Raw genomic sequence first — 576,716 nt, 5'->3', positions numbered from 1 at the left:
ACAGCCTAAGAGCCCATCAGCAGATGAGTGGATTAAAAAACTGTGGTACATCTGCACAATGGAATACTATGCTGCTGTAAAAAAGAAGGAACTCTTACCATTTGCAACAGCATGGAAGGACCTGGAGAGCATTATGCTAAGCGAAATAAGCCAGTCAGAGAAAGATAAATATCACATGATCTCACTCATTTGTAGAATATAATAAACAACATAAACTGATGAACTAAAATAGATCCAGAGACAGAGAAGCATCAAACAGACTGTCCAACTTTAGAGGGCAGGCGGGACAGGGGTGGGGTGGGTAAGAGATCAACCAAAGGACTTGCATGCATGCATATAAGCATAACCAATGGACACAGACAGTAGCGGGGGGGAGGGGCTGTGCTAGGGGGTGAGAGCAGGCGGGGAGAAGTCAATGGGGGGAAAAGAAGACATATGTAATACTTTAAACAATAAAGAATTTAAATAAATAAAAAAGAAAGAATGAACTATTGATATATGCAGCAACATGCATGAATCTCAAAAACATGTTGAGTGAAAGAAACCAGACACAAATGAATACATAATGTATGATTCCATTGGTGTTCAGGAAGGGGCTGAGTAATTTATGTTGATAGAAATCAAAATGGTCATTCCCCATAGGGGTTGGGCACAAGGGAATTTTCTGGGGTGATGGATATAGTCTACATTTAAATTAGTGTGTTGGGTACAAAGGAGTAAAAATTCATCAAAACCTTTTGCTATACACTTGAGATCTTTGCATTTCACTGTACATAAGTTTTCCTCAATTAAAAAAAAAAGGAAGAACAAATAGTGTGTGGGGGGATATCTCAGTCTTTGGCATACCTTTTATGTATCCTATATTTTTTTGCATAACATAAAAAAACTCCTTTGTTCAATAATGTTTGCTGCTGTGATTGATGAATCTAAAAATCCCACTGTCTTAATACAAAAATATTTCTTATTCACCTGAAGTCCAAAATGGATGCTCATGATCTTAGGCAGTCCTCCAAGTGGTGATAGACGAATCTATCTTGGCCCCCACATCTCCATAACATGCTTCCAAAGATGCATGCATTTGTCTGCATCAAGCCAGCAGCAGGGTTAAAGCTTGGAGACTGTGCATGAGAGGTTTCAATGGGCCACGCCTGGCAGGGGCATGACTTCTGCTCTCACTCTGCTGGCTTGAATTTAGTCACATAGACACACATGACTGAAAGGCAGGCTGGTAATTGTAGTCTAGACAGGAGCCATCAGAGAAGATGAAAAAGATTTGGTAAGTTAGCAGTTTCTGTCACACCGTATTAAAATCTCATGCTAGCTAACATGTGTTAAATTATGCTATTCATGAGCAACTGTTTAAGAGCTTTACAATCTTCAAAAATTCTTTGAGATACATACTAGTTTAATCCCTATTTTACAAGTGAGGAAACAGAGGTATAAAGACGTTGAGTTATCCAAGTCATTCAGCTCATATGAGGAGGAGCTTGGATTTGAACTCAGGCAGCCTCAGGCCAGACCAGGTGGCCATAACCATTACTTTATGATGCATCCATTTAAAGATTGCATAAAAATTCTAGACGAGTCAAATTTTACTTACCCATCTTTATATTGCTAGAGATTTAGGTTATATATTGACTAGGGCTGCAAATAATGCATTGCTGAACATCTTCAAGTCCCCTCCTCCCCATATTATGGATTGACTCTTTAGAATTCTTTTTTCGTTTTTAAAGTCTGCTAAATTAGGCAGACAAGACTCTGCTTCCTCTCTGAATTATGTACTGCATACAAATGACCTCATTATTGACAAGACATTCATCATGGGTTGTTAAATGTTTTGGTTCAGCTCTCTCGGTTTGCAAATTGTTCTCTACAGAATATTAATCTGCTTTGGGTTGATATTTGGCCCTGAAGACACTTGAGTAGACAGATAGTTTCCCACTTTACACAACAGAGTTATGAATTTTTCATTGGGAAAGATCTCATAGCCTAGCTGGTCCAATTCTTTAGCTGATGAAGAAAGATAGTTCTAAAAATGTCAAGACAAAAATAGAAATTTTAGAAATTGAATCACATATTTTACTTGCTAGAGGAGCTTGCTTTCAAAGAGAGTCCATGAGAAATGCTGCAGCAAGCGAAAATTTAGCTCGTGAACAATTAACAGCTGTTACAGTCAAGATGCAGAAAGGGACCAAACTTTGAACTGACAAACTGGACCTCAGCTATGAGAGTGATGTGGCTGTTGTAAAATAGTGAACATATTCCCAGTCCTGGTGTGCACAGACGCCTTGCTCAGCACTTTACATTCTTTGTCTCATGTCGTCCTTGCAGCAAACCTGTGGGGCACATATTGTAAATATCCGTGTTGTACAAATGAGGAAATGGAAGCCTGCAGAGGTTAGAGACTGATGCATTACTTTTAAAAGCAGAAAACCACTCCCACCAAAATAGCTCATGGAACCTCATTAAAACCATACCTTTTTTTAATTATTTTTAAAATAGATTTTTATTGATTTCAGAGAGGAAGGGAGAGAAATAGAAACATCAACGATGAGAGAGAATCATTGATCAGTTGCCTCCTGCACGACCCCTACTGGGGATCGAGCCCACAACCCAGGCTTGTGCCCTTGATCATAATCAAACCTGGAACCCTTCAGTCCACAGGCCGATGCTCTATCTACTGAGCCAAACCAGCTGGGGCAAAACTATATCTTTTTAGATTCTTTGTTTGTCAGGTCAGGGTGAACTAGGAATTCCACTCAGAAGATTATTCCCAAACCCTAAAATTCTCTTAGTTTCTCAGGGAAAAAAAAGGAATAGGATAAAAAGTTAACTAGAATGGTAAAAATCTAAGCTTTCTTGAACTCAGAGTGGGAGGAACAGGCTACTGGTACTGATTGATTGGTTGATGGCCTTTCAGGAAAGGCTGACCCACCAGGAAGTCTATTGTAGTTTCCATTCTCTGTCACTTGCTCTTCCTGTATCAAAGCCCTCCTACCAGGTGTCTGGGGGTCCCTCACTCCTTTCTTTTCTCCTTCACCTTCTCCTACAGCCTCTTCCCAGCTTCTTTTAGGCCCAGCCTCCCCTGCCTGTCTCAGTCCTTCCCTGTGATTCAAGCCACAACCCTGGGGAATCTTCTTGAACTTTTCAGAAGGTAGATGCTGGCTTCCATTGGACTCCATCTGTTAAAATGCGAATTCCTTCCCAGACACCAACCCTTATCCCAAAGCTCCCTTTCCTTGGAACACAAGTGTGTCACAGGGGTTGTCTATTCCCCTGATGACTGTCCTACAGTCTGAGGTACCACAGGAGGCTGAGCTGTTGCTCACAGGGAGCTGATGGGGAAGGCAGGTTGCAGGGATAAGGAGCAATGGTTCCTTTCTGGTGCCCCTGTGGGCACGGTATGGAGCTGAGGGCAGCCAGGCACTGGATGAGAGCTTGTCTTGGCTTGAGGATAACCTCCTGTATTCCAGGCCCCGTGGCCTCTGGTGTCCTCACCTGGACTGTGGCAGCCTCCTCTGGGACAGAAGGAGATTCCAGGGAGAACAGGCTCAGAGGGATTGTACAGTGGGGTGGAGACTGTGTGGAAGGAGCCTGGGTTCCAGCCACCTGCGTCCAAGCCCGTGCAGCCCAGCCAAGGCCCTTGGGCCATGAGGTCTTGGGTTGGCACTGCCTGGGGTGCTGGGAGGCCCCCAGGAGGAGTCGCACAGGCTGACTTCCTCGGGAAGCTCACGGTCTCCTTAGGAAGGAAAGATATACACCTGCAGGCTTGCTCATGCACACCGTGTGCGCACACATGAAATGCAAATGATGTGAAGACATGCAAGCACGGTGAAGAGCTGACCAGCTCAAATGCGGCAGTGACTTGATTCCGCTACAGTGGACTGGTGCCGGGTCTGCCGGCCCTAACAGCCTTGTAGTCTCACCACACCCAGCTCACAATGGGCAGTCTGGTGGCATGGTCACTCAGCCCCTGTGGAAGTTTGTGTTGTTTGGTTGCATAGCTCTCTGCTGCGAGTGGCATGGCCTTGGTGGAGAACCCTAGGGGTCTCCTTGTGAGTCTCCCATGGAAACTTGTTACCAACCCCACAAGACAACTTTCCCATCACTGACATCTTCAGCACCATGTCAGTGGGTTATGAGGTGCAGGTGACAGAGCTGCTTGCATCTCAGGTAACACAGGGCCCCTTGGAGACAATGGGGTGGGGCAGCCTGAGTGGGGGTTCCCCCTACCTTCTCAGCCGAAGCTCTGCAAACGAAACATGTTAAGTTCTTAGAAAGAGAGACAGAGAAAGAAAAGAAGCTGCTTTTTGCTGAATTATCTTGTTGGATCCTTTTATATGCATATCCCCCAACTAACTGTGAGTTCCTTTAAGGCAAGATTAGAATCCCAGCCTCTCTCCTGACCTACATATGTGATCCTGGGCAAGTCACCCCACTTCTCTCAGCCTCAGCATCTCCTCTAAAAACTGGGGGTGATGTTGGAGCCCAGGGCCCTGAGGTGCTGTGAGCATCGAGAGAGAGAAAGCTCACAGGACCTGGCACCTTGTCTGCACACAGTCTGTTCTCCTTAAAGGCTGGCTATCATTCCCCCTCCCTGTGGCCCTCTGACAAAAGATTCCCCACGCCAGGCCCAGCACTCAGTAAATCTGCGCTAATGTGTTAGTGGGTGTTGATGAGTTCATGCAACCCTTGGGTCACATGTGGTTAGCATGTGTGCATTTTAATAGGCTCTTTTACAGTGACTCTAATGATGTGTGGATTGTCTGGGGGCTCTGGGGTTGTTCTCTCAAGTTGTAAACTCACCACCGCTCTATTCCACTCTCCTGGGAGTCTAGCCACCTCCCCCACAACCCGACATCTCCGCAACCCCCTCCTCACAGGCACTCGACACCAAGGACCGCAGGGTGGATGTGGTTTGTGTACATGGGTATGTGTGCTGTTTGTACACATGTGTGTCGCCTATGTGTTGTATGAATGTGTGTGTCATCTATAGTTAAGTTCCCAGAAGCAGTAAAAAGCCATGGACTGACCCTGCCTGGGTGCAACTTCCTCACTCACCTCCGAGGGCTCTGAGCCCCTTCCGGCTCCCCAGACTGGACTGTGTGCAGCATCTGTGACCCCTGGTCTTTGTATCTCAGAATTTCAACCAGGACTTTGGCTAAACGGTGCTCAAAACAATAGTGCTTTTTAGCTAACTGAATGGAAAACAGTGCTGGAATAGTGTTGTCTGGGCAATACTGCAGTGCCCTCTAGTGGATATATCCTGAACTTTTCAATGTTTGCAGTTATGTTTGTCTTTGAGCCCAAGAGCTCAGAAGTTTTTCCTGGGAATCCAGCCAGGCTTGGCCTCTGTTGCTGTTGGTCATTCCTCTGCCTCACAGAGAGCACAGCTCAGTAGGAAGTGGGGGTGAGGCTGGGGTCAGGCTGGGGAAGGAGTTGATTTCAGGAGACCAGATCTGAGCCTGCACAGCCCAGGAGACAAGGTAGCAGGGGACAGTCAGACCTCTCATTTCCTTTGCATCCCTCTCTTCTTTTTTTTTTCCTCAGGAAATGATTTGACACATGTCTTGATTCTGTGAATGAAAACAAGGATACCTAAAACAAGATGACACATAAAAGTCAAGATTCTCAGACCAGGCACATGCACGCACACCCACATCTAATCCATCAGCAAGTCTTGGATCCAGCAAGTTCTGGACCCAAAACACATCTCAAATGCATCCTCACTGCCAGACCATCGCCTAAGCCACCATCATCTCCTGTTTGATTTATCCCAATAGCCTGCCAGTCCACACTCTGGATTCTACTCTTACTTTCTTATAACCCAGACTACACACAGTAGTAAAATGTTCTTTCAAAATTATAAACAGACCCCAATGCCCCCCATTTAATAATGCTTTATTTGTCCCCCATTTCACTTGAAATAAAGTCCAAACTCCTTCCTGCGTCCTACAAAGCCCTGTGTGTGGAATGAGGGAAGGCCGCCACTCCAGAGGGCGGGACCAGGACCAAATGACAGAGCTGTAGAGCACGAGAGAGATCCCTCTCCTGAGAAAGAGAAAATTTTCTAGTAATCAAAGCTGCCCAGGTGGTCTTGCTCAGTGCAGAGCTGCTGTGGAGAGTGCAGAGCTGCCACTGAGATGTTGGCTGGAGACTGGAGGAGGTGACCACCCTCTTGCTTCCCTGCATCAGAATTCTGTATCTGTAGGCATGAGAAATGTGGGAGGAAGTCCCCACTTTATTCGTGGTGGAGAGACACACAGATAGAATCTGAGCAGATGCAGTAGCTCTTCAGGAAGTGCCAGCCGCTGCTTCCTTGGGAGCTCTTCTTCCAAGGAGGAGCGCAGTACCTGGGGGGCAGCCCTTCCTGTCGACACCTCCAGTGTGGGGAAGGCCAAGTCTGCCTCCTCCCTGAAACGTCCTCCTCTTGGGCTCAGTTCTTCCATCTTGCAGGGTACACTCTTCTGAAAGCGTGCCAGGGACTGTGCTGCAGGTCGGGGACATTGGGATGGAAGGTGCAAACTCTGCTGTTGTGGGTGAGGGGGAGCTGGGCTGGCGAGCAGTTCTAGCACCACAAGGACACCTGGACCAGGAGATGGGGGTGGTGAGTGTGAGGGGCAGAGCTCACAGGAACTGGACCCAGGGAGCCCTGTGGTCATGGTGTCTGAGAGTCCCAGGGCAGGGACAAGACTTTGCTGGTTTGGAAAGATCCCCAGGTGGTTCTAAGGTGACTATGGTTGTGGAACCCTGGCTTAGTTGGGAAGAGCTTTGCCTCTGAGACACCTGGATTAGAGTCCCAGTTTTGTCATTTGGCGCTGGTGTGACTGTGGCATCTACCTCTCTAGTCCTGTGAATGAGCAGGAGGAGGGACAGGGAGGAGGGAGGGAGACAAGGAGAGATTTGTTGAGCAGTGTACCTGGCCAGGGAACACCAGCACAGGGGCAGGGTGTCTTTGCAAATGGCCACATTACACAGGCCCAGCTGTACCCCAGGCCATGGGTATAGGCACGGGTACCCATTCAGTCCAGTTTTCATTTCTGAAGCACTTGGTGCCAGGAAGAGCCAAGATGGCCCCTTTATGTGGGGAACACAGTAGATCCTTAAAAAACATTATGAAAGGATTTTCACAGCCACTCTATGTGCTGGGTACTTCAGGATCCCATTACAGAGAAGGGAATGGGTACATTGAGAGGTTGGGTGTTGTGTCTAAGGAAACTGAAGTTAGTTACTGGACTGGCATTGGGACGCAGCCCTGTCTCAGCCAAAAGCCTAGAATGAGTCCTGCTTACCCACCATCCAGCTTAAGAAATGAAATATTACACAGCTGAAGTCTCTGAATTCCCCTCCTGATCCTCTTGATCCCCTCACCACTCTCCCCTCCAGCCTCTGTCCTGAAGTTGGTGCTTATCATTTTCATGTTTACATACCTTTACCACATATGCAAGGATTTATAAACAGTGCATAGTCTCTGAGCCCACATTTAGAGCCTCTTATAGACAGTGTCAGGGGAAAGAAATCCTTCTGCAACGTTGTCTCTCAAGATTGTTTTTGACGTTTATCCATGTTGACATAGATCTCCAATTTCTGCATGACCACTTTTTATTTATTTTTATTTTTATTGGGATATAATTGACATACAACATGGTATTAGTTTTATGTGTACAACATAATGCTTTGATATATATACACACATTGTAAAATGATTACAGTTTACTTAACATCCATCACCACACAGAGTTACAAATCTTGTGATGAGAACTTTTAAGATATACGCTCTTAGCAACTTTCAAATATACTATATAGTATTGCTAGCTGTCGTCATCATACTGTACATTACACCCCCAGGATTGTTTACCTTATAATTAGAAGTTTGTATCTTTTGATCACCTCCACCCATTTCACTCACCCTTCCCTCCCCATCCCTCTGCCCCCCTGTGTTCTGATAACAATCAATTTGTTCTCTAGATCTATTAATTCAGGTGTGTTTTTTCCCCCTAGGAGTCCACATGTGAGTTAGATTATATGGTATTTGTCTTTGTCTGTCTGACTTATTTCTCTTAGCATCATGCCTTTAAGATCCATTCATGTTGTTGCAAATGGCTGAAGTCTGTGGTGGGAGACTGCTCTAGCATTGTGCCACCTCCCGAGTGAAGGCCTCCAGCTCAGCAGCGCGCTCATGTAACAAAGGCTTAGCCTTAGAAGTAAGTCCACAAAGGATTTCCAACTCAGCAGCCTAGCCTTTTACTTTAAAGAGTAGACACATTGAGGATAACTCCTACCAGTGGCGTTTCAAGACCCTCTGGGGGCCACCACCTCCACGCAGCCTTTTTTATGGCTGAATAATATTCAGTTGTACATACGTGCCATATTTTCTTTATTTGTTCATTTGTTGATGGACATTTAGGTTGTTTCCATATCTTGGCTATTGTAAAAAAATGCTGCCATGAACATGAAGGTGTAGATACCATTTTGAGATAGTGATTAAGTTTCCTTCAGAGACATACCCAGCAGTAGAATTTCTGGGTCATATGACAGTTCTATTTTTATTTTTTGAGTATATTTTTATTTATTTCAGAGAGGAAGGGAGAGGGAGAGAGAGATAGAAACATCAATGAGAGAGAATCATTGATCGGCTGCCTCCTGCATGCCCCACACTGGGGATCGAGCGTGCAATCTGGGCATGTGCCTTGACAGGGAATTGAACCGTGACCTCCCGGTTCAGAGGTCAATGTCCAACCACTGAGCCACGATGACCAGGCTGGCAGTTCTATTTTTAATTATTTGAGGAACTTCTGCGCTGTTTTCCATATGGCTGCACCAATTTACATTCCCACCAACAGTGCACAGGGTTCCTTTCCTCCACATCCTCGCCAACACCTGTTGTCGCTTGTCTTTTTGTTGATGGCCATTCTAACAGGTGTGAAGTGATAACTCATTGCCGTTTGATTTGCATTTCCCTGATGATTCGTGATGCTAAGTGTTTTTCATGTACCTGTTGGCCATCTGTATGTCTTCTTTGGAAAAATGTCTATTCTGATTCTCTGCCTATTTTTTAATGGGATTGTTTGATTTTATCATCACTTTTTAAAAATCCATGACTCTGTTGATGGACCTTTGGGTTGCTATCATTTACTTTTCTAGACAATGTTGCTACAAACACTTTTGTTCAGGTAACCTTTTGCACAAACATAAGAGTTTCACAAGGGTGTGCACCCGGGAGTGGAATTCCTGGGCTGAGGGCATTGGGCTCTTTAAATTTACTGTGCATTTCCCCTTGTGTCAGCAGCATGCCAGAGTTTCTGTTGCTTTATGTCCTCACCCACACTAGGATTGCCAGAACTCACACGTACAAGCCTACCTTCTTATTCTGTGCTTAATAGCCTTTTGTGGTAAAAAAAAAAAAAAAGAAAGAAAGAAAGAAAGAAAAAGAAAAGAAAAGAAAAAGAAAAGAAATCAATGGAAGAATAGTTACACAAGGAATACATCCAGATTATGTTCTTGGCTATGTAATCCTCAGAGAAGTCTGGATGGAGGTCGCTAAGGCAAGCTGTGCCATTGTTAATTCAGAACATCCTGCTATGAAACATGGAGTGAGAGACATAAAGCATACTAGGAATTGGACCGGCTTGTTGGTGATCTCCACCAACAATCTGTTTCAAGGCATTATCCTTTTGTCGTGACCTTTTGTTTGGGGGGATAAATAGGGAGCCCAAACTACTAGGTTTTCCTGAGGTGGTCCCGGTTCATGCAAGTTGTCCCAGAAAAACTTCTAATAGCACCTCCTTGGACTCTTCAAAGTGTTCAGGTTTGAAAGATAAATTATATGGTCAAGTGGCAATTCAGGTCAATTTCCTATCCAGAGTATTTAGACTTCTAATATTCTGCTGTGGTCAGTGTGAATATGATTTAAGGCCAGAGAGCAAATCATAGTGGCAGAGCTACAGTTATTGCTACAATGAGATGTAGGATGGAAGTGGGAGAGCCTCGGATCTTTCCAGAGAGGGAGCTGACCACAGCTCAGAAGCTCTGTTCCCTGTGCTCTCACTGTGGAGTTCTGGCCGTGCTTCTTGCTCATGCCCCTGGGAGAGCCAGCTCCAGGGGCAGGTGGTGCCGGGAAGCCTGGCAGGTGTTCCCCCTCCCAGTCTCCTCAAGATCAGAACCCGTTCCAGGCCACCAGACAGCGCTCCCTGCCAGCCCTTTCACGAAAACAGTTCCTGGATGTGCTTCGTGAGTTGTGGCCAAGCTCTTGTGACAACACCTCCTGGAATAACAAAGGGATCCTTTGTGGGCAGCCGGCTCCAGTTAACAGCTTGTGGATGGCTGGACTCTCTGGCACTTTCTCCTCTAGACGGCACCCCATCCCCCGACTCCCATCTATTCAGTTCACAACAATCTGGGATCCTACATAGATAATTGGGCCATTTGATCAACCTGAAGAGGTAGGTCAGGGCGGCCTTCCAACGTGAAAACTTCCGGAGGAAATGGCAGGACACAATGGGAGACCTGTGGTGGGAGGCCCCTCAGCGGTTCCCTTCCAGCATTGTGCCACCTCCCGAGTGAAGGCCTCCAGCTCAGCAGTGTGCTCATGTAACAAAGGCTTAGCCTTAGAAGTAAGTCCACAAAGGATTTCCAACTGGGAGCCTAGCCTTTTACTTTAAAGAGTAGACCCATTGAGGATCACTCCCACCAGTGGCGTTTCAAGACCCCTCGGGGCATCACCAGCTCCATGCAGTCTTTGTTGAGCTGCCACCCACCCCAGCCCAAATAACAGTGACCTCTTGCTTTTGTGCTTCCTTCATTATCCACTGTGTGTGTGTATACACACACACATACATATGCCTGTCACAGCACAATGACTCCCTCGAAGACAATGACAGTATCTCACCTTATTTCATGCACTAGGAGCTCAACAAAAGTTGGTTAAGTTAAGAAATGGATCTACTCTTCACCTAGAGCAGTGGTTCTCAACCTTCTGGCCCTTTAAATACAGTTCCTCATGTTGTGACCCAACCATAAAATTATTTTCGTTGCTACTTCATAACTGTAATGTTGCTACTGTTATGAATCGTAATATAAATATCTGATATGCAGGATGGTCTTCGGCGACCCCTGTGAAAGGGTCGTTCGACCGCCAAAGGGGTCGCGACCCACAGGTTGAGAACCGCTGACCTAGAGGGAGTTAGTCCCAGAAGCAAACTGGATAGAGGAACCCAAATGAGATCTCAAGTCTCTTGTTGCCTTCTGCCTTTCTTCTCTGTCTCATTTTCTGTCATGCAGATGGACTGTCCTGATATTTGAGGAGGCTGGCCACCAGGAAGCCCAAGTCACAGCATTACAGCTCTGGGAAATGAAGGCAGCTGCATGGTCTCCCTAGGCCCTTGGTCATCCCTGGGGCCATAGCGTGGGGTCCACTGACGGATGGGTTCACTGGAATCATAGGACTGGGCTGGGAAAATGGGGGGATTGAGGCAATCCTGAAGAGACAAGACATTTAGAGCCATAGCACTGGAGCTTGGGGAATTCCTGGGAAGACAGATTCAGAGCTGGAGCCCAGGACTGATCTTGTCGGAGGGATGACTCTGTGGTAATAACCACAGGCCAAGGGGGTGGGGTTTTAGTGCCAAACCTCTGTAAGAACAGCAAGTGGTTATATCTGCAGACTCTGAACATCATCAACAGTAAGCAGATGTTTGAGAACCTACTAAGTGCCAGACACTGTGCAGGCCCAGGGGGAGAGGTGGTTACCAGGCAGCAATCCTTGCCTTCATGTGACTTGCCGTCTACTGAATGCCCATGCTCCACTGAATGGCCCCCACTGAGCCTCAATTCCCGGCAGACGTGGCTTCCAGGATGGGCAGTCATCATCCTGATAGCTACCATTCTTGGAACTGAAGGCCCCATTTCATCGTGGCAACAGGGCTATGATGTGGATTTTTAGGATTTAGGGTCAAAAATAGGCCCTAACGAGAGAGAGAGAGAGAGAGAGAGAGAGAGAGAATGAAAGAGAGAGAGAAGAAAGAAAGAAAAAGTTGTTGAAGAAAAAGATGGACAGGCAGGCATTGGGGTGGGTTGCGACAGCACCAGGACTTGCTGTGGTCTAGATTAGACCCTGTCTAGAGGGTGCTGCTCCTCTGGCTCAGCACGAACTGCCTTCAGTCCCTGGGCGTCTCTCCAGTCCAGCTCCCAGGAGAAGGCTCTGATTGGCCTGACCTGGGCCAATGCCCACCCCTGTGATCGGGGGCAGGTTCTGTGATTGGCAGCCCCACCATGTGGAGGTGAGGAGAGGCGGGTCACCCATAGGAAGGATGAAAGGGAGGGAAGTATGTTGAGTGTGACAGAAACAGCAGCGCGTTGTTTTATCTCCATTTTCTATTACCCAGGTGTTGTTTATCTCGGTTCTCCAGGTGAGGAAACGGAAGCTTAGAGAGGTTATATGGCTTGCTCAAGGTCACACTGACGTTATGTGACAGGACTTGAACCCAACCTGCTTGATGCAGAGTCCACACTCTTCATCTCTATGCCAGGGGCGGTTGGCTGGCAGGGCACCTCACTCAATCACAAACGGTAATTTAACAGAATAACATAGTGGTTATGAGTTCAGGGACCAGTTAAAAGGTAATTGCAAGGCATCCAAATTGGAAAAGAGGAAGTAAAACTGTCCTTATTTGCAGATGACATGATATTATACATACAAAACCCTAAAGACTCCATCAAAAAGCTACTAGACTTAATACATGAATTTGGCAATGTAGCAGGATACAAAATTAACCCCAAGAAATCTGAGGCATTTCTATACACCAATAGTGAACTTTCAGAAAGAGAGATTAGAAAAACAATCCCATTTACCATCGCACCAAAAAAATTAAGATACCTAGGAATAAACTTAACTAAAGAGGTTAAAGACCTCTACTCAGAAAACTACAGGACGTTGAAAAAAGAGATAGAGGAAGACATAAACAGATGGAAGAACATACCATGTTCTTGGATTGGTAGAATCAACATCATTAAAATGTCCATACTACCCAAAGCAATCTATAAATTCAACGCACTTCCCATTAAAATACCAATGGCCTTCTTCAAAGATCTAGAACGAACTCTCCAAAAATTCATCTGGAATAAAAAAAGACCCCGAATAGCTGCAACGATCCTGAGAAAGAACAAAGTAGGTGGGATCTCAATGCCAGATATCAAGCTGTATTACAAAGCCACTGTTCTCAAAACTGCCTGGTACTGGCACAAGAACAGACATATAGATCAGTGGAATAGAATAGAGAGTCCAGAAATTAGCCCGAACCAATATGCTCAATTAATTTTTGACAAAGGAGGCATGAACATACAATGGAGCCAAGATAGTCTCTTCAATAAATGGTGTTGGGAAAATTGGACAGAAATATGCAAGAAAATGAAACTAGACCACCAACTTACACCATACACAAGAATAAACTCAAAATGGATAAAGGACTTAAATGTACGACAGGAAACCATAAAAGTTCTAGAAGAATACAAAGGCAACAAAATCTCAGACATATGCCAAAACAATTTCTTCACTGATACAGCTCCTAGGGCAGTTGAAACTAAAGAGAAACTGAACAAATGGGACTACATCAAAATAAAAAGCTTCTGCACAGCAAAAGAAACCATCAACAAAACAACAAGAAAACCCACCTCGTGGGAAAACATATTTGCCAACGTCATATCTGATAAGGGCTTAATCTCCAAAATTTATAGGGAACTCATACAACTTAACAAAAAGAAGATAAACAATCCAATCAAAAAGTGGGCAAAGGATCTAAATAGACACCTTTCAAAAGAGGACATTCAGAAAGCCAAGAGACATATGAAAACATGCTCAAAGTCACTAATCATCCGAGAGATGCAAATCAAAACAACAATGAGGTACCATCTCACACCTGTCAGAATGGCCATCATCAACAAATCAACAAACAACAAGTGCTGGAGAGGATGTGGAGAAAAAGGAACACTTGTGCACTGCTGGTGGGAATGCAGACTGGTGCAGCCACTATGGAAGGCAGTATGGAGGTTCCTCAAAAAATTGGAAATGGAACTCCCATTTGACCCTGTGATCCCACTTCTAGGAATATATCCCAAGAAACCAGAAACACCAATCAGAAAGGATATATGTACCCAGATGTTCATAGCAGCACAATTCACCATAGCTAAGATCTGGAAACAGCCTAAGTGCCCATCAGTAGATGAATGGATTAGAAAACTGTGGTACATCTACACGATGGAATACTATGCTGCTGTTAAAAAGAAGGAACTCCTACCATTTGCAACAGCATGGATGGAACTGGAGAGCATTATGCTAAGTGAAACAAGCCAGTCAATGAAGGAAAAATACCACATGATCTCACTTTCATGGATAATTAAGACCATTACAAACTTTTGAACAATAATAAATACAGTGGCAGAGCTGCCTCAAACTGATTGTTGGACTGCAGTGGGAAGGCCAGGGAGGGTTGGGGGACAGGAGGGAGGGGAGTAAGAGATCAACCGAAGGACTTGTATGCACCCATATAACCATAACTAATGGACATAAGACACTGGGGGGTAAGGGAGGGCAGGGGCTTGTCAAGGGCGGGGGGGAAAAAAGGACACTTATGTAATACCCTTTGTAATACTTTAAGCGAAAAATAAAAAAAATAAAAAAAATAAATTGAACATAAAAAAAAAAAAAAGGTAATTGCAATCCAGCAGGCAGGACAGAGAGGACTAACTTACACTGAAGCAGCAGCTAAGATGTACAGGAGGATGTGAATGACTAGAGAGCATGAAAAGAAAGGTTCGGTAACTGAAAGCTGTCACGAGTGATAGCCAATAGGATGCATGAAGGAAGGACAGGATGCAGACACTCAGGTTTCTGGTGTGAGCACCTGGTGGATGGAAGTCCTTTAATGAGATACAGAATTCGGAGGAGGAAGTGGTGGGGTTGGGAGTGGGAGGGAGATGGCTATAACTTTGGACATCTTGGATTTGGAGGTGCCTGCAGGACACCCAAACAGAAACATCCAGGAGCCAGTGGATAGATGGGGTCAGGAGCATGGGAAAGAGTCATGGGTGTAGCTGGTCCCCTCCAGGGGCACTGACAAAGGCCTGAGGGTTCAGCCTGGGGAGTATATTTCAGGGCAGTTCAGAGTACTTTCTGAGTTCTGCAATTTTGTGAGAAAATATCAGGAAGGGTATCTCATTCATTACTGTGCCTCCTCCTGCCTTGCCCCCTCCCTGCCTGCCTTACCTGGGTGAGTCTCCCAGGCTGCCTTACCTGGGTAGGTCAGTCTCTCCAACCTGCCTTACCTGGGTAGGTGAGTCTCCCCAGGCTGCCTTACCTGGGTAGGTCAGGCTCTCCAACCTGCCTTACCTGGGTAGGTGAGTCTCCCCAGGCTGCCTTACCTGGGTAGGTCAGGCTCTCCAACCTGCCTTACCTGGGTAGGTGAGTCTCCCCAGGCTGCCTTACCTGGGTAGGTCAGGCTCTCCAACCTGCCTTACCTGGGTAGGTGAGTCCCCCAGGCTGCCTTACCTGGGTAGGTGAGTCTCCCCAGGCTGCCTTACCTGGGTAGGTCAGGCTCTCCAACCTGCCTTACCTGGGTAGGTCAGGCTCTCCAACCTGCCTTACCTGGGTAGGTGAGTCCCCCAGGCTGCCTTACCTGGGTAGGTCAGTCTCTCCAACCTGCCTTACCTGGGTGGGTGAGTCCCCCAGGCTGCCTTACCTGGGTAGGTCAGTCTCCCAGGCTGCCTTACCTGGGTAGGTAAGTCTTAACATTTCAGCGCACATGGCATATCCTGAGTAGAGCCTTGCCAGGTCTCCTGAACCTGCTTTATAACATCACACACTTCGGCACAGCACTCATTCCACTTGAATAATTTAATCTCATCAGTAATGCTTTCCCCTACTAGACCAGAAGCTCCATGAAGGCACAGACCATACCTATCTTGCTCTTGTATCCCAGTGGGATGTGGAGAACATCCCTCCTCCAGGCCCTTTCCCTTGCTTTTCTCTCCTCCCCCTTCCCCCTTCCCCCCAACTTCCAAGGATGCTGATTTACTTGGCCAGTTTCCAAGGCACAGACAGGGACAGGGTCACAGCATGTTACAACCCACCTACATTCCTGTGGCCCTTCTTCTGCATCCTTCGCCTGTGCCTCTGGGTCAGTGACACAACCTGGGCTTTCTTGGGGGCCAGCCTCTTCTCCTTTCCTGTTTTCTCCTGCCATAGACCAATTCCAGCATGTCATAATTTTAAGAGTTTCATCAAAAGGTTGATGAGACTTGGGGACTCAATAGGGTTGAGTCACACATGTAGTCACCTGCTGGGAATGGCTAAAGGCATTTCCCCAAACCTGAATAGGAAACTGATTGTGGCTGCCAGACAGTTAAAGGGCATCTTAATCTACATGTTATTGCCTCCTACTGGCCAAACACCTGAACAGCCTTAAGCTATTCCCCAAACTGACAATGCTTCTGTACCCTTTGAAACCTTACCCTTTGAGGTGTATTATCTCCACCTTGCTTTAGGACAAATTGTGTTAATAAAAGCAAGGGTCCTAGACAAGGAGGGGTCTTCAGTTCCTTTGGCTGAAGGTCCTCTGTCCCCCAATGCCTTTCAAAATTATAACTCGTCTCCGGACTCTTTATTAGTCTCTGGATTCCTATGTCATCTGCACACAGCCTTTTCCAGATTCCTGAACCCTTCTTGATGCTGGGACATGAACCCCGGCATTCTCCCAGTGCCGGGGCACTTGGAAGGGCTCCTCCTTTGGTCCAGCAGCTCTTGGGAAGGCGCTGTCCGGGGTATGAGGCTGTAGGTCCTACAGTGTAGGAGGTACTGCTCACAGAGAGGCCTGCCTTGGGAAAGCGTGTCCTCTCCCAGCTAATAATAAACTGGCACTTCGGTTTCTCACTTGTTTTTATCCTTACAGCCTTGGGAACATTATGGAAAGAGGGATGACTGGAGGGTAAGATTTGGCCATTTCTGGGTACTCCAGTCAAATTCCATCTACTAGACCTTGCACCTCATTTCATTTCTGCTCAGCAAATGAAGGAAGGAAGGAGAAAATGCATAGACCAGAGCTGGCTTCTACCCTATAGTCACGATCATTGATGATTTGTCTCTGGGAGGATCAGTCTTAGAACGTTTGAATGTGATGCAAGCCCTGGGCTTTTGCTCTTGTGTATGTAAACTGTGTGTCAGACGACGGTGATGCTACTGCAACTTCTGGGCTCCATCCTGATGCAATTTGAAAGGCCCCTGTCAATCCACCAGCCCGTAGTGGTGGGAAAGGTCCATAAGGAGCCAAAATCAGGAGGTCTGAAGGGCCTGTTAGGTATTCAGCATTTTCTCAGCCCATGAGTAGCCTTCAGATCTAATAAAAAAAAAAAGCCTCTGAAATTGCCTGCATGCTGCAGTCAGGCAACTCTACAAGCTGGGCATCATGTCTTCTCCTTATTCTACAGAAGAGGACACTAAAGCTCAAAGAAATTCTGTAATTTAGCAGTGCACCCAACACTAGTAATAATAATTAACATTAAGTTATAATAGTAAATGGTAGTACCATTTATTGAAGACCTACTGTGTGCTGGGTACTTCGTTCAGACTTTTACATATTTCCCCATTTTATCCTGACAACTGTCTACCGAGACTGGTGTCGTTATTTTACAAATGAGGGAATGGAGACTCAGATGAAGTGAATTGCTGATGGTCACAAAGCTAATGAGAGGTGGGGTCAGGTTTCTAACCCAGGTCGGCCTGGCTCTGAAGCCATTTCTTTCACTCCTTCCAGCTGGGAGCAGGGGGTGCAGCGAGGACTCTGAGTAGCAGTAGGGACCCAGACAGGTCTGACAAAATGCATTCTGGAAAGGAAAATGCCGTTAGGCCTGACCCCAGAGGGTAGCTTCAGAAATCAGGGAGAAGAAAATGCCTCTCTTGTACTATGCCTGCTGGAACACTGGGGCAGATCAGGTGCCATGTCTGGCTGGGCTGGGAAAGAAGCCCAGGAAGAAATTGGCCAGAGCCAGTACCTGGGCAGATGCTGGGAACAGGGACAGCGAGGAGGAGGGGCAGGGCATCCCAATGAACCTTCCCCACCTGAGGCCTGCAGCAAGGCCTGGCAAAGGCCTCTAGGTCTGCAGAGGAAAGGAGAGCAGGTCCCATTGAGCCTGGTGGTCCGGAGTAGGGAAACTTCCACATCATGTGGGGGTGGGGAAGGGAGGAGGGGAAGTGCGAGACTAAAAGGCATTTTAAGTATATATATATATATATTTCAGAGAGGAAGGGAGAGAGAGACAGAAACATCCATGATGAAAGAGAATCACGAATGGGCCACCTCCCACATACCCCTACTGCAACCTGATCAACCCTGCAACTTGACCAGGAATCAAACCTGACCTACTGGTTCATATGTCGATGCTTAACCATTGAGCCACACCAGCCGGGCTAAAAGGCATTGTTTTAAAAAGCAAATGTGACTGACTTTTCCTCTGCTTGAAACCTTAAAACTCAAATGAGGCTTCCTATCTCCGTAGGGCTAGATTCCAAACTCCTTAACTGGGCTGGTGGAGCCCTCTGCAATATGGCTCTGTTGATCTTGCCAACGACTCCTAAATTGTCCCCCTAGTGAAGACTTTATAATCTAGTGCAGGGGTGGGCAAACTTTTTGACTCGAGGGCCACAATGGGTTCTTAAACTGGACCGGAGGGCCGGAACAAAAGCATGGATGGAGTGTTTGTGTGAACTAATATAAATTCAAAGTAAACATCATTACATAAAAGGGTACGGTCTTTTTTTTTTTTTTTTTTTTTTTAGTTTTATTCATTTCAAACGGGCTGGATCTGGCCTGCGGGTGGTAGTTTGCCCACGGCTGATCTAGTGGTTCTCCCCACTGACCCCCAACTTTAGACCTACCTGGGGAGCTTTTAAAATACATCAGTGCCCAGATTCCTAAAACCGGACAACCAATGGGGTCCCAGCTGCCTGTCACTATTTGAGCCAATTAAGCAGAGACAGGGTTGAATTATATATGAGTGTTTATTCCAATAATGCTGGCAGTATGGGAGAGCAGCAGGTCATCCACAAAAATCTGCTCTGCCCCTCCCCACAAGCCAGCTGTATATGTTGGGTAGAGGAACAAAGATTACATGGAAAAGTAAGAATTACAGGCATGGGAAAGTAGGCAAGGTATAATGGTTATAGGTTATAGGCAATGCGGGTTGGGGGCAGGGGTTGCAGAGGGCTGGTGCCTCGGGGCACCTCCAGGATTAGATTGTTTAATCTTCCCATAATGATAGGCAGTTCTCGGAAAAGGAGGATGGACTGCATTCTGATGTTGGCTCCTATGTCCTGAGGCGTACAACTCTCAGCCAGGTTAGAAAGTGCTTTCTCTAATCAGAATAGAACCATCACCGTTAACAGAGCATGGTTAATATTTCTTAGTAATAATAGCTAGTCCCTACTATTCCATTTCTGCCCCTAACACTCCATCCCAGACCAGGATCTCTGGGGGGTGGGGGGGAGGATGGGCACCCTTCATTAAAAAAAAACTCCTCAGGTGATTCTATTGTGTGTCTAGGGCTGAGGACCCCATGGCTCAGCCTTTGCTTTCTGCCATCAATCCCGGCCAATTCCTCTTCATCTCCAGGCCTCAGCCTGGTTGCAGCCCAGAGTCTCCCTTTCATGACCTCTGTCCTGGAGTCCTCCTCAGCGGGTCTGTGCCTGTCTATGCCTGTGGCCCACAGCACAGAGTAACTGTTCAATAAATGGGCTGAAATGTTGAGTATCGAGTTAAAAATTCCCCTTAGTCCTTGATATTTTCTCCTTTCTAATAAAACATGAAAGCCCCAGTCTTTTCCATTTTTTAACTTTCCCCAAATGTCTACGGACATTGGTCTTTAATTAGCACTTCTGCACCCCTCTTGGTCCTCGCTGTCCTCCTGAGCAGGGAGCTGGCTCTCTGTTCCTGCAAACATTAGTGTTTCCCCAAATAGCTGCTAGCAAAGGAAGCGGCTTCTCCACCAGAAAAGACAGTTTGCAAACAAGAGCTCTGTACAGGCAGGCTCAAAGGCAAGTGACGCTCCCCCTCTCTGGGAGGTGTTTAAAGCACCTCCACTTAAGATCACAGAGAGGTTTAGTCAATACTCATCCATTTCCTCCTCCACCCTTCCCCAGGGGAAGCCAGAACCAAGCCCTTGTCAGAGAGGGTACTGGCTGCAGAATAGCATTAAGAGAATGAAGGGGATGAACCAGGTAGGATCAGAAGATGATGAAGGGGAGCAGTGGCCAACAGGGCATTCATTGTCTTTGGAAAAGCTAAGAGCCTCGAGCGGGCCCAAACAACCTGAGGCAATTTCCGAAAGCAACAGTAGAGAAAGAAACCTGCGCCGTTCTCACCTGCTTTGAATGGGTGGCTCGGAAGTGGGGGAAGAAGCCAGGAATCCACAGGGCATCCTTCTCCTGCCAACTGCCCAGGGCCTGGAAGGAAGCCAGGCTGCCAGCCCCCTGGAGCTTGGGAATGTGTCTGAGTAGAGTGAAGCTGCAGCAACCCCCATTCCCTCCCCATCCTGGAGAGGAGGTGCTGATGCAAGTGCCCAAGCCCCAGGGGGAGAAATGGCTGGTAGTGTGGACAACTAATCATTGTTGGATTTCTGGCTCCATACACTTTCCTTCTCTGAGCTCAGTTTCCTCACCTGAAAATGAGGGTTTTGTTGGACCAGGTGTGAAAGGTTGCTTCCAGCCTTGCCTTCCGGGGTTGGTGAGAAAGCAGGGGAAGGAGAGAGAGAGAGAGAGAGAGAGAGAGAGAGAGAGAGAGACAGAAGAGGTTGTGATTCAAGAGAAAAAAAGGATCTGAGCCCCTGTCTGGGGGGATTTGGCATGTCTGGACGTGGCATCCGGCTCTAGACTGGAGGCCCAGCCCATAAAAGAGGGTGGAAAGTCTCCCCCACATCTTGGGGAACATCAGATGAGGAAACTGAGGCCCAAGGAGCTTTAAAAGCCTCACACGAGGTCAAACGGGTACCAGGCAAGGTACCTTTGTCCACTATGCCATAGTGACTGTAGGGATGGCAGGTCCATGAAATTTCATGCACCAACTCTGATAGATTGACAAGAACTGCCAGGCTGGGAGGTGTTTAAAGCACCTCCACTTAAGATCGCAGAGAGGTTCAGTCAATACTCATCCATTTCTTCCTCCACCCTTCCCCAGGGGAAGCCAGAACTGAGACCAAGGAGCCACGTCTGCCACAGGCTTGGGAAGAGGTAGTAGCAGCATAGATACCACAGATTTACTGTACTGACTGATTCATTTAGAGAATTGCTGTTGAGAGACTACTTCATACAGGGCACTGGCATTACATGGGGATTCAGCGGTAAATGAGACAAGCCCCTGCCCTCAGGAAGCTTGCATTCTAGAAAGGGAGAGAGACACTACACATGTAAACAAATGACTAAGTAACGTAATCTCATCTAGTGCTAAAGTGTATGAGGAAAATAAAACGGTGCGATGGGCTAGACCAGGGGTGGGCAAACTTTTTGACTCGAGGGCCACAATGGGTTCTTAAACTGGACCGGAGGGCCGGAACAAAAGCATGGATGGAGTGTTTGTGTGAACTAATATAAATTCAAAGTAAACATCATTACATAAAAGGGTACGGTCTTTTTTTTTTTTTTTTTTTTAGTTTTATTCATTTTAAACGGGCCGGATCCGGCCTGTGGGCCGTAGTTTGCCCACGGCTGGGCTAGACAGTGATGGTGTGGGGAAGAGGGAGAAGACCAAAATGGTCAGGGAGGTAACCTTTAAGCAGAGACCTACATTCTGAAAGGAGGCAACTCTCTAGAAGCTGGAAGAAGAACATCCAGGCAGAGGGAACAGCCAGTGCAAAGGCCCTGAGGGTAGACCAGCCACTGAGGCTGCTTAGATGGCAAGGAGGGGTTCAATGGAGGAGATGGGAGTGGCGAAGCCAGCTGTCTGCTCAAGGAACGCATTCAGATGTATGGCAGCTCTCCCAAACAGCCAGTCCGAAGTAACAGCCTCAGTCCCCAGCACCCTCCCCCCCGCCAACCAAATTGCTCCTCCCCAAGTCTTTCCTTCTCTTCTTGTAAATGACCACCCATGTCATTGCTCAAACCACTGAGCTACATACATCCCAAGCCCTGTTACTATCAACTCTGGCTTGTGGCCTCTTCACTGGTCTCCTTGCCTTTACCCTGGTCCTCAACCAAAGCCCCTGAAACTCTCACCAAACCAATCCCACTATCACTTTATTGCTCCAAAGCTCTCTTCTCTCACTTTTCTATTTCTTGCAACAATCCCAACCCACAAACTCAGGAACACATATTTATTATCTTTTTTCAAGGAGAATCTGAAGTTGATCACAGGGGCATTGAACCCCAATTCAATTCACACACATTCCTTTAGTTGTCCCCAAACTGACAGTGTTTCCAACAGGGTTCTGGGGTCTGGGCATTAATTTTCATAGGACCATTTATCAGGCACCTGCAGTACTTCTGGCCGTGTGGCCAGAGCTTTACAATAACCCTGCAAGGGAGCTATGATTATCAACCCACTTGGACTCAGAAAGGTTCAGCTTCTTATCCTAAGTCCCTCAGCTGGCCCTAGCCAGATTGGCACAGTGGATAGAGCGTCAGCCTGTGGACTGAAGGTTCCCCAGTTGGATTCTGGTTAAGGGCACATGCCTGGGTTGCAGACTCGATCTCTCTCATCATTGATGTTTCTCTCTCTCTCTCTCTCTCCCTTCCTCTCTGAAAGGTCCTGCCCACTCCAGGCCCCATCCCCCAGCAAAGATCTGGAGTTAGGTTTCTCTGATGCCAAAGCCTAAACTCTTGCTTCTACATAAACTTCCTCCAAGACTCAAATGGGCCCAGAGAGAGGTGCCTTGACCTCAGTCTGGATGATGTCCTTTCATTCCAAATCAAAGCCTGCTCCCTGGGTTCCTTGGCACCTCCTCAGCCTGGAAAGATAAGAAGTTTAGCACCTTTTGCCTACCTAGCCCTGAAGAGAGGAAGGTGTTCCAGTCCTTATCTGGCCTGGCTTTCAGCCCCCATCCCTCCACCTGCCCCCTCTCATGTCCCCTATGTTGCCAGGTGGTCACCTTCCTGACATAGGCTGTTGTCGCCAATACCCAGATGCCCTTCAGCCTGTCGGCCTCTTGATCAGGAAGCATTCCCGTGGGAACCATGGTGCCAACATCCGGTCAGAAAGGGCCTTCTGATACCTGCTGGCCCTGCTGCCTCTGTTTTCAGGCCCAAGAACAAAGGAGCTTGGTGCCTGCCGCCTGGCAGGCTGTGTTTGTCCAGGGCGAGGCCTAGCCTGGCACAGATGCTGCGCAAACAGGAGTGTCGGCTTCACAGATCCGCCTCACAACCAGCGGGGCTTCAGCTTAGAGGTGTTGCTGCTAGGCCACCTGCTGAAATGTTACCCTGTCCCAACCAGCACCCCAGGGCAGAGGGGACTGTAGGGCAAGCAGTCCACTCTCTAGGCCTCAGGCTTCCCAGCTCTGCAATGGGAGAGCTGTACAAATGATCTGTAAGACTCCCTCTGTGGCCTAGGGCCTTGAATGATGTTACTAGGACTTGAGAACAAATCTGGGAGGCAGAAGTACGGGGTTGGGTATGGAATCTGGGCTTCTGTCTCATGGCATCTCATCTCCACCCTTGATTGAGCCCCATTCACCCCACATGCCGCTGTCTGGCCAGGAGGACTGACCTCCCTCAGAGCAAAGTCCTTGAGTACTGGATCCATGACCCCATTTACCCCGATGGAGCTTTTAGGATGGGAACTGGGTTACTTCATGGTAAAATGATTAAGTGTTACCATCTTGCTTCTGAGGCCTAGATCTGATCTCTCACTCTGCCTCCAGAAATCGTAGGGTCACTGGGAAAGGCTCAGAGGGACAATGGAAAGATGTTTCTCCAGTTAGGACAGTGAGAAGCTGCGTGGTGATAGTGATTCCCAGATTTTAGTGTGCATCAGAGTCACCTAGAACCCTTGTTTAAAATATAGAATGCTGGGTTCATGGCTCAGAGACTCCGAGTTCCAAGGTCTGAGGTGGGGTGTGTGGCTCAGGATTCTGAGCTTTTAACAAGCACCTCGGTGATACTTAGATCTCTGATGCAGTAGAATGAGCATGTCTAAAAGCTATACAGCCCTGGGTTCAAATCCCATCCCTGACTTATTAACACCATGACTTGGGACAAGTCACTAAGTCCTTCTAGATGTCAGTTTTGTTTGTAAAATGAAGCTAAAATAACATCTACCTGGTAATAAATGAAACCTATTGTTTCAGAGTGTTTATTGCACTCTGTAAATGTTTGTTGAGCAGACGGGGTAGAAGTCCATTTGTTTAAACCAGAAACTTGCGGTTCTCCTTGATGTCTCCATCTACCACCTATCTTTCAACTACTCAATCACAAATCCCATTAACTCTACCTCTGAAAACATATTAGACTTCTCTCCATCCCTAGCCACCACTCTCGCCCAAGCCACCATCTTCTGCCTGACCACTGTACAGTGTCCTCTCTGATCTGATTTCCCCCAGGGCCTTCTCCTACTCATCCTTCCCAGAGCAGCCATGCTAATCTGATTGGATAATGTCTCTGCCTCAAGCCCTGGCCCTCAGCAAAGCCTTATGAGTCTGGAAAAAAATTCCTCTGGTTCCTCCACACCTAACTTCTAAGCCTTTTTCAGCCCTTCTCAGACTCTGCACTCAAGATCTGAACTTCTTTCAGGTTCCTTCCATGAATAGCAGTTTCTCTTACCTTGGGACTTCACACAAAGTATGTTTGCTCTGCCTGAAACAGCCACCGCCCCCACTCCCAGAACACACACACACTTCACCTATTCATCATTCATATTTCAGCTTGAAGGTAATTTCCTCGAGGCCAGACATAGCCATCCCCCTCACATGTGCTCTAGCAACTCTGTCCTTCCTTCATAATACCTGTTACACTCAGCTGTGATGATTTCATGCCTGCCTCCACCACTAAACCAGCTCTAAGAAAAAGAACACAAACCTCTGTCTTATCCATTGCTGTAGCGCCAGTTACTGGAGTCTTTGGCTCAAAGAAGGATGAAGTATACAAATGAATAAATGAATGAATGAATGAATGAATGATGAATGAGCGAGAAGGCCTTGGTCACGGAATATGTCCAGGTGAGTGCCTCCTGATAGTACCTAAACTGAATTTAGGGTCTGGATGTGCCTGGAGAACAGAAAGCCACGTGGGGACGTCTCTGGGCATGGACCGGCCACAGGAGGGCGCCCCCGGTTCATTGTACCTGGCTAGCAGCTCCTCGGTTACTAACCACCAACAAGCGACAGGAGGCGGGTTTTCCCTCTGATGGACTGTGTTGCTCCGCCCAATCTAATTCATCTTTTCCTTGGCCCCGCCCACTCCAGGGCTTGTAGACCCTGAGGATGGGCTTGATGGAGGCGCCGCCAACTGAGCTCCAGCAGAGCGCTGTCGGGACAGAGCCAGCCCTCCTGGCGGCCTGTGAGTGGGCGGCCCGTGGCTAGAGGCGGGCCTCGGGCTTGACTGGCACGCGGCCGTGTCCGCCCCCCTCGCCCAGAGCGGCCGCGCCAGCGCCGGGCACAGCAGAAGTGAGTACGTGAGCGGCGCGGCAAAGACCCGTCCTCGGACCCCTGACGGCCCGCGCACCCCGAGCCCCGGATCCGAGTCGAGCCCGCGGCGTACCCCGGATTACCGTGCACCCCGAACGACGACTACCTGCGCCCTCTCGCTCTGGCTGGCCTCCCCGAGACCTCTGGCTCCGAGCTCTCCAGCGCCCTATCCTCCTGGACCGGTCTGTCCGGATTCCCGCGGGACCGACCTGCCAGCATCGCCGGCTCCAGGCGCTGCCTCGGTCCCGGAGCCGCTCGCCTGAATTGCACCCCCTCCTGGCCCGATCTCCGGGGACTGTGCGCGAGCCTGCCGCGGAGCCCGAAGAGCGGACCCTCCCCCGGGCGTCCGCAGCCCCGCCGGCGCGGCTAGGCGCGGCCCGGCTCGGCTCCCGGAGCCCCCCACGGCCATGGCCCGAGCCCGCCCGCCGCCGCCGCCGCCGCCGCCGCTGCTCCTGCCGCTGCTCCCTCCGCTGCTGCTGCTGCCGCTGCTGCTGCCCGCCGGCTGCCACGCGCTCGAAGGTGAGCGGCGTCGGGGGGCGCGTCCGAGGGTTCAGGTGCTCCGCTCACCCGGGCGTGGGCCGGAGAGAGCCCGCAGTGTGGTTCCGATACGGACCGAGAGCACGCCGGAGGAGGGTCCCCACCTGCGCCCGCTCGCGTGGCAGGAGGAGAGGGCGGCGAGGACGCCCACCGAGACGCCTCGGAGGCTCCGGCTGGTTCCGAGGCCGGCGGTTGCACGGGCTGTACGATCGCGGGCCGCTGGACTCGGGTCGAGCGCCTCCGAGAGTCCTGGCCGCGCCGCGCACTTTTGTGCGAGTACCCCGCGGAGAAGCGGGGCCTCGGTACCTCGGGGAGGCGAGCCAGTGTGGGCGACCCCCGCAAGGCGGAGGCTCCGAGGCTGCGGCAGAGTTGTGGGAAGCGGGATCCCCAGGTGGGGGGGCGGCGTTGGTTAGGAACCCGTTGGAGTTCATTGTGGGAGTGTGAATGAGTGCACCCCGCTTTGTCGGGGGATGGCTGCGGAGGGTGAAGAGGCGGGGGCCTGTTATTGTTGATGGTTGACTGCGTGCCAGTTGCACACCGCTCTGCGGGTCTCCCTCCACCTTCTAGCAGGACACCCCCCAGTGCTCCGGTCTCCATCGAGCCCCGGAGGTGGTGGGGTTTGCCCCAGGTAGCACTGGAGCCCTGTGCCTTACCCATGAGCCAGTGGGGAAAGGCCGGGCTTCTCAGTAGCTTCTGTGAAACCTGCCGAGACTGCTGCTGAGAGGGTAGCTCCAACTCCCCAGTGATTGTACTTGGATGAACAGCCCAAGTGTTGTCGGCCCTGGTGCGAGAGCTCACTCACATGCCACTTGACACAAGCCTGCCAGGGACAGGGGCACTGACATTGAACGACACACACACACACACACACAATTTCAAAAATGTCCGAGCCATTAAATGAGGGAAGAAAAACCTTCTGTAAGGTGGAGGGAAGGGCACCCCTGAAATTTGGGGGAAATTAGAATATAGGCAGCACTTATTTTTGATATCTTTAACAGATCTAGTCACTTTCTTAGTTGAAGAACAAAAACGACTTCTGTATGACTTGATTTGTTCATATGCTCACAATGGGTAAAGTTAAAGGTTGGAAGGAAAAAAAGAAACACACACAGTTCCGAGAGAAAGGCATCTTCTGGGCTTTCTGATTTTCTCTAGGGAACAACGTTCCTATGAACCCCCCACCCCTTTTATCTCTGAGCCCACTGGTGCTGACAGACCAAGTCCCACCGCCGGACACATGCAAATTCAGACAGACACACCAAGGTCGCGCCCACACTTGTGCACACTCATCCACATGTGTGTGATAGGATCGCTGGCGTGAGAAACCGGAGTGGGGCTTTGTTGTTGATTGCCTCAAGGGTGTGAGCCAGGGAGCCTGATGGAGTTCTCAGGTCTGTGTCTTAGCCCAGGAGAGGCGACACAGGCACACACGCTTATGGGGCTATGTGTGCCAGGCCCCAGGGCCCTTGTTGTGGGTGTGGTTTGGGTCAGGTGAGGTACGACTACCTGAGGAGCCCCCCCCCCCCCTTCTGTTTTTTCCTCCCTGTCCTCATCCTTTTCACCCCTCACAATTTGAGGCAGGCCCTAGCAGGAGCTGGCATCTGGAGACCAAGGACCTGAGGGGCTGACCAGGAGACAGAGACCTGATGAGCTGTAGCCTCTCCCACATCCCTCTCCTGCCCCCTCAGCTGTGAGAGGCCAGGCCAATGTGCCCCTAGGAAGCAGCAGTGCCTCCGGAGGGTGGCTTTCAACAATTCCTTTTGCCAACCTCAGACCCTAGTGTCTTCGGTTTGTGTGTGTGAAAATGAAAGGAAAAGGAGAGATGCCTCAGGGCCTTGATCCTAGCCCTGCCAGTACCCCTACTCACCCTCCAGTTCTCCCTCACTGGGAGATGGAATAGGATAGTACCCACCTCCTACGGCTATTGAATCCTTAATGTGTATAAAGTTCTTAGCACATAGCTATGGCTATTCAAGGACTTGCTGTTATTGTTATTATTACCCTAGGGTTTGCTCCTTGGGGGACCTCAGAAGTGAAAATTTATGTTGTGCCCTTACCGTGTTGGAGGGAAATCACAGGAAAAAATAATGGGGGAGGGAAGGTTGGTCTGAAGAGGGAGAAGTTGTCACCTCATCTCCCTCTCCCTTCAGCTCTGAGCAGCGCGAAGGAAAAGGATGGGAAGAGAGCTTATCTGACTCCAGCCTGTCCCCCACCCCTGTTCTGGAGCTGGAAGGTGGGATGGGTAGACTTGGAGGTCCTGGGCTGTGACCAGAGAGCAAGCACTGAAGATTTCTTCAGCGCCCCAAGCTCTACGGGCGGGGTGATCCAGTCTCCTTCCATTTGGCTTTGCCAGTATATAGTTTGCCCTGGGCCTAGGGGAGACTTTGGCTCTCTGCATGGGGGGCTGGGGGAGGAGGGCATTATATTTAGGCTCAGGGGCCTTGAGCTAAGGGTGCTGCCCCTCATGGACCCACTCATTAGATACTCTCTAGTACCCGGTTGCTCTTCCCTCCCTGCACACTTGGGGTTCAGTAAAACTCTGTATCAAAGGATTGCATTAGTTTTCTGTGAGGATGGAGCCAACTAGCTTGTCCTCCCTGGTTAAAGAAATACCCCTCCTCTTGCCCTTTGATTGATTACCCCACCCCCCAACACGCTTGAGGTCACACACACACACACACACACACACACACAGAGTTGCCCGCGGATTTACCCACAGACACAGGGAAACAAGACCACCTTGTTGCTCACTTTCCTTTCGAGTAATGCTCTCTAGTCTCCCAAGCCAAGATCATTCTCTGTTTCAGAACCAAGAACGGGTACGGGAGTGGGATCCAGTAGGCGAGCAGACCAGGAACGGGGTGTGGGATGAGGAAGGCTGTTTGAACCATAGGTCCATTACACCTGTGATGGGATGGGGAGGCCCCTGCTGGAAATGTCAAACCCTTTGGAGAAAAGAGAAACAGTTGTGAGATGGAAAGCCAGCGCAGCCCCCTCCCGGCCAAGCCCCAAGCCACGTTAGCTGAGCTGCGGCTGCAGGGGAATGGGTCCCTGAGGGAAAGAGGCAGGGTGTGCGACCGCTCTTTCTCAAGCTCTTTCTCAGGCTCTTTCTCAGGCGGCAGCAGTGGCCACTGTGTAGGTGGTGGCTGAGGGGGGACAATGGCCTGGGGTTTTTGTGGCCAGCTCACTTGTTTGAGTTGCCTCTGGTGGCCCCCACCCTCCCTCCCTGTTTGTCATGAGCTGGCACTAAAGAGCTGCTGCGGAGGGACAGTGGCAGGCATTTGGGGGGACCAGTTTGCTTGTCACTGCTTCCCCTTTAGCCAGAACTGCTGCTGCCACCGCTGCTGTGGCCTCAGCGGCAGAGAGCTAAAGCTGAAGCTGCCGTGGGCAAGGCCTCCGCCACCCTCCGCCACCCTCCGCCACCGGCCTTATACTAATTAAACAGCATGAAGAGGCTGAATCACCAGGCCTGCATAGTTTTAAAATTGTAGCCCTGCCTGTTGTGCTGAGTCAAACTGGTTTGTCGGGATTGGGCAGCTGGGGGAGGGGAGAGTGTGGGGAGGGAGGCTGGGTATAGCTGGGCACCTGATGGGGTGGGAGAGGCCCCTTGCCCTGGGGGCTGGCCCTGGCGCCAGGTCTCCTATTGCCTTCTGTCCCCAGACTCCTGGCCAGACCCACTGTGACCTGGATCCCTGGGAAGGGCTCAAAGGCCTCACCTAAGGGCTAGCTCTCCATCCATCCTCCTGACTGGCTGGCAGGGCCAGGACCGGGGTGGGGGGCATGGGTGAGCCCTGAGACATCTGGGCTCCCTGCCCTGTGCTTCTTCCTCCCTTCTCCTCCCTCTCAGGTTTATTTAATTATAAATCCCCATGATCTGAGGGGAAGAATGAAAAACAAAATGTGTTCTCTGTTCTGAGATGCTCCCCACTCCTCCTTTCCAGACTTGAGGGCTACAGCAGGGGCATGTGGATGAGGGAGGTGGCCTTGGGTGAGGTAGGCTCCTCTAGGTCCCATGGCAGGGTTCCCCCTAGACCCCTTGCTCCTCAGGCTAACCACCCGGAGTGTGCAGGTTGGTGCATGCATATATACCATGAGAGAAGACTGGGGACAGATTCCTGGAGTTGGTTGGCTGAGATATGGACCCTGTGTGTGTGTGGGGGGGGGGGGGGTGCAACTCAGGGATAGCATGAAGTTCGTTCTCTCTTTGCAGGCAGGACTCTGGGATGCACCTCCTCACCCAGACCACAGCCCCTCTGTCCTCCTGCCCCCCCCCCCCCCCCCCACACACACACTCTGCTGCTCCAGCCCCGGGGAAAGACCTTTTCCCCACCTCAGCGTCCCTGGGCTGGAATTTGGCTTGGAGGCATCTTGCTTATCTCTAGAATTTTTTAGTTCCTTGTGTTTCACTGACACCCCTATTCCCCAGGTAGGGTGCTGTGGGGCCTGGCAGGTGCGACCAGGGCAGGTGGCAGGCTCCTAGTTGGCTGCCCCTGTACCAGGGCAGCCCAGTGAAGCTCTCAGACACAGGCCGGCTGCCCCGTTCTCCTCATGCTGGGCCCCCAACTTATGTGTGGAAGTGTTGCCTGCAGTTCCCGGGGCTAGATCTCTTCATGATGCCACCCCCTCCCCAACGGCTCAGGGGCCCTGCAGACAGTGCCTTTGTGCTGGCAGGAAAGTGGCCTGCTGCTTGGCCAAGGGCTCTACCTGGGGAGGCTGCACCCAGCCCCACCCAGAACCATCTTCATGCCCCTGCGCCACCCCCAGCCTTGTGACCTGTGACAGCTCCAGCATGTGCCAGGGTGACAGGAAGCAGGTCTGGTCCAGGCAGCCCAGTACCACTGCTTTCTTAGCACACACTCCCCCTCCCAACTCTTCCCATAGGAAGACTGTACTTGCAGTGTGTGTGTGTGTGTGTGTGTGTGTGTGTGTGTGCTGCATGTGCGTGAAGGATGCACCTCTGAGCCTTTACACAAACTCACACTGTGTCTGTATGCTCCTGCAGCATGTTTCAGTGCAAATGGGCCTCTGTGTGTGTGCAGCTGTTGCTAGTGTGTGTGACGTGTGTGTGACTATGTAAGAGCATGTAAGAGTCTGTACAGGAAAACTGGTGTTTTTCTTTGCACTTGACTACACTCAAAACTGTGCCTTGTGGCTGGCAATAGTGTGTGCGGTTGGGTGTGTAAGGAGAATGTACAGTTGGGTGTGTGTCCCTCCGTGTACGCCTATGTCTCAGGAAATCTGCACATATGAAGGCTGTGAGAGTGACTCTTGGTGTAAGGCAAGCCAGATCTGTGTGTAGGAAAGTTTCACCGTATGTGAACGTCTAAAGAAGACTAATCTGTTTGTACCATATGCATCCGAGTGTCTGAGAGAGACAGACCATGGCTATGTGTGAAGCCGTGTGTGTCTTCAGGCAGCTGTGGCTTTGTGTGTTTTTGGCCCCCATATGTGTTGACTTGTCACTCTTTGGCCCCAGGGGTGGGGAATGAACCTAGCCACTGAGAGAGAACGGGGTGAGTCGTGTATGTCTGTATGTTTGTGCACAGGCGAGGGCCACACAGCTGCTGCCACGCGGCTTCTCTCTGTCGCTCTGGAAGTGCAATTGCTTCGCTTCTGAGCATTGAAGGCCCAGTTCCAGAAAGTCCCCAGGCCTAGGGTCCACTTCCCTGCTTACTTTTGTGGGGCCGTTGGGGTTCCCTGCCTGACCAAATTCTGTATCTGGGAGTGGCCAGCTGCTCTCTGGTCTCCCTGCAGCAGCCACATGGTGGAACAGAGGAGGGCAGGGGTGCAGGCAACAGCTGGAGAGTTTGGAAACTGCTCACTCACTTTTCTTTTGTCCTTATCCCCACACCTCATATCCTTTACCCCAACCCCAGCACACACACATGCGCACGCGCGCGCGCGCGCGCACACACACACACACACACACACCACATAGCAGAAAAAAGGTGGGCTCTGCTGGATTGGGTCTCTCCCTCCCATTGCCACAGACAGGGGGATTCTGCACGCCCCCCCCCCCCCCCACACACACACACATACACCCTTCTGAGGCTGGGACACAGGCACCTCAGGCCTCTGCCTTGCTGAAGGAAGCCGACCCCTCCTCTCCCCCAAGAGCAAGCCCCCTCCTCATCAGGGTGACCGGAGCCCTTCCTCAGGCACACATGACTCGAAATCCAAGTCCTCTCCTCATTAATGGGAAAAATGTGCGGAGATTGAGCGATGGCCAAGGCTGAGCGATGGCCAAGGGCCGATCCCCTCCCTCCCTCCCTTGCTCTCTCCCCAGAAATTAAACAGAAATGAAGAGCCTCCCCCTTTCTCCTGCCCACCCCCCTCTTCCCACCTCCCCACGCCTCCTCCCTCCACTCCCTCCCTCAGAGCCAGCGCAGGGCTTGTTTTAAACTGTGGAGGAATCTGGCTGAAGGGGGGAGGGGGCTGAATATTTGGGTTTAAACAGTTCCAGATGGGTTTGGCACAGGCTGAGCAGAAGGAAGTGCGAGAGAGGGAGGAGGGAGGCAGCCGAGGGAGCGGTGGGAGCCTTGCCTGCTCGGGCGGCGGGCGGGTGGCGGGCAGCGGGCAGACTAGCAGGCGGACTGGCTGGCGGGCTGGGGGAGGGGTGCGTTTGGCTGGGCTGGCTCCCAGGGACAGGACTACTTGGGACTGCTGGCTGGGGAAGAGGCCACTTGGCAACCTCCCTCTCTGCCTCCGTCTCCTTGGGCCTCCTTGTCTCTCCATCTCACTGTCTTTTGTAGTGCGCCGCCGCCGGCCATCCCAGCTGTCTGGTCCCAACCAGCCATCTCTCACATCCTCCTGCTCGGGTGCCGCCCACCCCACCGTCCGCCTCTAGGAGGCCCCTGCTCTGCCCGCCAGCCTCTTTCCCTGCCTGTCTCTGGGCCCCTGCTTCTGCCCATCTCCTCGTCCCTCCCGCCCCCCACCCAATGTTGGTGTCTGTCTGCCAGAGGGGCCTGTCAGGCCACCGACCAAGAGGCTGGGAGGACTCACCCTGCAGCCTGCCCTCCAGGGACCAGCGCTGCTGCAGGGAGAGGACCGGCCTCACTCAAAGTGAATGGCTGCTGCCTGGCTGCCCCCCTGGCATCACTTGGGCCCCAGGGCCACCCCTGCCTCCTCCACCACCCTCAGCTCAGATCCATCCGCAGGAAACCAAGCAAGGCTGCCAGCCTGGAGCCTGTGGGGTTTGGGTCTTTTCCCTCTGGGTGCTCTCAACCTGCCCCACTGCTGATGTAGAGGCCTCCAGAAGTTCTGGGGTGACCGTGCCCCATTCCAGCTCAGACTTGAGGGGAGGATGGCTCGTTGGCACTTCTCTCCCCTCTTGCCTGCCCCTAGATCTGATCTTGGGGTCACGCTGTCAGAGAGCAGAGTTGTCCAGCCAGAACCCAGAGCCAGGTTCTGAGTGGAGCAAGTTTATGTCGGAAACATTCATGGGTTCCTCCTGTGGCAGAGCAAGGGGAAATAGATAAGGAACCACAAGTCAGAAAAGGATTGGTGCTGTGACAAAACCTCTAGCCCTGGATGCCCAAGGAAGGCACCTAACCCTGACTTAGGGATTCAGGGAAGTCTTCCTGGAGGCGGTGACAGCTTGGTTGGGACTTAAAGGATACACAGCAGCTTTCCCTGTTCCTCTTTTACAGAGGAGCACATTGCCCTGGTTAAGGGGTTAGTTGTGGAGTCAGATAGACCTGAATTTGAACCACCCTTCAGCCCTTCACCCCACCTCCTAGCAGTTGCACTTTAGGCCATATATTTATCTGAGCTTTGGTTTTCTCGTCTGTGAAAGGTGTACACCAACAGTACCTTTATCTAAAGATTGAGGGGAGAACTGCACTAGCTCTCAAGGAGCCGGTCTGGGTCATGGTGGCCTTCTTCCCACCCTCAAAGAGCATTCCTGCCCCATCCCCCAGGTGGCTGAGTGGGAGGGAGGCTGAGGCGGAGTGGGCTCTGGCCTGTGACTGCCCTCCCCTTCCCTGGGCTTGTGTGGATCTGGGCCTTTGTGTTGGGAATGGAGTCAGGGGAGGCCTGGGCAGCAGGGTCTGAAGCACACGGCCCTTTGTTCCAGCATAAAGGCCCTGCTGGCCCTTTGTGTGGAGATTAGCCGAGACTGTAGGTGTGTGAACTGGCCCTGGCTCTTGCTTCATTAACCCAGGCCTGGGGTCAGCAGCAAACACCCACTCTCAGCTGGCCTGACGTGACATCCCTGGCGAGGGCTGCAGGGTCTTCTCCAGGGCAGGGGAGCTGCTGAGGGGTTTGGGGACTTAGGGGAGGGGTGGGGTGTGTTTGGCTTTTACTGGGTGACCTTCTCCTTCCCATTCGGAGCTTGGCCCCTGACCTGTTTTCTTCGGTTGCTCCCCCAGAGACCCTCATGGACACAAAATGGGTGACATCTGAGTTGGCGTGGACATCTCATCCAGAAAGTGGGGTAAGACTTCCTTCCTCACCCTCTCTCCTGAATGTTGGTTGCCCCTGGCATCGCTAGCATCCGTCCTCCTGGTTATACCAGGGCTGGAGAACAGGGCTCTCTCTCTCTCTCTCTCTCTCTCTCTCTCTCTCTCTGCTCTGCCTGTCAGTTTCACTTCCCGCAGCATCCCCATCCTTTTCACCTGTCACCTGCCTTCTTTGCCTGATGGCCCATCTCTCATCCTCCAGCCTGCCTGTGTCCCCCTCCCACATACATCATCTCTGTCCCGTTCTCTACCCACCCCCCAGCCTGTCTTCAGCCTATTCCCGTCCCTCTCCCCTCTCCAGCCTGACCAGCCCTTTGCTTGTCGGCCCTGGCGTTCTCCCTCCTTCCTGGGTCCCTGGAAGAGCACTGGCTTGGGAACCAGGAAACCTCGGTCCCAGATCTCGAACTTGCTCTGTGACCTTGAGCAAGGCAGTTTACCTTTCCGGGCCTCCGTGTCTTGGTTACTAAATTCCTGTAGTCCTGACATCTCTGAAATATTCTAATTAACCTCCCTAGTTGGCCTCCACAACCTCACTAAGCCCCGGAACACGAGGGTTTGGTGGCACTGCAGGCCTCGGTCACCAGGCCTGACTGTGTGACCTCGGGCAAATCCCTGCCTTTGTGAGCCCTGACTTCCTTTTCTCTAGAGCGGGGACAACAGATGCACCTTCTCATGGGGTTATTGTAAAGGGTAATGTGACAGCCAATTTTACTGAATGCTTGCTCTATAGCAGGCACTGTTACATGTTTTACTTCCTCATAGCCTCATTTACTTCCAATCAGCCCCTTTTTACTGCCACTGACATTAAGGCACAAAGAAAATAAACATTACGGCTAATACTCACGTAGTATTTATCAAGTGCCCTAAGTGCTCTATGCACTTAAAGTCATTGATTCCTTGTACGTCTTTATTCTTGCCACGTTACAGATGGGGAAATGGAGGCACAGGGAAGTTAAGTGACTTGTCCCGAGTTACACAGCATGCAGAGACCTGGGATTTGAACCCAGATAGTCTGTGTGTTCAGCTACTACATTGCAGAAGCATCTCTGTGAAGTAAATATAGCAGATCTGGGCATGTGGCGAGCACCTGGCCAATGTTGGTGCTCACTCCCTGTCTTTTTCACTTGGCCCATGTACAGTGGGAAGAGGTGAGTGGCTACGACGAGGCCATGAACCCCATCCGCACGTACCAGGTGTGTAACGTGCGCGAGTCAAGCCAGAACAACTGGCTTCGCACGGGGTTCATCTGGCGGCGAGATGTGCAGCGGGTCTACGTAGAGCTCAAGTTCACTGTGCGTGACTGCAATAGCATCCCCAACATCCCCGGCTCCTGCAAGGAGACCTTCAACCTCTTCTACTACGAGGCTGACAGCGATGTGGCCTCGGCCTCCTCCCCCTTCTGGATGGAGAATCCCTACGTAAAGGTGGACACCATCGCGCCCGATGAGAGCTTCTCGAGGCTCGATGCCGGCCGTGTCAACACCAAGGTGCGCAGCTTCGGGCCGCTGTCCAAGGCCGGCTTCTACTTGGCCTTCCAGGACCAGGGTGCCTGCATGTCACTCATCTCCGTGCGTGCCTTCTATAAGAAGTGTGCATCCACCACTGCAGGCTTCGCCCTCTTCCCAGAGACCCTCACTGGGGCCGAGCCCACCTCACTGGTCATTGCCCCTGGCACCTGTATCGCTAATGCTGTAGAGGTGTCAGTGCCACTCAAGCTCTACTGCAACGGTGACGGGGAGTGGATGGTGCCTGTGGGCGCCTGCACCTGTGCCACCGGCCATGAGCCAGCTGCCAAGGAGACCCAGTGCCGTCGTGAGTGGGGACTGGCCTGGGGGGAGAGGGAGGGAAGGGCTTGGGCCACAGCTGCCTATTGCCCCCTGTCCACTGCTTCCTACCTGCCAGGCAAGGTAGTCTGGTGTCAGGTCTGGGGTGCGGGAGGAAAGGGAAGAGGGGTATCAGGTGCAGAGAATGTGCTGCAAGGAGGGAGCCGAGAGAAGATGAGGAGAGGTACCAGGATAAAAAGAAGGAAAAAATTAAACTAAATAGAGAGGAAGGGGAGACAGGAGAAATCTTGACAAGGAGGCCCCTGGAGAACCTGGTCAGAGACTCGGGAGGCCAGCAAAGATGCCTGTTTGTCCCACCCCAAGGGTACGCCTCACCCTGGAAATACAGCTGTGGCGACAGGGGCTGTGGCACCGCGTGCTTGGCCCTTTCACCTTGGGGGTCTTATCTGCCCCTTGAAAGGCGGGTACTTAGGCACAATGCACTGGGACCCAGCCCCTGAAGCCTGAGTCCTGCCTCTGCCCTGTGAGACCTTGGGCAAATTGCTTAACTCATGAACCTGCGTTTCCGCATGTGCAGAACAGGGACAGTAATGATTTCTTTATGGAGGCGGAGTGGGGCTTACCTGAGTAGGTGCCTGTGAAGCCTTGGAGCCGTGCCTGGCACGTGGCGAGCACAAATGCTGTGGGAGTTCAGTTGACTCTCAGGAGCCCTGGGCTGCACGGGGATCGGGGGTGGGAAGGGGGTTTGTCCGTATTTCTTACCCGAGGAGATTAGGAGGCTTGTCTCTGGTGGCTTGCAGCGTGCTCCTAAGACCTGACAGTGTACAGGACTTCTCTTATTTGAGTCTCACCACAACCTTTTGAGGCCGATTCCAGTTATGTCCCCTATTTTGCCAATAAGGAAACTGAGTCTCAGAGAGGTTCTGCACTCAAGGCCTCAAAGATGGGATTGTGGGAGCTGGGCCTAAAGCCTCGTCCAGCGCTTTACCACGCAGGACAAGGTGCCCGGGCCTGTCTTCTGTCCCCTTTGTCCGATTCTGTTGAGGGATGGGAGCTGGCCCTATGCATAGCCTAAGTTGAGGGGCTGGCTGCCCCAACCTGCCTGTGAGGCTAGTGTTGGGTGTTGTCCTGAGAAGGTGAATAGTGCCTTGCCAGGCCCCTCTCACTTTTCTAAGGGAACCTGCCCCCAGACTTCCTCTTCCTAAGTGGAGAAAGGGGGTGGGGGTGATGAGCCTGACAGCCTGAAGAGGGGCTAACACTCCGCAGGTCCCTGGCAGGAAATGCACACTGGTTCCCATAGCAACCAGGCTGGCCTGGCCTCTGCCCCCTCCCCCACTGGCTCAAAAGAGCTTGGATGGAATATCACCTTAGTGAGGGGAGATTAAACCCCAGAGAGGCATAGCCCCAACCCTGGGCATTCCACATGCTGGATGACCTCCCCAGAGGCAGTATTTGTGGAGAGGGTGGCCACCCGCTTTAGTGTGTCCAGGGCATTCCTAGTTTATGCCCATTGTCCTAACATGATTATTACTAACGATCCCTTCCACTCTGGAAATATTCCAGTTTGAATAATAAATTATATGGCCATCGTAGATCAGACGGAGCCCAGGTCCCGGGCCCAAGCGCAGGTGGTAGATAGCAGGAGAGGCAGCAGAGAAGGGGTGTTCAGGCATCCAGCTCTGGGCTCTCTGGAGCCTGGGGTTCCCCTTGGGGATGCTTTGAGGCCTCTGAACTCCAGGTGACCCCAGCTTTCAGGCCTGCTTTTTTTCTCTCCTTTCCTCACCCCACTTCTGCCCCCAGTCCTGCCCAAGGGCAGAAAGAAGCTGCTGCCCTGCTCCTGGTGGGTGGGGAGAGAAGTTGGTTGTGAAGCTCAGAGGCCCCCATCTCCTGGAGTGGCCTTGAGGGTCCCAGGGTTTCCCTCGGGCTTCAGAGAGGGGTGGGGCATCCCAGTGGAGCAGAGGGTGCTGCCAGTTTGCTAGTGGGCTCTTCCCATCTTCCGCCTCTTCCTCTTCTCACTTCCCTGTCTCTACAAGCCCAGGCTGTCCAGGCTGAAGTCTTCATCATTGGGGCACCAGGTTGGGGGCAGGGTCGGGGAGGAATTCGCTGACGTGGGGTTTCCACGGGGAAAAAGGGCCTTTTGTAGCTGCAGGTGGAGTTGGGCAATACCAGCGTGGCCCCCACAGTCTAGAAGGTGGAGGGGCCAAGACCTGTGCTGGGGAAGGGCCAGATTCTCACGGTAATGTGGAGGATTGGTGTCTGCAGGGAAGGGAGCTGAGCACGCCCTTCCTCTTCTCCCCCACAGCCTGTCCCCCTGGGAGCTACAAGGCGAAGCAGGGAGAGGGGCCCTGTCTCCCCTGCCCCCCCAACAGCCGCACCACCTCGCCAGCCGCCAGCATCTGCACCTGCCACAATAACTTCTACCGTGCAGATTCGGACTCTGCAGACAGTGCCTGTACCAGTGAGTGAACGCGCCTCCTCACAGGCCCTGGCTCCAGGCCTTGCCTCTGCCGGCCGGCCTTGGAGGGCCTAAACGGTCACTATGAATATCTCCATTTTCCATATGGGGAAACTGAGGCTCAGCTAGAAAGTGACTGGTCCTTCCACCAACATTTAATGAGCACCTACTAGCTGTTGAACATCAGGATCTGGCTGGGGCCTTCTAGTCCATCTTCCTCTGTGGAGAACCGTGGCTCTCTTGGCCCAGCTCTAACCCTAGAGCGGTCCTCACATCCATGGAGCCGCCTGGTGTCCCGCTCTCTCCCTGCTCTGGCCTTTGGTGTGCCAGGCATTGTGCCAGGCACCAGGGATGTGGAAGAGAATAAGATACAGTCACTGCCCAAAAGGCAACCTGGTGGGAGAAACAGATATGAAGACAGATAATGACCATATAATGTGCTAAGTGCTAGGCTGGAGGGATGCCCAGGAATTGTGTTGTGGGAGTGCAGAGGACAGGGAGAGGATGCATTAGGAAGGCTTCCAAGAGGAGGTGACATCTCGAGTTGAGCCTTGAAGGCTAACCAGGAGTCTGTCCAATGAAGAAGTGTATGTAGGAAAGGTATCTGCTTATTAAAACAGAGGCCAAGGCAAGGAGGGAAAAGCAGGTTGGAGTGTGCAGGAACTCTGTGCAGAAGGATGGTCCTAGGTCCCCTAGCTCACTGCCTTCTCCCTCCTCCTCCTCTGCAGCCGTGCCATCCCCACCTCGCGGTGTGATCTCCAATGTGAATGAGACCTCGCTGATCCTCGAGTGGAGTGAGCCCCGGGACCTGGGCGGCCGGGACGACCTCCTGTACAATGTCATCTGCAAGAAGTGCCATGGGGTCCCTGGGCCCGGGGGTGCCTCAGCCTGCTCACGCTGTGACGACAACGTAGAGTTTGTGCCTCGGCAGCTGGGCCTGACAGAGCGCCGGGTCCACATCAGCCACCTGTTGGCCCACACACGCTACACCTTTGAGGTGCAGGCAGTCAACGGTGTCTCGGGCAAGAGCCCTCTGCCGCCCCGCTACGCGGCTGTGAATATCACCACCAACCAGGCTGGTGAGGAGGGGACTCAGGAGGGTCGGGCCTGGGTCATCTTCCCCAGACAGAGTCGAGGTTTCTGAGGGCCTGCCAACGGACCACCAGGGGGCCCATGGGACCTGGGTCCTTGGAGGAACCGGTGGTGAGCCCCCACTCTTCCCCTAGCCCCATCTGAAGTGCCTACACTCCACCTGCACAGCAGCTCAGGCAGCAGCCTGACACTGTCCTGGGCACCCCCCGAGCGGCCCAACGGCGTCATCCTGGACTATGAGATGAAGTACTTTGAGAAGGTCAGAGCCTCAAGGGGCAGGAGGAGGCCTTGGGACAAGAAGATTACACCCAGAGAGTGTTAGGACCCTTGGGAGCAAGGCCTTGGGTCCTGAGGGGGTGGGGGTGGGCCTGAGGGTGGGCAGGGGCTGACTGGCTTCAGAACCCACTGAGACCCTCCTTCCTCCTGGTGGTGTAGAGTGAGGGCATCGCCTCCACGGTGACCAGCCAGAAGAACTCTGTGCAGCTGGACGGGCTGCGGCCCGAGGCTCGCTATGTAGTCCAGGTCCGCGCCCGCACCGTCGCTGGCTATGGGCAGTACAGCCACCCGGCTGAGTTTGAGACCACAAGTGAGAGAGGTACATCCCCTCTGTGCCTATTCGTGCCCCGGCCCACACTTTCCATCCCTCCCCTCACCAGTGCCCTCCCGTCTCCAGGCTCCAGTGCCCTGCAGCTCCAGGAGCAGCTGCCCCTCATTGTGGGCTCGGCCACGGCTGGGCTTGTCTTCGTGGTGGCTGTGGTGGTCATTGCTGTTGTCTGCCTCAGGTACTCCCAGGCCCACGTGTGCTCCCATGCTGACTAGGGCTTTTCTTTAGTACCCTGGTGCCCAGGTGAATCACTACCCATGTCAAACCAGAGCCACAGCCTTCCCTGGGCCCAGGCTCTCCTTGCTGGAAAGGTCCTCTCCAGTCCACGTCCACATCCTCACCTGTTCCCTCCGCACCCCCTGAAGCCACTGGCAGAGTGGACGAAGTCCACTGAGCCCCTTGCCCAGAGACCCAGTGGCTGCTGTAACCACCGACCTTACAGCCAGGCACTGGGCCATCCCCTGGGCACGCTACCCCTCCTGTGTGCCCTAGGGTCCCCTGAACCAAGATTGCTGTGGGACTTGTCTCAGGCCTCCTCTCCCTCCCCTCCCTCCAGGAAACAGCGCCATGGCTCCGATTCAGAATACACGGAGAAGCTGCAGCAATATAGTGAGTTTGTCTCCTTAAGTTCCCTTGGTCCCCGCAGGGCTTGGAGACGCCTCCTCCTGCTTCCAATCAGTGCCATTTCCTGAGCCTCTCCCTCACTCCCACCAGCCTCAGAGATGAATGAGATGTGACCCCTGTCCTCAAAGGCAGTTAGTCCTGTGAAAAAGACAAGATGTGTATACATAGGAAACAATGAGAGAATAATTCAGTGTTAAGCTGGGTGTTCCTGTTTCAAGGGCAGTAAGGGTTCAGAGAAGAGGAAGGCTTCCTGGAGGAGGTGTCCTTGGGCTGAGCTGAGCCAGGCAGGATGAGGGTTTAGAGGGGTGGGGGAGAGCATTACCTGGCTAGAGGAGCCTTTGGAAGGCAGTGGGTGGGGTAGGGAGAGTGCCCAACTGTGGGGGCAGTGAGAAGACTGGCTTGACAGCTGCTGGGAAGCAAGGCTAGGTTCTTGCGGCCAGTCCTTGGAGGGTCGTGAAAGGCAGGCAGAGGAGTTGGGACTTGACTGCACCATAGGTAATGGGAAAGGCTCTCAAGCTGGGGAGTGATACAATGAAAGTATTGTTTTGGGGAGACAGGTATGCAGGTAGATCGGTGGGAAAAGTCCAGAGGCAGAGAGCCCGGCTGGGAGGCGATTGCAATAGTTGGAGTGTTGAAGGCCTGGACAAGGACAGGAGCAGTGTGAATGGGGGGAGGGGCAAATGTGAGAGGTTTGGACATGATGAGAGATGAGGGTGAAAGAAGAAGAATCCTAGGTGCCTTTTATGGTCACTAGTTCTCACAGAGGGATGGTGGGAGGGAGGGGAAAGTTGTGGCTTCAACAGAGAGGAATATGGAGCTGGCTTAGCAGGGAGGTCACAACCTATGCTCCCACCAGGGGTGACAGCCTGAGGGTGCAGACTGATGAGTTCCCTCACTGAAGAGCCGCCCCCTTTCACACCCACCTTTTCTTCCTCTAGTTGCTCCTGGAATGAAAGTTTATATTGACCCTTTTACCTACGAGGACCCTAATGAGGCCGTGCGGGAGTTTGCCAAGGAGATCGATGTGTCCTGCGTCAAGATTGAGGAGGTGATTGGAGCTGGTGAGTCCCCAGGGGCACAGTGGGGATGGGAGGTTGGCGGGGGGGGGGGGGGGGGTACCCCAGGGGAGGGCTGAGGCAGGCTGGGTATAGGAGCATTCCCAGAAATAGCTTACTACCTGTGCCCTGTGCCCTGCAGGGGAGTTTGGGGAAGTGTGCCGGGGTCGACTGAAACAGCCCGGCCGCCGGGAGGTGTTCGTGGCCATCAAGACGCTGAAGGTGGGCTACACCGAGAGGCAGCGACGGGACTTCCTAAGTGAGGCCTCCATCATGGGTCAGTTTGACCACCCCAACATAATCCGGCTGGAGGGCGTGGTTACCAAAAGTCGGCCAGTCATGATCCTCACCGAGTTCATGGAGAACTGTGCCCTGGACTCTTTCCTCCGGGTAAGAGCCAGCCTCCAGCCCCTCGCCTTTCTCCTGCCCCAAAAAGCTGGGTTGGGCAAACCACTTCCTCCCACAAGTTGCACTGACGACGGTGTTCAAGTCCAGGGATATTTATTAAGGTGGCCTGGCGCAGGGGACCAGCAGGGCCTTTAGAGCCAGAGAGACCCCAGTTCTCACCCTGACTCTGTCCCTGCTGCTTGTGTGACTTCAGGCTTTGCTTACCTTCTGAATCTAGCTGCCCTGGCTGTAAAATGGGAGTGCTGGATCTATTTGGCTCCTCACGGGGATTGATTGAGATGTTGTATAAAGATGCCTGCCGCACAGTAGGGCAGCTTCCTTACTCTCAGTGCCCTCTGGACATGGTCCCAAGGATAAGCAAAGCATAGTCTTGGAGGACTTGGAGAGGGAGGGCAGGCCCTGGGCCAGAAGGGAGGTGATGGGCCTGATTCAGCTTGCTCGTTGCCTCCAGCTCAACGATGGACAGTTCACAGTCATCCAGCTGGTGGGCATGTTGCGGGGCATTGCTGCCGGCATGAAATACCTGTCCGAGATGAACTATGTGCACCGTGACCTGGCTGCCCGCAATATCCTTGTCAACAGCAACCTGGTCTGCAAAGTCTCAGACTTTGGCCTCTCCCGCTTCCTGGAGGATGACCCCTCTGATCCTACCTACACCAGCTCCCTGGTACTGGAAGCAGCCGGGAGGGAGTCTAGGGGCGGGGCCAACCAGGCAGGGGCTCGGGGCTGGGGATCAGCCCGGAGTCATAGGGTGAAGGGCATGTGCCCCCCCCACCAGGGTGGAAAGATCCCCATCCGCTGGACTGCCCCAGAGGCCATAGCCTATCGGAAGTTCACCTCCGCTAGTGACGTCTGGAGCTACGGAATCGTCATGTGGGAGGTCATGAGCTATGGAGAGCGACCCTACTGGGACATGAGCAACCAGGATGTGAGTGGGACCAGAGTGGTCCAGTGGGTGGGGGCTGGCTGGGGAGTGGAATGGTTGCTCACTCCAGGTTTCCCTGTTCTCGGCTCAGGTCATCAATGCCGTGGAGCAGGATTACCGGCTGCCCCCACCCATGGACTGCCCCACAGCACTGCACCAGCTCATGCTGGATTGCTGGGTGCGGGACCGGAACCTCAGGCCCAAATTCTCCCAGATTGTCAACACCCTGGACAAGCTCATCCGCAATGCTGCCAGTCTGAAGGTCATTGCCAGCGCCCAGTCTGGGTCAGTACCTCTGCTTCTGCTCTGACCTTGCTCTTCAGCCAGCAGCCCTACCCCGGCTTCTCCTGTCGTTAGGACTTACCAGGTCCCTCCCTTCTCCCACAGCATGTCACAACCCCTCCTGGACCGCACAGTCCCGGATTACACAACCTTCACGACAGTTGGTGACTGGCTGGACGCCATTAAGATGGGGCGGTACAAGGAGAGCTTCGTCGGTGCGGGGTTTGCATCCTTTGACCTGGTGGCTCAGATGACCGCAGAGTAAGTGTGCCTCAGACTTGGAGGGGCAGGGCAGGGGGTCTGAGCTGGGCTCAGGGTGGTGAGCAGAAGGAGAGGGACTGACCCTGCCCTTGATCCATCTGCAGAGACCTGCTTCGGATCGGAGTCACCTTGGCTGGCCACCAGAAGAAGATCCTTAGCAGTATCCAGGACATGCGGCTGCAGATGAACCAGACGCTGCCCGTGCAGGTCTGACACCCAACTCCCACTGGGTGTGTGTGCCCCTCAAGGACTACGCAGGGACTCTGACCGGTCAGCTGGACTATTAGACTTTTGGATGCCTGGCCTTAGGCTGTGGCCCAGAAGATGAAAGTTTGGGGAGGCCCAAGCTGGGACTTCTCCTCCAGGCCTGTGCTCCCTCCCCAGAAAGTGTGCCCAAAACCTCTTCATATTGAAGATGGATTAGGAGAGGGGTGATGACCCCTCCTCAAGCCCCTCGGGGGCCCAGGCCTTCCTGTTCTCCAGTGGGGGATCCCCACCACTTCAGACTTGGCTGTTCTTCAGTGGAGGTCCTGGCAGGAGCAGGTGGGGGTAAGCCTGGGTTCCATAGGGCCCAGCCCTGGCAGGGGTCTGGCCCCCCAGGTAGGAAGAGAGCAGTCCCTCCCTCAGGAACTGAAGGAGGGGACTCCAGGAATGGGGAAATGTGACACCCCCATTCCCAAGCCAACTGGCACCTCCAGTTTGCACAGGGACTTGTTCTGGGGGCTGAGGGCCCTGCCCCACCCCCGCCCTTGGTGCTGTCATAAAAGGGCAGGCAGGGGCAGGCTGAGGAGCAGCCCTTGCCCCCCCAGAGACTGACTCTCAGAGCCAGAGATGGGTTGTGTGTGTGTGTGTGTGTGTGTGTGTGTGTGTGTGTACAGAGAGCGTGGGTGAGCGTGTAAAAGCTTGGCCCTGTGCCCTGCAGTGGGGCCAGCTGGGCCGTCAGCGGAATAAAGGCAATAAGACGATTCTCTTGCCCCTTCTTATTCCACACCCAAGGCAGGATTCCCTGGTGCCCTGGTGCAAGTTCACAGCCCCTGGGTGCCAGCTCTTCAGAATTTCCTGGAGTCATTGGGAGACCAGATCCAGGCTCAGCTTTCCTTTTTTGCTTTGTCATCAGTGCATCTAACTTCTTGGCGGTGGGTGATGACAGTAGAGCTCAAAGTACCCCAGAGCTCCCTCTAAGGCCCAGAGTTCCTGGGTGGAGGGTCTGATTGGTGTTTTACCGACATCCTTTCACAACCCTTGTCTCAAGTTGCTGAGGGTAGAGCGGGTTGGTCAGCTCCCAGGGTCAGGTGGCTAAGGACAATGGTGTTTAGATGGAGAGGCCAGCTCCCTTCAGCAAACATCAGCCCAGAAGTGTGGCTACTCTTTTCTGAGCACTTACTATGCTCCAGGCACTGAGCTAAAATGCTTCATTTATACGCAGATCGTATTTAATCTCACAACAACCCAGCCTGGGAAGGAAGTATTTTTATCTCCTTTCTACAGAGGAGGAAAGGGAGAGGTTAAGTAACTTGCCCCAAGTCGCTGAGCCAAATAAATGAGGTCTGGGGCTGGGGTTCCCACCCAAAGACTGCCTGCACACTCGAAAGGTTCAGAGGATAAATAATAAGAATCAGGGAGAGGGTTAGGAAAACAGCTTCTGGAAATGTCAAGGGAGAAAATGCGGGAGGGGGGTGCAGGTGCAGTCGTTTTCCCAGCGTCAAGAGGGACCCCTGGACCGTAAACCCCTTGCGCAGCATGGAATAGGTTTCCGAGGTACCTGCACAGCCTAGATTAGAGCTTTGCTGGCTGGACCCGGTGGGGGGAGGGGCGTGGACAAAGCCTTCTGGATCCGACGAGGCTCCTCACACTGGATGCCTCCAGGCGGGCCGAGCCCGCAGGGGAATTCTAATTGGGGTGATAGCTAGGGGTTGGCGGGGCTGCAGGCCTGGAGGCCCGGGGACCAGGCTCGGGAGGACGGAGGCAGCCTGAGTCCGAGACTGAGGGTTTGGTTCGGTGCCCCACCGCTGGCTGCCCCGGAGGGAGAAAGGAACCCGGGAGGCGGGGGCGCAGGGAGCGCGCGGCGCAGGCTCCCCAGCCGCTCCCGCCCCTGCGCCGCGCGCTCCGGCCGCTCCCGCTCCTTAGTATTCCCCCCACGGAGCCCAGCGCCGCGCTGCAGTGGCATCCCCAAGGCGCGGAGGGGGTGGGGATGGAGCTCCTTTGCGAGGCCTCCTGTCTTCCCTGGTTGGGGAGCTCGGGGGTAGGGGGATGATGCGGGGCCGAGGTCGCTGTGCGCCTAGGCGCCGGAGCTGTCAATGGCGCGAGGTGTCGCAGGCGCGGGGGGAGGGGACGCGGTGCCGGGTGGAGTCCGACGAACCTCGCGCCGCATTCCCGGGTGAAGGCCCAGATAAAGGAAAGGGGCCGCTCCCAGCTCCTGCGCAAGGATCCACTGCCTACTTCTCAGGCTCCGGGACGGGAGAGGGTCGGTGGCCCAGGTCTCCTGGAGCGACCCCCTCACCGCCCTCTCCCGCCACTCTAACCATGTTAGCGGGAGAATGGAATAGGGGCTCTGCCGGAAGAGGTCAGACGTCGCCCACTACTGGGTCCGCAGGGAGGGCGGGATCGTGGACTTGGAGCACCAGAGAAGTGGGGGCCGGGAGCCGCATAGTGACCAGGGTCACTTGGCGTGTGCCCCCCAGGCCGGAGATTTCGAGGGACGTCTTGGACCCAGAAATCCAGAGTGCATAAGGTACTCTGTGTGTCTGGTGCAGCACACCGCACATACCTCCCTCCACGTGCGTCCAGATGGCCTGGAAGCCCCACCCCCTTGCACACCTCGCTCACACACGGAAACAGCGGGCTGGGGCACGCCACACTTACCAAAGCCACACCCGCACCATGTCCCCAAGTCACCTCCCTTACTCAGGTTCACACGACTTCAGTTACCTGGCCCCGCCTCCCAACCCTCACACCCGAAGAGATGGGGGAAGGGATGTAAAGAAGGAAGGGCAAAAGACATCCCAGCAGTGCATTCCTACCTGGGCTGCTCAACCAATCCAGCAACCTGAATGAGTCCTCAGACCTGAGCAGGGGTGCAAGTAGGGGTGGGCCGTGCAAAGGAAGAATGAGGGTATTCAGGAGGGGCCTGGCTTTCCTGGAGGCAGGTAAGGAGTGAGGGGAAGTGAGGTCTTAATCTGCCCAGTCTTGGTTAATTACACACACTCCTGGGGATAAATGATTAGATCTCCAAGTTAGTGCTTAAAAAGGGAAGCCAGTGTGTGTGTGTGGTGGGGGGGGGGGGGGGGGGGGGGGAGGCGTTGAGATTTGGGGGTGGGCAGCTATTTCTTACCCCCTTATCCAGCTGCCCCAGAGAGGCAGTGGCAGGCCCAAATGACCCATTTTGTGCCCCTCTCTATGCCTGAACTCAGCGTAGGGACAGGTGAGGAGAGCAGGCTGCTCTAGGCTACCCTAGCCCCTGACTGCTTCCCTCTCCTCCAGGGTGGCCCCAGGAGCAGGAATCTGGAGAGCAGCCCTTAGATCTAAGCCTGGATGGCCAGACCCGGGATTAGAACCTGAAAAATCTGGAGCAACTAGGGTAGCGCAGTGGGAAAGGCATAGATTTAGAGCAGCTGTCGCCAACCTTTCGGACCTCATGGACCACCAGTGGTCGGAGGACCACTGGTGGGCGACCGCTGATTTAGAGTACAGGCAGAACTAGGGTCAAAGCCCAGCTTCCTAGTCTGTGGCCTTGGGCAGGTTGACCTCTCTGTGCCTCATCTACACAAAGATACAGCGATCATCCCTACCTCAGGAGGTTGCTACAGGCATCCATCAGTTGGTATATGTAAAGTATGTGCCAGGATCATAGTAAGTGCTCAAAAATGTCAGCTACTATTTTTATTAATATGAAGTTTAAATAAAATACAGGAACAGATAGGAAAATGCTGAATAGTGCTTGGCACTAGCAGGGTTCAAAGAAACCAAAGCACTTGGGGAAATCCACCAACCCCCATTCCACCCATGGGGATGCTGAACACTTTGATGCAGGCTTAGCCGGGGCCTTGGCCCACTTCCTGAGAAAAGGCTGCTGGGGCCTGGGTGGTTGGAGGCAGTGAGAGTGCAGAAGCTCATTATGGGTAAAGAATGCAGCAAGTTGCTGAGGAAGCCTGGTTTCTTCATTTCTCCCTTTAGCCCAGTGATCCTGCTCTCCCTCCTGGAGGGGGCTCTTCCCCTGTATTGATTGTTCAAATATTTACTGCATATTTACTATGTGCCAGGCACTGTGCTGGACACTAGCGATACTGGGATGAGCAAGAACAGAGAGAGCTGCTGCTTCAAAGACCTCAGTTTAACAGGGACATGGAGGCTGTTCAAACAATCATACAAAGAAATGTATATAATCACAAGTTGAGGTAAATGTTACCCGTGTGGGACTAAATCACACCTCTAGGGACCTGAGCTAGTTTTGAACAAGGCTGGGGGCCCTCTAACCAGTTATCTGATGCCCAGGAGAGGGAGCTGGGGCCCCCATTACCATCCAGGTACCTTTAACCTTTTGGCATCGGACCCTGAGTATATCTTTATTCACTTCCTCCCTTACTCATTCATTTATTCAACAGACCTTCATTAAGCCTGTTCAAAAGCAAGTCCCAGAGTGTGGAGTTAGGGAAGTGGAGATAAACCGGCTATAGCACCACTCCCTGGAGGTACACATAGCTCAGAGGGGGACACTAATACTAGTATATAAACCAACTAATATGATATGATGAAGTAAGTGCTACAGCTAGTTAAGCACCAGGTGCTAGAAGGAAGGGACCCAGGCTAGGAATTCTATCAAAGAAGACTGCCCAAGAAGGTGACTTGAAGTAAGCCTTGGTGACTGTTAGTAGTTAGCAAGAGGGGAAGGGAGAGAGCAGTATGTGCAAAGATCCTGGGACAGGTAAGAGCAGGGCAGTCTATTGGTCAATGTCATATGTCCACGACCCTGTTCCTTCCTCATTCCAACTCAGAGGATGGGGGAAGGAACACAGTCATGGATATATGACCTTGAACAAGCCTTTTATTCCCCATAATTCATCCTCAGTTGGGGCCATCTGCTTCCCATAACCCAGAGAGTCAGTCTTGGGCATCTGGTCCCAGCAGTTCTACAATTCCACAGTGTTCTTGGGGCACCCCGTAAGTTGCTACTTCTGTAGTCCTCTGCTTTACCTCTTCTCTACTACAAGGTGCATTTGCCCTCAAGCATGTCTGAGAACATGATTCACTCTACCCCTATTTCCACAAAAGAGCTCAGAGAGATTACATGGCTTGTCTGGGGTCACAGAGTCAGTCAATGGCAAAACAAGATCTGAATCCGACTTAACCCATCCATGCTTCTGTTTTCTTCTCTCTATATCAGGATACCTTGGAAGAGGGCCAAGGGGAATCTAGAAATGCTGCACCTGGATGACACATCCAGGCCCTTCCTGGGCCACTTCCGAGTGATGCTCTCCCCCCTAGGAGGGGGCTCTGCACACATGAGCAAAGGCTGCCTGGACTTACCTTTCTCAGAGAGGGGAGGGGAGAGAGAAGAGGAGAGCCAGGGTGAAGGAAGGTAGAAGGGTGGGGGCCCAGGTGCTGAAGGCACTGTCAGTCCAGGCCAGGAATGGTGTAGGGTTCCAGCTCAGGGGTGGGGGCGCAGGTCTGACAGACAGGCAAGCAGCTCTGTCCCTCCACCTCCCCTCCCTGTCCCTCTCTGTTTCTCATTAATTATTCCCATCTCATGGAGCAGGAATGAAAACAGACTCAGGATCTGGCTGGAGGCCTGCTGTGACATCAGCCAGAGGAGGCTGCCCTGACCCTGTCTGTTGGGGGCCAGGGAAGACCCCTTTCCCCACTTTGTCCTGTCCTGACAGGGAGAGGCAGGAGACATGCTCCCTTCCCTGGGCACTGAACTTAGAGTAGGTGAGAAAGGTGGCACTTGCCTGAGGGGACCAGGAACGGGTGTGTCTGAAGGAATGTGGGGGGTACAGGAGCTGGCTTTCTCCAGACACCACTGACTCCCACACACCCTGCCACTCCTTCCCCCACAGCCACCTCCTGCACCACTCCCAGGCATTGTTCTCCCATCATCCTCTCCACTTATTTTTGAAGCTACCTACTCAAATATTGAAATCTTACCTTATACTGCCTGCTTCCCATCCTGACCTCTGTCATCCTTTCTGAGTCAGGCTTCTTCTGGGACTTGGTACCTGGCCAAGTCCAGCTTCTTGGCTTTTATACCCAGATGTTGACCTCTCACCTCTAGTAACCTCCTCTTTTATTCCCAGTTGGCCTCCAGCAGCACAGTGGGCTACACTTTGATCCTGGTTATCACTAAGCCATTTCCTCCAAGATTGCAATGATATCCAGGCTCCCATCACTTCCTCCTGTCTGCCTAGTTTTAAAATCTCTGGTCCCCTTTTCTCTCTGGCTGGGGGCCTTCTGGGATATACTTCTCTTCCTGCCCAATCTGGACTATTCCTACTCCCAAACAGTCCCAGCATGATCTCTCTGAGCAATTATTGTGCTGCCGACTTCCGGTAAAATTCCCCCATCGCAGCTGGTACAGACTTTTCTCTATTGCACCTTCTTCCAGGCACTGAGCCCCAGGCAATGGAGATAAGTGAGCCACCTTCTAGAAGCCTACAGTTCAGTGGAGGAGGAAGATAAATAACATGGCGACACAGGAACAGTCCAGGTGTCACTGGTGGACTTTGAAGAAGAGAGTGACATCAGTGTTTTTGGGAAGTGGAGTGAGGCAGGTGTCAAGGGTGGATTGGAAGATAGAGATGGTGACAGGAAGGCAGGGGAGAAGGTCACAGTCTAGGTGAAGAGTAATGAGGTCCTGGGTGGAAATAGGGTGAGGAAGAGGGGCAGTAGAGATGACAAAGAGGGGGCAGGTAGGAGGGATCTTACCTTGCAGAGGTAAGTAGCAACATGCTTAGTGATTGATTGGGTGTGAGAGGGGAGAGACAGTCGATGTCTAAGCGTAGTGATTCTGAGGACTGGGCAGTTGGGTGTACTTTGGCACCATTTATGGATTCAGAAGGTACAGGAAGAAGAGCAATATGTGTGGAGAACAATGGGTTCAGTTTGAAGCTTTCAAGGGGAGATCCCCTAAAGCCATTGAATTCGTGGATCTGGAGCTCAGGACCCAGATCTGAGCCAGAGTGTCAGGCACAGCACGGAGGCCAGAGATGACATGCAGAGAGTGTGCAGGACTGCCCAGGAGAGTTGTAGAGAGAAGAGAAGAGGCTGGGGTGGGTATTTGGGGGGATGTCCCCTCCCTGCTCCTACAGGCATCCTCCATGCCTCTCTGAGAATTCTTATCACACTGCATTGTAAATGTTCCTGTTTGTCTTCTCTGCTCCTTAAAAGAGGCACCGTATCTTTATAATGCATATTTCCCAGGGAGATGTGCCAGGGTCTGGCACAAGATAGGGGCTCAGTAATGCCTGTGGGATGGATGGATGATAATAATAATAATAATAATGTGTTGAGGGCTTACTATGTGTCAGGCATTATTCTAAGTGTTTTACATTTAGTAATTTATTTAATTTTCAGAACAACCCTACATTTCTGCCTCTCAATGGAAATGTACTCTCACCATTTCCATTTTACAGTTGGGGAAGCTTGACTAAGAGAAGTTAAATAACAAGTAATTTGTCCAAGGTCACAGAACTAGTATGTGGCAGAGCCAAGATCTGAATCCAGGTAGTCTACTCCAGAGATGATGTTTTTTACTCCCACACTGTTCTGGTTCTCAAATAAAATCTTAGAATAAGAACAACTACTATGATTACCATTACTGAATGCTTACTGTACCAGGCATTGTGCTTAGAACATTATTAGATTATGCAATTCTATATAAGTGAGTTAATAGATGAATACATTGATGGATGGAATTAAATATGTATGTATGTGTGTATGTATGTACAAGTAGATGAATGGATGGGTGAATGAATGAATGAATGGGTAGATGAGAAAGTAAATGGGTGGATAGATAGAGGGATAGGTGGATAGATAAGTGAGTGTATGTATGAATGAAGAATAGTGGAATGAGTGGATGATGAGCAGGTGAATAGATATGTAAATGGATGTATGAATGGTAGGACAAATAAAAGAATAGGCAAGCAAGTGTTTGGATGAGAGAATACGTGGATGGATGGATGAATATGTGAATATTTGGAGAATAGATGAATGGATGAGTGGATAGAAGGATGGAAGATAAATAAGTAGGTAAATAGATTAATGGCTGGGTGAGTAGATAAATGGATGGGTGATGGAAAGATGAACAAATAGGGTGGATGAGTGGATAGACAATGGATATATGGATGAATGAATGGATAATTAGATGATTAGGTACCTGGATGATTGGATGAATGGATGGTTGGATGGATGAGTGAATGTTTAGATGGTTGGATGGATAAAGAGGATTGAATTCCTATATTTAGGGCTGTGAAAGAGAGTAAGAAAACCCACAAATTATAGTCTCTGCTCTTTCTCTTAGTTATATCTATGCCTTCTCTTGGTCATTTCTTCCACATTAGTATATAGAATTTGTTCTGTCCTTTCCTCTCTATCCCCACAAAATTACAACAACCACACACCAAAACTTGGTCCTCACCCACTTACTCTCACCCCTAACTAGAGAGACATTTGAAATGAATCCCAGTCATCCTGACTCCTTTCCTGCTCTTCTGCCTTGATGTCCAGGGAAAGCACCTTCCAAATAGCCAGCCTGGGAAGAAGGCAAGTGGTTGTTGTGGGGGCTCCTCCCTCTGCTCCTGTGGTGGCGTCTTTAATAGGCCCAACCCTGGAGCATCAGTACCCAAGCAGATGCCAGGGTTGGAGGGTTGTGATTAGAGTAGGGAACTAATGGGCATCACAGAAGGTGTTAGGGGAACAGTGTCAGGGGTGAGGGGTGTCCTGTGGGTCTGGCAGGACAACCAAATCTATTCTCAGAGAAGGGGTGTTAGGAAGTAGCAGTCAGGCAGACTGAGCGGAATGAGGCCTTGCTGAGTTAAAAGGCAGGATCCACCTCTGAAGGCATCTGATTGTAAGTTCTTGGCTCTACTACATGGGAGCTGTGTGGCCTTGAACAACTCACTTAGCCTTTTGGAGTTTCCTTATCTGTAAAACGAGTTCATAACATCTACCTCACATGGTCACTGAGAGAATGAAGCAAGATGATGTAAAGAAAGTGTGGGCACATGGAAAGCCTTTAACAGATGCTTTCAAGAAGCAATAAAGTGTGTATGTGTCATGTTTTCGGGGGAAGGTAATCTATGGAACCTGTACTCTGTGTCTGTTTAGGAAGAAGTGTGGGTTTGAGGGGACAGTGACCTTACAGGTCTAGGGTCCCCATGACCTCTGAGTACCAGCACAGCCTCATGGAACCTCCTTGAAGAGCCTTCTCCGGCTTCCTGACCCCGTAAGCTCTTCCCACGGCCTGAGCAGAACAAAGTGGCATCAGGGTGGAGGTGGGAGTGCGAGTTAGCTATGGAACCCCTGAGGAGTCCAGACCCTCCCTGTAGTCCCTGACCCATCCTCCCTCTCTGGGCCAGGGGCCAGCAGGCAGGGCATCCAGCTCTGTGTTTCACAAAAAAGAGCTTCTTGTTGTGGAAGATGAGTCATGGAGACCCTAGCCCAGGGGTGGGCAAACTTTTTGACTCGAGAGGGCCACAATGGGTTCTTAAACTGGACCAGAGGGCCGGAACAAAAGCATGGATGGAGTGTTTGTGTGAACTAATATAAATTCAAAGTAAACATCATTACATAAAAGGGTACGGTCTTTTTTTTTTTTTTAGTTTTATTCATTTCAAACAGGCCAGATCCGGCCTGCGGGCCGTAGTTTGCCCATGGCTTCCCCAGCCCTAGCATGGCCCTGGGAGGACAGAGCGGGAGAGGGTTCCTCCCCTGCCCAGGAGCGGGAGAGGGTTTCTCCCACAGCCAGGCCTCAGTGTGGAGCATGTGGAGTCACGGAAGACAGGAACTGGGATTTTTACCTTTTCCTTTCCTGTGACTTTCTTTCACTTCCCTTGTCTCATTTCATCTCCACCATGTTTACATGTTTTCAGATGGAAGAACAGAGGCTGAGGGTCTTGTGTTACATTTCACAGGCATCTATAATATTACATCTCTGGGTTTCTACCTCTGCTGAGGGCACTTTCTCCTTCTAAACTGGGCTTGTCCTGGACTTGAGCACAGGATATATGAAGGGGGGAGAAGGGAGTGACTATGTCTTGTACGAAACATTTTACATAGTTTCATCCCCATAACAACCTTTTGAGGTTGTGAGGAAGATGCTATTACCCCGTTTTACAGATAGGGAAGCTGAGGCCCAGGGAAGTAACTAACCCAAGGTCACATGCCTAATACAAGTTAGAGCTTGTATTTGAACCAGGGTCTCTGTCACTTGACCAGAGAGGGGGCCTTGAGGACAAGGACCACAGGGGCCTGGATGAAGAGATGAGAGGCTCTAGCGGCGCGGGGAGGAGTGGGGTGCTGTGCAGTTTGACTGAGCGCCAGGGCTCCTAGTTCCACATGCAGCTCTGCACTGGGAGCCCAGCTCTGCGTGTGTGAAATGAAGATGCTGAACTGGTGCCAGCAGGGCCATACCCAACCCCAGCCCCTACCCGAGGGCTCAGGAAATGACACACCTGAACAGCAGAACAGATTGTTGGACCCGGCTCCAGGATCACCTCCCAGGGGGAGGGGTTTGCAGATGGTTGCTCAGCAGCTCCTAGGAGGGAGGAGGCCAGGCCTCCTGGGCTGAGCAGTGTCCTCCAGGGTGACCCAGACCCACAGTGTGGTGTGCTGGACACATCAGCCTGTGGGACAGCTGGTTGGGGCTCATGGTTCTGCCGTGTGATCTCTGACAATTTTGTTAAATATCTCTGGGCCTCATACTTTGTTTTGTAAACAAAGGGAGAAATATTTTCTGCCTACCTTCTGAGCATAGGGCCTGGAGGAAGAGACCTCCTACCCCCTGGGGGTCTGGCTCTGGGTCAGAACAGTCTCTGGAAAGAGGTGGGGGAACGGGATCTCTGCCTGCTTTTTCTAGGGGCTGCCTGTAATTTATTTCACAAATCTGATTGTGCATAAGGGACAGCTTCCTCTTGATACGCTTGCTGTGACATCTGAAACACGGAGCTTTTCCTGCTCCTGGGGCTAGAGAATGTGCTGGGAAGGGGGCGGGCGAGGATGGCTAGTTGGGATGGGGATTTGCTCTAATTTGGCAGCTAAACTCTATTGTGGGCAGGGCTGGGCTCTGGGCTCAGCTCTAGAACAGCATCTGCTCCTAGCCCAGGTAGGGTGACTGAGGCCCCAGTGGGGACGGCCAGCAGAGCCCGGGCTCCCACGTCCTCAGGCCTGAAACAGAACTCTTGAGTGGCAGCCTCCAGGGCCTCCCTTTCAGGGTTGCAAGCTGTGTGGAGGCCAGGAGTGCCCAGAGACTGAGGGGAAATAGCCACGGTCATTTCAAGTGTGTGCAGGGGTCCAGCCCTTCTCCTTCCACACCAGCCTTGGCCAAGGCAGCAGCTCAGGCAGAAGGGAGGCTGGGGGAGGGGAGGGCAGAGCTTGCAAAGGAGGAGGCAGGAATTCTGGTTGGAAATAATTCAAATGAGGCTATGAAACCAGAACCCTGTCTCAGAACAAATTGGCCAGATTTGGCCTGGGGGGAGGAGGGTTACAAGGGGAGTGGAGGAGGTTAGCCCTGGCTGAGGGGGGAAGGGTTGGCTGGACTTCGAAGTGTGTTCCCAAGAGGAGCCAGGCCTGAGCTGCCATGGGTAGAAGGGGGCAGCCGCCCCTCCCCCTGCCACCCACCCTCCCCCCACCGTTGCCTGCCATGATGTCAGAGGGAGAAGCCAGGGGCCCCAGCCACCCATCTGGCCTGTCCTGGAGGAAACAGGTCTAGTCCATCACTGATGCTCTTTAGACCGGCCGGGCTATGACCCTGTCCCTGCCCCCAGCCCTGCTCTACCTCTGAAGCAGAGGAACCCTGTGACTCCATCTTACTGAGTATTCTTCAGAAGTTCTGTTTCCCTTCTAAATCCCCTGCTCTGTGCACAGCCTGGGGTCAAGGATGAACTCAGCTAAGGCTAGGTGAGGAGGTGTGACTTAAAAAATGGATTCTCATTTCTTGTTCTAACTGAGGAGGTATCTGGGGGCCTCTCACAGAGCAGGACTGCCCAGGCAGCCTGGGGAATGCCTCTCCTCCATAGTCATGGGTCGGAAACAGAGGAGGGGTGGGCAGTGGGGTTTCACACGGGGTCAGGCAGGGGCCTGCCGTCGAGGAAATCCAAGGCCTTCAGAGACTCATCAAAGGAGTGCTGTGTGAAAGAGGCAATCTTGGAGGGGTCACTGGGTTCACACTGCCTGGAGAGGGACGAAGGCCAGTCTGGTTGGGGGTGGAGGGAGGTGGCTGGGGGGACAGGCTGAGAGAGGCCCAGCAGAGCAGGCTCCTGGTCCAGCTCTATCTAGCTTCCCCTCCAGCATCCCTCGGGCTGGCCAGCTCCAGGCCCTCCAGAGAGCTCTTCTCCAGGGAGAAGCTCTGTCTGTCTGCCTGTCCTGGTCTGGGTGTCTTGGCCCCTACTCAGAGAGGAAACAGGGTTCCTGGCCACCCCACCCCCATGCCTCCATGTCTCCTCAAGGGCCAAAATCAAGTGTTCCAGCCAGGCCAGCCGGAAGCAGGACTCAGCCAGCGGCCATGACCCTCCTCTGGCCTCTCACCCCACCCCTTTTTGCCCTGACCCTTCTTTACTCTGATCCTAGCTCTGGGATCTGTCTGGCTCGCTGCTCCTTCAACACTTTCTTCATCATGCAGGACTCTGCCTGTGTCTTTCTTCCTTGTGACTCAAGTCCCACCCAGTGGAGAGGGGACAAGAGACTGATTAGGATCCCCTTTTCTGCTCCTCCCGGAGCCCACTAACCACCTGAAGAGCTAACTCCCCTCCCATCTCCAGTGTGGGGGGCTCAGAGGCCTCTCTGCCCTTTCCCCTCCTAGAGCCATTAGAGGTCCCAGAATCCTCTCTGCTTTGTCCTCAATGTGGATTCCCAGGTCTCCACTGACCTGCCTGCCCCCTCAGAGTGTGGGTCTCATTCACTATTCTTGACGCCCCTCACCCCACTTCAATGAGGTCTCAGAATTCTCTCTGTCCTCCCCCAGCCCCAATGTGGACTTCTAAAGTCCTCCTCTGTGCACTCCCCCATGGGAACCCCAGAAGAAAGTCACTTCTGAGGGAATGAAGGGGGGCAGCCATGGCTCATGATGAGAAGGACGTGGGCTTCTGGCCCCTCCTTGGGGATCAGGCTGAGCCTGGACTTCTACCTCAACCCCTCCTCTCAACTGAGGGGGCCACTGTGGCGGGTGGAGTGAGCTAGAGGGAGAGGGGAGGGGCAGGGGAGGTGGGGGAACCGGTCTTGTGTTGTTCTTGGCTTGGAGCCCCCAGCCCCAGGGAAATCCTGACTCTGTGGAAAACTGAGCAGGCAGTCAGGCAGGGGAGGAGGAGTTGGAAGAGGAAGAGGAGGAGAAGGGGGAGGGGGACCAAGAGCTCAGGGTGAGGTGGGGGTAGGGCTCCTCTCATAAATCAATCTCACCAGCTCTCAGGCCTGACAAAAACCAGAGACCCTGTGTCCCTTGGGGGATGGGGTAGGGGAGGGGGTGCAGATCATCCAATGGGCTTTGGGGAGAAAAGGATGAAATGAGGGACAGCATCCTGCTCAGAGGGACCTGACTCAAGCCCCCCAAAACAACAGGTGTGTGGGTAGCAAACTTCACAACTACAGAAGCTGAACCAGAGTGTGCGTGTGACAGATTGATGGGGAGGGGGGAGGGACTGACCCACAGGTCAGCAATTCAGAACATTTTTATTGCCTTGAAATCTGCCCTGGTTCAACTCCCGAAGAACTGTGTGACTTCAGACAAGTTGTTTCACCTCTCCAGGCCTCAGTCTCCCCAGATGTAAGAGGGTGCAGGGTGGATAGAGCCCCACTCTGGCATCTTCCGATGCCCCACTACTGCCCTTTCAGTGCTTGGTGGAGGAAAGAATATTGCTCTGGAGCTGGCAGGACAGCAGTGATGAGTCTAGGTTGGTTCATAATGGTGTCCTTGGGTGGGTCACATAACCTCTCAGAGCCTCAGTTTCTGCCTCTGTCCAATGGGTCTAATAATGCCTCCCTGGCATTGCTGTGATGCCAGTGAGTGAGACAGTGTATGTGTGAGTGAGACAACGTATGTAAAGGGCCGGGTGTGGCAGAATATCAGTCAAAGGTCATTGTTATTTTGTGTCCATCTCTTGGGTGTTTGCAAGTCTCTCAGCCTCCCAAGGGTCACCTCTTTCCTTTAACACACAAGTATTAATAATAATCCAGCAGCTCCAGCTCTCAAACTGGCAACGTAGAAACCCTTACAACCCACCCCTCAGTATTTGCAAGGACTCCTGAGATGTCTGTGCTTCTCCTCCCACTCACCTCTCCTGCCTTGGACCCGTATTTCAACCAGCAGAAGGGGCCAACTTTTGAGGCATATTCTGTGCCTCTGAGAGAATGCTGAAGGGCAGTCCTGAAGGAAAGCAAGACCTGCCAGGAAAGGGAACCCCAGCTAGAGGTTTCAAGAGGGATCACACCCACCCCCTCCCATTCCCTCCAAGCTGTGTTCTCAGCTTGGCCAGGCCCAGTGGGTCTGTTCAGACTCAAGAATAAGGATCTGGAGTGGCCTAAGCCAAAGCCGTCCCACTCCCTCACCACCCACATACACACTCTAGGGCAGTGGTTCTCAACCTTCCTAATGCTGCGACCCTTTAATACAGTTCCTCATGTTGTGGTGACCCCCAACCATAAAATTATTTTCGTTGCTACTTCATAACTGTAATTTTGCTACTGTTATGAATCGTCATGTAAATATCTGATATGCAGGATGTATTTTCATTGTTACAAATTGAACATAATTAAAGCATAGTGATTAATCACAAAAACAATATGTAATTATATATGTGTTTTCCGATGGTCTTAGGCAACCCCTGTGAAAGGGCCGTTCGACCCCCAAAGGGGTCGCGACCCACAGGTTGAGAACCGCTGCTCTAGGGGTTTCCTAAGACCCAAAGAAAGAGATGAGCCTGGGGGTGGGGAGGTGAGCTTAGGGCAGAAGATAGGTTGGTCCAAACTATTTTCCTGAGAAATAATAGTATAACATAGTTGCAAAGAAAAGATTATTTTTTTAAGGAAATAAACACAGCTTCATACCTTGAGGCAGATATAAGAGTCTGAGCCCCAAGATGCAAGGGGCAAGGGAATAAGAGACCTAAGAGGGGCTGGACTCTTCTGGGTGACTCTTGTGGGGACCAGATCCACTGTTGTCAGAGCATGGGCTCCCCAGGGTGAAGGAAGCATGAGGACCCCGGAGGAGAGGGATGGCTGACAGATTCCCAGGTAGTGCCTTTATAAATGTGTCTCCTCCCGGACATGCTGGCCCCTCCAGGGTGTGGCCAATACAGGCATGCTGTGGTGGCCCTGGGCCCCCTGGGCCCCCTGGTCTTGTGAGACTTATCTTCACTTGGGTTGCCCCAGGGCTGTGAGGAGTCCAGCCAAGTCAGCTGGGAATGCCTAGAGAGAACATTGCTCAGACAGAGGCTCCCCAATCTGCAATCTCCAATACAAGTGGGCATCTAGCCTTTGCTTGACCACTCCCAGGGATGGGGCACTCATTACCTCGCAAGGCAGCCCCCTCTCCTCTTGGTTAGGTAGCTGAGATGATCGAATAATTAGAAATGGATAATCCTACAAGCATTTTTAGCGGGTCTCTCTGTGAGAGTGAAGGGGGGTCAGGGAGCAGCTATGGGTGGGAGGAAGGTAACGCAGGACTGGCTATTTAGGGTGAGGCCCAGGATCCCAGCGAAAAGGCTCAGGCCTGGAAAGCAAGGGACGGGGTTTGAGTCTTTGCTCTACCATTAACTCACTCTGTGGCCTTGAGGGAGTCCCTCCGTTCCTTGAGCCTCAGTTTCCGAAACTGTAAACTTTATGGGCTGGGTTTGGGGGACTTGGAAAGGCCCTGCCCCTGGCAACAGATGCTCGTCCATGAGTCTATGAATAGCTGGCACAGAGGGATCAGGTCTTGGTCCGTGGGGGCTGGGCTGGCAGGAGAGTGCTCAGAGAATGGGCCCTGTGTGGGATGGGACAAGGTTCCCTTTCATTTCATGAGGCCTTGGCAGTAGCCCAGGGCCCACAGACTCTCCCTTCCGCCAAGGTCAACCTGACCCTGACCCGGGGGGCACAACTGCCTGGGGCAATTGAGGTCAGGAGCTGGCAACTTGGGAGAAGGAGCCAAGTGCAGAGGTTCAGACTCCTGTCCCCTGGCTGGGGTGAGGGTCTGAGCAACTGCAGCTGTGTGCCTCATGTTCGAGACAGTGGCCCAGGGCCCTACCTCCTGCAGTCTTGGTGGTCCCAGGAAAGACCTCCACTTGGCCTAAGTGTCAGACAAACCTGGTATGGAATCCAGACCTGCTCCTTACTAGCCCAGTGACCTTGGGCAAGTCGCTGCCCTTCCTCATCTGGAAGTTAGGGACTCTAATTTCTACCTGGCATGGTTACTGGGACTATAAAGGCACCTGTGAGCATCATGCCCACAGCATGGGCTCCATGAAGACTGGACTCTTCCTGCTGCCTCAGCCCTCTGCTCTTGCTCTGTTTGCTCATTTGGGTATTGGGGGCTTCCAATTTTCAGGTCCTAAAATCTGCACAATTTAAAATAGTCAAAACAAACCCTCCACTCTACTTAGACTGAGAGGGAACAAGCCCCGGGCCCAGCCTAATGGGTTCCAGGTGTGCTCTGTGCCCTGCAGTGGCTGAACCTGCCTTCGTGGCTGAGGCTGTGACTGCCCGGCTGGCTGGGAAGGCTCAACTAGCCAGACCTTTCCAACCACACTCCCCAGCCTGTAAAGAGTGTAGAGCTGGGCCAGGCCCTACCCAGTATGGTGGGACAGCCAGCTTTGTGCTCAGAGAGCCTGGGGTTCAAAGCCAGGAGGCACTGTGCATACCCCCAGCAGTATGTGGGGGTCTCCCAGACTCTCCCTCCCCACCTCTCCCCAACTCCTCAAATTCATACTGAGCACCTACTGTGTGTCCCGCCTTGATCTCAAGAGGTTCTGGCTGAGACAATTTTCAGACCAATAAAACTCCTTCTCACAAGAGGTCGACCGTGGGAGTGAACTTCCAGAGAGGCTCAGGGAACCAGGTGGGAGCCCAGAGGGCATAAGTAAGGTTTCTTTTATTACAATTATACAGTAATTATGGTGTTATATAATCAGAGTAACGGCCATCATTTATGAATGGTGAACCATGGGCCAGGTACTATATTTGGTGCTTTCCGTACATGAGCTCATCAAATCCTCTCAGCCATACATGGGGACAGCTTCTGTTCTCTCAGGGAACAGAGAGGGGGCAGGAGGCTCAGGGAGACCAGGGGCCCTGCCTGAGGTTGCACAGTCAGGAAGGGACTGCAGTGGGATGTGAGCCCAAGGCTGTCTGACCTCAAGACAGGGCCTGTCCAGCTCTGCTATCCCTTTCACAGGCTGGTCCAGCCCTTCCCTAAAGTCAGTGAGAGTGCATGTGTGTGGGCGTGAGGATCTGATCAGAAGGCAGATCAGGGAGGGATTTCTCCCTGGAGCAATACCAGAGGCTCAACACCCATAGCTAGGCCCATTGCCCCTCCACCAGCCCCAGGCCACCCCTCCTCCCAGTGCTCTGTCTCAAGCGTGTGCCCTGACCCTACCTGGGCTATCCTCTCTCTCAGCCTCCTCACCACCTCTGGATTGCCATCTCCTCCTGCCCCCCACTCAATCCTGAGCTGGGTAGTGGAGTGGGTAGTGGAGGGCACTGTTTGCATTGGGGCCACCATGTAATCACCTGGCTCCCAACCATGTCAGCTGGGCCCTCCAGGACAGACGGGAGCAGTCCCTGTTGGGGGAGACTGGAGACCCACTGTAGAACTGCAGGTGGTGAGTGGGAATGATTGCAAATGAGAGGTTACTCTCAGCCCTCCTATTTGGGTAATTATTAGTAACTAGAGGCCCAGTGCACAAATTCGTGCACGGGTGAGGTCCGGCCGGCCCGCCCTGATCGGGCGGATCGACCGGGCTGGCCAGGGGGGAGGGGACACAGGAGGTTGGCTGGCCAGTCCCGCCCCTGTTGAACTCCCAGTCGAACTGCCAGTCGAAGGGACAATTTGCATATTAGCCTTTTGTCATATAGGATAACAATTTGTAGCCTCTAATGCTTCAATAATCATCCCATACATATAAACTTATTGTCATAACTTCTCACATCATTTGATACTTTTCTTCATAACACCAATTTATAATTATAAATTTATTTACATTCTTTTTTGCAATTTTAATTTATTTACATCATTTATTTATAATGTTAATCTTTTTACAATTAATGATTAATGTATTTACTATATGGTTAATGCTGCCTTCCTGCTAGACTGGGTAGTCTGCTTTTTGCTGTATCCCCAGTGCCTGGCACAGTGTTGATGCATAGTAGGTACTTGACAAATTTTGGTGGCATGTATTTGTGGATGAATGAATGAAATAGAGTCAGTGGGGGGCTAAGAAGAGGTAGGGCAGGACCAGAAGGCTGGGGAGCAGGAGAGGTATAAGGATGAGCTTTTGGAGCCTGTCTGTAGAGCTGGGGTGGGACAGCACGGCCGGTGCCCCCTGAGCAGCTCTGGGATGGGGCAATGAAGCTGTAGGGCCCCTTCACTGGTCCGGAGCTGAACTGCAGCCTCCCCCAGGTAGGAAATCAGAGGGATCTTGCGGCTCAAGGCCTCTCTTGTATCTCTACAGCCTTACAACCTAGAAGGGCCAGCAGCCAACTTTTTTTCCCCTCCTCCCGCTGACACTCTCAAAAGGGAATTTAGGAAGAACATCCATATTTGGGCCACTTCAGAGAAGCCATGGAAGACCTATCTACAGTTGCAGGATGGGATTTTTCCCAGCCTGTGTCCCCTTCCCCTGTGTCTCTAGAGCTGTTGAATGCATGACACTCTCTCCATCCCTCAATCTTCACTCCTTAGTCTCAATATTCTGGAGATGTAAAGAGGGAAGTTGTGAGGAAGATCTGGGTTCAAAACCAGCTCTACCACTTTCTAGCTGGGAGATCTGGGGACACAGCTTCTCCAAGCCTCAGTGTCCTCATCTCTAGAATGGGGGTGCTAATCCACTTGAAGTGTGTGCTGAAGGGTTAAATAAATCAGGTGGGCAGAGCTTTTCTAGTGCGGGGCACCCCATAGGCCCTCAGGGAAGGCCTGGGCCCCCATTCCTGCTCTTGGTGCCACCTCGCTGTGTGAGCTTGGGTCGGACCCATCACCTCTCCAGCGCTCGGCTGCATCCGTCACACAAGAGGGTTGAATCAGATCATCTTGAAGGCCCCTTCCAGCTCTGACTTGCTTGGTTCTATTCTGAGCAGCGAGCCCCACCTCTGGGGCAGGGGCAACACGAACATTCTTTCAGCTCAGATTCAACCCAGGCACATGCTTGCCCAGCCCCATCCTTCACATTTAGCCTGTAGCTGTTGCCACAGTGGCCGCACCCTTGGCACCATGTTTTCCCCCACCCCCACCCCACTTGCCAGGGCCACAGGCGGATGGCTCATTCTCGTGGGGCTGAAGGAGCCCAGGAGGAATAGAGGGAGGGCATGGGAGAGGAGAGGGAAGGGTAGAGGGGCTGGCAGAGAGCAGAGTGGAAAGGCCGCGATGTGACCTTGAGCCCTGTGGAAGTCTAGCTCTGCCACTTTCTAGCGGTGGGTGTCCTGGGGGAAGTCTGTTTCCTCATTTATGAACTAATAATAATAACAATTAAAAAACCATTAGACTGCTGTGAAGATTAAATGAAAAAATATATGTCAAGTGCCTGGCTTTCTCGTTTTGTTCTCTGGGGGGGCCGTGGGTTGGGGTGGGGACAAACACCCTTCCCTCAATCGCCAGAGCGGGGGCAGTTCCAGGGAGGCCCTGCGGGGGCGCTTGGCCGACTTTCCCGCGGGTCTGCGGTCCTCACCCGCAGCCCCGTCGGAGCCCCCTTCCCCGGGGCTGGCAGCCCGGGGTCCTTGGCCAGGGAGCCCAGCCCGCAGAGCAGGGGGAAGCCGAGGCCCGAGCCAGCCCCCGCCCCCGCCGCGCCCGCACCGCCTCGGCCTCCGAACGAGCGTCTTTGATCTGTAACCTTCAGGGGGATTAAGAGCCCGAGAGCCCCTCTCCCCGGGGTCCCCCATTCCTCGCCGCCTCCCTCCGGGCTGACCTCCCAGTCGGCGGCCCGGGCTGGGGGCTGGCTCCGCCGCCGGTGGTCCCCGCCGCTCCGGGCCGCCGCGCCTCCGGGCAGGCCACTTGGATTACAGGGGCAGCGGCCGCGGCTGGCGGCTTCGGGGAGCCCCTGGGGCGGGGGCCGAGAGGGGCGGGCTGGGATCCGGGGTGGGGGCCGGGCCCGGGGCCTCCCGGGCCATTTTGGCCGGGGAATCTGTGCAAAGTGTTTAAAAAGAAAAACTCTCCGGAGGAGGACGTAACCTTTTCTTAACATCTGGGGCTCAATTAGCTAATGACAGCAAAGCCTTCTCCGGTGTCGCTGACCCCGAGGCAGCGGCCCGGCTCCCCGGCCCGGGTATTTGTACAGCTGCGGCCCCGCGCTGGGACGCGGAGCGGGGGGCTTGGCTGGTTATCTCGGCGGAGATCCGCCGCCCGCCCCAACGGAGGGACGGGAAAGGCTCCGCGCGCGGTCCCGCCCGCGTCGCGCGCGCTCTCTCCCTCTCCCAGCTCTTTCGACGCCTCGCTGCCTCCCCTGGCCCTCTGGGCTCTCCCACGCCTGCTCCCCTCTCTTCTCCTCCCCTTCCTCTCTCTTCTCCCCTGCGCTTTTTATTTTTTTCTTGTTACCGCTCCCTCTTCCTTCTTTCTTTTCTCCCCTTTCTCTCCATTCTCTCCTTTGTCTCTCTTGCTCATCTATCTCACTCCTCTCTCTTTCCCGCTCTGCTCTTTCTCTTGCTCACCATCCCCTTCCTGCCAGCCTGTCTGTCTTTTCTCCCCTCGTTCTCTGCCTTTCTCTCTCTCTCCCCAGCGGCCTCCCCTCTCCTTCTCACTCTGAATAGCTCCCTTGTTCCTGCTCCGGGTTCCTGTCTCTCCCTCTCATTCTAGCGCTTCCTCTCCACCTTTGTCTCTCCGCGTCTCAGCCTTTGAAAGCCTCTCTGTCTGTCTTCCCGAGGTGAGTCCTGCCCTGGCTGCCAGGCAGGTACCCCCAAGGGGAGCAGGCCTAGAGTCCCAAGGCAGAACTGGGCAGGTTGGGGGCTGGGCACTGGCTGGCTGTGCCCATCCCCAGTATGACAAGTGTGGGAGAGCCCTGTGTAAGGCACCACCTGTTCCTGGTTAGGGCCAGAAGGGAACCCCAGGGCTTCCCTAGATGCCCTGACATCCCAGCCCCTGGAATCTCACCTTCCCTGCCACTCTGCCCACCCCAACACCCGGCCAGGTATTTTGAACCCCTATGCAAATTCAGACACACACTTTCCTCTTTGTCTTCCTTCAGTACAGTTTAAGACAGGCTGGGATCTTTAAAAAAAAAATCACTAATACTAAGAATAAAAAGTGATAAGTGCAGAAACTATAAATAGCATAAAATAGTCATGTCCAAAGGCAGTGTAGAGAAGCAAAGAAGAGCACAGAATTTGGAATGAGAAGAGGTGGATTCAACTTAGAACTCTCTTAAAAAAAACACAACCAACCCAAACAATTCTGTAATCCTGGGGGGAGTCCTTTGAGCCTCAGTGTCCACATCTATAAAATGGGGATAATAATAGCTATTGCCTACAAGACCGCAGTCAGTGGAAGGTGAAGTTCTTTCATTGGGGCATTTACTTTTGGTTTTCCTGGAGAAAATCTTGGAGTCTCTTCTTTTTCTAGGATAGAACCGTGTTCCAAAATTCTATCTGTTCCTCTTACTAAAAAACTCTTCCACTGACTTTCACAGAAAAACTCAGGCAGATAACGTTGGCGAGCGGTGGGGGTTGGGAGGTCAGAGGGTTCCTGAAGCCCTGCGGTGGACGCTGGGTAGGACCCGCGGCTCGCCGTGCACGGGGCACTGCGGGCGAGGGTTTCAGGTACATGATCGTGAATCCTCCTGAGAACCGAACGAGAAGGGTAATGTCGCCCCCGTTTTACACCCGGGGAAACGGAGAAGCAATTGTCCAAGTACCACAGCTGTCTCAGGGCACACCTGGGGCTGGAACCAGGGGTCTCGCCTCTGAGCCTCGGAGCTTGTCTCCCCGCAGATAAAGGGTACAGAAGGGAGGGGCTGTCGGACCCCCTTCTGCAGTCCGAGGCGGGCGGAGGAGGGGCACCATGCTTCTCTTTCTGGGAGCCGGTGGTGAGTGGGCACCATCCTTCGATCCCGAGCGGCCAACTCTTGGTGCAGGCGGGAGGGGGCGGGGATGAAGGGTGGGGTACCGAACCCTGGCCGCAGCTGCGCCCGCCCCCTTCGCCGCCCCCCAGGGCTGGCTCTGCGCGCCGGGCGAGCTGCCGGCACCGGATGTAGAGTCCAGCGAAGGCTTAATTTGCAGGAAGACATTCTCATCAGATCGCGTCTCCCGCAGCCAAGCGCTGCAGCCGGGGGTCGGACTGACTCCTCCCAGCACCGCCCCCCCCCCCCCCCCCCGGCCCTGGCGGGGCGAGAAACCGAGATGGTGGCAGCAGAAACTGGAGCCCGGCGCCGGGCGGCCGCGAGGGGCCGAGCCCTTGGAGGGCTCTGCTGCCTCTTGCCAAGGTCAATCAAACCCTCCCACGCCTGGGACGCGCGCGCCGCGTGCGCTGGGCAGCCGGCGGCGAAGGGCCGGAGGTGGGCGGCCGGGCGGGGCCGCCCAGGGTGGGGTAGAGCCCAGCCTCCGAGGAGGCTTCCGGCCCCCTCCCGGGCAGGTGCTCGGAGACCCCGGGCGGGAGGAGGAGGGGTGCGGGAATGATGGGGTGGGGGTGCTGGGGCCTGAGCCTGGGACTCAGGCTGCGGGGTCACACCCACCCAGGCGGAAACGGAGACTAATTAGGGACGTTTTTATGCTAATATGCACCTGGCTGGGCTTTTTTTGGGGGGGGGGGTGCGGTGTCGAATAGAAGGGAAGAAGTTCCGGAGAGCCGGAAACTTCCGGAAGGACTTGATTCCCTGATAAAAGACAGCCGGGCTCCACGGCTCAGCCCCTGTGTGGTCTCAGGGAAGTTACCTGGGGACGTTATGGGGCTTCAGTTTCCTCCTCCGAAAGAGAGAACTTGGGTCAGGTTTCTTTCCAGGCTCAGTCACTGTGTCAGCAAAGAGATGGAAGTCAGCCCTCAAGATGGATTGGAGACCGATGGCAGGAAGGGTGAGGAGGAGGTGTGTGTCCTGGCAGAAGCATTAGAGGTGGTGGCTTCGGCCATGCGAGGAGCTGCTTCCATGGCCCGTGGCTGACGGTCTCCACTGGTGACCAGAGGTGACCGTGAGGGGGCCAGGGAAGGAGGCTGCACCAAGGTTCCTGGATTGATGGATGGTAGGAGCAGCGGCAGGAGGAGGCAGCTGGGTGGCAAAAAAAGATGGGAGATAGGGCGGGGAGCAGGGTAGGGAAGTGGGTGTTTTAGGGGGGTACTCACCTGGGTTTAATCATAGTTTGGGTGGAGGGGAGGGATGAGTCGAAGATTGTATGGAGAGAAAGGGGAGATGGGGCTGTTGGGGTCATGTCCTGAAGAAGGCTGAGGGGGAGGGAATTGGGCACAGGTGGGAAGGGATGGGAGACACTTTGGTGTGGTGGGGAAGGAGGGAGCAAGGATATTTTGATGGAGGAGACACTCTTCCTTGGCCTTCCACAACTCAACTCATTGATGGAGGAGGCCTCAGTGTAGCCACTGAGGGAGGAATAAGAGTGGACCTGGGGAGAACCCACCATGGAGACCACAGCAGGATCAGAGTAGGGAGGAAGGAGGGGCTGATGAGCAGAGATGCAGCTGAGGTTGGGTTATAGGAATTTGAAAGCAAAGTAAAAGAAACCTTTGAGGCCCGACTTAATTGCTCAGTGGTTGAGCATGGACATATGAACTAGGAAGTCACGATTCGATTCCGATCAGGGCACATGCCCGGGTTGTGGGCTTGATCTCCAGTGGGGATCATGAAGGAGGCAGCCAATCAATGAATCTCTCTCATCATTGATGTTTCTCTCTCTCTCTCCCTCTTCCTTCTCTAAAATCAATAAAACAAACAAACAAATAAACAAACAAAAAACCATCAGGAGATAGCTGGCACTTACTGAGGTTGTCTATACATTGTCTCATTTAATTCCCACCACACAGTTTGATAGGTGTTATTAATCCCATTTTATAGATGGGGAAATGGAGGCTCAGAGTGACGAGGAACCTGACCCAAGGCTGGTAGCAGATGAAGGCACAACTTGAAGCCAGGCCTATCTGCCTCAGAATGGAGGCCGCTTCCATTGTGCTCCACTGGGCAGGAGTCTTGACCCCAGGGCCTCAGCATGCTTCCTTCCCCAGGTGTGGCCGTCCTGGGGCACTGACCCATTCGGCTGGAAGGAAGGGGCTGGGCTTTCAACCCGGTGCAGCCTGCCCTGAGCCAGCCTGAACTTAGCAGGAAGCCTCCGCCCAGCTGAGAGGAGAGGGAAAGGGTGGGCTTTTTTTTTTCTTCTTCAAAATGAGATCAAACTATATATGTTGTTCTGCAACATGCCATTTTCTCCTATTTCCATGCATATGTATATATTTAAGACAGGAAGGGAGAGAGAGAGAGAGAGAGAGAGAGAGAGAGTGAGTGAGAGAGAGAGAGAGAGAGAGAGAGAGAAACACCAATGATGAGAGAGAATCATTGATCCACTGGAGCTGAGTTTCCAGCCTCAAGAATGTGTTCAGGGAGTCCAGCACAAGTTGGAAGCTCCTTTTCCACCACACATTCCATGAAGCCAACTGCAGACCCCAGCAACCCATCTCTTCATCCATCCACAGGGCTCCTGAGGCGCACTGGCCCACGGACCTGGGGGCATTTAAATTTTACTTCCATTCAACAAAACAGCCACATTCTGGTGAAAACCAAGGTGGATGGAGGTTGGTAGTCCACCCTCCCAGCCCCTTGTCCTTGAGCTGCAATAATAGAACTCAGGCTGGCAAGAGGTAGAAAGGCAAGAAATCACAAGAGGCCTCTTCAGAGCCAACCTGCACAGTATCCGGGCTGGGGGGCTTCAATAGTCACCAGCCAACAGGGGCTGTAGATTCCAGTCTTGGGCACAGACAGCCTGCCTCCACTTGGCCCTGGGAACTTTTTCTTCTCAGGCCTTGCCCACCCTTTGGGCTGGAGGAACTCCTCCATCATACAGGCCTCTTAAGGTCTGCAGCTGATCCATCCTTTCTGGGCAGACAGGGGCTCATTGCCCCTGGACTAACAGGCTAGTGCAAAGGCAGTCAGAACGAGGCTGGGTCCCAAATGCCTGGAGTCTTGTGCCCACTTCTCTCAGCAAAGATGTGGAAAGAACAGGTTAGTGTGGGTGTCTATCATTGATGCCCCAAAACAAAGACTGTGAAACCAGATTTACCATGTCTAGTCTAGGTTTGGTTGTTGCTACCATGACCGCAATCACTGTCACCTTTTTCATTTCTACCACTGTCATTGCATTTCCACCACCGTTGTTACCACCATCTTTCTCACAACCACCACATTAATCTCTACCATTATCTCTGTCTCCTTCTCCACCAATATCTACCTCCATCTCTACCACAACCACTACTTCCATCTCCATTACTATAACCACCTCCCTCCTCAACACCCACCACTGTCAATATCTCCATCATGCTCATCACCATCATCTCCACTTTAACAACCACTATTAGCCTTTCCATCTCCATTTCAACCATGATGTCCATCTTCACAGCCATCACTACATCTTTTACCACTAATACCTCTACCACAACCATCACATCCATCTCTATCACCATCATCTCTACCTCCACTAATATCACTACCTTTATTACCAGTACCATCTCCACCACCACCACTGCCATCTCCATCATTATTACCACCTCCATCACCGCCACCACTACTACCCTCTCATCTTCCCTAACACTCTGTCTCCCGCCATCATCAGCACAGTTACCCCACTCACCCCTACTCTACCCATTTTCATCCATCCACATGACATAGAACATAAAGAACTGCTATTTGGGTTAGCCCTTCAACATCTTTTCATTTGCTCAATCCCAGAAAGGCCAACTATAGACCCTGTTTCTCCCATTTTTCTATCAAGACTTCTCATGGAAGATGAAGGTAAATGCCTTACTCTTCAAGTTAAGGAAGATGATGTGTCTCTTGCCATTCCTGATTTACCAGGCCCATCATTCTGTCCTGGAAGGAAATTGGATTACTCTGACAGAATGTGTTCTTTGGAAAGCGGTGATGGTTATTACCTAATTCCTTATGACCCAGTGCTTGTAGATTGGTTTTTTGACGACGTGTCCCAATAGTTTTCTATTAGAGCAGCTCTCCTGATGGGTCTGGCACTTCCAGAGGCATCTGCTTTTCCCCAGGTTTAAAGAGAGGCATAGACAGGCTGCCTGAGTCTCCTTCTGGTCTCCAGGCCCCTCACCAGTTCCCCATTAATCCCCTCGGAGTGAGAGCTAGTGATCTGACTGCACCTTGGGCCAATTCCTTAAGTACCTAAGCATGTAAGTCATCAGGGTCTGTGGATGTGAATACACAAGTTCTTTCCTCATTCCCTCTTGGCTTCCCGCCTTCTCATGATCCCATGCGGTGCCTCTTTCAGTTTCAGATCACAGATGACCCTTTTAGACTAAGAAAAAAATTAAAAGCCTCTGCGTTTTTAGTGTCATTGCTTTATAGGCTTTCTCTCCTCAACTCAAAACGAGCCAGCAATCTCCTGATCCCCTTTCTTTGGCCTGTTAGAGTTACAAAATGTTTTTCTCATTCTTTGCCGCCTTGTGCAAGTTATATCTCATTTCTTTTTCTAAACGACTCTCCTGATTTTATCTCCACGGCCTTTTGTTATTTTTTTGTACGTACCCCTCCTTCGTATCCTGGCCTGATTTCCACTTTCTTTGGCACAGCCATTATCATTGTAGTTCCCTGGGAAGCTTTCTGCATAACTAACAAGTAATCTCCAGGTCCCTTCGAGCTGCTTTATGCATCAGGATAGCTTCGTTCTCTTCTCCTGATTTTGTTGCCTTATGTGGACATGTACAATTCTCCTTAGAGAGGGCCTCGGTTCTTAAACTCAGGATTTGCGTTTTCCATCTTGGTTCCCAACGGTTTGTGAGGAAAACTTTTAGAAAGGGCCAATTTTTGAATCTTGTTGGAGTTCCTGCTTTTCTTCCTTTCTCTCGGGTGCTGGGCACCTTTCTCAACATGCTCTTCCCTTCCCCAACATCTGTAGTATATGGGCATCAAACTTAGTCAGCACTCTTCCCAGAGTACACACCGGGTACCACACAGGGAGGGTTCTAGTACCTGGATCTGGTCACTGGTGCCCACACTGGAGTGTGGATGGGGACACTTACCAGGAGTGCTTGGTTACCATAGAGGGGGTCTCTCATTCACAGACCCATTTGTTTATTCCTGAACTTCCTCCTTCCCTTTTGAACCTCTGTGTTTCTCTGGGCCCTCTTAGCTGCAGCCTCCTGAGAGTTAGGCTGATAATGGCCTGAAGGAGCGCCCCGGCCAGTAAGGTATACAGACCTGAAATCAGATCAGTTATATAGAAGGTGGTGCTCCCAAGGCGTGAAGACAGCGGTGTGTGCGTGATGTGCTCTCCCTTTGGGCTGAGGGAAGCTTCTCCAAGAAAGCCATGTTTGAGCAGGGTCTTTAAAGTTAGGAAGGTGTTTGCCAGGAAGGGTGGTGTAGAAGGGTAGTCCAAACAGAACAGGATATGCAGAGGCAGAGAGGGACATCTGGGCCTGGCCATGTGGGGCCAGCTGAGTTGCCTTGCTCCATGCAGGCCCATGATCTTCCCAACCCTCCACCACTCTGGATAGATCACATCCAAATGGCCCTGCCAAGGCCGCTTTCTGTGCTTCCTCTGGGGATCCCAGTGCTCCCAGGGTCCTTTGTCGTCATCTGTAAAATTGCCTCTTCCGTGAAGACTTTCTCCATCCAACCTGGCCAACCTGTGCCCTTGTGTCCCTGAGAGGAGGCTTGGGAACTCATCCCTTCCCTTTCTCGTGGCTGTGACAGTAGGGACTCCATGAGCCCTTCCTGCACAAACATAGCTTTTCGTGGGCTGAGCCTGCACATTTCCAACCCAGTTTGCCTAGTGAACTCCTCATCTGGCAGCACTCTGTTTAGACACAGATTCTGTGAGGGTTTCACTGACCTGTTCCCTCCCCCAGGACAAACAGTCTGTCAGCTCCACTGTAATGGACTGTGTCCACTATTCTAGTCACCCCTGAACCCCTTGCCCTTCATTGATTGAATAAATTCCTTTCTTGGTCTGACCTCTGTGTCTTGTATATTATTTTTCATTGTTCCCATTTTATACTGTATGTGTTTATGTACTTGTGTAACCTCTTAGCGATGCTCAGAGGATAAAAAGATTCACTCTGTTTTCAGAAATTTATTCTACGGAAGACATTCCTGTTGCCTACTCCAGAGTCATTCCCTGCGGTCTTCTTTGCTAGTAGACGTTGGTCTTGTTTAAGCAGCCATGAGCCCAGAGGTACCTTTGCCACTGATTGGTGGAAGAGTGGTCTAATTCCTGCCAGTGAGACATAAGGGATTAGGCTTCAGGGGGCTTCTGGGAAAGGCTTTTCCCCCAGAAAAGAAGAAATGAGAGGTAAATGCCCCCCTTTCTACATTCCCCTTGTCTCTTGTTTGGGACAGTATTGTGTGAAGGTGTGATGTTTGGAGCTGTGGCATCCCATCTTGTGACAGTGAGGCACAGACCGAGAGAAGCACAGAGACATGGGTCTAGCACCCTGGCATTACTAAGAAACGAAACAAACCCCAGAGCCCCCGCCTTCTAACGTCTGGTTATGTGAGGCAATTCAATGACATTACTGCGTAAGACACAAGTAGTTGGGTTTTCTGATGTTTGCAGCTGAAGGCATTCTTAAATGCAAAATTTTGTGAATAAACTTTTTACTTTGAAATAATTATAGAACTAATATATTTCATGAGTTTGTGAAGCATTTACGATCCAGATGGTACAGAAGGAGAATCTGTGCGTTTCTTCTCAAGTGAGCGTACCACATCTACCAGGAGTGGGCCTCTCTCCTTTCTATCCTTGTTTTTCAGTTTTCAACCTCTCGAACCTCCCCTAGGAAGAAGGAAAGCACTCTTTCCTTTGGCCTCTGATCCAGACGTCAGTCAGTCAATTCCATCTAGTTTTCTTCCATTAGAGCTGAGGAGATTATCTTCTTAGCAACCCACAAAGAAGGTGTATTGTTACTGCATGTAGTAGAAAAATTGAAAGTTAGATTAGTAAAAAGCCCAGGCCTGATTACATAGTTGGTAAGCTGAGGAGCCCCACAGTGAGGTTTGGCCAAATGCATCATCTTCACACCTCAACACCTAGACTCCCTTGGGCTTAAATAATGTCAGGATCAAGCAGGTGGTAGTGCCACACTGCTCTGAGTGGCAGCCATGACAAGGTGCCACTCAGCTCTCCTATACAGGAGTGAAATTGGCCAAAGGCCCCAGCTTCTGTGCTTTGGTGCCAAAGCCACACTTCCCATGGGATGCTCCCCAATGAACACCGAGCACAGCAGGGCTACTAAGGCAGGCCCATTCCTGAGAGGTGCAGGCCTCCTCTGGGGACAACTTTAGCTCAAGGACTTCCCATTGGCTTGGTCAAAACCTCCTTAGAACTATGCTGCAGTCTGAGGCTCTGCCCATCTAACCCTCCTACCTCCACTCACTCCCTCACAGGGGTCAGACCCACCTCATGGTCTGCCAATTGCACACCTCCTTTGGCTCACTTCCATTTTCCTTTAGAGATTTTTCTTCAAATAAATATCTTGCATATCTAATCCCAACATGGGGAGTGGCTTCATGGAGGACCTGCACCTCTAAAAACCAATGTGCTTTGGTTTTTATTTTATTTTTTATTAAATATGTTTTTTATTGATTTCAGAGAGGAAGGGAGAGGGAGAGAGAGAGAAACATCAATGATGAGAGAGATACAATGATTGGCTGCCTCCTGCACACCCCACATTGGAGATCGAGCTCGCAACCCAGGCATGTGCTCTGACCAGGAATCAAACTGTGACCTCCTGGTTCATAGGTCGATGCTCAACCACCGAGCCATGCTAGCTGGGCTGTGCTTTGGTTTTTAAACCCCCAAAACTCAACCTCCTAATCTGTATGTAAAGCACCTGGCATAAACTGTGTTGTTCCTTTTCTCTTTTTCTCTTAGGATGTATGAAGGTGTTAACAGTGGCCATGCTGTGAAGCTGTTTCTGTCTCTGATGGGAGCCAGAGGGACCTATGACCAGAACATGTGCCTACTTGGAAACTATATATCTCAAGATCAGAGAGGCTGAGGCACTCACCCAAGGGCACACAGCTCACGCTCAGGTGCCCACACATATACACAACGATGCATGTGTGCATATGGAGTGGGGAGGGAGACAAAGTCAGAGTGAAGAGATAGGTCAGGATGCAATGTGGGAAGGCAAAGGGCATGAGGAAAGCAGCCCCTTCCTGCCCCTCCCAGCCGACTTCCCATGACTGTTTTGTGTGTTTTGATGCCATGACAACTGGTTGTGAGATTTGTATGTGGAAAGTGAAGCTTAACTTTAAGATACTGTGGGTAGCCCTGGCCAGTGAGGCTCAGTCGTTGGAGCGTTGTCTGTGCACCGAAAGGTCTCGGGTTCGATTCCTGGTCAAGGGCACGTACCTAGGTTTCAGGTTGATCCCTGGCCCCAGTCAGGGCTCCTGTGAGAGGCAGCCAATTGATGTGTCTCTCTCACATTGATGTTTTCTTCTCCATTCCTCCCTCCTTCCCTCCTACTTTCTCTAGAGAGCAACAGAGAAAATGTTCTCGAGTGAGGATTAAAAAAAAAAAGAAAAAAAGACACTGTGGGTAGCTTGATGGGCCTAGAAAATAACAGGTCTATGACCTACCAGCCCTTCAGTCTTGCTTAAGCCTGGAGATGCTGCCCAGCCAAGCCCTCAGTCATTGAGAAATGCCTTTCTCTGTTCCACCCAGTTGGGCTCACCTGCATAGCAGTACCAACTCTGATTCTGGAATGCTCTGCTCTCGTATGTTTGTCTAAAGCCTCTCCATGTCTTGGGGCTGAGTTCCAATCTCACCTCCATCTGGAAGCCTTCCCTGATTTCCTGAGTCCACAGAGCCTGTTTCTTCCTCTGAACTTATCTGGCAGTTACTGTACTCTTTGTAGCATTCACATTATATTTGGACTTTGTCCTGATCTAATTCAACAAGCTCCTAATATGTGCTCAACACTGTGCTAAGTACTGAATGCTCATGTGGGTATCTTGGGACTAAGTCTATTCTAGGCTCATTCGCCTCAAATGAGAGCATCGGATCGTCGAGCAACTCTGGCTTTGTGAGTAGGAGAGGCCTCCATCGGCTCCCAAACTAGGCAGGACAGAGGGTGCAGGCTGCAGTTTATTAGAGCCTTTCACCTACGTCCAGACAGGTCACTGTCTGAGTCTCACTTTTCTCAGCTAGAAAGAGGATGATGGTATCTATCTCACAGGCTTGTTCTGAGGACAAATGAGGTAATCTATGCAAAGTACCTAACACAGTGGTAGACATGTTAGTTCTTTGCCTCTCTCTCCCTGCCAGCCCCACATCCTACACCTCCTGAATGTACCTAAATGAAAACATTGTGTTCTCCTCTTCTGCCTCAGGACTTCAAAGAACTCACTGTCCTGGGTCACAGAGCTAAAGGAGGCAGGGGCCTGCCCTCTGGGAGCTCACCATCTAGTGCGTTCACACACTGGCTCTCATTTGTCCCCCCATCAGCCCTAGGACAGGAAATAGTATTCCTATGCCAAAGATGACAGAGCCAGAGCTCAGAGGCTGAGCCACCTCCCCCCGCTCCCCCTCCCGCCAGATCACAGAGCTTGTAAGCAGTGGAGTTGGCCTCAGCATCAGAGCTGAGACATAAGAGAAGCCCAACATAAACAGAGAGAGCACTTGTGAAGATAGCAGTTCTGTCCAAAGAAGTCTATAAATTCGGCACAATGGCAGTCAGATTGCAACAGGATTTGTATGTGTGTGTGTTTGTGAAATTTAACAAACCAATTCTAAAACCAATCTGGGAGAATTTGAAAAAGAAGTACAATAAGGGAGGACTTGCCCCATCAGATAACGAAACATCACCAATCTGTGCTAATTGCAATGGTGGTGTGCTGGCATGGGACAAGACATATACATCCATGTCACAAGACAGAGAGTTTTAAAGGGTTTTTATAAAGTGGAGTTCAGTATAGGATAAAGTAGTATTTAAAAGCAGTAGGGAAAGACTGAACTTATCAATAAATATTGTAGAGACAATTGGCTATTCATGTGAAAAACAAACAAACCATAAATCTGATTCATGCTTTACACTATTCACTAAATAAATTCTAGATGGATTAGAGAGCTAAGTGTAAAACAGCAAAGCTATAAAACTATTAAAAGAAAATATAGGAGAATTTGTTTATAACCCTGGGGTAGGAAAGGCTTTCTTTAGCAAGACATAAAACACAAAAACCATAAAGAGAAAGATTGCTAAATTGGATTATGTCCAAATCTAAAACTGCTGCATGACAAAAAAACAAAACAAAACACCATAAATAATGTTAAAAGACAAGTGATAGATGGAAAGAATGTATTTGCAACATACACAATTGAAAAGGATTAATATTCAGGATTATATAATGAATTTCTACAAATAATAAGTAAAAGACAAACCACCCAAAAGAAAAAACGAGTGACAGTTCAGAACAGTTCACCCTATCACAGCGGTTTTCAACCTGTGGGTCACGACCCCTTTGGGGGTCGAACAACCCTTTCACAGGGGTCGCCTAAGACCATCAGAAAACACATATATAATTACATATTGTTTTGTGATTAATCACTATGCTTTAATTATGTTCAATTTGTAACAATGAAAATACATCCTGCATATCAGATATTTACATTATGATTCATAACAGTAGCAAAATTACAGTTATGAAGTAGCAATGAAAATAATTTTATGGTTGGGGGTCACCACAACATGAGGAACTGTATTAAAGGGTGGCAGCATTAGGAAGGTTGAGAACCACTGCCCTAGAGCAGTGGTCAGCAAACTGTGGCTTGAGAGCCACATGCGGCTCTTTGGCCCCTTGAGTATGGCTCTTCCACAAAATACCACGTGTGGGCACGCATGTACAGTGAGATTGAAACTTTGTGGCCCATGCGCAGAAGTTGGTATTTTGTGGAAGAGCCACACTCAAGGGGCCAAAGATCTGCAGTTTGCCGACCACTGCCCTAGAGGAACTACAGATGGCCAATAAATGAATGACAACAGGCTCGGTCTCACTTGTCAGCAAAGAAATGCAAGTCAGATAACACTAAGGGCACCAACACTGTTTTCACTGTTGGTAAGTATGGAATTCGTCATGGTGCTCGTAGAGCGTGACCTGGCAGTGCCAGAACATGTAAAATGCCCAAACCCTTCCCAGCAGTTCCACAGCTCTGTCTGGAGAAGGGCCCCAAGTGCACAGAGAGGCCTGGTCCCAGGAGCCGTGGTGGAAGTGGCAGAAATCTGAACAATTAGAAACAACCCAAATGCTCATTGATAGAGAAAGGGTTAAATATATTTTTAAATATCCACATTAGTAATGGGGTTCTGAGGTCCAAACAAATGAGGGAGACCTTTGCATCCTGAAGTGAAAAGGTCTTGTTATGAGAGAGAAGCAAGTCACAGAACAATCTGGCTCTATTTACATAAACACGGGTGCATGCTTTGGAACTATTGCATGAGGAAGAATATTCTGGAAGGGTACGTACTAAACTGACCATCCCTGGGGAGAGGAGTGGGATTGTGTAGGAGTCAAGGAGATCTTTATCTGAACTACTTATTTTTTTTGCAGTGAGTGTTATACATGTAGATATGCATTACTTATAATGATAAGAAATAAAGCAATAAATTTAAAATAACTAGAAAAACCAGCTCTAACTCAATGCCCAGCAGTTTATGTCCTTAGTTTTCAAGTCCTGCACCTGATGGTGCCTTGGATCTGTTGCTTAGATCCCATACCTGTAGTTTGTTTTTTTGTTTGTTTTTTGCTATTCCTCACCCAAGGATCTTTTTCCATTGATTTTTATACAGAGTGGAAGGGAGGGGGAGAGACAGAGAGAAACATGGATGTGAGAGAGACACACCAGGGATCGAGCCTGCAACCGAAGTACATGCCCTTGACCTGAATTGAACCCATGACCCTTCAGTCCAGGGGGCTGACGTGCTATCCACTGAGCCAAACTGGCTAGGGGCCGTACCTGTTTTTTGACTGCACACGCACCCCACTCAAATCCTAGCCTGGCTTCTTGACTTGGGTTCTTGTACCCTTTGTCTATCATAGGTTAGGAACAAAGGGGGATTGTTCATGGCTTTGGTCCCAGTAGAACACATGGTCCAGGAAAATTAGAACTTCAGAAAAGATGTGATTGGAAAAATTGAGGAAGATTTCCTAGAGAGGGTTGCATTAGAGCTGAGGCTTGAAAGATGGATCATTTTTATTCTAAACCCTCTCCAACCCCCAATTATGTTGAAAACTACATAACACCATTATAGAAATGTTGAATAACACAGAGGAAAAAAAAATCACCCATAATCCCATCAACCTACGCCAATGACTTTTGTGAATTCCCTTTAAGGCTTTGTCCACAAGGACATTTAAGTATTGCTGTGGACTGAATTGTGTTCCACCAAAATTCATGTTGAAGCCCAAACCTGAATGGGATGGTATCTGGAGAATGGGGCCTTTGGGAGATAATTGGGCGTAGATAAAGTCATGAGGGTGGGGTGCTCTTGGTGGGATTAGTGTCCTTATAAGAAGAGGAAGAGACACCAGAGCTTCCACTCATTTCTGGGTGCACACACCTCAGAAAGGCCTTGTGAGAACATAGTGGGGAGTTGGCTGTCTGCAACCCAAGGAGAGACACAGGAACAGACCCTGTTGGCACTTTCATCTTAGACTTTCAGTCTCCAGAATTGTGAGAAATATTTTTGTTGTTTCAGCCACCTAGTCTATGGTATTTTGTTATGGCAGCCTGAGCAGAGTAAGACAAGTATGCAGTCCAACTAATGCATTTAATTATATGACTTGATTTTCAATATAACATTATATCACAGCCCCTTTTTACATCAAAAAGTGAAATTTATAATGATCACTTTTAATGGCTATGCAATATGCCATCCAGTGAGTATATTATGATTTAATTACCCATTCCCCTATTGTTGGATTTTTTTGGTTGTGTCTTATTTCTAAAGCTGTAATGAACATCTTTGAACATGTAGTGCGTTTTTCCCCCCTTTTTAGTTATTTCCTTGGAACAAATAAATTCTCTGAAGTGGAAATACTGGGTCAAAATTTATGAACACTTTTATGGCCCTTGAAATACGTTGCCAAATTGCTTTTAAAAGTATAGTTCCAGAATACACTGAAGGCTTTGTTAGGCAAATATGAGAGGGATAGGAATGGGATGGGGGGTCCCAATTCCAGGAAACAGCATGTGTTAAAGTGCATTGACCAGGACAGACTTCTGTGATTTATCCCTGGAATGCCATCACATGGCCAAGATGTAGAATTCTATGGCAGATTCTGTTGGCAAACTCAGTAGCTATCCTTTTTTTTAGTTTAAATGCATTTATTTTTAGACAACCTACATGACATTTTTTTTCTTAAAAAACAATGCCTCTGCTTCAAATAAATCAAAGTCAAAATAAATGAAGAGCTCAAGATAACATCAGTTCCTTTTGTCCTAGTACTGGTGTGTGGATGAAAAGCAGCAGCCAGTTATGATAACAGATGATAGATCCAAATTGCCAAATTTTTAAAACATTTTTCCATTTCTAAACCATCCTTAAAGGGAACCATATATGGGGTCACACCATCCTCATGGAAGTCCAGCAGAGCCACCATGCCGTCTGGATTCATGTTGTCACCAATACAGACTGGCAGTTTTTAAAATTAGCAAGGATGTGCTTGATTTGTTCTGCAGCCCCTGTCATAAAAGGTTTGACTCTTTCTTGTCTTTGTTTTTCAAGTTTCCCTTTGATTGATTTCATGTCATCTTTGATGTACTTCTTACAGGCTTTTGTGTGTGTGTGTGAAGCTGGTTTCCTGCAAGTGACAATATCAACACCAGAGATGACTGTGCTTTCGGTACCTTCACCTTCCACCTTCAGCGGAGGCCTTTCTACCAATAAGTCATTGATGTTACCCTCTGTCCTACTGATCATCGTACCCTCTACCTCCAAGCACAGACAGCCTAACTGGCATCTCCCAGATATTGTAGATATCTGAGAACATCTTATTATGGCTTGTAATGTGCCAGTAGATGATCATGCTGGCGGCTAGAAGGAGAGGGCAGTGGTGCTGGCTTAGTAGGAGCCCAAAGCTCAGACATAATAAGGTGCAGCTGGAGCAGTGCTGGGGGGAGGGGGAGCAGGCAGAAAAGTCAGTAGCCACTCTTTTTTTTTTTTTTTAATTGATATTTAGAGACAGAGGAATGGAGAGGGAGAGAGAAAAACATTAATATGAAAGCAAACATCCATTGGCAGCCTCTTGCACGCCTCGCTGGTTGCGGGCATGTACCTTGATGTGGAATTGAACTGGCAACTCTTTGGTGCATGGGACCTGCCCAACCAACTGAGCCACACTGGCCAGGGCGCAGGAGCCATTCTTAATCTTTTTCTCTCTTTTTATTCTCTCACCACAGAAGTTAAAAGCCAGATAATCTGCTTCCCAGCTTTTTTTGCAACTAAAAGTGACCATGTGACTCCATTCTCTTTAAAAAGATGTTAGCGCCAAAACCGGTTTGGCTCAGTGGATAGAGCGTCGGCCTGCGGACTGAGGGGTCCCGGGTTCGATTCCGGTCAGGGGCATGTACCTGGGTTGCTGGCACATCCCCGTGGGAGATGTGCAGGAGGCAGCTGGTCGATGTTTCTCTCCCATCGATGTTTCTAACTATCTCTCTCCCTTCCTCTCTGTAAAAAATCAATAAAATATATTTAAAAAGATGTTAGGGAACGCTCTGAGAAGAATTCCTTCCTTCTTTCCTACCCCTCTCTTATCCTCCCACCCTCTCTCCCTCTTCCTTCATTCTTTCCTTCTTTCCTTCCTCTCCTTTTCCCTCCCTCCCTCCCTCTCTCCCTTCCTCCCTCCCTCCCTCCCTCCCTCCCTCCCTCCCTCCCTCCCTCCTTCCCTCCCTCCCTTCCTTCCTTCCTTCCTTCCGTCCTTCCTTCCTCCCTTCCTTCCTTTCCTCCCCATTTTCAACCTGTTTATGAAATTTTTCAACTGGCAAGTTAAAGGCTTTTGATTTCTTGATTAAAGGGGACAATGTCATCAGCATCATCTCTTCTTGCCTTGATGTAATACCTGGAGCTGCAGCAGCCACACTAAGATCATACAGTTGGACAAGCACGAGGACAAAAAGCCAACATAGTGTGGGAAAAAGGCAAGACAGAAAATCCTTGATAGCACCATTTGAGCAGCTGAGTCAATACCACCAATCACCCACCTCTAACTTCTGGTTTTGTGGGAGAGGCAGCCCTTACTTGATTAAACCACTGTTAGTCAGATTTTCTGTTAGTTGCAGTCTAATGCTTCCTAACAGATATTAGACTTCACCGCCATGCCCTGTCTCCCTCAGACAGCACCTGGGATTTAGATTCTAGTCTCATCATATCATAATTTAATTCTGTCTCTTGGAACTGGTGACATGGACCACTGCAGGCCAGTACACTTACTGCCTGCCCGCTCACAGTCTGGGTGGTGTCCCCTTCCTAGCTCTGGATGCTCCCAGCAGACCTCAAAGTCTGAAGCTTGCTCCTATAGTCTCTGAGTCTTGTTTGTTTTTTCAGGAGCAACAACCAGGCCAGGACCTTGTATTCAGGGTACACCAATCACTGGCTCCCTTTGAGGTCTCAAGAAAATCCTGAGCCAAGAGTCTTTTTTTTTTTTAGCTTTATTTTTATTGTTGACACTCTTACAGATGTTCCTCATTTCCCCCACTTTGCCCACCTCCACCCAGCCTCCATCCCCCTTCTCTCTGGCCGTCACCACTCTATTGTCTGTGTCCAAGGGCTATGCATATATGTTATTATTATTATTTTTTGGTAAAGAATTATAAATTTATTAGATCATCTGGAAACCAGATGGGCTGGGCCCCAAAATGGCACCAGCGGGCCAGAGGAGGGGGAGCGGGATATATATGTCTCCTGTGAAGGTCAGAGTAACCGGTGGGCGGGAGGCCGGGTGTAGGTGGTCCACTGAAAACTGGGTGAGGCGGTTTACTGGAAACTGAAAATCGTTACTCATGTCTTGAGAAATCTGTAATGAGAATAATAGGAGAACCGCTGGGAGGACGAGAGCCCGAGGTGGGGCATAGTGGAGCGCAGGGAAAAGGTAGAGAATGTGCCTCACATTCCAGCCTCTTTTTCTTTCTCTTTTTCGGGTAAGCTGGGAGTCTGTCTAACATTTCCCTCCTCAAGTATTCTTGGCACTGAATTCTTTCAGAGAAAAAGGGGCATTGGGTCTCTTCTATAGCTGCTTCCTGTTGAAAGGGGGCAATGTTTTTCTTCAAAGCCAAAAACCTTTGCTCTTTGTTAGAGGGACGATGAAGCCTGGGCACAAAAAAAGGTTGTGATGGTGTCTAGGGGTGGTATGTCCCCAGCACAAGTAGGGCTTGTAACCTGGTGGAGACAAACTGTTTTATAAATTTTAGTATTAATGCGGCACATAAATGTTCTTTGGCTAATCTTTCACCTTCTTTCATGCAGTCCCCCTATACTCCTCCCCTCTGACATCGGTCAGTTTGTTCCATGTACGCATGCCTCTGGTTCTATTTTGTTCATTAGATTCCACGTGTAGGTGAGATCATATGGTATTTGTCTTTCTCTGACTGGCTTATTTCACTTAGCATAGTAATCTCCAGGTCCATCCATGCTGTTGCAAAAGGTAAGAGTTCCTTCCTTTTACAGCCACATAGTATTCCATTGGGTAAATATACCACAGCTTTTTTATCCAGTCATCAATTGATGGGCACTTGGGCTGTTTCCAGATCCTGGCTATTGTAAATAATTCTGCTATGAACATAGGGGTGCATATATTCTTTCTGATTGGTGTTTCAGGTTTCTTAGGATATATTCCCAGAAGTGAGATCACTGGGTCAAACAGCAGTTCCATTTTTAATTTTTAAGAAAACTCCATATTGTTTTCCACAGTGGCTATACCAGTTTGCATTCCTACTCACAGTGCACTAGGGTTCCCTTTTCTCCACATCCTCACCAGCACTTGTCATTTGTTGATTTATTGATGATAGCCATTCTGGCAGGTGTGAGGTGATATCTTACTGTAATTTCAATTCTGAGCCAAGAATTTTGGATTCATTTCTGGATCATTCCCTTACCAGTCGTATGGTCTAGGTCAAGTCAATCTCTCTGAACAACAGTTTCCTTATCTGTAAAATAAGGGTGACTAGGGTTGCTGGCAAGGTTTAGAACTGCAATCTGGTAACCTTGTAGGAGCCAAAGAAATACCTTCCATTTGAAGACAAGTGAGGCTCAGAGAGGAGCAGGAAGGTGCCCCAAATCCTCACGGAGCAGAACCAGGGATAGACTCAGCATGCCAAGTTACATCAAGGTGGGTTCCAGCAGCTGTGTGGCCTCCTCTGTGGAAACCTGGTGCTGGGAGTGACACATGTTCTTCCCTAGTCACTCAGAATGGGAACTACAGCTGGCAACACGGCAATAGGCCCACATTCTGTAACAGGCCCACATTCTGAAACAGGCCCCAAAGGATAAAAGGAGTCTCTGTTTCTGGGCCATGGGGCCTATAAGGCCTGCTGAGACCTCGGAAATTGGCGTGTTGTCCTCAGGCCCCTGGGGTAGAGCGGGGGCCTCCTGTACCCCTCCAAGTGACCAGAGTCAGCTCAGCCTACTCACCTCCCCTGCACAAAGTTGCAGGTTCCCAGCTGACAACTTGATGGCTACATGCCCCAAGCTAAAATTAGGACATGTGCTCTGTCAAAGGATTCTTTCCATGGCTGAACATATTTATTTGAAAGTTCTTATCAAGGAATAAAAATGAGCTCCTCCAGAGGTTTAATGAATCAACTTAATTGGAAGGAACACAAATATGTGCAAACAGAGCTGTCTTGAACCCACTAATGATATCAGGACAGGTTTCCTTCTTGATAGCTGAGACTGGAAGTCTTAGGCCCAGGGGCAGAAGGGAAGAGGTGGAAGGGGTGGCCATGGGCAGAAGTTACTTGACTTGAACCAATTCTCCCAACAATTTTTAAAGGGAATATAGAGGCATGATGATTAGTGAAACCAGAATGAAAAGATGTAGACGGATGTAGTATGAAAGCAAATCCAGGGGTCACAGAGAGCAGCTGATCTAAGGGTTGGCATTGACATTTTATTCACTAACTCCCTCGTGCCCCTCCCCCAACTTGCCAGCCTTGCAGGTCCTGTACCCCCGACTTCCCTGTGTAACTACCCACCCCACACTGGCCTCTGCACTGGGGAAGACCAGGTTCCCACACCCCATAGACAGAGTTTCCATCTACCTTTGAGGTCACCCATAGCCTGAGGAAGGGAGAGCTAGAGGGGAAGTGGGGGAGGGGTGTGAGGCCCAGGAGAAGGGCTGTTCTCACTGGAGCATAGCAAGGTTATTCTCGTGGAGTTTCCACCATCCCAGAATAAGGTTGGATCCCCTGTAACTCTGCTCATCATCACACCTGTCATAGGAAACACACAGCTTAATCCCCTGCTTCAGTCTCCTCTACTCATCATGTGAGAAAGCCATGTGCTTGGATGGCAGAGACCTGCATTCTGGTTCTAACTGGGCCCCAGGATCCCATCAGAATGGAGCCAATCAGGGGACAGAAGAGGGGACCGGTTCTGCATCTTACTGTGTGACCTAGGTCAAGGTAGTTGACCTCACTAAGCATCAATTTACTTATCTGTAATATGGACTAGTGACCTCTCCCTTATATGCAGAGCACCTAGTTCACTGTCCAGCATATAGTGGGTCATTGATAAGTAGTGACTGTTAGTGTATAAAAACTATTAAAACATAAAAGGATAAGGGATACCAACATTAACAATCCCGTTTTTCTTGTTCCCCCAGGCAGAGGAAGCAGGAGAGAGGATTGTTACAGCCTTTTCAGCCTGATGCCTGACTTCTCCTGGGGCTACTCACATGGCTCTTAGGCATATGGGGTCTGGCTAATTTCCATGGCCCCGCTCCTTGCACACAACGCCATTCAGACACACAGATCTGGCATGACCCTGTTCTCAGCTGGATAGGGTGGCACTCCCGCCCACTCCATAGCAGTCAAGGCCAAGACCAGGGGTATCCCTCCCTGCAGCAGCCACCCCCTTGTTACTCTTTGTGGGAGCCCCAGGAAGTTCCCTCTTCAGCTCTTCTAGCTCCCACCTTCCTTGTGCGTGTCCCCGTCTCATCCCTCCTCTGTCCCACTCAGCCTGCTCCTCCACAGTGGCAGTCATGCTGTGCATGTCCAAAGGGGAGACTCAGAGAAAAGCCCTGCTTCCAGCTACTTACTTGTCTGCTCTATCTCCAGATGCACCAGGCTGGGCAGGTGGAACCCCTGCTAGATGTCCTCAGCCTGGCCCTTCCCCCTCCTCCTCCAGCCTGTGGGGATGGGGGCTGAGAGGGCGATCTTAATTTCTCCGCTTCTAATCAGCACAGCTGGGAGAAGCAGCAGGCAAGGGCAGGAGGAGGTGAAAGGCCAGGGGCCTAATCTACAAGCCACCCAGCCACCAGAGCCCAGCTTTCCTCCTAACAAGCCATGCAGCAAACAAATTATCTTTGTTGTTCCTGGGAAATCTGCAAGTACTTACCCGTGTAATTAGCATCTGTGTCTTGTGCCGGCAGTTCAGGTGAACAGGCCACGGCTACCTGGTGCCAGGCCCGCCTGTAATCAAAACCAAAGCAGCCACCAGGGTGCTCTCCAGCAAAGGCGATGTCAAACTCAATCAACTGGGATGGTGTCCCCAGGAGCCAATGCACACTGGGGCCTCAGTAGCTCTGAAATGCAAGAAAGAGATCGGTAGGAGGCCAACCGTTTCCACAAACCACCCTGGTCCTTTGATGCTGGGGCAGATGGAGGGCTCAAGGCCTGACCCACTGAAGCAAAAGCCCTGGGCCCAGGGATCTGCATTTTAAGCAGCTCCCCAGGTGACTGATGCACAGCCAAAGTTTGGTAAACACTGGATGTTCTCCAAGATCCCCTGGGTCGGTAGAATAGTCCTAGTGATAAATAGCATTTATAGACATACCTCATTTTATGGGGCTTTGCTTTATTGAGCTTTACAGATGTTGCATTTTTTTACAAATTGAAGGCAAGACTCTCCACCAGCAAAAAGATTATGACTCATTTCATGGCGGTGGTCTGGAACCAAACCCGCAATATCTCCCGGGCTGAATGCCTACTAGGTGCAGGGGCTTTATATATGAGTCCGTTATTTCACTGAAAGGTATGAATGTATCCTTTTCTTAATTTTTTTTTTTTAATCCTCACCCGGGGATATTTTTTTTCATTGATTTCCAGAGAGAGAGAGAGTGGAAGGGAGGGAGGGAGAGAGAGAGAGAGAGAGAGAGAGAGAGAGAGAGACATGATGTGAAAGAGACACATCACCCCAACCAAGGCTGGGAATCGAGCCTGCAGCTGAGGAACGTGCCCTTGACCCTTCAGTCTGTGGACGAACGCTCCAACCACTGAGCTGAGCCGGCCAGGGCTAAATGTACCCCTTTAGTAGAGAGAATAACTGACTTGACCAGAGTCTCAGAGCGGCAGGGCTGAGAGTCAAGCTGAGGTGTACCTGTCTCCAAATCCTGCTCTGGGCCCCTCCCCAGAGTTATTTCTCACCCGAGGCTCCTTGTCCCATGCCAGGTGGAGGCTACGTGGCATCTCCCCAACTTTGCACGCGGAGTGGCAGCTCCCTCTCTCAGAGGGGACAGGGAAGGTGGACACAGGAAGCTCCTGGCCCAATGCAGGAAGCTGTTCTCTGCTTCCTGCCCAAAGCAGGGAGTAACACATAGCTTCTTTATCCCACGGGGGCGGAATGCGGCCCCTACACAGAGCAGGAAGGACAGGCCAGAATGGGCAAACAGGCAGGCTGGGAGCAAGACAGAGAGCGGGCTCAGCAGGGAGCCTGGGCAGGGAGGCGCTCCCTGGGGCGGTGGGAGGCCGGCTGAGGCAGCTCTCCTGAATGCAAGACAGAGTTTGCACTCAAATAAACCCCGGTGTGCATGGATGGGGTGCAGTGTAAGACAATGTTGATTCTAGCCTGGCTAGCACAGAGACTGGGTTTTCATCAGTTCCTCGGTGAAGAGGAAATTGGAAATTAATATCAAAATCCCACTGAGTAGTGTCCATAGTTTCCATATGTAATCATGCTTGGCTTAGCTAGGTAGTAAAATGTTTATGATTTTCTTTCCAAGGTTGAGTTTAGTCATTCTCAACGAACCATTTAGTTGGCTTCATAAAGTCCTGCATTAAAACACCCCTCTAGGTGATGCTGTAGATGGATAGATACCTGGCTAGGTAGACCCTCCTGGCTGTTAAAGTGAAGGCCTGGGGCCCAGACAGCGCAAGTCTCGGGGAGTCGTCCTCCCAGACAGCCGCTCTGGCAAGGCTGGGGCGCCACATGTTACACGGAGCACTGGCTTGACAGGGAGTGCACCGTAAGACTGTTTTGAGGACGTCTCCTGGCATTTGTGATTCATATGCAGACATTCAAATAGTGTGCCCCTCCCCCAGCACGTGCTTTCGGTAAACCGAGGCATGGCCGCACTGCCAGCTGGAGCGGACGTGGATGGGTGTGGTCGTCGTGGTCAGGCACACTCTGGCACTTCTTCCTGCTCCATCCTGGAAAAGGCAAGAAGTGCAGCAGCCTCCTGGCGCCTGCCTCAATCTTTAGCTCACTCTACACTAGAAGTGCAGACAGAGATGTAAAGGCCGATGCACACAGCCCTCACCATCTGCTGGAGCTGGAGGCGTTGAGGGCAGTTGGGCAGGCTGCAGGCCTGAGGGTCCCATCTCATCATCCGTCCACACACACACAGATACACCACACACCCCCTCATGCATGCACACACATTTGTGTGTACACATATACATGCTCACACATAGACATGCACATTTATATACAGAAAGACACACCTTCACTCACAAAGACTCATAAAACAGACCACACACACACCCAGAGATAGACATGTACCCAACCTTATATACAAAGAGACACATAGTCTAACATACACACATACATGTATACAGACACTAACATGCTTACATAAGACCCATCCTTATATGCCACACACAGACTCCATATCCTCAGATACACCCTTGTGCACACACATTCCTTCGCAGTTGCCGTTTGGACAAGAGAAGGCGGTGTCTGAACTGCCATGTGGGGGATGCCGTGTGGCTCCAGGCAGAGTGAGGCCCACAGCCAGGCCCTCCCCTGCAGCCTCACCATGGCCACTGACAAGTGCCCCCATGATGCCTGCCCAGCCGCCCCCTGCCTGTCTGATCTTCTCTCCCACACATCAGCAGCCTCTCTAACAACAGCATGCCTTGCCCCACAGCCTACACACACACACACACACACACACACACACACACACACACACTCATACTCAAGCGCACAGAACATGCTCTCTCTCTTTCTCACTATGTCACACAGAGCTGCTCTGTCTCCAGCCTCTCCAGTCACATCCACACCATTTGCCTGTCAGCTTGCCCCCTCCTCCCGCACCCTACCCCACCCCACTCCCAGCTTTGGTCTTTGTCTCATGCACAATATACAGGGTCCCATGTAGACGCCCCGTATCTGTCTGTCTGTCTTGCGCACACAACGGAACAACTTGAGCCATGGCAAGTGGGAGAGGGTGTCAGGCCCGATGGAAGCTGTTATTCTTAGCCCTGTCACTAAACACTTCCATCCCCTCCCCACTCAGTCCCTGCCCTGCAAGTCACCCTCCCCACGAGACAGAGCCGAACCTGAGGCCAGTCTAATCCCCCATCTGTGGAGAAAGAGGGAAGGCAGGAAGGGATTGCAGCCCAGCACTGAAAAGGAGCAGAAAATTGGATTTATTTTTGCTGCCCCCCCTCCCCAACCCTGACTCTGCCTCCAGCTGCTCGGAGAGCAGTTGTGTGGGGAATGATGGAAGAGAGGGAATTTGCATTGGAGAATACTTGCTGGATGGCCTGAAACATTTGTTGCCATTGCTGATCCAGTTCTCTGTGTGTGTGTGTGTGTGTGTGTGTGTGTGTGTAGGGTGCAGGCTTGTAGGGGGTGTGGGTGAGACGACTCTGAGGAAGGAAGACTCAGGAGAGGGTACTAAGCCATTCCTTAACCCTTTTTTGCTTTGGAGCTGGAACTGGCCATAAATAGATCAGACCCCAGCTCAGCTTTTGCTCAGCCCCAGGGTCTCTCAACTCCCAGAACTCTCTGTGCCACTGAGCCCTCTCTAGGCCTGCACCTGCCAGGTGTTAAAGTGGGGGCCCAGGAGGAAGGAGTTCTATCCCCCAAAAGTCCCACAGATACTTCAAACCCAAAGTTCTTGGTCTTTTCTTCTCCACATCTCCTCCTCGCCTGTGTTCCCTGGGCTGGACATTTCAGACATCCCCATTTGCTCCCTGCTCTCCCCACCTTCTGGTTGGGTTTCAGGTATTTTATCTCAGGTACCCTCCGAGAGTTCTTTGTCTCCGCCCCCATGTGCCCAGCCCTTCTCTGGCTTTGGCCAGGACTCTTGTAGTAGCTATTAGCAGGTCTTCCCACCCTCAATCTCCCTTCCTACCAGTCCACCCTCCCAACAGCTGCCAGTGACTTCAAAGGTAAAAATAAATAAAGCCTGACCATGTCACTCTCCTGCTCAAGACTCTCCCCTGGGTGGCATGCCAGGCTCCTCGTTCCATTCCCTGCCCCGCACACCTCACGCTGCACACACAGAGCCAGCGCCTCCCTGAGCACAGCAGCTCCTTCCGTGTCTGCCTTGGCACATGCCGGTTCCTTAGCCTGAGACGCCTTTTCCCTCTTCCTCACCTTTGGGAATTAGAAACCAACTCAGCTGTCATTGCCCTTCTGATCTCGAGTGCTTACACAGACCTTGATTCTAGCCCTTTAACCATTGTCTGTTGGAGGCCCCTCATTTATCCGTACGTCCCTGCCTTTGCCAGGTCAGGTCCTCTCATCAGAATGCCCTCTCCTGCCTTCTCCTTCTGGCCCGGTCCCATCCTGCTCCAGCCTAACCTTTCTCTGTGACAAGCACTCCGGTCTCCCTTCCTTTGGGATTTTCCAGTCTGTGGCTCACACTGGGCCCCGGATTCGTTGGCCCTGTGTTGTCCACACTGCATTCCCCATTCAGTGTGCAGTCATCCCAGCTGGTCTGTGAGCTCCTGGCGGGTGTTGGGGTGGAGTTCCTGCCACAGCGCCCCTGTGGAGCTCTGAGTGGTGCTGGCTCACAGCCAGGGCTCAGATTCTTCAGGGGGTGAGTGTGGGGGTGGGGGCACTGAGTTTCAGTCCAGGAGAGGGAGGCGGGCAGGAGAAAGGAGCTCTCGGCAGGTGCTGAGTGAAGACAGGTTCCAGCCCCCGGGACTCCTGCGCACAGAGCCGGGCTGGGGACACAAGGCCTGTTCTCACTTGGCAGCTGTTGGCAAAGCCTGTCCCCAGTGGTGATGCCAGAGGCAGGGGCCCCTGGGCAGGCTCTGGCTCTGATATTGGTCTGCTGAGTGACCAGGAGAGAGAGAGAGGCTCCGAGTGGGAGAAGCAGAGATAGAGAGGCCTGCAGGGAGAGGGCCAGTGATAGAGACTGAGAGGTCCAGGCAGTGAGTGAGACGGAAACATGGTGACAGAGAGAGGGACAGACAGAACGAGAGGAGATAGAGACACGACACCAAAGGAGAGACCGGCAGTTCAGAGACAGAGAGACTTAGACACACACACAAAGATAGAAGTGAAATCATAAAAAGGAAGAGAAAGTCAGGGAGAGACAAATTGAAAAGGAGACTGAAAGGAAGGTAGGCAGAAGGGACAGGAACAGGCAGAGAGAGGAGGAAGGCAGATGTCAGGAGAGAGTGAGGGAGACAGAGAAAAAGGGAAATGCAGACACAAACAGACATATGGGGCTGGGAGATCCTGCGAGAAGCTTGATAAACACACACACAGAGGAAGCCAGGAATTCACCTAAAGAGACAGCAAGGCAGCAAAGGCAGAAGAGACTCAAGGAGGCCAGGGCAGACCTGGGCATGGTAGGAGGCCAGGGCCTGTCTGCTGGGCTCCTCTTCTTGGTCATAAACTGTGGGGGCAGGGAGGGGGGAAGACCTGAAAGTAGGGCTGGATGGAAGGGCTCTGCAGGGTCAGTCTTGACTCCTTCAGGATCTGGAGCTGCCCTCACAGGAGCCCCATGAGAGGGACCCAAACCCAAGGATGGCAGGTGGCAAGAGGCCCAAGCCCAAGCCACGCCTAGAAACAGGGTGGTCCAGCTGCTACTTGGTCCAGAGGGGCTTCCTGATCATGGAGCCTCTCTGCTCAGCAGGGAGAGGAGCTGCTGGGAACCACAGAGCTGAGTCTGCGGGAGACCCACATGGGGTCAGTGCTCTGGCTGTGAACAAGCTCCAGGTAGACTCGCCAAGGCCTTGGCAACCCATTTCATTGTTCCACCACCCAACACCGAGAGCCCATTGGAAGTCCCTCCTGCTGTCTAACTCAGATACCTCCCACTGCAAGTGCAGCCCACTCAACTCTTTAGGAGGTTAAATTTAAAAAAAAGAAAAAAGAAAAACTCCACAGAAATCTGAAATGCCACAGAGTGCTCAGACAAAGACCTCTTTCTGTACAGTTCCACTCCCTCCTACACCTCTCTCCCCCTCCCCACCCCCCTTCCTTACTACAGGCTAAATTGGCAGTGGAGAGGTTTTGAGTCAACAAATGCAGTGGGCTGGGGAAGGGAGCCCTGAAGGGGATTCCTGTCTGGGAGACGTTTGCTGACAGCAGTTACTGTGACAACAAGGAAGGCCTACAACAGACCGGCAAGCAGCCCTTGCCTCCTGCCTGCTGCCCCCCTGCCCAATTATAGCTCTTCCTATACCTCCTACCCCAGTTCATTCATGTATTCATTCATTCATTCATTCGTCATTTACTCACCGTAGTAACTCAACATATGGACACCCACCATATGTCTAGCACCTGCTCGGCATGTTTGTATAGGAGTAGGCAAAAGTAGGTTTACAGTTGTGAATATGTGAAAGTTTATTCTTGTGTTATTTATTAATTATTGTATTATTTTTCATATGAACAACTGTAATCCTACTTTTGCCCACTGCTGTATTGACAGCTTCATTCAGTCCTCACGGCAACCAGCAAGTTCCATTATTCTCTCTTTAACAAAGTAGAAAGCTGAAACCCAGGACACTGAAGTGACTTGCCCAGGGTCTCACAAAACAATAGAGCTGGAATTTGAACCCAAGAGGTGGAGTTGAGATTTGAACTCAGATCTGTCTGGCTTCCCAAATCAGGCAAGTGCTGAGGAGCCAGGCACCAGGTGGTGAGTTTCATGAGAGCCAAGACTATACCATCTTTATCTCTACAGCTCTACAACTGTGCCCAAAGCCTGCACACAGCAGGTGCTTGGTACATGCTTGTGGCATGAATGTTGGCTTATCAAGGGGAGTACAGGAGTTGGCGAAGTTGAGAGCCTTCAGAGGAGGAGGCCTTCCCACTTGGAAGAAGCTGTACCTGGATTCTGTAATGCAAGTGCTCAAGGGCACTTATGGAATGCCTATTCTGCGCCAGGCACTGTGCTAGGACCTCTGAATACAACACTTCAAAAAATGCATTTGTCCTTTGCCCTAAAGAAAGTCTTTGTTTAGCAGGGGAGACCAGCACATGAACAGATGGAGGCGGAGGTGCTAGAGCAATAAGTATCCAGTACTGTGGGATTCCAGGTGGAGTGTGGACCTAAATGTGAAAAGCAAAACAATAAAGCTTTTAATAATGCAATAAAGGCAACACAGAAAAATATCTCCATGACCTCAGGGTAGGGAGAGATTTCTTAAACAACACATAAAAATAACGCTAACTATAAAGGAAAAGATTGATAAATCTGAGGACATTAAAATCAAGAAGTTCTGCCCTTCAAAGGACACCATTAAGAGAGTAAAAAGCAAAGTCAGAGTGGGAAAAGATTTTGCAACCCCTACAACCAACAAAGGGCTCATCTCCAGAACGATCCTACAAATGTGGATGCAGGGGACTGACAACCCAATGGAAAAATTGGACTAAGGAATTGAAAATGCAGAAATTCAAATGTCCAAAAATACTATATGACAAGGTGCATGCCCTGATTGATAATCAAGGAGATGCTAATTAAAATCCAAACAAGATTCTACTATATACTCACCAAATTAGCAACAGTGTAAAAGTCTGATAAAACCCAAGTTTTGGTGAAGATGTGGAACAGAGTTCTTAAAAACCTCTTTGGAAGCAGCCATCAGTATCCAAGTAGTCAAGTCCAATATATGCACACCCCACAGGTTAATGCCAGTACAAGAATGTTCATGGCAAGCATTGTTCATGAAGGCCCCACACCGGAACCAATAGATCTTGTCCAGTGGGTAAAAGGAGTTCAAGGGAACAAAGAGGAGAACAATTCTGCCTGAGCAACTGTGGTATGTGGGAAGGTGACCTCTGAATTTGTTCCTGAAGGTGAAGTTTCCCAGTTAAGGAAGAGAGAGGGAGGGCATTCCAGACAGAAGGTCCTGAGCAGTTCCTCCTTGTCCTGGAAGTGGTTGGGTTGCGGGTGTCAGAGAGAGAGATGGAAAGGAGAGTGGGAGAGAGGGGCGGGGGTCAGACTTGTAGAACATGAAATTTTTTGTGGGCCATTGTAGGAAGTTTGGCTTAAATACAAAAGTGGGAGAGAGTCAGGAGCAAGGAGCAGTTCGAAGGGAGACCAGTTAGAGGCTATTGCAACAGATAAGCAATTTGAGTGAAGGGATAGGGTGGATTTGGGGACCAACAATCTCTGAGACAGAATAGAAAGGATGTGGTAATTGGGAGTGGGGAGGGGGATGAAAAAGAGGGGAGGCAACTCCCAGGTCTCTAGCTTGGGGAGCTGGGTGGATGGTGATGCTGTAAATGGACATCCAGAGATTGAAGAAGGAGGGAAGGAGAGGTTTGAGGAAGGAACAAGAGGCCTGGTTGGAAACATGCTGCTTTGGTGCTTCCTACAGGATGAACAGATGAATATCTAGGACATCAGGACAAGCTTGGACATGGAGCCACAGATATCAAAGTTATTGGACCAGGAATCCATGAGCTTTGATGAGAAAAATTGGGGAGCAGGAGCAGGGCAAGACCAAAAGAAGTCATAGATGGAGCCCTGGGAACCAAGCAGAGGCTATGGGCAGAGGAGAAGTAAGTGAAAGAGACAGGGAAGGGATGATCAGAAAGTAAGAGGAGACCTGGAAGAGGGTGGCGGGTATCACAGCAGCTAAGAAAGGAATTTTCACAAGGGCTGGGTGGTCTGTGGAGTGCAAACAGAGTGTTGGAAATAGGTAGTGTTAGGTCTGTGATAAGCAGAGAGAAGGAGTAGAGGGAAGTTGGGGGAGTTATGGTCTGAAAACCTTTATTTTCTCTGTCAATTATAGGTGAGGCAAGAGGTGGGCAGGAAGCCTTGAAATGGTGGTATAGGGTTAGAACAGGAGCTGACCACCAGGGGCCCAGGGGCCTGGAGGGCTGAGCTGATGTCAGGGACCATAAATCTGGAGTGGCACCAGTTTGCACGGTTGGGTGATTTTCCTGTGCCTGCTTGTAGCCTGGGAATCATGATAGGGAAAGCAGATGACTGGAATCCCCCAGGGCTAGGAAAGGCAGGGCGAGGGGGTGTGGGAATTGAGGGTGCCAGGGAGGATGAATGATGTGGCCAATCACAGGCAGGTCGATAGGGGAGGAAGTGGAGCCAGGAAGGGGCTGACAGCCTGGCAGAGTGCCTCGTCCAAAGCCAGCACTCCAGTACTGTAGTTGAATGAGCAAGACAGAATGGGAGAATTGGAGAAATCTCTGTGAAAGGAGACCAGGTTTTATGGGAGGAAAGGAAAGAAGTTGTGGCCCAAGAGGGGGATACTGGTGTTCAAGATTGTACAGGAGGTGTTCCAGGCAGTATGTGGGTGGCTGAGGTGAAAAGAAGGTCATTGAAGATGGGAAGGTAGAGGAGCCAAGAAGTGAGGGTGTTGGGGTGTCCATGGGGATAGTCTAGGTACCTAGGATGATGCTAGGGTTGGGATCCAGAGGAAGATCATGAGTCAGGTGCCCATGTCCTCAAAAGATGTGGGATGGCCTATGGGTGAATATGTGACATTGGCCAGTTTGGGTAAGGGGTATAATGGCTGGTTGGTGGATGGTGGGAACGGGTCTGATTCTGAGTGGGAGAGGAAGTGTAATGGACTGAGGTGGCAGAGGGAGGCGGGAGAATGCTAACTCTCTCTCCAGCCTGGCCAGGTGCCACTTCTGCAGGCTCCCTGAGCATGCTTTTCTAGGCCTTCATTGTTCTTTGAGTCTGAAAGACTCTACTTAACCCTTGAGTATGTATAACCACAATATGTGCTTTTCACCTCTCAAGATCACAGGACAAGACTTTATTCTGTGAATGAAGGTGGCCCCTATACATTGTGGACCCAGGATATTCTGAGAAATGGGCCCTGGGTATGGGACAAAGAGGCCTGGCCTGCATCTTGGGATACTGAAAGTGTGAGGCTGTTCTGGGCCAAGCCACACTGTCCACTGGCTTTCTCTGACCCTCCCCCATCTCCCTGGGACATGCAGAGCTTTCTACCCTTCGACTTCCATATGGAGAATCAAATCAATAGAAAGAGGGCATGAGCTAAGTAAGCCATGATGGTATCCAGTGTCATGGTGGCTCACTCTGTCTGAAATAACCATCCCCTTCACCCGCTTTCAAAACCCCACTCAGCCTTCAATGTACAGCCAAGGAGATGCCACCTCTTTTCTGATCTCTCCTTCTCAATATCAATTCTTTGATACCAAGATTTTTGGTCCCTCCATTTGGCATTGGTTTCCACCAGTCTTCATGTTGGGTTTTAAAGACGGAGGGTCTGTGTTTTCTACAAGACATCATTCTTAAAGGCAAGACCTCTGAAAGGGCTCTTTGGCTCACTAGTGTGAACTAGGGACAGTCCCTTAACCTCCAGACTTTGTGGGCCATTGTAGGAAGATCCTTATCTGCAAAATGGGGCTAAGACGATTTACCTTATCAGGCACAGGATAAATGTTTAATACTTTTTATTTCTTTATTGCCATTATCCCCATTTTATGGATAAACTGAAGCCCAGTTGTAAGTAGGTATAGATAGTTGCACTTAAGTCTGCTGGACTGTCTAGGCCAGTGCTTCTCAACCTTCCTAATGCCGTGACCCTTTAATACAGTTCCTCATGTTGTGGTGACCCCCAATTTCATTGTTACAAATTGAACATAATTAAAGCAGAGTGATTAATCAAAAAAACAATATGTAATTATATATGTGTTTTCCGTTGGTCCTCGGTGACCCCTGTGAAAGGGTCGTTCGACCACCAAAGGGGTCGCGACCCACAGGTTGAGAAACGCTGGTCTAGGCTCTTCCCTCCACAGCTCCACCTCCAGGCAGCCTGCCTGGCCTTTGTTAGGGGAGTGTGTGCTGTGGGGGCCCTGGTAGAGGTTGTGGATCTCCCCTGGGGGCTGGGGGTGGGGGAGCACCTGCAGTGGTTATGATTGGCTTTTATGAGCCTGTTCCACCAACTGGTTCCCTTCCCCCAAGTCTGAAGCACATTGAAGCTCTTCCTGTTTGCTCCCAAGCAGATGGTGCTGGAATCTCTCTACACCAACTCCCATTCATAAATCACTGCCTTCCCCTGGTGCTGGAGCGACCATTTTAATTACAGTGGGGGAGGTGTGCGCGCGAGTGTGTGTGAGGGTTTGAAGAGACATGGAGATGGCTGCCACCTCTTTCTATTGGGGATGCAGCCTCTCTCCTCACTAGTCCTCCCAGCCCACCCTGCTTTACGGAGGGAAGTCTGGGGGGTCCCATGCCTGAGGAGTGAAGCCCTGGTGAAAATGTTTTCTATTTTATGTGGCATTCCCCCCACCCCCCACCAGAAGGGATCAGGCAGCCATTCTTAACTCCACACTTTCTGGCTCCAGGGTCTCTGCATAGTGGTAGGGAAAGGTGCAGGTGTGTGTGTGTGTGTGTGTGTGTGTGTGTGTGTGCCCGCGCGCGCGCGCGCGCGCGCATAATATTAACAGAGACCCTAATGTGTACCTGGCACCCTGATGGGTACTTAAGGGGTTGTAAGCGGAGAGGAGTGGTTAGAGATAGGGATGGAGACCTGGTCCCAATCAGGTCAACTCTTATCGGCCTGGTGAGATGAGTGGAAGGGTGGGGAAGAGAGTGACAAGCTTGAGAAAATCCAGGCTGGGGGACTCTTGCTAGGCACCTAAGCTAGACTCCAGAGCTCTCTGGGCCTTTTCCTGGAAACGTGTATGTGAACATTATTTCCATACATATTTGTACACCTGAGTGTGCAAGTGAGTTTGGATTTGGTTGTGGATATTGTGCTTGTTGTGTGTACAAGCAGTTTATAAACTTGAAGTCATCGTGTGCATTGTTCATGCTTGTGTGCAAGTGTGAATGGGCTTGTGTGGGTGGCGTAGGGCCTGGGGCCTGTGTGTTTGGGTGTACATATGAGGGTCCTGAGAGCTGTTTGTGTTTAGGGTGGGAGTAGAGGGGCTGCATTTGCGTTGGAGTCTAGGTGACAGGCATGAGGCGTGGCTGCTGCTTGCCTACCACTTCATGTGTTTGGGGCAGTGTGACGCTGCAGGCCCGAGGGCACTGTGTGTGGTCCCTGCTCCCTCCGCCTCCTCCATTCTGAGCTCTCTCCCCTCTCCCTAGTCCTTGCAGTTTCACTTATAAATCCGAGGCTGGCCCCTTGAAGGTCACCATGGGGGAGGGTGGGAGGGGCAAGGGGACCCTCTCCCAAAAGCCAGAAGGAGGCAGTCAGTTCCCCAACATCCCCACCGAGGAACAGTGGCTGTCCTAGGGGCTCATGGCTGACCTTAGTGTCTTTCCTCCCCAAATCCCTTCCTTGTTGAGACCCCTAAGAACGTGGTTCTGCTTAGGATCCTTCTCCAGGTGAGTCTACCTTCAGGGGGTCCTCCTTTTCCTTTCTCTGCTCCCAGAGAAAGCAGAGACCACCTGCCTGTGTTCCCTCCCCTGCCTCTGGCCCTCACCCTGGTATTAGGTGGCACTGAGGCGAGTGGGTGGGGTTGGGGGTGGGGAAGTGGGTGGTGCAGACACCAGGACAGAAGCTCCTGAGAGGAAACATTCATTTCCCCCGCCCCCCCCCCCGCCGCCCCCCCCCCCCCCCCCCCCCCGCCCCCTCACTTTCATTTCTCAGCACTTCCCTAGGCAGCTCCAAGCTGTGCCGGTGGAGAGAGCCCTGGCTTTAGAATACAAGACCCACCTTTGTCACTTGCTAGCTGTGTCTCTGGCTATAAGTCATTGCACTTCTCTGAGACAGTTTCTTCATCTGCAAACTCAATATTAAAATGCCTGCCCTGCCCACTTCACAGGATTACTGTAAGGATCAAGTGAGGTCATGCATGTGAAAGTAGTTAGAAATGAGAAAACACTGTCATATACACATACTAGCTGTTATTACTCCTGGCTTTTCTTTTAACTAACCAACATCATCTCCATTTTACAGAGAGAGGACTGAGTCCTGGAGAGACTTGAGTCTGTGCTGCTCCTGTGGCCTTTGCCAGGATCCCAGCCCCCGCTTCCCAGCCCTCCCTCCTGGCCCTTAGCAAAGGAGAGCCTGACCTTTGCTGTCCCTTCATCCATTGGCCCCAATCTTGCCTGCTTTGAGAGCTGTCCTGCAGGCGACAGCTCAAAGGGCACCTCCTCTAGGAAGACTTCCCACATCTGAGCCCAGCTGGGATCTCCTCCGCCAGGCTCCCCGGCTCTCTTATCAGGCTGCTCTGTAATTGTTTGTTTTTTCAACACAGTTTCACAATTACTGTGCAGTTTACAAACACTGACAGTGTAGTGTGATCCAGCTATTGCAGCCACTGCGAGCTGCCACCCAGGTGCTCGCTCCTGCAGGGCCAGCCCTTGCTAGGTAGAACCACCCTCATCCCAGCTCTTACCTGTGACATCCCCTCCCTCCCTGCTCCCCCCACACACCCCCAGGGCCTTAACCCAGAACCTGGATCCAGAGGCTCTTGGTAAATGGATATTGACTGAAGGAACACATGAATGAGGGAAGGAGTGGAGACTCTGCGAACAACACAGAATGGGAGATGCTTCTTGTTAACATCTCTTCGTAAAAGCCAGCCAGTTCCTCCATCCAGCTGGTGTCTGAATTGGGGCCAATCATAAAACAGGGAGGCCCCTGAGGCTGAGGGCAGCTGGCTTGCCAGTGGGCTTTATAAGGCAGTTTTATGGACTCAGCTGAGATGTGGTGATGAGAAGCCAAACTTTAAACATCCTCTTAAAGTTCGTTTTCACTCCCTTGGGCCTCGAGCTGAACAGAACTGAGGAGAAGGCCTATTGAGGAGGTGCCCATGAAGGGGTGATGAGGATAGCATCATCCACATGGACCAAAAGGAAGTAGGCAGGAATTGCAGCACGAAGGGTATAAGTTAGATATGAGGAAGGACTTCCTTCTGGGGCTGGGACCAGGCAGGGAGTGATGGGAAGGGGGCTGACTTGCTCCTCATTACGATGCAACTTAAGGGAGTGCTGTCATGTTTATTTTCTTCAGCCTCCACTGACCTTTGCTTCCGGAGGGCGACCACCTCTGCTCCCCATCTCACCCTGCTCACTCTTAATATGTCTCCGGTTTTGAGCCAGGCAGAAGCCTCCAGGAGGAGGGAGAAGAGAAGCAGAAGCTGAAGTCAGTACCTGGATCTGCTCAGGAGCTGGAAGCCCAGGCTGAGCCCAGCACGGCCAGGCCTGTGAGCACAGGGTCCCTGTGATCTGAGGTGCAACACTTTTCTTCCAACTTCTCCCCAACCCCCTACTTTTGACTTGTGAGAAGGAAAAACGAAACCGGCCTGAAGAAAGTGCTGAGAAGAGATTTAGAGCTGAAAAGAGGTCAATGAGACAAGGAGAGAGAAAAAGAAAAGAAATGCAGGGAGGGGATTAACAGGCTTGGAGTCTACGGGGCAGGTTTGGGAGGATGATCTCAGCCACCTTCACAACCTCCAAGAAGTGTTAGCATTTTACAGATGAGCACCCCCACCCTGAGGGCATCGATGACCTGCCTGGAGCTCCCAGCTGGCGAGGGTCTTGAACCCAGGACTATCTCAATTAAGTTCAGGGCGGGTTCCCTGGGGACTGCAGGGCTTCCACATGCTGCGGCCCAGGGCAGGGACTCCTGGCTGGGTCCCTGTGAGCACAGGTAGCACAGGATGCCTGAGGGCCAGTCGATCTCCCTGGGCCAGCCTGGGCCTGCTCTTCGAGGCTGGGCTTGCGGCTGGGCTGTCCTTTGGGAGGACTGACCACTATGCTCTTGGGAATAGAGGCGTTGGAAACCAATTAAAGGCTTTTCAACTGGGGTCAGAGTCCTCAGCCACAGAGACGGTGCCCTTGGCCTTGGGGACAGCAGCTCATTCTCTGGATGGAAGCTTTCGTCCATGCAGGATTCAGCACCCACCCCTTCCCCACTGATCCACACTCCTGCCTGCTGAGAGTGGTCAAGGTCAGGGGGAGCTTGCTCCACAGCCCTACTCCCCGCTCTGTGGCCTGCCTGGTTCCGGGGCTGCAGAGACAGGGAAGCAGGTACAGTGCTCTGCTAGGCCCGCCCCATCCACAGCTGGCTGTGAGTGTCTGGGGGGAGGGGGCAGGGTGTGAGGGTGTGGAGGTTTTAGGGGGAGTCCTCCTCCTCCTCTTCCTCCTCCTCCTCCTCCTCCTCCTCCTCCTCCTCCTTCCTGGGCTTGGCCTTAGACGTGAGTGTGGCCCATCCCTTAATTCCCTGGGGTAGGGGAAGGAGGAAAAAGAAGGGAAGGGAAAGAACCTGGATGGAGCACCTATCACGCGCCAGAAGCTTTACATACATTAACACATTTAATCCTAACAGCCACCCGAAGGGAGGATTATTATTCTCATTTTACAAGTGACAAAAATGAAGTTCAGAGAGGTTAAATATCCCATCAAGCCCACCTAGCCAGGAAATGGTGGCGCTGGGATTCAAACTCCCAGCTCTCCCCGCTGTGAGAGGATGGCGACCACCCTTCCAGAGCCCACAGGCCCCAGGCGTTCCCAGGCACACTCCATGTGTGCACATGGCCTCTGGGGGCCCAGGCCTCCCAACTCTAACAAACACCTTTCAGACGTTTCCGGACACTTTCCACCCCTGCTCTGGGTCCTTGGGAAAACCGAGTTGCCTTTGAAGGGGCCCCCCAGGCCCATCAGCATCTCTACTATTTCACACTTTCCCTTCAGGATCATCAGATGAGGAACAGCTGGGCCTGCAGATTTATTAGGGTTTTGCAAGTGATTCCATCCGCTCTTCCCTTCCCCAGCTAAGCCCCGCCCTCGCTCCCATTAGTAAAGCAGAGAGAGTTCCTTTGTCAGAGCCCCAAACCCACTTAGCTGGTATGATTTTCGCCTCCCCCAGTCCTCACAGCAATGGGAACCAGGCCTACATTTCCCCAGAAATGAGAGAGAGAGAGAGAGAGAGAGAGAGAGAGAGAGAGAGAGAGAGAGAGAGTTTTGCTTCTCTGTTTCAGAAAAAAATATACAGAAGACCCAGACCCCAAATTTTCCTCCTGTGTGACTGGAGGCAAGTCATGTAATCTCTCCAGGCCTCAGTTTCCTTGTCTACAAATAGGAACATTCTCTACACCAAGTACGTGACAGGGAGGATGGGAGCATCAAAGCCAGTACTCTGTACTCTCTGAAGGCCTGTCCCAGGCCCTCCTCCTCCTCACTGTCCTGCACCCAGAAACCTTAGGTGGTATGCTAACGTGCGAGCCTACCGAGATGGCCCACCCTCATACACGCTGCAAATATAACAAGACCATGGAGTTTCCACACTAACAAGCTTTTTGAAACATTGAACATTTCTCATTTTTTTCCAGGGGTCACCCATTGACCTACACCTGCATGACATACATGTGTGGGAGCTCCCAGTGGTCATGTGACATCAGGAAAGCCAAGGGGAGGAGGCACAGGAAGCAGTGGGCACCAGGGCACAATATGAACATTCAGTAGCAAACAAGACACAAAAGGCCCCAGCCACCCCAGGGGTCAGAGTTCCACGTGTCACCGGTAGTCACAGGTGTAAGAGCTGGGCAAAGCCCTCAGGGAATTGAACACAGACCCAGACTGATGATGATATTTTAATAATAAATCATTATATAACATCCTGACTATTAAACAAAATATATTACTATTTGGTTAACTCTTAAAGCACCAGTGACAGTACTAATGAATTAGTGGCTCAGAATGATTATAATAGTCATTGAAGTAATGCTCTGCTGAAGCTGAAGGAATTTTTTTGCCAATAGACAAACCAGAGAGCAATTGACTTGGAACCTTAGGAATGGAGGAAGCAGTGGAAGGGATACAAAAATTCTCTTCAGGTTTTAAAATTGTGTTGAAAAACACAAATAAAAAAAACAATTGAGGGATATAGCTGTGATTGCAGAACTCACATGTAATGACAGCAAAATATAGGTATGCATGTGTTCAAATAAGAATACAGGTGCTGAAACACCAGCTGTCACCCCTGATCACAAGGCTTGGTGCAAGGGCTCCTTCACAAGGAGGCTTTGTGCAGCAACGGCCCAGCCTCCAGAGCCACCACAGGCGAAGGCAGGAGGCAGCCTGGGCCTGAAGGAGGCTGAGTTCAGCTGGAGCCTTGAGAGTGGGCACTGTAGGAGCTCAGGGGAGCAAGGCCAGCATAGTGACTGTGGAGAGAGCGGGAGTACAAGCCAGCAGAGGGTGATGTGATGAGAGATGGGGGGTGAGAATTGGCAGCAGAAACTCTCTCTTGAGCTTTGTGCCAATTCTGCAGCCAAGCATTGCAATATAATCACCAGGTATTAAGAAAATAGAAATGGGGTCTCTCGGCACCAGGCAACATGGGCAGATGATGAAGACACGGAGAGATGACTCCGGTCCAGGGGCTCCCCTACCCCTGCCGGGGAGCAGGCAAGGGCTGCTAGAACCAGAAGATAGCCATGCCTTACACCTGCAATTAGGCAAAATGCTTATTTTAGTTGTTTAATAAAGTTGTAGTTGACTCTTTCTGTGATTGGCGATTTACCAGGACTTCAGCAAGTTCTTTGTTTTAAAGTCCCCACTTAAGACCCTTGACTGGGATGGACCTGCCTAAACTCCTGGTGTCTAGGCCAGTGGTCGGCAAACCGCGGCTCACGAGCCACATGCGGCTCTTTGGCCCCTTGAGTGCGGCTCTTCCACAAAATACCACGTGCGGGTGCGCACATCCAGTGCGATTGAAACTTCGTGGCCCATGTGCAGAAGTCGGTTTTCAGAAAGGAGATAGACGAAACAAGTATACAGGACGAGTGTGGATGGGAGAGTTGGAAGGGGTCGACCTCAGCGAACGTACCTCTATCAGATTGAGGACGTTTTTAGCAAAGGCCAGCTTAGGAGTACCCTAATTAAGTTAATAACAATGTACCTACCTATATAGTTTAAGTTTAAAAAATTTGGCTCTCAAAAGAAATTTCAATCGTTGTACTATTGATATTTGGCTCTGTTGACTAATGAGTTGGCCGACCACTGGTCTAGGCAGAACCATTCACATTGTAGAACCCGGAAAGGGACATCCTGACCAACTGATCCTGACAAGGACCTTGTTGTGTTCAGAATTCTCCCACAGGGGAAGCAGCCCTATTTATACAGACGGGGCTAGCCCTGCTCTGTCCTGTACTGGGCTGAAGCTAGACTGGAACGGGGAGAAGTGCATTTTCAAATACTCAAACATTTCCTTTGAGGGGAGGGGGCTGGGCTTGAGGGTTCACACTCTCGTTGGCTGGAATCCCCGGAAACCTAATGAAGGGCCTCACATTGTCTTTTGTAATCATGCTTGCCATGTGGTGTTAAAAAGAAGTTCACCGCATTGAAGAGCCAGCCATTCTGCATTGTAAAATAGGCAAATTCCAACCACTTAACAATCCCGCCATGCCTTCAATCTGTCAGTGAGTTCCAGTGCCGCCTTCCACCGGCAGCCAGCTTGCCATGGGGATGTGCACACAGTAGGTTCTCGTGAGCAGCCATGCCTTCCCCTCCCCCTCCCGGTGTGGGTCTGAAGCACTTAAGGTTATTATCACAGGTCAAGTCTCACTCCCAGGTTTGTTTAACCTCACACCATGTTGGATATAAATTCCTTACTCTACATAACGGTCACTCATTTTCCCCCTGCCTTGAAACAACAGTCATTTCATTCACCCCAGCTGGCAGTGCCCAGCAGACGGCTAACTGGCTCTTACGGGCTGAAACATGCTGCGGCTTGTTCCTGCTCCATCTCTCCTCCTGCTCAGCTTTTCTACAAGCCACGTGCAAAAATCTGCCCCATTACTCGATTATCACATTTCATATGAAATTAGGTATTGCAGGTCTCATGTTATTCAATTAGCTTGGCGGAGGCTGAGGGCATGACTCAGAGGCACTCCCAGTTTCACCTCCTTCCAGTCATGCCCTCCTCCTTTATTCTGACCCCTGTCTTGCTGGGACACCCTTCTTCCTCCCAAGGCTTAGGTGAAACTGTACTCTCAGGCCCCTTGGGTCCAGGACAAAGGGCCTTTTTTGACCAACTTTCTTTTTCACCGTCTCGAACCCTGGCTCTCCAGTGTTTCTTAGAAGTTTCCCGATGAATTACCTCCGTTCGCCTCCCCATGGTGTGGCTCACGCTGCGGACCAGCCCAAGGCGTACCCTGGCCCTGGCAGCTTTTACATTCTCCCTGTCACTGGACTAATGGATTCTCTCAAAAGCTCCAGCCCTTCAGGCTGCAGTGTCAGCAGCTCTGGGTGGCCCAGCACACACTTCCTCCAGGTACATGTGAGTGTGCTAAAAATCCTGGTCCCACCCACACATCCTGGCCGGGTAGCCTCCGCTGTTCCACTTTGCAGCCTTCGCATTCTCAACTCCCACATTTACATTTCATCAGAGTCTACCCCACCCCCTCTGCAATCCCCCATCAATCCACAGTGATGTTTTTGGCTGTACCCCCTGCCCTTGGAAGTGATTTCCCACCACTCCAGAGACAGACACATGCGGACCTCCTTCTCCTCCCAGCATATTTTCTCTGCTCAACTGTCCTCAGAGGTGCCAGGAAATGCATTTGGGGTTCATTGGCTCGTTCAGCAAAGTTGTCTGAGGACCTACTGTGCTTAAGACCAGATTTCTCACCTTCAGGATTTATAACCTAGGTGGAGAGGTGAGAAAAAAAAAGCACAACTGGTAGTAACATGAGAGAAAGTGCCTCTTATGAGAGGGAGAGAGAGAGGAAGACAGGACACTGGTGAGATTTAATCGGCACATTTGCTTTGGAAATTCTGAGTTATCATCTGTGAATGCCAGAGGACATCTAGGAAACAGTGAAAAGAACTTTGGGTCTGATGATCAGATCTCAGAAGTCTCCGTGAAGACTGTTAAAGAGATAAGGAATGGCCCAGCAGGCATGGCTCAGTGGCTGAGCATCGACCAATGAACCAATACGTTATGGTTCGAATCCTGGTCAGGGCACTTGCCCAGGTTTTGTTCTTGATCCCCAGTGGGGGGTGATTGGTGATTTTCTTTCATCATTGATGTTTCCATCTCTTTTCTTCCTCTCTGAAATCAATAAAAAATGTTTTCTTAAAAAAAGAGTTAAAGGATCAATCAGCTGGTTTTTGCCCTGTGGACCCAGAATTCACCTTCAGCTAGAAGGGAGGGAAGAAACATGGAAAGATCCAGGTTCATTTTTCTAACAATAAGCTGAATTAGCTTCCTGAGAAGGGCCTCCCCTAATTTCGAGGTTCCCTTTGGCAATAAGCCCCATTAATTGCTCTAAAGTTCACATGACTGTTTGAAGCAAAAATTATAACATTGCCTTGTGGCTTTTATAATGTATGTAGATGAAATACATATGATAACTATAACATAAAAGATGGGGGTAGGGGGTAATGGACCTCTGTGGTTGCAAAGTTTCCACATTTTACTTGAAATAGTAACTCTAAGTGGACTGTGAAAAGTTAAGGGTATATTGTAATCCCTGGGGCAATCATTAAAAAATTAATGCAAAGAGGGATAGCTACAAATTCAATAGATAAATTTAAATGAAATTATAAAAATCCAAAAGAAGTCAGGGAAGGAGAAACAGAGAAATAGAAAACAGAGGGGGGCAAATAAAACTAAATTCAACCATATCAATAATTATATTAAATGTTAATGGACTAAACATTTCAATTAAAAGGCAGAGATTGTTAGGATAGATTTAAAAAACCCAACTATTTGTAGTCTGTAAGAGATATACTTTAAATATAAAGAGAGATAAGTTTAAAATAAATGGATTAAAAGGATACACATGAAAAGATGGAGAGGTTATATTAATATCAGATAAAATAGACTTCAAGACAAAGGGATAAAGAGAGGTGTTTTATAATGGCAGATGGATAAATTCATCAGGGGAGGAGAGCCCTCATAACTTTGTATGCAACTAATAACAGTGCTTCAAACCCATGAAGCAAAAATCAACAAAACTAAAGGGAGAGATAGATAATACCATGATCGTAGATACAGATCTCATCAGCAAGGGTGGAGCTGCTTGATTGCACCTCCAGGACAAATGGGTTTGGGAGGCCATCCCCTGGGCCAGGGCTGGGCTATGGGCTTTGGGCAGTGGTGAGACATCTCAAGAGGAGGCAGGGAGAGCCAAGCAGTAGTCCAGCACCAGAGTCTGCAGAGACTCTTTGAGGCTGGCACACTGATGGTCCTCTGGGACTTTTCTGGAGAGCCTTCACCTTAAGCCCCATCTGAGGTGCGAAGGCAGTGGTTGAGGGTATTGAAGCTGGTTCCTGAAGGTAATGGTGATATCCAGTGGTCACTTTTGTTAGATGTTCCAGAACAAAATGCCAAGTAGTGGAATGGAAAGCAGCAGCAGAGGGAAAATAAAACAAAACAGAACAAAACAAAATCACACACACACACACACACATACACACACACACACAACCAAACCAAACCAAACAAAACTCACTCATTTCATTATTAACCACTCAGGACTCATTAAATATACCCAATGAGGTGGGGTCAGGAGTCAAAGACCACAAAAGCTAACCTTATCTTTTGTTTTGTTTTGTTTTGTTAATCCTTACTCAAGGATATTTTTCCATTGATATTTTAGGGAGAGTGGAAGGGGGAGATGGAGGGTTGGGGGGGGGCTGGGGAGGGGAAGAGGGGAGAGAAAGAGAGAGAGAGAGAGAGGCGTCCCAGGTATGTGCCCCTTGATGGGGAATTGAACCTGTGACCCTTTGATGCATAGGCCAACACTCTACCCCTGAGCTATACCGGTCAGGGCAAGCTAACCTTATCTTGAATTGTCACCAAGACTGATGGGGTCTTGAGAAGCAAGAGGTGACTCTATGCTTCTCAAGTTTGAGTGGGCATCAGAATCTTTTGGAGGGCTTGTTAAAACAAATGGTGGGCCCCATGCCCAGAGTTTCTGATTCAGCAGGAATAAGGTGGGATCTGATGCTGATGCTCCTGGTCTAGGAAATCACTAAGGTAAATAAAGTGTCAAGGGGGCCCAGAAGAGGAAAAAGTCTCTTTTGCTTACCAGGTCAGGGTAGAAGGCCATTGTTGGAGATCGGGGTGTAGAGGAGACAGAAAGGACGAGGTGCATTTATGGGGCTGAACTGTAGTGTCCATGTTAAGGAGTAGAGCAGAGACACCTGGTAAGGTGGACCAGAACCTGGACCATGCACAGCCTAACTTAGAAGTGAAGAGCACCGGCTCAGAATTCGGATCCGTGGATTCAGATCCTTGTTCTGATGTGTATTAGCTGCATGACCTAAAAGTGGTTACCTAAGCTCTTAGAGCCTCAGTCCCACAAGCTTCCAAATGGGGCTAATGCTAAAACCTGTCCTCAGGATTGCTTGTGAGGGAGTGCAGGAAAACGCCTGCCCAGCAAGCGCTCTGTCAATGCCGAAAGCAAAGGATTTGCAGGTGTAGCGCCCTCGGCTGACCCATCTGTGAGCTGATGTTGATTGAGCACATCAGGTCTGGGCTGTAATAAGCTAGTCCAGCGGTTCTCAACCTGTGGGTCGCGACCCCTTTGGCGGTCGAACGACCCTTTCACAGGGGTTGCCGAAGACCATCCTGCATATCAGATATTTACATTACGATTCATAACAGTAGCAACATTACAGTCATGAAGTAGCAACGAAAATAATTGTATGGTTGGGTCACAACATGAGGAACTGTATTTAAAGGGCCAGAAGGTTGAGAACCACTGAGCTAATCAGACAGTACTTCTGAGACCCTTCCTGAGGACAGGGGGCTTTGGGCTCAAAGAGTTCCAGGTCTCCTTCTCAAGACAATCACTTTTCTCTAACCAGGTTGCCCCTTGGCCCTGCTCTGGTCCTTCCCAAGCCCCTGGGCAACCACAAGGAGTGGTCGAGGCAGCTCCACCGGGGCCCAGGCTGAGGAGCTGCAAGCAACCTCCTGGACTTATTTGCCCCACTTTCAGTTATCAGTTGGCATCCAACAGAGCAAATGGCAGCAGCACTTGGGTCCCTCTTTTTAAAGCAGAGGGGATTTAGTCCATCTGCGTGAAGGAAAGGGGATGAATTCCTCCCCCCTCCCCTGTGTTCTGAGATAAAATGGTTCATTTCCATGAAAATTGAAACTCAGAGGAGAATCCTTGCAGCACAGTGCCTTTTAGACTATGGGCCGTGTACACAGGATAGAGAACTGTGTCTGTCCCCTATCCTCTTCTGGTGCCACAGAGGCCCCCAGGGCATGGGTGCTGGCTCCGAGTGGCCCCTGTATGGTTCTGAGCCTCTGATGCTGGCAGCTTTACAGGAATATGGGTGCTGGTTTAGAGTAAACTGAGGTTTCCATCACCCCTGGAAAATGTAATCAGGCTCTTACTCTACTGGGCCACTATACTCCTTGCCCCAATCTCATATAATTTGTGTTTACTCCTCTTCTTCTTACCAACCCACCACTAAGTCCTTAGTATGTCTTGTGGCCATGTCCTTGTAGGACCTTACAGGACGGGGTGGGCAGGCATGGGTCCCAGGGACTGGAATTGCCCCTGGTAGTTTTTTTCACCTTGGGGCTTGACCACAGTCAATTCTGACCCCACAGTAAGGGTGCCTGGACACCAGTACTATCTCCGTTCATCCCCTTCCCACTCCCTGCTTTCTGTCTTTGTGGTTAGAATGGAGCTCAGGGTAAAGCCAAGCCTGGTCATCTTGGGAAGCATTGTTCGTGGTTGGAAATCATGAGTACATTTTGAAAAATAGTCAAAGAAAATCCTGCTTAGGGAAGCAAGTTCCCCAGCAAAGGGAGAAAAAGCCAACTGGCAAAGTCCAACAGCAATAATCAGAAATAGTCTTTGGATTATTCACCCTGGGTATCATCCACCCCCTCCGTAACCTTCCCCGCAGCACAGGTAACCGAGAGATACGCACATTAAGGTGATTGTCTAGGAAGAATCAACTTAGACATGAAGCCAAATTCCTGAGCAGTTTCCACTGCAATCCAGATTCCCTCATGCTGCCTTCTCCAACTCCTTCTTCATCCAAATGCAGTTCACATTATGTATCTGCTCCCTGGGGGCTGTTGGCCCTGGCAGATGTTTGCTGCAGAACCCTGGGACCGATCCAAGGGTTAGACCTTCTGGGCCCTGCGTGGAGGAGGTACAGCTTAAAGGTGTAGGTGGATTTATCTCATCAGCCAAGTATTGCCTGAGTGAGTGTCTGCACGAACAAAAGGACAGTGAACTCCTCTCACTTAGCCTTGCAAATCAGTTCCTCAACTTTCCCACCCCACGTGGGGGTACTTTCCTCCCCAAGGATGGAGTAGAATAAATGAGGCAGCAGCCCAGGTGGGAGGCAGGGGGTCTGGTTCTGAGCTGGCTGAGTCATCCCTCCAGTCCTCCCCCTTCTCCTTATCCCCTACCATAGCTTTAATTCAGTCTCCGTCTTCCCTTGCCCCAAGTAGGCATCAGCCTCCCTGCCTCCACGCTCCCAGAGCAGCTCCTTAAAAAGCAGATCTGAGTGTGTGAATGGCTTGGGGTTGACACATAGGGACAGGCAGGTGTGGAGCTTTGGCAGAGGCCTGGAAAGGAGATGGCAGGAAACTCAGACTGCATCAGGCCCCTTTCTTGGTCCAGTGGGGCCAAGCGCTTTCTATCTAGTATGGGCTGGTCCATGCGCGCCCAGGTCCTGCTCTAGGGGAGCTGCATCTCCCCTAGAGAATTATCGCCAGAATTCCTGAAAATGCTTGAGCCCTGCACTTCTTCCACCTCCTGGGGGAAGGGGATGGCTCCTCTCAGAGCCCTGCAGTACGCACACTGCGAAGTGTGGGCCCCCATGGCTGTTTGTGGAATGACTCAGCGCCTCTGGGAGGGCAGCAGGTCCACAGCTTTGGCTTCGGGTGAAGATGGTTCACGTTTCTCTCCCAAGCCTTCCCCCAACTCCTTGGGACCCAGGAGTCAGTCCTCTGAGAGCCGACAGGCATATTTTTAGTTCCGTTTCTAGCTCACAGGCCATACTGTTGTTTGGTTTTGCCTAATTTGAGCCAGGTCCTGGAGGTGTTTCCTAGAACCCTGGCTTGGGCTGTTGAAGGTCTGCAGGACATGAGCAGTTGGGAACAGGGAGGTCCCATCCCAAGGCCAGGGCAGAATGCAGACTGTGGGGCCAGGACCAGCCGCCCTAGTTGGAGGAGGAAGGAACCTGGGCCTCCCAGTGCTGAGTCTTTGGTGACTTGGGGTGGGAGGGGTATAGACTTAACATCCTGTTTAAATTTGGCACTAGTCACATTTTTTAACAGGGGTTATGACCCACCCTCCTCTCTCTCTCTCAGGCCTTCCTTACATACTCCTCTAATCAATTTTTCACTTTTGGCTCTAATTCTGCTCTTCACCTTGGAGCTTTGGGCCTGACCGAAGGAGGAGAGGTGTGTGATGTCTTGAATGCTGCCTGTGAACAAACTGATCGTGGAGAGGTTGCTGGGAAGCCCAGCAGTAGCCGGGGGACTGAAGGTGGGAAAGAAAAGAGGAGGAAAAGGACAGAGGCGGACAATAAAGAGAAAAGGAGAGGAGAAGACAGAGGGTGTGTGTGCGTGTGTGCGCGCACACGCGTGCATGGGAGGGCATCGTGTTGTCGCATGTGAATGTGTTGGGAGTTGGGATGAGAGGTAGTGATGCAGGGGGTCTGAGCGGAAAGGCAAGAGAGAGGGAAAAACGCCTAATTACAGCCAGGCACAACTGCCCTCCAGCCAGTCCCCGGCCAGCTGGCCATGTGAGCAGAGACTCTGCCTGAGCAAACACCCAGCCCCTCTGTGAGTCCCAGGCGGAGGAGCCCGCATTCCTGCCCAGCGAAGGCCGCTTTAATCAAGGCTCCAGATCCTTCCTGCAGCCGCCCGGGGGGGACTGTAACGCTAAACACATTAGTGTGTGAGATTGAAAGGTAACATTCTCATGGAAGCCCCCGGAACAATGGGCCTCAGGTCTGGGTTTCATTTGGAGGAACTGTGCGGTGGGAATTTCTCTAATCAAATAAAAGGAAAATGAAAAACTCTATCGTTCGCAAACTTTAATGCTCTTAATTGCATTAATTTGAAAAACATACAAGGTCTTTCTGAGCGTGGTGTTGGAGCCTGCTAGGAGAGGAAGCTGGGGCTGGCTGGGGAGGGGCAGCTGTTTCATGGCAGGGAAGGGTGCCCGGGAGAGGCAGCCAGTGGGGCTGGAGCTGAAGGATGGCCTGGCAGAGACCCAAGTGATAGGGGGTTAGGCCTCTGTCTCCCGCCACCCCCACCCTGTCACCCCTCCCTGCCTTGGTATTTCCGGGGCCTCTGTGGTGGCTGAAGAGGCCTGAGAGCCCCCTCAGGCCACTTGGCTCGGACCTGCTGCTGTCACTCAGTCCTCATCGGCCCAAACCCGAGGGGGAAGGGCAGATCCTCTGTGCTCTGTCAGCACCCACAGCCCAGGCCCAGCTGCTCTTCTTGCAACACACCCCACCTTGGATGCCTCCAGAAGCCCAAATCCCAGCCTGCCCTTTCACCCCATTTCACCCCACTGGACCTGCAGGAGTCCACCAGCCCCTTGCTGTCCAGACCTTCGTCTTCACAGAGAACGGAGCAGAAAGAAACACCTGCCCGAGGGCACTGGGTCTGTCAAGATGTGATTCAAGCCCCCTGAGGTGTCTGCAGGAGCCATAGGCTTCCCTCCACCAGGCCTGGAGCTAGTAGATCAGTGGTTCTCAACCTTGGCTGCACATTAGAATCATCTGGGAATCTTTTTAAAATCCTGATTTCTGGGCCTCATCCTCCGGAAATTCTGTTTCTTTGTTACTAATGTTGTGGCCCCACCCCATAATAAATAAACAGAATCTCCGGAGGATGAGGCCCAGAAATCAGGATTTTAAAAAGATTCCCAGGTGATTCTAACGTGCAGCCAAGGCTGAGAACCACTGTAGTAGATGCTCAGGGGAGCTCCTTTCTCACATGGAGTTCAAGGGGCTCTTCACAGTGAGACGGCCGAGGGACAAGGAACTTGGCCCTAAAGGGGGTTGTGGAGTCTGGAGGTTCCTAACCATCGTGGGGCATAGTTCTCCTTGAAAATCTGATGAGAGCTAGAGGCCACTACACACACACATACACACACACACACACACACATCCACAGGCTTGCACGTGGTTTCAGAGATGTCACAAACACCTGTCATCCATGTCCAAAGACCCAGGTTGTATCCTGCTCCTAGGTCTTGGCAAGGCATGGTCTTGCTGGTGGTCCTTCCAAGGGAGTGGAATTCTGGGCACTGAGGTTGGTGCAGGACAGGGGTTAGGATGGCTCTCTGGAGCTGGGCAGAACGTGAAAGGCTGATGTTTGGGCCTGTGCCTCACAGAGAGATGTGCAGGGAGCAGAGCATGGTGGGGTTTAACCCTAGCTTCTCCATTTTCAATTTGCGTGACCTTGAGGCAATTGACCTTCCTCTGTAGGAATAATATAAACCCCACCAGGGCTGTGGTGAGGATTCAATTAGTTATGCTAAATGTACAGCAAGCAGCAGGGGCCCCATAAATGTTGGTTACCTCAGCAGGGGGTGGGGGGGCACAGTTCTTAGGTGACAATGGCAGGAGTTGGGGGTTGGAGGTTCAGGCCTTTGTTTTTAGTAGTCACATAAGGGGCCCTCTTTCTCCATCCTATAGTTTCCTCCCTGAATCATTGTTGTCTGTGGATCCCTCAACCAGGAATTTCTGTCTCATCCTTGAATCTGTAGTAACCTCACCTTAATCTCAAGTGTCACCTCCTCTGTGAAGGCCTGTGAAATCCCGGGGAGACCTGATTTCCCTGGGAGGTAGGCTGGGGATGTGTTATTGTTCTTATTCTCCAGAGAACCAAAACTCTGAGAGATTTGTTGACCTGCCCAAGGTCACACAGTGACAAAATAAGATCATGGCTTCCACTATCTGACACCTGCCCTGAGCCCAACCCATGTGACTATGCCGGTCCCTTTGCATATGTGAGCTTTCTGCATTTTACAGAGCCCACGTGTCTTGGCTCCAGGTCCACATTTTTCCCGACACCACACTGCCTCCCAAAGACAAGGATGGAAAACTAAGAGGCTTCCAGCACTCGTTTAAAATCTTCTTTGGGAAGAATTTTGTCAGCCATCAGCCAACACCACTTAGAGCTCTGGGCGTGGACTAATGAGGGACACAGTCTTTGCCTGGGCAGAATGCAGGCTCCCAGGGCGGCCAGACCCACCGCCCTCCAAGGGAAACAGGAGAGAGAGAAGACAAGCAGAGTCTCCTATTATTCTGCCACTAATAATGCCTCTCAGGCCTCAGTTTCCCCATGTGCACCACAGGGAACTAGAAGCATAGGCCTCTAAGGACACTCCCAGCACCAGATCCTAGTATTCTGTGACTTGTGAGAGTGTCGAGGGCTAGCTCTGCCTGGGTGCAGGGAGGCAGGGAGCAGTGGGGTTGGCACAAAGGTACCTTGGTCTGCTGTAATGTTGCAGCTCCTTTGTCTGCCTGAGTTCAGAACCCAGGAGGAGGGGCTCATCTGGGGTAAGGGGAGAGCCCTGGTTAAGATGATTTGCAAAACAGGATGTGCTCAGGTTAGCAGGGCCTAATGGTAAGCTGGGGAACAGGCAGATGTGCTCCCTACGCTGGCAGATGTTACTTTTTAAGAAGTTCTGAAGGCAGAATCCTGGGGGGAGGGAATCTCCTGGTCTAGTCTCTCTGGGCCTCAGCAAATGCTCAGTGACTTATGAACATGACCTGATTTAATCCTGCCACCGTTCTGTTGAGGTAGCTTCCCACCCCCATCCCCATCTCCATCCCAGCTCAGAAGCAAAAGCAGCCCATAGGGTGTGTAAGTTACCTGGCTGGGAAGTGGCAGGGCAGAGTCCCAGCTGGTGCCAGTGGCACCAGGGGCAGTTGAATTCAGACACCAAGGATACTCAGAGAAGGAAGCCTCAAATGAAAGGGTTTCGAAGGGGATCCCGGAGCGCCTCGGTTTAAGCAAATCCGGTATTCCCAAATCTAAAAATAGCTCCTTATATTGGAACTCCTTCCCCTATGAATTCATTCCCATACGAAAAAGAATCACTGATTTTTTTTTTCTTGAAGAAGCCAACTCCATTAGTGCATTAAAAATACGACTCAAGTTGCCAAATGTGATTTCATATGCAACCCCCCCTCCCCACCCCCAGCCACAACATACTTCTCACTGCCGGTCCCACAGGAATACTCCGCCTTGCCTAAAGAGAGGTTCCCCTACAGTGAGGGGGGCTGGTAATCAACATGGCAAACACATGTCCTGGATTTTCTGAGACTGGCTCACTTTCTAATATTAGGTTTCCATTGTCCCATGAGAACACTTGGAACTATCAGGCCTTGGGGACGGATGCTTTGGTTCGTACAATGTGGTCACCGTGGAGAGGAGGGCACTATACTGTCACACCCATTTTCCAGCCTGGTGGGGCTGAGGGGCAGGCCTGGTCAGAGAGGGGTGACATAGGGAACCCAGAACGTAACCTGTGAGGTGGGGTGGGAGATGCTGGGTATGGGTGAGTCAGCTGAGACGCAGCCCTCTGGGTTCCTGGGATCTATGAACCAGCTTTCCATGAGAAACAGGAAGCTGCAAAGACCCAAGGCTCCTTCGAGGGGCGCTCCTCTGCATGGGAAGTGAGCGGGCGGGCCCTGGAGGGTGGCCAGGGAAGAGCAGCTCCATGATTAAAGGGTTGGCCAGCAGGACTTTTGAAGTGAGACCAGGATGGCTGGTTATTTATGCATTAAGCTCTGGGCCCTGCCTCTACCCCATCCCACCCCACTCCACCCTGCAACCCAGCTACTCTGACCCACAGCCCAGCCCTGGGCCACACACGGCTCCAGGAGGGTAGCAAGGAAGGCAAGGATTTCCAAAACCTGAACTGAGCACGCTGAGTGTACTGGCAGGGGCTTTCACACACAGGCATCACGACGCCTCCCAACGCACCTATGGGGGTAGGAGCCCCATTTTACAGGTGGAGACACCGAGTTAAAACGCTTTGCTCAAGGTCGCATGGCCAAGTGTAACAAGGACCCAGGTCTTTTCTGATTCCACCTCATTACAAAAATGGGAGAGATGAAGGGTGAGGGTAGGGAAATGTGACTGGGGCCCTCCAGCAACTGGGTTGTTTCCCCGGGGCTGTTATGTGTAAAATCATTGTTCTCAAAGTGGTAGCAATAACAAGGTTGGTGCTATATGTCACTTACTGAGCAGTCACTACATGCTCTCAATCACTCCATGTAATTCTTACAGCAATATCCTAAGGTAAGTAGCAATAATCCTCTTTTTACAGATGAAGAAAGTGAGACTCGGAGACATTACCTGACTTACTCATGGTCACAGAACTACGAAAGGGCAGAACTAGGACTTCGAACTTAGATTGTTCTGTCTTCAGAGCCCACAGCGCTTCCATCACCCCATGCCCCCACCTGACAGTTGCTGAAACTGTAGTCCATGGGATAGATGGGGACTGACGCAGAAGCCATCCTAGGAGCATCCTTAGAGCCTAGGAGAGTCACCCCAGGAGGCAGCTTGCTGGTTAGCTGTTTTCCAGCGCCCTATGCTCACTCACCTCCGTGCTTTGGCTCGTGCAGTTTCCTTCCTGCATTAAACACAATTTTTTTTTTCACATGTCAAATCCTACTCATCCTTTAGGACTGAGCTCAGATGTCTCTTCTCCCATAACTCTTCCCCGATCTCCTAATTATATATGTGCACTCCCGCTCTGAACTCTCTCTCTGCCGTTTATGCAGCAGGGAGGACCCTGGGCCTCCCCTGTTTATTTGGCTCAAAATGGTTTGAAGAAGAGAGACTGAGTTATGATTAAGGTCTTCCGGGCTGAAATTTCAGAGTGGGGATTGTGGAGTTCCAATCTGGGAAGCCTGAGTGAGTCACAGAGAGCAGTTTCTCTTGGTGAATTAGAGATTGGGGCAGCAAGGCCTACCCCACACACAGCCTCAGGCACAGATGCAGCTCTGATCTGGCCCCTGGTTTCCCTCATCTTCCTCACCAGTCCTGTGTTGTCCCTTCACATTTGGAAGTCTGGGGCCCCCTGGCAGGCACCCCATAACCCTTCTTCTCATGCTGCATCATCAGGCTGTAGAAAGAACTCAGGACCAGGGCTCCCACAGGCCTGGGGGTTGGTGGCTTTAACTTGTGTATACCTGTGTGACCTTGGCCAAGTCAGCTTCCCTCTCTGGGCCCCAGAACTGACCAATGTGCTTTCCACTGAATTCAGGAAATACAAGGAGCTCCCAGTCTAGAGAGGGACACAGTCAGGTGAATAGGTCATTGTTCAGTCAAGGTGGCTACTTCTACAGTAGAAGGAGGGAGAGAGCACTGAGGGGAAACAGGGAAAGTCAGGGGATACAGTGACCAAACCTGTCAGGGGGAGTCAGGGATGACTTACAGAAGAGGTCATCTGTAAGGTGACAGAATAAGGATTTGAAGATTGATGAGGGTTTGGTGGCCTGGATTTATTACTTGACCTCTATCCCTGACTTCTAATAATGACATGCCCTGTGTTACCACTTGGTTTTCAGGCGGGGGGGTCCTGGTACCCCTATGGAAACCTCAATTCAGCCACTATTTAAATCCTGGCAATGCTGAGTGAGCTCGAAAAGGAAATGGGTGGTAGAACTGGAGCAGAAACTAGAGAAGCAGGCCAGAGGAGGGAGTTTAAAGAAGTAAATATTCAATAGCATTAAGTGCTACAGGAACCAGGAAAGATGAGGATGGTGAAAAGTAAGACAGTTATTGGAATAAAGAAAAAAGACTGGAAGGAAGAATGCCAAAGTGCTCGCAGCTCACCTCGGGGTGCTGTGATTATGTACGGGTTCTCCTTTGTCTGCTCCTATGCACTACTCTGCACTTGCCAGTTTTCCTACAATGAAGCATTTATTTGATAATCAAGAAATAGAATAATTGAAACTTGTTTAGAAAAGAAGTCATTGGTGACCTTGGCAAGAGCAGAGTCAGTAGAGTTGTGCCGCCAAGCCAGATTGCAGGGCATTAAGAAAGTGGCAGGGGGTGAGGAAGCGGAAGAAGTGTGTGGGGACCACTCAGAGAGGTTTGGCAGTAAATGGAAGGACAGAGATGATACCTGGCTGGAGGCAGCAGGGCCAACCAAAGATGTTTGTTCTTTATTTAATAGGGAGGAACTTTAAAAAGTAATGAAATTTCCTGAAGAAAAAAAAATCAAGATCTTATAAAGGACTCTTATGTCTCTTCTGGATATAAGACACAGAGGAGGAATTTTCTTTTTTTTTTGGAATTTCTGGGACTTTACTGTGGCTTGTGAAGATAATAGGGAAAATATTATATGAAACTGGGATTGTTTTTGAAAAATCCAGGTTTTGTAGCTGCTTAATATCGTGTGCGTTTCCAATCAGAGGGTAAGGAACAAATAAAGGGAAAGATAACGAGGAAGCCAAGTAGGGGACACCATGCTCACAGCAAGCATCATTCAAAATAGACAAAAGCTGGAAGCAACGCAAGTATCCATTGACAGATGAATGAATAAACAAAATGTACCAGGTACTGTCCCAGACCCTGTAGAGTTAGTTCTCTGAGTTATAGAAGATCCTGAAGCACCCAGTGTTGCCAGGGTTGAAGGAAGGGAGGGAAGAGAGAGAGGCAATCATGGTACTGCACCCCGTGCACCTTACTTCTGCAAGGTTCTATGGCCAGGATGCAGGGATAAAAAGATGGTGGGAGTGATTGGGGTGGACATTGACAGACCCAATGCAGGTCAAAGGGACAGGGGTATGGGGTGGACCACACTGAAGTGGTCGATCTAAGGTCCAGGCCAGGGAGGGAGCCTGGCTTGGCTGGGGAGGAATCTGAGGACAGCAAATATGCATGAAGTGCTTATTCTGCTTGTCATCTGAAGGAATGGCTGGTAACACTGGGTGTCCTCAGGCAGTGCTGCCTCTCTGCACCAGCCCCGGTACACAGACATATATGGTCAGCAGCATTGACTATTTCTGGACCATCCCTAGGGCAGAATGCTTACACCCCAACTTTAACTGAACTGCCCAATGCATCTGGTATCTGCAGCCTTTTCCACCTTCAGCACAAGAGAATGCTCTTTGGCCTATTTGTGGCCTGAGGTAACAAATAGGGGTTGGAGAGACCAGGGTTCAAATCCCAGCTCTTGGCTCTATAATTTACAGGCTATATAACCCTGGATAGGTGTCAAGTTTTTTTATTTGAAAAATAAATTCAATTATAAGATCCCCTCAGGAGTTTATAAAGATTGAATGTGATATATATATATATCACCTAGCACAATGCCTGTAAAAACTAATGAATGTTTAGTAGATGTCACTTCACACACACACACACACACACACACACACACGTGTTTGGAATGTCTACATCAGTGAGGTGTGCCACCTGGCCCAGGTCAGTAGGGCTGTTACAAGGTAGTTGGGTTGGCCCAAGCTTCTACCTGTGGGCATACGGAGACCCATTCTGTTTGTTTGGTTTCGGGTCTCTTTTCTCCCCTCTGGTTCCTCCCTTATACCCAGTGGGCTTACGGACAGGGTTGCCTCTGCTGACCATGGCAGGGTCTTAGAGCTTCAACACTACATTTGTATGGTATTTGTGAAGAAGTAGGATGTTTGGTACATTGTAATGAGGTAGTGTGCTGTGGGGACGGGAGGCCCACTGTGAGAAGCTGGAGGACACTGGTACACTGAGGCCCGCTGTGGTAACGGGAAATGCTCTGTGAGGAACTGTGTTGCCCTCTACTTCATAGTCCTGTCTTGCCTTCCCACTTTTGTTTCTCTGCTCAAATTAGAGTTTTCATGGACAGGGTCCCTTCCCTAACAGACCTAAAAATAGACTTCCAACAGACACTACCTTGAGAACAGCCCTGGGACGACCTCCCACCTGGGCTCCTTCCTGCCAGCACCCCTTGCTGCAGGGCAATTGTCACTTCACCCAGAGCCCAATTACCATGTCACAGAGCCCACTTAGTGTGTACTGCCCTGGGAACCCAACATGACCTGATGCATGGATGAGAGCATTGAGGAGGAGATGAGGAGCATACAGGGGCCAATTCTGCAGACTTCCTATGCCCTCCAGGTGTCATGTACTGTGGTGGTTTGGGGATTCAGACCTGAATAAAAACTGGTGGGTTTTGAAGAAGGAGGAGAAGGAGAGAAGCAAGGACCAGGCATTCCACATTTGGTCTCAGTGGTTCCAGAAGGTTCTGACTGGTGGGGGATGTGTCCTATGGAGGTTCTCCAGGGACCTTACAGTTGTATCCTGGATTCTGAAACCCATGGGGACCTTCACAGGATGATAAGGTCTGTGATGGGGCTACTGCTGTTTCCATGTAAAGGGAGGAAGGAGGAGCATGGTCAGAGAAAGGGGCTGCACCCATCTCTCCCAGTCAAGGAAGGAGGGAGGCATGGAGGGCGAGGGAGGAGCTGGGTGGGCTGGCTGGACCTGCCTGGCACTGAAGGGGACTGGCCGCTGGGCCGGAGGATGCTGTTTATTTGACTATGATGTATATTTAAAGGGCTCAGTTACAATGGGCCCCGGGCGCTCTTTAACAAGCTGCAGCTGTCTGGTTGCTCATTAGCTCTCCTGACATCTTCTCCGGGCTGGGCCTGGGGGAGCAGTCCCTGAGCCCCTCTCTGTGGGCCAGTGCCTTGGAAGCTGACTTCTTGCCCCGAGCCCCGGAGCCACCATGATGAATGACGCTGCTGCCCCATGCAGACAAACGCCTTCCTGGAACAAGCCCTGTTAGTTTAAGACAAACAATCCCAAGCGACTCTGGCAAAAGCCCTTGTATGGAAGGTTCCAGCCTCACCTGCCACCCCCTGCCCCTCTCTGGGCACTGGGAAAAGACACATGAGGGGCCAGGCAGCTCCAGGCACTGTCCTCAGGATGGGGACAGAGCGGGGTCTCCAAGCAGGGCCTGGACGTCTATGAGGTGAGTTGACAGAGAGAACTAACCTCCATAGGGAAGTGGAGAAGCAGGCCGGCCTGTGAAGCAGGGGCTTGGGCAGCTCGACATCCGCTCTCCGCCGCTCTCACATGTGTCTCTGCTCAGGTTACACCTTCTTGGCCCCAGACCCCTCAAATGTAAAATAGGCCAGTTTGTGAGATCCATGGTTCCCAACGCTGGCTGCCTGGCTGCATATTGGGGTCACTGGAGGAGCGCTTAAGAAATGCTAATGCCTAGACCCCCTTCCCAGAGTTCGATCCATTGGGTTTCAGACACTGCCACGCTCCTCTTCCCCAAAGCCCTCCAGTGATTCTAACGTGCAGACAGGGTTGAGAGCCATTGGTTTGGGTGGTTCCTAAGGTCTCTCTGAGTCTGGCTTGTTAGGTCTTCCTGGACAATTCCTGGTTCCTTAGCAGATACCCCCAGGAAGCCATCAAAGTGCAGAATGTGGGACCTAGAGGTTCCTCTACCAGGAGCTCCTCCTGCACAAACCCTGGGACTGAAGCAGGAAGGGACCTCAGGACTCAGCGGGTCCAAATCGGTTTTAGAGATGGCAAAACGGAGGCCTTCTCCCCTGGGTGAGAACCCCAGGCCACACGCTGAGTGCTTTGTAGGTGTAAACATCGGCAATGTGGGAAATTATCCTTATTACAGATGGGATGGTTGAAGATGGAGAGCAAGATTGGAGTGCTGGAATTATACTGCTCTCTGTCTTCCCAACTAGATTGCCAGCCCCTTAAGAGCAGAAGCCAGGTCTCCTTTTTTAATTTTTTTCATCTTCCTCTTGACTTAGCAATACGTGACTGTGTAGATGGATGGATGAATGGGATGAATGGTGGGGTCGTCCTTGCTCTGGGCATCCATCACTAGGTTCAGTTGTGGGTCACCTAGGCTGCCATCACCGTCACTGCTGTGAACAAAGGAGGGGCAGGGGCGGAGGGAGGCACTGATAGCCTGTGAGCCTTGGGACTCGGGGGAGGGCCCTGAAGCTGGTCTTGACAGACTTGCTGTGAATGACAAAGCCAGATTACACACCCGTTACACCCCCCCCCACCACCACCACCACCCACCTCCCGTGAATTCACATCTCCAAAGCCCATCACATAGCAGAGCCAGGAATTTCATATCCTCAAACGTCTTTTGGCCCAAAAGGCCATTTCCGCCAATGGATGAATGTGGTCCTGCAGGTATCAGGTGGGTGAGGACAGGGGTAGATGCTCTGGACTGGGTCTGACACTCTCACAAACTTTTAGTTTCTCAAAATACCACCCACCCGACGCTCAAACAGCCAACTGTTATTGAGCTCTCCCTTGGGCAGACTCTCTGAAGCTCGTGGGGGTTCCTCAGGGTGGGTCCCAGGAATCTGAAATCTTTTAAGAACTCTCCAGGGATTCTGTTGTGCAGGCAGGTTTAGGAATCTTTTGACTAGCGGATGGTGGGGAAGGCATTGTAGGTGGAGGGAATCGAACGCACCAAGGAAGGGGATTGGTCCCAGGCCAACAGTCAAATGTGTCTGGAAGCCAGCTTATTTGGGGAAAAGACGGGGATGTGATTAGGGTGGGAGGATGGGCTCAAAATGCCTTTTTGCTAGAATCCTTTAAAAGAATTCCCCCCGGGAAGTGGCCATCCATTTCAGGGCTCCTCACGCAGGCTGACGTGCCCAGGTTGCGGGCGATCTGGTGCCGATTACCAGGTTGCGGTGCATTAAGTAATACAACAATAAAATTTGGGTCATTGCAGCACAAAGTCCCCTTTATTTTGACAAGTGTAGTTCTTACTCTGAAGTGTTATCATAAATAATTAAATTAAACCAGTAAATGGCGTGTAGTGTGCTTTGCTGAAGTAACCAAGTCTCTGTAACCCCAGACACTGAGTCACTCCTTTGGGGATTCTTGGCTCAGAAACATTTGGGAATTTTTCAGAGCACAACAGTATCTGAGCTGGTTGAGGGAGAGGGTGGAGTGAAAGGTTCATCCCAGTCCCTTGCTGCCCCCTCCCATCAGCGTGTCCCATTCTGCTGTGCCCCATCCTGACATTTGACCTGTGGTCTTTTTAAAATTTATTTAATTTTTTTTTTTTATTGTTTCAGAGAGGAAGGAAAAGGGAGAGAGAGATAGAAACATCAGTGATGAGAGAGAGTCATTGATTGGCTGCCTCCTGCATGCCCCGCACTGGGGACTGAGCCTGCAACGCAGGCAAGTGCTCAGACCGGGAATTGAACCGTTGACCTCATGGTTCATAGGTTGACACTCAATCACTGAGCCATACCGACTGGGCTGACCTGTGGTCATTTGAATTCAGAAGAGGGATTGCTGCCAGCCCTGGGCTGGCCCTGGGGTCGAGGGGTCGGGGCCTAGCGTACATACTGTGCAGTCTATTTTTCATAAGGCCTGCCCAGGCACCAGGACGTACACCAGCCAGTGCTTCAGATCTCAGGGAGGCAGAGCTTGCTGGGACTCGCAAGACGATTTGACTCCCTGTCTTACCTGCAGCTCCCATCATTTTATAAACAGGGAAACGGAGGCCCAGGTGGCTTGCCCTAGTGCTTATTGGCCAATGGATAGGGATGAGCAGCACCCGGAGTGTGAGTGAAGCAGACTCTGAGACCCAAAAGGGGGACGTGCTGGAGGGACAGGGGCTGCAGGGCAGGGAAAGGAGAGTGGGAAGGGTGGAAGGAAAGGCAAAACAAAGAAGGAAACAGGAATGAGATTTCTTGGACGGTGGGGAGCTTTGGACCAGGCTCTCAGGGGCCATCTAGGAGGAGACCCTGAAGGATAACCATCAGAGTCCTCAAGCATCTAGGCCTTTGCCCACCACGTCGAGGCAGTTCTTAAACTATGCAAGAAAGAAGTGAGATCTTTCCAGGGGGGAGGAAAAATCTCCAGAGGTAGAACAAGGTGGTCAAAAGCAGGCAGGAGTGTTCAGACCCTCCACAAGGCGAGTGGACCACCTTTCTCTTCTCCCATTCACTCCATCTCCCCACCCATCTTCTCCTGTTATCCTGCCTGCTGGACATCCAAGCATCAGCCTCCCTCATCCTCCTTGGGGCCCTCAGATAAGGTGGCAGCTGGTAGCTGGGTTAGAGAGGGGAGCCTTCCAGCACCTCCCCTTTTGGTGGTATTCCAGGCCTGTAGAACTCCATGCAGGAACAGCTCCTTTCTTAGGGCCAGAACTCCCAGGGAGAGTTCCAGAACCCGGGCTCACTCAGAGTCCCAGCCACTTCCAGGAACTCCCAGGGCCTTGGGGCCGAGCCAGCCCTGAGTGTCACAAACAGGGATCCTGGATGGAGGAGCCCCTCAGAATGAGGTGCCTGACAGCACACATGGTCCTCCCACCTGCCCCCTCCGACGGGGTGTTTTTCATAGCACCTGCAGTGGGAGGGAAGCATGTTGTTCTAACTCCACGGAACACTGAGCTATGTCAACAATAGACAGGGAGCTTGGAACAAAAATCACCTGTGGGGCAGCACAGCTGCACCAGCAATCCCACAGAGGAGGCAGCCGAGCCCTGAGCGTCCCAAGGTGGCAGGCGGTTAACTGTGCACGCACTCAGGTGTTGGGGAGGTGTCTGGTGGCGTGGGCTTTGCCTTGGGGCTGTTGGTCTTCCTTTGGAGTGTTAGAGAGGGCTGGTGACTGAGTGGCAGCCCCTTCTCTTTCCTCCTCCCCCACATCCAATGTATCCCTCACCGGGAGTGTGGGCAGGGGAGGGGAAGTGAGCTCCGCTGACCTAGAGAACCCTGACCCCATGAGGCCTGTGCCAGCTGGGAAGCAGGTAGGCACTTCTGGCTCTCTGATCCTCTCCACCTCCCACACACCTGTGGGTCCCAGGCCACCTCTTAGGCCGAGGTGACAGGGCAGGGGTGGAGAGAGAAAGGTGATTCGCATACCAGGTGGAATCTGAAATCCACTGTCACTACACTGGGTCCTCAGGGAGCTCCCTCTGAATGACCTCCCCTCCCTGCTGGCCTCTTCCTCCTCCTCTGAGGCACCATCTCCTCCAGGAAGTTCTCTGAGACCCAAGGCTGAGCCAGGCATTCCCCTCTGTGCCTGGTTGTACCCTGTCACCTTCAAACCTTATCATCTTGAGTCTATCTTCCTAAGGCAGGTCTGAATCCTAGTTGTCTCCATGCCCACTTCCATATACAGTAGGTGCTCAATCAATGCTTGTTGTGTAAAACAGGGCATCTCTGGAAAAAGCCTGATACTTAGGACTGAAGGCTTTAGTGGGAGGCCCCATTCTCTGGCCACGGCTGCACTTGGTCTGGAGGTACCAGTTGGGGGAGAGGCTAGGAGGAGAGCTGTGTGCTCGGCCCTCCACCCAGCCACCGTCAGCTCCCTGTCACAGCGGGAGCCTCTCTCCTCTTCACCAGGCAGGGCTGCGGCTACTGCATTCCCTCCCTGTCAGGCACTGTGGGGATGTGTGTGTGGCCAGGTTGGGGGGAGGGGACTTTAAACAAACAGCCCATGGCCCCAGTGAGTGCCAAGGCTCAGCCCAGGCTCACCGTACTCCCTCCCTGGGCAGAGGCCATTCTCTGGACCGTGGGACAAGGAGCCAGCAGAATTCATTTAGCAAAAAAGGGTTGGTGCTCTGCCTCCTACAACTCCCCAGCCGGGCCGGATAGCGCCTGGGCGCCCCTCCTGCTCTCCCTCCCCCTTGGGCCTTTCACCCCCTAATCCACTGAGTGGGGAGCAGTCACGTGGGCCCCCAGCTCTCGACAGGAAGCTGTCGGCACCACTGGCTCCAAGGGCCTGCTCCCTCACCGCCAGGGAAGGCGGGCTACCTTCCCCCAGCCCTGCTCGCTGAAACCCAACCCCTCTTTCCAGCTGCAGCAAGAAAAAGCCCCAGGCCCAGCCTTCCCCCGGGACCCTGCAGCCTGCAGATCTCACGGTCAGGGAATTTTCTCTGCACAGTGTTCCAAGCCAGCGGAGCCCCCAGAACAAAGGCTAGGGAGAGACAGCGACCATCTTTCCCCCTTCATCGCACCCTCAGTACAGGCAGGGAGACCCAGTGGACAGCAGCCCTTGGTGGAACTAGGTCCAAATCAGTTGGGAGCAGTCTCCCTTCTTCCAGCTCTTTCCCCCGGAGGGAGGAAACTCGAATGCTGGCCCTGACCTGAGTCAGAGTCAAGCCTACTCAGAAAGGCCTCCTGGATTCCTCAGAAAAGGCAACTGCGGCTGGGTTGGGGGGTGGGGGGTGGGGGGGATGGCACAGGTTCCAGAACTAACTTGTACCTGGGGAAAAGGCTACTTACAAAAGAAAAATTGGGCTTTTTGTAGTTGTTCCTAAGAACAGACTATTCCTCAGCTAATAAACTGTTGTCAGGCAGCAGTCCTGATAACAGAAGCATAGAGTGGAAGGATCCTAGAGATCGAGGAATGGTTCAGAACCCTGTTTCCCCAGTTGCTAACCCTGAGGCTGGCCCAGCTGTAGCGACACCCCAAGATGCGTTACATACAACTCTGAGACAGACTCATTTTCTCACATGGAATATGGGACTAACACTATTTGCCATGCCTACCTCCATTCATTTAGCAACGATTAAGTACCTACTATGTGCTAGGCCTTAAGTCAGTTGTTGGAGACTGAAAAGTAACAGGATATCCACCCAGAGGTCATGTCAGATAACATGAAGGTGCTTGGGAAACTGAAATGTTGAAACAGATAAGGACCAGCTGTAATGATCTCATTAACTTTCTGTGAATGGGGCTGCTAAAGCGATTTTTAAAGTTCTTTAGAATGGTTTTAAGTAAGCCAGGCCTGTCTCCGTAATCTGTCCTGCACTATTTATTTGCTTAGCAAACCGTTTCTTCATAGATAGTGCAAAGGAAGGACTTCAGACCAGCCTCAGGCAGAATTTATCCCAAATCCAGAGTGAGTGGGGTCTGAATTAATTAGGTCTTTCTGTAGCTTAATGTATAAACCTGGGCTCAGGAAATTTGGCCTTTAAAGCAGGTGCCCTTTCAAATGAGGTGGGTTTCATGTGACTATTTTAACTTCGGCTCCATTACCCTTTATGGGCTACAGGGGTGGTGGGGGAGCGGGTGGGGAGAGATCTGGTACAAGTCTGCTTCCGTGAGTGGGGAACCAAAGGAACTGTAAAACAGCCCTCTCCCAACCGGGTAAGTCACACTTGTGGCCCGGCTGGGGTCTCCTCCAGCTGGGGTGAGGGCAGGTGCCAAGACTCCCAGTCCTACTTATGGGGCTGATACTCTGCTGGGGTTTCTTTCCTCCAACTCTTACTAGCCCCTCCTTGTCTTTGGACTTTTTCTCCCCCCAGCTTTATTGAGGTATAATGGACAAAATATATTGTGTATATTTCAAATGTACATATAATGTGATGATTTTATATCTATAATAGTAAAAGCATAATATGCTAATTAGACTGGACATCCTTCCAGACGACCTTCCAGATGAAGCCAGGGCTTCGAGGGAAGCCCAGGTCCCAGGTGCCAGAGGGAAGCTGGTGCCAGCAGCCGGGGGAAGAAAGGCCTACTCTTGCATGAATTTCGTGCATCGGGCCTCTAGTACATGTATATTGTGAAATGATTACCAAGCTAATGAACACTTCTATCACCTTACATAATTACCCTTTTTTGGTGCAAATATATAATATCCATTTGTTTTAGCAAATTTCAAGTATACAATACAGTGTTATTAACTACAGTCATCAAGCTGTACATTAGTCCTCAACTTACTCAGCTTATAACTGAAAGTTTGTACCCTTTGTCCATCTCCCTGTTTTCCTTACCTCTCAGCCCCTGGCAACCACCATTCTACTCTGTTTCTGAGTTCAACTTTTATTTTTTCAGATTCCACCTATAAGTGATATCATACAGTATTTGTCTTTCTCTGTATGACTTATTTCTCTTAGCATAGCGCTCTCCAGATTCATTCATGTTTTTGCAAATGACGGGGTTTCCTTCTTCTGTATGGCTGAATAATATTTAATTGTAAGTTTATATACATGTATAGGTATGTGTGTGTGTATCACATTTTCTTTATCCATTCATCTGTTGACAGACACTTAGGTTGTTTCTATATCTTGGCTATTGTGAATAATGCTGCAATAAACATGGGAGTACAGATATTTCTTCAACATGGTCATTTCATTTCCTATGGCTATGTACCCAGAAGTGGGATTGTCATGTCAAATGGTAGTTCTATTTTTAATTTTTTGAGAAACATTCATGCTATTTTCCATAATGGCTGGACCAATTTACATTCCCACAAACAGTGTACAAGAGTTCCCTTTTCTCCACATCCTCACCGACACCTGTTATGTCTCATATTTTTGATAATAGCCATCCTAACAAGTGTGAGGTGATAGCTCATTGTGGTTTTGATTTTCATCTCCTTGATGATTAATGATGGTGAGCACCTTTTCATGTACCTGTTGGCCATTTGTATATCAGGTCCTTTGCCCATTTTTAAAATCAGGTTATTTAGTTGTTTTGTTTTTGCTATTGAATTGTAAAAGTTCCTTATATATTTTAGATATGAACTCATTATTGGATATAAGGTTTGTAAATATTTTTTCTATCCCATAAATTGCCTTTTCATTTCATTCATTGTTTCTTTGGCTATGCAGAAGCCTTTTAGTTTGATGTAGTCTCATTTGTTTACTTTTGCTTTTGTTGCCTTTTACATGTGCTTTGTGCTACTTTAATTATAACCAACATTTCTGAAAGCTTTTGTTGTCAGATCCAAAAAATAATTGCCAAGACCAATGTCAAGGAGCTTTTCCTCTCTGTTTTTCCTACTAGGATTTTATGTATTCAGGTCTTACATTTAAGTCTTTAATACATTTTGAGCTGATTTTTGTTTATGGTGTAAGGTATGGGTCCAATTTCATTCTTTTGCATGTGGCTCTCCAATTGGACTGCTTGTTCTGGTTTCTGGGTGGCCTCCAAACTCTCCAGCCATCAGAGTGCCATCTTGGGCACCAGGTCATAGGACACTCTCTCACTTAAGAATCTCTTGGCTAATCCTGAAACTCCTCACCCCCCGCCCATGGATCTTTCCCACCTTCTCTTATTATCTGCCCAGCAGGATTCCAGGTCAACTGTACTTTAGCCAGTCCAATACCACAGCCACCAGCCACATGTGGCTGTTGAGCACTTGTGGCCAGTCTGATTGAGATGTGCTTTAACTGTAAAATACACACCAGATTTTAAAGCCTCGGTATGGAACAAGTAATGTAAAATATCTCATTAATGATTTTTATATTGATCACATGTTGAAATGATAATATTGTGGGTCTATTGGGTTAAATAAAAATATGTTTAAACAATTAATTTCACCTGTTTCTTTTAAAATTTTTAATGTGGCTACTAGACCATTTGAAATTACACCTATGACTCCCATTTGTGGCTCACATTATGTTTCTATTGGACAGCGCTGCCCTTGAGCACCAAGCAGTAAACTAGTGTCTGGGCTGGGTGGTGGGCAGATTTCAGTGACCTTTCTAAATCTCTGCTTCCTTTGGTCTCAAATAGGATTAAAATCATCTTCAGATGACTGTTGGAGAACTTAGACGAGCTAACAGTTGTGAAAGGACTTCGCATATACAAGGTAACGCAATACATGTTGGGTCCTTTTCCAAATCCCAGTTCAGACATCTCCTACAGCAGTGGTTCTCGATTTGGGATGCACCTGGATTTACCTGGGCCACTTTTAAAAAGTATGGCCCCATTCCAGGGTAATTGGTCTGAGTGGGGCCTGGGCATGAGCAGAATTTCAAAGCTCCCAGATGATTCTAATGCCTCGCCAGGGTGGAGAATCCCTGCTCTAGAAGAATTGTTCAACCCTTCACCCCGCAAAGCTCTGGCCCCCTTGCTTTACGTGGTGTCCTTTTGGCATTTTACATGTGTTTTGTGCTACTTTAATTATAACCAACATCTCTGAAAGCCTACCAAATGTCTGACGCTTTACATACATGGCCTTTAATCCTCACCACAACTCTGCAAGGCGAATTTGATTAACACCGTTCTGCAGATGAGGCAGCTGCGGCTTAGGAAGGTTAAAGTAACTTACATGTTCAATAAGTGGAGGGAGACAGGGGGAAGCACTCAGGCTAGCTCAGGCAGACTCCAGAGTTCGAGCCATTGGCCACTAGGCCACACTGCCCTCATTTAAAATTCCTCAGTCACTAGACTGTAAGTTCCAGGGGGTAGGGATGACTTCTTCCTGTTTGCGACAGGACTCAGACTCTGCATTCAGTAGTCCCCCTTGATAAATCCCTTTTCAAAATAAGTGGCTTATTAAAGGCGTGACTAAATGTGATTCACGTTTTCTACTTTTGAAAGACTTCGAATACAAACATTCTTAAATCAAGGGGTGAACACCCACACGAGGGACTCACCTGCAGCCGTATGAAAGGACAGGGGAACTGCACAGTGACATGGAAAGGCGATTATGGTGGCATTAGAAGTGGTGGGAAAATCCAGATCCACAGTCTGGAAATGGTAGAATTAAAATTATTTAAAAACATTTTTTTTTTTTAAGTGAAAAAGAGGTGGGAGAGCTGGGAGGGAAGGACTTGATAATGTTACCAGTGGTTGTGTTGTGGCGGTGAGATCACAGATCCTTCTTTTTCTTCTATTTGCCAAATCTTCTGTAATGTGTCCCGATGAGCTTCAGACCAAATGGAAAGAAAAAATCCTCCGGGTGATTCATCCCAACAAAAACCATAAGATTTGGTCTGCGCTCCTTCATCCTCTGCCTCAGTCCAGGCCACCTCGCCCCACCCCTTTGAGGAGAACAGGAAGGGGAAGCAGCAGGGTGCCTTGGAGAGCCCCCTCAGGCCAGGACTCTGGCATTTCTCCCACAGCCAGTCTGGGAGTGGAAGAGGGAAGGGCTGCGTCCTTCTCTCTAGGGACAGGGTCCTTAGGCCTCCATAACCAGGACCCTGCTCTTCTGCAGGGAGCAGGAAGGAACGCGGGAGCCCTCTTCCTGGGCCTCCTGGTGCCTTTTCCAGGTTTGGAGCCAAGCACTGGAGCAGGCCTGAGGTCTGCTGTATACTGAGTTATTAACTCAGTATACTGAGTTAATACAGCCAGGCACAGCAGCCTGTGGTCTTCGTCTGCTGCATGAGGGCTGGTGGGTGTCCAGAAGTGCAGTTTCTGAGATGAAACGACTTTCCTGTTCCTCTTGGGCTCTCTCCTCTCCCTGGTGTGGCAGGGACCCCACCCAGAAGCCAGCCTAGCCCACCCTGCCACTGGGCCAGCCCACCGACAAGCAGACTGTGGAGAGTGGTTCTGAGCTTGGACCCGAACAGATCTAGTTCAAATTTTGTCCAGTTTTGCCACTAAGTGAGCAACCTTAGGAAAATGACATGCCATCAGGGCCTCGTCTGAAAAATGGCAGAATAGCCCCTGTTTGGCAGGACGGTGTTGAGGGTCAAATGCGAAATTATGGGCAGAAAGCACCTAGCACAGGCCCAGCAAACAACAGCTGGTGTTGGTGCTTCTGTCTCCCCGGCCCCTTCTTAGCCAGGCTCTGGGGCTGGGTGAGGACCTGGATTTGACCTTAGGGATCAGCCCCTTTTAGTGCTTTGCTCTTCTCACCCTGCCTCTGAGGCGGTCTCTGGGAAAGTCCCGTGACTTTTCAGGCTGGCCACCTTGCCATCCCTTCTTCTCCCTTTCTTTATGTCTGCTTGGCTCTGGGAGGGAACCTAACTCTGGAGGGGTAGAATCACTGCCCTCTTGCTGGAGGTTGGACGGTGATGGTGAGAGGGCTGACCTCATCCTGGCCCTCCCCACTGCAGGGTCCTTCAGGAGACAGAGGCCCAGTCTCGATGGTTCTGCTGGTATTCCCCGGAAAACACACACAGGCGTGGGGTGCATTTCTGAGGGACAGGGCTGTTTCCTAGTACTTGCAGCACTGTATTATTATTGTTGTTGTTGTTATTTAACACTCTCCAGTTTGCAAAGCACCTTTTCATACCTCATCGTATTTACTCCTCTCAGTAGACAACTTTGTGGGGTGATATTATTATCTCCATTTCACAAGTGAGGCCAGCGAGGCTCAGAAGCATCCATGATGGCCACAGGACGTGACAAAGTGGTGTCTCCTGCCCGCACATCCTGCAGAGTGAATGTGGGCTCAGGGGCAAGTCTCCTGGGGGGTCGGGGGGGAGGAGGGTGTCTTCTTTGTTTTGAGCCCTTGCCACACACCCAAAGGAGGCCCTTTCTCTTCTCCCTTCAGTGGAGAAAGTGGGAATCTGATGAAAATGAAGGTGGGGAAAACAGATTTGCAGGGGAGGTCATTTGCCCCAGGTGCTGGGTGTGAAATGAACAAGATGAGGAGACAGATGCCTCGGTGCCATGGGTGGTGTTTCAAGTGCAGGAGGGTTCTCTGGCTCCACACCTGGGGCCTTTTAGGTGGCCCCCACCAGGATAAGACCCAGTCCTTCCCACAGTGCAGCCACAACTTTGGGGAAAAGAACTAGCTTCTCCTTTCTGGAGCGCCTCTGGCAACGGGGGAAGAGAAAACTCTGGAAAGGCTTTCCAGAGAGCAAGACCCCCTACAGCGCTCAGAGGGGCAGGAAAGGAAGCGCCTCTCCCACGTGTCCTGTGTCTGGATCAAGTGCCCTGTCACCTACCTGCTAGACTGGGAGGGATGAGGACAGGCTTCTGAGACCAGGAGCGAGCAGTTGGCAGCCCGCCCAGTCTCCATTTCCCGTCTGTCTGCAGAGAGAGTGTGGTGGCCCGGGATCCCACCACCTGTGAGGCCCAAACCAGTGACAAAAACTTGTTTCAAGAACCTTTGACTTACAAGTTGCTGTGGGGTGCTATGGGGGAGGAGGGAGGAAGGGAAGTCCCGGACTAAGTGTCCTGAAGCCAACCGTCAGTTTAGTTTGGCCATTGCCTGTCCCTCTGCCTTTGTGGCCAGCTGTGTGGTGGTACTATTTTCAGCAGCAGGAGCACGAATGTCCTTGTGTGCCGCCAGCCAGCTTCCCAAAGTGAAACCCTAGCCTGGAGGTCCCAGGGCCCTCCCCGGGCGGGCGGGCAGGCAGACAGGGCCTCAAACTAGTTCCTGGAAACTTTATGGCCCCTCTCTCTTCTCTGCTCAGCGCCTCTCTCGGGGATTGCTCAAATAATAAAATGAGGCACGAAAATAACAGTGACCATTTATTGATCACTACCATAAGCCAGGCACTGTGCGAGGCATTTCATTTCTATTACTTCATTAGTTAGCAGCTTGTCCTGCTTCTTCTATATCCTGCTTTACAGAGAGGAATGCTATGTAGAGAACATGTATATGGTTTCTAGTTCATAAATTTGTTGCTGATAGATGAGTCCCCCCCCACCCCCCCCACACACACCCAAACATAATTTTTTTTTTTTTATGGGAGAAAATAAGACTTCATTTATATTGCTTTGTTTTGCAGAAAAACCTCCAGAAACCTCAGTCTGAGCCAGGCCCCAGCCATTGGTGTCCATAGTGGGCACGACCTCTGCAGACAGGTCCCCTGTCATTCACAGCGTGTTCTGGTCCCAGCTGTTCTTTGATCAGAGGCTGTATGTAGATGTCTTTCTCTCTCTTGCTCAATAACTAAGGTCTTTCCTGTCAGAACTGGAGGGACAGAGTTCTGGGTCCAGCTGCAACTGGTGGGCATCGGGGAGCCTTGGCAAACCCCCGTCCCAGCCGCTGGGCCCTGGGAGGCTGGCCCTGCAGGAGCCGCCAGCAGAGTGGAGGTTTTGTGGGGAGGGCTGGTGGTGGAGGGTGGAAAAGGGGAACATTCCTCCAGCTGGTGGCAGGAGCTGGCTAGCCAGGGGCCTTTTTCACGGCCCAATGCAGTGCGGCTCTTGTGTTTATGAGCTTTGTGAGATTTAGATTGCACTGTATTAGCCACAGGTTTTTTTGGGTCACATCAAAGGTTAGAAAGCTGTGGAAAGAGTTCTTTCCCCATGAATCACACTTCCCAAAAATCTAATTCTCTGAGAGGAGCCGGCTTGCTTTATAGAGCTGGCAGGAGAAAGGGAACAAATGCAGGGCTCCTGGGGCATTCTCCTGGAGAAACCTCTGCGAGGCTGGACAAAGGATTCTGAAACAGAAGAGCCAGGGCAGGAGAACGACCCACGGGGACCAGGTTGATGCACTAGGGTTTGGGGATTGTGGTGGGGCTTCGGATGCTGCCGGCCTGGAAGGATTGGGCCCCTGCAGCATACAGCTCCAGGGAGTGCCCTGGCTTGTGCAGTGCACAGCATACTTAGCCACACATGGCAGCCCTATCTTTCTTTGCTCCCTCCTGGATGGACTGGGTATCTCTTTAATGGACTTCCATGAATCCTCTAGATCAGCGGTTCTCAACCTGTGGGTCGCAACCCCTTTGGAGGTCGAACGGCTCTTTCACAGGGGTCGCCTAAGACCATTGGAAAACACATATATAATTACATATTGTTTTTGTGATTAATCACTATGTTTTAATTATGTTCAATTTGTAACAATGAAATTGGGGGTCACCACAACATGAGGAACTGTATTAAAGGGTCGCAGCATTAGGAAGGTTGAGAACCACTGCTCTAGATGGTCATAGATTATAATTATCTATACTAATAAAAGGGTAATATGTTAATTAGACTGGGAGACCTTCCGGACGTCCTTTCAGACAAAGACATGGTGGCAGGGCTGAGACAGAGGTGGTTAGGGGTGATCAGGCCGGCAGGAGAGGGCAGTTGGACGTGATCAGGCCAGCAGAGGGGGTTAAGTGGGGGTGAGCAGGCCAGCGGGGGGGGGGGGGGGTGCAGTTGGGGACGAGCAGGCTGGCGGGGGGGGGGGGAGTTGGGGGTGAGCAGGTTGGCAGGGGGGGCAGTTGGGGGTGATCAAGCCAGCAGGGGGGTAGTTGGGGCGATCAGGCTGGAAGGGGGCAGTTGGAGGTGATCAGGAGGGCAGGCAGAGTGGTTAGGGGAGATCAGGCAGGCAGGCAGGTGAGCGGTTAGGAGCCAGCGGTCCCAGATTGCAAGAGGGATGTCCGACTGCTGGTTTAGGCCCAATCCCACAAGGATCGGCAATCAGACATCCCCAAAGGGGTCCCAGATTGGAGAGGGTGCAGGCTGGGCTGAGGGACACCCCCCACCCCACACCCACCCCCAGTGCACCAATTTCATGCACCAGGCCTCTAATATATATATATATATATATATATATATATATATATATATATATATATATAAAAGCCACCGAACAACTGAACGACTGAATGACCAGTTGCTATGATGCGCACTGACCACCAGGAGACAAACACTCAACGCGTAGGATCGGGCTCACTCCTGTCTGGATCAGGCCTGTGGGGATCGGGCTGAAACTGGCTATCTGACATCCCCCGAGGGGTCTCGGATTGAAAGAGGGCACAGGCCAGGCCGAGGGACCCCACTGGTGCATGAATCTGTGCACTGGGCCTCTAGTCTATTAAAATTATCTGCACCCTATTCCTGGCCACTTCACTGTTGCAACTCTGAGAATAGGAGCCAGCTATATCTTCTTAGCTTTTACTTTCTAGCCAGCCACATAGTATATGCTCAGTAAATGCTTGTGGAATGAATGAATAAACATTGTCAAAAGAGTTCTTCTAGCATTTGGGGACTAACTTAAGTATTAGGAGCCCAGAAGGGCTTTGATTTCTTTGAAGGAAAAGTACTATCCAAATATACCAACTCCTTTAAGACTCACATTGACCACTACCTGCTTTAGGAAGCCCCCTGATGAATTTTTTGTGCACTTAGTCCCTCCTTCATTTCTCAAACACTTACCAGCCTCTCTCGGGCACCATGACAGGGTGCCCTTGAGAAGCCCACAGTCCTGATAGGGTGACCGACGTACATGCTGGTCATTACATGGAGTGATCAGAACTGTCAGCAAGGCACGTGCGAGGCAGGTGCGAGGGGCCACAGTGTGCTAGGAAGGAGTGGCTCGCTCACTGCTGGAATGGAGCTTGGAGGCAGAGGCCGGAGAGCAGACATGGAGGGAGACCACTTTTGTTGTGTCCTTTTACCGGCGTTGGCTCTCTTGAGCACAGAGAGGTCAAGTGTCTACTCCAAGGTCACGTGGCCAATAAGTAGGTCTCAAACCCGATTCCGCAATTCTATATCCTGTGACATACCATTGCTTTCTATGCTCCAACTCAGACTTTGATAACCTGTCCATCCAGAAGCCCCTATGGCCTCAATGAGCGTTTGATGTAAAGGGAGGCCTTGGCAATGGCTATGGAGTTTATTTCTGAGCCATCAGGTGACCTTCTGGGCCTCCTTTGATCTGTGGTTGCCTTGTTAACGATCGAGCTTGTTCCAGCTCCTCACTTATCTCACTCAACAGTTTGATGCTCTGCTGACCTACTTGGCAGCAATCATACTCCCTACGCCCTGCATGGCCATCTCCCTCATGGTGGATTATAGCGCCTTTGCACCCTTGGGCACTTGGGCTCCTGGTTGTCCTGGGGCTCTGAGGGCTTCAGTTCCTCCATGGATGGGCACACCTCATGCCACCAAGCCTCCTGCACTGGCTGAGTCCAGAGTCCCTGCCCCCTGCTGCCAGATAGACCTGGCCAGTCTCCTCTGCCAGGACTTCCTCTCTTCCCTCAGCTCACACTGCCCGTCCCTGCCCACTGGGTTGCAATAGGAGAGAGGGCATAGGCCCAATAGTCAGACAGGGCATAATTCTGGCTCTTTCCATGGTCCCAAGCAGACCCTTTTGGTGGAGAAGGACCCTCCAGGTAGGTCTTAGGGTGTTAGAGCTTCTGGGAGCTGAAGAACACAGTGCCTGGAGCCCTGGGAAGGAGGGTGCTGCTGGTTGCGATCCTCTCCTCATGTCCCTAAGGCAGCCCAGACTCTGCTCTTCCTGCACCCCAGCCCCTGGCCAGAGCAGCCCTGTGGCCAGTTGGCGGCTGCTGCCCAGCCCCCAGCCCCAGGCTGCCAAGGTTGGCAGCCTCTCGGCCACACTGCACAACTACGCGCCTCTCCTCCTCAGTTTATTCCTTCCAGATACACAGTTGCTGCTTTTTATTTGGATCACTTTTCTGTGTTATGCTATTTCAGTTGTTTTTCCAATCCCCCCCTCCACCCCCCTGCCTTTCCCCGTGGCAGAATTCCTAAGAAGAGGAGATTTTGAAGAGACTGTAAGCACATCTGCTCTCTGGCTGCAGCATTCCAGGAGGGCCCTGTCAGGGGCTCAGGTCCCAGGGAGCAGGACACGCTGGGCAGTGGAGGCTGGCGGGCAGAGTGCAGGCCCCTGGCAGTTGAGGCCTTGGTGGGCACACTCACTGCAGCAGGCAGGGCTGAGCCTCAGGGCTCGTGGGTGCTGCCAAAGTCCTGGAGCCGCAGCTCGCCAACTCCCTGGCCCTGCTGGCTGTGGCTGCTGGCTCTCGGCTCAGATGTGTGTATGCCAGGCTTGGGGTGAGAGAAACAAGGAGCCTTCAAAAACACCCTGGCCGTCCTTCTAGTCCTATTTTGTCAGTGGTTCTGAGCGGGTGGGAGTCAGTGTGGGAGTACACTCGTGTGTGCTAGAGAGGGTGCGCTGGTTGCATGAAGGCTCAGAAGTCACAGGGCCTGGGTTCAATTTCTGACTTTACCACCAATGGCGTGTGAACTCGGGCAAGTTACTGTGCAGTGGGGATGGTAAAATGTCTCCAGCACAGCACTGTTGACAGGGTGTACTGAGTTAATACATGAAGATACCTCCTGGAACATAGTAGGTACTCAATAAGCCTTTCATCTATTATTAGTATGTATGCATGGGGGTATATATGAGATTTAGTAGATTTGGGTGGGGTGTTGCTTCTCAGACTTTGGAGTTTGAGAGTCGCCTGGGAAAGTTGTTAAAAGTGCTAGTTTCTGGGCCTTACCCACAGATTCTGATTCAGCAGGTCTTGGGTGGGCTCAGGAGTTTACTTTAATCCGGAGGCCTTGCTAATGCTGACACTGGTCCAAGGCTGATCTGGAATCATTCAAGGTGTCTGGGTGAATAGATCCTTGAAGTCCTGGACTCGGGTACATCAATCAGAACTGCCTTACAAACGTAGCCAGAGACCAGATGAAGGGGTGGAGTGGGACGAGGCTAAGAGGTGGGCAGAAGCCACTTCAGTCTGAGCCTTGAGGCTCTAAAAGAGAATTAAAGTTATAGGGGTTTAAGCAAGGGGTTGACACAGTCCTATTGAGGGATTTGGGTTGGACCAGCTTGGTGTACAAGTTCAGGGCAGAGCAGATGGCAAGGAGGGTGTGAAAGTAAGGTTAGCTCAAGACCCGAGTGGCAGAGAGGTCTGTGCCCTGAAAGCAGAAGCAGCAGTATCTGGAGGAAGAGAGAATCCCCCAGACTGAGTATCTATGCTAACCCCCTTACCCTCAGACTGGGCATCTGAGCTGCTGGCGGAGCCTCCAGGCAGGGCCTGGACTCTGTGAGCTGGTCCCTGCACAGTGAGCCAGGCTGCGGCCAGACACCAGGGCGTGGCTGAGGCTAGGAATCCAGCTCTGTCAACTCATCCCTTTAAGAGCTTATAGTTTCTGGATTTTATTTTTCTCCGCTTTTTCTTTTAGGAAAGATCTTTTAGAACAAGCCTTTGTTTTGACTGAGCCAAGGACACAGGGAGGTGGGCTGTTCTGAGGCTGGGGAAAGGGCTCGTTGCCTGCTCTGGGGAAGAGACTGCGAACCAGCAGTGGGGTCCATGATGTGGAGGTCACCTCTCCAGGAGCAGGTTGGTGGAGCAGCTCTGAGAGCTGGGTCCTCCTCACCTGTGACCTCCTCTGAGGTGGTGAATTTGATGCATCTATGAATGTGTGTGAAGGTGAGTGAGTGACTCAGTGAATGAGTGTGTGTGTGTGTGTGTGTGTGTGAAGATGTGTGTGCACATAGGTGAGGGTTGTATGTGTATGTATTCATTCAATTCATTTAACAACCACCACAAAATATCGACTGAATGTGTATGATGCACCAGACACTGTCCTAGAAGCCTGGGATACATCAGTGGACAAAATGAAGATCCCTGCCCTTGAGAACCTTACATTTGATGGGGACTTTGTGTGTCTAACAGGGACGGATATGTGGTTGTGTGTATAAGTCTGTTGTGCACACATATGTAAAGAATGAAGAATAATAGTACACAGGCAGACCTGGGTCAGGAACCATCTACCATTTTCCAGGCATGAATCTGAGCAAAATACTTAACTTTTCTGAGTCTCCGTTTTCTATAAAACGAAAAAATAATCTCGTTCTCTCAAATAATAAATTTCTCTCACAACTATTGTGAGACTGAATGTGAAAATACTAGGAAAACTCCAAGTAAAGTACCTGGTATATGATAGTTTCCAAATGATATTATTTCTGCCGAAACCGGTTTGGCTCAGTGGATAGAGCGTCGGCCTGCGGACTGAAAGGTCCCAGGTTCGATTCCGGTCAAGGGCATGTACCTGGGTTGCAGGCACATCCCCAGTGGGAGATGTGCAGGAGGCAGCTGATCGATGTCTCTCTCATCGATGTTTCTAACTCTCTATCTCTCTTCCTTCCTCTCTGTAAAAATCAATAAAATATATTAAAAAAAATAAAAAAACAAAAAAAAAAACCAAAAAAAAAACACCAAATGATATTATTTCTTCAAGTCTTCTGTATAGTTGGAGGATATATTTCTACATGTATGTACCAAGCTTGTGTTTGTGTCTGGGCGAGGTGCCCCTTGGTTGGCGAGGTGTCCCATGTGTCCAACCTCTGAATGGGTTCTCCCTGAATGAGAACCTTCCTTCCTCAGGATATAAGTCTGGAAGCCCATGAGTTGGCCCATGTAAGTCCTGGTTAGGTCTGTCACGAGTCCATTCAGTGCAGTGCGACTCTGTTGTTTGCAGTTCTGGTTTTAGTGAACATAAAGCTTCTTGGTCACCCCTTAGTTGATACCCACCTACAATGACGTGCAGCTTCTCTTTTCTCGGTTTCTTGAGCCCCTGGCCATGCTGCTTCCCCTGAGATCTCCTTCTTATCCCCCAGATCATTTGTAGAAGTAAATCTAGAAGATGGACACAGACCAACCACCAAAGGCAACTATGGGAGCGGGACTGCATTTCTGGGTAATCTGCTTGGAACTTCCAAGATTCTTGCTTTCTCCCACACAGCAAGAAGAGAGACGAGCCCTGGCCAGGTGGCTCAGTTGGTTGGCCATCATCCTGTGCACTAAAAGGTTGAGGGTTCAATTCCTAGTCAGGGCACATGCCTGGGTTTCAGGCTCGATTCCCAGTAGGGGGTGTACAGGAGGCAGCCAATCAATATTTCTCTCTCACAATGATGCCTCTCTCTCTCCCCCCCTCCCCCTCCTTTCCTTTCTCTCTCTGAAAAAAAATATTTTTAGAAAAAGGAGAGATGGGTCAAATTTCCTCTAAACGCTCCAAGGAGACAGCCCATAGTTTTGGCTATGTTTTCTAAGAGGATGACTCAGAGTGTCTGCCTTCAGCCTCAGCATGCCTCCACTGCTCTATCTCTAAAAGTCCATCGGATGTCCAACTGAGCAACTGAGGCTCAATGTGCCTGAAGTCCTATCCATCTTCTTGATCTCAAACCAGCTCCCACTGGGCATCCAGCTGTCCTGATAAACGACTCCAGCATTCTGCCAGTCACTCCAGCTTGAAATTGCAGAGTCATCCCTTACACGTCCCTCTGTTTCATTTCCCACAGCTAATCAGTTTATCTAATCACTTCAACTTATTCCCCCAACCAGTCCTTTCCCACTCCAATTCCTGCTGCCACCACTCCCCTGGTAGGGTTGTCCTTGACTCCTACTTGTACTATTGCCAAAGTCTCCTACTTGGCCTTCCTACCTCCAGCTTCCCCCTTCACAACCAGCCAGTCCACCTCCTAAAGCAGTGGTCGCCAACCGGTGGTCCGTGGACTACTGGTGGTCTGTGAGGTCTGAAAGGTTGACAACCGCTGTCCTAAAGCACCGCCATGCACTCATGGCTCCCTCAGCCTCTAGCCCCAGCTACTTTTTCCACCCGCAGCACCCTCTCCTTGCTTCTCCCCCACACTCTCTGCCCCAACCTAACTGATCCCCTTGTGGTCCCCAGCACACTGCTACCTGCTACCCTACCTTTGCTGGACTTGTTGCCCTTACCCACCTGGACTCCTTTCTCCCATTTCAACTTTTTACCTAAATTCTAGCCACTGTAGATAACACCATAACATTTTGAAAACATGACGAGGAGAGGTGGGGAAAGTAGGGGAAAGGGAGCCATAGTTGCATGCAGTTTGCTAGCGGTAGAGACTTTAGTTCGCCTTGGGGCAGACTTCTGCTTTGTTCTGGGAAAACCAACAGAAACCTAAAACTGTACAGTCACTGTCAGCTGAATGTAATGTTCACTGTTCTGGTTCAGCAGTGTAAATAGCCATAATTTGGGAGATGGAGACTGCCTGTTCCTTCTTTTTTATCTAAGGTTTGTGGAGGGGAATTGTGAAGGAAGGGAGCCTGGACCGGTCCTTGTGAAGGTGACTATTTTCAGCTAAAGTTTGGTGAGTTGCTTGCAAGAGATTACAACCTTCCTGAGGATGTTGGAGAGGGCTTGGAACTCTTGCTTTGGGAGCCAGGTGACATATCTTGGCACACAGCTGGGAAGAAGGACACTGTCAACCTCTGCACAGTATCCCTCCAGAATCCTGGGGGCACAGAGGAGGCAGCAGCCATGGATGCTGGGGGACCCCATAAGGAGCATCTCTACTGCTGTGAAGAGATGAATTTGTGACATCATTCGAGATGACCCATTGGGAGCTCCCAGAAATATTTGAAGGAGTATTGCATAGAGTGAGGCTCAGTGTCATTGCAATTCATTGTTAAAGTAGCAACAAATCACTTATACCCTAGGCAGGCGAAAACTAAATACACACTGCACTATTAACCACGGTTGCCTCTGGGTGCCAGTATTCTAGACAGTCCATTTTCTTCTTTATATTTCTATGAAACTTTTCAAATTTTCCACCATAAGCATTTGTAATTAGAAAAACAAGAGCTATGAATAAGAAGATATTTTCCTTTTCCTTCTCCTTCTGGGCCCAGTGGAAGCCTCTGCACGGCCCAAGGCTGCTGTGTCTTCCCCTGCTGAACTCCTACAGTAACTCCTGGGTGCAGATCCGTGTTTATTCCTTGTTTTAGGTACTTGTGCCAGCTCTGCAAGCTCATTCAGGATAAGGGGCTCATCTCCTACTTGAGCCCTCCCCCTCTACTCATTCTGCTTTCAGAAGCTATTTCTCAGAACCCTGACTGGCCTGCTCCCACCGTGGGCTGTCAGACTTGCTGTTTCATCTGCCAATGCCCTCTCCCCCATCACCCAGACAGCTTGTGGGTCCCTGCACATCACCTTCAATTTTGACCCAACTGCCACTTCTCAGGGAGGCCTTCCCTGACGAGGCTGTTTCTTGTTGTATACCCTCCCAGCACTCTTTCCCCTTTCCTGCCTCATTTCTCTCTATGACATAGACAGATCTCCATCCAACATGCTATGTACGTATTATACTTCCTCATTATCTATATCCTTACACTTGTATGTAAGCTCTAGGAAGGCAAGGATTCTTGTCTATTTTGTCCTTTGCTGTAATCATACTACCTAGTATGTATGCCTAGTATGTATAGAAGATGCTAAAAAAATTGTTAAATGAGCACCTTATATAATAATAGTTACCATGTACTGGACACAGAGTAGGTGCTTAGTAATTCCCTCATTCAGTCTTCACAGTGTTTTGAGATAGATAGCATTATCGCTGTCTAAAGATGAAATCAAAGCTCAGAGAGGTTGGGTAACTCAGCTGAAGCCACAAGCTCTTGCATAGCAGAGAGTGGAATGTTTGCTTCAGGGGCCAAGAGCTTCCTTATCAGGAGGTCCTCTCTGTCTTGTGCTTGGGGAAATGAGGCTGTCTCTCATTGGGCTCAACGCCCAGCAGGCCTCCTGAGTAAGCTCAGGCTGGGGCTGCCACCCAGCAGGCCTCCTGAACTAGCTCAGGCTGGGGCTACTGCTTCCCTTGTGCTGATTCCTCCACTGCAGGGACCACAGAGCTACTGCTCACAGGTATCATTCCTCAAAAATGGATTCCTCTTCCAATTCAGGTCCCTTCTGTGATAAAAGGCCCATGACCCTACAACCAGAGAAGCCAACTTGCCTCTCCCCTTCTCATGGCCTCTACTCGCTAGCCTGGGGGCTCTAGGTTATGGTATAAATGAGCACAACAACTTCTCTTTTCCTTCTCTCTCATCCATTTTCCCAAAGGAAGATTGGTTGCTCCCTAAGAACCTCTGAAGACCAACAGGGTGGGACACCAGCAAGAACGCAGAAGACTTAGGTTGAAGTTCTGGATCTGCTGCTAACTAGCTATGTCATGAGCTTGGACAAGTCATTTAACTTATATATCAACAGAACAGAATTTTCTTTCCCTGTAGTTTCCCTAGAGTAAGTATTATAATGCTGGCAAATGTAGAATGTGCCTCATGGGAATGTTGTGCAGATGCATAAGACAATGTGGTTTTCTTACTTAGCATCATGCCTGACACACAAGACTTAATAAATGTTGGCTGCTATTGTTATCGGTCATCACTGGCTCGGTAACTGGGCAGCAGGGTCGGCAATCAGCTGGTAGGATGAGGTGTGGGCTGTGGATTGTAGCTGACCACCATTCCAATCACCCACTAAACTTTCCTAGAACTTCAGTTCTCAGTTTGTATTCCTTCTTCAGTTCACAGTCATGACTTTTAAAAGACCTTGATTAGGACACTTTTCAGAATATGTAACCTCTTACTCAGTACATTATGTTTCTGCTGGGAGGTAATTGTTGCCATCTCTGCTGGGCTGCACAATTTGAGGAATAATTTGCACAAGCACCAATTGCCACCCTGACCAACACATGAAGCATAATTATCTCTAGTGGAAACTGTGATTGAGCCTGTGAATTGAAGCCTGATTTGCAGGGCTGTAAATGAGCTGCCACCTCTGGAGCACTATGTGCCTGCTAGATGTTAGGGCTATAATCAACCTCAGCCTGTTTCCAAATACTCGTTCTCCAAGTTCCAGTAGGTCAAAAGTCCTCATTCTGGTGTCAAGTTCTGTAGTCTGTGGCTGCACTGAGACCTTCCTAATGTCCAAGACATGACTCATAGTTTTCAAGGGAATTTCCTTTACTGTTTTTGCTTTCTAGTCATAATATAGTAAGTATGATTTGGAGCAATCCATCTGCTACCACTCCCATTTTCCCAAAGGAAGATTGGTTGCTCCCTAAGAACCTCTGAAGACCAACAGGGTGGGACACCATCAAGAACCCTGTTCTCCTCACTCAGTGTTTGGCCCAGGAAGATTTAGTTTTATTTGTGGCTGAAGGGGAAGGAAATGGGGGATTCAGGCATACCTTCTCCCTCATTTGAATGACCATACACAATAGAATTCATCTCTTGTCCTCACCATGGCCAATATCTGCTCTACACATGGGCCTAGAGGCCAGATTTTGAGTACTTCTGAGAAGCTGATGGCATCTGTGATATGGGAGGTCTTTCACTCTGAGAAAAGGGTATATATTCTGCCAGCTCTTTGTACCATCTGAAAAGATGCCGAGAATCATCTTTGCAGGTCCACAAATGTTATCTGATTGTTCCATGGCATGAAAAACTTAATTTGAGGCTAAGTGGCAAGAGCATACTAAAGGCTGAGGCAACATGGCCTAAAAGGGCAAAACATGCTGAGTTTGAGCAAAAATACACATTCTACATGTAGTCAGCACTTCGAAAACACTGGAGAGAAAGTAGGCAGAGCTGGGATCAATATTCACAGATAATTCTCCAACTTTATTTTAGCCTCCTTTTTACCTCCTACAGGCCAGTGTGCGTCATAATTACTTTGGCTACACAATCTTTGTTTGTATCTCCAGAGAGACAGCAGTCTTTGAAGAAAGAACACAAGTCCGGAGACAGAAGACCAGAGTCTGGAAGGAGTCCCAAGATGAAGGAAATGTAAAATAGTGGAAAATGCAGGCTTTTTACTCAGTCAGACTTCCTTGTTTTGTTATACACTATCTGTGGACCTTTATAGCTTATCAAAGTCTGTTTGCTTAGTGCAAAATGGAATAGATATATATCCTGTAAGATTGTTATAAAGACCATTAAAACATATGTAAAGTATAAAAAAGCTGGCTCATCTTAGGTATTGAAGAAATGGCAAGTATTAGCATGATTAACATCTGTAAAATGGAGGTATTTAGTAATACCCACTTTGCAATGTGGTTGTGAAAAGTAGAAAGAGCTCTGGCTGAGTCGCTCAGTTGGTTGGAGCATTGTCCTGTGCACCAAAAGGTTGCAGATTTAATTCCCGGTCTGGGCACATACCAAGTTGCAAGTTCGATCCCAGGTGGTGGTGTGTATAGGAGGTAACCAATTGATGTTTCTCTTTCACTTCTCTCTCTCTCTCCCTTCCTCTCTCTAAAAGTCAATAAAAATATATCCTTGAGGGAAGATTAAAAAAAAATTAGAAAGAAAAATGCCTTTGGCCTGTAGATGTTTAATAAATGGTTACTGTTGTTAGTTCTGTCTTTGCCAGGTACTACGCCTTTGACCTTCAGCAAAGTCACCTCTGCCACTGGTGAAATGAGGAGTATTTCTACTCTACCCCACTCCCATAAGGCCTGCAGGTGCAGCTGGAGGTAATTACACATGCCTTGCTTGTGTTTTGGAGTTGTGATAACTAAAATCACACAGAACATATTGGAAGGCAGGAATGGGGACAATGTGCTAGAATGAAACACACTGAATTGGAGGGCAAGAGGGTTGGGTTGTACTTTTGGTGCTTGTTTGCTGACCATCGGCAAATCACCAAGTAATCTGATCTTTAGGTGCACGCACTGCTGACCTCTCAGTAGCTGTGAGAAATACAAATGTGAGAAATTATCATCCTTATCAATCCTTGAGGGTAAGGCCAATCTTCCCCTTTTCATCTTTAGAACCTAGCAAAGTCCTTGGCATATAGTGGGCACTCTATATTTTTGTTTGTTTAATGAGTTATAAACTGCCCAGAAGTCCTATTTTTAAACATTAATTAACTTTTTTGCCCATATACTTATAGCTTTTGGTATCAGTCTGATTTTTTGGATAACTGGATCTGTGTCTCAAAGTGTTTTTATTCCATGCTAACCTTAACATACTCGGAAATGTTATTTGGACATAACTACAAGCAGAAAAAAATTGGCATTAAAGAGAGTAGAGCCCGGCCAGCGTGGCTCAGATCAGTGGTTGAGCATCGACCTATGAACCAAGAAGTCACGGTTCAATTCCCAGTCAGGGCATATGCCTGGGTTGCGGGCTCCATCTTCAGTGTGGGGCATGCAGGAGGCAGCCAATCCATGATTCTCTTTCATCATTGATATTTCTAACTCTCTCTCCCTCTCCCTTCCTCTCTGAAATCAATAAAAAATGTATTTTTAAAAAAGAGAGTAAAAAGCAGCTCTTCTGTATATGGTAGCTGTAGCACATTTTCATAACTCAATACCTATCTCTGGTTTGGTTACCCTTCTTCTAGGTTCCCTTTTATTCTATGTACCCATTCTATAGGATTTATCTGGAGTGACGATGGTAGGCATTGCAGAAGCCCCACTTTGAAGATGGCCCTTCATGAGTAGTTAAGAATGTGAGGGGTAGGATGGGGTGATTACAAAGTCTCCTCCAAATTGGAAGTGGCAGATGCAAAGTGACAGGTAGAAACATGGATCAGGGTGTTGGGCCGAAGCCCAACCAACTGAGCCACACCAGCCAGGGCCCTCAGTCATTTTTAATGCTATTTCCCACCCCAAAGTATTTTTCCTCTTTACCTTCCTCTCTTCTGACCCACCCCATTTCACCTCTTCCCAAAGCTTGACCAAAGCCTCAGCCAATTACTCTTGCTGAGTTAGGTGTCCCCGTGTAGCCTTCAACTCACTGCACGTAATTTCTGGTTTATTTATTTACTGTCAAGTTCTGGAAAGCAGGCCCTTTATCTTGTTCAACATTCTATCCCCAAAGGCCCCAAATAGTGCACCACAGTAAAGATAATGCTCAGCAAATGTTTAATTTATTTCGTATACCAGAGCATACTTCTAATTTATTGCATTTTAATTTTTCTCTAGATACTATAATAGCTAAGCAAATAGAGGTACATATCAATCTTTTTTCTTTATACAATAGACAAAAAGTGTTGGGAAGCTGTTGACCAATCAGCTATATTTTTCCTGGTACCAGATCATCACATTGCAGAGCTCCCTGGAACCATTAAAGTACAGTATTACTCTGCTGCATAATTTGTTTTAGATCATGGGATGTAGGGAGTGGCTGTAGGGTTAAGCCTCGGACTGACCTGTGACAGGGTCACAAACAACTGCCAGCTTGGAGGGCAGAGCCCTCCTAGCACAATTAAGCTTGACCTTATAGTCCTCCCTAGTTCCTTCCTAGGTAGTTAATGGGCTGTAGGAGGTGCAGCAAGTGCTGCCAAAACAAGGTGAAACTCACAAGAACATTGTAAACATGTTGACCACTTCTCTTGTTTTGCTTTGTGTGCTCTGACTGTAAAATACAGCTTTGGCTTGCAGACTGGGTCACTGTTTCCTCATCCAGGCACAGTGATCCGACCTAGCCCCAGCTGTATCCTTTTGTCTGTCTTCTTTAACCCTTTTTGGTCCAACCTCGAGGCTGACTCGACAGACCAGGCACTAGGAGCAGGTCCAACATCGAGCAATAAGAACATTAAAAAGTTCAACATTCAATCCCGTCAATTAATTTGGACCAGACTGTTTGAATTCCAAAAATAACATTGGACCACAAAGGGTTAATCCTTCACCACCCCTCCTCAGGCTCACTGAACCTGGCCATGGCGGCACAATGGGATAAAATACAAAGTTTTTCAAACGATTTTACAAAACCATCAAAACTCTATTCACAAAATCCTACAAGAAAAAGTACCCCAATCTCATAAACACCAATTTGAGTATATTAAATGTAACAAAACATGGCAAGATACAAAACTTAAATGTGAGTTACACAAGATGTACTTGATCAACAAACTAAAGCCTCCTGAGGCTTGAGAAGTAATAACCCTGCCCTCACCTACAACACTTCAGACTCAATCGTTAGCTTCCATAAGGACCGCTCCCCCTGGCTGACCACTTTTCTTCAGCCCTCACAGGGGTGGGTGCCAGCTCTAGCACTGGCTCTGGCCCTAACCCTAACCCTCCTACTGGCCTCGCTCTGACCCTGTTGACTTGCCCTGCCAGGGCCTCATGGTACTGCACTTGCCAGTGCTGGGGTTCCTTTTCATGGAGCTTGGCCACAAAATCCAAGATTTCCAATTTGCTGGTTTCCAGGTTTCTTGGGGGACCCAAGAGAATGAACAACCTAGTAGTGGATTGGGTAGCGAGGCGCCTGCCTGTAACTGAGGTATTGCTGCTGCATGAACTCTTCCATAATAATCCTCCTCGGGTGCCCCAAGAGGCAGAGATGTTATCGGCATACCTGGAGGGCCACACCCGCCACCGACGCAGCATCTCCCAGACCTGTGCCTCCCTGGCGCTATTACCTTGATTCATGTGGATAAAGCCCAAGACCATCATTAAGGGACCCAATCTGGGGCCACCTCCTCCCAGGTCCTCCTCCTCCTCAGGAGGCTTTAGTTTGTTGATCAAGATCTGTGTGGTGCTTGAGGCCCAGCTGTTTTCAGCTCAAACTCAAAGGCACACCGCAGATGTCCTGCAGCCTAGCGCTGATCTCAGGGAAAAGATCCTCTAAGTCTCGGATGACATATTTCCCCATCTCGGAGCGAGGGGTGGGACTCTTCCTTTTGTCCTTCACCAGCAGGAACCGCACCAACTCCGCCACCACGGGTCCCTGGGCCAAAGCTTGGGCTGCTAAGACCCTCGCGCCTTTTCCGGTGAGACCGGGCTCCGGGGCCCCGCCCACTCGGGGCGCCAAGGTTCTCCTGGGGGCTCTCCTGCAGGTGGGGGCTCTCCTGCAGGTGGGGGTCCTCCTGTAGGTGGGGCCCCGGGGTCTCCTCCTGCGAGGCGGTCAGGGCTCACCGTCTCAGCCTGGAGGATGGGGAGACGCCCCTCTCGGGTTTCTGCAGCGTATTTTCGGGCAGCCAGGTGCAAACCCCAGTGGAGGGGCTGGGCAGAGGCTGGGGCGGCGGGAGGAGGACTAGGAAGACGACAGAAGGGGCTTTGTGGCCGCTGGGCAGCGCTTTAGGACGCGGGACGGTGACCGCCACGCGGCCAGCGCCCAAGACTGGCGGGGCGCCACTGCGCAGCCTCAGTCCGCGCCCGCGCGCGGCTCGCCGGGCTCCTTCCGGCCAACTGAGGCATGATGCGGGCCCGGGACGCGCGAAGCCCCGCCCCTTCCGGCCCCTCTGGTGGAGGGGTACGCGCCTGCTTCTCTGGGTGCCGGGTCGATGGGGACGTGTCCCGTCTGAGCGGCTATTTCGGCTGCAGAGCCGGAGGGGCGGTTTTCACATCCAGGACAGCGGAGTGGGGGCGGTTTGAACGTCCCAGGAGGAACTAGGGGTGGAGTCCTAGCCATGTCTCTCAGCAGGTGCTTATTTATAAGGGTGTGTATTGGGGACTTTGAGGGATGTACTGCGGCCCCAGTGCAGAGCGCGGGGTGAGAGCTGTAGGGTAAGGCGGTGCTGGCCAGTCAGTGAAGCGCCCTGAACAGGATGCTTGGGCGATTGAAACTCACTCTGAACACGCTGGGGAAGTGCTGCAGCGGGACTGAGGCAAGGGGGCGCCTGGACCAGTCTGTGTTTCCCGCCTCCCTCGCGGCCTGTGGGGGATGGATTGGAGTAGGGCCTACCGAAAGCTGGAAATCCAATTTGGAGTATTATTATAGTGCAGAGCAGGAACTGGGATTTGGCCTGTCTTATTCATTGGTGTATCCTTAGCTCCTAGAGCAGTGTCTGCTACGTTGAGGCACTCCATAAATATTGTAAAATAGATGATGAAGGGGTAAGGATAGCAGATTCTACAGGGGTGAAAGAAATGATGAGATATTTTGAGGTACAGCTGGCAGAAATAGTGACTGTTGCAGTTGTTCTCAACCTGTGGGTCGCGACCCCTTTGGCTGTCGAACGACCCTTTCACAGGGGTCGCCTAAGACCATCCTGCATATCAGATATTTACATTACGATTCATAACAGTAGCAACATTACAGTTATGAAGTAGCAACGAAAATAATTTTATGGTTGGGTCACAACATGAGGAACTGTATTTAAAGGGCCAGAAGGTTGAGAACCACTGGAAAAGGGAGCTTTTTTAACCTAATCAAATTTAACTACACCCGTATTTTCTTTTTGCATACTCTACTCTGAGCTTTCTTCCTGCCTCTCTTTTTTCCCTCCTCCTCCTCCTCCTCCTTCTTCTTTCTTCTTCCTTCTCCCTCCCTCCCTCCCTCCCTCCCTCACTCCCTCCCTCCCTCCCTCCAGGATTTAGCTTAAGTGTCACCATTCCAAAGCCTCCTTAGTCTCCATCATGGAAGTTGTTTATTGCCATCTCTGAATCACCATAGCAATTTGTATTTATTTAACATCCACTCATATAGACCTTATTATGTGCTAGGCCCTGTTGTAAACACTTTTCAAATATTAATTTAAATCTCATTAAGGTAAGTACTATTATCATCATCCCTATTTTATCGATATGTCTTTCTTATGGCATTTGTTTTTTTACTAGCTATATAATCTTGTTACCTAAACTCCCTGCTTCTCAGTTACCTTTTCAGTAAAATGGGTATAATATTAGAAACAACATTGTAGAGATTATGTGAAATTATGCAGGTAAAGCATTTAACACAGTGCTTTGCAAATATTGAATGTTTGATAATGTTAACTGTTATTTATTACATTTTTTAATGTGCTGGTACCTTACTAAGTATTTACATGTATTAACTCATCTACTCATAAAAGCCCTTCAAGGTTAAGTGGTGTTATTCCCATTTTATAATTGAAGTAACATACAAAAATGTTAAGTAACTTGCCCAACATCATATGATTGGCATTTGAACTGTATAGTATAACTCCAGAGATCATGCTTTTAATCACTACATTAACAGGTGTTAATTATTATTATTATTATTGATCATACTTTGTATTTTAATTATTTTTGTGCTGATCTTTTTACCCTCCAAAACAAAACATTCTAAAAACTAGGGCTGTGTCTTTAAGTTTTTGGAGAGCCCCTCAGAGTTGGCACTCAGTATATAATTGTCACTGAATAACTGATGGAAGACTTTACTTTTTTACATAGGAAATAAAATTCATTTTAAGTAAATATGCGACGATTAGGTTTTTCCAGATATAATTACAAACTTCATTTTAAAAACTTCTGAAAATATATACCCATCTATACTGTATTACTTACAAATTCTGAGAGTGTGTGAAGCAGGAAAATGTTTATTATAGTCAAGCTTGAGGCTATTATTAGCCTCCATTGTGTCAAACATTTTATGTACAGTATAATTTAGTCCTCACAAATCCCTATTAGGAAGGTATTATTATCCTTCTTTTACAAATGGGAGAACAGTCACAGAGAGGTTAAATCACCTGTCCCAAACCACCCACCTGTTACGTGCTAGACCGGAAATGAGAACCTAGATCTGTCTATTTTGAAGACTGTACTCATGACTGCCATGCTGGGTTGCCTGGTTATCAGTTTCTCCTGAAGGTAGAGAGAACCACTCCCACCTAAAAGGTAGCGCTAGAGATAAAATAGTCCACTTAACGTATCTTTTTCATATAAAGCATTGCCAAAGAGATATGCAGAAGATATATGCAAACGTTATATTGAATGGAAAAAAATTTGACAAATTAACAGAAATAACTGAATAATGTACCACTACTCATCAAAACAAGAAACAAACTACTGATAAAACATGGATGAGTCTGGCAGACATTATGTTGAGCAAAGAAAAAAGATACAAAAGGTTACTACAATATGACTTACTCTGATGTTCAAGATAGGTTAAGCTAATCTGTGGTGATAGACATTGGAACAGGAGAGTGGGGTTGCCTGGAAAGGGATATGCATTAAACTTTCTGGGGGTGATGAAAATATTCTGTATCTTGATTTGGGGGTAGGTATACATCAAACTGTGCCCTTAATATATATGCATCTTACAGTATATAAATATACTTTAAAAATCATAAAAACAAAAGTTTTTTATTGAGGTGTAATTGACATATTAGTTTTTGGTATATAACATAATGATTCTGTATCTGTATATATTGCAAAGTGATCACAGTAGTCTAGTTTAACATTTGTTATCATACATAGTTAAAAAATTATTTTGTTTTATGATGAGAACTATGAGGTGTGTATTTTTATTCTTATTTTATAGAAGAGGAACCTGAGGCTCAGGGAAATTAACTTGCCTAAAGTTACCCAATTGATAAATGGAAATGTCAAACCCAGTCCAGATATTTTTAACTGTAAATCTCATAATACTTTCAAGACCGTTGTAGTGGCTTTCAGGTTGGGATTGTCACTGAAATTCATAAGACAAAATAGGTTTACCAGGCATGAGGTTTATGTGGCCTTAAGGGATCCTATATAATAAAGCGGTAATATGCAAATTGACCATCATGCCCTCACACAAGATGGCCCCCCCCTCCCCGTGTGGGCACAAGATGGCTTCCACAAGATGACCAGCAGGGGAGGGCAGTTGTAGGTGATCAGGCCAGCAGGGGAGGGCAGTTGGGGGGGGGGGGCAGGCCTCCAGGGGAGAGCAGTTGGGGGCAACCAGGCCAGCAGGGGAGGGCAGTTGGGGGTGATCAGGCCGGCAGGGGAGGGCAGTTAGGGGCAACTGGGTCTGCAGGGGAAGGCAGGGGTGACCAGGCCTGCAGGGGAGGGCAGTTGGGGGTGAGAAGGCCTGCAGGGGAGGGCAATTGGGGGGGACCAGGCCTGCAGGGGAGGGCAATTGGGGTAACCGGGCCGGCAGGGGAGGGAAGTTGGGGGCAATCAGGCTGGTAGGGAAGCAGTTACGTGTTGATCAGGCTGGCAGGGAAGTGGTTAGGGGGTGATCAGGCTGGCAGGCAGAAGCGGTTAGGGACAATCAGGCAGGCAGGCAGGCGAGCTGTTGGGAGCCAGCAGTCCCAGATTGTTAGAGGGATGTCCGACTGGCAGTTGGTCATCCCCCGAGGGGTCCCAGATTGGAGAGGATGCAGGCTGGGCTGAGGGACATCCCCGCCCCCGCTCCCAGTGCATGAATTTCGTGCACTGGGCCTCTAGTACAGAATAAGAAGCAGAATAGCATGTTAAACAACAGTGTCATGAAGGCCTTGGACATCCAGAGCCAACATTTAATGTCCCAATCACCATTATGGTCTTTTTTTTTTTTTTTTTAACTTAAGAGAAACTTTATTTAGTGTTTTTTTAAAATATGTTTTTATTGATTTTAGAGAGAGAGGAAGGGAGAGAGAAACATTGATGAGAGAGAGAAACATCGATCGACTGCCTCTTGCACGTTCCTCGCTGGGGATCAAGCCCAGTGGGGATCAAAACTGGGCATGTGCCCTGACTGAAAATCAAACCAATGACCTCTCTCTACATGGGAGGATGCTCAACCAACTGAGCCACACCCACCAGGGCTGGTCTTTTTAAAGCAATCCAGTTTTAAAATAACTTGAGGTTAGGAGGGAGATGAAAGAACATGAAACCTTCTAACAGAGTCAGGCAGATAGCGGGAGGATGGTCACTGGACAGAGCGTCCACGTCAGATCCTTGTCCTGGACATGAGGTCACAGATTCTGGTCAGTTTATTGTTTTCTTTAGTTTCTTACTCAACTGTCTTCTCCAGCAAGTGGATGTGCATCTGCTCCCTTCTCAGGCTCACCGGGAAGGCCGCGGCTTCCACTTGGGCCTTGCTGGAGTCTAGGTGATCTCCTTGTTTGCCTTGTGTGGGTCTTCAGCACACGGTATCTCTGGCCTTCTTTCTCAGTTCTTAGTATATAATCCTCAACGCACTTCAGCGATTCTTCATTCTCGCGGTAGCCTTCAATTACCTCCTCCTGCTTCTCAAACGGCTTGAATCAGAGAAAGACTTTTTTCATGGGATTCAGGTCTGCAGTAAAGTTGATCTTTTTCTTTCAGAACCTTCTGGTTGTGGCTTTGGCAAGTTCCTTCTTTTTCAGAGCCTCCTCCATTGCTTGGGACACAATCTCCTCAAATCCATCCATGATTTTATCTGTCTGCAGGTTCTCCATGCGGAGCTCTCCACACCTGCTCTTCAGCAGCAGGGCCCCCTTTTGTGTCACTTCCACTGCCCTTCCCAGGTCCTCCTGGCTATACTGCAGCACGTCCTCGATGGGAGCCCCGTGCTAAGGACACACAGGGTTGGCCCAGCACAGGAACACTCAGAGCTCCTCAGAAGTCACATTCTACCAGCACCGCCTCAGGGGGACTCCGTGCCTGCAGAGCACATCTGCGCATGACTGCCACTCCAGGTAATCTCCCTCGGTGGTGCTAGATCCTCAGCTGGCTCTCAGCAGGGCCCCTCACTCAGGTCCAAGGGGTGCCTGACCCTGCTGAGGGGGGATGGGCCGGGGGGGGGGGGGTGCGTGTGGTCAGCTGGCCAGGCTGTGAAGGGTGAGGCTGGGGGCTTATGCTGAAGAATTTGTGGCTCCCTCCTCACCTGCTGCTCAGTGGTCCCCCCCATGGTCTGTACCAGAGGAGTGTCACCGCTGAGGCGAAATGAGGTAAAAATTCAGTGACTAGGCCTTTAGCTAGGAGGTGCGAAGGGTATGAAAGGGGAATGGACTGTTTTGTCACTTGCCTCTCCTTGGATGCTACAGAGTTGCAATGGGAGGGACCTAGATGATCATTTTTTCGGTTTTGGTTGTGTCTATGTCGTACTGGACAGGCAGACTGTTAAAACACTTCTGGGGGTTAAAGGGGGTCAAATATATGGTAAAGGAAGGAAACTAGACTTTGGGTGGTGAGTAATCAGTAGAATATATAGATGTCAAATGATAAGATACGTCTGAAAATTATGTTATTAACCAGTGCCACCCCAATAACTTTAATTTTGTAAGAAAACAGTCCTTACCTAAGCTATTAAAAGGGAGAAACTGTGTATCTCTTTGGCAAGGGGAAGGCAGAGAAACAAATGCTTTGGTGACCATTAGATTGAAACCTTGAGGGAGGATCCTTATAACCTAGACTAGAGTCTTTGAAAGCCCACAGTGCTCAGCACAGTTTAGAATGTGGAGAGGGAAGAGGGAGTTACACTGAAAGGGCAGAAGTACCGGATGAATTATCCTGGAAATGTCCAGCGCTGTGGGGATAGAAAAGGTGTGTCTTAGAACAAAGCACTGAACTAGGTCAGGAGACCTGAGTTCCTCTTCACACTGTGCAGGACTCACCTCTCTGGGCCACTGTATCCTCAACTTTAAGGCCTGACAACCCTTGCTTTGCCCATCCCCACAGAGTTATGTTGAAGTTCAAGTAAGATTATAAATGCAAACATACTTTTGCAGTGCTTAACCATTACGTTTAAGAAACAAATATAAAATGTTACAGATTTTTTTTTTTTTTCTAAAGAGAAGTGGTAGAAAAAAATCTCAGTAATGAGTGTGACTGGCCTCTCACGCAGACATTTTGGAATGAGCTTACACATTCCTGGTTGGGGGAAAAAAAGTCTGGCCAAAAAAGATTAAATAAAGAAATGTCAAGTCCTGACACTCCATCTAAGGCCAGTGAATGCTTTGGTGGGGAGCCAGTTATCTTGTTGGATTCCTTCTAAACTTGGCAATAGAGCCCTTGAACTCTTGAGTGCCTTCTCCACACAGATGCTGAGTAACGACTCACCCCAGGTCTGAGTGAGCCCCACACTGCACAGTGCTTGTGTCTTTCCTGTTTCTCCTGACAGTCTTGACAGCCGTGCAGCTGATCTGGCTCAAAGAAGGGATCAGAGGAAGAGCTTTGTCCCCAATCCCTGGGCCCGGGGCAAAATGGAGCCCAGTTCTGTCACAGCAGAATGGGCAGAGGCCACGGGTCCTGTATGGGCGGCTGGTATTGAGGAGGATAGCTAGGCAGATGATTTGATCTGACTTGGGTAATGAAAATTGTCTGTTACCGTTTGAAGAGCAATTGTGTAAGCAACAGTACTTCTGTGTTGTGCTGCCTGTGACCCACCAGTGTCTGTAACATAACACCCAACCCAGAGGAGGAGCAGAGCTGGCCAGGGGGGAGGGGAGAGATGCAGGGGCACAGGGCCTCCTTTTCCCTCCTCCATTGCCCCCCCTCTTACCCCCCCAAAAAAACCTCGAAGGAGAGTTGGCGAGAAGGCATTTGCCACCTGGACACAATGAGGCCCAGTGCGAGGGCAGGCATGGGGCTGGCCTGCAGCCAGGGCCCTGGTCTGAATGGCTGTCACCAAGGGACTGCCAACAGCCCATCTCTATCCCCGTGAGGCTGGGCCAGGGCCGGGGTGGGGGGCCCACCATCCTCATCTCGGAGGCCCAACTCACACCATTCAGTGGCCGTGATCAGAATGCCAGGGACACAGGGGCTTTGAGCAGCTGAACAGAGCCGTTTCCCCTCTGCGGCCGCCAGTTCATTTGGATTAGAGCAGGCTCTCCGGAGTCCCTTTGTTGGCTGCTTGTTATTCTGTACGCACTGAGCACTGTGCATTCATCTTTATTAGTTCTAATTGCTTCCCTATTCTAATGGGATCTTGATATTCCCATACAATTGAAAGGAAATGTATTCATTAAAATAATTCTTCTCCTAACTGCTGCTTCAAGCTGCTCCTCTAAGTGACATTGTCTCTCTAGCCACAGCCTGCTGAGGCCTCTTATTAAGACCCTCGTCAAAAGCCAACTTTGGGCAGCAAACTTTCCTCGCAGGAGTTTCCAGACACTGAAGAGAGGGCGCTTTTTAATCGGCTCACACACTGAAGTTGGAGGCCAGCTGGTGTAATTGGGGGTGCTGCTCCAGCGGGTTGGGGGAGAAGGGCTTGCCTGCAGCCCTGCCTCCCACAACAATGACCCCTTTCTGCACACCAACAGGCTGGTTTAGACAGGGCTTTCCCCCCTGTCCTCCGTGTGAAACTTTTTTGTTTATGCCACAAGCAGTTACTAGGCGTGTTCTAAGTGCAGGGCGCTGAGCAAGGTGCTGTGGGAAGTGTGAAGACGGAGCTGTAGTCTCAAGGTGTTTATGGTCTCCGTGGGTGGCTCCCAACCCCTGGTCCCTAAAGTTAGGCAGCAGAGAAAAGGCTGGGACTGCTCCACTCTCAGTATTCCAAATGCTTACTAGGATAGAGAGCTTAGAAAAGCAGGCTGCTATTTCATAAGTGTGTGTGGTTTAATAAACCGAAATCTTTCAAGCCATGGGATCATAGGGGTAATACAAGAAGTATCTTTGGGACATTGGGAACCATTGATCTATTTGGGGAAATAAGCCATAATAAAAAAGAATGACTACGTAAACGTATGGTCTTTACATGTGTGGTATAAAGTGCATCAGGAGTTTGGAGGAGTGTAAGGGAGCGTGTGCTAGGCGCTATGCTGTCTCTTGAATCTCATTTAATCCCTGTAACAGGCCTGTGAGAGAAGCATAAATATTCCCATTTTACAGATAATAGCTAAGAGAAGTTAGGTAATTTGTTCAGTATCAACAGTTGGAGTCGGGATTTAAACGCCGGCCTTCTGATGCCAAAGCACAGGCTGTTCTCACGGCATCACGCTACCTCTCACGTCGTATCTGTCAGGGGCCATCAGAGGAAGTTTAATGTGGAAGGTGGTGTTTGAATCCCTCGAAGCCTTTAAGGACAGTGGGCTGTCAGCAGGTGGAGAGTGGGGTCCCCAGGAAGGAAGAGTCTGATCATAAGCACAGGGTCTGGAAGAACCTGGCAGAGTAGGAAATGACAGGATTCCAGGTGGCCCAGCGACCGGAGAGTGTGCAGAGGAGCAGTGGGAGGAAGGCAGAAAGGCTTGTGCGGGCCACGTTGTAAAGAGCCTCACCTGCAGGAGTTTCGATGTTGCACTATCGGTACTTCTCCAAGGAGGATATTTGAGCCTCCGGATAAACACAATATTTCTTTCAGGAGCATCAATTTTCCTCAAGGTGAATAATTTTAAACATCTTTATATTAAAAGAAATTCAGATATATTATGGAATAGAATGCAAAATTCTCATGAATTTTTAAGAGAAAACAGAAGATTTCAAAGAGAGCTTGGGTGTGCCGGCAAGAGCCTCAGGCTTCGCAGTCCCTCGGGGGGACTGAAGGCATTTCTTTTGTCTCTGCTGGTGTATTTCAGCGGGAAAGTTTGAGAAATACTGAATTTGAATAAAAGGTTTTGATCCCAGGTATAAAATGATTAGGTATATTTCAAGAAGCGTGTCAGGGGCTTGGAAAAAGGGTTGGACAGGGCATGGACTAAGGGCAGGAGGCCAGTAAGAGACACAAAGGGCCCAGGGGGCTGCCTGGTCTCACAGCCCACTTCTTTGCCCTGGCCTTTTTGGAGGGGGCCACCTAACAGATACCCCGTCCTGGAGCTGCTCCTCCCTTTAAGGAAGGACTGGGATGGCCCGGAAGGCCGTAGCAGAAACAGCCAGGGCAGGGCCTGAGTGGGTCCTGGGCCAGGGAGGGTCCTCCCAGAGAACTTGCGTGCCCTGGCCACCTCACCTGCCCTGCTGCCAGCTGCCCACTGCCTGCTGACTACCTTCAAGCCCAGCAGGTTTGTTAGCTTACCTAGCAGAAGGCACGTGGTTGGACCAATGATTCTGTTGAGTTGAGGGGTGGCATGAGGCAGAGAGGCCCTGTCTTGTTGCAGCGTCCTGCCATCTTATGTTGGTAGGCAGGGCTGTTGTGCCTGGCATGGTGGCCAACAGATACCTTGTGGTGGAGAGACTCAAAGGGAAGAAGGAGAGAATAAGGCAACTCAGCTTAGGACCAAGGCTGAGCTTTACTCTTAATCTTCAGAGGATGGAGATGGCCTACCTTAGGTGGCCAGATTCTCCTTTTGGATAGATGATTTTTTTTTTTTTAAGATCGTTTAGAATTTGTCTCTTGAAGCATTTTTAAAAGCATCAAAACATTCCATAGCGCTTTATTTTTTTCCTAATTTAGAAGGGACTGTTCGTTGTAGAAGACTGAAAAAATTCTGACCATCAAAAAGAAAGAAACAAAAAACACCCTTAATCCTACCACTTAGGAATAATCATAGTTAGTGAATATCTTGATGTGTATCCTCCCTCAATTTTTATAAGCACATCCATTGTTACTTTTAATGGAGTCGTCTTGTATCCACTGCCTATATGTGTATAATATATTTCTTCACATACTGTGAACCTAAGATACTAATAAATATTTTTCTATAATGTAATTATTTGTGGTTGAAAATATTCTACAGACTCCATGTCACCTTTAATGCTTATTATTATATACTAGAGGCCTGGTGCATGAATTCGTGCATGGGTGGGGTCCCTTGGCCTGGCTGGCGATCGAGGCCTATGGGCGGGGGGGGGCGTGCAGCCGGCCAGGAGGAGGGACACCAGGAGGATGGCCGGCCGGCCGGAAGGAGGGGCCATGGGATGTTGGCTGTGGGAGCGCACTGACCACGAGGGGGCAGCTCCTGTGTTGAGTGTCTGGCCCCTGGTGGTCAGTGTGCATCATAGCGACTGGTCCACTGGTCGTCCGGTCGTTTGGTTGTAACAGTCACTTAGGCTTTTATATATATAGATTTAGGTTTTCAGATTTTTATTGTTAAATATGGTGTAACTTACTTGTGACTAAGTATTTCACAAGCCAATATTGCAAATAATATTTTCTTTTATATTATACAAATAACAATTTCATTGCAGAAAAATAGAGGTTAAGACAAGAAAAAAATTAAGCACCTGTAGTTCTACCATCCAGAAATCATATCTATTTACTTTTCAGAGCCTATCCTTACAGATTTTGTTCAGTGCACATATTTATACCCATATAAATATGTGCACTGAACAAAATTTACATCCATACATAAATATATGCACCAAATAAAGTCTATAAGTTTTTCTTTAAAATATGTTTTATTGATTTTTTACACTGAGGAAGGGAGAGGGATAGAGAGTTAGAAACATTGATTAGCTGCCTCCTGCACACACCCCACTGGGGATGTGCCCGCAACCAAGGTACATGCCCTTGACTGGAATCAAACCCGGGACCCTTCAGTCCTCAGGCCGACGCTCTATCAGGGCTAAAGTCAGGGCTAAAGTCTATAAGTTTGGTATCTGTACATTTTTATTAAAATGAGACTTTTTACCAACCGCTTTTTCTTTTTAATATATATGACTATTCTTATCATTAAACAGTGTTCAATATTATTTTATTTCTTTCTAATAATACATTGTATAAGTGTACAAACATTTATTGATCCTATTGCTGTCCATTTGAGTTTTTCTTGGAGCCTTCTTCTTTTTGTTTTTTTTTTTTGCAAGAGTTCTTTAAATATTAAGGATATTAAATTCTTTGTCATGTTGCAAATCTTTCCTAGGTGATTATTTTTCTTTGAGTCTTGTTTAAGGTAAGTTTTTTTCTTTATTTTGTAATTATAGAAATAAAATGTAATCATTGTACAAAACTTAGAAAGTAGAGATTAAAATAAATAACCCTAAATCCCCTCCCAATTGGAGATAACGATTATTAATATTTTATTTATCTTTTAAAAAATATTTTTGGTTAATCCTCACCTGAGGATATTTTCCCATTGATTTTTAGAGAGAATGGAGTGGAAAGGAGGGGAAGAAACATGTTTCTCTCTCACATCACTTGTGTTGCCTCTAGCTCGCACCCTGACCAGGATCAGCCTACAACTGAGGTAGGTGTCCTTGACTGGTATCAAACCTGGGACCCTTCAGTCCTCTGGCCAACCTCTATCCACTGAGCCAAACCAGCTATGGCCACTATTAATATTTTAGAGTATGTCTTTTTAGATTTTCCTATTTCCCAGTATATGTAGGAATATGGCCATATAGATAAGATTCCTAAAAACCAACAAAATTTAGATTATATATTTCTGACCTACTTTATGCCCTAAATCCATTTTGAAAATCTTTCGTGTCAACACAAATGAGTCAGTACCATTATGTACTAGAATAATTTTAAAAATAGACAATATTTTCACATAGTTCAAAAATCAAAACAATATAAAGAAAGTATACATTGAGAATCCTTGCTTTCACCCATGTTCCCCTTCAACTGGTTTTCTAATTTTTCTTCCATGAGGTCACTGCTTTTAATAGTTACAGTGCTCCTTTTTGAAAATATAAGCAAATGCAACTATATATGCCCTGTCATTTCTTACATAGAAGTTAGCACACTATATACATTATTAGTTACCTTGCTTTTGTAAAGCAACTTAAAAGTATATAGTGGAGACTTTTTTACATAAGTACATAGATAACTTCCTGGTATTTAATGGTATGGATGGACCTTAATATCTAACCAATTCCATATAATTGGATATTTGGGTTATTTCCAAATTTTCACAGTTATAAGCAGCACGATAATATATACATATGTCATTTCTATATGTACGCAAATGTATTTGCTGGAAAAATTCTGAGGGTGGGGTTGACGAGTCAAGCGGTAAATATGTTAGTAACTTAATGGAAAATGCCAAATTGTCCTTCATTGGGGTATACATTTTGTATTCCTACCAGCAGTGAGAGGGTACCTATTTCCCTACAACTTCTCCCAATCAAGTGTATTTTGGATATGTGTAAATGTTAGATGACAAATGGCATATCACTGCAGCTATAATTTGCATTCTTCTTATTGTTAATGAAGTTGAAAGTTCATATGCTTCAAAGCCATCTGCATTTATTTTTTCTGAAAATTGCTATTTTTCCTCTATTGAGTTATTGGTCTCCTTGACTTATAGAAACAAATTATGTATTAGTGATTGACCCTTTGTAAAATGAGTTGTGATTTTTTTCTTCCAGTTCACCATTTGCTTTTTAAAATTTGCTATTAGTATTTTTACTTAGCTTATGGTGCTTTTGCCATGCAGGAGTTTCAAGATTTTTATATAGATGTATTTATCAGTCTTCTATTACATGATTTCTGGACTTTAAATCAATTAGAAAGGTCTTCACTACTCCAAGATTATAAAGGAGTTCTATTATTCTTCTGATAATTTTATGATTTTCTTTTGTACATTTAAATCTTTGATTCAGTTGACGTTTATCCTGGTGTACTCTGTGAAGTATTGGTCCAGCCTCTATATTTTACCAGTTAGTGAACACCATTTATTTAAAAGTCTGTCTTTGCACCCTAGATGGGTAGTCCAGTGGTTGGAGATTGGCCCCGTGCACTGAAGGATCACGAGTGCAATTCCCAGTCAAGGGTACATACCTGGGTTGCAGGTTCGCTTCCTGCCCCTGGTCAGGCCATGTGGGAGGCAACCAGTTGATGTGTCTCTCTCACATTGATGTTTCTCTCTTCCCACTCCCACACCCTTGCTCCCTTTTACTCTCTCTAAAAAGCAATGGAAAAAATATCCTCAGGTGAGAATTAACAACAACAAAAGCCTGTCTTTGCCTCACTGGTTTGATATTTATCATAGTTCATATTCTCATATATATTTGGGTCTGTTTCTGGGCTTTATTCTATTCCATTGGCCTGTTTATCTATACAGCATCATTTCTGGTGGCTGCATAATATTGCTTCTTTTGCATATAGCTTAATTTATTTTTGTTAAACATCTAGGTTGATTCCAACTTTTCAGTATTCCAAAGAGTGCCTCAGTGAATAAAATCCTTGCACATATTTTACAGGCACGTTCATGTGTAGTGTATCAATTCTTTCCTTTGGATAAAAAATTTTTATACACAGAATTACTGGGTCAAAAGGTATGGGCCTTCTTAGGCTTTTTTTTTCATACATATTGCCAAAATGTCTTCCAGAAAGATTGTACCAATTTTCACTCCATCCAACAGCAATATGAGTGCTGATTTCCCCTCACCCATGCCAGCTCTTAGTATTATCATTCTTTTTAATCATTGCCAATCTGATCAACAACAAAAAAAGTGGTCTCTCATTGCTGTTTTAATTTGCCTTTCTTTGAATGCTAGTGAGGTTGAATATTTTTTCAATTTATGGTGGTTTTTTGATGTACAGAAGTTTTTAATTTTTTATGTAGTCAAATCTATCAATCTTTTCCTCTATGGTTTCTGCTTTTGTTGACATGTTTAGAAAGTCCGCCCCCATCTTAAGATTATAAAATATTCACTTATATTTTCTTCTAGTACCTTTATGGTTTCATTTCCATTTTTATCCATCTGGCATTCATTTTGATGAATGGTGTGAGCGGGAAATAACTTGTATTATTTATTTATTTATTTATTTATTTATTTATCAAATGGATACCTTGTTCTTTCATCACTGTTAAGAAGTGTGTGTGTGTGTGTGTGTGTGTGTGACTATTCCTAAAATGAACAACATATATAGCTGGATATCGAGGGGGTAATCCAGCTTTAGACTTTGGGTCATCAATAGAAATATCAGTAACTGTACTAAACAGATAGACACGGCATTTTCCAACATATGTAGACTTTTGGGTCAAATCAGCTGACATTTGACATTCAAAACCCAGCATTGCAGCTCAATGCTGTGCAAGTTTGAGTGAGCCCATGATCTTTCTTGAGTCTTGGTTTCTTCTTCTGTAAAATGGGGCAATAATACTTATATCTCTTAGCTCTGTGATGAGAGTTAAACAAGGTAATGTTATTAGCAACTATCGATGTATATCTTAGTATCATGGACAGTTAATGCACATCACTTGCCCTTCACACTGCAGCCCTCTCACTCCCCACCCCTTCAAGAGATCCCCTCAGGCCCTTTCTATAAATAGCTTATGCTGGAGAGGGGAGGGGTTGAGTGCTGTTTGCTTTTTATAGGTTTTCTATCTTTACACTTGTGATCAGACTCTCATTTGTTATGTCTTGCTGCTTTTAGTGTCTTTTCATTAGTAGCCTTTCTCTCCCTCTTCTAAATATGCTGCTTTTAATGGATACCAGCTAGGAAACCAGACAACTGGATTGTTAGAAGTATATATAAATTAAGAGTAACTGGGACCTAAGTGAGGTCCTGTGGGGCTCTCCTGTTGTATAATGTAGTGGTTCTCAACTCTGGCTGCACAATTAGAATCACCTGGGGAGTTTTTAAAGCCTATCCACTCCTGGGTTCTACCCCAGACCAATTAAATCAGAATCTCTGGTGGTGGGGCCCAGGCCTGGGTGTGTTTAAGCTCTGCAGGTGATTCTAGCATGCATGCCGGGCTGAGAACCATTGATTGAGTGCACTGGCTTTGTGAGATCTGTATTCACACTTAATGGTTGGTCCCCTCTCTGGTTCTCTCTCAAAATGTGCCCTAAGTTGGGGAGGTCACTCTGTGAAGCAGAAGGCCATATGGTAGCAATGTCCGGGATGTTCAGAAGGCTGCTGGGCTTGCTAAAGAGAGCAGCTCCAAGTCTCAGGTCTCTGTTGCTGTGTAGGTCACATTCCTATGGACCTTTAGAAATGTCAGTTTCTCTTCAAAAGACAGAGCTGTCCCAGTCTGCTCCCAGGCATGTCTTCTGCCTCTAGGGGCTTCCTGGGACCACCATGGTTTTGGGAAGAGCAAGAGGTGATGAGAAAGAAACCTTGAGAAAATACCTTTACTTTTGATTTCTATTTCGTTTATTCTTTTCTCTTGGCTCCTTTTCTGTCCCCCAAAGTACATGTAGGTGATATGTGATACATGTCAAACCTGCTTGGTTCCCAGCTTTGGTGGATCCATTTTATCCAGGGATGGAGGCACTCCAAAAGGCAGGCTCACCCTAACCTGTTTGGCTCAGTGGATAGAGCGTCAGCCCTTGGACTGAAGGGTCCCAGGTTCGATTCCAGTCAAGGGCACATACCTCGATTGCAGGCTGATTGCAGGCTCGATCCCTGGCCCTGCAATTGCAGGAGGCAACTAATTGATGTGTCTCTCTCACATCGATGTTTCTCTCTCTCTGTGTCTCTCCCCCTCCCTCCCACTTTCTCTAAAAATTAATAGAAAAATATCCTTGGTTGAGGATTAACAACAACAAAAAAAGGCAGGCTCACTGCCACCAACTATTGGTAGACCCACTTTGTCACCTGGCAAAATAGACACAGGTGTGCTCTATACAACCACAGGATGGGTCCCAACAATATGTCTCTCTGCTACAAGATCAGCCTTCATCTCACTCTCAAGTTTTGATAACTTGACTGTGGACTGAGTCTCCTTCTAGGTGTCTCACCCGATTTATCTAAAACTAGGGCCTCCCTGGTTCCATGAGACCCTGTGGGGAAGAGTTACCATCTTTCCTAATGAATTAAACCAACTCCTCCAAGCTTAGCAAGGAAAGGAGAATCTTTGTGGAAAGAGGCGACTGGAATTTTCCCTTGGGATTTCTCATCATTGACATTAGTCAGTGTCCCCACCCTCCAACACACACACACACACACACACACACACAGCTGAGACTAGATCCTTCAGACCAAACTTCACCACAGTTTGGAGCTAATAAAAAAGGAATAAACAGAGAGAGTAGCATGACTCCATATGATCTTGTTTACAGATGTGACTTGATCATGAGGACTCAGGGCCTGCCTTATTCTAGTGTGGAGACTGCCTTGTGTGGTCAGAATCATCACAACACCCAGCCTCAGGGCAGAAGACTAGACAATTACCCTCTTGAAAGTTCAGAAGGATCCCCTGAAAGGATGAAGCTGAGAAGAGATGAAGAGTTCCCCTTCTCTCTGGTGCCACCATCTGAATTCCAGTTTTCTGTCTGAGAAGCTGCCTCTTCCTCATATGATTGAAATAATTGCTCATTTCTGTAGGAAATAGGACCTCAGATTCAAGTAAGGTTTTGTTGATCATTAAGGCTGCACATGGGAATGAAGGAGGTGGGCACACATCAGCTTACCTCAATGCTTTGACTGGTCTTTCTAGAAGTACAGTATGCATCTACAAAAGACAATGGTTTTTCTTTAGCTATGCTCAGTCAACAGGTGTAATGTCATAACATTGTGAAGTACTCTGATGTTGAATCATGATGGAGCCATAGGTGAGCCATTTGAGGGTTATTTATAGAATGCTGAGGATCTACTTTTCAAAGAGGTCCCAATAGTTGTCCAGGAAGAGAAAAATACAAGGGTCTACAGCTTGTCTCTACCTGGAAGTCTATGTGACATAGCTCTGCCTATTTTGCTGCTGATGTCTTCACCCTCTTCAAGAGAGATCTCACCCCCACACAGCAGTGAATGGCCTTGCCCTACGGCTCTAATCATACAAGAAAGTTGTAAAACACAACAAAACATTGGAATTAGAGTGTGATGTGCTGATAGATTTCCCCAATGCTATCTGTCTGGTCTGTGTTCCTGGAGGTTGTTTGGCTATCATCCTGTCTTCCTTATCAGCTGGACAACCTCATAAATTCTGGACCACTGGTCCTCAATGGAGTCAGTGCTGCCCCTAGAGGCATTTCAGAAATGTATGCTGTGTTTATATTTGTTACATTGATAGCAGGGGCACTACTTGAAGGCAGAGGGGATCAGATTTCTTGCTTTAGGTGGGACAGTTTTGTCCTGCACTTCATGTGACATTGTATGCCCTACCAGACATTCATAGAAAGAGAAAATCTCTTTCTATTGGTCTGAGCCTAGAACTTCATTCCATTTTGTATATAACACAAAACCCTTTTTTCACAGTTCTTTTAAAAAATTGATCTTAGAAAAAGGGAGAGAGAGAGAGAGAGAGAGAGAGAGAGAGAGAGAGAGAGAGAAACATCAATTGGTTGCCTCCTGTACCTACCCCAACCAGGGATTGAACCTGCAACTTGGGTATGTGCCCTGACCTGGAATTGAACCAGTCACCCTTTAGTGTGTAGAATGATGCTCCAACCAATTGAACCACACCAGCCGGGGCTGCAGTTTTAATATACACTGATATTTTCATGAATTCTATAAATAGAGAGAATACTATGTTTTATCTTTACCAGGAGTTGTTTACCATTTCAGAAAACCACAAAGACAGCAAAATGCTCATAGTATTTCTGTGGCAAAAATAACACACCTCTATTTATCTGCATTTGTACATATCTATATGAATAGATAGTACTTACTTAGTCTTGCTTCAGAATGTCAAATATAAACAAGTACCCATAATGTTCCAGTCAATATTATTTTACTTCTCTTAAATTCTCTTATATTCATTATAAGTAGGTACAGTTGTCTTTTATCTACTAGTGTTATACTCAAACATTTATAGATTAAAATGCATATTATTCTAAATTATTTCCTTTCAGTTCTTTATTCTGGAGTTAGGGCAATACATTGATTCTTTTAAAAAAATTATGTGTGTAAGCAAGTTACATTATTCATAATTATCATTTCAGAATAGTAAAGGTGGTCTTACAAAATATTTGCTTTCAAAAGGGAGCATTGGGTCTAAAAGGATTGGGAGCCACTGCTCTAGGCAGCCTCTTGGAGGATATTTTGTTTCATCTAATTTTCACAACAGCTCCATGAGGTAGTTCCTTTTATGACCACTATTTTGCACAGAAGGAAACTGAGTCACGGAACTATGAGAAAACTTTCCCAAGGTCACATATCTCAAAAAGGGGAGAGCCAGGATTCTAGGGTCCTCTCTCTACATTCTGCCTTCCACCCACCATGTCTGCCCCATCTCCCATGATTGTCCAGGTACCTGGGGCCTTTCTACCTGGAAGCCCATTCTCTGACCCTGCCAGGCCTCGTGCAGGGATCAGTGGGGATTCAGAGTAGAAAAAAAATGACTTTTCCCTTTTGAATAGAATTTCAGTTGAGTAAATCAAAAAGTGCTTTGCATGGAGCAGACCCCCAATTAACTTTGTTGGCTGAATGAATGAATGATTGAATGAATGATTTAGTAGTGTCTGCAGGAGAGTGGTGCTGGGTCCTTTGGAACAGCCCCTGGACTTTTAGTAGTTGGTTTCGGTAAGCTGATGTGAGTTTCCCAGGGGTTGATACCAGGTTCACAGGACTCCCAGCTTAAGGATGGACACCTCCATTGTCTCCCTGGGGCTGAAGGAGGCTGGCCACTCTTTTTTCCCAGAAAGCACAGCTATTGAAACAGGAACCAGCACATCTCCCTCACTCTTTCCTCATGCTCATTGACATGGGGTACAGGTCCTAGAGGTGGGGGTGTTCCCTAAGTAACAGCCATTCTTTGTGTTCTTAGTTCTGTGAACTGACTCTGTCTCCAGGGACACTAGCTCCTACTGTAGGCAACTGGCAAAGGGTAACACTGTTTCCTGTGGGTCTTTGGCAGGGTTTCACTCTGAGCTACTGCATCTTCTTTCATCAGCAAATATATTTTGAGGTCTTGCTTTGTGCCAGATACTGAGGTGGAGGGATGAGCAACAATATATGGGCCCCACCTTCCAGAGACTCTGATTTAGGACAGAGGACTGGCTTTTGCAGTAAAGTGTAGAAAGACCTGTGACAGGAAAATACAGAGGCTCTGGGAGCCCAAAGGGAGGGGTTGTTGATCCAGATTGGGGAGAAGAAGGAAGCCTTCCTGGAGGAGGTGTTACCTGAGCCTAATCCCAAAGAGAGGTTATGATTTAGCAGTGACAGTGGATGACTATGTTAGTCAGGGTCCCAACAGGGAATAATATGACACACAAGTTAGGATACTTTGAGGAGGGTTAGGCACAAACAGGTTATTTGCAAAGATGTGGGTAGGGGATGGGGAAACATCACCCATTATCACAGAAACCCAGGGCCAGCAGCAGCAGAGCTCTTACCACCCCTGGGCCAGAACAGTGGGAGGGGCTACTGTACTCTGAAGGAGAGAACATTTAGCCTTGACAGAAAGAGTAACCTTCTGTCTGGGACCAGCCAGCCTGATACAACCTACAGGGAGTGAAAAAATACCCTGGCCCCATGTTCTCCTATCCTTCAGTCGCTGCCGGTGCTCCCCATTGGCCAAACCCAACCAGAAGCCAGAAGGCCCTGGAATTTGTTTATGTGATCCATGGGGGGCAGTCTCTGGGGCACAGAGTAAGGCAGAGAGTGAATCTAGAGGGGAAAGCAGACCTACCCAGCACACTGGGTTAGGGGAGGCATTCTGGAGAAGAGCTGTTTGAAGGCCGGGAGGTGTGGGAGATCACGGTAAGCTGGCGAGATGCATTTCTTTATGGCTGGCGCTCAGAGGGAGTAGGGGTTATAGTTGTCCATCATGAAAGGCTTTGCCTGCCTTTCTGAGGAATTTGAAAATGTATCCTAAAGGCAAGGGGAGCACTGAAGGATTCTAGGCAGGGAGTGACATGATAAGATTTGTGTTTTAAAACGGCCACTCTAGCCCTGGGGTGCAGATGGTCTAGCAGCGGTCCTCAAACTACAGCCCGAGGGCCACATACAAATACAAATATTGTATTTGTTCCCGTTTTGTTTTTTTACTTCAAAATAAGATATGTGCAGTGTGCATAGGAATTTGTTCATAGTTTTTTTTTTAAACTATAGTCCGGCCCTCCAATGGTCTGAGGGACAGTGAACTGGCCCCCTGTTTAAAAAGTTTGAGTTCCCCTGGAGAGCAGTGATGGCGAACCTATGACACGCGTGTCAGAGGTGACACACGAACTCATTTTTTTGGTTGATTTTTCTTTGTTAAATGGCATTTAAATATATAAAATAAATATCAAAAATATAAGTCTTTGTTTTACTATGGTTGCAAATATCAAAAAATTTCTATATGTGACACAGCACCAGAGTTAAGTTAGGGTTTTTCAAAATGCTGACACGCCGAGCTCAAAAGGTTCGCCATCACTGGTCTAGAGATATCTTTTTAGACTGGAGATGGTGAGGCCTCAGTCAAGACAGTCGCAGTGGAGAGAGAAAGAAAGAAGTGGATGGATTTGAGACATTTTTAGGAGTGAGACTCAAAATGTGATGAAAGATTGGGAGGATGAGGGAGAGGGAGCGGTCAAGGGCCACGCCCTAGTTTTGGCTTGAAGCTGGGACAGGGGAAGGATCTTGGAGGGAGCAGGCCCAGCTGTCACCTCCCCAGCTTTGCTTTCTGGGTTCAGAAGTCTTAGGTTGTCCCTTATTGGCAGCACCTTAGGGTCAACTAAGGTAGAGAGGCTTCTTAGTCCTGCCGCAGGGTAGCCTCACCTCAGCTGCTCCAGGAGCACCCCGGACTAGAGCCACTTTTGCTGCCACTCTGGGGTCTCCTGAGCTTGGACCTGCTCCCCTCCAACCCCCTACCCCTTCCCATATGGAGAGAGGGTGTGTTTTCTTTTAATGTGCTTCATTGCAGGGGCAAATGAGGCCCAGCTAAGGGGAGGGAGCCAGCAATGACGCAGAGGACGGGCTCTGCAAGCTGGGGCGAGCGCTGGGGTCCTGTCATCCCCAGTTTCCTTCCCTGGCTTTGCTGAAGGCCCCATCTGTCCCCGTGGGCTCATATTTCATCACTAGCAACTCTGACGAACCTGCTATCCAGTAACAGGTCCCATTCCTTGGAGTTCTGTGCCCAGAAACCTGGAATAATTTTCTTTTGTTTTAGAGGGAAATGCTGAGGTAGTTCTTTCATGTTCTAAGAAGTTGGGTAGTCATGGCAACACATAAGGGTGGGGTGGGTGAGGTGGGGGGCTTCTTAGCAGCATTTCATTTCAAATGCCAGATTAAAGGAAAAGCTTCTTTGGAGTTTGCCTCATTAAGACATAGCTGGGTGCAGGCTTGCTGGCTGATTTTCTGGTTCATCATGTTCACATTACATTTTGCCTACATTTTCTCACCTGATGGACAGTCTTCTGGGACTGCTCCCTGAGAATGTTGGCTCAAAGACTTCTCTGAGAATGTCAGCTCTTTCTTGGCAAGAGAGGTGGTGAGAGTGTTTTCTTTGTTCCTAGCTGGGGCCTTGTCCTGTAAGTCCCTTTCTTACAGTGGGACTGCCACTTTAAAAGGGGGGGGGGGGGGGGGGAGAATAACATGTTTATTGAGGTTTTGTTCCGTCTACAGAAGGAAAGATGTTCACCATGAAGCCATTTCATTCCACACTGCACTTGTGATCCAGGATCTTTCTCCCAGAGTTTGACCTGGCCTACGGACCAGGGGAATCCACAGCTGGCTCTGGCCCTGGGGCTTTAGGGGCTGCCTTCCAACTGCTTTCCAGGGAAATCTAGGAGAAAATAAAGGTGGAAACGTTTAACCCAGAGACTGAACTCAGCACTATTTTCCTAAACTGAACTGTGTATCCTGGCTTGAGGCAACTTCAGAATTCTCCTTCAGCTGGGACTGGCCTCCCCACTGCACCCCAGTCCACACCTTCCTTCCCAGAAGGGAATTCCAACTCTGGCCTACGGAGGATAATCACATTGCTGATGCCCAGGTGTTAGCGAAAACATTTCCCACACTCAGTCACCAAGTCTGTCCCTTATTCCTCCCAAGTATCTCCTAGCTTCACCTTATTATTGATGTTCATTTATTGAACACTTACTGAGAGGCAAAATGTCTATATATCACCTAATTTAATAGTCATTCAGAACCCTGTGAGGCAGGTACTACTATTCTCTCCTCATAGAGAAGGGAACTGAAGACCCACAAAGTTAATTTTTCCAGAGCGAAATCAAGAGGTAAGAGGTAGAGCTGGGTCTGTCTGATGCACACCTGTGCTCTTTCCACCACGACATGGCCTGTATCCTTGGCCACCACCCAGCTTTCACCCCCGCTTACTGGTCACAGCAAGCACTCCTGCTTCATTCCAGCCACTGAAGGCTCTTCCTAAAGCTCCCCCTTCATTGCTCAGTTTTGGGGTTGCAGAGACCATGCTATGCTGTCTTGCTCACCATGGTGTCTATAGGACTTAGCCCTATTTACGTAATGGATCAATGAAAAATATCTTCTTTCTTAAAAAATACATTTTATTGATTTTTTACAGAAAGGAAGGGAGAGGGATAGAGAGTTAGAAACATCAATGAGAGAGAAACATCGATCAGCTGCCTCCTGCACACCTCCTACTGGGGATGTGCCCACAACCAAGGTACATGCCCTTGACCGGAATCGAACCTGGGACCCTTTAGACCACAGGACGACGCTCTATCCACTGAGCTAAACCGGTTAGGGCAATGAAAAAGACCTTTTCCTCCACCAGCCCTTCCCTCATTCTCATTCTTGGGTCCCTCCCAACTGGAGCCACGGCTGCCCTCCATCATCAGACATGGCTCACCTGATTCCTGAGTCCAGGCAGGTGGAATCCCATCAGAGTATGTGAGTGTGCTCATAGGGTACATCCCTGTGGAGCTCCCATAGCCCTGGCTGTTTCTGCAGGGAAAAACATTATTGTGCTAGATCCAAGATCTGGGTGCAGAGGTTAGTTCCTGGTCCCCCCAATGCCGTATTGGATATCATCTCCCTCACCTCTCACATATCAGCCTCGCTCATAGAGTAGCCATTTACTAAGCACCTACTGGGTTGGGCACTTCACAAACATTATCTCAGTTAATTGATAAAAACCGCAAAGGCCAGATAGTAGTATCTCAGTTTTTGCTGATGAGGAAACAGCCTTGAAGAGATTAAGTCACTTGCTGAAGGACTCACAGGTAGGCAGAGGTGGAGGAGGGATTTGAGCAGGAGTCCATCTGGGGTTGAAGCCTTTGTGATTTTTCCTTCACAGCCCTGTCCCATAGGGGCTGGGCTTCTGCCATATTTTACCATCAAACCTCTAAATCTCATTTTCTGGGAACCTGACAATCTCAGAGGCTAATGGCCATGGTAAGAACAGGTACAATTTTGTGAACATCTATATATACCAGAATCTCCACAAAGGACCTCATTTAACCTTCACCCCTATGAAGAGGTGCTGTGATTATCCCCACTTCACAAATAAGGAACCTGAGAGACATTGTCACCTCCAATGTCATACAGTTACTCGGGTGAGGGAGCTGAGATCCCAGCCAGGCTTGTCTGAGTGCAAAGCTCATGCTCTTTACGACTCTTGCAAAAGCCGGCTGATTGGGAGTGGGCCCTGGCAGGCTGCTACTCCTCTCGCTGCACCCCATTGTAGCTGGGGTCCAGCCACCCAAATCCAGGCTGGCACTGCCTTCTGCCCTCTGGACTTCTGCTGCTCTACCCCACCTGCCTGATGAACTAACCTTCCAGGTGGGCTTTCCAGAGTCCTGCTCACCTGCCCCTCTGGTTGCTGAGCTTGGCACTGCTGGCCACCCCGACAGCCAGGAAGTTCCTCCACCTCCCAACCTGCCCTGTCCTGTGTGTGGAGGTCCCTGGGTGATTTTTACCACCCACCCACTCGCCAGCTTGAGGGCTATGATACCCTGTTCTTGTCCCTGCCTGGCTTTCTAAGGTGGCCCGAGTCTTAGCTCCTCTGCCTGGGTGTCATGTAGCTCCCCTGCTTCTGTCCACCAGTGACAATCTCTTCCCTGTGGCCCTAGGACCCCCATGTTCTGAGCCAGTCCCTGTGAGTGGCCGAGCCTGGCTCAGGGATTTCTGGGCACTGTGCTGATGCCACTTGCTGGCTCCTGGCTCCTCCTGACTGCCTAATGCCCTGTTCTGCCGTCTGATACCTGCCCTTGTCTATCTGCATCAACCCCTGCCCCTTGTCTACTCCGACCCTTAGTAGTCCCTCCTCATGACCCTTGCCCAGTCAGCTCTCTCAGGCCACTTAATGGGACATTATGCAACCTTTCTCGGCATCTCCCAATTCAGACTCTGCTTCACTTAGAGCAGAATCAACACTCAATGAATAACCTGTGTTTGGGGCCCAAGTGCAAGACATTGTGTGGGGCCACCGAGACCTCCCCGCTGCCCCCTGCTCACCAGGCCTCCTGTCACTCAGCCTTTATGCCTGGGTTTTGCTTTTTTCCTTAATTCCCACTACTGCCCCCCCCCCCCCCCCCCAGCCTCTCCAACCCCACCAAAGCCTCCTATGCTCTGAAGCCTACTCTGAGAACCATCAGCTTGGTCTTCAACTTCTTTGCACACAAAGGAAAAGCTAACTGGGGTAAATGGATGGCTGGAAGCCTAGGAAGAGCCAGCCTGGAGGCCGAGACCCCAGGCTCGGCCCAGGAGAGTCTCTGATCACCTAAAGTTTTAAACCATTCAGTTGAAAAGCTCTCCTCTAAGCCATGGCGATAAAAATAGTGACAGTTCCCATTTGTCCAATGGTTACAATGTGCCAGGCATTTATATATGTCTCTGGTCCTCTAAGGCAGACCATCCTTATCCCCATGTTACAGAGGGGGACCAAGGCTCAGGGACATTCCGTAGCTTGCCCAAGGGCTTTGCTTCTCTGAACTTGTAATGTGCTTAAAGTGGGTGCCACCCTATGGCATTCTTTGTTTCCTCCATATGTAACCACTTTACAATGAAACGGAGCTCTTGAAGAGCAGAGCTGTTTCTCATTCCTGTCTGCATCCCCATCATGCGGGCACATTGTGGGCGCTTTGTGCTACCTATTCTCCAGGTCCTTCTGGGAAGCCCAAGGTTTCCACTTCGATCCCAAAGGAGTAAACCCACATGTCTTCCCCAAGGAAGTCCAGACCCCTTATCTGGGCAAGGTGTTTGGGAAATGAAGCTGAGCGGCCACCAAGCGATTTGGTGACCGTGGCCTGTGGGAGTAGGGTGTCTCCAGGTCAAAGGCTATAGGTAGGAGTCTCTAACTCTTTGCTCCTCCTCAGTAGGTCATCTTCACATACTTATGTCCCTGGTTATGGTCTTAGGGGGTCTTTCCTACCTCAGGCATTAAGAAATCTCAAGTATCTCTATAAAGATGATCCTATCTTCATACCCAGCTCCTCATGGCAACCCATGGCAGTCCTTGAGAGAGGGAGAAGGGGAGAGGGTCAGCAACTTGAGAAGTGAGTCCTGTTACCACACTCCTGCCTCCATCCTACCTTGTATATGGACAGTGTTAGGTCAATGTGACCCTAGGAATTGCTGAGCTGGTCCAATTTCTCCCTTTATAGGTGGTGAAGCCAAGGCCTGAAGAGAGGAAATTTTTCCTGCGAGGTCACACCAGGAGGAGAGGCAGAATCCACGGGCCTCCCCATCCAGGGCTCTTCCCACCAATTATGTTGCTTCAGCATCAACTCGGTTACTGAGGTGTTGCCACCCAGTTCTGGTTTCTGGAGGTCACCTTGGTTGCTTCCTGGTTGGAGGACTTTGTGCCTCACCTATAGGGAGTAGGTATTGGCAGGTAAGACCACTAAAGGGCAAACATTTAAATGTGCCCACGTGGGCCCTTGTTGGCCCCTGCAACACTTGACAAAATGGCTCTTGTTGCCCACTTGTGCTCTTGTTGCCCACTCTCTCTCTGCTCCTGGAAGCCTGGTGGGCGGGCAGTTGCCTCTATTTTGAAGACCATAGTTGCTAGGGGTCTATTAGTGCCCGAGAGGTCTGTGCTCTTTGGCCAATCAAAGAGCCTGGCAGGGCCAGTTGGGTTAACTGGGAGCTGCCCTCCTCCTCCTCCCCGTTTCTTCCAGAGGGAAGAAGCGAGCTCTCTGCCATCTACATATTTTCAGCTGAGTTCTATTTTGCATAAAGTAAACTTAGCAAACAGAGAACACAGTGAGAATATATTTGGCTTTGAAGCGTCAGTGTTCTGACAGGCATTTCCTATTAGCTATCTCTGAGCCGACCAGCCCAGCGAGGTTTTGCTTAAGTGGCATAATTCTCCCGCAGTGGAGACAGCTCATTCATTAGTCATTCCAAAAGCCAAATACAAAATATCCCTCTCTAAGCCAACTCCCCCAACCAGCTCCACAGCCCGCAGCCCGGGTGGAACAATGAAACTGTGGGGCTTACTGGGCCTGGCAAAGGTCAGCCCGAGAGCCACCTGTCTGCCGGCTTTGGAGGTTGGCTTTGGCTTGAGCCCCCATTCCCTTTGGAACAGGAAGGACACATTTTCCTTTCTTGGCAGAAGCATGGGGAGCCTTTTGGAAGGTGGGCGCCATCCATGTCACTACTGAGTCACTTGCAATAACTCGAATTCCTGGTTGAATGCACTTTGTTTTGTTTTGCTTATTTATTTATTTTTTAGGTGCTAGAAGCTAAAGGTAGTCATTCTAAGAGGAAGCAAAGGAATGTGTCCCTTCCTGCTTGGTTCTCTGAGCTGAGTGCAGCCCTTCCTTGATTGGCATCCTGTGCGTTATCTCTTTTAATCCCTGCACAGTGAGGACTGATGTCCCCACTTTACAGATGAGGAAACTGGAGCTCAGAGAACCAAAGTGATTTTCCAAAGGTCACGCAGCCAGGGTTCAAGCCTGTCGGCTCCAAAGTTCATCTTCTGTCTCTCTTCCAGGAAACCTCCTTTGAGATAATTATCTTGAGTTTAAAAATGAAAATATACATGGAGGTGACAGTCTCCTTTATTCCACTTTAGAACAAAGAGTGCCACTGTGTTCCAGGCACCCAGCGCAGGATGGACTGAAAAGCCAGCCAGAGAGAAAGCAGGGGAAGGCATGCTGTTCTAAGAGGAAGGTTGAAAACACCTTGGAGTGGAAGTTGGGGGTGTGGGTGTAGATAGTTCTGATGGGGGCAGAGCATGGTTGGAGGTGGGCCAGGAGCTGGGACTAGAACAGGGACAGGGAAGGGTTTGTTGTGGTTCCGTAGTCCAGCTGGGGATTCCACAGGTGTCCTACTGAGTGGCCGTCTGGCCAAGCAGAGTGCCACGGGTATGACTCCACTCACACCCCATAATGAGGGAACACCAGAGGAGGACCAAGAACCTTCCTGTGCAGAGTCGAAGAGCTGAGGTTGTGGCCACAGCTGACGGTGGGTGTCAGGTTCCCGGGAGCGCCTAATTAGCACTCCAGGTGGACAAACACAGTCACAGGTGCCCAGGCCAATGGAGAGTGCGTGTGTATGCGGGGAGAGCCAGGCCCAATCAGAGGTAGCGTATATGTACATAAGCTAGGAAGGAGAGCTCAGAGCCCTTCCAAAGTAGACATCCAAAGCTAAAACTCTGGAGTGGTGCCCTCCTTAGCCTGGCATTAAGGCCTTCCTCGAGCTTCCGAACCCACCTCGGTAGGGTCATTTCCCACCCTCCCCTTCGCCCCTCCACACTCTGTCCAACTGCTTGTTGCTTCCAAACACACACAGCACTTTTACTCTATAGCTCTTCCATGTGCTCTTTCCTCTGCATGCACTTCATCTCTCGGAGCATCCATAGCCCCACCTGGCAAACTCCTACTCACCCTTTAAAATCCTGCTTAAATATATCTGGGAGCTTCTTTATTTCCTAAGGGGACCCTTTGTCTATAACACTAGTAAATCACTGCTTCCAGTGCGCTGTCAGGCACCCTGTCCTGTTTTATCTTTGGATTCCCAGGACCTAGTGGAGAGCCAGCATATAGAAACACAGCTTGAATAGCTGTTTCATTGTGCCTCAGATCTAGAAGAAAATATACATTTTATCTAAATAAACCACCTCTCTGATGCTTGAACCTCTCATCTGTATTCCCAGCCTGATGTAAAGTACAGAAACCACCTAATCTTACTCACTGGCGTATATATAGTAGATGCTCAATGAATGGAGATGATGTGTGTTGTTTTTTTCTCAGGGACTCAAAATAGACCTAGAAGAGTCCATAGGAAGACCACTGAATCTGGACTCAGGGCTGTGGCTCTGCCTCTAAGATCCTCTATGACTTTAGAGAAGTCATTTCAGCCTCTCTAGACCTCAGTTTCCTCATCTAGAATGAGAGATACAACTAGATATCTTATAATTGGGTCCCTTTCAGCTCTGAGCAAAACAATGCCAACAGTACCAAAGCAAGCATCACCAGTAGATCTTAGGGATTCCAGCTCCGGTCTTCCTGGTATGACCTCTGATCAGAAATCGGTGAACTAACCTTGACCTTATTGGCCCTTCCTGAGGGTGTGTTCTTCTCTCAGGCAGGACCAATCCTTAGGGAGGCAGAGACAACTCCTTGCCAAACTCAAAGCCAGTCACACCCGCATGCCATCCTGGAGAAGGAGGGAGACAGTCTGTCATGGAGCTTGTGGCAAAATCCATCTTCCTCCCCAAACACCAGCTATGATTAGCTGTGTCTTCACCACAAAACTGCAGGGGTGTGTGCGGGTGAGTCACAGATGCTCAGATCACATTTATAGAGTACTTGTAGGCAGGGGGTGCTTGGTGGCAGGGAGGGGGCTGTCAGAAGCACCCCAGTTCCCTTTCCCTATCCCCAACAGTTGTTGAAATGTTAGGACCCAGGTATTTGGGTTACAGAGTTTAAGAACCATCCTCTGATGCCACCCAGCTTCTAGGCAGCTCCTTATGCCAGGTCTGTGACACTCAGAGCAGCTCCCCTCATACCATCATCCCATCCCACCTACCCCACCTAGGAGGGCTGCTCTGGGGACAGACCCAGGCCTGAACCCTCTCTCTCTTAAACCCATCTCTTCCTGGTCCCTGCCATTCCCAGAGCTAATCCGAAGGAATCAGAATATCTCTCTTGAAGTGGCTGGTCTAAATTTCACAACCTCCAGAGATCTCACCCCCATACCCTAGGCCAGTGGTCGGCAAACTCATTAGTCAACAGAGCCAAATATCAACAGTACAATGATTGAAATTTCTTTTGAAAGACAAATTTTTTAAATTTAAACTATATAGGTAGGTACATTGTTATTAACTTAATTAGGGTACTCCTAAGGCTTAGGAAGAGCCACACTCAAGGGGCCAAAGAGCTGCATGTGGTTCGTGAGCCGCAGTTTGCCGACCACGGCCCTAGGCTCACTCTGTGGCTACTGATGTGAGGCAGGGCCGTAACGGCCCAGGAGTCCCAGGCCCTCTGAGCTGGGCATTCTGTTCCCTCATGTCCCTCTCATGCCCCCTCCCCATCCAGCCACAGAGGACCCTGAGCTGCATTCAGGAGCTGGGAAGGAAGTGGAGGCCTCTTATGTGAACGAACTCTGGCAGGCAGGCAAGTCCCAACAGGTGGATCCGGGCTGCAGCGTGCAGACAGTGAGTCACCCGGGTCCCTGTTGCTTACTGGACAGAGCCAGAATAATGACAATAATCATAGAGGGCCAGGGTGCTGTTATTAACGCCCACCTTTCCTCCCAGGATGGTATCTCCATCCATCTGACAACCCTCAGGGGCAGGGAGGAGCTGAAGGCAGAGATTTTTGTGGCCCTGTCTTAAATACAGGGGAAACTGAGGCCAAAATTATTCTCCACTGAAGTGGGCAATCCTGAGAAAAAGACTGCTCCACCTCCAAATATCATCCTGATGTCAGGAAAGTCACACGGACCCACAATTAGTGGTCCTCACTGGCAAAGATCTAGGCTCAGAAGTGGAACGAACTCATATTTTTTTAGTTCTCACAGTCTATCCTCTAATCCAGCAGTCACCAACCTTTCGGACTTCACGGACCACTGGTTGGCAACTGCTGCTTAATCCTTACTTATAATAGCCCTAGGGGGTAGGGAAAAATAAATATGAATAGAGCTGATGTTTCTCTTTTTTTCTCAGGGACTCAAAATGGACCTAGAAAGAGTCCATAGAAAGACTACTGAATCTGGATTCAGGGCGGTGGCTCTGCCTCTAAGACCCTATATGACTTTAGAGAAGTCATTTCAGCCTCTCTAGACCTCAGTTTCCTCATCTAGAGTGAGGGATACAGCTAGATGTCTTATAATTGGGTCCCTTTCAGACAAGGAGCCTAAAGTTCAGAGAGGTTAAGTAATTTTCTCATGGGCACACAGCAAAGAGTGGGCAGAGCCAGGATTTGAACCTGGTTAGTTTGTGCCTTCTCAGCCTCCTGTGCATCCACAGTCAAGAATCCCAAGATCTCAAAAGCTGGCTTCCTAGGCCTTTGGGCCTGGCCTTTTTTTATTGCCTTCTCCTGGACTCACTCTATCTCAAGATTAGGGCTCTTTCCAGGGCGTTCTGGAGGCCAGCTTTCGTTTTCATCTTTGAGCAGCCGTGGAAAAGTAAAGACTCCACACTTTAATTTCGGGGTCTTAGTAATTATCTCGTATTCACCACCCACTCAACTCTACTCACTAGTTATTATAATAACAACAATAATAATTTAGAGAAGCAATGATGATGATCATCGCATTCACTGATCCCCCTTTGGAGGGTGGACATGATGGATATAGTGTTGTCATTTTTTAATTTCAAAACGGTCCTGGACTTGGGAGTCAGGAATATTGAATTCAATCTTAGTTCAGGCAAGGATGCCACACATCACATGGCTGAGTGAGCCCCTAAATCCCTCCATGCCTTCATTTTCCCCTCAGTAAAAAGGGATAATAATCTTGCAAGATGATGTGCTTTAAACGTCTTGAGAGAAAGTCATAATCAGACAATTTTTTTTCTCTATGCATCACCGCCCCATATCTATAATATTAAAAGTGTAATATGCTAATTAGACCAGATAGCCAAACGACCTTCCGGATGAAGCCAGGGCTTCGAGGGCTGAGCCCCTTGCACGAATTTCGTGCACCGGGCCTCTAGTTTACTAATAAAAACAATCCAGCAGTCTGTTGCTTTAATGATGCATCATCTTCATGCTCCTCTCCCTGTGTTCTCACTGCCAGGCCCTTGGGAAGGGTGCTGGGTCAGGGCTGGGGGCATAGGCTGGTCTCTTGGTTGCAGTGGGAGTCTCCCTTCTCCAGCCCTCACCCAACAGCTGCCTCTGCCAAGGCCCTGGAGCTAGAAAAAGCGAGGCCATTGCTGAGCTCAATAAATGCTTTTATTAGTCCTTTTATTAATGACGGTGGTATTTGTCGAGAAGCTGGGACAATGGTTATTCCAGTAAGAGGATATTAAGCTCCCGCTGACAGGTCCTGTATATCTAACATGCTCTGCCCTCCCTCCCCCCGAGCTGCTTTATTACAATGCACCATACCCCTGGCCTCCTAGCAACTCCAAGAAGAGAGTGGGGGGCAGAGGGGGCGGGGGGGCAGAGGCAGGGATAAGTTGGTGCCATTAAACACACAGGTCTTTTCAGAGGTTACTGTAAGCCAATACCAGGAAGCTTCCCCCGCCCCCCACCCCCACCCCCGTCAGAGCTTAGGAAGCCTGTGTGATTTTTAAAAAAAATATATTTTATTGATTTTTTTACAGAGAGGAAGGGAGAGGGATAGAGAGTTAGAAACATTGATGAGAGAGAAACATCAATCAGCTGCCTCCTGCACATTCCCTACTGGGGATGTGCCCACAACCAAGGTACATGCCCTTGACCAAAATCGAACCCGGGACCCTTCAATCCGCAGGCCGACGCTCTATCCACTGAGCCAAACCAGTTAGGGCTTGCCTGTGTGATTTTTGTGTCTTTTTTTTTGCCACCTCTGGGCTCATGGCTATTTTACAGCCAGAGCTGCAGGCGATGAGTTGATAAAGGAGGAAGACATCCTTGAACCATTTGTTAACTTTGAAGCCATTCCCATTCTTTATTTTCAGCCATTTTACATTATTTTTTAATTTATCAAACATTTATAATACTTATTATATGCTGGCCGTGTTCTGGATGCTTTTCAAATACTAATTTATTAAATCTTCACAACATCCCTATAAGGTAGATACTATTATTATTACTATTTCATAGATGAGAAAATTAAGGCCCAGAGAGGTCAAATGACTTGCCCAATGCCACACAGCTAATCAGTAACAGAGCCTGGGCAGTGGTCTCCAGAGTTTATGTTCTTTATCTGCAATTTTAAAACTGAGCCTAGAAAGAACTAGAAAATATTTCCAAAATCCAGCAGCTTTATTGCTCCATCAAAGGGAATTAGATTTTTTCATGTAAGGGATACTATAATAAATTACAATAGCAGTTCCCAGAATCAGAGAATCTAGACTCCTTAAAGGCTATCTGATCTAATCCTGTGACGAACACAAGAATTCTCTCTGCAGCATCCCTCATATGTGACCCTCTAGCTTGTGCCTGAACACCATTAGTGACAGGGAACTCATTACCTCACCTGGTAGACCATTCTATCTTTGCACAGTTCTCGCTATTAGAAAAGTTCTTACCCAGGCTGGATTGAAATTTAGCTCCCTGTAACTTATTCTCATGGACTACTTTTGTTCTCTGGAAACCAAAAGTTGGGGGTGGGGGTGGGGAGCTTTATCCTTTTTGTATAGGATAGCCCTTAAAGTACTTGAAAACAGCTTTCATGTCCCCTTAAACCAGTGGTTCTCAACCTTCTGGCCCTTTAAATACAGTTCCTCATGTTGTGACCCAACCATAAAATTATTTTTGTTGCTGCTTCATAACTGTAATGTTGCTACTGTTATGAATCGTAATGTAAATATCTGATATGCAGGATGGTCTTAGGCGACCCCTGTGAAAGGGTCATTTAACCGCCAAAGGGGTCGCGACCCACAGGTTGAGAACCGCTGCAACCTTTTCTCCTCTCTGGGTTTAAACTTCCTTAGTTCTTTCATGATCCTCATTTGTTATAATTTCCAGATTCTCCGTCTTCCTGTTTCCACCCCTCAGGTGCATGGTCGTTTGTCAGTGTTCATCCTAGAGTGTTGTCAGGAGACACCACACATCAGGTGTGAGCCAGCAGTGCTGAGAACAGGATCATCACCGTCTTCGCCTCCTTCTTTTGTGCTCTGTTTCCAACGAGGCAGCCTAAACTCACCTTAGGTTTTTTTGGGAGTCGTATTATACCTTTGACTCATATTGAGCTTGCAATCAATGTGTAGCTCTATTAGGTCCATCTTCCAAATTCTGAAATTACACAGCTGTGCTTTTGGTTTTTCTGAGCCCAAGGGTGGACTTGACATTTCCCACCAGGAAATTCCATCTTGTTAAATTCAGTTCCTTGTTCCAACCTCTCAAGATTGACTTGGAACCTGACTCTTTTACCGTATTTAGTGATTCCTTAATTGATTTTGTGTCATCTGAAATTTTGATAAATATGCTATCCGTGTCCCCATTTAGGTTATCATTAATTTCTTTTTCTTAAGCTGGACGGGAAATTTTCGGAGGTTGGGTTTGCGGAGGAAGTTGAACCAAAGCTGGAGTGACTGCAGAGGGACGTTGTCTGTTTGGATCAACAGGAATGACTAGTGCCCCGCACGTTCTGGGGTTGTGAGTGGCTGAGTAACCGGGTAAAGACTCGGACAGCATCACTTCTGCGTCAGAGCCTGTGACCCATGACGAGGCAGGAAGGTAAATATTGATCGCTTGGTTCAAACATCTGATAGTTTCCTACATACCCTCTGCTGATAAGTCCTGAGAGTGGAAATGGAGGATGTTATGAAATAGAAGCTCAGCCCATTGTGAGGACACAAACACGACTCCCATACCAGAAAGAGCCCGGTGATCGCTGTAAGCATTAAGACCTCCAGAAGTAATAAAGGAGACATTATTGGAACAAAGACACACAGAAAAGGAGCTTTATTTAGCATGCTGCATGGAGTTTGAATACATTTTTCTCAGTTCAAATAACCATTCCCTTCTGTCACACCTTAGAGGTCACACCTAAAAGCCAAAAGAATCAGACTGAGGCTGCATCATTGGGTTCACAGCAGGGATCTCTGTTTATGCCAAAGGGTGTTAGAAATCAATTAAGTGTCCCAATCTTGCTACCACTAGCGCTTTAAACAATCCAGCCCACTCATGCCCGGCACCACAGGATTATAGTTTTTCACTCTCTTTCAAATATTCACCCAAAATTATTCTCCTCCTTGTCCATTTTGACCCACTCTTTTTATTCTCTAGTTCCCACTACTTCTCCCCCACATACTCCCTCCCCATTGCCACCTAGAGTCTGGTAATTCTCCGTGGCTAAGACCAGAGGATTTCCAAGACAATCATGAAGCATAAATGGAACCAGGTTGGGAATTAAGACCCAGAGAGGTCAAATGACTTGCCCAAAGTCACACAGCTAATAAGCAGCAGAGCCAGGTTTGAACCCAGGCTGTTGTTTCCAGAGTTTGTGTTCAGGCAGGAAAAACCAGGAAGGTTGAATGGGAGAAAGCCTGGGGCTACGTGAAAGCCAATGTCTGGGGCAGAACACAGCAGCGGACAGTGAACTGGTGAGCAGGCAGGGTTTTTCTGTGGCTGCTGTGGCTCAGGCAGAGGTATGCTTCTCAGGGTTAGGGAAGGACATCCCCAGCTCTGACTCGCCACTCCACATTCCAGCCTGACACTCAAGAATACTCCATTTTGTTCCCATAATGTATTGGGACCCTGTCTTAGTCTGTTGAAGCTGCTATAACAAAAATGCCCTATACTGGGCAGCTTAAGCAACAAACATTTATTTCTTCCAGTTCTGGAGGCTGGAAAGCCCAGTTGATTCAGTGTCTGGTGAGGTCTCCCTTCCTAGTTCATAGATGGACATCTTCTTACTGTGTTCTCACATGGTGGAAGGGGTGAGGGAGCTCTCTGGAGGTCTCTTTTAAAAGGGCACTAATCCCATTCATGGGAGCTTCACCCTTGTGATCAAATACCTCCCAAAGACTCTACCTCCTGATACCATCATGTTGGGGATTAGATTTCAACATATGAATTTGGGGTGGGGGGCGCGCGCACAAATATTCAGTCCATAACAATCTGCTTTGTCAGTTTGGGGAACTTGATGTGCACGGCTACTCTCTTGTGATAGGTACGTCACTTCCACTCAAAGGGCCTGCCACCTGCCTCAACTCATTTCATTGCAGTCCCACTAGGTGGACCACCCACCTGACTTTCCTGCTTGGCTGTGGTGGGGGATGCTGGACACTTATTTGGCATCAGGCACTGTGCCTGGTTAGAACTGAGCTCAGACAGAAGGAGGCCAACCACAAAAGGATAGAAACCACTTATCTGCACAGAGCCAGCATTTCTATTAATTTAGTAAATGAAGAGCCTTGTTCAGTGAAGTCATTAAAAAGAAGATAAAAGTAAGTGGAATCTGTTTTTTTTTAGTTATATGCATTAAGAGAATACACAAACCCTCCAGTTTGCCTGGGTTAGTATTTCACTTTACAGTTTATCTTTTGGTCACATCAATCCAGTCTTTAGCAGATCATTGGTCTTATTTTTTATGATTATTATTTTCTGTTATTAGCCAGATTCTTATTTGCCTGTGGTCTGCTTCTTTCAGGCCTAGACTTGTGGGCCTGTGTTAATTTGCGGGGTTGAGTTATTTATGTTGTGTTACAATCTAGTCTATCAATTTCCTACGCATTTTCCCCTCAAGATGAGCACTAATTCAAAAAATGCATTAAAATCCTAAACCCAGGGATGGGAAAAAAGGGTGAGGATGGGATTTGAGAACTGAAGGATTATCTCTCTGTGTTCTGCCCCAGTGTCCCAAAGGTGGAAGAAAGCAGGCATTCCCACTCACTGCTCACAGCTCTCAGCTGGAAAGAGAGGGGACTGGGAAGGGAACATGGTAAAAGCACCAACTCCACCCAAATGAGTCAAATGAAGGTGCTTTTCAGTCTTGGTATTTTCCTGCAACTTCAAGGTCTGAACAGAAAACAGAACTGTCCAGCTGCCTGTGCTCGGATGGGAACTTCATAAATCTCCAGAAAGCCTCTGACCCCTCCTCTTTTCTCTTTGGCTCTGTTTCCTTCTTTGCTGAGGGTCCCTATTTGTCAATTCCCTTTGCTGAGGGAATTGCATCAGTTTTGAGTCAGACAAAACAAAAATAAGGGGACAGCCCTCCTTGAAAAAGGAAAAAGTAGTGGTGAGATATTTTTTTTAACCATCCCTGACTTATTAGGCAGCACAAAAGTATGTTGGAGGAGGATGGCCAGGCTCTCAGATGCAGTTTGAACACTGGGGGTTGGGTAGGAAAGCAAGGGTTTGGATCAGCCTCATGGTTCTCCCTCTCCCCCTGCAGGTGAGAAGAGACACACGAAGAGACAGAGTAGAGCAGCATAGGGACATGCAGGTACGAATGTGTATGTGCAGAAATGCCCATGTATGCATGGATAAAAGGGGCAAAAAGAGAAAGGAGTCCTGGATAAAAAAAGAAAAGGTGATTGAAATGATAGTAGAAACCATGTGCTATATGCATCCATTCAATATATATGTATTGACTGCTGCTCTGGGCAGGGCACGCTCTAGGCTCTGAGGATACGGCAATAAAGAAACCAACCCCTGCCTTTAAGGAGCTTATGCTAGTGTAATACATGTCAGGCATTTAACCTACATTACCTCATTTATCTACCCTATGAGATGGTTTCTATTATCCCATTCTAACGATGCTAAAACTGAGGCACAAAGAAGCTGTAATAACTTGGCTGAGTCTCACAGCTGAGCCAAGATTTGAACTCAGGTCCATCTGACTCCAGAGCCCCTGCTGCTAACCCCTGGAACGTGACACTCCACCTCCACTAGCGAGTCCTGAAATGAAGGCCACTGGCCCTGACTTAGTTATTAGAACTCCTTAGACAGACCAGTTTTCCTCCGAGAACCTCAGTCTATCCATCTGCAATAAAAGGGGGTGGATTAGTTGATCTCTGGAATTTCTCCCACCTCTAGAGCTCTATTATTCTGGGAAAGAAAGTCTATGTTGGTATTCTCCCCGCTCCCAAGTGTTTCTTGGGAGCAGAGAAGCTCAGTAGATGTTTCAAAAGAGATGAACACCCAGAGCCATGTTTCCCACACTGGGTTCCAAGGATTTCTTTCCAGGGATTTGAAACTTTCTATGAGAATTTAATGTTTATGAAACAGATTCCTTGAGGGTCCTGAGCTCCAGAGAGAAGCAGCTCAGGGGTTGCCCTCTGGCCAGCAGAGGAGGGAGGGAAATGGGGTGGGAAGGAGCAGGGGGGGGCAGGGGGAGAGGAGGGTCTGCTGGGGGTTGTCCAGGCCCAAGGCTCAGAGCCCAGGAGGGCAGGTGTGGTTCAGGCTGCACCTAGGACTCTGTGAGGATCTGGCCAGAATGTTTGAGGGGGAAGGGACCTGTTGCCAGTTGGTAACGTGTGTGACTGAGCAAGGTGAGCCGGGTCCCAGCTCTTCAACCTTAACCTTGACTCACCTCACCTGGCCGGTCAACCGCTCCTAATGTGAGCTTTGTCAACTGGAAAAGTGAGGTGGCAGCAGGAGCCCAGCTCGCCCGGTGGCTAAATGCAGCCCGGGCGCCCCTGATAAGCTTAGTCAACTTATTAAATTACACCGGAAAAATGGAGATGGAATATTAATTCCACACGCCTCTCCTCTCTGCCTGGGGAACCTGCCTTCCTGGGTTTCACTTTTCAAAGGCTGAAATAGATATGGAGATTTCACACTTAATTAAAGGAGAAGGGTGCTCACTTCAAGTCTTTTCAAAACCATTTGGGTTCTGAGCTTAGTGGAGCCAGTGGAGACCCAGTCACCATCTGGCATGAAAGGTGTTAACTCGGAGTCTCCCTTCAACTCTAGACATCAGATTCAGAAACAAAGAGAATTAATTTCGGAGGTCCCCTTAGCTGGCCCCTCCCGCTCCAGCCTGTAAGATGAGAGCTCATGTATTGACTTGGTAGGTATTAAAAAGTTAGGTCTGAGAGGTCACCGGCAATGCAGAACGCCAGGTGCCAGAGCTCACCCCACAGGGCAGATTATCTTATCAGGCAGGCTGATAAAACTCAGGAAAGTCTGGCCATAAGGAACAAATATTTATAAGCTAACACCTCTCAGTCCCTAACAGATTAGGCACAGAATGTAAGCAGGAGCACAGGGTGAGTTAGCAATCAGCCTTGCCCACTGGAGCCTGGTTTTTTATCAGAACCATCCTGGGCTCCTCCAGGCTCTTTAAGGAGGATTCATGTAGAATGCTGAACTGTTTAGGAGACACTTTCCCATGTATTGCCTCGCAAGACCCTGTCCACAGCCTGGTGAGGACAGACCTAGTAATACCCATTTCACTGTTGGGGAGACTGAGTGCAGAGAGGTTAAGTGCCCTTTTACACAGCTAGCAAGTGGAACTTGAACTCAGGTCTCCTGATTCCAGAACCTGTGTGCTTTCCACACACCAGCATGGCCTTGATTGGTTCTGCTCGCTCAGCTGTCCTTTCAATTAGCAGTTTCCCAGGAGGCCCCCCTGCTTTGCCCTCAGTTCCCCAGTCACAGGCCCTATTCCGTTGGCAGATGAGGCCGACCAGCAACGGGAAGAGGTAAAGGAGACAGTGACCTCATGGCGATGGCCGAGGGATGCTCTAAGATAGCCCTTGCCCCAAAATACACCCCTGTGGGCACTACTGGGGCTTGGAATTAATTCTGTTGGGTCCCCAATTCTTTTCTGTTAATTCATTCTTCCTGGGAGAGGTTATTAAATGATTAAATGGAAAAGCATTAGAATGAGAAGCTCTTGGTGCCAGAGGAGGGCTCACTGATTTCTCCTTGTGCTGATGTGGAGAGGGCTGGGTAGAAACTGGAGAAAGTCCCCTCCCCCTGGGGGCCTGGGTTTCTCCTCTGCCGAAGGTGCAGTTGAACTAGATGGCCTTTGACCTTTCAGGCCAAACCTCCTGGGATGAGGAGCCCCTTAAGCCTTCCTCTTTCAATCCTCAGCCACGAGAGTAGGAATGTTCTGGAGGAAGCAACTTCTAAGCTCAGAGGAAAGTGGTGAGTAGCTGGGTCAGGAGGCAGCTGGTGCAGAGGCCTGGAGGTGAACAAGTAGCCCGAAGCTTAGGTTACAAAAGGCTGGGAGATGAGACTCCAGAGATAAGCAGGAGCCAGATCACAAAAAGCCTTATAAAACCAAGTCTTGGAGTTTGGGCTTTATCCTAAGAGCAACTGGGAGTCAGAAAGCATTTAAAGCAAGTAAGTGGCATGACAATATTTGTGTTTTAGAACGTTCCCTCTGGTGCAAAGGTGGAGAGAAAAATGAAGAGATAGGGACAAGAGAAGGTGATGGGAGGAGGAAGGGCAGTGGAAGAAAAACTCCAAGTGGACTTATTTCTGCTTCCCATCCCGCTTCCTCTGACCTAGGCTGGCCTGGTTACGATAGCTGTATTTGCAAAAGTAATAATAATAAAGGCTACCACTCATAGATGCTGCCTCTGGGCCAGGCGCTGTGGGGGGTGTTGTGCATGCTTTGTCTCCTTTATGCCTCATAATAACCCTATGAGGTAGGAACTGTTACCACCCATATTTGATAGATGTGAAAACGAGGCTCAGAGAGGGTAGGTGTCTTGTCTTGGGTCACACAGCTGGTCAGTGGTAGCACCTGGACACAGGCAGAGGTGTGGCTCATTCCAAATCACCTGCTGTTAAGCATAGGGTGCCCAGGCTCCTGAGATGTCAGTGTGCACTCTCCAGTGTGGGATGGAGCCCTACCGGCCAGCTTCCTGCAGCAGAGGAAGATGAGAGCCGTCACAGTTGGTACACATTGATTTAAACAAATTGCAGATTGTGTCTGGAGAGGGTGTGAGGTCTTTGGGAGGTTTGGGCGCCATGGCTGGTGCACCTTTGCCTGTAAGAGGGGAAATGGGGCAGGCTCTGGTACTAGTGACCTGCTCTCCACTCCCCACCCCCACATGAAAGGGCTTCTCAGAAGCCTTGGGCTTCAGGAACCATTTCCCAATCCAGAGGGGAGCCTAGAGGTCACTTCCCAGAGGCTGGAGAATACAGGGGAGAATGGCCACTAGGCTCTCACATGTTGCCTTTTTCTAACGGGGGAGCAGGGTCCCAGGGCAGGGGCAGGGAGGGCTGGAGGGAACCCCAGGGTGGTTAGAGCAGGGGCAGTGCTCCCAAAGGGGAGCAGAAGGGCAGATTGTCATCTCCGCTCCCTCAATGTCACTAGACCCTCAAAGGGAGCAGTGAAGTTCACCTACTGGTAAGGAGTGATAATGAACACAGAGCTTACTTTGCTGGCAGCCGAAAGTGCAGGCTTCTGATCCGGACTCTACCATAGAGAGCTGGGTCACCTGGGAGAAGTCCCTTCTTACTTCCTGTACCTCAGTTTCCTCTGGATGAGGTAAGCCCGAAATCCCCCCCCTTTCCCAGCACTGGAGTCTAGTCTCCAGGGCCTGAAAGAGACTGAGGTCCAGGCTGGCTGTTCACAGCCCTTTCCAGCCACCAGGGCCACTCTGGAACCAGCCTGCATAGTAGACTGTGCCTTGGGCCGTCTCCAGCCTGCGGTGGAAGAGCCAGGCCAGCACCAAGCTCCTGCACCTCTCCACCCCCACCCCAGAAGGACACCAGCCATCTGGGTCTGCTCTGTCAGTTGGAAGAGAGGGCTGGCTTACACCTGCAGCAGGGAACACTGATTAACTTATTTTATATTACCTGGCTCTAGGGCCTCCAGCTTGACATGCAGATTTATGTAAAAGAGACCTGACATGCAAATGAGCCCAGCCTACCACTTGTTTTAGTAACGGGGAGTGTTGCATCACTGGTTCCTCCAGCCCAGCTGCTCTTCCCACGGCCCACTGCTTCTCACTGGCTGGGTGGGTCCATCACCCGCACTGTCTCTGCTCTGCAGGGAGGGAGCACAGGCCGGGTGAGAAGTCAACCAGACTGTGAGGTCAGAGGGTAGGACGAGGCTAGAAACAATGCTTCCCCAAATAGTTTCTGGCTGAGTTACTTATGAGAAACAAACAATGGAGAGATAGACACACGCACACACAGACACACACAGAAGAGGGATGGATTCAAGGTGGTCAGGAGACATGGGGCACATAAAACAAGCACAAAAAGGGACAAATAGGCAAAGGGCAGACAGAGACAGCACAGAGTCAGAGAGGGTGAAAAGCAAAGAGAGGCAGAGATAAGACAGAGATGGGGGACACAGAGGGTGATGCTGATGGAGGGGGCGGAGACCAAGAAAGGAACAGATTTCAGAGCTGCTGTGGAGGAAGAAGTGAAGATATAGCAACAGCCTGGCTGTGGGGAGGAAAAGTGAGGGAGGAGCTGGTGACAATGACAGCTTGATGTTGGGGAGTTGAGAAAAGGCGTGACAGGCGGAAGTGACTGGAAAGACCTGTGAGGAGAGACACGGGCAGGCAGCATCGCCACCACCTCACAAACCCTTGATTATATCCACCTACCTCTATACACACGCATATCTCTAGACACACACATATACATAAACCACACAGGCACACATTGGGTAGAAGAAAGTATTCTAGAACCATCAGGCTCTAGCAAGTGAGCTGGAGGGGTTACTTTGGACAGTGCAGCTGTCCTAGAGGAGAGAGGGTCATCTCTTCCTCTGTGGGCCCAGAGGAAAGTTCACTGCCCACCTCTCTGCTGGCCCTGGCCCCTTTCACAGCCAACACCTCTAGTGCCAGGATGCTCTCCCACACCTGCCCGAGCCAGTCTCCCCAGTCTCTGTCCTTTGAATGCGCCCAATCTGAACATAAAAGCAAGCAAGCAGACAAATAAAAAAAGAAAGGAAACCCCCTCTTGTTCCCACAGCCTCTTTTGTAGGGAAATTGACGTTTGGAAGGAGGGAGCTGAGTGCAGGCCCTGGGTGGGTGGTCTTGGAGTGCAGGGGAGAAGGCTGGGAAAGCTTCCTGTGGCTTTTAGATAATCTCCTCTTCCCCTACACAAGGACTCCAGGGAGGGGACGGACAGGAGGGGGCATTTTTAAAAACCTAATGTGGCAGCATTGAAGGTACCCTCAGAGAACCAACAGCCCAACCTCATCATTCCCCGAGAGAGGGAACTGACCCAGAAAGGTCCAATAGCTTGGTCTGAGCAGAGTTAGGCTAAGGGATGGTTCACCAAGCAACTATCATTTCTTCCAAATTGCTCCCTTCGCATTGACGACCTTTCCCCTCTTTTCCTGTGGTTCCTCTGTTGCCCACATCAGTGCTGGACACACTCAGAGCCCCTTAAAGAGTAGATACTATTTTTACTCTGAGACAGATGAACTTCACACATAATCTGAAAGTTATGAGCACAGACCCTTCTGTGCAGTTTTCACTGATGCCCCAGGAATAGCTAGGGCTCAGCTGGCGTCGCCTTTACCATCTCACCAGCTAGTACCGGCCAGTGCCCCAGCAGATAAAGCTAACAAAGAACTCAGCCCAGTGAAGGTGTGTCATGTGAGCCGTAGCATTTCACCTGGCAGAGATCTGCCTTCCAATGGGGTTTCCAGGAATCCAGGTCATTTCTGGGAGATCCTCACTCATCCTACAACACATATCTAGACCTGAGGGTTACCTCTTCCGACCCACATTACTGCCTGACCTTGACCTAGTCTACTTGTTTTAGTCAGAGGTCATCCAGCTCCACTCTGCCCTGGTCCTTTGAGTCACTCGGGACAGCCTCAAGTGTCACCTTCCTGTTAATCTCTAGCCCTGTGGTTTTTAACCTCTTGGGGTGAAGGATCCTTTTGAGAACATGATTAAGACCACAGAGGTTCTCCCTCCAATAATGCCTATAGCCACAAGTTTTTACATATAATGTCTAGAGATTTGTGGACTCTCTGAAGCCCTCAGAACAAGACAGACCACGGAGTCCTCTGGCATTTTCAGGCCTTCAGAAACCAGTGTCCATGTGTGAAGGCCCCAGGACCCCACCCATTTCAGAAGCAAACTGTAGTCCTGACAAGGTGGCATTCCAGGACACTTCCCACAGAATATCTTCTTTCCTATTTCTGTCACAGATATTCCTTTCCAGGCAACTATTTATTCCATGTTGAAAGTCTGATCTAAGCTACCACTTATCCCCCTAACTACACATTAAGGCAAGCTCAAATGTCACGTAACTCATTTCTACTTTCCCTTACATTCCCTCTCTCTCCCTCTTCAAAAGCACCTAACCACTCAGTCTGTGACCTTGACCTGTTTTGCTCTATTTCAAGCCAGGGCTCAGCTGAGCACCAGAACTTGAGGTGGTTCCAGAGACCAGCAGAGTAGATGACACACTCTCAGAGAGTTGAAAGTTAGGAAGTCTTGCCCCCTCATCAGCCAGGGGAGACCATGGAGAAGGGGGAGGGGTGTGGGGAGGAACTAGAGCAAAGATTCTCTCTGCAGATTCCAGACCCTGAGCACTATCCTGCCCCCACCCCACCTCTTCTTTCCCAAGAGCTGGTGATAGAGGAGGCTGTGAACCCTAGGCCTGGGGACACTGAGAGGCCTCTGTGTGAAGGGATGCTGATGGGAAGGATGGAATCTCTGCGGAGGCAGGGCAGGGTAGGGGCATGGGAAGTTCCGTGTGGAAGGCCAGGACTCAGGGTGGGCTGGGGCTCAGGAGAGTGAGAGCAGGCCCCTCGCCAGAGAGGGGTCTAGCCAGCCCATGGGGTGGTCCACGCATCTAAAATGCCTTTAGATGGAGAAAGCTGCTTCATCTACCCCTGGATCAGGAAGTTGGGAGCCATACAGCTGATTATGGGGCCAGAGGAGCAATTTCAGAGGAAAGATGAAAAGAATTAAAGTTGGCTCAAGAGGGAGCAGATGAGAGGAAGCTAGGTGCGGGGGGCGGGGGGGTGGGGGAGTGAGACGGGGGTGTCTGCAAAGCCCCTGAATCCTATTCCCTGCTAGGAGGGCATCTGAGGGTGGAGGTGGGAGCCTTTCTGAGGTTGGAGTCCGTGGGTGAGGGTCAGGCCTGTTATCTAAGGGGAATTCTGAGGGGGTGAGGGTCAAAGGTAGAATACCAAGGTCTGAAGATCATTGGAGCTCTAAGAAGGGACAGCAAGAAGCCAGGAATAGAGCCTAAGCCCAGATTTTTATTCCAGGCAAGGCCGTTATAGGGGTGGCTCTGTGGGAGAGGGGGATTGGTCTTCTCAACTATCCCTTCCCTCCAGGCCTAGAAACTCTAGTCTGAAATCTTCTGGCTAAGCAAGAAAGAAAGACAAGAGAGTGTATGGTGGGTGGGTTATTGCTAGTAGAATGTACCATCGAGGCCATCCTGGGGCAGAGGGGCAGGGACAGATGCTATGGTCCCAGGGGACCCTGGGTTGAAGGACAAGGACAGTCCTGTGTAATGGCATTGTCCTGTTTCAGGTCTAGATAGGAGTGTCAAGGCCAGAGGACAGCTGGGGCTCAGGAGAAACGGAGAAACGCTGGTGATTCCTCTGCTCTGCTGTCTGCTCTAGTAACACACACACACACACACACACACACACACACTCACATGCACATACATATACACACATGCACCACTCAGCCATGCTTGTTCTCATATTCTCTCTTTTCACACACACACACACACACACACACACACACACACACAACACTTAAACATGCATTTAAATAACTTGCAGACGTGTATTAGCAAAAACATTCCATCTGGGCTGGGATTTCTCTCATTGCTTTGAATTCCCCTGGGTTTGAACTTGAAAAAAAAATAGGAAGAGGCAAAGATTTGACTAATGTTGGGTTAAGGTTTTTTCTTACCCCTTTCTTTCTTGGTTACTGACTGCCAAGAATTTATGTTTGTAAAAGGAAAAGAATTAACTGTGTTGATTAAGAGGCAAACTCCCTGGAAGTGTTCTCTCTTAACCCTTTGGTACCCTCTCAGTGAGAGATACCGGGGTTCGCCTGAGGCCCAGAACCTTCCAAAGGGGCTGATCCTCCCCAAAGGGAACTTACCAGAACTTGCCCTTCTGGTGTGCAAGTGCGTGTGAGTGTGTGTCTGTGAGCAGATGCGTTGGTAAGTGGCGTGGGAGTCTGGTGTGAGTGTGGGTTCTGTGGGAGGAGTGTGTGCACCTGTGTGAGTGTGCTCATGTGGGAGTGAGCTGGGTGACTGTGCATGCATGTCTCTCAGCAGACCTGGGGTGTTCTGGGAGAGTTTGCAGCCTACTGGCTGCATGGCAAAACTCCAGCAAGGTGAGAGGACCTTCATCTTGACCAAACCAGTGGAGACTGATTTGGCAGGAGCCGGGGCCTAAGCTGGGAGGCAGAGGGGCTGGGGGTAGGAAGGCTTCTGCTGAGAAGCAGGTTCCTTCCAGGTATCTAGCAACTGTTACCATAGGCCAACCACAACCAAGGCTAACCCTGGCTACAGGTCAGTGTTCCTGCATGGGGAGTGGGGGGAATGTGTTCCTCCTTCCAGAAATAGATCTGAAGCCCACTCTTGAAAAGGCACTGGGTAGGATTTTCAAAAGGAGCCAGTGCAGATGTAGGCCTTGTTGGGTGCCAAGCACTGTGCTGAGGTCTGTTAACACAATTAATTCTTAAAAAAAAATTTTATGTTTCAATTACAGGTTACATTCAATATTATTTTGTATTAGTGTCAGGTGTAAAGCATAGTCATTAGACAATCATATACTTTACGAAGCAGTCCCCCCAATATTTTAAGTACCCACCTGGCACTGTACATAGTTATCATAATATTATTGACTATGTTCTTTATGCTGTCCTTTACATCCCCAGGATTATTTTGTGACTAACAACTTGTAGTTCTTAATCCCTCTACCTTTTCTCATCCATTTCTGGGTATATATGTAAAGAAACCCAAAACACTAATTTGAAAGAATATATGCACCCCATGTTGAGTGCAGCATTATTTACAATAGCCAAGATATGGATACAGCCCAAGTGTCCATCAATAGATGACAGGATAAAACAGTTGTGGTACATATGTACAAGGAAACATTACTCGGGCATAAAACAGAATGAAATCTTATCATTTGTGACAGTGTGGTTGGAGGTATTATGCTAAGTGAAATAAGTCAGACAGAGAAAGACAAATGCATGTGGAATCTAAAGGGCTGGGTGAAAAACACATTTAATTCTTACAACAAGGATGTGCAGTGGCCCCTACTATTATCCCCAAATACTGATGGGGAAGTGGAGACCCAGAAAGGTTAGGTAGCTGCCAAGGTCACAGGGTTGATTAATGACCGTGAGCCCAGACTCTGCTTTCCGTCTGTGTGCATACCCAGGAGGAGTGTGGCTATGGAGGGCCCTTAACGTGGAGGGTCAACGTAAGCCAGACTGGCAGGCTGAGTCTGGGAGTGTGATCCGGGCCTGGCTGGAGGGACAGGAGGGGTCAAGTTAAAGAAAAGGCTTAAACCCAGGCTGGTGAGTTAGGAAATCATTTGAGGCTAGGGAACACTTATAAGTGGTATACAGAGACAGAGTCTCTGATGGTCTAAACCTTCATGCATGTGGAGAATTTGTCTTTGCTTCAGGGACTTTGGGGTTCATCAAGCCTGTACCAGCCCCATGAGGGGAGCCCCAAAGGCTTCTTCCCTGGTGAACTCAAACCTTCTTCCTCTACCCCCCTTACCCTCCCTGTAAGCAGGGGATCCAAGCCAGACTGCAAGTGGCAAGCAGGCCCTGCCCCTGGTTTTGTACTTGTTCCTGCTGGATGCCTGCTGCCCTGGGTGACTGGGCATATCACTGCCTCTATGTCTCCATTCAGGGCAGGCCCCCCTGGGAAGGAGACTTGCAGCCTCTTAGTAGCTCAGCTCTGACTTCTCCCTTATTAATGGGAGACTGCCACCTCCCAGCATGCTCCTTTGTGGTCTGGGTGAGTGGGCCCTTGCTTCTGTCCAGACAGTCCAAGGACACTTGGAAGGGCACCACAGTCAAGCTGTGGGCTGATGGTAGAGGGTGACTCCCCTACACTATTCTCATCTCATAGTTTTAATGTTTTCTTTTGTGTGGTTGTTTTTTTTTAAAGGGATGCTTTGTATCAGAACACCATGTTCAAGAAACACTATCTACCCAGCTTTGGAACTTTGGGTCTAGAGGGAACTGGCCTCCTGGGGTCCCCCTACAACTTTTCTCATAGTTACTTCAGAGCAGCTGCCAGCCATCATCTCCTCACCTCTACCCTGGGCAGGAAATCATCTAGAAACATACCCTTGAAACATCCCCTCAATCTGCCTCTTATCTTGATACAACATCTTATAGTCACCAAGCATTCTCGCCTCCTCAGCCCATGGGATTCTCCTCACAACAGCCCTGTAAGGCAGGCAGCTCAGAGATTATTGAACCCATTTTACAGATGAGGAAAATTAAGTCACATGGTTGGTGAGTCACATTAGCTGCACTGTTAGTTAGATTTCTAGGCAGTGGGACAGAAGGTAGCCCAGGAGTAAGGTGGGGCTTGGAGGGTGGGGAGAGGGGATCTGGGTCCATACAGCCGAAGAGATGGAAGAATTGGTAGGATGGGTGATCACAGTTTCTCTGTGCCCTGAAAGTCCCACCTGAGTCACCTGCCTTTCCCTGACCTAGACACCAGCAATGTCCCCACTGAGCAGTAGTGAATCACTCCCTAGTGTCATGGTGCTCTCAGCCAGGCCTTCCTCCCAGCTTTCGTAGGATCTGACTCAAGGTCTGTTTCAGGTAGGCCCACATCTAAACAAGAGGAGGCATTGGAGAATTATTCAAGAAAAAAGAGCCCCATGAACAGTGTTTGGGCTCTTCAGAGAAAAGAAATAGACAAAGATACAAGGGTGGTGGCAATAGTAATACCCAGTTAACCCAATTACATAACAACATTGACAATTACATTGTGCATTTATTTAGCACCCGCTTCCAAAGAGCTTTAAGCACCTTCAGGTTTATTATGCTATTTGATCTCATAAAAGTCCCACAAATGGGTAGTTATAGTTATTACTTCCATTTTATAGATGAGGAAACTGAGACCCAGAAAGGTGTTAAATGATTTGCTCAGGGCTTTACAGCAAGGGAGTGGGGAAGTAGGGCTGGGTATGTCCTGTTTCTGTAAGTTTCTCTGGGTGTTTCATGCAGGGGACTCTCTTTTGGGGCCTACATTCCTATGGGCGAAGGTGTGGCCAGAGGAGGTGACTGGCAGCAGGCTCAGAGATTTTCCTGCACAAGGTCACTCAGAAACAATGAGTCAAGCACCCTTGTATTGAGGTCAGTTTCCTCTTTCACTTCCCCAAACAGCTGTTGGGGAGTGAGCTCACTTGTTGCCTATTCTCTGATCAGGAGCTGAGGGTATTTGCACAGTTGCCCCTGAAGGTTGTAGTCGTAGTGGTGATCTGAAAAAGAGGTCAGTGCTTCTACCCTGGGATTCCTGCCCTTCTGACCCACTCATACCCCAGCCAGGGGTGGGTCCTCTTTATCCCTGTCTTTTACCATAAACTCTGCACTGGTTTCCTGACCCGTGGTACCATTTCCATTCAATCCTCTCCATGACTGATCTTCCTAAAGCTCTACCCTGTCACAAATCAGTGGATTCCCATGACGTCCAGCCTCAGCTTGGCATTCAAGGCCCCACCCAATCAGGTCCCAAACTCTCTTTCCAGCCTTGGCTCTTCTCTGTCATCCTCTCTACAAAACCCTGTCTCCAGCCAAGACTGTAGAACTTGACTAGACATGCTTTGTGTTTTCCCAACTGCACAGTTGACTGTCATACCATTCCCCTGGCCGGGAAAGCCACTCCCACCCTCTTTGCCTGCCGGATTTCTATCCATCCTTCAAAACCTATGACAAATGTAGCCTCCTTGATCCTACCACCAGGAAGTGATCTCTCCCTCCTGGGATGTCTCACCTGGTACATAGGTTTCTATACAAGCAATTCTCTGGTTGTGTGTTATAGTGATAGTGTATAGCTTTGGACATCTGCAAAGCTACAGAGATTGCAGAATTCTGCAGTAGTGTGTGTGTGTGTGTGTGTGTGTGTGTGTGTGTGTGTTGGTATAAGAGATAAACATGGCTATGTAAATACCTAAACACAAAGAAGGGGTTGAACATTTACTGGGTTTAGAATGTGTCAATCACTTTTGCTCTGCCAATGACCATAGAGCCAGCTGTCTCCCTCAGAGGACAGAGAACACTCACTATCAAGTTTATAAGCACAGTTGCAGGAAGAAGGACTAACTAGGGAGAGGGAAGGTATAAAGGAGTGTGTATTGCTTATTGACTCCAGTCCAGGCACTATGTCAGAGAGAGGAAATTTCATGTGAACAATGAGCTCACTTAGCCCTCACAATAGCTCTGACAGGTAGGGATCATTGCCCCCACTTTGCTGAGGGTCAGGTTCCTCAGGAAACAGACTCTGAGAGGAAGACCCATGAGCACAAGGTTAACTGGGGAATGTTCATGGAACAACCACTGTAATAGTCATGGAAGCAGGAAGGAGAGGTTGTGCTATGATGGGGTTGCCATGAGGCCTTGGCTATTCCCATGGGGCGTGCTGAAGCTTGGGTGGCCCTTCAAAGGTGTCCCCCCAACCAGGCAAGGGGCTGAATCACTGAACCCCTCTGGGAAAGGGCATAACTTAAGCAAGACAGCTCCCTTCAGCCAAGAGAAGTACTCACTATACATAGAACTTGGGACCTGAAAAGTGTTGCCCAACACGCAGGTGGAAGGCTTAGGGGTTGGCCTCGGGCCTGCCTCTGTCCTGAGACACAGGTGTGGCTTTCAGTTCATTTCAGAAGTCAGCCTGGCCAACCTGTGCCCAAGAGGCATCTTCAGGAAGAGCACACCCAGAAAGTCCCCCATGGAAATCACCCATGAAGAGAATGGTCTCCCCTTTCCTGAAAGATCTCTGTATATTTGGTGTCAAATTATAGCAGTGAGAAGGCAGGTATTGCTGATCTAGTTACTGATGTTTTCTGTTGCTATCTGGTTCTTACTCGCACTTTGGAAACTTTGATGGTGGAATCCAAATGTGACATTCAAAATATTGAACAACCAGAAAACACTCAGGAGTTGGAGTGGGTGCTGGCATTCTGCATCAGGCTGAGCGTGGATTGGAGCTGGTGGGCTCTGGAGGACAAGGCTGCAATCTCCCAGGGCCATGCGCTGGGGAAGGACCTAGAAGGGCTTTCTTCAGGAAACAAGGCTGTGAAAGGCAGGTTTCCTGCCTCAACTGGGCATTTGGTTCAGCATCCGAGGTGGAGGTAGTAGTAATTTATGCTGTAAGCTTCTCCATCTTACAAGGACTGTGTCTTACTCAGCTCCGTGTTCTTCCATACCTTGCATGGTAAAATTCGTTACATAAAATATGTGTGACTCTGGGCAAGACATCACCCTGCCCTGTGCCTCAGTGTCTTCATTTAAAAGAGGAAAGATTTCCAAACCCTGTTTCTCCTTGAAATGGGAGAATCTGGTGAAGCCCCCTTAGGAGAAGGAGGTGAGGGGGCTGGGCCCAGGGCCTCCAACACCACTTTAACCAAAGCAACTCCCCTTGTATTTGTTTATGCTTCCATTTGGTTTCACTTAAGCCAGCATTCCTCAGCTAAAAACAAAGCCTGGGAACCACCAGGCTGCATATGATATATGAGGCCCCTTACACACAGCTCTCACATGCATGAGTATGAGTGAGCAAATGGACAAACGGACGAATGACTGACTCACTGATTGACTGAACGAATGAACCTTTGGACATCGAGCTAACACAGGCCAGTCCCTGGTCACACCCATTCTTGGGGCAGATGGCCAGCTGTCCTGGTTTAATTTGGAAACTTACATGTGGCTAGATCAGAGCTCTCCCAAAGCCCTATCCATTGCAGAATTCTGTCTGTCTCCACCACAGCCACTGACATGAGGCCTCCTCCCTCCAGGCACCTCAGATGCCACCAGTCTGAAGTGCACTTGTCTTCTTCGACCCTCCCAATACGTTGACTCAGTTGAAAGAGATACTGACAGCAGCAGCACGAGTCACTGGCAGGTTTGGCAAAAGAATCCTTGGGTTTTCTCGGTGTGTGTCTCGGGGTGTGGCACCAGGTCTGGCTTGCTTCGGCTCTCTTCTTGCAGGGAAAGGGTTCCCAGTTTTGGCCCTGCCCTCCCTCCCACCATTCCTCTTTGCCTGCCTCTCTTCCTTTCTTCTTCTCAGGGAGTAGTTCTCAATGCCGACTGCACACGGGAATCACCCAGGGAGACTGAAAAATTACTGATGCCCAGAGATTCTAATTTCTTGGTTTGGGGTGTGGCCTTGACAACAGGATTTGAAAAGCTCCCCAGGTAATTCTGATATGCAGCCAAGGTCTGAGGACATAGAATAGGGATTCCAACTTCAGCCTAAACCGTTTCTAGCCATGGGACTCAGATGTGTCTGCTGGATCTGGGGGAGCGTGAGGCATGGGCATCTATTGGCAGCTGGAGGAAGGCAAGGGAAGAAGTGGCTGGAAGAGCACTGCACCCCTGTCCACTGCCCCATCGTCTGAGTCCTGGTGACAAAGAGGTCAAAGGGGCTATTTTCATAAGGGATCCTATGAGACTCAGAGAGGTCAGTGTTCCCCTTTCCTTTTTTAAGGCTCAGAGAGGACACCTGTTTGGTGTCCAGGTGATAGGGTGTGACAGAGTGGGGGAGGGCACAGGACACCAGGTGGGCAGTGGGGCCCTTTTGGGGAGCTTCAAGACAACACCCTGGACATGGTCAGCAACATTCTTACAGGATATGCCAGCATCAGAGAGCAAACAGGGAGAAGAGAGGGAAGCTTAGTTGAGAAACAGCACCCACTCTCACCGGTGGTCTTGTTCATGAATATACGTGGGGCGCTTCCAAGGAGCCCCCCAACTCACAGAGTGAGCCTATGGTAGCAGTGAAACCTGGTGATTTCATTGATGGGAACCTACCTGGGTTTATGGGATGGTAAGGTCTGGGGACACTTGGGTCACAGATACAAACCATGATCATGAAACTGCCTGGGAGTGGCAGTGGCAGTGGCAGTGGCATGGTGAGGTAGGACAGGGCTTGGCCAGAGAGGCAGACATTTGCCAGCCTTCTCTGAAACTCACCCCGGGTCAGTCAGTCCCTGTGACCAGAGTTCACTCCATGCGTGAGCTCACCATACGAGCAGGGTCCTCTCCACTCAAGGTGTTTCCGTGTCGTGTTCTCAATGAGAACTATTTGCTTTCCTTCCTGCGCAAGTTCTTTCCCTCTCTCTTTCTTTTTCAATCACATTTTCTCCTAAATTAGAAAGCCTTTTTAATTGTTAGCAGGAGCTGGAGTTCTGCTCCTTGCATGGACAATATCATTAAACACCAGAAAATAAACACACTGGAAAAGTTTAAGACATTTTCAAACCCTTTGCTTCCCAGAGGGCGTCTGGGGCCCTGGGCAGGACAAGGTTCTGCTGGCCTGGGTTTATACTGTGTTGATGACTTGACCCCTCCAGCTGTGAGAAGCCAAACTGACAGCAGGGTTGTTTTTACTAAACTTCCCAGGATTGCAAACTTGATTTGGGAGGCATTTGCGCTGATTTGCGCTGAGGTCTCCAGCGACTGCGCCGAGCTTCCTCCTTGGGCAGAGTGCATGATGGGAACGGGCCAGTGGCTCTCTAGCTGACAGCTGCTGTAAACCATCGTTGTCCTCCAGTTATTCCACGGGCGGGGGAGGGGAGGGGAGAGAGGGGGAGGCATGGGAGGGGGCGGCGTGTGAGAACATTGCTTTCCATCTTGCTGAAATGTGAGTCTAATGAAATGATAATGAGGTTGTGGCCTTTAAGCTCCATTGAGCTTCTCGCGCATTGTAATTTTGCCCAGAGTGGGGCTAGTTTTTGAAATGATTAAAACTATCGATTCCTAGGTCTGTGTGGCTTGAATCAGAATTCATGAGGGGCCCAGAGGTGAGGGATAAACATGTCTCTCTCGTTCAGCCAGGAAACAGACCCCATCTTGTGTGTGTATGGACCTGCCCACCCACCTTTGCAGGAGACATGGGTCCAGCATCCAGAGAGCCACAGTAGGAAAGTCCAGCCCATTTTCCTGCTCCCCCACCCCCTGCATGTCGGAGGACAGAGGCTTTCAGGGTTCAGTCTGGGTCCTATTTTCTTATAGGCATAAGTGAAATGTCTTCTCTGTGAAAAGAAACACACAGAAAAACTCCAGAAGAATCCTGGAGGAGAAACTCCAGCTGCAGGGGTGGCTGACAGCACGCCTGAGCGTGGTCCCCTGAGCACCATCTTTCTTGGGATAGGAAGGGGGCTTTTTTCCTCTGATTTTTGTTGTCACCACTGTGCTGACTCCCAAGAGCATAAGACTGCTCCTTCCAAGTTCTAGTTCAAGTTCCCTAGAGCTGAGACAGGTTGGCATCTTAAAAAGTAACCTTATTTTGAAAGCAGTATAGAGGTTCCTCCAAAAGTTAAAAATAGAATTACCATATGATTCAGCAATTCCACTTCTGGGTATTTATCTGAAAGGTAAACAGTAACTCAAAAAGATATATGCACTCCAATGTTTATTGCAGCATCATTTACAACAGCCAAGATGTGGAAACAACCTAATTGTCCATTAATGGATGAATGGATAAAGATGTTGTGGAATATTATTCAGCCATAAGAAGAAGGAAATCTTGCCATTGACAACAACATGGCTGGACCTTGAGGGCATTATGCTAAGTGAAATAAGTCAGACAGAGAAAGACAAATACTGTATGATGTCACTTATATGTGAAATCTAAACACAAACAAAAACCAAAAACTGAACTGGGTGAAAGGGGTCAAAAGGCATAAACTTTCGGTTATAAAATAAATAAGTCATGGGATGTAACGTACATCATGGTGACTGTAGTTAATAATACTGTATTGTATGTTTGAAAGTTGCTAAGAGAGTAGATCTGAAGCAGACTGGGGGTCGTGTAACTGACTTAAGGAGACAGTTTGGATGCTATGCTCCACATGGGGCAAAGCAGTCTGGCAAAAGTCCCCTTTTCACAGCCCCACTGGACAGTTGTGGTCATAAGATGCACACAGCAATAACCATATTCAGACCAGGGCATCAGGTCTGCCTCTCAGGTCACACACACCACGACCATGTTGACATGTTGGAAATGATGTGACTTATTCCCAGTTTTCCTGCTCACCTTCCAGGCATCCCCATCCTGAAGCCCTCTCAGTATCAGGCAAGTGAGGTGCCTTCCTTCTGATTTCCAAAGCACTGAAGGCATCGAGGGTCCCCCAATACACATTGTATTACTCCTCTCAGCTTTTTCCTTTGTGGGGCCCCCACTAGACCGTGAGCTCCTTGAAGGCAGGGTTGCATTTTATTCCTTTTTGCATCCCATCAGCCAGCACAATGTCTGACCCATAACATACCTGGGCAGATGGTTACTGAGTGAATGAATGAAGAATCCACGATGGATGTCATTTGATTCTCAGAACAACCTTGGGAGTCAAGCAGGGTAGAAACATGAGCTCTGATTTCCAAAAAAGAAAGAAAAAAAAAAGGCAGAAAGAAAAGAAACGGAGCCTCCAGGAGGGTAGGGAACTTGCTTCAGGTCACCTGATCCTGGAGCTGGCGCCAGGGCTGTGGGGCAGTCTCACAGGCCTGAGAGAGCTTGCGTTTTGCTGAGTCTCCTAAGGCCCCTGCACCGTTTGAGAGTCTCTCCAGAGGTGCTTCCTACACAGGTGGTTCCCAAGTGGTTCATATCAAGGTTCTCTTTTATTTTCTCCCCCTGCACCACCCCCAGCCCCTGGGCTTTGAAAGATTTGGCCTAGCAAATGAACTGCAATTATGTAGTAATAATGACTCGTTTTTATTAATAAAAGACATATGGGACAGGCCACTCAGAGCTTTCAGTTGAGAGAAAATGAGTTTCCCCACCAGGTGAATAAGAATCCACCCAGAGGCAGGCAGATGGACAGTTGACAAACCACCTTCTCTGCCGGGGCTGGGGTCACAGCCTGCACTTGACAGCCCTTTCCAGGGACCTCCATCAGGCCTGCCGGCCTGTCTGCCCCGGGTCTCTGAAGTCGGAGGAGACAGGGGCCATTTCAGCTGCTCCCTGCTTGCCTTCCCATCCCCGCTGGAGTCAGCAGACCCTGACTTCTGGAGACGCGTTACTGCGATGTGTCAGCTGCTCCGGAGAGCCCGGAGTGATGTATTCCAAGAGCTGTCAGGAGAAAGGGTTTACGGTCAGTTAGGAACTGTAAACTCCTTCCCATGGAATTGGCGGAGGAATTTTAATACTCTGTCTCCCTCTGTCTGGGTACTTCCTTCCACTCTTGGCCTGCTCCTTGATGCATATGGAGCAGGGCTCATGTTAGAGGGTCCCAGGGGAGAGCAAACGGCTTCATTTGGTCCAAGTGTCACGACTGAAAATAGGAGGTGAGGCTCAGACAGGACGCCAGCCTTCCCACCACCCCTGGCTCTGTACGGTTCATTCTCCAGTGCTCTCTTCTCTTTCAAAGCAGGAGTGAGGCCCCGCACAGGTCTGAAGGGAGCAAAAATAAAAATGAAAAAGGAATTCTAGCCTGGCTTCTTCTTCCTTCCTTTATTCAGGCAACAGATACTGAAGGCCTCCGGGCTGAGGGCCCACTGTGTGCTGGTCAGGGAGTGAGGAGCCAGAGAACAAGAGGGTCACTGTCCTTGTACTCATGAAACTCCTCCCTGCTGCTGTTCAATTCAGATCAGCCCACAGGAAAAAACCAAACAGGAAAAAGAGAGGGAAATAAGGAAGAGGAGGTTTCAGAGGAAGAGTTGTAGTCAGGAATGACCTCCAGGGGAAGTGAAAGAGGAAACAGGTTCTATGAGTGATTGGGGAAGCCCAGATCACCCCCTTCCTGCTTAATGGCTCTCTGCCTTCCACTCCTCTCTCCAGGCAACTTGTCTCCCATGTCTACACTGATAACTCCAAAGTCTCTATTTCTTGCCCAAACTTCACTTTTGAGGGTCAGACCCCTATATTCAACAATCTTTACCCAGAAGTCCCAAAGGCAAACCATCCTTGACCAAAGTCGCTGCCTTCCATCAGCAGAGATTTTAATTATCATCTCCGACTTCCTCCTCCTCTACTATAACAATTTGAGGCTAGTTTCCATGTCTTGATTATATCTGTGTCTCTGGCGCCCAGTACAGTCCCTGGTTCATGGTGGACATCGAGGAATATTTGTTGAAAATGAACAGTACTCCTTCATAGAAGAGGCAGCTTTTATAGGATCAATTTCCCTAGTTTTCCCCTAAAACTCCTCTCATCTGTTTCCTCTCAAGAAAAGGCCATACTATGGCTACAACTCTCAAGACGATTGTTTTCACAGAATCAAAATGGAGTCAGTAAGATTTCTTCACCCCCTTTGACCAACTTGGGGTAGAAGGGCTGTCAGGACTTGCCTTTGTGTCCTAAGTCATCACGCACAGGACTGGATTTGCATATGTTAATATGGAGAACTGTGGCTATTTAATGAGAAGCAGTGGGCCATGTGGGTGAGCAGAATTCCTCAGAGTATTTTTTTCAGATGTCTTAATTCACTCTCTTTGTTGTATTTCTGCAGATCCAGGTGTTTGGATTGAGTTGTTCCTGGTCCCCAATCCCCTCCCCCAAATCTCTGAAACTACAGATCTCTCCAGCCGCCAAACTCAGCCTTATGTCCAGAGAGTGATGGTTGGGGGAGCATTCTGCCCACCTGGAAACAACCCTGAGGAGGTGGCCTGAGGGAGTCGGCCAAGCCCAAGGGAGGGTGGGGGTGGGTGTTCCTGAGGGGGGTGGGAAGGAGAGGATAGAATTCCAGAGACAAGAGGCCTCTATGGAGACAGCCCGCTGGGCTTCCAGCCCTCCATCTGGGTTCCACTAAAAACACATTTTGTGTGTTTCTGTTGTTCTTAAGTCTGGGTTTATTTCAAGGGGAAAATTATAAAGAAACATCTCAGCCTTTATTTCAACAGCAGCTTGTGCTTGAGTAGATTCTCATTTGTCTGGCCTATTCCACTTGGGGGTGGGGTCCCAGAGGAAGAGGCCCCAAGTGACCAAGGCTTTAGGCTCTACTTGTTGCCGGTATCCCAGACCACTGGGTTTGTCGCCAGTTCTCACCTTCCCAGCTAATAGAAACATCAATGGACAGAGAGAACTTGGTGGTCTGAGAATGAGAGGAGGGCACTGGGGAAAGCACAGGGCAAGGAGAGATCCGCAGAGGCTGCCCCACCTGGGAAATCTTCACAGACAGACAGGCAAGTGACAGCATCCCTGTTGTATTTGAAAGCCTTCATCTCTCAGAGCCCAGGGCAGAATTCCCCAGGTGAGTTTGGGTTTTGCCCTGACAAGAAGTCAGAGAGAGCACAGGCCCATCTTGAGGATGCAGGTTCTAATCCAGTCTGAGAATCTCCAGGGTTTCCCAAAGCCCTTGAACTTGAATGAGCCCACATCTCAGAAATACAAAGAATGCATGTCAGAGCTACAAAGGCCCTTATAGAAAGGCCCACCTTCCCCAATGCTTTCATTTCACAGGTGAGGAAACTGAGGTGCAGAAAACTTGCTCAGGCCACGGGCACTGGGTAGACTAGTCCTATATCCCAGGCCTCAGTGCTGTCTGCCACTTTTCTGCTACGCTGTTTATAAGGATAGGTGGGTGGCCAGATCTCCATGGATGGGCCAAGAGCTCTAATAAAACATGCCCATTCATGGACTCACACATATGTGTGCACACAACATGTAACTGATCCTCAGACCCTGTCAGCAGAGGTCACCAATACCTGCCACCCAACACAACCTGGTTCTACTCCTCCAGGGTCATCTTGGATACTCAGGCTCCTGGCAGATCCAAGGACTCAAAACACCATGTGGATGTGGTCCTGTTTTTGGACAGAGCTAGTGTCAGACACAAAGAGAGAATCTGCAGCCCAGGCTCTGGGCTCTGGCCTTCACCCAATAGAGCAATTCTTACAGAGCTTTCTCCCTTAAAGAAGGGCCTCTACAATGACTCAAGTCAACCTGCTTAGGAAGTGCGTGATTTCCCCCTGGTGGCCAGGTCTGGCATCTTCAGCCCCAGCTCCCAGTGCTTCAGTCCATTCATTCATCAAATTTGTACCAAACCCCCTGCTGTGGGCCAGGGAAAGGAGAGGTCTGTAGGGGTAAAAGATTGAAATGCAAAGTAACAATTACAGTGCAGATTGATTTGTGCTGTTATAGAGGTAAGCTTAGAGTACAACGGAAGCTAAAAATGAAAGGAGTGGAGGGGATATCATCCCAGCTTCTAGGCAAGGAGCCTGAGAAAGATTCCTCAAGGAACTGGGCTGACATGCCTCCCAGGCTATGCATAAGCAATCAATAATTAACATTAATTTGTCTGGGTGTTTACAGTTTATCAAAACATTGCACTGGCATTTCTAGTTTATCCTACCAATAGTCCCACAAGTTACGTATAATTATCTCCATTTTGCGGATGAAGACACTGAGGCTCAGAGAGGCTAAGTGATTTGCTCCAAGTAATTGACTCTTATTTGATTACTACAGCTTCCAAGGGATTCCAACTGGGCCAGACATCCCATGGGGAGGTGGGAACACCAGGCAAGGGTTGCAGGTGGGGGTTGACCACTTCTGCCACAAAAGGGTTGGTAAATTGGGGGATTGAACAACTAAGCAATTCTCTCCCATCCCTCAGGGAGCAGAGTTCTCTTCTCCCTGAGCTGTACAGGAGTGCCTGGTGGGCCTCAGGGGCAAATACAAACTGGAGAGGCCTGGGCCTGGTGGCTACGACACAGTGTCATCACAAACCTAGCAACAATGGTTACGAGAGAGAGGGACATTTCATCTCCTCTTTACCACCACCAGGCATGTGGTTAGACCAGAGCCCTGGAGCACAATATGACAGGGAAAGGCCCTTGCTAGATGGGGTCCTTAGAGACACAGTAGGGCTGGCTGGCTTCTGAGTGGGGAGCCTCATCTTTCACACCCCTGTCCACGGCCAAGCACAAGCTGCAGGTCCCAGTGGACTTCCTGCTAAAGAAGAATGAAAAATCCGGTGCAGCTATTTACTAGTAAAAGCAAGTGGAGTAAAGTGACCTGTAGCAGCAGGGCACAGCCCAATCAGTATCTGGACAATCATTCACTAGTCAGCCCTGGAGAGAGACCTTGTGGATCCATCTAGGCTCCTCCTCATCCTTGTGCCCCAAAAACCAGTTCATCAAGGGGTCTTGTTGAACCTTCCCAGAACGTCTCAACAGCCCCACTGCTGGCCCAGGGTCCAAGCCTCGTCACTCTTTGCTTGGAAATCCACTTTGTTTCCCAGCTGCTCTTTCTCTCTCTTCTCACCACAACCTCCCTTGACAGGGCAGGACTTCATTCCACCTGCTGGGCTCCCTCGGGATGGGTCTGGACCTCAGGATGACAGACATCTCCTTAAGGATTGGGGGTAGCGGGGAGAGGGGTGACTCTGGAAAGGGGCTGGAAAAGGCTGAGAGGAAAGAGCTGGGATAAAGAGAGCTCCTGCTGTGCTAAATCACTAAGGGGGGCTTGAGTGAGAGGCTGTGTGCAGTGGCCTGGTGGGCCAGCAGGGAGGACCATGTGCTACTGTGCATGTCAACATTTAGGTGAGAGACACGTGAAGACTCTGCTGGGGCTGTGTCCTGTACCTCCCTCTGGAATCTAGGTCTATGTGTTTTTCTAGGGAGCTATAAAATGGAGATCCCAGGAAGACATGCGTTCCAAGGACAGGGCTCAATGAAGGTCTTTTGGACCAAAGAAATTGGCAAGGAGTGGAGGCTTTAGATTCAGTGAACCTTCACTGACAGTCTATTGTGGACTCAACACTGTGCTAAGTACTTTAATATGTAATCCCATTTAATTATCACCATCTATATCTATAAAAGCCTAAGTGACTGAACGACCGAATGACCGATCCACCGGTCACTATGATATGCACTGACCACCAGGGGGCAGATGCTCAATGCAGGAGCTGCCCCCTGGTGATCAGTGCGCTCCCACAGCGGGAACACCACTCAGCTGACTGATGGGCACCAGATGCCAGGCCCATGGCTGGTAAGCGCAGCTGCGGAGGCCCAAGCCTCTCCCACCTCCACAGCAGTGCTACTGGCCGCAGCTGCAGGCGCAGCGGGGCCAGGATGGGATGAGCAGGAGCTGCGCAGTGCCTGGCCAGGGCTCGGGCTCCTCCCCAGCAGCCTGCCGCTGTGCGCACTACCACATCCCTCGAGGGATGTTGGACTGCAGGTTTCGGCCCGATCCCCACAGGCCTGGCCTGCCTGCGGGGATTCGGGGATTGGGCCGAAACCAGCAGTCTGACATCCCCCGAGGAGTCCCAGATAGGGAGAGGGCACAGGCCAGACAGAGGGACTCCACCGGTGCATAAATCCGTGCACCAGGCCTCTAGTATTCCTATAAAATGATAAAACTCAGAAAGGTTAAGTAACTGGCCCAACATCACTAAGATTCAAACCCAGGCCTCCTGATTCAAATGTGGGTTGTTAAAAGAGCAATTTTTGACTTTACTAATTTCTGGACAGATGTGGAGAGTTCCATGAAAGAGGCAAATATTTGGGAAACCAAACATTTCAAGGAAGGGTGTGCCAGGTATCTTTATGTAAGCAGATTGCCTCTGCTATGGGGTCTGATTGCCTGCCAGCTCTGCCCGATCCCAGGACACAGATTCTCTGCCATGCATTTGGTTTTGTCAGTGCTCTATGGAACTGAATTTTCAAGGACTCCACCACTCCCCAAGCATACAAATGTCTCTCCTTCATTTTTCCTGTTAAGCAGATTTAAAGAATGAACTAAGAATCTTGGTCACCATTAATTTCACTGCCTACAATTATTTGCATCTCTTTTTTTTTTTTTTTTTGCTTGAGTCATTTAAAAAAGCCCTTATGGTTCCTTTAATCCCCTTTGGTAGAGCGATTTCATTTTCTTCTCTCATAACCTCCTCTCTCCTGAATGTCCCCCGCCCCCAACCACCCTCACCACGGAAAGCTTTAAGTAATGCAGCAAATTCTTGTTTCATTTTCTTTTCTCTGTTTCCAGATGGATTTTTCTCCCCAGAACATCCCTGGGAATCATTCTGTCAGACGCTTCACTGGATGTCCCTTGGTCTTTACACTCATCTATCCTCTTCTGCCCTCCCCTCCTCCAACTCCCCTGAAATTGCAATTTGCTGTTTAATTATAGTTTCTCTTGCCACAGTTGAGGGGTTTTTCCCTTTGCAGTCCTCTACCTCGCTTAGATTTTAATCCTTTCTTTCAGTGCAGAGAATTCATTAAGATTTCTAAATTCCTCTGAATTTGCTTTCTTGATGATGAATAATTCTTCCTAGTCTATGTCTGATTCTGAATCTTCAGATGCTGAATTAGGTTGCTGAGCAGTGAGGCCAGGATGTACATGTGCACCAGCGGCCTCATCCAAGTGCAGACTGAATCGCCTCTTGAAATGGGGTGCCCCTGGGTCTGTCAGTTGCTGAAGCCTGGGGCTGACCATTTCCAAGACCCAACCGTGGTCCCAGGGCAGCCGGCCACACGCCTCTGCCTCCCTGGCCAGCTGGTGATTGCTCCTGGGACTCTCTGTCTTTGGGTTCCATGAGTCGTTCCTTGCAGGCTGGGCCAGCTGGCCTTGACTGCAAACCAGCTGGGTCACCTGTAGCTGTTTCCCAAGTGCCTCCTGGGCCCATGGGTTGAGGCTGCAGCTGGAAATGAGTCTGAGCAGAAAGAGAACGGGGAAGTGACCTGTATGACTAGGAAGCTGATGAGGCCTGCATTTGAGGGGAGGACCGGAAAGCAGGTCTCTGATGCATTCCAGGCATAGAGGCTGAGCTACTCAGTGAGGAAGAGGAACTGCTTGAAAGCTGCCACCCATCCTGTTTGGGCTCATAAACCTGTCTCTGTTCTGTCCTTCAGGCAGATAAGTAGGTTAGTACTAGTGAAGGTCATTGGCTATGAGACTGTAAACTTCAACTTTGAGCCTGGCTCAACCAGAAACGTGGGTGCTCCAAGGTGACCTAAAAGTCCCTGGGAAAGGGTGATAACCTTACAGCTGCGTAACCGGGGGGTGGACCACATTATCCCCCAACTGCAAGGCTGATCTGATACAGTGTCCACAAAAGGCCACTAATGGGCAACACTGATATTATTATACAGGTGAGAACATGTGAGAGACACCATTCTCTCGCCTCTTGGTCGTTCATTTCCTGCCTTATTCTCAAAGGGATTTGAGGCAAGAGACCCAGCTGGAAAATGAAAAAGAAAAAATGATTTTGAGGTCCCAACATGTAGGATACGGTCTGGCATTGTCTCCAGTGGGAGTGAAGAGAGTAAACAGGAGGGTGGCCCTGTAAAGCCAGGTGAGTAGTGGGGGATCCAGAGGCAGAGGCCCTAGACAGCCTGGTTTCTAACATTGGCAGTTGATGTCTTTTTAATCTTATGTTGAATGCGACGATAAGCCTCTTTAGAATCAGCTGAATTCCCAGCAGAGCTTTGAGACAAGTCCCCTTCCTGTTTCCAACCTGATTGCTGATTCTCAGTCTCTCCCAGGCAGGAAGCCTAGCGTCCCTGCTGCAGGGCACTCTGCAATGTACCAGTGAAGGGCACTCGGCCAGGTGCCAGTGAGGGCCAGCTGAAAGCGGCTGGAGAAGGAGCCGTTCAGAGTGGTCGGGGCCCTGAGGGCTGAAGTCATGGCACCGTGGGGATTTCGGTCGTGCTGGGTGCAGGGAAGGCAGGGACACACTTTCTCCAGGGAGGAGGGCCTGGTGAAGAGGGAGGCGGTGGAGAGTCTGGCTGTTTAGGGAGATGGAGGGCTATATCTGTCGGAAGGGAGGGTGTCTGGAAAGGTGAAGTAGGAGGTGATATTGGAGAGATGGTGGTGCCGGATTTGATTCAAGGAGGTCTTGAGTGCTGGGTGAAGGAGGCTGATCTGTGTCCTAGAACAGGACCCTCCACGGAAGGCTTCTGAGCCCAGGAAAGCTGCAGTGGAAATCAGACTTCAGGGACATTCGTCCAATATACGATAAACTGGAAGGTGGGGCCTGGCCAGGGAGGGTTTGATGCTGAGTCCAGCATGAGAAGCCAGGGCCCGGATTAGCATGTATGGCATTGAAATGAAAGAATAACTAATAAGTGAAATGGAAAGGACATGACAATTGGGGGGCGGGGGAAGGGGGGGCTGCGGGGGGCGGGGGGGGGGGGTAGTCCAAGAGTGGGAGGATCTAAACATTACAAGGAGAAAAATGCGCCAGGAGAAGGTGACGTGGGTACTTTATGTTCCCAGACAAAATCCCGGGAGGGGGCTAGTTGGTTGGTTTACTTACTGCTGTCCAGCCCCTGCTAATCCGGGCACAAGAGCAGCAGAGAGGTCTCCCTCAAACCTCCGCCAGGAAACAGCAGACTGAGGTAGGTAGGGGTTAATGTGGTCTGCAAATAAACTGAAGATTAATCCTCAACAGTACTTAATGCAGGGTAAAATGTGATAAATTATTCACATCGCACAGTGTAATAAGCAGGCTGAATCGGCGGCTCTCGGCCTCTTGAGCTGTATGTTACACTTGGGTCTCCTCTTAGTCCTCTTATTTAATCATTTTCAGAACACCTGACTTAAATAGGTGTTTCAGCTCTCATTTTCTCCCTCCCTGCAAAAATAAATTAGATCATGCATTCATTTCATGATATTCTGACATTTACCATATTCCTACATTAAAATAAGCATGATTAGAAAGGAAAGAGCTCGGTAATTAGACACAGGAGAAAGCTGAAGCACACATTTCCTAAGGTTACCCCTTCTGGCCCTCATGGAAGAAGGTCTGTTCTACAAAGAGGCTTCAGAAAGCTTATTTGCATAGGGATATTCCCAATTTATGGTTAACCGGAGGGAATTGAATCTGTTTTCTTTAGAGCTGACAGGGATCATCTCTCCTGTGGAGTGGGATGTCTGGGTAGAGGTTCTCATAGCCCTCTGGGGTGTCTGTAAAATGTACTGTAATGAATGGGGCTTTTGTAGCCAAGAGCCTCCCACTCGTGGGCAACCTTTCAATGGCTCTGGTCCATGGCAGCTAATTGCCCGGAACAATGGTGGTTTTGCTCTACCTTCCTCAGGCAGGCACCCCCAAGGGTGCAAACCTCTGTGAGTAGAAGGTTCTTGGGGAGGGACCATTTCTATCACAGCCTCACTGTCTGTGGAACTTAAAGTTGGTGGAGAAGTGCTAAGAAGCCACAGGGGGAAGAAGACACGACTGGGGCAGGGGAGAGAGCACAGAAAGAAGAGAGGAGCGCCCACCAGGAGACGGTGGATGAAAGAATCAAGCTCAGGAGCCCTGGCCGGCGTGGTTCAGTTGGCTGGAGTATCATCCCATGCACCCAAGGGTCGTGGGTTCCATCCCCAGTCAGGGCACATTTGGGAGGCAACTGATCGATATTTCTCTCTCCCTCCCTCTTCTTTACTCTCTCTCTCTAGAATCAATATTTAAAAAAAAAAAAAAGAATCAAGCAAAGGAGAGAAATGGCCCTTAGAGAAAGATAAGCCTAGGTGGCTGTGTGTGTGTGTGTGTGTGTGTGCAGGGAACAGCCAGAGCTGTCAATGAAGCTTTGGGAGAGAGAATCAGGGCTTCTCAGAAAGAAAAAGAAGCAGAAATGAGGCACATGGGAGGAGGTCACCAAGAGAAAGAGCGCCGGAATAGTGTAGAAGGCGCTCTCCTCCCCCGGCCATTCTGAGGAGCCAAGCTAAGGATGATTTAACCGAATTGTCATCCTTTCCAATCCTGAATCTGCTTCTTTCTGTAGGAAGCAGGACGCAGACACCCACCGTACCGATGTATGGTTTCCAATTTCTTCATTGCATTACTCTCTGTGAAGTACTTGGCAAACTCAAATTGCTTGCTGCCTTCCCCACCCAGTGATGTTCTGGGTATGGCCCTCTCCTTCACTCAACAGCCAGGCTGAGCAGGGCATTTGTGATATTTAACTATAAATATAAGACAGATGGAGACTATTAGGGTCTGCAAAATGCTAACAAAGTGGTGGGCTCTTTGTGTCTCAAAGGTGGGGGTTTCAGTGCCCTGAGCAGCCTGTTCAGCAGACCCAGTGATACTTAGCAGTGACTGTGGAAATTCCAGATTGGCCGGGGGAGGGCCGTGGTTCACACCCAGCCTACATTTCCCGGTGACTATGAAATGCTGGCCTATCGCACTCTGATTTTTATTGCTGAGCCGAAAGGCACCTTTTGTGTATCCGAGGGGTGAGAATGACTGAAGGAAGAGACCCAGCATGTCTTTGGGAGGCTGGCAGGCAAGCCTAGAGCTAAGGAAACACCAAGCCGGGCACATGCTGAAGCTGCTGGGAGCTGGAGGAGGGTGAAGCTGTCTGTGGGCTGCCGCCTGGACCCCCCACGGCCCTGCTTCTGGCGCCCTAAGCAGGTTCATCAGAGCTTTCCCATTAGTGTTGCTCAACGTAGAGAGTGAGCCCGGATGTCAGCACCAGGCTCTGGAATGCTGCCTTTCCTCTGTCAGCTTGGGAGGGAGGCCCCCTGCCCAGACTCCCCTGGGCACCACAGTGCTGGGGACAGCCAGTGGCGTGGTGGTGGGGAGACCGAGATGGCACAGCCTCAGGCGCAGGGGCTGCCAGGCCACCTGGGGACACAACAGTGCGGGAGAGCCATGGATGGGAGAGAGAACTCTTCAGCATTCCCTTTCAGCGCAGCCCTTCCGACTGTCTCACTGAAGGTTTGTCTTTATTAGATGGGATCACTATTTACTGGGCCCACATTTAAAGCCTGGCCCCCAAGGAACTCCCCGTCCAGTGAGTTCAGTCTGAGGGACAGACGCGTGAGCTAGTCATCTGGTATTGAGTTCAATGACAGATTTTTGAACAAGGTACAGAAATGACATAGAAGAGGGAGGAACTTTTTTGAGGAATAAATAATAAAAACCCAGCAAACTTTTAGTAGGTGTTTATCCTGCTCCAGAAACCGTGCTAGAGCCTCCCGTCAATCAACTCCCTTCGTTATCAGACAGGCCCAGTGAGGGAGGTTCTGTTGTTATTCTCTTTTTACAGAAGAGGAAACTGAGGCTTTAAGGCAGCGGTTCTCAACCTTGGCTGCACATTAGAATCACCTGGGAATCTTTTTAAAATCCTGATTTCTGGGCCTCATCCTCCAGAAATTCTGTTTCTTTGTTACTAATGTGGCTCCACCCCATAACAAAGAAACAGAATTTCTGGAGGATGAGGCCCAGAAATCGGGATTTTAAAAAGATTCCCAGGTGATTCTAATGTGCAGCCAAGGTTGAGAACCACTGCTTTAAGGGAAGGGACCCAAATATACAAAGCTAGAAAGTGGGAGAGCAGAATCTGATGCCGCTACGTTCAACTGACTTGCTCAGATACTAAACGGAGAAGGAGCTCACCTGGGAGAGAAGGTGGAGGAGAGCACTGCGGGCAGAGGGACGAGCACACACACACAGAGCGTGGAGGCATGGGGCCACACGGCAGGCACGTCCTGGGAACCACGCAGTGGAATGTGAGGCAGGAGGAGCAGGCAGGGGCCAGGCCATGTGGGGTCTGAGAGCTCAGATTTCACCCTCTTGTCACCCACTTGAAAGGTCCTTAGAGGGAGAGTCACAGAGTCAGATATACCCCTTTTTTTAAAATCCTCATTAGAGGACATGTTTATTGATTTAGAAAGAGAGGAAGGGAAAGAGAGAGAAACATCAACGTGAGATAAACATTGTACGCACCCAGAGCAGGGATCGAACCCACAACCTAGGTTATGTGCCCTGACCGGGAATTGAACCCACAGCCTTTTGGTGTATGGGCTGACACTCCAATCAGCTGAGCCACCCGGCCAGAGCCACATATACTTTTAAGAAAGACCTCTCTGGCTGTGGGATGATTCGGCTGATGGGAGCAGAAGAACAGTTGAAAGGCTATTGTAATAGTGAACAAATGAGAAGATGAGGCACTGAACCAAGGCAGTGAAAGGGGATATCATTTTGAAAAAGGTTTGAGAAGATTGACCCAACAGGCCTTGGTGCTGACTGAATGTGGGGTTAAAGAAGTGAGAGGTGAGGAGGATGAGCCCTGGGTTTCTCATTTTGAGAGCTGCTTTGGTCACCAGTCAGGTAAAAAGAGCAGGTTTGTGGGAGGGAAGATAGGGAGCCCATGAGTTCAGTTTGGGCCATGCTGCTTTGGGGGTGCCTGAGGGACTCCCAAGTATGTAGGGAGAAGCAGGCAATTAAATACACGGATCTGGATGGCTGCTGGCCACTGTTCCATCTCCTCGGCCCCATCCTGCAGACAGTTCCTCACGGTGAGCACAATGACAAGAAACATTAGACGATGGAATCTGGAGCTGGCAAGGCTGAGTGTGATTAATGCAGAAGACATGAAGTCAGTATTGGATGGCAGCACACCCAGACTCTTAGACACAGCAGAAAGTGATCAAAGAGGACGGGATAAAGGTGGTAATGGATGCTCAGAATAGTCACTCCCCAGACAGTCGGAACTCAAGTGATTTAATGAGCAAAGAGTTCAACAAGGCACTGTCTTTTATTTTTAGTGTCAACTTTTCATTCAATACAATGAAATTTGTTGAACAGCCATTGCATTCATTGATTCAACATTTATTAAACACCTATTGTGTGCCAAGCGCCTTTATAAGAGCTAAACATATATCAGCAAAGAAAACAGACAAAAATGCCTGCCTTGTGGAGTTTACTTTCTGCTGAGGGAAGGTGGGGAGACAAATGATAAACCAAAAAAGAAATGAAATATGTAATATTTGAGTATCAACTATCTTATACATCATGTTCATGCAAATTAGGGGAAGGCCAGTCCCCTGGGCTGAGGCAACCCTGTGCCCAGGCTTACAGCTTGGCAAGCAGAGCCTGGGCTCTTGTGCCTGCAGCCAGGCATCCAACCCACACAACGTGGCGTGGCGGCCTTATATAGAATGCTACCTGCATGATGGAGAAGAATACAACAAGGTACGGGAGACAGGTGGTAACGGGGAAGGGGTGCTGCAATTTTTTAAAAGCCCTGAAGAGAATGAGTAAGCCAACCACGTCACTTTCTGGGGGAAGAGCATTCCTAGGCAGAGGGAACAGACAGTGCAAAGTGAGACTGGAGCATGCTTGACATATACGAGGAGCATCAAGGGGGACCTGGGGAACTGGGAGAGCAAAGGGGAAAAGAGCAGGAGACTGAATTTGAAAGGCAGCTGGGGGTGGGGGTGGGGGCAGATATCGCCATGTAGGCCTTCGTAAGGACTTCGGCTTTCATTGTGAGTGGCATGGGAAACCTTTGAAGGATTTTGAGTGGGGCCGGGGAGGCGGACATGATTTGACATTTCTTAATGAGCTCCATCTGGAAGCTGGGTTAAAAATACAGTCCAGGAGGAAAGGGTGGAAGCGGAGACCACTGAGGAAGCTGCTGCAATGACCAGGTGAGGGGTGATGGCAGCTCAGACTAGCAAGGCAGCAGTGGAGGTGAGAAGTGGTCAGATCCTGAAGAATTTGCTGATGGATTGGATATGTGGTGTGAGAGAAGAATGACTTCAACGTTTCTGAGCTGAGCAGTAGAAGAAAAGCGTTGCCATTTCTTGAGAAAGAGAAGCTGCGGGGGCAGGGGGGGCGGGCAACATAATCGGGCATAATGTCAATTTTAATTTGAGCGCTGATATCGATGTGCAAAATGGCCCTCTCCTGTAATAGGCCCTGACACCTGCAACAGTCCCAAATTACAGAGGACAAAGCTAGAAGCCAGAATCACTTTTTTGAATCTTGCCAGCAAATACGTGACAGAATTAGGATTCAAAGGGGCCCATGTGACTCCAACGCCCATGCTCCTTGTCCCAAACCACATTATCTCAGACAATTCCTTACTCATCAAGGGACCCGACAGAAACCATATTGTGAGCTGAGGCTGTATCTCTCTCACCTCTGTAACCTCAGTGTCGGGATTTGGTTGAAGGAACCTGTAAATTACACTCCTCTCACCTTGATTTTGGGACCTATTGAGAGACAGACATGAGAGTCATGCAGATTTAAAAAACCCAATCCAGCTTTATCTTTGATAAACCTGGGGTGGAGGATGACGTTTGAATGCAGTCGCCATGGGCTTCCTGATGTTGGTCCCCCAGCTGAGCTGGCAGAGCGTGGACACTGCAGCCTCTCCTGGAACCTTCACCTTGGCCAGCGACCCAGATGCAGGTGTCCTGCTGGCAGACCTGCTCCAAGACTCACTGTCAGCTAAATCACTTTTCTCACAGGGAGCATGGAAGTGAAGGTGCCCTAGCTCCCTACTCCAGACATGGCACACAATCCGTATTCAGCAAGTGTTTGTGACTTTTTTTTTTATGGCTAAAATACAAGCAAGCACTTACTATCTTGCAAAGACTCTAGAAGGCACTTAACACACATATTCACTCCACTATAATCCTGTGAGGTAGGTACTGTTTTATTTTCATTTTAGAGTGAGAAGACAGAGGCATTGAAAGGTTAGGTACTTGACCAAGGGTGGAGCCAGGATTTAAACCAGGCGATTTGTCCCAGAGTCAGACCACGGAATCAGCACACGTGCTCCCCTCACGTGCTGGTGAAGGTCCCAGCGATAAGGGCATTAGATCTGCTCCTAGACACTAGTATGAGGTGTGTTGGGAACCAGAGCAGAAGAGTGAGCAGTTAAATCTGCCTGGAGTTGGGGTGGGGGTGGAGGAGGCATGATTAGTCCCAGAAAGAAGGTGACAGTTGACATGGATCTTAAAAGACAAAAAGGCATTAATCTGAGGGACAAGATTAGGGGAAGATGGAAATAGCCTTGCAGGTGGAGGGAAGAGCTGGGCAAAGGTCCTGAGGCTTGAACAATATATGGTGTGTTTGAGGAATAACAAGTGGACCAGACTGCTCAAGATAGAGATCACAAAATGGTAGCCCACCCTCAAATTCAACCCGAAGACGTGAGTATAATACACACGCACACTATACATATAAGTGTGTGTGTGTATAATTAATTATATAGATATAATTCATTTAGTTGTCCCAACATTTAAAAATTGGGTGATTTCACATAAAATTCTGGACTCTTGGCTTTTCCTGAAAAAGCTGAAGATGACCCCAGCTCACCCTTGGCTTAAGTTCCCCTGTGGCCACTTTTGTTCAGAGCTGAGAAGCTGCTTCTCCCCCAGATTGACCTGTGTGCTTCCTGCCACTCCCTCTCACTCCCAGCACCTCCCTGCTTCACCCATGTATTTATCTACCCTACCGGGCTCCTACGGGCCTTTGAGTTTGCAACCCTTGGGAGATGGGCTCAGATTAAGTTTTGAAGGGCCCGGTATGCCATGCCAGGACTTTACATGTTATCCTGAAAGCAATCAGGAATCTCTGAAGGTTATTATTAAACAGAGGCTCACAGGATCAGATGTGTACAAAAGGCAGGGTGGATGGGAGAGGGATGGAAGCAATGTTGTAATTATTAGGCACCACGCTACCAATGGATTCTCCCAAGGAATCCCCTTCCGGCTAGAGCAGCAGTTATTCCGGGAGGGTCACTGTCATGGGCACTGGACTCAGAGTCAGAGGGCCTGAATTAAAGAGGAAGGTTCTCCTTTGAAATATGGTTACCCCACCTCTCCAGTAAGTTCTGTCTGTTTAAATGAAAAAGAAAATAAGCACAAACCCAGGTCCAAGTCCCTGCTTTGCCATTTGCTCCCTGCATCTTGGCAAGTCACGTACCTTCTCTGAGCCTCAGTTTCCTCGACTGTAAAGCAGCGTTAGATTACCTAATTTTGCAGAGTGGTTCTGAGCATTGAATGCAGCAAGGTGTTTGAATGTGTTTGTATGTGACAGAGGTCCTAGGGAGAGTAGAGGATTTCTGGGGTTGATCTTGTAGGAAGATCCCTTTTCTGGGGATTGACCCTGGGAATGTCAGACATCTGGAGGTGGCACCAATCCCAAAACTAGGGGTTCCTGCCATCCTTGGGCTTTTCCCAATGGCACAGGCCACATTAAGCAGCATGAACAAGAACGTATGTGTAAGGACTTACATCTGCTGCCTTCCCTCACACAGCCCTCTCTCACCCCCACAAGTTGGGTGTATCAGTAAAATCCCAGCATGTGGTCTGAGATGTGTTTGGCTTGGGGATTGGGGTGGTCCACAGGGGATCCAAATCTCCTGTGTCCTGCACACAGTATCATGGGGACTTAGGGACGGAGGCTGCACAATCAGTCTGGTTTCAGCCTTTCCTCTCCTCCCTCCCCCTCCCCCTCACTGCCTCCAGCCCTGCAATTCATCACAGCTTTGTGTCCATGCCCTCTGTGACCGTGTCTCTCTGCAGCACTACTTTTACATTTTGATGTAAAAACAATATTTTACCCATTATATGACAGCGCTTGGAGCCTTTGCAAAGGCCTTTCACATCTGTTATTTCATTTGATCCTTGCCAGGTCGCTGTCAGGTAGACAAGAAAGGTATTATTAGCAGGGGTGATAGTCAAAATATTTAACAACCAATATCTGATGGGCCCACCCAATCGGAGTGGATGCCGTCCACAGGGCTGGGAGAGGGCCCTGGAGGCATCCTTCCTTCATTAGTGGAGGAAGGTCTGGGGGTGGGAGCAGTTCCACAGTAGGGACCAGGCAGGTGGGAGCAGAGAGGGGACAGATTTGAAGGACTGGGGGAAGTGGCTTATTACCAAGCAGTCTGGAAGCATTTCTGTGTTTCAAACGTATAACTGTACCTGTGTTACAGTTGACTGTGATTATCAGTCCAATTATGCTGATGTAGGAACTGAGTTCAAAGGAGATAAGTAACTTGCCCAGGGGAAAAGAGGAGCAGAAGTGAGGTCCCCTGCCTCCTGGGGCAGAGGTTTTACTACCAGAGTGCAGGCTAAAAGGCATCTCATCCTCCCAATGACAGGACAGCGGCTTCGAACACTGAGGACTAGGGCTCTTGAAATCTGATCCCTGACCTCACACTTCTCTTCACACTTCTATCACCAAGTCTTCTTATCTACTCTCTCTCCTCTGTCTCACCTTCAAATGTGTCCTCATCATTCTGCCCCCAAGCTCCCCCGACTTGACTGTCTCGCTGATGATCTCCATTGATCCCCTGCTATTATCTGGCTGAAAATTTCCAGAAACTCCTGAAGACCCACCTCCCCCTCCTGAGCTGCCCATCGGCTATCTCCCCCAGGGGTCCTCCTCACTATCCCATCTCAACATGCCCCAAAGTGACCTCAGCTCCTGCTCCTCCCAAACCTGCTCTCACAATGCCTGTAAGTGGCAGCCCCCTTCTCCCTGTCCCCTAGATCGTACAGGAGTCATTGGGCAGACCACCCAAGGGCAAAGGCCCCAGGATGGTCATCCTTCTGCTGTCACCTGGTGCTCCCAGAAACCCCAATGAGGAACAGTTCTGAAATCAAGATTGAGGCTGGAGTCTGGTCTTCTCTACCTTGAGATCATGACCCTATCTTCCTTTGCTCTGACCTGTTCATGCCTTGGTAAATATATTCTTAATTTTTATTAAACTAATACAATATAATGTTTTAAAAGCTCAGTAGTCCTACTAAGTGTATAATGAAACAAATTGCTCTCTGCTTCATTTCTCCCCACCTCTGAGTCTTACTTCTCAGAGGTAATTGCTTTCATCATTTATTTTATTTTATTTTATTGCTATTTCTTGTGGTATATACCTCTATTTTTGTAAAGGAGGAAAATGCTTGCGTTATAACTTTAGATTTTTATATTTTAGACATTATCTATTGACTTCTATCTCAGATGCTGTAAATGCCCCACCTGAATCCCTTTCCTTTCTTCACTTCCAATGCCAGGGTCTGCATCTCTACCTGAAGGCTTTGGGGCTCTGCCCTCACACAGCAGCCTGACATTCCAGGAAAAGAACATGCCATATCCCTCAACCCTAGCAGTCCTCAACTAATGACGCGGGAGTTGATGTGTAAATACCTCAGCTGCCTCTCTCTCAGGTGGAATAATTCTGCAGCATGTGTTTTGCCTCATTTTCCAGAGTTTTCCTAGTGGGATGAAGCTCTGATCACCCACAGTGGTGTCTGGTGTAATCCCACAATTCTTACTGGTTGTTTCCCTTTTCTATATCACTCCCCCACTTCTCTATCACTGTACCTAGCACTTCTCAAATAAACTGTACTTGCCAGAAAATCCTTGTCTCAGGGTCTGCCTCCAGGGAAATGCAAACTAAGCAACTTCCATAGGAAGATGAGGATGTATCTCTCTTACAGTCCCTTTCCCAGAACACTCACAGACAACACACACACACACACACACACACACACACACACATTCTCTCAACATTGTTGAAGCATGGCTTTAGTTAAATCAACATTCTGCATTTACATTATTATGACTATGCCAATATTGTTCACAGTTGAGTGACATAATAAACTATGATTACATTTCTTTTAAATAACATTTTCCCCATAAGTTAATAATTACTTCTTTATTTTCTTTGCTTAGTTTTCTATACACTTATCACTAATCCCCAAGCTCTCTTGTAGGCTAGAATTCTCTCTCTATAGTTAAATAAATCAGGTTATCTATACTTATGATTTTCTTGGAAATTTCACTCCTGAAGCCCGATGTTTTCCTTCACTGGTCTGGATTGGTTGCTTTCCTGGTTTGCTGCACAACTGTCATCCTGGGGCTTCCTTCAATATCCTTCTGGAATGTTCTTTAGTCTTTCCACTGCATTGGAATCGCCCCCTTTTTTTGGGTCCCATGTCTTCTTTCTTGGTTTATTCCTTATTACATCTTTTAGTATGTATGAGAATGGGTACATTAGAGACAAATTTTTTGAAACCCAGCATGCCTGCAATAACTTTGTTCATGTTTTATTGACAGTTTAACTGGCTAGAGAATTCCAGATATAAAATGATTTTCTTTCAGAATTTGGGAGAAATTCCTCTCTTATCTCCTAGTTTCCATCAGTATTGCTTTTATTTGTTTTTCTTTACATAGTTACTTATTTGAATGGTATTTTTAATATTTACACATGGATTGTTTTACTAGCTGTTTTATGATATGTTTATACACTTTTGTATTTGAAATGTTTATATAGTATTTTAGGAATTCTTTTTCCAACATTATTGAGGTATTTGAATTTATAAAATTCACCCATTTCAAGTGTACAACTGAATGATTTTTGCTAAATTTAGCTAGTTCTATAACCATCATCACAAAACAGTTTTAGAATATTTCATCACCCCAATAAAATCCCTCATGCCCATTCGGCATTGTTTTTGAGAAGTGTGATGCATTTTGAACCCCAATCCTTTGTATATGGCCCAGTTTTTCTTTCTAAAAGCTTTGAGGATCTGCTCTTGATTTCTGATGTCTGAAACAGTGTGCCTTAATAAGACTTTTTAAAAACTATCCTGGAAATTTTAAAAATTATTTCTTTAGCAATTATTCCCCAAACTTTTCTCAGTCTCCTCTTTCTGGAACTCCTGTTGTCCTAGTATTGAGCCTTCTGGAATAATTCTTTAATGTCCTTGTTTTTTTTCTTTTTTCTGTCTTTTTAAAAAATTCTTTAATGTTTTACTTTTGGGAGATTTCCTCAATTTTTTTTCTTTCAAATCTATACACTTCAAAATTTTTAGCTATTTTTGTTTCCAAGAGCCCTTTTCTTACTTCCAAAGATTCTTTTTTCTATAGCACCCTGACCTTGTTTTATGGGTGCAATGGTTTCCTTTCCCTATGAGGATATTACTTATGTTGTTAAAAATACTTCTTTTCTTCTTGAATTGTCTGTTTCTCCTGAGCTCATTGAAATCTCTATGTCTGTCCACAGGGCTGGCTCAGTGGTGGACTTTGTCCGAGGATTATCTAGCAGGAAGCTGATCTTTTACTGGGGACTCCCACAAATGCCAGTATCAGGAAGTCTTTCTCTTGAAGCAGTTGGTTTGCCCAGCAGACATCTCCTCAGCCTCTTCCTCCCAGCATTCTGGGAGCCCAACAGGGGAAGAGGTGGTGATCACATTGTTCAGGACGGAAACTTTCTCTTAATCCCTGTTTTTTGTGTGGTGCCTTACCGCTTCCATCTGCTTTGCCTGGTGTCTTTCCAAAGTCCAGGGTCCCTCTCCTTCAGCCTCTCCAAAGAATACCTCCTGTGTTCTCTGACTTACAAGAAAGTATTAACTGATTTACATTTTAACCACACTGGCTTCTAACACAGTAATTCGGCAAGGTAGAGTATCAGCTTCAGAGTTTAGATGAGGAAGCTGATGCTCGGAATCCTGCTTGCATTTTGCTGAGTGGGAGAGAGAAAGCCATCTGGCTCCAAGGGCTGGGAAAGAGGAACCACACTTTCAGCTCATCCTCATGTTTTCAGCCCAACTCCATTCTATCAGCTTCAACATTACTTGCTGCCTTTAATTTCTCAGTGTTTCTGGTTTTGTTGTTCCTGTTTTTTTGTGTTTTGTTTTTTTTATATCAAACTAGAGGCCCTGTGCACAAAAATTTGTGCCCTGGGGGGGCCCTCAGCCCGGCCTATGCCCTCTTGCAGTCTGGGACCCCTTGGGGGATGACCACCTGCTGGCTTAGGCCCACTCCCTGGGGGATTGGGCCCATGCTGGCAGTCAGACATCCCTCTGGCAGCCCGGCAGCCCTCGGGGGATGTCCACTTGCCAGCAGGGAGCAGGCCTAAGCTGCAGTCAGACATCCTTAGTGCTGCTGAGGAGGTGGGAGAGGCTCCCACCACCATTGCTGTACTGGCAGTAGTCAGCCTGGCTTGTGGCTGAGCAGAGCTCCCCCTGTGGGGGCGCACTGACCACGAGGGGGCAGCTCCTGCATTGAGCGTCTGCCCCCTGGTGGTCAGTGTGTGTCATAGTGACCAGTCATTTCCAGTCGTTCTGCTGTTAGGGTCAGTTTGCATGTTACCCTTTTATTATATAGGATAGAGGCCTGGTGCATGGGTGGGGGCCGGCTGGTTTGCCCTGAAAGGTGTCCTGGATCAGGGTGGGGGTCCCGCTGGGGTGCCTGGCCAGCCTGGGTGAGGGGCTGATGGTTGTTTGCAGGCTGGTCAAGGCCCCCCCCCCCCAGTGGGGACCCTCACCCCATGGAGGTTTGGCCAGCCTGGGCGAGGAGCTAATGGCTGTTTACAGGCTGGCCACACCCCCTTTAGGGTGGGGGGTCCACTGGGGTGCCTGGCCAGTCTGGGTGAGGGGCTGAGGGCCATTTTGAGGCTGGCCAAGCCCCCTGGCGACGGGAGCTCCCAGCCTCTCCTTTTGTTCTTTTTTTTTTTTATTCTGGGATTTATTTACCTTCTATAATTGAAACTTTGTAGCCTTGAGAGGAGCTCAGAGCCAGCCAGGGCAGGTGGGAGGGAAGCCTCCTGCCCACTCCAGCTCCACAGCCGGCTGAAAGCAGGTATCTGGGGTTTATTTACCTTCTATAATTGAAACTTTGTTGCTTTGAATGGAGCTCAGAGCCGCCGTGGCAAGCAGGAAGCTTGGCTTCCTCCATCATTGGGGCAACCAAGCCTCCTGCTTGCTCCAGCTCTGTGGCTGCCAGCCGCCATCTTGGTTGGGTTAATTTGCATATAGTTGCTCTGATTGGCAGGTGGGCGTGGCTTAAGGTGTAGGGAAGGTATGGTCAATTTGCATGTTTGTCTTTTATTAGTGTAGATTGGCTTCCTTCTTGAAAGCTTCTCCACCCACTGTGTAGGCAGCTTTTGTTTTCTTTACCAAGTCAGTTAATACTCATCCAACTACTATTCATCTTCCAAAATTTTTTGACGTCTTCCATAAGCTATTGTCTTTTCTCTTGTTACTACAGCCCTTGTGGGTTTACACTTTTATTACTTTACTGTCATTGTAGGAACAGAGTCAAGTGCATATGTTTCATGTGCCAAGTCTAACCAGAAATTCCCCTCCTGCTCTGCTGCCATACTCTCAAGCCTGCCTTACATTTCCAGCTAGACAGCTTACTATTCCCCAAACCTTCCTCACCCCCTTACCTTTGCAATAAAGTTAAGGAACGCTTTTCTCACCTTCTGTGCACCCTTCAAGGCTAATCTTAATTATCATATTCACGAAAACTTCTCCAGTTGTCACTGCTAGAAAAAACCTTGCCCTCCTCTAATGACCACTGCATGTTTCGCCTCTCCTAAGATACCTCCTTCCGAATGCTGTGAAAGTACATCACCTCCTCTATATAAGTACCTGGAGGGGAGGAACAGTGTCTTTATATCTTAAATCTCTTTCAACCAGCTCATATGTTTCTTGAGTAATAAGAATTGTAATAATCATGTATCTGCCCTACTGTGTACGTTTTTAAACTGTGCATTAGTTTTTAGATAAGGAGACTGATGCTACAAGATGTTAGACAACTTGCCCAAGGTCCAGCAAGAGGCAGGAACAGAATTAAAATCCTGTTCTCTCTGTCTCTAAAGTCTAAAGCCCAGATGTTATGTCTCAGTTATCTTTTTAAAAATAATTTTTATTGGTTATCATTGTTTTATTAACCTGTGTACCTCACATTTTTCTTCCAACTGTGTGTTCCTCCCAGCACTCTGAATGTGTCGGTGCATTGTGGTTATATTGCTCATTCCAAACCCTTGTCCCTCAAGCTGGAATCTTCAGTGTGGCTCCTATGGATCCATATCTGCCATTTATTAGGCATTTACTCTCTGTCAAACAATTAGTAATAAATATGATTAAGGGTATAGGATCTACAGACAGGTTCAAATCTGAACTCTTCCACCTACTAGTTATGAGTGTGAGCAAGTTATAACTTTTCTATGCTTCAATTTCTTCCTGTGTAAAATGGATTTAATAATAGTAGATATCACATAGGTGATGGTAAGAATTAAATGAATTAAATACATGTAAACTTCTTCAACTGGTGTGTACTAATTAATGCTATCCATTATTTTCACATACTTCATTTTGTTTAACTTCATATTCAGGTAGAAATTATTATCCTAACTTTACAATGAGGAGCACGCTATACAGTTATAAATTAATGTCTGTCTGACTCAGAAATCATGTTCTTAATGACTATGCTACACAGCCAGAGAGACAGATAATATTTGTGGACATTTTTCAGGCTTTTAAAATCTGGTAGATCTATGAACAAGAAGTCAGGACACCTTTGGTCTCCAGTGCAAGTCTAGAGAGAATGTGAGAACATCATTACTGGGTAGGGATCAGAGCCCCCTCAGGCTGTGAGTCAGGAAATGTGGATTCCAGGCCTCACTGCTGAGTGACACCCCCATCCACACCCTCCCTTGGTCTCCTTTCCCTTGTCTGTAGGATGAAGGGTTGCATTGGCCATCTCCAAGAGCCCTTCAGCTCTCTTGCAAAGGTCCCAGAAAAGCCAGGGTGTTATCTGCTGAATGCCAGCACCATCTGGTGGCCATGGGCCATAACCCAAGCCCATTGCCTCCCACTGCCACCTGGTGGCCACTAATGCCACATTAAGTTTGCATGACATTTCAAGTTTAAAAAAAAAAAAAACATTGAAAAATTAGAACACGTTTATCTTTATAGCAACCTGATAAGATAGGCAGGGCAGGTGTTGGTACTGACTTTTGTCGACAAGAAACTAGTGCCCAAAGAGATGAGGTGAATGGCATGGAGTCACAGCGCCAGCTGGTAGGCTGTCAGATCCTGGTTCAAATGTTTCTGGGATGTTAAACTACCTCTAAAACATATTTAGCAGATATTTACTAAGAGCCTACCATGTGCAGGGTGTTTCACATAGATCATTTCATTTATCCTACACATACAAATGAGACACAATGAGGTTAAATAATTCATTCAGCATAGGGTGTGGCAGAGGTAGGATTTGACCTCGAATTCTATAACTCTACCCAGCCATATTTCTCCTCCTCCTCCATGCGTGGGGCTGGTTCATAGAACAACAAAGCTATCTACTCTCCAAAATGTTGTTTTCTCTTCAGGATCAAATCCCTAATTTTTAGCTAGGCTAATAGTCACCCAGAATAAAGATATATTTCCCAGCTTCCCTTGCAGCTAGATATGGGCAGGAGTGGTGTTAGACAATATCAGGAAAGAGTCTTGGAAGGGAGTGGGCAAGAACCTTCTTTGCTGACAGCTTCTAAAAGAACCACAGTGATCCGACTTTCTAGAAGTCACACTTTTGTGTAATCCTCTCTCCTTGAGTGTGGGCTGGAGCTAGTGCATCGAACAAGTAGAATGTAGCAAAAAATGATCACTTCCAAGATCGGCTTACAAAAGACTGTAACTTCCATCTTGCTCACATTCTTGATGGCTCTTTTTACTTGCCTGCTTGGATGAAGCAAGCTACCATGTTGTGAGCTGCCTTATGGAGAAGCCCACGTGACAAGGAACTGAGGGCACTTCTGGCCAACAAGCAGTGAGGAACTGAAACCCTCAGCCTGAAAGCCTGCAGGGAAGCAGATCCTGCCAATAACCACATGAGTGATATTGGAAGCAGATCCTTCCCAGTTGGAGCCTGGAGATGTCTACAGCCTGGGCCAACACCTTGGTTGCAGATCTGTAAGAGACCCTGAGCCAAAGGACCCAATTAAACCACACTTGGATTCCTGACCCACAGAAATTATAAGATAATACATGTTTCAGCTTTAAGCCTCTCATTTTTAGAGTAGTTACACAACAATAGATGACTAATATACCTTCTTTCTTCCTCTTTTCTTCCTTGCCAATTGGAAGGTGGATGTGATGTTTGGAGCAGAGTTTTGGACCATTAGATAGACTTGGGGATTGATTCCCTTCATGGAGAACAATATAGAAGGAGTCTGGGTCCTGACACAATGAAACATCATGATTATTTTGAATTTTCTCTCATTCTCAGCTGAGCCCAAGTCTTGTGTGTGTGTGTGTGTGTGTGTGTGTGTGTGTTAAAGAGGTAGTGTGTGTCCTTTTATGAAAGTCAGGCTATCTCCAGGCAAAATGGTAAAATGGTCCAAATTTGCCTTTGAGGCCCTTATTGTTTCTGTATCTTCTCTACTCTTTCCTTGCTCTTCCCCTTATCTAATGCCCAATCCTCTTCAGTGCCTGCCTTTCTAGCCCAGGTCCCATCTCTGGACTTTCCACTCCAACCTCTTTTGGCTGTGAAGTTCTGGCAAGGTTCCCATGATGCCAGTCCTCAGTTTAAACGGCTGGTAAATGCTGTGCTTATTTGCTTTCAGGGGTAAAGGAGGCATTGGTCTGGAAGACAAAATACTCCAGGCAGATTTCAAATGATGTCATTTCTGGAACTGTGAACTTACCAGGAGGAAAATGCGTTAAAATGGTGAGATCTTCCAGGTTTCTTTCAACTAAGTGCACATGGGCTGCTATGTATTCTAAGGCTGAGGGGAAGGGGGATATGGCACGACACTAGAATGAATGGGTAAATAAAAAAGTGAAAGGTAACCTATTGTCAAGAATACAAAATGGTAGAGAATATAGATCTATCTTATTTATTTTATGACTTTGGGAAACAATTTATGATTCCTGAGTCCCCTGCTTATACCCTCCTACCCCTGGCTTCTTTTTGTTATTGCTATTCTGGTAATGTTTGAATATAAAATCAGCTCCTTGCTAATGGTCAGAAGATTTGGCCTTTAAAATACACACACACACACACACACACACACGTTTGTATTGATTTGAAAGAGAGTGGAAAGGAGAGTGAGAGTGAGAGTGAGAAAAACATCAATGGGAACTGGGGAATGAACCCACAACCTGGGCATGTGCCCTGACCGGGAATTGAACCCACAACCTTTGAGTGCATGAGATGATGTTCACCCAACTGAGCCACACTGGCCAGGGCAGATTTGGCCTTTCAAGCTGCCAATAATTTATTTCTATTTTGGATTTCAATAAATACTGCATTTTTTTTTTTACTGTTTCTTTCTGGCTAAGGGTCAGAGACCGTTTCTTTTAACTGTGTTTCTGGCACCAAGCATAGCGCCTGGCACATAGTAGGCACTCAGCACATGCTTATGTATGTTGTAAAGTATGTGTGTGGGGGGGTGGTCTTTATTCCTTGGGAAGCATCTCAAGTCAGTGTATGTAATACCCCTTCCACATACAGAATTCATTCATGTATTTAATTAAAAAAATTATGGAGCTCCCGCCATATACTACATACTGTTTTAGATGCTGGGGATAAAACCATAAATGAAGCAGACAAAAACCTCAGCTCTTATGGTACATATGTACTAGTGGAGAAGACAGAAACTTAACAGATAAATAAGTAAAATATGTAGTATGTTAGACAGTAATAAGTACTATAGAGAAAAATAAAGTCTAAAAGAGTGGCGAGAGTGTCTGAGGGGAAAGTAGGGTGGTTAGGGGGGAACCCAAGGAGGTGACTGAGGAGGAGGCAACATGTGCTCCCAGATATCCGAGCGCTCCCCTACACTTCCTAGCCTCTGTTGCAGTAAAGCAGGACCAGGTGGCTGGTGCTGGCCAATGGATTGTGAGCAGAAGGGGCACATGTCACTTTCAGGCCAAGGCAGTTCAGAGCTAGTGGGCCATTTCCATCTCCCTGCCTTGGAGAACTTGGAGGCCATGTGTTCAGCTGAGAGTATTACCAGATGGAAAGAACCTGGGTCCCTGATACCTAGATGGAGGAGGGTGCCCCTCCCCCACCTACCTAGTATTTATTGCCATGGCTAATGCAGTGGCATCTGAGCAAAGCCCCAAAGAAGGCAAAGGAGTGAGCCAGGTGTTTATCACAGAGGGAACCTGAGAATGACATTGGGTCTCGTTTGAGCAACTTACAGATAACCAATTTCACTTCTCTCCAACCACTTGGTTACTTTGACTCTATTAAGAACCTGTGGACCAGGTTTCTTTTTAAAAACAGAAAAGAGAAAACAAAAAAAAAAAAAAGAAAGAAAAAAGAAAGAAAGAAAAGAGGCTAATTTATTTTGTGATTGTAAGCAAAAGAGAAATGACACAACTATTCATCTCTTGGTCTCTGTCCCTTGTTCCCAGGTATCACACATTTTTTCCTTCAGAATAGATGTGTCTTACTCTGAATGCAATGTCAACAGCAGTGTCTGGACATTTATTTATATTAAAATTATATGCATATATAATTTTATATATAATCCTGTCCCGGGAGAGCTGGAGGAGTAGGGTTGGGTATCAGGACATCCTCCAACTGCAGCAGCCCTTGGGTGATGCTCCCCTCTAACTCCTGGCCATCAGAGCAGCCAGTCTTCACTGATTCCCGTACCGAAAGGCGCCTACATTGCACATGTGACATTTTTCTCATGAGTTTAATTTTTCCTAAATCCACTTCACAGAAGTTTCATTTTAATTGCTTTCTGCTCAACTGTTTTGTCTTACTTTAAAAAGACAAGTTTAATCAATGCAAACATTTTTTTGTCTGGGTCTTACTGACCTGCACAAAGTTAACTTTGACGAATGGTTTATTTTAAGCCAAAACACACTGTCTGAACCCTAAACATAGTTTAGCTTTTGGTGCTCTTTCCAAAGGAAAGAAAATCATAACAATATTCTGTATAGAAAAATTCCAATACTATGTAAGCTGACACCACTCTTACCTTTATAAAAAAAAACAAAAAACGTAATGCCTGCCTTTAGATAATTACAAATGAAACTTTAAGAAACCTCCTGTATCAATGTTTCTCAAACTTAAATAATATTAAGGTTCCTTGTAAGGGAAAAAAATTCTCACGTATTTCTAGAGTTGGATTAAAATTTTTAATAATTTTTCATACATATATATGCATATGTGTAAATGTGCAGACACAAACCAAAAGAAAAGACTCCTTTATTAAATACTAGAGGCCTAGTGCACGAAATTCGTGCATGGTTAGAGTCCCTAGCAGCAGCTGCTGGCCAGGGCCTTCCTTCGTTCCCTGCCGCCCCCTGGTGGTCAGCACACATCATAGTGAGTGATTGAACTCCCAGTCCATCGAACTCCCGAGGGGACATTTTGCATATTGGGCTTTTATATATATAGATTTTATGCATTTGTAAAACCAAAACAAACTTATAAATTAAATACAAACAAAACTACCAAATGAGGAAAGTAAAATTTACAATGTTGATTTAATATAAGTAATGATATTTTGCTGAAACCAAATCGCTCTGCTCAGCATGAATATTTTACTGACTGCAATGGCACAGACCTATTTAACCACATACCTGTGATGACTCAATTCTCTCACTAAACTTTGTTTGTACGGTACACCACAATATAATTTGGCTATAATGTGGTGTGACCACATTATTTATTTTTTTAAATCCCTCCCTGTGTTTTTTTCTCATAAGTGTGCAACAGTTCAGTTAGTACTGCTTGCCAATCACAAATGCAAACATAGGCAGTAAAACTGCATTTCCAGAATAACTTTATCAATTTATAAAAATAAATTGATAAAGATATTCCACTCCACTAATAATCCAATACAAATTAAAATGAGAGGCAATTTCCTCTATCAAACTGGCAAAGCTTTTTTAAAAGATAAAATAAATGTGGGTGGGTATGTGTGATGAGCACCCTCGAGCACTTCTGGTGAGAACGGAAACTGGCCTGACCTTTCTGGAAAGCTATTTGGCAGGTATTCACAGACTTAAACGTTTTCAAAGCCTTTGAATAAGTAATTTCACTTACAGGTTTCTATCCTAAGGAAATAATTTTAAAACGTGGGCAAAAATTTTAGTATAAGAATATTCATGGCAATATTCTTGTTAACAGTGAAGAAATACAAAATACCTTATATGTCCAAAAAAAGAAAAGAAACATTATCTAAAATTATGTAGCCATTACAAATGATACTTGTGAACAATTTTAATAACTGCGAATAGTGTTCAAAATATAACATTGAACAAAAAGAAAAAAATTAGGATATAGGACTCTATTCTATATAGCTCTATTACGTCAAAAATGTAAATATGCAAAGTAAAAGACACAAAGGCAAAACCATGAGTGTTTTTTTTCTGAAATGTGAGTCATTTCTGTTTTACTCTTTACATTTACTGATTTTGCCAAGTTTTCTATAAGCATACAATATTTTTAATTAATGTAAACATCTCTATAAAGCATAGTATATCAGCTGAGACCACCCTCTAACATTCCTGATTGTGAGTTGGAATCACTTCCCAACAACATCCATCCACAGGTCTCAGATTTACTTTGCACAGTTATTATGGGTATAGTCATGCCACTCCTCTGCTTAAGAACCTCCAAAGTCTCTTACCAGGCAAGTGGGACCCCCTGCCCCCAGCTTGGCATTCAATGTCCTCCTGGACTAGACTCAGCCTTTCCAACCATAGATGCCAATGTACCTCTACCTCACTCCACACCAGTGTTTTCAAACTATGGGTTGCTATGCATTGGTGAGTCATGAAATCAATTTAGTAACTAGCATAAGAATAACCAGAATTGGGTGGGGGGGGGGGGGGGGGGCGCGCGCGGCCCGCGCAGAAGAGGCTCATAAAGCAACACCTCTACACCCTGCAGGAATGGTAGTGTCTTCACCAGGGCTATTTCTAGGCAAACAAGATTCCTATTCCTTGGAGCTCAGCTAGTCCTTCAGGAATCTCAGTCCCAACCTTTGCTTAGTCTCAGCCATTGAACTCAAGTCAAATCTAAGCAAAATATAGCCCATAATTGCCGGGAGCCGGTCCATCCTTGCTGCTTGGCGCGGTCGCTGCAGAGAAGAAACATCTGCACAGCATGTTTCGAGGGACCTGGCGTATATGGAATACTGTTCTTAATATTTTTGCTTCCCTTCTTGCCGCTATGTGTTTTGGCCAAGGTCACCTCTCTGAGAAAGGTTGTTTCCCCAGGTGGGGATTTTCCCCTGAAGTTAGGGAGGGAGTGAAACCCCTTAACTAAGTGCCAGGCGGGTAGTTAATCACTTTAACTACGAACAATCACGCTTAAGCTACATAATCTTTACTCCCAGGAATGGAGATAAGAAACACCCTAACCTTTGGAATAGAAATTGATAGGGTTAAAATCAACTGGTATAAATACAGATGTAACAAGACAGCAGAAAACAGAACCTAGAGACAGAACCTAGAGCGAGACAGAACCTAGAAACAGAACCTAGCAAGAGAACCTGGCTGAAGAACCTAGAGACAGAACCTAGAGACAGGACTTGGCTGGAGATCCTAGACAGAACCTAGATACAGAACCTAGAGACAGAACCTAGAGACAGGACTTGGCTGGAGATCCTAGACAGAACCTAGAGATAGAACCTAGCAAGAGAACATGGCAAAAGATCCTGGACAGAACCTGGCTACAGAACTTGGCTGGAGAACCTAGACAGAACCTGGCGACTGAACCTGGCTGGAGAACCTGGAGAACCTAGTGAGAGAACATGGCACCAGAACTTGGCTGGAGATCCTGACCAGAACTTGGTTGGAGATCCTGGCTAGAGATGAGAACCTGGCTGGAGAACCTGGCAACAGAACCTGGAGAACCTGGTAACAGAACCTGGCTGAGGAACCCAACTATGATGATCACCTGAATGCTGCCTCCGTGTCATTCCTTCTTTGCCTACTCCATCCACACCTATGGGGAACCCCTGGACCTGCTGGGGTTGGACCCCAACACATAATATTTTCATAGTAATATTAAGGGATTATCTCCTTTTTTTCACCATCGTTCTGTCATGAGCATGCAGAATTTTCCAGACTACATGATGTGATACTATGACAATGAGAATCTTCTATCAAGCCTCACGTTTAAGAGATTTGTAAATATGTAGAATGATGTCACTCATTAAAATGTGTTTTGATTTGAAAAAAAAAAAAAGAATAACCAGAATAGAAAATACCAAGTTGCATTGCACATATGTACTAAAAACAATTACTGTCTCAGATATACACACATACACACACAATATGTGTATATATACCAGGACATAGGTGAAATGTATTTGCTACTGTGAGTGATGATCAAAGAAGTTTGAGAGCCACTGTCCATGCCACAGCCACACAGGCCAGCAGGTAGTCCCTAATCTTGCTTTGTAGAGTAATCCCCCCTTATCTGCAGTTTCAGTTACCTGAGGGCAACCATGGTCCAAAAATATTAAATGAAAAGTTTCAGAAATAAACAATTCATAAATTTTAAATTGCATACTATTCTGAGTAGGATGATAAAATTGCTCTCTGTCCAGCTCCCCCCGGAAGTGAATCATTCTTTTTTCCAGCGTATCCACACTGTATAAACGACTGCCTGTTAGTCGCTTAGTAGCCATCTGGGTTATCAGATTGACTGTCTTGGTATTACAGAGTGTGTGTTTTTAACCCTTATTTTACTTAATTATAGCCCCAAAATGTTAAAATAATGATGCTGGCAATTTGAACATGCCAAATAGAAGCCTTAAACTGCTTCCTTTAAGTGAAAAGGTGAACACAGCACAATAAGGTATTTAGAGAGAGAGAGACCACATTCACATAACTTTCATTACAGTATACTTTATAATTGTTTTCTTGTATTTCTAGTTATTGTTGTTAATCTCTTACTGTGACTAATTTATAAATTTTTACCATAAGTATGTATATATAGGAGAAAAACAAAATGTGTACATGTAAGGTTCAGTACTATCTCGGTGTCAGGCTAAGGAGGACTACCGTACTGCCTTGATACCACTGTTCCCCAGCTAGGCATTCTCCCTGCTTTCTGTCTACTGAAATCCTTCAAGGCCCTAATAAGACATCACCTCCTCCCTAAGTATTCCACCTTTTCCCCTTATCTGTGATCCTAAAATGATGGTGTTATACCTTTCTTATACCACTCAGAACACTCTGCCTTATGTGAATGGCTATGTCTGTACACTGAGTTCATAGACAAAGAGTACCCAGAGGGCAAGGCTGTGTCTCACACACCTTTGGGTCCTTCAAAGGCCCAGAAGTGTAGGGAACCTGGCTGATGCTCAGCAAATGTCTGCCCAGTGGAATATTTTCTATATCTCCTTCCAGGAGCACGTTGTGGTGTTCTTCATCCTTCTATTTTCTTGATCGTAGGCTCCACGGGGCCAATGTTATCTTTGGTGGTGTTAACATAAAAACATTCAAACCTGTAAAGAATTTTTGTGAGTTTATTTGAGCCAAACTGTTGACAATTGCCGGGAAGTAGAATCTCAACGGATTGGGATAATACTCTGGAAAATGGCAGTTTTCCACCTTGTTTTATACATTACAATCAAACGTGGAGGAAATGTAAGTGGGTTACATGAAATCCATTGGTGATAGATTAATTGGTGATAGATTAGGGAGGCAGGAGAAAGCAAAGGGAGGGGGGTCCCTGGGATTGGATAAAAATTAAAATGATAGACACATACTTCTTTTACTTAGGTAGGTACGGGATAGTTAACAGTCAACAATTAACAAGATAACAATAACAATGAAGGAATTTATGGTCTCCATCCTGGCGCCCAGGGGCATTTGGTTGTGCCCCCGAGGGGTCCAGAGAAAGGGAAGTTACAAGTTACCCTGACATTCCACAGGTCTGCTATCTTAGATGCAAAAAGACAACAGGCTCAGTTAAGGTAAAGATTGACCTTGGTCAGGGAAGATACTGGCCTAGGACATGACTACCACTTTAACTGTTTTTGGTTAAAGTTTTAATTTCAGACCATCCTTTGCGGTTACTTTAGGCCTTTGAGTTTGTAAGACTGCCATGCAGGCCTTCTCTGAGCTTGTCAGGTTAGCGTGTGGCCTTTTTTTTAATTTTAATTTTTTTAATTTTTCCATCCAGAGTGGAGCCTCTAAAAGAGTTTGTCCTGAAAATTGTCATCTTCAGAAGGAATGAGAGAAATCAGTATATATTTTTACCCATTTAAAATATATTTTTTATTTGAGAGTGTGTGTCTCCTATAATTTTGGTGTTAAGATGTATTTTTTGCCAAGCAATGTTCATAAATTAGAAAATAATAGTTGGTTTTTAGTGTGTATGTGTGTGTTTACTGTCCTTATTTGGAAAAATAAAAACCGGCAATTCTATGTTCCTCTTTAAGAAAGAAAGAAAAAATTACTGGTTGCAAACTCCCAAAGTCTGGGAATCAATTGCCTTTCTGGCATCGCTGAAGATAGTAGGTTCATTTTCTTAAAGACTAAATTCATTCACATAGGGCTGGAAGAGGGTTCCTCTTAGATCAGGGGCTGCTATTTATTGGTCTGCACTCCTCCTCTGATACTTCCATCCTCCCGTTCCCAAAGATGTAAATCACCGGGTAACTCCCTGGGCTGAGACGGTGTGTTTCTGGCCCTTTAAATGAGGGCGTGGCTAGAGGAGGGGACCGCCCAGGAGAGACCAGGGTGCGGGAGGAAAGCGGAAGCGTGGCCAGCAGTGATAGGAGGCTCTGCGCCTGCGTGAGGCTAGGGCAGGGGGCGGGGTCTCGTGGCCGGGGGTCCTGGGCTGGAACGGCTACCGGCGCAGGTAAAGTGTGGGCTGGCGGTGCAGGGAGAGGCTGAACCCCGGGCGGGGAGAGAACGCGCGTCGGCTCCCTGAGCTGCCGCCCTTTCCCCCGCGCGACAGCTGCGCGGCCTCGGGGTGGCTGACGGAGCGGCCCCTGACCGGCTCCCTGGACTGGGGCCCACCGGCCGGGCGGGGTTGACACCGGGGAGGAAGGGTGTGCCCTTCGTTTGGCCTGGGACTGGGTCGGGCAGTTTCCACTTGTTGGTTGCGAAGGAATGGGAGACGGAGAGACAGGTGCACCCGCTCCCCCAGACTGTGAGAGTGGGAGGCCGGTGATTACACGCCTCCCCCGGGACGGAACAGGTGTGCAGCCGCCTGTGGGGCCTGGGGCACAGGCGTGGGCTACTCCATCCCTCGAGGACTGGGATGAGTGTGCTCCCCAGGTGTGAGGCTGGGGCTTGGGTGGGGTGTCCACCTCTTAGGGTTGATACGCACTCCGTGAGGCTGGTTCTGGTTGCAGTCTCTCTGCCTGCAAGGTGTACCCCAGAGGGAGGGCAGCCAGGGGAGCGGTGGGTCTCTAGCGTTTGAGGCCACTCCCGCGTCCTGGTTAGTTTTCTCAAGGTGGTACCTGGGGAAGGAGGGAAACAGCGGCCTAAAGTGTTTAGGTGTTTTTCAGAGGAGATTAGGATGGGATGGAGGAAGACCAGCGAGAGAGGCTCCCTGGCATGGGTAATCAAGAGCACCTGGAGCCTTCTCCAACTAGGCCCGCATCCTCCACACCCTCCCAATCCTAGAATGGACAGGAAGGCTTGTGTCCCTCTGCATTGCCCACCCTCTACCATACCCTCCTGACACCCTCTCTCCCCCCGCAAAGTACCCCTACAAAAACCAAAAACCCAAGCCGAACAAACATGGATGTTAATTTGTGGCATCAGCTCTACTACAGATATCTATGATGGTCAGATAATTGCATGTCAGGTGTGTGTGTGTTTGAAGTCTATTTAATACAAATGGGGATGGAGGGTCTACATATGTTTGTGTAAGATAATGGGTTTGCTCGCGGTTAAATTTAAGCAAAGAATAGATAGTGAAACCTCTGGCGATAGCTGGCTTGTTCCATAGAGTGCAGAATAACGATACGTGTGCGGATGGGGAGGATTGTGGTTGAACTACTGGGCTTGATATGTTAAAGAGACATAGTTACATGTGCAAAAATTTTTTCCAGAGCTCTAAGAGTAATATGTTGATTATCCTTTATATATTCCCTTTGTGCCTGGATGGATGTTTTATGTCTTTCAGAATATTGGGACATCTTGATGATTTTTAGCTGTATCTCACTCTTTTCGTAGACATTTCAACCATTGAGATATCAGTCAGTTATATATGTGAATGAAAAGTAAGGCCTTTTGAACTTAATGAAGAATATTTAACTTTTGATCTTTTTATAGTTTTAGAGGTTAGATAGGTTATCTTGATGCACAGCTTCAGGTGTCATATTTGTCTATTTGTAAGATTAAACTGTTCTATTCTTAACTGAACTTTGAATTAATGTTTGAATGATCTCCATTCTGTATAACAGCTCCCGTGTTACATCTTTCCAGTTTCCAAGCACCCAGAGTAAAGAGAAAACTCCTACCTTCAGTATTTACAAAACCACTGCTTGGTCAAATTGGACACAAGAATGTCCTCTGCCTACTCTTCTGGCTAGGCAGATATGGTATTCGATTGGCAGCACCACCAATTACATGGTGGGAGTGAAGGAGGGGCAGTTTTCCAGAGGGAAGGCGGTGCAGGTACTGGGATGTTTTAACCATAATCAAATTGGTCTTTCCCTCTGCAGTTGAGCAAGAAGCCTCCTCTTGCTCTTTTAAAAAATAAAAATAAATCTTGTGTGCCTGTACATCCTCCTTGACACCTTACCAAGACAACCTGAGGTGACAGTTAATTGGTAGTTAAGATGAGTGGGAAGGCCACCATCTACTCAGTCTACAATTGAGTGGAATCCTACCTTCTGTGAATTTAACTTTTCACCCATACCAGTTTAGTGAAGGAAGAAAAAATAATATATTTCAGCCTACAGGAGGTTCATGTGCTTCTTAGGAGGAGTTCTCTGAGGTTGGGGTGAGTCTTTGATTGAGATTATCATAATAGTGGGGGACTTCTTAGAAGCTGGAAAGAAGTGATACTTTTTCTCTTTCATTCATTTTACTTATTACCTCAAACACATTGATATAAAGCTGATGAATAATGTTAGGTTTTATACATAATAGCTATTTGTAGACTTAGTTCTTCTTGTTTTGTATTTGTTACAGGGGATTTCGATTTTTGTTTTCTAGAATGGGGCTATCAAGAGTTGTGTCTGACAGTTTATAGTAGTAATTTAGCACCGTACGCAGGCAGGCAGGTCTCAGGCACTCTTTTTTTATTTTTTATTTTTTTTAAATATATTTTATTGATTTTTTACAGAGAGGAGGGGAGAGGAATAGAGAGTTAGAAACATCGATGAGAGAGAAACATCCATCAGCTGCCTCCTGCACACCCCCTACTGGGGTTATGCCCACAACCAAGGTACATGCCCTTGACTGGAATCGAACCTGGGACCCTTGAGTCCGCAGATCGACGCTCTATCCACTGAGCCAAACTGGTTAGGGCGGCACTCTTTTTTTAAATCCTCACCCAAGGATATGTTTTTCATTGATTCTAGAGCAGTGGTTCTCAACTTTCCTAATGCCGCAACCCTTTAATACAGTTCCTCATGTTGTGGTGACCCCCAATTTCATTGTTACAAATTGAACATAATTAAAGCATAGTGATTAATCACAAAAACAATATGTAATTATATGTGTGTTTTCCGATGGTCTTAGGTGACCCCTGTGAAAGGGTCGTTTGACCCCCAAAGGGGTCGAGATCCACAGGTTGAGAACAGCTGTTCTAGAGAGAGGGAAGAGGGGGGTGGAGCGCGAGAGAGAAAACATTGATGTGAGAGAGAAACAGCAAATGGTTGCCTTCCATACACACCCTGACTGGGAATCGAACCCGCAAACTGGCTATGTGCCCTGACCAGAAATCAAATCCAGGACCTTTAGGCGGTTGGGACCAACTGAGCTACATTGGCCCAGGCTCCTTCTTTAAAAATGTCATTTATTTTTAAGTTAAATTTATTTGGGTGACATTGGTTAATTACACTGTATAAGTTTCAAGTGTGTAGTTTTATAATACATCATCTGTATATTGCATTACGTCACCACCCAGTCTAGTCTCCCTCCGTCACCATATATTTGACCTCCTTTGCACTCTTCATTCTTCCCCCACCCCCTTTTCCCTCTGGTAACCACCCTCTGTTGTCTGTATTTCTGAGTTTATTTGTTTGTTGTTGCTTTCTGTTTAATATCCCACATATTATTGAAATCATATGGCTCTTGTCTTTTTCCATCTAACTTATTTTGCTTAGCATGATACTCTCAGGATCCATCCATGTTGTCGCAAATGGAAGTAATTCATCTTTATGGTTGAGTAGTATTCCATTATGTACATGTACCACATCTTCTTTATCCAGTCTTTCATTGAACAACACTTAGTTTTTTTCCATATCTTGTATACCATGTATAACGCTGCATTGAACATAGGGGTTCTTATATCTTTATGGATAAACTAGAGGCTTGGTGCACAAATTCGTGCACCAGTGGGGTCCCTCGGCCTGGTCTGTGGGATCGGGCTGAATCCGGCTCTTCGACATCCCCCGAAAGGTCCTGGATTGTGAGAGGCTGCAGGCCTGGCTGAGGGATCCCAGTGGTGCATGATAGGGAGGGATGCAGGAGGTTGGCCAGCCGGGGAGGGACTGTGGGAGGGCTCCAGGGCATGTCCAGCCCATCTTGCTCAGTCCTGATCCGCCGGACCCCAGCAGCAAGCTAACCTACTGATCAAAACATATGCCCCCTGGTTGTCAATGCACGTCATAGTGAGCAGTTGAGCAGCCTTAGCATATCATTAGCATATTACGCTTTGATTGGTTGAACTGCTGACCAGCTGACCAGACACTTAGCATATTAGGTTTTTATTATATAGGATGTTTTCAAAATGTTCAGGTAGATACACAGAAAAGAGATTGCTGGGCCATATGGTAGTTCTATTTTTAATTTTTTGGGGAAATCTTCATATTGCTTTCCATAGTGGCTGTACTAATTTATAGCACATCTGACATGAGAGTTCCTATGAGAGTTCCTTTTTCTCCACATCCTCTGCAACAGTTGTTATTTCTTGTCTTATTGATAATAGCCATTCTAACATTTGTGAGATGGTATCTCATTGTGGTTTTGATTTGTTTTCCCTTATAGTTAGTGAAGTTGAACATCTTTCCATGTATCATTGCCCATTTGTATGTCTTTTTGGGAAAAATGTTCAGGTTCTCTGCTCATATTTTATTTTATTTTTTTAATATATTATTGATTTTTTACAGAGGGGAGAGGGATAGAGAGTTAGAAACATCGATGAGAGAGAAACATCGATCAGCTGCCTCCTGCACACTCCTACTGGGGATGTGCCCACAACCAAGGTACATGCCCTTGACTGGAATCAAACCTGGGACCCTTCAGTCCACAGGCCAACGCTCTGTTCACTGAGCCAAACTGGTTAGTTGGATTTTTTTGTGTGTTTTATTTTTATCATTGAGTTGTATGAATTCTTTATATATTTTGGATATTAGCCCCTTACAGGAGGTTTTCCATTTCGTTGGTTGCCTTTTTGTTTTGTTGAAGGGTTCTTTTTGTCTCTAAGCTTCTTAGTTCACCCCCCCCCCCCCTTTTTTTTTTGTCTTTGGAGTCAAGTTTACTAGTATAAAATCCACTCAGAGACCAAGGTCCATAAGTTTAGTACCTATGTCTTCTTCTATGTATTTTATTGTTTCAGGTCTTATATTTAAGTTTTTAATCCATTTTGAGTTTATTTTTGTGTATGGTGTCAAATAGCAGTCGTTTCATTCTTTTGCATGTGGCTTTCCTATTTTTCCAAAACCAGGGGGTGGTGTGGAACATGGCGGGATGGTGGAGCAGGTGAGGGGGTGGCGCCAGGCCATGGTGGGGTGCCAGGTGAAGCTGTGGGGCTGCGAGGCTGGGGCCCGATCCCCACAGGCCACTCCAAGGGACCCCATCTGTACACAAATTTGTGCACCAGGCCTCTAATGCAGCGGTTCTCAACCTGTGGGTCGCGACCCCTTTGGCGGTCGAACCACCCTTTCATAGGGGTCGTCAAGACCATCCTGCATATCAGATATTTACATTACGATTCATAACAGTAGCAACATTACAGTTATGAAGTAGCAACGAAAATAATTTTATGGTTGGGTCACAACATGAGGAACTGTATTTAAAGGGCCAGAAGGTTGAGAATCACTGCTCTAGTGTTATATATTTCTAAGAACTTGTTTATTTCTTCTAAGTTATCAATTTTGGTGGTGTATAGCTTTTAATAGTATTCTTGTGTAGTGTTTTGTATTTTTGTAGTGTCCATTGTAATTTCTCTTTCATGTCTGATGTTGTTTATTTGGGTGTTTTCTCTTTTTTCCTTAGTAAATCTAGCTAGAGATGTCAGTTTTATTTATATTTTCAAAGAACCAGTCTTTATTGCATTATTTTTTTTCTTTTGTCTTTTTGTTCTCTATTTTGTTTAATTCTGCCCTCATTTTTATTATTTCCCTTCCTTTTGTTGACTTTGGGATTGTTTTGTTCTTTTTCTAGTTCTTTAAGGTGAAATGTTAGGTTGTTTGAGATTTTTCTTGAGGTAGGCCTGTAATGCTGTAAACTTCCCTCTTACCACCACTTTTGCTGCATTCAAAAAATTTTGATATATGGTATTGTCATTCTCATTTTTCTCTATGTATCTTGTGATCTCTTTTATTTTTTGACCTAGTCATTGGTCAGTAACATGTTGTTTAATCTTCACATATTTGTGGGTTTTCCAGCTTTCTTCTTGCAGTTGATTTCAGATTTCAAAGCGTTGTGGTTGGAGAATATGCTTGGTATGATTTAAATCTTCTTAAATTTGTTTAGGCTAGTTTTGTGTCCCAAACATATGAATTCTTTGAGAATGTTCCATGTCAAGCACTCTTCCTTTCCTTCACTTTTCTTTTTAATATTTGTTGTTCTGTATGTACCTCCTAAGTTTTAAATGACCACTCTTCTCATTTAGACATTTACCAAGAGAAGAGAAAAAGAAACAGCCTTCTGGGCATTTTCATAGTGACAGCTCTAAGCACTGTGGGTCGTAGTTACCTACATGTGCCAGTTCTTGGAAAGAAACTCAGGGGTCAGGTAAGCAGCTCATCTCAGTATAGAGTAGCATTGCAGCTAACATAGGGTCTGCTTCTAAGGTGAAACTGAGTACTCTTGAAAATTGAGTACCTTCAAAGTACCCTGGGAAAGAGTCATGCTGGAGATTGACATAGGATCTCTCAGGAAGTCCAACGCAGCCAGTTTTTGCTCCATGTTGGAAGAGCATGCTGTTTGTTATTTTGAGCACAGATGAAATTGATTGCTTGTGCATGCAAAAACTGAGACTGACCAAAGGACAGCAGATAATCCATCTCCTCTCCCAGGCTCACTCTGAAGCACGTAGTTATTGAGTGGAACAGTATACAGAGTCCCTGGCTCTTTGTGAATCTTTTCTTTTTCTCTCTTTCCCTTTGTTAAAGATAACAGATGAGTTCCTGTAAATTGAATGGATATATGATACATTTTCACTGTTTTCATCTTGGCCTATAGGCTGAATTAATGTAAAAGAACATGAAACATCTGAATTTGTGGAGTTTGTGTCATGTTACACATGAGCAAAATGTTCACTAAAAGATAAAATCAGTGTTATGGATTTAAAAAAAAAATCTCACCTAGATATAAAGAATGGAACTTGCAAGGTGGGAGGCTTTTTGGGGTAGAACAACTAACCACATCTTATTTTAAATGACCAGAACTGCTATTTGAAGCTCTGGAAACCAATAATGAAGTGTTGCTTGGCTGTTTACTAGTATGTAGGGAAGGAGGGTGGGGATGACTGGCTGGCTGCATTGGTGGGTTGATTAGGCATTGGAATTAGGCATTGGAAATACAATGGTGAAAAAGACAGATCTTTGCTCTCCTGGAACCTGCATTCCAATAGAGGGAAGGGAATGGTGGTTCAGACGCTGAAAAAATGATTTTGACATAATCCTATATAATAAAAGTGTAATATGCTAATTAGACCAGACATCCTTCTGGATGACCTTCCCGAAGAAGCTGGGGCTGTGAGGGAAGCCCAGGTCCCGAGTGCCTGCTGGCGGCTGCAGGGAAGCCCGGGTCCTGGGTGCCTGCCGGAGAAAAGCTTGGGGAAGCTCAGGTCCCAGGTGCCAGAGGGAAGCTGGTGCCTTCAGCTAGGGGAAGGAAGGCCTACTCTTGCACGATTTTCATGCATCAGGCCTCTAGTTAGTGTAATAAAGGAGAACAATATAAGTACATATTAACAGGGAACCTAGTCTACCTGGTAGTTGAGCAGGACAAAAAAGGTTCTTTTAGGAATCAAAGTTTTAGCTGCTATCTGAAGGATGAATATGATCAGCAGTAGTTGATAAGCCTGAATAAAGAAAGGTAGAACTCAGTTATAACTTGGCTTATTAAGGCGTAGATTCCTATAATCTGTGAGACAGTATCCTCTGAAGCTTAGCAGTTACAGGTAATAAAACATGTATTTAATTTGTAAGACAGGTGTTTTCCCATCTTCCAGTTTCTGTGTTAATCAGCAAATATTTATTGAATGTTTACATAGCTATGCAAGTCAGTGAGCCCGGTGATGTGGAGTATACAAAGAAGCATGGTCCCACTTTTATTGTATAGCTGGGGAGAAAAGACATAGTCACATGGTACGTTAACTAATGAATCAATATGAGGAAAGTGGCATGGCACTGTTCTAAAGAAGATGCGCATTCTGGATTTAGAGGATGCTTGGGGGAAGGAAGTTGTCCAGAAGGAAGGAAGGAAAGAAGGAACTTAGATAAATGGAGAAGAAAAGGAAAGGGAAGGTCAAGTAGAGTGAGTAGACATGGAGAGAAAGCGGAAGCTATTCTAGAAGCACTGAATTCAAATAGCGAGTTTAGTTGTAAGGGAAAGTAGGGCCAGCTCATGCAGTGATGGCGAAACTATGACACGCGTGTCAGAGGTGACACGCGAACTCATTTTTTTGGTTGATTTTTCTTGGTTAAATGGCATTTAAATATATAAAATAAATATCAAAAATACAAATCTTTGTTTTACTATGGTTGCAAATATTAAAAAATTTCTATATGTGACACGACACCAAGGGTTAAGTTAGGGTTTTTCAAAATGCTGACATGCCGAGCTCAAAAGGTTCACCATCACTGAGCTCATGTGATGTCTGGAATCATAGGCTTAGAATTAGGAATTTTATCCTGTAGGCATTAGGGAGCTCTTAAAAATGAGTCCATTTACCCAAGAAATATAGTAGAAAACTAACAGAAGTTAATCCTCTATTGTATTTTTCTTTACAAAACAAATCACAAGAAGACAAAGCAAAACAAAGAAGTAAATGGAAGAAAAAAACTTGGATTGGGAAAGCTAGAAACAAAGTTGGCATGTAAACTTGTTTGCATATCATGATTTTGTGATAGCTTTCTGGGATACAGTAAATTAAAAAACAAAACCACACACTTGATTTGATTTCACTGTAATATGAAAAGTTCTAGGATCCTGGCACTTGAGAACAGTTGGAAATGTTTGCCAAAGTAAAAAAACAAGCAAACAACAACAACAACAAAACTGTTGAAAGAGTTCCACATTAACCTGTCCTAATCTAGGTCACATTCTAGAGTTATTATTCAGTTGGCCAATGTCAGAATGGGATCATTGCTGTTTATATTATTTATATGTATGTATATTTTTAATGGTTCTTGAATCTATTATTAATTGGTTGGGAATAACCTTATTAATTAAGAGGGAACAAACTTAGGAACTATCAAGATGTCTGATAATCTTTTATTATTTATTTTTTATTTAAATTCTTTATTTTTGAAAGTATTACATATGTCTCCTTTTCCCCCCATTGACCTCTCCCCACCTGCTCCTGTCCCCCAGCCCAGCACCCCCCCACTGTCTGTGTCCATTAGTTATGCTTATATGCATGCATACAAGTTCGTTGGTTGATCTCTTACCATCCCCCCCTCCCACCCTCACTTGCCTTCTCTCTGAGGTTTGACGGTCTGATTGATGCTTCTATGTCTCCATCTACTTTTGTTCATCAGTTTATGTTGTTCACTATATTCCACAAATGAGTGAGAGCATGTGATATTTATCTTTCTCCGACTGGCTTATTTCGCTTAACATAATGCTCTTCAGGTCCATCCTTGGTGTTGCAAATGGTAAGAGTTCTTTCTTTTTTACAGCAGCATAGTATTCCATTGTGTAGATGTACCAGTTTTTTAATCCACTCATCTGCTGATGGGCACTTAGGCTATTTCTAAATCTTAGCTATTGTAAATTGTGTTGCTATGAACATAGGGGTATATATATTCTTTCTGATTGGTGTTTCTTATTTCTTGGGATATATTCCTAGAAGTGGGTCAAATGGGAGTTCCATTTTTAACTTTTTGAGGAAACTCCATACTGTCTTCCATAGTGGCTGCACCAGTCTGCATTCCCACCAGCAGTGTACAAGAGTTCCTTTTCCCCCCACATCCTTGCCAACACTTGTGGTTTGTTGATTTGTTGATGATAGCCATTCTGACAGGTGTGAGATGGTACCTCATTGTCATTTTGACTTGCATCTCTTGGATGATTAGTGACTTTGAGCATTTTTTCATATGTCTCTTGACTTTCTGTATGTCCACTTTAAAAAAGTGTCTATTTAGGTCCTTTGCCCATTTTTGATTAGATTGTTTATCTTCCTTTTGTTAAGTTGTATGAGCTCCCAAGGTGTCAGATAACTTTAAGTCAGAACTATTAAAATATTAGTTTATCAACACTCAGAAGAGGACAACATACTGGGTAATCATGAGATCAGGATTCTGTGACATACATTTCCTGTCATATTAATTTGACTTCATTCTGGGAGAGACTAAGACAATTGAGGTTACCTGTCGTGTTGTCTGCAGGAACTGCCTGGCATTGCATTGCCTTAAGAATGATAAAAACACTAGATTACCCAATGATTAGGTGAAGAACTAGTTGTAGAATTGTATTTCAAGAGGAAATTATCAGTAGTTTATTGCCAGCCTCCACACTGAGATAGCACTTAAGTGTTTTCTGAAGACAGTATCAGCATCAAGTGTGTCATATTAAGTGTCATATATTAAGCATTTCACCATTGTTCTGCATATTGAAATGAAAAGCTTGCTCAATAAATATTTGGGCAACACCAAGTAATAAGGGAGGGGTTAGTATTTCAGAATGTTGAAGATGTTACTAACAAATAATTGAAATTTGTTAGTATATTTGTTCCCTATTGTTAATGTGACAAATTGCCACAAATTTAGTAGCTTAAAACAACATAGATTTATTACTGTCCAGTTCTGTGATTCACAAATCCAGCACCAGTCTTCGTAGGCTAAATTCAAGCTGTGGCAGGGCTGGGTTCTTCTGGAGGCTCCAGGAGAGAATCCCCTACTTGTCTTTTGCAGCTTCTAAAGACTGAGTGAATTCCTTGTCTTCTGGCACCCTTCCTTCATCTTCAAAGCCTACAATATAGCATCTTCTGTTGTCACATCTCGTCCTCTGACACATTCTTTTGCCTCCCTTTTCCACTGCTAAAGACCCTTGTGATTACATTGGGCCCACCAGATAATCCAGGAAAATATCCCAACTCAAAATCCGAATTTAATCAAAACTGCTGATCCCTTTTGACACGTAACAGTCAGAGGTTCTGGGGATTAGAAAGGGCATCACTGGGCACTGTTATTCTGCCTATGACAGGTAGGTTCAGGCACACTCAGTTTCTAAAAAGTTTATAGAAGCTGCTCTGGTGCAATCTTTTTTTATAAAAAATGAGCATTGTGATCTTTTGATTCAGCAGGTCGACTAGTATTTGGGTTGGAAACATTTATTGAATGACATAAAGAAAGGAAAAACTGCTGGTTAGTGACAAAAGAGGATGTTGATGTAAAAAGCATACTTTTAGAATGAGTTAGTAGTATAAGATACTTATCATAATTAAAAGTTTTTATTAAGTGTGCGTGTCACTTTGCTGGAGGCTGTGCTAGTCTTAGGCAAAACCCCACAACTCATCTCATGAATAAACTTCTAATATTATATTAGAAGCATATCCTTCTGATAAGGTATTCTTTTGATAGCTTAGTGTAGGCTTCATCATAACAAAATACTGGCTCTTGTTTCAGTGTCTTTAACTTTAAAAGAATTTGGAGATTTTTGAGGAAATTTTAAATGAATCTTGAAAACCTATTCTGTGTCCAAGCATTATTTTAAATGTTTTACAGTCACTGTATCATTTATTCTTGCAAAATAGGTAGTTGCATTCCTAGGAGTCAGGACTCTCAATTGTAAGTGACCAAAAAAAGAAAACTGGGAGAATATTTTGGCTTATGTATCCAAACTTCCAGAGCTAACTTCATAGAAAATTGGAAACTTGCGACTTGAATGATATCAGGACACTCTTTCCTCTTCTTTCCTGCTTGTGTTTGTGGGTTGATTTAATTCTTGCTAGAGAATCTGAACCTAGATTGTAAATTATGTCTGTAGAGGTAGATTTCCAGTAACAGATGCATAATAGGTTTTTGGTTGATATGTACTGAATAAACGATCTCCTTTTCTGCAGAATAGGGTGAGGCAGGGAGAGGTGCTGCCCAGCCTTATTACTCATTGTTTAAAGCAGCGGTTCTCAACCTGTGGGTCGCGACCCCTTTGGCGGTCGAACCACCCTTTCACAGGGGTTGCCTAAGACCATCCTGCATATCAGATATTTACATTACGATTCATAACAGTAGCAACATTACAGTTATGAAGTAGCAACGAAAATAATTTTATGGTTGAGTCACAACATGAGGAACTGTATTTAAAGGGCCAGAAGGTTGAGAACCACTGGTTTAGAGAACAATGGCAATGGATCTTTCTCACCAGTTCCATTTTAATGAATCCTGGTGAAGGACTCTGGTTACTTTAGGCAATCTCTATTACTAGGGGATTTAAAATTTTTTATTTTATTTTAATTTTTTAAATTAAATCTTTATTGTTGAAAGTATTGCAAATGCCCTCCCCCCACAACTCCCCATTGATCCTTTCTAGCCTGCCCAGCTCCAGGCCTTCACCTCCTATTGTCTGTGTCCATGGGTTATGCATATATGCATACAAGTTCTTTGGTTGATCTTATCCCATCCACCCACTTACCCTCCCACGCCTTTCCTCTGAGATTTTTGATTGGCAGCCTCCACAAGAACCACATGGTTTGAAGGAGCCCTTTCCAGAACAAGAGGTGCTGCTCTGTGTAAAGAACACAAAGAGCCTCAGTAAAGTTCATCTTACAGATGTAGAAATAGACAGACTCCAAAAGGATAGACAGATTGACCAAGGTTACCGGTAGGAACTGGTAAAGTCTAGATTCAAGCCTGATTTTAATTGACTCTTTGACTTGTGTTCTTTTCACTTTGCTACCACATCACATCAATCACTGGAGCTCAGTGAGGTGAAGATTGGAAATGAAGTAGGGTAGCATGGCAGGACGATGTCCTTTTATTGGTGTTCAGAGATGCTGACTGAGCAGTTCTGTGAGCCTCTAATTCCAGATAGGAGATATAAAAAGAGCTAGAAAAAAGTTGTTTTCTTTTCTCCGTTATTTTAGAAAGACAAATGCAAAGAATGAAACATTGTAGGTTATTGATAATTTATATAAAAGCTTTCTTTTTTTCTCTATGGTCTTTTCTACTATTTAAGTGCGTGTTTCTATAATAATAAAAGCGTAATATGCTAATTAGACCGGACAGCTGAATTACCTTCCGATGTCATTCTGGACGTCCTTCCAGATGAAGCTGTGGCGGTGGGGGTTGGGGTCGAGGCAGAGGCGGTTAGGGGTGATTAGGCAGGCAGGCAGAATGGTTAGGGGCGATCAAGGAGGCAAGTGAGCAGTTAGGGGCAATCAGTCAGGCAGGTGAGTGTTTAGGGGCAATCAGGCAGGTAGGTGAGTGGTTAGAGGTGATCAGGCAGTCAGGCAAGTGGTTAGGGGCAATCAGGCAGGCAGAGTGGTTAGAGGTGATCAGGCAGTCAGGCAAGTGGTTAGGGGCGATCAGGAAGCCAAGCAGAGTGGTTAGGGGTGATCAGGCAAGCAGGCGAGCAGGTTAGGGGCGATCAGGCAGGCAGTCAGGTGAGCAGTTAGGGACAATCAGGCAGGCAGGCAGAGTGGTTAGGGGTGATCAGGCAGGCAGGCAGAGGCAGTTAGGGGTGATCAGGCAGGCAGGTGAGTGGTTAGGGGCGATCAAGCAGGCAGGCGAGTGGTTAGGGGCGATCAGGCAGGCAGGCGAGCGATTAGGAGCCAGAGGTCCTGGATTGCGAGAGGGTGCAGGCCGAGCTGAGGGACTCCCATCCCCCCTGTGTATGAATTTTGTGCACTGGGCCTCTAATATACACATATGAATAAATCTCAGTAACTTTCCTGAAGAATCACTGAATATAAATTTAATTGTGCATGTTTGCAAACATTCTTTGACTAATTGTAATAATTTTTGCTAAATGGTACAAACAAGAGTGAACTTTATTAAGAAGTAACTTTTCATGAGCTAGCTCAGTTTTCTTTGAAGAAAGGCATATAATATTGCTAATATTGCTACCATATTTGGTTCATTGCAAAAGAAGCAGTACATTTAGTAACTGAGATTGGAAGGATACTCTCTAATGTTGCCAGATACAGAGTACCCTCAATTATGTCTTTTAGGAATATATTTAATAGCATGTGTTTTATAAAAGCCTTAGAGTCTATCTTCTGTGGCATGTGAAAGAAATTAGTCTGTATTTGATAATATGCCAAATGTACTAGCTAGAAAAAATTGGTTTCAGCCCTTAAAAAAACAGTCTTCATGAGTCATACACATAGTAGATATTAATTTTTTTAGTGTGACAAAACTGAAACACTGAAGGAAGTGAAATTAATTGTAAGTATGGGAACATGGGGAATTAATGGTGATGAAAAAATAATAAAATAAAGAAAATAAAAAATGAGCCTAATTAAACAAAAAAATGAGCCCAGTTAGATAACATTTTGTATTTTGGGCATGTATGTTATGTATTTAAAAAACAACAACATGCTCTATTCCCTTTAAAAAATTAACTCTTTCAATGGCTCAGTGGTTGTCAGCTCTTTTTTTTTTCTTTTGCCTTTACTTCACTAACGTGAAGGCAAGAGTAAGAGTAAGAGGAGTTTGGTGGGGAGAGTTATTTTTACTATCATTATTACTATGGCATTGTTTCTGTTTTCATATTTTTATTTCTTTATTCTAAGCAGGTAGAGCTAAGTGGTGGATTTTTAAAAGTTTGGTCAATTGGAGTCTAATTATAACATAAACTAATAACATTTAAAAGTAAATTTAATCTCTACACCTATAATTACTTTTTCCTGGCTATATTTTTAGTTTTCTAGAAATTTTGCAGATAATTGCATGCTAGACAATTTTGTGAATAAACAAAATTATCTGTTTTTTTTTAATTTATTTTTTATTTTTTTATTTTATTTTTTTTAAATATATTTTATTGATTTTTTACCAAGAGGAAAGGAGAGAGATAGAGAGTTAGAAACATCGATGAGAGAGAAACATCGATCAGCTGTCTCCTGCACACCCCCTACTGGGGATGTGCCCGCAACCCAGGTACATGCCCTTGACCGGAATCGAACCCAGGACCCCTCAGTCCGCAGGCCGACGCTCCATCCACTGAGCCAAACCGGTCCCGGCATGTTTTTTTTTTTTTTTTTTTTTAAATATTTTTATTGATTTTAGAGAGGGAGAGAGAGATAGAAACATCAGTGATGAGCAAGAGTCATTGATTGGCTGCCACCTGCACACCCTCTACTGGGGATTAAGCCCGCAACCCAGGCATGTACCCTGTCTGGGAATTGAACCGTGACCTCCTGATTCATAGGTTGACGCTCAACCACTGAGCCACGCCAGCCTGGCCATCTGTTTCTTTTTGATATAGCATTGTATTATTTAGTGCTGTGAAATCTACAAAAAAAAGGTGCACACATTTTTTTTTTTAAGTATTTCAGTTTTCCCTGAAAATGTCCATGTTTCTGTATGACTGGCTTTCTTTCTAGAAATCTCTAGTTGGTTGTGGAATTATTTTATTTCAGCAAAATTGTTACCTACCCTGATAGATCTTAACCCTTCAATTTACTAGTATCATATTAAGTGACTAGCTATTCATTTTGGGCTCTTTGTGTCTACCCAAGGCTCCCTGAGGGATCTGTGGCCCTGTATAGATGCCAGTGTAAAACTTGGTCTATATGCTTATCTACAGAGGAATTGGAGATCGACTCTGAGGTTTAAGAATGTGATGAAAGGGTTAATTGTAGCTTTTGGCACCAGTTTGTCCTTATGCTCTTAGGAACATAAATATAATTAATACCAGGTCTGGTGACTGCGTTTATCCCAAGTCTGTCACTATCACCAGACTTATGACTTCAGGTGGTGGGTCCCTTCCTAGACTCCTGAGTTAGATGTTCTTCCTTTATGCTCCCATAGAAACCCAGCTCCATATCATACCTCATATCCCAGTTTTGATTTCCCTTTTCTATAATCAGATGATTAAGTTTCCCAAAAGTCTGACCAAGTAAGTCTTCAGAATGTCCAGTTGAGGAAATCTAAACAACATATTATTTTCTTTTTTGAAGAGATCATCATTCAGGTCATCATGATTTAAGGCCAAAACAAACAAACAAACAATAACTTGCTTGGATTGACTGAATACAATTCTTAAAAGTAAATATGGAAAATGAACCAGACCATGAAAATGTGGAACAGAGCCTCTGTGCCAAGACTACTGAAGAAGAACTGAATAAATCTTTCAATCTAGAAGCTTCACTTTCAAAATTCTCCTACATAGATCTGGACAAGGAACTGGAGTTCAAAAATGATCTGGTAAAATTCAACTTTTGTTAAGTGATGAATTTGACAGGAATGTTCATTAGACTGTACTTTATAATCAAAGACTTTAAATCTATCATTTTTGCATGGATTAATAAGAGTGTATACAGTTTTATGAGATACTATCACTCTTCATTTGTATAGTTCATTTTAGTTTATGAAATACTTTATTACATGTTCTCATTTGAGCTTTACAATACTCTGACAATCCATTTTATAAAAGAAGAAACTGAAGTGCCACTATATTAAATGACTTAAGATCATAGAGCTAGTGGTAGGTTTAGAATTCTTACATAGTAATTCCCACCCCCCCATGAGAATATTTAATGACAAATTGTTTGACCTAATTAATCTCACCATCATTTATGAAATGACTAACAAATGCAATGTCAGACCTTTGTATATATAGCTTATATGACTTATGTCTAACTTAGAAAATTAGGGATTGTCATAAAACATGCTGTTTTGTCATTATCTAAGAAAGCAGATGCCAAAATCCTTCAACAGAAGCTTTCTGGAAAGGGCTGTCAGGATGGTGTAGTCAGTGCATATTTGTCTTTATAATCACTGATAGGTGGATGGGAAAGGAAATAATTCTGTAGTCTTTTGACCTGATCCTTATTACCATGGATTTTTATTGAGTTGCTTTCTGTGTGATCAGTTTGGTAGTATGTCTGTCTCTTAATGAATGGTTCAAAATTAATTAAAACACATGATTGTAAGAGGGAAAGCATCATTGTGTGAGCATTAATTTCTTTTCTCTATTTAGATTGATGACAAGGAGTTTGATATTCCTCAAGTTGATACTCCTCCAACATTGGAAAGCATACTAAATGAGGTAAGTATATATTAGTGATCATTTTATGGTATTGATTATAATACTACTAGATTAGTTATAGTATACTAGTATATATCAATATCTGCACTGTCCAATGTGGAAACCACTAGCCACATGTGGCATTTTAAATTTACATTACTTACAGTTAAAAAAGAATTAAAAATTCAATTCCTCAGTTGTACAAGACACATTTCAAGTGCTCAGTACTCCACATGTAGCTAGTGGCTACTATAGTGAACAGAAGAGATACAAACTATTTCTATCTTTGCAGAAAGTTCTGTTGGACAGTGCTGATCTAGATTGTGAGCTTTTTAAGGGCAGAAGCCATATCTTGATCATCTCTGTGCCTAGTACAATGCCTCCTACTTGGTAGATTTAAAAAAAATGTTTTATTAAGTGAGTTGAAATACTAAACTCATGTCACTTTTGAGATTTGTATTATGTTTTGATAACATTATCGCTACCAGTGATATTCAAATAGCTCATCCTCTGATACTAAAGAGCATCTGCAGCCTTGCAATGTGCCTCATCATCCTTCTATATAAAGAAAAAACAACCTCCATAATTTTTCTTATGAGTACTATGTCTAGTAAAAAGTTTCTCAGACTTTTGAAATGATGTTATCCTTTTCTGAATTAGCGATATAGATATAACCCTGGTAAACATATATGCACCCAATGCAGGAGCACCCACATACATAAGAAAACTTCTGGAAGATATCAGGGGAGAGATCGACAACAATACAATCATAGTAGGGGACTTTAATACACCACTGACATCACTGGATAAATCCGCTAGACAAAAACTCAGCAAAGAAACAGCAATCCTAAATGACTCACTAGATCAGATGGACTTAATTGACATCTTCAGAACACTTCACCCCACAGCTGCGGAATATACATTCCTCTCAGGTGCTCATGGGACATATTCAAAAATAGACCACATATTGGGTCACAAGCAAAGTCTCCACAAATTCAAGAAGATTGAAATCATAAAAAGCTTCTTCACAGACCACGATGGCATAATGTTAGAAATTAGCGATATAAAGACTTTGTAAAGGAACTTTGTGGAAGTACATGTTTGTGAAATATACCCTGCATCTCCTGACAATTCTTCAGCTCAGTCTTCTTGATCTTTTACAAACTTGCTTAAGACTTCCCTTGAAGGTTTTAGCTTCTATTTTTTAATGTATAAATCTATTTCAGATCCTTGGTTGTGTTTTCTAAAAGATAATGATGCAAAGTTTCCCCAACAGAAATGCCCACTGATCCCACAGCTCTGAGTGAGTTGGGCCTTGGTCTTTATTACTTCTTTCCGTATACTACTTTTAGGGTAATAGCCAACACTTTATTATAGGATGGGAACTACTTTCTTTGTGAATTGTATCTTTCATTTTTCTCACATGACTTTTATTTTTATTTTTATATTAGTTGATATTGCTGTTACTTTAAAAAAACCCTCTTTATTGTTGAGAGCATTACAGATGTCCCCCCCCCATCACCCCCCCCCCCCCCATTGCATCACTCTACCTAAATCCCACCCTGTCCCAGGCCTTCACCACCCTATTTATTGTTTATGTCCATGGGAAATGCATGTATGCATATAAGTTCTTTGGTGAATCTCCCCCTCCCCCCCTGCACACACACACACACACACACACACAATTTTCCCTCTGAGATTTGTCAGTCTGTTCCATGTTTCCAGGTCTCTGGTTCAATTTTATTCACCAGTTTATTTTGTTCATTAGACTCCTTGTTCGTTTATTTTGATTTTTAGATTCAATTGTTGATAGATACGTATTTATTGCCATTTTATTATTCATATTTTTGACCTTCTTCTTAAAGAAGACTCTTTAGCATTTTATGTAATACTGGTTTGGTGGAGATGAGGTCCTTTAGCTTTTTCTTGTTTCTGAAACTTTTTATCTGACCTTAAATTCTAAATGATAGCTTTGCTGGGTAGAGTAATCTTGTTTGTAGGTTTTTGCTTTTCATCACTTCGATTATTTCTTATCACTCTCTTCTGGACTACAACATTGAGAAATTAGCTGATACTCGTATGAGTGCTCCCTTATAGGTAACTGTTTTTCTCTAGCTGCTTTTAAGATTCTCTCTTTGTCTTTAACCTTTGGCATTTTAATTATGATGTGTCTTGGTGTGGGCCTCTTTGGGTTCATCTTGCTTGGAACTCTCTGTGCTTCCTGGACTTGTATGTCTATTTTTTTCACCAGGTAATGGAAGTTTTCTGTCATTATTTTTTCAAATAGGTTTTGAATTTGTTGCTCCCTCTCTTCTCCTTCTGGCACCCCCAGGATGTGAATGTTGGTATTCTTGAAGTTGTCCCAAAGACTCCTTATACTGTCTTTATATTTTTTTATTCTTTTTTCTTCTTGCTCTTCTGATTGGGTGTTTTTTGCTTCCTCATATTCCAAATCGATGATTTGATTCTTGTAATCCTCTACTCTAATGTCAAATCCCTGTAAATTATTTTTTAATTCAGTTAGGGTATCCTTCATTTCTAACTGGTCCTTTTTGTTTTTTTAAAATGTATTTTTATTGATTTTTTACAGAGAGGAAGAGAGAGGGATAGAGAGTTAGAAACATTGATGAGAGAGAAACATCAATCAGCTGCTTCCTGCACACCTCCTACTGGGGATGTGCCTGCAACCAAGGTACATGCCCTTGACCGGAATCGAACCTGGAACCTTTCGATCCACAGGCCGACACTCTATCCCAGGGGTGGGCAAACTTTTTGACTCGAGGGCCACAATGGGTTCTTAAACTGGACTGGAGGGCCGGAACAAAAGCATGGATGGAGTGTTTGTGTGAACTAATATAAATTCAAAGTAAACATCATTACATAAAAGGGTACGGTCTTTTTTTTTTTCAGTTTTATTCATTTCAAACGGGCTGGATCCGGCCCGCGGGCCATAGTTTGCCCACAGCTGCTCTATCCACTGAGCCAAACTGGTGAGGCCAGTGATGGCGAACCTATGACACCTTTGACACGCGAACTCATTTTTTTGGTTGATTTTTCTTTGTTAAGTGGCATTTAAGTATATAAAATAAATATCAAAAATATAAATCTTTGTTTTACTATGGCTGCAAATATCAAAAAATTTCTGTATGTGACAAGGCACCAAAGTTAAGTTTGGGTTTTTTAAAATGCTGATACGCCAAGCTCAAAAGGTTCGCCATCACTGGGTTAGGGCTAACTGGTCCTTTTTGATGTCATTGATGTTCTCACTAAGTTCCTTGAAGTCCTATTAAGTTCCTTGAGCATCCTTATAACCATTGTTTTGAAATCTGTCCCTGGCAGTTTCTTTGCTTCTATTTAATTTAGTTCTTTTTCTGGAGATTTCTTCTGTTCTTTCATTTTCGACCTGTTTCTTTGTCTTCACATTTTGGCTGCTTCCCTGTGTTCGTTTCTATGTATGAGGTAGATATGCTTTGTCTCCTGGAGTTGGTAGAGTGGCCTTGTGTAGTAGGTATCCTCTAGTTCCCAATGGCTCAGCTTCCCCAGTCACCTGAGCTGGACGCTGTAGGTTTGCCTGTTTGTCGCTATGTGTACTGTCCTGTTGTAGTTGAGCTTTGATTGCTGTTGGCATCACTGGGAGGGATTGACCCCCCAGACCAATTGGCTGTGAGGACAGCTGCGACTACAGTGAAATAACTGCTGTGCAAGTCCAAGCAAGTCCATGGAGCAGGACTTGCTTCAGTGGGGCTTTGGTGCTCACCCAGTCCAACCCTTGAGTGTGTTGCTCCTGGGTATGGTGGGGTTGTAATCTGCTATAGTCTGAAGCTGACCATAGAGTGCACTGTCTCAGGGGCTCCTGGGAGGTGCAAAGTCAACCACTGCCTGTGCTTTGCCTGGGGCCAGTTGGCACAAGCTACAGCGTGACCTACAGATGGCACTACTTGTGTTGGGCTTGGAAGTGCCCATTCCAACCTGTGTACCAAGGCAGGTGCTGCTAGTGCGGTGTCTGGAATCACTTAGCAAGAGGTATGGGGGATGCTGAGGCCAGCTGCTGCTTGTTTGAGAGATTTTAGGGAAGTCTGAAGCCTGAGCTAGGACAGGTCATTCATTTGGAAAAGCCACTACAAACAGCTTGGGAGGGGCTGCAAATTGGATGGGGCAGGGTCTCAGGGAAGAAGGTAAAGGGGGCGGGGGATAAGTGTTGATGGGAGATGACTTGACTTGGGGTGATAAACACACAATACAATAAATAGATGATGTATTATAGAATTGTATACCTGAAACCTATATAATATTCTTAACTGTCACTCTATAAATTTATTAAAAAGTAAAAAAAAAAGAAAAGAAATTGAACAGCCTTCATACCTCAAGGGAGCTAGGCAGGCAAATAAGTGAAAGTAAAAATAATTTAAGTTGTAGAATATTATGAAGACTGTAGGGGGGCAAATGTGTTAAAGGAAATGACTTTTAAGAAGAAAAAAATGAAAAGAGCAGAAGTAGAAAGTTTAAATAACCACTTGCTCTAGGACGGTGGTTCTCAACCTTCCTAATGCCGTGACCCTTTAATACAGTTCCTCATGTTGTGGTGACCCGTAATTTCATTGTTACAAATTGAACATAATTAAAGCATAGTGATTAATCACAAAAACAATATGTAATTATATATGTGTTTTCCGATGATCTTAGGCGACCCCTGTGAAAGGGTCGTTCATCCCCCAAAGGGGTCGTGACCCACAGCTTGAGAACTGCTGCTCTAGGATATGTGGGTTCAGATGTTCATCAAAACCAACCTGGAGAGAGGCTGGGAAGAAATAGACATCCAAGATATTCACAGGTTGGAAAGGCAGAGATTACTGAGACATCCTAAATTTCAGAATTTAGGGTATGAAATAATGTTGCTAGGCCTTGTCATCCTTTGAAACTGTGCTATCTCTGAGGTTTTTAATTTTCAAATTCCATTCTCTAACTATAACAACCTCCCCTGCCACTCCCTTCCATTAAACCTGGTCTTTAACCTCATCAAGACCATGTCTCTTGATCCTACTTAGTCTCCCATTCTCTGAGAGTAGTCCTGGCTTCACTTCAATCCTACTGTTGCATTGTGCCGTCAGAAAGCTCTTTCGAACTTTTTATTGAAGTATAACATACATATAGAAAAAGTGCACAAATCGTAAGTGTACGCTTGGTGAATTTTCACAAACTGAACGCCCTATGTAACCAGAATCCAGATGAAGAAGGAAAACATTACTACTACAGCAGAAGCTCCTTTTGTGCCCCTTCAGTACCCAAACCATCCTAACTTCTACCACCATTGATTAGCTTGCCTGCTTTGAACTTTATATATGTGGAATTATACATTATGTGTTTTTGAGTGTCTGACTTACTTTTCTCAATATTATGTCTTTAGATTTAGTAATATTTTTGCATATAATTGTTCATTCCCATTGCCATATAAAATTTTTATGTATATACCAGTGATGGCGAACCTTTTGAGCTCGGCGTGTCAGCATTTTGAAAAACCCTAACTTAACTCTGGTGCCGTGTCACATATAGAAATTTTTTGATATTTGCAACCATAGTAAAACAAAGATTTATATTTTTGATATTTATTATATATATTTAAATGCTACTTAACAAAGAAAAATCAACCAAAAAAATGAGTTCGTGTGTCACCTCTGACACGCGTGTCATAGGTTCGCCATCACTGGTATATACCATTATTTATTCATGTTACTGGGCATTTGTGTACTTTTTATTTCCAGGCTACTGTGAAAAGTGCTGCTGTGAATATTCTCATTCATGTCTTTAGCTCTGTATATACATACATACAGAAAGACACATACACACACACATTTCTATGGGATATAAACCTAGGTGTAGAATTGCTGAGTCATCAGATATGGGTATGTTCAGCCTTGGTAGATACTGCCATGGGTTTTTCAAAGTGGTTGTAATAATATATACTTTAGCACATATATGGTATTCTGGTTACCCTATCCTTACCAACTTTTGAATTTTTCTCTCTTTTTCACTTAGCCATTCCTTCTTATAAGTGTGTAGTGGTATCACATCATAGTTTTTAATCTGATGTTCCCTGGAGACTGATGAAACTTGACATATATTTGGCCATTTGGATATCTGTTTTGTGAATTGCCTTTTTATATCTTTTGTCCACTTTTCTGTTAAACTTTTTCTTTAACTTATCCTGTAAGCTCTCAACCCTGGCTTAATTTCGCTATTTTCTTTAATTATGTCCCCATGTGTTTAAGAAAACCAAATAAGATTCTGATTGACTCTCCTGTTTAAGACCTTTGCACTATAGTTCTGATTTCTGAATTATTTCCTTTCCCTTTTCCTAGCAGTTGTTCCATTCTTGTACAGCTCTCAAGTAGCATAATATTTCCTTGCTAACCTTAACCCTTAGCAGACTTGTGTGTGGAGATATCTGAAAAGCAGTTGGAAATATGAGCCTAAACCTCAAGAGAAATGTTGAAACTGGCGATACAGATTTTGAAACCATTAGCATGACATTGTACTTGAAGCTATAGGTATGGATTCGCTTGTTCCTATAGTCAGTGAAGCAGGAAGAGTGCTAAGAATATAATCCTGGGGAACAGTATCATTTAAAGGTTAGACTGAGGAGAAAATAGAGAACATGACTGCTAGAAGAGACCACATAACTTGGAGGATTACCAGCAAAGAGATGTACTAGAAACTAAGGGAAGAGAAAGTTTCAAGTAGGGAATGGTCAGTGCTGAATGATGCATAGAGGATGAGAACATACTAACTGAAAATAGGCCAGTGGATTTGGCTAATTTCAGCAAGGGTAGTTGTCAGTAGCTGGTAATGGGTGGAGAAAGTAGAGATAATGAGTATGGACTGCTCTCTTAAGAACATTAATGGAAATGGTAAGGCAGAAGGTAGTCCAGCTGAAAGAGAAGGTATGATCAGAACATTTTTCTGTAATGTCTGTTGCTCAGAATCCACTTGTTCAAAGCTGAACTCCTTATTCTGCTTTATCTGCCATTCTGCTTTCTTATCTCAGTAATATCACCTTTTGCCTAGTTTCTCAAGCTGAAATCCTTGGAATCTTCTTTGACTTCTGCCTTAAACTCCCTCCCCCCATATAAATGATAACCATGGACTTAGGATTTTATCTCAGTAATATCTCTATCATTATTCTTTTTCTTGATCTCTTCTGTTGCATTCGTAGGCTGGACTCCTCTCTTTCCTTGATGTTCCAATAGTCTTCTTACTGGTTCTTAATAGTCTCCCTGCCTCAGTCTCCCCCTTCTACCCTCATCCATCTTCACACTGCCCCATTTATCTTTCTAAAACATGGTTCCTATGATGTGTGTCCACTTAAAAATCTCAGTTGCCTTCCCACTGCCTACTCTATATAGGACACTAGTTCATTAAACAAATGAGTACTGATTATGTGTCAGGTATTGTACTAGGCACTAGGGATACAGTGGTGGACTAGAAAGACATGGACTCTGCTATCACGTAGCTCAATGGGGTATAAGGCTTTTTATGATTTGTGTTATAGTTTATTTTTCTTTCTACCATCACCTCCAACTCCTCCTCATATACTCCAGTCATTTTGGACTACTTCTTTTTCCATGGACAAAATCCATATTATGAAATCACTGTGTTTGCACATGCTCTTTCCAACCTATAATGCCTTTCTTGTGTTGCCTGTCATATTTCTCATTGTGCACTATTTATAGTCAGGTGCTATTTATTTTCTTCTAATTAGCCATTGACTGTTAGTTAACTAGAAGCACATCTATACAAATTTGAATTTTAAGAAATATTCTGCAGCTAACAATAATCTGCATAATTGCTCCTTCTTCCTGTTACAAGAAAGACATTTTTGGAGTGAACTTTTTGTAGAAAGATGTCTATCTAGAGTTGAAATTTAATTCTGTACTATGCCTCTCTGGTCAATAACAATGCGTGGAAAGAGGTGTAAAGCAAAAATAAGCATGCAGATGTTTTGGAGAAACCTATTAATGCCTATCTGACTTAAAGATTTTTTGGAATTTTGAATTTATTGATCCATATTCTTTCAATTTAGACTGATGATGAAGATGAGTCCTTTGTTCTTGAGGATCCTACATTGTTAAACATTGATACTATTGATTCTCACTCCTATGATACTTCATCTGTGGCAAGCTCAGATAGTGGTGACAGGACCAACTTAAAGAGGTAAGTACGTATTCATTGAAATCACAATTGCAAATAATTGAAATATTTGATCATTTAAAATTTAAATATTTCTTTATAGCGCAATATGGTCTGCTGAAGCCCTGCATAGGAAGTAGAAGTCCCACTTGGGTGAAAGTAATATGCGTATTAGGCCCTAAAGATTTTGGCACTGTTGAGGAGAGAGGATAAAAAGATGGGTACTATGACCACCATCTTTTGCACCTCCAGTAGGAAGCTGTAATAACAGCCAGGGACTCCCCAAAGTAGTAGAGCCCCTGAAGGGAGCACAAATCAAACCTGGCACAGTGTAGAAACATGGAGCTTGGTTTACTCACCATCTTTCTGTTCCCTGCACGCCTCACCCCCTTCTTCCCACTCTCTAAGGTCAGCTCCAACATTCCTTCATTCCCTTGGAATGGGTTCAGAGGAGAGTCACAAAGATGATTAAAGATTTGTTAAAAGGACTTTTAACCCTAAATAAGTTCATTTTGGCTGCTTTTCACCTTCTAAATTCTTGGAGAGCACATGAAAAGGAAAGAGAAGTGGAGGAAGCATAATGTAAATACTTTATTGAATTCATGTGTAACTTTAATGTTGATAAAGTTGTCTGTATTTTTCTTCTCTTCTTAAATTTCACCTGTATCAGTGCTGTCTTCTTTAGGTTGTCAGCTTTTGTGGATTAGGGGCCGTTGCTGGGTACATTAACCTGTTCATCACTGTTTCCTATAAATAGATAACTTAAAACTTTTTCAGCTTTATTGAGATGTAATTGAGATGTAACACTGTAGACTAAAGGTATACAGTGTGATTCTTTGATATACATATATTGTGGAATGATTACCACAGTAGGGTTAGTTAACGCCTCCATCACCTCACATAATTGCCATTTCTTTTTGTGGTGAGAACACTTAAGATCTGCTCTCTTAGCAACTTTCAAGTATATACAGTATTGTTAGCTATAGTAATCATGCTGTACATTAGATTCCCCAGAACTTATTCATATTGTAACTGGAAGTCTGTACCCTTTGGCCAACATCTCTGCATTTCCCCCAAGCCCCAGCCCCTGGAAACTACTATTCTACGAGTTTGGCTTTTTTACATTCCACATATGAGATCATACAGTATTTGTCTTTCTCTATCTGACTTATTTCACGTAGCATAATGCCCTCAGTGTCCATCATTTTGGCACTAATAGCAGGATTTCTTTCTTTCTCATCGCTGAATAATATTCCATATTGTACACACACACCTTCCACATCTTTTTTATCCATTTTTCTGTAGATGGACTATTGGGTTGTTTCCCTATATTGACTATTGTGAAAAATGCTGCAGTGAACATGGGAGTGCAGATATAGTGACTTCATTTCCTTTAGTGGGATTGCTGGATCATATGGTAGTTCTATTTTTAATTTTTTGAGAAATATTCATACTGTTTTCCATAATGGCCATATCATTTTCATTCCCACCAATAGGATTTCTTTTTTCTTAGGTCTTTACCACCAATTATCTCTTGTCTTTTTTATAATAGCATCCTAATAGGTATGAGGTGATATATCATTGTGGTTTTGATTTGTATTCGCTGATGATTAGTGATGTTGAGCATCTTTTTATGTACTGTTGGCCATTTGTATGTCTTTTTGGGAAAAATGTCTACTATAGTATTCACATCCTCTGCCCATAATTTTACTTGTATTGTTTATTTTTTTAATATTGAGTTGTAAGAGTTCCTTATATATTTTGGATATTGACCCCTTATCAGATAGATGATTTTCAAATATGTTCTATTCCATAGATTGCCTTTTTTTTTTTTTTTTTTAATATATTTTATTGATTTTTCACAGAGAGGAAGGGAGAGAGATAGAGAGAGTTAGAAACATCGATGAGAGAGAAACATCGATCAGCTGCCTCCTGCACATCCCCCACTGGGGATGTGCCCGCAACCCAGGTACATGCCCTTGACCGGAATCGAACCCGGGACCTCTCAATCCGCAGGCTGACGCTCTATCCACTGAGCCAAACCGGTTTCGGCCATAGATTGCCTTTTAATTTTGTTGATTATTTCTTTTGCTGTGCAGAAACTTTTTAGTTTGATGTAATCCCATTTATTTATATTTGCTTTTGTTGCTTGTGCTTTTGGTGTCATATCCAAAATGCTTTTTGCCAAGACCAATGTTTAGATTTTTCCCTATGTTTTCTTCTAGGAGTTTCATGGTTTCAGGTCTTATGTTTAAGTCTTTAATCCATTTATTTTTTGTGAGTGGTGTAAGATAGGGGTATAGTTTTATTCTTCTGCATATGATTATCCAGTTTCCTCAACACTATTTACTGGAGAAAGGATTCTTTCCCCATTGAGTGTTCTTGGCTCCCTTGTCAGATTTTAGTTGCCCATATTTATTTTTGGGCTCTCAATTCTGTCCCATTGGATTACATGCCAGTACCATACTGCTTTGATTACTATAGCTTTGTTATATAGTTTGAAATCAAGAAATGTAATGTCTAGCTTTGTTGTTCTTTCCTAAGGTTGCTTTGGCTAATTTGGGTCATTTGCATTTCTACATACTAACAACAAAATGTCAGAAAAAGTAATAAAACAATTCCACTTACAATAGCATCAAAAAACAATAAAGTACTCAGGAATAAGTTTAACCAAGGAGGTGAAAGAACTGTACACTGATGAAAGAAACTGAGGAAGACACAAATGAATGGAAAGATATCCCATGTTAATAGATTAATATTGCTAAATGTTCATAATACCCAAAGCCATCTAAAGATTTAATAAAATCCCTATCAAAATCCCAATGATGCCCTGGCCGGGTGGGTCAGTCAATTGGAGCATCCACCCTCGCACCAAAAGGTTGCGAGTTTGATTCCTGATCAGGGCACCTACAGGAGACAACCCATTTATGTTTCTCACATCAGTGTTTTATTTATTAATTTATTTGTGTTTTTTATATATGTTTTCATTGATTTTAAAGAGAGAGAGAAACATCGATGTGACAGAGAAACACTGATTGGCTGACTCCTACATGCCTCCTACTGGGCATGTGCCCTGACCATGAATTGAACCAGCAACCTTCTGGGTTATAGGATGATACTTAGTCAACTGAACCACAACAGGCAGGGCTCTCACATCTCTCTCTTGCTCTCTTTCTCTCAAATGAATAAAAACATACTATCAGGTGAGAATTAAAAAAAAACAAACTCCAATTGTATTTTTCATAGATATAGAACAAACAATCCAAAAATTTGTATGAAACCACCATAATTTAAATGTTTTTGATGAGATGGCATCCTCTTTTTGCCTATATAATAATGTCATGGCATCAATCTGGACCCTTCTTACCATTTTGACCTAATCTCTAAGCATCTCTCCCCAATCCTCTTGCTTCATGTATTTTGTGTACTCACATTTCTCCCCCCTCCCCCACCACCACGCCTCCCCTCCCCACATACTTTATATTTCTGCTTGTGCTTTTTTGTAGCCTGACAGACTCCTAGGTATTCATCAAGGCCAGATTAGACATCTCTTTTCTATAGCTGTCCCTGATATTCCCCTAATAAACAGGATTAAATTCTGATTTATTTCATTTCTATAGTGTTTTGTTGATTTTTCTTCTCTAACATTATCCTTGAATTTTTAAAAAATACGTTTTTATTGATTTTTAGAGAGAGAGGAAGGGAGAGGAAGAGAAAGAAACATAGATGTGAGACAGAATCATTGATTGGCTGCCTCCTGCACTCCCCCTACTGGGAATTGAGCCCACAAACTGGGCATGTGCCCTGACCAGGAATTGAACCGGTGACCTCTCAGAGCATGGTGTCCCTCAGGCAACTGAGCCACACCAGCCAGGGCTGTCCTTACATTTACCAGTGAACTACTTATTAGTCCTTCTAGCTAGGCTATGAGGTCCTTGAGAGTAGGAACCTGGACTTGATTATTTTTGCATCTCCAGAGCATACTTTTGGTCACACAGAGTAGATGCTCAATGTTTGGTAAAAGTTTTAAAAATTATATTTTGTATGATGATGAGTAGAGTAAATGAAAGGAGCTGTTAGTAGGAGCAGCAGAGAATGAATAGTGAATGGGGAATTTGAGGTGGTTGGCTGAAGAAGGAGAGGGTGGTTATAGAAAGGAGGAGGGCAAGAAAGGTGGGCGAGGGTAGAAGGCAGGTAGAGGGGATGAAGACATGTAGGGCAGGAGGAGTGCTCTATAGGCAACCTCCTGGTGAGTAGTAGAACCTCTTGCTATATGAAGGTGGGCATGGAAGTGTTTAAATCAGTGAAAAAGGATTGCGGCTTTCTTCATTTTCTGGCCTGACTTCTCCAAGGTTCAATGTGGGTTTAATACAACATCTTAATGTGGGACTATTAGACTCTTTATGCCTCTCCACTTTTCTTGTTTTTAATGTGTGTGTGCGTGTGTGTTTCTTTCAAAGCTTTGAGACCCTGCGTTTTCAGTTTTGTTTTTTGTTCTTAAGCTTTTTTTTTTCTTTTTAGGAAGAAGAGGTTACCTGATTCTTTTTCACTCCATGGATCAGTTATGCGACATTCACTTTTGAAGGGAATTTCTGCTCAGATAGTGTCTGCAGCTGTAAGTATTTTGTTCTCTCCCCCCAGCTTTATAACCTGCAATGGCATAATGAAGTAGGAACGAGCATAAAACAAAGCACAGCACTTCTCTTGGCTCGAGGCTTAAGAAAAATAAAATCTGGCTTTCATGGTTTTGTGTGATTATTTTTGACTCGCAAGACATGGCTACACATCTTGACATAGAAATTAGTGCGGCCATGAAATAAAGGTCTGCTCAGAGTCTCGGGTGTGCCTAATGAAATATGGCAGCAAGCCTAAAAGAAACACTATCTGCCTTTTCTTTAAATTCCTTTTCAGTTTAGTTGCCATCTTGTGTATTTGGTGAGTTAGTATTTGTTCTTTTAGTCTTTTCATATGGAGAAATGATTGTTCAGAATCTTTTACAACTGAGTGATTCTTTTTAAAAAAAAATAATTCACAATGTTTTTTCATGTACCTTATTTTACTTACTCTTAGAACTTTGAAAGTAGGGAAAGCCATGTCCTATTTTCAAGTGAGAAGTCAGGTTTAGAGAGGTGATATTAACTTGCCTTACATCATTGGGTTAGGAGAGAGCAGAGTAATTACTTAAAATTGGGGTTTTTGGCTCCAAGTCGAGTGTTTCTTTGTTGTGAAATGGAGGTGGTATTGGTGAACGTGTCCAGTGGAAAATGGCTGGAAGAGAATATCTGTGGTCTTTTCTGAAAATGATTTAGAGCACTGGGTTAATGCAAAAATATTTAATAGATCATCAAGACAATAGACACTGATTCTGGTATGTGTTATCAAATTTTCCTTTGATACCCACCCCAAGCCTATAGTTTTATGTACTCTTTCAATTTTAGTCTGCTAATTCAATATGTAGATCCTGTATATAATAATAATGATAATGATGATGATGATGACAGATTCATACCTCAAGAACTTAGATGTGTTTTTATGTTCTTTTCATGAAGTTTAATTGGCATTTTGTATATTTGATGTGGACAAAGTTTTGATTTTTCAGGAGAGTAAGAGATTGATACAGAAGTAGCATTATGACACCATAACCGCATTGCAATTTTCAGGTCATTAAAGCTCTTATTGCAGATACCAAAAAAAAAAAAAAAAGGAAGAAAAAGTATTCTCTGTGGGCAGTTCGTATACCCTGACCCAGTTCATATATCATGAAGTCAATTTAAATAGAGAGATAGTCAAGCAATGGAGGAAACTTGGGCATTTGTCCTTCCTCTTCTAGGTGGAGAGTAACTCATATTTTCTAGAATGGGAACCACCTGTTGAGGATTACATTTCCATGACGTTTTCTGAATTTAATCCTTATGTAGGTGATGAAATTCATTCCTTTCAAAATCAAGATGAACCAGAACAGTCATTTGACCCACCTGTGTAGTTTTAAAAATATTTTGAATAATGGAGACTGAACTAAAACTCAGACACTGAACAATGATTAGATAAATCTGTTATTTAAAAGGGTTTCTCCTCTTTCTTGAAAAGGAGGAAAAAATTCTAATAAATCCCAGAGTGTTTGCATTCTCTTCTTATTTCATTGCTATGGCTGAGCTCCTTTGGTATGTTAAAATGAAAACTGCTTTTCCTGTGACAGTCTTCATACTCTGCCTTCCTAATTCTGGATTACCAGCTCAATTTAAATTGTATGCTTTTCTGTGATGGTTGGTTTATTAACATGTAAAGCTAGTTATATTTTTGATATCTCTCCTGAATAGTTGTTCAGTAATGCCTTTAGCCATGTGGTTAGTGATGTTATTAGGGCTGCCTGGGGCCTTGATCATCAGGGCTTTGTAATCCACGCCTGGAGAACACTTGGGAGAGATGAAACTTTTAAAGTTATGAACTTCATTGTTTAATTTTGGAAACCTCTTCAAAGTAATATGACATGGGTCTCTATTTAAAATTAATTCAAATTAAAATTTAAAGGATATTTATTCTTTTAATGATCACCTACAATAAAAGAAATACCTTAGCACAGTGTTTTTGCAAAATGTGTGTAATGTGTAAGACTATCCTGGAATGATTATTAAAATGCAGATTCCTGGCATCACCCCAGACGTACTGACTTGGAGTCTCTAGCATCACCCCAGATGTACTGCATAGGAATCTGCATTTTTACAGGTATCCCAGGTGATTCTGACGCATCTGATTTTTTTAAAACCACTACCCTAAGATGTTCAACACCAGTACTAAAATTCTGTAATCTCTAAAATGCTTTCCACATATGTGGTTTTTAGTTTTTAAAGTCAGCTGACTTCTAATTTCATTATTCAGGTTCCATTTTGAGTATCGTTTATGTTCTTCATCTGATATCTCACTCTTTTTCTCTGTCTGGGACACAAATCAGTCGTTTAGCAAATATTTATTGCATGCTTCATTGTTGAGCATTATGCCAGGCAGGCTTTACACACACATATCCATACAAAGTTGGGTATATTCTGCCTTCCAGGACATTGTACATAGCAACCTTGGTAATTGCTTCTCCTCATACATATTCCTATGCACTGGAGCAAGTTTCTGAAGTTAGTTCCTGGGAAACTCAATAAGTCAGATAAAAGAGATTCTTCCTTCTGAGAGATTATGATAACCAATTGACCACATTGATAGAAAAGAAATGCAGAAGTGATATAAGCCTGGTTGGAACCTGGAAACCCTGAGTTTGAGACATGGTTCTACCACTTGCTGAATAATCTTGGGCAAGTCAGTTAAACTGTTTGAAACTTCTATTTTCTTAATTTGGAAAATCAGAATAATACCACCTGTTTTATCTATCTCTCCAGGTTTAAGAATCAAATAGTGAATTATATGTATGTGAAAGCTCTTTGCTCTTACAGTGCTAATCATTGTAATCCATTGCTAGTATTTAAAGCTATAGAAGCATCAAATTGATACCCTTTATATGATACTTTATATGATACTTTATATGATACTTTATATTAGTTTGATTCTCAGGACAACTCACTGACATAGATAGGGCAGTGTTTGCTATTTCTTGAACAGATGAGTGACTAATATCCAGAAGGGTTAGGTGACTTTCCCAGGATCATACAGTTACTGGTAAGGAGCTGGAACTAACACTTTATTTTTGATTTTCTTATGCTTGAGAACTGACTGAATATAACTTGCTCAGGTTTTATTGAGGGGGTATTGCATAATCTGCTGGATAGAAAACTCCTACTTAGAGGAAGAATATCTTTGGTGTATGTTTTCTTTTTCTAAAATCTTTATGTACGCCTACTATTTTCACCCATCGTATGTATACTTTATTCACATTATTGAGACTGGAACCTCTTTCCTTTCTCTTTTCCTTCACATTTTCATTTATAATCAGTACCGTTCCTGAAGCATCTGTTATAGTAAGTAAAATAAAATGATCTTACTCTCTTGCTCTTGATATTTTGTTGGTATATACGACTTTTGTAGTTTCTCTTAGGGGCAAAAACAAAGGTGCTATTTCCTGTCTGAATTGATTTGGATCAAAGTTTATGTAAAGAAAAGGCCTTATACCATTTTCTGTTTTATAATGAAAATATCTTTTCAAGTATTTTTTTTTTTCTTTCTAAATTTCATTTAGGACAAAGTAGATGCCGGGTTGCCTACAGCAATTGTAAGTATACTTTAATTCTTTAAAGATAAGCTTTCTATTTGATTGGGTTTTCTTAGATTTATTTTTCTAATGTTTAAAGTTATTACATAGGTTATTGTGATGATAAATTTATAAGTCACTTATTGCCAGTTACCAGATTTAAAATGTATCCCTGTTGACTCTTCTCTTTCTAGTATATTATTACTCTTCAGGCTTTTGTTTGACAAGCACACAATGGAATAATGATTAGCGTTTTCCAGGTTTATTTGTATGTGGTTTTACCCTGCCCAAGTAAATTTGCTCCTTCTGTGATTTGGCTTCCCTTTGGTTATAGGGAGTGGAAAACAGTATTTGGTAAAATCACTTTGCGGTAGATAGTACAGCTCTGAACCCTCTTGCCAGGCCTACCAAGTAAATCTGTGAAGTGATTATAGAGAACTGGGGCATACTGAAAGCACGCTTGTGCCCTCTTTTCCTGACTAGTTCCAGCTGCCTCCTGTAGCTCTTTTATTAGTTAAATGGTGAGGAAGTCGGCTGAATTTTGAACATTTCTGGTGTCTTTTGGCTCCTAGGAATAAACTAGAGAAGAGCTTTCTAATCCCTTCTCCACACCTCATAGCAGATTCTTGATTGGGAAGCATTAGTGCCTCTTACTTTGTCTGGACCTCTGAATTTTTGCTTTAGGGAAGTTAAGTGTCATGCTTTTCTCTAGTATGTTGAACATATACTAGTTTGAGATTATTACCCTTAGAGTAAATTTTGAGGGAGTCCCAGAAATAAAATGTCCTGAGTTTCATTTCCTGTTTTGCCTCTTAGATGAAATTCTCCTTATTTGTAATAGTTGATATGTCATTTGTTGCCTAGAGGAAGGAAGACCAACAAATTCAGCTCTGCTTATTTCAAGATCCTTGCTCTACTATCTTAAAATATAATCTTCTCTTTTGTTCTCAGGCAGTGTCCAGTCTGATAGCAGTGGGTACATCTCATGGATTGGCTTTAATATTTGGTAAATTTTCCAAGTACTTACTTTCTTTACTTTAAATATTAAGTATCCTTTTGGGTTTTATAATGCCTTGTAATCATAGTTTACAGAGTGAACTATATTTTCTTGGGGGAAAAAACAGAAGAACTTGAAAAACAGCAGTATTTTTATAGTTATAAGTTACTTGACTCAGCTTCATTTTGTTGCTTGTTGCAAATTTATTTTCTTTATGAATTTATGAGCTGTCATACCTGTTGACTCTCTGTAGACCTAGACAAAAAGAATACGAAGTTGGAAGGGAACTTTGGTTGTGATATTGTCTGCCTTTTGTTGGTGGTGAGTGGTAGGGTGATTTTTTTTAATCCTAATTCATATCTGAGTAATAGGTATTCTAGAAGATCTTCAGGAAAGAGGTTCTTGGTCATTCTCAGTAATTTTTAGTAACTCTCACTGACAATAAATTCTTTTTATTTTTTATTGTAAATCCCCTACCATAAACTGATAAATTTTTTAGCCCTTAATCAAATTATTTTCTTGGTTGAGACAAGAACTTAACTAGTTTCATTTATATGGAAGAGGTTAATCTTACTTATTTTCTCATTTTTTTTCCTGTCTGAGACTAACCCCTGTTTCATTAATCTTTCTTTGCTTTTGAATTCAACACTACTAGAAGAACATTTTTTTTTTAAATTTAAAAACTATAAACATTTTTCTGTCATTTTTAGTGTTCTCTGGATCTTAAGTCTTTTTCATCTCAAATGGAGTTCCTGATGACACTGTATTTCATTAAGAAATCCACAGGATATTATAGAAGGATTACTGGGGGATACTTTAATAGCAGAACCACAATTTGGTCTTTGTGGGCCTTACATCTTTATTTACTATACTAGAGGCTCAGCGTGCGAAATCATGTGGCCATGCCCATCCATGCACACCCCCCCCACCTGCTCACCCGCCCGCCGCCCCCCCCCCCCCCCCCCGCCTTGACACCCTAACCTCAAGTGAGTCTGGCCCTGCCCCCACCCCCTCCGGCCTTCTCTGGCCACTTCAAGCCCCGCCCTTGGTCCCGAGACTTGCCTCGGGCTGGTCCTGCCTCCTCTGGGCGCCTCCCTGCTTCTGCCCATCTCGGGAGCAACGTGGCGGCTCTGCCCCATCTTGGCGCCAGAGGAGAGCGTGGAAGCCTCGCATCTGCTACAGAGTTTCGAGTGCTGCTTCCTGGTGGTGCGCGCGCTGCGCTCCTTCCCTTGGCAGGTGGGCGGCGGGGTGCTCTGAATGCGAGTGGTGGGTGGCGAAGGACTGGTGAGGTCGGGGCACTACGGGCTCTCACCTCCGCCCTCCCCACCATGGGATGGGCCCGCCTCCTCTGGGCACCTCCCCACTTCTGTCCTGTCTCTGGAGCAACACAGTGACTCTGCTCTGCCTCGCACACAGCCTCCTGCTGAACAGTCATTACAGCATGAGGGCGTCATGACCATTAGCATATTAGCTTTTTATTATATAGGATTCGTTATTTTCCCTTGTTTTTGAACAATTTAGTTTCCTATTTATAAAATTTTTTATTATGCCCAAAGCCTTATTTATCATGTGATTTTTATACCTACTGTTTTCAAAGGTGATTGACATAAATATGAATTTTATTGTTTGGAGATGAGAAGAATGGAAATGAAAAATATGGTTGGTTCTCTCAAGAGAATTATAAATTTATTCTTTAAATAATATTTTTCTGATTCCATTATTGATATGTGTTCATAATAGAAAATTTAGAAAACATAGGTGAGCAAAAGGTTGAAGATATTAAATACCAAATTCTCCCATGCAGGAATAGTCCCTAGCATATCTGTATATAGCCTTCTAATATTTTTCTGTGTGTGTGTGTATGTGTTTGTGTGCACGCGCATGTGTGTGTGCTTGTGTGCATATACCTACCCCCAAATGGGATCATGTAATTTGTAACTTGCTTTTTCATTATAGTGAACATCTGTCCATGTAATTATATATTCATCTGTAACATTATTTTCAATGGCTACATAATATTATTTTAGATGGATTTACCATAATTTACATAATAATTTCCTACTATACGACATTTAGGTTGTTTCTAAACAAACAGTATAGTGGTAAACATCTTTGCTACTGCATTTTTGTACATGTGATTACTTCTTTAGAACAAATTCCTAAAAGTCCTAAGTCATATCCCAGGTCAGGGTATGAACATCTTAAACATGCCTAATATGTATTGTCTAGTTGCCTTCCAGAAAGTTTTACCAACTATCAGGTGTAGGAATGCTTGTTTTCCTATGGGGACCATAACAGGTATTGGATTGATAGGATTTTGGGAAAGGATCTTAAAAGGTCATTTAGTTCAGTCCCCTTATTTTACATATGAGGTGATTGAGAACCAGAGGGGTTAAGTGACATGCACAAAGCCAAGGTTAGAATCAAGGAATATGGAATCCTAGATCAGTGCATGCCCCCTCATTCTGAGCAATTCTCCTGTCCTAAGAGAAAAGGAGGCCAATTCCAAGATATGTGAAGAAAAGAAGAACTAAAGTGAAAGTGGATAGAATATAATGCATATATTTATCTGTCAGCAGAATGAATGTTGAGTTTTTGTTACCACTTACCATTACTTTTCCTCAACTCTATCTGTTTTAACATTCCCTCCTTACCACGAAGTTATAAGAATATGTACCTGCTTATAATAAAACCCATGTAGAGCTTAATGCAACAAATTAAAATGAATATAATTAAAACAAAAACTAACAAAGGTGAAGAGTATATTATCTTTTGCTAATGTCTCCTTAATTTCCTTGGGCATGCTTCCTAATTTTCCTTAAATCCCAGCAGCTTTCTGATGAAATAGTAGTCTTATTATAAGTTAATGGAAAAGAAAGTATTCTAGAGTGAATATTTTGAGAAAGAATCTTAATATTCTGATTGTGCTTTGGGTTTTTAACTATGTGTTAATAAATTTTACTCATTTTTGTAAGAATCATATATTTGGACAATGAGTTTTAACAAATTGATTAAATTTGCTTGAAAACCTGGGTAGAATAATAATACTATGAAGTGTCTGGATTGAAGACTTGTGTTACAGCTGATTGTTTTAAACATCTTCATTGATGATAGGATAAAGTGTAGAAGGAAGAACCATACTTGTTTAATTAGTAAGATTCCCCATTGGAATAGTAACCTGGGACATTAAAATAGTAATCATTATAAGCTTTATAAAGAATGATGTATGTTGTTTATTCTTTTTTTTTAATTGTTTAAACTATTACGTATGTGTCGTCCCCCCCCCCCCCCCCCCCCCGCTTGATCCCCCTCACCCGGCCACTCCCATTCCTGAGGGCAAGCCCCCACCGCCCCAGTGTCTGTGTCTACTTCTATGTTGCTTATTCGTGTGGAATTAGAGATATATGGCATTTATTGTGTATCTTGGATCTTACCTATATGAGGATCTCAAAAATTCAAATATTAATAAAGATGTTTCCCTATCCCAAGGTCCTTAGTTTTCCATTTTTTAGGTTGCTAGCATACTTTAGTAGACTGTCTTCTTGGGGGAGGGGGGTAGTTGTTTTTTTGTTTTGTTTTGTTTTTTTAGAGAGAGGAAGGAGGAGGGAGGGAGGGAGGGATGGAAGGAGAGAGAGAGAGAGAGAGAGAGAGACAGAGACAGAGAGAGACAGAGAGAGAGAGAGAGAAACATCATTGTGAGAGAGAACATCAATTGAGGGGGAAAGAGAGAGAGAGAAAGAGAGAGAGAGAGAGAGAGATTGAGACATCAATGTGAGAGAGAACATTGATTGGTTGCCTTCTGTATGTGTCTGGACTGAGAATCGAACCCCCAACCTTTCAGTATACAGGATGGCTCTCCAACTAACTGAGCCACCCAGCCAAGATGAAAATTAATTTTGTTTTTATCAAACCTAATGAACTTGGATTTACTTACTGTGCTGTAATTTGAATGTTATGTCTTTTCTCTTTTCCAATAACCAATACCCGAATATAACCATAAACTCTAGAGACATCAATTAATCACAATTAGTATCCTTCTTATAGATAACTATAGTTTGTCATTTAAACTCTTGAAATTTTACCTGTCTTTTCTCTGAACTTTTGATCTGATCTCTTGCTTTCTCTCTTTTGATCTTTTCTCCATGGATTCAAAGGAAAAGGTATAGTAATTTTGGTTTGCATGAGTGACTTTTTCTCTTTTGACCTTTTAATTTTGAAAGAGAATGCTATCAGTCAGTGCCCTCTTATGAAGTGCTCATGGAAGAAAACCAGCTAATTGAAAGTTAAAACAGAGAATTGTTAAAAATTATAAATTTATGCATTCCTTAGATGTTTTAACTGAAAATATATAAATATTCATTTCCCCCTTAATCTTTTGATATATACCAAAGCCTTTACTTTGAGTTTGTATCTGCCAGATGGAGGTCTGCAGCATCTTTTTTGGCATAAACTGCATTAATAATGGGTCATGCAAAATTTGCACTTTTAGTTTTTTAAAAAAGAGGTAAGAGTGTAGACACCTGTGAATTAATCAAATACAAAATACTAGGTTTTCATAAAACTTCTATTGAATCTTCTGCAGTTATCTTGCACACATCCTATTTTATGACAATTTTTAAAGCAATTTATCTTTACCAACTTTCTCTAAAGCATTCATTTAGTTTTCATGGAAATGATAGCCCTTTCTTTTTCATTCTATTTCATCAGTTTATATATTTTTAATTAAGTTTGTAAAGTACAGTAACATGAGTGGCATGAATGGCATGAACAAGTTTGGGAATGAACAAAATGACTCTTTGTAAGGATCAGCATTCCGGAAAATAGCCAGTTAGCCGTGGGGATTCAGTGTTATCTGGGTTCAGTCAGTAACCTTTACAGAGGGAATGAGAACTTTAATTCTGTGTGTTGGTTAGATGGAGGTCAGGTAAAAGTGTTTTTGCTGTTTTATAATCATTGATGAAAAATGTTTCTTAGTATCTCTTTGCTTCTCCTTTGGTCTTAGAGAATATTTTAATGTACTCAAAGGGTAAGAAAAGAGTAATACTGAAGAATGATGGATACTGCCAATAACAGTAGAGCTCTACACACACAATTAAATTTGATTCCTTCTTGGATCTAGGTGTTTCCTACTTTGACAGTCTTTAGGAACTAGTTAAAACAAATTAGGGGCAAAAAAATAGAGGATTGGGTTAATTTTGGTACATGGAAAGAGAAGAAAAATTCTGGGAGTATGTTCACATTTAGATTTGATAGCTATTATAGGCTTTATGCATTATTTGTGACTTTTCTTTGCTATTCAGCATATTACTCTTATATACTCCCAGAATATACCGAGGAGATCTACCCTAAGTGAAGTATACTTATAAAGGTATGCTAATAAAAGAAATAGGTATAATTCATTGCAGTGTCAAATAAATGTGCTTTTTGTGATACCAGGGCTACAAGTTCTTTTAATTAATTGGTAATCTATTTATTGTTAATAATAATCTCTTGCATTTATACCATTTTGTACTTTTCCTCATTTAAGCTGTATGCCAATTTTGTAAAGTTTATAGGAAAAAAGATAGTTTCATTTCCTATTTCTTGTCCAGCTATTTGCTTCATAAGGACCCACTCCAATTAACACACACACAAAACTAAGTTGACAGTGCCAACCAAAAGTGGCTTTATGTGAATTTGTAAATGAAATGAGATGTTACTAATTTAATCTTTTCACCCCAATGATAGACAAAGGAGATTTCTGAGAGTAGGGGGAGAATAGAATGTTTACATTTAAATTGAGATCAAGAGCCCCTGGAGAGTTGAATTTGCAGAGAGCACTGATTTTCATCTTTCTTGCTTCTGTCCTTGTAACTACAGAATTTAAGTGTTTGAAAGAAGTTTTATTTTTATTTTTGTACCTTTCCCCAGAATTGTCCAGAATTACTTGGACTATAGAATGTTTAGTTAACTCTAGCAAAGAAACCACTCCAATAAGACTATGTTTTCCTTTATCTACAGAAATCTACCTTTTCTGAATTTAGTCTAAATTCTATAATAGCTAGTTTGTTAATATGATACTGTAGAAATAGATTGTATAAAGCCAGCAATAAGAATTGATAAATATCTTTTGGAGTTAAAATAGGTTCTATTTTATATATTGTGCATCACTTCATAGCCATGTGATCTTATAAAGGGACATTACCAATGTATTATAATTCACTATAATGTATTATAATGAATACATTATAAAAATCAAGAAAAAATTGAGATTATTTTTATTAATGCAGTCCTGTTGGATGTAAATGAATACATCTTTCAGGAATGGCCAAGGTTGATAATTGGTTTCTTGTCTGGCTAGTTTTCAGTATAGGGGACCCATAGTTAGGAAAGCAGAGTCATGTTTGGGTTTTTAACCTACAAATCACGTACTGTCTTTTTCCTTTCCTCTTTTCTTCTCTGTTTCCTCTTTCTTAATGGTACCTTTATTTTCTATTTTATCATACACTTTAATTCTCCTATTCTTACTTTTCCTGAGCTATAATACTTACTCTAATTTAAAGTGTGAACTTTGTTAAATCAGAAAGCAGTAGTGGTTGTCTCTAAGTTTGGTGGATCTGAACTATGTAAAGTTTGGATCTCAAAGCAGTGATTACAAAGGATCACAGCAGGACTATATTCAGACAGGACTCTGTGCTTGGAAGGCAGGAGCCCAGACTCTGGGGGCTTTGTGAGATTGGAATGGAGTTTCTGCCTTTGTCCTCTTAACTGTCAGTTCATCCATTGCCTACACGCATGACCCAAAGTAGTGGTATGTATGGAACACTATTGCCCAACCGTTGTATCGTGACAGTTTGCAAAATAAGGTGTATGGATAATCTGCTGACTGTTTAAGGCAACCCTGATAAGGATAATGGGAAACACCAGTTTTTATAGACAGTTTCAGTTAAGCAAAATAAAATGTTACTTCATATATAGAGTAAGGAAAATAAAGGAAATCTTAATAATTTAAATTAAACTAGGGGAGGGAAGAAAAAGTATGTAATTAAGGAAAGTAGAAAAAAAATCTGTAATTGTAATAATGCTAGATATGAATAAAGATAATGACTTTTTAAACACATCAGCCCTTATATATTTATGAGTTTTACTCCTTTTTGAATATTCATCATAGAAGGCTAAAATCTAAAATGATTTTAGTAAACGAGAAGTATTTTTTGTGTGGCAGATACCATACAGCCATCAATTGTGTCAGAATTCCTTGGGAAGGTGGAAATTACTATTTGAGCCAGTTTATGAACATAGAAAAATATTCTTACAGTATTTAACTTTGGATGGGCAAAAGGACTTACATAATATTTCCTAGGCCTGAGAATGCATGTTTTGTGGCTGTTTCTGATAACTACCCTTACAAAAGGAAGAGTTGCAAATGTGGACGCTGTTCAGATAATTGTCAGATGCCGCTGAGTGTAAGGAAGGCACCATGCTAGTATTCTGGGAGTGTTTATTCACGTACAACTTTTGCCTTACAGAGGTCTTATTCTCATAGTGGAAAACATATTTACCTCCAAAAAGTAGCATGTAGATAATATTAATAAAATTTGGCTAAGCAAATTTTAAATATCTTATTGGCTTAATTCAGTGATTTATGAATCAGGTAGCATCATCTAGCACAGCAGTTTTCAACCTGTGTGACGTAAGAATTTTTAGAACATGCAATACCTGACTAGTCAGGGCACTGACCTCTTTTCCCTTAGATTGTCAAATAAAAAAATAACAACAGCTCACACAACAATAGCCATCCCATGTGAATGAATCAAAATGATACCTATTTTGTTTTGTCAGATCAGCAAAAAAATACACTTTTTGGTGTGCTGCAGAATTTTGGTAATTAGTTTATGTATGCCATGAGATTAAAAAGATTGAAAATTGCTGATCTAGCAGATAGAAAGGAACTCCCAGAAGCTATACAAAATGAAAGACTTCTGTAGGCAGAAGAGAATGGAGCAAGGAAGTTAATACTAGCAAAAAGCAGATTGGTTGTGGCAAGGTCACCTTCCTTTATGATGGGTCTGTCAGACCTGACTAGTACTGACCAGGCAATTCCTGATTGACTGGTTTAAAATTCCATTCCTGGGAGACACCAAAACTAATTACGTATTAAGTCTTAGTTTGGTGATAGGGGGCTTAGCAAAAGTGACTCCATTTTGGGCCTTTTGTATTGTTTTTAATACTAGTGAAGGGTGATACAAACAGTTGCTGAGGGAGTTGAGAGAATTCCGATTGTGCAAGTGTGGTGGATTTATTTATTTTCCTCTCTAAAGTTACACTTTGTAGGCATGCCTTATTATATTTAAATTTTTTATTTCATGGGTTTCAAGTGGGTACAGTAAAGAATGCTATACAAAATAAGCATTATCTAGGAGACGCCCTAGAGAAATTTCTTTTAATTATTAGATAATAACATTTAATAAATATTTGAGTGCCTCCTGGAGATATCAGAGTTGATTAAGGCAAAATCCTTGCCCTTAAATAACTTAATCTAGTAGAGATTTTAATTATTTGCTTTTAGCATATCAAGTGTTGACGCTTGAAATAATTCTGTTAAGTAGTTAAACACTATAATTTTATTTGTTCTGTTAATTTGCTTAGTAAACCTTTTCTTCATGGATAATAGAAATGGAAATTTCAGTCAAATTCTAAATTAATAAAATTTGATTTTTCAATTTTTAAAGCTACTTAAAAAGGCGGTATTCCCTGTAACTTTTCATCTTGAAAATAGCAAGAAATACAATTATGGAATGAGGGTGATGAAAGGGGTTGTTTGTGGAGAGACACAGGTTTCTTATGGAGTTTTTTACTTATCATTAGCAAGTTGTGTATTATGCTTCTGTGTGGATATTGTGTACCCCCCCCCCCCCCCCCCCCCCCCGCATTCTTAGTGTCTAATTCGGTGCTGAGCCTTTAGTAGATGCTTAATACATGTATTTAAAATGATGTAACTTAATCAGTTGATTCTTGGTACCTCCCAAGTTTTTGAAAACAAGCCTATAATAAATATGTATTTACTCCTTCCATTTCTTTCACTTGATTTTACAAATTGCTTTCTTTAGATCAGAATCAAGCCTTGCGACTCTGTCTGGGAAGCACTAGTGTTGGAGGTCAGTATGGAGCCATCTCTGCCCTCAGTATTAACAACGACTGCTCAAGACTTCTCTGTGGCTTTGCTAAAGGACAGGTAAATATGAACTTTATTTTATCCATAAGACAATGTTGAAATCACTTTTTAAAAATAGTATCTCTAGATCAATATCTTGAAGACCAAAATATATTATAAAGGGACATGCCTATAGAGCTGAGATTGCTCAGTCTCACTTTTGTCTTATTCAGATTTTGTAGTAATTGTTATTGACTGAGCCAGAGTATGTGATTTTTAAAAAATTGAGTTATAATTCACATATAACATTATATTAGTTTCAAGTGTACAATATAATGATTCCATATTTGTATATATCTGAATTATTACCACAGTAAGTCTTTTTACTATTCGTCATCATACAGAGTTATATAATTATTTTTTCTTGTAATGAGAACTTTTAAGATTTACTCTCTTAGCAACTTTCAAATATGCAGTCAATATTATTGACTGTAGTCATCATGCTGTACATTACAGCCCCATAACTGATTTATTTTATAACTGGAAATTTGTACCTCTTGACCCCCTTCACTCATTTTACCCAACCCTCAAGCCCCCTCCCCTCTGGTAACCACCAGTCTGTTTTCCATATCAATGAGTTTTGTTTTGTTCTTGTTTTTTTAGATTCCATATATAAGTGAAATCATATATTTGTCTATCTCTTAGCATAATACTCTCAAGGTCATCCATGTCACAAATAACAAACTTCTTTTTTTAATCACCGAGTAGAAGTCCATAAATATATATCTGTCTCACATCTTCTTTATCCATTCATCCATTGATGGGCCCTTAGATTATTTCTACATTTTAGCTGTTGTAAATACTATGGTGAACATGAGGCAGTAGATATCTTTTTGAGTTAGTATTTTTATTTTGGGGGGGATAAATTCCCAGGATTGGAATTGCTGGGCCATATGGTAGTACTATTTTTAATTTTTTGAGGAACCTCCATACTATTTTTCACAGAGGCTGCACCTACTTACATTCCCAACAATAGTACACTAGGGTTTTGTTTTTCCACACCCTCGTCCACACCTGTTATTTCTTGTCTTTTGATCCTAGCCATTCTAACAGGTGTGAGGTGATATCTCATTTTGGTTTTGATTTGCATTTCCCTGATGATTAGTGATGTTGAATCTTTTCATGTGCTTGTTGGCTATCTGTATGTCTTTGGAAAAATGGCTCTTCAGATCCCCTGCTCATAAAAAAAAAAAAAAAAAGTTTTTTTTTTTTTTTCTTGCTATTTAGTTGTATGAGTTCTTTATATATATTGGATATTAACCCCTTATCAGATATATGATTTGTACATATTTTCCCCCATTCAGTACATCGCCTTTTCATTATATTGATGGTTTCCTTAGCTGTACAGAAGTTTTTTAATTTAATGTAGTCCCACTTGTGTATTTATGCTTTGGAGTCAGATCCAAAAATTTATCACCAAGGAACTTACTGTCTATGTTTTTTTTTTTTTTTCTAGGAGTCTTGTAGTTTCAGTCTTACATTCTTACATTCAAGTCTGATCTATTTTGAGTTAATTTTCTTGTATGGTGTAAGATTTTATTCTTAGTTCAGTTTTATTCTTTTTTGCACGTGGCTGTCCAGTTTTCCCAGCACCATCTATTGAAGAGACTGTCCTTTCCTCATTGTATAGTCTTACCTTCTTTGTCATGATGTAATATATGTGGGTTTATTTCTGGGGTCTCTATTCTGTTCCATTGATCTCTGTATCTGTTTTTATGCCAGTACCATATAGTTTTGATTACTATAATTTTGTAATATAGTTTTAAATCTAGGAATGTGATACCTCTAGCTTTGTTCTTCTTTCTCATGATTGCTTTGGCTATTTGGGTGTTTATGGTTCCAAATAAGTTTTAGGATTGTTTGTTCTGTTTCATTGAAAAATGTCATGAATTTTTATAGGAATTGTATTGAATCTATATATTGCTTTGGGTACTATGGACATTTTAACTACATTAATTCTTCGAATCCATAAGCTTGAAATATCTTTCCATTTATTTGTGTCGTCTTCAGATTCTTTCACTCAGTGCATTATAATTTTCAGTGTACAGGTCTTTCACCACCTTGGTTCAGTTTAATACTAGGTATTTTATTCTTTCTGATGCAATTGTAAATGGGATTGTTTTCTTAATTTCTCTTTCTGATGGTTTGTTGTTATTGTATAGAAACAAAACAGAATTTTGTATATTGATTTTGTACCCTGCAACTTCACTGAATTTGTTTATTAATTTGAACAGTTTTTTTGGTGGAGTCTTTAGCATTTTCTCTATATAAAATTATATTGTCCACAAATATGACACTTTTACTTCTTCCTTTCCAATTTGGATGCTCTTTATTTTTTCTTTCCTAATTGTGCTGGCTAGGACTTTCAATACTATGTTGAATAAAATTGGCAAAAGTGGGCATCCTTGTTTTGTTCCTAATTTTAGAGGAAAAACTTTCAGCTTTTCATTATTGACTATGTTAGCTATGGTCTTGTCATATGTGACTTTTATTATGTTGAGATATGCTGCCTGTATACCCATTTTGTTGAGAGTTTTTATCATAAATTGATGTTGAATTTTGTCAAATGATTTCTTGTGTCCATTAAGATAATCATATGATTTTATTTTTTATTTTATTTATTTATTTTTCCTGTTAATCCTCACTTGAGGCTATGTTTCTATTGATTTTTTTTTTCTTTTTAGAATAGAGAAAGGGAGAGAGAGAGAGAGAGAGGAGAAGAGAAAGAGAGAAACATTGATGTGAGAGGGAAACATAGATCATTTGCCTCCCATATGTGCCCAACTGGGCATTGAACCCATAATCTAGATATGTGCGCTTACTAGGGATTGAACTGGCAACCTTTTGGAGCACAGATTGATGCTCCAATCAACTGAGCCACCTGGCCAAGGCTATTCTTTATATTTTTAACTAGAGGCCTGGTGCACGAAATTTGTGTGTGCACCCCTGCAGGATGGGGCCTAAACCGGCAGTTGGAAATCCCCTGAGGGGTCCCAGATTGGAGAGGGTGCAGGCCGGGCTGAGGGACCACCCCCCCCCCACACACACACACAAATTTCGTGCACCAGGCCTCTAGTTAAAAATATAAAGAATAGCCTTGTGGGATGGGGCCTACACCGGCAGTCGGTCATCCCTCTCACAATCCAGTGGCTCCTAACCACTTGCCTGCCTGCCTGATCGCCTCTAACTGCCTCTGCCTGCCTGCCTGATTGCCCCCAACTGCCCTCCCCTGCTGGCCTGATTGTCCCTAATTGCCTCTGCTTGCTGGCCTGATTGCTCCCTAACTGGTCCCCTGCAGACCTGGTCGCCCCCTAACTGCCCCCATGCCAGCCTCGTCACTCCTTAACTGCCCCCCTGCCGGCCTCATCATCCCCTAACTGCCCCCCTCCCCTTGTTGGCCTGGTCTTCCCTTAACTGCTCCCCTACCAGCCTGGTCACCCCCTAACTGCCCCCCTGCCGACCTGGTTGCCCCCTAACTGCCCCCCTGCTGGCCTGGTTGCCCCCTAACTGCACCCCTACTGGCCTGATCGCCCCTAACTGCCTCCGCCACCATGGATTTGTCCAGAAGGAAGTCGGACGTCCGGAAGTTATCTGGTCTACCTGGTCTAATTAGCATATTACCCTTTTATTAGTATAGATGTGTTGTATCATGCTGACTAACTTGTGAATATTCTACCATCTTTGCATCCCTTTTAATGTTTTGTTGAATTTGGTTTGCTAATATTTTGTTAAGGATTTTTGTATCTTTGTTCAATGATATTGGCCTATAATTTTTTGTTTTTGTCTGGTTTTGTTATCACGGTAATGCTGGCCTCAAAATTGAGTTTGGAAATGTTATTTCCTCTTCAGTTTTTTGGAAGAATTTGAGAAAGATAGGCATTAAATCTTTTTCAAATGTTTGGCAGAATTCAGCAGTAAAGCTACCTGGTCCTGGGCTTTTGTGTGTTGGGAGATTTTTGATTATTGATTCAGTCTCCTGTTAGTAATTGGTCTATTCAGATTTTCTATTTATGAATTAATCTCGGAAGATTGTATGTTTTTAGGAATTGGATCTATTTCTTCTAGGTTGTCGAATTTGTTGGTATATAATTGTTCACAGTAGGCTCTTATGCTTCTTTGTATTCTGTGGTATCAGTTGTAACTTCTTACATTTTTTACTTAAGGCTTCTTTTTTTTTCTTGGTGATTCTAACTAAAGGTTTGTCTATTTGTTTATCTTTTCAAAGAACCAGCTCTAAGTTTTATTGCTTTTTTTTTTTTTTTTTTTTTTTGTATTTTTGGTCTTTATTACAGTCATTTTTGCTCTGATCTTTATTATTTCTTTCCTTCTACTAACTTTGGGCTTGTTTTGTTTCTTTTTTTCTAGTTCCTTTAGGTGTAAACTCAGCTTATTTATATGTGTTTTTTCTTGTTTCTTCAGGTAGGCCTGTATTGCTATGAAATTCCTTCTTAGAATTGCTTTTGTTGCATCCCATGGATTTTAGTATGTTGTATTTCTGTTTTCATTTGTCTCAAAGTACTTTTTGATTTCTCTGGTTTCTTCATTGACCAATTGGTTGTTCAGTAGCATATTGTAAAACCTCCACATATTTGAGATTTTTTAATTTCTAGTTTTACACTCTGTGGTTAGAATAGGTGCTTGATATGATTTCAGTATTCTTAAATTTATTGAGACTTGTTTTGTGGCCTAACATGTGATTTATCCTGGAGAATGTTCTTTTTGCACTTGAGAAGACTGTGTATTATGCTGCTTTTGGATCGAATGTTCTCTATATGTTAAGTACATCTTTAAGGCCCATGTTTCCTTACTGATTTTCTGTCTCATGATCTATTCATTGATGTAAGTGGGGTATTAGAATCCCCTACTATTATTGTATCGCTGTCAATTTCTTTCTTTAGGTTTTTAATATTTGCTTTATATATTTAGGTGTTCCTATGTCGGGTTCATAAACATTTACTAATGTTTATTGTCTCCTTTATTATTATGTAATGCCCATCTTTGTCTTTTATTACAGACTTTGTTTTAAAGTTTCTTTTGTCTGATAGAAGTATAGCTACCCCAACCTTCTTTTGGCTTTCATTTGCATGAAACATCTTTTTCTGTCCTTTTACTTTCATTCTGTGTGTGTCTGTACATCTGAAGTGAGTCTTGTAGTCACCATATAGATGGGTCTTGTGTTTTAATCTATTCAGCCACTTCTGTGTTTTTTGTTTGGAGAATTTAGTTCACTTACATTTAAAGTAATTATTGACAGCTATGTACTTATTGCCATTTTGTTGATAGTTTTCTGGCTGTTTTATAATTCCTTTCTTCTTCTCTTGCTCCCTTTTTTTTTTTATAGTTTGATGACTTTATTGTTATGCTTAGACTCCTTTCTTATTATCTTTTAAATTTATAGCAAGCTAAGGTGTTTTTTTTGCATTTTAAATTTTATTTATTTATTTATTTAATCTTTACCTGAGGATATTTTTTCATTGATTATATAATTTTAATTATATTTTATTTTTCTTTATTGATTATGGTATTACATATGTGTCCTTATCCCCCCATTCCCCCCCCCCCCCCCCCCCCCACACACACCCCTCCTTCCACTCATGCCCTCACTCCCCTGGTGCCTGTGTCCATTGGTTAGGCTTATATGCATGCATACAAGTCTTTTGGTTGATCTCTCCCCTTTACCCCCACCCTCCCCTACCTTCCCTCTGAGATTTGACAGTCTGATCGATGCTTCGCTGTCTCTGGATCTGTTTTTGTTCATCAGTTTATGTTATTCATTATTTCGCTTAAAATAATGCTCTCCAGTTCCATTCATGCTGTTGCAAATGTAAGAATTCCTTCTTTTTCACCACAGCGTAGTATTCAGTTGTTTAGATTTACCACAGTTTTTTAATCCACTCATCTGCTGATGGGCACTTAGGCTGCAAGCTAAGTTTTAATGCATTCTAAAACTTTACATTTTTACTTTCCCTCCCACATGTTTTATTTTCGATGTCACATTTTACAACTTTTTATTTTGTGTATCCCTTAACTATTTATTGTAGTTTTAGTTCTCTTTACCTCATTTGTCTTTTAATTTTCATGTTAACTTTAATCTACTACCTTTCCTATATATTTAACTTTACCAGTCAGATTTTTATTTTCATCTGTTTTCTTGTTACTAATTAGTGTCTGTCAGTTTAAAGAAGTCCCTTTAACATTTCTTGTAAGGCCTGTTTAGTGGTGATGTACTATTTTAGCTTTTGTTTATCTTGAAACTCTTTATCTCTCATGTAATTCTGAATGATAACCTTGCCCAGTAGAGTACTCTGGAAGAGTTTTCCTTTCAGCATTTTGAATTAATTTATCATACCACTCTCTTCTGGTCTTCGAAGTTTCTGCTGAAAAAAATGCTGATAATCTTTGGGGAAGGAGGTGTTCCCTTGTTTGTAACAAGTTGTTTTTTTCTTGCTGCTTTTAACATTCTCTCTTTATCTTTACCTTTTGACATTTTAATTATAATGTCTCTTGATGTGGATATCATCTGAGTTTTCTTGATCTGGATGTCTGTTTTCTTCTCTAGGTTCGGAAAGTTTGCAGCATTATGTCTTTTTTTTTTTTTTTAATAATCTATTTTGTTGTTGTTTTTTGTTAATCCTTACCCAAGGGTATTTTTCCATTGATTTTTAGAGAGAATGCAAAGGAGAGGGAGAGACAGAGAGAAACATCAATGTGAGAGAGACACATCGATTGGTGGCCTCCCACACACACCCTGCCTGGGGCTGGGGATCGAGTCTGCAACATACTTGCCTTTGACTGGAATGGAACCTGGGACCCTTCAGTCCATGGGCTGACGTTCTAACCACTGAGAAAACTGGCTAGGGCTACAACCATTATGACTTTAAGTTTTCTGCCTCTTTCTCTCTTTTTTCTTCTTCTGGGTCTCCTGTAATGTGAATGTTATTTCACTTGATGTTAACCCCTAGGTTTCTTAAGCTAGCTTAATTTTTAAAATTCTTTTTTCTACTTTGTTTGGGTGAGTTCCACTGCTCTGTCTTTCAGATCACTGATCCTTTCTTCTACTTTATCCAGTTTGCTGTTGAACCCCTGTTTTGTTTTGTTTTTTTCATTTCAGCTATTGTATTCTTCAATTCTGTGACTTCTATTTGCCACTTTCTTTTTTTTTCTTTCTTTCTTGTTGCCACTTTCTTATAGTTTCTATGTCTTTGTTGACGTTCCCACTGTGTTCCTTCATTCTCCTGCCAAGTTTGGTGATCATCATTATTACCATTACTTTGAACTCTTTATTAGGTAAATTACTTATTTTCATTTTATTAAGATATATTTTTCTAAGGTTTTATCTTGTGTGTTTTTGTGTGTGTGTGTGTTTTTTAACATATTTATTTGTTTCCTCATTTTGCTTGACTCTCTGTATTTGTTTCTCTGTATTTGGGGAAGTAGCTGTCTCTCCCTCTCTTTTTTTATTTCTTATCCCCCCCCCTTTAACCCCCTCACTTCTCCCCCCCCACTCATGCCCTCACCTCCCTGGTGTCTGTGTCCATTAGTTAGGCTTATATAAATACAAACAAGTCCTTTGATTGATCTCTCCACGCTTGAAGAGTGACCTTGTGTAGGAGAGATGAACCTTATTTTCAACCGGGCCCTAACTCTTGGTTGTCTCTTGAACTTTTGTGATTATCTAAGCAGCCTGATTTATTTTTGATAGGTCCCAGTTGTTGAGGATTTGCCATGCCCTGCCAGTGTTACAAAGGGAGGGATCTCATTCAGCACCCAGTTTCAGGCTGACTGAAAACCACATCTTTCAGCAGCAGCTTTTAATGTATACAAATATATTCAGTCCTCTGGAACTGCAATTGTAAACCCTGCTGGCCTCCAGTCCAGGTGATCTGCAGGTGTCCCCTGGGAAACAGCTGCAAAAATTTGGGTTCCAGACAAGTATATAAGCTCCTTTCTGGGAGGTACCAGCAAGCTGTAGTGAGAGAGTGTGTAAAGATGACATATTTTGGCCTGCATTCCCTGAGAGCTCCTCTATGGCCTCTAGATGTGTGGCAAAGCTGAAGCCTGCCCCTGTGTGAATGGCACACTCCCACTGATTTTGGCAAGGCAAAGGGAGAGCACAGGGCTGGAGTGAACCTGCCAGCTTTGGTGAGGCCACTGGACAGTGCTGGGGTGTGCCTGCTGGCTTTGGTGGGGCTGTGAGAGTGCACCGGGCTGGGACACTCCTGCCAGTTTTAGTGAGAGAGCAGGGGAGTGTAGGGATGGGACATGCTCTCCAACTTAGTGGGACAACACAGGAGTATACTGTGACTGGCAGTAGCAATGTAGAAGGAAAGTGCACAAATGGCATCCATTACCACTGGTGTTGGCTAGGTAGAAGGGGAGCAAAAAATGGTGCCCAACAGTGCCTCCATCCCCAGAGAGAGTCCCATCAGGCCCCTGCCCCTTCAGCAGACACTTTAAGATTAGCAAATGAATCTCCTGTACCGATAGTTCAGGTTCTTTTCAAACTTCCGATTTTGTGCTGGGTTCCTGGGCAAGTCCGCATGCAAGCCTGTTAAGGGCAGAATCTCAGTTCCCTAAAACTCTTTGTGTTTCCTGGACACAAGCCCTTTTGTTTACAAAGCCAGGTGTTTTGGGGCTCATCTCTCTGATGCAGGCCCCAAGGGTAGGAGTGCCTGAAGGGGGCATGAATTCCTCACTCCCCAGGGAGAAGCTCTGTATTTTTGAGATTCCTCTCGATCAGTGGTTCTTAACCTTCCTAATGCCGCGACCCTTTAATACAGTTCATCATGTTGTGGTGACCCCCAACCATAAAATTATTTTCGTTGCTACTTCATAACTGTAATTTTGCTACTGTTATGAATCGTAATGTAAATATCTGATATGCAGGATGTATTGTCATTGTTACAAATTGAACATAATTAAAGCATAGTGATTCATCACAAAAACAATATGTAATTATATATGTGTTTTCTGATGGTCTTAGGTGACCCCTGCGAAAGGGTCGTTCTACCCCCAAAGGGGTCGCGACCCACAGGTTGAGAACCGCTGCTCTAGATAGTGGGTTGCTGTGCTGGGGGTGGGTTTTCGGTAAGACTGCATCTCTGTCTCTCCTACCCATCTCGATGTGGCCATTTTATCTTTGTTGTGGAGGAGCTGTTAAGCAGTTTTTAGGTCTTTTTCAGAGGGAATTATTCCATATGTAGCTATGGGAGGAGGTGAGTTTAGGATCTTCCTACACTGCCATCTTGAATCCCCGACCTTTTAAGCCTGTGATTTTTAATATCCTAAATCATGTGTCTGAATAAGTAAATAGCTCTTATAAACAAACCCAGGTGTTATATAACATTTATTTCCTTGCAGTAGTGTAGATAATTGTTGCTGCTTTTAAAATACTACAGTATATTCTGCTTTGCATGTTCTTATTACTGTGCTCTTGGATAACTATTTTGGTATTTCTTTCCACTTCTGAAACTGGCAATAATATAGGGTATTTCTCATCTTGTGACTTATACATCACTGGCTAGTTTGGTAGTAAGACTTTCCTGTAATTTTTATCAGTCCTAAAGAAATGGACTCGTTAAAGAAATTTCTTTGACCTGTCAGTATAAAAACAACATTTAAAATCTAAAGGGAGAAGTAGATTGGGCGGGATGAGGGGTGGATGAAGATGGAATGAAGGCCCTGTGCTTTAATGTGTCTGTAATCTTTAGTTATATTTTAACTTTATGGTTCTTTGCCTGCAATGTTTATAGACCAAGAATAGATTATTTCAGCAAGAAGGCAGGATATTTAAGTCCAAAAAATAGCAATAAATTTGTTTTTTAAAGCATTTAGTTGTCTTTTAGATTACTATGTGGGATTTGGCCGGTGGAAAACTTCTAAGATCAATAACAGATGCTCATCCTCCAGGAACAGCAATATTGCATATTAAGGTAATATCTTTGTTTTCTTTTTCTGATACTTTTTATTATTATGCCTTTGTATCTGTTTTTAAGTACATTTCTTTATAAAAAGAAATCCTGAAAAGAAACTGTCTTTTGTTTGACTAGCCCAACAAGATGTTTTCCCAAGTGAAAAACCAGAGGTGGGCTAGCATGGTACCATTCAGCTGCAAGTTGAATTGATGTCTAATAGATACAGCAGGAAAAGAGTACACTGATGTGCTCCTAGATAAGAGGTTGGCAGCAAAGACAGGTGTTACCTTAATGAAGCTCATGTGATGATTTTAAAAGGTCTTTTTACCTTTTGTTTAGTCCACCAAGGCTTTATTGCTGAGATAGTGTGCCTAGTCACACTTTGTTGGGAGTTCCCTGAGGTTCAAGGCACCAACTGTGAAAGAACCAAGGTTTGCATTATGTTTAGAAATGAATCTGTTGCTTTATTTTCTTTCAGGCCTCTAAAGGAAAAGCATTAAGATTTGAATCTTGGCTTTCTCTTTACAGGCCTGAAAAAAATAAACCAACTTAGGACACAGATTTTATTTGTAAATACAATATAAAGCTTGGTTTTTGTATGTTGTCAAGCCCATGTTCAGAAGCATAAAAGGTAGAGGACTATAACTAGGGAAGTCTAAAATTAGATTTTCTAGATTTTAATCAGGTACATATTTGGTTGCTTAGCTGTGCAGACCTCTCTTATCCATACATCTGCTTTTTACAGTCTGCAAGCATCTGGAGTTTATGTGTCTGGATTTAGGTTAGTTACATAAAAGTCTTCTGTGAGAAAGCATTGAAGCATTTAGCAACAATGAAAACAACCAAGATAAGTAAAAGTAGAGAGAATTTCTTTTCTTTCTGAACATCATGGCACTTTATTTTGACCTTTTTTCATATGGTGTGTACCAACTGATAATATGTTATAGTTGTTTGTGTTTATGTTTTATCTCCTTTAATAGATTAAGATCTTTGAAACCAGAATCTGTTTCTCATTTATTTTGTGTTATGCATAGTAGCTGCTCAATAAATGTTTGGTTGAAGGAATAATTAGTTGGTGATGTTTATGAAAGGCCAGTCCATTTGCAGAAAAAACATACCTTTTAGGAGAAACAATAGGAAAGAAGCTATAAAGGCAAAGAGAAAAGAGAAGAATGCAGCTCAGGTTAAAAGCATAGTAGTTGTACCTATCCTGTTGCTTGGGAATGGTGGTAAAGGTGGTGCTGCACTCAGACATGTGACATTGGAGAAAAGTGTGGCAAGAGATATATATGATTAGATACTTCTGTAGTTTTGGATTGACAGTAGCCACTTGCACTTCAGTATTCTTACTCATTGTTCTCCAAAGTTAACTCTACATCTCATCAATAACATTTGGGCTTGCGTATTTTTATTTGTTTATATATTTTAAAATTATATGAACATACTGTACTAGTACTTAAATACATTGTAAAACACATACACAAGATGTAGAAAATTAATAAATAAAAATACAGTCCTGTTATTTTTCCTATACTCTGGGGTATATGCCTCCCACTTTGGCAACTGCTCAGCCAGGCTTTGAGAGCACAAGTGTGGGACTTCTTTACTATGCCTGTGTGTGAGGCCGAGGAGGAATAATTTTGCAGTGGTCTCCTGTACCTCAACCATTCCTGACTAAGAGCATGTAGGCACGGCATTTAGGATGCCTCACCAACCGTTGGGTTAGGGAGACCAGTCACTGTATATGGTACAAGTTAGTAAGTTATTCAGTTTTGTAGTGTACAACATCTACATTTACCATACCTCATAAACCCGTAGGACAGCCTGTCACTGTGAACATTATTTATTACTTTGAGTTTTCAAGAGTAAGTAATAGTAACTGAGGTACTGTTAGTTGAAGAAAAGCAAGGAGGCAGCACATTTAGGAACAGCACATTTAGGAATAGTTATATAAAAAGTTAAACTATTTTATGTGTAATGGATTAACTCCTCAGTTATTTAGAAAACACATTCAGACATGTTTATTCTCCAAAGATACCAAATATCTTTTATTGTGTCTTTATTCTTGAAAACAAGGCAACTGCAAATGTATCCAAAGTATCCTATTCAGTTTTAATAGCAAGTTAGAAAAAAATTAAAGAACCCAAGTAGAAAACTTTAGGGCTTTAATGAATTATAGTTTGTATTTTTCTTTTATCCTAAGGAAAGGTGGTTTTGCATTTTTAAAACCACAGGTTTTAAAAGATTTGAACCATTTTTATTCTGAATATGTGTAAATTTGTGTGTTTAGAGTGATAAACTAAGTTTAGCTAAGGTGTTTTCAATGCTAAGCATGTTTGTTTTAGATTTAAAAAAAGTTTTTCTCCCCTACCTTCTTAACATTTGACCTGTTACAAGAAAATAAATTTTTTCTCTGTTCAGTTTACAGATGATCCAACTCTTGCAATTTGCAACGACAGTGGAGGCTCTGTTTTTGAATTGACATTTAAGTAAGAGACTAATGGACATTTGTTGACAAATGAAAAGACTAGCTCTGGTTAATGACTTCAAGTTGAACATGAAGAAGTCTGGAAAACTCATGTAATTGAAAATAGGTTATGGTTCTGTATTATAATGACCTGGGGAGGCTTATGGAACATATGGAGTCCCAGGCCTGCCTTCCACCCCTCAATCTCTATCTTAGTAGGTTTGAGTTGGGATTCTAAACTACTCCCCAGATTTGGGGAACTATTATTCTGGATTATTTCACTAATTTTCCTTTAGTTCTCAGGCTGAGCTGATTATAAAACCATAGTAGCCAGGTATAGGAAGGTTTTTATTGTCTTAGAATTGCCCCATTTATACTTTAAATAAGAGCAAAGACTATTTCGATAACATGGAAGAACACTTATAAAGCTGAGTTTAGAAAAATAGAATATCAAATATAATGTGTATTATGTTTCCCGAAGTTCTTTAAGGACTTTTTTTGTTTCTTGTATTTCTTATACCTTCTGACAATGCTGAGGCCAAAGTAATTGCTTAAAAAAATACTATTTATTTGTTCAGCTAATTTTTATTGAGCATATGTATGTGTAACCATTGTTCTAGGCACCAAAGTTGTAGCTGTTGGGGTTGGGGGAGGGATACAGACAATAAACCAACACACAAATGAAATAATTTCTATAGTTATGAGTGCTGTGAAGAAAAGAAGACAGGTCAGTGTGCTGGAGTGCACTTGAGGATAATTCAGGAAGACTTCTCTCAGAAGCTGACATTTGAGTAAAGATCTGAATGATAATGTGGTCAACAGATGTAAAGATCTGAAAGAAATATTTCAGGCAGAGGGACATTCAGGCACAAAGGCTTTGATGGGCGGGCACAAACTTGGCCTGCTGGAGCAACTGGGAATAAGTTAGATGTGACTGGAGTGTGACTTTCTCAGGAACAACAGTAATGGGAGAGGGTGAAGGCTGGAGCCAGATCATATAGGGCCTTTTAAAACATGTAAAGAAGTTTGGATTTTATTTTGTGTACAGTGGCAAGCCATTGGAGTGTTTTTTAGAAGAGTAATAAATCTGGCTTATATTTTAAAAAGATCATGCTGATGTCTTGTGGAGTTTGCATTGCTGGGGGCCAGAATAGGAGTTAGGAGGCTATTGTCATAGTCCAAGCTAGAGATGATAGTTCCTTGGGTCATTGCTAAATTGGTTCTGAATCTTTTGGTTACATTTTCAGGAGAGTGATGGGAGTGAGAACTTGCGAGTCTAGATGCCTGTTCAGTGGTTCCAAGGGTGAAGTGTGCTGTATTGAGCCTCTTCATTCTAAGCCTGACCTGAAAGATCATCCCATCACACAGTTTTCCTTACTGGCCATGGCATCCTTAACCAAGGTGGGTGTATTTAGAAGATGAAACTCAGACCTTTTAGAAAGGCTTTGAAAACCAAAAAATTGAAAATGACAGGATAAATATTAAATGATATTTTTTCTCCTGAAGATACTGGTCATTGGATTGAAACCATCCTTGAAAGTGTGGATGACTTTTCCCTATGGACGTGTGAGTAAGCTTCTCCACCTTTTCAGCAAAAAAAACCATGTCAGGAGGTTGGGGAAAATAAAATTTAAGTGGTGAATTCTGTGAGATTGTCATAAAACCAGGTAGATGGAAGTCTACTCCAAAGATTATTGTCTGGGCTTACCTTGATGTGACCAAAGCAGCATAAGCTGTTGACTACAGCGGAGTTCCTAGGATCATGAGATCTGAACTTCTCTACCTTTATTGCTTTAAGTTTTTTCAGCTGCTGCTTAGATACTGAACTGGTAGAAAACAATAGCTAACATATATTGCTACTACATACTGTTTCCTTGGCTTCTGCCTCTGGTATGTTATACACACCTGATTTCCTTTCTTTCCTGCTTGTTTTCAGAGGGTTGTGGTCTTCCAGTGTGTGTGTGAGGAGAAGTATTGATGGGATGGGATGGGATGGAGAATGATGCTACTGAACTAAGACTAGTTCAGAAAGCAGCCCTTATACTGAGGGAGATCACGTTTCTCTTTCCTTGTTGGTACTCTAGGCCCCAGCGGAAGCCTGGCAAAGCTGGTTTAGATTGCCACTAGTATTTCTTAGGTTAACTTCATTGGCTAATTGAGGTTTATCATGGTGTTTTGTGTTTACATCCTTTTCGTATGTTTTTATTGGTATTTGTTCCAACGTTTTATTATGAACATTTTCAAACAGAGAAGTTGAAAAAAACTTACATTAAACATCTGTATACCTACCATCTAAATTCTATAATTAACATTTTAGTGTACTATATTTACTATATATCTATCCATCTCTTCATCTACTTACCAAATTATTTATTTATTTATTTATTTCCAAGTAAATTAAAGAAATCATTGTTTTTTCTTAATCTAAAGATCAGCATGCATATGATTAGCTATAGTTATCTAAGTTTTTCCTCTCTTATAAAATTTACATACAATAAAATACACAGATTTGTATTATTGAATATCTCTGCTTTGTTGGCATTTTAATGAGTAATTGGTAGAAGGAATACTAGCCAGATGGTGTTTTTAATCAGTTTTCTCTTTGTCTTTTTGCCCATTAACTGTGATGAATTTTTTTGGCCTTCTCTTCACTTAGATGGATCCTTCCAGTGTACCATTGCTGGCCTGGCACTTTGTGGCAGCACATAATTCTGTGAATCCCATGCTTGCTTTCTGCAGAGGAGATGTTGTGCATTTCCTTTTGGTAAGTCCCAATATTTGCTAGATCTGTTATAAAGTCCTTTATCAAAATATTTTTTTTCTGATTCATCAATAATTTAATATTGTGTCAAAGAAATACACTATCTAATTCTTTGGAGAGAGAGTGACATACTTAATTTTTATTTAAGGCTTTAATGGTTAACATGGAAAACTACTGATCACCCTACTCTGTGCCCTTTCATGGTGTGTTTCTCAGTTCCATCACCTTTGACTAATAATTAATGGTGTATGTGTAATATGAATGTACATATGTCTGTAATAACGGCTTACCTATATACATATAGTGTATTTATTAGACAGCAAATATTATTGAATATCTGCTGTGTTCTCTACACTGTGATGAACACAAGAAGCAATTGAGGGAAGTATAAATTCTTCTTCCACATAGCTTAAACTATTGTTTGAAAAGCCACATCAGTATGCTCATTACTACTATGGAGAATGGTTTAAGGATTCAACCATATGGTGAGAATTAAAAGTTGATACCTTTAGAGTATGAAGAGATTTGTATGGACTAGAGAGGCCAGGGAAGACTTTATGAAGGATATATTGCAAATACTATGGGGCGTGGGGTGGATATGCATAATAAGATGAACTGAAGTTATAGAGGTAAGAATATAATTTTTATAACATTCAGTACTTATAAAATAACTTGTCTAGTATTTTTCTTCCTCACTCAACTGAAAGCTTCATCAATCTAAAGACCAACTCTATAACTATATTTCAGCCACTAGGACAGTGCTTGTATATAGATGTTTAGTAAATGTTTATAGAATTAATGACAGGGAGAAACATATTGTGGAAAATAAAGTTGAGTATATGGCATGGATCTAGATTAGGGGTTGGCAAACTCTGGCCTGTGGGGCAAATCTGGCTGGCTCCTTGTTTTTGTAAGTAAAGTTTTATTAGAACACAGTCATGCCCATTCAGTTATGTATTATTTGTGGCTGCTTTTGCACTATAGTGGCAGAGTTGAGTAACTGTGACACAGACCATATGGTCTGCAGATCCCAAAATATTTACTGTGTGGCCTTTTACAGAAAAGTTTGCTAACTCCTGATCTGGTTTGTGTATACTTGACCTAGATTGGTAATGGGGAGCCATCATGGGCTCTTAGGTAATTAAAATGATAAAGATGTGGTTAAAGTGATATTTTAGGAAGATCAGTATGGAAATATCAAAAAGAAAAGATTGTAGGAGGGAAATGGAAGGTTTGGCTCCTGTAATAAAGCAGGTATGAGGTCTTCGGACAAGGATGGTCGGTTGTAGTGAGAGGTAGGGATGATGATATTTTGAAGGAAAGACAAGACTTCTGATATTATTGGTTCTAGGACTGAAGGATATGAACCAAACATTTCATTTTTGAGTTTACATTTTAAAAGCTTGAAATATTTAAAGAGTTAAGGTTAGGGAAGGTTTGAGTGTGCTGAGTTGGTAATGAAGGTGGAACTCTCAAGTGTTGTATTGGAGAATGTCTTTTGGGCAGATGGCAATCCAGGTCTGGGGTACAAGTGAGAATTCAGGGATAGAGAAGGTAGTTGAAACTGTGAAAGTAAAATGCTAGAGCATACATAACCTTAGTGGATATTCACACAAGGGAAAGGAAGAAGATAAGGCAACAGGAGAGGGAGTGGGCCTAAGCCATCAGATCGGACATCCCCTGAGGGCTCCTGGACTGCGAGAGGGCGCAAGCGGGGCTGAAGGACCCCCGAGGAGTGCACAAATTTTTGTGCACCGGGCCTCTAGTATATAAATAAAAGATTGACAATGAAGTTCTTTGGGGAAACTTTGGGTTGTTTGTGCAATAATAGTATTATATGTCAGAAAAGTCTAGTTTTGTCACTGCAGCAGCTTTTTTCTTTTAATGAACTTTTGTTTGACTTTTTCACACCATGTCACCATCCTATTTTATGTCTTAACTCTAGCTAAATACAGTCATTGGTGTAGTGAGATTAAGTTGTTCTGAATTATGACAGAGTGGATATTACATTACAGAATTTGCTAATACTGACAGCTGAACCACTGACCAGATATGCCTTGGATTTTGGTACAAATCATGGTGTGATCATTTCTGTCATTTATGTGATAGTTTCTTTAATTATCAATATTTTTGACTTATCTATACTCTGAATGGAAATAATTTTTGGGTGGAGTATAATGAAGTATCTAAAAATATCCCTCAAACAATAGCTGAGGTTTTGGTTGTTTTTATTTCATCATCAGGTTAAGAGAGATGAATCTGGAGCAATCCATGTTACTAAGCAAAAGCATCTTCACCTCTACTATGACCTCATCAACTTTACTGTGAGTATTCAAATGAACTATCCCCATTTATTGCATGTAATTGTTTTGAGATCATGGTGTGTTAAAGCTATCAGGATTTCTGCCATGAACCATGCCTTTAGGATTATGTGAAATATGGACAGAAGTGAAGTCTGGCTTATATTGAATAAAGTCTGAGTTTGATATGATGTCACATTATTTTTCTTGTCTTTCAGCCTATGTCTTGCTGAACAAAAATTTTCTTTAATGTCCTAATTAGTTTAAAGGGGAGTTTAGAAGAATTTAGGTGGATTTCTTCAGAATTATTGCTGGACTTTCTTTGTAAACATATTTTTATCCTTCTGAGTTTGTCCTAATTGGTTCAGGAGCTAAAAAATTTGCAGAGGTCTCTCTCTATAACACATCTCAGTCCGAAGTGACTTTTGGTGTAAAAAAAAGAATATTTCTTTTTGTGTCAATTTTTAAATAGTGTGTTAATTCTGTAATAGTGCAGTTATAATATTTCTGGGTTTCTATCATTAGTGCTCTTAGCATATCACTATCTGTATCCGGTGAAATATTCTGTAGATATATGAATATAGGCAACCCTAAATATAAGACTGTGCCTCATTTTTCCAATAAAAGGCTAAAAAAAGTTTTACCCCCAATTTGATAAAATGAAACATTTTAGGATTATGGATGAAATGAATATTTATTATATAAGCTTTATAAGTTCAGTTTATAAATTGAATTATAAAGATTATTGAGATTGTTTAATCTCACACAAGATCATTGATTTAGAAATAATGCTTTTTCTTATAAACATTTCACGAAATAATTTTGTTCAGTCTCTTCTCATGTATATAAGACATCAGTGACTTTGTCAACATTAGAACCCCTTGTTGAATCATTGGACACAGTTTTCTAGAATTCATTATCACTTCTGTTTAAGATGTTTGAGATACAGTACTTTTAAAATCAGCATATGATTCTTCCCCTGGAAAATTTTTTTCCAACCACAAGTAGCCATGCTCCTGACAATTCACAGCGAGTATTTTTATTTGTCCTGTGGCTTATCCATGATGTGACCACTAACTGCATTGCTCTGTAAATTACCTTTAAAAGGTTTGTTTACAACAATGTCAACACTCACAATTATGAGACTCTAACCTCAGGAATAATTGCTAAACTGCAAACTTTTTTTTCTCTGTCATTCTCTCTCTGTTTTAAAGCATTTAAAAACTATTACTGACTGATATTCAGTAAGGCTAATAAAAAAATGTATCTTTCCTAAATGATACTTTGTTTTTCAAAGTAAAGTGATCAAAAGAGCACCTTATAGGAGCTCTTTGTAAAAGATTTGAGTATCAAACTCTGTTTTCTGAGAGAGATTTTTTGGGGGGTGGGAAACAAACAAACAAACACACAGAAAAACAAACCCTTCCTTTATAGTAGCTACTATACAGTGGTAGAGCATATCTTCAGCATATGTCAAGAGAAAATTGATCCATTTTCAAGTTGGTTGTCACTGATATGGTATGCAAATAAGCTTTGATAACCTGGGATAGATCATATAAATAAATCAACATGAATGACAGAGAGATAATGTGCAGGGGAATTATTTTGTTCCCTCTAATTTAGAATTCTAATTGAGCAGATTTAAAAACTTTATTCCTTGGGAAGGATTAAGATTTTTAAAAATATATTTTGAAAATAATCTCATACATAACCCAAGAAATTTATCAAAATGGCATCCTTCAGAAGATTTTTAACATTATTATTTAGTTATTATTTTAAAAATTATAATAGATACTAGAGGCCCGGTGCACAAAAATTTGTGCACTGGCGGGGGAGGGGGGTGTCCCTCAGCCCCACTTGTGCCCTCTCACAGTCTGGGACCCCTCGGGAGATAACCACCTGCTGGCTTAGGCCCGCTCCCCGGGTGGCAGATGGCAGGCCCGATCCCTCGGTACCTGCCCCGCCTCCCCGGGTCTTGCACACGGCAGGGCCGATCCGGGGGTTGGGGCACTGCCCCGGGTTGGGTCGCACACAGGATGCCCGATGGAGGCCGGGCGGGCTGGCCGATCGCTGCTGCACTGCCCGGCTGCCCCGGGTTGGGTCGCACACGGACGCCCGCCGCCCCGGGTCGCAGATAGCAGGCCTGGATGGTGGCAGGGCAGGTGGGATGGCGCTGTCCCGCCCTGCCTGCAGTATGCAAATTAGCCGCCATCTTTGTTGGTGGTTAATTTGCATATCATGCTGATTAGCCAATGGGAGGTGTAGCAAAGGTACAGTCAATTACCATGTTTGTTTATTATTAGATAGGATAGAAGATATAGAAAAATACAGCAAAAACTCTCCTAATAATTTAGGGAGGTTTTGAAGGAAATATATATTTTAAATAGCTTCTATTTTGAACTATGTATTACAAATATATTTCAGCAATCATCCTTTGACCACCTAGGTTTATGAGATTTAATTTGCCCTTTTGTTTCATTGATGTAAAAACTGAAATACAAAGTTTGTCACTCATTTGTGCCAATGTACCTTTGAAAAAATTTTATGAAAGCCAATATATCCTGTAACATATATCTATTAAAGATTTTTGTTAGCCTTCTTTTGGACTACGCGAGTGTCATTGTAGCACTGTCAAACTCAATATTGTGTTGTGTTCCTATTGTTCTCTGGGCTGTTTACTCAGTAGTTCTTGCTGTGATTGTGTTGTCATGAAGTTATTAAATGGATAAAGTCCTCAGGGTCATTTAACTGAGTGGCCAAGCTTTCTTCTTGTCCTGAATGATGGCGTGGGATGGGCCTCACTTTTGTTTTGTTGTGTGCTTGAATTGCAGTGGATGAACTCACGCACAGTTGTACTCTTGGATAGTGCAGAGAAGTTGCATGTGATTGATCGGCAAACTCAAGAGGAATTGGAAACAGTGGAAATCTCAGAAGTTCAGTTGGTCTATAATAGCAGCCATTTCAAATCACTAGCCACCGGAGGAAATGTTAGCCAGGCACTGGTAAGGGTAACCCATTATCTTAGTACTGACTTGATAAACGTGGTACTTTGTTGCTGTTTTGTTCTAGAAATAGAAACTCCGAGGAGTTATCTTTATGTATTGAGGTGTTTCTTTAAAAGCCACTAGGTTGAAGTGGATGTGGGTGTGTTTGTAAATATTCAGGAATGTGAACTAAAACAATAATTTCTGTTACCTTCTATTCAGAAATCTGACTAATTTAATGCCCAAGGGTTTTAACTTTTATGCTAAAATAATAAAATGAAGTTGGAAATTTATGAGACAGGAGTTATAAAAGCAAAATATTTTAGAAAGTTTAATATGGCAGCAATAAGTATGATAGATTTAAGGGGTAAATGACTAGTGACAGGTAGCCCATGAGGCTTTGGAAATATTTGGGTGATTGGTAAAGGAATGAACAGGTATAGTGTTTGTGGGAATTAAAAGGCAAAGATGGGCTTTGAGAGAAAGAAAAAAAGATTCTTTCAGAGTAGGAGATAGATGAAATGTTAGTATGCTGGGAGAGAAGGAAGACATGAAAATTATGATCTTAGTATTAATCTATACTAATAATAGCTTAGGTGGCGTCATGCCCTCACGCATCACGCCCTAATGTTGTCACAAGATGGTCATCACAAGATGGCCGCATGCACAGCGGAGGTGGGGCCCAGCAGCTGCTCTGTGCGGTGAGGCCTGGGGGTCCTGTGGCTCCATGCAGCGTGGAGGAGCTGGTCCCGGTGTCTCTGCTGCCTCGAATGGAGGAGATGGGTCCCGGTGGAGGAGGTGGGTCACGGGAGGGAAGGGCAGTTGTGGGTGATCAGGCTGGCAGGGGAGCAGTTAGGCATCAATAAGGCCAGCAGGGGAGCGGTTAGGGTGTGATCAGGCTGGCAGGAAGAAGCAGTTAGGGGCAATCAGGCAGGCAGGCAGGTAAGCGGTTAGGAGCCAGAGGTCCCGGGTTGTGAGAGGGATGTCCAACTGCCGGTTTAGGCCCAATCCTGCAGTTGGACATCCCCTGAGGGGTCCCAGATTGGAGAGGGTGCAGGCCGGGCTGAGGGACACCACCGGAATTTCGTGCACCAGACCTCTAGTTTTACCATATTTTAAGTAACTGTAATAATGGCCTTTAGCAATTTACACAGATAGTTTACAGTTAAATTACTTTGAATTGTGATCTCATGTTTCCTAAACCGGTAATCTTTAAGCAGGAAATTAGACTATTATGAGGCTTCCTGGGTATTTTCTTGAAGAAAATAGTAATGATGGTCATATTTAATGAGTGTCTGCTGCATGAAATGTAGCCATTGCCCAAATCTCTCTGAGATATTAGAACCTCAGAGCATAAAATATACATGAAAGGGTCTTCCAGCCTTAGAATTTAGAAACCAAGAAAATCCAGAGTAAGAATAATGATAATGCAATAGAATTCTCTAAAGTAAGAATAATTACTGTCTCACACTTAGATGTTTTCTGGTGTCTGGTTATTAAAAATACTTTGAAGTATTTTTTTAAGTCAAACTTTAAGCTTGTACTTTCAGCTAAGATAGAATAATGGGGCCTGGATTTACTCTCCTGTCTGGGGAAAAAAAATCAGAAAAAGAAACAGCAGTTTCCAAGATACTGGATATCATGTAATGAAGCACAGCAATCCCTGACAAAATGGGAAACAAATGGCATGAGCCCTATGAGTATCCCAATGTCTGTCCTTGAGAGTTTTCATGTGGCTCAGGGGGAGGAACCCAGCTGGAGCTTGGAGTACTCCATGAGTTGAGACAGAGCGGAGACTGAGACTGCAGGAAGACAAGTGTGGGTTGGACAGGCCAGAGTACTGGTGTGAAGAGCACTATACAAAAGGTTCCCCTTGGGTATTCAGCAGGCTACTAATCAATAGAAACTGCCCAAGGCAAGGGAAAGAAATATTTGTAAGATTTGGAAGGAACGAGAGCTAGTGCTCACACTGACTTGTTTACACCAGCCAGATGGAAAACCTTATGATTCACATGCATTGGGCAGAGTACTCAGACATCTTGCCTCAGTAGTGGGGAATAGTTAGAACTAAAGTAAATGCTGCTCTCATCCCCACTAACATATCTTAAAAACAAGACCAGAAAGGAACAAACTGTTTCCAGGTAACTTAACTCCTCCCAGAACAAAGCACAATAATATTAATAAGAATACAGAAATTTCCAGGACCCAACATGCTGAAATTTGAAATTTGCAGTGTCTGCCATCAAATCAGGGATTACTAGGCATGCAAAGAAAAAGTAAAACACAACTTATACTGAGGAGAAAAATCTATCAAAACTAACTTAAACTTGAAAAAGATATTAGAATTAGCAGACAAGGACATAACAGTTATCATAGGTATAGTCCGTATGTCCAAAAAATTAAGTAGAGACATGGAAGATTTTAAAAGATGTAAATCTAGAGATAAAACTAAAGTGCTTGAAATGAAAAATACACTGGATATGAAGCAAAAATGAACAAAATCGGAATGAGAAAAAGACAACTTCACAATTATAGTTTGGAAATTTTAAACTCTCTCAGTAAGTAATGAAATGAGTAGGCAGAAAAACATTAAGGGTATAGAAGACTAAAAAGAACACTGTTGATCAACCTGACCTGACAGTTATAGAATATTGCACCCAACAGAAGCAAAGTACAATTATTTTTCAAGTGCATGTGGAACATCCACTGATATAGATTATATGATAGGCCATAAAACAAGCTTCAGCCAATTGTTGAAGGAATCATCAGGGTCACTTTGGAGACAATTCAAATATTTGGAGATTAAATAACACTTTTATAAATAAACCATGAGACAAAGAAAAAAAATCTCAAAGGAAATTAGAATATATTTTGAACTAAATGAAAATACAACATATAAAAATCTGTGATCCACAATTAAATCAGTTTTTGAGGGTAATTCATAGCATTAAGTACTTATATTAGAAAAGAAGAAAAATCTCAAATAAGTGATCTAAGCTTCTATCTTAATTAAGGAAATAAAAAAAAAAGCACAATATACTTAAAGTAGATTGAAAGAAGAAATAATAAAGATGAACACAAATCAATTAAATAGAAAATGGACAAATGATAGGAAATTAAAGAAACCAAAAGCTGGTTCTTTGAAAGATAAATAAAATTGACAAACCTCTAGTGAGACTAATCAAGGAAAAAAGGGGGAAGGCATAATTACTAATATCAGGAGTGAGGGTGGTAATGTCACTATAGAGTCTATAGGTATTAAAAAGATAATAGGCCCAGCCGGCGTGGCTCAGTGGTTGAGCATTGACCTGTGAACCAGGAGGTCACGGTTCAATTCCCAGTCAGGGCGCATGCTCAGGTTGCGGCTTGATTCTGTGTGGGGAATGCAGGTGACAGTGGATCAATGATTCTCTCTCACCATTGATGTTTCTCTCTTTCTCTCTCCCTCTCCCTTCCTCTCTGAAATCAATAAAAATAAACAATATGAGTAACTTTATGCCTATAAATTCAAGAATTTTATTTTATTTTATTTATTTTTAAAAAAATATATTTTATTGATTTTTCACAGAGAGGAAGGGAGAGGGATAGAGAGTTAGAAACATCGATGAGAGAGAAACATCGATCAGCTGCCTCCTGCACATCTCCCACTGGGGATGTGCCCGCAACCCAGGTACATGCCCCCAACCGGAATCGAACCTGGGACCCTTCAGACCGCAGGCCGACGCTCTATCCACTGAGCCAAACCGGTCTCGGCAAATTCAAGAATTTTAGATGAAATGGAAAAAAATTCTTTGGAAGGCACAAATTACTAAAGCTGACTCAAGAAGAAATGAAAGATCTAGTAAATAAATACATTTTCTGCAAAAAAAACTCCAGGCCCAGTTGACTTCACTAGTGAAGTCTATCATATTTTAGGGAAAAAAAAAACCCACCAATTTTACACAGAAATCTTTTCAAAAATAGAGTAAATGGGAGCACATACTTTTTTAAAAATGAAATTTGCTTATTATCTCTGATAATAAAACGAGACAAAGACATTATAATAAAGAATACAACAGACTAATGTCCTTACAAGTATAGAAGCAAAAATCCATAATATATTAGCAAATAGAAGCCAGCAGTGTATAAAAAGAGTAATCATGATCAAATGGTGTTTATCCAAGGCATTCAAGACTGGTTTAACATTTAAAAATCAATGTAGCCCTGGCTGGTGTGGCTCAGTTGGTTGGAGCTACCTCCCATACAGCGGAAGGTCACAGGTTCAATTCCTGCTCAGGGCACATAGGTAGGTTTCAGATTTGATCCTGGGTCAGGGTGATGTATAGGAGGCAACCATGTAACCAAATATATTTGCTATGTATTTAAGCTGTCCTTTATTAGATTAGCTTAGAACATATTAAAATGCCTTGAGGCATTTGACTTAGTTAATGGTAAAAGAAAAACCACATCATCTTTTCAAAAGACAGGAAAATTTAACATTTAGTCTTGATAAATTCTTAGCAAACTAGAAATAGAAGGAAACTTCAACCTGATAATCAAGAACATCATCCAAAATCCTACTTAAATATTACTGCCAAAAACGAAACCAAAATCGAAGTCCCTGATTCTGATCAGACCTCTTCTAGACAAAATATAGAAGACAGAGGAACATGTTAAAAGATTCCTTGACACAATTAGCAAAATCAGGTGGAGGAAACTTTATGGAATAGTGTTACAGCTTCTTTAATAAATAAACCTAAAGGAAAATAAGGGATGGTGAGAGGTGGAGGCAAAACCTATACATTAAAAGATACTATCAGCCAGCTCCAATATGTGGCCCTTGTCTGTATCTTGATTCAGACAATTAAATGTAGAAAAAAAAGCCCAAACGACAAAACATACACAGCAATTGACATTTATGAAACAAGCTGAAATCCAAACTCTGATTGGGTATTTGATATTGAGGAATGATTATTAAATTTTAAAAGCATGTTAATGTAATTGTGGTTATATTAAAAAGGATTGAATATATATATGTGTATATATATATATATATATATATATATATATACTGAATTTTTATAAATGAAATATTCAAAATCTGAAATTCACTTCAAAATTATACTGTGTTACAGTGGAGTCAGTGGGATTATAGATGAGATAAGATTGGTGATGAGTTGACAATGAAGCTGGTTAATGGTTGCAGGGGGTTCATTATTTTATTCTATCTTCATCTATATTTTGAAATTTCCACAGTGAAAAGTTAAGATTAATTATCATAGTTATCTGTTGTTGACTGCTTGTATATTTTGGGAGATTTATAAATGTTCACATATTTAAGCCTCAAAGAAACTGTGCATGGTTTTCAAAGATGTGAAAACTCAATGTCGGAAGTTTGAAACTTATTTAAGGTCATACCTAGAAAGTGACATTGCCAAAGTTTGCAATCCTGACTTATCAAACAGCAGGTTTTGTTTCTGTTTTGCTGGGCTGTGCTGACTCCTATATACTATGCTACTTTGTCTTCCTGTTTCTTCTTGTGTTTAATATTTATATTGATTTCAAAGGACTTGGGGCTACCATTTTCAGTCAGCTCTATTCTTTGCCAGAAACAGTGACTATTGTTATCCAATAATGGGGCAGGTTGCAACAGTTTTCCTTTAGATTTACAAGTTTGCACGTTCCTCCCTTTTCTGCATTATTCTGAAAAATAAACCCCATGTGTAAGCAGAGAATTACTTTCTTGCACTTTGTCTTTTTTGCTCCTTCCACTGATGGACTGGCCCATGATTGATATCCATGCTCCCCTACTTATGGGGTAAACCAGGTTAGCCTAAAATATTGTCTTTATAATGGACATTCTTTAAAACTTAATGAGACTTCTAATTCATGCAATCTTTACCGTTTTTGTTTACTTTTTTACAGGCTTTGGTTGGAGAGAAGGCTTGTTATCAATCCATCAGTAGCTATGGTGGTCAGATCTTTTATTTGGGGACCAAAGTAAGCTCTTCCACTTGGCGTTTGTTTGTGTCAGGACAGTTGAGGCTTAAGCAGATTGCTGGTGAAGAGGGCAGTGCGTTACAAAATGAATATCGATTAGCAGTAATCTAAAACTTTTAGGGATTAGATAGTCATGATTTTTAGCTGATTAATTTACCTTCTCCACTTTGGGGCATACTTTCACTTTCGTTTAGATTCTAATAGGACACTTATTTTCTTTATTCAGGGATGTATTTTTATATTCTTCAAATTTATGTTTTCATGACCATGAAGATACCTTATTATGTATATTTGTCATGTAATTAAGCTGTCCTTTATTAGGTTAGCTTAGGACATATTGAAATGCATTGAAGCATTTGACTTAGAGTAGAATCACTGGAATAGGAACTTTTTGTATATCATTTTGTTCCTGTGCTAAAAAAAACAACAAAAATCCCACAAACAAACAAACAAACAAACCAGAAAAAACAACACGGAGAAGAAACATTTTTTCATTATTGAAAATTTTCAGGTCTGTACAGGGAGATTGAGCGTTCCTTGTTCCTAGGTATTAACTCCCTAGACCAGCGGTTCTCAACCTGTGGGTCACGCCCCCTTTGGGGATCGAACGACCCTTTCACAGGGGTCGCCTAAGATCATCGGAAAACACATATAGAATTACATATTGTTTTTGTGATTAATCACTATGCTTTAATTATGTTCAATTTTTAACAATGAAATTGGGGGTCACCACAACATGAGAAACTGTATTAAAGGGTCGCGGCATTAGGAAGGTTGAGAACCACTGCCCTAGACTGTAGACTTATTAAACTTTAAATGTTTGTTTGATTTACTCTTTAATGTGGGACCTTGAAGATCCTTTAGTAAACACTTCAACTGTATTATGAATGGTTTTACTTAAAGAAATGCAAAATGAGTTGTGGGGCAGAGACAAATGTGTCTCCCAACCAAGTTTGTTAAAGGTGGTCATTTTAATTTCCTTCTCTTTGTTTTCCAGTCTGTTTATGTAATGATGCTGAGGAGCTGGAGAGAGGTGAGTTCAAAGTAATTTTATGTGTTAGAATTGTTGAACTGATAGCATCTTAATGTTTGTTTTGACTTTGCCAAAAAAGATTATTTGGATTAGTGCTTTTTAATTTCAGAAATGTACATCAAAACCATTGTAACTGTTAGGTACTTGATTTGATAAAACTCACTGTAAATTAGAATTAGGTTTGGCTACATACATCAGAAAAGTCAAAATAATAGTGGCCTGTTGCTTCAAGTTTCAACAGTGGCTTCAAGCTTTCTCTCATGTAAAAGCCATCTGGCAGTAGGCCAGATGTGGCTAGTGTGGCAGCTCCATGGTCCTTAGTGTGCTATCCTGTTCCACATCCTTGTTGTGGTGTCTAGTCCCAGGGTCATTTATGTTTCAATAGGGCTGCTGGAGCTCCAGCTGTTAAGTTCACATTCGAGAAAGGAGGAAAAAGAAGAGAAAGGCTAGCCCCTCCCTTTTAAGGTGATATCCCAGAAATACCAAACAACACTTCCACTTATCATTGGCTAGAACTTAGTCACATGGTCCCAAGTAACAACAAGGGAGTCTTAGAGATGTCCTTTAGCTGGTTTATTGCTGTCTCAAATATACTTGGGATTTGTTACTGAGGATGAGGGAGTGAAAGGATGTTGTGATAAGCAACTAGACGTTTCTGTTACAGTGACATCCTAGTTGTTTTCTCTTTTTATATTTGGGCCTGTGGCTGCCTAGTACTATCTTATATAGTCACTGTACTATCTAGTGCTTTAAGAAATTATTTTTCTTGGAAATTAGATATTCATGTGGTTATTAGAATACTTGTAGCTACTAAGCAACAACTTCTGGAAAGATATTGGGTAAAATAGGAATTCTGACTTGTGATTGGTCAGACAAAGGGGTCTAGCTTCTTGCATTTATTCATTTTAGAGGGTGGATCATCTTCTGAAACAAGATTGTCTTACAGAAGCCTTGGCTCTTGCATGGTCTTTCCATGAGGGAAAAGCAAAAGCAGTTGTGGGTAAGTTAACAGAAAACTGGTGGTGTAGACTTTTTTCTGAAATAGAGAGAATGAATAATACTAATCACTCATAGAACACTTTTTTAGCTTAATATTTAAGTATTTTATAAGCAAGACTAGAGGCCCAGTGCACCCTCTCACAATCCAGGACCTCTCAGGGGATGTCGGACTGCTGGTTCCAGGCCGGAGGACCCCACTGGTGCACGAATCCATGCACTGGGCCTCTAGTATGCATATAAGATCTTTAGTTAATCTCTTCCCGCCCTCCCTCTTCCCACCTTCCCTCTGAGATTCATCAGTCTGTTCCATGTTTCCATGCCTATGCATTGAGTGTGTGCCGCATGGTGGACAGTGTGCATCATAGCTACCGGTCGAATAGTCAGACAGTCGCTTAGGCTTTTATATATATAGATGTTACCAGAACTTACAGATTTCAGTGAAAAAGGTTAATAACCAATATAGGATATATAATTTTAAATGTCACTTAATAGTAGAATAAAAGGGAAGTACATTGATAGGCTATCTGATTCAATAGATGTGATGTGTTCCTATTATAGCATATTATCTAAAATTTTGGTATCTAAGGATTGTTGTATGGATATGTATTGTTAGCACAGATTATGACCAGAACAGTTTCACTCCTGAAGATGTGGTTTAAATTTGTTTTCATTTGGAATTTGCTTCTCTGCAGGATTATCAGGGGATGCCAGTAAGCGAAAGGCTGTTGTTGCAGATCGAGTAAGTATTTTAATAGGGTCTTTACTGGGGTACAGCACAAATTTGCTTTGGGTATTTGCTAGTAATCTTTGGGCATGATTAGGTAAATGGCTACAGTCAAGGTGTCTGTGTATAAAAAAAATCAGATTATAGTTCCCTGGTATCATCTTGAATGTTTAAAAAAAATTTTGTATCATCTTTTCTGTTTTTTTCTTGCTCACTCTCTTATGAAAATGATAAAGTAGTAAATAGTCTTTTGGTTATTTTAAGAGGAGGCCTGGAATCTGGATTATTTCTGAACCTAATAGCCCATAGAAAGTTGACATTTGTTATATTTTATAAACGGATTAGTACTTATGAAAAATAGTATAAATGCAAGTGTGTATGTTACTTGAGGTAATACAAAGGGCTGATGATTTATTATTATTACTAATTAGCATCAGTAATTGATTAATGCTAATATTTACTATTGCCTTTGTTTTCCTAGTCTAGACTTGGTTGAATTCATTTACTGTACTAATTTCTTTCCCTTTTTAATGTGCAAGTGCATTGGTAAAAATTACATTCCAAATTAGTATAAACATTTAGAAAATAAAAGTGATCATCTTTAGGCTCATGATTTTTCTCAGTATCCGCCAAATTATTTAGGTTTCTATGTTCTATCTGTGTTCTTTAGGGAAAGATTTACAGCAGAGGATTACTGAAGAGCTTAACTTCAGCATTTCATCTCCTGAGCAACATAGATACTACTAAAATCTAGAACCTGGAGATAGTTTTAGAAAAGATTAGCAAATTAGTACTAGCCCTGAGGCTGAAAGAATTTGGGTAGAGTTTAGGAAATTGGAAAATAAAGCCACTAAAATTTTACATTTATTTTTAATATAATAACAAAATCTGATTCTGTATTATTTAAGGGGATCGAATATATTAAGTATTGAAAAACTTTAGAGATATGTTTTAACTTCTATACAAGCCTATTTTCCTTACAGATGGTAGAAATCCTATTCCATTATACAGATCGAGCTCTGAAAAAGTGCCCAGACCAGGGAAAAATCCAAGTGATGGAACAGCATTTTCAGGTACACTTTTGCATGTGTTTATAACAGCAGTTGGTATGAATAGGTCTAACATTGCTCTTTCATTTTGCTTGAAGAATGGAACTTTCATGATTTGGTTAAACAATTTTCAGTATTCAAAGCTTTATTTCAGGGCTTGTGGAGCATTCTGTGTGATTAAATTTTGAAGTAACAGGTCACATGGGAACAGATGAGTAAAAATGTCGGGAAGTGTTAGTGCTTAGCTACTTAGTGCTGTGTGGAAGGAAAGACTATATGTATGAGGGTGTACCCGTGAATTGACACCTTATAGTGGCTGACACCTTGCTAATGACTAACATTTATGTTAATTAGGCTAATTGAAGAAAAGGTAGACTACCAAGTTTTAAATTTAGTTTTCCTAAGAGTAACTGTGACTCAAGAACAGATTAGTTACAAAAAAAATATGATCTCTGAAATATGCGAATCATTGGGAGGCTGATACACAAATTGGGCTAAGTACTGCTCTAATTGTCACCATACCTCCCTAGAATAAACTGCCTTTTGATGACCGGGACGAATTGAGTGAATTCGTAACGGACAGATACGGGGCAGACAGTTTAAAAAAGTGAGAATGAAAGATTTTTAGTTTTTCTTAAAACGCAGTGAAAACTGAAGTCAAAGAACAATTTAAGGCCTGTACAGTTTTTATTATGTGAGTTTTACTCTTTGCGATGCTTTCCAGTTCTACTTGTTGTAAATCTCTGTTAATCCTTCTCCATTCCTAGAGCTCCCCCACCCCCCACCTCCTCTTTTAATAAATATTTCAGTATCTAATACTAGAGGTCAGCAAACATTTTCTAAGAAGGGCCAGGTGGGAAAATATAGGGCACGTATCATCTCTCACATGTTCTTCTTTTTTAAAACAACCCTTAAAAATGTAAAAACTACTTTTAGCTCTGTGAGCAGTTCAGAAACAGGGTATAGGCCCATGAGCCAAGTATGCAACCCCTATGTACTAAGGTCTAGACCAGTGATGGCGAACCTATGACACGCGTGTCAGAGGTGACACGCGAACTCATTTTTTTGGTTGATTTTTCTTTGTTAAATGGCATTTAAATATGTAAAATAAATATCAAAAATATAAATCTTTGTTTTACTATGGTTACAAATATAAAAAAATTTCTATATGTGACACGGCACCAGAGTTAAGTTAGGGTTTTTCAAAACGCTGACACGCCGAGCTCAAAAGGTTCGCCATCACTGGTCTAGACACTGGGCCTTAGTGAGTAAAATATACATGATCCTTGCTATCTAAGGTTTGCAGCCTAGTCAAAATAACTTTTCTTGTATACGTTAACAGAAATATTTAGAAGAAGTCTAGGGGTTTTGCAGTTGAAAAGTGGGTGCAGTTCATATCTTTTCACATCTTCCTTTGATACTTATAAGTTTGGAAGATAAGAACAGATACAGTATTAACATTTGGAGGGGTCAGAGGAAGGTTGGGTTTCCTGTACTCTTGAATGCCACAGTAGGGGCTCCTGGCGAGTAACTTTTATTGCTGTTTGTCCGAAGGTTCATTAAATCTACCAGTAAAGAAGAGAAACCCAGATAAATTTTTAAAAATAGATAATTTAGAAGGAAAACATAGGTAGAAAGAAAGCATTTAGGAACAAAGCTGTTTGAGAACAATACATTATATATAAATTATTTTGTATACCATTGCAGTATACATAGTATAGAAAACAATATTTTAACAAAACTATCTATTAACAAGAGGTGGCGGAGATGGTATTCAGAAAAGAACTCTGGCCATTATAGGGTATACTTTGTTGAAAAGAAACATCTAATAGGGAATGCTGGAAGGGGAGAATGAGTTGTGTCTGTGTGTGTGTGTGTGTTTAGAAACCACCATGCTGGAGAAGAACATGGGAAAGCTATGAAAGAAAGAACAAAAGTGATGTTTTGATGGTGAACTATGAAAGAATCTCAGTATGATGATGGTTTCTATACAAATTACAAAATTTACAGAGAAACAAACTGTAGTAGAATGTGTTCTTTAATCATCTAGATCTCTGTGGGAAGTTTTATTCTGCTAAAAGAGTATCTGATAAAATTTTTGATTTATTAATAATTTAGTCTCATGAAAGGTAAACATAGTGGGAACCATTATTCTGGATTTACTCTATCATTGATTGGCAAGTGGGAGGGATAGATTCTTGAGAGAAAACTGATTATTTTAAAAATTACAATAATGACAAAAAATACACTTATCATGAATTCTGTATTTTATAAAGCAAATATATCAGAAAAAAATATGGGCACAATCTCATTATTATTTGCTCCGAAAAACTAATGGGTTCACAAAGAATAGCAAATTTTTAAATTTTGACATATTAGCCACAAATAATCCAAAAAGAAAGGAAACAGTGAGGCTTGTTGAGAGATATCTGTCTACAAAGCACTGAACAGCTACGAAATTGGACAAAGGCAGACAACCAAAGATATGGCCACAAGCATCATGAAGACTGTCAGAAAGGAGATTAGTACGATTCAGACTGTGCCTTCCAAAGGGTTGAGGGGTTTTGACAAAGATTCACTAGGTATACTAGTATACTACATGCCAAATAATACGTAAAGGGTGTGGCATTCATTTTATTTAATTCTCACAAGAACCCAATGCAGTAGATACTGTTTTAATCCCCATTTTAGAGGAGAGGAAATTTAGACCTATAAAGGTTAAGTGACTTCCCAAGGTAATATTGCTGGTAAGTGGTGGGGCCAGGACTTCAATCTAAGTCTTTCTGACTTCAAAGCTCAGCTCTTAAATAAGCACTGTACTATACTATTATTTTCAGACAAGTACAAGGAAAGGATGGGTGACAAGGGGTGCTGTTAATAGGTGATCTGATTGATAATTAGAGTAAACATCTAAGCCCTTTAATGCTTATTGTGTGGCAGGCACTGTTACAAACCCTCTATACATATTAACTCATTTAATTTTTATCATAACTTTGTAAGGTAGGTACTGATATTCCCCTTTATAAGCGAGACTGAGGCACAGAGAGGCCAAGTACCTGTTTCAGATTACATAGCTCATAAATGATAGAGCTGGGATTACAATCGAAGCAGTTGGGCTTCAGGGTCCACATCTATTACAGTACAACACTTCATATTTTGCTTTCATTTTCATGAGCACAGAGAATGGTCTTTAAAGTGGAAAATATAAATATATTTATGAAAATAGCTGAAGCCCAGCATATGTGATATATAGTTAGTTGCATTATGATTATCCAAATCTCAAAACCTTTTGAATTATAACCCAGGATACTGTTTGACCAATCTGAGCCATTATTGATAATTTGTCAGTAACTTTGGATCAATTTCCATTCTCAGTTAAGCATGGATGCCTAAGCTGAGGAGACACAATTTATTTCCCTCAGAAGGACTGTTTGCTTCTGGAAAAGGTGCTCTTCAGTCCATTAGGATGGGTGAAGTACATGGTTAGTTGGCCATAAATCTACTGTTTGAAGTGTATAATCTTAAATATTTAATCATAAAATAGTTTGACTCTAAAAGCATATTTTTTTGGAAAGAAGAATGAACTTCAGGAACTATCTACTGATAATTCCAGTGTGGTTTGTGAACATTTTTTATGAGTTCACATAAAAATGTCCACGTTAAACTCATAAATTGCCATTTTGAAAGGAATATGTGGACAGTTATTCATGGAATGCCTATTCCATAACATCTTGCTTTCATTAAGAGCATTTTTCTGGATTTTCCTTTATCTTCATGGCTGAAATAGATATGTAAATAGTAAATAGATTAGTAAATAGTAAATAGATTTGTAGCTAAACATCTCTACCTGAAGAATATTCTTTGGTGGTTTAGTATTAGTTACATCTTAAGGCTCTTTAATATCCAAGTTTTTATCTTTGATTTGGATGAAGACTTAGTGAGTGGCTTGTCAAATTTAGTTGGCACCAAGAAATGCAATCAAAATCATTATGAGATGAAGTTTAACAGGGATAAACATCCAGACTTCATTAGATTCAAATAATTAACTTGCATGAGTACTGGACTGGGAAAATCTAGCTGGACAGGATTTCAGTTGACAGCAACTTAGTATGAGCCAATGATGTGTTAGGGCCCAGATAAAGGAAAGTGATAGTACCCTTGGGCTACTTGTTAGAGATAAAACCACTAAGATATTTTATAGACTGTTGACAACTAAGATTTATCCCACAACTGGGATGGTGGGAGGTTTTATGAACAACGGTTAAAAAAAAAATACTGGGGATGTTTAATCTGAGGAGAAAAGAGATGGAGATATGCTGCCTTCAGATGATTTAGGGCTGTCATACGTGGATTTACGGTGTTACTGCAGAGGGCAGGCTAGTAGAAATTCTGAGATATATTTCAGTTTAAAACGACCTGGTGCTGATGTAAGAGCTCTTGGATTTATCCTATTGAATATTGAAATAAAAGGAGGATGTCAAACTGACCAGGAGTGTTTTTAAAAGACTATCTTTGCTGACTGGGAAGATTTGAGATTCTGTGTTAGTATCAATAAACTGTCATTAGGAACAGGTAACCTGTATTCCAATTAAGACTGGTTAGTCAAAATACTGAGAATTTGTATTTTACCAGCAGGTGGCACTCATGCCTGCTGCCTCAGTTTTAGTCTTCACCTTTGAGGAGGGGGCCTCACCTTTTCCTTAGAGTCAGAATGTATAATGCCAGTCAGTATTTCTGCTTTCCTCTAAAGACAAATTGGCATTTTTTCCTGTCCTAACTATAGAAAATAACTTTTGGATCTTGCGACTTTTATTTATCTGAGAAAGATTTGAACCTACAATTATATTTTATTCATATAATAACTAGTAGACTTGAAAGGAATTAAAGTGTTCTTTGTCTCATATATGCTGAAACTTACTTTTTCTTCAGCTAAGTCTTTCCCATCCTAAAACAAAGTCAAACAGCAAACAGCCCTGGCCAGGTAGTTCAGCTTGTTAGAGCATTGTCCCCAGTCAGGGCACAAGCATGAACCAATGAATGCATAAATAAGTGGAACAACAAATTAATGTTTCTCCCTTTCTCTCAAATCAACAACAACAACAACAATAATAATATACAGCAAACAAATCCCTTCTTTGCCTCAAGCCATACCCAATAGCCTTAAGCCTCCTATTTGTACATTCTTTACAAGCCAAATATCTTATAAGAGTTGTCTCCATTTCCTTATCTTCCTCTCATTCCATGCCTGTAAATTCAGTGGACTCTTTTATTCCTCATCTTACTGATACTCATTAGCATTCAACACAGTGAATGACTTCTTGAAACACTCTATCCATTGGGCTTCCCTGGTATCATACATTCAAGTTTCTTTTCTTTTTTTTTTTCACCCAAGTTTCTATCAGCTCCATTTCTAATTCGATCCTGTTCTTTCTATTCTGAGACTCATAGCTTTAGTACCTCCCTGCCCACAACTTTCCTATATTAATGTTTCGGTGACCATCTGTATCAGTTGGGGTTCTCCAGAGAAACAGAACCAATAGAATACACACACACACACACACACACACACAGATTTATCTTCTTTCAAGGACTTGGCTCACATAATTGTGGGGCTTGGCAAGCCTAAAATCTATAGAGTAGGTCAGTAGGCTGGAAACTTAGGCAGGAGTTGATGGTATGTCCTCTCTGCCCCCCCCCCCCCCCCCCATTTTTATTGTTGAGATTTTTACAGATCCCCTCCCCCACCCTTTTTATCCCCATTGTCCCCCTCCACCCGGATCCTGCCCCATCCCAGGTCTTCACCACCCTATTGTCTGTGTCCATGGATAATGCATGTATGCATTTAAGTTTTTTGGTTAATCTCTTCCCCCGTCTACCCTTCCCTCTGAGATTCGTCAGTCTGTTCCATGTTTCTATGCCTCTGGTTCTGTTTTATTCATCAGACTCCTTGTTTATTTATTTTGATTTTTAGATTCAATTATTGGTAGATATGTATGTATTGCCATTATATTCATATTTTTGATCATTTTTTTTCTTTTTCTTAAGGAAGACCCTTTAACATTTCATGTAATACGGGTTTGGTGGTAATGAAGTCTTTTAGCTTTGTCTTATTTGTGAAATTCTTTATCTAACTTTCAATTCTAAATGATAGCTTTTCTGGGTAGAATAATCTTGGTTGTAGGTCCTTGCTTTTTATCACTTTGAATATTTCTTGCCACTCCCTTCTGACCTGCCAAGTTTCTGTTGAGAAATCAGCTGACAGTCACATGAGCACTCCCTTGTAGGTAACTAACTGCATTTCTCTTGCTGCTTTTAAGATTTTCTTTTTGTCTTTAACCTTTTGCATTTTAATTATGATGTGTCTTGGTGTGGCCACTTTGGGTTTCTCTTTTTTGGTATTATCTGCACTTCCTAGACTTGTATATCTATTTCTTTCACCAGGTAAGGAAGTTTTCTGTCATTTTTTCAGTTAGGTTTTCAATTTGTTGCTTCATCTCTTCTCCTCCTGGCACCCCCATGATATGTATATTGGTATGCTTGAAATTGTCCCAGAGGCTCCTTACACTGTCTTCATATTTTTGGATTCTTTTTTCTTTTTGCTCTTCTGATAGAGTGTTTTTGCTTCCTCATATTCCAAATCACTGATTTGATTCTTGTCTTCCCATATTGTTAATTCCTGTAAATTATTTTTTATTTCAGTTAGTGTATTCTTTATTTCTAACTGGTTCTTTTTGATCTGAGTTCCTTGAAGTCCTCATTAAGTTCCTTGAGCATCCTCATAACTATTGTTTTGAACTCTGTCTCTGGTAGTTTGCTTGCTTCCATTTCACTTAGTTCTTTTTCTGGAGATTTCTTCTGTTCTTTAATTTGTGACCTGTTACTTTGTCTCTGCACTTTGGTGGTTTCCCTGTTTTGTTTCTGTGTATTAGGTAGAGTTGCAATGTCTCCTGGAATTGATAGAGTGGCCTTGTGCAGTAGGTGTCATATAGGGCCCAGTGGCTCAGCCTCCTTAGTCACCTGAGCTGGGTACTCTAGGTGCACCCCGTGGGGGCTGTGTGCATTGTCCTATTGTAGTTGAGACTTGATTGCTGTTGGCATCACTGGGAGTGATTGCCCCCAGGCCAATAGGCTATGTGGCCCAGCTGCGACTACAGGGGATGAGGTGCTGTTCAGGAAACACCTCTATGGAGCAGGACTTGCTTCAGTGGGCATTTGATGTTCACCAAGTCCACCCCTTGAGTGTGTTGCTTGTGGATGTGGTGGGGTTGTAATTTGATGTGGTTTGAAGCTGACCACTGGATGCACTGGTTCTGTGGCCTCCTGGGAGGTGCAAAGTTAGCTACTTCCTGTGCCCTGCCTGGTGCTGCCTGCCATGAGCTACAGAAAGATCTGCAGATGGCTGCTACTTGTGTGGGGTTTGGAGGTTCCCAGGCAAAGCTCTGAACCAAGGCAGGGTGCTGCTAGTGTGGGGCCTAGGACCACTTAGCAAGAGTTACTGGGCATGCTGAGGTCAGCTACTGCTTGTTTGAGAGATTTTAGGAAAGTCTGAAGTCTGAGCCAAGCCAGCCATTCATATAGAAAGGCCACTGCAAACAACTTGGGTGAGGCTGCAAATTGGGTGGAGCAGGGCCTCAGGGAATTAACCAAGGCTGGGCAAACAGTGTGGCCAGGTTTTTGGAGACTTAGATGTGCTGACTGCATTGTGGCAGGGAAGTCTCATCAAAGCAACAGTGAACTCTGCCAGCACTTTTGTCTGGGAGAAAGCTGCCCCCCAGTTCTTGCCCTGATGCCAGACAATTCATTTCCTTTCCATATGTCCCTGGATCCTTTCAAGCTGTTGCCCCAGCACTGGAGCTCAGAGGGAGTGAGTCCAAGTAAGTCTGTGCACCAACCCTTTAAGAGGAATGCCTGGGATTCCAGCAACCCTCTGCGTCACTCAGCCACAATCCCCACTGATTTTTACAGCTTGAAGTTATGGGGATTTCTCTTTCCAGTACTGAAACCTTGGACCAAGGAGTCTGGTGTAGGATTGGGACCCTTTGCTCCTCATTGGGTCCTCCACAGCCAAATTTCCCTCCCAATTAAAAAAAACCCGCCACATGTGGGTGTCAGACTAGCGCATTCTGTGCCTCCACCCCTCCTGCCAGTCTCAATGTGGCTCTTCCTTCATTCTCTAGTTGTAGGACTTCCATTGGCCAGACTTCAGGTGGTTCTGAATGATGGTTGTTCTGTAGTTTAATTGTAATTTTAATGTGCGATGTAACGTGTGCTGCTTCGTTCTTGAGGCAGGATTTCTTCTCAAGTTTTTTTTTTCTGTCTCTCTCACTACTTACTGACTTTCTCTGTCCAGTCTTCCTCTTCTAGTAACCAGTAAGTGTTAAGATTCTTTACAGTACTCTTATTTCTGTATCAGTGTTTCTCAGGATGTTGTCTGTGGACGATTTGCTTCAAAATTCCTTCAGAAGCAGTTTCATGCATTTTGAATTATTTTATCTTTCTACACTAAGGTTTGTTTGTTTATCAAATAAGGTAGAGTTGTAAATAAGTAAAATGAGGCATTTTATTAACATGTGTCAAGCTAAAGAGATTTGAAAACTAATATTATTTTAAAAGATGTTGGAAATAAAGCCTTACATTGTTACCAAGCTCTCCTCCCAACTTCATTTATATTTCCATGGGAAGCAGATCATTCAAGGCCACTGTTGTAGCAGCTGTTACCATGTTTTTATATGAAAGTTCATGCCAAAGAGTGGATGGAGACTAAAGCTGATCACAGAATGAGGCAGTAGGAATTTCCTTGTCTAACTCATGCTTTCTTGAGATGAACTGAGGAAGGGAAAACTGAGTTGGTGTCCAGCACACTGTCCTATCCCCAACGCTTGCATAAAATGCTGGTTCTGGGGACTTAGGTTTTTGCTAGATTGTTTTATCAACATTCCTTAAAAAAAAGAAAAGAAAAGAAATACATGCGTACACATACTACTACACATACAGAGAGATATCTATATTTATATAGCCACTCACCATGTTTGTATACTAATACTGGAATACCAGCTGCCTAGCTCTGATAGCCTGTGGAGATGTATGTATGTATGTATGTATGTATGTATGTGTATATATAAATTAGATATGCATGTATCTGTGTTTATGAATGTTCATCTATTTTGGTGTATACTGGGCTTTGCTAAAATTTGGAATCATTTTTAAACAATGCAGTTTTCATTGTCTGATTGACTTTTACCATATAAATTATGAGAATTAATGCCATTGCTCCAGAAAGCAAAGGAATGTGTATCTACTATCTCATTTCTTTTCACATTATGCTTATAAAATAGGGAGAGCCAGAGATTATACCTTCAGGTGGCAGATGGTAAAATAGTCACAATGCAATAAAAGGATCTATTCAGTCACTCAAACAATTGACAGGCCTAAATTTAGGTTTTCTGTCAGCTCAGTGTTTTATTCACATATTCGCATTGCCTTCTTTATTAAGTCTTAAGTATACACTGATATCTAGCAAGAGAAGTTATCTTCTTTGGCCAATTATAGGGATGTGCATTGAAGAAGAAATTAGAGATATATTTACTTTTTTATTTCTTTTATTCTGGAGACCAAAAATTCAGCCATTTCTCAGGGGCTTCATGCAAGCTTTTGAGACCAAGAGGAATCTTCTTTTTTTTTCTTTTCTTTCTATTTTTTAACTGATTTTTAAAAAATTTTATTTATTGAGAGAGAGAGAGAGAGAGAGAGAGAGAGAGAGAAAACATCGATTTGTAGTTCCACTTATTTATGTGTTCATTGGTTGATTCTCGTATGTACTCTGGCTGGGGATGGCACCTGCAACTTTGGCATATCAGAACAACGCTCTAATCAGGGCCCAAGAGGAATATTTTTAAAGTAGGCACTGCTCATTATGTTTGTGTTGGAAGACTTGGGACAATTAGCAAGCAGCAAGCAGCACACAGCCCAGCCTGATCTTAGGGGCAGAAGGGCTGGAAATTTGCACAAAGGCTTAATCTCTCAATATTCCATGGAGAGGCATATGTAGACCAGGTCTAGCTGGATGGACTGAGGACTTCTCTATTCTTCTTTCTTTTAGGGCTCTCGTGAGAGAAGCCGTCCAAATGGGTTAAGTGTGGGGGGTGGGGGGATCATCTAAATTTGGGCACCAGCTCTTCACGGTGGTTGTGCACTGGTTCTGGCAGGGAGTGCCAGCTGCTCAACTCTGACTGCAGATGCTGTGAAAAGTTGAGCACAAGTTTAGCCTTTGCCACTGGCGAGATGGAGATGCCTAGCTCATATTCAGGCATCTAGGAGATTGCCACTAGGGATTATCCACTGGACCATCTACCTTGTCTTTTCATAATTAGAAAAGAAGGCTTAAAATTTGAAAATAGACTTGGCTTTAAAATTTTGTTTATGGTTTTAAATGTTCAAAATTGATAAAGACCTGGTTTCTCTAAGAAGCCAGATTGAAAGTGTTAATTTACATGGTGTAGCCTTATTTAAGTGAGTAATGAACAGTTAGGGGCAGGCATGAGGATTGTCATATCCTTTTTTTAATTAAAAATCTTCATTTGGGGGTAATTGTACATTCAGCTGTCAAAAAGAATAAAATATATCCTTTTGTACCCTTAACTTGATTTTCCCTAATGGGAACATCTTGCAAAACTGTAGTATAATCACATAACCAGGATGTTGACCAATACAGTAAAGATACGGAACATTTTCATCACCACACAAGCCCCTCATTTTGCCCTTTTATAGCTACACCCACTTTCTTTCTGCCCCCACCTTCTCCTTAGGTCCTGGCAACTACTCACAGTTCTCCATTTCTATCATTTTGTTATTTTAAAGAATGTTATATAAATGGCACTTCATAATTCTCCTCTCTTAAATTTTATCATACTTCATTGGTACTACTTTTTAAAAGTCTTTTAATAAAATATGTCTGTTTTGTTAAATATGTATCATTAGCACCTAGCAATGTACCTGGTCCATAGTAGATGTTTTATATACGACCCAGAGGCCTGGTGCATGAAATTCATGCACGGGTAGGGTCTCTAGGCCTGGCTGGCGATCAGGGCCGATCTGTGGGGTGACTGGTGGGGCGATTAGGGGGGCTCCCACTGGCACCCACCTTGGAGGTGACCGGCAGGGTGATGGGGGGGGGGGTAGGAGGAGCCAGTGCCGCCTGCTCACTGGCCGGCCCCACCCCCCACCCCTGCCAGTCACCTCCCTCTGTGGGGCAACCAGTGGGGTGATTGTGGGGCCCCCCACTCGCACCCACCTTGGCTGGCCTGGGGCCTGCGGGATGGGGGCAGCTCCTATGTTGAGCATCTGCCGCCTGGTGGTCAGCACATCATAGCGACTGGTCATTTCACGGGTCATTCTGCCGTTCAGTTGATTTGCATATTAGACTTTTATTATATAGGATGGTTGAATTTTATCAGTGTTTTGGTGTATATCCTTGTTTATAAGTCCTATCCAGTTATATTTCTATAGAATTGAGATAAACTGTACATAGTTATATTACTGGCTTCCATTCTTTTTTAAACATTAAATTAATTTTTGGATCAGTTATACATTCATATGATTCAAAAATCAAAAAGTATAAAAAAGTATATAGTGAAAACTCTCCTATCCTTAATGCCATCTGCTCAGTTCCCATCTGCTTATCACCATTGTTACTAAGTTTTTAAGTATATTTCCAGATTTTCTTTACATAAATAGAAGCACATATACATATATTTGCCTACCCACATATCATAAGTCCTCCTTCTTTAACACAAATGACAGAAAACTATATTTGTGATTTTGTACTTTGTTTCTTCCACTTAATATATCTTAGAGATTTTTTTATATTGGTTCATAGAGAATGCCAAGAATGCCTTTTTTTGGAGTTGCATAATATTCCTTGATTTTTTGATATTATTGTAAAGAACATTTTTTACTTCAATTTGAGCTTGTTCGTGTATACAATTGATTTTAGTATATTGATTTTCTGTCCTGCAGTCTTGCTAAACTCACTTATTAGTTCTAGTAATTTTTTTTTGTATTTTCCATCAGATTTTCTGCATAAGCATTCATGTTGTCTGTAAATAACGACAAAATGACTACTTCTTTTCTAGTCTTGATATCTTTTAATTCTCTTTCTTGCCTTATTACACTGGCTCCAGTATGGCCTCCAGTATGATGTTGAATAGAAATGGTGAGAATTGACATCCTTATCTCTCTCAGTGCTAGTGGGAAAGTATTTAGTCTTTGATTTATAAATATGATGCTCACTATTGGTTTTCAAAGATGTGCTTTATCAGTTTGAAGACTTTTTCTTCTATTCTTGAGTTCCTAAGGTTTTTTTTTTCAGGAGCAAATGTTGTTGGCTTTTGTCAAATTCTTTTTTTGTATCCATGGAGATGATCATATGGTTTTTCTTTTTCATTTGTTAATATTATGAATTATATTGTTGATTTTTTAATTAAATTTTATTGGGGTGACGTTAGTCAACATGAACATATAGGTTTCATGTGTGGATTACTAAATTACAAAATCTGTGTATAGCACCATGTGCCCACCATCCAAAGTCAAATCTCCTGTCACCTCATATTAGGACATCTTTCTCCCCCCAGCCCCCTTTCTCTGGCAACCACCACACTGATGTTTGTGTTTATAAGTTTCAGTTTTATACTCCTCATATGAGTGAAATCATATAGTTCTTAGCTTTTTCTGTCTGACTTACTTCACTGCACATAATTTTCTCAAATTCCATCCATGTTGTTGTAAATGACGCTATTTCATCCTTTCTTATGGCCGTGTAGTCCTCCATTGTGTATATATTACCACATCTTCTTTATCCAGTCCTCTATTGTAGGGCACTTTGGCTGTTTCCAACTCTTGGCCACCATGAATAATGCTGCAATGAACATAGGGGTGCATTTATCTTTGCGTATAAATGATTTTGAGTTTTTCGAGTATATAGCCAGGAGTGGGGTTGTTGGGTCATATGGTAGCTCTATTTTTAATTTTTTGAGGAATTGCTGACTGCTTTCCATAATGGTTGTACCAGTCTACATTCCTACCAGCAGTGAATAAGGATTCCCTTTTTTCCACAACCTCTCCAACACTGTCTTGTTGATAATGGCCACTCTAACTGGTGTAAGGTGGTATCTCATTGTAGTTTTGATTTGCATTTCCCTGATTGCCAGTGAGATTGAACATCTTTTCATATATCTATTGGCTGTTTGTATGTCTTCTTGGGAGAGGTGTATTTTGGGGCCCTCTGCCCACTTTTTGATTGGATTGTTTATTTGTTTGGTGTTGAGTTTTACAAGTTCTTTATATATTTTGGAAATTAACCTTTGTCAAAGCTACTGTTTGCAAATATCATCTCCCATCTGGTTGGCTGCCTGTTTGTTTTGTTGTTTGTTTCTTTTGCTGTGCTGAAGCTGTATTTTATTTTAAATATATTTTATTTATTTTTTACAGAGAGGAAGGGAGAGAGATAGAGAGTTAGAAACATCGATGAGAGAGAAACATCGATCAGCTGCTTCTTGCACATCTCCTACTGGGGATGTGCCCGCAACCCAGGTACATACCCTTGACCGGAATCGAACCTGGGACCTTACAGTCCGCAGGCCGACGCTCTATCCACTGAGCCAAACCAGTTTCGGCAGAAGCTGTTCTTTGATATAGTCCCATTCATTTATTTTTGCCTTTACCTCCCTTGCCTTTGGAGTCAAGTCCATAAAATGTTCTCTACCACCCAGGCCCATAAGTTTGGTACTTACATTTTCTTCTATGTAACTTATAGTTTTGGGTCTTATGCTTAGTCTTGACCAATTTTGAATTAATTTTTGTGTATGGGGACAAACTGCAATCTAGTTTCATTCGTTTGCATGTGGCTTTCCAGTTATCCCAGCATCATTTATAGACTTTCTTTACTCCAATGTGCATTTCTGGCTCCTTTGTCGAAAATATACGACCATATATGTGTGGTTTTATAGCTGGGCTCTCTATTCTGTTCCATTGATCTGTGTGTCTGTTTCTCTGCCAATACCATGCTGTTTTGATTATCGTAGCTCTGTAGTATATTTTGAAGTCAGGTGGCTTGATACCTCCAGCTTCATTCTTTTTTTTTCAGGATTGCTTTGGCTATTCTGGGTCTTTTGTGGTTCCATACACATCTGATGCTTTCTAGTTCTATTTCTTTAAAAAATGACATTGGGATTTTGATGGGGATTGCATTAAATCTATATATTGCTTTGGGTAAAATGGCCATTTTAACTATGTTGATTCTTTCAATCCATGAACATGGGGTATTTTTCCATTTCTTTTAATAATGTTTTGTAATTTTCAGTATATAGGTCTTTCACATTCTTTGTTAAGTTTATTCCTACGTATTTCATTCTTTTGATTGCTATTGCAAAAGGAATTGTTTTCTCTCCATTTCTTTTTCTGAAGTTTTGTTGTTGGTACACAGGAAGGCAATGGATTTTTGCACATTGATTTTGTAGGCTGCAACTTGACTGTATTTGTTTATTATTTCCAGTAGTTTTTTGGTAGAGTCGTTAGGGTTTTCTATATACAGCATCATGTTGTCTGCAAAAAGTGACAGTTTAACTTATTGCTTTCCTATTTGGATGCCCTTTATTTATTTCGCTTGCCTTCTTGCTCTGGCTAGAACTTCCAGTGAGTAAGGGTGGTGAGAGTGGACATCCTTGTCTTGTTCCTGATCTTAGGGGAAAAGCTTTCAGTTTTTCACCATTGAGTATGATATTGGCTGAGAGTTTATCATCTATGGCCTTTATTGTGTTGAAGTACTTCTATTCCTATTTTATTGAGTGTTTTAATCATAAATGATGTTGTATCTTATCAAGTGCTTTTTCTGTATCTATTGACAAGATCATATGATTTTAATCCTTTCTTTTGTTAATGTGGTGTATTATGTTGATTGATTTGCGAATAATGAACTATCCTTGTGCCCTTGGAATGAATCGCACTTGATCATGATGACTTTTTGAATGTTAAAAACCCTGCATTCTTGGGATAAACCCACTTTATGATGTAAACTCTTTTTTTTTTTTTTTTTTGGTGAACATCTGTGTTCATGAGGAATGATGGTTTGTTGTCTTCTTTTCTTGTAATATATTTGTGTGGTTTTGGTATCGGACTAATGTTAGTCTTATATAAGTAGTTGTGAATTCTTCCCTCCTTTTACATTTCATAGAAATTTATGTAGATTTGGTATTTTTTCTTCCTTAAATGTTTGGTAGAATTCACCATTGAAAATACCAAGGCCTTGAGTTTTCTTTGTAGGAACGTTTTTAACTACAAATGCAATTTATTTAATATGTTACCTATTTCTTTCTTCTTGCGTGAGCTTTGGTATTTTCTATTTTTTAAAGAAATTTGGACATTTCATTTAAATTTTCAAATTTATTGGCAAAAAGTTTGTCATGACTTTTTTTTTATCCTTTTTATATCTGAAGAATCTATATTGATGCCATCTCTGTAATTCTTTATTTTGTTAATTTCTAATTTAATTCTGTTGTGGGCAGAGAACATACTTTGTATGACTTGAATCTTTTTGGAATATATATTAAATATATCTTTATTGATTTCAGAGAGGAATGGAGAGAGAGAGAAATATCATGATGAGAGAGAATCATTGAGCGGCTGCCTCCAGCATACTCCCTACTGGGGATTGAGCCCCTAAAATCTGGGTATGTGCCCTGACCAGGAATCTAACCATGATCTTCTGTTTCATAGGTCAATGCTCAACCACTGAGCCACACTGGTCAGGTGAATATATTTTTTAAATTGATTTGAGAGAGAGAGGAAGAGAGAGGGAGAGAGAGAGAAACATCAGTGTGAGAGAGAAACGTCAATCGGTTGCCTCCTGTTTGGGTCCCATCTGAGAATTAAACCCACAACCTGGGTATGTGCCCTGACTGGGAATCGAACCGAGATCCTTCGGTGCACAGGATTCCACTCATTTAACTGAGCCACACCAGCCAGGGATGACTTGAATCTTTTTAAAATTAAAACTTGTTTTATGATCTAAAATATATTACCTATTTTAGTAAGTGTTCTCTATACTTGAGAAAAATGTATATTCTGTTGCTGTTGGATAGAGTATTCCAAATAAATGTCAATTTGTAGGCTTATTTAAAACTATTAGTTAACTATGTACCACTTTCATTATTGTCTTTGTATATAATCTTCAATCTTGATTGGTATTCCATCTCTGAAGAGTTTTAGAGAAAGTTTTTATTTATTTTTTAAGTGGAAAGAGCATCTTATGATATGTGATTACTTTCTGGTTTTCTGGTGTTGTGATTAGATAATGTTTTGTATACTAATTCTACTTTTTGGAGTTTATTTAGATTTTCTTTGTGGCCCAGTATATAGCCAGTTTTCATTTGCATTCCATGAACACTTGAAATATAGTGCTTGGTGTGTTTTCATAGAAAATAGTTTATCAGTCAGATTTTTAAAATTGTTAGATATTCTAAACCTTTACCCATTTTTGTCCACCCAATTCCTCATGAACTGTGAGAAATAAAGTACTCTGTTAATAGTGTTATTTTCTCTGATTTTCCTTCCATCATCTGCTTTATGAATATTGGTACTATATAATTTAGTACATACTGTATACAAATTTGGCATATAGAAATAGAAAATTTATCTTCATCATGACCTATTTATTCATTTAATGCCCTTGTAGTATGAATCCTACTTTATCTGATAGATCACAATCCCTTGTATTTCTTTGCATGGTATACTTTTGTCTATCATTCTATTTTCAGTCTTTCTGGATCACTTGGTATTTGTTTCTTGTTTACAACATAGTGTCAACATAAGAAACCTGTAGAGAATTTTTATAAGAGTTTATTTGAGCCAAATTGATGACATGCTGGGAAGCAAGATCTCAAGTGCCAAAGAGAATGGCAGTTTTGCAGTTCCTTTTATACATTTGGAAAAAAGGAGAGAGTAAGGAAGATTAAATGCAGGTGGGGAAAAAGCAAGGTAGGGATATTGCCACAATTGGATTATAGGATTGTTAACAAGATTATGTGCTCCATTGGGGGTGGTTATGTTTCTAAGAGGTTCAAAAAAGAGACACTTCAAAGGTATGTTAACCTAGATGCACAAAAACAATGCATAGGGTTTGAATAATGTAAAAATAAACCTTTTATAGGCGTGGGGCATGACTACCTACCATGACCTGACCAGTTAGGAATTTATAATAGGATCACCCTGTCAGGTTACTTTCAGTTAGATTTATTACAGAGCCCTCCTTTTTTTTTTGCCGTTGTTCACAATAGCATTGGGGGTTTGCTTTTTGAGATTTCAGAGTTTTGCTTTTTCAAATTTCAATCTGAATATCTCAAGTGAGGTAAGCCAAATATTTTTATTTTTTTAAGAAAGGCTTTTACTACTTTACTTTTTATTTGTTCATGTACTACTGATATTTAGGAATGTGTATTTAATTCTTTTCATCCTCTGACCATATCATAAATATTAGTTTTCCTTGTGATTTACTTCATTGTCTACTGATTTTTATCTCTATTTATTGTGGACAATTTGAGTTACTGGTATATAGATTGTTTCCTCTCATGACTTAAAAATCTAATTCTAACTCAGATGTTTCTGATTACTATATCCAATTTCTTATTATTCAACATCTAAATAAGGATGTTCCTCAAATCTGTTATAGCCAAGACTACACCTACCTTTTTCCTTCTGACTCCTCCTCCCATATTTCTTATTTTATGACATTGTCAATCAACCATCACTTAATATAGAAATTTAGGAGTTATTATACTAGTAGACTTCTCCCTGTGCTTTCCAACCCACAAGCAAGTTGTCACCAAGCTCTGTAGTTTACTTTATAAATATTTCTTAATTCTGTTTGCACTGCTTTATGCCTGTTATCACTTCCTGTTTCTTTCTTTGACTACTGTAGAGCCTTCCATCTTCAGTCTTGGTTTTCCAGATCCTCTCATAAAATCACCAACCTGATCTCAAGCTATTAATCTGATGGTGTCACTCCATTTTCCCTGTAGTATATCCTTAGTACTAAGTACCAGGCTAGGCACTTAATTCCTTATTTTATATCTTTAATAATTTAAAAATATACTTTAATAATTTCTACCTGATAATCTACACTAATAAAAGAGAAACATGGTAATTAGCGTACGACCACTACCCTTCCCATTGGCTAATCAGCATATCCTTATGCAAATTAACTGTCAGCCAAGATGGCGGCCGGCAGCCATGCACTGAAGCGAACAGGGAGGCTTGCTTGCTCCAGTGACTGCGGACTCCAATGTTCCCCGCCTGCCGCTGCCGGCCTCTCAGCTGCAACTCTAAGCAACTATGTACTATGTTGCAAATATAGAAGCTAAAAAAAACCATAGAAACCGGCTTTCAGTCAGCCCTGGACTGCAACATTGTATCAGTGTTTTCAGCAGCAAGGCCTCAGAGCTAAAGCTGGCCCAGAATATAAAAAAAAAGAAAAGAAAAGAAAAAAAGGAGCAGTTGGGAGCTTCAGTCACCCGCTTCCGGAAAACAGCCCTCAGCCCCTCACCCAGACTGGCCAGGCACCCCAGTGGGGACCCCCACCCTGATCCAGGACACCCTTCAGGGCAAACCAGCCAGCCCCTCCCTACCCATGCACCAGGCCTCTATCCTATATAGTAAAAGGGTAATATGCCTCCCGGCACCGGGATCAGCGGAGCAGCGAGGCTCCCGGCACCGGGATCAGCGTGACAGGGGGCAGCGCCCAAACCCCCTGATCAGCCCTGCTCTGTGCCTGATAGGGGGGAGCTCCCCAATCCCCTGACTGCCCTGCGGCTCTGTGTGTGACAGGGGGTGGGGCCACAACCTCCCTATCCGCTTTGCTCTGTTCGTGACAGGGGAAGGCGCCCCAACCCCCTGATCAGCCCTGCTCTGTGCCTGATAGGGGGGAGCTCCCCAATCCCGATTGCCCTGCGGCTCTGTGTTTGACAGGGTGTGGCGCACCAACCCCCTGATTGGCCCTGCTCTGTGTGTGACAGAGTGCGGCACCCCAACCCCCACATCCCCCCACGGGCCCTGCTCTGTGTGTGAAGGGTAGAACCATAACCTCTCCATCAGCCCTGCCCTGAGTGTGACAGTGGCGGCGCCCCAACCCCCTGATCGGCCCTGCTCTGTGGGTGATAGAGGGTGGCGCCCCAACCCCCCTCCACAGGCCTTGCTCTGTGTGTGACAGGGTAGAGCCATAACCTCCCCATTGGCCCTGCCCTGAGTGTGACAGGGTGCAGCGCCCCAACCCCCTGATCCGCCCTGCTCTGTGTGTGACAGGGTACAGAGCCCCAACCCCCCTGATGGGCCCTGCTCTGTGAGTGACAGGGGGCAGCATCCCAACCCCCTGATCGGCCCTGCTCTGTGTGTGACAGGGGGCAGCACCCCAACCCCCTGATTGGCCCTGCTCTGTGAGTGACAGGGGGCAGCGCCCCAACCCCCTGATTGGCCCTGCTCTGTGCGTGACAGGGGGTGGCGCCACAACCTCCCCATCGACCCTGCCTTGAGTGTGACAGGGGGCGGTGCCCCAACCCCCCAATCGGCCCTACCCTGAGCATGACTGAGGGTGGCATCGCAACCTCCCGATCCGCCCTGCTCTGTGCATGACCCGCCCTGCTCTGTGCATGACGGGGCGGCACCCCAACTCCCCAATCTCCCTGCTCTGAGCCTGACCAGGGGCTGCACCTAGGGATTGGGCCTGCCCTCTGCCACCCGGGAGCAGGCCTAAGCCAGCAGGTCGTTATCTCCCGAGGGGTCCCAGACTTCGAGAGGGCACAGGCCGGGCTGGGGGGCCCCCTCCCCCCCCCCCCCCCAGTGCACAAATTTTTGTGCACTGGGCCTCTAGTTATATATGAAGTTTCAGCCATCAATCTATGCTGTTTGTAGTTCTGCTGATGTTCATTCATGATGCATTATTTCATGAGGTGCTTTAAGTCTTTATTTTGAGTACATTTTCAGTGGGGCTTTATCAGTAGGCCTTATTTTACCGGTGCTAAGCACTATCTCTGGAGAGATTCTGAATTTGTTCTTTCAAGTACCTCAGGAGTATCCTTTTTAGGGTCATTTTTGTGTTAATTTCCTGTCTTGATTGTCCCATACTAAGGTGATAGTATAAATTCAAATCCCAAATCCACCTGCAGGTAAGGTCTTGATTCTTTCTTGGAGAGGACAGATTCATTCCCACTGAGTCCAGGCTGAGGTAGACAACCTTTCTTGTCATCTTCCTTTGTCTACAGGCAGATCCCCCCCGCCCCCCCCGCCCCTGTTCTGCTAATTTCCTTTCACAAAGGATGCAGCTTCAAGAATCCTAGTTTTAGCCAGTTCTTTTCTTCAATTTTTTTTTTGGGGGGCCTCGATCAGAAGGATTTAGGCCCCCCACGAGCGGCGCCAGGGAGTGGGTCTTCAATTTTTTTATGTTGCAAGATTCTAAGACCTCAGCTACAAGCTCTTATGTGACCCCAACATTTATAGGACAGTCTAAGTTGACAGCTCAGGGCTTATTGCTTGGGTTTTCAGTTCCCTTTTCACTTTAGACCCGGTTTTGGGAGCTCAGCTATACTTTTAAATTTTCCTCAGCATTTCTAGGGTGATTCTCTTCTCTCCCCTCTCCCCCCTGAGGTTATCTGGCCCACTATGTTCTTGTTCAGGGTTGAAATTTGATAAAACTTTAACACTTTTTAAATGTATGATTTTTAGTTCTGTTTTTGAAGAATCTAAATAGGATTTTGAATGTAGCCAAGAAGAATATTGATGATTAAAGGAGGCAGATAGGTGAGTTAGGAATAGCCCTATAATGCTTTCAGGATTATAACTCCCTTATCTGATATTAATCTTAAATAAGCGTTCCTGTTTTCTTTTTTTTGTCAAACAAGTGCTAGCATATAGCATTTTCTTCACATAGTGCCTTCTCCCGCCTGATGGTATTTTTTTTCTGCTAATAACTCAGGCCTTCTAGGATTTTTTAAAAAGAAAGCCATTTCTGTGCAGCCAGCAGAAAATGAAAGAGTAGTGCTGAAATCTGATGCTTGGTTTTGTGACAATTTTCGGTCATAATAAGCTGTTTCTCCCTCAAACTGTTTCTCTTTAAAAGGCCAAAATTATGGGTTGCTGTTCACTTGATATGAATCTATACATGATGAATTTAAAGCAATCAAAATATTATGAAACTGGGAAGTTAAATTAACTTCAAATAGCTAGCTTGGAAGATTATGACAAAATATGGACAACCTTCATTACCTGAGCTACCAACAGGACTAGTTATATCCTGTTATCATTTGATGTATTTTATTCTGTTTTTTTTCTTTGCAAATTTACAAAATTGTGACATAAATACACATTTTTAACCTAATGTTTATCATAAGGTTATTGTAAACTCTTTATAAACTTGTAATATCTACATAATATTTTATTTAAACAGCAAATTTACTGTATTATATTTTCATGTAGTCTATTTAATTCTGATTTCTTCCTCCTGTCCTCCTTCTCCTGTCTCTATACAGAAGTGAATACCTTAATGCATTATAAATTTTTTTCTTAAAAGTATTAGGATACATTCCTAGATAGAATTACTACTGTAAAGTATTTTCACATTTCTACGACTTTTGACACATACTGCCAAATTGTTTACCAAAAACATGGTATAGAGTTATATTCTCCCAGAAGTCTTAAACAAACCACTTTCATTTTATGTTGTGTCTAACCAATGAGCCATTGGACAAATATATGAGGCTGATGCTTTCTTTATGGTTTCTATACAGGATATGGTGCCTGTCATAGTTGATTACTGCCTTCTGCTACAGCGAAAGTGAGTATACATGGCCTGTCAGATTCAGTTATTTTGAACTCAGGTTGCCTCTTTCTTATATTATAATTTACTGGTATGAATTTGACTGGCTAGGTTTAAAAAATTTTTTTAATACATTTTTATTGATTTCAGAGAGGAATGGAGAGGGAGAGAGATAGAAACATTAATGACGAGAGAGAATCATTGATTGGCTGCCTGCTGTATGCTTCCCACTGGGGATCAAGCTGCAACCCAGGAATGTGCCCTGGTTCATAGGTCGACGCTCAACCATTAAGCCACACTGGCCAGCCTTAAAATTTAATTTACAGAAATTTGATTCTTTTATAATTTGCAGTCCATTACTGTGGTGGGTGCTAACATCCCCTCTGGGTTCTCTTCTCCTACTAGAGCATCGGTTCTCAACCTGTGGGTCACGACCCCTTTGGCAGTCGAACGACCCTTTCACAGGGGTCGCCTAAGACCATCCTGCATATCAGATATTTACATTACGATTCATAACAGTAGCAACATTACAGTTATGAAGTAGCAACGAAAATAATTTTATGGTTGGGTCACAACATGAGGAACTGTATTTAAAGGGCCAGAAGGTTGAGGACCACTGTACTAGAGGAACGAGAGTCTTGGGAGACCCATTTATCCTTAAGAATTCTTTTATATTGTAAAATCCTTTCTATGGCAGGAATCACACTATTTTTTTCTCTGTATGGCATTCCAGTCAATGTGTTATGCACATTTTTTTTTGGTTAAAATTTAGCTTTTCATTAATTCTTTAAAATCAGAAATGACAAGAAATTGTTTTTGAAGACTTGTACTTTTATTTTCACAATTTGGTCTCTGTTCCACAATTTCCTTTTTTTAAAAAAATTCTTTATTGTTTAAAGTATTACATATAGTATTACATATATCTCCTTTTTCTCCATTGACCTCACCCCCCCTAGTGTCTGTGTCCATTGGTTATACGTATATGCATGCATATAAGTCCTTTGGATGATCTCTTCCCCCTCGCCCCCCTCCCCTACCTTCCCTCTGAATTTTGATGGTCTGTTCTATGCTTCTATGTCTCTGGTTCTATTTTTGTTCATCAGTTTATGTTTTCATTAAATTCCACAAATGAGTGAGATTATGTGAATTTTCTCTTTCTCTGACTGGCTTATTTCACTTAGCATAATGCTCTCCATGTCCATCCATGCTGTTGCAAATGGTAAGAGTTCTTCCTTTTTTACAGCAGTGTAGTATTCCATTGTGTAGATGTACCACTGTTTTTTAATCCACTCATCTACTGGTGGGCACTTAGGCTGTTTCCAAATTTCAGCTCTTTATTGTAAGTTGTGCTGCTATGAACATAGGGGTGCATATATCCTTTCTGATTTTGTTTATTTGGATCCTCTCTCTTTGCTGCTTGGTGAGCCTGGCTAGAGGTTCATCAATCTTGTTTATGCTTTCAAAGAACCAGCTCTTGGTTTCATTGATCTTTTGTATTTTTTTCTTTTTTTTGGTCTCTATGTCATTTATTTCTACTCTGATCTTTATTATTTCCTTCCTTCTGCTCACTCTGGGCTTTCCTTGTTGCTCTCTTTCTAATTCTTCAAGTTGCATAGTTAGATGGTTTATTACTAGTTTTTCTTGTGTTTTTTTTTGAGGTAGGCCTGTAATGCTATGAACTTCCCTCTCAGGACTGCTTTCACTGTGTCCTATAGATTTTGGATTGTTGTGTTTTCATTGTCATTTGTTTCCAGGATGGTTTTTTGTTTTTTTTTAAAATATATTTTATTGATTTTTTACAGAGAGGAAGGGAGAGGGATAGAGAATTAGAAACATCGATGAGAGAGAAACATCGATCAGCTGCCTCCTGCACACCCCCTACTGGGGATGTGCCTGCAACCAAGGTACGTGCCCTTGACCGGAATCGAACCCGGGACCCCTCAGTCTGCAGGCCGACGCTCTATCCACTGAGCCAAACCGGTCAGGGCAATCCAGGATGTGTTTTTTTATTTCTTCTTTGATCTCTTTGGTAACCCAATCATCGTTTAATAGCATGCTATTTAGCTCCAGGTGTTTGAATTTTTTTTATTGTTTTTATGTAGTTGATTTCTTTTTTAAAAAACACAAACTTCCCATAGTTCTCCATGGCATTTTATTTATTTTTTAATTTAGTTTTTAAAAAAATATTTTTATTGATTTCAGAAAGGAAGGGAGAGGGAGAGAGAGATAGAAACATCAATGATGAGAGAGAATCATTGATCAGCTGCCTCCTGCATGCCCACCAGTGGGGATCGAGCCCACAACTTGGACATGTGCCCTTGACTGGAATCGAACCCGGGATCCTTTAGTCCATAGGCTGGCACTCTATCCACTGAGCCAAACCAGCTAGGGCTTTAGTGGATTTCTAATATTATGCCATTGTGATCTGAGAAGATACTTGATATGATTTCAATCTTGAATTTGGAGAGACTTTGCCTGTGTACCAATATGTGGTCTATCTTTGAAAATGTCCCATGCACACTTTAGAAGAATGTATATTTTGTAGCTTTGGGGTGAAATGTTGTGAAGATTTCAATTAAGTCTATCTGATCTAGTGAGTCATATGGGATTGCTGTTTCTTTGCTGATTTTTTGTTTAAAGGATTTATCCAGTGATGTCAATCGGATATTAAAGTCCCCTACTATGATTATATTGCTGTCTATCTCTCCCTTGATATCTTCCAGAAGTATTTTTTATGTATTTGGGTGCTCCAGCATTGGGTGCATATATATTTACCAGAGTTATATCCTCTTGTTGTATCGATCCCTTTACTATTATGAAGTGGCCTTCCTTATGCCTTGCTATGGCCTTCGCTTTGAGGTCTATTTTGTCAGATATAAGTATTGCTACCCCTGCTTTTTTTTTTTTTTAATTTCCATTTTCCTGGAAAATATTTTTCCATCCCTTCACTTTCAGTCTGTGTGAGCCCTTTTTGTGAGGTGATTCATGTTTTCTTATTCATTCAGTCATTCTGTGTCTTTTGATTGGAGCATTAGTCCATTTACATTTAAGGTTATTATTGATAGGTACTTGTTTGTAGCCATTTTTATTCTTTATGCCTGTGTTCCTTCTTCCCTTTCTATTTCTTCTTTTTACAACCATCCCTTTAGCATTTCTTGCTTTGCTAACGTGGTAGTGATAAACTCCATTAGCCTTTCTTTTTTTGCGAAGCTCCTGATTTCCCCTTCAATTTTGAATGATAGCCTTGCTGGGTAGAGTATTCTTGGATTCAGACCCTTGCTTTGCATCACTTTGAGTACTTCATTCCATTCCTTTCTGGCCTGATGTGTTTCTGTTGAGAAATCATTTGATAATCTAATGGGACATCCCTTGTAGGTAACTCTCTGTCTGTATTTCACAGCCTGGTCGCCCCTAACTTCCCCCCTCGCCGGCCTGGTTGCCCCTTACTGCTCCCCCCACCCCCCCGCCAGCCTGGTCACCCCCAATTGCCCCTGCCCTGGCCTGCTCACCCCTAACTGCCCCCCCCCCCCCCCGCCTAGTTGCCCCACCCTGCTGCTCGGTCGTTTGGTCACCCCTCACTAACCCCCCTGCCGGCCTGGTCATCCCACAGGCCTGCTGCTCGGTCGTTTGCCACTAACCCTCTTGCCGACCTGGTCGCCTTACGCAGCTTGTTTGGTCGTCCGTTCGGTTGCAGTGGTCGCTTAGGCTTTTATATATATAGATATATATAGATTATTCAGAATGGATGTTCTGTTATACTGGCTTTAGGGAGGCTAAGCTAGAAGTGATAAACAGCAGTTTTGAAGTTAGCCCTTCCTGTACAGAGAGTTGGCACCAGGAGTATAATGCCAAATATAGACAGAAAGACAAGAGCTAAAAACTCATTTTGTATGTACTTCTTTCTCCCTCCTTCCCAGAGTGATGAGAACATGTCTTAGAATTTTGTTTTGTTTTTATTTTAAGCTAGAAATGTAGTTAGGAATTGCTGAATTTTAGTTTTCTTACCTCTTTATTATAGCCTCTGACTGGTTAAGAAAGAAACTTAGAGTTTTGCCATTAATCTTACAGCATTGCATGCTGCTGTGTGTTGCAGAAATGCCTTGTTTGTCAACTTTTAGGCTCTGTTTACTGAATTTTTAGCTCTTTAATTCTCCTCCCCAGGGCTTTTGTGCTGAACTAAAATATATAATTATCTTCCCTAGCATGTTGTTTTTAACAACACGTTGCAGAGTGCAAGCACTGGCAAATCTGACATTTTCTTTAAATTCATTAGAGTTACTCTCACTTTATGTTTCTTATAGTAAAGCTTCATTAATTTCAGTTTCTTTTACTTGGCTAGTAATTTGTAATCACAAACATGTGATGGATTATTGATTAAAATTAAACTAACATGAAAAATACTCTTTGATAAATATGAAGCAAAGGGGGAAATGATGCAGAAATTACATTTGTGGATATGAAATAAAAAGGATATGGACCCCGCTTCTCCCTCTCCCCCACCCCCCGGATATTGCAAATACTGTTTATTGAAAAGTGGCTGTGGTTCTGATGAGTTGCAGCCAGTCTGTTTATTGTCTGCCCCTTCCAGGACTTTAAAAGGGACAAGACCCTATCCCACTCTGTTCAGAATCTGTCCTGACCTTTTTGTGGAACTTGTCATGAGAGTCCTCACCTGTGGATGAACCATTTGCACTTTTCACAATTGACATGATACACATCTAAAGAGATTATACATCTAGTAAAAAAATAAAGAATACTGACAGGTATATAGGACTAGCATAGTTTTTGTATTAAAAAAAAAAAGGCATATATTAAGATTTTCATAATATAAAGACCCATGCAAATATTGTTACTGTTTTTAATAAACTTTTGTAAGTTGAAATAGAAAAAAGAGGATATATTTAGCAGATTGGATTTAATGGATGTTTGGAATGTTCCTAAAAGTTTGTATGTCTTTTTCTTTCTGTTATAGAGATCTTTTATTTAGCCAGATGTATGACAAATTAAGTGAGAATTCAGTGGCCAAAGGAGTGTTTTTGGAGTGCCTTGAGCCATATATTTTAAGTGATAAATTGGTGGGGATCACACCCCAGGTAATGAAAGACTTGCTTGTTCATTTCCAAGATAAAAAGTTAATGGAAAATGTGGAAGCTCTCATTGTACATATGGATATCACCAGCTTAGATATTCAGCAGGTGAGTTTATAGACAGTCTACTAACTTATAGATTAAACATCATTCCTTTATTGATTATACAGGGTGGGACAAATGTAGGTTTACAGTTATATGTGAAATAGTTTATTCTTGTACTATTATTTATTAATCATTGTATTATTTTCCATACAAATAACTATAAACCTACTTTTGCCCAACCCTGTGTTTACCTGACTGATTGGACCTCACTCTGCCATCTGTCAACCCCGGTTACTTACTGAGCACTCTTGCTATGATGTCTTATAAACTTCTATTTGTCAGTATGTTTCTTAGGACTGTTCTTTATTGACTGGTCCTTTTTTATCTGTTTGTTAACGACTACAGTTTTCATCCTGCAAGTGTATTTCAACTGAGTACTTTCACAGGAATAATAAAATATTTTTACTTTAAGAGTATGGTGCTATTTTTTAAAAATAAAAGATAGTTTCTAAGTCCAGAGTTGATAATTATCATGCATTGAGCTTTGAAATAGTATAAGAAGCAAAGTATAGGACATCTCAGAATGATCTGCTATCTTGTTTGATAATATGTTTCCAGTATATCTGAGGTTTCTATAGCAAGTTTTCAGCCCTTATTTGAGGAGCAGTATGTATTCTGGCCTAAGATGTTTCACAATTTACCTCTTTATTTCCACATTAGTCCTAATAATGAACATGCTGCTCCTGCAAAGGCACAAAGTTGCTAAGCCACTAAGCCCTGTTAAACTAAAATAAGGGTAACTTACAAAGATCTTAGATAGGCCAAAAGTTTTCTTTTAATTTGCAAAATTACATAGAAATGAAGGGTTTAGAGAAATGGTTATTGTTTCCTTCCTAGAAGCTCTTTATGAATGGCTGTGAGTAAAGAGTAAAGTAAAACCAGATCCTCCGTTATATATGCCTTTGTATTATATGGGTAATTTGGCATAGTATTTACAGTCTGATAATTGGTCTGGTGGTTTGAGAGCATGTTATCAGCCTAGCTTTATTTACCTATCACAATATAGGAGAAATTTCTCTTTCTAACATTTAAGCTTTCCCCCAATACTATGTAAATAAATTCTAATCTTTTTCACGTTAAAACAATCAAAAAATTTCTCCTTCAGTTTCCTTTTTCTCCATATCAATCCTGCTTTCCTTCTTCCCTGAGGTTACCCCATCTCATTCTTCCCAGTCACTGATTTCTTGAAAGCATTGTCTAAATTGCTATTTCCTTTTTTTATATTCTAATAACTCTTCAATTTTGCTTTCACCACAGTTAGCAATGACTTCCATGTCCACATATCAACTGATATTTTTCATGTTTTATTTACTCTTTCAGATGAACAGCATTTTGTTCATTAATTCAAGGAGCGTTTATTGAATGTGAGGTTCTAAGGATGTTTTATGGACCCTAGTGGACAAGGGTTGCCCTCTGTTAAGGCTTACATTTTAGCAAAAAGTTAGACAATTAGCAGATAAGTAAACAAATTAGAAATATCCAAAATCAAGTGTTATATTAAAAGTCAAACAGGCAATCTTGTAGGGAGAGAATAGTCTACTTTAGATTGGCTAATTATAGAAAGACTTTCTGAGGAAGCAACCTTGAGTGGTTCCGAAGGACAAGAAGGAATCACTAATGTAAAGATCTCGGAGAAGAAGATTGCAATAGGTAAAAGCAACAGCTAATGAAAAAAATATTTTTATGTGTGCCTTAGGCGTTAAAGTAACAGATAAAAGGCAAACAGAGTTGGAGACTCTTTGAAAGAGAGAGAGGTAGACCTTTCAGGGCAAGGTAAAAGTTTTAAGCAAGATTCTCTGGTTTGCTTTAGGAGTAACAGAAGAAGGGGTGAGGGCTAAGGACAGAAGAAGCAAGGAGACTAGTTAGGAGCTGGTCCAGGAGGTGGTCCTGGCCAAAGATGGTAGCAGTGAGATGGAGAGAGAGGGCCTGGTTTTGGATGTTTTGGAGGTACAACTGTTTTGCTGATGAACTGGGTGGCGGTGGTTGGGGGAGGGGGAAATTTAATGATGTCTAGTTTTTTGGCTTGAGAAACAGTAGTGATTTATTTAAGAAGTTTGGAAGATTGGTGTAGGTCTAGGGTTGGGAGACAAAAATCAGGAATTCTGTTTTGCCATTTTATTTTGAGATAGCTACTAGATATTCAGGTGAAAATAGCAGTAAGTGATGAGATATATGGTTTAGAGGTTGGATTAGGACTGAAGCTGTAAATGTCCTAGTCATCAGTAAAGATCATGGTACTGACTAAGAGGAGGGTAGTCAGGGAAGAGAACCTGCCTTTGTCTAGAAAGGCTCTCCCATTACACCTCACTTTGACTTTTACTCTTATCTCTCTACTATCCCTTATCATTCATTCTCTTTTGCCGATCTCTACTCTTCTACTCCAGCCCTCTCCTCATCACTCAGTAGGATAGTACGACTCTCATAGGAACAGAACACAGAGTACTCTATACTTCAGTCATCTTTACTCCTCTTCCTAAATATTTTCTCAAATTGATTTCTCTCCATTCTTAAACATTTCAAATTCCTTACTATTTCTGCCTGCAGAGTTCCCAGTTTCCACCTGTGCCTTTGGCTCACATACATGCATCCTTTTTGTCCTACCTTAAATGTTGCTCCTTTAGGGATGAGTTCCTGAATACTCCAGACCAAACCAGGTTCCTTTATTGTACTTATCACAGTTGTATAATTGTGATATGAATTATTTGTCTACTTGAGTATCTTCCCTAAGTCATAGCTCACATACCATTTGGTGCCCCTCCCTTCTTTTAGTTAGTGTCTAAGATGATTGGAAGATCTGTAAGGGTGGGGACTAGATCCATCACTTTATCCCCAGTGCCTAGAAGAGGACCTGCTTGTAGTTGTTCAGCAAATATTTGTAGACCTATTGACCAAAGCTAAAATGAATATGGAAAAGGTGAGAATAGAGACAAAATAAAATTAGGTATTGGAAGATGTTTAGAAGTATTTCTTATACTACTAATAGTAGTATTGAACCTACAACAGCTCTTATCAGGGCCTGTGTTTGAGTACTTCAGTTTCAATTTTTTTGCAGAGAAGGAATTAGAAAAATTAGGGAGGAGAATTCAAGATCTTCTCCATTCTTAGAGGTTTAAGGGTCATAATTGGTTAGACTTATTCAATTGTATCGACCAAGCAACTTTTCCTTTTTACAGGTAGTTCTCATGTGTTGGGAAAATCATCTATATGATGCCATGATCTATGTTTACAACAGAGGCATGAATGAGTTTATTAGTCCAATGGAGGTAAGATACTTCCTATCTTGAACACATATTTAATATTGTCTTTTAGTGTTTTTTTCCCTATTTTATATTTTCTTTGAATAGTTTCTGTTTTCATAGAATAATTTTTAAAATTTATTTTAGATTAGGCTTGTAGCCATTTGAGAATTTGTTAATTACCCTTTAATTTCACATTTTCTTCCATTGCTTTTTTATATCTGCATAAGTATTTAAATATCAGGGAATAATCCTATATAATAAAAGGCCAATATGCAAATTGACCAAACGGCAGAACAAACCGGTCGCTATGACATGCACTGACCACCAGGGGGCAGTCACTCAATGCAGGAGCTGCCTACTGGTGGTCAGTGTGCTCCCACAGCGCTAAGGATGTCTGACTGACGGCTTAGGCCCGCTCCAGAGGGAGCGGGCCTAAGTTGGACATCCCCCAAGGGCTTCTGGTCTGCGAGAGAGCACAGGCCAGGCTGAGGCATCCCCCTCCCCCCTGAGTGCAAGAATTTCATGCACCAGACCTCTAGTATCTTATATAATAAAAGCCTAATATGCTAAGTTTCCGGTCGTTCAGTCGTCTGGTCAACCAATCAAAGTGTAATATGCTAATGATATGCTAAGGCCACTCAACCACTCGCTTTGATGTGCACTGACCACCAGGGGGCAGACAGTCAACCAGTTGCTATGATGTGCACTGACCACCAGGGGGCAGATACTCCAACCGGTAGATTAGCTTGCTGCTGGGGTCCGGCCTTTAGGGACTGAGCGAGACGGGATGGACATACCCTGGAGCCCTCCTGCGGTCCCTTCCCCAGCTGGCCAACCTCCCGTGTCCCTCTCTGGCCCTGATCGTGCACCAGTGGGGTCCCTCAGCCTGGCCTGCACTCTCTCGCAATCTGGGACCCCTCGGGGGATGTCAGAGAGCTGGTTTCGGCCCGATCCCACAGGCCAGGCTGAGGGACCCCACTGGTGCATGAATTTGTCACCAGGCCTCTAGTAGAAAATAAAAAGTAATGCATGCCTGTTAGACTTTAAGTTTTTTTCTGAAGAATCTTTTGATATTATAATAGCTTTTCCAAAAGGTATAAGAAATATATTATTGTTATTGTATATAATAAATGTACTATTGAGTAATATTATTTGTAGATATAGTCTGCTGGGGAAGGTCCTGAAAATGTTGAGAGGTAATTATGTGTTAATTGCTGGTTTGTTGCTTTTCCAAGTTCAGAATTTTGTAGCATTCATTATGTAAGTATAATTTCTTATTCTCCTTACCAACAGAAAAGAGCATCTAAAGAGCATTTTAAAAAGAAAAACACACACACCCGTATCCTCCTTGTTATTTGCTTTATATTTGAAGACAGAATTGTGGATAATGCAATGTGTCCTGCCGGCCCATTGCTTTATTACAGTGACTAATCGCCTGGCTCAGAAGAGCCAGGCATCTGCTGAAGGCATCCAGTCAACTTTTTTTCATACTTAATGGCCATGCAAAACTATCTTCAGTATTATTAAGTCAGCAGTAATTTCATGATAATTCAGTCTTCTTTAAATGCATTTAGCTTGCTGGGTATCCCTCTCATTCATAACTCCTTCAGTTTTGGATGCACCTCTTTTCTTGGTCAGTTTTCCAAATGAGAGCCACAGCTCTCTTCCTCTGCTTTTGACCCTGATTGTGTGTCAGATAAGTATTTTTTATTCTTAACACCTATCAGCTGCTTCCTCACCCAGAGAAAGAGCCATCAGCTGCCTACTCAGTGAGGTCCAGAGCCGCCCTGCCCGCAGAACTGTTCTCTGCCCCACTACTAAACCACAATTAGGAAGGATTAATGCAGTTCCTACTTTCAAAATAAGTCCTTAAAGCAGATTCTAATTTGATGCAGTCTATGTTGAAAAAAATGATTGGTGGTTTTTTGTTATTGTTGCTTTTGAAGTTTTTGTTTTATGTGGGTTTTTTATTCAAAATCTGGTTTGCATTTATACCTGTGTATCTCACATGGCACACTGAGGTTGCCTTTTTTTGTGTTAAGAGTAGTTTTCAAGTTTAATGACTGTCACCAGGAGCTCGGTACTTGTTATTAAATAGTCATTTAGAGATTTTAGCAGTGGGAGGTTAGATGCATTTTATTATTTCTTTTATAATTCTCTGCCAATAAGAAAATCTCTTTTCAGTCTTTAAAGTTTAGTTATTTTAGTACTTACAAAGGTCTAAATTAAAGGGAGTTGTCCTGTCTTTTGAAATTTTGTAGAATGAAGGACAGTCATCAAATTTGAGATGGCTACTATAGTCTCACATCTTTTTTTAGTTCTAGTTGTGGTTGCTTCTGGAGTAAAAGTAGTGCCTTGTATTGAGAGGAAAACCTCCTCTATCAACTTAGGTCCCATTGGTGGGGGAAAGCTGTGAATTTACTGATAATAGTCAGATTAATAGCAGAAAAGACAAGATTTATTCACTTGTGTACTGGCAGCTTACAGTGATGAGTAACTCACTGAATAGCCAGTAGTAAAAGTTTATATACCAGTTTAACAAAATGTTCTATGGGGAGAGATTTAGGGCTTTATGGAGAAGTATGGATGGTTTTATTGGGCTTTTTGGTGTTAATATAGAACTGCATTTGCATTTTCCAGTGCTAAGGGTCAGTCTTCTCCCAAAGAGAAAACTCTTTTGCGGGAAGGCCAGTTAGTTTTGCCATTAATCTTGTATTTTCAGAGGCTCTGTCTGAATTTAGGTAATGTTTCTGTCTGTGGCTGCTGATCGTTCAGATGATTTCAGTTTAAAGTAATCTTCATTACCATTTTGGTGGGTTATTAATCCCTTCACTTGCTTACTGTTTTTTTTAAGAAAGCTAAGGATATCTTGTATAAGAAATTATAATCTCAACAAAGACCTTCATCAAACTGATGTTTATTAAATGGTTTCTTTCAGTGAGGAATATGACAATGACTGTTTCCCAGTGATCCTTCTAAAACAGTTCATGTCCACATTAAAAGTTTTTATAGTTAATTTCAATAGTATATGACTGTCTAATTCAGTCAGAGAAAGATGATTAATAGCATAAGATTTGTGATTATCTTTTAAAAAATACTCTTCTTGAAAAATGATGGTGATTGTTTTCCTATTTCATTTTTATGCAGAAACTTTTCAAAGTCATTGCTCCTCCTCTGAATGCAGGAAAGACACTAACAGGTATTTTTCTAAGCCTTCTTTTTTTTCTTTTTCTTGTATTTTAAGATATTATTTAAATATCATAAAATTCACCAAGTTTATGTGTACAGCGTAATTTTTGGTAATTGTATATAATCATGTAACTGCCACCATAATGAAATTTGTAGTGAGAACTATGTATAGTTTCTTCACACTAAAAAGTTTCCTCCTTCCCTTTTGTGCTCTATCCTTTGCCAGCAGTCTAACCTAGACAATCACCTATTTACTTTCTGTCACACATTTCATGTAAATAGATCCTACAGTATGTTATTTTTGATGTTGTATTTCTTTCATTTAGCATAATGTTTGGAGATTCACCCATGTTATTGCATGTATGAATATTTCATTCCCTTTTACTGCTGAATGGTATTTCATGAATTGGATATACCATCATTTGTTTATTCATTTACCAGTTGATGGGCATTTGAGTTGCTTCCAGTTTGGAGCAATTATAAGTAATGCTACAACATTTGTGGTGAATTTTGTTTTTAATTAAACTTTTTATTGTAAGGAAATTAGAGATTCACATGCAGTTGTAAGAAATGAGACAAGAGATCCTGTGTACTCATTACCATTTTCCCAATGATAACATTTTGCAAGACTAAAGCACCGTATCACAACCAGATATTCACATAAAGTCAAGATATAGAACGGTTTCATCACTATGTGGTATCCGGTATGTTGCCCTATCCCCCATCGCTGATCCCTACCTGTAAATAAATTTTTGTGTGGGCATGTGTTCATTTTCTTGGGCAACTGCAGTTTTGGAATGTTCATTGCTAGTGTATAGAAATGAAATTGATTTTTTGTATATTGATCTTATCTCCTGCATTCTTGCTGAATTCATTTATTCTAATTTTTAATGGAGTTTTTAGAATTTTCTAAATATATAAGATCATGTCAGCTGTAGAGGTAGTTTTACTTCTTCCTTTCTCATACGCACTTCTTTTATTTATTTTTTTCTTCCCTAATTGGCTTCGCTAGAATTTCCAGTATAGTGTTTGACAGAAATAGCAAGAATGACTATTCTTATCTTTTTCCTAATCTAAGGGGGAAAGAATTTGGTCTTTCGCCATTAAATGGGATGTTGACTGTGGGTTTTTTGGAGATGGCCTTATCAGCTTGAGGATGTTTCCTTCTGTTCCTAGTTTGTTGAGTGTCTTTAACATGAAAGAGTTGAATTTGATCAAAGGTTTTTCCCTGCATCTATTAAGGTAATCTTGTGGGTTTTGTCCTTTGTTGATATGGTCTATAAGATTCATTGATTTTTATGTGTTAAACAAATCTTACATTCTTGGGATAATCCTACTTGGTCATGATGTATACTTTTTTTTACACGTTGTTGGATTGAGTTTGCTAGTGTTATCTTTTGAGTGTTTTTATGTCTATATTCATAAAAGATATTGTTCTGTAGTTTATTTTCTTCTCATATTTTTTGCTAGTCTTGGTATAAAGTATATTTGATATTTTGTTATACTTGCCTCATAGAATGAATTGGGAAGTGCCCTCCTGTTTTTTTGGTGTGTGATTTTTAGAGTTTCTGAAGGATTGGCGCTCTTTCAGTGTTTGGTAGAGTTCATTAATAAAGCCATGTGGTCCTGGGATATTCTTTTTGGGAAGTATTAAAATTACTAATTTAGTCTCTGCTTGTTAAGTCTATGTAGATTATCTATTGCTTCAGTTTGGAAGTTTGTGTACTTGGAATTTGTTCATATTATATGTGTTATCAAATTTATTGGTGTATATTGTCTAGGGCAGTGGTCGGCAAACTGCGGCTCGGCAAACCGCGGCTCGAGAGCCACATGCGGCTCTTTGGCCCCTTGAGTGTGACTCTTCCACAAAATACCGGCTCTTCCACAAAATACCGACTTCTGCGCATGGGCCACGAAGTTTCAATCGCACTGTACGTGCGCACCCGCATGTGGTATTTTGTGGAAGAGCCACACTCAAGGAGCCAAAGAGCCGCATGTGGCTCGCGAATCGCGGTTTGCCGACCACAGGTCTAGGGTATTCTCTTGTCATTTATTTCTGGAAGGTCAGCAGTGATATCTCTTAGTAATGATTTTTGTAATTTGAGTATTCTCTCCTTTTCTTGGTCTGTCTAGCTAAAGGTTTGTCAATTTTGTTAGTTTTTTAAAAAAACAATTATGATTTTATTGATGTTCTTTATTTTTCTTTCCTCTCTCATTTATTTCAGTCTTTATTTATTTTGTTTTGGTTTTAATTTGGAAAATGGTACCACTACTGTGGAAAACATTTTGGTGATTTCTTACAAAAGTAAACATATTTTTACCATATGATCTAGCAATTGCTCTCTTTGGTATTTACCCAAAGGAGTAGAAAACTTATGTCTGCACAAAAACTGCATACAGATGTTTATAGCAGCTTTCTTCCTAATTACCAAAATTTGCAAGCAATCAAGTTGTTTTTTAGTAGATGAATGGATGAATAAACTGTGGTATATCCAGACAATGGAATATTATTCAGTACTAAAAAGAAATGAGCTATCAAGCCATGAAAAAACATGGAGGAAACATATGCATATTACTAAGTGAACGAAGCCAATCTGAAAAGGCTACCTACTGTATGATTCCAGTTATGTGACATTGTGGAAAGGCAAAATTATGGAGACAGTAAAAGGATCAGTGTTTGCTAGAGGTTAGTGGGGAGGGAGGGAGAGATGAGTAGGTAGACCTTGGGATTTTTAGGACAGTGAAACTATTCTGTCTGACACTATATTGGTGGATACATGTCATTATATATTTGTCAAAGCCTATAGAATGTGCACCACAAGAGTGAACCTTTCTGTAAAATATGGACTTTAGATGATAATGATGCGTCAATGTAGGTTCATCTACACTAATAAAAGAGAAACATGGTAATTAGCGTACAACCGCTACCCTTTTCATTGGCTAATCAGTGAGTATATGCAAATTAACTGTCAGCCAAGATGGCGGCTGGCAGCCAGGCAGCTGGAAGCGAACATGAGGCTTGCTTGCTGCGGACTCCAACGTTCCCCGCCTCACTTGCTGGCCTCTCAACTGCAAGTCTAAGCAACTATGTACTATGTTGCAAATAAGAAGCTAAACAAAACCCCAGAAACCAGCGGACTGAAACCCAGCCAGACCGAAACATTGTATCCATGTTTTCAGCAGTGAGGCCTCAGAGCTAAAGCTGTCCCAGAATAAAAAAGAAAACAAAAAAAAGAAAACAGGGAGCGGTTGGGAGCTTTAGTCACTCGCCACCCGGAAAACAGCCCTCAGCCCCTCAGCCAGACTGGCCAGGCACCCCAGTGGGGACCCCCACCCTGATCCAGGACACCCTTCAGGGCAAACCAGCCAGCCCCCACCTGTGCACCAGGCCTCTATTCTATATAGTAAAAGGGTAATATGCCTTCCGCCACCGGGATCAGCGTGACAGGGGGCAGCGCCCAAAACCCCTGATCAACTGTGGCTCTGTGTGTGACAGGGGGCGGGGCCACAACCTCCCTATCCGCCCTGCTCTGTTCGTGACAGGGAAAGGCGCCCCAACCCCCTGATCAGCCCTGCTCTGTGCCTGATAGGGGGGAGCTCCCCAACCCTCTGATTGCCCTGGGGCTCTGTGCTTGACAGGGTGCGGCGCCCCAACCCATCCCCCCACGGGCCCTGCTCTGTGTGTGATAGGGGGGAGCTCTCCAATCCCCTGATCAGCCCTGCTCTGTGTGTGACAGGGTGCGGCGCCCCAACCCCCCCCCCCCCCCCCCCCCCCCCCCGCCATGGGCCCTGCTCTGTGTGTGACAGGGTAGAGCCATAACCTCTCCATCGGCCCTGCCCTGAGTGTGACAGTGGTGGCGCCCCATCCCCCTGATTGGCCCTGCTCTGTGGGTGATAGAGGGTGGCGCCTCAACCCCCCTCCACGGGCCTTGCTCTGTGTGTGACAGGGTAGAGCCATAACCTCCCCATTGGCCCTGCCCTGAATGTGACAGGGTGCAGTGCCCCAACCCCCTGATCGGCCCTGCTCTGTGCATGACAGGGGGGAGCTCCCCAACCCCCTGATGGGCCCTGCTCTGTGTGTGACAGGGTACGGACCCCCAACCCCCCTGATGGGCCCTGCTCTGTGCGTGACAGGGGGGAGCTCCCCAACCCCCTGATGGGCCCTGCTCTGTGAGTGACAGGGGGCAGCGCCCCAACCCCCTGATTGGCCCTGCTCTGTGAGTGACAGGGGGCAGCGCCCCAACCCCCTGATTGGCCCTGCTCTGTGCATCACAGAGGGTGGCGCCGCAACCTCCCCATTGACCCTGCCTTGAGTGTGATAGGGGGCAGTGCCCCAACCCCCCAATCAGCCCTACCCTGAGCGTGACTGAGGGTGGCATCGCAACCTCCCAATCTGCCCTGCTCTGTGCATGACAGGGGGCGGCCCCCCAACTCCCCAATCGGCCCTGCTCTGAGCCCAACCAGGGGCTGCACCTAGGGATTGGGCCTGCCCTCTGCCACCCAGGAGCAGGCCTAAGCCAGCAGGTCGTTATCTCCCGAGGGGTCCCAGACTGCGAGAGGGCACAGGCCGGGCTGAGGGAACCCCCCCTTCCCCCCCGAGTGCACAAATTTTTGTGCACCGGGCCTCTAGTTGATTATAAGAAACATAGCACTCCGGTGTGGGATGTTGATAGTGGGGGTGATTGTGTGGTATGGGGATATGGATAGGGGTATATGGGAATCTCTGTACCTTCCTCTCAATTTTGCTGTAAACCCAATTAAAACTTCTCTAAAAATAAAGTTTATTAATTTAAGTTAAATTAAATTTGAATTGAAGCAGGATAAAATAATTCATTTAATTTTGAGCAATTCAAATTTATTTGCACTTAACATAGATTTGGAGTATTTATAAAGGATTACTGATTAAAGAAGAGATATACACTTGTATTCTGTCTAGTATTCATATATCAAAAATAGAAACTTCAGCCCGTCATTTATTACCAACCACAAATTCCTATAATCTGCACACCACAAGAGTTACTGATCACTTCACTCAGTGTTGGTGCTCCTACTCTATTCTGTTGCCCATGACTTCTTGGCATAAAACTTGGTCTAATTATATTTCCAATTTCTTTTAATCAAGAAATAGGTGTATATTACCAGATGACAGACTCTTACACTTTAGACCTAACTTAGAATACAAAGGGTCCTAAAGATCATTTAGTCAGTATCTCAAATATTTGTGAGCCGTGGCCTTCTCAGCCCTAGAGCACCATAGGTGGTAAGAGTCCCGTTACAAATGAGAAGATGTTAAGATGCCTTAATATTAATTGGTCATGACCCATAATTCAACTCGTTGCCTGCTCTACACCTTCCCCTGGTCCAAAGCTATTGGTAAAGCCAACAATACATAGATCTCTACCCTCAGTCCATTTCTTCTATATGCATCCTTGAATGACTCATTGATTTTGTGTCTGTGAAAAGATTCTAATGGGAATTCTAAAAATAATAAAGTGGTCTTATCTCAGTTTTCTGTTACTTGTGGATATACTTACTTTACCTTAAATGCCAGGTTTTATTTTTTTGTTTCCACATAACGATTATATTGCTGAAAAGGTTTTGAGAGAGAATTGCTGATGATAAATTTTCTATTTTAGATGAACAAGTTGTTATGGGCAACAAGCTTCTTGTATATATTAGGTAAGTGATTTTTTAATTTTTTTATCTATTATGATCCTATAATTTCCCCCTATATTCTTTTTTTTTTAAAATATATTTTATTGACTTTTTACAGAGAGGAAGGGAGAGAGATAGAGAGCCAGAAACATCGATGAGAGAGAAACATCGATCAGCTGCCTCCTGCACATCCCCCACTGGGGATGTGCCCACAACCAAGGTACATGTCCCCGACCGGAATCGAACCCGGGACCCCCCAGTCCGCAGGCTGACGCTCTATCCATTGAGCCAAACCGGCCTCGGCTCCCCCTATATTCTTAAAGGTACTGTCATCTCTTATCTATGTAGTGCTTTTCATTTTTCATTGCTCTTTCATGTATAGCACTGCTTCTCAACCATGATTGAGTTTGTCCCCTCATGCACCCTGCCCCCACCGCAAGTCATTTGGCAATGTCTGGAGACATTTTTGTTTGTCACAACTGAGACTGGGGGAGAGATGCTACTGGCATTTAATGGGTAGAAGCCAGGGAAGCTCCTAAATATTCTACAATGTATAGGGTAGTCCCCACAACAAAAAATTATCTCTCTCAAAATATCAATCGGGTTGAGGTTAAGAAACCATGATGTAGAGTACTTTATTTTTACTACCTACACCTTTCTGGGATATGTATTGTCTATATTATATGTCAGGGCAAGAGATTTAAATCATGAAAAAGTTAGTGACAGAGGTAAAACTGCTGCTGGAACAGAGTTCTTTGCAATAGACTATGTAGGCTCAGAATTGTGTCCTGATGGAATTTTTAGGTGGATAACTTCCTGCCAGGTGGCAGGCAGGCAGGGAGGTGCAGAACCTGCCAGAGCATCACTGTAGCTCCTATCCAGTGTCAGAGTTAAATTTGAGACCTTTTTCATACTTTAAGCTTCTTAGAATATGCTGGTATCCAGCTGTCTCTAATCTAACACTCAAAGTTGATGACTAGTTTAAAGAGGTTTAAAATTCACACCCCTCCCTCAAACCCCCACACCTACCAAAAAATAATCCAGAAAAAAATGAGGGCATATTCGAAGACATTTTGTATTTCAGCCTACAAGCCAAGTCATTAGCCTTAGGGAAGTCTGATTTGGAGGTAAAACTGTATACTTAATTTCTCATGAGATTCTAACTCTCCCTGAAGGCTTGTCTAATTGTAGACATTTTCCAGACATGTCTTAGCCTAGCTCATTCCCCATCTTTAATCACCATTCTTAGAGCCACTGGTTTAAATGCCTCTGAGAAAATCAGGCTTCTAACAGGGAAATCATAGTTTAATGGCACCATTAGGTTTTTTTGTAGATGCTCAGTATGTGACTTTTAGACAGTCTCTTTTCCTTCTCACCTCTTTAGTGAAGCTTGGGTTTTTCTTAGGAAAATAAGAAGAAATGTGATTTAGTCACAGATGTGTTACTTCACCACCATCCCTGTCCCCCACATTTTCTGAACTGGCTACCATCTTGATCTGGGTTTGAACTAGACCTGGGTTTGAACTAGACCTAACTGACAAAAGCTGAGCCTACTTAAAATCAAACTAGTATCTTGGTTTTGAGAAACAATGTTACCTGGAAGTTAGCCCATTACAAGTCACCACATCTGTTCTCGTTCTTTTCTTCTAGCTGTTGTCTAGCAGGTCGTGCCTATCCCCTTGGTGACATCCCTGAAGATCTTGTTCCTTTGGTTAAAAACCAGGTTGGTGCTATTTTCACAGCATTTTTATCACCTACGCCTCTTGTTAAGGTGCGCTAAAGACAATTGTATTGAGTGTTACACCTGGGGCAGGAGCAATCTATTAGCTGTAATAGGAGAGCCTACTCACTATTACTGAAACCAATAATTATAGCTATAGAAGTTATAACATAGTGGCACTTTAGAGTAAATTCAACCTGCCTTCAGTTTATCCAAATGGGAATCAATGCTTCAGCAAGATACTTTGCAAGGTGAGAAAATAATCAACTTTTTTCCCTCCAACTTGGCAGGTTTTTGAATTTCTAATTCGCCTGCATTCAGCAGAAGCTTCCCCTGAGGAAGAAATCTATCCCTATGTTCGGACTTTGCTTCATTTTGACACAAGAGAATTTCTAAATGTATTGGCACTGGTAAGATAATATGATTTTAAGGTGTTTTAAAAGCCAGGTGATAACATTTTTAAAATAGAAAGAAAGACAGATAATAATCCTTATGCAGGTACTATTTTTATGCCCTGGCAGTAAGTTAAGGTTTCAGGTGTTAAATTTTGTTATGTCATCCAATATTTCTAATTCTTTATCTCCCTTCCTTTCTTCTCCCTCTTCTTTCCTTCCTTTCCTCTTCTTCTTCTTTCTCTCTCTCCTATTTTTAGCACATTCTTATCAAAAAGTTGAAAAAAGCAGGGTTAAATGTGGTACATTTTTTATTTCATAAGTTATATTAGTTGCATACTAAACATGGAAGAAGGATCTAAAGGAAATGTGGTGGTGATGATAGTTGAAATAGAACACGGAGCCCTAACCAGTTTGGCTCAGTGGAGGGAGCGTTGGCCTGCAGACCGAAAGGTCCCAGGTTCAATTCCGGTCAAGGGCATGTACCTTGGTTGCAGTCACCATGTACCTTGGTTGCGGGCACATCCCAGTAGGAGGTGTGCAGGAGGCAGCTGATCGATGTTTCTCTCTCATTGATGTTTCTGACTCTCTATCCCTCTCCCTTCCTCTCTGTAAAAAAAAATCAATGAAATATATTTTTTAAAAAAAGAAAGAAAGAAATAGAACACAGATATTTCCTGCTGAAAAAAAAAAATCCTTATACATGTTTAATTAAACTTGGATTTGAGTGAACCAGGTTTCTGTGAAAATGCCCCCAGCAGAATCTATATATATGAAAGCCTAAGTAACCAGCCGATTGGCCGACCTGCTAGCAGGCAGCTATGATGGGCAATGACCACCAAGGGGGCAGACACTCCAACCGATAGCTATGATGTGCACTGACCACCAGGGGGCAGACGCTCAATGCAGGAACTGCTGAGCTGCGGTGACTTGGCAGCTGGTTCTCGGTTGACGCACCCGGAACCAGAGAGGAGGGAGCCCAATTCTGGGGTGCGTCACCCGAGAACCGCCCTCTCGCAATCTGGGACCCCTCAGGGGATGTCAGCTGGTTTCAGCCCGATCCCCGCAGGCCAGGCCGAGTGACCCCAGTAATTATATAAAACATATATCTTCCCCAAAAATAGTATTATAAGTTGTTTTTTAAAAGCCTTTGATAACACAAACAGTGCTTATATTATAATGTTTCGTGAAGCATCAGGCTCGCAAATGTATAAAACCTAAATATTGCATGTGCACAATATTTGAAGAAAGATAGGGAGGAAGACAAAAATATTGTGTATGTACAATATTTGGAAATATAATACATCGAAATCTTTGTTTTTAATTTAAATTCTTTATTGATTAAAGTATTACATAAGTCTCCTTTTTCCCCCCCATTGACCTCTCCCTGGCTGCCCCCACCCCCCATCATGTGCCCTCACCCCCTTCCCCCCGCCCCCCAATCATGTTGTGTCCATTGGTTATGCTCATATGCATGCATACAAGTCCTTTGGTTGATCTCTTACCCCCTTATCCCACGCCTTCCCTCATAGGTTGGACAGTCTGCTTGATGCTTCTATGTCTCTGGTTCTATTTTTGTTCATCAGTTTATGTTGTTCATTATATTCCACAAATGAGTGAGATCATGTGATATGGATCTTTCTCTGACTGGCTTATTTAGCTTAGCATAATGCTCTCCAGTTCCATCCATGCTGTTGCAAATGGAAAGAATTCCTTCTTTTTTACAGCGGTGTAGTATTCGATTGTAATACATCTAAATCTTAATAGTAATTACCTCTGTGAGATGGGGCAAATTTCTCTAATGAATATAAAGTATTTTTATAAGTTGAATAATACAATAAACTTAAATACAAAAAATAAGTGCCCATGAGAAGATCTACATTCCAATTATACTTACTTTGAATTAGTTTAATTTGAAAATCTGTCTTCAGAAGTAGTAACTTTAACTGCACAGAAAAAAGGGAAAAGAAACTTAGAACTGGAAGGCAGACCTAGTTGGTTTAGGAGACCTTAGACATCCAGAAAACATAGGGGAACTTGGTGTTTGGCATGTAGGAAAAAACAAACAGAAGTGTGGGGTAGGGGCTTCAGAAAGAGCGGTAGAGAACAGCAAAGAATTTTACCCAATTTTTATTTTTTAGGGATTGTGGTAGCACTGAAGGTCATTTGGAATTATGCTGATGTCTGAATTACGATATTAGGACTGATAGTAAGGCTGTAATACTATCCCATTTGCTTGACAAATATTTGAGTGCCTAGTGTATCACATATACTATACTATCTAGGGGTACACCCTTGACTGACAGGATATAAACCATGCCCTGTGGAGGAAGGGGATCCAGACTTGTATATAAGTAATTATAGCACAGTGTAATACATGCCGCTGGAGAAGATGCTGTGGAAACACTTAGGAGGGAAATCTAATGGAGGTTTAGGGAGTTTCTTGGGTAAAATAATGTCCATGTTGAGTCTCAAAGGATGAAGCTAGTCCGATTAAGGTTAGGGGAAATATTGTTGGCAGAAGGATAGAATATATGAAAAGGCCTGGAAACAAGAGAGAACAATATGTTTCAAAGAAGTGAAAAAAAAAATGAATATGGCTGCATCTTTGAGTGTAAGGAAGTCTTCAGAGAGAGACCAATCCAGAGAGGTGGATAGAGACAGTATTGTAATCCATGGTAAGAAGTTTGGACTTTGTACAGAGCAATTGATAGCCACTGAAGCCTTTTAGGTAGAGGAATATCATGATTTGTAGTTTAGAGAAATTCCCTTTGTCCATTGTATGAAAAATGGGCTGAAATAAGATAAGATTGGAGGCAAGAAGATCTGTTAGAAAATTTTTATAGTAATAAAGAAAGAAGATAATGGTGGCTTGAATTCAGGCAGTGACAGTGAGGACACTAAGACATGAAGGGATTTGGAAGATATTTTAGAAGGCAAATTGACCTAAAATTTAGGGCTTATATACTCTTGGATGTGAAAGGTAAGACAAATGGGGAGTCATCAAAGATTCCAAGGTTTCTGACTGGGCGAAGTGAATGTGTAGTGGTTTATTTGTTGATTCAATAGGGAATCAGAGGGGAAACAGGATTCTCAGGAGATGGGGTGGGAGAAATTTATATAATTAGTTCTCTTTTGAGCGTAATGAATGTGAAGTGCCTAAAAGACAAGTGGAGGTTTCCTTCCATGCATACATCCAGTGTTGGCTGCATCCCCAAGCACTAAAGCTGGAGAAATCGATAAGGCTTAGGGTACAAAGTCCTGTTATGTCTACCATAATTGATTAATCATATGACCTTTCTAATTCAGTAAATATAACTTAATACAAAGAATATTTTCAGAGAGACACAAAAGAATTTAGGTGACAGATTTTTAAACCACATTTTCCCAGTTGGTTTTTTTTTTTTTATTTAGGAATTTTTTTTCAAGTAAAGTTTTTAAATTTAGCTTTCTTGAGGTATAATTTATAAATTATAATTCACCCATTTACTAAGAGAAGAGCTTGACAAAGGTATGCAGTCTTGTAACCACTACTATTAATCTAGATATAGAACATTTTCATCACCCCCTTGGGCAGTTGTATAGTCATTCCCAGACTCAGACTCAGTCCCTGGCAACAACTAATCTGCTTTTTGACACTGTAGTTTTGCCTTTTCTAGAATGCTTTTTAAATGGAATCACACATTGTGTCGTTTTTTTATCTGGCTTCCTTCACTTAAAATAATGCTTTTGAGATTTATTCATGTTGTTGCTTGTATTAATAAGTTTTTCCTTTTTTATGGCTGTGTAATTTTCTATATGGATATATAGTTTGTTGACCCTTCACCAGTAGATGGTCCTTGGGTTTGTTTTCAGTTTTAGGCTAATATGAATAAAACTATTATGAACATTTACATATAGGCCTTTGTGTGGACATATCTTTTTATTTCTTGTGAGTAAATATCAAAGAATGGAATTGCTGGGTCATTTGTTAAGTGTGTTATTTTACTTCATAAGAAAACGACCGTTTCTTGAATCAGTTGTACCATTTTACATTCCTACCAGTAGTATATGAGAGTATCAGTACTCTCACTGTCTCACCAACACTTGGTATGGCCCATCTTCAATGTCTTTTGAATAGATGAAGTTTTACATTTTTATCAAGTCTAATATATCAGTTTTGTTTTATAATCATGCTTTTGGAGTCATGTCAAGGAAATATTTGCCTAACTCAAGGTTGCAAAGATTTTCTCTTATGTTTTCTTCTAGAATTGTTATGATTTTAGGTTTTACGTTTAGATCTGTGATACATTTTGAAGAAATTTTTGCATGTGGTGCAAAGTTTAGATGCAAGTTTTGGGTGGTTTTTTTTTTTGCATATGGATATAGAACTCTTAGGGCACTATTTGATGAAAAGACTATTCTTTCTCTACTGAATTGTCTTTGTACTTTATCAAATATCTGTCGTGTGTATGTGTGGGGTCTACTTCTGAACTCTATGCCATTGGTCTGTTTGTCTCTCTTTATTCCAATACCACACTGTCTTAATTACTGTAGCTTTATAATAAGTATGGAAATCACATTGTGTTAGAGCTCCAATGTTTTTGTTCTTTTTCAAAATTGCTTTGTCTTTTGCTTTTCAATATGAATTTTTAGAATTATCTTGTTAGTTTCTTTCAAAAGCCTGCTGGGATTTTGATTAGAATTCTGTTCAATGTTTAGTCAATTTGAGGAGAATTGACATCGTAGCAATATTGAATTTCCTGACTCATGAAAAGTTGTATTGTTCCATTTATTTAGGTCTTTAATTTTTGTCAGCAATATTTTGTAGTTTTCAGAGCAACGAGGACTCAATGTAATGATTTCTCTGTTATCGGGTAATTTAAAAATTTTGATAAATTAAAAATTGCCTTCCTCTGATCTTTATACAGGCTGTCAAGATAACTGACGTCAACCTGATTTTTCTTAACTTTCCCAGGGGCTTAAGTCTTTTTTTAGAGAACCAGAATACTTTTTTTCATATATTTAAAAACTAATAGTTTTACTCTAAGATATCACTTAGAATTGACTGTTCTGGTTCAGTTTTATCATACAGGGTTGGCCAAAAATAGGTTTGCAGTTTTGGATATACAAAACAGTTTATCTTATCTTGCAGTCTGGGAGCCCTTGGGGGATGTCCACCTGCTGGCTTAGGCCTGCTCCCCATGGGGATCAGGCTTAAGCCAGCAGTTGGACATACCTCTTGCCATCTGGGACACCTTGCTCCTTACCGCCTGCCTGCTTGCTGCTCCTTACTGCTCAGCTTGCTGCTCCTTAGCGCTGCCATGGAGGCGGGAGAGGCTCCCACCACTGCTGCTGCACTCACCAGCTGTGAGCCTGGCTTCTGGCTGAGCGGCCCTCCCCCTGTGGGAGTGCACTGACCACCAAGGGGCAGCTCCTGCGTTGAGCGTCTGCCTCCTAGAGGTCAGTGCGCATCATAGTGACTAGTCGATCTGGTCGTTCTGCCTTAACAGTCGCTTAGGCTTTTATTATTTAGATTGTATATTCTTTGTATATTGTATATTCTTTTATATTTATCAGCTTTTCTCTGATTTCTTTTATTTCCTTCTTTGTTTAAATTTTATTCTTTTGTTTCTTTTATCTTCTCTCCTTCTCTTACTGTGCTTTTGGTCATATCTCTTCTCTCTTAGGTGGCTTGTAGTTGTCTTCATTTCTGAGATGAATTTGACATTTATTTCAGTTTTTTTCTGATTTTCATTAGCTTCTATTTCATATTTTCCTACTCTTTGTTCATTTCTTTTTTGAATTCTGAAATTTCCAGTTTGTGATGTTCTTTCAGATCTGCAATTGTATGTTTAAACATATGTAATATATGTTGGGATGTTATAGTTTAATTCTATTTTATGGGTACTTCTTATTTTGTTTTATTCTAGAGTGCCTTCAGTTGCTGCTTTTATTCTCATTTTTTTGTGTTGGGTTTTTCTGGACTGGCAATAATAGATGACTTGTTGGAGGGTGGGGGGAAATTACCGGCTGGTTTTTCTAGTTCATGTGCTTTCGTCATTTGTTACAATTTAGTGTAATTTCTTAAATAGTGTCTTTTGAGGGTGGTCTATCATCTTCTCAATATTAACATTATTTTGTTTTAGTAGGTACTTTATCTTGAGCCACTTCCTTCTTTATCATAAGCCTCCAAGGAATATCTCCATCTTTCAAGGTACCTCCCTCTGGCCCAAAAGCACTGTCTTGCTAAGACCTCTGATCCACACTTGCCAGTCCCCTTCCTTTGACCTTCCTATTAGCTGTGGTCTGACCCACAGGTCTCTGACCTGATGTCAGGATTTCCTCACCCAGGGTGGGTTCTCTTTGCTATTATAGTTGTTCTGCTACCACTGAAATCTTGTCACACTCTCCTTTCTTCTACCCAATTTTATCCTGACTTCTTTTTGGTGTTAGGGCTTTGGAGTCAACTTTGCTTATTTGGGATGCTTATTTTCCCGAGTTAATTTTATGTAAGTTGAACTTTGTGGTATTTGTTGCAGTTTTAGTTTTCCCATTTGCCTAAGTTGTTGGTGATTGATTGTTTTGTTTTGTTTTTAATCATCATAGAAGGAATCTTGCTGGAGGGTGTCTGAAGATATTAGGACAAGGGTCCACAAACTTCAGTATGTAGATCAAATTCAGCTTCATTTGGCCTCTTGTCTGTGTGAGCTAAGAATTCTTTACATTTTAAGGGTTATAAAAACAGAAGAAGATCAGATACAATTTTTCTGAGATCTTCAATTTATCTCACTTTAAAAATGACTAAAACATGTCTTTCTGGAATTACCTTTGAATAAAAGTTTGTATATTTAAAAATAAATAAATAAAAACAGAAGAAGAATATGTCACAGAGATTGCATATAGCCCACAAAGCCTATAGTATTTTCTTTCTGGCCTTTACAGAGAATGTTTGTTTACCTCTTGATGAGGATTTAGCCACTTGTTGTTATCTTATAAAAACCCTATAATTCTTAAGAAACTACAGAAAGAAGTTTTTATGACCAAATGTACAGATGACTTTGGACTTGAGTTTTAGGTCTACCTGTGTGCTTCATAAACTCCATTAGGACATCCTTGCATATTAGTCTTCCAACAAGTATTGTATAGTTAGGAGCATCTTTGTGGAATGATAATGTTTTAACAATGATATGCCATTTTAGTGGCATCTGTTAACTACAATCAAAATATGTCATTATGCCCTGGCCCATGTGGCTCAGGTTGAATGTTGTCCGCTGCACCAAAAGGTCACTGGTTCAATCCCAGTCAGGGCACATGCCCAGGCTGCGGGTTCAGTCCCGGCTGGGGTGCATACATGAGGCAACCGATCAATGTTTCTCTCTCACATCGATGTTTATCTTTCTTTCTCTCCCTTTTTCTCCCTTTCTCCCTCTCCCTTCCTCTCTCAAATTAATAAAAACGTATAATAAAATTTTTTTAAATGTCATTATGTATATCCACTTAATTATGTTTACAGAAGTAAACTTTCAATATGTTTCAAAGCAGTGAATACATTCTGCCAAAAGGAAAATAGATAATGAAATTATTTTTTTACTTGCTTTACTGATTACTTTTATAATATATATATTAATTCTCCATGATTTTGTATTTTAGTTGACTAGAACTTGTATTAGGAGATAATAACTTATGTTTGTACCTGCACTTTGGCAGGCTGTGTGTGTGAGTGTGTGCATGTTTGTTATTCTCATAAACCTGAAGATAGAACTGAGAGACTTTCTAGTCCATCTTTCTCTCTTTAGGTAGGATCATATTTAACCCACTTAAACATCATAATATTTTTGGTTCAGTCTTTCCAGAATAAGAGTTTCTACAGTCTCCTTGATAACTTGATAGTTTTAGCATTTCTCAACTAAGTGACAGCAAAGTGGTCTAGCTAAGTTAAAATATTTTCTAAAAAGATTGTATTTTTTTGTGTAATTAACTAGACAAATCAGCAGTAATTTGTTTAAAGTGCTTTCTGTGTGGTCAGACAGGAGGAAAGAAGGAAAGGCATGCTAATAAGAGACCTGCATGAGCACAGGTGCTTTGGGGAAGTTGGAGAAGTTCAGGGCCCATTTGAAGAACAGCAAGTATGTGGTTTGAATATAACTATGATGTAGTCATGAAAGTTCATGGCTGTGAATTTTTTTTTAATCTATTGGCACAATATGGAGTCTATTTTCTTATTTCAGGAAAATAAGCAATAAATTGTTGCTATGTGATTTTAAACATTTCAAGAGCCAAATGTGCTGAGTGAAAACCATAGGGAAGATCTGCAAGTCTTTCATCATTCTTATTATTCAATAAATAACTTTATTTACCCGTTTTTATATGAATACAATTTCAATTCCTTCATATATGCACCCTCTAGGAATCAGATATTTTCCAGAATTAGGTATTGTCATTTACTTTGATACATGTTCTACTTAAAATACATTTGACTCCACGTGAGCAGGGCCATAAAAAGTGCTATACTTGGCAGTGTTTTGAAAATAGGATACCTATTCCTTGTACATAGGCTTGAGTATTTTAACATTGCATCAGTTTTGCCATAATAATTTTTATAGATATCTATCATTTTTTATTTGTCATGACAGTTATTTTTCTTGGCAATTGATAAACTGTATTTCCAAATAGCATAAGCGGAATGATGACTGAGCATATAACATGTATTTCATCTTTCTCAAACCCTTGCTCATAAGTCGCCTCTTGCAATAGTGTTCTTTCTTTTTCATTGCTTTTAAACTTTGCCTTTCTTTCTCAAATCACTTTTTGGTTGTATGATGATCACTATATATTTATATTTTTTTATCTATTTTAAAGTCTCAGAATACCATACTATATTAAATGCTATATCTTTTTACTTAACTAAAAAAACTTTACTATTAAAAGTACATAAGCAAAAAGTTGATGAGGAATGGTTATCTTATTTGAAAATGTTCCTGATTATTAATATCCTGTTGCCTTCTAAAATTTGTAAATAATTCTTTTTAAAAATGTCTCCCTTTTAGACTTTTGAAGATTTTAAAAATGACAAGCAAGCTGTAGAATATCAACAGCGTATTGTGGATATATTGTTGAAAGTAAGTATTCAAAGAATACATGCCTTTGTATTGATGTTTTTATTAAGAAAATTGAGTTGTTTTATAGCAAGTTCTAAAATAATCTTGTTTGAGGAAGCAATATGCTGCAATCATTTTAAAATTTTATTATGATGTTCTTGTCTTCAAAAACTGAACAAAATACTAATCATTCAAAATATTTAATGTATATCAACTTTAGTCTGTATACTAGGATACCAGGTACTACTCTAGAAAAATGCATATTGTGATAATTGCTATGTTACTATGATTGTATGCAATACTAGAGACTGACTTCAGAGTACTCTGAAAAAGTAAGTAATGTGAAGAATCTCCCTTTGTTTCATACCGACATCACTGTGTTGCTAAGATAGTGCCATCGTTTTACCATGGTACTGGGATGATAGGTAACACTTAAGAATGCATTATTTGAGTCACACAGAGATGGTCACCCTGTCTAAATCTAACTAGATTAAGTCCAAAGCCATTTTGAGATCAGTGCTGTTGCTAATAAATGAATCTGTGCAGCTTTAACCAGGCCAGTTTCTTCGTGTAGTTGAAAGCCTAGAATTTGTGTCCTGTTCATTTGGCCGTGAAATGAAACTTTATTCCTCATAGTGACTTGTAGATTATTTTGCACAAGAAAACAATATGGAAATATTCTCTAGTTGTCATAGCATTAATGCATTACATTCGTAATAGTCCTTTATAATTTCCAAAGCACATTTATATATGTTATGTCATTTGAGCTGTTTATTGATCTTATAAGATAGGCAGTGATGAATATGAAATTAAGATTGCTAAATTCCCAAACTTTGATCCAGGTGGCTAGTATGAAGAATCTTTACCTGGATTTCCAAAATATTTCCCTAAATGGTCTCTATAACGAGTTTTGTCTTCCTCTGGTTTGTGATCTTGCCTTTCCTCTACCTACTATTCTTCTATGACTCCATTGGATCAGTTGTAATTAAGTTCTGCTATGAGAGAAAATTCAAATAACAGTTTAATTTTGAAGGGAATTTATTTTTTTATATAAGTCTAGAGGTAGACAACCTGATCTATTAGATTAGCTTTATAAACTTGTCAGGGGTGAAGATTGCCTCTTTCTTACTGCTGTTATTTTTAGTGTATGGTTTCTAGCTTTTGGTCCAAAATGACTTCTCAAGCTCCAGCCATCACCTCTGCATTCTAGTTAGCCTGAATGCAGAATGGGATGAAGAAGATAGTGTTCCCTCTCTTTAAGAAATTTCTGAGAAGTTGTGTAGTACTACAGTTCTGCTTATATCATATGGATCAGAACTTAGATATATGACTCTGTACTCTGTATTGTGGGTGACTATGTGTTTAGCTAAAAGTAAGGAGTTCTGTTTCTCAGAAGGAGAGAACAGATGTTGGAGCAAAAGTACTAGTTTCTGCCATACCTATCTAAACTGTTTAATATTACATCTAAGATCCTTCTTTGATTTTTGGTCCCTGCCTACTATACTATAACTCTCCCCTCTCCTATTGCCCTCCCCCACTGTATTATAAACTTCTCAACCATATTAAATTATTGGAATTCACTGAACTTTATGTGTCATCTTTATGGCTTATGTTCTTTGCATGAGTTTTCTATTATCCCATCTTGCCTTTTTCTTCCTTTTCTCTCTGCCTGGAAAATTCCTAACAATTTTCCAATGTGTAACTCGTATATCATCCATGAGAAACTCTTAGAATGCTCTCCCACACTTCCAGTTTGATTAGTTGCCCCTTCTCTGTGTTCATAGAACATTTTATGCTGCACTTGGAACACTGTATGGTAATTATTTACATGTATATTTTTCTACCTGGATTTGAGCTTCTTGTAGGTAGACTCTGAGGATTTGTTTTTGTAACTTATTTTAATTTAATTATAGTTGACATACAATGTTGTTTTAGTTGCAGGTGTACAACATAGTGATTCAATATTTTTTACATTACAGAATGATCACCACAATAATCTAGTTACTATCTGTCACAAAATTACAGTATTATTGACTATATTCCCTATGCTGTATATTATATCCTCCTGACTTATTTATTTTATAACTAGAAATGTGTACCTCTTAATCCCCTTTACCTATTTTGCCTGTTCCCTCCATTCCCCAAACCTCTTCTCTTTGGCAACCACCAGTTTGTTCTCTGTATCTATGACTTTGTTTCTGTTTTTCATTTGTTTTATTTAATAGATTCCACATATAAGTGAAATCAGGCAGTATTTGTCTTTCTCTGTCTGACCTATTTCACTTAGCATAATATGCTCTGGGTCCATCTGTGTTGTTGCAAAGGGTAAGATTTCATTACTTATGGCTGAATAATATTCCATTGTATGTATATACATCACATCTTCTTTATCTGTTTATCTATAGATGGGCACATAGGGTTGCTTCCGTATCTTGGCTATAGTAAATTATGCTGCAATGAACATGTGGTGCATATATCTTCAAATTGGTGGTTTTGTTTTCTTCAGATAAATACCCAGAGATCGAATTGCTGGATTATATTGTAGTCTCATTTTTAATTTTTTGAAGACTCTCCATACTGTTTCCCGTAGTGGCTTCCCTCTGGTCACCACATACTGTTGTCTGTGTCTATGAATATTTGTTTGTTTGTTTTTCTTGTTTGTTCATTCTTGCTTTCAGTTTTTTATCCCACAATATAAGTGAAATCAGTTAAGGAGTTTACACTTATAGAGCAAAAGGAAGGGCTAAAAGCAGAGGAGTATTAGATGGGTCCCGACAGTTGAATCCTCAGAAAGGATCTGTGCACTGAAGGGGAGTGATGACTGAGCGTTTTAAAGCCCTAGGAGGCTCTTTGAAAGTTTAAATCGGAATTTGGATACATACACAGACTAAAACTTGAAATATACCCTAGGAATGACTAGTTATATACTTGGGCAGGCTGTGATTGCTGGACAAAAGCAGGAAGCGTATAAGAAAGAGATATACTGCCAGCAAAGTAAGATAAGGTAGGCCAAAAGAATATTTTCTAAGGGAATATTTTCTAATTGGAAAAAATCTTATAGTTTATTTTTGAATGGAGAATGGAAGGAGGGAACTTAGGACTCTTCGACAGATAAGAGGGTATTTTCAATTTGTTATAGAGTTGCCTCCATAAACTCAGCTAGTCCAAAGCAGTGCATGATCTTCTTTCCCAAACTTCTGCATTCTGTCTCTTTGTTAAGAGCTTCATTATCCTACATGCCTGTCAGGCTCAAGATCTCACATGTTTTTATTTCTCCTTAGCTACACACCTTTCCATGCATAAGTGTACTCGACCTGTCTCCTCTCTCTCTGCAGTGTCTTTCGCACCTCTTCCTCCTTCCCTTTTCGCTATAACTGCCCTAGTTCAGGACCCCTTTGCTTTCCCCGGACCCCTGCAGTCATGTGCATTTGGTCTACCTTCAATTTATTCCTTCGTTATTTTATCTGATACCCTGCTGATAGGATAATTTTCCTAAGTGTAGTACTGATCATGATCAACTCTTCTGGTTGATCACCTTTTGTAGCTCCCAGTTTTCTATGGAATAAATTCTAGATTTTTTAGAATGACATTTGAGGCCTAATCTTTTCTTTCTATGTAATTTCTCCTTGCTCCTCGTGCATGCTGCTGCATTCTGATGAACACATTTTACTGTGTTCCTGCTTTCGCTCACATTGCTCTCTCTGACTGGGTTGCACTCGCTCCTGGCATTTCCCGTCACAGGTTCCACATGGGCTTTAAAGCTCAGTTTAAAAGCTACTCTTCTAATTTATTTTCAATTCCCTGTCTAACCACTTGAAATAATTTCCCCCACTGTGCTGCGGGAGTAATTTGTTCCTTTATAATAGTGCAGATAGCACTGCACCTTTTATTTAAAATTTGTTTACCTGTCTCACCTTGCTTTCTCATTTATAATTCCCTTGAAGGCATCTACCATAGCATCTTACACATAGTAGGTAGTCGGGAGAGGAAAGCTCACTTAAAGCAGAGAAATGAGTATGATTGATAACCGTGTGTGGTTGTAAAAAGCCCACTATGCAAAACCATCTGTTCAAGGAACTGCTTATAGACAAGGAGAATCTATTCACTTCATTGATTCGTGGGCTGGCCGACTTTTTTCTGGGATACCTGCACTCTGAAATTATCTTTTAAGCCCCAAAGCAACTCCTTTCTTCCTGTACTGGTGGGCAGATTTTTGATAGGGTTACTTCAATTTAACTGAAATTAATTTTAGTAGGATTCTCTTTTAAGACTTCAAGAGGGAAACATGATTAATATCTCTCTGCAAGTTACCTAACAATTCACTTCTGATCCAAGCTGTGCCTAGAAATATGCCAAAAATCACCAAAATGATCCCCTTTCAGAATATGCAAGCAGTTGTGCTCCTTCTCTAATTGGTATTAAACTCAATTGTTGCAAAATAATCTTTTCATGAGTCTTCAGTAATGAGACTCCCCCACCCCTTCTCATTGTATATTTTTTGTGTCAAACCAGATGGTATATTGAATAAGTGGCCTCTTTTGCTCATCAGGTTATGGTGGAGAACTCAGATTTTACTCCCTCACAAGTCGGGTGTCTCTTTACATTCCTTGCCCGGCAGCTTGCAAAACCTGACAATACCTTGTTTGTAAACAGAACCCTCTTTGATCAGGTGAGTGTCTTCAACAATGAGAGCTAGAATTGTTTTTATCCTATTACTGTTCATAGAAAAGTTCACTGGATTACATGGTCTCTAAATGTAATAGCCAAGCCTGTTCTGGTTTCAGATTGGATCTAATTTAGCTGTCGCTGGTTTTGTTAAATGATGTGTCTGGGTAGTATGACTGCCTAGTAAGGTGGTATCATGAGGGTATGATTTGTGGAGATTAGTTTATAGAGATTTTGTTCTCTCAATTATTCTATTGCTCCAAATTTCTTTGCTGAAAAATTTTCCAATTTAAGAATCACCCATCTCACTGGTAGTAAGACTATTATGTTGATCATCTGGAGGGGAGATTACTTTTAGAAAATCTGAATGTACTTACAAATGACTTTTATTCTGAAAGGTATTTCCTAATCTCAATTAAATAGCATCCCCATATCCACACATGACAGTGAAAATACTTGTTTATCTGCAGCTAATAATGACTAGATTTATTGAGTACTTCATAGTGCCAGGCTCTGTTTCAGTTTTATATGTGTTTATTAATTCAGTGGTCCTAATAGTTCTGAATTTGATATAGTTGTTACCCCATTTTGCAGATGAGCAAACTAACGCCTGGATAGGTTGAGGTACTCATCCAATATCGTACTTAATAAGTGTTATTATTAACAATAGATGTTCTTATTAAGTGTTGATAAAGTTAGAATTCAAATTTAAGTGAACTGACTCCAAAGTTCATGCTTTGCTTGGTCCATGGTATCAGGGATCTTAAAGTTAAGGTATATAGATGATGTTGCCTTCTAGTCATGTTTCTAAACAGCATACCTGAACCTCCTGTGCCATGTACTAGGCCAATCAGTTGGGAAGATAACATATACCTGTGGTATATTTTTTATGGTGAAGTGTGAATGAATTGGTGAGATATAAAAGGTAGGTGCTGTTTTCATTGATAGTGTGATAGCATGCATGCTGGTATCCAATAAAAAAAAGTACATTTTCTTTGTCCAGGTCCTTGAATTCCTCTGCAGTCCTGATGATGACTCCCGGCACTCTGAAAGACAGCAGGTATGAACTACTAGAACTCTTTTTGCTAAAGAGTAGAAAAGATGCTTGGCTGGCGCAGTGGTTGAGTGTTGATCTATGAACCAGGAGGTCACAGTTCCATTCCCTGTCAGGGCATATGCCCAGGGTTGCGGGCTCAATCCCCAGTGTGGGGCATGCATGAGGCAGTTGGTCAATGAATCTCTGTCATCATTGATGTTTCTCTCTCTCTCCCTCTCTCCCTCTCTCCCTCTCTCCCCCCTCCCTTCCTCTCTCTCTCTCTCCCTCTTTCTTCATCTCTGAAATCAATAAAAATATATTTAAAAAAAAAGAGTGGGAAAGAAACAGAGTAAGCCCAAAAGAACCCTTCTGTGCTAGACTTCACAAGGCTTAAGGGGGAAGCGACTTGTGCCCAAACCTTACACTAAGCCAGATAGTGGCAACCAGAAAATAGTGTGGACGGTTGTTAGAAGTGCATATATATGGAGTTTATATCACACTAAGTTTCTAGGCACCGGACCTGTCTTGCATTTAACATGACATCAAGGAGAATACTTCATCCTTCTCCTTGTATCTAATTTAGCTCTTGTTGGTTTTTGGGTTTTTTTTTTAACAATCTGAAAGGTGAAGTGCACAATAAATGCATTGCAGCCACAGTTGGCACCTGTTGTATCCTGCTTTCCGCTGGTGTCATTAATCTGATAACCACTCCTTGCTGCTATGGAAAGACTGCAGGTTACTGAGTGTGGGACACTCAGCTTTTGGGAGTGCCCTCTAGCCCCACTGCATTAGGGCTAACCATTTCTGGAGACCTTATCCATCTGTCCCCCTACTAATGGCTGTGACATGGTAACTGTTTGAGCACCACTTCTTTCTATTTATCCCCCCCCCCCACCTTTTTTTGGTCCCTTCTAAGAATAGGATTCTTTAAAAGTTTACCCATCATAATTGTGAACACTAAGAGAGTCAACCTACTTAAAATTGGTTGCCAGACTTTTGTGAACTAAGCTATAAAAATTAAGAATTTTGATAGCTATGCTGATTTTTTATGGTAATAGTGCACAGCTGGGAGGTTGAGACCAGATAAAGAACATGTGGTAGCAACAGTGACCCCTTTCTCTGCACAGCTGTGGCCCAGTGACTGCTAAAATTTTGGTTCTCTTATTTATATCGAATACAAATAGTAATGTGGCCCCTCATTTTGCCCCTATTTCTCTATTGATAGGAAAAATAGATCATGTTGTGCATGTTATTTTGCTATATAAAATGATAAAAAACTTTTTATATAAATAACTAAATTAAATAGAAATAAAAATCTTATCTAAATATAAAAGCCAAACCTTGAAAAGTAATCATCCTATAGTAATATTCTATTATTGGGAGTCCCCTTTGAGATTAACTAGTTTCCTTTTCTACTCATTTTAGAAATATAGGAAATGGATAAAGTAAGTTGCTCAAGGTCACAACTCAGATTAGAACCCAGTTCCTTCCCTTCGTAGGCACTCTTTCCCCTGCACAGTTTGTTATATATCAACATTTGTTTACGGAGTATTTGTTAGTATTTTCCAGAGGAATGCTGATAAAAGTTTAACAACTTGCTCTTCAAATGTAGGTCTGATATGAATGTTGGTTGATATTTTCATTTACATGAATGAATAAGGGTGAAAGTGCAACAAGGAAAGCATGTCAGAACTTCACCCATTCATCAGTGAAGTGACTTCTTTGCTGAATCAGATAAGTTTTTGAAATAAAAAAAAAAGAATTCCTTAATTTTTTGATATTCACATTGTAATGACTACGACATTCACACTTTAAAGTTTGATTGCCTTATTACATTATCTCTATCACTTTTGTAACCAAGGATTGGCAGTTTTCCTGGAAAGAGCCAAAGAGTAGCTATTTTAGGCTTGTGGGCCACATATGGTATATGTCACATATTCTTTGTTTGTTTTACAACCCCTTAAAAGTGTAAAAAGCCCTGATTTACAGAATTTGCCAGTTTCCATGGTGTCAGCACTCCCACCATTTCAGCTTACCAGCATGATGTCACTCAGCCGGGAGTTAGAAAGAGATGCTAAGTACAACACCCTTATGTAATATTTCCCCGTACAGATTCAGTTTCAGTAACTAACCTCAAGAGCATACATAGTAAAATGTAATGAAATAATTAAAAGTGGTGAGTTTTTAGTATTAATTACCTTTGTTTTTACTTTAATTTATTTGACTGTAAAGCTATATAGTTTAATTTTTAACAATGGCTGTGTTTCACAACTGACTTTCAAAATTCCTGAAAATTTAACACTCAATTCTAGTGGGTTGGTAAGACTGGCTCCAGCGTAGCACTATTATGTTATTCCACATTGAGGCCTCCAGCAGATGGCGTTGACTCCATAGTTCTTCTATGTAGCAGTACATTAAAACACTCAAAGTGGATTAAATTAGGGTTCTGAAATGTAAAGTTTGGATAGGTTTTATTTATTTTATGCCCCCTCCCCCCTTTTTTTAACTTGAAAGTAATCAATTTCCTAAGTTAGAAAAATGCTTTGTTAAATGGTTTCCTGGAGTTCTGAGAAGGATCATGTTACTCTGGATCTTGACCTTCAATACATGAGAGAGCTTTCTCACATTGCCCTAATGATTAACTAATGATTCTATTGTATTGAGAGGTTTATTTACAGAAATTGAAGAATCTGTCACAACATCCTAGTCATCTTTGTTATTCACCTTCTTCGTTTGGTAGAATTATTTATAAGAACCCCAGTGTTTTGTTGTTGTTCTTGTTTTTAAATGTCACTGCAGGATATGTTTTTATTGATTTTTTTAGAGAAAGGAGGAGAGAGAGAGAGAGAGAGAATAAATATTGACTGGTGCCTCCCATAAATGCCCTGACCGGGGATCAAACCCAAAATCTAGGTATGTACCCTGACTGGGAAATGAACCTGAAACCTTTTGGCACATGGAAGATGCTCCAACCAACTGAGCCACCCAGCCAGGGCATGAACTCCAGTGTTTGTTTTTTATTGTTATAAACTACATATTATAAATTTTGAAAATTTAAATGTACAATTCAGGCATTAAGTATATTATTGTTGTGCCACCATTGCCACCATCCAGCTCCAAAGCTTTATCTTCCAAACTGAAAATCCCCATTATCTCCTCCCCCTGGCAACCACCATTCCACTTTCTGTCTCTGCGAATTTGACTACTTTATATACCTCATATAAGTGGAATCATACAGTACTTTTTGTGTGTGTGTTTAACTTATTTCACTTAATTTTTGTTTTTATTGATTTCAGAAAGGAAGGGAAAGGGAGAGAGGGATAGAAACATCAATGATGAGAGAGAATCATTGACCGGCTGCCTTCTGGGGGTTGAGCCCACAACCTGGGCATGCGCCTGACCAGGAATCAAACCTGTGACCTTCTGTTCATAGGTCGATGCTCAACCACTTAGCCACGCCAGCGGGGCCACTTAATATTTTTAAGGTTCATCTATATTGTAGCATGTGTCAGAAATTCATTTATTTTTTAGGTTAAATAATGTTCCATTATATGTATATACCACATTTTTTTTATCCATTCATCCACTTATGGGCATTTGGATTGTTTCCACCTTTTTGCTCTTGTGAATAATGCTACTGTGAAAAATACTAACATTTCATTAGAAAAAATAACATGTAAACATGAATACTACCTGTGGACCACAAGACATAAAGAACTTTAAGAGCTATAGGACATAAAAGCTCTAGATAAAAATTCACTTTTTAAAAATATTCTTTATTGTTTAAAGTATTACATATGTCCCCCTTTCCCCCATTGACCTCTCCCCAGCCACTCCCACCCCCCAGCACATGCCCTCACCCCCTTAGTGTCTGTGTCCATTGGCTATGCTTATATGCATGCATACAAGAAAGAATGTATATGGATGCTTTTAGCTAAGTGGAGGATCATTGGGTATTCTAAAAAGGTTTTATTTGCAAACACTGTGGCATTCCTTTCATGCTTGAAAAATAGAGCCATTAATATTTTTATGAGACTTAAATACAATATGATCAACATTATAATGTAAGCCTAACCTGTTATATATGTGAAAGCCAAGCCAAAACATCAGTAAGTAATAAGACAAAAGAAAAAATTATGGTGTGTGGCTGAATGGACTCTTAGAAAGCTAGTAAATAAAAGGAGATCCCAGAGTTTTTTGTTCATTCATTTTAAATGTTCAGGTCCTTTTAGAATTGCTGCAGGCTGGAGGCATAGTTCAATTTGAAGAGAGTCGGCTCATCCGCATGGCAGAAAAAGCAGAGTTGTAAGTTGTTTTGAAGTCATGTATTAGTTGATACAACTATTAAATTGCACTTCTGTAACTTGAAGCCTGGTTTATCCATGCATTGCCATTTATTTTTAAATTAAGAAAAATTATGCAAATAACAAAAAAACCTAAGCATGAAAGTTTGTGCCTTTTAAATCTGAAATTTAGTAGAATTTGCAGAAATTAGCAGGGAGTAAATTAGAAGTATCTGTACATTTGTTTTAGGATAAAAATGAAATAACAGTCATGATTTATTACTTTAGTTATTTAGTTATTTTTTACTTACAATATGCATAGTATTTTATAGATTTTGACAGCTATTTATATATATTATAAATATTGCAGAACTTAATATAGCAAATAAGATGCAATATATTAGATCTACTATTTATTCAGTTTTTAATGTTTTATTTGACATTTAATTCTGTACAGAGAAACTTCGTACAATTAATTGATATCTAATATATTAACTATTTTTGTGGCACATGTTATTTTAACATTTATTTTGTACCCACTTTTAAAATTGCTTGTAAACATGGTGTTCAGCAGTATATTAAACCTATATTTAGAAGAATGGCAGATATTGATTTTCTTATATTGGGGTGGGGAACATTTTGTCTGCAAGGGCCATTTGGATATTTATAACATCATCCATGGTCCATACAAAATTATCAACTTAAAAAATTAGCCTGCTGTATTTGGTCAGAGACACTCCTAATGTCTTGGCAGGCCAGACCAAATGATTTCTCGGGCCTTATAAGGCCTGGGAGGCCAGATGTTCCCCACCCCTGCCTTACATACTGTAACTTCATTTAGCAGTAGAAATAACACTTCTTTATTTATTTATTTATTTATTTATATTAGTATTTATTTTTCTATACTAATTTCTGTGCTGAGAAAACTTTTTGAAACAATAATAACCACCTGCCTGTTTGGTACACTGAACTTTTTCCTTTTATGTTCCAGTTATCAAATTTGTGAGTTTATGTATGAACGAGAACACCAATATGACAAAATTATTGATTGCTACTTACGTGACCCACTAAGAGAGGTGAGTTAAGAGATTGCTTACCCTTTTCCGTACCATTTCCACACAATTCCCCAATGAGCAGAAATAGCTATTCAGTATGTATAACCATTCAGTAGAAATATTTGGACATGTGTTTGCTGATTCAGATTTTCATTTATTCAATAGGTTTTTATTGAGTGCCTGATATTAGGCAAGTATACATTGATAATTAAAAAGATATAGTTCTTGCAATTTTAAAACTTATAGTTTAGTGATGGAGACTGGCTTTAGAGGATGATGGGGAACTGATGTATATATGACAGAAGGAATCTCAGAGGAAGCAACATATAAACTGACTTTGGAATTTGAGAAGAAGCCAGTCAAGCAAAGAGCCAACAGGAACGTGTTCTAGGATAGGGAACCATATATGTAAAGACCCTGAGGTGGGGAAAATTTTTGACATGTTCAAGGAACTGAATAGAGATCATGTAAATGAAGAAAAGGTCAATGTAAATGGAGCCTAATAGACAAGGGCAAGAGTAATTTGAGATGAAATTGGGAATGTGGACAGGGATGACCAAAGACAAAAGTATAATATTCCCTCATTAGGTTAATGAAATTGAGAACAAAATTAATTGGAACAGATTTGCAACTTTTAAGACTATACACTAACTAATTTTGAAACAATTGCTCTTTCTCGTCAGTGTCAGTTTTCCATCAGTTAACTATCTCCAAATGATAGATATTTAGCAAGACTGGAATAGATGTAAATAGTGAGTAAATATTCTTGGAGTGATGAATGAATGAATGAATTATATTGTCTTGTGCTCCTTAGGAAGAAGTCTTTAACTACATTCACAATATCTTATCCATTCCTGGCCACAGTGCAGAGGAGAAGCAGTCTGTATGGCAGAAAGCAATGGATCACATTGAGGTGCTAATTCAATAAACTTTTAAAATTTCCCCATTTGTATAGATATCTCCCAAATTAAGATTATGCTAACCAAGCAATGGCAGGTGTCACGTTATTAAGTTGATTTACTTGCAGATTCGCATCTTTTTCATATAATTTATTCCACCTCATATTTGTATTTATAAAGCCTGTCATATACAATCTATATATATAAAAGCCTAAGCAACCGAACAACCGGTTGACCGGTTGCTATGATGCACACTGACCACCAGGGGGCAGATGCTCAACGCAGGAGCTGCCCCCTGGTGGCCAGTGCACTCCCACAGCCAATCTCCCACAGCCAGCCAACCTCCTGCAGTCCCTCCCCCTGACAAGATGGCCCTGATCAGCTGGATCGCCGGCCAAGGCAAGGGACCCCACCCATGCATGAATTCGTGCACCGGGCCTCTAGTTTATTATATCATGGCTTCTAAAAATAACCCATGTTCAATCAGCTGGTTGGCAAACTGGAATATCAGTGGGTTTTTACAACATTCTTAATACAATTCTTAAAGTATTCCTGGTCTTATTCTCTAATAAATAATGGGAACCATTGCACTCAATCACCCAATGGAATTTTAGAAACATTACTATACTGAGTTCTTCTCTCTGATATATTTCCCTCCTTATGTAATAGAATGATTCTGATTTTGTTAATATATGCTTTTTTTACAATAATGCAGGAGTTGACATTGAAACAAAAAGTTATTTTTAAAACACATGCCTATAGATGTCAAAATGGAGAGACTAATAATGTGTGATGAACATGTGATTAGAATGCATTCTGGAAAAGAGCTCACAAATCACTCCTCACTTTAGTGTCCATAGGTTCATAACATACCATATACCTCAGAAACCAACAGAGCTAGCAGGTTTGTTGAAATCTATTTTTTTTTTTTTGAGTCACTAATTGTTGAAAAAAAGTAGTAACAAAAGATTCTGAGGTAATCCTAGTTTTGAAAATAAATTTCTATTTACAAAGTGTCTTTACTCCTCCTTGTAGCAAGGAACAGGTGATGGGGTAACTTCTGGTGATAGGTTTAGAGATGGAATGAAAGATATGGTTATTCAACATAATTTAAATTTTTTATACATGTGAAAAATGATAAGAAAAGATGAGATCTGAAACTCCGAGAAAACATTGCATGTGATATGAGTACTTTGTTCCCATCCTGATGGTTGTAAAGTTTAGAAAGATCAGAAATGTGAACACATCTTATGTGAAACATCTGGTGAGAAAGAGATACAGTCAGTCATCAGATGTGTGGTCTGAAGTAATTTCCACACTTTCATCTATAGGATTGAGAACATATATATGTTATTTTATGTTACGATATTCCTGCTAACAACAAGATGGATATATCTTGATGAAAGAACTCAAGAAAACCTTCTCCTACTTTGAGTTATATCTTTTTCCTTTAATCATTTTGTATTCTTTTTCCTTTCATCATCCCCTTTAAGTCTCTGTATTTACATTATGGCTCATTCTTTATTTCACTTAATCTGCATTAAGCAGTGGTTTGAGCACATGGACTCCAGACATCCAAAAATGAAGCTATGTCTCTCTGCATAATGTGAAATGTGATGCATTAATCAATGAGCAAACAAATTACTCAGCAGAAAACTCAGACTGGAGAAGCAAGAAGTATTGTTGCTGCACAACAATTATTTCTGCTAACTTTTTCCAACATCTGCACATTTTTTTCACCTTGAACTTTTTAATATCTCTTAAGACCACAATTACAAATATATAAACTGTTGAAGGTCTTCCTTGGCTTCAGTAATATAAATAAAATCAACATTAAATATGTAGGTGTAAAAGTCCTCATAATAAAGTTTTCTGGCAGTATATACAGTGAATAAATTAGTGGTTTTTAACACTTCTGGGGTTATAAATCTCTTTTGAGAATCTAGTGCAGGGGTCCTCAAACTTTTTAAACAGGGGGCCAATTCACTTTCCCTCAGACCATTGGAGGGCCGGACTATAGTTTAAAAAAAAAACTATGAACAAATTCCTATGCACACTGCACATGTCTTATTTTGAAGTAAAAAAACAAAATGGGAACAAATATAATATTTGTATTTGCATGTGGCCCGCGGGCCGTAGTTTGAGGACCCCTGATCTAGTGAAATATTTGGACTTGTGCATGTGCACAAGGTGTAAATTTGTTTACAATTTCAGAGATATGCAGACACCCTAAAAGCCATTTTTAGATTGGGTCTGTGGATTACGGGTAAAAAATCTTTATTTTTACAATATGAATAAAGCATATTTTATTATATTTTTAAAAAAATATTTATAGTTTTAGATATAAAAAGCATACAGAAAACTGCATAAAGCAAATGTTTTTTCCTGATATTTCCTTGCCTTTCTATATATACTGTTACTGCATATGCCTACATCCCTAAAAGTTTATATTTTTGCTTTGCCTTTTTCTGAACTTTATGTAAATGAAGTTATATATTGTATTTCCTTTTTTTTCCTCTCAATATTTTGAGAAGTTTGTATGTTTTGTTATCTGAAGCTGTGGTTCATTTGTATTGTTATATAGTATTTCATTTTATAAGTATATCATAGTTTGTCCATTCTACTGTTAGTGGATGTTTTAGTCCATTTATAGTCATCATTATATATGCATCTGAGCACAGCCACATGCATTTCTCTAGTGCAGTGGTTGTTAGTTTGATCCCCAGTCAGCAGTATAGCATCAGCTGAAAACTTAATAGAAATGCAGTTTTTGTCTTCACCTCAGACCTTCTGGATCAGAAGCTCTGGGAGTGGGACCCCACAATATGTTTTAATAAGCCCTCCACGTGCTTTTGAGACATGCTAACATCTGATAATCTCTGCTGTAGGGTCCATAATTGCCAGTTAATTGGGATAAATATCTTTACCAGCGGCTGGCATTGAATGAAGTTTCCCATTGATTCTATATCCTTGCTAGACTTTAACATTTTGCAATTCTAGTGGATGCGTAATGATATTTTACTATGTTTTAAACTAACATATTCTTAGTTACTAAGATTGATAGACTTTTCATGTTTATTGGCCATTTAAATATCCTTTCTGTAATGTGCCTGTTCAAATCTTGCCCAATTTTCTATTTGAATATCTCCTGTACTTATTGATTTGTAGGCGTTCTTTATGTATCCTGCATGATAGCGTTTTTCACTGACACATGTTGTGAATATATCCTTCCACTCTTTGGCTTTTTCCTATGATTCTTCTTAAGAGAAGTTCTTTTTTTTTTAAGTCAAAATAATTTTTTTCTTCTACACTGAATGAGAAATTCTTCATATTTTGGTCTAAAAACTTTTTTGTCTGTTTTTCCTTCCATCTTTAAATCTTAGGTTCACCTGAAAGCAGTTTTTGTATATGCTGTGAGGTGGGGGTCCAATTAATTTTTTTAAAATATGGGTGCCCAATTTTCTCAGCAGTTATTTTAAAGGTTGCCTTTCCCTATTGCTCAGTAGTGCTACTTTGTCATAAGCATATCAAGGATCTATATGCTTGGTCTGTTTTTCTGGGCCCTCTTCTGTTTCATTGATCTATTGTCTGACTCTACATCAGGACCTCACAAGTATCCTATATAATAAAAGGCTAAAATGCAAATCGAACGGCAGAATGGCCATTCGCTAAGACGCTCACTGACCACCAGGGGGCAGATGCTCAATGCAGGAGCTGCCCCCTGGTGGTCAGTGTGCTCCCACAGGGGGGCGCCGCTCAGCCAGAAGCCGGGCTCACGGCTGGCGAGTGCAGCAGTGGTGGCGGGAGCCTCTCCTGCCTCCGCAGCAGCACTAAGAATGTCTGACTGCCGCCTAAGCCATCAGTCAAGCATCCCCCGAGGGCTGCTGGACTGTGAGAGGGTGCAGGCCGGGCTGAGGGACCCCCTCCCTGAGTGCACGAATTTCGTGCACCAGGCCTCTAGTTTTAAATATTGTTGCTTTATAATAAGTCTTGATATCTTTAAAAGAGTATTGGTTATTCTTGACCTTTTATACTTCCAAATACATTTTGGAATCAGATTGTCAAATTCCACCAAAATTTTTTTTAATCTTATGATTCTAACTGTGATGCAATGAATCTATTAATCACTTTAAATGTAATTGACATCTTTATGACATTGTATCTTTCAATCTAGACATTGTATCTTTCAATCTATGACTGTATGGTATGACCCTTCAACATTTTTTTATAAAGTTTTATAATTTTCTCTGTAGAGATTTTCAGTCCTTTTTTAGACTGTCAAAAATTTATATTTTTAGCATAATCATGCCACTAATATTTTTAATTTCCCATATATGTACAATGTTTATTATAAGGATTTTTATGGAAGTCTTCTGTTCTATTTCTAGTATACTAATAGTTTTGTCATGAAAAAATTTTGTAAACTTTTCTCCCTTACTAATTTTTGTGGTAAATATTATTGATATTAAACTAGCCTTAAATTCTGTGGATAAATGCAACTTGATTCTGATGTATTATCCTTTTTGTATATTGTTGAATTTTGTTTTTACTTAGAATGTTGTATCAATGTTCATGATTAAGATCTATAATTTTTCTTTCCTATCTTATATTGTTCTATTGGGTTTGGTGATCAAAATGTTGCTAGCTAGCCTCATACAATGAGCTGAAGAAGTTTCCTTTTTTCTATTCTCTGTAAGATATTAATTAATGTTGGAATTTTTCAACATTTCAACAATTTCAGGGATATGCAGACACCCTAAAAGCCATTTTTAGATCGGGTCTGTGGATTACGGGTAAAAAATCTTTATTTTTACAATAGAAGTATTTGAGTCTAGAGTTTTCCGTATGGAAAGATATTTTATTATTCAGTGCAAGTTTTCTCTTGCTTAAGTCAATTTATTGAACTATATATTTTTAGAATTTATCCATTTTGTCTAAATTTTCAAATTCTTGACATAAAAGTTTTTTATCTATGTAATGTCTATTAATCAGTAGTAATATCCCCTTTTTCATGTGTGATATTGCTTAGTTGTGCTCTCTCTATTTTGAGATGTGTTATATAAAACTAGTATAAACTACAGTTATTTTAATATTATTTTTAATATTAATCATTATTAATCTAAAAAATACTACCACAAAATTATTAGATATATCACTAATATCACAGTCACACTAACTTGTATACTTTTTATTTGACAATATACTATGTGATGTAAAGTTGGTCTTTGCAGTTAGCCATGTGATATGCAATTGTAAGGGCAGAATAGTAGGTCACAGAAACCAAGTGAAAAGAGAGTTTAAGAAGAAAATGATAGCCAGTGTCTAGGAAAGTTTAGGGAGAGTGCAAATTGGCGGTCTTAGATTTGACAGAAGTAGGTTTTATTAACAGTGGTTACTTAACAGTGCCTCTCTTAGTCTGATTTAAACCTTAGGACTTTAAGTTGATTTCTTAAGACACTAATAGTTTCAAAACCTACCAGGCAATCAGAAGTACAGTTTTAAAATTCTTAGCCAGAGAAATTGCAGCTATACCTTTTTTTTTTCCATCAAGCTATTTCTTTAAGCTCAAGGGTGAAATTCACAGACAGAGAATTTGGGGAGCTTTTGTTCATTCTGTTCATCCTGCAGATACATGGCCTAAATCCAGAGTTTAGTGCTTTCATTTTGTAAGAATTCTGAATTACCTTGTATATCACAATCTGACTTTTTACATGGTATGTTTTTAATTTTGCTCATTTACAATGTGCCTTTAAATTAGGGCTTTACATCAAGGTCTCCTGAAATGCAATAAAGAAGCTCATGAAAATATTGAGGCAGGTGATCATGTTTCACATCTATGGGAATCCTATTTAAATTAACATTAAGATTTAGCAAAAGGATTTTGTCTTTTTCTTTCACTCTAGGAACTTGTGTCCCTGAAGCCTTGTAAAGCTGCAGAGCTAGTTGCTACTCACTTTTCTGAACAGATTGAAACAGTCATTAATAAACTTGAGGTAAATATTGCAAATATATATGGGGAAGAAACATCTAGTGGAGAGATAATTGTTGACTATGTATCAAAGAACTTTTGATTTTAGGAATTTGTTCAATTAATAGTTGCCATTTAATAGTAGTTTCTACACGTTTGTTGAGGCTTAAAACCCATGGGGGGAAAAAAGTCCTGGCAGACACCGTATAGAGTCAATTTTACATTATAGAAAAAGAGGTTTCAATGTTGAATGTCAAAGACATTGGAAATTGGAGAGAAAGAGAAATGAGTTATAAAGTTATTGAAGTATTGAGATCTATTCACACTTCTCCTCCCAGACCCTGAGGCCAAGTCTGTCCCCAGCTCCTGCCTCTACTATGCTGCCTGGCACAGAATATCGCCCTATAAACACTGTGGAGTCTAACACGTTTCTTGTAAAGAAATGAAGTATTTCTTTTATTGTAGAACTTTACTGATTATGTAGGAGAATCCCACACAGGTCTTATAAAGTACTTTTACTTTTGATGACAAGAATTATGCCTCTGACCTATTGTTTCAGAATTCTTGAAATGATAAGTAAGCCAGAATATTAAGTCCAGAAGGAAAGTTGTGTAAAATAAAACAAGGTGATGGGCCAGGGAAAAGATAAAAATCAAAGACAGATAAACATATTCAAAATGTCATATTCTATATTACATTAATCCATTTCAGTTTTGAGAGTCCCCTGCTTTTTATAGGTGAAGTTTGAATGTGTCGAAAAGGTAAAGAAAAACTAAACTCTAAATTTTTGCTCAGCTTTCCTTAGAACTTAGAAACATTTATATTCATATAGTATCCTAAGGTTCATCTCATTTAATTCTTACCTCTTCTCTGTGCAGAAGGCAGAGGAGATACTGCTGTTCTTTTTTAAATAAGTAAACTGAATAGATAAGAGAGCCAGTGACTTACACAAAGTCACATAGCTCATAAGTAGAAGAAACAGAGCCCTGATTGCTTAGATGTTGCAGTTTGCCATCTCTGTTGCAGTTGATTATATTGGGGAGTCCATGAGCTTTTCAGGTGGTGGTTGTCATTTGGGCCGTCATCACAAGAAGGACCAGGTGAGACAGTGAACCCACCAGCAGTACAGCCAGAATTCACTACCAGCAGAGCAGTTAGAGCGTCCACGTGTGGGAACTGCATTGGGGTTTGTCTCAGAAGAGGGGTTTTTTTGTTTGTTTTTTTGGTTGGTTTTCTTTCCTTGGTTGATTTTTTTTTTTTTTAAACAATAACAAGGTATTTGTGTTTCTTTTGCACTCAAAATGGAGTATGGGACAGTGGTTAGAATTACTGAGAGGAAATGATCTCCAAATGATTCTTTAGAATTTCTTAGATCTATACAGAGGGCTTAATGGAAGTAATCATAGGCATGTGTGCATTTTAAAGGGATATTCTAAATTCATTATTCTAAATTCATGGTATAGTTTATTCTAAATTCATAAACTATACCATGGCATAGTTTGAAGAATTTGTTTTAATATTATATTTTTTATTGTTTTTCTGCGCAGAACCAGGTTTTGCTTTTCAAATTTTTGAGGAGTCTTCTTGACCCAAGGTATGTTTATAACTTTAGTTTTTTATAATACATAGATTATAAATCAAAGAAAATAAGTTGAAGTTAACAAACTGGTCCGTGGTAACCAAATAGTACACTCGGCCCTTGATTTTTAATGTTTGTGTGTGTCAGAATCACCTAAGAAACTTAAAAATATATAGTTGCCTGGGCCCAACCCCACAGAATCACTGTGGGTGGGGATATATTTGATGTATACCTAGAGTTAAGCTTCACTGGCTTAAGTGTAATATTCCAGGATGAGACAGCTTTTGTCTCAGATATGCAAACTTTTAAGTTGCATTAGAATGTACATTAGCCATTGAAAACAGTCATTTACTTAAGTGATCCTGATATCAATTTCAGTTATTCCAATATTCTGTGCTATTTTTAAATATCAAAGTACCAGGATGTGTGATTGTAACAATTGTTTTGAAATCTCAATCATTTAAACTTTAAGAAGACTATGTCACATTTTAATTTAGAGTCATACTGATGTGCTTATGCAGATAATTGGAAAAGCAATCTGACTACATTTTTCTCCTGCACCTCAGTTCAAGACCTTTTCAAAGTGTCTGTGTTTTAATTATAACCCTGTTCTCAGAATATTACTGAAACTAGATTTAAAAAAAAAAAGTTCTATTAATCATTTGTGTTTCTCTGAGAGTCAGTTTGGGCCCTGGTCTACTCCTAGAATTAACTGATGGAGAAATTGTAGAATTGGAGTTGAGGGGTAGGAGGGAAGGAAGAGAGCTGTAAGGAGGATGGGAGAGCTCGGGGAGGAGACAGAGGACAGGGCTAGATGGATGAGGGAGGCGGCACTCTGCCTCAATTTCCAGCCCTTTCTCTGGGGCCGGAGCACCTCTTTCCCATGGCAAAATTCCTCTGTTCCCTCTCTCGTGTGTCCTCCAGTTTCAAATATATCCTCTTAGGATTTGACTCGTCCTCTCATAAGATCATTTATTTTAACCAAGTTATTTTCCCCCAACCATCCTATCTGGAGATGCTCAAGCTGGAAAGACAAGAGAAGGCTCAGCTTTGAACTTGGCCTTTTCTCACATTGAAAAAAAGTATAGAAGCCAATGGTGACCAAATCCTTCTTTTAAAAAATAAAATAAAAAACAATATTAGGTAATATAAATATATAGTCATTTGCTCTGATATTGCAGTCACTCCTTAACTTAAATTTCACAATAATAAACATGGCACATCACAAGAGTTTCAGAGGTCTTCCATGAAAAGTCTTGCTCTGTTATTACCTACCCTAGATTTGAAAGATGTTAATTAGGTAAGACCCTTTAAGAGTACTGTGAAAGTTGTTTTGTTCACTAGCAAACCACAAATAATTTTACATTTACTCAGTATGTTTTATCTCCCTAAATTAACCCTAACCCAAGATAATTACTCTAAATTAACTTGTCACACATTCTTCCTTCTTGTCATATTAATTTGGCTACAAGATTCTCTCTTACCTACTTCAGAGAGAAGCAGTGTACCCACAACCCTTCGTCTTCCCTCTCCCCCAAAACAACGTGACCTGTAATGTCCTCACTTTTGACAGCAGCACAGTTGCCAGCTTTACTTTAGCCTAGTAGAAATTAAGAGCTGGCAAAGATTCTCCCTTTGACCAAACTTTAGTCAGGCCTCTGAGCCTTTTCATCTCTGTCCTTGTGGAGTCTAGTTTTAGCAAGAATCCCCCAACCTCGATATCTGATCACCCAAAATCTGTGTCCAAATTCTTCCTTCCCTTCCCTTCTTGCCCCCCAAGTAAAATCTGATCACCCTTGGCCTGCCTTCAACAAGAATCCTGTTAAGTCAGTCTAGCAAATAATTACCCCACATTCTTAGTAATTTTTCATCCACTGACCGCCTCCTCATCCTCTAACCCCATCCCAGCTATAAACCCCACTTGTCCTTGTTGTATTTGGAATGGAGCCTCGGCTCTCCTGTACTGTCAAAACCCATTGCAGTAGTCCCTACACCTGTTATGAGAGTCCAAATAAAGTTTGTTTCAACAAGTATCATGGGTAATTTTTTCTTTAATACAGCCTTGAATTAATAAGACTGATACTTTAGCTCCACCTTTAAAAAGGGCTCGCTTTCATATTGATCCATTTCCAAGAGGTCAAAGACAAGCGTTCTGCTTTGAGTATCCCAATCCAGAATTCATATTTTATCCTTTTACTTTATGTCTTATATAGGAAGTAGGTGCCAATTTACATAATGCTCCAAATTCATTTGTAAATTGGATGTTTGGCATTTCAATATAATCATTTTTATATAAAGAGCATTTTAAATTATAGTATCTTAGATTAACCCATAAAAGCCTGTTTAACCCACAATGTAAATATATAATAATAGTGAGGAGAGGAAAAATATTTTCCTTCTTCCCATTTAGGTTCTTGACTGTACCTCTGTAACAAAGACAGATTAAGAAGAGAAAAGGATATGAAATTATTTACTGTAAGTTTTACATGACATGGGAGCCTTTATAAGGAAATGAAGATCTGAAGAAACCTGAGTGTTTTTTGCTAGGTTTGATGAAGAGTAGAAAGTCATAGAAAAGTGTGATAGGACCAAAGGATAGAGCTAAGGATAGTGTACTGGGGGAAACTGAGCAAGGCCTGCTTGTTTGGATTCTTCTCAGTGTCCCTCCATCTTCAGAGGTAAGGATGCTCCTTTCCTCCAGGTACAGGGAGAGCACCTCTCACATTAAAGTTTTATGACATGCTTTGGGGTAAAGGGGTGGGGGTAGGGGTGGGGTCAGAGAGTCCCTTCTGTACTTGCCATTTCTCAAGTTCCTTTAGTTTAAAATATTTAGTATCCCAGGGTACCATATTTTGGGGTAGCATGTCCTGAACCCTGTCACTAGTAAGTTACTAATTCTGGATTGAGGGAGAGGATCAAGGTTAAGAAGGCTGAGTGCAGAGTGAGTAAGGAGGAGTCACTCCCTGAACTAGCCTTAGACAGTTTTGGTTATAGAAAGTTTGTCTTTGGTGTCCTTTGAACTCTGCCTTCTCCATTCTGCTCCCTTCTTTCCAGGGGTGCAGGTACACACACTTCTTCAGGCTCTCCACTTTATCTTGTGGGTTCATTCAGCAAGATAGACCACTGACTCAGAATTTAAATTTAAGAGCCTTTATTAAGCTGGCCAGCTGACTACAGTTACAGCACCCTGCCGAAGCAGAGGCGGAACTGCAGCGCAGATTACAGGAGTTACATTTTATTAAATTTTGTGGAGGCCCAGAGAAAATGTGTCTTTCAAATTCTGGGCCCCCAATATGGAGGAAACTCTCTTAATTTATACTTTTTCCCAGTCCTTTGTCTCTCAAATTTGGAATGAGACTTCCGGGCCTTCTGAGAAAGAAGGCCTACGTGCTAGGAAGGGGCCATGAGACCATATCTCAAGGCCTGGCCTGATGTCAGTACCTTCCTATCTATGTGTTTTAGGAACAGACAGCACAGCATGACCTGTCTGGCCAAAGTGCCAGATATGCAGCCCAGCACATTTATAAGCACACTCAGATATGGAGCATTGTTCCTAGGTAGATTTTTTAAATCCAAAATTACTTCCTTTGATGATGCCCCAATCAAAACTTGATTTACTTTGTCAATTTCTGTACTATGTGAGACTTTTACAGTGAGAATATACAAGTAAAGTATGAATGCAATGAAGCAAACACACTGATGAAAAAATACTTTTCCAATACCCATGACTTCCAGGGTAAGGAGAAAGCAGGTAGTGTGGCCTAGTTTACAGTAGGCTCTGAATGACTGATTTCCCATCCCATTTTAGCTTTTCAAAATGGGTATGCTTGTTGACTAACCTGAAGTAAAGGATTAGAATCTTGTTAGGTACTGGGAAAACTGAAGTGGGAAAGTAGGGGAGTGTGGAAAAAGATATGTAGTGTTGGCATGAGAGCATCCAAACCTGTGTTAGCGTAGGTAGCTAGATATTAATAAAGGAAGGCAGCAAAGGGAATAAGACATTATTAAGCATAATGAACTAGGGAGCAAAGGCTTGCTTCCCAAGGAAGGTGTAGCTTCATGTACTCCCCAGAGAACCACTGGTCCATTACCCACAGATCATGGGGATAGGATAGAACAGTAAAGGGGGAGATAAGCACATGCACAGTAAGGGCCTAAATGGTGACCATAGAGGTCTATCTGTCTAGCCTGGGAAAAGGAAATGGATCGGTGAGAAGGCGGACCTAGCGCAAGCCCAGGAAAGCTTGGGAAGTTGACTGGTTATTTTGAAAAAGCACCTTCCCAAACCCAAGGTATTATAATCCCAGCTAACAAAGAGTGCTCTCTCTCTCTCACCTGCCCAATAACATGTGCTCAACCTGTGCGCAGCCACCTGGGGCCTGCTGCAGACCGTGTGGTCTCCAAAGAACTAAGCTTTAATAAAGGACAGAATCTCTGGACACTGGCCCTATTTCTGGGCCTGATGGGGCAAGACTGGAATTTTTCCTTGGCAGGATGGACAGAAATGGGGACATTGAGAATCCAGGGGCACTCCTTTGATTTTGCATTTCACGCTACCAACAAATCTTACCATGCCACAATTTCCCATACATGAGTCCCTGGAATGCTTTCCTTGAGATCCTGTGAAAGAACACGCTTTCCACTGGCAAGATCTGCAGATAATTTTTATAAGAGCTTTTTTGAGCCCAAACTAACAACTGTTAAGGTGAAGCAAGATCTCAGATGCTACAATGAATGACAGATTTGCACTTCTTTTTTTTTTCTTTTTTTTTTCTATTTTTTAAACCCCGCCCTTGACAATCCCCCGCCCCCCGCCCCCCATTGTCCCATGTCCATTGGTTATGCTTATATGCATGCATACAAGTCCTTCGGTTGATGCACTTCTTTTTATACATTTGAAAAAAAAAGGAATCTGTAAGGAAGATTACATGAAGGAAGGAAAAAAGCAAGGTGGGGAAAATCTCTATGATTGGATTACAGGGCAGTTAACAAGATTATGTGCTCCCTTGAGGGTGGTTATACCTCCCTTGAGGGTAATACTCTGGCATTTCAAAGGTGTGTTAACCTAGATGCACAGGAACAATGGACAGGGTTTGCTTAAGGCAAAGGTAAACCTTTTAGTAAAGAAGTTATAGGCCAGGGATGTGACTGCTCACCATGTCCTGCCCAGGAACTTATGATCAAATCACCCTGTGAGATTACTTTTGGACTCCTAAGCTTGTCAGATGTATTACAGAAGCCCCATTTCATTCACAATAGGACAAAAGAACATCAAGAGTAAGTAGACTGGGCCCCGCCTAGCCGGTTTTTTCCCTGGCAGACAGCTTTAGGCTATTTTTGCCTTTCATTTTTCCCTTTTTGTTCTTAAGCAATAGAATTTATTTTAAACATCCAGGTTTATCCTCCCCATGAAGCTCCTATAGAAGCATTCTGGAGAGTAGAGAAAATGAAAGAAAACAGTTATTTTGAGATGGGAATTGCTTATGTGTCATATCGAAATACTGCTTTTTTGTTGTTCTTGCCCCCAAAACCTGTGTTAATAGGATCATAATTCTTGTGTATATATAGTTACATATATTTGATTTAACATTTGTATGAACTCACTGAGTTGTTTATGAGGGGGTAGCTTTTTATTTTATCAACAGCATTTTTAGAGGAACAAATTAGTTAAATTCTTATGTATATTTCTGTTTTCTTTACTCAATTTCTTTAAGTTATCTTTGCCATGTAAATAATATCCTCAGTAGAAATAATTGACCTACAAAGATATTGGTGGCATCTGTATGTAGAAAGATTAGATAGTTTATGGTAGAGGGGAGGAGACGGATTAATCCTCCAGAAACAAATTATTTGCCTGAATTGAGGCCAGAATTTGGGAGAGGAAGGATTTGCATCTTCTTCTAATTCCCTTCCTAGGAACTTATGATCACATCACCCTGTGACAGGGACAGCTGCTACATATCATTCCCCCCTCCCCCACCCTCCCCCATAACACACACTCCCTCTGTGCATTCCTGCTGGGCAAGAATTCTCACGGGAGTTCTGATACATTTACATCCATAAGCAGGTCGGTCTTTTGTGCAGCAGGGATACTTGAAGGATAATACGAAAGGACACTAATGGTTTTTATGAGGCTATAAGCGTCATAAGAAATAAGGAAAATGTGCAAATATATTACATTCACAGTATTTTCCTCAGTATGATTTTCTTGGTAATATCAACTTAGCCTTGTTAACAATGTCCCAGAGGCCTCTGAAATATGTTATAATTTTTTCATAGAAAAATACATAAAAATGTCGGATTATATTTTTAAATCTTTAGTCAAAGTAAAAATTGAGCATTGCTAAGAGAGTGAGTGTCTTTGCCAAGGAGCAAAACATAGATTATGGAAATGGTTATGCATTGGATTAAACTTGAATCTCTTAGTGTTTTTATGTATAATTTTGGAGTTACATTTTAAGATACTGACACAGTGTTGAAATAGCATAGTTCAAAGTTTAAAAATTAGAACATTATATATGTTAATAAACTTTGACATATGAAAATACTTTTCTACTTTATGAATGCCTATCAACTTGGCCAGGCCTACCACCAGAGACCGTATCTTTAGTTAATATTTTGCCAACAGCTCAAATTCAACCTTTTAAATTCAAACACATCATAATCTCCTAATCTCCAGACTTGATACATAGATTGATAAATAGGTAGGTAGGTAGGTAGGTATATAAATAGATAGATAGATAAAAAATAACTTAAATGCATTTACTTAATTTCTTTATTCAGTAATTCTTTATCATGAGATTATTTGCTATGTATTGTGTGAGAATTTGAAATGACTAAAAATTATATTCACTTTAAAATCCAAACCTGTTTTTTTTTCCTTTATTTTCTCTCTTAGCAAATGGCATTATCTGCCCATTTATTTCATTTAGCAATGTACCTAGTAAGTACAGTATAATGAGTACTGTGACAGGCACAGGAGGTAAAGTGATGAATAAGATGGGGCCCTGCCTTCATATAACTTCCATTCTGATGGAGGAAGTTGACAAGTAAGCAGGCTGTTTTAGTATAAGTGTCTTTAAAAAAAAGATCCCAAGTGATAAATTTCTCACTTTCCCCACTCCACTCCACCTTCTCAGCCACACACAGAGAACCAGTCAGTTACCCAAAATCTACCTTGTGGCTCTCTCTTCTATGTGAGTCCCCTTCTTGTCTACCCACACTATCCTGGCTCAGGCACTCAGCATCTCTCTCCTGGTCTCTCTTGCTCGTGTCCTAACCAGCCTTCCTAATTCTACTTCCATTTTCAAAAAGACAGATAATGACAATGTCTCCTTTCCCCTTCACACACTTCTTTCAGTTCCCATTATCCAAGGTAAAGTCCAAACTCCTCATGGTGTACAGGCCCTTCTTGATCTGATTCAGGCATATCCAGCTTTATTTTCTCACCTGGCTTTTCTCTTCCCCCCTTTATTCTGCAGCAGTACTGAATTAATTGGTCATAGGATACACTACACATTGTCATTCCTCCCTTTGAATATATATTGCTTCCTCTTAGTCCACTTTGTTTCTTGGAGCAATTTATCTATATGTATTAAGAGCTCAAAAGTTACACATGTGCTTTGAGCCAGTAATTTCATTTAAGGAAATTCTGTGAAAGAAAAAGTAGTTAATATTTAAATATCCACCTTAGCATTTATATAGTGAAAAAGCTATTTTAAAAAGTCAATGGGGGAGATGGCTAAATAAACACTCGCGTATATGAGCATAATTGAACACCAAATTGCAAACATGACTCTGTAAAGGTAAAAATAATGCCAAACTGAAAAAATACATAGCATGAAATAGTATGCACTGTTGGGGAGGAAGAAATTTTCCTCTACTCCTGTAGGTTCTTTCAGCTGGCCTAATAATTAAAGCTACATGAGACAGATTAACAAGAGAAAATAACCAAATTTAATTTTACATATGTGTATGGGAACTGCACAGACATGAGAATTAGAGATCCTACATGCATGAGAGGTTCAAGACAGAAAGGTGAAATGAGGTACATATGACATCATGAGGTCAGATGCCTGGGGTTTCAGTTGGGAGGAGGGTAATTCACAGGATGACAAGAAGAGCAGATGTTCAGTAATTCGGTTTGCCCTGCCATATAAGTAGGTAGTCACTCTTACATGGGCAAGGGTCCACTTTAAATTCTTTAAGGGAAAGGTAAAAATTTCTCTTGAGCCTACAGAGTCTCTTTTGCCTTCAGCTCAAAATGATATACATGCCACCCGGCCAGTGTTGCTCAGTGGTTGAGCATCGACCCATGAACCAAGACAGCTGTTCTCAACCTGTGGGTCGCGAACAATGAAAATACATCCTGCATATCAGATATTTACATTACAATTCATAAGAGTAGCAAAATTACAGTTATGAAGTAGCAACGAAAATAATTTTATGGTTGGGGGTCACCACAACATGAGGAACTGTATTAAAGGGTCGCGGCATTAGGAAGGTTGAGAACCACTGAACCAAGAGGTCCCCAGTTCAATTCCTGGTCAGGGCACATGCCCGCGTGGAGGGCTTGATCACCATTAGGCATGAAGGAGGCAGATGTTTCTCTCATTGATGTTGGTGTCTCTCTATCCCTTTCCCTTCTATTCTTTTTAAAATCAATTAAAACATTTGAAAAATACTCTTCATGCCAAAGTAGCATGTCTTGGGGAGGCCTGTAGTTAACCCCGTCAGCGCACGTATATCTGTGTGTATAATCGAATGATAGTGAGAGGATATAGCTAGCTTAATGCTCATATATATTCTTTGTCCCTGTTAAAGAAAATTCAACTGAATAAATTTAAAGTTCTAATTGACTTTATTGAATGATTTTGAATCAAGAGCATCCCACCTAGTAAACAGAGAGATGATCCATGAAGTTGTATAAAATGGAAGGTTTTTATTGATACAAACTAGGTGGGACAAGAAAGTTGTTAGCAAAAGAAAAGAAAGGATTGGTTCAGGCCAGGGCACCGTTCTTTACATGAGGACTTACTATTTTCTGAAAATGATGATAAACAGGACTTTTTTTTCTAATAAGAGTCTTCAGTTACAGGAGGAGGAATTATATTTAGATGCAGGAAATCTTTCCCAAATTAAGAGCTTTGTGACACTCAGTCCTGACCCGAAGTTGGGTGATTAACTCATTAAGTTTTGCTGCTTAGGGCTTTCTATACTTGCTAATGGGCTAACTCAGTATCTTCTCAAATTGGCTGTAAATACCAAAGATGAAGTGTTCTTTTCTTCGTGTGTGTGTGTGTGTGTGTGTGTGTGTGTGTGTGTTTCACAGCTGCCTTGAATGCAGGAGTTTGTTAAGTGACTGGCTATTCCCTGGGTAGACCACCATCTTAGTATTCTTTCCACATAACTTGAAAATTATCTGTTAAATGTCTGTGGCCAACTACACTATAAACTTTGAGAACAAAGACCATTGCATTCATTGTTGTTCCCCTGGCATTAGCGTCGCCTTGGCACATAATAAGTACATGCCCAGTAAATGTACATTAAATTGAACTTAAATGACTGGGAAAGGTAAATTGGACTGCCTTCAAATGGAGGAAACCAAATATAGAATAGACGGGTGAAAATTACAAGGACTAGGGCAACAAAGCCAGATATGGCTCGGAATAAATTCTATCTACAGGAAGAAAATACAAGATGCACTGACAAACCCAGGAAAATGATAGTTTTTAGGTAGGATGAATGTTGTGTCTCAGTAGAACACTATTAGGTATAAGAGAAAAGGGAATGCTAACCAGTTTTTCTGGACATTAAAGTGAGCCAGTGTTTTTTTCAGATATTTACACCATATTGTAGGTGATGTTAATATTTTCTCTATATCATACTTCTGTTAATATGTCTTATAAATGCAAGACTATGGAGCAAATTAAGATTAGACATAAGCATCTGTTGATGAATCACAGTATTTAATTCTTTCCAGGCATTTATTGGCAAAACCCTTTACAAATACTGAAGGTGTGAATATGCATCAAACCAAGCAAATCACCCGAATGAACAGATTTTGATGCATTCATTTGGGAAATAATCTGTCTGCTGGGACACGATTAGGCAGCATCAACATCATCAGAACGTTAATAAGTAAATTGCATCATTGATGAGTTTACATCCATTTCTGACTGTTGCTTATCAGTCTTGCTCATAAATACAACTTGTTATATCCAGTTCTCAGAGCTCTTTGTATTAGTCATCTATTAGCTACCTGCTTTGCCGTATACCCCACTGCTAACTTTAATGGCTGTCAAAATTAGTATAGTCTTGGGACATAGCAAATGGGTACTCAGTAAAGGTACACTGTTGTAGGCTTTGAGAATTAATTAGTGAGGAGATAAAATGGTACCTACCCTCACAGAGTTTATAGTCTTTTAGAGAAGACAAGTAATTAAAGAATTACAACAGTGTGACTGGTACTATAAGGGAAGCATAGTAGAGATACTGAGACTGGAAGATGGTTTATATATACATGTATATAGTTACAAATCAAATTGTTTAAACTGAATTGGGTCATCTGTTTCTTTTAGAGCAACAGTATAACTTTTTTATGATTTACTTATTGAAGCCTCTACTGACTATTATTTCCTTAATTACTTAATGTAAACTGAGCAGTATTGTGATTTAGAGCGCTTCTGATATGACATACAGTTCACCCTAATAATCTGAGTAACAGTGAGATTTTTAATTCATGATATTACCTGACCAAAAGTTAGTCTTGGTTTTAAGATAGCATCCTTTTTACCTGAAGCTTTAATTATAGATGTGATTAAATGATGTTACTCTTGTTTTTTATGTTTTTAGGGAAGGTATTCATGTAAATCAGGAGTTGCTGCAGATATCTCCCTGTATTACAGAACAGTTCATTGAGCTGTTGTGTCAGTTCAGCCCAACCCAAGTCATAGAGACATTACAAGTCCTTGAGGGCTACCGCCTAGAAGAAACTATCCAGGTAAGACCAATAATGGGGAGAAAGCCAGAGTACACTTTTCCTAATCATTCACCATTTTACAGTTAAGCAAAGGGAGACTCACATATTAAATTACTTGCCTAAGTTTTTAGCTAGTAAGTGGTAGCATCTGATCCATAGTGCATGCTTTTCATTGCTATGGAATAAACTGCTTTCACATGTTTTCTAGTAAAGTCAGAAACAGCACATGTCCATCATTGTTATTAATTAAGGCTCACTGACATTCTAATCAACATGATAAACATATAAAACTGAATATAGTAAAAGTATTAAAAGGGAAAAACCAAACTCTTGTTTGCAGGCACTGATGGTTACATAGTCCTCTTATGCAATAAGACTTACTAGGCTGAAAGCAGTTCAGTAGACTTAGCACAGTCATTGCCTTGATTCATTTCCCTTATTTTCACCTGTTTCCAAATGAAAGTGAAAATGTATATACATATATACATATTCTAATATACTATAAGAGGTTGGCATGTTCCCTGTTTAAAATGTAACCTACCATTATGTCTCCTTTCTTTTATGTCAGTACTCGTGAAATAATAATCTGTATTTTTTGCATCCACCTCCTGAACTGTCCACACACTTAAATTTTTTAAAATTATGAAATATTTCAAATATGTAGAAATGTGCATGAAGAATATCAAATGCATATGTACCCACCAAGCCAATTTATAAATGTTAACATTTTGCCATACTGGCTTCAGATATTTGTTGTTTTGTTTTAGAAATAAAGCATCTTTTATTTGTCATGTCCCCCTCTCTCCTCTGAGGTCACCACCAGCCTGAAGGTGGGAAGTTTATCTAGGTTGTTTATTTTTCATATATACAGGGTGGTGCAAAAGTAGGTCTATAGTTGTTTGCTTGGAAACAAATACAATAATTAAAACATAATAATTCAAGAATAAACTGTTTCACATACAACTGTAACCTGACTTTTGCCCAACCCTGTATGTATTTATCTATAAAATAAAAGATGCAGTTTTATTATTTTTAAAATTTGTATTAATGGTATCATACAGTACATATCCTATTGCAAATTGCTTTTGTTATTAATTTTTTAATCTGTCAATTTTTATACATGTAGATATAGTTCACTCATTCTAATGGTCATGTAATAGCCTATTGAATGATTATGCCACAATTTATATATTTCCCTACTAAGGGAATTAATTAGAGGATGTGAGTGTGAGGCAGTCCACGTTTCTGAAATTCAATGACATGAATTTTAGCTATTACTTTGCCAAATAAATGGAATTTACAGATATCATTTAAAAGAGCATTCAGCTTAATATTAAAAACTCTGGCTACCAAGTCAGGTCTTTTTTCAACTTTTTGCCAGCGTTGTAAATTGTTTGCAATATCTGCCCATTTGGGGTTGCATGTCATGGTTATGAATAAATTGGGCTTGCCATACTTTGTTACAATCGCCATAGCATCCTGATATTGCTACTGCATATTTCTGGGACTACCCTCAAAAGATGATGGAAGTATTATCATTTTACCAATCGGCACATTGTCATTTTCAGATCTAGATTTGAGATAATCCATCAAACCACTATATTTTTCAACTCGAAACTTAAATTGGTTTGCTTTGATGAAATTTATCTGATTGGCCTCCATTTTTGAATATGAATCCACCATAAACTGTTGAGTTAATTTTCCTGCATTTAAAATAGGACTGAACGTGTCCCGCACAGAGAGATGAAATCCATAATACTGCATTTGTGTGACTTGTGTCCTTACATTTTATCTAGTATTATTGTCGATTATACTGTTGTCTCTGAGTCTTAATGCAATATCTGTTCCCCAGCCTTTTTCACCATGTGGAAAAAGAATAGGATATGTCGTTGCATCTAATGTAGGAAACAGGATATTGATTTGTTTCATTTTAGTGGCATTTGGATTATTGGGATCTGGTTTACAATGAATGAGCAAGTCCCTTTCAAAAGGAGGTTCTCCATCTTCGTTTCTGAATATGACAGCAACCTCAGTTACACGGGGAGAATTATATCTACCTGGGTCACTGTTACGATCGTATTTAATTGCCATTGTTACTTCTGTGGGAGCAATACCTTTTGCTGCTGCTTCAGATTTGGCTTCCTTTTCTACCTCATGTAGCATTTTGTATGATTTTTGTTAATTCATTTATTTCATGCATGAGGTTGTTGATGTTGATCATGAGTCTTTCTGAGCAGCCCTGGTTTTCTGGCATTGCTAATCTTTTGTAGCTTTGGCTGTATACAAAATATAGCGTTGAGCAAACTTTCAAGAAACACCATCCGAAGGATGTAAAGTTCCAGTACGGTGATAAACTTGTCTGTGTATTCTAAAACAGTATGGCTCATATCCTGATGGTGATGCAATATTTGCACCCATGGAAGCAAAAGCAAAAGAACTATTTATGGAACGAATATTTTCCATGACATTTTTACTGTCAGAATCTTCATTTGTCATTAATCTTTTTAAATATGCCGGGTAATCTGGAAAATGTATATCATTCGGACAGACTTTCCCTTTGCTATAACACTGAGTAAATTTCCCATTGGATGGTTTTTCATTAGAGAAATTTAGTGATAGGCGAAATTCACATCTATAGTCATTCCACCACAACTATGTTCAAGAATTGCATCCTCATGTACTCCATTTTTGCTGAGAAGGCAGTTCCTACCAGAATTGGTAGTACTTGTTGATGACTGTTCCCTAGACATATTCTGTTGTTGCCACCGCCTTCTTTCAACATCAAAAGCATGTTGGTCTTTAGACATTTTCTGTCGATGATGCCAGTGTTTTTTGGCATCAGAGAGACGTTTTTCCAATAACTGGTCTTCAGATACATTCTGTCACAGGCGTCGCCTTCTTTCAAGATCAGACGCACGTTGCTCTTCAGACATTTTCTGTCGATAACGCCAGCATCTTTTGGCTGCAGAGCTACGTTGTATCAACAGTTGTTCTTTAGACATAGTCCCACCTCTCTATTGTCATGGTCTGAGATGCAGGTGAATGAGAGTCCTGGCTGTCAGGCCGCTAAGAGCTGTCTGACCAACGGCTGATTCTGGCTGATTCTGTGGGGGTGGGACTTCCTCCTCCCTACTGTCAGTTTCCACAGCTGTGATAAGGAAGCTGGGGTGACAAAGGGAGCCACGCCTTCCAAGCCGCCCTCTCTCTCGCTCTGCTCTATTTCCAGCGGCCTCCTGCTCTGCCAAGTGTTCCAAACCTCCTGCTCTCCGCCCGCTCTGCTCTTGGCTGGTGATGGTCCCAGGAGCCCGCGGGCATGGCTAGGCACAGCCAGCCTTGCCTCCCAGGGTCGGCAAAGGTCCTGGGAGCCCATGGCCGCCGTTGCCTCCCGGGGCGCTTGACACCTGCTTATGCAAATTAACCCTCCATCTTTGTCAGGTTAATTTGCATACTCACTCCTGATTGGCTGGTGGGTATGGCTCGTGGGCATCATGGAGGGGTGGTCAATATGCATCTTTCTCTTTTATTAGTATAGATTATAGATATTCCATTTTTTTCCAGTCTTTTGCCATTATAAACAATGTTACATTAGCCATCAGGTTTCTCTAAGTAATATACCTGGAAGTGGAATTCTTTGGACAACCTAGTAGTTTAATTCTAGTGATTTTGCCAAGTTGATTTCCTATTTGTTTCATTCTCATCATCAGTGTTTGATATTTGCTGTTTTTCCACATCCTTGCTAATTCCTAGTATTTTTAGACTTCTTAATTTTTGCCAGTGGGATGGGGATCATTGATTACTAATGACATTGAATATCTTTCCATATGTCTAATGACCCGTTAGATTTTATTTTCTCTGAATTATCTATTCCTATAATTTTCCCAGCTGTTTGCCCTTCTCTTACTGGTTTATAGAAGTTATTTTTAATTTCTAGATCTCTAATCTTGTGCTGATTTTATATGTTGATGTCTTCTTTCAGTGTCTAGGGCATATCTTTCAACTTGGTTTTTAGTGACTTTTTAAATTCTCACTCAGGGATATGTTGTTGTTTTTTTAAAATTGACTTTAGAGAGAAAGGAAGGGGGTGGGGAGAGGGAAACATTGATGTGAGAGAGAAATATTGATGGGTTACCTCCTGCACATGTCCTGCAGGGACCAAACCTGCAATCTAGGTATGTACCCTGGCTGGGAGTCGAACCCACAACCTTTTGCTCCAAACAACTGAGCCACCCAGCCAGGGCTTAGTGACTTCCTTTTAATTTATCAGTCTTTTCCTTTAATTTTTAATTTTTTTTGGTATCAGTCTTTTCCTATTGACTTTGATGGCATAAAGGCTGTCCTCTTTTATGAATTTTATAGGTTAGCTTTTTACATTTAGGCTTTTAATCCATCTGGAATTTATTTTTGTATACAGATCAAGAGAGGGATTTATATTTTTTCATGTGGATGGCTAATGGTCCATGTGGCATTTTATTGTGCTTTCCTCACTGATTTATGATGTGATACTGTCATACACCAACTTCCAAATGTACATGGATCTGTTTGTGGATTCTGTTCTGTTCCTTTGATTATTTGTGTTTTCTTATACTCATACCACATATTTTATTAATATAGGTTTAAAATAAGGCTTCTCATTAAGTTTTTCTTTAAAACTCTTTGGCTACTCTTGACCTCCTACTATTCTACATCAATTTAAGAATCAGATTGTCAGGTTCCTTTAAAAAAAATTCTTCTGGAATGTTGATGAAAAGAGTACATTGAATTTATAGATTAATTTGGGGAAGATTGACATCTTATAGTATTGTCTTCACATTCAGAAACATGGTTATCTTTTAAAAATGCCATTTTTATAAATCTTTTCAAAGAATAATTTTGGATTTGTTAAATCTATTGTTTCTTTCGATGGCATTATTTTCTTTTGTTTAAGCTTAATTGGTATTTCTTTTTTACTTATTAGACCCTCTTAGTTTTTTAATTTTTATTTAGAGCCCACAGATTGATACATAGTGTTTTCATTGTCATTTTGTTCTAAATACTTTGTGTATAATTATACTTATCAATTTCTGGTTTATATTATTACTACTTATGTAATAATACAATATGTGTTGCCTTTTCTCCAATGGATATTCCTCATTTGTGTGCATAACAATTTTTTAAATAAATAAGGGGGCGGGGGAAATGAATGCACTTGGTCTAGTCAGAATAAAAAATAGGGCACTATAAGACCAAAAGTCAAGTATTTGCATATTATACTGTAAAGTAGCATAATACCAAGATATGGATTCATTAATTAGTATCATGTTGGGGTTGTTTCATTTTTAATAGGACCTCTCACTTCACAAGCAAGATTCGTGAACACAAATCTTTATCTTTCTTCTTTTCTAGATTACCCAGAAGTATCAACTTCATGAAGTCACTGCCTATCTATTAGAAAAGAAAGGAGATGTTCATGGTGCCTTTTCAATAATGCTTAAGGTAGCATTTTACTATATTTGCTTTGTCATGTTTCAATGTGTCCCTCTATTCACTGCATTAGTCTATCTCTTTTTTGAAATATAATTGACATATAATATTGCATAAATTTTCATCAATCCATTTTAATTTATTATGTTTCAAAGTAAGTTGCAGGCAATAGTACATTTTACCTCAATATTTTTATCATGCCTGTCACTGATTAGAGTTCAGTATTTCTGTGTGGTACTTTTTAAAGGTAAAATTTACATACAACAAAATACAGAAGTCTTAAAAGTACTATTTGATGAGTTTTGACAAATGCACACACCTGTCTAATCCTAGTACCTAACAAGATGGAGAATATTACCAGAAATTTCCCTCATGCTTCTTCAGTCAATTTCAATTCCCATTCCCCCAGAAATAACCACTCTTCTAATTTTTTTTTACCACCATGGGTTAGTTTTACCTTTTTTATTCATTCATATTAATGGAATCATTTAATAGGTTTTCTTATATAAGCCCTCTTGCTTCAGCATAATGTGTTTGAGATTTGTCTCTGTTATTGGATGTATCAGTAGTTTGTCCCATTGACTGTGAGTAATATAATTGTATGAATAGACCACAGTTTATCCATTCTTCTATTGATTGACACTTGGGCTAGTTCTAGTTTTTGGCTATTATGAATAAAGCTTCTATAATCACTTTTGTACACAAATGTTTCCATTTCCCTAGAATCATTACCAAGGAGTGAATTGCTGGATCACTGGATACGTATAGGTTTAATTTTGTAAGACATTATCAGACCTCTTTCCATTTTACGTCCTACCAAATGTGCTTTGGTTGCTTCACATTTTTAGCAACAGTTTGGTGTTCTATCAAATTTTGAAAAAAAAATTTTTTTTCATTCTTTTAATTGTAACATATACATAACATGAAATTTACCATTCAGTGGCATTATGTATATTTACATTGCTGTGCAGCCATCACTACCATCCATCTCCAGAATATTTTTAACTTCTCACAAACCCATTAGACAATTACTCTCCATTCCTCCCTACCCCCCTGCCCCTGGAAACCACCATTCTACTTTTAAACAATATGACTTTAATTACTCGAGATACTGCATATAAGTAGAATAATACAGTATTTGTCTTGTTGGGTCTAGCTTATTACACTTAGCATAGTGTCTTCAGGGATATTACACTTAGCATAGTGTCTTGAGGGGCCAGGGCCTAAGCCATGTGTGGCAGCGGTGGTGGAGAGAGAAGAGGACATGAATTTGAGAACTTACTGATCATTTAAATACAGTATAAAGTGAATGAGAGGGAGTGGTTAATGATGATTCTATGATTTTTAGCTTAAAATTAACCTATAAGGGACCTCAAGAACAGGAGCAAATTTTTGGTAGAAAGCTATATTAAAGTCAGCTTCGGTGTATATTCAGAAGCCTTTGCAATATCAGTATCTGAGGATCTAGAATTCAGTAGAGCAGTGGACACTATAACTGCATATTTAAGATATCTCACATTCAAGGCTGTGCCCCATGCTGTGGAGTTAGACTTGTCATGTCCTTTCTTATCTCAAAGCATGGATACATTCTGATCCTCATTACTGTGCCTCAGAGATGTCAATGATGACTATGTAGGTAGCACAACAGAAGCATAAGTGGAGCAAAATAAGTGACACTTGATATACTGCTAGCTATGCATTCTATATACACCAGAATTCTCTTTGGAATGACAGGGACCATTCCTAATAACTTTGTTGTTTCCTGGGTTTTTCTTTAAAAAGTGTCAGTTTAATTATTTGGTGGATTAGAAATTAAAGTGTTCCTTTTACCTCCTAGAGACTACAAAGCAAACTTCAAGAAATAACACATCAAGGTGAAAGTAAGTTCTTGAGTGTAATTTACAATTTCTTTTTTATTTACCCCATGGTTTTAAAAATGCTTCCTAATAAACGGCATTTATTAAGTAATAAATGTATTAAGTAAATTGTCCTGCATAAATACTGTTTATCGACTTTAACATTGGTCCCAATTTTATTTTGTTTTTAAGGGATCATAATAGGAAAGCAAATAAACCATGTGGCTTTGTGATGCTAATTGTCAGTGGAGTTCAGTGTACAGAAATTTGAGATTATCATTAATATATTCTTAAGTGATGTTAACAATTTTTCTGAATCTAGCTACCAGAGAGGATCCCTCATTGAAGGATGTGGAAGAGACCATGGTAGAGACAATTGCCCTTTGCCAGAGAAATTCACATAATTTGAACCAGCAGCAAAGAGAGGTAGGAGAATGATTACTTAGGCATTTAAAAGTCTGTTCTGGCCTGAAACTAGGAATTAATCCTATTTCTATTGCCCTTTCAGCTACCTGAGTTGAATTCAACTGATTTTAATCACTATTTAGTGCTCCCAGGAGTATAAGACTCCCAAAGTTGTCATGAGGAGTGTCTGTCCTTTGTTCTATCAAAGGGCTCTATATCCTTACATTTGGCTGTGTTGCAGAACTTAACTGTGTGAATACTAGATGTCCTTGTTCTTTTTGGACTGAGGTTTTGTGTATCCCATGTAGTGGTATTGTGGATATGTCATCATTTATCATCTCTTCCATTCCCCATGGAAGAAAGTGAGCATGAAGAACTGGAAGAAAACCCTCAGGGATACAGAGAAAGCTGGAAAAGGTCAAAGAAGATTATGACACAGTAGTTCTCAACCTTGCTTGCACCATAGAGTCACCTAGGGAGCTTTGAAAAATCCCAGCACTCAGATTGCACCCAGGTCAATTAAATTAACGTCCCTGTGGCTGTGACCCAGTCATCAGTATGTTGTAAACTTCCCCCATGATTCCACTGTGCAACCCAGGGTGGAAGCACGGCTGTACCAGATTCCAGAGTGCAAAGGGGAGAACACAGAACTGAAGGAGGAATAGTGGAGCACTTGTGCAAGTGGGAGTTACAGCAGGAAAGCAGAAACTAAGGAGATGAGATGTGACTTGACAGCAAAATTCTGCAGTAGTCTTAAGAAGTAAAGTCGACAACATGATATGACATAACTCCTCTGGTGCCTGCCCCTCCAGGCTGTGGTCTATGGCTTAACACCACCTGGCTTTTTCTCACTGCCTGGTAGTCTGAAATGGGAAGCAGGTAAATGTTTCACATATAGTTAGCCACGTGTGTTACAATGGAAATAATAAACTTGATGTTTTCTTATGAGATGGGTAAATTTCTCCTTTATGTTTTTTAAAATATATTTTTATTGATTTCAAAGAGGAAGGGAGAGGGAGAGAGAGATACAAACATCAGTGGTGAGAGAGAATCATTGATCGGCTGCCTCCTACACACACACACCCCCACTCGGGTTCCAGCCCAAAACTCAGGCATGTGCCCTGACTGGAAATGGAACAAGCACATTTACATAATATAGGTGCTTTTTTGTTTATTAAAAAACTTTTTTGTGTAAAAGATATATATCCATCATTTTTTAAAATCCTGCAATACAGAAAGTTATGCAGAAGGATGTTTTTAAAAATTACCTGTGTCCGTCCTATCACCCAGAAATAATCATTATCATTTGGTGACTATCACTCTAGATATTTTTTATCTGTCTAGGTTAACATAATTTTAGAAAAATTGGATCAAATAATGCTTGCTTTTAAAATAAATGTAAAATTCAGTCTCATTTAGGAAGCATATGTAAAACTGAGGAATTGGTGAATTTCAAATATTTCTTCACCATACTACCTCTTAATAAATCTCACTGAAGTTTAAAAAATCTGAATTGTAATAGATTGGAATTATTATGTTTATAATTACATTTCAGTTTTTATAATATCTATGATTCCAAGCCAGTAAGGAAATTTGCATGAATTCATACTTCCTCTAACCTCTCTTGTCCAACCATCTTAATTTTAACTAGTTATGTTATTTTACCTTATTAAGGTTAATAATACACTCTTCTCTGAATCCATAATTCTCATGGTTGTTTAATCTTTATTCAAATGGATAACAGGATTTACACCAGTCCTTTTGCCATGATTTTTCCATCCGCGTTTTTATTTTCATTTATCTTATGGTTAGCCGGCTGTATTTTGGTGATATTTTGATAGAAAAACAAAAAAGGGTAAAATTGTTAAGTCTACGTTTATACATATTTGATACAAGCCTTTTTAAAATTTCAGTCCTTCCATCTCTTCTTTAATATCTATTTGATACTCTTCTTCTCATGGAAATTTTGAGGGAAATGACAACTATGTTTTATAAATAGAGCTGTTCAGGTTCACATCACCTGAAATATGTCCAGATTCACATATATTAATGGTAGAATTAGATATAAAATCCATGCCTCCAGAACAGTAGGGATTATTTTGACTATATTTGAACTCTGTGTCTCTTAAAGGCAGGAACAAGGCTTCCTTTAATATGACAAAAGGGAAATTTATTTATTTTTTTGATCAAAAAATGTGATGGAATTTGTTAAAGATATTGGATGTTAGATTTTTTCTATTCTTTGAAATTTTCACTTCTCTAGGATTATAATTATACCATTTTCTGGCTGCATGTAAGAGAAGTCTGTCTATAAGGGAAGTCTGTCTGGCTCTCCCTCTCTTAGACACACACACACACACTCTCACACCACTCTCTACCACCACCCTAATCCCCCAAAACTGGTTTCTGCTTCATTTCTGAACAAGTTTCATAACAGAATGTTTGCTTTTATGGAAATAGTATTTTTGTGAAAATGCTAGACTGCTTTTACATAATACCAAACTTTAAGTTTGGGGGATTTTTAATAATTGTTTTGCCTTGTTTCTCTTTGTTTTGATTTGTTTTGTTTTGTTTTGGAGAGTGTGAGAACCAGAGCTATTGCTGCAGACCCTAAAATAATTAGAAAAGTTGAAGTATCCAAAAGCTTGATTGTGAACTGTCTATAATATCTCTTTCTAAAAGTTTCTTCTGAAAATTCAATATTATGGAGTATTTTCTTAAGTTTGACCACAGGAAGTTGGGTTGACAGTCATTTCCCAAGTAGAATGTCTACCTGTCCTATCTTTGTATGTCTGGCTATTTACTGTATGCTGCTATATCACTGTCTACTGATTAGATATAACAAAGAACATGGCTTGCTTTGCATATAATCCCTGAAAAGAAAGCTATTTACTATATAATAAGGGAAAGTAATTCCAGTTTAGTTGTGTTGCCCTCAGGGTTTAGGATTGTCACTTTCATGGATTGTTATTTTAGCCTGTAGGTTTTCATTTTTCCAAGTTAAAAAAAATTAAGAAAAATATTAAAGAGCAAGAGAGGTAAAATATTGAAAAGGTATTTACCATATATTTAGGGTTAATGTGGAGATTTAATTGAAGAAGAATAACTCTTCTATTTAGGTTGTGAACACATCCATGGCTATTATCTCTACATCCATGCTTTCCCGGGGTGTGCCATTTATAAATCAAGAATAAAATAACCTTTTAAAAAGTAATTCTTCTAACTTGTCTGGATTCAATAAGGAAATTTATAAATAAAATTTCTAAATATAATATAAAAAAACAAAAAGTCAAAATTAGGTATGCCACATACAATTAAATTAAAAGACCATAACATACACATAAATAAATTATGTGATTATAAAAAAACAAGTTAAAATAGGCAACTAAAAGATGAGCTAAGTAAATTTAGTAATAAACAAACAAACAAAATAAACTCATAGATACAGACAACTGATTGGAGGTTACCAAAGGGAGCAAAATGGGTAAATGGGGTGAAATATATGGTGACAGATGGAAACTAGACTTTCGGTAGTAAGCACACAATAGAGTATACAGATATTGAATTATAGTATTGTACACCTGACATTTATATAATGTTATTAACAAATGTTACCTCAATTTTAAAAAAAGAAAGGACAAACAATAAAATACAAGATTAAAGGTCATAAGTACTAGATAAAATAAAATAAAGAATTGCTGGTATATAACATGGCTCAAGCCAGTATCTTAAGAATTTGAAGAAATATATAAAAAGTCAGCAGTATAAAAAAAACCCTGGCCTTAGAAAACCTCAAATGGGGGCAGATAAGGGCTTCCTAGTAAAGCTCCTTAGTGGGAGGTAACCAGTAGGAAAGTCATTGGGCCCTGAGCCTGTCCCTTAACAGGCTCCCATATCTCCATTGACATGTAAGCTCCACAGTGTTGGATGGGTGAGAACATGCCCTCTTCTGTAGATAACCATTCTTGTCCTGCTCTGCCACTTGGATGTTTACAGGATTATAATCCCCCTAGAGACTGGGTCAAGGCCTTTGTAAATCATTATCCATCTAGAAAACATGTTTGAAATTTTAAAATGTATTAGTTTGATTTCTGATGATAAAGATATTTCTTAAGGAATAGCACAGAATTTGGAGTCATACTACCAATGTTTTGGCAGTGTGATCTTTGGCAAGTTAAGTTTTCTAAGCTTCATTTTCTTTTTCTTTTTCAATCTTTAATTTCTTAAATGTATGTCAAGCATTTAATACAGTGTCAACATGTATTAGGAATAAATAAATGATAGATCTATTAACTTATGATGTGGTTGAAAAAGTTAATTGAAATAATGTTAACTTCCACTTATTGGTCTGTAATGACTAAGGAAATACAAAATAATACTTTATATAAGAAAAACCTTTGGATAATCTTTATTCATTTATGTTGCTTGATATAGCTGAAGAGAAATTGGGCAAGGGTAGCTGTGGGGTGTTCTCTGTTCTTTTCTGCAGTACAGAGGGTTATTTAGACTTTGTTAGTGATGCAGTTATGCCAGAGTATATAATAACCTAGCAGGAGGCTCTGCCCTGGTTCCTTTAAACCTACTCTCTCCTGAGACACCAAAGATTACAGTCCTGAGGTCTAACCTTGCTTAACTTCAGCTTCCTTGTTTTTCCAGGATGCATGATAAAAGTATCTGTTTTAGCTATGGTCCGTGCTTTTTATTGTCTTATCTTTTCCCATTCAAGTGTCCCATCTTTTCTTTTTCTAATTTTTACCAATAAATGTATGTGAGAAGTACATTTCAGCCTGTGAAACACTATGCTGATGTTACTTATTCGTAAAAATAACAGCACTTTTGCCCTGGCTGGTGTGGCTCAATTGGTTGGGCATCATCCAGTGCACCTAAAGGTTCCCGGTTCTATTCCCAGTCAGAGCACATGCCCGAGTTGCCAGCTTAATCCCTGGTAGGGTGTGTGCAGGAGGCAATATTTCTCTCTCTCCCTCTCCCTTCCTCTCTCTCTCAAAATTAATTAAAAATATATTTTTTAAAAATTGCAGCACTTTTGTTTTCCTTTGGTTTGCTCTGACATTGTAGGCACTCTGGTTTCCCTTATTGGAGGCAATGATGGCCCCTCAGAAGCTGTCCAGTTCAGCCACACCTCACCTACACTCTGAAGGTAAGTTCATCAGAGCCATCTATACTACCACCCAATTTTTATCTGCTAAAAACTAACATTGTGATACTTTTTCCCAGTACCATATTCTTATTATATATCTTAATGAAATGATATTGTAGTGTTGATTTCATCTTTCAGTTCATTGCTTTCCATGGCACCATTTATGTCATTTGTCTTGAATAATAGTAGCTTTGCAGTAATTAAACTTTAAAGTATCAAACTGGCCCTGGTTAGCTAAGTTTCCAGGAGGCTATATAAATCTATTTTCCACTGATTTGTAGGAAAAACCAAACACTCTTATTCTAAATTAACCTTAATATCAACATTTTATTACAACAGCTCTGAAATCTTTGACCATGCAAGTTCTAAACAGCATGGCAGCATTTATTGCACTTCCATCAATCTTGCAAAGAATCTTACAGGTGAGTTAAAAGTGGGGGAAATTCACTGTTGATCAGGTTCAACTAATATTTAGTTATATGTAAATGATAGCAACTGAGCTAGTGTTTAAATATGTCTCAAGCATATTGCAGCTAATTTTTGGCATGAGCTAAATATCTGATTTATGACTCTCATCTTGACTCTTCCTAGCACTCCAGTGGTATAGGTTTGTTTGGCACACACTTGTGAGCTTCAGTTAAGGCATGCAGCCTTCAGATGTTCAGTTACCTTGGCATTTAGATACCCAAGCTTCCTGTTAGTGTGCTAAAACTAGGAAGAATTACTATTTTTTCCATCTGCTTATACTTTTTAGAGACAAAAAAAAAGGTAACCTAGCCTGGCTTGTGTGGTTCAGTGGTTGAGTGTCGACCTATGAACCAGGAGAACATGATTTGATTCCTAGTCAGGGCACATGCCCAGGTTTCAGGCTTGATCCCTGGTAGGGGGTGTGCAGGAAACAGCCGATCAATGATTCTCTCTCATCATTAATGTTTCTGTCTCTCCCTCTCCCTTCCTTTCTGAAATCAATGGGAATATATTTTTTTTAAAAAAAGATAACCTAGAAATTACGTTATTATAGGCATTTCTTAATTATTAGTTGTTACTTACGTTTTCTAACTCATCCTAAAGTTTTCTTTACATCCAAAGCTCATCCCCTACTCTAGATTCTAGCTGGCTTTGTATCCATAGCTTTTGTAGGAAACGTCATTTCAGCTTGTTCTCACCAGCAAAAACACCTGAACCTTTCCAACTTCATCAAAAGGAGAACATTAAAAATACATTAAAATATATTTTTAGAAAAATATGTGAACATTCTTAGGGAAACAGCAAGAATGAACCTTAGAGTCCATTTTGCCTTCCATCACTTCATGCAATATAGACACACACACACACACACACACACACACACACACACACGAAATCAAATAGTAATTCGATGCCATTGGTCTTTATAATTTTCTAATGATTTCTATCCAATCAAGAATTTCCCTGTCAGCTCTCTTTTAAGACTTTGCAAGCTCTTCTTTCCACCCAATATGAAGCATCTGGGCCTTTGCTGATAAAAACTACTGCATTCAGTAGTCTCTAATCACTTAGTTCCTTATCATTTAGAATGTCTCCTGACATCTATTATCTCATTTGATCCTTGTCATTGTTGAATAATTCTTTTGATATACCAGTAGACTACTTCTCTTATATCCATTTTAAAATGCATTAGTCATAAGGTTTTTAATAACATGTGAAGCAATATCTCAATAAGGCAGGAATACTTTAGTTCACCAAGTAGATTAGAAAAAAAATGAAATCCTGAAGCCAAAAGTGGCTTCTCTTTCAGTATATGCATTTTGCTTTATGTTGAACTTTAACCACACTTTCTGATACATAAATTACAATACATAAAATCTAATTTTCCCTTGGCAAAAGCATATGTTCTTTTATTCTTTATTTTAAAATTCATATTTTTGAAGGCTTTTGATATTTAAAAATCTTCACTTTATTTTGAGTTTTATTGGCATTCATTGAGATTGTATTCTTATTTTCTACCCTCAGTGGTTGTTACTTCCCACTAATCAGGAGGGTATATTAGTTCTTAAATTCTTTATCTGCACATTTGTGATTACTGTAGTAATAGTGCTACCTTATATTTGTATACAGATTTTTATTTTTTCAAGATGTTTTCACAGGTATTCTCTCATTTAAAGTTCATAATCTTTTGAGGTAGGTAGGGCTACTATAAAAAATTTCTGTTGGCAAAGGATGAAACACAATAGTCTCTTACCTCCTAATTTATGCTCTTTCTCATTATATTATGTAAGCTTTTTCAGTTGTTTCAGGCCCTAGTCTTTTGAAAAGTTTATTATTAGTTAGTTTATTAATTATATGTTACCCTGTTTGGTCATTGCCTATGTGGATGAAAGACACAGTTCTTGCCCTAAAATAACTCTTATAAAAGAGATAGAAAATGTTCTGATATAACTATTCATAGGGCTCTAATCAAGTAATAGTGGCCCCCTTAAGGATTATGTGCTCTGAACTCCATCTAAAGCAACTGCCACTTTTACACCCCTCCACTTGCAGTCAACGAGATTACAGCAGGAACAGCCATGTGAAAGCATGACCCTGCCCCCTGGCTCCACCTGATTGACTCAGGGTGGACAACTGACTTAAGCAGGGCCAGTCAATGTCCTTTACTGGAAATTTTAGGACTGAACTTGAGAAAGATGAATAAGTTTCTCTTCAGGTCTCTGGATTACATAAGGTACAATGTTGAGGAGGTGATAGTAACTACTTTTCCATTATATGGACTAAACTAATAACAAAAAAGTTAATCTACAGAGAGAAGAAGAAAAAGAAGCAGACACACAGAGAGGAAAATAGACAAGATTCATGGAGAAGAGAAAAGATACAAGGGAAGGACTCAAGACACTGGGCCAGGAGACAATGGAGAGAAATCCGGATGGCATTTGAGTCCCTCATTATAGCTCTTAAGGCTTACCTGCATTCTTTTGCTTGGATCGTTAAAACACCCCAATGCCTTTACAATAATTGTCTGTTTTGAGTAAATTAGAATGAGTTGGGTTTCTGAATATATATTATATATTCAGAAGGGGTACCAATATAAGTATATATTTGAAACAGATTGAGGAGTTTGGAAAGATTTTCTGGAGGAGATGTCTGAACGAATCTTAAAGAGCCTAAAGGGATCAGGGAAAGTAAATAGGACTTTTCTAAGCATAGTAAACTATATATACAAAGGATTTGAGGTAAAACATGATACATTTGGAGAGTTGTGTTTAAGTATTCTTAGAACACAGGGTAAGAATAAAGGTGAGTCAGGGAGCCAAACTGAGAGACAGGGAGGGAATGTGCCCTTAATTGCTTTGTAAACCATGGTAAGGACTTTGGATTTTATTTTCAAATCATTAAATTCTCATTAAAGGATTTTAAGCAGAGGAATAATGGGATGAGGTTTCTCTTCAGAAAGATCACTCGGCCTATATTATACAGGATAAACGGGAAGGGATCAAGGCTGAAGGCATAGACATACCTAGAATGTAATAGGTACTCAATGCTTGTTAGTTGAGTTACATAGAATGGATAGTAGAAAATGGATTTGGAAATTACTTGGTTGATAGAATCTACTTGACTTTTTGACAGGTTAGATGTAGGGAAATACAAGAAGAACCTAGATAATACCCTGATATCAGTTTCCCATCGCCAACAATGAGCAGTGGATGAATATAAGACTGGAGTTTATAGGAAGAGACCTATAGTCTTAAAAATCATCTACATAGAAGTGGTAGTTAAATTCTTGAAACTTGATGAACTTTAGGAGAAAGCTAATTAGCAAGAAAAGCAGAAGGCCAAAAATGGAATTGTAGGAAATATCTAAAAATCAGAATATTTTTATTTCCTATTAGTACAGAAGGACCTTGGAGATAAGACTATGCTTTGCCTAGTACTCCATCACCACCACTTAGCCCAGAGGCATGTGGCATGTAATAGCTACTCAATAAATATTTCTAGAGTAAATAAAAGTCAAGGATGGAGGAATTCCACTTCTGGCCAAGATGGAGTAACAGAGACTGGATTTATTCTCCTGCTTGAAACAACCAAAAAATGGACAAAATGTATGAATTAGTAGTTTTTCAAAAACTGGATATCGGGCAATAAAGGACAGTCATTTCTAAGAGTCAGGAAATAAACAAGGTGAGCCCCGTTTGCTGTAGCGTAATGTTTTGAGAGAGTTTCTAGGCAGTAACACAGTTTCCAATATACTCATTGATTTAAAGAGGTGGAGCTGAGAGTCAAGAGAGACCAAGAGTTTGCAGGGCAAGTACCAAGAGAGAATTCTGGAGATAGGCAGTAGGCCACTCTCAAGCATGATCTGACGAAACTACCTAAGCCAAGGAAAGAACCACCTGAAAGGATTAGAGGGACAATACTTGCAGTCACACTGGGTCAACAACAGTGTGTTTCCCACCAGTGAAGACTAGAAGACACCATAATTCACAGAACATTGGGTAAAGTGCTCAGAGTTACTCAATAGTGGGAAACAAGCCTAGACTAAGCAAAGCTTGTCATGCCTTGAAAATCTTAAAAGCAAGACCTGAAAGGATTAAACTATTTTCAAGTATAATTTAACTGCATCCCAGAACAAAGCTTAGAAATACTTTTAGGAATACAAAGATATTCAGATCCCAACAGTGTGCAATTTACAGTGTATGACATTGAATCAAAACTTACAAGGTATGCAAAGAAATTGGAAAACGAAACCCAGATATGTCATGGGTATTAGAATTAGCAGATAAGACCACCAAAACAAACAAACAAAAAGATTAGTGAATTTGAAGACATAGTGATATAGACTCTCCAGAATGAAATATTAGAGTAAAAAGAATCAGGAATAAAGTGAACCACAGTATCAACTTGAACAATCAGCTGTAAGACACTTTCAAATGGTTCAAAATATGTGTACTTGGAGTCCTGAAAAAGTGAGTCGGAGCAGAAAAAAAATATTTGAACAAATATTGGCTAAAAGTTTTCCAAATTTATGGAGAACTGTTAGTAAACAAATAAGTAATCTCAAACTCAGAAAACATTATGAAAACTACAAGGCACATCATAATTGCTCAAAATCCAAGATTAACAGAAAAGCTTAAAAGTAGCCAGAGGAATAAAAATAAGGACAACAGCATATTTCTACTAACCACTTTGACTTAGTTGACATTTGTATACCAATTAGAGCAACAGCATACTCATTGTTCCCAAGAATATTGGAACATTAAACAAGATAGTCTAGATTCTGGGCTATAAAACAATAAATCCGGCATTTTAGATTTTAACCATCCTGATAGGTCAGTGGCCTCATTGTTGTTTTAATTTGCGGTGCCTAATGAATAATGTTGAGCTTCTTGTCATGTGCTCATTTGCCATCTGTGTATCTCCATTGGTAAGGTGTCTGTTTAGTTCTTTTTGCCCACTTTTTAGTTGGGTTGGGTTATCATTGAGTTTTAAAAGTTCTTTGTATATTTTTTATACAAGTTCTTTATCAGATATGTGTTTGGAAATATTTTCTCCCAGCTTGTCTTTTCATTCTCTCAACTGTGTCTTCCACAAAGCAGAAGATTTTAAATTTTAATGCAGTCCAATTTGTCCAATTTTTTCTTTCATGGACTATGCAGTTGGTGGTGTATTTAAAAACTCACCACCAAATTCAAGGTCATCTAGATTCCGCCCCCCCCCCCCATGTTATTTTCTAGAAGTTTTGCATTATACATTTTATGTTTGTGATCAAATTTGAGTTAAATTTTGTGAAAAGTTTAATGTCTGTGTCTAGCAGTGGTTCTCAACCTGTGGGTCGCGACCCCTTTGGGGGTCGAACGACCCTTTCACAGGAGTCACCTAAGACCATCGGAAAACACATATATAATTACATATTGTTTTTGTGATTAATCACTATGCTTTAATTATGTTCAATTTGTAACAATGAAATTGGGGGTCACCACAACATGAGGAACTGTATTAAAGGGTCGTGGCATTAGAAAGGTTGAGAACCACTGGTCTAGAGTCAGTTTTCTGCATGTGGATGTCCAGTTATTCCAACACCACTTGTTGAAAATACTGTCTCTTTCTCCATTGAATTGCCTTTGCCTAGTTGACTGTATTTAAGGGGGTCTATTTCTGGGAGCTCTGTTCTTTTTCATGGATCTGTTTGTCTAGTCTTTCACCAAGACCACATTGTCTGGATTATTGTAACTTCAGGGTACAGTTTGAAGTCAGGTAGTGTCCTCAGTCTTTGTCATTCTTCAATATTATGTTGGCTATATTGGGTATTTTGTCTTTCCATATAAACTTTAGAATCATTTTGTCTATATCTGTAAAGTAACTTGCTAGCATTTCAATTGCGATTGTTTTTCTGTTTTTGGTATTAGGATAATGCTGGCTTCATAGAATGAGTAAGAAGTATTTCCTCTGGTTCTATTTTTGGAACAGATTGTAGAGTATTTGTATAATTTCTTCTTTAAACATTTGGTAGAATAAACCAGCAGAACCATCTGGGTCTGGGCCTTCTGTTTTGGAAGGTTATTATTTTTTGATGCAATTTTGTTAAAAGATACAGATTTATTCAAATTATCTATTTCTTCTTTTTTTAATCTATTTCTTTTTGTGTGAGTTTTGGTAGATTGTGTCTTTCAGGGAACTGGTCCATTTCATTTAAGTTATCAAGTGCTCCAACCAAGGTTTTTTATGTATCTAGGTGTGTGGGGTTTTTTTTTTTATCTTCCCCCTTACCATTTTTAAAAAATATATAATTTTATTGATTTCAGAGAGGAAGGGAGAGGGAGAGAGAGATAGAAACATCAATGATGATAATCTTCCCCTTTATCATTCCCAGTATTTAATCCACTTTAAATCTCCTCCACTAGAATATTTCCTGTTTCAGCACAGTGCCTGGAACATAATATATAGTCAATCAATATTAGTTGGCTCAATCACCTAGTGTCCTCGAGTAGTTCTCAGTAGTTTATAGCACACTTTATTTCCTTTGTTCTGTGTACATTAAGCTGGGGAAGTTGCAGTATCCTCATGTTTCTCATGAGGAAAGTGCTATTCAGAAAGATTACATAACCTGACTTAGTTTACTCAGTTATTAAGTGGGAACAGCTAGAACATTAACCTTGGTCTTCTAACTCCCAATGTTAGATCTTTCCTCTGTACCTTACATCAGGCATGTTTTTCATATCCTCCTCACTGTGCCCTGGGGAGAAATAGGGAGTGACTGTTATTTAGAAGCACAGTTGCTCACATATGCACAGTATTTTTCAGAAAGATGTTCACATGATAGGTTCTCAAAGATCTTCTTGACCTTTAAATATTTATTCAAACTGATGCCTGGCACCTGACTTATTCAGATTTCTTTCATGAACATTAGATGATAAAGTAGCGAGTGTTTTTAAGGAACCATATTTATGCTTTACACGTTCTGTCTTCACTGCTTGCTTTTATTGATCTTCCCTCTGTGGCAAAAGTGGTTCCTGGCTGTGACAACCTATTAATGGCTCTCTTACTGAGGGGGTTAAAGCAAACAAATGATTCATATGCTAACCTGCTGAGGACATTATTCATATTTTAAAGTAGTGCTTTATTAGCAAAATGTTTTTATTTTAAAACAAACCATATACATGATACAATGGGTACTAAAAACAATAGGGAAAAAGTGATCATCACATCTTTTTCTAATGTGCTTTTAAAAAACAAGTTTATGTGAAGTACCCAAGTCTGCTCTTCTTTTATAGTTTACAAAAAAGTTAAAGAAAAACCTCAGTAGTTACTCATTGCCGAAGAATCTAGCTGACATCTTTGGAAAATAATTTGAAAAGCCAGTGGATTGTGTACATGCTGTGCATTAAGCCTTGAGCTCTCTTTTGCATTCTATAATTTATGTGTTGTCCCAGCATGAGGTAATTTTCATGATTTTGCCTTTAAATTATGCATATTAAAGTGAAATGTACTGATATAAATATAGACATGACCTATAAAGATTTCTTATTTTTACCAGAATTTAACCTTTTAAAGACCTCTGTTGTCTAAGCCACCCTTGTCATAAAAAATGACAGAGCTTTTCTGTATTAGAATTATATTAGTGCTAGATATACATATTACAGTAGATATTATAATAGGTTTTTTATAATAAGATATTAAACTGTCGATACTTTGAGGAATAAGTGTATTTATTAAGAGCTTGATGAAAAGCATACTAACTTGGGAAACTTTAGCATGGGTCTATTTTTATGCAAAGAAAATTAGAAGAAAAATTTGTCTGGTAGGTATATGACCTGAATTGATTTTCTAGTGGCGAGTTAGTCTGAGATAGCTATAGTCTTGCCTTCTGTAAATGGTCTGCACATGTTTGAAAGGTATCTTTAGCTTAGTGGTACAATCTCCAGCTGTGAAACAGAAAATTTCCCCACTGAGCTGAAGTGACCCACTCAAGCCCACACTTGTAAACTTGTTCGTTAACACACAAATGTGGAGTTATTCTCTACCTTCCATATCTCCCTCGTCATCAGGGATCAGGAATCTGTGGTAGACTATCTTGTGCTGCTCTAGAACAACTAAAATACTGAAAACTGGTCTTAGAAACTCAACTACTCAATCCTCAAGAGCCATCATCAGAGCTAGAAGAGAAAAAGATGCATGTCCTAAGACTATGTTTTGCCAGGGCAGGAAGGCAAAGTTTCTTCTTACATTTCTGGACCTTTCTTCTAAGTTTTCCTGCTTTACTACTTTTGTCTTTGTTCTGTCTTAACATCTGAACTCAGTTACTCTTACTGCACCAAGATTTAAGAACCCCTACTCCCTAAGAAGTAACCAGAAATGTTACCCATATTTTCCAGCAAACATTGGCTTATCATTTAGTTATCCATATCCGTTACCCTGTTGTCTGGCAAACACTAGTTTATTAGTTTATGTATCCACACTTGGGAGACCAGTACTGTGTGTTAATTAAAAGCATAGTTTTAATTAACCATGAAGTACCAAGATTCAAATCTCAGCTTATCTGCTTAATAGTTTTGTGATCTTAAAGACTTTTACTTAACCTCTCTGAGCCTGAATTTCTTCATTTATAAACGATCTTGAAGGGATTTAGTGATGGTATATAGTAAGTACTTAGCACTGTATTTGCATATGGTAGCCACTTAATAAATAGCTACTTTTATCATTACTATTTAGTTGGATTCCCCTATTAGCATGAAGTCATTTATGTCATACATAACCTCATACTAGAGTGAAATAATAGGCTTGATATACTCATTTATTAGCAAAGCATTTTATTATAATTCCCACCCTAGCCAAAGGTGCAGAAAAATGAGTGCACAAATATGCTGATGGAGATAAAATTGCATAATACAACGTTTTGAAGACCAATTAGGCAGTTTATATCAGTTCCCATAAAAAATGCTCTTTGAGTCAGAAATTCCCTCTCTAGAAATCTACTCTAAAGAAGGCGATTCAGACCAAAATTTGCAGCCACTAGCATTTGATAATGGTGGGTAGGATATGGGGGTGGGGGGGGGGGGGGGACTTGAATGTCCAACAACAGAGAATGGTTGAATAACAGTATTTTCACATAATTCATACTCTGTAATTATTATGAAATATTTGATGATATAGGAAACTGCTCACAATATACTACTTAGTAAAAAAAAAAAAAAGTAAAATGTGAAATACTTAAATTTTGTACACTAAGAAATACATTTCTTTCTCTCTCCCTTTTTCTCCCTCCTCAGAAATAAGACTGAAAGAATATACATCAAAATATCAAATTGTTTGTCTCTGGGTAGTTGGATTTTATTTTTTTATCTTTGTACACTTTAGTGTTTTCCAAATTGTATTTAATTAGCAAGTTACTTTGCAAACCTCTTACGAAAAGCAGTGGAGGGAAGATTGGGTGTCTGGGTATCTGTTGTTTATTAGTAGTGGCTTTATTTCTTAAAAGCTTTGAAAAACTGAAAGCTGCTCTTTGGATCCATAAACCAATCTCCTAAATTGAAGTGTGTCTCCTAACCTAAAGCAATTTAGTTGGTTTGAGCTAAGAGGTGGCCAAATGTGGGTAGCAGGAGGAATTGTTAAGATAGATTCTGAGTATTCGTGAGTACATTGGTTTTGATGTATCAGATAAATAAGAGCTTAAAGGAGAGGTGGTTTTTAATATGGAGAATGAGAGGAAGCTTCTTGCAGAAACAAAACCACAGTGAAATTTAATTAGACTTGCAAAGAAGGTTGTTAAGCAAGAGGCTTGGGTCATTTAAATTTTATTTATTTTTCAAAAATATCTGTGATGGCCAGAGGGAGACCAATGTGCATTTCCAGTGGAAGATTCATGGAAGAATATTTTGTGACTATAGAAAAATTCTTAAGGCCTGGCTGGCATGGCTCAGTGGTTGAGTGTTGACCTATGAACCAGGAGATCACAGTTCGATTCCCAGTAGGGCACATACCTGGGTTGTGGATTTGATTCCCAATGTGGGGTGTGCAGGAGGCAGCCAGTCAATGATTCTCTCTCATCATTGATGTTTCTATCTCTCTCTCCCTCTCCCTTCCTCTCTGAGATCAATAAAATATATTTTTTTATAAAATACTTAAGGATAATTGGCTTTTTCAGATAACTTGTATTTTAAAGTTCTGTTTAAAGAACAGAATTATAATTTTTTGCAACTTTTTTTAAAATTAGGATCCAGTTTATGGAAAAGGAAAACTTGGAGAAATCCAGGGACTTATTCTGGGAATGTTGGACACCTTTAACTATGAACAGGTAAGCTACTTTCTGTTTCTAAGCCTGTTTATGGTGGAAAGAAGCTATTTCTTTTTCTCTGCACCTATACTTTTCCTTTAAAAATTACCATCTATTTAGAGGAAGTTCAATAGATTAAAATGTATAGTTTAAAAAAATTTTAAACTTCTCTTGACCTTAATTAATTAATATATATATTTTATACACAAACATACATTCCAGAATGTGGAAATGCATCAAATTTGGATTCATTTTATTGTTTTGATTTATTGGCAGAAATAAAAAATACGAAAAACTTTCTGGAAAAATAATTGGATGCAAAGACATAACCCATGAAAGGGAAGGGTCAGCATGAGTTTAGAAAATTACAAAATAAAATTAAAGAGTCTTCTTTTAAATATCCTGAAGCAGATAATTGCCACTAACCAAAAATGTTCATTAGTTCTCCCTTAACTCAAAACTGCCTGTAGCTTAAATTCTCAGTTGGAGCCAGGTGAGGAACAGATTTTTTTCTTAATATACTTCAAAGTAACTCATGAAGCCACCTAGGAAAAGTGCCATTTTGGGCATGGTAGATACAATTTCTGCTTTTTTTTAGTAATTAGAGAGAAGAAAAAGAAGCATTTGGGTGACAGAGCTTTTCTTAGGGTGCCGTAAGAACTGCAGTTTTGCTCAGCATAGCCCAGTGGAGCTGACAGCCCTGCAAGCACAGAGTGCATGTCAGCAGAAGGAAAGCTGAGTACGAGGCAGAATATTGTTGGGAACTTTGGAAGAGGAGGAAAGGATGGGGTTGATTGGAAAGAATGACATTTAGTTCTATGCTTGGACCATTAGAACTGAAAGTTCTACATTACAGATGCAGTTAAAGGGCTAGGCTCTGTAGCAAGGAGGATGGTATATTTTCCCCAACTGTACATCTAAATGATATTACATATATGAATGTTGAGAATTAAATGTAATGTGAATGCAATACTTTATAAGCACATAGAACCATAAAAATGATTTAATGTGGTAGTTTAAAAATGTCTTCATGTGACTTAATGACAGATGTCACAGTTTTGAGCAGTTTCAAATGACCTGTAAGTGCTGATCAGGAAAATGTGATCTCTCTGCACAAGGGAGATGTAAACTGAGTAATGGCCATTAGCTTTTCCAGTGAAAGGTTATTTGAAATATTGCCATGAATGCAGTTTCTATTTTTAAAAAATCAGGAAGTCCGGCTGGTGTGTCTCAGCGGTTGAGCATTGACCCAGGAACCAAGAGGTCACTGGTTCGATTCCTGGTCAGGACACATGTCTAGGTTGTGGGCTTGGTCCCCATTGTGGGGCGTGCAGGAGGCAGCCGATCAATGATGTTCTTCTCTCATCAATGTTTCTTTCTTTCCTTCTCCCTTCCTCTTGCTCTAAAAATCAGTAAAACATTTTAAAAAATCAGGGATATTTTCGTTACTTGTTACAACACTTCAAGTCATTTAGAGAGAACTTTTTTTATACATGTAATAAATAAATAGATTTGGGTTTATCTAGTCATTCAAAAGCCATCAGTACTGAATTAAGCCATAGAATGGCCAAGCATACATTTCTCATTAGAAACTAGTAACAGCTTTTTAATAATTATTTTGAGAATTTAGTTAACCACTTAATTTGGAATTTTTAATGCTTATTTAATTTTATACATTTATAGTATATTTTAATTTCAGTTGTTTGTGGTTGAAAACAAAACAACTGATATTTTCTATTCATCCCCTCTGTTTCTCTCATTTTATAAACCACTTTTTTATTTGTTTGTCTTTTGTTTTGGCCTTTCCTAGACCCTGCTGGAAACAACTACTAGCCTTCTAAACCAAGATCTCCACTGGTCACTGTGTAACCTGAGAGCTTCCATCACCAAAGGACTGAATCCCAAACAGGATTACTGCTCTATATGTCTGCAGCAGTATAAGAGACGCCAAGAAACGGCTGATGAAATTATTGTCTTTAGGTGAGAGAGAAGGAAATGTTCCAGTGTATGGTGTGTGTGTGTACAAGTATGGTATTACCAGGCAAGAATACCTGTGGCTACACAGCCCCAGTCGATCATTCTAGCAGTGAACAAAACAAGACAATGTTCTTGCTCTTGTAGACCTTCCATACTGTGTGGGAGTCAGAAGGAATGGGTGTTAGGGTGGTCAGGCAATAAATAAATGCAGCGTAATAAGAGCTATGGGGAAAAATAAAGTACAGGTAAGGGGATGGAAGGATGAAGTGTTCAGGGTAAGAGTGCTATTTTAAGACACCATAATGAGGAAAAGCATCTCTAAGGAAGTGATATTTGAGCAGAATGAGAGAGGTAGGAATGAAGGTTCAGAATATATTTTAAGGGTAGAGCTAACTTGCTGATGTATTAGATATGGAGTGTGAGTTGCCTGAGCAATTGGATGAACAGGGTACCATTGTCTAAGATGAGAAAGAACAGGTGTGAGGAACTGGAGAAATCAAGAATTTTGTCCTGGAGATGTTAGATTTGAGATGAATAGTAGACATCCAAGTAGGGATGTCAGGTAGACAGTTTTTCTAGTCAGAACCCTCAAGACATGTCCTGGAAATATAAATTTAGAAACTGACAGCATATAAATGATATTTAAAGCTGTAGTACAAAGAGAGAAGAAATTTAGTATAAAAGTTAAAGGTTTGATCTCAGGAGTAAGGACAGCTCACCTAGAATATGTGGATAGAGGCGATATGAGATAAACTCTGTAGCCAAACTTCTTGACTTCAAATCCTAATTTTTCTACTTACTATCTGTGAGACTTTGACAAGTAATTTAATCTCTTTACATCTTAGTTTTCTCATCTGTAAATTGGAATAATAATGATACTATTTCCAAGGGTTTTGTGATGATTAAATGAGATAATTCACTTAAGACATTTGCATCATGGTGACATATATAGGAAGCACTATATAAGTGTTAGCTACTACTTTATAGGTACAGGAAGATTGGTACATGTGGTGATAGGAAAGGGAAGTAGTTCTCAGCACACAAAGAGCCCATTCAACAAATATTTATTGAGCACCTACTGTATGATAGGTACTGTTCTAGGGGATAGGGTGCAGTATCAATGAAACAAAGGATCTGCTCTCATGGAGTTTACATTCCAGTGTCAAGGGCAGAAATGTCAGATAGTGACTACTATGGGGAAAAATAAAACATGTTAAGTGAGATACAAAGAGCTTGGGGAGAAAATATATTTTATATGGGTAATCATGGAAAGCCTCACTGTTAAGGTGACTTATGACAGACAATTTAAAATTATTAATAAAAATGTAATTAATAGTGACTGTGAATAAAATAAAACGTGATATAGAAGAAAGAGAATGTTTGGAGCTACTAATTTATAAAGTCATTAGGGAAAGTCTCACTATTTAAGTGACATCTGATCAGAGACATGAAGTGGCTGTGCAATGTCAGAGGAGAATACCTGAGGCAGAGGGTCAGCAAGTGCAGAGCCTGAAGGCAAGAGCGGTCTGGACAGATTTAAGGAGTAGTGAATGAGTAGGGGAGTGCTGCCTGAGAGAGAGAAGGAAAGGAAAGATGGTAAGAGATGACTTCAGAGGAGGAATAGAGGCAAAATCATGTAGGAAGTGCATCATTATGAAGAATTAAACTTTTACTCTGAGATGAGAAGCCACTGAGGATAGGATTAACATTATCTGACCTGTGTCTTAAGGATCACTTTGTGTTGAAAATGGTCTATAGAAAGGCAAGGGTGAAAGTAGAATGACCAGTTAGGCTACTGCAGTAATCCAAGTGAGAGAGGGCCCAAGGTAGTAATTATGATGTCTTTGGATTCCGGATATATTCTGAAGATAGAGCTGAGAAGATTTGGTAACAAATCTTTCTAGATTGGATGTGAGGTGTGAGAGAAAGAGACTAGTCAAGGATGACTCCAAAGATTTTGGCCTGAGAAACTGGAAGAATGTAGTTGCCATTTATTGAGATGTGGAAGGTTAGATGAGAGCATGGAGTGGGGGTGGTGTGTGGTGAAAATCAAGAATTTTGGCCATGTTAAATTTAAGTCCATTAATATTCAATGTAGAATTCTTGAGGAGAAAGATGGGTGGGGTTTAGGAGAGAAGTCTGGGCAGTTATCAGCATGTGGGTGGTATTTGAAAGTTATGGGACTGGAAGGAATCACTAAAGGAGCAAGGGTTTTATAGAGAAGAGAAAGATTGTATATAGAAAGAGAAAGACTGTAAAGACTACAGAAGAGAAAAGGATTGACTTCTATGGCAGTCCAGCATTCAGGTTTGGGAAATGAGGGGGAATCAGTGAAGATGACTGAGAGTTATCCTCAACATCATGTCAGGAGGTTCATTTGTTAATTTAATGTAATCAATGGGGGATTTCTTCATAGGAAGAGTGTAAGAATTTACTGTAGCACTGACATTCTTGTTAATGCTTAATCAAATCACTGCTTTTGTCTTGAATTTGATGAGGCAGACAACTCATGTTATTATGTAAGCTACTTATATAATAAGTAGAGGCCCAGTGCACGAAATTCGTGCACTCGGGGAGGGGGGAGGTCTCTCCGCCCAGACTGCGCCTTCTTGCAGTCTGGGACTCCTTGGGGGATGTTCGCCTGCCAGCTTAGGCCCGATCCCTGGGAGGATCGGACCTAAGCCGGCAGTCAGACATCTCTCTCGCAGTCCCGGGCTCTCGCAGTCCAGGACCCCTCGCTCCTTACCACCTGCCTGCAGGAGAGGTGGGAGAGGCTCCCACCACCACCTCTGCACTTGCCAGCCATGAGCCTGGCTTCTGGCTGAGCAGTGCTCCCCCTGTGGGAGCGCATTGACCACCAGGGGGCAGCTCCTGCATTGAGCATCTGCCCCCTGGTGGTCAGTGCATGGCATAGCGACCGGTCGTTCTGCCATTCAGTTAATTTGCATATTAGGGTTTTACTACATAGGACTAGAGGCCCGGTGCACAAAAATTTGTGCACTCGGGGGGGCCCCTCAGCCCAGCCTGTGCCCTCTCCCAGTCTGGGACCCCTCGGGGGATGTCCACCTGCTGGCTTAGGCCCACTCCCCGGGGGATCGGACCTAAACTGGCAGTCAGACATCCCTCTGGCAGCCCGGGAGTCCTCGGGGGATGTCCACTTGCCAGTGGGGAGCAAGCCTAAGCTGCAGTCGGATATCCTAGGCACTGCTGAGGAGACAGAAGAGGCTTCTGCCACCACCACTGTGCTGGCAGCCATCAGCCTGGCTTGTGGCTAAGCAGAGCTCCCCCTGTGGGAGCGCACTGACCACCAGGGAGCAGCTCCTGCATTGTGCGTCTGCCCCTTGGTGGTCAGTGTGTGTCATAGTGACCAGTCATTCCCAGTCTTTCTGCTGTTAGGGTCCATTTGCATATTACCCTTTTATTACATAGGATAGAGGCCTGGTGCACCGGTGGGGGCCAGTTGGTTTGCCCTGAAGGGTGTCCTGGACCAGGGTGGGGGTCCTGCTGGGGTGCCTGGCCAGCCTGGGTGAGGGGCTGATGGCCGTTTGCAGACTCGTCAAGCCCCCCAGTGGAGACCCTCACCCCATGGGGGTTTGGCCAGCATGGGTGAGGGGCTGATGGCTGTTTGCAGGCTGGCCACAGCCCCTTCAGGGTGGGGGGCCTGACTGGGGTGCCTGGCCATCCTGGGTGAGGAGCTAATGGCCATTTTCAGGCTGGCCACAGCTGCGGGCTGGAAGCAGGTATCTGGGATTTATTTATCTTCTATAATTGAAACTTTCTAGCCTTGAGCAGAGCCCAGGGCCGGCAGGGCAGGTGGGAAACTTTGCTTCCTCCATTGCCGGGGGCACCCCAAGCCTCCTGCTCGCTCCAGCTTCATGGCCACCACCATCTTAGTTGGGTTAATTTGCATATTCACTCCTGATTGGCTGGTGGGTGTGGCTTGTGGGTGTAGCAGAGGTACAGTCAATTTGCATGTTTCTCTTTTATTAGATTAGATGATTTCCCCCAATTGATGTTTTTTCAAACTGTCTAAAAATATTTCATAGTTTGAGAAATGAACAGAAGTTTAGCTTATCCCTCAGGTGGTTTGTAGTCAGAGAACTGTGATTCTGTTCTTACTAACAGCTTAAGTATACAAATATGTGAGTCTGGATTTCAAAAAGAGAAGACAACAATAACTTTATTCCCCTTCTTGTTTCTTAACCAATACAACCAAGAGTGCATTTCAGCATATCAGAAATCTTTATCATTTATGAACACTCCAACATAACTTATGTTTATGAGTTTTGTAATAATGGAAAGTGCAATTGGTTGCCTTCATTTTGCAGCTGTGGCCATTTGTATCACTCATTTTGTCTGCAAAACAAAGAGTGCACCATAGAAATTGAAGGGCAAACAAGATGGACATGCTACAAATGCAGCTCAAGTTACAAAGCAGGAAAATTAAGTGAAAATTCATCTGAAGTAAAAAAAGGAAGGATAACTCCATCACAGGTAAGACTTGCTTTCATGGCAAAACGGGGATGGTCTTTTCTTATAAATGTCTTGTAGGTCTGGCCTCATTTTTTGCAGGTCCTGTAGGCTTCAGCAAATTTACCTGATAAGAATCTAGTGCATGACATCTGTTCAGTTCTACGTAGAGGAGAAGAGCGTCTCTTCTCTGTCCAGCACTGAAAAGCAGGAATTTGAGAGCAATTTTCTCCCCTTGAAATTATTATGGTCTAGTTCAGTGGTTGGCAAACTGCGGCTCACGAGCCACATGCGGCTCTTTGGCCCCTTGAGTGTGGCTCTTCCACAAAATACTGACTTTTGTGCATGGACCATGAAGTTTCAGTCACACTTTACATGCGCGCCTGCACGTGGTATTTTATGGAACAGTCACACTGCTAATGAGGACCTACCTATGTGCTGAGGCATGCAGTTATTACTTTTATTTATTTATTTTATTTATTATTTTATTATTTTATTATTTTATTTATTTATTTTTGTGCACCCTAATGACCAGACATTACATAACTTAATACATGATCATCCCTAAAATCCCACACCCATCCAGCACCACACCTAATTATTAGAATATTATTGACTATACTACAGGCCTGGTGCACGAAATTTGTGCATGGGGGTGTCCTCCAATCTGGGACCCCTTGGGGGATGTTCGACTGCCCGTTTAGGCCCGATCACACAGGGATCAGACCTAAACTGGCAGTCGGACATCCCTCTCACAATCCGCGACTGCTGGCACCTGCCTGCCTGCCTGATCGCCCCTACCGCTTCTGCCTACCAGCCAGATCTCCCCCTAACCGCTCCCCTGCTGGCCTGACTGACACCTATCTCCTCCCCTGCGGCCCAATCGCCCCAACTGCCCTCCCCTGCCATCCTGATCGCCCCAACTGCCCTCCCCTGCCGGCCTGATCACCTCCAACTGCCCTCCCCTGCCGACCTGGTCGCTCCCAACTGCCCTTCCCTGCTGGCCTGGTTGCCCCCAACTGCCCTCCCCTGCTGGCCTGATGGCCCCTAACTGCCCTACCCTGCCAGCCTGGTCACCCCTAACTGCCCTCCCCTGCAGGCCTCGTCGCCCTCAACTGCCCTCCCCTGCCAGCCTGATCACACCCAACTGCCCTCCCCTGCAGGCTGGTCACCCCCAACTTCCCCCTCTGCCGCCCTGGTCGCCCCACGCAGCCTGCTTTTCAGTCATTTGGTCGTTTCTCACTAACCCCCCTGCTGGCCTGGTTGCCCCACGCACCCTGCTGTTCAGTCATTTGGTCGTCCCTCACTAACCCCCTGCCAGCCTTGTTGCCCCAAGCAGCCTGCTGTTTGGTCATTACTGTTACTGTGACGGCTCCTGGACAATTTGAATATTCCTCTTTTATTAGTATAGATTCCCTGTGTTGTTACTTTACATTCCCATGACTATTCTGTAACAACCAATTTGTACTTCTTAATCCCTTTACCTTTTTAATCCACCCCCCAACCCCGCCCTCCCCCACCCCCCATCTGGCAACTAACAAAAAGTTCTCTGTATCTAATAGTCTGTTCTGTTCTGCTTGTTCATTTTGTTTGTAGATTCCATTGTTGATAGATATGTATTTATTGCCATTTTATTGTTCATACCTTTGATCTTTTTTTCTTCTTCTTCTTTAATAAGACCCTTGAACATTTCATGTAATACTAGTTTTGCATTGATGAACTGCTTTAGCTTTTTCTTGTTTGGGAAGCTCTTTAACTGTTCTTTGATTCTAAATGATAGCTTTGCAGGTTAGAGTGGTCTTGGTTAATAGGTCCTTGCTTTTCTTCACTTTTAAGTAGGGCTCATGGACAAGGCACATACACAGGTGCTCTGTGCGTGGTTTTCTCAGCGGGGTAACTTTCTTCCAAGAACTTGATGCAGTAGTGTTCATGTGAGGAATTTTCATTGCATTTGGAGTCTGACTAATGGACTAGATACAGTTATATTCATTTTACATCAAATTATTATTATTTTTTCTTCATAGGCAGGCAGTGAGTTGAGTTTGAACTCTACTCTTAGTAGCTTTTGGGAGAACAGGACTTGACACCATGAGGGGCTCAGTGTGGAGGAGGAGCAGTTGCTAGGGCTGTAACTTGATCACTGTGCTGTTCTCAGTTTGCTTCTTTTTCAAAGTGAGAAGTGAGGTCATATTTGCTGTTTTCTGCTCTTTACCATGTACCACCCTATGCTGTAGTCAGCCTTAGCATTACATGAAAAGTTGGCCCTGTTGTTGTTGTCTCTTATCTTTGTTTCATCAGCTTTTAGTGTTGGATCAGAGGCAGACCAAGTAAAACCCCCTGACCTAGTTTCTCCCAGATAACAGTTTGGTTGGTAGGCATTCATTTGTATATTCACTCATTATATATGGAACAGTGTGCCAGGCACTGCTAAGTGCTAGGAATACAATAGTAGACAAGACATTTGCCTATGGAGTTTATAACTAATCCTATCGAATAAAGAGGGAATATGCTAATTGACCCTCACGCCGTCGCAAAGATGGCGACGCCACAGCCAATAAGGAGGGAATATGCTAATTGACTGCCCCACCCTCAAAGATGGCGGTGACCACAGCCACAAGATGGCCGGCAAAGGAGGGCAGTTGGTGGCGACCAGGCGGCAGGGGTGGGCAGTTAGGGGCAACCAGGCTGGCAGGGGAGGGCAGTTGTGGGCAATCAAGCCAGCAGGGGAGGGCAGTTAGGGACGACCAGGCCAGCAGGGGAGGGCAGTTGGGGGCGATCGGGCTGGCAGGGGAGGGCAGTTGGGGGCGATCGGGCCAGCAGAGGAGGGCAGTTGGGGGTGATTGGGCCAGCAGGGGAGGGAAGTTGGGGGTGATCGGGCTGGCAGGGGAGCAGTTAGGCATTGATCAAGCTGGCAGGGGAGTGGTTAGGAGCAATCAGGCAGGTGAGCAGTTGGGAGCCAGCAGTCGCAGATTGTGAGAGGGATGTCCGACTGCCAGTTTGGGATCGGGCCTAAACCGGCAGTCGGACATTCCCCAAGGGGTCCCAAATTGGAGAGGGTGCAGGCTGGGCTGAGGGACACCACACACCCCCCCTCCCCAGTGCACGAATTTCATGCACAGGCCTCTAGTGTAATTATAAACAGGTTTTGAAAAAGTGTTCTTAAGTAAGTTATTTCTAACACCAATTCTGTCAATTCTCTGGACTGAACATCCAACAATCCCATTCAATTCTGACACTAACTACCATACATTAGTGTCAGAATCCCCAAGTTTAAAAAGAGTTCATTGTCATTAAACTGTCCTCACTACAGACACCAGCCGCAAAGGAGGTGTCCAGATTACCCACACTGTGGTCTGACTTTGCTAAATCAGGGATCCCTGTGACACCCCACCCGCTGCCCAAGTTTAATAATTCACTAGAATGACTCATAGAACTTTGGAAAATACCTTACATTTACCTGTTTATTATAAAGGATACAACTCAGAAATAGCCAAAGGAAAGAAATGCATAGGATGAGGTATTGGAGGGGGAGGGGTAGAGTGCTTCTATAGCCTCTCCCACATAACATCTTCTTTGTGCATCAGTGTGCTCACCAGCCCAGAAACACTTTGAACCTCATTTAGGAATTTTTATGGAGGTGTCATTATCTATACTAATAAAAGGGTAATATGCTAATTAGACCAGGTTGACCGGACATCTTCCAATGTCCGACTTCCTTCCGGACAGTTAGGGGGTGATCAGGCTGGCAAGCAGAGGCAGTTAGGGGCAATCAGGCAGGCAGGTAGAGTGGTTAGGGGGCAACCAGGCCAGCAGGGGGGCAGTTAGGGGGCGACCAGGCAGGCAGGAGGCAAGTGATTAGGAGCCAGCGGTCCCGGATTGCAAGAGGTTCGTCCGCCTGCCAGTTTAGGTCCCATCTTGCAGGGATGGTGCCTAAACCAGCAGTCAGACATTCCCCGAGGGGTCCTGGATTGGAGAGGGTGCAGGCCAGGCTAAGGGACCCCTCCCCCCTCACAAATTTCATGCACCAGGCCTTTAGTGTAGTCATAATTAAGTAAATCATTGGCCATTGGTGATTAACTGAGTCTCTAACCCTCTACCCTCCCCAGAGGTGGGGTCGGGGGAAGGGCAGGTTAGACCTTTCATGGTTTATCTTTCTGGTGACAAGCTGCCATTCTAAAGCTATGTATCATCCCCAGACCAGACACCCATAATCTCATTAGCATGCAAAAGGCACTCTTATTACTCAGGAGATTCCAAGAGTTTTAGGCACTATGTGACAGGAACCAGGGACAAAAATCAATTTTTTATTATGTCATGGTACTTACAGGTGAATATGTTGTAAGAGCAGATAGCCAGTAAATCAATGTAGACATGGGAGATCATGGAAGGCTTCCTCAAAATGCCATGTTAGCTGCCCCTGAAGAAAAAAGGAAGCAAGTTGGACAAGTTTAAGTGCAAATATAGGCAGGAGGAGGAGTTCCCTATAGGCAGAGGGAACCAGTATATGGAACAAACATGTAGCATCTCTACTGTGAAGCAAAGAACATGGAACTAGACATTGAGCGTGATTGGATCTAGAGGGGGAAAGAGAGTGGTATGAGATAAGACTAGTGAGATAAACAGGGACTACATTAATTATTTTTATGTCTGTGCTAAAGAAATAGAGAAGGTATTGAAGGGTTTTGAGGAAGGAATGATATGATCAGAACAGGGCAGTTAGGGGGCAATTAGGGGGAGATCAGGAAGGCAGGTAGAATGGTTAGGGGCCATCAGGCAGGCTGGCAGTTTTTCAAAGTAGTATTTTTAAAAGAACACTGCAGAATTGAAAGGGAAGCAAGAATGGATATAGTGAGACCAAGAATATTGAAGTAATTTAGAGGAGAGAAGTGGTAACTTGTTCTAGAATGGTAGAAATTGGGATGAAGAAAAGAGTACATATTTGAGATGTGTTTGAGATGAGCACAGACATCAAAAAATAGAGTTCATTGTTGGAGTTAGAAATGTCTGCAGGACATAAAGGTAAAAGATGTTTAAATATGGTTTCCAGATTGAAAATTTTGTTAATTATACATCCAAGACACTTTCTTGTTTGCATTTAAGGAAGGAAAGAGGTCCTGTGATTTCCAACATCTTTCCAAACCAAAACCAAATGCAGATGGGAAACTTTTATTTATGTAGATACTTAAGGCTTTACATCTTGGGACACTTCAGTTTTGTTTTTTTCTTTTTCATTTATATCCTATGCATAAACAACTTTTGATTACATGCATATTGTGGCCTATTACCATTTAGATTTTTTTTCCTAGAGAGTGCTAAGAGACTAAAAGATTTTTTTCCCTTTAAAAAGAAATAAAATTACGTATTATATATTTTAATTCATAATTTACAAAGAATAAAATTCACCTTTTGCTAGTTTTGACAACTATCTTTACAGTCACAATAAAGAGCAGTATGATTACTCCCCCTCAAAAGTTCCCTATATTTCTTTGTAGTCAACATCTCCCCACACCCTCAACCCTCGCAATCACTGGTCCATTTGGAGTTAATTTTTAATAGGGTGTTAGATAAGGATTGAGGTTCACTGTTTTGCATGTGGATATACATTAATTGCCCTTATACCTTAGTAAAAAAAAAATCAACTGACTTTGGATGTGTGGGTCTGTTTCTAGACTTTCTCCTCTATCCCATTGCTCTATGTTGCTATCCTTTCTCCAATACTGCAGCTTTATAGTAAATCTGGATATCAGGTTGTGTCAATCCTCCAACTTTGTTCTCCCTTCTCACATTTGACTATTCTACTTCCTTTGCTTTTCCATATAAATTTTAAAATCAGCTTGTCAATTTCTATAAAAATTCAGACTGGGATTTTATTAAGATTGTGTTGAATATGTAGATCAATTTGGGAGAGTTGACATTTTAATATCGAGTCTTGTAATGAACATATCTCCCAATTTATTTAACTCTCTTATTTCATCAGTGTTTTGTAGTTTTGTCATATAAATTTATATATGTCTTATAAGATTTGTTTCTAAGTGTTTAATGATTTTGATGTTATTGTATATCTTACTGTTTTGTATTTTAATTTTGAATTGTTCATTGTCAGAATATAGAAATACAATATATATATATATATTTTTTTAAATATATATTTTATTGATTTTTTACAGAGAGGAAGGGAGAGAGATAGAGAGTTAGAAACATCGTTGAGAGAGAAATATTGAGAGAGAAACATTGATCAGCCGCCTCCTGCACACCTCCTATTGGGGATGTGCCTGCAACCAAGGTACATGCCCTTGACCGGAATCGAACCTGGTACCCTTCAGTCCGCAGGCCGATGCTCCATCCACTGAGTCAAACCGGTTATGGCTATATACAATATATTTTTGTATATTGACCTTGTATCCAGTAACCAGTGCCTTACTAAGCTTACTTATTAGTGCTAGTACTTCTTGTAGATTCTTTGGTATTTTCTACATATGCAAATAATGACTTTTATTTTTTCTTTTCCAATTTTATGGCTTTTATTTCTTTTTCTTTCATTATTGCATTGGCCTTCAGAACACTTTTGAATAGGAATGGTGAGGATTGACATCCTTGCCATGTTACTGATCTTCTGGGGAAGTGTGCAATTTTTTATCACTGAGTATGATGTTAACTGTGAGCTTTCTGTGTGTAACCTTAATGTCATGTTTAGGAAGTTCCCTTCTATTCCATGTTTTGCTGAGAATGTTTTCATGAATCAGTGTTAAATTTTGAAGCCATTTACACTACATTGCTTGCCCTGTTCCCTCATCCCCACACCTCATACAGAGCAGAAAAACAGTAATCTATTTCATTGTCTTTTCTCCTGCTTTCTCAGAGAATCTAGAAAAGATAAATTATTTTGAAATTGTATTTACATGTCAAAGTCAACTTTATGTCTGAGGCCATTCCATTCTCCAGGATAGGAGAGATGATTCAACCTTTACATTCGTTAGGAAACTCAAGTAAGATTACTGACCAGATCCTCTTGAAAATCTCTTGTCTGATGCGTCCTAATAGTGAAGTAAGCTAGAATGAGAACTATTTGGGATTTCTTAAATTTTCCTCTAATTGTCTGTCTCACTTGTTTTTGTTTTTGTTTTAACCAGTATAGAGTAAAAAGATCTAGACAGTGGTTCTCAACCTTCTGGCCCTTTAAATACAGTTCCTCATGTTGTGACCCAACCATAAAGTTATTTTCGTTGCTACTTCATAACTGTAATGTTGCTACTGTTATGAATTGTAATGTAAATATCTGATATGCAGGATGGTCTTAGGTGACCCCTATGAAAGGGTCGTTTGACCGCCAAAGGGGTCTCGACCCACAGGATGAGAACCGCTGATAGTAGATTGGTAACACAAGAAGGAAAGAAGAAATTTATCAAATATGCTTGAGATGTGTTTATGCTTATATTCACAACAACCTTTTAGAGTAATATAGTCCCTATTTTACAGCTTGAATAGTTGAATTCAAGTTTGTAGGACCTTTTTACCCCCAGTTTTCCTGCCTCCAGCCTGTTCTATTTTTAGCATTCTGGCTTTATTGAAACATGGTACAGCTGATTTCTATGATACATGCATACCACATTGGCTGTGCTCATTAAAATTTCTTACCATAGTGTGAGCCAGTCACATTTTTTTTTAAATCCTCACCTGAGAATATGTTTTTTATTGATTTTAGAGAGGAAGAGAGAGAAACATGGATTGGTTGCCTCCTGTATGCACCCCAACCGGGGATCAAACTGGAAACCTAGGTATATGCCCTGACCAGGAATCAAACTGCAACCTTTTGGTGCATGGGCCAACGCTCCAACCAACTGAGCCATCCAGCCAAGGCAGCCATTCACATTTTTAATTTTAAAAAATTTAAAGTGAAATGAAAATGATAGCTTTTATTAAACTTTATTTCATAAAATTTTACTTTGCTCTCTTAATTTTCTTTGAAAATCTATGAGCCCTGGTTAAGTCCCTAGCGAATGTATGGGGATAACAGTGACTCTAAAATCAAGCTGAGACTGCCAATCAGCTTTCACCTGTTGCTGTCTACCTCCAAAAGATACTGAATGCATTGGAAGCTTCTCACTACCTTTGTAATGTGATCCTTCCAATAAGTAGCTTTTTATCCTTTTCTAAGACTTAGGATAATTGACTTTTTACTTCTTCAGTTTCTGACTCCAACTCAGTAGGAGGCAACAGTTACCCTTTCTTCTTGCTGCTCCTTTTCTCACTTCTGTTTTTCACAGCTGGTAAATAACTCTGACATATCAGGTGCCTTCCAACAAATTTGCACAGACGTGATGAAAGTTATTCCCCCCAGAAAGCCTGCTTTCCTCTGGAATAAGCATTTTTCTATCTATCTATCTGTCTAATTTATTTATTTATTTATTTATTTTTAATTGTTTTTTTTTTAATTCCTCACCCGAGGATATTTTTCCATTGATTTTTAGAGAGAGTGGAAGAGAGGAAAAGTCAGGGAGAAACATTGATGTGAGAGAAACACATTGATTGGTTGCTTCCTGCATGAGCCCGACCAGGGCCCCAGCCTGGGAGGAGCCTGCAACCGAGGTAGGTGCCCCTGACCAGAATTGAACCTGGGACCCTTCAGTCCGCAGGCCGACGCTCTCTCCATTGAACCAAACTGGCTAGGACAGCACGTTTCTTCTTTACAAAACAGGAAAAAAAAAGTCTCAGATTTCATTCTTTGCTTACTTCTTTTCCCCTGCTCAGGTTTAGAGCAACTCAATCTGAAATGCAAGTCCACAGAATAGACCTGGCAAGTCTCTATGATTCTCTGTTTCGCTTTCTCTACATATTACCCACAGCTGAAATACTTGGAGTAACTAATTTCAACCGACGAACTCATCTTTCTATTTTCTCAGCAAATGTTATTTTGGTATAATATAACATAATTTAAATTTTATCTTTAATTATTCCTTTATTAAAATTATAGTAGCAACTAACCATCTTCATTGGTACTGGTAAGCATTAAAAATAATAACTTTTGGTCAATGTAAGAAACATGCCTTTGATTCATCTTTATAGGAAAGAAACAGCATGTGGCCAGATGGTTACTGAATTTCCCCAAAGAAAACAGGATGTGGGGGGTGGGGAGAGGATATGAGACCTGTGCATGTGGCTGATAGCACATTTTCCAGGAGATTCCCCTAAACAAACGGAGGTGGAGACAGCTAGAAAGGTCTCAGCCCAGAATTTAAATGGCCCAATGGGAGACAGCAAGACCTAGGCGACATATGAGGAAACAGGTGACCAAATAGTACTCAGCCAATGAAGAACTGGAGAAGGGACTAAATAAATAGGCTATGTTCCCTGCCCCACCTGTGTTCCTATACAATGGGCGCCCACTCTGAGAGTGTTACTAAAAGTCTCGCTTTCACCATATTTCTGTTTCCCAGTCTGTCATTTGAAATTCAGACAGGTAAGCCATTTCTCACAGTCAACAGGCAACTTGATATAAATTCAAAGAAACATAATTGGACACTTGCTAGATTTTAGTTTTAACATGATTATATTATCAATGGGGCTTAGAGTTCTTGAGAGCTGATAATAAACTAACATGCTATTATGTACCAGAAACATTCAAGTTGTTATTCCTTTTAAAAATTTCAAAAAACAAGAGCATTAGAGACTCATTAGAAAGTTTTTATAATGTACTAGGAGCCCAGTGCATGAATTCATGCACCTTGAAAGGAACTGTGGGCCACGAGGCTGAGGTGGGCACAGGAGCAGGTCTCGGCCCATCCTCTGCGCCTCCGCAGTCCCCAGTCCCCTGTCTGCCAGCAGCCCCACTCCTGCCGCCACCACTCCCACGCGCTGACAGCGCCAGCCCTACTTGCACCCGCTGACAGCGCCGAGCAGTTAGGATCAGCACCAGGTGCTGGCTGCAGGTGTGAGTGAGGCCAGCGCCGGCAGTGGGTGTGAGTGGCGGCTGCCGGCCCGATCGCCCCTCAGGACCAGGGGGAGGTGGAGAAGCCCTGAGGGGCGATCAGGGCCAGCAGCCGTCTTTTGCACCCATTGAGGACGCCGAGCAATCAGGGCCAGCTCCAGGCACCCACAGCAGTTGCAAGCAGGGCCAGTGCCAATAGCAGGTGTGAGTGCCAGGCGGGACCGTAGCGCGCGGGAGCAAAGAATTTTCAGTAACCACCAGAGGCTCGCCCCGATGACATCCCCAAGGGCTCCCGGACTGCAAGAGGGTGCAGGCCAGGTTGAGGGACCCCCCCAGAGTGCACAAATCTTGTGCACCAGGCCTCTAGTTCTTTAATAATCACAGAAGGAGATAATTAAATGAAATAAGCTGATATTTTTTCCTGCTGGTTGGAGTGGTTTTTATTTTGTTGTTTTTAGAGTTGCCTAAGAAAATGTTTTATCTTTTGGGGTAAATTTATAAATAATGTCAGAAGGAATTATTTAAAACTTCCAAGAAATTATTCAGTAAATGACATTTATTTATGCTCAGTGATAATTTTCAATTAACCATTATACATTGCTTTATTTATTTTGGATTTTCACTATAAATTAGAGATTTGGTTTACATGTTATTTAATGAAATAGGAACACTAATATTAATACCTTGGTTTCATATGTCCATTTTCAAATAATATTAGCTCCCCATTATAAATATGTTAGATTGAAATTAATACTAAAAAATGAAATTTTAATTTTTGGTGATAGCAACATTTCTCCAAAGAATATTTTCTATATAAGCTTACAGATTAAGTGGAGATTAATATATCTCAGAAATATAGAGAGATGATGAATGATTCTAACATAAATGAATGTTTTTGAGACTTGCCCATTTTTCAATAATCTTATTATACTTCAGTATTTTTTAAATATATTTTTTATTGTTGATAGTATTAGAGATATCTCCCATTCCCCTCCTCCTTCCCTTCCCTCCCTTCAGCCCTACCTCACCCCACCCCACCTCAGGTCTTCACTACCCTATTGCCCTTGCCCATGGGCTATGCATATAAGCATATAAGATCTTGGGTTTATCTCTTCTCATTCCCGCAACCCCACTATACTATAGTATCGAGTGATTCATTACTTCAGCCAATATTTAATGTATGCCTACTTTGGACTAAACACTATTCTTGTTACTAAGTATACATTGATGAACAAAAAAAATATAGTTCCCACCATCATGTAGCCTACCTTCTAGTAAGAGAGCTAGACAATAATTAAACAGTATATCAAATATATAATTTGAAATTGTGACAGGCATATAAGTGCTGTGAAGGGAAAGAAGAGATTATTATGGGAAGAATAGCATGAGGGGAAACCTACTTTGGATTGGGTAGTAGGGAATATCTATGTGCAGATTGATGTTTAAGCTATCATCTGAAAGATAAGAAGGTATCAGCTCTGGGAAGAAGATTATAAGCAAGAGAGAACTGAGGGGGGGGGGGGGGGAGTGACTTGTTCAAGGAACTGAAAAAAGATCAGTAGCTGGAATACAGTGACTGAAGGGGAACATGGCAAGGAATGGAGTTGAAGATGTAGGCAGGACCAGATCCTGAATAGCCTGTCAGACTCTGGGAGAAATTTAGTTTGTATTCTCGAAATGAAAATAGAAAGGATTTAAAACAAGGATTGATATGATATATTGATTGTGATATTGGAAAATGGATAGGCAGCAACATCTTATTAGCAGCCAAGTCTTCACCTCTTTGCCAGAGCAATGTAACAATCAGATTCCTAAAGTTTTATAAATTTGTGAAGTTCCCTTTGATGCAGAAAAGGCTTAAGTCCAAAAGTCTGAAAGATGGCAATAGTACCAAGAAAATGTTTCCAGTCTTTATGTAGAACAAAGGCTTTGATGGAAATATGGGCAAAGGGCATTAAAAATGTTATTGTCCAGTTAAATTTAAAAAATGTTTAACTTTATGCCCTGGCCAGTGTGTCTCAGATGGTTGGGCATTATCCTGGCCACCAAAAGATTGCCGGTTCAATTCCCAGTCAGGGCACATGCTGGATTGCATGTTTGATCCCCGATAGTGGCTGATCAACGTTTCACTCTCACATCGATGTTTCTCTCTCTCTCCCTCTCCCTTCTGCTTTCTCTAAAAATAAATTTTAAAAATCTGTTTAAAAATGTTCAACTTTACCTGTAATCAAAGATATACTGGTTTAAACAGCAATATTATGCCTTTTTTAACATATTAAATAACTGGCAAATTTTTTAAAATACATATTTAACTTTCATATATTAAAAATACATATGCATTTATATTGAAAGGATGTGAGGAGACAAACACATTTGTGCATTACTAGTGGGAATGCTTATTTGTACAAGTTTACATTATCCAAATTCCTTTGGCCAGAGATATGTTATAATTCATATTTTTTATTTTAAAAAGGTAATGCAGGGGCTTCCATTTCTAAGAGGATGCATTTGAAGTTTCTTGGTGGGGTGAGAGCGGACAAAGCATTTAAAACAATGGTTCTCAAGACATTGGACCGCAAGAAGTGAAGGAGAGTGACTCTTGGGAGACAAGAAACAAATTATGTAACCCCTAGGACTAACCCCAAATTATTGCTAGGAGAAAGTTTCCAAGCCATGGTGTAAAGAGGGGGAACTGAGGCAGAAATTATCAGTCTCTCTGAGTTGAGGAGACAGAGCTGAGGAAGGCAAGGTGGCTAGAGTTCACCAGACAGAGCATTGGACAGGAGAGAGCCATACACAGAGAGCTCCAGAGATGTGTTGAAGGCAACTTTGAACATAAAGTTGAATACTAACCCACTTGCGTGTGAGGAAGGCCAGAAAAAGAAGCACCCAAAAGAATTAAAAGTAGCAAGGCCCCAAATTCACATAGAGTGAGAAATAATGCCAGCCTAGAAAGCTTCATAATTTACAGGGCAGCATTGAAAGTATAAGAAAGGTCTTGACCTCAGTATTAGAGGAAAACTTAACCCTAGACTAACTACTGTTCTGATCCCACCTACCAAAGCTTAAAAGCAAAACATAAAAAAAGATCACATTTCTAAGTATTTTAACCACATCTCAGAACAAAGTTAAAGAATATGTTAAGGATTAGAAAAAGATCTAACCCAGCAAGGTAAAATGCACTATGTCTGGCATTTGATAAAAAATTACAAGGCATGAAAGAAAGCAGGAAAAGACAAGTCATAAAGAGGAGGGAAAAAAATCAACTATATGACACTCTGGAAGAGGCAAAACTGTGGAGACAGTAAAAAGATCAGTGGTTGCCTTGCCGGTGTGGCTCAATGGTTGAGTGTCAACCCATGAACCTGGAGGTCATGGTTTGATTCCTGGTCAGGGCACATGTCTGGGTTGTGGGCTTGATCCCCAATAAGGGGTGTGCAGGGAGCAGTCAATAGATGATTCTCACTCATCATTCATGTTTCTATCCCTCCCCCTCCCCCCACCCCCTCCCCATCCCCATCCCCCTCTCCCTCTCCCTTCCCTTTCTCTTGGGAAAAAAAAAAAGATCAGTGGTTACCTACTTAAAAAAAAAGATCAGTGGTTGCCTAGGGATGGGGGGAGAGAAGGATGAATAAATGAAACACAGAGGACTTTTAGACAATGAAAATACTCTGTATGATATTGTAATGGTAGGTGTATGTCATTACACATTTGTCCAGACCCATATAATATACAATGCCAAGAGTGAACCCTCATGTAAACTGTAGACTTTGGGCGTTAATGATGTGTCAATGTAATGTGTCATCAATTGTAACAACTGTACCACTCTGGAGGGAGATGTTGATAATAGGGGAAGCTGTGAATATGTGGAGCATGGCATATATGCAGTATCTCTGTACCTTCCTCTCAATTTTGCTGTGAATCTAAAACTGCTCTAAACACTAGTCTTTTTTAAAAATTAGGTAATTGAAACAGACCCAGAAATAGCATAGATGATAGAATTAGTTGAGAAGAACATTAAGACAATTATTATAATTGTACTCCATATGTTCTAGAAGCTAGAGGAAAGCTTTAACATGCTAAATAGAGATATGGAAGTTATAAAGACCCAATAGAACATCTAGAAATTAAAACTACAATGTCTGAGATGAAGAACAGCATGGTGCACATTGCAGCAGAAATGATTAGTGAACTTGATTGTATTGAAACAGGAACTATCCAAAATCAAACACAGAAAGCAGGCAGAAAGTAACATCAGAAGGACTAAAGAACAGAGCAGAATCTACATTTCAGCAGCTACATAGTGTTATTTTGAGTGCAAGTCTTGCCAAATAGGGGGACTGGTAAACACCTCACATTTTGCACTGAAACTGCAGAAGGACTGTGCTTTAGGACTAAGGGCTGCCCCAAGACTACAGGCCAAAGCAAAATAAGACCTGTCCAACAAAGCCAAAGTTCAAACTATCATAGGACCAATGGGAAGAAGGATTTTATAACTTAAAATCAAGAAAAAAATTATTAATAGAAGCAGACCCATGAATGAGCCACATGTTGCAATTGGCAGTCAGGGACTTCAATATAGAAGTTAGAAATATGTTAATGGATTTAGAAGAAAATATCAGCAGAATAATTGAATTTATGGAAAAATATCAGCAGATAAACAAAAACTATAAAATAAAACAAAGTGTTAATTCTAGAGCTAAGTAACATATCTAAGATGAAAAGTTCATTAGCTATCAACAGCATTTTTAACATTGAGACAAATGTTATCAGTAAATTTGAAGACAGCTCAGTAGCAATAATCCTAACTGAAGCACAGAGACTAAAAGGATTGAAAATAAGTGAGAAGAGCTCTCAGTGACCTGTGAAACAATATCAAGAAGTCTAGCATTTATATTGCTGTAGTTCCAGAAAGCAAAGAGAGAGAAGTGGCAATGAGATAACCTAATACTGTCTGGAATTTTCCCACATTTGGTGAAAAAAATCAACTTGTATATCCAAAAACTTCAGCAAATCACTAAGAGAATAAATATAAAGAAAAACCACATCATTGTCAGTCAGACTACTAAAACTAATGATAAAGAAGAAATCTTTAAAGCCACCAAAGGTAGACAGTACTAAGAATGATGGTTGCCTTCTCATTTTAATAAAATGGGGGGAAGCCCGAGGATAATAAAATGACATCTTTGAAGTGTTAAAAGAAAAGTAATATAAGGCATATATTGTATGTTACATAACACTAGAGGCCTGGTGCATGAAATTCGTGTACACAAGGGAGTGTCCCTCAGCCCTCAGGGGATGTTCGACTGCCACGGAGGCGGGAGAGGCATTTGCCCCCTGGTGGTCAGTGCGCGTCATAGCAACCAGTTGTTCCGCCATTCAGTTGATTTGCATATTAGCCTTTTATATAGGTCTAGGTAGCATTCCATAATCAGATGCTCATGTGAGATAAATGAAGACTGTAAACAGCCTCACTTCAGTTCAGGTCAGGTTTTACTATCAGGTAGATGATTTTTGTTGCCAAAAATTTTTTTTTTAAATATATTTTATTGATTTTTTTACAGAGAGGAAGGGAGAGAGATAGAGAGTTAGAAACATCGATGAGAGAGAAACATCGACCAGCTGCCTCCTGCACATCTCCCACTGGGGATGTGCCCGCAACCCAGGCACATGCCCTTGACCAGAATCGAACCTGGGACCTTTCAGTCCGCAGGCTGACGCTCTATCCACTGAGCCAAACCGGTTTCGGCCCAAAAATTTTTTTAAAGAAATTACTTTGGTTTCAGAGTTTTTTGGATTTTAGAATTATAGGAAAAGGGTTTGTGGAGTCATCTTACCAGGAGAAAAAATGGCAATATGTAATTTTAAATGCCTACACCCTTAGAAGCAGTGATTTATTTATAAGAATCTGTGCAACGGAAATAATACATGAAGAATGTGTACCAAATGTTATATACAAGGATGTTTATGACAGCATTTTTAATAACAAAATAAATTGAAAACAACCTAAACGTTTCAATACTCCCCCAATAGTTGGTTAAATTAGTTATAGTATTTCTATACAATGAATGGGACTCGGATATATCCATGAAAAAACATGTTATTGAAGAATATGGTGAAATAAACATTATCACATGTAACATGAAAATATAACAAAACAGTGTGATTCCAAATGTTCACAGTAGTTATTGCTAATGTGGTTGGATTATTATTTTTATTTGCTTTGTTTTGCTCTCTTGTATTGTCTAAATTTCCATTAGTGAGTATGTATTTCATTTGTAATCAGAAAAGTCAAGGCTTGTTTTTTTTGTGTGTTGTTTTTTTAAAGCAAAGTGATAAGGTTTTCCTATTGCTATTAAACTTCAGATCAGATTGTTTCTCATAGGAATCATCTTATTATCAAAGATCACCAAAGTTCAGCATTATTATTAAGGCCATAGCTTGACATATCAACCATATCCCCAGATCTAGGGTCTGCACACCTGGATTTAAAGTGTCTCTTTAAGCTGCATTGCCTGCGGCATTTCCAGAAGGAATCCTGTTAAATGAAAAAAAAAATAAGACCTTTCATGAGCATGAGCGATATTGAACCATTTTTGTTGCCACTTCAAACACTCTGGCTTAATCTACAGAGAACAGCTTTCTCAGATAAATTTTCCAGCACCACATCTAGTTCTTGGCTTGTTTTTAAAAAGTCTGCGGATTCTTTCATGAGGTCATTTTTTTAAGCTTAAATATCTACTTTGCTTTGAAAATCTATTTTCTCCGTTTTCAAAAAGAGCATACCAGGAGTTAAAATTGGATCACATTTAGCAAGCTACATCATACATCTGGAGTAAATTCCAGAGTATTAATGTCATGGTATGTTAGAGCAAAGACTGTCAAGTCTAATTTTTGCAGATCTGTTAAATCTGAAAGGACAATCTGGACAACCATCAGTTTCGATCCTTGAGCTGAGGGATGTTTTCTAAAGTTATTCTGAAAGTCAGAGGGGAAAGGCAAGAAAGCCTGCAACATGGTCCTATTTGAAAAGCTTGATCCCACAGTGAAAGGAAATGTCTTCATCATCTCTGCTGTAGGTTCTTAGAATTGACTGTTAAAATTGGAAGAGGCTTAAGAAGTTGAGTCCAATTGTTTATCCAGCACTTATACCTCTTCTTCGTCATTCTGGACAGATGGTATCTAATATCGAACTACTTCTAATAATTTCATCTTCCTTGAAATTAGTAAGTTGATATTCTGATTTTATATATTAGTCTCTGTGTACTTAATATTTGCTAGAATTCATTGCTGAAACCATATGGATTTGGAGTTTACTTTGTGGACAGATTTGATAACAGATTTAATTTCTTTAATAAATATAGAGCTATTCATATTTTGTTACATATTGGATCCATTTTTGTAAGTTGTTTTTCAAAGAATGTGTCTTTTTCATTTAATTTGCCAAATTTATTGGCATAAAATTGTTCATAATAGGGTCTTATTATCTTTTAAATGTCTGTAAGTAATGTTACATGTAGTAATTGGTAACTTATTGCTGGTATTGGTAACTTATATTCTCTTTTTCTTAATTAATCTAAATAACAGTTTACCAGCTTTATTGGTATTTCCAAATAACCAACCTTGGCAGCCTTGTTAATTTTCTCTGTTGTTTTTGTCTGATTTCTGTTGCATTGATTCTGCTTATTATTTCCTTCCCTTTACTCAGTTTGGTTTTACTTTGATCTTCTTTTTCTAGCTTAAATTGGAAACTTAGTTCCTTTTATTTTAAACCTTTCTTATTTTCCAACATAGCATAAAAAGGCTATAAAATTTTAAGCACCATTTTAGTTATATCCTACAATTGTCTTTAAATGCTTTATTGAGGTATAATTGATATAAAATAAATATATACAAATTTGACATGTACATATCCATCACCACAATCAAGGTGCTTGACCCCATGCATCAACAACCCAAGTTACTTTTAAAATATATTTTTATTGATTTCAAAGAGGGAAAGAGAGAGAGAAATATCAATTATGAGAGAAAATCATTGATCTCATTGATCAGCTGCCTCCTGCATGCCCCCTACTGGGGATTGAGCCTGGCACGACCCGGGCATGTGCCCTGATTGGGAATCAAACCGTGACCTCCTGGTTCATAGGTTAACACTCAACCACTGAGCCACACCAGCTGGGCAACAACCCAAATTTACTCAGTTCCTCACTTATGTTCCCTGGAAACTGATTGGCTTTCTGTAGCTATAGATTAATTTTTCACTTTCTACAATATAGATAAGTGCAACCACAAGTATATATGCTTTTTTTGGTCTGGCTTCTTTCATTCAGCATAATTATTCAAGATTCATTGGCAGCCCTAACCAGTTTGGCTCAGTGGATAGAGTCAGCCTGTGAACTGAAGAGTCCCAGGTTCGATTCCGGTCAAGGGCACATCCCTAGTAGGGGGTGTGCAGGAGGCAGCTGATCGATGTTTCTCTCTCATCGATGTTTCTGACTCTCTTTTCCTCCTCTCCCTTCCTCTCTGTAAAAAATCAATAAAATATATATTTTTTAAAAAAAGATTCATAGACATTGTTTTATCAGGAGTCCATTCCTTCTTACTGCTGAGTAATGTTTCATTTGATGGATATTCCATAATTTGTTAATTCACCTGCTGATATACTTTTCTAGTTTCTGGCTGTTACAGATGAAGCTGTTATTAAGATTTATGTACAAATGAAAGTATACTTTTATTTCTCTTGGATAAATACCTAGAAATGGAATGGCTGACTCAAATGAAAAATTATATTTATCATTTTAATGCCAAACTGTTATCCAAAGTGGTTGTATCATTTTACCCTCCTACCAGCAGTATATGAGGGTTCCAGTTCCTCCATGTCCTTGGTATAGTTAATATTTTTATTTTGTTATTATTTTTTAAAATTTTTTGATGAAACAGAGATATTTGCTATTCCATGTTTGTGTGTTCTTCCTGTATATGCCCTGACTGGGGATCAAACCCGCCACCGTGGCATATCAGGATGACACTCTAACTAACTGAGCTACCCAGCCAGGGCTAGTCAATTTTTTTAGTTTCAGCTGTTCTAAAAGGCGTGTAATGGTATCTCATTGTGTTTTTAATTTGCATTTTGTGAATGACTAATGTGAAGCATCTTTTCATATTTTTATTGTCCATCTGTATATTTTCTCTGGAGAAATGTCTAAGTCCTTTGCTGATTTTTTAAATTGGGTTGTTTGTTTTGTTGTTGAGTTTTATAAGTTCTTAATATATTCTGGATATTAATTCCTTATCAGATATGTCATTTGCAAATATTCTTTCCATTCTGGGAGTTCCTTTTTATCTATAACGTCCTGTGGTGCACATACGTTATTAATTTTGATGAAGTCGAATTTGTCTTTTTTAAAATTTTTGTTGCTTGTGCCTGTGGTGTCATATCCAAGAAATCATTGCTAAATCCAATGTCATGAAATTTACCCCGTGTTTTCATCTAATAGTTTTATAGCGTTAGCTCTTGCATTTGGTCTTTGATCTATTTTGAGGTAATTTTTGTATGTGGTGTTAGATAAGGGTCTAGCTTCATTCTTTTGCATGTGGATCTTCAGTTTTGCTGAAAAGACTGTCCTCCTCCCCATCCCCCATTAAATGGTGTTGGTATTCTTGTTGAAAATCATTTGACCACATATTTGATATTCCCACTTGATTATGATGTTATGACCCTTTTAATGTGCTATTGAATTCAGTTTATTAGTCTCTATTCTATTCCATTAGTTCTGTATGTTTGTCTTTATGCCAGTAGCACACTGTTTTGATTACCATAGCTATGTAATAAGTTTAGAATTCAGAAAGTGTGAGGCCCCCAACTTTGTTCTTCTTCAAGGTAGTTTAATTACAAATTTTAGGATGGAATTTTTTTCCTGAAAAAAAAAAAAAAGGCCATTGGGATTTTGATAGGAATTGCATTGAACCTATAGATTGCTTTGGGTAGTATGAACATCTTAACAATATTAAATCTTCCAAAATACGTTCGTGGAATGTTTTTCTATTTATTTTTGTCATCTTTCATTTCTTTCAGCAATATTTTGTAGTCTTCAGTATGCAAGTCAAAATCTCCTTGGATATGTTTATTCTGAAGTGTTTTATTCTTTTTTATAGTATGGTAAATTGTTTTCTTAACTTCCTTTACTGATTTTTTCATTATTAGTGTAGAGAAACAAACTGATTTTTGTGTGTTGTTTTGTATCGTGCAATTTTGCTTAATTTGTTTATTAGTTGTAACAGATTATTTTTAAATCTAAGTTTAAAGTTTTCTACATATAAGATCATGTTATCTGCAAACAGGTACTCTACTTTTCCCTTTCCAATTTGAATGCCTTTTACTTTTCCTCCTGCTTAATTGCTCTGACTTGGACTTCCAATATTATGTTAAATAGAGATGGCAAAAAACAGAATTATCTTAGAGAAAAAGCTTTCAGTCTTACACCATTGAGTATGATGTTAGCTGTGATATATATATATTATGTTGAGGTATTTCCTTCTAAATTTAGTTTGTTGAGTGTTTTTATCATGAAAAGGTGTTAAATTTTGCCAGATGATCTTTCTGCATCATTAAAGATGATCATGTGGATTTTTTCCTTCATTCTTTTAATGTGGTGTATCGCATTTATTGATTTGTGTATATTGAGCCCTTCTTTGCCTCCCAAGAACGAATCCCACTTGATCATGATGTATGACCTTTCTAATGTGCTGTTGAATTCACTTTGCTAGTACTTTGTTGAGGACTTTTGCATCTGTGTTCATCAGGGATATTGGCCTATAGTTTTCTTTTCTTGTAGTGCCAGGTTCAGCTTTGGTATCAGAGTAATGCTGACTTACTAAAATAGTTTGCAAGTGTTCCCTCCTCTTCAGTTTTTTGGAAGAATTGAAGAAGGATTGACAATTCTTTAAATGTTTGGTAGATTTTACCAATGAAAATATCTGGTTCTGGACTTTTCTTTGTTGGGAGGTTTTTTATTACAGTTTCCTTACTAGCTGTTAGCCTATTCAGATTTTGTTTCTTAATGATTCAGTCTTAGTAGGTTGTGTGTTTCTAGGGTCTAATTTTCTTTTGATTTCTTCTTTGATCCATGAGTTATTCAGAAGTGTGTTACTTAGCTCCTAATACAGTATAAGGAAATTTTCCAGAGATCTTTCTGTTATTAATCTAATTTATTTCTGTTTTAGTCAGAGAACATTCTTTGTATGACTTGAATTCTTTTAAATTTATTGAGAATTGTCTTATTGCCAGAAAATGGTCTAAGTTGATAAATGGTCCATGTGTACCTGAAAAGAACATGTATTACGCTTTTGTTGGGGATAGGGTGTTCTGTAAATGTCCATCTTATCAAGGTAGTTGTGTTAAGCCTTCTATGTTTTTTTTTATTTTTAATTGAGATATAATTGGCATGATTGTATAGTTTTAGGTATACAACATGTTAGTTTGATACATTTATATATTTCAATATGACTATAGTAGCATTAGCTAACACCATCATGTCGCATAATTATTTTTGTGTGTGTTGAGAACAGTAAAAATCTCGTTTCCTAGCAACTTTGAAGTTTATAATACAATATTGTTGACTGTAATCACTATATTGTGCCTTAGATCTCCCAAACTCATTCATTTACTAGTTGCAGGTTTGTACCCTTAAGCAATACCTCCCCAATTTCCCCACCTCCCAGCCCCTGGTAACCATCATTCTATTCTGATTTTATGAGTTCAGCTTTTCCAGATTCAACATATAAGTGATATCATATACACTGAGTGGCCAGATTATTATGACCACCTGACGTTTGTAGGCAAATTAGCTATAATTTCACCCTGAAGTTGCTAGAGGGCCAGACCATTATAAATAGGGAAGCAGGTTGTTTACCACGACAGTAGAAGTGATTTTTTTCTGAAGATATGGGTAAACAACACAATTTAACAGCCTTTGAACGTGGGATATATACTATATAAAAATCACTGTATAGTATATATATATACTATATAAAAATAAGTGATATCTTATTGTGGATTTAATTTGCATTTCTCTGATTGAGTATCTTTTCATATAGCTGTTGGCCTTCTGTGTGTCTTTGGAAAATGTCTCTTTGGGTCCTTTGCCCATTTATTAATTGGGTTTATTTTTTCTGATTATCTGCCTACGAGAGGGGTATGGACATCTCTGACTATAAAATCTACTTCTCCTTGCAGTCCTATCAGTTTTTGTATTATGTACTTCTGAGCTATTAGGCTCATAGTGTTTAGGATTGTTATGTCCTCCTGATGAATTGAGCCCTTTATTATTATGAAATTATCTTCTTTATCCCTGGTAATAATCTTTCCTCTGAAATTTAATGCTATTATGGTATATCTTTCCAGTCTTTTTGCTTTTAACCTATGGGTCTTTATATTTAAAGTATTTTCTTGCAGGTAGCTTGCAGTTGGGTCTCACTCATTTATCTAATGTGACAATCTCTTTTAACCTTTCAAATATTTAAAGATTTTCTTTACCATTTGAAGATTTTCTCTTCCTTGGGCTAAGCATCTTTTTGTTATGGTTTGGCTGATACTTTATCTAAATCCTTCACTATTATTATCAAACTCTTGTGCATTTTGCTTAAAAGGGATATTATATCACAAAAGATACTTGGCTTTGGCCTCTGCAAAAAATGCTGACTATTGCATGTTATATCAGTTGGTTAACATTATCAACAAAAACCTATATGTTTGGTTCCTCACCATTTAGTTAAAACCAATCTGGATCATCTGTTCTACTCTTCTTACCCCAATCATATTTCAAAGCGACTTAAAAAAAATCACCTATTCCTTATTACTCTGAAAATGTCTGTTTTATCTCAGTTACACCAATTCTAGTTGAACTATTTTGAGTGTGGGTCAAATAAAACTAGACTATAACTAACAGGATATTACAATGTTTGCCTTTTTTTCCAGGTAAAAATGTCTCCATCCTGTCATCCATCTAAAGGGGATCCTGCTGTTAAGAAAGTGAGTTTTAAAGGCAAAACACAACTTCCTCCCTCTGTGTGTATATTCTTTTCTGTTGAACAATTTTCTGAAAATGACCATGATTTTTAATCATCTTAATACTGTCAAAGCTTCTTTCTGATGAGTTGCCTTAATGATGTATCACCAGGACTTCTTACCTCTTCCAGAGAAGCCAAGTGGAGGGTTAGGCCTAGCATCGGTCTCCTGGCAACTAGGGACCTACCATTTTTCTACAATTCTCGTCCTGGCGTAACTGAGTGGTAGCAGATGAAATGTATTCTAAGGAGAAAAGCTGTGTAGTTACTGGCCTGAGATATTAGTATTTCAGCACAGAAAGTCTTCAGTAAGTACTGTGAGATAGAACTGCCAATGCCACTTCAATCCCTGACTATAAACTTCGAGGCACAAATAGGCTGTGAGTCTTTCAATGGAGCAATCCCCAGGTGATGTCAAGAGAACCACTGAATTTCTTTTCTTTATCCAGCTGCCAGTACAGCTCAAATGTGGTAAATAGATCGACATTTTTGCTATGTTTTCTCTTACCGTTTCTGTTCCTCTGGTAGTTGAAGTGTCCCTGGATTGCCCTTTTTGACAATTTCAGCCAGCATACATGTCAGCGAAGGATTTTAGAACTAAATTAACAACTTGCTGGCTCTGGTGACTAACAGCAGGTTCTGGCTTCAAAGCACTGTGCCAAAAACAGGTCTTTTTCTCTGCCTTCAGAATCTCCTGAGACATTTCAAAAGAGAAAAAACGGATAAAAACAAAATGTTGTCTGAAAAGCTCTATAACAAGCTGCACGTGAAACTCTCTTTCACTCTCTACTTGGGGCAGGCAAGAGTGAGGCCATGATTGTTGCTGCTTAGAACTATCACACGTAACGTGAGCTGGAAAGGGCTTGAGTAACTCAGTCTCACTCAGTAAACAAATGAAGAAATTGGAATCCAGAGGGAATTGTTTGCCTAAGCTCACAAATGTTAGCCATGGGACACACTTTAAAGTAGAGGTTAAAAACATGTGCTTTGGATTCAACCAGACTTGGGTTCAAAGATGGATTCTTCTACTTACTTATCTGAGTAATCTTGAATAAGTCAGACTCTTCCTTTCCTCCTTTGTAAAACGATGGTGTTATCTTTCAGAATTGTGAACACTAAGTGAGATGCTATTTAAGTGCCTAATACTATGCTTGACACATCATCAGTACTCAGTAGATTATTGATACGCAGTAAGTACTCAGCTGTTGTTGAAACTAGTGTTAAAATGGGTCTCTAAGTTCCTCATCAGATACCCTTTCACTTTATTGTGCTACTTATATATTATGGTCATTCAGCAAGTATTTTTTTTAAATATATTTTTATTGGTTTTTAATATCTTTTATTTTAGCAATGAGGTTCATTTCTAACATTTACCATTCTGATTAACAAGCTATTAATTTTACCAGAGAGAGAGTAAGGGAGAGGGAGATAGAGATAGAAACATTAGTGAGAAAAGAACATCATGGATCAGCTGCCTCCTGCATGGCCCCCCACTGGGGATGGAGCCCACAACCCGGCACGTGCCCTGACTGGGAATCGAACCAGTGACCTCTTGGTTCCAGGGTCTATGCTTAACCACCGAGCCGGGCAGCAAGTATTACTTTAAACTAGACACTGAGCTCAGAAATGGACTTCAGAGATGAAAAGTACAATCCTTTTCTCAAGGACCTCAGTATTTAATGGGAGAGACGTTGACGGGTAAACTGACATTTCCATACGAATTGACATGTGCTGTGGTGGATGCATAGGCACTGCAAGAGCGTGGAGGAGAGGCCCTGATTTGAAATGACTAAGCTAATTTAGTACCACACTTACGTGCTTTATGCTGAAAGGCCAGTGAAGATGATTGAGAAATGGTTGGCTGCTCCCTTACAACCTTGTTACTAGTTTATAATGAAAGCAAATCCTACCACACTTATAGATGTTTATTAAATAAATATTCATTTAGAAATAGATTCATTCTGTTTTTTAAGCTTTCTAATGTCCCAGCTGTCTGTCATTGTAGGTGTCTATCAGAGAGGTAGCAATGTCATGAAAAATAAGATTCTATTACTCTTGTAATCAGACAAGGAGAAACTTCCTAAGCCATGACTGGACACAGGTGGCCCCAGAAAGCATTCCTAAGTGATCAGTTATAGACTTATTCCTCTCCATGCAAGAGTTGGGACTATCTCTAAATTATTCTACCCAGTCTATATATCTGGAATATCTTTTATTTTAGCAATGAGGTTCATTTCTAACATTTACCATTCTGATTAACAAGCTATTAATTTTACCAGTAGGAAAGCTTCTCCTGTTTCTGAGCTAATGAGTAGTCTTAGGTGTTGGTCAATATATGAACAGCTGAAGGACTTTTAATAGCTGCCTTTGGGAGAGCATGGTAGCTGGCAATCTCTGAAATATGGACTCTTGGTTAGGGCCACTGATCACCCTAAGTTGAAGCCTAATATCACACTGTTCGTGGTGTCTAGAATACCTTTAAAATATACATTACAACATATGCCTCCCCCAGACTAAAAGATCAGGGAAGGTTTCCCAGAGGAGGTAAAGCTTGATCTAGCCCTAAAATCCAAGGGGAAAGGTGCTCCAGGCAGACATGGGTGAGTACAGCACATTTCAGGAGATGGGGGTGCTTCTGTGTATCTTAAATGTAGGAGCAGGCAAAAGCCTGGTGCAATAAATGGGAGCCCAGATCACGAGCAGTCCCAGTCTATTACGTTTGCCTTTATCTTGAAGATAAGGGTTCTTGTCAAAGGTGAGATTGCAGGTAAAAAGACAAATTAGGACAGTAAAGACAGCCCTGGCCAGTGTGACTCAGTTGGTTGAAGCATCATCTTGTGCACCAAAGGTTGCGGGTTTGACCCCTGGTCGGGGTGCATGTGGGAGGCAATTGATCAATGTTTCTCTCTCAAATTGGGGTCTCTCTCTCTCTCTTTCTCTCTCTCTCTCCCTCTTTCTCTCTCCCTCTCTCTCTCTCTCTCCCTCTCTCTCCCCCTGTATGTGTGTGTATATAGTCTCCCTCCCTCCTTTCCTCTCTCTAGAATCAATAAAAAAACTAGAAATAAAAGAATAAGGACAGTTGTCCAAGCAAAAAAAAAAGGCTCTAAACCTATGTAAATAGAACAAAGAGATGAGATAATAAATTCAAGTCTTAGTTCTATTTTTCCTCAGAATCCTTTCTGACACCAAAAGTCTGAGTTTGATGTCTTTCCTTTTTTGAGCTTATATAGCATCCTGAGCGAGCCCCTACCAACATACTTACCTTCCTTTTCACTTACACGTATCCCCCATTAGACTATGCTTCATTAGGGCAGGAACCGCATCAGACTTGCTTTCTGCTATATCCCTACGTGTAGAACAAAGTAGTCACTCAGTCGTTCAGTGAATGAGAAAGGTATGAAAGGGATTCCACAGGACCTTGTGTTGTTTGTGGGAAGTGAGAGGGGAAAGAAGTTTCCGGCCTGATAGAGAATGAACAAATGAACCATCGTTGCTGGCCCAGGCTTGTATTCCCAGCGTGGTCAGTACCTTACTGTTTGAGCTATATCGTCAGCCGTACTCCGAGTGAGATTATGTGGAGCTCAGCCCCTAATCATCACTTCCTTAGTTGGGTTTGTATTTTTGTGTGTCCAAGTTTGTGTGTGTACATATATGTACATCTGCATATAAATTCAGGTTGTCATCCTGGAGCTCCAGTCGCTCTTCCCACAGTCACATTGACAGATGGAGGCACCAGTGTCTGTTGAACAGACTGACTGCCAAAGTGACATGTGTAAGAAACACAAAGGAGCAGTAGTGTTCTTGATTTGAGCCAAAAATTCTCTGTTGACCAAAAACTGAAAAAAGTATTTGGTGACTCTGCTGTCACTCTTGGCCCAGCCAAGAGCTGAATCAGTGCTGAGGAGGCAGAGCCACGTTTCTGTGGGGATCTCCTTAGCTCTTGGGGTGGGTGTCTCGGGTGGGAGTCGCCCTCTGCTTTGCTGCAATGTCAATCTGGCAGATTGTGAGCATGGAGACAAAACATCTTTTTGCAGCACAAGCATTTTGCATTTTATATATTCTTTAAGCTTTGGATGGAAATATTTATCATATGTCATATAAAATTTGTGTATAATATTTCTTATGTATGTAAGATTTCTTCTTAATGGCCTCTAACTGCTAACTTCAATAAAGCTGGAAGATAAATGTTTCCCTAGGACTTTTTTAGTGTTTGATCATGGATGGCCAGGAATTTAAAAATCAAGAAGCATTTCTCTGAGACAAAAATTGCCATAATAGTCCATTGCAATAAACTCCCTCGAGTAGTTGCAAACTGGAGGTAGACAATGTTTGAGGTGGATTAGAGGAATTTAGAGAGGTGGTTGAAGGTAGCATCAAAAACCACTCGGCTATGATCCATCTGTTTTCAACTCCTAAAGAGACACCGTCCAGGAGTTTGTGTAGCAAAGTTAGAATTGTTACATGCATAATAACCAGGAAAGGCGGTTTCATCTTGTATCTATCACAGAAGCATGCTTGCACTCGGAGCCACCCTGTTTTAGGTGAGCTTTCTTTGCCGGTGTGTTTGCAGAAGCCTGGGGACCGGGAGCTCTGGCTGAAAAGTATTCTCAGGCTGGGGGAACCCCCTTGAAGAGTCCACAGTTAATATTCTCAGAGTGACTTCTGTCAGTTAGGGGACGAGGTCCTGGGAAGGGCAGGGTAGGAAGTGTTGCTAATAGTTCTGGGTAAATTCAGTCGTGTTCCACAGAGCCTTGAAGGTGCCAGGCCTTGGGAGGTCAGAGGTCAGTGAATTCTAGTCTTTGTTCTCAATGTATGTACAAGATAATGGTAACTGATCTGGAGGGTTTAATAACCATACCTCCCAGAAATTGGTTATCAATTTCTCAAGTATTTAAGTATATTATAACAATTTGGAGGTGATTTTGGGGGGCTTTTTTGGTCCAAGTGTTCTGATGAGGTAAAATTTTTATAGCCAGTTCCCAGTCTTGCCACCCCATGTAAGGAATGTAGATGACTATATTTGCTCATGATTTTTATTGACTCACAGTGGGGTTTTGTTTGGTTTTTTAATTTGTATTTTTTAAGGGAAGAAGCTCACAGAGGCACTGTTTCCATAACAACAGGAAAAGCTGACTGCAGTGTGTCAGCTGACTGGCCCCAAGAATGGCTAGTTGATAGTTTCACAAAAGTCAAGGGAAACATGAAAAGGAGAAAGCGCAGAGACAGATGAAGCGTTTTCTAGCTATCATCTGACAGTGGCTTAAATAAAGATTCATTTGCCCTTATATTGGCTCACCCTTAACTCTCTCCTGCAAAGATGCAAGTGATAGCCCCTGACGGGATGTATGCTGCCTTTTTTCTTACAGTATTTGTCCGGTAATACATATCCAAACATGACAGGTGACTTTAGTGTCTCTACAAAAAAAAAAACGGAAACAGAGGACATGGTTTGGTCTTTGTTTGCATAGGCAGGTGGAAGATCTCCGCAGGCCTGGTGCCTCTTTATGCTCATGTGAAGAAGCCGGATGCCGTCGCCTTCAGACATCTGGAGAGTGATTTGGAAGGAAGCATAGAAATTCCTTGTAGTTCAGAGGTCAGAACTGGTACCTGTGGGTGGCCGCAGGTAGGAGGAGATGTCAGCTTGGTTTGAGAATTTCCTAATAGTGGAACAAGTTACCTGGTGTGTTACCAAAGGTGTTTGATCACTGGCAGGATGTATTGCTCAAAACTGCAGCAGGTTTTCCTGCCATGGCTGAGAGGTTGGGCTGGCTAATTTGTAAATCCCTTGGAGCGTTAAGATCTTATGAGAAAAAAAAAATCTTATGACTCTGCAGTTATATTAAAACTCATTGATGTGCTGAATGATTGTAGTTAGACCCATACATCCAGCCTGAATTAAAAGAGTATGTTGTCCATCAAAGAAAAAAAGATGGATTTAGGTAAGAAAATACTTTATTCTAAAAAATCCTTGCAATGAGGGTGGAGGGGCTTTTGTCATAGGGAGAATGCTCTGACCCCAAGATCTGCAAGGATGTTGAATACCAGCTAGAAAAGAAGCTTATTTTATAGGGGTAGGGACACAAGGCTAGAAAGAACCAGATTTGGGGGAGCAGGTGAAAGAATTGGACAGTTGATCAGGGAATGTCTTTCCTGGAGGTCAGCCAGTTTGCAGAAGGACTGTCCAGGAAGGGTTGTATGTTGATTTGGGCTGAGGATGGGTCAAGGACTTGGGGGAAGCAGAGAAGCTTAACTAAAGTTAAGCATTTTTTTCCAATCAGTCATAGGGAAGCAGTTCAGCTAATCGTTTATGAGGCAAAGATCGAGAATTTGGTTGGTCTGTGTCTGGATGTCATAGTTGTAAACATGGTGGCATCAGGAATCCTCTCACTCTATGGGGAGGAGTGGTTCCTTGCAGTAGCTGTTACCCAGAGCAGGGTTCTGGGATTTCCTTATCTGGAGCTGCTTTCCAAGAGCTCAGGGCTCAGGTGACGTTTAACAGGGTCATGGCTCTGACTCTGATGCCATGTTCTTTCCTTATTCCTCTCCATAGTTATGACCTGAGGTCCATAGACTAGGCTTTTCGAAACCTGCTATTCGTCCTCAAGTAGAGAGAGAGAATGTCAACTGCAGTTACTAAGAGGGACAGCGGTGACCATTTGTTTGTTGTACTCACTCTTCTCACCAATAGTTATGCATATCTCTGGTCTAAAAAGTGAGACTAGCTGAGGATTTCAAAGGATCTCAGAGTTCTTATGCACTGTACTAATCTACTGCTCACCCATTTCTTTTGCATTAAGTGGGTATTTTCTAACATAGCATTTTGATTTTTAAATGGTTTTTAAAAAAATTAATACCTTATTTTTAGAGCAGTTTTAGATCTACAGAAAAATTGAGCAGAAAGTACAGAGTTCCCATCTATTTCTCTCTTCAGTTTCCCCTATTATTAACATCTTGCATTGCTGTGGCACATTTATTACAATTGATGAGCCAACATTGGTACATTAGTATTAACTAAAGTCCATAGTTGACATTAGAGTTCACTCTTTGTGTTGTACATTCTGTGGGTTCTGACAAATGTATCTAGCATTTATAGAATGGTTTCACTTCCCTGAAATCCCATGTTCCAACCCTTCATCATTCCCTCCCGGCAAACTTCTGGTGACTGCTAATCTTTTATTCTGTCTCTATTGTTTTGCCTTTTCCAAAATGTCATGTAGTTGGGCAGTATATTGCCTCTGAAGATTGACTTCTCTTACTTAGTAATACCCACTTTAAGGTTCCTTCAGGTCTTCTTGTGGCTTGATTCCATTTCTGTAAATGGAACGAAAAGCACATTAATTTTTTAAGCAGCCATTTTTCACTGTTGGCTTGATAAACATGTTGATAGCAAACTCATGATTCTATTCACACATGCTTCTGACCCCATCCTGTGTAAACAGTACTGGTTTTTAGAGCCAACTACGGGGCATTTCTTATATTGTTTCTCTTGGGAATCACATTTTTTCATCCTATGCATTGGCCTCTTATCTTTAAGTAATTGATAAAATATTTGTATAAAACAAAGCCCAGGATAGAGCCCTGCAGCTCATCACTAGAGACCTAGGTAGCATTATTTATGATGGCAATTGAGAGTTAACGGGTGTAGTTTTTCTCCTTCATAATATGACGTCCCTTCATGCACAGAGTTAGATCGTATGAGTCTCTCACATTGAGGTTGAAGGTAAGACAATATCAGAGCCAGTGGTTCTTTATTCCATCTCTGCCCTCTCTGTAAATGGAAGTGAACTCCCTTATCAAAACAATTAATGCCGTCATATATACCATCTCCTTGGAATTTGGGACACTACTGCAGTTTAGAGTATTAATCAAGTTACAAATGGGCCTTTCCCCCTCCAACAGTGTTTCCTAATGAAGCTTTTAGGCATTAACTATACTAGTAGTACATGGCAGGGATCTTTTTCAGTATGTGTGACAGATGAACTAACAGCCTATTATTTTGCATTAAAACAACTTAGTAAGCCATTCTTAATTGCACTATGCTGACTTATCACCTGTTTTAAAGGTCACAGACTACAAACAGCAGAGCTCTGCAGAGTTTGAGCTGCTGTAATGTATGTGGGTGGGTGGTATACTGTTACTGCTGAGTGTAGCCTTTAATTACTGTGCCATCCCTAAAACACACTCCTTTCATGTAGTACCAGAACATGGGGTTATGTTCAAGAAACAGTGAGAAACTTTGGTTAAAGCAAAAGGGAATGAAGAGAAGATGAAGATGAAACAGGGGCTGTCAGTTCTGCCTGACAAGTCACTGCCTTGGGACTTTTGTGTTCTGTTGTTTTCTACAACATCCTAGGGCATTCTGTTTGTGATTGACATTGGTTCTTCTGTTATGACATGAATGAGTTTTAGCTCCCTGCTTTGTAGTGAAGTATCTACTAATGATAGATATTATCCCAGAGATAGTATATCCTTAAAGGAGAGACGCCACTCCAGATTAGTAAACCATTTAACTTTTTTAAGTCAGTTAAGACTGCCTTTGTATGGCACTAAGTGGGGCCGTGCCTATCTGTCTGTGGCAACTTCTGTAAGAGAGAATGAAATCATACAGAAATGTCTTCGCAGTCTTTCGAAGGAAGAAATGATCTAATTCTAATGACCTCTCAGCGTTTCACATTTAGCTCGGAGAAGTCTTCATTAATGCCAATCATCTCCTCCTCTACACTTCCCATTTACTTCAATAGTGTTTTCATTCCCCAATCAGAATGTACCTTCCTATTCCAAACGCCTCATCACTGACCGCCTCTGTCCCCTGGTGCTCCTGTCCGTCCTCCACCTCTTCCAGTGCTTAGGAAGCGTCAGTGGCTCCCTGTTGCTAACAGTTAATCTGAAATGGTTTCGATGGGCAATCTAGACTTTTGATGCATCACCAGCTTACATTTCCTCCTCATCCTCTCTTCCTTCCCTTCTGTAACCAAAGGAAATGTCTTTTTTTTTTTTTTTTTTTTTTGATTTTTTTTTTTTTTTTTTTCCATTTAATGGTTTTTCGGTTAGCAGCAGGGTTTTTAAGAACAAATGCAAGTTGTTACATGAGAAGCAATGGTATACTTCTTGCTTTCAGGATAAACTGTAAATTCCTTTTTTTTTTTTTTTTTCAATAATAATTTTTATTTCTTAAAGTATTACAAAGAGTATTACATATGTCTCCTTTTTCCCCCCCATGACATTCCCCCGGCCCCTACCCCCCGCCCCCCCCCCCCCCCCCCGTGTCTTGTGTCCATTGGTTAATCTTATATGCATGCATATAAGTCCTTCAGTTGGTCTCTTAATCCCCCCCCAACCCTCCCCAGGCTCCCCATTGTAGTTTAACATTCTGTTCAATGTTGCTCTGCTTCTGTATCTACCCCTGTTCATCAGTCCATACTGGTCCCCTTTATTTGTCCCAACCTCACTGGAGTAGTCTCAACCTCACCAGGGCCGTCTGAGCCTCACCAGGGCCGTTTCAACCTCACCTGGGTCGTCCCTACCTCACAGGGGCCGTTTCAACCTCACCGGGGTCGTCCCTACCACACCAGGGCCGTTTCAACCTGACTGGGGTTGTCGCTACCACACCGGGGCCGTTTCAACCTGACCGGGGCTGTCCCTACCACACCGGGGCCCTTACGACCTGACCAAGGTTGTCCCTACCTCACCGGGGCTGTTTCAACCTCACCGGGGTTGTCCCAACCACACCGGGGCCGTTTCGACCTGACTGGGGTCGTCCCTACCTCACGGGGGCCGTTTCAACCTGACCGGGGTTGTCCCTACCACGCCGGGGCTGTTTCAACCTGACCGGGGTTGTCCCTACCACACCAGGGCCGTTTCCACCTGACTGGGGTCGTCCCTACCTCACGGGGGCCGTTTCAACCTCACCGGGGTTGTCCCTACCACACCGGGGCTGTTTCAACCTGACCGGGGTTGTCCCTACCACACCGGGGCCGTTTCGACCTGACTGGGGTCGTCCCTACCTCACGGGGGCCGTTTCAACCTGACCGGGGTTGTCCCTACCACGCCGGGGCCGTTTCGACCTGACTGGGGTCGTCCCTACCTCACGGGGGCTGTTTCAACCTCACCGGGGTCATCCCTACCTCACGGGGGCCGTTTCAACCTGACCGGGGTTGTCCCTACCACGCCGGGGGCCGTTTCGACCTGACTGGGGTCGTCCCTACCTCACGGGGGCCGTTTCAACCTCACCGGGGTCGTCCCTACCACACCGGGGCTGTTTCAACCTGACCGGGGTTGTCCCTACCACACCGGGGCCGTTTCGACCTGACTGGGGTCGTCCCTACCTCACGGGGGCCGTTTCAACCTGACCGGGGTTGTCCCTACCACGCTGGGGCCGTTTCGACCTGACTGGGGTCGTCCCTACCTCACGGGGGCTGTTTCAACCTCGCCGGGGTCGTCCCTACCACACCGGGGCCGTTTCGACCTGACTGGGGTCGTCCCTACCTCACGGGGGCTGTTTCAACCTCACCGGGATCGTCCCTACCACACCGGGGCCGTTTCGACCTGTCTGGGGTCGACCCTACCTCACGGGGGCCGTTTCAACCTCACTGGGGTCGTCCCTACCTCACGGGGGCTGTTTCAACCTGACCGGGGTTGTCCCTACCACACCGGGGCCGTGTCGACCTGACTGGGGTCGTCCCTACCTCACGGGGGCCGTTTCAACCTGACCGGGGTTGTCCCTACCACGCCGGGGCCGTTTCGACCTGACTGGGGTCGTCCCTACCTCACGGGGGCTGTTTCAACCTCACCGGGGTCGTCCCTACCTCACGGGGGCCGTTTCAACCTGACCGGGGTTGTCCCTACCACGCCGGGGCCGTTTCGACCTGACTGGGGTCGTCCCTACCTCACGGGGGCCGTTTCAACCTCACCGGGGTTGTCCCTACCACACCGGGGCTGTTTCAACCTGACCGGGGTTGTCCCTACCACACCGGGGCCGTTTCGACCTGACTGGGGTCGTCCCTACCTCACGGGGGCCGTTTCAACCTGACCGGGGTTGTCCCTACCACGCTGGGGCCGTTTCGACCTGACTGGGGTCGTCCCTACCTCACGGGGGCTGTTTCAACCTCGCCGGGGTCGTCCCTACCACACCGGGGCCGTTTCGACCTGACTGGGGTCGTCCCTACCTCACGGGGGCTGTTTCAACCTCACCGGGATCGTCCCTACCACACCGGGGCCGTTTCGACCTGTCTGGGGTCGTCCCTACCTCACAGGGGCCGTTTCAACCTCACTGGGGTCGTCCCTACCTCACGGGGGCCGTTTCAACCTGACCGGGGTTGTCCCTACCACGCCGGGGCCGTTTCGACCTGACTGGGGTCGTCCCTACCTCACGGGGGCTGTTTCAACTCACCGGGGTCGTCCCTACCACACCGGGGCCGTTTCGACCTGTCTGGGGTCGTCCCTACCTCACGGGGGCCGTTTCAACCTCACTGGGGTCGTCCCTACCACACCGGGGCTGTTTCAACCTCACCGGGGTTGTCCCTACCACACCGGGGCTGTTTCAACCTGACCGGGGTTGTCCCTACCACACCGGGGCCGTTTCGACCTGACTGGGGTCGTCCCTACCTCACGGGGGCTGTTTCAACCTCGCCGGGGTCGTCCCTACCACGCCGGGGCCGTTTCGACCTGACTGGGGTCGTCCCTACCTCACGGGGGCTGTTTCAACCTCACCGGGGTCGTCCCTACCTCACGGGGGCCGTTTCAACCTGACCGGGGTTGTCCCTACCACGCCGGGGCCGTTTCGACCTGACTGGGGTCGTCCCTACCTCACGGGGGCCGTTTCAACCTCACCGGGGTTGTCCCTACCACACCGGGGCTGTTTCAACCTGACCGGGGTTGTCCCTACCACACCGGGGCCGTTTCGACCTGACTGGGGTCGTCCCTACCTCACGGGGGCCGTTTCAACCTGACCGGGGTTGTCCCTACCACGCTGGGGCCGTTTCGACCTGACTGGGGTCGTCCCTACCTCACGGGGGCTGTTTCAACCTCGCCGGGGTCGTCCCTACCACACCGGGGCCGTTTCGACCTGACTGGGGTCGTCCCTACCTCACGGGGGCTGTTTCAACCTCACCGGGATCGTCCCTACCACACCGGGGCCGTTTCGACCTGTCTGGGGTCGTCCCTACCTCACGGGGGCCGTTTCAACCTCACTGGGGTCGTCCCTACCTCACGGGGGCCGTTTCAACCTGACCGGGGTTGTCCCTACCACGCCGGGGCCGTTTCGACCTGACTGGGGTCGTCCCTACCTCACGGGGGCTGTTTCAACCTCACCGGGGTCGTCCCTACCACACCGGGGCCGTTTCGACCTGTCTGGGGTCGTCCCTACCTCACGGGGGCCGTTTCAACCTCACTGGGGTCGTCCCTACCTCACGGGGGCCGTTTCAACCTGACCGGGGTTGTCCCTACCACGCCGGGGCCGTTTCGACCTGACTGGGGTCGTCCCTACCTCACGGGGGCCGTTTCAACCTGACCGGGGTTGTCCCTACCACGCTGGGGCCGTTTCGACCTGACTGGGGTCGTCCCTACCTCACGGGGGCTGTTTCAACCTCGCCGGGGTCGTCCCTACCACACCGGGGCCGTTTCGACCTGACTGGGGTCGTCCCTACCTCACGGGGGCTGTTTCAACCTCGCCGGGGTCGTCCCTACCACACCGGGGCCGTTTCGACCTGACTGGGGTCGTCCCTACCTCACGGGGGCTGTTTCAACCTCACCGGGATCGTCCCTACCACACCGGGGCCGTTTCGACCTGTCTGGGGTCGACCCTACCTCACGGGGGCCGTTTCAACCTCACTGGGGTCGTCCCTACCTCACGGGGGCTGTTTCAACCTGACCGGGGTTGTCCCTACCACACCGGGGCCGTGTCGACCTGACTGGGGTCGTCCCTACCTCACGGGGGCCGTTTCAACCTGACCGGGGTTGTCCCTACCACGCCGGGGCCGTTTCGACCTGACTGGGGTCGTCCCTACCTCACGGGGGCTGTTTCAACCTCACCGGGGTCGTCCCTACCTCACGGGGGCCGTTTCAACCTGACCGGGGTTGTCCCTACCACGCCGGGGCCGTTTCGACCTGACTGGGGTCGTCCCTACCTCACGGGGGCCGTTTCAACCTCACCGGGGTTGTCCCTACCACACCGGGGCCGTTTCAACCTGACTGGGGTCGTCCCTACCTCACGGGGGCCGTTTCAACCTGACCGGGGTTGTCCCTACCACGCCGGGGCCGTTTCGACCTGACTGGGGTCGTCCCTACCTCACGGGGGCCGTTTCAACCTGACCGGGGTTGTCCCTACCACGCCGGGGCCGTTTCGACCTGACTGGGGTCGTCCCTACCTCACGGGGGCTGTTTCAACCTCGCCGGGGTCGTCCCTACCACACCGGGGCCGTTTCGACCTGACTGGGGTCGTCCCTACCTCACGGGGGCTGTTTCAACCTCACCGGGATCGTCCCTACCACACCGGGGCCGTTTCGACCTGTCTGGGGTCGACCCTACCTCACGGGGGCCGTTTCAACCTCACTGGGGTCGTCCCTACCTCACGGGGGCTGTTTCAACCTGACCGGGGTTGTCCCTACCACACCGGGGCCGTGTCGACCTGACTGGGGTCGTCCCTACCTCACGGGGGCCGTTTCAACCTGACCGGGGTTGTCCCTACCACGCCGGGGCCGTTTCGACCTGACTGGGGTCGTCCCTACCTCACGGGGGCTGTTTCAACCTCACCGGGGTCGTCCCTACCTCACGGGGGCCGTTTCAACCTGACCGGGGTTGTCCCTACCACGCCGGGGCCGTTTCGACCTGACTGGGGTCGTCCCTACCTCACGGGGGCCGTTTCAACCTCACCGGGGTTGTCCCTACCACACCGGGGCTGTTTCAACCTGACCGGGGTTGTCCCTACCACACCGGGGCCGTTTCGACCTGACTGGGGTCGTCCCTACCTCACGGGGGCCGTTTCAACCTGACCGGGGTTGTCCCTACCACGCTGGGGCCGTTTCGACCTGACTGGGGTCGTCCCTACCTCACGGGGGCTGTTTCAACCTCGCCGGGGTCGTCCCTACCACACCGGGGCCGTTTCGACCTGACTGGGGTCGTCCCTACCTCACGGGGGCTGTTTCAACCTCACCGGGATCGTCCCTACCACACCGGGGCCGTTTCGACCTGTCTGGGGTCGTCCCTACCTCACAGGGGCCTTTCAACCTCACTGGGGTCGTCCCTACCTCACGGGGGCCGTTTCAACCTGACCGGGGTTGTCCCTACCACGCCGGGGCCGTTTCGACCTGACTGGGGTCGTCCCTACCTCACGGGGGCTGTTTCAACTCACCGGGGTCGTCCCTACCACACCGGGGCCGTTTCGACCTGTCTGGGGTCGTCCCTACCTCACGGGGGCCGTTTCAACCTCACTGGGGTCGTCCCTACCACACCGGGGCTGTTTCAACCTCACCGGGGTTGTCCCTACCACACCGGGGCTGTTTCAACCTGACCGGGGTTGTCCCTACCACACCGGGGCCGTTTCGACCTGACTGGGGTCGTCCCTACCTCACGGGGGCTGTTTCAACCTCGCCGGGGTCGTCCCTACCACGCCGGGGCCGTTTCGACCTGACTGGGGTCGTCCCTACCTCACGGGGGCTGTTTCAACCTCACCGGGGTCGTCCCTACCTCACGGGGGCCGTTTCAACCTGACCGGGGTTGTCCCTACCACGCCGGGGCCGTTTCGACCTGACTGGGGTCGTCCCTACCTCACGGGGGCCGTTTCAACCTCACCGGGGTTGTCCCTACCACACCGGGGCTGTTTCAACCTGACCGGGGTTGTCCCTACCACACCGGGGCCGTTTCGACCTGACTGGGGTCGTCCCTACCTCACGGGGGCCGTTTCAACCTGACCGGGGTTGTCCCTACCACGCTGGGGCCGTTTCGACCTGACTGGGGTCGTCCCTACCTCACGGGGGCTGTTTCAACCTCGCCGGGGTCGTCCCTACCACACCGGGGCCGTTTCGACCTGACTGGGGTCGTCCCTACCTCACGGGGGCTGTTTCAACCTCACCGGGATCGTCCCTACCACACCGGGGCCGTTTCGACCTGTCTGGGGTCGTCCCTACCTCACGGGGGCCGTTTCAACCTCACTGGGGTCGTCCCTACCTCACGGGGGCCGTTTCAACCTGACCGGGGTTGTCCCTACCACGCCGGGGCCGTTTCGACCTGACTGGGGTCGTCCCTACCTCACGGGGGCTGTTTCAACCTCACCGGGGTCGTCCCTACCACACCGGGGCCGTTTCGACCTGTCTGGGGTCGTCCCTACCTCACGGGGGCCGTTTCAACCTCACTGGGGTCGTCCCTACCTCACGGGGGCCGTTTCAACCTGACCGGGGTTGTCCCTACCACGCCGGGGCCGTTTCGACCTGACTGGGGTCGTCCCTACCTCACGGGGGCCGTTTCAACCTGACCGGGGTTGTCCCTACCACGCTGGGGCCGTTTCGACCTGACTGGGGTCGTCCCTACCTCACGGGGGCTGTTTCAACCTCGCCGGGGTCGTCCCTACCACACCGGGGCCGTTTCGACCTGACTGGGGTCGTCCCTACCTCACGGGGGCTGTTTCAACCTCGCCGGGGTCGTCCCTACCACACCGGGGCCGTTTCGACCTGACTGGGGTCGTCCCTACCTCACGGGGGCTGTTTCAACCTCACCGGGATCGTCCCTACCACACCGGGGCCGTTTCGACCTGTCTGGGGTCGACCCTACCTCACGGGGGCCGTTTCAACCTCACTGGGGTCGTCCCTACCTCACGGGGGCTGTTTCAACCTGACCGGGGTTGTCCCTACCACACCGGGGCCGTGTCGACCTGACTGGGGTCGTCCCTACCTCACGGGGGCCGTTTCAACCTGACCGGGGTTGTCCCTACCACGCCGGGGCCGTTTCGACCTGACTGGGGTCGTCCCTACCTCACGGGGGCTGTTTCAACCTCACCGGGGTCGTCCCTACCTCACGGGGGCCGTTTCAACCTGACCGGGGTTGTCCCTACCACGCCGGGGCCGTTTCGACCTGACTGGGGTCGTCCCTACCTCACGGGGGCCGTTTCAACCTCACCGGGGTTGTCCCTACCACACCGGGGCTGTTTCAACCTGACTGGGGTCGTCCCTACCTCACGGGGGCCGTTTCAACCTGACCGGGGTTGTCCCTACCACGCCGGGGCCGTTTCGACCTGACTGGGGTCGTCCCTACCTCACGGGGGCCGTTTCAACCTGACCGGGGTTGTCCCTACCACGCCGGGGCCGTTTCGACCTGACTGGGGTCATCCCTACCTCACGGGGGCTGTTTCAACCTCGCCGGGGTCGTCCCTACCACACCGGGGCCGTTTCGACCTGACTGGGGTCGTCCCTACCTCACGGGGGCTGTTTCAACCTCACCGGGGTCGTCCCTACCACACCGGGGCCGTTTCGACCTGACTGGGGTCGTCCCTACCTCACGGGGCCGTTTCAACCTCACCGGGGTTGTCCCTACCACACCGGGGCTGTTTCAACCTGACCGGGGTCGTCCCTACCACACCTGGACCGTTTCAACCTCACCGGGGCCATCCCAGCCTTGCCGGGGAAACAGGAAGTTTGGCCCTCTGTCCCCTGCCGGCGGCTCCCCACTAGACAAAATCTCCAGGCATTCCTGGTGGTTGCACATCCAGCGCTCCTGCCCTCCACCAAGTGCACAGACTGCCTGTCTGCTGTCCCCCAGCGCCCCACCAGAGACTGGGACCAGTGGGCATGTTTGTGCGCTTGCTGGTACAGCAGTTCCACAGTGCCGGCCGAGTCAGGCCCAGCCCTGGCCGGCCCCGGACCCGACTCTGCCCCCCGATTGCGTCCCTCCCAGATGCAAGGAGCTGAAATCTGCAGCCTGCTGGGATGGGCTCTGTACATGGTGCTTCAGCACATCCTACTCAGTCTCAATGCGCTTCTTTCTATGCGAGGAGTTGAAATCTGCAGTTTGTTGGGTTGGGCTCTGTACTTGGTGTCACATCCTACTCAGTCTCAATGTTCTTTCTCTCCTTCCAGTTGTAGAGCTTCCACTGGGCCAAGTTTCCCATGGTTCTGTATGATAGGTGTTTGTCTGATATTTGGTAGTTTCGATGTTGTTGTGCGAGGTAGCACGCACAGGTCTCTTCCTTATGCCGCCATCCTGGTTCTCCTGGGTCTGCTTCTTGAGTGTGTCTCTCGTGGCTGCGAGCAGTTGAAGTCTGCAATTTGTTGGGATAGGCTGCAAAAGCGCAGGTGGGTCTTTTTGTGCACCTGGCACAGCTTGGATGGGGATGTAAATTGATTAAGGCTGAGACTCAGGGAGTCGCCATGGCGGAGCAAATAGCACTGGCTGAGTCTCCGCGGCCCCTTGACTCTCTGCCAGGGCTTTGTGTCCCCCAGTGCCGGCGAACAGCTGTGCAACAGAGTCTCCCTCGCTTTCTGATGGCTGCAAGGCCGTGCTGCCTCTCCCTGTAGGGTCTGGTGCTTCATGATCCCGCCTGAACCAGCTCAGTGGATTTGAAAGTTTGCAGAAGAAAAGGCGCTTCTACTTGTGGGTCTGGCACAGCCCAGATGGGAATGTAAATTGCTTAGGGCGGGATCACAGGGAGTCGCCGGGGCGGAGACTCAGCGGCCCCTTGCCTATCCAGGACACCAGGACTTTGCGTCCCCCAGTGCCGGCGAGCAGCCGAGCGCCAGAGCCTCCCTCGCTTCCTGACCGCTGGAAGGCCGTGCCGTCTCTCGCCTTGGGGCCTGGGGCCTCAGAGACCCGCCCGAACCAGCTCAGTGGATTTGAGAGTTTGTAAAAGCACAGTCATTCCCTCTTGTGCCTCTGGCACAGCCCTGAGGGTAGGGCGGGGTCACAGGGAGTCACCAGCGTGGAGGAAATAGCGATGGCGGCGTCTCCGCGCCCCTCGCCTCCCCGGGACACCAGGACTTCTTGTCCCTCGGTGCCGGCGAGCAGCCGCGTATCAGAGCTTCCCTCGCTCTCCGACCACTGCAAGGCCGTGGCCGCCTCTCCCTGTGGGATCTGGGGCCTCAGAGACCCGCCCCGAGCAAGCCCAGAGGATTCGAGGGTTCGTAAAAAACCGAGAATCCATTTGCAGCCCGCGTGGCGTGTGACTGCGTACCTCTGGTTTTGGTGCCTCCGTAGCTCCCACTCAGTCTCACTGCGCTTCTTTCTTTTCCTCCAGTTGTAGATCTCCCACTGGGCCAACTTCCCCATGGTTCTGAGTGGCGGTTGTTTACTTCATAGTTGATAGTTTCAATGATGCTGTGAGAGAGCAGCACACACAGGTCCGCTCCCTACGCCGCCATCTTGGTTCTCTCGGAAATGTCTTATTATTTCCCACAGTGACCTTGGTCACATCACAGAACCCAGGGCCTTAGTTTCCTCAACCATAAAATAAGGGTAATGAAAGTACTGACCTCCTAGTGTTTTTGTGATGGTTAAATGAGGTAATGCGTGGACAGCGCTTGCAACAATAGCTAGCACACAGTAATTACTTGCTCAATGACTGTTAACCGCTGCAGTGGTGTGGTGTTAGTTACTCCTCTCACATATTAGAAGATGTAAACGCATTTTCGTCCTACTGCTGTGCAGTCACTGTGTTATTTCTTTTCCATTGTGGTATTGAAGGTCTGTTTTTTTATGGATATTTTCCAGTCAAACTTTTGCCATCTCCACCTCCAACTTCAAGCACTCTCTTCCCTTAGAGCTGGTCATTCTAGAGCTATGGTTCCTTCCCTAGGTGAAAGCACAAGAGATGTTCTTCTAGGTGCTTCCCTCCTCTCTCCAGTCAGCTTAGCAATGAACTTGCTTATTTTATTATTTCATTACCTAATCCATTATTAGCTGTAACCTATTGAGAGTTTTGAGACCTTGGGAAATGAGGGTGTATGAGAAGTCAGGTTGTGTCTGAGAGCAAACTGTGTGGATGGGAATTTTAGGAAAGGTGTTTTCTGTTCATGGTTTCACCTTAAGTAAAAGCGTTAAATATTAAGGACCTCTAATGTGGGTGAAGGTGGCGAAAGTCCGACAGAGGCCTATAACTGATGTAGAGGAAGATTTGAAGGGGAGGCCAACAAACTCAGTTCACTCACCTCTACCCCCACCCACCAGCAAATGCCTGAAATGCCCGTGAAAGGCTCCTAGAAAGCCCAAAAGACCAGTAATCATGTTGCAGAATTTTGTCAGGTTGCCCATGTCTCTCACAAACGAGGTTTGACCTTCTGCTGGGCTAGCGTGGGAAGACGATTAGGAAAGGAAACACTGGGATTTTGATGTCAGGACCTTCTTTATTGGAAAGAAGAAGAAATGAACAAGCAGAGCTCAGTCTTCTGGGACTTGTCCTCATCCTCGCAGTTGATTTAGACGCTTCCTATCCAGAATCCCTAGTACTGTTATTATCCCTGTTCCTACGATCCCACCCTTCAGGGTGGCAGTAGATCATGGCTGTTTTCCTACTCGGAAGCTTGATGTGCTGGGTAAGAGGCCTGTGGATCCTGAAAGCCCTGGTTGGTTTTCTTCCTTCCAGCGGATGTAATTACAGCTCTCACTTCCACCATGTCTGAGTCACTGAGCTTTGAAAATGCTGGCGTGCTGTGTTCACCCAGCGTCCTCTCCCCGGGGCTCTCCTAGATTATCAGGACCTAATTTTCCACTGGATTTACTTTAATGCTGAGCGTCCCAAGGTCATTTTCAGGGCTCTTCACTGTTTCTTCCTCAGAATGTGCAGCTACAGTTTAATTTTCAGCTTTTATCACTGCATTTCATTACATGGGAAGAAATACATTAGTGCTAGCAGATCATATTAAATGTGTTTTTCTCTTTTCCAGTTGGAAAAATCACTCCTAATCAGTTCTAGGTTGGTGGCTTAGATGGCCTGGGAATACTGGGAGGGGTGCTTTCTGTTTATAGATGTGCCAGTCTGAGATCGTGCTCAAGTTTTGTTGTTCCCACTTTTGTTTTGTGCATGACACTGATTTGGCAAATCAGTTTTTCCACACAGCATCTTGGTCTGCATCTATCATTTCTCTTCAGGCTGTCGTGAGTTTTCTTGACAGTCCTTCTAGTTGCTGGTCCTAGTCTGCTTCTGATTTTGCAATAAAAGCCATGATCCGCTTTAGTAAACAGAACCATCTTACTTGAAACTTCATGCTCTAAACGCCTAACCTCATGGTGCCCACATCTTCCCTGGATGGTAATATGGTCCAAGGTGGCACTGCCCTTTGGTAAATTGGAACTTAGACTGAGAGGAGCCATGGAAATTGCAGTGAAAGGACAAGAGCTTGGTTTCCTGATTCTCAGCTCATTGTTCTTTCTTCTGGGCACTTCTCTCGGGAGAATAGATAACACAATCGCAGTACTCACTGCCATTTTCTTGAATGTCAAATAGGCACCAGGCCCATGCATTATCTCTAATCCTCACAACAATTTTGCAAAGTGGGCTTTACAGATAAAGAAACTGAAACTTGGAGAAGCTGAGTAACCTGGCCAGAGCCACTCAGCTAACTGTTGCAGATCCTGGTGGAACCCGCCGGGGCCATGCCCTGTGTTCTTCCTGCACTGCGGAGGGTTTGTGAACGGTCCAGTGAACGCGTAAGAAGAAAAAACCTGCTTGTTTAACCTTCCCACCCCTTCATCCATTTGATCAGCAGATAATTAAAGATTTCCCAGTTGCTCTGTGTCACGCACAGCACTGAGCGCCAGTGAGCAAGACAAACAATGGGTCTGTGCTCAGGGAGCTCTCATTTTCATGAGGCTTTCCCTCCACTCTCCCCATTCTCGCTCTTCTGCAACCTGCACCCACCCCTTTCACTGCAGGGCTTGCCAGTTTTGTCAGCTGTGCTCTGGTGACTAGGCCCACATGACCAGGCTCCCAGGCCAGCTGGCTCTGTGCAGTGTCTGCAGGGCCTCCTGTGCCCTCCAGTTAGTAGCACTTAGTGAGATCTTACAGTGTCCTGGGCTCTACCTCCTGCTGTTTATGCATTACCTTCTTAATCTCCTCAGCCACTTCACATGGCACAGTTATTATTATCCCCAGATTACAAAGTAAAACAAAACACCTAGCGAGAGAGAACAGTAACCTGCCTAGAGTGAGTGCTGCTGATTGGTGACTGAGGGTTTGGGCTCAGACAGATGCGCTCTAGCAAATAGGCTCTGCCCACCAGGGTGTGCAGTGTCGCTGGGAAGCAGGCCCTGCCCCCTCCAGCAGCCCGAGGCACACTGAGTGGAGGGCTCTACACTAGGGAGCGCTCAGGGCGACAACAGGAGAGGCTTTTAATAAGTCTCATGGTTTTGGTGAATTTTCCTACCTTCTTAAAAGGGTTGGTATTTATGTTTTCTGATAGTTGAAATCATCCTTCCCCTAACAGTGAATTCAACTAAATAAAATAGATATTTCCATTGAGATAAAGGACAACATGTAGAAGTCACAAAGACATAAACCAAATACTTGAAAATAGGAAGGCAAATGTCCGCAATTTCACAGTAGACCAGGAGAGCACATGGCTGGCTGCTCTTCTCCCTGAAATGAACAGTTCAGAGTAGACCAGGATGTGGGGTTATTTAGCAGATGTCTGTCCAACATTTGCTGGGTGTAGAACACTGGGAAGAGGAGGATGAATAAGTACAGTTCTGATGTTCACAGTGTCCACATCTAATGGGGGAGACAGGTAAGCAGGCCATTACACTGTGGTGAGTGCAGCAGTACAGTCATGCATGGGTCATGTGCACGCAGATCTATAGACAGGACAGGGACTCCGAGAAAGCATTCCAGAGAAGGAGGCCAGAGCCGAGACTTTCACATCTCATTCATCATGTGTAAGAGCATCCTCCGGACCCCAAAATGTCATTTCAGGGGCATTTTGATGGTTTGTGGAAATAACCTGAGACAGCTATGCAACTTGTGGTTATTATACCTCAGTAACCTCTCAAGCCTTGCTTATCAACATTGAAATCTTTCTGTGGAGCTTTAATGTCCCAGAATCTGAGAGACATTAAACTCCTCTTGAATTATTCACCTTTGTATCCCAGGCCTAATATAGTAGGGACTCTGGAAATATTTGTTGAACCACAGAACTGGATCCAGTTCATGATGCCTGGAGGCGACAGGACAGGAGCCTGCAGAGGCAGGATGTAAACCAGCTAAACGGGTCGTTGGTGGACCGGCTGCCTTCCCACGAGCCCTTATTCTTACCCCACTCCACCCCACTTTTCAAGCCCATAGAACCATGGAGAATACAGAATGCTCGCCTAGTGAGCCTCTACTTGTCCTAGGCATGTCTACAAATAGTGCTCCCGTTTCACCTCAGACGACTTGCCTTTCACACAGAGACAGTCTGGATGGCCAAGAATAGAGCCTCTGCATCCTACAGTGACTCCGTTTCCAGAAGGACCCAGGGCAGCCCAGCAGGCGCTCCTTAGTTCAGTCTCTGGTTGCTGAGGATGATGGCTGTGTTGTAAGAAAGGACGGGTCACCTCCAGTTACTTCACATGCGGAGCAGCCACATTTTTTATTTCTAAAGGATGTGGTTGTTGGAAACCCCTTCTCGTATCTCCAAGGAGTTTAAGGACCTAGAGGAGGAGTAAGATCATGGTAAGCCACCCCTGTAACCTATGTGGGGTGTCATGTTTGAAATTGTGTGTGTGTGTCTGTACATGCGCACTTACTAGCTTGTTACTCCAGGTTTTCTCCCAGGACTCGGGTTTATGAAATGGAGGGACCACTTAGGATGCTTAATTGGTTGCAAATTTTTTATTCATACTGGGCAAGTCTCCTGGCCTGCTCTTCCTCAATTTATACAATCCTGTTTACTTATTTAGTAAAGTAGGTGTAGGACCTGCAATTCAGTCAGATTCAAAAGGAACCATGTGGCAGGAACATTCTTATCTTATTCAAGTTTCTTGCACCTGCTAAGATGCATGTGAACTCCAGTATTGAAAGCAACATATCTAACCGAGGGACCTTAGAAAAAAAGAAATGCTGATTGTTTGGTTGATTTGGTACTGCTGACTCAGGAGGAGGCAGATACCCACAACCTGAGAGCGTCCTGTTACCTTCTCAGTAAGGACAGGAAGGCTCCAGCCACCCTCGCTGCTCTTGCAGTGCACATTAGCTAGCACCTTGCTGCTGAAGTGCAGACTGCGGACCAGCATCTCAGCATTGCCTGGGAGCCTGTTAGAAACGCAGAATTTCAGATCTTCCAACCAGAATCATTTAACAAGATCCCTCAGTGATTCTTATGCGCATTAAAGTTTGAGAAGCACTGGGTCAGAACACGTGGGTTGGACCAACATTGAGACTTCTGCACTTTCTGCCTCAGTGAGCAAACTCCCAGGGGCCAGAGCCTTTCACCTGCGCCTAGAATAGACTACCATGCATTCCTGGTGGGGATGAAAGAGTGATTCTGTTTTTAACAGTAACATTTTCTACTTAAGAACTAACACGACCTTCACTTTCCCCAACGATTTCAGTTGCTTCCAAAATATAGCCAATAAGATGAAATAAATTAATGTGGAAAATAATACTTAACTGGGTTATAATAGCACACATAAATGTTTGCCACCAAGTCCTGAGCAGTTGCTAGTTCTATGTAGCAACTGAATTCCTTAGTGATAAAAGCAAAAAAGAAAACACAATTAGTAACAAGTCTACAGTAGCGACTTTTTCATCTCATGGTATACATATAACTAATTGCTAAAATTCTGCAGTACAACAAAACAAGTTTTTCTTTTGCCAGTCTGACAGAAAATAGGTATAATTTTGATTCATTCATACCAGAGAGCTATTGTGTTGGCTGTTGTCCTTTTTTTTATTTGACAATCTAAGGGAAAAGAGGTTAGTTCCCCTGACTATATATATAGTCACGTATTGCATGTTTAAATTTTTTTCTTTATTTTATTTTTTCCCCATCACCTATTATCCCCCCTTTACCATCTTCCACCCCCACCCTGGAATCACCACACTGTTGTTCGTGTCAATGAGTTCTCTCTCTCCCCTCTCTTTTTTTCTTTTTTTCCCCCCAATTCCCCCTCCCCCTGACAGCTGTCTGCCTGCTCTCTCTGAGTCTGTCTCTATTTTGCTTGTTCAGTTTGTTCATTAAATTCCACATATTAGTGAAATCATATGGTACCCAGTACTTATCTTTCTCTGACTGGTTTATTTCACTTAGCATTATGTTCTCCAGGTCCATCCATGATGTCACAAAAGGTAGGATTACCTCTTTTTTTTACAACCAAGTAGTGTTCCATTGTGTAAATGTACCACAGCATTTTTATCTACTCACCCACTGATAGACACTTGAGCTACTTTCAAATCTTGGCATTTTAAATAACGCTGCAATGTACATAGGGATGCATATATTCTTTCAAATTAGTGTTTTGGGTTTCTTCGGATAAATTCCCAGAAGTGGACTTGCTGGGTCATAATGCAATTCCATTTTTAATTTTTTGAGGAAATTCCGTACTGTTTTCCACAGTGGTTGCCCCAGTCTACTAGTACATTTCCACCAGCAGTGTATAAGGGTTTCCTTTTCTCTACATCCTCACCAACACTTGTGTGTTGATTTATTGATGAGTCATTCTGGCAGGTGTGAGGTGATATCTCATTGTGGTTTTTATTTTGCATTTCTCTGATGATTAGTGATGTGGAGTACATTTTCATGTTTATTAGCCATCTGTATGTCCTCTTTGAAGAACCATTTTTTAATTGTACTATTTGTTTTTTAGGTGTTAAGTTGTATGAGTTCCTGGTTCATAGGTCGATGCTCAACCACTGAGCCATACTGGCTGGGCACAATGCTGAGTTTCGTTTGTTTGTTTGTTTTGTTTTGTTTAAATATATTTTTATTGATTTTTTACAGAGAGGAAGGGTGAGGGATAGAGAGTTAGAAATATCAATGAGAGAGAAACATCCATCAGCTGCCTCCTGCACACCCCCCACTGGGGATGTGCCTGCAACCAAAGTACATGCCCTTGAACGGAATCGAACCTGGGACCCTTCAGTCCGCAGGCCGACGCTCTATCCACTGAGCCAAACCAGTTAGGGCCTGAGTTTTTATTTTAAAGGAATGTTGAATTTTATCAAATGCTTTTTTTGGTGCATCTATTGATATGATGATATGATTTTTATCCTTCATTTTGTTTATGTGGTGTATCACATTGTTTTGCAGATACTGAACGGGCCTGTGTCCCAGGAATAAATCCCACTTAATCAGGCTGAATAATCTTTTTAATATATTGCTGAATTCAGTTTGCTAATATTATGTTGAGGACTTTTGCATCCATGTTCATCAGGGATATTGGCCTATAATTTTCTTTCTTTGTAATATCTTTATCTGGTTTTGGTAATAGAGTAATGCTGGCCTCATAAAAAGAGTTTGAAAGCCTTCCCTCCTCTTCAGTTTTTTTTAATAGTTTGATATAGATAGGTGTTAATTCTTGAAAGTTTGGTAAATTTTGCTTGTGAAGCCATCTGGTCCAGGACTTTGGTTGGTTGGGAGTTTTTTGATAACCAATACAATTTTGTTAGCAGTTGTCTGTTTCTTCCTGGTTTAGTCTTGGAAGGTTGTATGTTTCTAGGAATTTATCCATTTCCTCCAAGTTGTCCAATTTGTTGGCATATAATTGTTCATAGTATTTTCTTATAGTCCTTTGTATTTCTGTGGTATTGGTTGTCATTTCTCCTCTCTCATTTATTTTATTTGGGTCCTCTTTTCTTTCTGATGATTCTAGCTAAAGGTTTATCTATTTTGTTTGTCTGTTCAGTGAACCAACTCTTGGTCTCATTGATCTTTTCTATTATTATTTTTAGATTCTGTTTTGTTTATTTCCACTCTGATTTTTATTATTTCCTTTCTTCTACTCACTTTGGGGTTTGTTCTTTTTCTAGTTCCTTTAGGTGTAAGATTAGATACTTTATTTGAAATTTTTCTTATTCTTCAAGGTAGGCCTGTATTGCTCTGACTTTCCCTCTTAGAACTGCTTTGGCCATGTCTCATAAATTTGAGGTAATTGTGTTTTCATTTTCTTTTGTCTTAATGTACATTTTGATTTCTTCCTTGATCTCATTGATAACCCATTCATTGTTTAGTAGCATGTTATTTAACCTCCACATGTTTGTGTGTTTTTCAGTTCTCTTCTTGTAATTGGTTTCTAGTTCATACCATTGTGTTCAGAAAAGTTGCTTCTTAAACTTACTGATACTTATTTTGTGGTCTAATATTTGATATCCTGGAAAATATTCCATGTGCACTTGAAAAGAATGTATTTTCTGCTACTTTGGGGTGAGATGTTCTAAAATTATCAGTTAAGTCTATCTGGTCTAATGTATCATTTAAGGCCACTGTTTCCTTTTTTTAAATGTTTTTATTATTGATTTTAGAGAGAGAGATAGAAATACTGATGAGCTGCCTCCTGCAAGCCCCTACTGGGGACCAAGCCCACAACCCAGGCATGTGCTCTGAGCAGGAATCGAACCAGTGACCTCCTGGTGCATGGGTCAATGCTCAACCATTGAGCCACACTGGCTGGGCATACACTGTTTCCTTTTTGATTTTCTGTGTGAATGATCTACTCATTGATCTTTACAGAGTGTTAAAGTACCCTACTATTATTATATTATTGTTGATCTCTCTCTTTATGTCCATTGATATATATCTAGGTGCTCCTACATTGTATACATAGATGTTTACAAGAGTTATATCTTCTTGTTAGATTGATCCCTTTATCATTATGAAATGCCCTTCTTTGTGACAACTTTTGTTTTATAGTCTACATTGTATTATATAAGTATAGCTACCCAGCTTTTTAAAAATTTCCATTTGCATGAAATACGTTTTTTATCCCTTTACTCTCAGTCTGTATGTCTTTCAGTCTGCAGGGGGTCTCTTATAGGCAGCAAATGTATGGGATATATATATATTTCAGAGAGGGAAGGCAAGGGAGAGAGAGATAGAAACATCAGTAATGAGAGAGAATCATTGATAGGGTGCCTCCTGCACACCCCCTCTTGGGGATCGAGCCTGCAACCTGGGCATGTGCCCTTGATCAGAATCGAACCCAGGGCCCTTCAGTCCACTGGCCAATGCTCTATCCACTGAGCCAAACTGCCTAGAGCAAGGGTCTTGTTTTTTTATCCATTCAGCCACCCTATGTCTTTTGATATAAGCATTTAATTCATTTACATTTAAAATAATTATTGATAGTTATTGCCAACTAGGTGTTTTCTGATTGTTTTTATAGTTCTTTTCTGTTCCTTATTCTCTGCTCTCTTCTCTTGTATGTTGACTCTTTATATGGTTATGTTGGATTCTTTTCTCTTTATTTCTTGTTTACCTCTTGGTGATTTTTGGTTTGTGATTACCATGTGCTTCATATGTACCACATTATATTTATACAGTATGTTTTAAGTTAATGGTCACTTAAGTTTGAACACATTTTAAAATCCCTACAATTTTTACTCCACATTTGTTTTTGTCATTCTCTTATACTTATTTTGTGTGTAACTCTTAATTTATTGTTGTAATTACACATTATCTTCTTACTTTTGCTCTTTAACCTTTGTAGTAGCTTTATAGTAGGTTGATTCACTGCTTTTACTGTTTGCCTTTGTCAGTGAGAATTTTTTTTGTTCTTACATTTCCTCATATTTTTTATCTTTTCTTCTTAAAGAAATCCCTTTAACATTTCTTGTAATATTAGTTTAGTGGTGATGAACTCCTTTAGCTTTTTCTTAGCTGGTTCATAACTTCTTATATGTACATCTTTTTTTGAAGGTCAGTCCTTCTTGGGGGAATAATATGGACATGATAGTACTTTCTCATAGAGTGTTGTTCATGTCAACACCAAGACCCTTTCTCATTAAAACCCTTCCCCTCAGATACATTAGGTCTTTATTTAGTAACTAGAGGCCCAGTGCACGAATTCGTGCACAGTTGCAATCTGGCCGGCCTGCCCCAATGGGGGACCATTGGGCCGGGCCAGTGGTTGGCTAGCCGGCCCTGCCCCCGGTCGGTGTTTTGGGGGCCGATTGGGCTTGGATCAGGCTAGTTGGCTGCCGCAGTGCACTTCATAGCCACCAGTCATTCTGGTTGTTCTGGTCACTCCACTGTTCTGGTTGCTGGGCTTTTATATATATACTTTTTACTCATACCAAAAGCGTTCATAGTAAAGAAAAACATCTTTTTACTAGACTTATACATAAACATAAAAACACTTCTGAAATCAACATTTAACTAAAGGTATCTCTAAATGTAGTAATAAACGTTAGCATATACTGAGCCCTTGTGGGGTGCCAGGTAAGTTAAAGGCACTTTAAATTTGTAATCTCATGTAATTTGTTTTTCGGTGACCTCATAAAGAAAGCGTTATCCTCTCTCATAAGTGAGCGAGTTGAGGCTTATAGAAATGACTTGCCTAAGGTCATACAGTAAGTTAATGTCAGAACTAGTATTCCAATTTACTTCTGACTCAACAAAGCTTATGGCTGCCTTCCACAAGATCCCATTTCTTCCCTCTAGGTATGAGTTGGATCAGAACCACCAGTAGTAGAATCACAATACTGCTATAGAAATGTTAGAGTTCACCTCTTCCAAAAAGTAGTAGACCAACCTTGCAACCCCATCGGTGGCTACCAGCTTTATAATGAGACAAGGAAATGACGTGATTTTTCCTGTATAATGCGTCTCCCACTACCACCACAAAGAAGGGCCATCTTTGCTGACTATACTTACTAGTAGTGATGAACGTGGGAAGGCAAGGTTGGATGGAGCTACATTTCTCTGCATAGTAAAGGCAAAGAGCAATCAAGAAGCCCTAAAGGAAGCTTATTTGTACGGGAAATTAGAGACCACACTGGGGAAAGGTTCCATAGAGAGGTCAGCCTGGGCGCTGGCACCAGGGGACTTCAGCAGGACCTGCCCATTAATGTTCACTAAATTCTCTCTCACTAATAGCATGTGTTTTCTTCAAAGGAATGAAGGAAGCACCACATCCTACTTCACTGTTGAACAACTTCAGAGGCTGCCCATGGATGTTTACCAACCTTATCTTTTATTTCTCAGGCAACCTCAGAACCTGTTCTGGATCCACAGCAAATCCAAGCATTTGATCGGCTTTGTCGTCTCTACCGAGGAAGTTCCAGGGTAATGTTTGTGTGGTTGTTCAAATTTCTATTTCTTTATTTATAATTACTATTTTGGAAATGCAGAGTCCTCAAGTCCTCGCTCCAGCCTCCTCCTTAGTCTGAAAAGTGCCCTATTATGGCCACTCGGAGCCATGAGAATTTGGCAAGGGATGCAAAGGAAGTGGAAAAATATCTGTACCTTACTTACCATGGGCTGTGAGGACACGGAAAGGCATCTGTGTTTCCTAATCCTTCGTCTGGGAGGCCTTTCTCTATATTAATGGCTGTCAAATCTGCCCAAAGCCTCAGGCCCTGGTGGACATCAGCATTGGTTGCATTTGCTATGTTATAGTGGCTTAACCAAGATAGAAGTGTAAGTGCAGGCAGCCTGGGCACCTTCCATAACCCTCTCTACAGATTTCTTCTATCTTGTGGCTCCACCATCCTTAACATCTGGCTTATGATGGTTGCTCCAGCTCCACCAATTACATCTGCATCCTGGCCAGCAAGATGGAGGAAAAGGAGGAAGAACAAAAGCCCTTTGTTTAACTGCAGTTCCTATAAGTTGTATAAACCACTTACCACCCATTGTCAGAACTTAGACACATGATCACACACCTAACTGCACTGCAGAGTGGAGAAATGGTCTTTATTACAAAAGGCCATGGGCTAAAACTACGGGTATCCTATAACCACAGAAGAGGGATACAGATTTGGAGATCTGCTAGCAGTTATGCCATAACACCCATCTGGGTGTTGCAGAAGCACTTCAGAAGTGTACTCATTAACGTTCCCAACCTGTTCTTCCTGGTGCTCCTCTCTGGGTGGTGCCTTCTCTCATCCAGCCCGAGAGCAGGGCAGTACCCTCGGCTTATCTCTCCCATTCCAGCCACTCACTAGGGAGATCCTGTAGACGTCTTCTCTACATCTCCTGTGTATTTCTCCCCTTTCCCTCCCAACTGCCACTCACAGAAGCCACTGCAGACCTTCTGTCCCTTCTCCATGCTGCTGCCTGGGTAATCTTTCCAAACCCAAATGTCATGTTACCCCCCTTACTTAACACACTTTCCTGGATCTCCATCACCTGAAGGTGGAGTCCAAACTCTATCACCTCCTCCAGTCCCAAAGTCACACCTGATTCCAGCTGGGCCGATTTGTCCTGAGCTTGTACAGACTGCTCATGTGCTCTGTTGGACTCCCTTCTCCCACTCCCCATTCTTAGGCAAACACCTGCTAGGTTGCATGGAAGCCCAGAGGAAGAATGATGTTCCATTTTTGAGAGGTGGTGTGGGCAGAGGTTTTTGTTCAAGGAGACTTCATGGGTTATTTAACTGGTATTACCTCTGTCCCTTCCCAGCCTCATCCAAGCTCTGCCCAGGAGTTGGGTTTCTGGCCTTCTAAGGAAGTTCTGCTGCTTCAAACTGGACACATCGATTTCCAGATCACTAAATTACAACAGTAGAACACAAAATATCTCTTTCCTGGGAAACAGAAGTAGTTAACTTTCTACCCCACAGTGTCTGACTGTGAAAGACCTTGGAGTCTATGTAGCATCTGTTGCCTGTTCTGTTCTCAACACTGTAGAAAGTTCTTGTGGAGAACTTCACAGACTGATGGGCAGCTGTGGGGCTTACAGAAGACAGGAAGTCACAAGGTGGAGCTCGAGCAGAACAAGGGACGTCTCTCTGTAACCTTTGTGGTGGCAGTGAAGTTCCTGGCAGGACTGCTTAAGCAAGCGTACCCCCTGCTTTCATTGGCCATCTAAGTAACTTGCAGTCAGAGCCAGTGTTATGAATTGTGAATTGGATCATATGCATGTCCTGAGCCAGAAGCTGGATTATTTTAGATAAATTGGCACTTTAAATTTAGGAGCCTTCAGATGTCTCCCCAATTACCACAACCACTGATAGTGAGTTATTAATAAAAGTGATTGCCTGAGTGGAGAGAACCCCTTACCAGAGGTCCGGAAACAGCTAGAACAGAGTTTCTGGCAGGTTATGTGAATAGGAAACAGCTGACAGACATTATCTCCAGGGGAGGCAGACCATGGGCAGCTCAGCTTCTGCATGGACCTGAGTTTGAATCCCACACTACCACTCACTGCTGGGTAACTCAGGGCAAGTTACTTAACTTCTCAGGGCCCTGGGTTTTTTACACCCAAAGGGTTGTAGAGGATAAGAAATAACAGGCACGTGAGGCAGGTCCAAGATAGCAGCATAGTGGATGCTGAGCTCACCCCCTCCCAAGAACACATTGAATGTACACCTATATTTAGAGCAGTTCCTCCTGGGAGAACACTGGGAACCAACTGAATAGCTTCTGTGCAATAAGCAAAAAAAAGAGGGGGGGGAGGGGAACCTCATAGAAAAGGTCGGGAAGCTCTCCAGGAGTTGAGGAACAACCCAGGACCGGAGAAACCAGTGAGGCCAATGTTTGGTTCCCGTGAACCTGGATAGCGGGCAGGAGCTCATCCAGGTTCTGTGGCCGACCTGCAGGGCACTCTGGCGAGTTCCCAGCCACCCCTCCTGGAGCTGGATCCAGCAGGAACCATACACACAAGGGGTCCTTCCACCTGGAGGTTGACCAAGCAGGTACAGCAGTGTGCTGCTTCATGCACCCACTTGGCTGTGCACACAAGGGACTCCTCACATGAAGAGAATGCAGAGCTAACAAAACATTGTGGTACCTGCCTCTAGGGCTCCCCTCTTTAGAGAAAGTGCACAGATAATGGGTCACTGCTGCATGCACATGTGGAGCCACCCCACCAAAGAAAATGTGGAACCAGCAAAACTTTGTGGTACCACACACAGGGCTGCTGCATATGGAGTGAGGTGGGTGTGCATGCACAGCCCTGCTGTGAACATAGACAGTAAAAGCAACAGGACACGGTAAGCACATCTCACAGCCCTGTCTAAATCAGGCAGCCACACCCAGATTAGAAGGGCAAGGAAGTATGCACACACCAGTTGCCCCACCTCAAACCCACTCATTCAGGCCAGGTGACACATAGGGTCTGGCACATGCCCACCCTGATTACAACCAGCTGCCAAAACCGTTCAACACAGTCACCAGACCACTCTTTCAAGACTGGGAGGGACAGTTACTCATTGCAACTCATAGGAACAAACACAAAAGTCAAAGAAGAATATGTCCAAATGAAGGAACAAGAAGAAACGCCAGAGAAAAACCCTAAAGCAATGGAAATAAGTAATTTGCCTGATAAAGAATTTAAAGAATCTGTCATAGGATGCTCAACAACCTTGAGAGTACAATAGAGGAATTCAAAGAGTACTTCAACAAAAAGATAGAAAATGTAATAAAAAAAATCAGAAATGAAGTATAAAATAACTGAAATGAAGACTACATCAGAAGGAATCAACAGCAAATTAGTTAATGCAGAACAGTTTAGTGACCTGGAAGACAGAATAATAGAAATCACCCAATCAGAACAGCAAAGTGAAAAAAAAAATTTTAATGCAGATAGTATAAGAGATCTCTGAGATAATATCAAGCAACCTAACATTTGCATTATAGAGATTCCAGAAGGAGAAGAAAGAGAAAGGGGTAGAAAGAATATTTGAATAATGTCTGAAAGCTCTCCTAATCTGGAGAAGGAAACAGACATCCAAACATAGGGTTCCAAACAAGATGAACCAAAGAGACCCACACCCAGGCATATTGGATTAAAATGGCTAAAGTTAAGGATAAAGACAATCTTAAAGGCAGCAAAAATGAAACATCAAGTAAGTGAAACCCCATAAGGCTATCAGCTAATTTCTCAGAAGCAACTTTAGAGGCCAGACAGGAGTGGTAGGACATATTTAAAGTGCTCAAAGGAAGGAATCTACAACCTAGAATACTACATCCAGCAGGGTTAGCGTTTAGAATTGGAGTGAGTTTTCCAGACATGCAAAAACTAAAGGAGTTCACCACTACTAAACTAGCCTTACAAGAAATGTTAAAGGGTCTTCTTTATGCAGAAAAGAAAAGGTTGTAACCAAAAATAAGAAAATACAGGGGGAAAATATCCGAAAGGCAAAAATACAATAATCACAGTGAATCAACCACTTTAAAAAGCTAATATGAAGGTTGAAAGACAATAGTAGAATAATTAATAACTACAATAAAGAATCAGGATACACAAAACAAAAAGATATAAGACATGATGTCAAAAACAAAGGTGGAGGGAGGAGAAATAATGTACTGCTTTTAGAATGCAATTGAACTCAAATGCCTGTCAGCTTGAAATAGAGACTGCTAGAGATATAGATACATATGTACCTCATGGTAACCATAAACCAAAAATGAAGAGAAAAGAACAGTGAAGAACAACAAAAACCACTAAAAATAAATTAACAAATTGGCAGTGAGCACATACCTATCAATAATTACTGTAAATGTAAATGGAGTAAATGCTCCAAACAAAAGACAGAAGTAGCTGAATGGATTAAAGGGGGAGAAAAATGATCTGTGTACTAGTATATGCTGCAAACAAAAGACTCACTTTAGAGTGAAAGAAAGTGAAGGGACGAAAAAAAGATTCCATGCAAATAGAAACAAACGAAAGCTGGGGTAGCAATACTGGCATCAGACCAAATACACTTCGAGACAAAGGAGGACATTACATAATTTTAAAGGGGTTCAATATAAGATGGGGATATAACAATTGTAAATATCTATGTACCCAACTTAGGAATACCCACATATGTAAAGCAATTCTTAATAGACATAAAGGCAGAAGTTAACTACTACCCAGACAAAATTAAAAGGAAATAATGGCCTTAATGCCACATTGGACCAGTTCAACCTGATAGACATTTACAGAGCACTTTATCCAAATACAATAGGTTACACTATTTTTTCAAGTACACATGGAACATTTTCCAGGATAGATCACATACTAGGCCACAAAACAAGCCTCAATAAATTCAAGAAGATTGGAATTATATAAAGCATATTTTCTGGCCACAATGGCATGAAATTAGAAATCAACTTCAGGGAAAACACATACACACACACACACACACACACACACACACGGAGATTAAACAACATGCTTCTAAACAACCAATGGATCGAAGAGGAAATCAAAAACTACCTTAAGACAAATGAAAACATAACCTTATAGGAAAAGCAGTTATAAAAGGAAAGTTTATAGCCATGCAGACCTATCTCAACATGAAGGAAAAATCCCAAATAAACAATCTAAATCTACACCTAAGGAAACTAGAAAAAAGGGGAACAAACAAAACCCAAAGTAAGGCCCTAACCGGTTTGGCTCAGTGGATAGAGCGTCGGCCTGCAGACTCAAGGGTCCCAGGTTTGATTCCGGTCAAGGGCATGTACCTTGGATGCGGGCACATCCCCAGTAGGAGATGTGCAGGAGGCAGCTGATCGATGTTTCTCTCTCATCGATGTTTCTAACTATCTATCCGTCTCCCTTCCTCTCTGTAAAAAATCAAAAAAATATATTTTAAAAAAAAAACAACCAAAGTAAGTAGAAGGAAGGAAATAATAAAGATCAGAGTAGAAATAAATGAAATAGAAAATAGAAGAACAATAGAAAAGATTAATGAAATTAAGAGCTGGTTCTTTGAAAGAATAAAATTGGCAAGCCTCTAACAAGACTCACCAAGCTAAAAAGAGAATACAGCATATCAGAAATGAAAGAGAAGTTAGAACTGACACCATGAAATACAAAGTCACTAAAGAATACTATGAACAATTATATGTCAACAAACCGGACAATCTAGAAGAAATGAATAAATTTCTAGAAACACAACCTTCCAGAGTAAACCAGGAAGACACAGAATCTGAACAGACCAGTGCTAGCAATGAATTTGAAGTAGTAATAAAAACTCCCAACAAACAAAAGCACAGGACCAGATGGCTCCACAGTGAAATCTACCAGACATTTAAAGAAGACTTCGAACTGTCCTCCTCAAATAAACAGGACATGAAAAGACATTTCTCCAAAGAAAACATACAGATGGCCAACAGACTTATGAAAAGATGCTCAACATCACGAATCATCAGGGAAATGCAAAACAAAACAATGAGATACTACCTCCTACCTATCAGAATGGCTTTCATCAAAAAGTCAACTGTTGTGTTGTAAGGATGTGGAGGAAAGGAAACCCTTATGCACTGTTGGTGGAACTGAAAACTGGTGCAGTCGCTGTGGAAAACAGCAAAATAGAAGTACCATATGACCCAGCAAGTCCACTTCTGGGTATTGATCTGAAGAAAACAATACTAATTCAACAAATACATGCATCCTTGTGTTCATTAAAGCATTATTTATAATAGCCAGGATATGGAAGCAACCTAGGTGTCTATCAATACATGAACGGATAATGAAGAAGTGGTATATACAATAAAATATACACAATGGAATATTGGGCAATAAAAACATGAAGTCTTACTATTTGTGACAGCGTGAATGGACCCAGAGAGTATTAGGCTAAGTAAAATAGGTTTGACAGAGAAAGACAAATACCATATGATTTCACTTAGATGTGGAATCTAAAAAAAAACCCATAGCAAACAAAACAAAAAACAGACTCATAGAAACAAAGAAGGGATGGTTGCCAGGGGGGAGCAGGTGGGGGAGTGATCACATTGTAAGGTATAAAAATGTCAAATCACTATACTATACACCTGAGACTAATATAATTAATATTGTATACCAACTGTACTTAAATTTAAAAACAGTTTTTTAGAAATAATGCACATATCAAGGACCTCACATAGTGCCTGGCACCTAGAGGGCACTCATTACCTGGGGCTGTCAGAAGTCCCTACAGCAGCAGTTCTCAACCTGTGGGTCGCGATCCCTTTGGCGGTCGAATGACCCTTTCACAGGGGTCGCCTAATACCATCCTGCATATCAGATACTTACATTACAATTCATAACAGTAGCAACATTACAGTTATGAAGTAGCAACAAAAATAATTTTATGGTTGGGTCACAACATGAGGAACTGTATTTAAAGGGCCAGAAGGTTGAGAACCACTGCCCTACAGACTTCGGCTTGGGTCACCCTGTGGTGGCTCACTCCTCACAGCTGCCCTCTCCAGGGGCAGGACCTTGGGAGTGGAATTCATATGTCCTCTGACCAGCCAGGGCATCTCGATGGCCAGGCCCTGAGGCTCCTTACTCTTACAGAGGCCTCTTTGAGGCAAAAGGATGACCCCTCTGAGTAGCACGGCCTGGTTTCCCAATGGGCTGGCATTAACCTTTCCTCCTGCCACTCTGTCCTTGGCAGGTCTTCCAGAACTGAGCCACTAACTGCTTTGCACTGGTGTCACTGGACGCAGGGAAGCTAGGAGCAGGCAGGGCTCTTAGAGGAGCAGGTAGTCTCTGAGTCTGCCCTGGAGACTTCTCACAGGGGAGTGGGACATGGCAGCTGGGCACCCATTGAAGCTGTCCAGGTTACAGAAGAGAGCAGTCAGAGCCAGATCTTCGTGCAGGGCCATTCCCCTGAGAACTGACCAGGACGGAGCGCAGGGAGATGAGCAGAAAGAACCTCAGGGTGATGAGCAGAAAGAACCTCAGGGTCAGGACCAACTGGAGGAGGAGGACTCGGCGCTGATGGTTAGAATCCGTCAGCTTTCCATTATCAGAGAGCAGCAGTCTGATGTGTCTACGGGATGGACCCAGTCCACCCAGTAAAGGAGGGAATTTAGGTCCTAAAGATCACGTGAACTAGTGCACAGTCACATTACTTGTTTGTAGACGCAGAACTGGGATCCAAACCAGTATATTCTTCCCGCAGTGCAGCCCCGCCCCTCACCCACATCCAACCGCCCTACATCTTCTCCGCCCCCACAGCCTTGGTTGATGTGTGTCCGCTCCTTTGCAGCTGGCGCTCCTTACAGAACTCTCCCAGAGCCGTGGCAGCGAGAGCTACAGGCCATTCAGTGGTTCCCAGAGTGGCCCTGCTTCCCACAGCATCTTCCAGAACGAGAACTTCCAGCTGCAGCTCATTCCCCCGCCTGTGACTGAGGACTGACGCCTCTCTGGGACCTGGCCCTGAAGACCAGAGGTGACCCCGAGGCAACTGGGGGACCCCCTTGACTGGCTTGACCCCCCCGCTGCCACCCACACTCCTAAGCAGTGGGTCCGAGGTGGAGGCTTCCTCATGCCCACCAGCCCAGGGAGACGCCCTCCTGTCTCTTCCATGATGTTGCTGCAGCATCAGTTCACCGGACTGGTTGGTTGTGTTTTGCCTGGAATGTCACATACCTCCATCCAGCTTTTTGAGAAAATGTGCTTGACCCGTTGGGACATTTTCCTGTCTTCTCCAGAAGCCTGGAGAATGGGTGGAGCTCACGCAGAAGGCATTTGGGAGGCTGTGGTCCTCGTCTCCTCCAGCCGGCGGGGAACCTGGAGGGACTTCGGCTCCTGCTGCTGTTGGGAGGAAGGGACAGTATGGGCCAGGCTGCAGCATAGCTGAGACTTGCACTGGAGGGAGCCAAGGACCTGCGGGCCAGGCTTCTCCCTTTTGATGTGTTTATGTTAAAACCCATTTGAGTGTAAGATTTTCCCTTTCTAACAATAAATGCTCTGTGTTTAAGCTCTGCAGGCCTGCTGGCTGGCTGTCTAGCTCTCTAGCTCTCAGCCTGTCAAGCCATAAAGGACATTTAGTACCACAATTCGTGTATTAAAGTCAAGGACCTTGATTGTGACACACCACCTTTATTCAAATAAGCGGCTGCCTCAGGACTCATTCAGAGCAGCCAAGTGCTCCGGGAATGGGGGCCGGCTGCCAGAGCAGCATTTGTACCTTTCTTGGCCCTGGGACTTTGCAGCCACTGAACCAACAGTGGCAGGAGGTCACGCAGATTAGGTGCTCCCTCTTCGGCAGTCGGCTCAGGGAGGTACCCCTGAAATACCAGCTTGGCTTTTATTATACAGGCATACCTCATTTTACTGCACTTCCCTGTATTGCACTTCACAGGTTTTGTATTTTTTACAAATTAAAGGCAAAACCCTCCCGACTAAGAGATTACAACCTGCTCAATTGTAATACTCCATGTCAGTGCTCTGGAACCAAGCCGGCGATCCCTCCAAGGTGTCCCTCCTCCCGAAACCTGGCTGCGCCTGTTGCTGCTGCCTCTGGACGGAGGTGTGCGAGGCCACCCTGGAGGAAGGGGCTGAGCATTAAGTGACCACCAACTGGATGCTGGTTGCAGCTACACCAGATAGTCTCAACCCCATTTTACAGATGAGAAAGCTGAGGCTCAGACATGATAAATAAGTTAACCAAGGTGACACACTCAAGAAACGGCAGAGCAGGGGTCTGAACTCAAAACTGGTTCCAGAGCCAAGATGTTACTCCCTAGATTACAGACAGAAGGTTTCTTGATGAGCTTAAAGTTAAGGCCAAAGGAGTTTGATATTCTCAAAGCAAACTTGGTGGTTTTTTCTTTATTCTACAGTCTAAAGAGCCAAAGCAGTTTACTAGCAGAGTATCAGAGCCTCTGCTCAAATCAGGGCCAGTCAACATCAACCAATTACTCCTCCAGCCCGTCTCTTCATCAGGTCCCAAGAGTTCTTGCGCTTGCCATTCAGTCACAGCACCACGGAATACATTACAGCAGCTCTGCATGCAGGTCATGTCATGGAAGACACTCGGCTGGATTTGAAGAGTTTTCCTGTCTCACCCAAGGGTAGGTGAGAAACAGACGCTAAGTGCTGAGCCCTGGCGATGCGCAGGCCTGAGCTGAGCCCCAATCCCTGCCATTGGCAGCCCTGTCACTGCCCGACCCCTCGCGCACTAAGCACGAATTCTAGTCTGCAGTCAGTGGCGTCGGGTCCTGCTTCCAAGCAGTTCCTTAGGGGCAAAGACTGATCTGGAAATATTTCTAGACTCAGCAACAGCAGCGGTTCTGCTGACAGCGCGTGGAGCTTAGTGAGGGAGCAGGCGCTCTGGGCCTGCGCCAGCCCCACTGCTGAGCTCCAGCTGCTTTTCCAGGCCTTGTGCTGGCCCCTCGGCTGTGGCGCGTGGTAAAAGGAAGGATCTGGGGGAGGGAGGTTCCAGAGGCCTTCAGCTACCATTTTGAAAGGACAGGTGCCTGGTCTGAATGTCCCTCTCATGCTGGAGGAGGGAGGGGTGGGGAGGATCCTTGGAAAGGAAATTGGGCCCTGACAGGAGAGGGGAGTGGATGCTGGTGGCCAAACAGCAGTGTCATCACAGCTTTGTCACGTGGTAAAGTTAGTACCTGAATGGACAACCTGAGAACATGGCTACTCCCAGCTCCAGCCGAATGCCCCCCACACACACACACTCAGCACTTGCCCTCCCTCTGGCCACCAGGAGCAGAGTGGCACCCAGTTCTGCACCAGAGGCAGAATGGGCTGGGGAAGGAGCCCGGGTTCCAGGAACAGCCCCACCGCTGGCCACGTGTGAGCTGAGAAGGGCTGTTTGCTCTTCTGAAAAATGAGGATAGTAAAAGCGATCTGCTCCGTCTAAGTCAGTGGTTTTCAACCTTCCTAATGCCGCAACCCTTTAATACAGTTCCTCATGTTGTGGTGACCCCCAACCATACAATTATTTTCGTTGCTACTTCATAACTGTAATTTTGCTACTGTTATGAATCATAATTTAAATATCTGATATGCAGGATGTATTTTCATTGTTACAAATTGAACATAATTAAAGCATAGTGATTAATCACAAAAACAATATGTAATTATATATGTGTTTTCCGATGGTCTTAGGCGACCCCTGTGAAAGGGTCGTTCGACCCCCCAAAGGAGTCGGGGCCCACAGGTTGAGAACCACTGGTCTAAGTAAAGTCCAAGTGACATGTGGGAAGATGCTTTACAAAGTAACGAACAACATCCAGAGCCTCCGGGGAAGGGGGAGGGAGGCGTCTGTGGAAGAGGAAAGCCAACAGGGGCCCCATCAATGATGAATGCTTAGTGAATAAATAATTCAGAGGTTGGGGATGCTCTTAGTAGCCATATGCTACTCGGCTCTGCCCTGTGAAAGTGTTTTCCAGCGGTGCCTCTCCAGAGCAGATGCCTGTGATGTGCCCAGGGAGGCAGGAAGGGCTCCTGGGGTGGTGTCCTCGGGCAGCCCGGGCCACCCTCAGGACGCCAGGGAGTCTGAGCCCGGCTGAGCTCCCAGAGGGCACCCCTCCCCCCCGGGGCGTCCTAGCCGTCTTTCTCCACCAGCCTCCTCCACATCCCAATGCTGTGAAGCCTTCCCCAGTTACCGACGGACAGTCTGACTCACCTTATTTCCATAGGTGGGTGTCTTCCTGTCCGTCTCCTGCACTCCTAAGGTCAGGATTATGTTCTGTCCACTCCATGTCCTCCAAAGCACAGTGCTTAAAACAGAATAGGTATCACCACATTTTCTTTAAAATCTTTATCGTTTTAAAGTAAACTTGATGAACAGAAATGTTCACAAACCGTATGTATACAGCTGGATCAATTCACGAAGTGAACTCACCTATATATAACCAGCACCCAGATCAAACAAATAGAAATGACCAGCACCCGAATGGTCCCCATAAATTCTCTGTTCATCATGCCCCAGCCCCCACCAAGTTAAACACCATCCTGACTTCTACCAGCAAAAACAGCTTTGCGGCGGCTGGTCTCCCTCTAAGGTGGATCTAGGTGTGCAAGGGAGCCTCAGGTGTGGGGAGGGGAGAGAGATGGGTGAAGGGAGAGGCCTGAGCGGACAGGACAGGGTTTACTGCACAGGCTCGAGTTGAGGGAGTAACTGGGTTTGGAATCAGTAGCAGTTTGGGGCTCTGCTACTTACCTGCCATGTATGACTGACCTACCTGTCTTTACGGTTGAATTAGCTCTTGGTTGCTTCAGCCATAAGCTCACAAAATTATCCCATTCTGTCTCCAGTGTCGCCGAGTATGGCAGACAAGTTTGGGCAAAGCTTGGTAAGTCTCCATTCAGACGTGTGGTGCTTTGCTGACCCATGATGCTGTGCTCTGTCATCATCTTGCAGTGACACTCCAGATCTCCTTCCTGGGTTAAGTCACCCGGGGTTTTGCAGTGGGTGACAGGCTGCGTGTCACACAGGGCTAGACTGTCCCGCCTGGGCCCTAGCTCTGAGATCTCCCATCTCCAAACCCACAGCAGAGCTTCGGGCTAGGGTCTGAGAAACAGTGAGAAACAAACCCTCTCCTCTCTCCAACCCACGGGCCAGCCTTTGCAGCCGTGGCTGGACGTCTGGAATGGGGTCACTCCTCAGTAGAGGCCAGTCAGTTCAGGACACACTCCCAGTCCAGCCTTTGCTCTGGCCCAGCAGGCACACGGGTGGCTGAGATGCTGCCCACACTGGCGGGCTCTCCTTTTCCATCCCACACACTCCACCTGCACTCACCCCCAAGGACTCATCATGGCCAACATAACTGACTGGGTTTGTTCCTGACTCTAAGAGTAATAATATCAATTCATTTTAGGAAACTAGCAAAAGTCAAAAAGCAAACAGAAAAAAGGACCGTAAATGTGGAGGCATATTTACTTTGCCTTGCTCTTCATTTGTATTTCCGCCAAACTCCCGTGTCTGCCTGGTTCCTGAAGGATTCCATTGGGCCTGCAGCTGCCCCTCCTTGACGCCCCCCTCCTCCCACCCCCCAAGTCCCAGGGGCCTGTCTGCCCCACAGTTCTGTGTCAGCACAGAACGGGGTGGCACTCCAAGGGTTAAAGGCATTACCAGTTCCCAGTGATCGAACTGTAAGGAGGATGAGAGGCTAAATTAAAGTTTATTGCAGAATCAAAGTGTGTGTAGTCAGCAATTGTAAGAGGCTACAATGAAATGCCTTCTAGAACTTGGCAATACAATTATGTGGAGTTAAATTAGTAGAATGCACACCCAGTCGATGAGGTTAGCTGTGTGCAGAAGTCACTTTAAAAGACAAGTTATCTTTTGAGAGTGCAGAAAGAGCTAGCCCTGACTGCTAGTCAAGCTGGGATTCGACAGGGGAGAAATAGTGGCCTAATCCAAGCACTGAGATAACTGCAGAATGATGGTGTGTGAGGTGAGGGAGGAAGGTGGGGGAGGGGGGCTGTGTGGAGCACAGAAGAGGGAGGGAGGAAGCCTGGCGAGCTGCCAGCCTGGGGCAAGGTGTTCGCTGGGTTAGGGATGGAATGGGACACCTGCTGCTCTCACAGCTCATCAAGCTGCCACCTGACTCAGCCTCCTAGAACCTGGAGGGTGGGAAGGGTGCTACAGGAGTAGATCACACAGGCAAAGGGCCAAGACAGTGAGCTCTGGAGCCAAAGTGACTGGGTTCAAGTCCTGACTCCCACGACTCACAAGCCACGTGGGGCAAAAATATTTACTTCCTGAATCCTTTTCCTAGTGTGTGAAATGGGGATGCCGACCTCTCCCTCGGGGGTTGCTGTGAGGGTTACTCATAGACAGCAGTAAGGTAGGTGTTGAGCTATAATTATTAATAATACTAACAATGATATTACTATTGCTAACTAAAGGATTTACTTAGCAACCCCAGTGAGGTTATGCAATAAAAGTCAACCCTAGAGTCGCTCTTTTCTGGGGGTGCTGAATGTAAAAACAGAGCTCCTGGGTTTGCCAGCCTGAGGCTTGGACTGTGAGCCTTGGTGACCAAGAGGCTGCACCCCAAGGACCTGGGGTCGAACTGTGTACATGGCACGTGTGAACTGGACACACAGCTTGTAGCGTTGTGGGAAAGATATCCTGTTTGGGGGAGAATGTAAGTGTTATCTGCATAAACCGAATGTAGCCAGCAAGCAAGTTCTTACTGCAGAGGGTTCTCCAGCGACCAAGAGTGTGTGTTGTGGAGAACACTCGCCTGCACCTCACGAAGCCTCGGTAACATTTAAGTGGAATAATGATGTAAACCGCGTATTTCCCGGCACAATGGAAGCAGGCAATAACTAGAAAACGTCTCACGTTTCACAAACGCGAGTTTTGTTTTGTTTAGTTCGCTGTATTGTTATTTAAATCAGAGCCTCTGGAAACGGGGAACTGCAGGGAAAGAATATTCCAAACTCCAAATTATCAAACGTGTGCTGGTACAAAAAAAAGTTACATTTATTTTACAAGGTAGTTATTTCCCTAAAGTATTATACATAAAGGAAAGTTGAGTTGTCTGTAAGAAAACAATATAATTTTAGGAAATTACAGAATGGTCAACATTGTGCTTAAAACTTTAAAATAGAGAGATTTTAAAAAATAGCACAGTAAGTGAATATTGTAAGGTATGAACACCCTAAAAAAGTGTATATGAACACAATGATATGCAAGCTCAGTATTAAACCTCCAGTGACGATCTGCCTTCAGACTGGTTTGGAATATTCAGAGAGCGCTGCGTCCATCTTAATAGAAAAAGGATCTCAAAGCACTGATCGAAACATGGCCCTTTCCTATACACTCAGCTGTCAATTATCCATAATAATGAAAGGAGCCGGGACTTACAAAGTTTTTAAAATTCCAAAATTAATTTTGAGAAGTGTTCTTATACTTCTGCTTGGATGTGAGAAACACTGACATCCCTTGAAGCACAGAACTCCCACTTCCTTCTCCCCTCCTCCACAAGGGCAAGACACGAGTCACATACTATTTTCTAAAAAGCTTCAAATACAACTGGCCTCCTTAATTCTGGTCACAGCTCCTCTGGAGAGAGGAGTAGGAAAGAGGGCTGTTGAAATTGTGTTTCCCTCTTGTAGAAAGCCAAAATGTTTCAATAAAATTTTGCAAACAAGATGGAATAATCAAGAGCTGACTGTATAAATATTATTTTATCTTATGCTTTTTTTCTTACCTAGCGCTACTTATACTGCCAAATATATCTGGATATTTTGACAGCTTCCTAAATTATTTGGTTGCATTCTATTATCCAAATAGAGAAATTTGCATAAGAGGAGTTATGATCAATTCCAAAAGAACTGTGGTGTTTCAAAAAGGCTAGGAAGTGGAGGATAAGAAATAAAGCCCCACCCCCAAGACAGAATCAAATCCTAGATCAAATCCAAAAGGTACCTCAGGACAACCTCACAGTTTGGTTCTGCTCTTAGTGCTTTTATTTTGTATAGTGTTACCTTGAACTATAAGTTTTTCCTTTCCAAGAAAGCAATGTTTTTTCTTCAGGGTTTCCCTCAAAATCTCTTTTCAAAGCTGGAAAATTACAAGGTAAAAAAAAAAAATCTAGTTTTGATGGTAAAGCTGTATTTGTTCCTGTACCAACTACTACCACAAAACATTTTAACTGCTTTGTCATTTCTCAGAAAAGTTATGAGCATATTTGAAGATTCTAAAATAAATCTTGGTGTGATAAGAAAGCTGTATTCCACACAGCACTTACTTTGTATCTTCCTCTTAACAGCTTTTACACCAACTTTCAAAAAATAGGAACGGGGCCAGGTTTCTTTCTACAAAAGCCCAAGAGAGCAGTTTCTCCGTCTGCACAGCACAACCCTCTGCTCCAGGTGAGCACACGGCCAGACCCAGATTATAAAGCGCTCACCTCTCTCAATACACACGCAGTAACCAAAAGCGAACACATGACTGTTTCCAATGTCTATAATACACGTTGCGGCTAAGTATTCTCTAAAGTGCCTATAAATATGCTTATACAAAAGAGCAGTATAATATCAGGATTACAGAGAAATTCTTTTATATAACATAGAACAGAACAGGCCTAGAATTCAAGTCGAAACTACACATTTTTATGTCCTTATCAGTCGTTTTGGAATGCACGCAGAAAGAAACAATTCTGGTTCAATCATATATGACTCTCCGGAGAATTACTAACATTGACAGTGCTAGGACAAAGAAAATCTTTGCTTGTGCTTGTTTAGAAAAGGTTCTTTTGAGATCCAGGAGCATCTTAATATTTAGAATCCAATGGAACATCTCCAATTCTATAAAACAGATAGTAGTAGGCGAAGCTTAGTGCGTTTTTAATTATAAAGAGATTGTGTAAATATTTAAAGTGATATCAACCGTTATTAAATCCAAAAATTTCATTAAAATCGTGGCTACTCTGAATGGCAGTTCAAGAGTTTTAAAAGTTATAGATATTATTGATAAAGGGCCCAATGCGGAACAGCTAGCCTCGGGAACGGTCCTGTGACCATGTATTTCCACGGCTTTAAAGGCCTGGTGGTTGACTTCAATTAGTTTAATAAACAGGAATGAGGAATGTGGGCCCAGAGTAGGGAACTTGGTAGGAACGGTGCCAAGAAAGAGGACCTTCATATGCATCCTGGGGAATTCAATGAGCTTACCCACAGCAGTGGGGGAGGAGGGGGGGAAGGGGAGGAGGGTGCTATGTTGCTGTTACCACCGTGAGTACACAGCTGCTGACTGCACAGCTTCTATGCTCGTCTTCATCTGGCCACTCAGTCATGGAGGCACCATGAACCCCAGGAGGCTCAGCAGATGTCTGTCCCTGAGCCACCTGGGCTGGGCTGGCTGGGGGAGGGGGGAGGGGGGAGGCGGGGAGTCCCTGTTCCTGGAGCTCCTCTCACCACCTTATCGGCTTGACTTGAGTCCTTACATTTCAGTTAGTGGAAACCTTACGCCATATTCTCATCTAGCTTAGAAAGCTTTAGCTAACACTGTTCTCAAAGGAATCTGCATACTGTAAACCCCATGGATGTTTGGGCACCTAAACCTAACGAGTGTTCTAGCCAATCACGTAAACTACACATACAACTAGGAAAGCAGATTTGCCTAATGACTTGTGAAGGAAGTCAAGTGGAGGCTTCAGGGAAGAACACATGGGCCTCTTCTTATTTCTTAAGATATAGACGAACATAATGCAGAAGAGCGGTGCCGTAATGCTGACAGAGCAGGAGGCAGGGCCACGAGGGCACAGTCCCGGACGGGTAGGACATCAGAAATAGTTTTCTGTCTCCAACTTGGATAGCTCTAGTGTCACTAGGCTGAATGTTAAATTTCCTGGATTCTTAACATGCCTCCCAGAGAGAAGCTTTGGAGAAACGGCAGATAACCAACTCACACAAGAACAGCTGGTATAAATGGAGATGGGAGGAGAATTCTGAAGAAAGCTAAATAAGGAAAAGTTATTCACTATTTTGTGTGTGAGAAAAGAGAACATGTACAACAGACCATTAATATTACTGTAGTAAAGTGGATGAATATCACACAAAATATTTTCTCCTGACTTAGCAGTGAACTACTTCAACTGCATTCGCATTTGCATAAAAACCCATGCATCATAATGAATTCTAATCCATTTCCCACCTAAGCCATTCTAATGCTTCATACAACCAAATGAAGCAGAATTCATCAAACCTATTAGATTCATTCCTAATCCCTAAAGGACTGCTGTCTTTAGCATTTCCATGCTAACTAAAACTATTACTGATAGTTTCTTAAGACATCAGATGTGGCTGCTTCCTAAATATAATACCTATATAACTTCCTAAAAGTTTTTCCCAGATTTGAAGAACAATTAAGAAAAGCAGGGAAATGTTGGGAAACCCACCCAAGAGACCATCTCAAATGCTACAACACATTCCCTAGCTACAAGCCAAGTACATCTCTCCTTCCCCTGGGTTCCCAGAGAATTCTGGGTAATGTTACCTGCATGTATTATCTCCACTCCTGGACTGTGGTTCCCCTCATGTGGGGAGTCGGGTCTTATTCATTCTGTATCCCCACAGCACCCTGCAGAGTGTAGGCACTCAGCTAAAGCTGGATTGAGCATGAAATTGAAGATGTCATCTCTTCTTAAATGAAGGTCTAGCTCAGCCCCAGATCATGGAGGGTTGTGCAGACACTGATCATAGCTAGGGGCTGAGCTGGCCCCCAGTCCCCTCCTGGAAGTAAGCCAGGCAACTGGCCCTGCCCCAGGCAGGTGGTGGGAAGAGGAAAGGGACAGAATGGCATCTACCAGGACCCAGTCTTCCCCTCACGAGAGCTGATTCCCACATGGGACTTGCAGGGCAGTGGGGGTGCCTGTCAGCATGCCAAAAGGAATGCCAACAGTCTCTCTGTGAGGAACTGGGGGTTAGAAAATACTGTCTCCTCCACTCTGGGCAGCTCTCAACCTGGTCCATGATCCTCTGTGCTCATCACATCATCGCTTACAAAGTTCCCAGTGAAATTAAGGCTGGGTCACAATTCTTGACACCAGATGCTACATAGAAAGTAAGTCAAGATACAAAAGAAAACAAATATCTTAGTTATAAGACTAATTTAAGAGTTTAGCTAATCAGCAGACCACTGAACTGCTACAGTTGTTAGGGGTCGAAAATACCAACTGCACTGGCAAAAGGGTCCATCAACACGAGTACAAAGCGCAGCAGGGACCAGAGGACGCGGCTTCCTGCCCTGCCTCACACGGTGGTTTCTATCGTTTCGATCACCTCCAGGTCGGACTGCGACGGGGAGAGAAGGGTGCACTCGTCCGGCTCCCAGCTGCTCTCTGGACTGTAGTCTTCCTCTGAGCTCAATTCTGCTCCTTCCTCCGTGTCCTCATCACACGATTCCACATAGTGAGCCCCGACGGCATTGATCCCAGAGTCCTCAGAACTTGAGGGAGAAGAGCAGTGATCTATTTTTGGTGTATTGCTCTCTTTTGAAATTAAGGCATCGTGTGCAGAGACCTCCTGAGGGCTCATTTTGTGGGAATGTGGTGCCGGCTGCTTCTGCACATAACACATCTTCCCATTAATACACTTAACCTGGTAGTTGTCAATAAAGAGGTCTGAGATCATACAGTACCTTGGTGAGTCAGGTGGGAGGGGAGGCTGGAAGACAGATGCAAATTTCAGAAAGTGTTCAGTGAGAGAGACTGAGATCTGAATGGTGTTCGTGGGCTCCCGGGGCTTCACAGGAATCTCGGTGCTTGGGAGCTGCTCCACGGGGGTCATAGGCTGGTACACGTACTTGCCTGTGGGGAACACAGAAAAGGCCGTCGAAACCTAAGATTACTACACAAACTACAGCAATGCAGCCACGACGGCTTCTTTCCAAGGACTCTGATTTTTAAAATATTTCAATGACATCTCAAAAGAAATTAGTAATGGAGTCATTCCACATTGTTATAATCAATTAAAAATAGACCATGGTACATTACATCATGGTATTTTCATCTAAAAAACTCAACACACTTTACACATCTTATATTTGAGTCCTTATAATGCCTCCGAAATAGGAGGATGGACACTATCATCTTTATTTTATGGACAGCTTTAGATGATTTACCCCTCATACCAGATCGAATAAAGAATGTCCATGATATAGTATAGTAAAAACACAAGTTGTAAAAAAAGTATAATATATGATAAAATTAAAATTCCACGTTTATATTTAATAATGAGATGTTAATGCATACAAACTGGGAGGATATACACCAATTTGTTATCAGGATTACAGAAGACTCTGAAGTTATGTTTCTGTGTTTTAATCAGAATACACATACATACATATTTAAAAGTGATGGCCTATAGTACTGTGCTGGCCACCCCAGTGGCTGGGGTAAGGTATAGGATGTGAAACGAACTCTTTCAAGACCAAAGCTCATCAGTGTCCTAAGTAGGAGACGTTCTCAGTGACACCAACTCCACTGGCACTAAGCAACCTAAGCCCAGTAGAAGCAAAGGAACAGGCTGGCACAGGGGGCAGGCGACCTGCTGGGTGTTTCTAGGAAACCAAGAAGCCCATCTCCAGATCTTCCCCACTGCTGGAATCCTCCGTGTTTCTCATGCAAGTGAAGCCTAAATGGATCTGTTCGTGATGTGTCTTCATCCTTCTCTTTGATTTCATTCAACATTTAGCGAAGTGCTAAGGAGACTAGAGAGAGGTGAAAATCACCCAGGCTATGAGTCTAAAATGATTTCAAAATAGAAATCTGGAAGAAAAAAACAAAACAGAAAGACCCAGAGACAGTGGCCACAATTATGGGCACCCTCTTGGGTTTTTCTAATGTGGCTGATTTATCAGTCAGTCCATAGCTCCTGCACATATTTATGAGAGGTTTTATACTCAGCGCTATTGGCATTTTTACTCTGTACGTGGGGGCTGTCCGGTGCACCCGTGGCCTCCACCCACCAGAGACCAGTAGCACCTCCTCGGCAGGCTTGTGAGTCAGAATGTCTCCAGACGCTGTCACATGCCCCTGGGAGGCACAGCCCCCTGGGGAGAACCTCTGGTTTGTGACACCCTCATGATGCAGGTGAGTCACTCACTGTGTGTGACCCTGCTGCTGCTCCTGTCTGTTTTATTTCTTGGTCAGATTGAAAAGTCTAGATAGGAATCGCATTTAGACCACAAACTACCTTAGATTGCTTAAAGAAGGTAATTAAGCAGGATAGCAATTACAGATCAGAAATGTGAGCAAACAGCCACAAAACAGTGCAACATCAGTAATACAGTGGGGCCTTGACTTACGAGTGTCCCAACTAACGAGTTTTTCAAGATACGAGCCGTCTCTTGGCCGATTTTTTTGCTTTGAGTTGCGAGCTACAATTCGGGTTACGAGCCAGCTTCAGATACCCCACCGCTAGTTGGCGCAGTGAACATCACAGTGAACGCCACAACATCAGCCCAGCATCACGTGTCTCACTCGTTCACTGTTGATTTGACATACAAGTAATCTGAGTTACGAGCTCCATCACGGGACGAATTAAACTCGTAAGTCAAGGCCCCACTGTATATTAGATCAATCAAGCCTATATTTTTTACTTGTTACTTAACTTCTGTAAAAAAAAAAAAAAAAGTAGGCTTAGATGCCACAAATTTTTTGTAACTAAATTACCTTAACATATATTCAGCCTCATTCTGGAGCAACACATGGAAAAGGTACCTTGAAAATGTTAAGCCTTTCTATTCCTCGGTCACTTCCAAGCCTGGACATACGCCATGCAAACACTCTGGGTTGATAAAAATACAAGTGGGAAGAGCCTGCCACACCTGCCTGGGAAGCTATGTTTGAAATAGACCAGGTGCCTTCACTTCTCTATTCCCTGCTTGTCAGGCACAGTGACATCAGGTAAGAGCTAACAGTTGGCATGGTGGGACCTCTGTCTCCAAGTATTACAAACAGGCTCATCAGCTGACGGGAAAAAAGGGAGACTGCAATCTGCCAGCCCCAGGATTAGAGGACATTTCCAGGCAGGGGACAGAGGAGGGACTTGGAGAACTTGGGGACTACACCCTCTGTCCAGAGAGTAGAACAACCGGGAGGAGGTTTGGTCTTTTCTGTTCTTGTGGAACAGTGAGTGAGGAGTTCAGGAAGCTGTGGGTGGCAGGCACTCGAGAAATGCTGGTTACAGAACACCAACTAAGTCCATTCCAGCCCCGTGACCTCTGGTTTAGTGACCTACTTGTCACAGCCTTAGGAGGTTCCTGGCAATTGATCCCCAGGCCCAGAGGGGTCAGGGTTCTATTTAGTCCAATGACGGAAGCAATCATGAAGCCTGACTTTGGGACATCTCTAACCACCCTCACCTCATCTCTCTTAACCCCCCGCCCACCTCCTTTGTGCTTCTTCATAATTAATGTCTTTGCTTTTCTCTTCTTGATTCTTCTACCTTTTTCTTTCTCTAATCCTCTTTCCTCCAAAGCTCTATTTTTCTTCCTTGAAGTGTAGTAAAGAAAGAAGAGCAGGAAAATGAATACTGCATTCCAGACCCATTTCCTTCCACAAGTTACACCTATTGAAGGGGCTTACTCAGAGCTGGGGAGACAGCCTGCTATCTGGTGATATGGGATACAGATGCAAAGAGGAAAGCAGAGAAGAAGAAAATTGGTAAATATGATGAGAAACAAAGTTCAGTGAACATCTTTCAAATATTATTCTATAATACTACTAAAGGCCTGGTGCATGGAATCATGCACTGGTGGGATCCCTCGGCCTGACCTGTGGGGATCAGGCTGAAACTGGCTCTCCGACATCCCCTGGGGGTTCCCGAATTGCGAGAGGGCAGTTCTCAGGCTCCCTCCTCTCTGGTTCCGGGTGCATCACCCAAGAACCACAGCTGCCATGTCACTGCAGCTCAGCAGCTCCTGTGTTGAGTGTCTTCCCCCTGGTGGTCAGTGTGCATGATAGCTACTGGTCAGAAGGTCGAATGGTTGGACGGTCACTTAGGCTTTTATATATATAGATATTGTTTGATTTGCTTATAAACACCTAAGTAATAAAATAAAACAAACTCATAAAGGATTTAGTTTTGTAAAGAGTTCAGAGGGGTTGGTACATTGCTCTGATCCCCAGCTATTTCTCCCCTCTACACACTATGCTGTGAATCCATGTTCACAATGATAGCCCTAAAGCATCACAAGATCCTGAATTCCATTATGTCCACTCTACTGTACTTACTAAGAGAATAAAAGGAACTAACACACTTTGACAATAGCAAGGATTGAAACAAAAGACTTTCTGGACACCTAGCCAGGAAATTAAATAACTGCTATACTCTATTCTCTAAACAATCTTCTTAACTGAGAACTTACTACATAATTTAAAGCAACAGATGTATGAAAACTTTTAAAACTTAAATGTCTAAATGGAAAAGATACTGAGAGAGTCAGGACTTAAAGAGCAAAGCAGAGGTAGAGTAGAAGGAGGATTTAGATACAATATGATCCATCAATTCCACTTCTGGGAATAAGCCCAAAAGAACTGAAGCGGGGTCCAGAAAGATACGTGTACACCATGTTCACAGCCACATTATTCACAAAAGCCAAAAGGTGGAAGCAACTCGAGTGTCCATGATGAATGGATAAACAAGATGTGGTATATACATACAATGAAATATTATTGAGCCTTAAAGCATAAGAGATCCATACTACAACACTGATGAACCTTGAGGACATTACGCTAAGTGAAAAAAGCCAGTCACAAAAAGACAAATACTGTATGATTCCACTTATAGGAGGCACCTAGAGTAATCAAACTCATAGAATAGAATGGTGTCTGCCAGGGGCTGGGGGGTAAGAGAGAAAGGGGAGTTCTTGATGAAAGGGTGCTGAGCTTCAGTTCTGCAGGAGGAAAAGAGTTCTGGCGATGGACAGTGGTGATAGTAGCACAACAATATGAATGTAGTTAATACCACTGAACTATACACTGAAAAATTATTATGATGGTAAATTTTATGTTATGTGTATTTTACCACAATTTTTTAAATTAAAAAATTAGTTAGTATAATTTACTATATTAACAGACTGGAAGGAAAACTCCATATGCTCCAGAATATACAGGGTGAGGAGAAAGTAGGTTTACAGTTGTAAGTACATGAAAGAGTTTATTCTTGTATTATTTATTAATTATTGTATTATTTTCCATACAAACAACTATAAACCTATTTTTGCCCCACATTGTATAAAGAATTCTTATAACTCAGTAACAAACAAACCCAATTTTTTAAAAAGGGGGTGTGTCTATACAAGGGCAACCTGAGGGACCCTGTAGTGATGGAAATGTTCTGTGAATGGACTGTGTCGCTGTCAGTATCTTGGTTATGATACTGTACTATTATTTTGCAACTATAGTTGTCTTTGGATATTTATCTGAAGAAAACAGAAACAATAACTCAAAAGAATATATGCTCATTGTAGCATCATTTACAATAACCAGGAAGTGGAAACAACCTAGATGCCCATCGATGAATGAATGAAGAAAATGTAATGTATGTACACAATGGAATATTATTCAACCATAAAAAAGAATGAACTATTGCCATCTGGGACATGGGTGGATCTTGAAGCATTATGCTAAGTGAAATAATTCAGACAGAGAAAGATACCATATGCTCTCACTTATATGTGGAATCTAAAAAAACAACAAGCTCATAGATACAGAAAACAGATTGGTGATTGTTAGAGCTAGAGGGTGGGGCGTGGATGGAATGGGTGAAGGAAGTCAAAAGGCACAAACTCCCAGGTATAAAATAAAGTCATGGAATGGAATGTACAGCATGGCAAATGTAGTTAATAATATTGTACTGCATATTTAAAAACTGCTAAGAGACTAAATCTTAAAAGTCCTCATCACAAGAAAAAATCTGAAACTATGTATGGAGACAAATGTTAACTAGAATTATTATGGTCATCACTCTGCAATACATACAAATACCAAATCATTATGTTGTACACCTCAAACTAATATAATGTGGTATGTCCATTATACTGCAATAAAAAACCTGTTTTTTAAATAAAATATATAATTTAAAACAATAAGGAAAAAACCCATAGAAGTGATTTGCACCCTTTTTGAGCATTTTATCAGAAGGTACATACTATTGATATAGCTCATTACAGATGATGTTAACTTTGAACAATGTTTAATGTGGTATATATGTCTAGGTATTTCCACTGTAAAGTTAGTGGAATAATTCCTCTTTGAAATTATTAAGTAACGTGTGAGGAGATATTTTAAAACTATGCAAATATCCTGCTTCTCATCAGACTTTCACCACTAATTTTAGCGTGCCTAGGTGGATCCGGTCTGCAGCAATCACTGCTCTGGTTGGTGCCAGTGATTTTTCACTTCCATCATTCCTTCTATATTTACTCACTAGAATTCTAGGTAAGCAAGAGCTATTCCTTCTCTCTCATTTATTTATTTATATAAACATAATTCAAGCTCACAGATATGTATTCTATTCTATGAATTATAATTCGTCATTATCATTTTTTGTGTGGCTCAAATTGTCCCAGATTTAGCCCTTGGGCGCTCCTTTAAGTTAACACAGGTGTCCTTCCACATGCCCCCATCCTGTTTGTTTTAAATATACTTTATTGATTTTTTACAGAGAGAAAGGGAGAGGGATAGAGAGTTAGAAACATCAATGAGAGAGAAACATTGATCAGCTGCCTCCTGCACACTCCCTACTGGGGATGTGTCCACAACCAAGGTACATGCCCCTGACCAGAATCGAACCCGGGACCCTTGAGTCCCCAGGCTGATGCTCTATCCACTGAGCCAAACCGGTTAGGGACTCCCATCCTGTTTTTGAAGACAACCTTACTTTCTGGCACCATAAGATATTACTGGTTTATCTTGTACTGCCCCTGCCCCAGGACAGGAATCTGCCATTTCTCCAAGGATCCCTAGTTCCTTCTCTTAAGAACGTACACACATTCTTAAGCTTGTTCTCAAAAATATTCCTGTCAAGTAGAATCTTAGTTTGTTAATGATTTCATTCAATCACTCACAAAGCTCATCCACAGGAAAATGAAGACTTGATCTCCTTACAGTACTTACCATCCATTTAAAAAATAATGTAACATTTAAGGTAAACTTCACAAACCCATTAATTTATGTGGAATCTTTTTCAAAGGAGCTAAAATCGCATTCTCAATAATGAAACAGATTATAAAACATGGACTAAAATCACAAAAACCAATTGTGTTCAGTAAGTGAAAAATAAATTTCATCCATCTCGTTTCTTTTCAGGGAACCTGGTTCCACACTCTCAGCTGTTTCTCAACTAAAGACCAGTCAAAATCACTAAGTAACTTCCACCATTCTTTTAAATCCTGGTTCATAATTTTTCCAATTGTTCTTCCCCCTTTGGTGTTGCACAACACCTTGTGAGACACTGAAAAAGATTTATGTTCTCATCCTAGTTCTTTGGTTAAAAAAAAAAAAAAAAAAAAAAAAGGAACCGAAGAGTTAATTACTTTCTCCAGCTCATTTAACAAGACAGGAGTCAGTTCTAGGACCCGGGCCTTGTGGCAACCTGTGTTCTTTCTTCATGAGGATACTCATTACTTAATTAATAAGGTTTGGATAATGTTCTTAATTTACAATGACATCCTCTGTCATTAAGTCAGTTAATATTCCAATTTATAACAGTGTAAATACACAGCAGATATATTTCCATGAAGGAGTTTCTTTTGGTTGTAGAGCAGTATAAAGAGGAGAAAAATACAGAAAATAATTTATATGCCCGGTTAAAGTTACTGCATGCACTTTGCTAAATTATTTACTTTTAGGATCAGTGGTACATTTTGATTCTTTAAAAAGACCACTTGGGGGCAAATGAGCTTTTTGCTTTTACAGATAGTTTTATGACTGTTAAATGTGTGTCCTTCTGACACATGAAGTACACTGCTCTCAGGGAATGCAAAGTGATTTTAAAATTAGTCTGAGCAAAATATAATTATAAAGGTAAATCTACTGGAAATAAAATTGAGTGGCCTAAGGGAAACTGCATCACAGTTCAGTTCTTTGATTTTATATAGTGAATCACACTTAGTTTATTTTATTCCCAAGGGCATTCAATTATGTTAAAAGTTATGTTAAATATTCTTATTCAGCTGTTTCTGTGCATTATTTACTAAGCTGAATAGCAGTTCACAAACTAAAAGCAAAAGAACATAATCGTATTCTTTTCTGTGTGGCCTTATCCTCAAACCTCCCCCACTGGCAGTCTATATACCAATATTTTTGTACTTTGATCTATGAGAACATTAAAGTTCATATATTGCCCAATATGTTGAAGTCCCCAATCAGAAATTTATGCAAGATCCTAGAATTTTCATTTTTCAAATTGTATAACCTCTTTTGTGTAGTGGAACATAATGTAAAGCAAAGTCCTAATGAGACAGAAAATCAGAAGCACGGTTTATTTACTCATTTACTAAATACTTATTGAATATCTACCATGTTTATACTAAATCAGATGCTATTAGGAAATAAAAAGAAGTACAGTATATAGTCATGCTTTAAGGCACTTCCAGTCAAGCTGGAGGTGGAAGATAAAAAAATAGAGTAAAAATAAACAAGAGTTGTGTAAACTATCCTATATAATCCTATATAATAAAAGGGTAATATGCAAATAGACCAAATGCAGAACAACCGAACAACCAGTCACTATGACATGCAATGACCACCGGGGGACAGATGCTGAACACAGGAACTGTCCCCTGATGGTCAGTGTGCTCCCACAGGGGGAGATCTGCTCAGCCACAAGCCAGCGGTGGTGGCGGAGCCTCTCCCGCCTCCTCAACAGCACTAAGAATGTCCGATTGTGACTTAGGCCCGCTCCCTGTGGGGAGCGGGCCTAAGCCAGCAGGTGAACATCCCCCGAGGGGTCCTGGACTGCGAGAGGGTGCAGGCTGGGCTGAAGGACCGCCCCCCCCCCCCCCCAGAGTGCACGACTTTTCGTGCACCAGGCCTCTAGTAAGAATATAAACAAGGGCATTCACCAAGCAGTGGAATAGGATTCCAGGCTTCAATGGAGGATTTTACATGACTATTACAAGATTTGGACCTGTGGAGTAGCAAGCAGAACCACACCGGACCAGTTTCAGAGCAGGAATATGTCAGTTTGGCATTTGGGGCTCAAGGAGTCGACCAAGAGAGCAAAGGAGGATAAATTTTGTCAGGAAGGTGGAGGCTGGGGCTCAGAATTTGAGGCCAGTGTGCTCATGTTTTGGTAATAATGGAGAACCAATGAAGATTTCTGAAGAGGCAAGTGATAAAGGAGGATTTTAGAGAATTTAATCTGGTAAAGATGTGCAGATGGACTAGAAAGAGAAAGTGGGGGTTAAGATCAGGCTGTTATGGAGTTTTGAGCATTATATTCTGGTCTAAAGTCACACAGCTGGGTATGGAAAGGAACACAGGAGACGTTTCTAGAAAAGTGGAAGATCTTGGGGGTTAAGGGCAAGGAGAAGGGTGTCCAATGCACCTGGATTTGAATCCCAACTCTGCTACATACTAGCTATCTGATCTTTATCAAACTGTTAATATTCCTATGGTTTCCGTTTCCTCAGTGTAAAGTGGTTAGTGATAGCTGCCTTTTAAAGCATTACCTCACTGTTTGGTACACTGAAAACATTCTATTGTTGGTACTTATATGATAGGAGCTGCCCGGAGGTCTTCAAGCCACTCTGGAGGCTTCCCTGATTACCACTGGCCAGTCCTGCCCAGCCTGGGACTTCTAGTCCTGAGTCTCGGAAATGCCCAGCATACACCCAGTTCCTGATCCAGCATAGCCCATGAACTTCTCTCTGACCACAATTCTCTGCCATCCCACCTTCATCATCGAGCCCTCAAATCCTACAATCTGCGTTTATCTTTTTCCAAACCAATATTTACTGAGCCTCAATTATGTCCCAGGCACTGAGCTAGGGACATGGGGTTAAAACAGCAAGCTGACAGACCACATGGCTACCTTATGAAGCTTACACTCTTGAAGGGAATATACAGGTTGGGTCAAAAGTAGGCTTACAATTGTGAGTACACAAAACAGAGTTTATTCTTGTATTATTATTTATTAATTACTAGAGGCCTGGTGCACGGAATTTGTGCATGGGAGGGGGGTTCCCTCAGTCTGGCCTGTGCCCTCTCGCAATCTGGGACCACTTGGATCGGGCCTAAACTGGCAGTCGGACATCCCTCTCACAATCTGGGACCACTTGCCCCTAACCGCTCGCTTGCCTGCCTGCCTGTCTGCTCACCCCTAACCGTTCGCCTGCCTGCCTGCTCAGTGTGTATCACAGCAGCCGGTCATTCCAGTCATTCTGGTTGTTCCAGTCGTTCCTCCATAAAGGTCACTTAGGCTTTTATATAGAGAGATTGTATTATTTTCCATATGAACAACTGTAAACCTGCTTTTGCCCTACCCTGTATATTTGAACAAATTATCACACAAAATTATACTTTATGGCAGTGGTTGGCAAACTGTGGCTTGGCAAACCGCAGCTCGGGAGCCACATGCGGCTCTTTGGCCCCTTGAGTGTGGTTCTTCCACAAAATACCAGCTCTTCCACAAAATACCGACTTCTGCGCATGGGCCACGAAGTTTCAATCGCATGTACGTGCGCGCCCACATGTGGTATTTTGTGGAAGAGCCACATTTAATGGGCCAAAGAGCTGAGGTTTGCCGACCACGGCTTTATGATATAATTACAAACCATAAAGAACAATAGTCCCTAGTCGGTTTGGTTCAGTGGATAGAGCATTGGCCCATGGACTGAAGGGTCACAGGTTCAATTCCAGGCAAGGGCACATAACTTGATTGCAGGCTCGATTCCCGGTGCCATGCAAGGCCACCAATCGATATGTCTCTCTCACATCAATGTTTTTGCTCTCTGTCTCTCCCACTCCCTTACACTCTCTCTAAAAACCAATAAAAAAATCCTCAGGTGAAGATTAACAATAACAATAGGCAAAAAATGATAGGAAGAAAAAGCAAAATCAATTATTAGAAATTGCACATGGAATGTGTGATTTGAACAGGGTAGAGTAGGAAGAGGAGGAGGAGTCAGGAGTGACATCCCTGAGAAAGCGATGATATGTGACACGTTGTCAGGACTGAGTGGGAGCTAACCAGGCAAAGAAGGAGACTAGCCCAAGCAGGTAGAAGACGATGAGAGGGAGGACGTCAAGAGATGGGGTAGTGGAGGCCATACCTTGCACAGCCCCAGAGGCCATGTTAAGGATTAGGGATTTAATCTTACAGAACAGAAAGACATTACACAGTTTTAAGGCGAGGGTGCCATGAACTAGCATTGTTTTCCTACCCAATTCCATTTCTGTCTGTTCCTCTCACAGTGTGGGCACAGATAAACGTAATCTGAAACAATAAACAGACTTCAACAATCAAGCTGGCACCCCTCTCCAAGTTACACACTCAGATCTGGACTTACGTCAAACAGGTAAGAAAGGGAATGGAGGAGGTGGAAGAAAGTACCACTGAGCCATTTGTACCAGGCAGGAGTCCTTTACCCACAGACTTCCACAATCTGCACTACTCTGGGCCACACTTTGACAACCTGAAGTATGGGCAGCTGGTACAATGAGACCTGCCTGAAAAACAGCATTTCTAAAAGTGTCATAAACCAACAATAAAGAAGGTGTTTGCTACCCTTGACAATTTACAGCAGCCAGTCTAACTAGAGTAAAATGAAGGCTCTATCCTTTTTAAAAATATACTTTTATTGATTTTCAGAGAGAGAGGGAAGAAGAGGGAAAGAGAAAGAGACATGTTGATGTGAGAGCAAAAGATTGATAGGCTGCCTCCAGCATACTCCTTACTGGAGATCAAGCCCACAACCCGGGCATGTACCCTGACCAGGAATTGAACCAGCAATCTTTTAGTGCACAGGATGATGCCCAATCAACCGCACAGGCCAGGGAAAGGCTCTATACTTTTAAAAACCATGTTTAGTCCTACCTGAAGCCAAGTCTTCTGGTTTGAGAAAAAGATATATGCAACAACTCTCATATATTTTAACAAGTAACTACCAATGAACAATGAGGGGGAAATAGAACTGTAAATGCACCTCTTTTACAAACATCATAAGCACCACAAGAGGAAAGATGAATATTAAGCTGTGGGGTATACACTATATACATTACAAGAGCTCAGAGGAAAGAAGGGCTAGAAGGGCTTACTAAGAAAAGGCTCCACAGAAAACATGGACTGTAAACTGAAAGAGAGCTAGGACTTGGGCAAAAGAAAGTAAAGTGGCATGCCTTGTGCAAAAATCCAGAGGTAGAAGAAGTGTGGGGTGTCTGGGGGTACTGGGGTGAGCAGCCTGACTGGAGCAGAGCATTCCCCTGTGACCGAGACTCATCTCATCAGCAGGTAATCTGGAAAGAGATCAACATGCTTCCCTTGTCCTGGGAGACTGGGTACAATAAGAGCCACTCTGCTGCTTCAATTGGCACCATGGAACTCCTTAAACTTGGACACAGACAATTCCAGTTGGGGAAGAGCCCCTTTTAGGGCCAGAGAGTTCAGAAACATTCTGATAAGTCAAGCTGACTAAACTAAGCAGTAGTAAGAAAAAAGGGCAGAGAATGAGAACTCTCTCAGGCTTGCAGTTCCTTTTAAGTGGGCAAATAAGGGTTTCATGTGGAGAGGCTATACCTGCCTCTTTCCACTGAACCTGGGAAGTCCTACTTGTCCACCAGGAGCTTTTCTGCAGAGCTGGATTGGATTGTGTTTTTTGTTGTTGTTTTTTAAATATATTTTTATTGATTTTAGAGAGAGGAAGGGAGAGGGAGAGAGACGGAAACATCAATGTTGAGAGAGAATCATTGATCAGCTGCCTCCTGCACGCCCCCTACTCGGGATTGAGCCCGCAACCTGGGCATGTGCCCTTGACCAGAATCAAACCGGGACCCTTCAGTCCACAGGCCAGCGCTCTACCCACTGAGCCAAACTGGATAGGGCCAGAGCTGGTTTTAATACAGTAATTTGTTAGAAAAGGTTCAGCTGAGGAAGTGGATAGGTCACTGAGGGTGAGATGAAGCATGAAAACCACATGCTAGAAAGAAAAAGATGGCAGCTGACAGAGCACAGACTCACTATGCACTAGGTCTGCACTCCGCAGCACGGGAAACTCCCAGACAGAAAGAAGCCTGACGGGTGGGGCGGGCGCGGGGGGAGGGAGAAGCAGCATACATGGGAAAGCAGATCACTGCAGGGAGAGAAGCGGGATGAGCACCACGCCTTTCACCTGAAGATGGTGGTGGTGGTGGTGATGATGACAGTCATTCCCTTTTATTTCTTTATGACAAGCCTTGACCTTACCTTATGGGCATTTTATGAGACCATCTCAGCCTCCTGCCTTTCTCTGAAAGAATCAATAGTTCATGCTGTTACCAGACTGGACAATAGATTTTTAAAACTGCAGTTAGAAAAAATTTGAGAACAAAGCAACTCCCCATGGGAGGCAGCACAAGTGGAGACTAGAACATGGTAACTCTGGCAGCTTCCTGCCATTCCACCGGCACACCGCTCTATAGTTCTACGGCCCAAGTAAGTTATCAGGAGCCATTAAGTCAATGGACAGATGTTCCTGACAGACTAAAGCTAAGGGAAACAGTATCAGACATCTGTCACATTTATCTATTGATCTGGGGATGAAAAGCTCAGAAATTCACAAGGAAAGGATGCTAACCAGTCGAGCTGATCTAAGCAAAGTAAGATCTTAAAGCAACTGAAGAATCTGGGCTTAGCACAGGGGCTCAGCAGGGACTCAGCAATGTTTACTGAATTTTTAAAAATGTGTCTTTGTTAAAAGACATTTTTGCCGGCAACCATACCTGTTCACTATTCGAGAACCTAATTTTCAAATTTATACAAACCAATACAGCATTCTGGAACTTTGCTTTCATTAATCAGTCACAACAATAACAAAATGCATTCTAAATATTAATGAGATGTGACTTTAAATCAAATTATTAATATTTATATATAAGAATTTATATTTCTCAATATAATAAAAGATGTTCATGTGTTTTTTTTAAAACCAATTGTAATAATCGCCTCTCTTTTCTCTTGGACCTGTGAATAGCCAATTTAAAAATCAGAGCCACTGGGGAAATCCAGAGCGTTAGGGGTAAGAAGTAACAAGTTTAGTATTGGCAGTTAAATAGCATCTCTACTGAACCATCATTTAACTTCCCCTGAACAGGGACAAGGAGGCTTAGATGATGGAGTTCTCTCCTTGTACTACCTCTTTGTCACAAACACTGGGTTGTAAAATATATGGAGGGAGTCACTTGGCAATTGACAATAAACAGTAAAGAGAAAAAAAAGGGTCCAGAATATAATGACTCTATAAATGTGCTAGTTATCCATTTACTAGAGGCCCGGTGCACAGATCCATGCACCGGTGGGGTCCCTCGGCGTAGCCTGTGGGGATTGGGCCGAAACCGGCAGTCCAACGCTGCCTGCCGTTCCTGCTCATCCTGGTCCTGCTGCACCTGCCACCTCCACTCAGTAGGCTCGCTGCCGCTCTAATGCAGTCTCTAGGCTGCAGCGGCCAGCCGTGAGCCCTGTGTCTGGCACCCGTCAGTCAGCTGAGCAGTGCTCCTGCTGTGGGAGCGCACTGACCACCAGGGGCAGCTCCTGCATTGAGCATCTGTCCCCCGGTGGTCAGTACGCATAATAGCGACAGTAGACCGGTCGTTCAGTCATTCGGTCGCTTACGCTTTTACATAGATAGATTGCCTCTCAAGTCCACATTTTCCCTGCCATATGTGTTCTGCCATAACAGACAGAATTTCTTTAAACATGTTTCCTCTAGAGCAGGGGTGGGCAAACTTTCTGACTCGAGGGCCACAATGGGTTCTTAAACTGGACCGGAGGGCCGGAACAAAAGCATGGATGGAGTGTTTGTGTGAACTAATATAAATTCAAAGTAAACATCATTACATAAAAGGGTACGGTCTTTTTTTTTTTTTTTTAGTTTTATTCATTTCAAACGGGCTGGATCCGGCCCGCGGGCCGTAGTTTGCCCACGGCTGCTATTCTATAGTGAGCATGATGCTAAGTTTTCTCAGCAGAGGGCACTGGAGGACATTGCAGGAGGAAGGCGGCTCTCCTGCAGTTTGGGCCACATATGAAGGGTCAAGGGGTGGGAAAATCTGTCAGAGCTCTGCCCCAACCATGCACACCGAATATGTGATTCCTTGGCAACCCTGCATCTTGGCCTGGCAATAACTGTTCCATGGCCCTCGCCACACCAAAACCAGCCTTCTGAAGGCCTTCCACCTGCATGATACCCTCCTGCCCACCAGGCCTCTGCCCCCCTGTACACTCACACTCTTAACTGCTGATTGCCCATGACTCCCCTGCACTCCAGAGGGCTTCTTCTTGCTTGTCAAGAAACTGCAGACCAGCACAGCCTGGGCAAAGCAGCACACTTCTCTGCTATCCTGTGAGCTGAACTACATTTTCTCGAACAAGATCTGAACCCTAGCCTTGGAAAGGGGGATCTCCTTCCACCTTTGTCCTTCCTGGGTGCTCTCCTTTAGCCCTAGGGAATAACATAGAGTTTTCTTATATTTTAGTCACTTATTTCTTCGTGCAATAGTTCTACATATTAAACTTGCTCTCTGTTTAATCCACTGTGTGATCTCCATCTCCAGAATGGACTCACATGGATTCAATGACCAAGGTTAGGGTGTGGGATTTCCTGTAGGTGGTACTTTCCTGATTTGTCTACTGAGAAAATATAAGCGTAATATAAAGAAATTAAGCAGTTTATATATTTGGAATCTAGACTAATAGATATTATATGTATTAAAATATTAATAATGCTTTAGATGTTTAAAATTGGGTAAACTGATGCTCCAGCTGGTTTTGCTCAGTGGATAGAGCATTGGCCTTCGGACTGCACGTTCCTGGGTTCAATTCCAGTCAGGGCATATGCCCAGGTTACGACCTCAATCCCCAGTGGGGGCGTGTAGGAGGCAGCTGATCAATGATTCTCTCTCATCACTGATGTTTCTATCTCTCTCTCCCCCTCGCTTCCTCTCCGAAATTAATAAAAATATTTCAAATAAATAAATAAATAAATAAAAGTAAAATTGGATAAGCTGATAAAGAACTAAGTTTAATATTAATAGAGGATAAAACTTGACACAAAAAAAACCAAAAAACCACACAACAATCCAATTAAAAAATGGGCAAAAGACCCAAATAGACACTTCTCCAAAGAGGACATACAGATGGCCAACAGATATATGGAAAAACGCTCAACGTCACTAATCATCAGAGAAATGCAAATGAAAACCACAATGAGATATCACTTCACACCTAAAAGAATGGCTATCATCAATAAATCAACAAACAAGTGTTGGTAAGGATGTGGAGAAAAGGGAACCCTCATGTACTGTTTGTGGGAATGCAGACTGGTGCAGCCACTTGGGAAGCAGTATGGAGTTACCTCAAAAAACTAAAAATGGAACTGCCTTATGATCCAGTGATTCCACTCCTGGGAATTTTTCCGGAAAAAACACACACCAAAATGCTAATTTGAAAAAATATATGCACCCCTATGTTCATTGCATTGTTATTTACAATAGCCAAGACTTGGAAACAGCCCGAGTGCCCATCAGTAGATGAGTGAATAATGAAGCTATGGTACATTTATACAATGGAATACTATTCAGCCATAAAAATGAAGGAAATCTTACCTTTTATGACAGCATGGATGGACCTGGAGAGTATTATGCTAAATGAAGTAAACCACTCAGAGAAGGAGAAATACCATATAGTTTCACTTATATGTGGAATCTAATTAACAAAATAAACTAACAAATAAAATAGAAATAGACTTACAGCTGTCAGAGGGGAGTAGGAACGGGGCTGGGTGAGAAAGGTGAAGGGATTAAGAAAAACAAAACAAAACTCATAGACAACAGATGGTCCTCACCAGAGGGGAATGGGAGTAGGAGGAGTCAGGGAGGGTAAAGGGGGACAAACGGTGATGGAAAGAGGCATGACTTGCGGTGGTGAACACACAATACAATATACAGATGATGTGTTATAGAATTATATACCTGAAACCTATATAATTTTATTAACCAATATCACCCCAAAAAATTCAATAAAAAGGAAAAATTAAAACATGAAAAAATTAATTTATGTCAAAGTAACTAAAAAAGAGAGAGCTTAGTGAATACACTTGAGTATTCTCCTCCAAAAGACTTATAAAACTATTGAACTAAAAGTGCTTTCCCTGAAAAGCAAGCAGAAAAAAAAAATCAGGACCATCCCTTATACTAGACCAACATGTGTTAATCTTAATTCCGGACTGAAAAAATTCAGTGAGTAGGTTGTGAGTAACATTCAGTAGTAGCTTCATGAATGAGAGCTGAGCATCATGGCTGGCAAAGTATAGCACAGCTCTTTTCTCTAGAGCCTGGGATACAACTGTCTAAGAAGGGGATAATAGAGAGGGACAAGGAAGAATCACCCATGCCTGTAAAGCATGTGGAACATAAAAATCAGGATCAGCTCAGCTGGTGTGACTCGGTGGTGGAGCATCAACCCATAAACAAGGAGGTCACAGTTTGATTCCAGGTCAGGGTGCATGCCTGGATTGAGGGCTTGATCTCCAGTAGAGGGCGTACAGGAGGCAGCCAATCAATGTTTCTCTCTCATCAATGTTTCTACTTCCCTAACCCTCTCCCTTTCCCTCTCTTTAAAATCAATAAAAACATATTTTTTAAAAGGCAAAATCAATTATTCCAGAAAAGCCTGGTTATATGTGAAGTTCTACAAAAAACTGGGAGCAGCATGTAGGAGCAGCATGTAAAATAAACCTGAGACATTCAACACTGTGACGGGCACTGTGGGAGCTTTACTCCTATTTGGCTACATTGGTAATTTATGTCTACAGCAGATGCCTGTATGGTTTTAGCCTACTGATTCATCAATGACATTTGGTAATATGATAATGCAGATTTTCAAATGAGATTTCCATGGATTAGATGAGGTTTTTTAAATTATCACTTTAAAATATAAAGGGAAATAGATATCACCAGCAAAAGAATGACCCCTGCAGAGAAACAAAGCCACAGGCCTTCAAGGGACAGGCTGTGCTGAAAAACACTCCCGGGGACACAGTCCTACAGCAAGGGTGAAGCACGTCCAGGTGCAGCTGTTCTGGTGTGCCTGGCTAATACGCAAATAAAACCATCCTGGGAATTGTCTAACTGTGCAGATGGCTGGTTCAGAGAGATCCCCAGCTGTTCTTGAAAGAGGCATAACAATTGTGGAATTTTTTTTAATGTTGCTAATAAGGAACCAAACAGGATTTCAGTGAATTCTTTGCAGACTATGAACCTTAAGTGTCAGGTGAGATCTGATGGTTTCAGAGAGATTAATGATGCTTTTATTGTTTCTTTCTAGAATATAAGCAGGCCACATTCTATTTGAAATAAACATCTCTTAGAGTTCATTGATTAATGCTAATAATTCAGAAAATCTATAGTCCTCCCATAAAAACCACAAAGGATTACAAAGTGATGTGAAGAGAGAAAGCATTTTCCTTAACAGTAAATATTTTATGAACCCACTAGAGGCCTGGTGCACAAATCATGCACAGGTGGGGTCCCTTGGCCTGGCCAGCAATCAGGGCAGATCGGGGCCATTATGCCCAGTCCTGGTCGGGGCCTATCAGGGCTGGCTGGCCGGGGGAGGGGGGGGAACCACAGGAGATTGGCCGGCCGAGGGAGGTTGGCTGTGGGAGCGCACTGACCACCAGGGAGCAGCTCCTGCATTGAGCATCTGCCCCCTGGTGGTCAGTGCACATCATAGCTACCGGCCGGTCATCCTGTCATCCAGTTGTCCAGTTGTAATGGTCGCTTAGGCTTTTATATATATAGATAGACACGCAAATAAAGGATGTATTCATATATTATACTGTCCAAGGAACTAATTTCAAAACTACTCATTTTACTGTTTGGTATATGTGATACTAATTTTTTGTCTCCACTTGGAGAGTGTTTTTGGATAAAACTAACACTTGTATACTGGAAAGTAAAACATATTGCTGAGAAAAATTAAGAAAAACCTAAATAAATGAAAAGATGTACCTTGTTTATGTGTTAGAAAACTCAGTGTTAATGTCAATTCCTCCAAAACTGATGTATAAATTAAATATAATCCCAATAAAAATTTTTAGCAACTGAGAAGTGATTCTAAAAGTCATATGAAAATGTGAAGAACCTAAAATAGCCAAAACAACAAAGTGGGAAGGTTAACACTACTTTATTTTCAGATGTATCTTAAAGCTGCAGTAATTGAGACCATGCTGACTGCTGGCTACAAGATAGACAAGATCAGTGGAAGAGAACTGAGAGTCCAGAAATAAATTCAGACACAGCCTGGCCAGTGTTGCTCAGTGGTTGAGCGTTGACCCATGAACCAGGAGTTCACGGTTCAATCCCCAGTCAGAGCACATGCCCAGGTTACTAGCTCGATCCCCAGTCCGGGGTGTGCAGGAGGCAGCCGATCAATGATTCTATTTCACCATTGATGTTTTCTATCTCTCTCTCTCCCTCTCCCTTCCTCTCTCTGAAATCAATAAAAGCATTCTGAAAAAATAAAAGCTACAGAAATAAATTCATACACATATGGACAACTTAATTTTTACAAAGCTGGAAGTGCAATGCAGTGAAGAAAGACTAGTCCTTTCAACAAATGGTACCAGAATAACTGGATATGCAAAAAAATCTATACATAACACTCCATACAAACATCAACTCAAAACAGATCATGAATATAAATTTAAAACTTAAAACTATAAAGTATCTATAAGAAAGCATAGGAGCAAGTCTTTATGACTTTGGGTTATGGAAAACACTTAGATGATTGAAAAAAACAAGGTGTCAACAGGGCCTTCCTTCCTCCAGAGGCTCTAGGGAGTAACCCTTCCTTACCTCTTTCAACCTCTAGTGGCTCCAGGCTTCCTTGGCCTATAGCTACGTAACTCCAATCTCTGTCTCTGTCTTACATGGCCTTTTCTTCCATGTCTACTCCTCTTCTAAGACATTTGCCGTTAGATTTAGGATCCATCTGGATAATAGTACAGGGTGATCTCACCACTGTAACGAAATTACACTCTCCAAGTCCCTTTTCCAAATAAGATCATATTCACAGGTGTTAGGATGTGCACATATCTTTTTCACATCACCATTCAACCTAATAGAGACTCTAAAAAATAATCAATTGTTTAGAAATGAGTAACATTAGATTCTCTCCTTCTCTATAATGGAAAAGGAATGAAGAGACAAAGGTGGAACTGGACAACAAAAGTAGAAAAGGGGTATGTACGCAAGGGAACAAAATAAGTGGCTGCAGATTGAGAAGACAGCTTTAAACGGCTTCTTAATTTTGTCAGAGATCGACTTAGAGATAGATAACTGGCAACTTTGCAAAAAAACATTTTATCATGCAAGTTGCATACACATCTGCTTTTTGTGACTTGTGAGATTTTTTAAAGCACTTTAAACTCAAATGTCTTAGAAGGGATTCCAGTTCTCAAAAGATTTCTTTCATTGGAATCCTGCCAATACAAAGTCTGGATGACTTCTCAAAAGCCCTGTACTCCTACATTCTGCCAGCGCAGACAGGGTGTGAGATTTACAGCTTGGCTTCTGAATCACTTCTACTCCAAAAAGAAACGGAATCTCAGAGATAATAAAAAGTCTGAATTTAAGCCTTAACGCAAAGCAACATGCTTATGTAGAAGATGAATTAGCTCTTATTAACAGTAAAACTAAAGACTTAAGTGAACTCGATGCGGGTCTTCCTTTAGAAAAGTTTTGTCTTTGGTTTCCCTTTCTCTTGAATTCTCCCGGTCCCAAGACTTTGGCAGATATCACTGATGACTTTTGTATAAAACGTACTGTGGTCCCTTGTGGCTCATTTTATGACAATATTCTGATTATAACAAGAAACTTGTTGAATGAATGGTCATTTGGCACCTAACTCTTAAAGCTATAGTAACTGGCTACAAGATAGACAAGATCAGTGGAAGGGAAATCATCTCCTTGTTTCCCAGCAAGCATCCCTTTTCTCTATTCTTGTTTGCTTTCATTCTGTCTTTAGACTTAACACACTGCTTTCTATTGCCAAATAATTCCACTTTTTTCATATTTCACTACAAAGCTTGTTTCTGTAAAGTTTCTGACAAATAATTCATGTCAGCATCCTAACAGACTGAAAAGTTACATGTATGATGTTTACATATTCAACCTATTTTCATCCAGTTTGTGTTTAACATTTAAAAAATAATTATTATGAAATATTTCTCTTTCACAAAGGCATAAAAAAATATGAGCTGCATATACCCACCACCCAGTTTAAAAAAATAAAATTAACAATATAATTGAAGTCTCTGCGCATTCATTCCCAATCTCATTTCCCTCTTCTTCCCCCTATTCCCCTACCACATCATTGCAATAGGTAACCACTGTCTTGACTTTTTGCCTAATTATTTTTATTATATCCCTGGACTTGATATGTCTAGACTAATTATTCATTTTTGTATATTACAGACCACCAAACCATTATACAATAATCAGTAATGATCATAGTACTTAAAACACACACACACACACACACACACACACACAACACCAGAATCTGCAAATTCAGAAGAATCCCATATTATTTCAAACCTGAGTCACTGAACATGAGTTAAATTTTTAACATTTTTATTTCAAAATGAGTTACCATTATACATGCGCACAAATCCTGTAGAGAACTGTGGCAAAAATAAAGTAGCATATCTAATATTTGCCTTCCTATAGAAGCTTTTATCTAGACTATAAATAAATATCTTAACATGTAGGAAGTTAAAATGAAAGACAAATAAGACTCCTAAAGCACTAACTGGTCCATACGTTTTCTGATAGAGTTATAAAAATAGAAGTTGGAAAAAACACGAGATTTCTTAAAGAGAGCATTCCTTTTCTTTGAATATAGCTTAAACTAGAAGTGTCTTGATTCCTGCCTCTCCTTGGATTTGTTCAGGAAGGAGAAGTTAGGAAAGCCTATCCTGTCATAAAATAAAGGACAAGCATAAAAGGTACCATAAATAACACTACTAGAAACATTTAATGAAATAATCCTAATTCACTAGTCTTAGTGAACTTCTATTATAATTCATTACCAGATAGTGCCAAAAGGAACATTCCAATTGTGATATATATATATATATATATATATATATATATATATATACACACACAGTGGACTAATACTATCAAAGTATAAAACACTAATTAAGCCAACAAATATTTATCAAGCACTTCTTAAGTGGTAGTATCAAGATTTAATGATTACTTTAAAGATTCACCATCAGAAACCAGTCCTAAAATATTTCTATTAAAGTTAATATTTATGAAAGCACCTAGCACTGCACTTGCTAGATAGAGGGATCCTTTTTTCTCTCTCTTAAATTTTTTATTTATTTTTTTGTTTTGCTTTGTTTTGTTAATCCTCACCCAAGGTTATTTTTCCATTGATTATTTTAGTGAAAGTGGGAGAGGGAAAGCCAGAGAAAAACATTGATGTGAGAAAAACACATCAATTGGTTGCCTCCTGCAGGAGGACCAACCAGGGCCCGAGCAGGGGGCAAGGAGAGCCTGCAACCAAGGTATGTGCCCTTGACTGGAATTGAACCAGGGACGCTTTGGTCCACAGGCCCACGTTCTATCCACTGAGCCAACCCTGCTAGGGCTAGATAGTGGAATCTTAATAAAAGTTAAAACAACAACAATTAACCCCCATTTAAGGAGCAATAAAGCACATATATATTTGAAACTATAGGAGCACAGAGTTGTACTGACTGAAAAAGCCTTAGAAATGACCTTGTTTAACTCCTTAATTTTAAAAAGCAAGGAAAGTGAGGCTGGATGACTTAGCTAACACCAGAGCCAGGAGTAAAATCTAAATCTCCTAACAAGAGACTAGTGCTTTTGCAAATTCTCTTGAGCTAAAATTATGGGGGGTGAGGGGGCATAGACACACCAAAAGCTTTGCTTTGCAATAAGCAGCCCTGGGCTCTGAGGCAGAATGCCAAATTCTTACTCCAGCTCTCACTAATTACAGTCCTAGGCAAGTCACAAAAATTCTCTAGGATTCGTTTTTTGTAGATAAAATGAGCTTATACTGGATCAGTGATTCTCCATCTTGGCTGTGCAGCAGTATCCTCTGAGTGGTTTTTACAAAATAGCAATGTGCAGGTCCTATCCCCCACAATTCTAAAGGGTTTGGGATGGTGCCCTGCCATCAGTATTTGTTAAAAGTTTTCCAAGTGATTCCAATGTGAAACCAAGATTGAGATCTATTGGACTAAATCATTTTTAAGGTCCCCTGTATCATCTAAAATTCTAATTAATTTTCCCTTATTTTGGCTGTAGTCATTTGGCTAATGGGCAGATTAGACACAATAAATGCACATAAATGCAGAAAAGAAAGTCCCCTTTTATACTGCATTTATTGAAGCCTGTTATGGAAAAGGCATCTTCTCCTTCCCTGATGTGTCCTACTATATGGAGGGAGCTCCATTAGTATCAAACTATTGGCCCTCCTTCTATCCAAGGAGAGAGAAAATGGCTGATCGATTGGGAAATTTGGAAGAAAAACTGTACATGCTTGGCTCAGCTCCTCCCTTTTGACTTCTGGGAATGAGCCAACCACAGAGGACACAGTTCTGCCTAGTTCTCTAAAGGACAGTCTCTGCACTTGGACTTGTCTCAGACCAGTGCTACTAGTACTAGGTAGATTAGCCTTCTAATTCTGAGGTCAGAATTTGGAAGCCCACCTGCCAAATATAAGCTGCATCCTCTAATTTAGATTTTATTAGAAAGAGGGTGATGTATTGATTCACAGATACTTATTCTTGTTTTATTTCTCAAGTGGTTCAGAACCCAGTGAAAAATAAGAAAGCTATTTACTGGGTCCTTCAAATATCTCAACAAAAATTACTCTGTATTAGATAATACCACAGGAATACAAAGATAGTGTGCAATGTTCTGAGTGAGTGAATGAACAAATGAACAAATAAATATTATAGTTGTTATGGACAACTATAGGCTGAGTATGTTTTGTACTCTCAAAATTCATATTTTGAAATCCTAACCCCCAATGTGATGGTATTAGAAGGGAGGGCCTTTGGGAAGTAATTAGCTCATGGGGGTGGAGTCCTAATGAATGGGATTAGTGCCCTTAAATAAAGAGACACAGGAGCAATGATCTCTCTCTCCAGCATGTGATAACACAGCAAGAAAACGGCTATCTGTTAACCAGGAAGAGGGCTCTTACCAGAACATGACTGTGCAGGCACCCTGATGCTGTACTTCTAGCTTCCAGAACCATGAGAAATAAAGTATTTTTAAAAAATTTGTTGTTTAAGCCACCCAGTTCATGGTGTGTGTGTGTGTGTGTGTGTGTGTGTGTGTGCGCGCGTGCGCGCGAGCTGCCGCCTGCACACCCCTTACCAGGGATCGAGCCCCTGCCTTCCCTCTGAGGTTTGATGGTCTCATCAATGATTCTGTGTCTCTGGATCTGTTTTTGTTCATCAGTTTATGTTGTTCATTATATCCCACAAATGAGTGAGATCATGTGATATTTATCTTTCTCCAACTGACTTACTTTGCTTAGCATAATTCTCTCCAGGTCCATCCATGCTGTTGCAAATGGCAGGAGTTCCTTCCTTTTTACAGCAGCATAGTATTCCATTGTGTAGATGTACCACAGTTTTTTAATCCACTCATCTGCTGATGGGCACTTAGACTGTTTCTAAATCTTAGCTATTATAAATTGTGCTGCTATGAACATAGGAGTGGATATATCCTTTTTGCTTGGTGTTTCTGGTTTTCTTGGGATATATTCCTAGAAGTGGAATCACTGGGTCAAATGGGAGTTCCATTTTTAGCTTCCTGAGGAAACTCCATACTGTTCTCCACAGTGGCTGCACCAGTCTGCATTCCCACCCACAGTGCACTAGGGTTCCTTTTTCTATAATCTTCTCCAGCATTTGTTGATGATAGCGATTCTGACAGGTGTGAGATGGTACCTCATTGTTGTTTTGATTTGCATCTCTCGGATGACTAGTAACTTTAAGCATGTTTTCATATGTCTCTTGGCTTTCTGTATGTCTTCGTCCGTTGCCCGTTTTGTGATTGGGTTTATCTTCCTTTTGTTAAGTAGTACGAGTTCCCTATAAATGTTGGAGATTAAACTTTTATCGGAGATAACATTGGCAAATATGTTCTCCCATGCAGTGGGCTTTCTTGTTGTTTTGTTGATGGTTTCTTTTGCTGTGCCGAAGCTTTTTATTTTGATGTAGTCCCATTTGTTTATTTTCTGTTTAGTTTCCATTGCCCTAGGAGTTATATCAGTGAAGATATTGCTTTGGCATATGTCTGAGATTTTGCTGCCTATGGATTCCTCTAAGATTTTTATGGTTTCCCATATTACGTTTAAGTCCTTTATCCATTTTGAGTTTATTTTTGTGTATGGTGTAAGTTGGTGGTCTAGTGTCATTTTTTTCTATGGCATATTTTTTTATAGCAGCCCAAGATGACTAAGACAGCAGTAGAAATAGAATGTTATATCTATTCGATGATTATATTTTAACCAAAGGAAATCTTATCAAACTTGCCTTAATTCAGGATTTCTCAACCTTATCATTATGCTGCATATATTTAATTTTTACAACTCAATGAGTTAGGAGATAAATATACACCCATGAAACCATCACCACAATCTATCCCATACTATATCCATCATCCCCTGAAGTTTGAGCTGGATCATTCTTGTTGTGGAGGGCTGTCCCTTGGCATTCTAGGAAGTTTAGCAGCATTCCTGGCCCTTATTCATCAGTTGTAAGCAGCAACTCTCCAGTTGTGACAACAGATAATATCTCCAGACATTACCACACGTTTCCTGGTAGCAAAATCACTACCTTAATTTTATATGTCAGTTCAGGACAGCAAAAGTGGGACTGACTACCTATGGAAAAAGCACACACAGAATCCTAGACTACAACAGTCAGAAAGGTCTTTAGAGCCCAGCCAGTCCAACACTCTGCATTTTTAGATGAGAAACCACACTTATGGAAACATTAAGATTTATTACCAGAAAGCTGTTTCTGGAAACCAAGATGGCGGCATAGGTTAACGTTGGAGTTTGCTGCCTCGAACAACCACTTCAAAAATACAACTAAAAGACGGAACGGACATCATCCAGAACCACAGGAAGGCTGGCTGAGTGGAAGTTCTACAACTAGGAGCAACCAAGAATCAGAGGAGGCGCAGTGCTGAAGTAAAATACTAAGGTGCGGAGTGCGCGCAGCGCGGGCTGGTGGCTGAGGGCGCGGTTGTCTGTTTCAATCCAGAGAGAGCCTCAGACTCTGAGCTCCAGATCCGGGCGAGTCTCTAGGGACCCAGACTCAAACGGGAGAAGCGGGACTGTCTGGCTTCGGTCCCTCCGAGGTTTGCAGCTGTTGCTGGGACAGAGAGGCAGAGCCCCTGGGGACGAACTGAGAGCAGCCATAACTGCTCCCTCCTCCACCCTGTTGATCCCGTGGGACCCGCCCCACCCAAGCCCTTCACAGAGCCATTTGCCGGATAGCCTCAGGCAAAGGCTAGATTAGCACCTCCCTAGAGGACAGAAGTTCTCCCACTGCAAACACAGCTGATTCTCACAGCCAGTTGGCCTGGAGGTCAAGAAGTAATTACCTACAACAATCAAGGCTTACTACAACAAGACTGCTCACAGAGACCACAAGGGGGTGCACCAAGAGTGTCTACCTCAGGTAATTGGGACACTTAACATGGAAAGCCACTCTATCGACACAGCGAAGCATAAAAAAAATGCCAAGACAAAGAAACAGACCACAAAGGACAGAACCGGAGGAAAGCAGGCTACTGGATATAGAATTCAAAACCACACTTTTGAGGTCTCTCAAGAGGCTTCTAGAGTCTGTCGATAAACTTGATGAGATGTACAGGAAATCTAATGAGGCCCTCGATGGTGTGATAAAGGACCAACTAGAAAGTAAGCATACAGTGACTGAAATAAAGAATATTATACAGACTCCCAGCAGCAGACCAGAGGATCACAAGAATCAAGTCAAAGATTTGAAATGCGAGGAAGCAAAAAACACCCAACCGGAAAAGCAAAATGAAAAAAGAATCCGAAAGTGTGAAGATAGTGTAAGGAGCCTCTGGTACAGCTACAAGCGTACCAACATCAGAATTATAGGGGTGCCAGAAGATGAGAGAGAGCAAGATATTGAAAACCTATTTGAAGAAATAATGGCAGAAAACTTCCCCTACTTGGTGAAAGAAATAGACTTACAAGTCCAGGAAGCACAGAGAACCCCAAACAAAAGGAATCCAAAGAGGACCACACCAAGACACATCATAATTAAAATGCCAAGAGCAAAAGACAAAGAGAGAATCTTAAAAGCAGCAAGAGAAAGAAACTCAGTTACCTACAAGGGAATACCCATACGACTGTCAGCTGATTTCTCAACAGAAACTTTGAAGGCCAGAAGGGAGTGGCAAGAAATATTCAAAGTGACGAATACCAAGAACCTACAACCAAGATTACTTTATCCAGCAAAGCTATCATTCAGAATTGAAGGTCAGATAAAGAGCTTCACAGATAAGGAAAAGCTAAAGGAGTTCATCACCACCAAACCAGTATTATATGAAATGCTGAAAGGTATCCTTTAAGAAGAGGAAGAAGAAGAAAAAGGTAAAGATACAAATTATGAACAACAAATACGCATCTATCAACAAGTGGACCTAAGAATCAAGTGAATAAATAACCTGATGTACAGAATGAACTGGTGATTATAATAGAATCAGGGACATAGAAAGGGAATGGTCTGACTATGCTTGGGGGGAAAAAGAGTGTGGGAGATGCAGGAAGAGACTGGACAAAAATCGTGCACCTATGGATGAACTCAGTGGGTGGGGAGTGAGGGCGGAGGGTGGGGTGGGAACTGGAAGGAGGGGAGTTATGGGGGGAAAAAAGAGGAACAAATGTAATAATCTGAACAATAAAGATTTAATTATTTTAAAAAAAAGGAAAAAAAGATTTATTACCAATCATTTATTTATTATTATCCTCACCCAAAAGTATGTTTTTATTGATGTTAGAGAGAGAAGAAACACGGGAGAGAAAGAGGGAGGGGGGTGGTGAGGAGGGAGAGAGAGATATAGATGTGAGAGAGAAACATTGGTTAGTTGCCTCCCTTATGTGCCCGGACCAGCAACCTATGTATGTGCCCTAACTGGGAATTGAACCCACAACAATCTGGTGCACAGAATGAAGCTCCAACCAATTGAGCCACCAGGTCAGGGCTTATTAGCAGTCATTTTATTGAAGCAGAGCCTTTTACTTTTAAAATCAGCAACCTGGTCACTAAAAATGTGAATGGAAGCATAACCTAGGAATCTCTTAGCTATTTTTTCTTTCTGAAAATATTAGTCAGTATTATTTCTGAAACTGTGACATATCACTTTAAAACATGTGAAATATATTTCCTCTAATTCCTACTCTTATAAGACCTGTAAGAAATCTTTACAAATCATGCTCACTACGAAAGGTAAAAACCATGGGTCTTGCCATATATATATCTCACAAAAACAGAGACTTAGAAAAATGACCACTGATGTGGCAAAAATAAAGGAACTAAAACATTAATAAAAAGTACAGAGCATATCACGTATTTCTTGGCAAAGAAACAAGTAGATATTAACATCCTCCACAGTAACCTTTCTCAAGAAGGTCCTTCTAAATAACAGATTTGATTATGTTTCTCTCAGCCTGGCTTCAAATCCTTCAATGGTGCGCAACATCCATCATCTTCAAGACAAAAACCAAATTTCCTAGAATGGTATGCAAGCAAGGCCTTCCATGACTCCGCTCCTGCCCACCTCTCCAGCCTCATCTCCTTTCCTTCCCCCACACATCCTGCATTCCAGCCATTCCGTACTCCTTGAAGACCTCTAATAATGTCCAACAAACTAGGTTTTATAAGAACAGTAAAAATGAGATCATTGCAACTGTGTGAAATACTTGTTAATAAACCCATCCTTCAGTTATCAGATCTAGTGTTACTTCCTCAGGGAACACTGCCCCACCCCCCAACTCTAGTCTATGTTCTCACAGTCCCTTGGATCTTTCCTTTACTGCTTTTAACACAATGACAGTTCTTACAATTATTTCATTCATTTCCTTTTCCATAGAGCAGGAAGTATGTCTATTTGTACTCTCCAATGTGTCCCCAGTGTAGGTACTACATCTGCCTGACATATAGATGCTTAATAAATATTTGTCAAATAAATAAATGAATGTTCTTTTATACCTACACTAGTGGCCCAGTACACGAAGTTTGTGCACATTAAAAGGGAATTAGAGGAAATATTTTAATATTGCTATTTGCCCTTTCTTTATAATAGAAGTGTCAGAGATGAAAAAAATTAGTAAAATGTATATAAAAATCTTCCTCCTGTCAGAGTCTGGGGCACGCTGTGGGACCCAGAGTCAAGTACCTGCCCACCCATGTGCACCTCAAAATTGTGCAAGACCCAGACCCGGCCAGCCCCACTCCCATCAAGCCCCACAGGGCGGGGGGCACAGCCTCAGGTCCCCTGTCAAGCCCCGCTGGGTGTGGGGTGCAGCCTCAGGTCCCCCGCCCTGGCCTGGCGCCACGCAGCCTCAGGTCCCTGCTGATCACTCATTACAGCTCGTTACGGGAACCCTGCCTCCGTTGTGGGCGCAGCCATCTTGTGTTACGGGAACCTTGCCTCCGCTGTGGGCACAGCCATCTTGTGATGGTGTGATGGAGTGAGAGTCAATTTGCATATTACCTCTTTATTATATAGGAAGTCTTTTTACAGTGTTATTTCTTATCTGTAATGACTCTCCTTTCATTCTTTGACTGGCCAATTCCTGTTTTCCTTTAAACTCAGAGCAGCATCCTTCATCTTGGAAGTCTTCCCTGATTCCTAAGTTCAACTTAGATACTCCAATTCCATGATCTCATAGCATCCTGGATATATTTTTATATATTATGTACACTTGACGACAGTTTCCTATTTATTTGTCTAGTTCTCCCTATTTCTCCTATTGGACTGTGAGCTCCTTAAGAATAAGGGCTGTGCCCCAGCTTGTTTGGCTCAGTGGATAGAGCATCAACTTATGGACTGAAGGGTCCCAGGGTCAATTCTGGTCAAGGGCACATGCCTGGGTTGTGGGCTCGATCCCCAGTAAGGGACGTACAGGAGGCAGCCAATCAATTCTTCTCTCTCATCATTGATGTTTCTCTCTCTCTCACCCTTGCCCTTCCTTCTCTGAAGTCAATAAAGATATATTTTAAAAACAAAAAAAGAATAAGGGCTGTGTTTATCACCTATATATGCTCTGCAGGCAGCACAAGTACCTAATATAGAGGGGCATTCAGTAAATGTTTGAATGCATACAGATGTGCTTTACTGCATTTTATTATGCAGGCTCACACCTGTCTGCAGAAAGCCCCACTAAGTAAAAACATTATAAGAATAAAATAAAGCTTGAAATAAAACTCCATCGTCTAAGTTATATTAAAGATTTTTAGAAAGGACTGTGACCTAACAAAATAGCTTTAAAAATTTTTTTATACTATTCCCCTCAGTGTGATTTAAGAATAACAAAGTTTAAAACCAGTATCAGAACACTAAAAAGAATTTTTAAAATAATAAATCAGTTCTAGGGAAACAGAAAAGCTAAATTGTACTCTGTGCCAAGTTGAGTCATCTTAAAATAATGATATCTCAAGAACCACTCTCCACCATTTCTTCATTATTGAAAGGATACTTTCACATTCCCCTGCAAATGACTTTACCCCTTTAAAGACCATTATAATGGCTTCGTAGATTTCTCCTAGGTCTCTATATTGAAAGAGAAGAGTTAGCTGATAAAGCAACTTCATTTTTCTTAACACATGATCTAACCCTCCAGACTTTTGAAACATTAAACGCTCTTCCAATGATTCTTTAATGCATATAATTAAAACAATATAGGGATTAAACCTTATGTTATTTGGTTGCTTTTATCTCAGCTCATAAATTACTGCACATGTGCCCTTACTCAAAACTTAAGAATTTCAAGCTGATGACAGTAAATCATTAAACTGATCACAAAGCCATTCTAAGAATGAGGCCTGTCCAAATGCAGTTACATAGCCACAAAACCAGCCTCAGGGAAAAGATACAGTCCGCTGACAAATTCATAAACATGCAAGAGATCTCTTGTCTCTTCCCTTACTGTACTGATAGTTATACCATAAAAATAGTATTGAAAATCTTCACATTCAAATCCCCAGAGATTCTATAGTTTTTTGAAATCCACTTTACTGTCTGAGAAAAGGTCTCCAGGTATCTTTTATCTATCTTTTCTACTGAAATTCCCCATCTCCCTTATCTCATACCCAGGAATAACAGAAAATACCTTCCCATCACCTCCTGTAAGATGTCCCTTTTATATGCCTAAAGATCATTATATGCCTGTCTACCTAGAACCACAGGAAGTAAAAGTAAAAAACGAATTCATTCTGACATTAGAACTAAAATGAGCTAACTCTTCTGGGGAGAAATTTAATCAGTTTAAAGAGTGGGCCTAAAAATGAGATAGTAAGAAAGTGCTACTGAAAAGCTAAATTTGTTGTAGAAATGTAACTTCTTAATAATTTTTATCTCAACTTTAAGTGGAAAGGTTAATTAATCTCTAACTCCTTGAGAAGATATATAAGATTAACTTATAGAAAGGAACTAAGAAGATCTAGAAATTATTCCTTACAGAAAAACAATTTGCCCTAGGCAGTTTGGCTCAGTGGATTGAGCATTGCCCTGTGGACTGAAGGGTCCCGGGTTCAATTCTGATCAAGGGCACATGCCCAGGTTGTGGGCTTGATCCCCAGTGGGGGGTGTGCAGGAGGCAGCCGATCAATGATTCTCTCTCATTGATGTTTCTATCCCTCTCTCCCTTTCCCTTACTCTCTAAAATCAATAAAAATAAATTAAAACAAACAAACCACAAAACAACTTATTAAAAAAACAACAACAATTTTTTTTAAAAAGTCCCAGTAGTTGACATGTGGAGAGCACACAGAGTAGATACATACAAGCATTAAAAAATGGAGAAATTGAGAAACAATTTTTATGAGTTAAGGTTATAGAATGATTGGGCCTAGAAGATTTTCCTCTCAAGGTTAGCTTCCATTTTTTTATTAGTATGGTGCCATGAAAAAATAAACATAAAGCTAAGTATAAACCTCTTATGCTTATACCTCCTATATCACTACATAGCAGAAACTAATTTTTAAGTTAAAGATACAAACAATAAAGCCAACAATAAATAAAACCAAGTTAGCAACATTATTTTAAAATGACAAATAATGCTGTTTCTTAGACAATTAATTGCTGCTTAAGACCTAACTGTACTACTCACTGCCACAGCATAGGTTCTCGTGAGTGTGTCAGCTCTGAAGACTATAGTGACTGCTTTTATAAAATAATAAAAACAAGTGGAAAAATAACTTTAATATGTTTTTACTGCTTTTAGAGCAGCGGTTCTCAACCTGTGGGTCGCGACCCCTTTGGGGGTCGAACAACCCTTTCACAGGGGTCGCCTAAGACCATCAGAAAACACATATAGAATTACATATTGTTTTTGTGATTAATCACTATGCTTCAATTTTGTTCAATTTGTAACAATGAAATTGGGGGTCACCACAACATGAAGAACTGTATTAAAGGGTCGCGGCATTAGGAAGGTTGAGAACCACTGTTTTGGAGAGACAGGAAGGGAGAGGGAGAGAGAAACATTGATCAGCTGCCTCCTGTACGCCCCCTGCTGGAAATCAAGCCAGCAACTCAGCATGTGCCCTGACCAGGAATCCAACTGGTGACCTCTCAGTGCATGGGATGACGCTCAACCAAATGAGCCACACTGGCCAGGGCAAAAGTGAAATTTTTTTATAAAACCAGATGTTGTACCTTTATGATCAACAAATCTATGAAACATAAATAAGGATATAAAATTCTTATTTCTAAAACCTCATCAGAAATTAGTTTTTCTGTTGTAAATAAATTGTTCACAACACTTATACCTTTTGTTTCTGGGATAACTAAGCAGCAACTGTAGTCGTAAAAACAATGCCTCTAAACACAATCTTAAAATAAGGTCATGAAGAACTTCATTCAGATCAAGATGGAGGAGTAGGTAAACACTGTGCTTGTCTCCTACCATGAAGACATCAAAATTACAACTAAATTATAGAAGAACCATCATAGAGAACCACCCCGAAACTAGCTGAACAGAAGTCCTATAACAGGGGTGGGCAACCCGTGGCACGAGTACCAAACATGGCACGCCAGTAACTTTTGCTGGCACACAAAACCCTCTCTTATAATCTTCCATTTACAATTTTTTTCTCAATATCAACTTTTTTATTTTTCAGATAAATTCAGTGTAGGTGCATCTTAGATAAATAAATAATTTTACATAACAAGTTATCTTAAAGACCATAGACATGGATTGACGAGAAAGGGGAAGAGCAATTTCTATGCCCCTGCCTTAACTCTCCCTGCCTTCCTAGATCCGACCAGTGTTTTGGTTTCATCCACATACGCTTGTGAATCTTTGTTCTCAGTGATGAATTTTGTTAAGTCTCCTAATAGGAGTAGCCTGACGGATGAAAGTAGTAGCTCGTGCATATCTCTGAAGGTCACGAAATATAAACCTGATGTAAAATCTCTGTCATCAGTGATGCAGCAGCAAAAGTCCCACTGATAATATCAAACAGAGTCATACAGTTTTCTGTCGGACTCTCAGTGTACATGTATACATTAAAAAATAAATGTATTTTTCATCATCATATACTGTGTTTTTGTCGCTCGAATGAATTTTATTATTTCTTCAAGGTTCTTCACATACGTACACCTGAAGAGATATCAAGTAGGCATAACATGTTCTCAAAACATTAGGGTTGGCACGCAGAAGAATTTTAAGTCAGAGATTTTGCTGGTTTTGGCACGCACTCACAAAAAGGTTGCCCACCCCTGTCCTATAACTAAAGATATAAGGGGGAACCCACAATTAGACTGGTAAGAGGGGCAGAGACATGGCATGAGGCGGTCCCATATGCAGAGTATGTTGGTTAAGAGTCAGAAGGGGTAGCTCAGTTGTGAAGGGATCCAGCAGTCCCAGCCACACCCCTGATTTCCCAGTCCAGGGCACCAGTGTGGGAAGAGGAGTTCCCGTAACATCTGACTGTGAAATCCAGCAGGGATTGCATTCAAGTGAGATGACGGAGAGATACTAGAGAACCAGGTAGTCCTTTTAAAGGAGCTTGCACGCAGGCCCACTCTCTTACAAACTCACTCTAAGCTCCAGCAAAGAGGCAGCAGCTTGCAAAGTGGCAGGGACATAAGAGAGTAACTGAATTACTATCTTCAGGGTGAAAGCTGGAGGGTAGTGGTCAGGGAATCTCTCTCCAGTGACAGAAGCACTGACAGACTTCATTGCTCCTTTGTTGAGCCTCCTGCCACTCCCCACCCAGCTAGCAAGCTCAGACAGGTACCAAATCTGATGAGCTCCCATTAACCTAACACTGTTTACCCCGCCCTTATGAGTCCCAAACAAGATGAACACAAAGAGGCCGATACCAAGACATTATCATAATTAAAATGGCAAAGGTTAAAGACAAAGAGACAATCTTAAGAGCAGCAAGAGAAAGACAGTTAGTTACCTACAAGGGCACTTCCATAGGCTGTAAGCTGATTTCTCAACAGAAATTTTGTAGGCCAGAAGGAATTGGCACAAAATATTCAAAGTGATGAAAAGCAAGGATCTACAACCAAGATTACCCAGCAAAGCTATCATTTAAAATTGAAAGTGAAATAAAGAGCTTCCCAGACTGCCATAGCCAGTTTGGCTCAGTGGACAGAGCATTGGCCTGTGGACTAAAGGTTCAATTTTGATCAAGGGCAATTACCGCCGTTGTAGGCACAATCCCCAGTAGGGGCAGTGCAGGAGGCCTGATCCTCTCTCATCAATATTTCTATCTCTCTATCCCTCTCCCTTCCTCTCTCTCTCAATATAAATAAAAATACATTAAAAAAAAAAAAAAAAGAGCTTCCCAGACCAAAAAAAAAAAAAAAAAAAAAGCTAAAGGAGTTCATTACCACCAAATTTGTATCGGGCCTTCTTTAAGAAGAAGAAAGCACCCAAGCTGCTTTGGCTCAGTGGATAGAGCGTTGGCCCGAAGACTGAAGGGTCCCGGGTTTGATTCCAGTCAAAGGCACATCTGTCAGTTCAAGCTCAATCCCGGCCCTGGGTGGGGCTCGTGTGGGAGGCAAACAATCAATCAATGTCTCTCTCTCACATCAATGTTTCTCTCTCTCTCTGTCTGTCTCTCCCCTTCCCTTCCACTCTCTCTAAAAATCAATGGAAAAATATCCTCGGGTGGGGATTAACAAAAAGAAAAAAAGTATATAGAAAGAGAGAGAGAAGAACATAGAAATAAAAAATAAAATGGCAATAAGTACCTACCAATAATAACTTTAGCCCAGCCAATGTTGCTCAGTGGTTAAGTATTGACCTATGAACCAGGAGATCGCTGTTCAATTCCCAGTCAGGGCACATGCCCAGGTTGTGGGCTCAATCCCCAGTAGGGGGCATGCAGGAGGCAGCCAATCGATGACTCTTTCTCATCATAGATGTTTCTATCCCTCTCTCCATTTCTCTTCCTTTCTGAAATCAATAAAAATATATTTAAAATTATAATAATAATTTTAAATGTAAATGGATTAAATGCTCTAATTAAAAGACATAGGGTAACTGAAGAGGTAAGAAAACACGACTTAACTATGTGCTGTCTACAAGAAACTCACCTCAGAACAAAAGATACACACAGAGTGAAAGTATAGGAATGGAAAGAGATATTCCATGCATATGAAAACAAAATAAAAATGGAGTGGCAATGCTAATATCACACAAAATAGACTTCAAAACAAATGCTATAACAAGAGACAAAAAATGACATTACATACTACTAAAGGGATAAATCCAAAAGAGGGATAACTCTCATAAACAGGTAAGCACCCAACATAGGAGCATCTAAATATATAAAGAAAATCTTGGTGGAAATAAAGGGAGAGACTGACAGTAATACAGTCACAGTAGAGGATTTTAACACTCCACTGACATCAATGGATAGATCTTCCAAATAAAAAATCAACAAGACAACAGTAATCTAAAACAACACACAAGATCAGATGGGATTAATTGACATTTATAGAACATTTCACCCCAAAGCTACAGAATATACATCAGTGGTTCTCAACCTTCTGGCCCTTTAAATACAGTTCCTCATGTTGTGACCCAACCATAAAATTATTTTCGTTGCTACTTCATAACTGTAATGTTGCTACTGTTATGAATCATAATGTAAATATCTGATATGCAGGATGGTCTTAGGCGACCTCTGTGAAAGGGTCGTTCAACTGCCAAAGGGGTCGTGACCCACAGGTTGAGAACTGCTGATATACATTCTTCTCAAGTGCACATGGGACCTTTTCAAAGACAGACCACATGTTAGGACACACACACTAAGTCTCTACAAGCTCAAGAAGACTGAAAGTATATCCAGCATCTTCTCAGATCACAATGACATAAAATTAGACATCAACTACAATAAAAACACTCAGAAACATTCAAACACTTGGAGGCTAAATAGCATATTATTAAACAATGAATGGATTACCAACGAGATCAAGAAAGAAAGCAAAAACTTCCTGGAAACAAATGGATACACAAAAAAACAAAATCTCTGGGACACAGCAAAAACAGTCCTGAGAGGGAAGTTATAAAAACAGTCACAGGGATGTATAGTACAGCATAGAAAATTATAATATTATAACTTTATATGATGTCAGATGGGTACTGGACTTATCAGGGGATCACTTCATAAGTTATATACTAGTAAATGTCTAATCACTATGTTGTACTCCTGAAATTAATGTAATATTTTATGACAAGTATAACTTTAAAAAACTTTTTTAAAGAAACAAATGGAAGTATGGAACTGAAAAATACAATAACTGAAATAACAAGCATGGTGAATGGGCTCAACAGAAGAATGGAAGAAAAAGTTTCAGTGAACTTGAATATGGAACAATAGAAACTACCCAATTTTAACAACAGAGGGAAAGGAGACTGTAAAAAATGGACAGAGCTTTAGGAATCACAGGACTATATCCAAAAACATCTAATATCTGTGCTATTAGTGTCCCAAAAGAAAAGGAGAAAAAAAAGGCAAGGCTACAAAAGAACAGATTCAAGAATCTTGAGCAAACCACAAACAATATAAAACCCAAAGAAATCCAGGCCATTGTACATCTTATTCAAACTTCTGAAAACTAAAGGAAATAAAAAAATCTTGAAAGCAGCCAGAGAAAAACAATTCCTTATTTGTAAACATTTCAAATGATAGATTTCTCGCCAGAAACCATGGAGGGCAGAAGAAAGTAGCACCATTTTTTTCAAGTGCTAAAAGGAAAGAGTATCAACCCAGAATCCTATACCCATTAAAACTATCCTTGAGAAATAAAGGAGAAATCAAGACATTCTCAGGTAAAGGAAAGCTATGAGAATTTGTCACCAGCAGATCTACTGTAAAAGAATGGCTAAAGGAAGTTTTCCAAACACAAAGGTAACAATAAAAGAAGAAACTTTTGAAAATCAGAGGGGTGGGGGTGAGAACACAATAGACAAAAATGTAGATAAATACTTTTCTTCTCCTCTTGAGTTTTAAAAGTTATACTTGACGGTTAAAACAGTAATTATGTCTTACATGATTCTAAGAACATGTAAAGAAAATACATAAGATGGTTATAAATGAGTAGAGGGCAAAGAGATAAAAGAGGAAGTAAGGTTTATATACTTCACTCAAACTGATCAAAAGGCACTAAAACTGTGATAAGCCATATACACATAAATGTAATATCTATAGCAATCTCTAAAAAGCTACACAAAGAGAACACTCCAAAACATTACAGGTAATCAAAATGAAATTCTACAAAATGTCCAAGTAACTCACAGGAAGGCAAAAAAAGAAAGCAGAGAACCAAAAACAGGGAGAACAAACAGAAAACAAAAAATAAAAGGACAGACTTAATCCCTAACTTATCAATTACATTACATATTAATGTTCTAAATATAACAATTAAGAAACAGATTGGCAGAGTGGCTTAATAAACAACCTATCCTATATAATAAAAGCCTAATATGCTAAGTGTCCAGTTGACAGTTCAACCAATCAAAGCGTAATATGCTAATGATATGCTAAGGCCGCTCAACCACTGGCTATGATGTGCACTGACCACCGGAGACAGATAGTCAACTGGTCAACCAGTTGCTATGACGTGCACTGACCACCAGGGGGCAGATGCTCCAACCAGTAGGTTAGCTTGCTGCTGGGGTCCAGCCAATCAGGACTGAGCAAGGGGCCAGACATGCCCTGGAGCCCTCCCGTGGTCCCCCCCTGGTTGGCCAACTTCCCGTGTCCCTCCCCGGCCCCGATCATGCACCAGTGGGGTCCCCTGGCCTGGCCTGCACCCTCTCGCAATCCGGGACCCCTCGGGGGATGTCGGAGAGCCAGTTTTGGCCCAATCCCGCAGGCCAGGACGAAGGACCCCACTGTTACACGAATTCGTGCACCAGGCCTCTAGCCTACTAGTATATGATAAAAGCCTAAGTGACTGTTACTGCAGAACGAACAGAACGACCGGTTGCTATGATGCGCACTGACAACCAGGGGGCAGACACTCAATGCAGGAACTGCCCCCTAGTGGTCAGTGCTCTCCCACAGGGAGAACACCGCTCAGCCAGAAGCCAGGCTCACAGCTGGCGAGCACAGGTGCCATGGCGGGAGCCTCTCCCGACTCCACAGCAGCAGGCGCAGCAGGCTGGGATGAGTGTGAACGGCGCCCAGCCCCGATTTGGGCTCCTCCCTGGCTGCCTGCCACTTGGCACACTGCTACAGCCCTCAGGGGATGTCCAACTGCCAGTTTAGGTGAATTTCGTGCACCAGGCCTCTAGTGCTGTTATAAGAAACTCACTTCAAATTTAACAGTATAGAAACTTTGAAAACAAAATGAGGAGAAAAATATGTCATGCAAACATTAATAAAAGGAAAGCAGGTGTGGCTGTATTAATATCACATAAGGTAGACGTCAGAGCAAAGAAAATTATCATAAAGAGGAACATGGGATGAGGACAAAAGAGTAAATCTAATGAGATGACACAGAAATTCTAAAAGTGTATGCACCAATCAACAGGAGCTACAAATGTATGTGAATCAAAAACTGACACACTTAAAAAGAGAAATCAACGAATCCACAGTTTAGTGGGAGATATCAACACTCCTCTTTCAACAACTGACAGAACACATAGAACATAAGCAAGGATGTAGAAGAACTCAACACAACCAATCAACAGAATCTAATAGAGATATTTACAGAACATTTCATCCAACAGCAGCAGAATACCCATTTTTTAAAAAGTATCCAGGACACCTGGACCATATCCTGGGCCAGTAAACAAACCTGAACAGTTTTAAAATAATACAAATTCTACAAAATATGTCCTCTGACCACATGGAATCAAACTAGAAATCAATTAACAGAAACTTAACAGGAAAATCTCCAAACTAAACCACACTTCTAATAATCCATGAATCAGAAAAATGTCTCAAGGGAAATCAAAGCATACAATGAACTGAATGAAAAATGAAAATAAAACATATCAAAAGTGTGGTATACAACTAAAGCAATGCTGAGAGGTATCTTTATAGCAACAAATGCATATATGAGAAAAGAGGAAAAATCTCAAATAAAAAAATCTAAGCTCCCACCCTCAAGAAGCTTAAAAAAAAAAAAAGCAGCACAAAATAAAACCAAAGCAAGCAAAAGTTAGGACATAATAAAGATGAAAATAGAAATCAATGAGATTAAAAACAGAAAAACAATAGAGAAAATAAATGAATAAATGAAAACAAAGAGCTTGTCCTTTGAAAAGGTCGATAAAATTGACAGACCTCTCACAAGACTGACAGAGAAAAAGAGAAAAGACACAAATTGTAAGTCTGAGGGATGAAGCAGAGGATACCACTAAAGACCATGCAGACATCAAAAGTATAATTAGGGAATACTATAATCTCTATACACATAAATTTAACAACTTAGAATAAAATGGACCAATTCCTCAAAAATTACAAACGACCACAACTTATCTTAGTTATTTTAAACTCCTAAAAAATAAATCTCCAGACCCAGATGATTTAACTGGAGAATTTCACCAAATGTTTTTAAAAAATTAATACCAATTGTAAACAATCTCTTCTAGAAAAGAGTAGAGGGAGGAAATCTTGCCAATTCATTGCACAGAACTAGTAATAACCTGATACCAAAACTAGACAGAGTACACAAAAAAAAAAACCCTACAGGCCAACACCCCTCACAAATATTGACATAAACATCCTTAACAAGCTATTAGCAAATAAAAATCAGCAATGTTTAAAAATAATTATACACCATAACCCACTTGGTTTATCCAGGGATGAAAGGTTGGATCAATATTTGAAAATCAATCAATATAATCCACCATATTAACAGGCTAATGAGGAAAAATCACATGATCATATCAATTGAAACAGTTGGTAAAGTTTAATACTCATTCAGAATTTGTTTTTATTTTGAGAGGACACAAGCATGATTACAACTGTGTCCACATACAAGCATTCTGTGCTATTTATTACTAGAGGCCCAGTGCACAAAGTTCATGCACAGATAAGGCCCCTAGCGGCAGCCAGCTGCCAGCCGGGGCCTCCCTTCCTTGGTTGCCGGCTGCCGGCCACTGGCTTGGGCCTTCCTTCATTCCACACTGCCCCCTGGTGGTCAGCGCATGTCATCACAAGTAATCAAACTCACAGTCGGTTGAACTTCCAAGGGGACATTCTGTGTATTAGGCTTTTTTATATATACTAGAGGCCCGGTGCATAAAAATTTGTGCACTGGGGTGGGGGGGGGGTCCCCTAGCCCGGCCTATGCCCTCTCGCAGTCTGGGACCCCTCAGGAGATAACGACCTGCTGGCTTAGGCCTGCTCCCGGGTGGCAGAGGGCAGGCCCAATCCCTAGGTGCAGCCCCTGGTCTGGTTCAGAGCAGGGCCAATTGGGGAGTTGGAGCGCCGCCCCCTGTCATGCACAGAGCAGGGCGGATCAGGAGGTTGCGATGCCACCCTCAGTCATGCTCAGGGTAGGGCCGATTGGGGGGTTGGGGCACTGGCCCCTGTCACACTCAAGGCAGGGTCAATGGGGAGGTTGGGGCGCCACCCCCTGTCAAGCACAGAGCAGAGCCGATCAGGGGGTTGGGGCGCTGCCCCCTGTCATGCACAGAGCAGGGCGGATCAGGGGGTTGGGGCGCTGCACCCTGTCACTCACAGAGCAGGGCCCATCAGGGTGGTTGGGGCTCCGTACCCTGTCATACACAGAGCAGGGTCGATCAGGAGGTTGGGGAGCTCCCCCGTCACCCACAGAGCAGGGCCCATCAGGGGGTTGAGGAGCTCCCCCCTGTCATGCACAGAGCAGGGCCGATCAGGGGGTTGGGGCGCTGCACCCTGTCACACACAGAGCAGGGCCCGTGGGGGGGGCGGGTTTGGGGCACCGCACCCTGTCACACACAGAGCCGCAGGGCGATCAGGGGGTTGGGGAGCTCCCCCCTATCAGGCACAGAGCAGGGCTGATCAGGGGGTTGGAGCGCCTTCCCCTGTCACACACAGAGCCACAGGGCGATCGGGGGTTTGGGCGCTGCCCCCTGTCATGCTGATCCCGGTGCCGGGAGGCATATTACCCTTTTACTATATAGAATAGAGGCCTGGTGCACGGGTGGGGGCTGGCTGGTTTGCCCTGAAGGGTGTCCTGGATCAGGGTGGGGGTCCCCACTGGGGTGCCTGGCCAGGCTGGCTGAGGGGCTGAGGGCTGTTTTCCGGCTGGCGGGTGACTGAAGCTCCCAACCGCTCCTTGTTTTCTTTTTTTTTTTTTTTTTTATTCTGGGCCAGCTTTAGCTCTGAGGCCTCGCTGCTGAAAACATTGATACAATGTTGCGGTCCAGCTGGCTGAAGCCCGGCTGACTGAAAGCTGGTTTCTGGGGTTTTGTTTAGCTTCTATATTTGCAACATAGTACATAGTTGCTTAGAGTTGCAACTGAGAGGCCGGCAAGTCAGGCGGGGAACGTTGGAGTCTGCAGTCACTGGAGCAAGCAAGCCTCCCTGTTTGCTTCAGTGCATGGCTGCGGGCCGCCATCTTGGCTGACAGTTAATTTGCATAAGGATATGCTGATTAGCCAATGGGAAGGGTAGTGGTCGTACGCTAATTACCATGTTTCTCTTTTATTAGCGTAGATATAGATTGTTGAAGTTGATGTATGTCCACCATTGAAGTACCACTTGGATGGGAAAACACCCATCAGCTTTCTCTACCTTTGGAAAAGCTTCGAGGAAACATTCAACTTGATCTCACACTTGTCCTCTTAACATCTGTCTCCTCTTCCTTTAACCACCACACATGGTAAGAACCCTCATTCTTTTTTGTTTTTAACTGATTTTAGAGAGAGAGGAAGGGAGTGAGAAAGAAACATCTATGTGAGAGAGAAACATCGATCAGTTGCCTTCCGTACACATTCTATCCGGAGACTAAACCCACAAACTAGATACAGAATGTGCCCTGATCAAGAATTAAACCTGCAACCATATTGGTGCATGGGATGACACTCCAACCAACTGAGCCACCTGGCCAGGACAAGATCCCTCATTCTTTAAAAAAAAAAAGAAGAAGAAGAAGAAGCTTTAGCTGATTCCTCTATCCCATCAAACTACCACTCTATTTCCCCCCTAATTTTCATTGTCAAACTTCTTGGATATATTTTCTGTAGCTATTGTTATTGATATGACTGAGATGCCCCTTAGAAAAACCAGCTGGCATTACCCTAGGGAGGTCAGAACTTTATTTTCTGAGCTGGGTATAAGTAAGAAAACAGAACAAATAGAATAACATAAAAACCACAATGCTAATATACTAACTAACGAAGCGTATATTTGGCCTAAGGTCCCAACAGTTAAATTCTCTAATCAGCTCCCTCTCTCCCTATAGGAAATCTATTAACAGAAAGCCAAATTATAACTAAACATTTGCTGGGATAGTCCAGTCATAGGGACCAGACATTTAAGCCTCTGGGCAATGTACCACCTTCTCTGAACAGTCGCAAAAAATCATTTCCAAATCCTGCCTCTCCAATTCCCGTTTTTCTATATTTCCATGCTGCCCATCCACCTTCTGCTGTGACAGTCTTTCTTTAGATATGTTAATATCATCTATTAAACTACATACATCAAGTCCTACTCTTCCTGTTTTCAACCTGAAAGAGACAGACATCTTTTAAGGTGTCTTCTGCAGAAAACTGAGCTCATCTATTATGTGATTTTTATTAAGTCAATTCTGAGTTCTGCGGGTGGCACCTACATCACACCACATAAACTCCTCCACCCCACCCACCCCATCACCTTCTAATCACCTCATCTTCTTTAACTCTTAACTTGAATTTCATTCTCTACCCCATAAAGAATGAGAGTTCTCATTCTTTTGTATTTCATTACTGAAATTGATACAATTTGCCACTCATTTCTTAAAAACGTTCTCCATCATTGGCTTTAACAGAGCAAAAAATCTGCTGATTTTGCTCATTAATTTTAAATTGCTCTATAGTACCCATAGTGGTTAAGAATCCTGGTTCCTGAAACAGACAGGCCTGGACCCAAATCCAGACTCTACTTCCTACTAGCTATATGCTCATGGGAAAGGCATTTAACTTTTCGCAGCCTTTTTCCTCAACTGTTAAATGACATAATCGCCTATTAAGTGCTTAACATAATAAACTTATTCTGGTGCAAAGCAACCACTCAATAAATACTAACTATTATCCTTGTGTCCTAATTCTCAGCTCCTGGCATTCTATTTCTCCTCTTCCCATCTTGAAAAATTCACTGTCTTGAATAGCTTTGACTAATACTGCAATTAAATGTATTTCTGAAGTTGGTGTTGCAGGACTAAAACTTTCATACTCTTCTTCAGTCATAAAATGACTATTTGTATATTTCACCAATATCTAAGAAATAAGTAACCTGCTGAAAACTGATTTCATCTTCATACTTTTCCTTAAAATATTCATTTCCCTTGGCTTCTGCAGTATGATACTTTTCAGATTTTTCTTCTCTGGCCATCTCTTCTTAGACTCTACTGCCAGCTCATCCTCCTATAGCCAGACTCTGAATGTTAGTGCTCTAAAGGAGAAGCTAAGTATTTTCTTCATTTCTTATACTATAGTCTCTCCCTTGATGGATCTCATGCTTCCTCAAGGCTAAAGCTGCAATCTATAAATAGGTAAATGACTTCCATATTACCTCTGGTGCAGACCTCTCCTCAGTTCTAGGCCACTATGGCCAACTGTCATCACTGTGTGATGACAAGGCAAGTTAAACTCAATAGATCCAAAACTAGATCCATGGTCTTCCTGAATTTATGATCCAAACTGGATTCAGGATTCAGGATCAACAAACCTAGTTCTTCTCCAGTATTTGGTTGTTAGTGCATAGATGTCACCACCATCCAACCAAGTTGCATAACACAGAATTCTACAAGTCCTTTATAGCCTTCCTCCCCCTCCAAATCTAATCTATTCCATTATATGGATCTTGTTGCATGAATTTCAATCTATTTTTTTACACTAATACCAAAATAATATCCTTTGCTAGTTTTATTCCCCTACTATCCATGTTATCACTATGATAGCAAGGTCTCCATAAAATGAAATTCCTGATTTCCCCACCTTTCCTGTTTATAACTTTGACTCACATCTCAACAATCCAATTTCTTATTCCTATATAGTAAATATTCTATCTACTCCAGCCACAAAAATCTACTTTACAATATCTACATATGACTTTTTCTCTCCCATCCCTCTTCATTGACCAAGCCATGCCTTTTTCTCTCTCAAAACTCCTCTTTGGCCTGGCCGGGGGCAGTGTGACTTAGTGGTTGAACATCAACCCATGAACCAGGAGGTCCCTGTTTCAATTCCTGGTCAGGGCACATGCGTGGATGTTGAGCCTGGTCCCCAGTGGGGGGTGTGCAGGAGGCAGCTGATCAATGATTCTCTCTCATCATTTAGTTTCTATCTCTCTCTCTCCCTTCTTCTCTCTGAAATCAATTTAAAAAAAAAACACATATATTTAAAAAAATTCCTCTTAGAATCCTTCACTGATTAATTCAACACAATACCACTCTTTAGTAGGGAAAAAATAAAGTTTCAGATTCAAAGCCAATAATCTATCTTTGACAGTGACTGACACAGCATATTAGTTTCCCCTTCCAGACATGGTCCTTAAAAATCTATTATTATCCAAATACACGAATGATTTCCTTTAATCATACATTAAGCACTGAATCTATAAATATATACTGAATGTATAAATTAATGTTTTTTATGAATTCATATATTTTCAGCCTTTTCTGTTCATAAGTTTATGAATTTCACAAGTTTAACGTCGACCATATAAAACTAAGCTTCCTTTATTTGTTCTGAATTTCCTAAGCATCAAGGTAATCTTCTTACTTTCGCATTTTCTGATTTGGTGAACAAGTTGATACGTTTTCTCACCCGTATCATTTGTGATTTAAAAGGAATACAAAAATAAATACAGCATGAACCACGCCCTTATAGTCTGCTTAAAGGGTGAGATCCAGTTGTATCCATATTTGTATTCCTAATGTCCATAACAATGTCTTACAGAGAAGGTGCTCAATACATGTTCAACAGAATTAAAGGAATTCTGCTTAGGACTGATGTAATGCTTGTGAATGCCAGAAGGAAAAGAGAACTTCTACTTCTTTTCAAGAAAAATTATATTTGGGTAAAAAAAAAAAAAAAGCGGGCGGGGGGGACTGATGCCCTGCCCAGTACAGGTGAGGAGACCATAATGTAGTATCTTGGTGCTTTAAATGAAACAAAGTGCATTGTGAATGGGATCACTGAATCACTGCCAGTGAAAAAAGCATGGAAACTCAGAGGGTTGCCAAAGACTGGAAAAGAGCAAATAAACGTAGGTTGGCCTCTCTCTCTCTCTCTCTCTTTCTCTCTCTCTAATGGAAAGAACTGCCAACAACAATCCAAGTACACTTGACATCAATCTTTTTCTAAATTCAGATTATTTACTTAAAAAATAGCTTCCAATTGCTTAGCAAAGAAAGTGGTAAGCATTTGTGGAACCAACCTGAATTATACTACTCTAATTTCCTTTCATTTTTTAAGAGTGTTTATAAATAGATCATACATCAAAAAGCAGTAAAAATGGTGTGTAGGTCGGATTTCAACAAGGTGTTTGACCAGGTTCTTATTCTACCCATACAGATAAACATAAGATGGCTAACAGTACAACTATGTAGCTAGGCAATTGTCTGAATGAACGTAACAAGTGCTCATTCATGAACTGCTCTCCACCTGAAGGGCAGGTCCACTGACAAGCCTCAGGACTCAATCTGTGGCCTTCTCCTGTTCAACAATTTTATCAATAACTTGAATGAGTATGTAGAAGATTACTATACTACTGTTGGCATCCAATGTGCAGTTGACATGAAACTAGGGGGCTCACAAAATATATTATGAAAAGAGCCAGGATCTACAAACACAATGATAAGCCAGAAAAATGGGCTCACTCTAATAAAATGAAATCTAATAGGGAAAAATACCTAAGGGGTCAATTAATACCTGTGTCCAAACACATACATACAACTGTGAAATGGGCGAGTGCTGTGATTTAATCACCACATATGTAAAACAAACAAATAAACAATGGTTTAGTTGATCCCAAGTTTTAGTTCAATCTGGCAGCAGCAAGCTCAATAGGATGTGGACATCAGAAAAGCTAATGTGATGCATGTTGCAGCAGCAGTAGTATCTCAAGCATGGGAGACAGGAGTCCTGCTCACCTCTGGATTGATCAGACCACAGCTGAGGATCTTAACCTTATTGGCACATATTCAGAACAGAACAATCAGGATGCTTATGAGCCCGGACACTACCCCATAAAAGGAAAGACAGAAGGAAACAGAGATTTATACACAGGACAAAACGATGCCTTCAAAGAAAATGATGGCTACCTTCATTCAGTCATTCAACAAACATGAATTTCAAACCAATTTCCGTACAGACATTATGACAGTGGCTTGGGATACAGAGAGAATATAGTCTATGCCAGTGAGAAATTCGTGTGTGTATCTAAAGAGCTGAAACAGCCATGCTCTAAAAAAGGATTGGATTGCTCTATATGATTTCATAAGGTAGAAACAGGAGCAATGGAAAGAAGTTAGAAAGTAACCAACTTCAGCTCCATATAAGGAAGAGTAGTATTCTAAGAGTCACAGCTCTCTAATGAAGGGAGCAGCCACCTGAGAAGACTGCAAGCTTCTGATCACTAATGGTGCACTTAGAAGGGAGAACGCTGGAATAAGACAAGCGCTGAACTGGACCGTCTTTGACGTTTCCCACATTCTGCACTACCATTCCACACTTCCCCGGGTAAACGGACTCTCGCCAGATTCATCCTACTTGGGTACTTCAGCATCACTGATTTCCTACAGTTGCTACTTCCAACTTTGTACCCTGTCCCACACTTAAGCGATGTTTTATAATTGGGAATGGATCTGAGAGCGATAGGAATAATGAGATATAGGAAGAAGCGGACCCATCAGATCACGAAACACAAAAAATCAATACTGTTAAATAAATGTAAGACAGTATTACTGTAAAATAAATGTAAGAAGTACCTGTCCTTTAAGTCACAAACTCATTTAAAAATATTCCATTTTGTTCAATTAATGTAATAAGGATTTATTATCTACTGCATCTCTTGTTGGGAGCCATTTTTTTTTTCTAACCAACAAGGAAAAATTCTTAAGATCACTTCAAGAATTTGGGTCTTAAATAAGTATTCCAAAATCCTCTATTATAAGGTTATGTAGAAACTAAGTTTGCAATATATTTCTAATAAGAAATGATTCATTGGGGATAGCAGGACAAATACCACGAACTAATCAAATTGTGAAATTCTGATTAAATGGCTGCTTAAGTTTAATCCACTTTCAAGACCCCATGCAGGATAAACATAGAGAAAAGGCCTAGATCCTTTAGTCCTGGCTTTTACAAACTGGTAAGATTATTTAAGATTACTTTCGTTCATTTTACTTTGTAATTTTAAAAGTCTCATACATTGGCTCTCTATGCTGCAGCTGGCTATTTAAGGAGTTCCCCTTCCCACACTGTTAATATTAACTTCTTGGAAGCAGTCCCTCACTGTAGCGCTTTCTCAGCTGGATGCAATAAATGCACTACCATTCGATTCCCAGAGGCTCTTTCTTTTAACGAACTACCCGGAAAGACAAAAGTGAGAGAGAAAGAGAGGCATCTTCAACCACTAGTCTTGAAAAAAAAGCCTTCCTCTTTGTCCGGTTGCCATCAACTCCGAAGGCTCTCAACCATTTCTCAACACACTCCCTGGTCGTTTCGGTTTAAAAAAAGAAAGAAAATAGCTTGCAGTTTTCCCGGGACGGGGAGATCCCCTTTTGCAGAAGTGGCTAAAGCGAGGCTCCCCACGGGGATTTCAGCTCGTTGCCACGGCAGCGCCAACCCGAGCCGCCAAGCGCTAGGGCAGCTGCCGCGCGCCCGGAGCCCGGAGCCCGGGGCCCGGGACGGCCCCAGCCTGCGGCAGAGCCGCCGGCCAAGCCCAGACCCCCGCGGCCCCGGCCCCAGGCCCTGTCCCGACCCCGGACGGCCCCGCGGACGCCAAGACCGCGGCGCAAGGCGGGCAGACGCGCCGGACTTACAGTGACACCATCCTAGGTGACAGCACCAGTGCAGCTTGAAGCACTTGCCGTGGCTGTGCGTGGCACAGATGGAGAGCCCGTCGCACGGCTGGAAGTCGGGTCTGCGGGCGGCGCAACTCCGCGCCAGGGCCTGAGCCTCGTCCACTTTCTCGCTCTTCCAACCCCGCTCGGGCGCCGCCGCCGCCGCATTCATTTCCTCGCCCTCCGCGGAGCCGAGACCGAGAGCCCGGGAGCAGCGGCGTCTGGGCGGACAAGGCGCCGAGTCGCCTGCAGCGCGGGAGGGCGCGGCGCGGGCCGGGAATCACGCCAGCGCGCGGCGGCGGCGGCGGCGGGAGCGCGGCGGTCCCAGCTCGCCGAGGAGCCGCCCCGGGCTCTGCGACCGGGGGCTGGGCCTGCCGCCGCCTCCCGCCCGCCCTCCCTCCCTCCCTCCCTCCGCCGCGGCGCGCCCCACGCGCACGCGCGCACACACAGGCGCCGGCCGGGGGGGTTGGGGGGGGGACACGCCGCGCGTCCCTCCGCAAGACCGGCCTCCTCACTCACACCCCGCGCGGGGGCGCGGGCGTCGGCGCGCCCTCCAGTCGCAGCGAGTCCCCGCCACACACCCACTCCTTCCTCGGAGACCGACCCGACCGATGGAGGACCGTTATGAATACACACACGCCTTGGCGGCTTGGTTTCCACACGCACAGCAGTTTACACGCACACTTCCCACGCACACTTCCCTTGGATCTGGGTCATCTCGAGGACTGACACCCACCCTCCACGGAGGGCCGCGCGCACCGAGGACACGCCCATCCGTGCTGCTCAGTGGGCTGATCCCTGCGCATCTGCCGGCGAGGTTCTCTCGTGCACACACAGCCTCTCCCCACGCGCGCCTCGCATTTCCCACGTACACACCTCCCAGGGTGTCTGGGCACAGCCCCTCGGAGGCGCGCGCACCTTCCCACACCCACGCACTCCCCGAGGACCTGCCTCGGGCCCTGTGCACGGCCCCTCCTGCCCAGAAAGCCGCCAGTCCCCGCCCCCACGCGGGAAACCCCAGCCCCGCACCCGCGCCTGGCACCCGCCCGCAATAACCCGGGTCCACCCGCCTAGGGCTGTAGTCCAGGCCTTGCTGAGCGGAAAGTAACCAAGCTGGATGCCTGTGATGCTGTGGAGTGTGTGTATGTGTTGCATGTGTGGTGCACAGATCTGGAATGTAAAATGTGTGTGTCGTTTGGTGTGGATGTGATGTGTGTGGATGTATGATTTTTGCATGGAGTTTGTGTGGCGGGCATGTGCGTAGTTGGATGGGTTGTTAAATGAATACATGGTACGTGCGGTGTGGGTGTGGGTATGTGTGTGTAGTGTGTGTGGTGCATGTGACTGTTATGTGGAGTGTGTGTGATGAGGTGTGTGTATACATGTGTTTGTGGCATGGATGTATATGACCAATGTGGAGTGTGAGTGGTGTGTATGTGTGTGTAGTAGAGTGTATGTGGTGTGTGTGGTATGTGCATAGTTGCATATGTGTGTATTCGTGTGTACATGGTGTGTGGGTAGATACGGTGTGTGATATGTGTGTGGCATATCGGGTGCATGCCTGGTGTATGGGGTGGAGTTTGGTGTGTGTGGTACATGTGGGTGTTGGCACACAAACGGGACTTGTGTTTGCCTTAGGCTCTGTGTGTGCCTTTTTGCGTGTTAAGGCCCGCCCTCGCAGCGGGTGTGACCGGCTGCATGGTGGCTGCAGCTCCCCCGTACAATCAGCTTGCCTTCTTCCCTCCTGGGGACAGGCTGCTCCAAATAGGTTTTCTATGCCAGTCTGGCCTGTGAGAACCCACCCGGGGCTGGATTCAGTGAAGAGAAAACAAACCATTTGCTCCCGGGGAGCACAGCTGGGAATTAATGTTTCCCTGCAACAAAGCCAAACTCAGCCTGAACACAAAAGGGGGGAACCTCTCATTCGCCAAACCTTTTTCAAAGCAGAGGAAAGTGCCTATAATTGCCAAGGTTCAGGGAACAACAACAACAAAGCTTTTAGCACAAACGCTGTGTGAGAACATGTTTGTGCCCAGGTTCACTTTCCCCATTACTTTATTCTTTTCCTACTTTACACTGACAAGGAGACTTATCATGCTTTCGAAATAACCAAATTCATCTTCAAGCGCTGAAAATCCTTGCTTCTATAAGCAATCTTTCATAATTTCCCCTTTTATTTAACCTTGGCTTAAGAGGGGAAATATAATTTGCATATATCTGACTCTAGTGAAGTCTTTATTAGGGGTTGGAGAAAGACTCAATTTGATGGCAAAATTATTTTCGAGAAAGAGCTGAATCAAACTCTCAAAATATGGTTCCCCCATTAGCCTAACATTGAAACAGTTATAAACATGAAGCATCATCTCTTCAACATCAGTGTCAGGTGCCCCCTCCTGAAAAAAATCCTAAAATCTTGTCCCTGACTCATAAAATCTATCCATCCCTGCTGTTAATTTCACAGTCTGACCCACCTCAAAATAACATGAGTCAAAGGAAAACGTAATCAAAGAAATCCATAATACTTTATTGCTGTAGCAAGCTGACCCAGAATTTTTCAAAGAGGGATTCCCATCTCTACTACTTTATTTTTTGCCTTCCTGAACTCATAAACTCATTCTAATTCTGTCCGTCCTATATATTAAAAGGCCAAGGATCATAAGTGTAACAACTAGAACAACCACTCGACCAGTCACCATGAGGTGCATTGACCACCACCTCTCGGTCCCTCCTCTCTCCCGTTCCCCCCCCACCACCCCCCAACCCCCCCCCACCCCCCCACCCCCGCCCATGAGCCATGGCTCACAATGGGGTGGGTGGGTGGGGCGGCTCACAGCTCTTGGTGGCAGGCAGACGGGGAGGCTCATGGCTCGCCGTGGCAGGCCGTGGGCAGGGAGGCAAGTGGTGGCAAGCAGCGGCGAGCTACGCTCGCACAATTTCGTGCACTGGGCCTCTAGTATTATATAATGCCATATAACAGAATTCTTTCAGTATTCCAGTAACTAATATTTGAACAGGATCCTTTCACTGTCTCTTACTCTCAGGTGAACCACCTTATACGATTCTACTATATAGAAAACCATATATGATACCATCTCAGCTAGTGAAAAATGATCATGAAAAATAATGCAATATAGCACCTTAGCCAATAGGCAAGGGAAATTACCCAAATACTCTATTTTATGTTAGCCATGTGATTTGAATCTGAGATGCCTTTACATTTGCTGTAATATAAAACTCATTCCATCCCCTTGCCCAAAAGATGTCACTAACTTCTACTGCAGCGGTTCTCAACCTGTGGGTCGCGACCCCTTTGGGGGTCAAACGACCCTTTCACAGGAGTCACCTAAGACCATCGGAAAACACATATATAATTACATATTGTTTTTGTGATTAATCACTATGCTTTAATCATGTTCAATTTGTAACAATGAAATTGGGGGTCACCACAACATGAGGAACTGTATTAAAGGGTCTCGGCATTAGGAAGGTTGAGAACCACTGCTCTACCGTCTGTAGTGCAGCAGGAAGAGGTAATTGTGATGTGACCTCAAACATGAACACACACAACCTTCAGGAGATGTGGTCAGGATACAAGTTTTTAAATTTTTAAGCACATACAAAACTAAGGAGACTAGTATAATAACCCCTCAGGTACCCACCACTTGGTTTCAATAAACATGAACTCATTTGGAAAATCTTGTTTCATTTATAGCTCCACATACTCCGGACCCCATCCTGCCACTGGATTATTTTGAAGCAAATCCCAGACACCATCCATAAATATTTTAGCATTTACCTCTAAAGGAACTTTTAAAAACCATAACCCACAATATTATTGTCACATAATAGGATACAATTTGATCATAAATATGAACTTGTCCCATAGCTGCTGACTACCTCTCCAGTTTCCCTTTAATGATCTCATTTCTTCTGTCTGGAATTTTCCCCTTTCACCTCTTTCTCACCTTCCTATCTCCTCAAAGTACAACTTGTGACATTCAGAGTTTTTATTTATGACTACTATCATGATGGATCTATCTCTGCCTGTGGCCCTTCACTGTGCCAAATATAGGCAACGCTGGCAATTAGGGAAACAATCCATGGAAGCAGCCTAGAACACCTTCTCTTGACCCTGAGATGGAGCCTGTCTGGACCTGGAAAAGTAACCTTGGAAACACTATATGGATTTGAAGAAGGCCTGCCACCACCTTTGCCACATTAAAGGGACAGGATTGCCTCCTCTGGCTTATATTTCAATGAAAAGTAAATTAAAGTGGTATAAAAAAAACCCAAAAAGTTCAACTTCCTCAAAAAGCTTTCTTCGATCAACCCAGACTATTATTGTATTTTTCCGTGTATAAGATGCTATTTTTTTTTTTCTAAAATCGTTAGACCGAAAATTGAGGGGCGTCTTATACATGAAAGTCCGCCGAGAAGGGAGCTGCACAGGTTCGTAGCTGCCCATGCCTTGTCAAACAGGCTTCCTCCAATCACAAGCCTTATTGTTACTGACATCAGCTGATGACATAATTGGAGGTGGAGGTGGAGGTGGAGGTGGAGGTGGAGGTGGAGGTGGAGGTGGAGAGTGCGCAGATGCAACAGGGACTGGAACATCTGTGTCCATAAAGATGTTAAAAAATAAAAAGATAAATACCAGTAAGTGATTGTCTTACTCTGCAAAATTCAAACTGAGTGTAACCAGCTATGCAAAAGAGCATGGAAATAGAGCTGCAGAGAGACAATTTGGACTTCCTCCCACTGAGTGTATGATCAGACAGTGGAGAAAACAGGAAGAACAACTTCTTAAGATGCCAAAAACGAAGAAGGCCTTAAGAGGAAAACCAGCAAAATGTTTAAAATATTGATTTCTTAATTTTGGGTTGGAAAAGTGGGGGGCGTCTTATACAGGGGGGTGTCTTATACATGGAAAAATATGGTATATACACTCACCCTTTGTATCACTTATAACTTTAAATGAATCATTCCAGAAGGAATTATTGAGTTAATGTCTTTTCCCATATCCTTTCCCCTGCCACAAACTGTAAGCTCTTGAGGGCAGGAACCTGGTCTCTGTCTTATTCATCATCTGTCCCCATTATTTATCACAGAGAATAAATAACTGGAAGAAGTGAAAAGTACTCCATCTCAAACTTCACAGGCTGGAAAAAAAGTTCATCTGTGGTAAATTGTTTGCAAATATAGGAGAATACTTTCTATAATTACCCTTCCTGTAACCACACCCTTACATAGTTTCCTTCCACACTGACCCTGAGTTGGCTATGTGTATTAGTTGCATTGTTTAACAAACCACTCCCAAATTAAAACAATGCAGTTTCGATGGGTCAGGAATCGAGGCATGACTTAGCTAAGTCCTCTGCTTCAAAGTCTCTCACAAGGCTGCGCTCTCATCTAAAGGTTCTACTGGGAAGGGTCTGCTTCCAAGCTCATTCACTGAGGGTTGTTGGCAGATTGATTCAGTCTCCAACGAACTATTAGGCTGAGAGTCTCAGTTCCTCATTGGTTGTTGTCCTCTTTCACACGTGGACCTCTCCATAGGGCAATTCACACGTGGCAGCTTGCTTTATCAGAGCAAGCACATGAAAAGAGTCAGAGAGTGTCACAGTCTTTTATAACCTAATATCAGAAGTGATATCCCATCATTTGGGGCATATTCTATTCATTAAAAACAAGTCTCTAGGTCCAGCTCTCCCATGATGGGAGGTGAATACACAATGAGATAGGAATCATTGGGAGCCATTTCTGAAGCTGCCTACCACACCATGTAACTTGCTTTAGCCAATGGAAAAACAGCAAACATGGCATAGGAAAGGTTTCCAAAGAATATGCTCTTCGGAGATCAACCAAAGGACGTGTATGCGTGCATATAAGCCAAACCAATGGACATGGGCAACAGGGGGATGAGAGCATGAGTGGGGAGGGGGAGGTTGGGGGTTAATGGCGGGGGGGATGAGGACACACTTGTAATACCTTAACCAATAAAGAAATTAAAGATAAAAAAAGAATATGCTCTTCCTTTCTATGCTCAGAACCCTGAGACCACCATGTGTACAAGGCTGAGCAAACCTGCTGGAAGATGAAATGGAGGAATAGCCTAAAGGAGAAGAATGGAAGTACCCCAGCTGATGAAGAACCAATCCCCAGGCAATGGTCTATCAACCACTAGAACTAATAGTGAGGCTGTAATTGGCCATCCTGGACCCACCAACTGATCACAGAAGCATGAGAGAAATCTGCTGACCCAATCCTGACCGGAACAACCACCAGAACAAACTACAGAATCACAAGCGGCGTAAATAGTTTATTTTAAGCTACTAAGTTTTGGGTGATGTCTTACATGGTAAAAGCTAACTGATACACCTACCAATCCTCTCATGTTGTAGACAAAGTAAATGAGGATACCAAAGGCTGAATGACTTGCTCAGTGTCACAGTTCAGCAGGCATAGTGGGGAAGTTCTCTAGGACCTGGCATCAGAACAATGCAGATAGTTCAAGTCCAACCTCTGTTGCTTTCTGGCTGGGAGATCTTGGCAATTCCCTTATGCTTTCTGGGCTTCCGTTTCTTTATCAGCAAAACTAAACAGAAGGTTTTCTAGAAGATCTTTTAGCACTCAAAGCTATGATCTGTCTACTGGATTATAGATAGAGCTAGGATTAGAATCCTTTCAGTTCAGAAGTCATCTGTGAATAGTGAGATATCCCCTTTGCATGCTATGGCACACATTTGTCTAATGCTAATGTAAGTTATGACTGTGCTCACCAACCATTCTGAACACTTTGATAAATTGAGTCATTGCAAATCAGTTACTTTTCAGTTGCTTGATTGAACCGAGCAACTAATTCTACTATGGTTATAAAGAACCTGCTAGTAATTGGTCAATTTGTCATATTAAAGCAATTAGAATGATGAAGTGGATGGAGAAGCTTCCAAATGAGGTGCAACTAAATTAGGAGTCTTCTATGGGGAGGGAGGATGCTTCCTTAGTATTGCCACTGGCATAACAAACCCTCATCATCCCTTTTGGTGGGAGGAAAAGAACAGAAGCTTTGAAATGAGAACAGAATCAAAGCTCAGCTCCATAACCACCTAACTAGGTGATCTTGGGCAAGTTATTTACCTCATCTCCTAAATGAGAATCATAATTTCTACCCCATATATGTACAATGAACACTAAATATAATAACATGTGAAGAGCCTAGCCCTATATCTGGCACATTGCAGATCCTCAATAAATATTAGTTCTCCTGTCCCCAGCAACTCTAAACATCTCTCTGTATGCAGGCTCTCTATTTTCCAATCCTCCCTTTATAATGCTGAGAAGAGAGCTCTCTAAAAGCTGATCATATCACACCTGGCCTTAAGAACTTTTGACGCTTCTCATTGCCTACTGAAAAGAGTTTAAACATTTTTGAAGGCTATACAAAGCCCTCCCAACCTCTTCTCCAGCTACCCTTCCTGTGTCTCCAACTCTATACCCTGCATGATTTAGTTTCAAGACACGTAATATCCTTTCTTGCCTGCCTCTGTGCCTTTCCCCATCCTGATCCCTTTGCCTTGAATTGCCTGACCCCCTTTATGCACAAAGAATCTTATGTTTCCTTCAAGTTCCAGCTCAAATGCTACTTGAAGTTCACTTCCTCTTCCATACTCAAGGACATGCTGTGCTTACCACTCGGAACTCAAGTAGAGGCAGGTACTGTGTATTTCTAGTGCCTGGCATTGTGTTGGATAGTAGGAAACTCTCAACATTTATTTTTGTTGTTGTTGTTAATCCTTATCTGATTATATTTTTCCATTGATTTTTAGAGAGAGTGGAAGGGAGGGGGAGATATAGAGAGAGAAACCTCGATGTGAGCGAGATGCATTGACTGGTTGCCGCCTGCATATGCCCTGGTCCAGGGATCAAGCCTGCAACCGAGGTACAAGGTATGACCAGAGTCAAACTCACGACCCTTCAGTCCTCAGGCCGATGCTCTATCCACTGAGCTAAACTGAGTAGGGCTCAACAAATATTTTTGAAGGAACACATTTAAAGATTTATGACTAAATATTCATAAATAGTATGGAAAGGCAAAGCATCTGTTTGTCAAAACTGAGAGCCCCAGAACTAGGAGATTCCTTTGAAGTCTTTGAAATTAAAAAGAAGCCTTACTTAATATAATCTTATAGTCTTGGCTTATAATCTTTCTGAATGTCTTGGCACAGAGGTATCTCAGACATTGCAAGAATAACAGACCCATATCAGAGAAATATTCGTGGTCCCTCCCCAACCTTCTGATATTGCATCACGAAGGGCAGCTTTCCCACCCAATAGTCCATTGTGCCACCATCAAAGGCAAATAGAAAACAGACGGATCTGGGACCTGTCCAAATAGCTTTTCTTTTTTAATTGGTGGATATTTGTGGATCACTTTAATATTATTTTCAAAATTCACCATTCTATCCCTCAGCTGCTCTTTGAAAGGAACATACCAGTTTTGTACCAATTTGTTTTATCAACTAGAGCAGGGGTGGGGAAAGTCCAGCCCACAGGCCGTATAAGGCCCTCGAAATCATTTGGTCTGGCCCTTTCAAGGCCATAGGGCTGAGTTAATTAAATGTTTGACCAAATACAGAAGGCTAGTTTTTAAGTTGATGATTTTGTATGGTCCAGGAATCTACACTAATAAAAGAGAAACATGGTAATTAGCTAACGACTGCTACCCTTTTCATTGGCTAATCAGTGAGTATATGCAAATTAACTGTCAGCCAAGATGGCGGCCAGCAGCCAGGCAGCTGGAAGCGAACATGAGGCTTGCTTGCTCCAGTGACTGCAGACTCCAACGTTCCCCGCCTGCGCTGCCGGCCTCTGAGCTGGCAGTTTGAAACATTCTAACAAATATAGAAGCTAAACAAAACTCCTGGGATCTCAGAGCTGGAGTTATACATTGTTTCGATTATAGAACGCTCAGCAGCAGAAGCCTCAGAGCTAGAGCCAGAGTTAAAGCTGGCCCAGAATAAAATAAAAAAAAGAGAAAAAAAAGGAGTGGTTGGGAGCTTCAGTCAACAACCACCAGCCTGAAAGCAGCCCTTAGCCCCTCACCCAGACTGGCCAGGCACCCCAGTGGGGACCCCCACCCTGAAGGGTGTGTGACCAGCTGCAAACAGCCATCATCCCCTCATCCAGGATGGGCCAGGCACCCCAGTGGGGACCCCCACACTGATCCAGGACACCCTTCAGGGCAAACCAGCCGACCCCCGGGCCTCTATCCTATATAGTAAAAGGGTAATATGCCTCCCAGCACTGGGATCAGCGGAGCCACGAGGCCTCCTGGCACCGGATCAGCGTGACAGGGGGCAGTGCCCAAACCCCCTGATCGTCCTGCGGCTCTGTGTGACAGGGTGCGGCGCCCCAAACCCCCCCCCCCCCCCAGGCCCTGCCTCTGTGTGTGACAGGGTAGAGCCATAACCTCCCCATTGGCCCTGCCCTGAGTGTGACAGTGGCTGTGCCCCAACCCCCTGATCGGCCCTGCTCTGTGGGTGATAGAGGGCGGCGCCCCAACCCCCCTCCCCCCATGGGCCCTGCTCTGTGTGTGACAGGGTAGAGCCATAACCTCCCCATCGGCCCTGCCCTGAGTGTGACAGTGGTGGCGCCCCAACCCCCTGATCGGCCCTGCTCTGTGTGTGACAGGGGGCGGTGCCCTAACTCCCCTATCGGCCCTACTCTGTGTGTGACACGGGGGAGCTTTCCAACCCCCTGATGGACCCTGCTCTGTGCATGACAGGGGGCAGTGCCCAACCCCCTGATGGGCCCTGCTCTGTGAATGACGGGGTGGCGCCACAACCTCCCCATCGACCCTGCCTTGAGTGTGACTGGGCAGTGCCCCAATCCCCCAATCGGCCCTACCCTGAGCATGACTGAGGGTGGCATCGCAACCTCCTGATCCGCCCTGCTCTGTGCATGACAGGGGGCGGCGCCCCAACTCCCCAATCAGCCCTGCTCTGAGCCCGACCAGGGGCTGCACCTAGGGATTGGGCCTGCCCTCTGCCACCCAGGAGCTGGCCCAAGCCAGCAGGTCGTTATCTCCTGAGGGGTCCCAGACTGCGAGAGGGCACAGGCCGGGCTGGGGGACGCCCCCCCTTCCCCCCTCGAGTGCACAAATTTTTGTGCACTGGGCCTCTAGTGATGTTATAAATATCCAAATGGCCTTGTCAGAAAAAAAGGTTCCCCACCCCTGAACAAGAGAAATATTTTTATCTCTGAAAAAAATTAGTGAAAAAATAATTATTACCTCAAAAATAAGTATTGAACATAAAAGGGGAGGAAGGCAAAAAAGGCCAGTCATTAAGGTGTCAAGCAATCAGCCTCCTGTGGTCATCAATACAGACCTTCAGTGTTCAAGCTCAATAGCTACTGGACTTTTCCCGAGTGATATGATGTGACACTAACAGAAGTAGGATCTGGGGCAATTTCTGCTCCACACAACACACCCTGTTCTTTATGCTCCAACGGTCCACACTTAACTTCTGGATCAATGGACCTAACATAATTTAGAAACAAGAACACTCTGGCTTTTTCTAATGGTAGCATAACACACACAGTCTGCCATTCCATTAAAAAAAGTCTTTTTTCTTGGTGATTAGCAATTAAAATAATTCAACTTTAATTAGCTCATTTCAGTAAGTAGCTAAAGGCTAAAATGACAGTGAAGAGCAATCTGGAATACAATGACTGACTCAGATTATAAATGAGGCAGCTGAGGTGCCACATGCACCTCATGAAGATGCTGATCTGCGGTCAACACTCCATCCACCCTCAGAGTCCCAAGCTCTTAGGCAGTGCTTCGGCTCGTTTATCCACTCCACAGATAGTGACTGAGTGCCTCCTATGTGCCAGGCCCTAGGCTAGATGTTGGAGATAATTTAGAGGGGAGACATAAACCAACCATCTATACCCGTGGTTGGCAAACTGCGGCTCGCGAGCCACATGTGGCTCTTTGGCCCCTTGAGTGTGGCTCTTCCACAAAATACCACATGCGGGGGTGCACATACAGTGCAATTGAAACTTCATGGCCCTTGCGCAGAAGTCGGTATTTTGTGGAAGAGCCACACTCAAGGGGCCAAAGAGCCGCATGTGGCTCGCGAGCCGCAGTTTGCCGAGCTGCAGTTTGCCGACCACTGATCTATACTAATAAAAGGGTAATATGCTAATTAGACCAGACGTCTTCCAGACGTCCTTCCTGACAAAGCTGGCCTGGGCGAAGCCGCCCGTGATCCCTAGAGAAGCTGCCCGCGGTCCCAGGTGCCTACGGCCAGCCCGGGGCTGAGCCACTAGGAATCCTGGAGCCACCAGGGGTCCTGGGTGCCTGCGGCTGGCCAGAGGGAGGGAAGCCGGGTCCTGGATGCTGGGGCCAAGGCAGAGGCAGTTAGGGGCAATCAGGCAGGCAGGGGAGCAATTAGGGGTGATCAGGCCAGCAGGGGAGCAGTTAGGAGTGATCAGGCCAACAGGCAGAGGGATTAGCAGCGATCAGGCAGGCAGACAGAGTGGTTAGGGGCAATCAGGCAGGCAGGCAGGCAAGCGGTTAGGAGCCAGCGGTCCCAGATTGTGAGAGGGATGTCCAACTGGCAGTTGAATATTCCCCAAGGGGTCCTGGATTGGAGAAGGTGCAGGCCAGGCTGAGGGGACCCCACCCCACTGCACGAATTTCGTGCACCAGGCCTCTAGTAAGAGTATAATAGGTAATTGCTTTGATTGAGGGGTTTAAACAAAGCACAAATAGAAGAATTTGTTGGCCTGGAGCCAAAAAAATATATTTCACAGGAAGAATGAGTTAGCACTGGCGATGCAGACAAGCTGGGCTGTGGTATTATGGGAGAGGGAACAATACCCATGCAGACAAGAAGGACGAAGGGCCACTCTAAGTTATCATGCTTGAAAGTAATGTGGGCCTGATGGAGCAGTCAGACGAAGAAGCAGAATTGGTAGGCAGGGGCCAGATCATGAAAAGCCCTGCAAAGTTTAAATTTATTCTTCAAACCAGTCATTTTTTAACAACTTTCAACTAGAACACTTTGTTCAATGGAAACATTTGTTAGAAAGCATAAATGAAACAGATTTGTAAACTCCAGCTGCTCCCATTGAGGCTGATACATGTTGGGGAATGCTGGAACCCCATTTATTTATAACCTCCACTACAGAAGAGCCAAACCACTGCCTCAGGAGGGGGGAAGTTGTGGTAGGCAGCCTCCTACACAGCCCCAATGTTCCCCACTTTCTGGTATTCAGACCCTGCATAATTCCTTCCTTTGAGTTGTGGACTGGACTTAGCAACTCTGGAAGTAGTGATGGAATCACTTCCAAGATTAGGTTACAAAGACCGAGGCTCCCCTTCTCTTCCCTTGCCTTTCTTTCTCTTCCTCTTCCTTCCTCTTCTTCCTTCTCCTCCTCCTCCTCCTCCTCCTCCTCCTCCTCCTCCTCCTCCTCCTCCTTCTTCTTCTCCTTCTCCTTCTTCTCCTTCTCCTTCTCCTTCTCCTTATTCTTATTCTTATTCTTTCTATCTATCTATCTATCTATCTATCTATCTATCTATCTATCTATCATCATCTCTTTCTGAGAGAAGCCAACTGCCATGCTGTGATTGGCCCAATGGAAAGCCCACTTGGCACATGGGAAGGAATTGACCTATCTGGCCCACAGCCAGCAAGGACCTAAAGCTTGCCAACAACCACATGAGTGAACTTGGAAGCAAATTCTCCCAATTGAATCCTGAGAGGAAACCACAGCTCTAGCCAACACCTTGATTGCAGCCTTGTAATAGACCCTGACCAGTCAGCTGCACCCAGGCTAATGTGCCACAGAAACTGAGTTAGTTCATGTTTGTTGTGTTGCAGGTACTTTAAGTAATGAGGCATTATACTAATTGAAATAAGCCAGAGAAAGACAAATACCGTATGATCTCATTTATATATTGAATGTAAAATAAAAATTTTAAAAAAACCACCAAACACATGGATGCAGAGAACAGATTAGCAGATTGGTGATTGCCAGCGGCGGTGAAGGCAGGGAGGGAGGGTGAAATGAATGAAGGTGGTTAAAAGGTACAAACATCCAGTTATAAAATAAGTAAGTCGTGGGATGTAATGTACAGTATGGTGACTACAGTTAATAATACTGTGTTGCATATTTGAAAATTCCCAAGAAAGTACATCTTAAAAATTCCCATCAAAAGAAAAAAATCTGGCACCATGTGTGGTGATGGATATAAATTAGAATTACTGTGGTGATCATTTCACAATATATAATTATACCAAATCATCATGTTGTATACCTGAAACTAATATATAATGTTCTATGTCAATTATATCTCCAAAAAAAATCAGCATGAAATTAGTTGCAGAAAGATGACATGTAACGTTACAACACTGGAAGCGTCTTCCAGGAATACCTGTCTTTCTCTCCCACCCCCAATGAATCAAGCACAAAGAATCATCAATGCAGTTAGCTCCCAACAATGTCTGTGGTAGCTGCATTTCGGTTCCCTATATAGCTGTTTGGAAAATGAACCCCTCCTCTGCTTCAAGGGAACAAGCAGAAGGCTTTCTTTCTTTCTCTGCTACTCATTTCTACTTGGATACACATTTGCACTCGTTCCTGTATACCTGTGTGGAGTTTGGGATGCTATTGTTACTCCAACTAGGGTAGGGCCAAGGCTTCTTCTCCTTCACTGGTGTCTGGCTTTCCCTGGGGAGCTGCTGCCCCCCAGGATTTTCATCCTCTACTCCCAAAGACACAGCCAAGCCCCCGTGACAGCTGTTGTGATTTCCAAGAGGCACAGAGCTGGGGATTCCACACCCTCCTCGCATCTCCCATACGTGTCCATCCAAATGTATATGTTCCTGTTTGGAAGCTGAAGGTGTAAATAGCTTTGAAAAGGACTAAGAGGAGAGATTTGGAGATACAAATTGACAGGACTGGCTAAGTAAAATGTCTCTTTTATTACTCAGAAAAGTGGAGTCTCAGAAAAGTAATGACGCAAGTTGCCCAAGGTCTTAAAACACTCATTTCAGCCCTAACTGGTTTGGCTCAGTGGATAGAGCGTCAGCCTGCGGACTCAAGGGTCCCAGGTTCGATTCCGGTCAAGGGCATGTATCTTGGATGCGGGCACATCCCCAGTGGGGAGTGTGCAGGAGGCAGCTGATCCGTGTTTCTCTCTCATTGATGTTTCTAACTCTCTATCCCTCTCCCTTCCTCACTGTAAAAAAATCAATAAAATATATTTAAAAAAACAACAACAACACTCCTTTCACAATCTATCCCTGGTGGAGAAGAAAATAAAAATCGTATTTTGTGATTCCAAAGCCTCCACTCTTCCTTCTACCTTCGAGGTGTGAAGAGGAATTGGATTCTGCTTTTATGCCTTTAGACTTTTGATTACTCCTTTTTTTGCCCCTGTCCCACTGTTGGTTATTAGGGCGGTGTTTTGATCCTGTGATATTACAGGCAAGGCCTCAGCAATGCCCAAACTGGGCCTTGCCTGCCACTCCCCTCTCCGCTCCAAGGAAGCTAAACCCAATAAATAATCATAAATTGTGATACCTCTCCACTAAGGTGATCTAGTTGCCAACACTCCAATTGGAGCTCACTGGTAAAAAAGTGAGGGGGGACCTCCTCTTGGAGTGTCTCTGCCTTCTCACCATATGCAAAGAGGAGGAAGTTTAAGAGGTAGGAGAACTATATGTCAGGTTTGCACAATAGGCCTTGGCTGATTTGCTCACCTCTTGGGAGGGAAGTAGAAGAGAGAAGGGACTGGTTAGGCCTGATCTATCTAGAGGTGACACAGGACATACACGTAGGTATATACACCTTAGTAAATGTAGCCTGTATTAGCTACCTGGTGCTATGTAACAGATCATTCCAAAACTTAGTGCTGATAACAATAATCACGGACCATCTCTTGTCGGGCAGAACACTTCATATGGCGTCTCCCTATGGCATCCTCAAAACAAGGGAAGTCCCAAGTGGAAGTCATGTTACCTTTTATGACTCAGCTTCAAAAGTCACGCAGCATCACTTCTGCTACATTCGTTTGATTGAGGCAGTTAGACAGGTCTGCCTAGGTCCCGAGGGAGAGAGCAGACCCCACCTCAGGATGAAGCACTTCAATATCGAGTAGTAAGAAAAAGCATGGGAGATGAGACATTTTCAGAAAATATAATCTGCCACACAGTCCAATTGATGTCTTGGGCTCTGACCATGCAGATTAGAAACGTTTTCCTTGTTGAGTGGGGAGCTGGGAAGAAAGGGGATCTGAGATGAGCATGGCTGGGAAGAGGGCCTCACATTTTATTTCACAGAACCATCACCCTTTCCTATAAATATTAACTTAAAGACTCCTTTCCACCCTCTTTGTAACTTCCTTGCCTGGGCCCATAACACAGATTCAAATACACTGCGTGGTTTGACTTCTGGCCAGGACTAGGATGGTGAGTAAGAAGGCACATACGCAGAAACTCAAGTAGGACCCCTGCCCCTTCAACCCCCTGCCAAACCAAAACCGAACCTCATTATACTGTGCCTGAAAAGTCCACATGAAAGTTAATTTAGTCTTGTAGTCTTAAAACTATACCAAATGCTAAATTAAAATCCAGTAGAAGTTATTAATCATGTACACTTCGATGGAAATTCATTGGGTTTGAAGTGGGTGGCAGGGGAGGGAGAAGAGAAATGGAGTTGAGAAGCCGGTAAGGATAGGGTAGAGGAGAAAGGAAACGCAGAACAGAAGCTCGAATTACCTGGAACTTTGCTGTATTATACTTTTCCAGTTCTGGGAAGCAGTTTGTGTGGTTTTCCATCTGTTAACCCACAATATCAGCTTGGGAGTCACAGATCCTCCTGCACCCTCGCTCAGACCATCACGGAGGCCAGTCTTCCTTTTCATCCGACCCATCGCTGGACATGCCTCTTGCCTCTGAGTGCTCCTATGGAGGAGCCAGGTAATTCATATTTTCTAATTAAAAGTAATAACAATGACAGCTAACATACTAACATTTATTAACAGTTACAATGTGCCACATGCTATGTTAAGTGCTCACAATCTCTCATATACTCTTTACAAAAACTAATCTGCAAGGTAGGTCCACCCCCACTTTACAGATGAGGAAGCTGGAGGCACAAAGAGGTTCAATAATGTGTGCAAGGCAGCACAGCTGGTAAGGTCTAAAGCTGAGACTGAACCCAGGCAGCCTAAGTCCACTGCATTATTACCGGTATATAGGGAAACCTTATACAAACCGGTTATAGGTAGAAAGATCATTGTGAACACTTATTAATAAAAAAGAGATGAGTTAGTAATGTTACATAAACTTTAAATGTATATGTTTGTGTGTACTGTATGTTACCCAACTTATTTTATGAAGTGAAATGATTAATTTCAAAATCTGAATAGGAAACAAATCAAATTATAGATCAATCTCCTTAATGAAGATCACTATGCCTAATTCTAGAAACACACAATTGGTTCTGAAGTAAAACTAATATAGCACATCACATTAACAGGAAAATAGAAATTGTACATATATGTATAAAAATTTAAAAAGAGACTTTCATAAATTATCAGATATAGTTCTCATTTCTTCCTGATGAAAACTTTTAAAATCAAGTGGCATTGGTTATTTAGAGATTGCTTTTTTGTCACGTGGAATTTAGTTCAGTGATTCACCAGAAAAGAAGATTCCTGGTCTGCAGTTTAAACCCGTCGCTCCTGTATGAGAATATATGCTTTCCTCCTGGAGGACTGTGGAGAAAGGGGGACTGGTAACAAGAAAAATATCAGCACCTTGAGGCAAGGACTCTCCTGTCTACAGACTGTGGCACTAGGGATCTGGGATCTAAGTAGATATGAATTCAAGAGACTCCCATGGATGAAATACCTTAGCAAATCCCAGGAAAGGGGAATTGGAACAATTGTTTCAGCCCTTCCAAACAGGTAACTGAGGCAACATTAGCTATGTTGGATTTCCAGTGTGTATTAAAAACAAAGAGTTGATTTTACTCTTAAAGAAGAAATACACATTAGCCCTAGCTGGTTTGGCTCAGTGGATAGAGCTTCTTCGGTCTTCAGACCAAAGGGTCCCAGGTTCGATTCCAGTCAAGGGCGTGGGACATGGTCAGGGTGCATGCAGGAGGCAACCAATCGATGTGTTTCTCTCACATGGATGTTCCTCTCTGTCTTTCCCTCTCTCTTTCAGTCTACCATTACAAAAAAAAAAAAATCAATGGAAAAATAGCCTCGGGTGAGGATTAAAAAAAAAAGAAGAAACACAAATGGTTTTTCTCAAATTAGGATTTATTGTTTCAAATATTTTGTCCCTAACTATTCAAAAAGAAAAGAAAATGTTATGTATGAATAGTAGAAAAGAAGAAACAAACATATCTATTTTACAAATAGCATGATTGCAGATGTAGAAATCTAAGAAAATCAACTAAAAATTACTAAAGTAATGAGTTTAGCTGCAGGGCTGACTAAAAAATGCATGTATGTATAGTATATGTATATGTATATATTGTATGCATATGCACTGTGTTGTATATATACTGATATCTGACAAGGAAATTCTATAAAAATGAATTCTGTTGTTGCCATTACAACAAAAACAGATTAAATAGATGGGAATTAATTTAACTTGTGGCAAGTTTATTCAGAGAAATTATAGAAAGCGTTGTTAATAAATTGAGTGCTGCATCATACCTGCTCCTGATTAGGAAAGTAAGTATATTACTATTTCCAAGGTTAATATGTAGATGTATCAATTAAAGCCTCAGCAGGTTAATTTAAGGTACATAACAAATAAGAGTGCAATTCCTCTGGCATAGTAACAAGAAGAATTCTAAGAATATTATATTTATTTTTTAAAAACATAATGATTACTGAGTCGTCCTACTGTATTTTTAGTTCATTAAATTTTAAAACATAATATAATAATTATAAAAGCTTTGGAGCACTAGGTTAAAACATAATGACTTGTTGAATAAGAAAACAGAGATGTAACAGATTAATTCAAACTCTAAGAGTTTCATTTCTGATAAATCATAAGCAGTACAGTGAGAAAAGGAATCATTAATAAATGCTATTGAGACAATTAGATATTGGTATAAAGAAGCATATACTTAACTATAGAGTAATTAAGAACAAAACTGGAATCAGATCATCTTGGGGAGTTTCTTAAAATTTCTGTCTTCTTTTCCTTCTTAGTGGGACTCATAATACTTACCTTGAGGGTGGTTTTGAGGACTAATTTAGATTATGTATGTGAAATGTTTAGCATAGTGCCAGGAACATAGTAAACAGAATTATCATAAGTCAGAGTGTTAAATATAAGCGAGAACAAACAAACTGGTTAAATGATCTAGAAATACAAATGGAAAAGCATGTTTACCCCAGTGATGAAGAAGAAACAAATTTCTGATCGCAGAGCATGAAGGATGTTATCAGACAAGATAGATGTAAAAGTACTAAAAAAACAAAACTAAACTTTCAAACAAAATGCATTCCTGAGGATACACACATATTACTGAGCTCCAAGGAGAGGTAGCTTTGGAGAGTGTTGCCAGGCTAGGATCACTGGAAACCTCACTCTTTATTTGTCAAAGAGCCCTTCCAGGGGTGTGCCCAGGGCCTTCCGCATGAGCCCAGAGCCGTGGTCGGCAAACCACGGCTCGCGAGCCACATGCGGCTCTTTGGCCCCTTCAGTGTGGCTCATCCACAAAATACCAAGTGCGGGCGCGCATGTACAGTGTGATTGAAACTTCGTGGCCCATGCACAGAAGTTGGTATTTTGTGGGAGAGCCACACTGAAGGGGCCAAAGAGCCGCATGTGGCTCGCGAGCCGCGGTTTGCCTAGCCGCAGTTTGCCGACCACTGGCCCAGAGGATCTCAAACCTAGCAAGGTATTCCCCTTCCTGTTCTATCACCCCCTTTGTCTAGGTTTGTCCAGAGCCTTGTGGTCCCTCTTCCAGCGTGGGGTCCAGAGGGTGGATGGGTTTGTGGTTCTCCCTGGTCATGCTGCCAGCTGAGCCATCTCCCTCTGTCCACAGGGGCTGCTCCTCTGGCACAGCTCTGGCCAGGCCAGCTGCCCCTGCCAGCTGCCCCTGCCAGCTGCCTCCAGTCCCTTGACCTCTTTACCCTTTCACCCCACCTGACTAATAATCATTGCCTTACTTTTTCCTCTAGTAATCCCAAATTGTATGTCATTCCCACAACTGAACTCCAACCAATATTCTTTCTGTGTTAGTCAGGGTTCTCCAGGAGAAAGAACCAATACATGAAGAGATATTTTATAAGGAATTGTCTCACAGGATAATGGAGGCTAAGTCCAGATCCAGGAGAGCTGAAGGTATAGTTCAAGTTCAAGGCCAACTTAGAAGGCAGGAGAAGATTCATAGCCCAGCTCCAAGACAGGTAGGCAGAGAGGGACTTCTCTCTCAGTCTGCCTTTTTATTTTATTCAGGCCTGAAATGGGGGAGGTCACCCACATTGGGGAGAGCAGCCTCTGTACTCAATCTGCCAATTCAGGTGTTAATCTCCTCTGGAAACACCCTCATTAACACACCCAGAAGTAAGGTTTAGTCAAATATCTGGGCACCCCATGGCCCAGTCAAGTTGATATATAAAATTAACTCTCGCAGCCTCGCAATGCAGCTCATACCTGGCATTTGTGCAGGGTCTGTTCCCTCTGTCTGGACCACCCTCCCCTTTCCCCTTCTTCATCTGTATAGTTATTTCATTCTTTTTTAAAATATATTTTTTATTGATATTTTACAGAGAGGAAGGGAGAGGGATAGAGAGTTAGAAACATCAATGAGAGAGAAACATCGATCAGCTGCCTCCTGCACACTCCCTACAGGAGATGTGCCCGCAATCAAGGTACATGCTCTTGACCAGAATAGAACCTGGGACCCTTCAGTCCACAGGCCGACGCTCTATCTACTGAGCCAAACTCGTCAGGGCTAGTTATTTTATTCTTTATGACTCAGATAACATATCCAGGAAACCTACCTGGACACATCCTTGCTGAACCGAAGCCCTTCTTCCAAGCATCATAGCAGCCTGTGCGTTTCTCCCCGACTAGGTTGCAAATTCCCTGTGGGCTGGAGATAGTCATTGCTCTTAAGCATCTTGGTTCCTAGCACAGTGTCTGACTCCCAGTGGTCCTAAGAAAGGTTTGTGCCATCCACACTTGCTTACTCCACTCCTGGCCACTAGTATGACATCACTGTTTGTCCCACTGAAGCTGCTCATACTAATTTAGACAGTGGTTGTCAGACCTGTCTGCACACTGGAATCTTCTAGGGAACTTGTAAAAATACTAGTGCCAGGCCCCACCCAAAGCCAAATAAGTCGGGAGATCAGAGTGAACCCAAGTGTGAGTCTTTTCTCAAAGCCGCCCAGATTGATGTGCCTGTGCAGCCAGACTGGAGAACCGCCCATTTAGGATGTTATTTAGAGCCCAAATAAGAGAGAATCTTAATTCTGAGTCTGACTAGGCAGATGGGGAAGTGCCCCCCTGCTGATACGGTTGCTATGCAGAGTTGAGGGGAGTCAGGAAGCATCTCAGCTCCCTCTCAGTGCTTCCCCCTCCACACCCACACCCCCAGGAGACTGAAGGCTTGGTGTCATCACTTTCACATCCTCTCAGAGGGTAAGTGTAAAAATATTTTCGGTGTTAACTCTGGGAGCTGGCTTGGAATAGTGCCTTAGTAATTCACAGCCCCGCCCCCCAATCACTTGCTTGCCTTTAACTCCTAACCAGAGGGGTGGGCACTTCAGTTGGCATCATAGTACCTCATCCCTCAGACCCTCGCTTTAGAGGCCAAAAGTTGCATGATAGCAATGAAGACGAACCAATGTGAGCCTGAAATATACATAACTTTAGGGGACCTCTTTAAGAAAAAGAACACAAAATCACAAATCAAAAAATTGCTAGGGCCTTCCCAAAAATTTGGAAAGGGCCAGTACAAATGCCACACCCTGAATTTTAAGCTTCAATTGCTTCAGGGTAGACCTGCTTCTGAGAATAATATCATTTATTGTGCCAATCTGTACCTGAGACTTCATACATAGCTCTCCTTTCAACAGGCAAGCAAGGTGGCGCTGTCCTCAATTCACAAATGAGGAAACTCTGGTTCAAAAAGGTTTGTTCCTTACCCCAGGTTGCACGCAGTTTACACGCATGGAACTAGAATTCAGATTCGGTTCTGGCTGGTTCCTGAACCCAGACTTTTCCCACAACACCAGCAGATCTCAACATCTTGTGAACCCCCAGGGCCTGGGGTTATTATAAGAAACAGGCAAATCCACACATGTACTAAGTATTTTGTGTAGACTGAAATTTTAATGTGACTTGCAATATGTGTGGAATGTTTTCCACATTAGGTACATGCTGTTGTAGTTAAAAAAAATAAAGTCAGTTAAAAGCACAAATTTTACTTCATAGCTTTAATCATTGTGTCCTTTCTCAAGCAACAAATATGAAGGGTACAGCTCTCATAAGAGCTCTTGCAAAGCTTTTACAGTAAAAAGGTGCTCAAAAGGGCTGGGATCCCACTGTATTGCCGGTGCAGTGGTAGAGCTCACATTTTCTCTTGCCACAGGGCTCCAAATTCTCAAATAGTGGTCTCTAAAATGAGGGATTGTAAAACATTCCACTGGGATAAAGGAAGAACATATCAGAAATTCTATTTATATTTATTTTGACCCTCACCTTTAAAAATGTCCATGTATGATTATGTTTCAGAAGGTATGTATTATTACAGTGGGATGTGTATGTGATTATAAATAGGTACACATCTCATGGCGTAATAGTTAAGAGCATAGACTCTGGAGTCAGACCGCCTGGGTTACAATCTTGGGCTTGTCACTGTGTGTCCTTGGTAAAAAAAATATTTTCAGTTCTTCAGTTTCCTCATCTGGAAAACTGAGATAATAATACCTACCACATTGGGTTGTTGTTAGAATTAACTGAGTTAATACATGCAGAATATTTAGAATGGTGATCTACAATAGTAAGGGCTGTGCAAGTTGTTTCTATGGTAAACACAATGATTATTATGCATATATTAAGGCATATTCTGGATGCAGTCTCTCTCTCTCTCTCTCTCTCTTTCTCTCTCTCTCTTCCTGGTCCCCTCTCTCTACCAAAAATACAGTATGGTCTTAAAAGTTTGACAGCTACTGCTTTAATTATTTGACTAACCATTGTAGCAAAGAAACAAATGACTGGCCATCAGATCAAGATTCCTCCCCAAGTTGCCTCCTCTGCTTAGCCAGCCTCTAGCCTTGGGATCTGGGCGAGCATTGCCAAGTTGCTGAACTCCACAAGCGTTAAAGGGGGGTGCTAATAAGCTGGGATTCTTTCTCTTTGTGCTGTCCTCCGACAGCCCTGCCCAGGCATGGGAGACAGACTGCTATGCAGAGCCTTTCCTCTGATAACTGGGGGATGGAGACCGAGACACAAGGCTCCACTTAGAGCAGCTTCACACTCCCTCCAAGGAAGAAGAAAGGGGTCTGTGTGCTGGGGCTGCTCCCCTGCCAGCAGCCCAGCAGGACAGCTGCTGATCCCCTGCCCCTGAGCTCTGCTGGCACCATCTCCAGGCTGAGGCACCAGGAAGGGGGAACATCAGCTACAGAGAAAAGGAGAAAGAAGTGCATTGAGTTTTGCTCATACAGCCTGCTCTTCTTTCCCCTTCTGCTCTTTCAAGTCACAATCTCAGAGTCTGTAGCCCCAGAGGCCTCAAGTGCAGAGGTCTGCTCCTAGATGCTGCCATCTCGGATCCCTTCTTCCTGAGAGGAAGTCCTTGAAGACCTTTGCAAAGTCCCAATCCCCACTCCAGGCTCCTCCTCTCTCTCTTCTGGTCTACCTCTCATTTGCTCAGATAGATTTATAACTTATGCAAATAACTGTAGGTGATTAGGCAAATGGTTATGTAAATGGTGCTTTCCCTTTTCTCATCCCAATTCTGGTAACACTAGGAGAAACTAACAATAATGATTAAATCCTGCCATTTGGGACAACATGGATGAAACTTGAGGCTATTATGCTAAGTGGAATAAGTCAGACACTGAAAAACCAATATTGTATGATCTCACTTATTACATGGAATCTAAAAAGAAAACAACAAAAACCGTATAGAAACAGAGTAGAGCCCTAACTGGTTTGGCTCAGTGGATAGAGCATCAGCCTTCGGACTCAAGGGTCCGAGGTTCAATTCCGGTCAAGGGCATGTATTGGTTGCCGGCACATCCCCAGTAGGGGGTGTGTAGGAGGCAGCTGATCGATGTTTCTCTCTCATCGATGTTTCTAACTCTCTATCCCTCTCCCTTCCTCTCTGTAAAAAAATCAATAAAATATATTAAAAAAATAAAGAAAGAAACAGAGTAGATTGATGGTTGCCAGGGACAAGGGGATGGGAAAACGGGTAAAGGTGGTCAAAGGGTACGAACTTCGTTATAAGATGAATATGTTCTAGGGGTCCAATGCACAGCACGATGACTATACTTCACAATACTGTATTGTATACATATTTGAAAGTTGCTGAGAGAGTAGATCTTAAATATTTTCAGCGCACGCGCGCGCACACGGTCACTGTGTGAGGTGATGATGTGTTAACTAACCTTATTGTGTTAATCGATTCACAATATATACATATATCAAATCATCACATTGTACAACCTAAACTTACACAATGTTCTATGTCAATTGCATCTTAAGAAAGCTGGGGGGAAATGATTAGAAGATGGAAAATGGAATCAATGTATAAAAAGTAAAGGAGCTGAACTTTAATCTAGAAAAGAAAATGCAATGGCTGTTTCACAGCAAGATTCCATTTCCACAATGAAAATGGAAGCTTTGACCCTCAAATTTACGTAAAACCCTCACAGCTGTGGCATTTGTAGACTCTGACTACCTATATCTATTGTTTTCCCATTGAAATTAATGGCTCTTAGGAAATGTTCAAGTAGACTAATTGTTATTTTTACTAATAGCTCATACTACTATATTGGTATATATAGTCTATATTATACACTGAAAAAAATTCTAGACATCATATCTTTTTAGAAAGGACCATAAATCCAACAGATCAATTATTTTTTCAGTTAAAAACTCTTGCCCATTTTTAAAGAATTAATAAAGCTGGCTTTTCATGAACTATTTAAGAATAAGCAATTGGGGTTTTTAATCAAAACACTATTATAATAGTCACTCTTGTAGATTTAAAAAATCTACAAGAAAATTATGTCTATCTTATGCAATTTTAAGTTTGGAAAAGGTTACTGAAAGCCAAGAACATGATGAACATTGGAAATCTAATAATTTCAAATGCTATTGCAGCTGAAATTTTGTCTCCAATTTCCGCCTACTCAGATTGCTTTTTCTTTATGAAACTGACCCACATCACATCCACGCACAAGCTCTAGGAGTCTAAAGAACATTTGTCTAAAATTATAAAAACATTTGTTATTTAAAAAAATCAAACATATGAATTACTTCTATTGCTTAGTTAAAAGTGGATCCCCAAATTGAAATTTTTAAGAAAACTTCTTAGCAGCACCATCTAGTGGGGAGTTACAGCAAAAAACTATTTTTCATTATACCCAGTTCTTGGAAGGATTTATTTAAATTTTACTTAAAGTTTGTTCCATTTTCTGATAGAGTCTAAGAAATATTACAGAGGACCAGTTGTATAACTGAAAATATAACAATATAACAAAACATATTTTCTGCAACAGTACAGATTTCAAATTTTCACACATTTGAATATCAAATATTAAGTTTTGTATTTCTTTTTAGGTAATATCTTAAAAAGAATTTGTTCATTATACAACAAAATATAATTTTATTTCTAGGTTTTTGTAAGTATTTTTTAAAATATGTTTTTATTTATTTCAGAGACAGGAAGGGAGAGGGAGAGATAGGAACATCGATGATGACAGAGAATCATCAATTGGCTACCTCTGCATGCCCCCTCCTGGGGATTGAGCCCACAACTCAGGTATGTGCCCAACTGGGAATTGAACTGTGACCTCCTGGTTCATGGGTTGATGCTCAACCACTGAGCTACACCGGCTGAACATAAGTATTTTTTAATGTAAGTCACAGATCAGGAAAAAATTTATTTTATTAGATCATGTATTCTATAATTAGGGGTTGGTATACAAGGCAAAAATTAAGTTACCATTGGAAATTAAATATTTATACGACCTTATGTTAAGCTATACTAAATAGTTTTGAAACAGACAATGGATGATCAATCTTTTTACAGCTTTCCTTGAGTCTTTTTAAGATAGCCGGAGCTAACCCCCAGCATGCACAACACAAGGTGTGATATTTTAGAATGGCTAGTTTCAGACAATGTGGGGCGCGGCTACAGTGTTTTGGCCAGGTTCAAGCCTCGGACTAATGAAAGGACAGGGTCCTCTCATTGCCATGTGCAAGTCCCAGCTGGAGGGCAGGGCCCTCCCAGCACAATCATAGCCAATGGCTGTGGTTGTAAGCTTGAACCTATGGTCCGAACACGTAGCCCCACGTGCCTTGTGATAGACTTCAGGTGCATGTAGTTGAGTAGGGTTGAAACTCACGAGAATACTGTAAACAACTTGATCACGCCCCTACTTTGCCTCGTGGCATCTGCTATAAAATAAGGGAGCAGCGTCCCACCAAGACCCAGCTTTCATTCTCTTGTCTGTCTTTTTTCAATCCTTTCACCTCCCCCCCGCCCCCCCTCCCCCACCCACCCCAGGATCACCTTTGGCCGTAACAAGACAATGGATAAGTTAAGATTTCATTTTTTATTGAATCTATTGGAGTGACATTTGTTAATAAAATTATATCGATTTCAGGTATACAATTCTATAATGCATCACCTGTATATTGTATTGTGTGTTAACCACCCTAAGTAAGATTTTGATTTCTTCAACAAATATATTGAAGATCTCCTATGTACCATGCACTGGTCTAGTTTTCAGACACAACAAACAGAGCACCCAAAATGACTGCTTTCACTGTGCTTACATTTGGGGAGAGGGAGGCATAAAAAAAATAAACAAATATAAGGTGTCCCCAAAAATGTATATACACTTTGAATGATTATAAAGGCAGTGTTTATTAAAATACATCTCATTTTCATTTAACAGCTACCAGCTGTTAAAATATGTGTACATTTTTTGGAACACCCTGTATATAATATGGCAGATAGTAATTGTGCTATGGAGAAAATGCAGGGTCAAGGAAAGAGGAAGTATGGGGAAGGGAATGGTTGCCCTTGTATAGGAGTACTCAGAGAAGGACCTTCTAACAAGGTGACATTGGACTCCCTGCTTTAAAAGTATGGGGAAAAGAGAGGGAGCACACTATGCAGATAACAGAGAAATGAGTTTTAGATAGACAGAATAGGAAGTGCTTGGCATATTCAGAGAACACCCAGGAGGCCAGGTTGGCTAGGGCAGAATGGTCTAAGCAGAGAACTAGGATGAGGTCAGAGAGAGAGAGGGGCTAGATCACATAGAACCTGTGGCATTGGAACAAATCTTGGTTTTATTCTCAATACGATGGGAAACCACAGAAGAACTTTGAATAGGAGAGTTGCTTGGCTGTTGTGTATCAACACAGTAGGCTAATGTAAAACAAGGGCTGAAGCAGGGAGTCCAGTAGGATCCTATTGCCTCAGGTAAGAGGTAATTTAGACCAAGATGATAGAAGAAGAGGCAGTGATAAGTAGTTGTATTCTGAATATATTTGCAGGTAGAGCCACCAGGATTTGCTGATGGATTAAATCTGGAGTGGGAGGTAAAGAGTCAAGGATGACACTAAGGTTTATATCCAGAACAAGTGATGGGATGGAACTGCTATTTACTGAGAATGGGGCAAGCTATAGGAGAAACCTGTGTTGGGAGAGACTGGCAGATATCAAGAGCTCAATTTTTATAATGTGAAGTTTTAGATATCCATTAGACATCCAAATGTAAATGTCAAGTTGACTGGGAAGAGGTCCAGGCTGAGGGTGTGAATTTAGGAGATTTTAAGGTGTAGGTGATATTTAAAGCCGTGAAACTAAATGAGATCACCAAGAGAGCAAGTGTACGTAAACAAAAGAAGAGGTTTAAAGACTGGGCCCTGGGGCCTTCCAACGTTTACTAGTAGAGGTGAAGTAGATAAAGAACCAGCAGTGGAGACTAAGAAGGAAGCTAGAGAGATAAAGGAAATCAACAGAGTCCTGGTATCCTGGAATCAGGGGAAGCAAGGTTTTTAAGGAAGAGGGAATGATCGATGAAGCAAGTAGGATGAGAACCAGGAACTGACCATTGGATTTAGTGATAAAAGAGGCATTGGTGACCTTGGCAAAAGTTGCATGGGTCTGTGGTGGGGATACAAGCCTGACTGAAGTAGGTTCAAGAGAGAATGAGAGGAAAACAATAGGAAACATTAAGAATAATCAATATAGAACTTTTGCTATGAAGGGAAGAAGAGGAACTCACTGGTAGCTGGAAGGGGAGTAAGATCGAGATCTTTTAAGATAGGAGAAATTTTTTTAAATAAGCTTCCTTTTTTTGAGATGGAGGAAATTATAGCTTGTTTATATGCTGGTTAGAAAGAAGCCATAGAAAAGAGGGAAGTTGATGACGCAGAAGAAAGAGGAGAGGATTGCAGGGAGAGTGTACTGGTGTTTGAGTGGGTGACAGTGGAGGAGGTGGGTTGTGATAGGCACACAGACAGTTCATTTACAGAACTAGGAGGGAAGGCAGGATAAATGAGCACAGATACAGGGAGGTGGGTAGATGTGTTGGTGGGTGCCTGTGGGCATTCTCTTCTGACTGCTTCTGTTTTCTCTTTGAAGAAAGCAAGGACATCAGCTGAGAAGGAGGATGGAAAGAGATGTGATAAAATTGGGAAGACTAAGAGGTATGAAATAGTCATCTAGGAGACTGGGGAAATGAATAGTCTAGAGGAATATGATAGAATAGCCTCCTTGAAGTTAATGGGCATTAATTTTTAGTGAGCACCTCCTTCTCTGAATTACAGTACTAATAGTCTACATTATTCATTTGGCATGTGACATACACTGAGTGGCCAGATTATTATGACCACCTGCCGTTTGTAGGCAAATTAGCTATAATTCACGCTGAAGTTGCTAGAGGGCCAGACCATTATAAATAGGGAAGCAGGTTGTTTACCACGACAGTAAAAGTGATTTTTTTTCTGAAGATATGGGTAAACAACGCGATTTAACAGCCTTTGAACATGGGATGATTGTTGGCACTCGGAACCATGGAGCAGGTATCAGCAAAACAGCCGAAGGCCTGTTTGAACACCTTTGCTGTCTGCAGTTACCAAGATAAAACATCTCCAATTTGCACGGGAACACAAGGATTGGACAGTCGAGCATTGGAAAAAAGTCATGTGGTCCGATGAATCACGTTTCCAGTTGCATCATGCAGATGGCAGAGTAAGAATTTGGTGGAAACAGCATGAAAGCATGCACCCCACATGCATGAGTACCCTTCAAGCTGGTGGGGGCAGTGTTATGGTTTGGGGCATGTTTTCCTGGCATGATTTCGGCCCATTAATTCATGTGGAACAACATCTGAATAGCACAACATACCTAAGTATCATTGCTGATCAAGTTCATTCTATCATGTTGATGGCGTATCCCAATGGAGATGGCTTCTTCCAACAAGACAATGCGCCATGCCACAGTGCTCATACTGTGCAGGAGTGGTTTCAAGAACATGAGGGAGACTTTACCTTGCTTAGGTGGCCTCCACAATCACCAGATCTCAATCCAATTGAGCATTTGTGGGACGAAGTTAAAAGAGCCATCAGGCAGCTGGTTCCACAACCATCAAATCTCACAGAACTGGACAGTGCTATTCATCAGGCATGGTGTCAGATTCCTCGCATCACCTTTCAACATCTCGTGGAGTCAATGCCAAGAAGAATCGCCGAAGTATTGGAGGCAAAAGGTGGCCCAACGAAGTACTGATGGGGTGGTCATAATAATCTGGCCACTCAGTGTATAGTCTACTATTGTTTATCTGGTACAAAGATGTCCAGGTTTGAGTTCTGGTGATGAGAGGTGGCTGGGAGTTTGGGGCTTCTTGTAGTGAATGATCAAAACAGGAATAAAGTGTGATGAGAGCAATACGGAAGGTCTACAAAACAGAAGCTGTGTATTGGAGGCTGTGATGCACTCCCCATGCCACCCCCGCCCGCCTAAATACCAAGGCACTTATTTCCCCAGCTGCTGGGAGTTTTTGTTGCCAAGAGAAACTAAAGATCTGAGTTCCTCCAAGAATTTGGACTTTGGCTAAAGGTAGATGCCTTGTCCAAGGCCATGCTTCTCTCCAGTCTTCCCATATCCAAACAAATGAAGGTGGCAATAGAAAGGCTTAGTTCCCTTGCCTCAATTCAGAACAACCCAAGGGTTTTCTGAAGCTTCTGCTGTATCTGCCTCAGAGTTCAACTCTCTCTGCTCAATCTTGCTTTCTCCACTCCCTTACAGGTGTTGTTCCCAAAGGCACTCACCAGTAGATCTCCTGCATGGAAGCATCTACCTCAAAGTCTTTTTCCTGAGGAACTCGATCTATGACTATTCCTAGCAGAACTCTATCTATGACTATTACTAGCAGAACTCGATCTGTGACTATTACTAGCAGAACTCGATCTATGACTATTACTAGCAGAACTCGATCTATGACTATTACTAGCAGAACTCCATCTGTGACTATTACTAGCAGAACTCGATCTGTAACTATTACTAGCAGAACTCCATCTATGACTATTACTAGGAAGCAAACTTTAAAATGGGATATGGGGGCTGGATCACGAACCAGCCAACTAGTAATGAAAATGGCATCATTGATGCACACCACTCATTGGTGATCAGTGGAGTATCAATAGCTCCTAGCATGCTGTTGCTGTGCAAAAGCTAAAACTTTCATCAGTGGAGAAGTTAGGATGGGTATCTGTAGGAGGTAATGAGAGCAATATCTCAGGCATTTGAGAGGTTTATAGGAATTTGTAATTACATGGAGTCAGGTGGCTGTTGCTGGGGGCTATTACTGAATTAGAAAAACACAATACAAGGTGTGAAGGTGACTAATTACCAAGGTGAGATGAGACAAACTGTGAAGACTCTGAACATCACAGTCTAGCACCATATAAGACACTAATCTGTAATCACAGGGCAGAAAAAGCAGAGGGTCAGGCTCAGTACTTATTTACAAAGGAAGAGAAATGGCATTCCAGAAAGGGTGGAATTCTCATGGCAATTCTGCTATGCCAAGGTTAGGGCATTGAATGGGAAGAATTGGGACACTGTGACTTAAAATTAGGACATCTGAGTCAATGAATTTGAAAATCGCAAATTCTGAGATTCCCCTGAACGCTTTGGACCTGCAGAAGCAGCTCACCCCATCCCTGCTAAAGACTTGTGCTCCCCACTTGCTTAAAGACAATTCAGAGGCTTTTATCTTGCAAGATACATGCCCTGCTTAAGAAATACCTCCCCCTGCCCTGGCCACCAGAACAATAATTAGAATTAACTCACAAAATAACTCATTCAGAAATGGGCTGAGACTACTAAGGGGGGATCTAGCCAATACACATCAGCAGAAGCCTGGAGAGTATGTTTAGGTGCTGGATCAAGGGTGACAGAACATAAATTTTGGTAGGGAGAATTTATCATTATGGAAACACTCTTCATGACACAGGACTTGATGCCCAGGCAAAGACTCTGGGACACATTACTAACACACTGCTAGGTTGGCTCTTGGAGGCTTGGAGAAACTGATGGCACGCTTAGTAAAATAGAAATACCAGAACTGCCACAGCTGATGGTGGAAGAAGGAATCAAAAGACTCAGAGAAGTGGTTGGAAGTAAGAATATATGGGCAATGGCAAATAGCTTGGATGATTGGTCAGGGCCTAGACAGAGAAATATTCGAAGATAGAGAACAGCAAGAACTGGGGAATTTAGAGATGGGCCTATCAGAGTAGGCTCAACGTGTGAAGAGGTGTGCATCACATGTTAATACTGTCCAGAAAACATCTACCCCAGAAGATGTATTAATCAACCAAGTAGATAGAGTGACAAGGCTAGCTGATACCAACAGATGCTATCATTGCCTACCTTAGAACTGGCACAAGTCAAGTGGCCCATGAACAGAGTTGGCTTGGTTGAAGGGATGGAAGCTATACATGAGCCCAACCAAATGAACTCCTTCCCACTCTCCAAGGCTGATCTAGTTGCAGAATGTAAAACTTGCCCAGAGGCTGTACTATCTTTCAAGGAGACCAACCAATCAGAACTCTTTGGTCGTCAGCTCAGTGATTCGTCTTGATTGGAATTGACATATGTTCCACATGTGAGTTTTCCTTTCCTAACTGCAGGGCTTCTGCTGAAGCTTTCCTTTCATTTCCAAGGACCTAGAGAGGATCTGAGCCAGTGATATAAGAGCCTACATAATACTGCATCAGAACAAAGGACACCTTAAAACAAAGGTACTGCTGAGTTGGGCATATGACCATGGATTCCCTACTCTAATCACATACTACACCGCCCAGAAGTTATTAGCTTTCCTAACAGAGTAATGGAAAATATCTCTTTGAAGGAACCACTGAGGTGCCAGCTTGGAGATGATATCCTGTGAGGATGGGGTATCATACTTCAGGATGCAGTTCACACCATAAATAAATAATCATTATATATATGGTGGTATGTTCTTAATAGTTAAAATGTAAGGTTATAGGAACCAAACACTGGAAGTAGAGTGGCCTCATTTATCACTACTGCCAGTGACCTACTTGGGAAATTTTGTTTCCTGTACCAGCAATTAACACTCAGATCTGGAAGTCCTGGCTCCTAGAGGGGAAATGCTTCTACAAAGGACATAGTAAGAGCCTTTTTTAAGCTGTATGTCTCTCTCAGTCATTTCTGGCTTTTTGTGCCAAGGAAAGGAGTCACTACCCTGGCATGGGTCATTGACCCTGATCACAGGAGGAGGCAGGATTACATCATCAATATGCTAAAACATCATCATAAACTTAACTAACATAATTATCAAACAGAATGCATAGCTTTTTTTCTAGCACACATATAATATTTATAAAAATTAATGACATGTGAGACAAAAGTCTATTAAACAAATATCAGAGAGTTGATAGCATATGGATCCCTGGTTTCCAAACATTGTTTAGCATGCCCCCTCTATTGTTGCAGTTTGGATTCCCTGGAAAGCAGACTCTGAGATGGAGATGAGTGTGCAGAATGTTTAGGGAGTGCTCTTGGGATTAACACCTATGAAATAGAAGAGAAAGAAGTAGGAATGAGCAGAGGGAGAAGTTGAGCTGCAATGCGATACCTCAGCACAATGCCACTGGGGGCTCCAGAGCTGTCAGCCTTCAGAGTTGGGACAAGAGAATCAGGCACTTACACTCCAATCACTGGATGCAAGCTACCTTTGGAAGACGTTGTGACCTTGAGCAAGGCAATCCTCACAAAAGGCCATATTTTGGCAGCATTCCTAGCAGCTGGGAGAATAAATCTTTCATTCCCAAAAGAGGATCTAGATAGTACATGCCATAAATTTTCAGTATACATCTCTAATATGTAGGATGTTTGCAAAATATATGTTTTTACAATGATATTGACATATATCCTATATAATAAAACCCTAATATGCAAATCGACTGAATGGCGGAATGACTGGTCGCTATGACACATAGCGGGCAGACACTCAATGTAGGCTCACGGCTGGCGAGCGCAGCGGTGGTGGCAGGAGCCTCTCCCGCCTCCATAGCAGTGCTAAGGACCCCTCAGGGGATGTCCGCCTGCCTTCTTAGGCCTGCTCTCCACCACCAAGGGGTACCAGACTGTGAGAGGGCTCAGGCTGGGCTGAGGAAACTCCCTCCCCCCCCCCCCCCAGTGCACGAATGTCGTGCACCAGGTCTCTAGTGTACATTATAAAACACAATAAAATAGAAATGTATAAAAGATGAGATAATGAAATAAACAATACATTAAAACATTCTGCTAATAGGTGATGGTTTTATACTATTGAATTCATCATAAATGGTAGGTTATAAATCAATATTTCTAATAATCCTGATAATTCCAAAATATTTTGACCAACTTCTTGCCAGGTCTGACTAATTCATTCTACCTTGTAATGCAGCTGACCAAGAGCCAATTCCAGAACTACTAGCTCTGCTGTCTTCTTGCTGTTCACCATCGTTTGCATTATTTGTATTATCTTCAATCATGCTTCCTTTCAAAGAATCTTTTGTGAGGGTTAGCAAAACTAAATTCAGTAATTTGGCCTAAATATCTGCTTACCCCAGCATGCATAATTTGCAATATTTCTCAATATGCTGGAAGCGAAGGGAAGAGGGAGGGTACCACTGTCAACCCCTCTGCATTTTGGAACTCACCTTCTTCCCTAAGGAAACTTCATTCCTGACCTATGGCTATCTCAGATGCAGCCTGGTGAGGACAACAGCGTCCATACGTACATGGAATATTAATTTCTGGTTTTTTAGACAGAAATAGGTAGTAATAGTTGTACTAAATATTTTTTGTTTGCGTCTCTATGGATCACCTTTCACACTGCCATGGGAAGGGGCACCCCGCTTTGGAGATCTCTGATCAAGTGAACAGAAGGCTGGTACACCCCAGATTCAGCACCTGACTTTGGTCAGGTTGAGAGATTCTGCTTCTCAAATTACTCTTCTTTTCCTCTGTGCCACTGCTGACCACTTTTTCTTCTGATAATACATACTGTGTTTGTGAGTGTTTTTATCTCTAATTAAGTAGCAGTCAATTTGAGGTTCAAGTAGGCCTGTGAGACTCTTTCCTACTAAATGTTGATTTAAAGTCCTATTCTCAGGTTCTTACTGGTGTCTCCATGAACTGCCAACAACAATTAAATGTGAAACATAACATAAACTTTTATGAGCAATTCAACATGGAGTTGAAAACCACATCACACTGGCAAAAAATTTTTTCTTAAAACAAGAAATCCTGTTTAATGAGACTAGATTCTCAAACCTGTGCATCAGAATTACCTATGACACTGAGGAAAACAAAAAATCTCCCCTCCCCTTAATTCTTGGACCCCATCTGCATAAGTTAGGATTAGGGTCAGCTGTGAGTAATTGTACACATACAGTAACACTGGCTTACCCAGGACAGGAATTGGTCTCTCCCTCTCAAGTAAATGACTGTGGGAAGGCACAGTGGTGAGAGGTCCTAGGACCACGCTCTTTATAGCACTTTGTATGGTACATGGGAGCATGGGCCCCTTTCCAAAGCTCCGACTCCCCCTCCCTGTGGGAACGTGGTGGAGGCCATCTGTAAGTGGAATGTGAGCTTGGGAGCCTGGCCAGCTCCTCGGTCAAGGGAGAAACTGCTTCTGAGTGTGAGCCCGGACTGGAAACAACTGCAGAGAAACAGCTTGTGTTTTGATTTCACACAGCCACCCCGCATGTCCTGTTTGCTTTGTTTTTTGTACTCTCTATAACCCCGAACGTTTGGGTTGCGGAAACCTTACTGGCTACCCCCAGCCCCACCCAGGTATGATGGAAACTTTACTGGCCAGCTGCCTCTGATATGGCAGCAATTTCCCTTGCTGGCTGCCATTGGTGTGCATGGAGTCCTAATAAACCCATGTCGTTCACAGCCAGTCTTTCAGGTTATTTCTTTGGAATCGACAAACAATATCCTGAAGTTTTCTTGGACCTCAGCTCTTTGCATAGCACCTTCGATTCTGCTATCCCTAGGGCATGACCTTT

At 43.8% G+C, this 576,716-nt stretch overlaps 4 protein-coding genes, 1 non-coding gene and 1 pseudogene across 9 annotated transcripts; 3 read left to right on the top strand and 3 right to left on the bottom strand.

Annotated features, from left to right (window-relative positions):
- The first annotated feature begins 25,643 nt into the window (after positions 1 to 25,643).
- Positions 25,644 to 45,103, top strand: EPHB3 (EPH receptor B3). Of its 3 annotated transcripts, XM_070406662.1 has the most exons (16): positions 25,644 to 26,169; positions 34,557 to 34,621; positions 35,786 to 36,458; positions 38,733 to 38,888; positions 39,614 to 39,964; positions 40,112 to 40,236; positions 40,413 to 40,572; positions 40,651 to 40,759; positions 41,138 to 41,190; positions 42,144 to 42,266; positions 42,403 to 42,650; positions 43,120 to 43,335; positions 43,447 to 43,596; positions 43,685 to 43,878; positions 43,981 to 44,136; positions 44,241 to 45,103. In XM_070406662.1, the coding sequence occupies exons 1-16, from the start codon at positions 26,058 to 26,060 to the stop codon at positions 44,347 to 44,349; spliced, it is 3,000 nt and encodes a 999-aa protein (XP_070262763.1). In that variant the 5' UTR covers positions 25,644 to 26,057; the 3' UTR covers positions 44,350 to 45,103. The 3 variants fall into 3 exon arrangements, with proteins under 3 accessions (XP_070262763.1, XP_070262761.1, XP_070262764.1); XM_070406660.1 differs by having other exon boundaries at positions 43,120 to 43,596; XM_070406663.1 differs by lacking the exon at positions 38,733 to 38,888 and having other exon boundaries at positions 43,120 to 43,596.
- Positions 45,104 to 80,153: 35,050 nt separating this feature from the next.
- Positions 80,154 to 80,705, bottom strand: LOC139002664 (translationally-controlled tumor protein-like; annotated as a pseudogene).
- A 20,605-nt stretch (positions 80,706 to 101,310) lies between these two features.
- Positions 101,311 to 154,799, bottom strand: MAGEF1 (MAGE family member F1). Its single transcript, XM_070403778.1, is given in 7 exon segments — positions 101,311 to 101,418; positions 148,343 to 148,516; positions 148,518 to 148,610; positions 148,613 to 148,790; positions 148,792 to 149,154; positions 154,238 to 154,461; positions 154,776 to 154,799. Coding segments are annotated over 7 exon segments (1,164 nt in total).
- An 83,052-nt stretch (positions 154,800 to 237,851) lies between these two features.
- Positions 237,852 to 483,179, top strand: VPS8 (VPS8 subunit of CORVET complex). 3 transcript variants are annotated; one of them, XM_070406657.1, is made up of 47 exons: positions 237,852 to 237,920; positions 253,758 to 254,004; positions 254,780 to 254,848; positions 262,905 to 263,035; positions 267,533 to 267,626; positions 271,188 to 271,220; positions 272,151 to 272,205; positions 281,286 to 281,410; positions 291,235 to 291,321; positions 293,725 to 293,792; positions 295,018 to 295,171; positions 295,277 to 295,336; positions 296,427 to 296,534; positions 298,775 to 298,855; positions 301,663 to 301,833; positions 307,720 to 307,794; positions 308,792 to 308,827; positions 309,737 to 309,827; positions 310,519 to 310,565; positions 311,534 to 311,623; positions 333,424 to 333,470; positions 338,425 to 338,647; positions 341,818 to 341,907; positions 345,031 to 345,082; positions 350,709 to 350,751; positions 352,378 to 352,450; positions 352,738 to 352,857; positions 361,869 to 361,940; positions 366,469 to 366,588; positions 367,588 to 367,644; positions 371,843 to 371,925; positions 372,895 to 372,979; positions 373,773 to 373,871; positions 379,761 to 379,850; positions 381,373 to 381,419; positions 392,259 to 392,406; positions 397,768 to 397,857; positions 399,683 to 399,725; positions 400,024 to 400,127; positions 405,183 to 405,264; positions 405,604 to 405,686; positions 415,946 to 416,026; positions 417,816 to 417,985; positions 422,311 to 422,476; positions 445,354 to 445,407; positions 474,533 to 474,613; positions 482,460 to 483,179. In XM_070406657.1, exons 2-47 carry the CDS (start codon positions 253,852 to 253,854, stop codon positions 482,607 to 482,609), a joined length of 4,281 nt encoding a protein of 1,426 aa, XP_070262758.1. In that variant the 5' UTR covers positions 237,852 to 237,920; positions 253,758 to 253,851; the 3' UTR covers positions 482,610 to 483,179. The 3 variants fall into 3 exon arrangements, with proteins under 3 accessions (XP_070262758.1, XP_070262759.1, XP_070262760.1); XM_070406658.1 differs by lacking the exon at positions 307,720 to 307,794; XM_070406659.1 differs by lacking the exons at positions 237,852 to 237,920; positions 253,758 to 254,004; positions 254,780 to 254,848; ... (5 more) ...; positions 291,235 to 291,321; positions 293,725 to 293,792 and adding an exon at positions 293,804 to 293,883.
- On the top strand, positions 312,070 to 312,199 carry LOC139004663 (small Cajal body-specific RNA 8). The gene has a single exon (XR_011470513.1). It is a non-coding gene; the product is annotated as a small Cajal body-specific RNA 8 (non-coding RNA).
- A 5,408-nt stretch (positions 483,180 to 488,587) lies between the features above and the next one.
- CUNH3orf70 (chromosome unknown C3orf70 homolog) lies at positions 488,588 to 542,069 on the bottom strand. The gene is made up of 2 exons (XM_070406656.1): positions 541,855 to 542,069; positions 488,588 to 493,482 (listed from the first exon to the last, which is right to left on the bottom strand). The coding sequence occupies exons 1-2, from the start codon at positions 542,045 to 542,047 to the stop codon at positions 492,926 to 492,928; spliced, it is 750 nt and encodes a 249-aa protein (XP_070262757.1). The 5' UTR covers positions 542,048 to 542,069; the 3' UTR covers positions 488,588 to 492,925.
- Between the last annotated feature and the right edge of the window lie 34,647 nt (positions 542,070 to 576,716).

Source organism: Myotis yumanensis, unplaced genomic scaffold, assembly GCF_028538775.1.
Source record: "Myotis yumanensis isolate MYYU_CA2020_CCGP unplaced genomic scaffold, mMyoYum1.0.hap1 SCAF_2, whole genome shotgun sequence".
In the NCBI taxonomy this organism is placed as follows: Eukaryota; Metazoa; Chordata; class Mammalia; order Chiroptera; family Vespertilionidae; genus Myotis; species Myotis yumanensis.
Note: the sequence above shows the minus strand (reverse complement) of the source record. Positions and strands in the feature narration are given on the sequence as shown.

What these genes read in the sequence shown, in the direction of transcription:
- EPHB3 (XM_070406660.1), top strand. Translation starts at nt 26,058, where the DNA reads ATGGCCCGAGCCCGCCCGCCGCCGCCGCCGCCGCCGCCGCTGCTCCTG. An exon ending in TATCACCACCAACCAGGCTG is followed by an intron (nt 39,965 to 40,111) that starts GTGAGGAGGGGA and finishes CTCTTCCCCTAG; the next exon opens with CCCCATCTGAAGTGCCTACA. An exon ending in TGAGGAGGTGATTGGAGCTG is followed by an intron (nt 42,267 to 42,402) that starts GTGAGTCCCCAG and finishes TGTGCCCTGCAG; the next exon opens with GGGAGTTTGGGGAAGTGTGC.
- VPS8 (XM_070406657.1), top strand. Translation starts at nt 253,852, where the DNA reads ATGGAAAATGAACCAGACCATGAAAATGTGGAACAGAGCCTCTGTGCC. An exon ending in TGGAGTTCAAAAATGATCTG is followed by an intron (nt 254,005 to 254,779) that starts GTAAAATTCAAC and finishes TTCTCTATTTAG; the next exon opens with ATTGATGACAAGGAGTTTGA. An exon ending in CAGTCATTAATAAACTTGAG is followed by an intron (nt 379,851 to 381,372) that starts GTAAATATTGCA and finishes TTTTCTGCGCAG; the next exon opens with AACCAGGTTTTGCTTTTCAA.
- CUNH3orf70 (XM_070406656.1), bottom strand. Translation starts at nt 542,047, where the DNA reads ATGAATGCGGCGGCGGCGGCGCCCGAGCGGGGTTGGAAGAGCGAGAAA. An exon ending in TCACCTAGGATGGTGTCACT is followed by an intron (nt 493,483 to 541,854) that starts GTAAGTCCGGCG and finishes TGTTCCCCACAG; the next exon opens with GCAAGTACGTGTACCAGCCT.